The sequence below is a fragment of the Heteronotia binoei genome, chromosome 6 (assembly GCF_032191835.1).
Source record: "Heteronotia binoei isolate CCM8104 ecotype False Entrance Well chromosome 6, APGP_CSIRO_Hbin_v1, whole genome shotgun sequence".
Classification (NCBI taxonomy): domain Eukaryota; kingdom Metazoa; phylum Chordata; class Lepidosauria; order Squamata; family Gekkonidae; genus Heteronotia; species Heteronotia binoei.
Window position 1 is genome coordinate 122,238,982 of NC_083228.1, and position 576,716 is coordinate 122,815,697.

Below are 576,716 nucleotides of genomic sequence, written 5' to 3' on the forward strand. Positions count from 1 at the left end.
ATGGCGGCGTCAGCGGTAGTGGCCGGTGGTTGCCCTAGATCTCCGTTGTAGCCGATGAGGCTAGTATCCCATCCTCATCGCCACTGTAACGTACTCGACGCGGAGACGAGAGTAGGGCAACATTCTTTAATGGGAGCACGTTGCAAGAGAGAGAACACGCGGGCCGGGCCCCGCTTATATACATTTACCCGGTTCAGCCTCCTGTACAGGTCAGGCCAATCCTGACCTGTTAAACTTCCCGCCGCGGATGTGGTAGGCGGGGATTCCGCGCCCCGCGCTAGAGATGCCTGGGATAACCCAGCCGCCTCTGCGCGTGGGCGCGTATTTCAGCCAATACATTACAAATCTAAAAGTGAATTTCAAAAACAGGACACAGCAAGAGACCTCTGAGATACCACTATAACCACTGGCCAACTCCCACCTTTTTCTGGGTTTGGCCTGGTCCATGGGCATTGTTGGGGGGGGGGTGCTCCCTAAATATATGGGGAGGGAGCTTCACCATAAATTCATAGGTAGTGATAATGGAGGCCCCTCCCTGTGATGTCACTGGCTTCTCCCTATGATGTCACTGGATCAAATGTCTCTGGCTTGGACCCCAGCCCCACCCCCACCCCCGGGAAATTGAAAAGTCTACGCCCCTGACCTAAGCCCCTGCTGCCAAACAGAGCAGACAGAGCAATAATTTGACAGTGTTAAGCAGCTTCACATGTACCTGGGTGTCTGGGGGTGGTTACTGTTCATTGAACTCAATGGACTCTATCTAGATCCAGTATGGATTTCCCACTTCATCATGCCATAGTAGGTTTGCCCAGTTGATGACAGCAACATACACTGCTAGGACCCAAGGAGCTTCTGATCCCAGTGATTTTTATTTTATTTATTTGGTCAATTTATATTCTGCCTTTCCTATGTGGGCTCAGGGCAGATCACAGTCATGGTAAAACAGTTAAAATACAACAAAATAATATACGAATAAAAACATAACTTAAAAAAATACACATATGTGGGCAGGCACATATTTCAGGTGAAAACATAGTTTTTCGGCTCATTGTAGTTTTCCAGTCCATTGTGGGGAGAGGGCAATAGATGGTATAGACAGTAGAGAGGACGTCCGCTTGCCTCAACCGAAGGCCTGATGAAACAGTGCCATCTTGCAGGCCCTACGAAACGGAAGCAAATCCGGTAGGGCTCAGATCTGCACATGATGTGGTCTTATCTGTTGTGTCTGCAGAGACTTCAAGAGATGCTATGGGTGAGCAGGGTTTAGTCCATACTGTGCAAGTCACAGTAGTTCCTGAATTCTGTAATTCCCATGAGACGTGCAAAACATGGGTGGTTGCATTAATGTAAATAGCATGTTGGCCACGAGACTATACCTACCACCACCCTATCCTATTCCTAGAAAGCACTGCATACTGGAGCACACCCAAAGGCAGAAACCTCAGTATGGGCCTAGGATGACCTAGAAAACTGAACCAATTTAATGAGTACCCCATTTCAACTGGAATCTGCTGGACCTCTATGGAATTCTGACAGGTGATTTAACCTGTCCATGCTTCTAAGCAGGAAATCAGCAAGTTGTGAAGAAGCCCTTGAGAATTAAAGAGTAAACTGTCTGCTTGAGCTGTATAGCCATCTGATCCTTCAGTTAGCCCCACAATGTGATTAACAGGATTTTCATCTCTCCAACCCAACAGGATAAGCAATTCTGGGGCACCAGACCTGTCATGTGACATAAAGCACAGAGTCACTAAGAAAGAATCAATAGGGGAAAATATTGCACAGATAACAGCCAAAGCAATTCTGATCTCCGGCGATGTCTGTTTATGGGATCTCAGGAACAATTAATGTTTTCAATGAGTGCACTAAAGTGCCTTAAAGGCTAACAACAGCTTAGCAGGTTAAATGTTGAAATAGGTTTATTGGATCAGCGGGAGGCGCTATTTGTAATTATGTTTTTGTAGCATGCCTAAGAGATGGTGTGGGAGAAGAGCCCGTGATGTCAGAGTGGGAAGGGCTTCGAAGCAAGGATGAAGTATAATCAAGATAAGTTTGTATTTAAACCAAACTCAGCAACAGTTAAGAGGTTTGGGGGTTTTTTTGACAGGGCTAATGGAAATGTGTCTTAAAAGCTGCCAGTCGTCTGACAGCTCCAGTCTGAAGCAAAGATCCATAAGGAAGGTGCAGCCCCTTCGCTATTTGAGCAGCCTCACCTGGTTTCCAAACTAAAACCTTGGCAACTGGTGTAAGTAACAGATCATAACTTATATGGAACTGCCATAAAAATAGCACTTATTTTAATATAGTTTTCGGAGGGAGAGGTTGTTTTACATCTGGAGCCTTCAACAGGAGGACTGTTCAACGTCATCATCTAACGTTTATAAGAAACCTACATTAATTGTAAGATGGCTATTTTATTTGAGCAATTTTGTCTGTTTTTATAAGGCTGTGAGCAAATATATGGAGATGCAAGACATAAATGTTTTAAAAGAACAACGAAATGCAAGTATTACATAGCTGAATTTATGGGCTGGATCCCATATACCCATTCTGCTAACGGCAATACTTTCTGCACCAGCCAAAAGCCCGCTGTTTGCAGAATGGATCTGCAGGATCCAATTGTAGGGTGGTTTTTGTCTGTTTATTTGGTTGTTTTTGTTTTTGCTGTGTTGCAATTATTTCTACACTATGATGCTTTCCATGTGATATGTGATAAACAGGAAGTTTTGCCATCAGCCAGTTAAGCTTAGAATCCTTCAATTTAAACATATTTCATTATACTATTTGTGACAGAATCAGCTCAAACCAAAGACTTCTTGTTCGTACAATTTGTGAATCCAGCTGAAAGTCTGCGGGTTGATGGGAGGGAGTTCTGCCACGGCCCATGAAATCAGACAAAATGATCTATTACCAAAGTTTTTAAATTATTGAATCCAATGGATTACTTTAAGCATTTTGATCAGAAAGGGCAGGATCTAGGCAGAATTAAATGAGATACAGGCAACATGATGCAAAAGATAACTAAGACTGAAGAAGAACCAGAACCTACACAAAGGATTTCAGCACCAAAATCAAAGGTGCAAGTAAAGAATGTGGGAGACCTGGCTTGGTAGCAGTGATGGGGAAAGGATCTAGGGATTTTATAGTGCAATTACTAAACAGAGTTACACCCTTCTAAAAACCACTGAAGTCACTGGGTTGATGAAGGCTTATAATGGTGTTTTGTAAGACAAAGGTTAACTGTTACTAGCATTGCTGCTGAATAGAGATCCTGAAAGCACTTGTAATCTATCATTATGTAAATATGCTGCTAAATACATTCATCAAGACATCTAAAAATGTAATAAAACAAGATGCTATTTACAGAGATGGTGCTGATGAAACCTGAAAATAAGCCCGATTGCAAATTAATCCTCCTTCTCTCCCCCCCCCCCCCTTCCATCAACTCACTGAGACCTCTAAAAAACTGAGGCTGAAGAACTTGTGTGGACAAAAAGCTTCGGGGGTGGGGGTGGGGACTGTGGCTCAGTGGTAGAGCATCTGCTTGGGAAGCAGAAGGTCCCAGGTTCAATCCCTGGCATCTCCAAAAAAAGGGTCCAGGCAAATAGGTGTGAGAAACCTCAGCTTGAGACCCTGGAGAGCCGCTGCCAGTCTGAGAAGACAATGCTGACATTGATGGACCAAAGGTCTGATTCAGTATAAGGCAGCTTCATATGTTCAAGATGGTGTGATTTTCACCCCTTCCATATTGCAGCTGTTGATCAAACTGTGATCAATTTCTTCCAGTTGCTCCTCCTCACTGCAGCTCCCTGGGCCACAGGGATGTTTACTCACACAGCCCCCATGATCTTCAGGAACAGTTTTTCAAAGGTCTTGGGGACTGCTGCTGGAAAGGAGAGGCAGGAACTACGTATATCAGCAAGCATGTTCTGCTAGTGCTTCATTGACTCAAACCCAAAATATTTTAGATAAAATATATAGCATTTTTAAACCCTTATATTAATGATCTGTACTATGCTACTATATTCACTCATATACCTTGGATTAATAAAGCTAAGCATAGAGTCGGAAGGGACCTCCAGGGTCATCTAGTCCAAACCCCAGCACAATGCAGGAAATTCACAAATACCTCTCCCACATGCATACATCCCCAGTGACCCCTGCTCCATGTCCAGAAGATGGCAAGAACCTCCAGGATCCCTTGCCAATCTGGCCTGGAGAAAAAATTTCTGACTGACCCCAAAGTGTCAATCAGCATTTCCCTGGGTGCATAAGAAGGGGCCACAATAACTAAGCATTGATGCAACCCTTCCAGCCCTCCTTCTCGTGATCTGCCTAATACACAGAATCAGCATTGCTATCAGATGGCCATCCTAGCCTCTGTTTAAAAACCTCCAAGGAAGGAGAGCCCACCACCTCCCAAGGAAGCCTGTTCCACTTGATCATCAAGCATACTCATCATCACAAAACTGTTACTTGGCAGCTGTTTCTTCAGATCGGAGAATCAAATCATTGTATTTATTGTTCACATTCAGCTGTCACTGTTTCAGTTTCAGTTAATTTTCAGTTCTGTACTAGGAATGGTAACAGGGAAGGTAGAATGGTATAGTCTAATTTCTTTTGGAAGCAAAACAGGGTCAGTGCTTGGATGGGAGACCAGCAAGGAAGACTGCAGAGGAAAGCAATGGCAAACCACCACTGCTTTGATCTTGCCTTTGAAGCCCTTTGCTGGGGTTGAAAGTACCACAAGGCAGCTGCAATGTGATAACACTTCCATTCATCCATACTAGAAATGGTAATTGTTGCGAGACTGGTATCTTGTTCAGCACCCCGATTCTTTGTATTCATGTAAAGGTAAAGGTAGTCCCCTGTGCAAGCACCAGTCGATTTTGACTCTGGGGTGATGTTGCTTTCACAACGTTTTCATGGCAGACTTCCCCAGTCATCTATACTTTCCCCCCAGCAAGCTGGGTACTCATTTTACCAACTTCGGAAGGATGGAAGGCTGAGTTCAACCTGGAGCCGGCTACCTGAACCAGCTTCCGCTGGGATCGAACTCAAGTCGTGAGCAGAGAGCTCCGACTGCAGTACTGCAGCTTTACCACTCTGCACCACGGGGCTCTTTATTTTTATGCAGTTAAATTTAAAATTGTTCTGAGTATGATGCAAATGTAAAATTATTAATACCATTTTAATATTATCCATCTCTTAATAGTGTGCAAACCTTCTAAAGTGAAACTTGTAAAGGAAAAAATGGAACATAAAGGAGTGCTGGAACATTCAAGGGCTGTGGTTCAGGGAAGAACCTCAGGCTTAAAGTACAGAAAGTCTGCATGTCGCAGAGATCCCCATTCAGTCTCCAGTAAAAGGATCAGTCAGTGATGTGAGATAATATGAGCTTCTATTGAATCAGCCAGAGAACCATTTCCAGTCTTAGTAGAGCAATATTGACCTGATGAACCAAGTGGTCTTGATTCAGGGCTTTGTTTGTAGCAGAGCTTACAGGGGTCTTAGTACAGGGCCTACTGTAAGCTTCAGGAGGATTGCCTACACCAAGTTGTGTGTAGCCTAATATGCAAATGAGTTCCTGCTACCAAAAAAAGCCCAGAATCAGACACTTGGTTCATCAAGGTCAATATTGTCTACTAAGACTGGAAATGGTTCTCTGGAGTTTCAAATAGAAGTCTATTATCTCACTCACTGCCGCATCCTTTTAACTGGAGATGTTGGGGATTGGACATGAGACTTTCTGTATTTAAGCCTGAGGTTCTTCCACTGAACCACAGCCCCTTGGCAACTCCTGGTCTACACTACACGTTGAGAGGAAGAGATTTCTCCTCACTCTGCTATCTATTAGGCAGAGATGCCAGAGATTGTGACTTTACAAGCACAAGCATTACTGTGACCTCCCTCTTCTCTAAAGATTCCAAAAGGTGAACTTCAAATGTAGGCATCAACTATGCTTAAAGTCATAAAATTGAAAGCAAATGAAGGCATCCTTTTACACATGAACACACACACACACACACACACTCCCTCAAAGATTGCTCCCCTTCTCCTAGTGTTCATGCACAAGTTTTCACACACAAACATTCTAGCTCTTATAACATGCTTAAATCCATGCAGGTGCTCTTAGGCCATAAGGCTGTTGCTTGTCCACCTTTTGCCTAATAAAATGAGACAGAATTAGCCCTGGGTGATTGGTTCTGCCTGCTGCCAAGAAGGGTTTGTTGAGGGTAAAACTCTAAGAGGGAAGATTAATGTGTCTTCATCCCCATAATGTGCTGTACAGCCAGGATTTGCAGCATCGGATCAGGAAAGAGTCGTCCGTGAATGCGGCCCCGGCAGCTGGTGTGTACGCTCTTATGCATCCTCGGCTTCCAGGTTCTTAGCTACTCTGTGGTCCTTTGGGGAGGGCTGGTAGCTCACATGCTTTGCATAAAAAGGTCCCACCCCTAATACCCATAATCTCTAGTTAAAGGGATCTTGGGTAGCAGAATGAGTAAAGAGCTCTGTCTGAGACCTTAGGGAGCTGCTACTGGTTGGAGATTCTAGAACTGCAGGGAAGGAAGTGTTTCCACTTGGTAGCCTTGTCCCCCTACAGTATGTGTAACTCCAAGTTACAATTGACTTATGGTGACCTTGGCAAGGGGCTTTCAAGGCAAGTAAGAAGCAAAGGTGATTTGCTATTGCCTTCCTCTGCAGAGTTTTCCTTGGTGGTTTTCCTTCCAAATACCAACCCTGTTTAGCTTTTGAGATCTCATACTGTCTTCCCTTCCCTTGTCCTCCTAGATCTCTTATTTTAGAATGTAAACCTTTCTTATTCCAAGGGCAGTGAGGTTGGTAGTTGGGTCCTCAAATATTCTATAGAGGGACCAATGCTGGCATCAGCAGTGGGCAGGATGCAGCAGATGCCAAAGCCCACTCTTGGTGTGCAACAATTCTGGGCAGGTTTTTTTCTCACATTGTAAACTTCACACCACAGTAAAGTAGAAAATGGCAACTTTATTCCTTTATGGTGATGGGTGCCAAACTCTCGTTAAGGTTCCAAGGGACAATCTGCCCGCTCTAATGACATACATTTCCCCCTCTCTTTTTTAACAGGAAGTAAGTGGAAATCAAGGAGAAACATTTGGGATTTCTGCATGTCACAGATACAACAGGAAAAGATCTTGCAAGCATCGTGTTGGACAGGGTGAGAAAAACGTATGGATTGTTGGTGTCTAATATTTGTGGCCAATACTGTGATACTGGTGCCAAAAGAGTGCAAGCCAGAGTCCAGGGGAAATCCACAGGCATTCCTTGTACTTTGTACTCCCCACAGCTGGAATCTTGTGTTGTTACATGCTGCAGACAGTTCTGGCCAAGCAAAAGAACCTTTTTGTAATATTACATCACATTAATTGTTTTCAGGTGGGGAGCAGAAAGCAGCCACAAATCCATATGAATCAGTTTGTGAACAAACCTCCTGGTTTGCATAGGTTCATGGTTGTCGCAAGCCACAAACCAAATGGAACCAAAAAATGTGGTTCACACCCATCACTACCTACAGCATTTCCCAAAACCTGCCCTGAAAACTCCCAGACATCTGGCAGTACTAAGTGCTAGACTAGATGCTCCCAACAGTTTTGCTGTAATTGCCACAACTAGTTAACTCATTAGAACTGCTGGCTCATCTTTATCATTATAGGTACATCTTTATCATTATAGGGACACACAGGGGAAAAAAATACGGCTGGCCATCACTGTACCATATTATGGCCCTCAGGGTAATGAGCCGTTTAGTAAAGATAAAGAATCAATTTTGAAAATAATACATATGTGTGAAATCAGAATTGTGATATTTGCTGGAGGAATAAATTAGTTGCATCAAAGATGTAACTCTTGGTTTAAAAATGAAGTGATGTATTTTTTATTGTTAAAAATAAGTTTTATGATCTTGTATTAGCTAAATTATGGCTCCTTTGATCCTTTAATTGACTGCTGAATGATAAAATTAATTTCCTTTCTTTCTGCCTGATGATTCCAAATGAACATCTTCAGTATGTTGGGACTGATCAGTTGCTTAAGCATTTTGGATGAATGTAGATTGGTCTCCCCATTTTCAGTGATGACAGTGGAACAACTTTTCCACAAACCTTTTTTTCCCCACTGCTTTTTTCCCCACACATGATCCAATTTTATTAAATAGCGCACCAAATAAAATTATGGAAGGCATATTTTCTTCTCTCTGGTTTTAAAGTAACTAAGAAATCACAAATAGGTATGATTTATCTTTACTAGTGTAAGCAAATTGAAAGGGAAAAGGGACTGGTTGAAGAAGAAAAGGCAGAGCCAAATAGGAGAGGCCCAAATGGAAGGGGGGGGGGTGTTAGAAAAGAAAGGGGCCATTCCAAAGAGGAAAGTTATACATCACCCAGGGCCCACACAAACTTGGAATCAGCCCTGAGTGGTGTTGGATTCTCTGGTTTAGTATAGCCAGGAATCTCTATAAATGTATCTGAGTGCTCTAGGCTAACCACACAGTGAAGCTTTGGATGTGCTAGCAGACTTACAAAGTTACACAGAGCTAGTAGCCAGATTTAAAACCAATAAAAGTTCTTTATTGTATGGAACTCCATTCTAGACAGTATAGGTGAGAATCAAAGAGAATCTATGCTAACCACCTGGTATAGGTATGGCTGCAGGGAAGAGTGGCCTTGCATCATTCAAAGATAAAAGCAATGAGCACCTTCTTTGTGTGAATAAGAGGAAGTGTATGATAAAAGTGAATGATAAAGAGGAAGAGAAGAGAGGAAATTGCTCCCTAAGAACATATCAGTCTACACATCAAAGGGAACAGAGACAGAAGAGTAAACAGGAAGGATGCCCCACAGTTTGCCTGCCTATCTGTCTGACTCTTGTAACCCTCTCCTCTGGCGGCTGAGGCAAAAGACAGCACCAAGACCTTGTCTTCCAAAACACAGTTTATACATGTTTTGCCTGGGTTTTCTGTCTTTCTGAGTCAAATGTGAATTGCAGATTCTTCTCAGTTCCTGTAGATAAGTTGTAATTTTGGGAGATATCAATTCCTGTGCTTTCAGTTCCCGATTTGAATGGGGCCATGGCATGCATGGAGAAAAGGGCTTGGGCTTTTCCCACCAAGGCCACTTTCTTGACCTGCATGATGTGAGTTTTTCCAGACAGTCAACACCCCTGGGACACTTCCAGGTAGGGAAAATGGGACAGGAGAAAATGCTGAAGCCCTTTGTCCCCATACACCAGTACACCTGTTCCAAATCAGCATCACACATGGAGGAAATGAGAGGAATCATCTACAGACATCTGACTGAAAGAAGGGGGGGGGGGGAGATCTTGATGCAGCCTTTGTAAACTGCAATGTAAGAATCAGTCTTTATTGGCTTGAATCCTACATCTTGTTTCTCCTTGTGCTCTCTTTGTGCTTTCTGGAACTGGTCCTATGCTCCTCTTGGTTAAATTCCCAAGCCCCTACCCTAGACTTCCCCAATAACTTCCTGGAAACAAAAGTGGTTTTTTTTTTTTGGGGGGGGGGGCCTGATACAAATAGTTGGGGTCCAAGGAGGACCTACCTCCCCTATAATTTATGTAATGCCAAGTGGGAGCATTTGGGGCAGGGGGCATGTGGCCACAACGCCAGCTGTGGTGCTATGTCACTTCTTGTAAAAATCCAGACATGATAGGTTTGAGTTCTAGGAATTGTAAGAAATTAGGTGATTCTTAGAGCTACCTTAATTCACTTCTGGTTTTTAATGCTTTTTTCTGGGTTTTCACCAGAAGTGACATAGTTCTTTGAAAATTACAACTGATCTACAAAATTACAACTGACATAGAGAGCCAGTTTGGTGTAGTGGTTAATTGTGCAGACTCTTATCTGGGAGAACCAGGTTTGATTCTCCACTCCTCCATTTGCAGCTGCTGGAGTGGCCTTGGGTTAGCCATAGCTCTGGCAGAGGTTGTCCTTGAAAGGGCAGCTGCTGTGAGAGCCCTCTTCAGCCCCACCCACCTCACAGGGTGTCTGTTGTGGGGAGAGAAGATATAGGAGATTGTAAGTCGCTCTGAGTCTTTTATTCAGAGAGAAGGGCAAGGTATAAATCTGCAGTCTTCTTTTTCTTCTTCTACATGCTATGTTGGCAGGTTTTGTTTTGTTTTAATTTCATGGCAGCCCTAATTACACTTGTTCAGAAAACACTTTCAAAGTTCGTTAGTGCCATTTACCACTGAAAGTTAAGTATGCCTTGCCCTGAGCTGCCTAGGTGGGAAACAGGGTTACCAATTCTGGGTTGGGAAACTCCTGGAGACTGTAGAGGGTAGGGGAAGGACCTCAGCAGGACATAATGCCATACAGCTCACCTTCCAATGCCTCCATTTTCTCCAGGGAAACTGATCTTTGTAGATAAGTTGTAATTTCCAAAGATCTCCAGGCCCCACTTGGAAAATGGCAACCCTAGCTGGGAGACCCTTTGAGAACCAAAGTGAGCCATATTCCATAATCTGACAACACCCAGCAGGAAGACCTTTTGATGTACCTTTGATATATTGGTACATAGATGCGTGCATTCTCAGCTCTCCTTATGCACAAAGGAGTGAGGATGTTGTCCTTTTAATAAGTAGGGCCTAAGCCATTTTAAGTCTGTCTCATTTCCTCCTTTGGTTTTAATTGCTTTTTACAATGTATGACACGTTGCTTTTTATTTTTCTCTCAGTTCATTTCACTGATTGCTGTGGAATAACAAAGAGCCTGCTGCATCCTTCAGTATCATGACTCCTCGAGATCACATGAGAAAGATATCAATCCTTGGGGAACAAGGAAATTTGGAAGACAAACATTTATACCGGTTAGCGAGTGGCATGGCAGCAGGTGGTAAGCCAGAGTCAAGATGCACAGTTTTAGGGAAATGGGGCTTGGCTGGAATTGGGGTTCATGGTCCTAACATTTCTATCCATTCCATAATAAATGAATTGTGGGTTGGCTCCTACAAACCATGGGAGAAAAGATATTTGCCTGGATTCCCCTGCAGATGTTGTCTAAGACCCTGCCCCCCAGTCCAGTCTCATAAGACTCTCATATTCTTGAAACAGGCTGCTGGATTAGATGGACCACTGCTCTGATCCAGATGGGATCTTGTGTCCTATTATTCTTCAGCAACTTTTGCTTGCAGTTCATAGTATCAAACATTTTATTTCTTAATTATAGAGATGTGTGTGTGTAGGATCACATTTATGTTATTTATCTATGCAAAGCACACGCGCATAAATATAATGCAAAGCAGCTCTGTGGAACTGAAAAGTTTGCAAATGCCTTCAGTGACTGTAGTGATTCCAATAAAATATATGATTACTTTATATACCCGTTGAATGCTTAGTCATTCAATTTTTCTTTATGTAAGGCAGATGTAGGCGAGTCAATCACATGCTGATAATTTTAAGGGGGGTGGAGGTGTTATTTTGGGATATTTCTGTGTTCAAATTTTATTTACCGTATTTATTTATTTTTATTTCTTCTATTGAAAATCTACTTAAAAGGATTGTGTGTTTTATGCTAGAATTGCGACAGCGGCAGGAGATGATCATGAGAAACCAGATGATGGCTGTAAACCCACATCTAATGGGAGCAGGCCCCCAGAGAATCCAGGCTCTTCCCTCACAGTTTGAACCTCGGTTTGTGGAAAGGTATTCCTCTTTGAAGTTATCTGTATTACTGACCATGTTGGACTTCTGGCCACTTGACAATGATTATTTTATTTTATTGTATTGCATTTATATCCCGCCCTCCTCTAACGGGCTCAGGGCGGCTGTTCTTCTGGAGAGGCTAGTGGTTGAAGTAAGAGTAGGAAGCTCTGTGTTTCCACTCTTACTTGGATGATCTGCTTCAGAAAGTTGTGCTGGGTGACCGCTGCTCAATCTGGTGGCATTTATGCTATGGAGTCCTGAAGAGGTCAATCCCATTCCCCATGCTGTTGAACGTGTGCATAAAACCACTGGGAGAGATTGTCCAGGGATATGGAGTGAGATGCCACCAATATGCAACTATTTCTCCCCAACATCAGAGTTAGGTAGAGTTACAAAGATCTTGAAGAAATGCCTGGAGAAGGTAATGGGGTGGATGAGGGCCAAGAAATAAATGCACAATACACACAAGACTGTTGGTTGATGATAAAGCAGCTTGAGGACTGAAGCCATCCTTTCAGGGGTGGTCCATACCCTTAAGGACCAGGTTTTTTAGCTTGGGTTTCTGGCCAACGACTGAAGACTCGGGTCTCCTCTGTGGCACATATTACCTTTTATCAGTTTTTGCTGATTATCCAGCTACTGCACTTCACCAAATAGCATGAACTGTCTTTTTATGGATACTATTTTAGATGCTGAATACTGTTTTTATGCTATTTTTATGCTCCTGGTGGGCTTTTGACATTTTTGGGCTAATTTCATGGCTGGTTTTAATGTAGACCATTTTTATGGTGCTGCTTTTATGGGTTTAGTGTTGAACTGTTTTACCTTGTGAGCCAGCTTGAGCTGCCCTCCAGAGAGGCAACACATTCATTTTCTGAATAAATACACTGAATAGCTCTTTGAGTACTAAAAGTATGCATTGCAAAATGCAACAACTTCATGCTCATGTTAACTACATGCTTTAACTAAACTTTTTGGCCTCCCAATCTAGAGATCTGTTGCCTTCCACTGAAATGTTAGCACCAGCAGACCCAAGACAAATTCATGTTGCTTCCCATCTTGGTTCTTCAGTTCCACAACATGCCAATATGCCAAATTTATTATCCAGTCGTGTTTACCAAGGGGCAGGTAAGAGTCAAGTTCATGAATTCTGGACACTGGCAATGTAAAAACTGGATGGTGCCTTGCAGTGTTTGAGCTAATGACAGCAATAAATATATTTTCCATTGTAATGTATTGTTCATAGGGGAACTGGCCTCAGATGCTCCGTAGTGCAAGAAATACATGTGCTGGGATGGAAGAGCATGCTTTGTAACATCATTTGCGGGCCATAAAAAATTATCAACTTAAAAAAACAGTGCTCTGCCAAGAGAGAACAATTCAGGCCAGGAAAATTAATACAAATAATTGTTTTTCTATTTGAAGTCATGTGGGAAGAGCCTAATTTGGCGCGCGCGCGCACACACACACACACATGGCTCACTGCCCTAGGCAAATGCATAGGTCCAGGGGTTTTTCTGTAGAAAAAGCCCAGCAGGAACTCAGTAGCATATTAGATCACATCCTCTAATAGTAGCATATTAGAACAAAGCAGGAATCAAGTGGCACCTTTAAGACCAACCAATTTTTATTCAGAACGTAAGCTTTCGTGCGCTCTCTTAAGCATACTTCATCAGATGAGGGGATCAGGTACCTGATCCCCTCGTCTGATGAAGTGTGCTTAAGAGAGTGCACAAAAGCTCACGTTCTGAATAAAAATTGGTTGGTCTTAAAGGTGCACTTGATTCCTGCTTTGTTCTACTGCTTCAGACCAAAACGGCTGCCCACTTGGATCTATTAGCATATTAGGTCACACACTCATTAGCATATTAGGCCACACCATCTGGGATAATCAAGTGCAAACTGAACTGTGGCAGTAACTTTTCCAGGCCCTGCAGCAATTCTGGCTGGCCAGCCAGGCCCCAGGGAGGCTGCCGCACAGTACATCGGGGCCCTGTAATCCCTGCCTGGCCCTGGGAGGCTGCTGCACAGCGCGGCTGGGCCCCACAATCCTCGCTGTCTAGCCAGGCCCTAGAGAGGGTGCCACATGGCTCAGTTTGGCCCAGCAGTCCGTGAGGGCCGCACCAAGTGACCTCGAGGGACACATACAGCCCTCGGGACAGAGGTTCCCCACTCCTGCCATAGGGTATAATGGAGAATTGATCCATGGCTATCTGGGGCTTTAAGGGGGCTATTTTTTGAGGCAGAGGCAACACATTTCCAGCATAGCATCTGGTGCCTCTTCTCAAAACACCCCCAAGTTTCAAAAAGATTGGACTATAAGGTCCAATTCTATGAGCCCCAGAAGAAGGTGCCCCATCCTTCCTTATTTTCCAAAAAAGGCAAAGCATTTAAAAGGCATGCGACCCCTTTAAATATGATTGCCGGAACTTCCTTTGGAGTTCAATCGTGCTTGTCACACCCTTGCTCCTGGCTCCATCTCCAAGGTCCCAGATACTTCTTGAGTCTGATCTGGCAACCCAAAATTACACACACACACTGCATGAAAATCAGGGCCATCCGTAATGGTGTCTCTCTGTTTCCTATACTGCCATCTATGGGTGGCAATGATACCATACACTTTGATCTTTCCAATGGACTGGGAAAAGGAAGAGATCAATTTACCAGTAATCCAAACCAGCATCACATGTATCATTTCATCCATATGCTAGAAATTCTTTGCAGGCACAGAAAGCTTCTGCATTCGTCTTTCCTATTGCTATTTGCTTATCACTGGTGCAATATAAACAGTTCAGCAGTGCTTCTGGGTGGCCTAAAATCGTTGATGATAACACTAAGAGGCCATAAGAAATCGAATAACCATAGCAACTCATGCCAGCTCTGGGTTGAGAAACACCTACAGTTTTTGGAGGTGGAGCCTGAGGAGGGTGGGGTTTGGGGAGGGGGGACCTCAGAAAGGTATAATGCCATAGAACCCTTTCTCCAAAACAGCCATTTTCTCAAGGGGAACTAATCTTGGTCATCTGGAGATCAACTGTAATAGTGGAAGATCTCCAGGTGCCACCTGGAAGTTGGAAAGCTTAGCAACCCATCATCCCTGCAGTTACATACTATCTAGTGCTTGTAATTTGCTTCTCCTGTTTTTGTGCCTTAATCTGTTGCTGTGCATTTTTGTGCATTAATCTACATGTCCACTGTGACTTCTTTACCCGTCTGCTTTTTAAAAAGGCTACAGTTTCCTGCAGCCGGAGCCCATAGAAGCTGTGACCAGAAGGCAGGAACTGGTTCAAAAACAAAATATGGCCAGGTAAAATAAATGCAACCTGTATCCTAGAATTCAAAGCTAATATAACTTAACTAGGCAAAGAGCATGTCCTGGTTTAGCCTTTGCTGTCTATATGTATTTTCTTTACTGTTCTTCAATTTGAGACAGATGAATCTGTCTTATACTGAGTCAGGCCACTGATCTATCAAAGTCAGTATTAGAGCAACCCTCTATGGTCTCAGACAGAGGTCTTTTATATCACCGGCTGCCTGAACCTTTTAACTGGAGATGCCAGGGTCAGTATTGAACCTGGGACTTTCAGCATGCGAAACTGTTGCTTTAGCACTAAACCACAAAAAATTAGACTGTTTGATAATTAACTGTTTCTCTGCAATGAAAGGGGTTACAGACTTACCTTTTTTAAAAAGGTGGTAATTCAGAGACCCTGTCACACACATTGTTGGTGGCGAAAACTGCTGTCAAATCACAGTGACTTATGGCAACCCCACAGCGTTTTCAAGGCAAGAGACATTCAGAGGTGGTTTTCCATTGCCTTCCTCCATATCATGACCCTGGTATTCCTTGGAGGGCTCCCATCCAAATACTGGCCAGGGCTGACTTTGCTTAGCTTCCGAGTTCTGATGAAATCAGGCTAGCCTGGGCTATCCAGGTCAGGGTTACACATATTGTTACATACAACCATGTGCAGTTGTCTATTAAAAGATTGCCCTTCAATGGCAGAGAGAGGAAATGGCCAACATGATAACATTGTCAGGGAAAATCAGAACTTTCCTACCCCTGTGCCAGCCATCCAGGTTTCACTGCAATCTTTCCCCAAAACCTGTTAGCAAAGCAGGCATGAGAAAAGCTGAGGAAACTTTGGGAGGTGCACAAATGCACCATGATAGCATGGAGGAAAAAACTGCTTTCCATCAGCATTGATCCTGGGCAGTTGGCTAGGGTTGCCAACTCTAGGTTGGGAAACTCCTAGAGATTTGGGGGCAGAGCCTGGGGAGGGGAGGGAGCTCAACAGGGATATGAATGCCATAGAGTCCACCCTCCAAAAATGCCATATCCCGCAGGGGAAGTAAATCTCTGTTCTGGAGGAAAGCTGGAATTCTAGGATTTCAGGCATCACAAGGAGATCAGCAATCCACCAGAAAACCCATGTGGAAATATCCATCTCGGCTTATGCCTTTTCTCTTCCTTCTGCCCTTTCCCTCACTTAGGATGGAAATGGAAATGAATGCCATTTTACAGCAAAAAGAAATAGAAAAGGCTCATCGCAAGGGGCTACTTGGTTTGGAAGGCCCTTTCCTGTACCACAGCATCCCAGCTAGCCCAGTGGCTTTCCGTGGAAGGCACAGAATCCCTGAAGGCCACGTTCCAAATGACTTGTACGTCCATCGAGCAACCCTTGATGAACTTCACGGCAACACCATGCTGATGGCCACCAGCCCTTACCCACCTGTGGGCACTCTGCAAAGGGAGCGAGGCCGCCGGCCAGGCAGAAGAACAGGGAATCATAAAGCTGCTGATGGTACTGCCAGTGGAACCAAGAGCCAAGCCGAAGAGAAGGGCCTGGATCTGGCTTCTGCCACTGCTGACGAGGAGAAAGAGGACAAAAAAGAAGCTGAGGCAGAAACGCTGAACAAACACGAATGTAGCAAAGCCCACATGGAGCCATCGGCTGCTGCGACTGCCAAGGACAGCAAGGAATATGAACATGGCCTGAGAAAAACAACAGTTGGCCATGAAATGCCCAGCGAAGCCAATGGATGCAGCAATGGAAATGAGAAAGATCCAGGCAATCCTTGCACAGCCTTTGAAGAAAAGTATGCTTATCCATCGGCATTCACATTCTCTGCTCTGCCGTATGGCTTCTCGGTACCCAACACTCCACTGCTGCCTTCTAGTAAGTTAAGACTTTGCAGGCCAGTTGCATCATCATGGTAATGGGAGAAACCCAAGCTTCAATTTCAGTAAGGAAGGATACCTTGAAGGTTTGCTGTGTTATGATTGATTATACGAAGGGCTGCAGTACTGATGGCTCTTTTTAAATTCCAGGAAGAAACTTTTGACATGTTGAGATTTGTTCTTAAATTTAATTTTTTAAGGAATCCATATTGTGTGCCAAATGACATATTCTACTGAAGATATGTGTAATGTAACTTCAGGGGCTGGCTTTCTTTTTCAGGATTGGAACATTTGCAATAGAAAAGTAGGGGGCTGAATTGGGGAGGGGCAGAAAGGCAGGTGGGGAAAGATGTAAATCATCTCCTTCCTAGCATGGCTTGCTGAGAACAAGCAGGTGGTGGCATTGCGTTACTTGCAGTTACTATATACTATCTAGTTCGGCTCTCAGTGCATCACAGAGATTCTACATATGTACATTAAAGTTTATCAAACAGCTAACCACTGAATGCAAGACTGTCTTTTTAAAATTCCTGTAGGTGCTTCCAGCCTGATTCTGAATGGAGAAGATGTACCACCCATTGAAGATATTCGTAAATGGGCCACTGAAGATGTTTACAATTTTATCATCAGCCTCCCAGGGTGTTCAGACTATGCACAGGTAACCCTAGTTGCTAAATATTTATTTAAACTTTTGTAAGGGGATGTTTCTATGACTTGAAATGTTGAAACTATGAGAGTGTGTTTCAGCAAACATCAAATGCATTTAACAGTGCCATCCTAAGCAGAATGAAACCCCTCTAAGCACACTGGCTTCAATGGGCTCGAAAGGGTATAACTGTGCTTAGGATTGCTCAGTGATTTCAATGAAAGACTACTAAGTATTTGTTTAATTCTCCTACTGAAATTGATGGAACGTAAATGGATTTAACCCTGGCTGGCTGGTGCCCTGAAAGTGGTGCATATTTAGTATGAAACGAAATTAATGTAACCTGAAAACCATTTCCAAATATGTGCCATGGGATGAATGCACTCATTAGGGTCAAGAACAGCTATAATATTATTATATGTATAAATTCAGATGGTAGCCGTGTTGCTCTGAAGCAACAGAACAAAGTTTGAGTCCAGTGGCACCTTTAAGACCAACAAGTTCAATCTGGAGTATAAACTTCCATGTACATGCATACTTTTTGAGATGCATGCACACAAAAGCTTATACCCAGAATTAAATTTTGCTGGTCTTACAAACTTTGTTCTTTTATAGTTGCATTGTACACATTTCCTGACATCACCAAAGTCCTAGTTATCACATGCAGGGAAATAAGGACTCCTTTCCGTCTGAATTCTGAAAGGATGATACTCTCATCCAGTGTTCCCTCTAAGTTGAGTTGGTGTGAGCTAACTCATAGTTTTTTAGCCTCTGGCTCACACATTTTTGTCTTAGCTCAGAAAAAATGACCCCAGAGCCAACTGATTTATGCAGGAGCTCACAACTTTAATGCCAGCTGCTGGAGTGGCCTTGGGTCAGCCACAGCTCTCGTAGGAGTTGTCCTTGAAAAGGCAACTGCTGTGAGAGCTCCTTCAGCCCCACCCACCTCACAGGGTGTCTGTTGTGGGGGAAGGTGATAAAGGAGATTGTAAGCCGCTCTGAGACTCTGATTCAAGAGAAGGGCAGGGTATAAATCTGCAGTCTTCTTCACAAAGTGGAATTTTTGCTCACAAGACTCTACAGTTTAGAGGGAACATTGCTCTTATCACCAATATTATAAGGTTTGCTGTAACTGGAGTCCATTTAATCCTTTCACAATTCTTGGATGCAGGGGCGTAGACTTCAATTTCCCAAGGGTGGGGGCTGGGGCTCAGCCAGAGACATTTGACCCAGTGACATCATAGGGAGAAGCCAGTGACATCACAGGGAGGGGCCTCCATTATCTCTACCTATGAATTTATGGTGAAGCTCCATCCCCATTAATTTAGGGAGCACCCCCCCCCCAACAATGCCCATGGACCGGGCCAAACCCAGAAAAAGGTGAAAGTTGGCCAGTGGTTATAGTGGTATCTCAGAGGGCTCTTGCTGTGTCCTGTTTTTGAAATTCACTTTTAGAATAGTCACTTTAAGATCTGCAAATATGCATATCATGTGCATAGGACAAACTAATGGTCACAAATTTGACAGTAAAAGGCAATACAGAAAAGCTTTAAGGGAACATTTCCCTTCTCCCCTGCTGTTTTCTGATGACCCTGAAGCACAATCTTCTTTACCTTCCCCTCCTCCCAAACAGACACCCTATGAGATAGGCTGGGCTAAGAGAGCTCTTACAGCAGCTGCCCTTTCAAGGACAACTCCTACAAAAGTGATGATTGACCCAAGGCCATTCCAGCAGCTGCAAGTGGAGGAGTGGGGAATCAAACCCCGTTCTCCCAGATAAGAGTCCGCACACTTAACTACTGCACCAAACTGGCTGTCACCAACTATATGTTGGGTTCAGTATATGCTACAGTTTAGAGCTGCTGCTGATACTGGGGCTTGACACCTAAATCATTCAGTTTTTACATATACTCAGAAAACAAACTTTCATTTTATTTCATATATTCTACATGTCCTGCCCTACCCACAAAATGGGCTCAGGATGGCTCACATCATAAACCCAAAAGCAGCAAAACAATAAATAAGGTCAATGATTAATAGCCAAAAAAGGCTCATGTCAGATAAAATAAGTGTGTGTGCAATCTAAATGAAACAGTGTACATGCACACAAATGCTGATGCCCAGAATAAAACTTGGTTGGTTCTTAAAGGTGCCACTGGCCTCAAATTTTGTTCTTAAAGGCCTCTGATCTTCATGGCCACACTCAATCTCACCTTCCCTCCAAATGTAAATTGGAACCAAGCAAGTTTTTTGAATTCACCACCAAAGAGAGAATGCAGTCTGACTGTTGGTGCATTAAAAGTGGAGGGAGAAGGAGTGTCACCATTGTCTTGACAATTGCTGCGCTATCCAAGGCTGACTGGTTCATGGTCTTTTCCACCTCATGAGACTTTCAAGGCAAGAGACAAGCAGAAGTGGTTTGCCACTGTCTTCCAATGCACAGCAGCCTCAGTTTTCCTCCAAGCACTAACCATGGCCATTCCTGTGTAGTTTCCAAACTCTGATGAGATCTGGCTAGTTTGGGATATGAGGGCTGTGACTTTTTGTTTTGAAGGACCTCTGGCGTGGGGGAAGCTCAATTAGCATTTCTAAGGAGCTGAGCTTGGGTTGTAAAGTCATTCATAACATCATTCACTGACTTTGAAGCTCAGAGGGAAAATCACACACAGCCTTTATCACCCCATTCACGCCTTTGAAGCCCCAAGTCCTGTGTTGATTGCCTGGCGGGGGCTTAGCCCCGGTGCGAAAATCCCAGGGCGGAGGGGGCTGAAGCTCCCCAGCCCCCGTGTACTTTACGCCTATGCTTGGATGTGAAGCACTCATAACTGAAATGAGAAACTTCTTGCGCTCAAGTAAGAGAGGATCTATGGGGAGCAAACAAGCTCTGGTTTGCCTTTCAGTCCGCTTTTGTGCATCACAACAAATTTGACTGGACTGCAGACTTCCCAGAAAGTCTTCAATCATGTTTTGCTAGTGAGTGGAGGAGGGTGGGAGCTTGCTTGACAACAAGCCAGGTTCACGCCCATCACAAATGAATGATTGTTTGTCTCACTTTCAAATCGATATTTTTTAATGGACTGACTCATCTTTGAGCCTTAGTGCTGGCCTCTTCTCATTTACTTTCTTCAGGGGATTTGGGCAAATGTATGGAAATTCACATCTTAGACTTCAGTACCCTTGCAGAGAATAATATAGCGGGTTCAATGCATGGAGGAGACGCAGTTGCAGTGATCATAGCTCTTTATTGAGTTACAGCATGGTAACTAGTAGCTAAAGAAGACTGGCTAACTGGGCCAATGAGGCCAACTATATACAGTCCTGGGTTCTTGCGCAAGAATGCCATTGGATCGTTTGAACCAGCAGGGGCTTCTGATTGGACCAGGGCAGTAGGAATTTGCATCTTACTGCCCATTGCTCTAGAGTCCCCAAGCTCAGTCCTCAAGGCTCCAATGAGCCAGGCAGGAACACTGCTAAAGGAACGTCAGCATGAGTCCACATACACAACACAGAGGTAAAACTTCCTGACAAATTGAGTATTTGTCTGGGAATGGGGAAAAGGGATGAGGGAGAAAGAGAGAGAGAAGGCTGGAAAGTGGTGGGTTGGGGACTTCCTTTTCTGGGGGAATGGAGATATTAGCTAGGCTCAACTCCTTTACTGAAAGGAGGCACCTAGGCCTCCTAGTCTTGGGTGGCATCGAAGAATTGAGAAATTGCCTGTTGGAGAAGAGACAGAGAATTGGAGAGGGGTCACATGCTAAGGGATAGGGAAGAAATCCGGAATGGGTTTACTGGGATGGAAAATTGAACATTACATTGGCAAAGGAGCACTTAATTTATAAAAAAAGAGATGCAAGTGCTCAGCCCTGTGCGATAGTCATGTATGACAGAACCTTTCAGGAACAGCAAGAGAGCGATGAGCAAGGAGGCTGTGTTTGCCTCCATTTGGGTGGGCCTACAGGCCCATGCTCTATGTAAATAGAGCTGCCTCATAGTGAATCAGACTGACTAGCAAGGTCAGTATTGGCTGCTCAGACTGGCAGCAGCTCTCCATATCTCAGGCAGAGGTCTGTCACATCACCTACTATCATATTCTTTAAATTGGAGATACCGGGGACTGAACATGGGATCTTCCGTATTGCAAGTAAATGCTCTACTTCTGAGCCCCAGTCCCTCCCCGAATTCATGGAACAAACATGATTTGGGATCAAAGATTTGGAATTCAGCCTTGGTTCAGCTACCACATCTGTATATTTTAACTGTATTTTGAAAGACAAAGGCAGAAATAAAATTATTCTCCTCATTTATTCAGTCCAATCTGCTTTTGCCCCCTTTGGACTTGATGCTACATATGGAAAAGCTGAATATCCACTATGGCTTCTTTGTTGTTTAAGGTATTCAAAGATCATGCCATTGATGGAGAAACCCTACCGCTGCTCACAGAAGAACATCTTTTGGACACAATGGGATTAAAACTTGGACCTGCACTGAAGATTCGCTCTCAGGTAATGTAGTGACTTTACAGGTAAAGTGGACAGATATGTTCAAGCACACAATAAAAAAGGAGTACATAGCTGAATTTGTATTGACTTTCTCATTATGATTCTTACTACTAACGTAACTTCAGGCTGTTCAGTCTACCTGTCTCCTAAAAAGAGATCGGTAGATCACTGTCTTTAGTGTGCTTTTAATGCACAGATGTGCTTCTACACATAGGAATGCAGTTCCAGCTGGCTTGGTGTCAGGGGTGTGGCCTAATATGCAAATAAATTCCTGATGGGCTCTTTCTACAAAAAATGCCCCGCTTGCACCCACTAGGCAGTCACACAGAAAAGATAAAGAAAAGGAATACAGGCAATAAGCAGTTAATCAGCATAGAGGAGGGATAGAAACATTGACTTTCCCCACCCTCTGCATGGGAGAAAGGCAAATGCTTTGCTTATACACCCTGGCAGGCAGGGCTATAAAGATTGGGGGTGGGGTCAGGGTAGAGGGTCAGGTCTTTTTGCTGCCAACAATAGGATGCTTGCCTGCCCTACAGATCTCTCCAGGCTGATCCGGCCAGGTAGATCCATGGCATGCCACATTAACCTTGAGGCTATTGTAAATCACTCTACATGGATCTGCCTTCAAAGACAATTTGGAAATTCTACCTGGTGCAGAACTCTACAGTTCTACTATTATCAGGAACTAGACAAAGTACGCATATTACACCTGTTCTGCAGTTACCCTTTGTCTCATTTTTACTTTAGAGTAGGTTCCACTGTCCCCTCATTTTAGCTGTCACTCCTCATTTCAGCCTCTCCTTCTCATAGTCAATCCCATGACTCTTTGCTCCCAAAACAGCAGTGCCCATCAGGAAGGAAGGCATTGGCTATTCTATAAAATTCTGCTTCTCCCCACTAGGAGCTATATACACTTCAGCAGCAGCAGAAGAAGAAGTTATTGGATTTATATCCCACCCTGTACTCTGAATCTCAGAGTCTCAGAGTGGTCACAATCTCCTTTACCTTCCCCCCCTCACAACAGACACTCTGAGGTAGGTGGGGCTGAGAGAGCTCTTACAGCAGCTGCCCTTTCTTGTATTTAAACCAATGTTATTATTCTGTAATATATTGTAATAATACTCATCATCTGCTATTAAAAGTTCATACAAAAACATTACATTTTTCTCCTCCCTCCCTCCCCCCCTTTTCATGACCTCCAACAGTGTATTTTAAGTAAATTGCTAAAACTAAAAGGTAATTTTTTCAATTAAAGAATCTTCATTTAAAAAATCTTACAACAAGAAGATAAAAAGGAAACAAAACATATATTATAATTATAATCCATCTTCGTTATAATCCTTTAGTCCTTATCAAAATAATATATATATATATTCCCATATTCCCGCTTTTTGACTATAGTCCATATATTCTTCCTCCAAAGTTCAACTTTTGTCAAAAATCACCACGTATCCTTTAACTTTCCATTGTTTTTCAACATAAATTTGAAAATTTCCCCCATTCATTTTTAAACTTCTCTAGATCATTTTCTTTTAAGATTCTTGTAAGCTTGTCCATTTCACTCCAATGCATAACTTTTAAAGTCTTGTCCCACTTTTCTGGTATTTTATCCTGCTTCCACATCTGCGCATATAATGTCCTTGCAGCTGAAAGCATGTACCAAATTATCGTTCTATCTTGTTTTGAAATTTTTTCCATTTGTAATCCCAACAAAAAGATGTCTGGTGCCAGCAGCTGCTCTTTCAAGGATAACTCCTATGAGAGCTATGGCCAATCCAAGGCCATTCCAGCAGGTGCAAGTAGAGGACTAGGGAATCAAACCCAGTTCTCCCAGATAAGAGTCCACACACTTAACCACTATGCCAAACTGCTCTCAACTAGATCAGATTTGGAGGGGAAAGGATTAGTGCAAGGCATCCCTAATTTCTTTGCTACCTATGCTCCAAATTGCTCCTATGGAAGCACTTGGATCAACCAGAGCCAGAAAGCTCTGAAGACATATCCCCATTAGTTAAACTAGGCATCTGGTTCAATTGACATTTAAATAGTAATTACTGTGTTTGCTTGCCTCTCTCCAAAGGTGTCCCGGCGCCTGGGCAGCATGTTCTATATGATGAATCTTCCTTTGTCCATGTCCACATCATCTGCTACAGGCAAGCCCGCTGATCCTCCGCAAGAGATGACATCTCCCCTTCATTGCAACAATAGCGGTGATATTCTGGGCAGCCCTTGTTCTCAGGATCCAGAGATTTCAAAGACAGCAGAGCACATTGTTGCAGAGAGCAGAGAAAATCCACCTGACTTAGGCGGAGCTCAGACCGATTTCCAGATGATCAGCTATCCGAAAAACTGAAATTATTCAGACAGCAGAACTTCACCCCAGTGGATACCAAACACGCTTTTAAAACTTGGAAACATAGCATGACCACTGTTGAATACAGTATATAAAATATTTTTAAAAGAATTTAAATGTCTACATGTGTGCAATTAATTATAAATGCTATTCCTTCAGTAAACATAAAGACATTAAAACATACATTTAAGGGATAAGTGGTCAAGGCTGCAAGGGACTGGGCAGCAATGACTACCCTACCTTCAATGAGAAAAAACACAAAAGGTCATGTAAATCATTCCTCCAGCCACATGATTTTATTGGAGATCTGAAACCATAAGAGTCAGTTTGGTGTAGTGGTTAAGTGTGCGGACTCTTATCTGGGAGAACTGGGTTTGATTCCCCACTCTTCCACATGCAGCTGCTGGAATGGCCTTGGGTCCACCATAGCTCTTGCCAGAGTTGTCTCTGAAAGGGCAGCTTCTGTGAGAGAGCACTCAGCCCCACCAACCTCACAGGGTGTCTGTTGTGGGTAGGGTGGCCATAATGTCTGAAGGCCAGCCAGGGACACCTTTTGGGGGGGGGAAGGTAGGGGTGCGTGCGCGCAAAGCGCGCCCGCTGTCGGAAACAGGAAGTGACATCACTTCCTGTGACATCATTTCCCTCTCACCACCTGCCGGAAACAGGAAGTGACATCACTTCCTGTGACATCATTTCCCCAAAATGACATCATTTCCCCAAAATGCCACTGCCGGAAACAGGAAGTGACTTCACAGCACTTCCTGTGATGTCCCCAAAAATCCCCCAAATATCACCGCCGGAAACACCAAGATTATTTATAGAGAGGGAAAGGGGGAAATAAAGTTAAATAAAACTCTTTTTTTACTTTTTTCAAAGTGAGAAGACTAGAGAGAACGGGTTCCACGCTGAGAAGCCAGTCAGATTCCAGTGAGACTGTGCTGCATAATGCAGCCTATTTATTTTGTCCTGTTTGCTCTGTTGGCTCTATCTGCGCCACCTTCATCACTTTCGGGGTGTGGATCCCCCAGTGGGGTGGTCTCCCGACTCCCTCCGCCGGCTGTTTCTGATAGCCCTGCGCCCCCTCTTTCATTTGATATGTGTCCCGTGCGGGTGCCACCCTCCCGCCGGGAGATGCCGCAAAATGAGCCCCCTTGAGGCTTATGGCGGCAGGGCTCGGGGGAAGCGAGCTAGACTGCTGTTCTTTTGAGGGGTTATAGAGTGTTTCGAGCCCGTCTCTGTGGCATCGGTCCCATCGTTGTGGGACCCAGGGGGCCGGCGCAGCGGCACGCCGAAGCAGCCTGTCACTAATAACACAGGTCGAGATGCAGGACAGGAACCCGGAAGTGACCGACAGGCTGCTTCAGCGTGCCGCTGCGCCGGCCCCCTGGGCCCCACAACGATGCCTCCAGGGACGGGCTCGAAATGAGGGCCTCCAGGGACCCGCGGCGGCCTCTCCGCGGCCTCCGCGGGCCTCTGAAGGAAGGAGGGAAGGAAGGAAGGAGGGAAGGGAGGGAGGGAAGGAGGGAGGGAGGGAAGGAAGGAAGGAAGGAAGGAAGGAAGGAAGGAAGGAGGGAGGGAGGGAAGGAAGGGAGGAGGGAGGGAGGGAAGGAAGGGAGGAGGGAGGGAAGGAGGGAAGGAAGAAAGGAAGGAAGGGAGGAGGGAGGGAGGGAAGGAAGGAAGGAAGAAAGGAAGGAAGGAGGGAGGGAGGGAGGAAGGAGGGAGGGAAGGAAGGCCGGCCGCCCCCTCCCGCCAGCCGCCCCCCCCCCCGCTTTCGGGCCCCCCTGCTTACCTTGTTCCAGGGCGGGTGGCGGCCTCTCCTCCGGTCGGCTGGTGCTGCTGGCGGGGCTGGCGGCGGCTGCAGAGGCCGGGGAGGCGGCGGAGAGGCCGGCGCTGGTCTCTGGAGGGCCTCCAGGGACCAGCGCCGGCCTCTCCGCGGCCTCCGCTGGCCTCTGGAGGCCCTCCAGGGACCAGCACCGGCCTCTCCGTGGCCTCCGCGGGCCTCTGGAGGCCCTCCAGGGACCCGTGGCGGCCTTTCCACGGCCTCCCCGGCCTCCGCCACCGCCGCCGGGCCCCGCGCGCGGGCGGGGAAGGCGGTGAGTGAGGGAGCCAGCGTCCCTGCGCGTGCGCACACCGCCGTGCGCACGCGCAGGGACGCTGGCTCCCTCACTCCCCGCCTTCCCCGCCCGCGGCCCACCGGCTCCCCGCTGGCTATACCGGGACTTCTAATGGTCCCGGTATAGCCAGCCCGGGAGCCGGGAATTGGGGGCCAGAACCGGGAAAGTCCCGGGAGACCAGGACGGTCTGGCCACCCTAGTTGTGGGGAAGAAGATAAAGGATTGTAAACTGCTTTGAAACTCTGATTCAGAGAAGGGTTGGGTATAAATCTATGGTCTTCTTCTTCTTCATAACTGCAGTTAAATGATATTCAAAGCAGACATGTTTAGAGAAACATTGTATTGCATCCAAAGGTGCTCCGCTACTAGCAGAATAGCTTCTACGCTAGCAGAATGTCCCTCTTATTGGTAGAGGAAGGGGGTGGTTTTTGTTAATTTCTGCTCTTCTTCCTGCATTTCAGAGGTGATCTGCCATTGCCTGCCTCTGCATCATGCTTCTGATATTCCTTTGAGGTCGCCCATTCAAATACTAGCCAAGGCAAACCTGCTTAACTTCCTAGATCTGACAAGGTAGGACTAGTCTAAGCTATCCAGGTCAGGGCACATCTTGAACTACTGCTCCTGGTCAGAAAACAGAGCAAGAAATGCAAAATGTCATTTAGTATAATTCATGTATGTGTTTGTTTGTTTGCTGACAAGTTGCAGCTGACTTCTGGTGACCCTGTAGCATCTTCAAGTCAAGAGACAAACAGAGGTTGTTTGCCATTGCTTGCTGTCTCTGCAGCCACCCTGGACTTACTTAGTGATCTTCCATTCAAGTACTGACCAGAGCCAATCCTGCTTAGCTTCTAAGATGATAAGGTCGGGTTAGGCCTGGGCTATCCAAGTCAGGGCAATTCATCTGTAAAAATCACTGTAACACAAAGCTCATTACAACAACAAAACCCCTCTGAAGTTTTTTTTGTACGAACAGGTTGACTTCTCTCCCTTTCCACCCACCAGTTAATATCAGGAGCAAACCACCAGCTTATGTGTTTCCTCTGCACCAATCAAACAGTCCTAGAGCTCTTCAGAATCCTACTCAGGTCGATTCAATGGGACTTACTGCCAGGAAAGCATTCATAGCACTCTATTGGAAACCATGACTTTGATCCAGTGGCTCCCTTAGATCCTCCAATGGAGAAAGCTTTAATAGAGGGGAATCCTTGGATGCTACCTCACATGTATACATGATGCTGCCATAAACCGGATCAGGCCCTTAGTCTGTCAAGGTAACTGCCACTCCAGCAGCAGCTCTCCATGATCTAAGGTGTGGAAGTCTTCTCCAACAACTACAACCTGGAGCTACTTTATATTAAATCAAACCATTGGTCCATCAAGGTCAGTATTGTCTTCTCTTACTGGCAGCAGCAGAAGGATGTTCTGCAGGTCTTTCATGCCACCTGTTACCCGATCCTTTTAACTGGAGATGCCAGGGGTTGAACCCTGGACCTTCTGCATGCAAAAACAAAGCTCTGCCTCTGAGCCATGGTCCCTCTCTACTACCTGTTCCTTTCGGCTGCAGGTACAAGTCCAAAGCAGATACTCTACTGCCCACTCCCCATTTTTATGCAGATTTTGAATTCACTTTCAAGGTTGTTGCATGCATAGAGTTGGTCTGATAATTCAAAGCCTACAATGGTCCACTGTGAAGAAATATTTTCTTTTTTGGGGGGGGGGGATAATAATAAAAGGATGAGCCTCTCCATCTGTGGCTGCCATCAGAAAATAAAGTTACGAGTCTCAAACTTGGCCGCCTGCTTCAGTATGATGGTGGAAGTTGGAGTTCTAAAAATTAAGCAAATCCAAATTTCCCAGCATAGATTAGCTCCAGAACATCCTTCTGCTGTTTGCAACGGAATTAAAGGTTTACTCAGGAGAGGCCAAGAAGGTGTAGACAGCACAGACGGGGAAGGTGGAAAATATCCTGTCTGCCACAAAATGGGGCGTGTGTGTTAACAACTTCCCTAACCTATCAGAGCCCATGTGGTTTAATGGTTAAAAGTATCTAACTAAGATCTAAGAGACCCAGGTTCAAATCCCCACTCTGCCCTGGAAGCTTGCTGGGTGATCTTGGCCAGTCACACAGTCTCAATCTAATAATGTATCTCAGAGGGCTTGTTGTTGTAAGGATAAAATGAAGGTCAGAAGAACAATGTAAACCACTTAGGGTTTCCACTGGGAAGAGAGACAGCACTGAAAGAGAAGATGGAACATATCACCTTCTTTACAAAATACAGGGGAGTTAAGAATCTTCCTCAGCTATTAGAGCCAGTGTAGTATAGTGGTCAGAGTGTCTAACTAGAATCTAGGAGATTGTTTGAATCTCACCTCTGCCATAGAAGCTTGCTGCTGGGTAATCTTGGGCTGCCTGCATGGCAGAAAGCAATAACAGCAAGACCACACTCCAGTTAAGGTTGCCAACTCTGGGTTGAGAAATTCCTGGAGATTTGGGGGTAAGCTTGGAGATGACAGGGACTTCACTGAGGTATAATGTCATAGAGTCCACTCTGCAAAACAGCTATTTTCTCCAGGGGAATTGATCTATGTAGTCTGGAGATCAGTTGTAATTCCAGGAAAACTCCAGGTGCCACCCAGAGGTTGGCAACTCAAGCTCCGATGGTTCCAGTGGTGTTACTTCCTGGAAAATGAAGACTGGGAAGCAATTTGGAGCTAATGCATTCTGAACTCAGTGGATTTGGGTGCCTATAAAGATGTTGTGTAAGAACTAGAACACGTCTGGCTTAATATAGCCTTATTATATATAGCACGCACACATACGTATACAAACAGACACACGCTTGTCCCTCTGACCAGTCCTTTCCTATAAAGCCTCTTATCAGCCACAGGTACAAAAGAGATATATTTACTTTGCCTCAGTGAAGCAGGAAGCAAAAAAGCTGAATCTCACTGGCTCCCTGCTGATGTGCAATAGATGGCTAAAAGGTAAAGTCCCCTGTGCAAGCACCAAGTCGTTACCGACCCATGGGGTGACATCACATCCAGATGTTTTCTTGGGAGTCTTTTTACGGGGTGGTTTGCCATTGCCTACCCCCAACAAGCTCGGTACTTATTTTACAGACCTCGAAAGGATGAAAGGCTGAGTCAACTTTGAGCCAGCTACCTGAACCCAGCTTCTGCCGGAATCGAACTCAGGTTGTGAGCAGAGCTTGGACTGCAGTACTGCAGCTTACCACTCTGCGCCACGGAGCTCTTAATAGATGGCTACATATTTATTATTTATTTCATTTATTCACTGCCTTTCTCCCTAATGGGAGCCCAAAGCAGCTTACTTTATTCTCATCTCCTCCATTTTATCCTCACAACCCTGTGAGATAGCTTAGGCAGAGAAAATGTGACTGGCTCTCCATGGCAGAGTGAGGTTTGGAGCCTGGGTTTTCCAGATCCTCATCTAATTCTCTAACCACTATACCACACTGACTCTACTTGTGGCTGGTTGTGGAACTCCTTTCCTAAGGAGCTTATTTTGCTTCTACTTTGGTAGCTTCTAGATGTCAACTCAAAACACAACTTTTCATTAAGAGAGCTTTAGGTCCTAACTAACTATAAATGTTAAGCTTCTGATATTTACTGGTTTGGTTGACATTGTTGAAAAATTTTGTTTGTTTTCATGTTGTGATCTTGTTTGTTGTATATTGTGATTTACTGTGAGCTGCCTTGCAGCTCCATACAGAGGCAGAATACAAATTCTTTCAAACCCCCCCCCCCCCCAAGAACACTTTTAAATCTTGGGCTGCCTGTATGGCAGAAAGGAATAGCAGCAGGACCACATTCCAGTTAAGGTTGCCATCTCTGGGTTGGGAAATTCCTGGAGATTTGGGGGTGCAGCTTGGAGATGGCAGGGACTGTTGGCTATTAGTCAAATATTTGAGTAAGATCTTGTAACCACTTCCCCAACCGTATGTTCAATTAAGACCTACAACTGTAATCTCTTTTGAATGCTTCTTGTCCAGTAGCAGTGCATAATTTCCAAAAAATGGATTCTGCAACTATGAATTACAGTGTAAGCACAATGGGATATTATACGATGCTACAGAACAGAATGGAAACTTTTCTTGATTTGTATGTGCATGTTTAATAGCAACAATAATACAAAAAGAGGGTCTGCTTTATAATCCTGAGGCAATGTTTCTGTGATGCCTTTGCATCCCTCTTGCAAGAAGTTTTATTGTTTCTACAAATATCTGTTCTCCTGACTTTTAACCAACTTTCTGCATAATGGTATCTTGTGCTTAGATAGTGTTTTGGTTTGCATTGTTCTCCAGTTCTCTGATCCTAGTTCTACTGCACTGCGTAGTGCTTACTGGAAATATTTGTTGTCTGATTTTACAATTAAAGAAAAAAACCCTGCTTGAGTTCTAATGAGAAAGGCTGGCTATAAATAAAGCAAATAAAATTAAAAAAAAATATTCTGCAACAATGATTCAGCGATGCAAGTATTTATGAAAACCCTTCAGAAAATATTTGGGAAAGTTTTCTTACCCATTCTCTTTAGAGAGCCTGGCCAGTTTGTCAGAAAACTGACAGCATTTGTGGAAAGTAAATATTGCTTCCTCCAGCAAAAGATGGAATTGAGTGCTACCACGGATCATTTTTTATTCCCTCTATCACCATGACTGCAGTTATGTCTGATAACATACACACAGAAGAAAATAACACTTCTATATACCTTGATACTGGGATATCCCAAAACAGTCCTTGGATGTCTTTCTAATGAAGAGTTATAGCTGACTGGCCATCAAATAGTGGCTTTTTGGAGACCTGGCAATACATCCCTTTTCTCCAAAAAATAATAAAAAAGATGAATGGAATTATATACTGTCAGCAATGCAATGTTATTAAATAGCATTTTTTAAAAGTTGCTTTCTGTTGACCCCATTTTTGTTATATCTCCACCATATATTTTGTTATATATCCACCAAATGACACATCCTTTGTGTCATTACAACCCCTCCCCCCATTTCTTTTCTTTATTCATAGACCATCTTTTTCACTGATACTCAAGGTGGATTACAAAATATATATAAAATGCAATTAGACAGCATAAGCCACCCAATAAACAATGAAACAGGACTTTTTTGCTATCAAATCACTGTCAATTTGCGGCGTCTGCTTAGGAGGTATTGAAGTCAAGTTGCACCTTTAAGACTAACAAAGTTTTATTCAGAACGTAAGTTTTCGTGTGCTCTCTAAGCACACTTCACCAGACGATCCCCTTGTCTGATGAAGTGTGCTTAGAGAGCACACAAAAGCTTACGTTCTGAATAAAACTTCATTGGTCTTAAAGGTGAAACTTGACTCCTGCTTCAGACCAACCCAGCTGCCCTCTTGGAGGTACTGAAGGTAAGAGATGTTCAGAGGTGGTTTGCCACCATCTGACTCTGTGTATCTGGGCTTCCTTGGAGGTCTCCCATCCAATTATTGGTCAGGGCTGACCCTACTTAGCATCCAGGATTTGATGAGATCAGGCCACCCTGGGCCATCCAGGTCAATGTGCACCGTGAGTACGATAGAAACGATACAAATAAAATTATCTAAAAGCAGTACAAACAAACTGTCAAACCATAATATACTGTAAACAAACATTTAAAAAAACCCTGATTACAAAACACTAAAAGTAATGGACAAGTTTGTTGATCTATGTGGAAAATATATATTAAAAGTCACAAAAAAGTTTTGCTAAGGAGCAGGGGTCGTTTTGTAGAAAAACAGGTGGTGGAGCTCATTAGCATATGCCACTCCCCATCAGCCAAAAGCAACCCGACACAAGAAAGGAGAGATCCAGCCAGCCCAAGCAGGCCTCGCTCACCTGGCACTCTCCGTGGCCACACCCCACAGTCAAAAGGCCACCACCCAATATCACATAAGAAGGAAGAAAAGGGTGGTACCGGATTCTCCAGGGTTAATGAGGGCTGCTGGGGGTATGGCAAAGCTCCTGGTGGCTAGCTGACTGCCTACTCTCCTGAGCCAGCTGCACCTACTATTCAATGGATAAGGTAGGTGGGGAGGAGGAGGGGAAACCCTCAGAAAGGTTCAGGAACTGTGCTCCTGTGAGCTCCTGCTGAATTCAATGCCTGCTAAGGGGCATCCACTGATATTGATGGAAGGCAGATTCAAGGTACAAAACTAGGTGAGCCGGCAATGAAAGCAATTGGGATTATTATGATATTGCTTGCAGCATCTTCTTTGCAAAGCAAAGAGCATGGGATTTACTCAATTTAGGGAAAAGATGAAGTGAAAGGGAGAACATGGCAGATGCAATCATGCATGGGGTAGAGAAAATGGATAAAAAAAATTTTTCTCTAGGAACTCAAAGATGGGCATGCAAGAAAATTGACTGGCAGTGGAGTCAGAACAAGCTATGAAAGCATCATAAAACGTAGTTAGCTAATCTGAACCTACATTTGAATCCACATTGTGCTACAGAACGACACTGGGTGCTCCTGAGCCAGTCAATTTCTCTTGCCTAACTTACTTCACAGGGTGTTGTAAAGATAAAGTCGAGAACAAAATGCCCTGTTTCATTTCCCTGTATTTCTGTGGAACTCACTAGGTGACTTGGAATAGACTCATTGCTCAGTCTGATCGATCACCAGGGAGTTTATGCTGGGTCTCCAGGAACCTCTGGCCACAAACGGGGGATTGTCATATTCAAGTTGAGAATCTGGAAATTTGGGGATGGAGCCTGGGGAGCACAGGGACCTCTGCAGGGTACAATGCCACAGAGTCTGCCCTCCATAGCATCCAGAACTCTGTAGTCTGGAGATGAGCTGCAATTCTGAGGGATCTCCAGGTACTACCTGGGGGCTGACATACCGAACGTTATGTCTTTTACTCTTTGATTACGGTACATTTTTTTTTGTAAAATCTGTTGTTCTTCTTAAGCTTCAGTGAGACTGGTGAGCTACAACTAAAGTAAATCAATCACCAAATAAGCTGCAAGAGAAAAAATAGAAGTTGAGAGAGCAATATTTTAAGTTGGTTCATGTCCTCACTGGGGAAAATAAGTTGTAGCCAACTGTGCTGGCCTGCGCAAAATCTTGAACAACAAAAAAAATCCATGTAATTAATACAGTTTGGTATAGTGGGTGTGCCAGTTTGGTGTAGGGGTTAAGTGTGTGGACTCTTATCTGGGAAAACTGGGTTAGATTCCCCACTCCTCCACTTGCAGCTCTGGAATGGCCTTAAGTCACCCATAGCTATCGCAGAGTGTCCTTGAAAGGGCAGCTTCTGAGAGAGCTCTCAGCCCCACCTACCTCACAGGATGTCTGTTGTGGGGAAGGAAGGTAAAGGAGATTGTGAGCTACATGACAATCCTAAAGGCTAGTTTTGCCATTATTTGGTGAGAGATGCTGCCAAGCTTGTGGGTTTATTTGGTGCTGTTATTAAAGCACTCACATAGTAATAGTCAATATTAACAATGGAGAATAGTCTCAGAAAAATGAGGGCCCAGAAAGTCTGTAGGTCACTCAAAACCCAAGGAAGAAACAGTTCCCTTTGAAGGCTGAGAGAAAAAGGAAACAGGTAGTAATCTTTAACTGCATTTGAGATAAATTTAAGATGATGCACATGTTACAAATTGAATAGTTCTACCTTGTGTAAACAGTCTGTTCCCATCCTGTTGAACAAGCCCTCTTTTCAAAAGCTGAAATTAGGTAGCTGTAAAGCAGAAACCTGCCATTAGCTGTATTGGTACAGACAAACCAATCAATACAGCCTAACACATTCTGATTTTCATGCTATTTTCCCTATGTTTTATATTCTGCAATGTCCTTAAAATGCATTTAGTGATGCGTTATGCTCATTTCCCCTTTCGCCCCTTTTTATTCCGTACCCCTATAAATGGTAAAAATAAAAATTAAAAATACAGCCTAACATAGTTCACAGAGTTGTTCTGAGTACAAAATAAATGAAGTAACACAAAACAATAAAGGGCGGAGGGAAGACAATGCATTTATTTATATTCCGCTTTTCTCCTCAGTTCGACTCAAAGCGGCCTCTAGCGCCTTACTTATATTACGCTTTCCTCCTCATTTCGACTCAAAGCGGCCTCTAGCGCCTTATTTATATTCCGCTTTTCTCCTCATTTCGACAAAAACCGGCCTCTAGCGCCTTGCTCTCTCCTCCCCCATTTTCCTACAACAGCCTTGTGAAGTAAGCCAGGCGAAGAGTTAGTGACAGGCCGAAGGTCACCCAGCCAGCTTGCACGGCAAAAGTGGGAACTCTCGCACCCTAGTCAGCCCAGCATCCAAGACCGCCACTCTGGTCAAGCTGGGATTCAGAGGGAAAAGCGCTAAATACATAGGGTCACCTGACTGGCCACTGTTGAGGGGAGTCGAAAAGATAGCTCGTCCCCAACCCAACTACGGCGGTGCCCATTTCACAGAAGAAGGGAATGAAAGTCTCAATTTCCCCACCAGCTTTTGTGAGGAAATTCAACAGACACAAAACAAAACGCCGCAGTTCCCTCTTCTTCTTCTTCTTCTTCGCCGCCCCCTCCCCTCAGTTACATAATGGCTCGCGCGGCCTCTCGCGAGGTTGCCGCCCCTCCCCCTCTCCAGCCGCTCTCTCTCTCTCCCTCTCTCTCCCCTCCCCCGGCTCATCCCCACGTCACCGGGAGACCAGACGGGGACAACATGGCGGAGCGGAGGAGACACAGGAAGCGGATTCAGGTAACGCTCGCGCTTCTCTTTCTCTCCCCCCCCCCTCCCGGCCCTCCTCCGCCCTCTCCACCCTCTCCACCCACCCCCGTCCTTTCCTCACACTCGCTTTCTCAACCGCCTGGCGGGAGGGAGCCGCATCTCCCCAGTCTCTTCCCTTCCTCCTCCTCCTCCCTCACCATCCAGGCTCCCTCCCGTGCCCCTTTTCGGCCCCTTGACTTCCCCCTTTCTCGCCCACAGGGGCCCCCTGCGACGTCACTGTGCCCCCCAGTTTCCTCCCCTCGCTTTGCTGGGCACCTCAACCCTCCCTCCATACTGAGCAGCCTACGGCAGAAAACAGGCAGAGGTTTAATGCAGGCAGCCAGCATAACTGAGGAGGTTTGCGTGGCGCCTTAGAAACGGATGCACCCCTTTCGACGTCTATTGGCTTTAGTGGGTTTGGATAGGGTGTAAACTAGGTTTAGGATGATGTGGTTGAAAGTATAGCTCTACAGCACCAAAACGCAACGCGACCCCCCTCCCCCCATCCGCCATTGCTAGCCAGAATTTCTGGCTGGTCTTCTGAGCAGCACATACCGTTCTTCGCTCTCATCTTAATCATCTCTATGCTTGCCCATGGGGTGCTTTTTTGTTCCTATCCCAATAGAAAGCCTTTCCCCCTTCCAAAGGCTTCCCCCCCACACCCTTTATGTCGTCACTTTACATGGAAGTCTACCTTTACAGTCTCCCATTACAACGCTCTAGTTTTGCTTCAGGTATTTATGAGACGCTTTGCAATTCCCGAAGGTCTATTGACTCCCGCCCCCCCCCCCCAGCAAAATTCCTGTGGTGTGCAACAAGTGAAGGAAGTGTGGAAGTCCTACTCAGCAAGGTCTACGATGGGATGCATATGTTCCCTGTAGATGACATACTTCCATTATTTTTCTCCCGTACCTCCTACATATCAGTAACAGAGGTATCCAGTGATAACTTAAAAGCCAACAAAATTCATTTCAGCCTGAACTTTTGTGAATCAGTGCTAGCTTCATCAAATTCATTGTACATTTTTTATATGTTTAATTAAGTGAGCTCTGATTCACAAAAGTTTATGGTGGAATAAACGTCAATAAACTTAAAAGGTGCTACAATGATTCCTGTTTATTTCTGCGGCATCAAACTAACATGGCTACCAGATTAACATCTGGTACTGTCTCTCTTCCCCTGGCTTCCCAGCATCCATCCTCCATCATTATCTGTTCCCACCTTGCCTTGCTAGGTCTGTCTTCTTCCAAATATGCCCCATTGTTCCACTTTACCAGAGCAGCATGTTCCTTTCGCAGGATTTTACTGCTTAATGTATCCTCTGTAGTAAATGCCCTCATTATCTTACAGCTCTTCATCCCTAGTGTGGAGGAATGTCTGTTTTACATTCACCTCAAACACAGGTTTGGCAAGGATACGTAATTATTCTGACAGCCCATCTATAGAAAGAATTTCCTATTTGTTGAGCACCTGCCATTTAATTGTGTTTATATTCTGTGGACCTTTCTTGTTTTGCATGAGTTGGTGCCTGGTTGAATCAGAACAACACCTCTTGCATGCTTCTCGCTATTCTGTTGTCTGCATTCACACCTCTGTATTTTACATACATCTCCAAGCACACCTAGAGTCTTTCTTAGATGTTCCAGATGTAGTGACATGAGTGAGTCACTTTTCCTGCAGTCCACTGCAGTAATTATAATTATTTTTTCCTTCTGGAGAGGAGAATGTTTTTCTCAGTTCAAGCCCCAAGTGCACTGGGCCAAGCTATTCATGCTGTCCATTTTGTATCACTCATACCTGTCTTTTACTTCTGCTGTGGTGGACAAATTTCACATCCACCTAAGGCTGCTGAATACTGATTATGTGTTTCAGAGAGGGGCTCATAACAGTTGAAGTGATAAAATAAGTTTCTAAAGAGTCTATGTTTTCTTTCACATATGTTCAAAGTAGGGGCATTGTGTATTAATTAAATAGCAGTGCTTTAGTGTATGTGATACCTTATTTTGCAGACTTCAGCCTCCATTACCAGCTCACCTATACATAAAGGTAATAGTTTTTTAACAGTCCAATATGAAACACGAAACTAGTATATGCCAGGGCTTTTTTGTAGAAAAGGCCTAGCAGGAACTCATTTGCATATTAGACCACACCCCCTGACATCACCATTGTCTCGCGTGGCTTTTTGTGGAAAAATCCCAGCAGGAACTCATTTGCATATTAAGCCACACCCCGATGCCAAGCCACTGTGTTCTTGCTCAAAAAAAGCCCTGTATTATACTAGAATGCTGATGTGTGTATGTGCTTAGTCATCTCAAGTCAATTTCAACTTATGGCAACCCTATGAATGAATGACCTCCAAAATGTCCTGTTGTTAATAGTCGTGCTCAGGTCCCACAAACAGAGGACTTTGGAAGAGGACAGAATCAACCTCTTCTTGAGTCTTCTTTCCAGCTGTTGCCGTCAATGTTTCCTAGTTTATTGTCTTTTCTAGTGAGCTTTGACTTATCATAATGTGACCAAAGTACAATAGCCTTAGTTGAGTCATTTCAGCTTCCAGGGAGAGTTCAGGTTTGATTTGATCTAGAACCCCTTTTAGAATGCTAATATAGACGGTTATTATTTCATGTTTGTATGTAATGTAACATGAATACTGTATTAGTAACTAGACTTTGCATGGTTAAAAAGGTAAAAGTAGTCCCCTGTATAAGCACCAAGTTGTTACCGACCCATGGGATGATGTCACATCATGACATTTTCTTGGCATACTTTTACGGGGTGGTTTGCCATTGCCTTCCCCAGTCATCTACACTTTACCCCTAGCAAGCTGGGTACTCATTGCGTGGTTACTGAGGCTCAAATTTGATCCGTGATTTGGAGGAATGCGCTGTGGAAATGCATCCCCCCCCCCATGGCTTTCTTTGCAATGGCCTGTTCAGTACTAACTGTAATGTGCTTGGTTGACAATGTAGTCCTACCAGGCCCGTAGCCAGAAAATTTTAGGTAGGGGGCCCAGGGAATAAAATTTTAGGTGGAGGGGCCCTGGGGCCCAAAATGATGACACATACTTTAAAAAAAAATTAAAAGGCAAGTGACCGCGGCAGCGAGGGCAGCAAGAGCGGCAGCAGGCGCGGCAGTGGGGAGAGTGGGGCAGCGAGAGTGGGGTTGGGGAGAGTGGGGAAGGCGAGAGTGGGGAAGGTGAGAGCGGGGATGGCAAGAGCAGCGGCAGGGAGAGTGGGGACGGCGAGAGCAGGGCAGTAAACGGAGGGGCCATACAGATGGAAGGGGGGGGTTGGGTGGAGTGGCCTGGCTCCCCTGGCCCCTCCATAGCTACAGGCCTGAATCCTACCCTCCTAACTGCATTGAGACTGGTAGGCATAGAAGAATGTAATGTTGTTTACCATTGCACAGTAAATGTAGTACAGATCAACAAACTGCGGTTACTGCTAGACAGGAAAGCAAGGGTGAAGCTATAAATCAGATTGGGAGGTGTATGTGGAAGTTCGTGATTAGTTTGTAGTCTTCCAAACCATAGTTGGGAAGGTTGTCTGAACTGAGCTTGAAACAGGGATCCTAGTATGCTGAATTTTCAAGGGTATGTGTGGAAAGACAGGAGCTTACATTCCAGCCCAATAGTAGATTCTTCTCACACTGTGGCCAAGTGCTTGTGTTTTGCTAGAGGAGAGATGGCACAAGTGTCATCCTCTTCATGATCTGTGCTGGAGTTTCATCTAATATCAGTGCGAAACAGACCTGAGAATGCTGGGTGCTGCTTGAACATTATCAGTGTTTGTGTGTGTGTGTACATGCAACGTGTTTGTGCTCTCTTGATATACAACCTTTTCTGGTCATAAATTACAGGAAACTGTATGATCTTGAGTATGCAGAACAGTGTAAGCGTCCTGGTGTAAAAAGGTTTCTTGATTCATGCTAGGGCAACTACAGGTTCAACAGGTTTTATGCATGAAGCCTCCATTGGCTCTGCAGTGAAGTCCACAACTTTTGCTTTCTTAGGAGCTCCCCCGCCACTTGTGCATTATCAGAGCTCTTTCTTCCTGGCATTTTTCTGAATCCAAGTGAGCAAATCTTGAATTTGCACTGTTAAAACAAAACCCACTGAGTTTTCTCCCTTCACTCTCTTTAGAATGTGAGGCACCTCTCTGTCCTGTCTCTCCACCCTGATAAACCTGTGCTCTCAAAAAAAAGTTCAACCTTTAATATAGCTAGAAGACTGCCAGTGCAACCCTAGAAACCCTTTTCTGGGGTTAAACTTCACTTAATAAACCTGAGTAGGATTTTGAGCAAGGCCTACATAAGTGTTGCCCTCTGAATTAGTACTACTATTCCCTAATGAGGGTTCCTTTTCCAGCTGTTTCTGGATCTGTTCTTCTGTGTCTCACAATGCTGGCAACCTCCTTGGCTATTAGTAGCTTGCTCACATGTAAGATGTGTTTACTGGTAATTGCATATGTTTTGCCAGTATTTTGCACAATCATAACTTGCTATATATATATGTAGTATAGAAGTTGGGAGGTTCATATGGAAGAGAAGTGGACTAAATAGGCCTGTCTCAATTTTTAATAGTATTTCTTTCAGGAGTTACATTATCTCCTTGTGCTTTGTCTTTTCGATATATTTCAATGTTGTCTCAGTTTCATACTCTTGACTTGTCATGCTGTTCTGTTGAAGGTTTTTTGAGGAAAAGTTAATCCAGAACCTTTGCTCTTTGGTATAAGAATGATACTGCTGTTGCTGTGTAGTGAGGCACAGAGATGCTGATATCTCTTGAAACACAGAGTGGAACATAAATCTGAATATCTGTAGATACCTAGAAACATTTCTGGCTAACTTTAGATAGACTTATCCTCCATGAATCTATCAATGACTACTAGCCATGGTGATTGAGAAGAACCTCCACATTCAGAGGCACTAAGCCAGAGCCAGGAATCAACATCAGAAGAAGGCCTTGGCCTCTATGGCTTGTTGTTGGGTTGCAGATGAACTGGTTGGCCCCTGTGGGAGACAGGCTGCTCGACCATCCAGCAGGGCTCTTCTTATGTTATTTTAACTTTGGTTAATGAGCATTCACTTCCATAATGCTTGTTTGCAGCCTGTGCTGAATGGAGTGCCACTATGCGGGCCAGTTTCAGAGGGCAGTCTGCAGTAGAAAATCTGGATTCAAGTCCAGTAGCACCTTAGAAACCAATAAAATATTTAAGGCAGGGGTGTCAAACATGCGGCCTGGGGGGCCGAATCAGGCCCCCCAAGCAATTGGCTGACGTCTGCTTCCTTCTCTCTCTCTCTTGCTTCTTTCTGCATCGCAGCTTGCTTTCCCAGGCTTGTTCAGTTGCACAGCAGAGTTACTGAGTCAAGCCTCTCTTCCTTCCATGGGCTGAGGATCCTCCCCCTCCTGGTCCCCTAGAGAAGAAAGGAAAGAGCCAGAGCTTCTTTTGCCCAGTTCCCTGGATTGCACAGGACAGATACAAAGAAAGCATCATTAAGACCAACAAGTGCTAATGTTTTAAGCATGTTTTGTTTTAATTTTTTAAAAAATCTTTAATTGTGTTTGTCTGTGTCTGCTACCTGGCATTAAATTTTGTGACACAAATGGCCTGGCCCAACAAATTCTCATGTCAGATGTGGCCCTCAGGACAAATGAGTTTGCCACCTCTGATTTAAGGTATAAGCTTGCTAGAGTCAACCCACCATCATACTCGATGAAGAGTGTTTTGAAATCTTGTTGGTCTCTAAGGTGCTACTGGACTCAAATCTAGCTCTGTCTAGGACTCTCTAAATAGAAAAAATGGTCCACTGAAAATACTGAGTTTCTTAATGTATTTGGACTTCAGACATGTAAGGGCTCACTTTCCTATTCCAAAGAGCAGGATGTACGGTTGACATGATTTTACTCAGATCTCAAGTCAGTCCACTTGTTTTGCAGCTAGCACTTGAATGTAATTTTTTCCCAGTGAGGAAGTGGATGCACAAAGCCAAATGAGCCGAAACCTCTGAATGAGAAGAGACTGTACTTGCTGGCCTGTTGTACAGATCAACGAAGCTGAACCTTTGCTTCCAAGATCTCTTTGAAGTGGCTACAATAATAGCTCTAGCGTACAGTAGCCAAGCATGGGAATGGAAGAATCTCTTTGTGTAGGCAGAGAAGCCAGAGCTTCTGCTAGCAACTGAGTTTCCCCACTGCTATCACTACTAAGCCCTCAAGTTCTGGTAGCTATGACATACTTGATGTCCTATACCACCCTGAAGAGCTATGGGGTGGTCTGAAAACGTCTAACCTTGGTGGAACTCTTCTAATGAGCAAGAGTATAGTGGCAGCATTAAACAGAGGATAACGGATGGGGTAGGAATTGCAGATTTCTTTCTTTGCTACTGCACTCATTTGGGAGACTTCATCAGGAGGTCTCAGTACCATTCACCATGTCCCTAAACCAACCATCCACACTTAAAATCTTCCTGAGCGTTGACTGCAGAGCCAGTGTGGTCGTCAGAGTATCTATCCAGCTAGGACTGGGGGTTCCGATCCCTGCTCAGTCATGAATCTCAGTGGGTCGCTTTGGACCAGCCATTCTCTCAGTCTAACCTACTTCACAGAGCAAGAGTCCAGTAGCACCTTAAAGACTAACAAAATTTGCGGCAGATTATGAGCTTTCATGACTCACTGCTCACTTCTTCACAAAAGCTCCTCTCCGCAGCAAATTCTGTTAGTCTTTAAGGTGCTTCTGGGCTCTTGTTGTTTTCTACTGCTGCAAGCAGACTAACATGATCTACCTCACAGAACTGCTGTGAGGGCAACATTGAAGAGGAAAGAGCCATGTATGCAACTTAACCTTCTTAGAGAAGGGGTGAGATAAAAGTGGGTAGGTGTTCCTGTGCTGGAAGAGAGTAGCCAGCTTGCTGAAAAACCTCTCCTCAACTTAAGTGAGGGCCTACCTGCCTTTGGCCTTCCTGGAAATTCCCAAGCTTAAATAGATTTGGCAACATTTGCAGCAAACTCTGCACATCTAGGCAAACCAGTTAGATCCAGTTGCAAAGGAATTTCTCAGCACTTTATGGGAAAGAGGAAACTGAAAGGGTTAAGTTGTCTTCCTTCCACAGCCCAGTCCCCCTATCTGTGACCAATCATGGCTGACTGACCTTGCACAGTCATGGTAGTGTTGGGCTGTGCTATAGAACAATTGTAGAGGGACATTGTGCTCTGGTGGTTCTTCAGAGACAATTAGTTGGAACCTGGAGGACTCTAATGAATGCCTTGTGTGTATACCTAAAAGCTATGGCTTAGTAGCAGGGCATCTGCTTGTCGTGTAGAAGCTCCTGGTTCAGTTTGGTGTCCCAAAAGGACATAACTGGCAGCAGCCTTGTAGGAAGTAGGGCAAAAGGAAGCGTGGCAAAGGAGGATATAATTTGTATGGCAAGGTTTCCACAGTTATACCACTTCCTGTTCTTTGTCTGTTTTGTGGGCATTGGGTAATGAGTAATGGCATCTTATCTTTTATGAGTTAAAATTGAAGACTTTTCTGACTGTTTCAAAGCAGTCACGGTTCACCTAATTTCTTTCAACTTTCATCCTTGCTTTAAACTACAGGATTCACAAGCTTGTAATAATTTCTATTTTATATGAAGAAGGGGGGAAAGACCACAAACCAGTTGTTGGACTCTTTGAAAATTAACAGATAAACCTGGGATTTCCACCCCCCCTCCAAATATCCTGAATTGGCTGTACTTTGAAAACACTTTCTATGACAGAGAGCTTGTGCATTATAGCCAAAGCAACATTTACCTCCCCCCCATGTATTCATTGTCTAATAAAAGCTTGTTCTTAAAAGCTGTAATGTATACAGTTAAGTCTTCTTAAAAATGCTATTAATTTAAATGGAAGCTCCCTTGTGTGCTCAATGGATTCTTTCAGTTTTTTGTTCTATGCATAAACAAACCCACTGTGTGCTAAACCATGGACTTGCATGGTGAAGTTGTTTAAAGAAGTACTGAGGAAGTATGAACTAAATTTAAAAACCATACTAGAATTCCTGAATTATCTTTAACATGTATGGATTTTGAATTTTAATCCTAGACTTTAGGATAATTCTACTACATTTTTAATGCAGGGCTAATGTAGATAAATGAATTCCCTTATGTAGGGCAGACATTGTTCTGTGGTGATCCTTTATATCATGTGTTACTTGCTTGTGTAGTTGGAACTGTGGTTCAGTGGTCGAACATCTGCTTCATGCACAGAAGCTCCCAGATTCAATCCACAGCATCTCCAGTGAAAGGGAACAGGCAGCATGTGTTGAGAAAGCCCTCTACCTGAGATCCTGGAGAGCCAGTGCCAATCAGAACTCACCTTGATAGATAATTGTCTGACTCAGTAGCATATTGGCCCTCTTTCCACAGGATTACGGGTTTGTGAGCACAATGCCTGTACACAAAGGTTCAGTTTGGGTGTTCATGGCTCTCTGTAGTCAGCAGTGTTTGAAAACCAGCATTTCCAATCACAGGAGGGAGTGTAGGCACAGACACTTCCTCTGCATTTGCAGCATACGGACAACCCATCGATCATGCTTGCTGTCTCTCCCCACATGTTCAGCCAATGTCCATAGGGATTATGTGTAAATGGCTACTATAAGGCAGCTTCATGTGTACCTGGGTGAGATAAAAAGGAGACTGAACAATATTATCTCAAAATTATATGATTATATCCTCCCCCCAAAAAAACAACAACAACAACAACAACAATGGAAAATAAGAGGCTGAGGGCAGGAAGTTCAGATTTATGGACTGTTTTGTTTTTTGTATATACTTTGTATCTTTAAGCAGAAGTTTTTTGTAGGCATGAATTGTAGGTCCAGTACTGAGACATAACTTTTTGCCATGTCAGTTAATTTCCAATTGCATGTACATTATAGGATTTACAGTTCCATCTTGGGTAGAGTTGCACCCGTCTGCACCCATTGACTTCAGTGGGCTTAGAAGGGTGTAATTCTGCTTAGGGTGGCACTGTTAAAAGCAGACACAAATAGGATAATTAGGAGTTCTTGACTGTTGTATTTCATTTCTGCTTGAGGGATTCCATAAGTGAAAGGACAGGGATAGATAATGGGAGTTCATAATTCACTGCACTTGCTGATCTGAGAGTGCTGTAGTGTCTTCCTGAATTAATAGTTCTGGGATTGCAGTCTGAGTTGGTAACTGTGGATACCTGATCATGAACCAAAAGCAAAACCTTTCAAAACATTCCAGCTTTGACACTGACCCTCTGTGTCTACCATGTATTTTTATAAAATCCTTTCTGTCGTATGCATTGCAGGTTGGTGGGGGGTTTTTGGTGTGGGGGGGAATTAATAACTCTTCCCAGGGAAGTAGGTAACTGTAAGGCTGATCTATCATGTTCATAGAAATAAGATTAATCACATGTATATAAAGAAGTGCAAATAGGCTGGAAGACTACTACTGTTTATGTATTTCTGGTATAGTTACCCAGTGTGCAACAGGTTGTCCCTCCTTGACTTGCAAACAACACATTTCAAGGAGCTGAAAGCAAGATCTGTGAGTTTCTTGAAAGCTTCCAGGATTGCATATTGCATAAATAACTTAGACAATTGTATTGCACTGTTCCTAACAGCCCGTTAGCAAAAAACCGATGTTGTCATTATCAGGTGAATCAGCAAGAGTTTTAATGTAAGGAGACACCACTTTCCCATTTGCGTAACTTCCTCCCCAGCACTGGCTTGCACTGGCTTCCAGTCCTTTCTGGCAGCTGCTTCATGTGCCTTCTTTACCATTAAGAACAAATCTGCTAGACACGCTCACTTTCTTGGACCCCTGTGCATTTCTGCTCAAAGATATCATGTGGGAATATGAAGAGGAGACTCCGGAAGAAACGCACCTGTTCCATCCGCAGCTTCCTCCTGACCTTTGTGGAAATGAGGTGCTGATTTGTAGTTTTAAAGACTGTAGAGTTAGCTTCTTGGTGGGTGGTGCATCATTCCATCTAGAGGAAGAAGCTGGAGCGGTATTGAAATGGAGGATTGGATCCAACCTGTTTTTTGTTCTGTTGGTGGAAAAGGGAAGAGCAGCTCAAAAAGGCTCTAGTTGACGATCATGGGACCTGCATGGTCAAAAAGCCGTGTGGAACGGGGGCACTTAATTAACAATGGGATTGTACGTGATTGGACAAATAACTGGCTGGAGCCAACCCATAGTGCTTTGTGGGTAATTGGACTCCAAGTCACATTTGAAGCTACTCCTTGCTGCCAGCCTTGCCCTGGATTGGCAGAACTAGCATCATAACCAAAACCTGTGATTGTAACTCTACATCCCTGCAATAGGAACTACCTGGGAAGTTCCATTGAGATGAATAGCGTTTATTCTGTGTGTGTGTTTAGGGCTGGGGTGGTCACTTTTCTGGACCCATCTGCTGCAGCAGTATTGCAACTATGATGTTCTTGTGTAATAGTTTCTGGGTAGATGGTTCAAGGCAGAAGGTTTTCCGTGAGACAGAGTAGGAGTCAAGTTGCACCATTAAGACCAACAACGTTTTATTCAGAATGTGAGTTTTCGTATGAATGCATGCTTCTTCAGATAAAGCTTTGTCTGAAGAAGTATGCACGCATACAAAAGCTTACATTCTGAATAAACTTTGTTGGTCTTAAAGGTGATATGTGACTCCTACTTTGTTCTACTGCTTCAGACCAACACGGCTGCCCACCTAGATCTTCCTTGAGACAGACTGCTGTTGTTAATCCACACCCCACCTCCAAGCTAGGAGCAAAGGGCAGGGAAATGTGGGTTTGGGAATGGAAGGGGAATGAACATGATCCTAGTCTCCAGTTTCTAAACCCTGGTTAATGTTTACTTTAATCCTAAAGCATTTTTGTTTCTGGGTCTCACTGGAATTGTGTATGAGATGCTTTACCTTCCTCTGGAACTTAAATATTGATACTGGAATCACAGAAATCCGTTGTGAATGAAGGCAGTTTATAATCCCACCCTTACATTTTCTGTGTACTCTCCCTTTGCAAACTCTCCTTTTCTGTTTACTACTCTATACTATAGTAGAGAACTAGCTGAATCACAGCCCTTCGTAGTAGCAATGCCTTGAACTGCAGCTTTGGATGAGTTCAGCAAAGGCAATAATAATCTCAGAGCTTTGTATCTTTCCTGTTGCATTTGCTGGACAGTTTTTGCCCAGCCTTGACCTTACTATACTCTGCTACTAGTTTAGCTGTGTCATCAGTAAACTTGCTTCACAGGCTCAACATGATTTTCCTTCATGGAGTAGGTGGTAGGCTTTCTTAAACAGAGTTTTAGCTTGTTTTTAATAGCTTGTTCAACTAATACAGTATTTCAACATGTCACTACAATGATAATAACGTTCAAGCATTATGCCATTAAAGGTTACTGGAGCTGAATAATGTTCAAGTAATTCAACATGTTAGTGTGATGTAGTGGTTAAGAGTGGCGGACTCTCATCTGGAAAACTGGGTTTGATTTCCACTTCCCCACATGAAGCCCGTTGAGTGATCCTGAGCCAGTCACAGTCCTTTCAGAATTCTCTCAGCCCCACCTGCCTCACAAGGTGCCTGTTGTGGGGATAGGGAGTGAATTGCAAGTTACTCCAAGACTCTTCTTTGCATGGGATTTTAATAGCAAAATTCATCTAGCTTGTTTTTACGGTTCTGCCTTGTTTGGCTGCCAACCCTTATTTGTATATGAAATGTTTGAAACATTAAGGTTGTGGGAGGGGGGGCAGCACAAAAAGGTATGGCAGTGCTATGAAAACACGTTGGTACTTTAGTTTCAGCATTTTAGCTGGAAATACATTTTGTTTTAAGTGTGCTTTACTCAGGATAGCTGATTTGTTAGATGGCATGCAATGTGGTGTGAAAAATTTAATCTGAACCCGCCAGTCATCATTTCAATACAATAAAATACCTATGATCAGCAATAAAACAGTCAATATTCAATTGATGTCCCTGCATTCCATAGTACCAAATGATCTCCGTACAGGTAAAATCCCATGGAAGCAGAACTACATTGCTACTCTCAGGCTCAGCCTATTAGAAAGAAATACAGCCATTGCAAAGCAGTATACCTCGTCCTCAGGACCTCAGCCATCTTGAGTGGTGCAGAACTTGATGCTCATAAAATGTTGCTGCAAGGTCAAGAACAAGTGGAGTCTCGCTTTATTTGTCCACCACTTTTTAAAAAAATACCATTTCCATAGCGTTTCAAGTGCTCAGAGTGCCTCACATACCTTTTCTTTCTTGTAATAATTATAGCAGCTCTGCTTGGTTCAGTGGTAGAACACATCTACTTCATGGGCAGAAGCTCCCAGGTTCAGTCCACAGCAACTCCAGTGAATGAGTATTCTAACCCCCAGATTGCAGGGGGAGAGCTGAATTTGAAAGATAATAGCTTGCTGTCGAGGAAGGGGTGGGGTTTGAGCTAGGTAATGAAATTTCCTGGGTTTTAGCCCCATCTTTTAACCAACACCTCAGCTTTAAACAAAGATGGCTAACCAGGTTAACCAAGACATCTCTTTCTCAAACCTGGCTCCAAACCATACCTAAAATGGACCAGAAAATTAGTATCAGCCCCTAAAGCTGTGGAGCTCTTCCACCACTTTGACTATGTCATCTTAGCTTTATTTAAAATAAACAAACTTAGAAGCCAGACTGGTCTACTGAGAGTTTTCAAGAGAAGAGTGGCTTACAGTTTCCTTTAGATGGCAGGATAAGCCTTTCCTTCATTGATATGTATTAAAGACAAAATAAGTTTGAGCCAAGCTTTTTGTACAAGCCAGGGCAGCCAAACATTGAATGAGAAAATTTATGGGCTTTGAATTCCCTAATATAATTTCATATCCATATCATTTCAGTCAGCTGTAAATCCGAAATGAAAATGACCTAGCTTTGAGTTTTAAATATGTATTTATTCCATATTTCTTTTGTAGGAGGTTGGTGAGCCATTCAAAGAAGAGAAGGCAGTTGCTAAACATCTCCGTTTCAATTGTCCCACCAAATCCACCAACATGATGGGTCACAGAGTTGACTATTTCATTGGTAAGGTTGCATTTATCCAAACAGTACGGTTACTGAATTCCCAAGATTGTAACATTATTGAGAAAATGGCATGCTGGGGGTCCCATACTCAACCTTGGATTTCAGGGTGCAAATGGAAGAGTCTATCATTTTCCTGCTTAATAGGTAGAATACTGATGTTATTGTGTGCAACAGATATGTGCAGTCTTTATAATTTTTTTTCCCAGGTGCCGTGATAAACTGGGACATTTAGAACACGTATAATCAGTGCCAAAAGCACTACCTCTCCCTCAGTTAGTGATAGTTGATGCCCCTTTAGGACAGCGGAAACAGTAACAAATAGAAGGATGATCCCAACCCTCTTTTTTTTCTTGTCAAATAATTGTCATTGCAATCTTTTCCGCATAAGCAGTAACATATGGGATTTCTATACTATGGATACCAGTTTATTTAACTGTCCTGTCTGCTTAATTTTGGAGCTGAAATTCACGAGCTAAACTTTGAAATTCTGAAAGCATCAGTGTTTTCAGAGTGAACTGATAAAACCACAGGGATTTGTGACATAGCCATGTGACATGAGGTTTCTGCTTGTTTGCTATTTCAAAAGTTCTTTTGGCTGTGATGGTGAACCAACACAGACGTAGCTTGTTCAGAATTGCATCTTGCAGTTAGGTGGAGTTTATAGAGAGAGATACCTACTCATACAACATCACTGCCATTTAACAACTCTTTCATGATGCTTTACTATGGGTAGGGCTACAGCAGAGGCTGCTAGTGAATTACTTTGGAAGAGTGCCACAGCTCAAGATTGCACATGAACCTTGTGTTAAAACACTTGCTTTGAATGCATAAGACCCCTGGTTCAAGGCCCATCATCTCCAGTTAGTCTCTGATGCCATCGGGGTAGTCATCTTCAAAGAGAAAATTCCATTACTGGTTCCCTGAGGTTAAAAAAAAAAAAGTTGTAAATTTCCATTTAGGTAGATCAAAGTCCGAGGCATCACCTTTCTTCTGTGTTTCCTTCCCTTCTTTCAGCTTCAAAAGCTGTGGACTGCCTTTTGGATTCGAAGTGGGCAAAAGCCAAGAAAGGAGAAGAGGCCCTGTTTACAACTCGAGAGTCTGTTGTTGACTATTGTAACAGGTAGAGACTTAGTATTTTAAAGTTATGGTGGTAAACAGAAATGTTGTCTCAAAGTTATAGTGAAAAACAGGTTGTGTTAAATATATCTTAATTATTGCTCGCTCAGTCTAAAGATCTGAGAGCCAGTTTAATGTAGTGGTTAAGAATAGCAGACTCTTACCTGGGGGACCGGGTTTGATTCCCTACTCCACACGGGTCAGTCACAATTCTCTCAGTGCTGTTCTCTCAGAGCTCTCTCAGCCCCACCTACCTCACAGCTGAGGAGAGGAAGGGAAGGGAGATTGTAAGCCACTCTGAGACTCCTGAGTAAGAGTTGGGGTATAAATCCAACTCTTCCAATCTGCTCCTCTGTTGTGCCCTGCCTCCTTGGTTGGCCCCTCCCCAGGGTGACCATCGCACTTTCCCATAGTGTCCCACCCCAAGGTGCAGCCAGAGGTCTCAGACTGGGTGGTAGGCTGGGTTAAGTTCACCCTGCTGCCTTCATAGCTGGTTGCAATTCGATTGGCTTCCATCGTCTCTCTTTGTCAGTATTCCACCAGTCTCCAGCTCTGCCATCTCCTCATCGGCTTCCTCTGTGGCTGCTCCCCTTTTTATGTACTTCCTGGCCTCCCAGTCCCCCCATAGGCTTAGCCCTATTCCCTTTAAAGGCTGGACGCTCAGGCAGGTCCCAAGATGCAGCTGCACCCATTACCCTGCTTCCTCCCACATTCCTTGAACTCTTTGCAGCAGGCCCACAGGGCCTGCTGCAGCCCTGGGGGTGCCAATGCACTTTACGCCTTGGCCCTGGCTGGCTCCCAGGGACTGCCTGGGCTCTCCTGAGGCCACGCCACTCCTTCCCTCTCTGGCAACAATGCAGCAACAGGGCCTCACTTGGCAGCTCTGGGGATGGCTCTCAGGCCTTTCAGGGCAGCTCCTTGGCAGGGCTGCAGCTCCTCTTCAGTTGGTGGGTTGGACTGACTGGTGAGTTCCTCAGCCGCCCATCTCACCTGGGTGTCGAGGATATCGGACTCCATTGGGGGTAGGGGCACTGCGCAAGTCCTGGCTGGGAGCGGTCAAGATACCCTCATAATTGTTGTTTTGCCCTCTGATTAGAAGGAAGGTTTGATTCCCCACTCCTTCATATGGCAGCCAGTTGGGTGACCTTGAGTCAGTCACAGTTCTCTCAGAGCTGTTCTCTCTGCCCCACCTACCTCACAAGGGTCTGTTGTGGGGAGTGGAAGGGAAGGAGATTGTAAGCCACTCTGAGTGAAAGACAGGGTATAAATCCAAGTATTTTTCTGTCTTGCTGGTGCTTTTTGATTTTGCTATCCTAACAGTCTGAACGGTCCCTGAGGGTATGCTGACAGAATTGCATAATTCAAACAGGGTACTTCAATGCCAGACCCACTGTTACTGGCTGTTGACTGATATGTGTTTTATTTAAGGAAATTTACCAAATTTTCTCTAAAGATATAGGCAATGTAGAATAAAGATTAAGGGAAATCGTAGTTCTAAAGCTTTTGTCCATATAAATCAATTCTAGCAGCAAATGGAGTATAAATTTAATGTTCCTTCCAGGCTTCTAAAGAAACAGTTTTTTCATCGGGCACTAAAAGTGATGAAAATGAAGCCGGACAAGGACATAAAGAAAGAAAAGGAAAAAGAGAAAGGAAAGACTGAAAGCGGAAAAGAAGATGAAAAAAAGAGCAAAAAGGATAGTGGAAAAGAAGAAAAAGCTAAGAAGGAAAAAGAGAAGGAAAAGAAAAAGGATGGAGAGAAAGAAGAAAGCAAGAAGGTGAGTGTAAACTGCCATCCTGGCTAAAATCAAATGGAATAATATTTCTTTCATAAGACACGAATTGCTCTGAAGGTGTGTAGGATACACTCTGGTATGAATTTTTCCTTGCTGCATCTTTTCTTGCGTTACTTTATGGTCCTTAAAAATATGGACCCAAATGGGAAAAATGGTAAATTTTCAGCAGAGGTCATTAAGAGTCTGGTTTCAGGGCCCCAAGAAAAGAAGAGCAATAAAAATAAAGAATGCAAACCACATGCTAAAACATCTTGCAAAGTAAAGTGTACTGGAATTCTTCCTTGCTCCTTCAAGGAAGTAAACTATTGTAATGGCTGGATTGCCAAGATTTACGTGTAATGGCAAAGGGAAAAGGTTTCGTGAACCCAGACTCTTCTGTTCCTCTCTCTTAATCCAGTTTTTAATGTCTGTACAGCTGTCTTGGCTGCAGCGCTTAATATAATCATCCCAGGTTATATTAACAAGTTTTACAAGTTAAAAAAACTGCCAAACAACGTAGCAAAGGTATTAAATACAATTTATTTAGTAAGCAAAATTCCAGGTTAAGCGTGTTTTTCTGGATGGTGAAAATGTTTATTTATTTCAATTAATGTTGAAAATTAATTATTGAGCAGCGTGCATCTATTATCTGTGGTAATCTGATGCAAAAATAAATGGGATAGATTAATATCTGAAAGTTTGATCTAGGGGAGGAGTATCAGATATAGGTGTTCATTTTCCCCTCTGCTCTGGCATTTAAAGCCCTAATTAGACATTACTTGTAATATGTGATAGCCATGGGGATTTGAAGCCATCCTGCAGCTGTGAGTTTGCCACAGGAATTCAGTTCTGAAGCCCTGTAAAGTCCCAATTTGGATTGGGACAATGCTGTGGAGGAAAAAGGGACTTTAGTCCCCTTGGCATTTTCTCAACTCCAAATGGCCTGGGGGGGGAGTGTTATTTGTCCCAGCCTTCAATGAGGCCATTTTGGGTCTGGAAAACAGTGTGGAGGGCCCTCCTCCAGCTGTGGTCCCAATCCAAATTAAGCCCCTGTAGATTTTCAGCATTGACTTTCCAATAAGAACTCACAGCTGCTGTCTGACTGCTAATCCCTGTGTTCATCATGTATTAACATGATGTAACATCTAGTTTGGGACAAAGACGTTAGCGATAACTATTACATACAGTATTCAGATTACAGGCATAAGTTCTAATTGATGTTTAATACGGTGTGCTATACACATGGAGTTGTGTTCCAGGGTTTATTTAAGAGACTAACAGTCCTGTGCAGAGTTACTCCATTCCAAACCCACGGATTTCAGTGGGCTTAAGCAGCAGTAACTTTCCATAGATCCGATTACACTGTTGCTCTTCTGGTACTGACAAGGTCAAACCTAAGGAAATGTGAAATGCATAGAATAATCAAAGGCTGAGGGATTTTTATCTAGAAATATAGAATGTCCTAGAAAGATCTGTTGTTTATCTGGTTATTAAAGTATCTGATGCATTAACCTACTTGTTTGAAATGAGTTTTGCGCTTCTTTTCAGGAAGTAGGGTCGCCATAAGTCGAGAATGGCTTGGCTGCACTTAACACAGAGACAGATAAATGAGGGTGTGAAGCCAGTTTGGTGTATTGATAAGCATGTCAGAATAGGACTAGGTTCAGGTTTCTACTTAGCCCTGAAGTTGGGCAATATAGACTGGTCAGTCTTTTTTAGCAATCTGAGATAAAGGGATAGGGCAGGCATACACATTCTTCTTTATGGTCTGTGAATGGTTGTACTAATGGGAAACACAAACCCACACCAACTCTGACCAGGGTAGCTTCCAGAACTAAGTTAAAAAGAATGGCTCCTTGTGCTGGAGGAAGGCTTCAGATGTGGTTGATCCAGGTGGCAGGATAAGAAGAAAACTGCAGATTTATACCATGCCCTTCTCTCTGAATCAGAGTCTCAGAGTGGCTTACAGTCTCCTTTATCTTCTTCCCCCACCACAGACACCCTGTGAGGTGGGTGGGACTGAGAGAGCTCTCACAGTAGCTGTCCTTTCAAGGACAACTCCTATGAGAGCTAAGGCTGACCCAAGGCCATTCCAGCAGCTATAAGTGGAAGAGCAGGGAATCAAACCCAGTTCTTCCAGATAAAGAGTCCGCACACTTAACCACTACACCAAACTGGCTATCTGTTAACAGACTTCTGTTCCAATTTCATTCACATCAAGTGATTTTGCTTCTAAAGTAAAAGATGTTGAAAAATAATGTTGGCGCTCTTTAAAGATACTGTAGGTTAATAACTTCCATGGGACTCACCAATTATTCTTTTATGTGAGGTAGAGCGGGGAAATGTGACAAGTAAATTCATTATTAATGTTAATATTCACATCCAGAATCTAAATAGCAGCCAGCTAGAGATGCATTTCTGTGCTCAAGTTCATGCTTGTTCAGTTAAAATCTGGCAAGAGGCTGGGAATATATTTGAGTCAGAGGGTAAAAGACAAATGAATGCATAGAGGACTGGTTGTCGTTTGTCTGGTATTAAAGTATAATGATGATGTGCTGGTTTAATTATTGGGAGCGTGGGTTGCCTTCTCTGCAGTTATCAGTGTTATGCTTATTCACATGTAGCATTGGGAGAAAGCAAACAAAACAAAAACTATTAAGTGCAGTCCTTCCAACGCTATTCACTTTAAGTTTCTATTGATTTCAGTGGGAAAGTTAAGTGCCTCTTAAACGGATTTTAAAAGTGCTTAACTTTAGCAAAAGCATGCTTTTTTATTTTTAAAGCCAACTTTGGGTCATATCTGTCCTTGTGACCTGTGAGCTGAGATAAGAGAATTTCTATGGCTATCGCTGTGTGGAGGGAGAGAGAAGATGAGCAGAGAGCTTCAGAGGAAAGTGGGAGATGAACTAGATCAGACAGATTCCTGTAGGATAGGCTTTAAAGAGCAGTTAGACAGATTCATGGAGGAGAGGTCAATCAACAGCTATTAACCACGGGGACTGAAGGGAGGTTCCATATCCAGAGGCAGCAAACCTCTGCATGCCAGTGCTGGGAGTCATCATCACGGGAGGGCCTTGGCTTCTGCGCCCTGATGTTGGACCTCCAGAAGAACTAGTTGGTCATTGTGTGAGACAAGATGATGGACTAGGTGGACCACTAGTCTGATCCAGGGAGACTTTTCTTATGCTCTTAAGAGGAAGGACTGAGGGCAGGACAGTAAGTTGGTTTTACAGGTTTTTTTTAAAAAAGATGCACATTTTAGTTAATCCATGTTAGCACATGTGACACAACATACATTTGTGAATTGGTCTGATCTGTATGACACTGAAGAAGAAATAGATTGTCTTAAATTCTGTAAAGAGGGGAAGATGATCAACAGGCAGAAAAAATCAGTCACAGTTTCTTTCTCCACTGAGTGGTCAGTAAAGTCTGCCAGATTAAATAATAAACCTCAGTTAATAGGCTTAGAGCAGACATATCATGCAGCTATTGTTTATTAAACTAACTATGGTTAGTCTCATCTTCTGAGCACATGCTGCTCTGCTCCCTTTGATTATCCAAGATACAGAATTGTATTTTGAAGTTGGTTTGAGCTGGATCATGGCTTCACAAACCAGCCATGCGTGAAATAAACGAGGCTTGGTGTTACATTTTTAGATCTGTGTGCAGGTTTCCAGTTGATACCTGAAAGATCTCTAGATTTAAGGACATAGGTAGTCCTAGAGTACATCAACCTCTGCAATCAAAACTGTAACCTGTTTTTCCTTGTCAGTGTTGCTTTTCCAAATTAATAAGCAGCACGAGAAAGGAAAAGTTTGTCTTCCTTGCATCCCAAAGATAATTTGCTTGCTTCTGTGTTCCAGCTAATTGGGAAGTGCTTATCAGCTGTTTAATTGACAAGTTATTTGCAATATATGTCTGTAGGATGAGAGCCCTGGCACCCCTAAGAAGAAGGAAACAAAGAGAAAATTTAAGCTTGAACCTCATGAAGATCAAGTTTTCCTGGATGGAAATGAGGTACCATATTTGACTGATCTCCATTATGGAAATATTGATGTTTTGTGGCTTGATGTAATGCTTTCCGTAAGGCGATAAAATGTAGTGAAATCTATTAGTCCAACTCTGTTTTTCTTTGACTTTCTAATACCATCACTAGGGATATGTTGCTGCATAGTTGAAGAATGATTACTAATGCCATTGCTTTCTAAATATTATATAGTCTATTTTTTATTAACAACCATTTCATAGGTAAGTATGGAACTCTCAAGTATAGAATTCTTAAAGCATATACATGCGTTGCCACAGTACAATGGATCTTCTACAGGCAATGAAGCTCCCAGTGATCCAATACAATAAAGTGGTTGTGCAAAAAGTTCTTTATAATCTTTCAATGTCCATAAAGTGCCAAGAGTTTGAATCAGTAGTTGGTCATCTCAGCCCACCTCTCGTTCAACTACTGAGTCCAGCTCTTGGCACTTTATGGACATTGAAAAATTCTAGAGAACTTTTTTCCACAAGAACTTTATTGTCTTAGATCACTGGGAGCTTCATTGCCTGTAAAACAGGGGTGGCCAGCGGTAGCTCTCCAGATGTTTTTTGTTTACAACTCCCATCAGACCCAGCCATTGGCCATGTTGGCTGGGGCTGATGGGAGTTGTAGGCAAAAAAACATCTGGAGAGCTACCGTTGGCCACCCCTACTGTAAAAGATCTATTGTACTGTGGCAACGCATGTATTTGCTTTAAGAATTCTACACTTGAGAGGTCCATACTTGCCTATGAAATTGTCACCGATAAAAAATGTAGACTATATGTATTTAGGAAGTATTGGCATTAGTAATCATTCACGGTTTGTTGGCTGTTTTCCGTGTATCTCTCTTTGGCTTCATCTTTATATTTGCATAGCCAAAGAAGGCCTATCTAAATTAAATTTTAAAAATTATAAAGGAAATCTTACTGCAAAATCATAATGTGTAGAAATGGGTAATTATTATTTCCTCGCACAATGGCTGTGGTAGGTGGGACAGGTTGTAGTATCACAACATATATATAGTTGTTAGAATGGCTCTGCCCTCATATCCTGAAAATTTCCACCAAAGGTCTGGATATAGAAATCTGTGGATCCACAGTCACAGATCTTTCTTGTGTTTCCCTCCCCACAGCAGTCCTTTCCAATCCTGGGAAGAGATGTAAAGTTTCTGGTTTTGAAGTCACAAGAAAAAGATGAATTATTTCCCCTGGTTTTTTTGTCTGGGGAAAAAAATGAAAATTTTGGGGGAAATTGAAACATGTGCAATGCTAATTGTCCTATCAAAGCAAACTAATTTTTCTGCTTTAACAACATAAAATGCATCATTTATAACTTTCAGTAATAATATCTGCTCAGTTAGATGTCGTTCCAGCTAAATGCTGTTGTCTTCTTTTTGTGGCTGCTGGTTAGGGAGCTTAGTTCTCAATTAAACTTCCAGAGTTTTCCTTGGAGACTTTGATGCAGTTTCTGCCCCACTCACTTCTGATCTTTTTCGGTCCAGCAAGGTAGGACAATAAGTTACTTGTTACCCTGTCTGTGGGTAAATGTTCATGTGGGTGGCCATGTTGGTCTGCAGTTGGTCCATTGGCACCTTTTAAGACCAAAGTTACACATCTTCAAGGTGCACATCTTCAGAAGTGTGTGGGTATATGTGTCAGAGTGGTTTAAGGAAGAGATAAAAAGATCATCCACAGGGGAAGAGTCAGGTCAAAAGGACAACAGCTGAGAAGCATTCAAAGCACTAACTACATGGTCCCCTCATGAAGACTGGGTAACCTTTTAAAAGCAGAAACGCATCATGGATTTAAGAGCTGTATATATCTAGAGCGTGCCCACCTTGTCTTTGAAAGCATTTAACTCATTCTAAAACAAGGAAATGTTTCACAGGAGTCTTTTTTTCAGTACTCCCCAAATTGTCCAGGGGAAAAACTGGGAGGGGGAGTCTCCAGAAAAAGAATGGGGTGCTTGCGCATTTTCCCCCAGCTTTTCCCCGCCTTCACATCTCTAAATCTGGGGAAATTTTGGGGTCACAGCCAATGTTCCCTCTAAGCTGCAGAGTCTTGTGAGCAAAAATTCTACTTTGTGAGCTACTGGCATTAAAGTTGTGAGCGACTGCATAAATTGTTGTGCTCTGGGGCCGTTTTTCCTGAGCTAAGACAAAAAGGTGTGAGCTGGAGGCTAAAAATCTGCTAGCTCATGCTAACTCAGCTTAGAGGGAACACTGGTCACAGCAACTGTGGACTAATAGCCACATGAGACGCTGCAGTGCTGAGGCTGAAATCACCCTCTCCTGTCAGACAAGTTGTGCTAGAGATAGAAGGGACGATTTCAAGTCAAGGAGAAGATGTTTATCCTTCCCCCAGTTTGATTAAAGCCAAGCAGACCTGGATTGCTCTGCTGGTGATGTCTTCTATCAAAGACAGAAATTGAAGCAAAGCTGCAGAAATGAAGGCTAAGTGCATTCTTGCAGTTCTCAGAAGTGGGACAGTGATGGAAAGAAAAGTGCATGGCAACACTGGTTTCCACCACTGTCCGTAAAGGCAAAAGATGTGAAGTAGACAGACAGCTGGGGAAAGCTGGGTTAGAATTCCTGTCTCCTGGCCCAATCAATCTGGACACAAAGGTGTCATTTGGAAGAGGTTTGTGTTGGTTTCCTTTTATATATAGCAGCCCATGATGTGAGAATCTGGGAACGAGGTCTATTATGACGTTCCTGTGTCCCCTTCACAAAATTGGTGAGTCTCTAAAATTGTAGCCAGTGCACAAGTCAAATGTGTTCTTCTGCTGTCATGCAGTTTTTCAGAAGGCTATGGAACTGAGCTAGAAAAGATGGAAATATTTTTTAGTGTACACCCCATGATCTTCTATTAAAAAGGTCTAATATGTACTGTAAAATAAATGAATGCCGTGTACCTTTCTAAGATGAATAGGCACGGAATTATTGCATGGCAAAGAGCCATTTCAAGGACATTTCCCATTGAGCAGTAATTTTAAAATCCTTGTATCCCTTTTGAATGACTTGTTAACCAGAACAGTAGAGTCGTGTGTGTGTGTGTGTGTGTGTCTAGCTCAGCTCTTGCTATTCATGAACTGTAAGCTGTTGGCCATTCTCACTGGTCATGTGACTATATTGTCTCCTCTGTTCTAACACATGTGAGATTTACTAGACAGCTAGAAGGTTTATTATGCTGTGATCCTCTGGTGTTTGTTGAATTGCCACACACTGAATAAGGGGCTCAATCCAGCTAGAATGGTACTCATTGAGCAAACAGTTAAAGTTCTGCTAAAGGATCTGTGTTTGTTATTCAGAGTACCGTAGTATTATGTAGCTGAGCATTCCCTTGGGACGGGCAGATCTCCTTTTTTAATGGATTGCAGTAAAATGATGTACTGTGTTGCTTGTAGCTGTAGAACCTTTGGGTGACTTTTATCCTTGTACAGAATAGATACTCTTTATCTGGAATTTGTTTTCAGCAAAGATGTTTTCCTTTGTCTAAGTGCATTTCGGTTTCCTTCCTACTCAGCTATTTTTGCTGATGTCCCCTGTTTTTCTCCCCATCAGCCTTCGTCTTCGCATCCCTTGCATCAGTTATTTTTGAGGAACACTGTGACTACTGTGTTCTAATTGTTAAGCTGGATGTCAGAGTCCGGTCTCTAGCCCCTTCATGGCTGTAGATGTTGTTTTCTAACTTTATACAGGAATGGTTGCGTATTAGAGGTGCATGCTTTGAGATTGTATAGTCCCAGATGCAGTCCTCAGCTTCGCTTTGGGTAGCAGATCTGGAAAAAGCCTTGGAGGACTTCTGCCACTTGGAAGTATGACTGTTTAAGAAGGCAGAAAGCTACCTGTGTTCAAAAACTAGTTCTAAAATTAGCAGGGAGGACAGATGCACACCATCCCTTCATTTGTGCTATTCTGTTCCCTCATCTGAATCCTTGTTCATTCTAAGGTGGAATTTCTAATACTTTTTTAGCAGCCCTGCTTTATTTTTAGCTTTTCATTCAGCTTTTTGTTGTTCTTGCAGCCCTCCCCTGCTGCCTGTCCCCCAAGCCAGCAGCAGCTCATGGAGTGGGTGGCGAGGAACAGCCCGGCACTCACCACTGTGCTGCTGAAGGGAGAGAGGGGAGGGGGTTGTGGCTCAGTGGCACAGCATCTGCTTTGCATGCAGAAGTCCCAGGTTCAATCCCCAGCATCTCCAGTTAAAAACGACCAGGCAGTGGCTGATGCAAAAGACCTCTACCTTAGATTCTGGAGAGCCGCTGCTAGTCTGAGAGCCAGTTTGGTGTAGTGGTTAAGTGCACGGACTCTTACCTACGAGAACCGGGTTTGATTCCCTACTCCTCCACATACACCTGCTGATGTGACCTTGGGTCAGACTCAGTCACAAGTTCTCTCAAGGCTGTTCTGCTCGAGAGCAGTTCTGAGAGAGCTCTCTCAGCCCCACGTACCTCACAGGGTGTCTGTTGTGGGGAGGGGAAAGGAAAGGAGATTTGTAAGCTGCTCTGAGACTCCTTTGGTTAATGAAGGGTGGGGTATAAATCCAATCTCTTCTTGTAGAGTATACAATACTGACCGTGATGGCCCAGTATAAAGCAGCTTCATGAGAGACAGTGGAGCTGCTGTGGCCACAGCTGCAGCACTGTGGAGGCATGCAGCAACTGGGCAGCTTATGGAACCCAAGCACCAACATGTGACATCACCTGCGCTCATGCCAGGTTCCCCAGCCACTCAGTAGCCATGCACTTGCAGCTTTTTTGCAACTGTGGTCAGTGTTCCCTCAGCTTTGTGGATGAGCAGCCACTCCTTAACACAGGAAGCCCACTCAGCAGTAATCTGGTCTTGCACTGCCCATTGCCCATTTTAAGATTGCAGTTGTTATATTCTGCTCAGGGTGTGAACTGTTCTGCTCAGAACGCTGGCTGTTGTACTGTGGCCACCTCCTGTTTCCCACCAGAAAGGGCACCACTTTTCCTTCATCATTCAGCCATTCATTGTTATGGGTACTGGGGCATTTCCTGTGACCCAGCCAGCAAGCCACAGCTGCCTGTAGTACCAAGTATTTGGAGATATAGTGCGTCTGAACATAGACATTCTTTTTTAATCACTATGGGTAGTATCCAGTTATAGACATATGCTCCATGAGTTTGTCTGGTTTTTTTAAAGCCATCTAAGCTGATAGTAATTGCCACAATTTATGGCAGTGAATGCCATAACGTAATTCGTGTTGTGTGTTGCCAGTCAGTTTCATGAGGTCTTCTGAGAGAGTGAGACAAGCTACTTTTCTCTGCCATGCAAGGTTTTAAAACCTTCTATATGCATCCCTGTGTAAGGTCAGACTTTCCATTATGAGCAAGATCTGTAAGATCTTCTGACATCTGAATTAAGCAGGGAGAAGAGGTTCAAATCAGGGCTGCAGTACTGGGAAGGTGGGGGGAAGCCCACCTTCCTTCACACATACATTGTTTCTCTCGTAGCAGCACCAGGGAAATGGGAATTATTAGCTGCAGCAGGAAAAAGAAATTGGTGGTGGAAAGTGCCATCAGGTAGTAGCCGACGAATGGCAACCCCATAGGTTTTGAAGGCAAAAGACATTCAGAGGTGGTTTGCCATTCCCTGTCTCTGTGTTGTGACCCTGGACTTCCTTGGAGGTCTCCCATCCAAATATTAGCCAGGGCTAACCCTGCTCAGCTTCTGAGATCTGACGAGATTCGGGCCATTTAAGTCAGGGCAAAATGGTGGAAAGTGCATCTGACTCTTGGCGACCCCTCGACCCCTGTAGGGTTTTCAAGGCAAGAGACCTTCAGAGGTGGTTTGTCGTGGCTCGCCTCTGTGTAGCGACCCTGGACTTCCTTGGTGGTCTCCCATCCGGACACTGATCCTGTTTAGCTGCTGGGATCTGACAAGATAAGGCTACCCTGGGCCATCCATGTTGGGGTGGGGAAAAAATTACTATATGGAAATCCCCAAATGCTGTAATACTTCCTTGTAGGTAAGACTTCCTTGTAGGGAAGGTGCTGCAGTTGTTTTGCTGGTTGCAATGTACCCCATTGTTAATTTTTCCCTTCCACAACACCCATCGTTGACATTTTCATTGAGCTAGCCTTCTCTTCTGGAGAATCACAGCCAGCTCAGAACATTAAATAGGTGGGATTCATTTTTAAACCTCTGTACGCGTCGCTTTGTATGTGCTTAATGAACCTCATTTGCCATTTTGTTGCCCACTCGTCCAGCTTAGTCAGCCTGCTTAGGGGTTTTGCTCTGTCTTGTTTGTCAATGTTAGATGGCACCCAAGTAGCTTCTGTGTGTGCTTGCATCGATGAAGAAACAAATAGGGGAAACAAATAATCTCTTAGCAGCTTTTCTCAGAAGTCTTTAGCTTTCAGAGCCCGGTCTAATTTCCACCCAATCATTCCCTTTTCCAGGTATATGTATGGATCTATGACCCCGTTCATTTCAAAACATTTGCCATGGGACTTATACTTGGTAAGTAACAGTGAGTAATGAGTGACGCGGGCAGTCATACCAAACAAGCCACCTGCCTCTTAGCACATCTGTGGCTTTCCCAGGGGCAAAGTCTTCTTAGTGTTTACCAGTTGGCTCTGATAGTGATGTACCACCTGCTTCAGGATCCCAGGTCTAGTGGGATGGGGAGGGGGCAGCCGTTCTGCAAATAAGGCAGAAACATCAGTTTGATGCCGGCAACTGAACAAGTATTTTGTAGATCCCCCACCCTCACTGTAGTGATGTCCAGGCTAGATGCTTGCAACACTCTGAAGGCCGCATTTGAAAAGGGTCCAGAAGCTATTATTATTACATGATGAAGTGGTGTGAACATTGGGGAGGGGATGGAGGTTGCTAGTGGAAACATATGGCGCTGGTCTTTTAATCCGACTGCTGTTGCTTTGGGATGCTTCAGACTATGGCAAGCTTTTATGGTTCTGTTTTATCACGTTATGTTGGGGGGGGGGGTGTTGTGTTAGTTGCCTTGGTTGCTGTGTAGCAGAAAGGCAGGTTACAAACGTTCTGCGTTTATTCCATAGCAGCACATTTCATTATTACAGTGGATAACTTGTCTTCTTAAAATCTCTATCATTTGAAAATGACTCGCTCTTTCCTGAAGGATCATTCTTGCAAGTCTGCACTTTGGTAGACACAATAGAAACAGTCACCAGAGTAGAAGCGCTTTCTTTGACAAATATATTTTCTTTGACACACACACAGTGGTAGGTAGGTAGATAGTTATTCTTCCTGATTCTGTTGAGTATTACTTTATTATGTGCTAAAGAGCAGTGAATAGAATATTTCAAAATAGGTGTGTAGTACTGAAGAGACCGTGTTGCCTAATTCAGGGAATGTTTAATATAAGAAACAGCATAATCTGCAGAAATTCAAAGTCATATTTCTACAGTCTTAGAGTCCTAGTCTCATGATTCTTGGCCACTACGAGACACAGGCAACCACATTTTAGTTACCTGTCTGGGAGCACAAGAAGGTCTTGGAACAGCTTTTCTGGCTGTAAGCCGGTTGGGACCATGCAGAAGGCATTGATGGAAAGTGTCAGGCATTTATGATTGACGTCACACTATAGATGCAAAATGTGGGGAATGGTTTCTGGTGCTTCCAGAAAATCCTGGAATTATGACTTACGTATTCTGTTTGCGCGTCGCCAGAGACCAGTAATTTCCAACCATATAAACTTTCCCTATTTGGTAGTTCAGTTCCAATTAGGTCAGAGTGTAGCTGCTGGCATTTCAGGGACTTGTGAAGGAGTTCCTCCCTGTTGTCTGCTAGAAGGCCGTGTCTAGTCTGATAGGGTAGGGAACAGAAATTCTTCCATGAAAAGCACCAACTTTTAATGCAGGGTTGTGCAGGAGATTATACTCACAGTCTGAAAACAATACCCTTAATCTTTATAATGCAAGCATGAGGACTCAAAACGTGGCCTTCCCCCCCCCCCCAAACTGAAAACCAGTAGTTTCCAGATTCAGCTAGTGGCCGTTGCAGAAGATCCATGTTTATGATTGTATTTATTCAGCTGACTAATGTAGGAGCAGGTTTTTAAGCCGCTCAGACTATTTTCTGCCCCTGTTTCTCACGCTTTGTCTGTCTCTTCTCTAACAGTGATTGCTGTTATAGCGGCAACTCTCTTCCCACTTTGGCCTGCAGAGATGCGAGTAGGTGTTTATTATCTCAGTGTCGGGGCAGGCTGTTTTGTGGCTAGCATTCTCCTACTGGCTGTTGGTAAGTATATCGTGACTTCTTTCTTGCCCTCCTCTCTCTCTGTCTCTCCCCCCACCCCCTTTCCACATCTGCACAGTTCTCCTTGAAAGTTCCCCACTGGCTTACATGATATGAATATTTCCCAGTTGACCACTGCATGTCACCATTGGGCCATTTGAAATGTAGCTGCCTCCCGTCCGGCATTTGTCACAACAGATTTGCAGCTGTGAGCAGCTCTGCTGCATGCCATTTCTGCCTCTTGGGGCAGCATAAGTATACCAGTCCCTGGGGCAAAGTCTTGCTAGCCTTTTTTTCTGACTGCTCTTGCAGGAACAACTTGTTTTTAGGGCTGTATTGCATGACCCTTCCCCCACAGGTTTGCGAATGCAGTGGGAAGTGCTTTGTGCGATCAGTTTACATTTTCCTGAACAAAGCAGGAGTCAAGTCGCACCTTTAAGCCCAACCAAAGCTTTCGTGTGCTCTTAGGCACACTTCATCAGACAAGGAATCCAGCAGTCTGTGCTGGACTCCTCGTCTGATGAAGTGTGCTTAAGAGCACACCAAAGCTTACGTTCTAAATAAAAATCGGTTGGTCTTAAAGGCGCAACTTGACTCCTATTTTCTTCAACTGCTTCAGACCAACACGGCTGCCTGCTTGGATCTATTTACATTTTCCTGTCACTGACAATTGGGTATCCCTAAAGGAAGGGCATTGCTGTAGGGCTGGGGGTATTGCCTCTGCATGCGTTCCATTCGTTAGAATAGCCCTTAAACAATTAAGGAAGTAAGAAGAGCCCTGCTGGATCAGATCAGTGCTCTGCGTAGTCGAGCATCCTGCCTCAGATAGTGGCCAACCAGTTCTTCAGAGGGCCAACAACAGGGCGTAGAAGCCAAGACCTTTCCCTGATGTTGAATTGACCCACTACATTAAGGCTATGTCATCTGTCTTATACCAGCTGGGGGATGTATGGGAGTAGTGGATGCGATTTGATATCGCCGTCTGCAGAATTTGACGTGTTTTTAAGGTTGTCATATTGTTTGATTTTATGAATTAATTTTAATTCTGTACATTTTATTAATTGTTCTTCTCCACCGTGAGCCCATTGAGGGAAGGGCGGGTTATAAATAAAAAATGATGAATAAATAAATAATAAATGTAGCCTCCTGGCTCTGGGTTTCAGAGATTTGGTGCCTCTGAATGTGGAGATTCCCCTTAGTCACCATGGCTAGTAGCCATTGACAGACTTATCCTCCATGAATCTATCTTTTGAAGTTGCTTATTCCTGTGGCCATCACTACATCTTCTGGAAGCAAATTCCACAGTCACTCTCTGTGGAAGGTAGTATTTCCCTTTGTCAATCCTGAACCTACCGCCCATCAGCTTCATTAGATCACAAAGGTCTGTTTTCCCATGGTGGAATCAGCAAAATAGAAAGCTCGGTTAGGGCTCAGCAAATCAGGGAGCCAGCTTGCCTCGGTGACTTAAAATTTCCTCATGGTGCATGGAACTCCAGGGTCCCCTTCTAGTTTCCAGAAGTGCTTCCCTCGGCACAGACTGCCCACACAGATATAAATCTGGGTGCACAGGAAGTAACAGGAAGTCAGCAATCTCTCACTGAACAAAACAGCCCTGGAGGCTCTGCTCTCTAACCCTGGGTAGGGAATGAGCCAGCAGTGAACGGGCCTCCATCTCCATAGGGAATGACAATCAATGGGACATAATAGAAGTTTTTAAAATTATGACTCTTGACTCAAACTGAGTGCAGGCATTCCAAGCAAATTTTCAGTTCCCACCTGCACTGTAACTTCCCAAGCTCCAGGAATGAACAGTGGCTTTGAAAGCAGGTGCTGAGCCCAAAGCCTGCCTGTTGCTCTGCCACCAGAAACATTTCCTTCCCGTTGATTGTCATTCCCTGTGGAGGTGGAGGTCTGTCGATTGCTGGTAGAAACAAACAAATTTGCAGCACCATGTAGCAGATGGCATTTGCCTGTGTGCGTCCTCTTTCTTACCTTTGAAGTTTAGCATCTTATGGCTGCTGGACAGATGTGCTGTGGGTGAGCAGCTGACAAATGAGCATCTTCCTCTGTCCAGAGAAATGTATCGCTCAGCATCCTGATGCTACTGCTGCTCACTGTGCCTTGGCAGTTAAGAACATAAGAAGAGCCCTGCTGGATCAGACCAGTGGTCCATCTAGTCCAGCATCCTGTTTCACAGTGGCCAACCTGGATGGCCAGCAACAGAGCATAGAGGCCGTGACCTTCCCCTGATGTTGCCTCCTGGCTCTGGGATTCAGAGGAACAGTGCTTCTGAATGTGGAGGTTTTCCTCAGCCACCATGGCTAGTAGCCATTGATAGACTTATCCTCCATGAATCTGCCTAATCCCCTTTTAAAACTGTCCATATCTGTGGCCATCCATCCTCTGGTTGAGAATTCCACATTTTAATTACTCTCTGCGTGAAGCATTATTTCCTTTTGTTTGTCCTGAAACCGCTGCCCATCAGTTTCATTGGATGCACGTGAGTTCTAATATTTTGTGATGGAGAAAAATTTCTCTGGTTAACTCTCTGCACTCTCTGCATAATTTTATAAACTTCTGTTATGCCCCCCCCTTAGCTGTCTCTTTCCTTTCCATCTTAGAAGAAGAAGCCTCTTCCTTCTCGTCTCTACTGGGAAGCAAGTCTCGCTGAATTTGATGGGACTTACTTCTGAATAAACATGCATAGGATCAAGCGGCACACACTTTTTGCAAGACTTTGAAAGGGACTCTTCATGGCTTTGATCATGTGCTCCCTTAGCCATAAAGTTAGCCACTGGGATCCTTTTAACCGTACACTCAAACTCAACAGGGCTTACTTCTGAGTAACAGAACTGAGCTCATGCACCTATAAAAATATACTAGTTAGTTCAGTAACCCTATCTCCAAACCAAACTGTTATCTTGTTGTCTTAAGGATGCTGCCGAGGGGTTTCAGTTCTATGGCAGAAATTTAAAATCCTGGGTTTTTTTTTTTTATTATCTCATTTCTGTGTGGCTCCTCTCCTTCAACTCTTTTCCAGAGATCTGGAAAAATCCCTACTCATATCTTTGAAATAGGGACAGTCTCTTATCACTGTGTAATGGTGCCCGGGTCACTCTTTGGATGTATACCCTGATTTTACTTCAGAGCTTAATTTTAGAGAGTAGCAGCCAGCCAAGCACCATCTCAGCAAATGCTGAGACAGTTTGAAAACATGAAGAGCATAGTAACAGTTGGGTGATTGAATATGTATAGCTGATAGAAAAGAACAGTATCTCTGAAAGAATTGGAGAACCGAGACCTTTCTGGTACCTCATGCACACCTCAGATTTGCGCTGGATGAGATGACCTGATCTATTTCACCCAGAATTGTCATTTTGTTTTACAGTTTTGGATATTTGTCCTTGGGTCTTAAAAATGCACCTCTGTGGTTTGTAAACATCATATTAAAAATGTGGGCATCTTTTTCTTTCTTTTTGCAGCCCGTTGCATCCTGTTCCTTATCATCTGGCTGATAACGGGTGGAAGGCACCACTTCTGGTTCTTGCCAAACCTGACAGCAGACGTTGGCTTCATCGACTCCTTCAGGCCCCTGTACACGCATGAATACAAAGGACCAAAGGCCGACTCAAAGAAAGAAGAGAAGTCCGACTCCAAAAAGCAGCCAAAGTCTGACAGCGACGAGAAATCGGATACTGAGAAAAAGGAAGACGAGGACGGTAAAGCAGATCCACTGGCCAGCTTTGGGTCGGAGGGCCCTGGGGGAGAGCGGCATTCAGACACAGACAGTGACAGACGGGAGGATGACCGATCCCAGCACAGTAGCGGTAATGGAAATGATTTTGAAATGATCACAAAAGAGGAACTAGACCAGCAGACGGACGAAGGGGATTGTGAAGAAGACGACGATGAAGAGGAGGAGGAGGAAGAGGAGGGAGAACCTGGGCCTTTACACGAACAATCATAATTTAACTGTAGCATGGACTAAATATTGTGCAAGCAGTCGGGTTTTCTTTGTTGGCTGGTACACCATCTGATAGCATTCTTTTCTCTCTTATTTGCTGACGTACGCAGCTTAGCCAAACAGCTTTAGACTCTAAGGTTTTTTTGTTTTGTTTTACGGATAAAAGAGAACCCCTGAACCTGGCATAGTTTGTTTTAAGTAACATCCATTTATAAAAGCTATCAGTTACCAATTTGTCAATAAGTAGATGTTCTAATCTCTCTCTCTAGGTGAGGCATGAAACACATGAAGGAACATAATAATAGTTGGGAAGATGGCGTTAATGCTTTCTGGAACTAAAGGCTTTTATCCTGAGCAGTAATTTAAGAAGGTAGTTGTTGAACGACCAAATTTCATATTATTTCCAGCAGGTCAATTGATCGGTATATTCAGCAAAGCAGTTGTCATCTCATTCTAGTGATATTAATCGTCATAAAACTGGTAAGACTTTTCTTAGAACTTTTTTTTTTTTTTGGTCTTTTTTGAAGACAGAAGTTAAGAACAACTTGACTGTAGGGTTTAAAGCTTTTCCTTTTCCTTTTAAAACCGTGTGCGACCAGCTTAGGAAATCCAGACTGTTCTGTCCATCTGGTTCAGAGCAAAGAACCCCCCATCTGCAGCAGGGGGAAAGAAAAAGAGCAGCATCATTTTGGAGGTTTACGACTGTTGTCTTGACCTGCCCCCATCATAATCCGAGAAGTGTATTCTGTATATAACATTACAAATAAAGCGAACCCCTTATTTTACCCGTTACTTATTATTTGGAGGTTTTATCCACTTTCTGATTTGTAAAACGAAAAGCCATTTCAGGACATGCGTGTGTGAGCGTCTTAGGGGATATGCAAGTCATAAGGACCTGACCGGTGTGTTCGGCAGCTGCGTCTGCCACGGCTTTAGCTCTGTGCCAACAACATTCCACGTATTCAGATCCAAGTAAACTGATTCTGATTGTACAAAAGCAAGACTGCATAGCTCAGCGTATGCCTTAATGTTAATCTTTGGTGTTTCCCCACCCCCTATTCCCTTTCTGTCTTCAGAAAGTAGAGTACTGTATTTGACAAAGTAGACACTGCCACAAGAGAGTATTCACCTCTATGGAAGGATAGGCTTAACAAAACAAAACAAAGTTGTTGTTTTTAAAAAGAAGCAGCAGTAATTCTCATCTAAAATATGGGCAAGACCAAACAACTTCTCAAAAACTGGAAGGAGATTTGATTGTTTGCTTTTCTCTCTTGTGTGTCCCTTCTTTGACCGACTCGGGAGACCATTGTGTGTTTAGTTCTATAAACATTTTAAAAGTTTAAGACTTTATATCATTCCTCTGAATCATTAAACATTTCAGCCTGAAACTGAAATGATGAATACCAGTTCAGTTCTTTCTTAGCAAAGCGACTGTGAGGAAATAATGTTGGTTATCTGCTTGCGTTTTCAATAGTTGACTTTAACCGATCTCTCCTTTCTCCCCTCCCCCACCCCCATCCCCCCCAGAACTACTTTTTCCTATCACCAGTGTTTTGACTGAAGATGTTAATTTTTTCCCAATTGTGCAACTATTTACATTTTATGTGTGCATTGATAAAAACCATTCACAAATGCGGTCTGATCTGCTTATTCCTCTTGCTCAGCAGTCGGGAAAAGAAACTATATGTCGGCTTCAGTGGTCCCTCTAAGCTGTGGAGTCTTGTGAGCAAAAATTTTACTTTGTGAGCTACTGGCATTAAAGTCGTGAGTTATTGGCATCAAAATTGTGAGCTACTGCATAAATTAGTTTGCTCTAGGGCCATTTTTCATGAGCTGAGACAAGAATGTGTGAGCCAGAGGCTAGAAAAATGTGAGCTAGCTCACACTAACTCAGCTTAGAGGGAGCATTGGTCAGCTTTCGTTTTTCTGGAAGTCTTCGGTGGCAGTTTTCAAGCCTCAGCCTCAGGGGTCCCCAGTGTGGTGGTAGCCATGGGCAGCACTGCGTCTGCCAACACCTTTCCTGGTGCGTACCAAGCATCTTTAGAAAGTGTTTTAGGGCCAGGTGGGGCTGCTACCCAGCAGGGCTTCTGTACAGCATCAGATTGGGAAATCTGACTGGCTGGGTAGATATAAATAACGTTTTAGCGGCAGCTGGCTCCACGGTTTTATTCTCTCTCCCACTCTTTCTTACCCGTGTGTGTTTTTAGAATTTACTCCTCTTGTCCTCTGTGCTTCTCCACGGGTGTGGCTCTGCCTCCTGTGGCAGCTGATTTGTGGTTGCATCCCCCACCCTGTGTCAGAAATCCAAAAGTACTCACAGAATCAAAAGTTGGGGACTCTGCGGTACCTAGTCTGAGTTCTCTTGCCTTATTTTGACACATGCACTTTATGTTTCAGTGCATTGGCTTAATTTTTTGCCATCCTTACAGCAAATCCCATAAGGTTTTCAAGGCAAGACGTGGTTTGCCATTGCTTGCCTCTGCGTCATTACATGGACTTCCTTGGTGGCCTCCTATCTAAATATTAACCAGGATCAACCCTGTTTACCTACTGAGATCTGGCAAGGTCCGGCTAGCCTGAGCTATCCAAGTTCAGGGCTTATATCCCTACCCTTTATTCAGCTAGGCAGCTGTTGCCAACAGATCATGGTGTGTTCTTACAGAAGGTGTTCCCCTTTTTTCATGGTATAGGAAGCAGAAGAGCAGGTTTGTTTAAAAAAAAAATTGTGTCTAAGATGTGATCCAACCACCAGCATATTGCTTGTCTCATATAGGAAACAAGAAGGGTGAGCAGTTTAGGAGAGCTGTAAAACTTGTTCTATGTTATGTGCTTCAGTCAGCCTCTTGAAAGCTTTACTATAAGTCAGCTTGCAAAGGGATGCATGACCTTTGCCCTGCCTCGGGCATAAATCTCTCTCCACTCCTAAAATTCAAACAGTTCCTTAAAGATTAGTCCAGACCAGGGGTGGCCAAACTGTGGCTCGGGAGCCGCATGTGGCTCTTTGACGCATCTTGTATGGCTCTCGAAGCCCCTACTGCCCCATTGGCCAGCTTGAAGAAGGCATTTCTCTCTTTTAAATCACTTTTCCAAGGCAAGCCAGCTGACAGCTTGGAGAATGCATTTAAAGTTAAAGTTGCTTTCTTTCCACCTATCGCTCCTCCCTCCCCATTTATTTTCCTTCCTTCTTTGTGGCTCTCAAACATCTGACATTTCCTCTATGTGGCTCTTATGTTAAGCAAGTTTGACCACCCCGGTCCAGACCATAGCAATCTGTTCTTTCCCTGGTATCCTAGCTGTAACACAGATAGGGGCAAAGAAGAAGAAGAAGAAGAAGATATTGGATTTATATCCCGCCCTCCACTCCGAAGAGTCTCAGAGCGGCTTACAATCTCCTTTACCTTCCTCCCCCACAACAGACACCCTGTGAGGTGGGTGGGGCTGGAGAGGGCTCTCACAGCAGCTGCCCTTTCAAGGACAACCTCTGCCAGAGCTATGGCTGACCCAAGGCCATTCCAGCAGGTGCAAGTGGAGGAGTGGGGAATCAAACCCGGTTCTCCCAGATAAGAGTCCGCACACTTAACCACTACACCAAACTGGCTCTCCACCAAAGCTATGCTAAAAGAATTCCTTATGTCACACCAGCTGTGGAAGGGGTAAGGACATCAGGATGGGACATGACCACACTTTCTGCAGCCCCTCTCAAGGCAAAAACTACTGCAACAACAATAATTAAGAGGGGCTGTGGCTCAGTGGAAGAGCCTCTGCTTTGCATACAGAAGGTCCCAGGTTCAGTCGCCGGCATCTTCAGGCAGTAGGTGATGTGAAAGATCTCTGCCTGAGACCCTGGAGAGCTGCTGTCAGTCCGATTTGACAGTATTGGCCTTGATGGATTGAGCGTCTTGATTCAGTATAAGACAGCTTCACTGTTCATTGTTGACTCAAGTGCTACTCTCAGGACTACTTCCACCTTGCCTGTGTGTGCTTACAACTAGTAAATGTCATGATGGAAGGATATGACAATAATCTCTGCGGTACTCTGCATGAACTTTGTGTTGACATTCCATCAAAACTGAGCAGTGGCAACAGTGAGGGATCAACCTCAGGTCTGGCCTTGGTCCAACATATTTTGTAATAGCCCGCCAGTTCAGTTCCTTCTAGCATGCCTGAAAGCACAACTTGGTGGTGCACAAGATGTAGCTGCCATCTGTGCAAACATTTGTTGGACCCAAGCCCTTGGGAAACCTTCAATCTGAGCTTTACCTTACCAGCCAAGGTGGAACAAAGGTTTTGGGTGTTGTAACATAAGTCTGCGGAGGAAGGGGCACCCAACTTCACTGAGCAGAGTGGGTAGGATACAAACTAGTATCTCCATAACAAGACGATGGTGTGTAGGCATGACAACTTTGGGCATATCTGAATATTAAGGGGGGGATTTTTGTGTATGTACATTGGAGCAGCTAGTTTAAGGAATGTATTAGTAGGGGGACACAGTTATATGTTTGGGCTGACAGGCAGTGTTCCCTCTAACCTCAGTCACCGTGAGCCAGCTCACAGACTTTTAGCCTCCAGCTCCACATTTTTTTTGTCTTAGCTCAGGAAGGATGACCCCCCAGAGCACAATAATTTATGCAGTAGCTCACAACTTTAATACCAGTAGCTCACAAAGTAGAAATTTTGCTCACAAAACTCTGCAGCTTAGAGGGAACATTGCAGACAGGCTATTTTTAGGCTATGATTTGGGACCTCTGAAACGACGTGATCATCTAGATGTTTAATCAAGATGGGTAGACGTGTTTGTCTGCAGCAGTAGAAAAGAGCAAGAGTCCAGTAGCACCTTAAGAACATAATTGAAGCCATGTTGGATGAGGCCAATGGCCCATCCAGTCCAATACACTGTCACACAGTGGCCCAAAAAAAACAAACCCAAGTGCCATCAGGAGGTTCGCAAGTGGGTCTAGAAGCCCTTCCACTTTGCACCCCCCCCAGCACCAAGAATACAGAGCATCTCTGCCACAGACAGTTCCAGTAATATACTGTGCCTAATAGCCACTGATGGACCTCAGCTCCATATTTTTATCCAATCCCCTCTTGAAGCTGGCTATGTTTGTAGCCGCCGCCACCTCCTGTGGCAGTGAATTCCACATGTTAATCACCCTTTTATCTTTTAACCCGACTGCTCAGCAATTTCATTGCATGCCCACGAGTTCTTGTATTATGAGAAAGGGAGAAAAGTACTTCTTTCTCTACTTTCTCCATCCCATGCATAATCTTGTAAACTTCTATCATGTCACCCGCAGTCCATGTTTCTCCAAGCTAAAGAGCCCCAAGCGTTTTAACCTTTCTTCATAGGGAAAGTGTTCCAAACCTTTAATCATTCTAGTTTAGGGTTGCCAAGTCCAATTCAAGAAATATCTGGGGACTTTGGGGGTGGAGCTAGGAGACTTTGGGGGTGGAGCTAGGAGACTTTGGGGGTGGAGCCAAGATCAAGCCTGTGACAAGCATAATTGAACTCCAAAGGGAGTTCTGGCAATCACATTTAAAGGGACAGCACACCTTTTCAATTCCATCCTTCCATAGGAAATAATGAAGGATAGGGGCACCTTCTTTTGGGGCTCATAGAATTGGACCCCCTGGTCCAATCTTTTTGAAACTTGGGGGGTGTTTTGTAGAGAGGCACTAGATGCTATACTGAAAATTTGGTGCCACTACCCCAAAAAACAGCCCCTCCCAGAGCCCCAGATACACGCAGATCAATTCTCCATGGTTTTCTATTGGAATAAATCTCCATAGGGAATAAAAGAGTTCCCAGCAGACATTTCCCTCCCCTCCCCCTGCTTTCTGACGACCCTGAAGCGGGGGGAGGGCCTCCAAACCGGAGGATCCCCTACCTCCACCTGGGGATTGGCAACCCTATTCTAGTTGCCCTTTTCTGCACTTTTTCCAATGCTATAATATGCTTTTTGAGGTGCAGTGACCAAAATTGTACACAAATTCCAAATGAGACCACACCATCGATTTATACAGGGGCATTATGATACTGGCTGATTTGTTTTCAATTCCCTTCCTAATAATTCCCAGCATGGCATTGGTCTTTTTTATTGCAACCGCACACTGTCTTGACATTTTCAGTCCGTTATCTACCATGACCCCAAGATCTCTCTCTTGGTCAGTCTCTGCCAGTTCACAACCCATCAACTTGTATTTGTAGCTGGGATTTCTGGCCCCAATGTGCATTACTTTGCACATGGCCACATTGAACCTCATCTGCCACACTGACACCCACTCACCCAGCCTCAACAGATCCCTTTGGAGTGCCTCACAATCCTCTCTAATTCTCACCACCCTGAACAATTTAGTGTCATCTGCAAACTTGGCCACTTCACTGCTTACTCCCAACTCCAAATCATTAATGAACAAGTTAAAGAGCATGGGACCCAGTACTGAGCCCTGTGGCACCCCACTGCTTACCGTCCTCCACTGTGAAGACTGCCCACTTATACTCACTCTCTGCTTCCTATTAATTAGCCAGGTTGTGATCCACAAGAGGACCTGTCCTTTTACTCCATGACTCTTGAGCTTTTTAAGGAGCCTTTGATGAAGAACTTTATCAAAAGCTTTCTGGAAGTCAAAGTAAACAACATCTATCGGGTCTCCTTGTTTGTTCACCGTTTGGTCTCCATGTTTGGTCTCCACCGTTTGGTCTCCATGTTTGTTCACCGGCTCAAAGAACTGTAACAGGTTAGTGAGGCAAGATCTTCCCTTACAGAACCCATGCTGAGCTTTCTTCAATAACTTGTGTTCATCACTGTGCCTACTCATTCTGTCCTTGATAATGGTTTCTACCAACTTTCCCGGTATTGAAGTCAGACTGACTGGCCTGTAGTTTCCCGGATCTCCTCTGGAACCCTTTTTAAAGATGGGGGTGACATTTGCTACCTTCCAGTCCTCAAGAACGGAGGCAGATTTCAATGAAAGATTACATATTTTTGTCAGGAGATCCAGAAGTTCATCTTTGAGTTCTTTCAGAACTCTTGGATGTATGCCATCCAGACCTGGTGACTTATTAGTTTTTAATTTGTCAATCAGTTGTAGGACCTCCTCTCTTGTAACCTCAATCTGACTCAGGTCTTTCAACACCCCTTCCAAAATTAGTGGTTCTGGAGTGGGCAAACACTTCTCATCTTCCATAGTGAAGACGGAGGCAAAAAATGTGTTCAGCTTCTCAGGTATTTCCCTATCCTTCAGTAATCCTTTTATCCCTTGGTCATCCAAGGGCCCCACTGCCTCACTGGCTGGTTTCCTACTTCTAATATATTTGAAGAAATTTTTATTGTTGGTCTTTATGTTTTTTGCAATATGCTCCACATAGTCCCTTTTTGCCTGCCTGATCACAGTCTTGCATTTGATTTGCCACAGCCTGTGTTCCCTTTTATTAATTTCACTTGGACTAGCTTTCCACTGCTTAAAGGAATTCTTCTTACCTTTTACAGCTTCCATTACTTTGTTTGTTAACCATTCAGGTCTTTTCTTATACCTATTTGTGCCTTTCCTAACTTGTGGTATATATTTTATCTGAGCTTCTAGGATTGTAGCTTTAAATAGCCTCCAAGCTTCCCCAAGGGTTTTGACTGTATTTACCTTTCCTTTCAGTTTCCTCTTCACATGCCTCCTCATCTCAGAGAATTTACCCCTTTTAAAGATAAACGCAGTTGTGCTGGTCTTTTGGGGCAACTCCCTATTTATACAAATGGTGAAATCAATAACGTTATGGTCACTGCTCCAAAGCGGTGTAATCGGTTTTACATCTCTCACCAAGTCTTGGGCATTACTTAGGACCAAATCCAGGATCGCCCCACCCCCGGTAGGTTCTGTGACCATCTGCTCCATAGCACTGTCATTGAGAGCGTCTAGACAATTTCTTTCTCTTGACCAGAACACATATTGACCCAATCAATCTGCGGGTAGTTAAAATCACCTGTTACGACAGTTTTTATGTTTAGCCACTATCTTTAATCCTTCCATCATATTATAATCATCCTCTATCTTTTGATTTGGAGGGGGATAACAAATTTCCTTTCGACCCAAAGCATTTCTAGAAGGGAATCTAATTCTCTGACCTCAGTCTTACTGGACTGTATACCCTCTCTGACATAGAGCCACCCCACCTCCAACTCTTCCCTCCCTATCCTTCCAATATAACTTATACCCAGGAATCACCATATCCCACTGATTCTCCTCATTCCACCAAGTTTCTGAAATTCCAACAATGTCTATGTTTTCCCCCATCACTAAACATTCCAACTCACCAATTTTACTTTGAACACTTCTAGCATTTGTATACAAACATCTATAATTTCCCAGGCAAGTTAGGCCTACAGCCTTCCTCCTGCTGCCTCGAGACTTTGACAGACAGTCCATACTGTTTGTCACCATCTCAGTGGACAACTCTGATCCGTTACCTGGTAGAAAAGTAACAGCTAACCCTTCATCTCTTTGAGATGAGTCCTCCCGAACCAGAGACATTTCATCTCCTGTCGGCTTTCCCCCAAGATTTAGTTTAAAAACTGCTCTGTCACCTTTTTGATTTTAAGCGCCAGCAGCCTGGTTCCATCTGGGGACAAGTGGAGACCGTCTCTTTTGTACAGCTCCCGCTTGTTCCAGAAAGCATCCCAGTGCCTAACAAACTTAAACCCTTCCTCCCTACACCATCGTCTCATCCACACATTGAGACTTCTAATTTGTGCCTGTCTCTCCAGCCCTGCACGTGGAACAGGTAAGCTACCTTGGAGGTCCTGGCCTTAAGTCTCCTGCCTAGCAACCTAAATTTTTCCTCCAGGACCTCACGACTGCATTTTTCCACATCATTAAAAGACTAACAAAAGACTAATGAAATGTGTGGCAGGGTTAGAAGTATCTGAAGCCATGAGCAGTGACGCTCAAAAGTTCATCCCCTTCCATAGATGTTAAATGGGTGTCTACATTCTGAATGCCGTCTGAGGAACAGCAGTTTTGAAAGTCTTGTTTTAGAGTCCAGCATACAATCACAATGTCAACATTTGCTGAGCCCTCCGAGGCTGATGAGGCTCAGCCAACAGTACATTGCACGGGGGAAAGATGTTTGTTCAAGGTTACCCAAACTTAGCAAGTCTCGGACAAAATGTGTGTGTCTTTTCAAAGAATCAGTGAGTTGGAAGGAACCTCCAGGGTCATCTAGTCCAACCCCCTGCACAATGCAGGAAACTCACAAATACCTCCCCACAAATTCACAGAATCTTCATTGCTGTCAGATGGCCATCCAGCTTCTGTTTAAAAACCTTCAAGGAAGGAGAGCCCACCACCTCCCAAGGAAGCCTGTTCCACTGACGAACCGCTCTAACGGTCAGGAAGTTCTTCCTAATGTTGAGCCAGAAAGCCTTTTGATTTAATTTCAACCCACTGGTTCTGGTCCTACCTTCTGGGGCCACAGAAAACAATTCAACACCATCCTTTATATGACAGTCCTTCATATCACCTCTCAGCCGTCTCCTCTCCAGGCTAAATATGCCCAGCTCCTTCAACCTTTCCTCATAGGACTTGGTTTCCAGACCCCTCACCATTTTCTAAGATAGTGCTTGCCCTCCCATGATTTAATCTGCTGAATTAATTGGGGGTGCCTTTTAAAGCTAGTTTTAATCAATTAACTTGCTGTGGTTATAACCTTAAGCACGTTTGATTTGGGAGGAAGTCACATGATGGTACCATATTCTGCTCTGATATGATTGAGCTGCACATCACAAATTTCAGCTCAGCCAGTGGTTGAGTGCTTCACTGAAATACTGACTTCATGAAAACATCTAACTTGCTGCTTTGATATTCTGTATGAAGCATGGAGATAACTGTGCTTATGCTCCAGAAGCCAGATACCTGTTTTCTCTAGGTAATGTACAGTTTGAGATCAGCCACTGCTGCAATCTGCAAAGAGCTAAAATCTCCACTGCAGGAAAGAACAATTCTGCTCTCCCTTGGAATTACTCTGGTTGGTTGGCTGCTCACTCCCAAGATGCCAGAATATCTTTGTTCAAAAATATTGCTGCTTTCACACCAGAATATTTTGCCAGAGAAACCACAAAGCAATGTTTATAGGAAGAATATTTTCCCTGTCTGTATATACAAATAAAAGTGAATGGGGGGGGGGGGGGAGCTTAGATATTTCTTGTAAAGTAGGTTGCACTTTCAAAAACATTTTGGATCATTGCACCTTTTTCATCCAGAACAGTCTGTCTTGAAGGTCTAGAATGACTCATGACACCCTCAAAGCACACATTTTTCTAACGTCTACCATGTAGAATTCAGTTCCTTACATACAAGGAAAGTCTTTTTGTTGACCTGCATTGAAAATGCTGTAGCAAGAAATATTAAGAACATATGGACCCACCATTGTCCATATAAGAGAAGCCATCTTGGATCAGGCCAATGACTTATCCAGTCCAACACTCTGTCACACAATGGCCAAAATAAAACCACGTGGCATCAGGAGGTCCACTAGTGGGGCCAGGACACTAGAAGCCCTCCCACTGATATCTTATTGTTTGCAGTGGAGGTTGGGAGGGTGAGGGGTTGCATTTTATTGGCGGGGGTCCAGGAAGTGTATTTTCTTATAGTCTGTAGAAAAGAGTGGAGTAAGCAGGGAATAGAGAGCCCCGTGGTGCAGAGTGGTAAACTGCAGTACTGCAGCCCAAGCTCTCACGACCTGAGTCTGATCCCGGCAGAAGCTGGGTTCTGGTAGCCGGCTCAAGGTTGACTCAGCCTTCCAGTCTTCCAAGATTGTAAAATGAGTACCCAGCTTTCTGGGGTAAAGTGTAGATGACTGGGGAAGGCAAACTCGGGAGGTTGTGGGCTCTCCTTCCTTGGAGGTTTCTAAAAAGAGGCTAGATGCCCATCTGACAGCAATGCGGATCCTGTGAATGTAGGGGGAGGTATTTATGAATTTCCTGCATTGTGCAGGGGGTTGCACTAGATGACCCTGAAGGTCCCCTCCAACTCTATGATTCTAAGTGACCATGTTTAATCAAGATAGGTAGACGTGTTAGTGTATAGCAATAGAAAAGAGCAAGCGTCCAGTAGCACCTTAAAGACATATCTGGGGGTAGGGGGAATTTAAAGGGTTAAGATTTTGTGAATATTTGACCGCACTTGTTGTATATCGTTTTTTTAAAGTTTAATAAAAAAAAAAAGAGAATGAACCAAAAGAAGTTCATCCCCAGCCACAGATGTTGAATATGTGTCTACATTTTGAATGCCATCTGAAGAACAGCAGCCTCCCCCCCCCCTGCACTGATACCATCACTGAGTCACATGGGGGCACCCAATTCGGTGCCCCCAGAAGGCTGGCACCCTAGGCAATTGCCTAGTTTGCCTAGTGGCAGGGCTGGCCCTGGGGGCCCTTCTGTCCTTGGTCATTCTAACCCAACACACCACCCTATAATGTTCTAATTTACTTGTCCCTTGCTGCTACCGGTGCTACTCCCTCTGCTGTCCCCTACTGGACAGCCTGCCCCACAAACAGAGTCCACCCAACTCTTTTAGTGGGCCATGGGGTTTTCATTCCCCACCAGGAGAAGGGGTAAGGATGAAACTGCAGTGTTAGAGAGGCCAACCAGCAGATGTCACATTTGTACCAGTGTTTGGTTTTCTAATATGCTACAGCTGAGTATACTTGAAGATGGGTCCTCCTGAGGGCACTTCTGAAATGCTGAAGATGAGGAGGAAGCGCTATCATAAAATGGCTGTCACAGGAGGCAATCACAAAATGGTTGCCATGGAGTTCTGTGGCAAAGTTGCCAGCCTCCAAGTGCATAGTCAAAACAATGGACTGCAGTGATTTAACTTCTGTTTTTTTAACTTTAACAAACAGGACTATATATTTATCCATTCATCTTTAGACCTAATGAAGATTTGAAACAGTGCATTTTGGATCGAAGAACAGGAAGAACAGGGTGAGATGTGAATATGAACAATTCAAACATTATCTAAATATCAATTTTAAAAGTTTAATTTTCCATACCAGGCAAGAGGTTCCTTTACAATGTAAACATTCAAACAATGAGGGATTCAGGACTGCTTAGGTCTGGAGGTTCACTTTAGATTGCTGGCTGATGTGTTATTCTCCATTTGTACAGCTTGTTTCTAGGGCTGAGTTTTATGAATTATTATTGTTTATGCTGTCTTTAAAAATAATTTTATTGTGTTGTTTTACCTGAGAGCTCCCTCACGGAGATCTGTGGAGAGAGGCCTGATTCTACATGGCTTCTCTTATGTTCTTATCAAGCATACATAGACAGTTTCAAGAAGGGACTGGATAAACCTATGGTGGAAGAGGTCCATCAGTGGCTATTAGCCACAAGGTACAGATGGAACATTATGGTCTGAGACAGTGATGGTGTATATTCTTATTTATTTATTTTACCTTAAATTTGTATGCCACCCGCTCTATACGGACTCTGGGCGGCTCACAGTCACAATACCACAAAAACAATACCTTATGGTTATAAAATCAAAACATATATAACAATTTATAATTTAAAAACTTAAAAATGGTGCTATAAAATTATTGGTGCTTGGGGAGCAACAGGGGGAGGAGGGCTTCTGGAATTCTGGCCCCACTGATGGGTTTTGGCCACTGTGTAGCACAGAGTGTTGGGACTGGAGGGGATAAGATGGCTTCTCTTATGTTCTTATATACATGCTTGAAATCAATAAGGTGAATTTTGCTGTTCAGCTGCCAAGGAGTGGACCTATGCATGAACACATGAAATGGCCTCATCCTGAATCAGAACACATCAAGGTCAATAGCGTCTTCTCAGACTAGCAATGGCTCTCCAGGGTCTCAAGCCGAGATAGTTCATATCACTGGAGATACTGAGGACCGAACCTATGACCTTCTGGTAGATGCTGTACCAGTGAACCACAAAAGAGCTGCCCTGCTACATCAAACAAACGATCCATCCAGTTCAGGGGTGTCAAACATGCAGCCTAGGGGCTGAATCAGGCCCCCAGATGGCTGCTATCAGGCCCCCAAGCAACTGGCTCTTGTCTGCTTTCTTCTCCCTCTCTCTTGCTTCCTTCTGCATCTCAGCTTGCTTTACAAGGCTTGCTCAATCGCACAGGAGCTACAGAGCAAAACTGGTTGAGGCTCCTCCCCCTCCTGGTCCCCTGAGGAAGGAAGGAAAGAGCCAGAACTTCCTTTGCCCTGTTCCCTGGATCCCATGGGAGAAATACAAAGAAAGCACCTTTAAGACCAACAAATGCTAATATTTTAAGCACGTTTTAAGTTTAAAAAAAAAAATCTTTAGTTATATTTGTGTCCTTTAAAAAGTTTATATTTCTGCTACTGAATTGTAAATAGGTACACACATGGCCTGGCCTGACAAGGTCTCATTTATATCAGATCCAGCCCTCATAACAAATGAGTTTGACACCCCTGATCTAGTTCATCAAGCCAGATGCAAATATAGGGCATTTGCAGATGATATAAAGTTTATAAATGAAAATCCCATACAAGTAACACCTTTGTTGTTAGTTAAAATACAAGAATATGGAGAACTGGCGGGACTTTATATTAATAAAGAAAAATCAAAACTTCTATGTAAAAATATGCAAGTAAGCAAACAAAAGGAACTGCAGAAGATAACGGGATGTGAAGTTACCTCTAAGGTAAAATATTTGGGTGTGGAGATAACAATGAAGAATATTGATTTGTTTAAAAACAATTATGGGAAGCTATGGCGTAAAATGGATGAAGATATGATAAAATGGAATAAACTTAATTTGTCATTGCTTGGCAGAATAGCTGCAATTAAGATGAATATTTTGCCAAGAATAATGTATTTGTTTCAAACAATTCCGATTGTGAAAGACAGTAAACAATTTAATAAATGGCAAAGGAAAATTTCAGAGTTTGTGTGGGCTGGGAAGAAACCAAGGATCAAAATGAAAATCTTAACAGATGCAAAAGAGAGGGGAGGATTCCAATTACCAGATTTAAAACTATATCATGAAGCAGTTTGTTTAGTGTGGATAAAAGAATGGGTGACACTGTTAAATAAAAAAACTTTTAGCGTTGGAAGGTCATGGGAATAAATTTGGCTGGCATGCTTATATGTACTATGGGGGGAAAAAGATGGATGGTTTTTTCTCTCACCATTATATAAGAAATAATTTGCTAAATACTTGGATGAAATATAAGAAATATTGGGATGACAGAAAACCATTATGGATAGTGCCAGAAGAAGTAATAAAAATAACAGCTGAGATGGGTGAAGAAAAGTGGTTGTCATACAATCAACTATTAAAAATACAAAGTGGCAAAATAGAATTGAAAACTGCTGAAGAGTTGAATAATAAATATGATTGGTTCCAAATGCAACAAATAAAGAGCTTGGTGGAAAATGATATTAAAACTGAAGGAATAAGAAGAGAGCAAACAGAAATGAAAAAAGTTCTGCTTGGAAACAACGAAAAATTAATTTCAAAATTATATAAATTACTTTTAAAATGGTCTACAGAAGATGAAGTAGTGAAATCTCAAATGATTAAGCGGGCAATTAATGTAAATAAAGAAATACAGATGGAAACTTGGGAATATTTGTGGAAGAATTCTATAAAGCTTTCGACGTGTCATAGTATTAAAGAGAACTGTTTTAAAATGATGTACAGATGGTATATGACTCCTAAAAAGTTGGCAAAGATGAACAATAAGATGCCAGATAGATGTTGGGAGTGTAAAAAACATGAAGGTTCTTTCTACCATATGTGGTGGACTTGTAAAAGAGCAAAAAAGTATTGGCAGATGATTCAACAAGAAATTTCTAGGATATTGGGATACGAATTTAAGAAAGTTGCAGAGACTTTTCTGTTGGGATTACAAATGGAAAAATTTCCAAAAGAAGATAGAACTATAATCTGCTTTCAGCTGCTAGGACACTGTATGCGCAGTTGTGGAAGCAAGAAAAAATGCCAGAAAAATGGGATTGGATTGTAACAGTTATGACATGGAGTGAAATGGACAAATTAACAAGAATTTTAAGAGAGTATGACTTAGAAGTTTTTAAGATGGAGTGGAAAAAGTTTAGAAGATATGTAGAAAAAGAGTGGAAAATTTTTGGACAATTTTTGATAATGATTAAGTCTTAGAAGGAAGAAGAATATTAACCTTTGTTTTTATTAGTTAAGGGTACCTTTAAATGTTAGTATTTTAAGTAAATAACACCAGCGGGGGTCAAGTAACCGGTGAGGGGTGGTTAGAAAGTAATATATGGGATAGATAAAAAGAAGTTATTAATGATGCAAGAAATAGATATTGTTACCATACGTTACTAAATAAAATTGTTTTAAACAAGACTACGTGACTAAGGGCAATAAGAACCAGGAAACAAATGATTTTTAAAAAAACTCTCTGTGATATCAGTTAACAAAAGCTGTGAAGGGTGGACTAGTGAAACCCTGCCTGCGTGTGGCAGGAGGCTGCTTTGGATATGAAAGGCTGTGTGTTGCCTTCTTTTTTGCATACTCAGAAGCTACGGGGAGGGTTGCCCTGGTGATGCAAAGGGATGAACTCTTGCACAGAGCAGCGATTGAGCTGAGTACTACTGAAACAGACAGCCAGGCAATGGCTAGAACAACAGGTCTGTGGTGTTTACCATTTCGTAGAAAATGGGGTCGTTCTGTAGAAAAATAGGTCCCGGAGCTCATTAGCACAACTCATTTGCATATGCCACACACCCCTGACATCACCGGAAGGTGTACTAAATTATATCAGCTCAGCATCTACCTTAAAATGCTTCTTGAATTATAATTGTCATAGTAAAGCCTTACTCCCACCATACTTTTTAAATTACTTTCTCCTATGTGGCCACAGTGGCATGATGAAGATCTTAATCTGTCTGCTTTATATGTTTGGTTTATTTTCCTATTTTTTAATGGGGAAAAATATTAGAAAGTTTGTCAGATCTTAGAGTTCAACGAAATTCTCACAGGGGGTTGAACAATGGAGCCCAGAAGCAAGTATTTTTGGGGGGTGGAGGGTAAGAAAGAAAGAGCACAATAAAATTTAGAGGTTCCGGAGCTCCACTCCTGTGAGCTCCTGCCCAAAATGAGGCCTGGTTTGCATGGTTTGATTTGTAACATAGGAGCAAGTGAAGGGAAACAAAAATGGGAGGAAAAGGTGCCCTGATTCCATCCACTGATTTTTGCACAGATTCATAACAGGGAAACAAACGACAGACCATGCCCTTTGAAGTAGTGCTTTGCGTATGGGAGATGTTGCTGAATAAGCCAATGAGTGCAGTTATTGCAGAAATCTATAAATGGATTGCCGATGGCTGCTGCAGGCAATCAGAGACGTAACAGGCAGTGCTGACTCTGGTCACTTAACCTGGTTGTTTCTTCTGTAAGTCCTGGGCAACATCCTTGCCCCCATGGGTTGCCAGTAAAGTTGCTCTCTTGCATCTTTTCTGCCTGCATTTTACACCATTTTGGTGTAGTGGTTAAAGCGCTGGACTAGCATCTGGGAGACCAAGGTTTGAATCGCAACAGAATCCCTGTTCTGCCCTGGCAGCTTGCTGGGTGACCTTGGACCAGTTACATATTCTCAGCCTAACCTACCTCGCAGGGTTGTTGTGAGGATAAAAAGGAGGAGAGGAGAATTATGTAAGCTGCTTTATATCCCCATCAGGCACAAAGGCGGGATATAAACAAAGTTAAAAAAAATACCTGAGCACAGAGCAGGAATATGGAGTAATAAAATGATGAACTGGACTTCCCATGTTATGTTTGGAGCAACCTGAGAGACAGTAGTAAGAAATGTGCTGCTTTCACCCGCATCACCGGGCAAGAAAAATTAAACTAAATCCAGATGTTTTTCTGCTTGCACAAGATAGAGAGTTGCCATCCTCCAGGTGGGGCCTGAAGTCCTCCCAGAATTACAACTGATCTCCAGGTGCCAGTGGTCAGTTCTCCTGGAGAAAATAGCTGCTTTGGGGGGTGGACAATATGGCCTCATACCCCCACTGAACTCCCTCCTCTCCAAATTGCACCCACACCAGGAACCACCACCAAATCTCCAGACATTTCCCAAGATGTAGGTCTGAGTGGTCGAGAATCCCCACCCCCCACCCGATTCCACTTGTAATCAAGAATGATGATGCACATAACAGATCTGATTTACAAATTAAACTAATTTATTAAGTCCCATGCCTTGTTCTGGTTGGCCCAGGATAGCCTGATCTTGTTAGCTCTCAGAAGCTAAGCAAGGTCCGCCCTGGTTAGTATTTGGATAGGAAAGTCCCAAGGAAATCCAAGGTCAGAGGCAAGCAATGGTGCACCACCTCTGAATGTCTCTAGCCTTGAAAGCATTGCTGGGTTGCCATGCTGGCACCTTCTACCACAACATTAAGCCCCATCACACTAGCAAAAGTAAATCATAAATAAAGCCTTCAAAACACGTATGCCCTCTCGCCGATGGCAATTAAAGATACCAAACGAAGCTACAAGGCCGCCAGCCAGTCGTTTTGAAGTAGGCAGCATGTCTGGTCTTCCAAGGGAAGGCAAGGAAGCTGGTGCTCACAGTTGTGCCTAGCTATGCTCCTCCTGTGATTGGAGAATGTCAAAACAAGGTGGGCTTCTTCAGACAAAGGATGCCGGCCTTCAGCTAGAGCCTGGAATTCTCCTAGAATTATAAGTGATCTCCAGACTTCCGAGATCAGTTCCCCCGGAAGGAAGTGGAAACTTTGGAAGGCGGGCTGTATAGCATCTCATCCGTCTGACCTCCTCCCCTTCTCCAAACACTGCTCTTCCCAGGCTCCTCCACCAAATCTTGAGGAACTTCCTGTCCTCTGGTTGGCAACTCTACTTAGGATGGTATCTTTTGCTCTGTGCTACTCCCTTCTTGAATTGCTCTCTATTCCCAGGTGGTCTGTATTAAAAAGGAGGAAGTATTTCGGTGAGCAAGCAGAAAATTCACTTACACTTTCCCCTTGTATAACAAAGTTTGAGTCCAGCCGCACCTTTAAGATCAACAAAGTTTTATTCTGGGTATAAGCTTTTGCGTGCATGCATACTTCTTCCTCAGATGTCTGTAGAAGTATGTGTGCATACAAAAGCTCACACCCAGAAGAAAACTATGTTGATCTTGAAAGTACCACTGACTCAAACGTCATTCTGCTGCTTCAGACCAACACGGCTTCCCACCTGAATCCAGCTTCCCCTTGTAGCCATTCATGTTCTGACCGCAAGCTTACTTTCACATGTACGCATGAGGCAACCGCTTAAGCAAGATTTAGCATTGCCTAACAATGCATGATTCATCTCTCTCTGGACTATCTCTTGCATACTGCCACAAGCAGAAATGTCTATTCTAAATATTACTAGCTCTAAACTATCCCTTCCATTTTCAGATATTAATCATGTTTGAAAATTATGCATAAGGTGGAGAGTATCCCAAAATACTAGAATTCAAGGTAGGCTTGCCAGCCTCCAGGTCCCAGCAGGGGATCCCCTGGTTCAGCAGTCTCCTTCCCAGCCCAGCAGCCAACGTGCCTTTAAATCTGTGAAGGCTTAAAAAGAAACCTGCAAACTGCCTGTTTTGGACTGTGTGTGTGCCTTTAAATCTGAGCAAGACGAAAGCTGAATGGGTGGGGCAAGAAGGAAGAGTCACATGGGTCTTTCTAGTGAGTATGTGAAGCATGTGAGAAGTCCCTGTGTTTGTTTCAAGGAAAACTCCACCCCCTAGGTTGCTCTGCTTTCATGTTTCTGTTAGTTTGAAGAAGTTAGTTGAAATACAGCAGATGGTTACATTCAGCAGCTCCAGTGAGTAAATTGTCTCAGTGAGATCACAAAGTGCGTACTTTCAAATTGTGTTTATTTTGGCTGCTTTGTAAGAGTGTGTGTGTGCTCATGTTCACTTTCATAGTGGAAGTGCAGCCAGCTGCTGTTAGTTTGAAGAAGTTAGTTGAAATACAGCAGATGGTTACATTCAGTAGCTCTAGTGAGTAAATTGTCCCAGTGAGATCACAAAGTGTGTGCTTGCAAATTGCGTTTATTTTGGCTGCTTTGTAAGAGCGCATGTGTGCTTATGTTCACTTTTGGTTAGTGGAAGTGCAGCCAGCTGCTGGGGGGCAAGGAAAAGAAGACCATAATCAGGGGAACTGCACTGCTATACTTTATTGGGGGGATGGGAAAGTCTCGTGGCTCCACCCCCAAAGTCCCCAGATATTTTCTGAGTTGGACCTGGCAACCCTAATTTGAGGGCACCTAATAAAACTGATAGACAGTAGGTTCAGAATGGACAAAAAAATACTACTTTACACAGAGAGTAATTAAAATATGGAATTCACTGTCAGAGGATGTAATGACAACCACAGGAATAATAAGCTATAAAAGGGGATTAGATAGATTCATGGAGGATAAATGTATCCAAGGCTACTAGCCATGGTGACTGAGGGAACCCTCCACATTCAGAGGCACTAAGCCTCTGAGTCCCAGGACTAGGAGAAACATCAAGGGAAGGCCTCAGCCTCTACGCTCTGTTCAGCCACCTAAAGGAACTGGTTGGCTGCTGTATGAGACAGGATGCTGGACTAGGTGGACCACTGGTCTGATCTGGAAGGGCTCTTCCTATGTTCTTATGACAGTCAAGCAGAGGGAACCCACCTCCCAAAAGGTATTTCTGAACTCTTTCCCTGTTTAATCACAAATTGCTTCCAGATACTTGCTGGAGGTCATTTTGTACCTGGCTCTGTTCATTTCCACCACAATTTAGCAGGTTCTCAGCCTGGAAGTCTTCCTTTTTTGTCACCCATAGCCTCTGTGCTATTAATTGCTTAGAAGAAGAAGATATTGGATTTATATCTCGCCCTCCACTCCGAAGAGTCTCAGAGCGGCTCACAATCTCCTTTACCTTTCTCCCCCACAACAAACACCCTGTGAGGTGGGTGGGGCTGGAGAGGGCTCTCTCAGCAGCTGCCCTTTCAAGGACAACTTCTGCCAGAGCTATGGCTGACCCAAGGCCATGCTAGCAGGTGCAAGTGGAGGAGTGGGGAATCAAACCCGGTTCTCCTAGATAAGAGTCCACACACTTAACCACTACACCAAACTGGCTCTCCAAACTTAGGCAAGCTTTAACCCCATCCTCCTCAGACTCTACCAGAAAGTCTTCAGGAATTTCCCAACCTGGAGCTGGTAACCCTAGGCCCAGGCCTGGCCACAATGGGTCCTTCCTCAAAGGTCAAAATAGGCCTGGAAAAGGCTCTCCCCATTTCCCATGCCTTTTACTACAAACCCCAGCCTGGAATACTGTGGTTGCCCAGCAACAGGCACTGAGGGAATCTGTTGCTTAAAGCTACAGGCACTTCTTTTATCATTTACAAACTATCCAATGTTTTTTGGTTACTGGTTTTTTTAAAAATTAAGATTCACATTTTTCTGCAAACCGAGGCCCTTTTCAGGTTTCTAGAAAGAACGGTCTTGTTCACAGCTTCAGTCACCAGAATTAAGTATCCAAAGACAACCTTACTTTGCTATTAGAATGTAAGATGTCCCAGTATCTGAGGAAGGCAAGATCTGGGAGGAAAAGAAATTTGGAACAGAGAAACACCTGTTGTTTTTCTTTCTGCAGCTCCCAAATAGATCAACAGACAAATGGCTCATTGGCTGAATTTGACTTAGACTTGGACTTTGACTCCAGGTTGACTTTGACGCAGTTTATGGCATGGGAGAGAGGGTGTTGGCCCAGCTTTTGCCGTTTTATGTATGGTTCAGTATCGTTGCTATCCCATAGTCCCCCCCCCCCTCCGAAGACTATGTAGGTGGAGTCACATACTTTCAAATTCTCCAGAACTCTTTGTCAGATGATGCAAAAAGAGTAGGGGAAATAAATGAGACAGAGCAATGTGACATCTTTCAGGTTCTCCAGAATTCTTCCTTGGGTCCTAAATTAAACTCAGTGAGGAGTACTGGAGACCTCAAAAGCTGGCACACGTAGGGTTGGCAAATAACTGAAGATTTGGGGGGGATCTCCCCCAGAGAAAATGGCTGCCTGGGGAGGGTGGAGTTTAGGGAGGGGAGGGACCCCAGCAGAGTATAATGTAGGCTTCCTAAACCCCCCATCCTGCCGGGGGACCCCAGAATTAGCAGCCTCCTCCCCTGCTCTCCAAAAATCTGGAAGTGGGGGGGGGGGGAAACGGCACCATGTCTCTTTCCCTGCCTGCCTCCCTCACAGGCTTCAGGCTTCTCCCTTCCTCCAGGTCACAAAGACCCGCCCACCGCCGGCCTGCTATTTGCTCCAGTCTGGCCTCCCTTCATGAGGTGCATGCTGGGACTCGTAGTCCTTGCATCCTCTCCAGCTGCCGGTGGCGTCTCCTCGGGGAGTCTGGCCGGGGGAGGGGGAGGGAGCTCTGCCCCCAGAGGACCATGTGCGTTTCTACCTCCGGAGGCTTCAGTCGCTGATTGAAAGGCTTCCTCTTGGGATGGTGTGTCTGTGTTATTTTGAAGAAGTTGGCAGCAACTCATGAGTAGAGAGGCCAATCCCCCTTCAGTGTTGCCAGAAATGGGGGGGCGGTCTGCTGAGCACTTCATTATTCTCTATGTGGAGATTGATTCTCATAGGGTATAATGGGGAATTGATCTGGAGATTTCGGGGGCTCTGGGGTGCTGTTTTTTGAGGTAGAGGCACCAAAATTTCAGTATAGTATCTGGTGACTCTCCCCAAAATATCCCCCAAGTTTCAAAATGAATTGGACCATGGGGTCCAATTCTATGAGCCCCAAAAGAAGGTGCCCCTATCCTTCATTATTTCCTATGGAACGAAGACATTTAAAAAGGTGTGTGGTCCCTTTAAATGTGATGGCCATAACTCCCTTGGAGTTCAGTTATGCTTGTCACACCCTTGTTCCTGGCTCCGCCCTGATGTCTCCTGGCTCCACCCCCAAAGTCCCCAGATATTTCTTGAATTGGACTTGGCAACCCTAGTATAATGCCATAGAGTCATCCACCCTCCAAAGCAACCATTTTCTTTGGGGGAATTAAGCTTGGTCATCTGGAGATCAATTCTAATAGGGGGAGATCTCCAGGTGCTACCTGGAGGTTGGCAACCCTATAACAGTGTTGTGGTATTAGTTGAAATACAGCAGATGGTTACATTCAGCAGCTCCAGTGAATAAACTGTGTGCTTGCAAATTGTGTTTATTTTGGCTGCTTTGTAAGAGTGTCTCAACTGATTACCCTATTTACAACAGCGAAAAGGGCATACAGCAAAGTTTAACACGTTCACACAAATTGATTGCCTTGTGCAGGGCTTTTTTGAGCAGGAATGCACAGGAACACAGTTCTAGCTGGCTTGGTGTCAGGGGTGTGGCCTGATATGCAAATAAGTTCCTGCAGGGCTTTTTCTATTTAAAAAGCCCTGGCTTTGTGCAAAAGGGTTACAACTCAAAACCTATGTTAGAACTAATGTAACATTAGAATGTTATGTTAGAATGCATTTGAAGATACCTATTTTTGGTTTTATGTTGTTCACTTCAAATGCCAAGTGAATAAATGCTAACCCTAGATTTCTCATCCTACTGGGGGGGGGGGGCTAGTTCCTAGCACTCCAAACCCTTGGGCCCACCCTGCAGCCTGTAGGGATGGCAGTCTCCAGGTGCGGTTTGGAGCTCTCCCACAATTGCAACTGATCTCCAGACTATAGAAATCAGTCCCCCTGGAGGAAATGGCTGCTTTGGAGGTGGTCTCTACAGTATTATACCCCACTGAGGTTCCTTCCATCCCCAGACCCCACTCCCATCAGGTTAAACTCCCAAATTTCCAGGAATTTCCCAACCCAGAGTTGGTAGCTATGCCTGCAAGTGACAACACTAGAAGCTGACATAGACTCATTTAACAGCCAAATTGAAGTGTTGAGAGTGTGTGCCCTTTGTTGCAGATGGCCGCACTGTCATAGAGGAAGCATCTCATTGGCAAGATGTAAGGTCTTTATTATGCAAAGGTGTTTTCCCTAACCTTCACCATGCATGTCTGTTCGGTTTTCTTTGTTATTCTGCACTAATTTTCCTCCCTTCAGAGCTCAGTTTGCTTTCTGGTTGCTCTTCCCCCAGATTTTCTGATGGATCACAACTGGACTAAAATCTAGCTTTTCTACTGCAGACCAGCATGGCTACCCTGAAACTGTCTTATTGGGAAAGGAAAGCAACCTGTCCCATCATGGGAACCACATGATATTCAAAGATAAAGAACTTTATCAGCAACAGGCAGTAACGTTGTTTCCTGAGAAGTGATTCTCAGCTCCCCAGACAGCAATCGGGAACTTCCATCAAAATGGTTCTCCAGCATCGCTGGCAAGAGATCTTGATGAGGAGGTGGCACTGGTCTCCATCTGCAATGTTGTTTCAATACCCGATTCAACATGTTGCTGCCTTGTTTGGGTTCTGGAGCTGTCATTCCTCCCTGCCACTGCCTCATTCTCTCTTTCTTAGTCTTCTTGCTCCAAATAGCTTATTCCTAGCTCCACCTTCTGCTGTGTACACTATTGCCCTAAGATCCTTTGGACCTTGCTCTTTGCTGCATATCCATTTTGCATATACAATTACTAGGCAGTTACAGCCAACCATTTACTTCTTAGATGTGTCCTTGGGTGTCCCCTCCCCACAGCCCGCTATCAGTTGCTTGCTAAGACGATGTGTTTGCAGTTCTCTTCGGGGCTTCTGGATCATCTGACTGGGGACTCTTGTCTGATCTGATTTACCCTCCTGTAAGTAAACCTGATCACATCCAGCCCAGCTGTGACAGTGAGTAGCCAAATTTGATAATGTTCTGAACTACTGCTGTTATATGGTCATTGAACAGGGTGGCCATACTGCAGCTTGGGAGCCACATGTGGCTCTTCCACACATATTGTGTGACTCTTGAAGCCTCCACCACCCAATCAGCTGGCTTGGAGGAGGCATTTCTCTCTTTAAATCACTTTTCCAAGTCAGCCAGCAGCTTGCGGAATGCATTTAAAGTTAAAATTGCTTTCTTTCCACCTCCCATCCACCTTCCCATCTTCCTTCCTTCCTTCCTTCCTTCCTTCCTTCCTTCCTTCCTTCCTTCCTTCCTTCCTTCCTTCCTTCCTTCCTTCCTTGTTCATGTCTTGAGGCTCTCAAACATCTGACATTTATTCTATGTGGCTCTTACATTAAGCAAGTTTGGCCACCCCTGTCATAGAAAATGCCACATGTATGACTGCTATGTACACCCTCTAAATTGGGTGGTTATGTGCTGGAGTTTACAGGCCTGCCAGAACCAAATAGCTGTTAAAGTTGCCCCTGTCCAGTTTATGTAAGGTTCAGTCCAATAAAATCTCAATTACCTTTTTCATTTTAATGTCTCAAATCCTTGCGTTTGCAGAAGTGAGCTTTATGGTGTGCTGTGTCTTGAAAATGCAAATGCTCAGGAACACACGTCTAATCTCAGTTGCTCAGCTAATCTAATTTTGTTTGAAAGAACTGCCTCGTAGTTTCAAAATTCTGAAGTCAGAAATGCCATCAATTTTGTAAAGGTGAGGCCTAAACATCTGAATGTGGAGGAAAGGGTTGAATCTTGTCTGATAAAGCCGATCAAGAGTAATTCAGTACAGTGTACTGAGCTTGGGAAATAACAAGTGTGCCTCAGTAGCCTCTTGTCAACTCGAACTTCATTTTCCGAGTGGCAAACCAATACAATTCCCCCCAAACTGTGGAATTTTGGGTGCTACTTGGCTATTAATTTTGTAGTGAAGTCTGAGGGGGACAGAGTTTGGGGAGACTGGGGAGAGGCCTTAGCCAGATATAATGCTATACTGCTACAGAGACTCCCTCCAGAGCAGCCATTTCCGCTGGGGGACAAATCTGGAATTCAGTTGTAATTCTGGGAGATCTCCTGGTCCTACCTAGAGGCTGGCAAAGCTGAGCCTGGCAGCAACCTCTGAATGACTTGATATCACCCAACTTGCATGGCTCAACTAGGCCTGGCCATTTACTGTTCATCGGCAGCTATCCTATAAAAGCCAGTGTGGTATAGCAGTTAGTTCTTCAGAGTAAGGTCTGGAAGACCCAGACTTGAATTCCCATTTTGCTGTAGAAGCTAACTGGATGATTTTGGTTCAGTCATATGCTTTCAGTCTAACCTAATTTGGAGGGGTTTTGTGAGGAGAAAAAAGGAGTGAAGAATAATGTAAGCTGCTTTTGTCCCCATTGTGGAGAAGGGTGGGTTATAAATGAAGAAAACAGATAATAAATATAGCAGAAGATGGAAGGCAGATAAAAAGTAGGTTGGTGAGTGGCTGAGAAAGTGAGAATGAGACAGAAAAAAAGGAGAGGATATGGGGATTGACAGGAGGAGGGAAAGAGGAAATTGTGTGGGGAGAGGGATAAGGTGCCTTCCCACAAGTCCTTGAAGGTTCTCTACCATGCACGTGGGCTTGGCACAGTGGCAAGCTCTACACAACTAGGCCATAGATAGAGGCTGCCGGGTGGGGCAAAGGGAACCCTGAAGAGAAAAGGGCAGATAAATGTCGGTTGGCTGTTGGGTGGAAAGAGGAGAAGGAATCAGGAAAAGGGGCAAGGCTATGTGGTCTTTCAGGAAAGGGAAAGATGAAATAGCGGCAAGGGATGTTTAGAGGTGGTTTGCCATTGCCTGCCTCTGTGACATGAACCCTGTTATTCCTTGGTGGCCTTCCTTCCAAATACTGACCAGGACTGGCCCTGTTTTCTTCTGAGAGCTGGCGAGATTGGGCAACCTGGGCTACCCATGTCAGGGCCTAGAGTATGTCTCCTTGCTGAAATGTTATTTTTCTACCAGACCCGTAAGTTTCAACTAGGGGGGCCCATCAAATCCATTCCCAGACATCCTTGAGTATAAGGACACAGAGGGGAGGAACTCTCTATTTCTGTCGTTAAATTCTGCTATTAAGTTCTTCTCACTCTCTGATGTTTTAGTAGGAAAAATCAAAGAGCACAACCCAGAAACCCCACAGGCTTCTGAATCGCACATGAATCTGCGTATGCTGTGCAAAATAAGTGGCCTGTTAAGGACAATATTGTTTGATGGGTAGCAGTTCTCCGGGGCAAGGGAGAATTTAGTAATTCTAGGGCCCTGGGGAAAATCCTGCCTCCACTGCCACTATAATTACCTCCTGCTAGGGCCAAGCAAGGGTAAGTGTGAGCAGCAGCCACTGCACCAGCTGTCTGGGCCCCGGAAGGGGTGGCTGCAAGTGACAGCACCTGCTGTATTTCATCCCCCCCACCCATTGGGTGGAGAGGCCACGGGCAGTGGGCAACTACTCTGGTTGCCCATTGGCTAAGATTGCTCCTGTCCCAGGGTATCACGTTCCCTGATCCTTTTCACTGGAGATGCTGGGAATTGAACCTGGGACCTTCTGCATGCAGAGCAGATGCTTTTTCCTTGAGCCACAGCTATTTCTACCTGCCATGGCCAGCGTTATCAATTGCCCTTGGCAAATGTCCTGCAGCCATTGTTTGTTTTTTTCTGACGATAAAGTGAAAGCAATTTGCAACAGAGAGAGGACAAAAGACAAAGCGTTTCTTAGAAACTGGCTGGTGCCCATCTCTCAGATCTGTAGTGCAATTATTGAAGTCAACGGGCAAAGAAGGGTTGTTAACTGTTTGGGACAGTGCTGATGGCGTATTAACCTTGAGAATGATTGTTGCTTAGTACATGTGGCATTTATAGTGAATGGAAAAGGAAGAAATGAGGACAGCTGAAAAATAAACAGATATTTCTATTTCATAGCTACACAAATCCAAACCAGGCATTTTTTTCCAGGAGCCCTCTGCAAAGAACATATTAGTCTCTTGTCACCTTGGATCTGGAGTAGACACCTGTTAGGTGTCATGAAATATGCGTACTGTGACCCAGGTTTTAGGGACTGTTGGATCTAGCACAGATGTGGTACTTCCCTAATTGAGAGAGCAACCCAAACAGCCTAGTTTGTCCCAGTCCCATCACAGCTTGGAAATTAAGCAGGGTTGGCCATGTTTCAGATACCTTGTGAGGTAGGTGGGGCTGAGAGAGCTCTCAGAGAACTGCTTTTGAGCAGAACAGCTTTGAGAGAAGTGTGGCTTACCAACAGCTGCATGTAGAGAAGTCGGGAATCAAACCTGGTTCTCCCAGGTTAGAGTCCATGATCTTAACCAATACACCAAACCCTACAAATAGGGTTGCCAATTCGTAGCTTTGGAAGACGGACTAAATGGCATTATATCCCCTGAAGTCTCTTCCCTCTCCAAACTGTGCCCTCCTTAGCCTCTGCTCCACAAATCAATTAGTATTTCCCAACCCAAATCTGGCAACCCTAACTACAATCACCCCCCCTCCCAAGTTTTGTCAAATTTGGCTGGAAAACTCATGGAGGAGGAGGAGATGTCTGACTTCCGCTGATACCAGTGAGAAATAATAATTAAATAGAATTATTAAAACTAAACCATACAAAACAATACAGTAATGGAACAGTCCTTTTATGGAATTAATGACATAAACAAAATGAAACAAACTCCCATGCACTAGTTTTGTTCCAGTACCTTCAAATGCATACTTTTATTAGTCTGAAAAAGCTATAGTAACTATTATAAGAAATAACTTACAATAATTGAGATATTAATGTGTCACAAAAGTTTGTCATCAGCCATTTATTGATGTTTATTGCGTGACTCCTTAGTGGGAAATTGTAGCACTTGTTCAGAAATGAGGAAATAGGAATACAAATTCTGAGAAGTAATGGTTGGTGGTTTTCAAAAAAGAAATGGTTGGTTTGTGTTGGGGGGGCTTTTATTAGAAAATATTCCTAAAGTTCATAGTTACATACTACTAGATTTCTTTACTTCTGCAGTAATGTTAGTTGGACAGAGCTGGGTGAGGGAAGAGCGAAAAAAATCATCATCATCATCATCATCATCATCATCATGTTCTTACTAAGTGCTTACTAAATCTTCAAATATATCATATCATCTTCAAGGTGTCTATACAGTTATAAACTAATCAATCCATTAGCAAAATGTTGCACAATTATATAAATCAATAGCCTAGCAAATAATAGTAATGATGATAATAATAATAATAAATTGTAAAAAGATGTCCAGTAAATAGAATAAACCACAAAATAAATAATAAACAGCGGGGAGCCCCTAGCCTAATTCAATCAATTTTTATAACCTTATTTACAAATGAACTACCCTATATTGACCCTTGGTCCATCAATGTCAGTATTAGTCTACTCAGACGGGCAGTTCCTTTTCAGGCTCCCAGGATTAGGTCTTTCATATCACCCACAGCCTGTTCTTTTTAACTGGAGATGCCAGGAATTAAACCTGGGACCTTCTGCATGCCGGGCAAGATGCTCTTCCACTGAGCCACAGTCCCTTCCCTGCTTTTATTCCAGATCTTACAACCATGGCACCCAGAGCAGTGGCTTCTGGCCTCCAGATGTGGGCCCACAGTATCTCCTGGCCTCTGCTCTCTACTTGCACTCTACTTTATCTGTGATTTATCTTGGGTTGCTAATCCCCAGTTGGGGGCAGGGGATTCCCCAGTTTGGAGGCCTTCCCCCCACTTCAAGGTCATCAGAAAAAGGGGGGGGAGAATATTTGCTGGACACTCCATTATTCCCTACAGAGACCGATTCCGTAGGGTATAATGGAGAATTGATTTGTGGGTATCTGGGACCGGAGGGGGGCTGTTTTTTAAGTTAAAGGCATCAAATTTTCAGCATAGCATCCGGTGCCTCTCCTCAAAACACCCTCCAAGTTTCAAAAAAGTTGGACCAGGGGGTCCAGTTCTATGAGCCCCAAAAGAAAGTGCCCCTATCCTTCATTATTTCCAGTGGAGGGAAGGCATTTAAAAGGTGTGCGGTCGCTTTAATTGTGATGGCCAGAACTCCCTTTGGAGTTCAATTATGCTTGTTGCAACCTCACTCCTGGCTCCACCCCCAAAGTCTCCTGGCTCCTCCCCCTCCCCGCAAAGTCTGCAGATATTTCTTGAATTGGACCTGGCAACCCTATGCTGAACCTCGGCGTGGAACAGCGGCCACTGACCTCCTCTGTCGTGGTGTCTTCACTGCTACACCCAGGCCCACAGTGGCTGCCATCTTGCACCACTGCTGGGCCTGGAGCAGTTGCCGGCATTCACTGCAGGCCTTAAGCGGCTGCTGCCGTCCATTGTGGCTTAGCTGGAGGTTCCCTCATTCTCAAGAACGCTATTTTATTGGGGGGGATTTAAACCCCCCTGTGCATTTTTTTTTTATTTTCAGATTTTTCTGCAAACCTGGGGATTACCCCAGCAATAGAGGTTTTAGTTAAGTAATATGTTTATTCTCAAATTTTGCAGTACCTGTATTTAGATTGTACACTCAGACTTATAAAGCTATAAATATGCTGAGGCCCTCAGCTTCAGTACGCAATGGAGTTATGATTCTCATACGAAGCTTTCTTCCTTAAGAGGCCTTTGGGTAACTGATAACTGACAGCACAATCTCTACTTTGTCAGTAGGCTGATGAGGAAACAGGAGGGTGTGTGGAGGTTGTAGTTTTACAGTCCAAACTGTCCTTCTAGAGGCTTGGTTACTCCTGCAGTGAAGAGTTGTGGGACAGATGTTTCTAAGTATGTTCGACAGCAGGCACTTAAACTAGCCCAGTGTTATTTCAGTGTGGATGTCATCATGTAAACAACAGGGAACAACATCTCACAGATTAAAAAATAAGGAAGTGCATTTCTTCAGTTCTCATACCTCACCCTTCTCCAGAAATTCTTGAAACGTCTTCATGGCTTGCCACTCCAGCTGCACAAATATCCTGACTGCACTGACTCTGAAACCGTGAAGGCGATTGTTCTTTGGGTTGAAGACACAGGAGGAAAGCAGTATTGCCCTAGAATGTGTTATTAGCTGATCAACATCAATCCCCAACAACTACAGTGTGTGAAATACCAGCCTGTGTGCACGGCTCAGTATTCAGGATTAATTTATTTGCCAGTGCCAGGCTAGGTGGTGGTAGATAGTGCCATCAAATTGCAACTAATTTATGGCAAGCTCATAGGGTGTTCAAGGTAAGAGGCATTCAGAGATGGTTTGCCATTTCCTGGCTCTTCACAGCAACCTTGGACTTCCTTGGTGGTCTCCCATCCAAGCACTAACCAGGGTCACCTGTGCTTAGCTTCTGAGATCTGAAAAGATCAGGCTAGCCTGGGCCATCCAGGGCCATCCATCTGTCTAAAATGTAATTTCTGGAGACCTTGGGGAAGGGGTTTGAACTAGGGTTGTCAATCCCCAGGTGGGGCCTGTAGATATCCTAGAACTAAACTGAACAGGCTTCCTCGGGAGATGGGCTCTCCTTCCTTGGAGGTTTTTAAACTGAGGCTAGATGGCCATCTGACAGCAATGAAGATCCTGTGAATTTAGGGGGAGGTGTTTGTGAGTTTCCTGCATTGTACAGGTGGTTGGACTGGATGACCCTAGAGGTCCCTTCCAACTCTACGATTCTGTGATATCCAGATTGGAGAGATCTGTTCCCCTGGAACCAATGGCTGCTTTTGAGAGTAGATGCTAGGGCCTTATCTCTCGCTGAGGTCCCTCCCTTTCACATGCCCTTCCTTCCCAACTGAGGCCCTTCTCTTCCTGAACCCCACCCTCTCCAGGCTCCACCCTCAACCGTGGAATCGGAGCCAGGTGAGAAAGGAAGACTGAAGAAAGCAAAAGGACAGGAAATCTCATATGGGCTCCAGTTAGAAAGGACATTTTTCTTTCTTCGGTAACAATGCCTTGTTTGTTTTTCTCAGGACGGAGGTAAGCCTGTTGATGGTGGCAGATTAAGCTGCTGCTAACAGGCACTGTTGCTGGGGCCAGTTGAAAAACTGACAACCCACCAGTTTCTGAAAGGTACTTGTTTTGTGAGCTTCATTCAGTAGGCAGTGAAGAGGGAGAAGTGCCGTTTCTATGGCATTTTCTAAGGGCTCCTCTACCCTCCCTGCCAGCAGGGCCGGTGCGTGAGAGTAGGTGGGGTAGGTGGCTGCCTAGGGCAGGTCACCAGGAGCCCCCTTACTCCCCTTGCTCCTTCCCAGGCTAGAAGGTGACGCTCGGCTGCTGTGCTCTTTGAAGGCTTCCTTGGAAGCCTCTGAATAGCGTGGTGTTTTAGCGCCGCCCGGCCACTTTCAGGTTGAGATCTCCAGGCCCCACCTGGAGGTTGGCAACCTTAGAAGGATCACATGATATGCTAAGTGGCATCATGGGGTCATGTGGGTTAGGGTGTCATTTCCTTCCACATGGGATAGAAGTTCTGGGTCAAAAGGAGGCGGGACTTAGGCTAGGGTTGCCAAGTCCAATTCTAGAAATATCTGGGGGCTTTGGGGGTGGAGCCAGGAGACATTAGGGGTGGAGCCAAGATCAAGGCTGTGACAAGCATAATTGAACTCCAAAGGAATTCTGGCCATCACATTTAAAGGGACGGCACACCTTTTCAATTCCTTCCTTCCTTAGGAAATAATGAAGGATAAGGGCACCTTCTTTTGGGGCTCATAGAATTGGACCCCCTGGTCCAATCGTTTTGAAACTTGGAGGGTAATTTGGGGAGAGGCACTAGATGCTATACTGAAAATTTGGTGCCTCTCCCCCCAAAAGCAGCCCCCCCCCAGAGCCCCAGATACCCGCAGATCAATTCTCCATGATTTTCTATGGGAATAAATTTCCATAGGGAATAATAGAGTTCCCAGCAGACATTTCCCTCCCCTCCCCCCGCTTTCTGATGACCCTGAAGCGGGGGGAGGGCCTCCAAACCGGGGGATCCCCTGCCCCCACCTGGGGATTGGCAACCCTAAGTTAGGCCCCTAAAAGGGGACAGAGCACGTTTCTTTTTTGTGCTGCAGGAGGAGGTGTGCTCCTATTTCTTCTAAGTGGTTGAGTTAATAATGCCCACTGTTTGTCCCACTGAGCTGAGTGGCCCTGCTGTGCTGGCCTGTATCACGGCAGGGGCGTAGGGTTGCCAGCCTCCAGGTGGGGCCTGGAGATCTCCCACTTTTACAACTGGTTTCCAGCTTGTAGAGATCAGCTCCCTTGACGAAAATAGCTGCTTTGAAGTGTGGACTGTATGGCATTGTACCATGCTGAGGCCCTTCCCCTCCCCAAATCCTGCCTTCCAGGTATTTTCCAACCCAGCAAAGTCTCCCACAAAGTCTCCAGGTATTTTCCACCATAGACCTGGGAACCCTACAAGAACTTCTCAGCTCCACTTGTTCCTGGGCCATTTCCACTTTTTAGTTTGTTTTTGGTGCCAAGGGAACTGATGTTTAAATGTGGATTAAAATGCCTGTTGATGTAGATCTGAGAGACACACCCATGCGGCTGACTCACCGTGTTTCCTAGCTATGTATGTACACTGTGAAACACTTTTATTATTTTTTAAAAATGCATTTCCAGCAAAAGAGTTTTATTCACTACAAGAACAAAAGCGCTGAAGATGTGAGACAGGGCCATACAGAGCTATCAATGACTCTGATGAAGAAATTGGCAATAGCATCTGACTGCCAAGAAAACAGCAAGTACAGAATTCAGCAAGATGTGTTTGTTGTTCTTAACAAAAGAAATGGAACTCGATTTCACTTGGTTCAACAAGGAAAAATGCCCCTTTCTGATGGAGTAATGATGGAAGGTAATCCTAAGTAGCACAATGAGGCTCTTCAATTTTAAATGTGTGCAAGTGTCAAATGCCCCCCCCCCCCAAGCACCTTCAGGTGCACAGGGCTGCAAACATACAGGCTTGCAATGTTGACCAGGCCCTGCTGACAAACTGCAGCTTAAGGCAATAGAACAGACAAGAGAGCAAGAATCCAGTAGACAAACAAGATTTGCAGCAGGATATATGAGTTTGTGAGTCAACCTGCTCATTTCTTCATATATAGCCGCTTAATGGGCAGAGGCTGATAGGCAACATTTCTCTCTTTGTTGCAAGCTTCACCTTCTGATGTATGCAGATCCAGCGGCTGTTAAAGGCACAGGAGGAGCAATCCCAAAGTTTTCTGGGTCAGCTGGCAACTTGACTCACACTTAGGGTTGCCAGCCTCCAGGTGGGGGGGGGCCTAGAGATCTCCTGGAATTACCACTGATCTCCAGACACCCAAGATCAGTTTGTTGAAGGGGGGGGGGGGGATGGCTGCTTTGGAAGGTGGCCTTTATGGCATTAGACCCCATTGAAATCCTTCCCCTCCCCAAACTCCATCGTCCTCAGGTTCCACCTCCAAAATCACCAGATATTTCCCAACCTAGAGCTGGCAGTCTCAAGCATGGAATGCAGTGAACACAGCTTTACTTACTCTCAGAGTGAGAGTGCATGCATGCATCCTTACGTGTCATTTATGCTACTTTGCAAAGCTCCCTTTCTGGTGCCCTTCCACCAGAAGAATGTGATCAGGGATTATTTTTTTTGGGGGGGGGGACATATCAGAGAGCTCAGGTGACAGGTTAGGAGGAAGAGTTGAGAACCCTGAAGGACTCGTGATAAGGCCTCATTTTGGGCAGGAACTCACAGGAGCGGAGCTCTAGAACCTCTAGATTTTATTGTGCTCTTTCTTTCTTAGCTGCCCCTCAAATACTTGCTTCTGGGCGCCATTGTTCAAACCCCCTGTGAGAATTTTGCTGAGCTCTAAGATTTGACCAACTTTCTAATATTTCCCCCCACAAAAAATGGGAAAATAACAAAAAAATATAAAGCAGACATATGAAAATCTTCCTCATGTCACTGTGGCCACACAGGAGAAAGTAATTTTAAAAGTATGAGAGGAGTAAGGTTTTATTATGACAATTATAATCCGATAAGCATTTCAAGGGAGAGGCTGAGATGATATAATTTAGTACACCTGGTGATGTCAGGGGTGTGTGGCATATGCAAATGAGTTGTACTAATGAGCTCCAGCACCTTTTTTCCTACAAAATGACGCTTGTGATGATTGCCTGCAATGGTGGCAGTGGATTGGTTCAGAGTACCAGGGCCAATAAATCCTGTGCCATAATTGGTGGTGGAAAGCTCTATCTATTGATGGGTGGCCAGTCCGACTCCGACTGTACCCTGGAAAATCTAGACCTGGCTCTGCAAGCCGTGGCATCTTGTCTCAGGCTGAGTCGGCTGAAGCTGAATCCGATGAAGATGGAGGTTCTCTACCTGAGCTGGGGTGGTCCGGGGGGGGGGAGATCCTTCTGCTGGCTCTTGAAGGGGTGCCACTAATACTGGCCCCTAAGGTCAACAGCTTGGGCGTGCTCCTTGAGTCCTCTCTTAAAATGGAGGCCCAGGTAGCAGCCACTATCAGATCCGCCTTTTTTCATCTTTGGCGGGTGCGGCAGTTGGCCCCTTTCCTGGAGCACGACGACTTAGCAATGGTGATCCACGCTACGGTCATCTCAAGAATAGATCACTGTAATGCTCTCTACATGGGGCTACCCTTGATGCTGACTTGGAAACTACAGCTAGTGCAGAACGCTCTGCGGCGCAGCTGTTAATGGGGCTCCCTCGATGGGAGCACATTCCGCCAGTGCTGAAAGAGCTGCACTGGCTACTATTGTGTTATGAGTCCGTTGCAAGGTGTTGGTATTGACCTTTAAAGCCCTTTATGGTCAGGGACCTGTCTATCTGTGGGACCGCCTTTCTCCACATATTCCCCAGAGAGCACTGCATTCAGGGACAAACAAGCTATTGTCCAACCCTGGACCAAAGGAGGCTAGGTTGCGTTCGATGCGAGCTAGGGCCTTCTCGGTGGCAGCACCAGAACTGTGGAATGCTCTCCCAGAGGCCATAAGGGCCCTGCGGGATCTCTCCACTTTCCACAGGGCGTCCACTTTCCGCAGGGCCACCTGACATTATACAGAGTACTAGGTGATCACCGTCTGAAAAGAAGAACTCACCTACATTGTATATTGTAGCGATACAGTACCATGAAATGGTTTTTTAAAAAATTAAAAAAATGTAATTTATATTTTATTGGTTTTTAACTTGTCAAAATGAATGTTGTTAGCCGCCCTGAGTCTGCTTGCGGAGAGGGTGGGATAGAAATTTAATGTAATAAATAATAATAATAATAAAAGCACTGTCCAGTTGCAGCTAACTTATGGTGAACCCATAGAGTTTTCAAGGCAATAGCAACATTGAGAACAATTTGTCATTGCCTGCCTGTGCTAGCAACCACTGACTTCCTTGGTGGCCTCACATCCAAATACTAACCGGGGCTGACCCTGCTTCACTTCCGAAATCTGAAGAGATCAGACTAGCCCAAGCCGTTCAGGCCAGAATGTGTCATTATTACCACAGTATAAATCTTTGACTGGAAGCATTAAGGCCAAACTCTGTGACTGAGCTCCTAACTTTCCTTTTTCTTTCTAGATGAATGTGGGCTGATAAATTTGAGGATGATTTTAACTTTTTCTTCCCTGCATTGTTTCCCCAATCTAAATTTGTGCCCCTTTATTGCTCTGTGCATCAAAACAGAAACATTATCCACAACAAAACCCCTGTAGAGTGTCATACAGTCAATCAGAGACTCGGTTTTACTTTCATCAGCCTCCGCTGAGCATGCATCATATATTGCTAATATGTTCCAAAGGTGCATGCGGCACAAAACTGAGCACCCAGATAATATTTCTTCACCAGCCCTGCCAGGGTTTTCCCAGTCCTTCCTTTCTGCTTTTGCCTCGCTTCTCATTGGAGTGCCTGCTGTCATTATGGTGCTATAAAGAATAATCAGAAGCCATGCTGCTCAGCTGTTTTTGCAGCTTGAGGGAACAGAAAGCAAGGGTTGTCAAGGAACTTAAAGTCCCTTTAAACCCCTCCTTTCTGCTGTATCTATGAAAAGCAACAAACTTCCTTAAAAGTTCATGGAAGTTCATGATGGTAGACCTGTCATGAACTTCTGTTTGCAAAACTAAGCAACATTTGTGATGGATTTTGCTTAATAGTTAAGTTTATGCCCATCCCGAACTATAACATTAAACCCCGATGAGGTCCCTCCTAACCCTTTAAATGCCTGCTTTCTGCTGTATCTATGAACAGCAACAAATTTATTTAAAAGTTCATGGAAGTTCATGATGGTAGACTTGTCATGAGCATAGCCAGCTTCAAGAGGGGATTGGATAAGCATATGGAGCAGAGGTCCATCAGTGGCTATTAGCCACAGCATATTGTTGGAACTCTCTGTCTGGGGTAGTGATGCTCTGTATTCTCAGTGCTTGGGTGGGGGGGGGCACAGTGGGAGGGCTTCTAGCCCCACTGGTGGACCTCCTGATGGCACTTGGGTTTTTTGGCCACTGTGTGACACAGAATGTTGGACTGGATGGGCTACTGGCCTGATCCAGCATGGCTTCTCTTATGTTCTTATGCTCTTATAGGACAGGCAGATGCTGATTCTGTACCACGGTCTTTGTGATGCGTCTTGAGCTGCACATTAGAAGAGTGGGGAAGTTTCACTGACAGTGTAATCCTGTCTTTGAGTTTTAGCATACAGCTCAGATGGGTAGAGTGTTATTGTGGGGAGTGAAAAGAGTAGATTTTGTTTCCCCTACAGTATTATTTTACATCTGAAATTACTGTGACTTGTCATCCCAAAGCCCTCAAATACGGACTTAGGGTTGCCATTCTCCAGGTGGTGAAAAAGAAAAGCCAATAGATTCTGTGCAAAAAATTAGTCTCCAACACCTTGTTAAAAAAAATTAAGCCAATTTTATCAATATCAAAAAATAATTCTTACAATCCACAGACCAATGCTGTTATTGAACGGATATATAACCTCTTAAGGGTTCCAAAGAATCCAAACAACATAAACAAAAAATTTCATATTCCTCTTGCCTGTGCAATCAGATGTCACCAGCAGGGCTTTTTTTGTAGAAAATGCTCAGCAACAATTTATTTGTATATTAGGCCACACTCCCTGACACCGAGCCAGACAGAAAGGCATTCCTGTCTGTTCCTGCTAAAAAAAAAAGAAGAAGCCCTAGTAACCAGTAGCCCTTAGATAATTAACAACAGGGCTTTTTGTGAAGGAGGAACTCCTTTGCGTATTAGGCCACACCCCTCTGATGTAGCCAATGCTCAAGAACTTATAGTAGATCCTGTAAGAAGAGCCTGTAAGCTCTTGGGAGGACTGGCTACATCAGAGGTGTATGGCTTAATATGCAAAGGAGTTTCTGCTGCAAAAAAACCCCTGATTAACAGGATATATGCAAACCATCCAATGGAAATCAATGTATACTTCAACTCCAGCTTATAACTCCAGCTAATGAGCAGAACTGGTCTATACAATCTTGTTTCACTGCTCTGCTTTGTCCAAGTTTTTCAGAATGAAATATTCTATTCTATTCTATTTGGAAACTCTTACAATTCTTTCCTCTTCCTACTGGTTATAAACTACATCTCTAGCTGAGAGAGAGGGTAAGACTGAGTGTGGCAGCTTTTTTCTCAGTTTGAAAGACTACATAAGAAGATGAATCTTGTGGACTTGTACACTAGACCTTGAGAAGGGATCCTGGAAGAGGCAATGTCTGGTGTACAAAGAAGAAGAGAAGAAGACCCTGCAGGGGGCAGCAAGAAGACAATTAGATAGGATAGTGAGGTCACCACCTTCTCTCCTTTTCAGGATCATTCCTCGTCTGTCTCAAGATTGCTACTCTTAGGGCAATTCCCCCCTTCTTCTTGGAACTGCTACACTCAGTCCTACCCCTCTTCAGCTAGAGATGTAGTCAGGAACCTACCTCTGTCCCTCCTCTTTCCTATCAAGTATGTTAATTGCTAAATAAACCTTTATCTACTCTTTAATCAGGTTGTGCACCCTTTCTATATTAATTACTCTGCCAGCAGAACTAATTTGATGGAGCTTTAACATGATGCCCAGGTGCAAAACAGGAAAATAAATGTTAGACAAAGGAATTAATTGTTGTAGGAGTAATTATTGAAGATGTTAATCCTTTAATGAAGGTATCAGAGAAAACCTCTTCCAGGATGCTGGCCCGAATTTATGCAAAAGCAGGGTGCCTAAGAACTGGAGTCTAGGGTTGCAAGCATAAGCATGCTTACTTGGGAGTAAGTCTCATTGAGCAGAATATTTACTTTTGAGTAAGTATGCATAGGCTTGGGTTACATTCTGAAATCCTGTACATGCTTACCAAAGAGTGAATCCCATTGAATAAAGTAGGACCTACTTCTGGACAAACCCACATAGGATCAGGTTGACTCTCTTGTTCTCCGCTTCCAGTATGGCAGTAGCACTGAGGAATATTTCCATTGTGTTTTCCCATCTCAATATCAAATGTTTTCCTGTTCTCCAGCCTTCAAGATTAATCTTACATATTGCAGGGTCTTTTTCAAGCTTTGTTTCTTGTACAACTTGCTATCTATCCATCCATCTACCCATCCACCCATCTATCCTCTATCGTCTGTTGTATGGCAGAGTTACACACAGGAAGCATATAATAATGTAAAATGCATAACTAAGTTGACAGAATGGGTTTGCAGACCGATTGGGCAATCCCCCTAAATACTAATTAAGTTTTCAGTCTACTGAATCACAGAGCTCCATCACATCTCCCTGGAAAGCATGATATTCACATTCCTGAGACAGATGGGAAATAGTTTGGTGGGCTGCACCACAATTGCGTTCTGGTCCTGGTATTTTGCCCCATTTAAACAACGTTTGCACCACTGCCAAAGCCTGTTATTATTAGCTGTCTTCCATACTGTACATGACAAGTCAAATCCTGTAGGCCTCTTGTTGGTGTTTATCAGGTTATGGGTATCGGGTGGAACTGACTGCATCCATGTGTGCAACTCGTCATTCCCTAGATTTAAATGTTGTGATTGCAAGATTTATGCAGATCTTATTGCTGGGTGTCAGCATCTTAGTCTGGATAGGCCTGCATCAGCCACGCCTTTGTGGATGGGCAACTCTCAGTTATCTTTCTATATTCACAGAGAAGAGAATTTTGTCTTCAGAGATGTCAAGAAGCGATGTAGCACAACACGATAGGATTGCCAGGTTTGTGTCAGAAAATACCTGGAGACTTTGGAGGTGGATCTGGGAGTGGGCAGGGTTTCAGGAGGGGAGGGGCCTCATCGCAGTACAGCGCCATAGAATCTACTCTTCAAAGCAGCCATTTTTTCCAGGGGAGCTGATCTCTGCCAGCTGGAGATTAGTTGTAAAAGTGGGAGATCTCCAGGTCACACCTGGAGGCTGGCAGCCCTATACCCATAGGCAGCCAATAAGTCAGAGTGGGTTTACTACATCCACTAATGATTCTCATTGTTGTGTTAAGCTGGACATCAAGTTTGTGTACATGGAGGCTGTGGAGCCACACTGAAGCACTATAATCCACAGTACTCTACACAAACCCCAAAGCTGAGCATCTAAGTGTTGTAGCAGATGCATCCCAAGTTATACCACATACTTTTTGGAGAATGTTGTTCTGCATGCATATTTTCATTGCTGCATTGGTAAGATGGTGTTTATAGCTCAAGGTCCTCCCCAGAGTAATGTCAAGGTACTTAGGTGTATGGTTGTGCATAAGTCGGGTGCCATTAAGGTAAACATTCAGTTCATGGTTGGCAAGATTGTTTTGTGATGGAAACAGGAACATTCTGTTTTTCCTGGTATAATATAGTGGGTTCTATGCATCCTCTCATGGATTGTTGCCTTGTCATGGCAAGAGGGCTTGCGTGGTTCAATGAGGCTGTGGGCTATGCCATGCAGGGCCACCCAAGATGGACAGGCCACAGCTGAGAACCCAGACTAAATGTGATCCACTGGAGAAGGGAATGGCAAACCATTCCAGTATCCTTGCCAAGAAAACCCCATGAACAGAAACAAAAGGCTTAAAGATATGGCGCTGGAAGATGAGCTCCTCAGGTCAGAAGGTGCCCAATATGCTACTGGGGAAGAGCATTCAAGTAACCACAGAAAGAGTGAAGCGGCTGAACCAAAGCCGAAAGGACGCTCAGCTGTGGATGTGTCTGATGGTAAAAGAACAGTCTGATGCTGCAAAGAACAATACTGCATCGGAACGTGGAATGTAAGATCTATGAATCAAGTTAAGCTAGATGTGGTCAAACAAGAGATAGCAAGACTGAACATTGACATCTTGGGAATCAGTGAACTAAAATGGACGGGTATGGGTGTATTTAACTCAGAGGATCACTACATCTATTATTGTGGCCAAGAGTCTCATAGAAGAAATGGTGTGGCCTTTATAGTTAACAAGAGAGTTAGGAAGGCAGTAATGGGATACAATCTCAAAAATGATAGAATGATCTCGGTCCGTATCCAAGCCAAACCATTCAGTATCACAGTAATCCAAGTCCATGCCCAAACCACTGATGCAGAAGAGGCTGAAGTGGGCCAGTTCTATGAAGATCTACAACACCTTCTAGAATTAACACCCAAAAAAGATGTCCTCCTCCTCATAGGGGACTGGAATGCCAAAGTAGGAAGTCAAAAGGTGACTGAAACAACTGACAAGTTTGGCCTTGGAGAACAAAATGAAGCTGGGCAAAGGCTATAGATTTTGTCAAGAGAACAAGCTGGTCATAGCTTCCAACAACCTAAAAGGCGACTCTACACGTGGACATCACCTGATGGGCAACACAGAAATCAGATTGATTATATACTCTGCAGTTAAAGTTGGAGGAGCTCCTTACAGTCAGCAAAAACAAGACTTGGAGCTGACTCCGGCTCAGATCATGAGCTACTCATCGCAACATTCAGGCTTAAACTGAAGAAAACTGGGGAAGCTATTAGGCCATTCAGGTTTGACCTTGATCACATCCCTTATGAATATACAGTGCAGGTGAAGAATAGGTTTAAGGAACTAGAGTTGATAGACAGAGTGCCTGAAGATCTATGGACGGAGGTTCGTGACATTGTACAGAAGGCAGCAATCAGCACCATCCCAAAGAAAAAGAAATGCAAGAAAGCAAAGTGGTTGTCTGATGAGGCTTTACAAATAGCTGAGGAAAGAAGGAAAGTGAAAGGCAAAGGTGAAACTGAATGCAGATTTCCAGATAATAGCAAGGAGAGATAAGGAGGTCTTCCTGAAGGAACAATGCAAAGCAATAGAGGAAAATAATAGAATGGGAAGGACAAGAGATCTCTTCAAGAAAATTGGAGAAATCAAGGGAACGTTTCATGCAAAGATGGCCATGATAAAGGACAAAAATGGTAGGGACCTAACAGAAGCAGAAGAGATCAGGAAGAGGTGGCAAGAACACACAGAAGAATTATACAAGAAGGATCTCAATGTCCCGGACAACCATGACAGTGAAATCGATGACCTTGAGCCAGACATCCTGGAGTGTGAAGTCAAATGGGCTTTAGAAAGCATTACTAACAACAAAGCGAGTGGAGATGATGGTATCCCAGCTGAGCTATTCAAAGACCTAAAAGATGATGCTGTTAAAGTGATGCACACATTATGTCAACAAATTTGGAAAACAACAATGGCCACAGGATTGGAAAAGATCAGTTTATATTCCAATCCCAAAGAAGGGTAATGCCAAGGAATGTTCAAACTATCGCACCATTGCATTCATTTCACATGCCAGCAAGGAGGTCATGTTAAAGATCCTACAAGCTAGGCTTCAGCAGTATGTAGATCGGGAACTACCAAAAGTTCAAGCTGGGTTTCAGAGAGGTAGAGGAACTAGAGATCAAATTGCCAACATTCAATGGATTATGGAGAAAGCACGGGAGTATCAGAAAAACATCTATTTCTGCTTAATTGACTGTGCTGAAGCCTTTCATTGTATGGATCACAACAAACTGTGGCAAGTCCTTAAAGAGATGAGAGTACCAGACCACCTCACATGTCTCCTGAGAAACCTGTATAAGGGTCAAGAAGCAACTGTCAGAACGAAAAATGGAATAACTGATTGGTTTAGAATAGGAAAAGGAGTTCGACAAGAATGTATATTGTCACCCTGCTTATTTAATTTATATGCAGAGTACATCATGCGGAATGCTGGCCTCGATTAAACAAAAGCCGGAATTAAGATTGCTGGGGAAAACATCAACAACCTCAGATATGCAGATGACACTACTCTAATGGCAGGAAGTGAGGAGGACTTAAAGAACCTCTTGTTGAGGGTGAAAGAGGAGAGCACAAAAGTAGGCTTGAAACTCAACATCAAAAAAACTAAGATCATGGGATCTGGCCCCATCAAACCTTGGCAATCAGAAGCGGAAGACATGGAAGTCGTGACAGACTTCACATTTCTGGGATCCAAGATCACTGCAGGTAGTGACTGTAGCCATGAAATTAAAAGACGTTTGCTCCTTGGGAGGACAGCTATGGCGAACCTGGGCAGTATAATAAAAAGTAGAGACATCACCCTGCCAACAAAAGTCTGTATAGTCAAAGCGATGGTATTCCCAGTAGTAATGTATGGCTGTGAGAGCTGGGCCATAAGGAAGGCTGAGTGCAGAAGAATAGATGCTTTTGAGATGTGGTGCTGGAGAAGAATCTTGAGAGTCCCTTGGACTGCAAGAAGATCAAATCAGTCAGTCCTAAGGGAAATCAACCCAGACTGTTCACTGGAAGGTCAGATGCTGAAGCTGAAGCTCAAATACTTTGGCCACCAGATGAGAAGGGAGCACTCTCTGGAGAAGATCCTGATGCTAGGAAAGACAGAAGGCAAAAGAAGAAGGGGACAGCAAAAGATGAGATGGCTGGACAGTGTTACTGATGTAACAAACACAAATTTGAGCAGACTTTGAAGGATGGTGAAAGACAGGAGGGCCTGGCATGACTTTGTCCATGGGGTTGCAAAGAGTCGGACTCGACTGTGTGACTGAAGAGCAACAAAATGCATTGATGAGATGAGGTAGCGGTGATAAACAGCTCTTTATTAAGTATAGCAGCATGGTAGGCGGCTGCCGAACAAGACAGCAGAACTGGCCAAGGGGGCCACAACCCATGTTCCTTCTAAGCTGCTCAGTCTTGTGAGCAAAAATTCTACTTTGTGAGCTACTGGTATTAAAGTTGTGAGCTACTGCATAAATTATTGTGTTTTGGGATCATCCTTTCTGAACTAAGACAAAAATGTGTGAGCTGGAGGCTAAAAATCTGTGAGCTAGCTCACGCTAATTCAGCTTAGAGGGAACACTGGCCACAACCATATACAACTCTGGGTTCCTGTGCAAGCCTGTTATTGGATCATTTGAACCAGCCGGGGCCTGTGATTGGTGTAGGGCAGCAGGTATTTAGATCCTGCTGCGCATTGTTCCCAGTCCCTCAAGCTCCGTTCGTATGGCTCCAAGGAGCCAGGCAGCAATACCCTATTCAGTCCTTATACCATTTAGGTTCCATACACAACACCTGGACTTTCCCCTTATCACGCTGCAACAAAAAGGACTACCATCTTTTTTTTTTTTTAAGGATACTAGCAATGGGTAACTCATGGCATTAGCTCATTTTCGTATTGCAAATAGGCTTCCCAACACCCCCGCCCTGGTGGGGGACCCCCGAATTTGCTGCTTCTTCCCCCGCTCTCCAAAAATCCGGAAGCGGGGGGGTGTGGGGTGGGAAGAACATGCGTGTAGGCATCATGTAGTTGTAGAGCTCCTGATCCGTTTGTAAAATGTGTGCCTTTAAGGTTGCGCAGGAAACAGGAAACAGGAAGGGCTTCATTGGAAAGGGTCAGTAATAGTTTCCATGGAGAACGGCCCCTCCCTTTCTTTTGCTTTCATTTTCACAGCAAGTAGAGTTCTGCAGGAAGAAGATCTAGTAAGTATTTGTGTGTGTGAGAGAGGGAGGGGACAAGGGATTCCCTGGTTTGGAGGCCCTCCCCCCGCTTTAGAAAGCATGGAGGGGGATGGAAATGTCTACTGGGCACTCTATTATTCCCTATGGAGAACGATTCCCATAGGGAATAATGGTGAATTGATCCGCGAGTATTGGGGGCTCTGGGGGGGCTATTTTTTGAGGTAGAGGCACCAAATTTTTAGTATAGCATCTAGTGCCTCTCCCCAAAATACCCCCCAAGTTTCAAAATGATTGGACCAGAGGGTCCAATTCTATGAATCCCAAAAGATGGTGCCCCTATCCTTAATTATTTCCTATGGAAGAAAGGCATTTAAAAAGGTGTGCTGTCCCTTTAAATGTGATGGCCAGAACTCCCTTGGAGTTCAATTATGCTTGTCACACCCTTGTTCCTGGCTCCACCCTTAATGTCTCCTGGCTCCACCCCCAAAGTCTCCTGGCTCCGCCCCCAAAGTCCCTAGATTTTTCTTTAATTGGACTTGGCAACCCTAATTGCAAACCTATAGCTTTTTAGCAGTTCCTGAAAAGGCTCTGCAGTATATTTGGGGAAATGACTGCTGTGGGGTTGAGGTGAAAAAAATGACACTAAAGCGAGAAGAACCTGCAAAAATGCACTTCCCCATTCACATTGTACTCAAAGGCTCTCTGGCTGTGATCTTTCCAAAAGGATTGTACCAAATTAAGTTTGGGGAAAACAGCAGAAAAGAGAGGAGAAGCCCAGAAACCAGATAAATAGAGGGTAATTCAATTTTTGTTCTCTGAAACAGAAAGAAAGGATTCCCTGGCAGGGGAAAAAGCAAACAATGCACATGGAAATATCCCTGGGTCTGGGTATAAATAAGGTAGAGTCATAGTAATAGTTTTGAGTTGCAAGGGATTTTATAGGCCATCTAGTCCAACCCTGTACTTTGTGCAGGAAATCCAAAGCTACTGCATTCCTGACAAATCTCCAAAGACAAGGAGCTTACTACCACTCCCTAAGAAGACAATTCCAGTCAGACTTCTGCATGATTACTTTTCAGATTGGATCTTGTTATGCACTGACTTCTTTTGCTGTTGTTGTTGATGTAATATCCCCTTCACGCCCATCAGTTGTGTGAATAAATTGAGCTGATGGATTTATACTCCAGTGAAGTGAGCTCTGACTCATGAAAAATTGTTAGAATATATTTTGTTAGTTTTTAAGGTGCCACTGAATCACTGAAAAGTAACATATTTTCCACATGGAGACAGGATTGTGGGTTTCCCTGTTGCTGCATCAGTTATGTGCCACTGCGGTTGTGCCAATGTTTTTTTTTTTAATCAGCAATGCATTTTCACACACACTAAGTAATGTATTTTCATTCAACTTTCAATGCACTTTGCAACTGTTTTGTGTGTGTGTGTGTGTGTGTGTGTGTGTGGTAGCACTGCTGATGTAACCCTAGGGTTGCCAAGTCTAATTCAAGAAATATCTGGGGACTTTGGGGGTGGAGCCAGGAGACATTGGGGCGGAGACAGGAGCAAGGGTGTGACAAATATAATTGAACTCCAAGGGAGTTCTGGCCATCACATTTAAAGAGACAGCACACCTTTTAAAATGCCTTCCTTCCGTAGGAAATAATGAAGGATAGGGGCACCTTCTTTTGGGGCTCATAGAATTGGACCCCCTGATCATATCGTTTTGAAACTTGGGGGGTATTTTGGGGAGAGGCACTAGATGCTGTACTGAAAAATTGGTGCCTCTACAGCAATAAATAGCCCCCACAGAGCCCCCGATACCTGCAGATCAATTCCCTATTATTTCCTATGAAAATTGCTCTCCGTAGAGAATAATTGCCCAGTAGACATTTCCCTCCCACCACTCCACTGCTTTCTAAAGCGATGGGGAGGGCCTCCAAACTGGGGATTGGCAACCCTCTCACTCTCTCTCACACACACACACTTACTGGGTCTGTGTCATGAGCCCTGACGAGGAGGAGCTGGAAAGGTTAACAGACCTGAAAGAGTTGCCATCCAGTTCCTCAGCTGAACAAACAGCAGCTGGCCCATCAATCACTCTCCAGGCACCAGTGTCAGCTGTTGATGATCAATCTCCTCCAAGCTCTCCTCCTCCCAACTCAAGAGTTTGAAGCAGGCTCCGGAAAGAACTTTCAGAGCGAAGACATAAGGCACACTGATGCTTCAGATCTCTCAGCCCTGAGTTCTAGCAGAGTCACTGCCACCCTTGGAGCAAGCTGATTGAGACTCCCATATAGCTCCCACCCAGGACCTGGTAACCTTGTAGAAGCAACAAGTCTACTTTCTGGCTTGCATCCACGCTCCTTCCTGATCCTGAACTGCTTGATTTCCTTGGCACCCTGACCTTTTGTCTTTTGGACATTGACTTCTGATTCCAGTTTGTGATTCTGCATTGGTGACTTGGCTCCTGCTTGGCTTCCTGGACTTTGATCTTGGACTGGCTTTGGACTCCTGCTTGCCTGCACCCTGAGAACATGACTGTCTGGTTCCTCCACAACGACATCTGAAAAGAACAGGGGCTACACTGCGCTCTCTCTCTCTCACTCTCACACACACACTCTTAGATGCTCTGAAACGAAAGCAAACAGTGGGACTGTGTTGCTGACCCTTCCCAAGAAGTACTTCCTGCTCAACTTTAAAGGCACACAGACACACACGCATTTTGAAACGGACCTGTTTGCAGGTTTCTAAACCTGCTGGAGATCTAGGGCTGCATGGTGGCTGTGAGGGCGGGGCTTCCCTCGCCTGCCAGCTGGCTGGGGGCAGGGGGAAGCCTGTAAAATCGGGGGATCCCCCGCTGGGACCTGGGGATTGGGAAGCCTATGTAACCCACTTCAGCTTGGAGCATGACCCACCTACAACCTTTATGTTAGAGTAAGGACCTGTCCTACCTGTCCTGATTTGACTACATGACAATCAGTTGGATAGACCCAGGGCTTTATTTGTAGAAAAAGCCCAGCAGAAACTCATTTGCATATCAGGCCACACCTCTTGATGTCACCACTGTTTCACAGCAGTTTTTTTGTAGAAAAGGCCTAGCAGGGACTCATTTGCATATTAGGCCACTCCCCCTGACAGCAAACCAGTTGGAATTTAGATCCTGTGCGTTCTTGCTCAAAAAAAGCCCTGGATAGACCTGTGATTTATAACCTCTAATCCACAGACAAGGCAATTTAATTTATTTAGAGATAGATAGACAGGCAAGCAGGCAAGCAGACATGATATACGATAAAAGATCTCAGGCATACCTGCAGTGAGATCCTTGTGCCTTATGGCCACCAGCCACCTATTTTATGTTAGGTTTAATTGCCACTTTCTGTGTGCTTATTTTTAAAGGGCAAATGGGAGGAATTTTGATTTTATCCTCAGTGTGGGAGTAAGCAGTATAAAACAATGCTTCATGTGCTGTCAAAAGCCATTGCAACTGGGCTCCTTACACCTCTTATACATAATAGTTTAGACAAGCCAGCCTCACTGTATTCTTTCTATAAGTGGAAGAGTGCTGGTCTCAGTTAATTATTGATTTTTTTGAAAGAAGGAACATTTTCTGGTCACTGAATGTTTTTGAGAAGCTAGTGATGTACTCTGACTCATCCAAAGGACTACTAGGAAAAACTCTATGATGTGAATCTACAATTAGATTATAAGGAGCCATCATGCAGGCAAAGATGGCAATGTGATTTAATGCGAGAAATCAATAAAGACAGATGGGAGGCATCTATAAAGATATCTTAGCGCCGCTGACTAACCTTGATATAAGGGCAAATGGAATTACTGTTTAGGTGAACTTCAAGGTTGTTTTAAATGATTGAAATGTACAGGTCGATGACTGTAATAAACCTGAACTTGAACTACCGTTTAGGTGTCATTATGCCTGTTAGAGAAAATGTTTGATGATGTCTCTGAACAATATTGGTGATGCCTTCAGGAGAAAGGCTTGTTCTACCACATGTGGTAGACTTGTCCTGTTATAAAACAATTCTGGCAGAGGATATGTAATATGAAATCATAACCCATAGAGAGAGTGGAATGCTCACCAATGTTAATTTTTATTTGGCCAAAGGAAGCACTCAACACATAAGAAATATGGGCAAGTTTTAAGAAATTTGGTGATGGGTGCAAGGTTGCTGATTGCAGGCTATTGGAAGCAATAAACTACACTATCTATTGAAATCTGTCTGAGGAAACATAGATTAACCATGTTGGTAAAGAAAATTGCAGTGTCCTGTGTAAGCAGTTAAGGGAAGGAAACTTAAGAGTCCAGTCATTATGTGTACAAAGATGGTCTCTGCTCATGAAGTATTAGAACAGAATTATACCTGGAGAACAGACCAAGCTTGTGATCCGTAGTAGTATATGTTTGGAACAGGGATGCCAGCCTCCAGGTTGAATCTGGAGATCCCCTGGAATTACAGCTTATCTCCTGACTAGAGATTAATTCTCCTGAAGGAAATGGATGCTTTGGAGGGTGGACTCTAGGGCATTCTACCCAACTGAGGGTCTTCTCCAGGCTCCATCCCCAAATCTCCAAGAATTTCCCAACCTGGATCTGGCAACCCTGCCCCACCTCCATCCCTACTCTATCTACTCATGGACGGCCAGCCTGGCTGTGTCCCAGAAAATCTGGACCTGGCATTACAAGCTGAGGCTAGATGGCTCAGGCTGAGTAGATTGAAACTAAATCCAGCGAAGACAGAGGTCCTTTGCTTGGGTCGGTGTGGTCCGGGAGGGGAAATTCCCTTATCAGCCTTTGACGGTGTGCCCCTGACAGCGGCACACAGGGTCAGGAGCTTGGGGGTACTATTGGAGCCTGCCCTAACTATGGAGGCCCAAATAGCAGCCACCGCCAAGTCCGCATTTCTTCATCTCAGGCGGGCAAGGCAGTTGGCCCCTTTCCTGGAGCATGATGATCTGGCAACAGTGATCCATGCAACGGTCACCTCAAGGTTGGATTACTGTAATGCCCTCTACATGGGGCTGCCCCTGTGCCGAACCCGGAAGTTGCAGCTAGTGCATCACGCTGCTGCCCGGCTGTTATTAGGGCTCCCTAGATGGGAGCACATTCAGCCGGGGCTTCAGGGACTGCGCTGGCTGCCAATAATATACCGAGTTCGGTACAAGGTGCTGGTTATTACTTTTAAAGCCCTATATGGCCTAGGACCCGCCTACCTTAGGGACCGTCTCTCCCCATATGTTCCCCAGAGAGTACTGAGATCGGGTTCTCAAAATCTCCTTACAATCCCCGGGCCAAAGGAGGCCCATTTGAAGTCAACTAGGGACAGGGCTTTTTCGATCACAGCCCCTTGCTGGTGGAACCAGCTGCCAGAAGAGGTGAGGGCCCTGCGGAACCTTGGGCAGTTCCGTAGGGCCTGTAAGACAGTCCTCTTCCGGTTGGTATACAACTGACCGGCATCTGAATATTTTAAGGAAGACTGTGGGATGGCACACTGATGAATTGCATTTATTTTATTGTGTCAATTATTAATGTATTTTAATTCTTAATTTTATTGTTAGAATTTTTATGTTGTGAGCCGCCCTGAGCCCGCTTCGGTGGGATAGGGCGGGATATAAATCTAAATAAATAAATAAATACCTTGCCAGTGACCAGGAGGAACCTGATATCCCTACTAGAAGTTCTTCTTAGTCTCTGAAGTGCTACTGGACTTGAATCTAGCATTTCCCACCAAAATTCACCACACCTTTTGTGTAAAGGTAGTCCCCTGTGCAAGCACTGGTCGTTTCCAACTCCGGGGTGACATTGCAGCATGACGTTTTCACGGCAGACTTTATGGGGTGGTTTGCCATTGCCTTCCCCAGTCATCTACACTTTCCTCCCAGCAAGCTGGGTCCTCATTTTACCAGTCTTAGAAGGATGGAAGGCTGAGTTGAGTTTGAGCCAGCTACCTGAACCCAGCTTCTGCCGGGATTAAACTGAGGTTGTGAGCAGAGAGCTTGGCCTGCAGTACTGCAGCTTTACCACTGCACCACAGGGCTCATTCAACCTTCTGTGCAGGGGAATGCTATTTGAGGGTTATTTTGCTTATGTTAAGTTTTGTCTTTTTCTCTTTGTGAATTATTTAGTAAAATTTATTTTTGAAAAGTCATTGTAACTGCGGAAAGGGGCCATCCCCTAACTTTGTAGTTTGTTTGTCACTTGGGAACATTCACAGTGTTCCTATCAAGAATCTCTGATGTAGTAGGCCAACTATCATGTAATTCCAGTATGAACATTGCACCACATTGTGTGGCACGCCAACCAGGCAAAGCAAGTGTTTACACCCTGCAGGTGGCATATTGAGATCCTTAAAGAAGAAGTTTGTCAGTCTGGGCTTGACTGGAACCTGGCCTCAGCCTTAAACTTTGTGCTCAGTGGTAAGGCTTCCTTCTACAATGAGAAATTAAGGGATGTGTTGGTGGGCCTTGAAGGGCTTCTAATAAGAGCAGTGCCCTATTATGTCTATCCTGTGAAGTAGTCAGAATTAAAGCAGCAACTGATAAAATGCTGCATTCCTAAAAGCATTCTCCTGTGAGTGAGTCCAATTAAGTAAAACAGGACTTGTGTTTCAGTAGGGATTGCTTCTGTAGCTTCTCCTCCTTTAAAGCCTGAAATTTAAAAAATACTACATTGGGGTGCGGTGGGGGGGACTGTCCAGGCACTAATACTTTTGTTTGTAGATGTAGGTTGGATTTCTTCTGAAATCTAATAAAGTGGATTGTACAACAAGGGAACAGCAACAGCCTTTCATAATTATGTAGGAAATGCTATTTGGGGCAATAAAAATGGTTTAATGAGGCATGTGGGTGTGTCACGTCAGAGAGATTGGCCCTAAAGGTCTCCCACCTCACAGCTGCGTGAGGAAAATTTCCTGAGTGAATAATAAAGTTGTAGCGGGCTTTTATTTATTCTGGTATTTGACCTCAGCAAGATTTTCAGCGCTTAAAACGGAATCTTATTAAACAGCGGGGACACCCACGTTGTGAGCCAGGGTTTGGTCGCAGCTTTCCACGGGGCAAGAAGAATTAGGGAGGATGGCGTTAAGAAGCGTGGTATCCTCTGGGGAGGGCCTTGCATCCCGCAGGGACACCTCAGCCCGCTCTCTGAGGTGGGAAGCGGAGTGAGGCGCGGCTTCGTGGCAGGCCAGCTCAGGCCCCGGCATTTCTGAAGGCTTTTTGCAAAGACACAGAAGCTCTGAGGCCGGTGGCAAGAGCAGCGACGACGAGGAGAGCCCTTTCGCCTTCGCGTCTCCCTCGCAGCCGCCACACCAGTTCTCCCGGGTGAGTGCCCGAAACAAGCCCCACCCTAGCCTAGGCCGCCTCGGGGAGAGGCCGCGCGTCAAGCGGCGGGCGCCTGCCTCTCAGGCACGCAGCCAGTCTTCGTGCGCTTCGGGCGGCCGAAGGAGGAACCGCCTGCCTCCCCTGCCGGGAGCTCTTGCCCGCCTCGGCGTTTGCGTGAGCCGCAGCTCCAGCCAGGTGGGTTGGGGACGCCGACTGGTAGCTTCGCGGTCGTTGTGCGGAGTGGGCTTCACGGGAGCCCCGAGTTCATTTTGCATGCAGGAGGAGGAGGATGCCTCTGAGCCAGTGCAGAGTGCGTTTGCCGGCCTGCGGAGGAGCCACAGTCGCCTCTCAGGGATAATTCGAACTGATGTAAGGCTGTGGTCTCCAACCCTTTTGGCACCAGGGACCAGTTTTGTGGAAGACAATTTTTCCATGGACCCGGGGTGGTGGTGGTTTCGGGATGACACAGTTGTGCAGTTTATTTTTATTAGTTTGGTGTAATGGTTAAGTGTACAGAGAACTGGGTTTCCTCCCACTTGCAACTGCTAGATTAGTCTTGGGTCAGCCTTAGCTCTCGCATAGTTGTCCTTGAAAGGGCAGCTTCTGGGAGAGCTCTCTCAGCCCCACCTACCTCACAGGGTGTCTGTTGCGGGGGAGGAAGGGAAAGGAGATTGTGAGCTGCTTTGAGACTCTGAGATTCAGAGTGCAGGGCAGGATATAAATCCAATGTCGTCTTATTATTACTACATTGTAATATATAATGAAATAATTATACAACTCACGGCCCAGTTGCTAACAGGCCATGGACTGGGGGTTGGGGACCCCTGATGTGAGGGACGTAGAGACCTGGTCTTTTCTCCTTTACCCTTCTTTTCTCTCAGGGGGTTCAGGGTGGCATGCAGTTCTTCCCCAAGCTAAGAAAAAAATGTGTGACCTGGAGTCTAAAAACCTATGAGCTAGCTCACACTAACTCAGCTTAGAGGGAACATTGGTGGCATGCATAGCTTCCCCCTTTATTCTGATCTCAGAGTCATAATTGTTGGGTGTCAAATCACAATCGATTTAGGTGACCCCTCCTGGGGTGCATACATAGCAACCTTATCGGTCTTCCATCTAAGCAGCTGTGCAGGCAGAAGTGCAGTACAGGTTAATTTTTGTTTCTGGGGTGGAGGAGCAGTTTTTCTGCCCTGCAACTCTGGAAAACCTGGATGCTTTTGGAGTAAAAAAGTGTTCACCTCTGCGTTGGAGATTATCTGTAGTGGGAATAACAACATGAAATCAGAGGGTAGAAATTAGTTTAGGTAAGTTTAAAGGCGTGATGATGACAGAGAGCCATCTCACACACAATGATCAATTGTATAAAACTTTGATTTTGTGGTAATAGGGTTTTTCCTCCCCACAAATGAAAATCAGCCATAGTTGACTGAGGAGAAGATGAGGGGAAGCTGGTTTATCTGCTAACCCTTGGGCTGTTTTTTCTCCTAAAAATAAAGCCCCAGCCTGCTTTCTCTTGGTGGAAAGAGAAAAACATCTGCAGAGGATGCAATTTTGAGCAAAAGAATGGCCCAGTTGAAATAACTTCTTCCCACACCTGCCTTTTACTCAGAATTGATGCCTCTTGCTGTTTTCTTGGTGCCTTTTGCCCAGAATTGCAGCCTCTTACTATTTTCTTGGTGCATGTGTGTTTGTGTATTCCAAGATGCAGCGAGTTGCCTTAAAGTCCCGTGCTGTGAGCCGCCCTGAGCAACTTGTTGGGAAGGGTGGGATAGAAATTATAAAAATAAATAAAAATAAATAAATAAATTAAGTTTCGTCTGACCGTTGCTGCAGTGGAAAAACAACAAAACCCTGTGTCTTGTCTGTAACACTTCCAACAGGTGAGGGCTGTAATATTTATTAATATTTATTGATAACCATGGTTTTATCTGTTTTTATCTGTTTTAAATGCTGATCCCTTTATATGTTTAAATACTGTAATTTTGTTGGATCTATCACTGGAAGCCGCCCTGAGCCACTTGTGGGAAGGGCGGGATATAAATCCCAAATAAAATAAATAAATAAATAAATAAATAATACTTCTGTTGGGCAAGGGCTGACATGATTGAATGCTTCTTCATATGACTAATTCAGTTCACATAGAAAGCTAGCTGTGCCACCGGGTCACAAATGACTCATGGTGATCCCTTTCTTGAGGCATCACAGGCATAAGATGAGCAGATTTGCCATTGCCATCCTCTCCATAGCAACCCCAGTCTTCCTTGGTGGTCTTTCACACAAGTACTGACTGTGGCTGACTCTGCTTAGCTCTCAAGCCCTGAAGCTTTGGCCAAACTGGGATAATTGAGCTTCTTTACAGGTTTTTTTTTGGGGTGGGGGGGTGGGGTGGGCGGGTGGACAAAGGGAAGTATTCAGTCATATGAACTCCCACCTGCAATCTTGTGTTACCAAAACCAATGTTGTTACCTATGTGGTAGAATGTGCCTGCTCTGGCCTGCAGGCCCTCTTCTGCCTTGCCCTCTTTGGGGTTCCCAGCTCCCCTGCAGGGGCTTTTCATGCTCTCTAGGGTAGCCTGCAGCCACTACCTGATCAATATAGGGTTTTCTCAGGATCCTCTGCTCCCCTTCTAAGCGCAGAGGCCTTTCCTCAGTGTCTCACACTAGCCCAATGCTTGGCTAGTGCATTATGCACCCCTGGGGGAATAGCTAGTTTCCAACTGCTTGCCTTACCCCTTCCTTGGGTCCCTTTTAACACACTATGTCTGAAACCATGGGAATTTATGTGGTACAGAGCCACTTCCAGAATCAAAAATTTAACATGTTTGTTTAAAAGAAAATGTTTACAAGCATGTTTAGCACCAAGCCAGATTGAAGGAAGGAAGAATACAAGAAGTTGGTAAAATTCAAATCCTCCGTCCCTCTCTCTAAAACATGCCCTAAGTAGATGCTAAAATTAGGACATGTTCTTTATCTTAGGTGTCCTAGTTCTCTAAAGATCCTCTATTACCTTGGGGAGGGTAGTTCAGCTCAACTTCCAGGCCTGTAGCCACTGGGGGGGGGCGGGGGGATTGGGGGCAGTGCCCCCCAAATATGCTCCCCACATGCAACAGAGAAAATTCAGTTTAACAAAGAATTCATTTTTTAAAAAAGATGCATGTGGGGTTTCCAGAAAGACCCTGGGCATAGTCAGGGAAGTTTCAATCTCATTTTCTTTTTTTCCAGGCCAAAAAGTAACTGTGAAGCTAGAGGCGATGCTCTGGTTTTTGGGCAAAACTCTATGGTAAAATTGGCATCAAACCATAGACTTTTGCCCAAAAACTAGAGTGTTGCTGCACAACATCCCCTACACAATGATGCCACTTCTGCACTGGCCAACTGGCAGCATTGGGCAGAAGTCCCCAAAATGGGGATTCCTCACACAGACCTGGGGAATGTCAACCCTAGCTTTTGTCAGTATGATGTAGGCCCTGTTATCACCTTCCCTGCATCTCTCTGGTCCAAGATTGTCTTGTTTGTTCTGTATTTCATCAGATCTGGGCAACTCTTAGTTGCTGTGAACATAACCATTACCTTCTATCCTATAATGAGTACTCCACTTTCACATATTCTCTAATGATTGCTAACTGTTAAAGGTTCCCCATTTCCCTGAAGCATGAGATGTTCGGGGTGGCCAAACTTTCTTAATGTAATAGAACAAAGCAGGAATCAAGTATCACCTTTAAGACCAGCAAAGTTTTATTCAGAACGTAAGATTTCATGTGCTAAAAGCACACTTCTTCAGACGAGGGGACAGAACCGGATCTACATGTTTTTTGAGAGAAAATAGCATGTCATAATGTTCTCTTTACCTGTAACTATACATGTAGAACACAGGTGGAGTCAGAGTCAGTCCTATAGGGCAGCAGATCTGCTACTGCATGTTAGAACCCAAGAGAGAAGAAGTGAACTTAAGCTGCCATGCTTTTTGTCCACACAAGGCATTTCTTCTCTTTCTGGCTTCCACTGTTTTCACCACCCACATCAGCACCCTTCCCTCCTCTGTGGGGTGGGAGCATTTGGGTGTCAACCTTGCCTGATGGATTGCTCTTTCAAAGATTTTCCACCTGTTGGGGAAACAAAAACCAATAAAACAACTGATTATTCTGTATTGTTAACCCAACAAGAGAGTGACCAGCCAGCTGCTGTAATTTTATTTTCTTTCATCAGTTCCTCTTTCACTTCCTATACAGGCATTACAGTTCTCCTTTACGCAGTGTATGTATGGGTACATCCTTGTCATGCTAGTTAGAGACACATCACTTGTGACAAAACTGTTTTTCTATACTATTTCTAAGAAATATGGGTTGAGAGTGCATTTATTTAGCAATCACAGGTGTCTATTTGGACACCAGGATCATGTTATATTAGAAGCAGGAAACCAGCCAGGGAGGCAGTGGGGCCCTTGGATGACCAAGGGGTCAAAGGATTACTGAAGGAGGATAGGGAAATGGCTGAGAAGCTGAATGCATTTTTTGTCTCCGTCTTCACTGTGGAAGATGAGAAGTGTTTGCCTGCTCCAGAACCACTTATATTGGAAAGGGTGTTGAAAGATTGAGGTGACAAGAGAGGAGGTCCTACAGCTGATAGACAAATTAAAAACTAATAAGTCACCAGGTCTGGATGGCATACATCCAAGAGTTCTGAAAGAACTCAAAGGTGAACTTGTGGATGTTCTGACAAAAATATGTAATCTTTCATTGAAATCTGCCTCTGTTCCTAAGGACTGGAAGGTAGCAAATGTCACCCCCATCTTTAAAAAGGGTTCCAGAGGAGATCCGGGAAACTACAGGCCAGTCAGTCTGACTTCAATATCGGGAAAGTTGGTAGAAACCATTATCAAGGACAGAATGAGTAGGCACATTGATGAACACGAGTTATTGAGGAAGATTCAGCATGGGTTCTGTAAGGGAAGATCTTGCCTCACTAACCTGTTACATTTCTTTGAGGGGGTGAACAAACATGTGGACAAAGGAGACCCGATAGATATTGTTTACTTTGACTTCCAGAAAGCTTTTGATAAAGTTCCTCATCAAAGGCTCCTTAGTAAGCTCAAGAGTCATGGAGTAAAAGGACAGGTCCTCTTGTGGATCAAAAACTAGCTAATTAATAGGAAGCAGAGAGTGAGTATAAATGGGCAGTCTTCACAGTGCAGGACGGAAAGTAGTGGGGTGCCGCAGGGCTCAGTACTGGGTCCCATGCTCTTTAACTTGTTCATAAATGATTTGGAGTTGAGAGTAAGCAGTGAAGTGGCCAAGTTTGCAGATGACACTAAATTGTTCAGGGTGGTGAGAACCAGAGAGGATTGTGGGGCACTCCAAAGGGATCTGTTGAGGCTGGGTGAGTGGGTGTCAGTGTGGCAGATGAGGTTCAATGTGGCCAAGTGCAAAGTAATGCACATTTGGGCCAAGAATCCCGGCTACAAATTCAAGTTGATGGGTTGTGAACTGGCAGAGACTGACCAAGAGAGAGATCTTGGGGTCGTGGTAGATAACTCACTCAAAATGTCAAGACAGTGTGCGATTGCAAAAAAAAGGCCAACGCCATGCTGGGAATTATTAGGAAGGGAATTGAAAACAAATCAGCTAGTATCATAATGCCCCTGTATAAATCGATGGTGTGGTCTCATTTGGAATACTGTGCAATTCTGGTCACCGCACCTCAAAAAGGATATTATAGCATTGGAAAAAGTGCAGAAAAGGGCAACTAGAATGATTAAAGGTTTGGAACACTTTCCCTATGAAGAAAGGTTAAAATGCTTGGGGCTCTTTAGCTTGGAGAAACGTCGACTGCGGGGTGACATGATAGAGGTTTACAAGATAATGCATGGGATGGAGAAGGTAGAGAAAGAAGTACTTTTCTCCCTTTCTCACAATATAAGAACTCAGCATTCAATGAAATTGCTGAGCAGTTGGGTTAGAACGGATAAAAGGAGGTACATCTTCACCCAAAGGGTGATTAACATGTGGAATTCACTGCCACAGGAGGTGGTGGCGGCTACAAGCATAGCCAGCTTCAAGAGGGGTTTAGATAAAAATATGTAGCAGAGGTCCATCAGTGGCTATTAGCCACAGTGTGTGTGTGTGTGTGTGTGTGTATATATATATAATTTTGGTCACTGTGTGACACAGAGTGCTGGACTGGATGGGTCATTGGCCTGATCCAACATGGCTTCGCTTATGTTCTTATGAGGTATTTGAGGATTTCCTGCATTGCGCAGTGGGTGGTTGGACTAAATGACCTTGGAGGTCCCTTCCAAGTCTTTGATTCTATGCTGTCCTCTCTTTTCTGTTTGGTGAAGCCCTACATCTAGTAACTAATGTATGTGTTAAGGATGGAGCCTGAGAAAGGCTGAGGCTCCTCCCTTGGGGAGGAGGGGGGAGGGATAGCTTGCTTTGCCAAGCTCTCTCAGTTGCACAGCAGAGCTACTGAGCCAAGCCTGTTGGCCAGGGCTCCTCCTCCTCCTGGTCTCCTGGGGGAGGAAGGGAAGAGCCAGAGCTTTCTTTGCCCAATTCCCTGGATCCCATGGGAGAGATACAAAGCAGGCACCTTTAAGACCAACCTGTGCTAATGTTTTAAGTATGTTTTATTTTAAGATTTTGTTTTTTAAAAAAATCTTTGTGTTTGTCTGTGTCCTTTATAAAGTTTATATATCTGCTACCTGGCACTACATTTTATGACACACATGGCCCAACCTGACAAGGTCTCATTTATGTCGGATCAGGCCCTCGTAACAAATGAATTTTACACCCCTGGTTTAAACGCTTTCCCCCACTTAATCAGATACTCAGTAGAAGGATGGGTGATGCAGATGTTGCAATGAGAGTCTGGTTCAGATCACAATCCAGTCGGAAGAAGAGTATGCAATTCACTCATAGTATCTGAGGCATTCTGAGGCATTCCTGACTGTTGTCAACTAGGCAAAATGTAAAAACAGATTCTGTCTGCTTCTCTCATTTTATCTATTTGCCTGTGTCACAACATTTGGGTGTCTCTCTATTTGCCTGTGTCACAACATTTTGGGTGTCTCACACCCATTCTTAGTGGATCAAGTGAACTCTATTGATTGGATCTTGTTTTGAACAGCCTCTCTTAGTAACATGTCCTCTTGCATATATAAAGCAGCCTGATGGATTTATGTTCCAGTGCATTGAAATGCCCCTTCCACCTGCTGTGCCCTTAACATCATCCTTATGATTCTTCACCCATCCTGTTGTTCGTTGTTTGTTTTTTACTTTGAGGAGCATGGGTAACGCTGCACAGGAATTATGCAATACCTTATTAAACCCTTTTTAAAAAAAACCCCACATAATTACAGAAGCATCTTGAGAGGATTCTCTCCACTCATTCTAAAAGGCAGGCTGATGGTTGGGTGGTTCTCTTGGATTCAAAGGAGTTAGTTGTGTTAGTCTGTTGCTGCAAAAATAGCAGAGTCCAATAGCACCTTTAAGACTAATAAGCTTTTGAGAAACACAGCTCTCTTCATCAGATGCATGGGGAGAGGCTGTGACTCACTGGCAGAGCATCTGCCTGGCATGCAGAAGGTCCTAGGTTCTATTCCTGGCATATCCACTCAAAAGATCTGGCTGTAGGTGATGTGAAAGACCTCCACCCGAGACTCTGGAGTGCCATTGCTGCTCTGAGAGGATAATACTGACTTTGATGGACCAAGGGTCTGATTCAGTTAGGGCACTTCATGACAGAGAGACCTGTGTTTCTCAAAAGCTTATGCTACAATAAAATTCATTAGTCTTAAAGGTGCCATTGGAGTCTTTGCTATTTCTTCTGTCATGCTATTTCCTGCAAGGGTCATCAGCTGTGTTAAGAGTGACTAGTACTTTTCCTTTCAGACCCAAGAAACTGCTTGCGTCAATAGCATCCTGTGCTGCCTGGAGCAACATTGCTCTACCTCCCCCTTTCAAGTATAAAATAGTGCCATTTGTGTGTGTGTGTGGAAGGATGAGCTCCTAATGGTCTACAGAAATAAATAACAATAATATGCACACTCTAAAAGTTAGAAGTGTTATGCAGTGTAGTAATATTTCTTCTGAAGTACTTGAGACAAATGGGAGTAACCATACTTGTTAGGGAAGTATTTAAATAGAATAAGGGAATACTGGTTGCTGATTTTTGTTGTTGTAAGCTTAATTTAAAAGAGAAGGGTTTTCCATTCTAATATAAGACAGAAAAAACATCAGTGTTACAAAGAGGAGTGGCTAATCAGTGCTTATATTTTCTATTACAATTGAAGCCTCTGATTCCATGCTAAGACTCTCAGGTGTTACATTTCTGTCTGAGTGAATAAACACACTGAAATGTATAGTCTTTCTTTTGTCTCATTACAAACTTTCAGCGGGATTACATATTATAAGACTCAGGAATGTATGACTTGCATGATTCTTTTTTTAAAAATGTGTATATTGTTACATACAAGCCCCATATTTATATTATTTTTTCCCCTGTGATTTTTAAGTGTACCTAAGTGTAATTGTGGAGGCATATTTATTTTTTAAACCAGAATACACATTTGTTTACTAATCAGTAGTTCAAGCGCAGTGTGGCACAATAGTGTGATGGGTGAGATGAGATATCATGGCTTACTGCAAATGGAAGAATGCTTGGAAGAACTGAGAATGGGAGAATGCTTGGAAAGGATGCAGGTGGAGGATATGGCTTATTAAAGCAGATAACCAATGTGGAATTTTGTTACCTCCAATGGCTAATGTGAGGTTAGTTGTTTCCCCCACACACAGAGGAACTGGTTAGCCACTGTGTAAGACAGGATGCTGGACTAGATGGACTACTGTAATTTGCTCTACGTGGGCTTACCCTTGAGACTGACTCAGAAACTTCAGGTAGTCCAGAATGCAGCAGCATGGATCCTTGCTTTCGTATGCTCTAAACCAGGGGTCCTCAAACTACGGCCCGCGGGCCAGATGCGGCCCACTGAGGACGTTTATGCGGCCCACCGGGTTATGGCAAAATCAGACCGGAAGTGACGTTCGACCTAAACTTGCGTTAGCAACGCACACTTCCGGCACTGGGCTGAGGCGGCAGAGACAGAGTGTGAGGTGATACCGAGGTGAGGTGAGTTCCCAGGCCGGGGTGTGTGGTGTGGGGAAGGTAAAGAGATGCAGAAGACGGAGAACTGACGGCCCACGGCCTTGTACAGTAATGGCAGTCCGGCCCTCCAACAGTCTGAGGGACAGTGAACTGGCCCCCTATTTAAAAAGTTTGAGGACCCCTGCTCTAAACAGACTTCATCAGACAAAAATGGAATGGCAAGCAGTCCAGATCTTGGAGAATGGTTCAGCCTGAAGTTGGACAAGAAGAGTTGCTCTACATGGAGAATACTTGAAGTGAGCACCCCTGAAAGCATACGAAAGCTTACATTCTGAATAAAACTTAGTTGGTCTTAAAGGTGCAACTTGTCTGCTGCTTTGTTCAGTTGCTTCAGACCAACACGGCTGCTCACTTGGATAAATCAGATTTAAGGTTTGGGTGCTTACCTTCAAGGCCCTTGATGGTCTGGGCCCACATATGAGAGATGATATGATCACCATCTTCAAGTCTTTGAAGGGCTGTCATATAGAGAATGGGGTGGAATTGTTTTCTGTGGCCCCAGAAAGTAAGACCAGAGCCAATGGGTTGAAATTAAAAGAGTTTCCGGCTCAACATTAGGAAGAACTTCCTGACCGTTTGAGCGGTTCCTCAGTGGAACAGGCTTCCTCGGGAGATGGTGGGCTCTCCTTCCTTGGAGGTTTTTAAGCAGAAGCTAGATGGCCACCTGACAGCAATGAAAATCCTGTGAATTTAGGGGGAGGTGTTTGTGAGTTTCCTGCATTGTGCAGGGGGTTGGACTAGACGACCCTGGAGGTCGCTTCCAACTCTATGATTCTATCTTTGGGACAGTCTCTTGCATAATCCTCTCAGAGCATTGCGCTTGATAAGAACTTGCTTGTGGTCCCCAGCCTAAGAGATATCCTGTTGTCCTTGGCCAGGGCTTTTAGTGCCCTGCCCCAACCTGGTGGAACTTTCTGCTGAATAAGATTTGTGCCCTGTGGGACTTGATGCAGTTGTGCAGGGCCTGTAAAGCAGAGATGTTTCACCAGGCATGTGGTTGAGGACAGCAACAGTGTCCATCTGGCTGGCACTCTCACTCCCCTCCCCCCTGCAAGGCACAAATGAAAATGAAAATTTGGACAGCTGGAAATTCCAACCGCCATCTGTTTAATTTTGAATTGATAGTGAAAATGTATCGTAATTTTTAATGTTCTTAATTGCAGAATATATTTATTTCAGTATGCTGTTATACACTGCCTTGAGCCCTGTCTCAGGGAATTGGGGGGGGGTGTTATAAAAATTGAATTTACTAATAATAAATAATATTGGTCTGATCCAGCAGGGCTCTTCTAGATGCCAAGCTGTGATCAGGAAGCTGAAAGAACACTCAAGGAGAGTAAAGTTAGATGTTCAGGGCACCAAGCAGTTAGAAACAGCCTAAGCTGTGCTACCAACTCCTTCACAGCACAGCGATACCAAGGAATTTTCGTTCTTCTACAGTGCAGTCATTGTTACTGCAAGCTGTCATGAATGTCACCTCAGTCACAGACTCATTGTGAGCCTTAAGCAAGAATTATTAAGCAAGCCATTATTCTTTCAGCATCCACCCTCTTAACAATCTAATATGTAGTAGAAGACAATATCGATCCACCTTATTTGGTGGTTGTAAGAATTATTATCAATACTCTAAGTTGTGGAGTCTTGTGAACAAAAATTCTACTTTGTGAGCTACTGGTATTAATGTTGTGAGCTACTGCATAAATTAGTTTCCTCTGGGGGCCATTTTTCCTAAGACAAAAATGTGTGATCCAAAGGCTAAAAAACCGTGAGCTAGCTCACACTAACCGCTTAGAGGGAACACTGATTATTATAATAAGAGGTCGTTTTCGCACTTACCTTATTCCGGAGCGACGTCCCTCTCCACCGCGCAGCGTCTGCGCGGATTTCGCACTACTTGCTCCGCAGAACCCGGAAGTCCCGAGGCTTTTGCGTCGCAAATGTAAACTGGTTTTTGGCGGTTTACATTTGCGACGCAAAAGCCGCGGGGCTTCTGTGTTCTGCAGAGCAAGTAGTGCGAAATCCGCGCAGACGCTGCGCGGTGAAGAGGGACGTCGCTCCGGAATAAGGTAAGTGCGAAAACGACCAAAGTGTTTTGAGCAGTAGAGACACTGATAGAAACGAAACATAAACTGTTTTGAGCACTAAGAGATGTGGGGTATAAGATCTTCCAATAAAGAGTGGACTGAGTAAAGGTGGTGTGGGGGCAAAGTGAACTTTGTTCCTCCCAGTACATTGGCTAGTAGCTCTGGTTTGTTGGGGTGGGGAGTTATCTGAGTATGTCTCATCTTTCCTCTATCAGGAAGGTCCCTGCCTTCACTCCTCTTTGTTTTACAAACACTTCTGATTTTGGGACTTTTTCTCCAACTCAAGGAAGTTAGAAAGTATTTATTTCCACAGCTGGATGCTGGATGTCAGATATGCTCTCTAGAGAGAGCCCTTCTCAAGCTTCTGATTTTTCCATTTTAGATAACTTTTGCTGCTGTAGTATTTCTCTAATCTATTATGGAGCTGGTGCAGATGACTCCTGCGCTTTGACCTTCTGGGTGGAATTTGACCACAGCCTAAAAGGTTTAGTGCTGTTTTTGAAGGATGGGGTGAGGCATAAGAGCATTCAACGGGAATGCTGATGGAGTTACTGAAAACAACTGTTTGAGCCAGAGGTGATGTGAACTCGGGTTTTGAATAACAGCACAGAAGTTGTTCCTGGCTGACTTGAAAGCAAGGGTGTGCCAGCGACAGCGTTGAACATTGGCTATCTCACAGCAGGGCCAACCCTAGACTGTCTGGCACCCTAGGCAAGGCTGACGCCCCCCTCTGCACTGATAACGTCACCAAGTCATGTGGGGTGCCCAGTTTGGCGCCCGCAGAAGCCAGCGCCCTAGGCAATTGCCTAGTTTGCCTAGTGGCAGGGCCGGCCATTTATCACGGTGTGGATTGGTTGAACTCTGGTCAAACACTGATCCAAGGAAACCAGAAGATAGACCGCCTGCTAGAGGAAGGTGGGATATAAATATAATAAATAAAGAAATGGCTTGATTATCAGTCTTGAGGGGACGCATTGGATCCAAAGAATTGCCTTGCTGGATTAAACAAAGACCAGCCTAATTTAGCATTCTGTTTATAACAGCAGCCAGATGCTTCTGGGAAGCTTGCAGCCAGGGTGGAAACAGCTACTGCTTGTTTCCAATATGTGGTAGAAGTTTCATGGGGCTATCATTGGCAATTGCTGTTGACAGGTAATTTTGAGGAGGATAAGTCATATTTTATAGGTAACTGTTTAGAGGTGGGATTCAAACCTGTATCTATCAGCTCCAGAGGCAGTGCTGTAATACCAAATTGGGAAGAAGAGCAAACACCCTGGAAGATATAGAATTCAATGAGATCAGAACACATTGGAAAAGTGGGTAGATGTGAATAAGATGCAACTCATCAAGGATAAGTGAAGAGTTCTGTATCTGGGTAACAAAACTGGCAAGCATCCATACTGGGTAGCAGTGCATATGAACAAGATTTTGGGGTATGGGTGGACTGTAAACTAGATATCAGCATTGTGATGCAGCATCAAAAAAGGCTAATGCAGTCCTGGGGTGTATTAACACAGGCATAACATCCAGAATACAAGATGTCATAGTTTTGCTGCATTTACACTGGATTGGTAGGGCTGCACCTAGAGTTCTGTGTGCGGTTCTGGAGGCCTCACTTCAAAAAGGATGTGGACGGAATGGGGCAGGTGAAGAAAAAAGTGACTAAAATGAACAGAGGCCTGGAAACCAAGCTCTACAAGGAAAGACTGAGGGAGTTGGCAATGTTCAGTCTGGAGAAGAGGAGGCTGAGGGGGGACATGATCGCTCTAAGCTTTTGAAAGGCTAACACTTAGAGGAGGGCAAAGCAGGAGTCAAGTTGCACCTTTAAGACCAACCAATTTTTATTTAGAACTTAAGCTTTCGTGTGCTCTTAAGCACACTTCATCAGACGAGGAATCCAGCACAGTGAGCAAAGCCATACATAGCTGGTAGGCAGTGGCCCAGAATGCAACATGGTACAGATTTAAGAACCAATGACAGTGAAGTAAAATTACCTGGTAGGCAGTGGTTTAGAATGTAAAATGGTACAATGACAGAATAGTAAAATTAACAAATTGAGCAAACCTTTGATCGGAGTAGCATGAGCATGTGAAAGCAACAAAACAGTAGTATGTCAAAATGTGAGATTGTCTGTCAATGACAACAGGAGATGGGTTCAATATATGTAATGGGATAAGCAACCAAAGTCCCTGTTTGAGTGTGTCAATACAGCTAAAAGAGAAATACATTGGATACTGATGTTCTTGTCCACCTAATTTACTTTTTAACATGTAAACATCATTCTAGTTTGCCATAGGAAAAAGGAATACAATAAAATATAGTGAAAATGGGTAAAGCATATGTAATGAGATTTGCAGCCAATATCCCTATTTTGAGTATGTCAATACAAATAATTATTCTGATACACAGTTCTAAAAGAAACACATTGGAATACTGTGGATGTATAGCTATACTCACTGAGAGTGGGTTTAGCATCTTAAAGGTGCAACTTGACTCCTGCTTTGTTCAACTGCTTCCGACCAACAAGGCTGCCTGCTTGGATCTATCTTAGAGAAGAGCAGGAAGCTGTTTCTGTTGTCAGCAGACAATAGGACTTAATGGGTTTAGATTAGGGACAGAAAGATGCAGGCTAAATAGGATTGATTTATTTATTTACAATATGTATTTTATTTTACATTTTTTCAGCAGTGAAATCAACTGCCTAGGGAGGTGGTAAGCTTCCCCTCACTGGCAGTATTCAAGCAGTAGCTGGGCAAACACTTATCAGGGACACTTTAGGCTGATCCTGCATTGGGCAGTGGTTAGATTAGATGATAGATGATAGATAGATGAATTTATTGTCATTGTTCTCAACAAAAAGAGAGCAATGAAATGAGGTGCTCTTCCACAAACATACCAACACATCAAACACACATATTCATAAACCATTTAAATACATCTAAAACCATTAAACCATTTAAACCATTAAAAACATCTAAATACATCTAAAACGGATAAACATTCATAAAACCATTAAAACCATTTAAACCATTAAATAAACATTCATAAAACCATTAAACATTCATAAAACCATTAAAACCATTTAAACCATTAAATACATCTAAAACAGATAATCCTTCATAACCCTGCATTTAACCTAACCACAGCACTTGGATAGAAACTGTCCTTAAATCTGTTTGTCCTAGCCTTCAACACTCTATATCGTCTACCTGACGGTAAGATCTCAAAAAGCAAATGGCCCAGATGTGTATGGTCCCTTAGGATCATTTGTATCTTCCTGCATAGCCCTTTCAGCTCTATGGTTCTGTCCTGCATAGCCCTTTCAGCTCTATGGTTCTGTCCATGATTCTGCTCCTGGGCGTGGCACCTGGCCAGCTATACCATCCTCCTGCATTACACTTCAGCTGCTATTTGGATACCTTCTGCTCAATGCTTAATATCATTTTGTGGTAGCTTTTCAATTCAGTGGTTTTGATCAGATCAATTTCAGAGAGATAAAAAGTGTTTTGCAAATGGGCATGCAAAGATGTAATAAATTCATTGCCAAGGGAGCCTTTACAGGCAACAGGCCACCATATTCACCTTTATCCACTGTGAACCCTAGTTTTTGACATATTAATTTGGTGTAATACAGCCAGTTTTAATCTCTGTTTCTCTGCTGGTGTTGCTTCTCTTGGATTATGTTTGGATTTTTTCTTAAAATGTGGTTGTACTTATCTTGCATCATATATCCAGGGTTTTTTTTGAGCAGGAATGCAGTTCTGGCTGGCTTGGTGTCAGGGGTGTGGCTTAATATGTAAATGAGTTCCCACTGGGCTTTCCCCCCTACAGTCAGGGAGTGTGGCCTAATATGCAAATGAGTTCCCACTGGGTTTTTCCTACCAAAACAAGCTGTGAATATATCTAAATTCTGAATCAGGCTGTCAAGTGTGTAGTAATAGATCTGTAAAATGGAACTAGGACAGATAGGAGGGGGGGATTTCTTTCCAAATCTGAAGGAAGTCTCAAGTTTAAAGAAAAAACTAAACATTTAAAAAGAGGGGGACAAGGGTTAAATTTAACCAAAGAATAGGACCAATTCCTGCAGCTTTAAGAAAAGAATGGCCACTGAGTTTTCAGTTAAAAACGTAAGAGAAACTGTGTTGCTCAGGCCAACGGCCCATCCTGTCCAACACTGTGTCAAAAACGAGGTGCCATCAGGAGGTCCACTAGTGGGGCCAGGACACCAGAAACCTCCCATTGAATATTGAGTTTTGAGGAAGAAAGGGTAGTTCTGAACTGCCTTATTGGGCTTTTCTAAGAATTTAGAAAAAACTAACCAGTATTTTTCTTTTTTTTCTTTTAGGCATGAGCTGGAGGTGGAAGTTAAATTCAACAGAGCACATGCCTGTAGGAATGGCTGTCATGTTCTGGGAGAATTGTTCCATTTTGCACTTCCGATATGGCCACATCTTCCAGCCTTCTGAACCTAGCACAGCTCTACTGCTCATCATGCTGGGAAAAGTCTTACTCAATCTGTTTCTACTTAGAATCAGAAGACAGACTCTGCGTGGAAGTTTTATGCTCCAGTTCTGCACTTCACTAGCCCTGCTTGACTTGGTGCTTCTGGTGACCATGTTTTTCATCTTCTACTTCCATGACTTTATGCTTTTGGGCATCCGGTTTACCACGTATCACATCTGCGTTTTGGCACAGATTATGGCCATTACCTACGGGATCTTACATTATCCCATCACTTTGATGGCTGGCCTGGATTATTATTTGACAATAACCAAAGCTACTTCTAATGTATGTCAGAGATCACTGTACACAGTTGCTGTGGTCTTAACGTGGGTTTCAGTACTCTGTTATGTTCTGACACTACCAAGCAATGCCGTAGGACTTGATAAAAACCATTATAATTCTGGATACGTATGCCCTTTCTACATCAGCAGTCAGAGCTATTGGCTCTCACTAGGTATGCTATCGATCATATGCCTGGTTTTTGCGCTGTGTTGGTCAGAAGTGAGGGAAATGGTGCAGCCAATTAAGCTGATTTTGTATAAAAGCGAGACTGTGTTGTTCTTCCCTCATGTGCCTGAGTGCAGCCCTAGAGATTGTGCAAAACATTTCTTGACACGGCTGCTGGTCTGCTTTGTTGGCAACTGGGCACCTTTTGTTTTCCTCCAAATGCTCATTGTGTTACTTGATGTTCAGATTCCTGCCTACATAGAGATGAACGTTCCCTGGCTTTACTTCATCAACAGCTTTCTTATTGCAGTTGCATACTGGATCAGGCGTCGGCAAATTGAGCTGACAGAGGAGGTCTGGGGTGTTGATCCGTTTGTCAGCTGGAAATTCTGCTTTGTCCCTTTCCACTCTCAGAATGCAGATGAAGCTGAAAAACCCACCAGTGAAATAGTGATCTGTTAGCGGGCTGCTGTGGGAGAAGTATGTTGATTCAGCACAATACTCGGGAAAGCTGTGTTGTTTTGTAACAATTGTTGGTGAACTCAAAATGGGAGAATAATACACAAATGTAGCTGTGAAAGAGGGGAAAGAGATACCCATGATGCAGTAGGGGCATAATGTGCTGTTTTCCAAGTTGAATTTCCAGTACGGGTACTAATTTCAGAATTAAAAAAAGACACCTGGTAGTGTTGTTAGCAATAACAAGAGTTTTTGGATAACAAGGAATCTGTTGTCGTCTAGGCCCTCCCAGCCAAACTAAGTTACGTTTTCCCATTCTTAGCATCCCACCCCAGAAGTATAAAATACACCTCTTGCAATGCCCCTCATCTGTTGGTGTTACTCGGGCGCACTGATCACCTGTCCAGTATACTGGATCACACCTGTCAGGGCAAGGACAAACTTCAGGAGTGCCTCTGCCCATGTATCCCCTCCCAAGGACTGATCAGCAAGTCACCAGCCATGGGGAAGTGAGGCTAGGAAATGCAAGGAGAACTTTCTCAGGGATGCTACCTTCTAGAAGCCTTTCTGTCTAGGAAAGCCTGCCAGGCTAAGTCAGAAAACATGGCTGAATCTGCTCTTTTATTGTTAATATTATAAATGTGTTTTTGTATTCAGATCTTGGGTTTTTTTTTTACAATTTGATTAGTTTTATTTCCAGAAAAATCTGCACTGGATTGTTAAGGAAGGTGGAAGATCAGTACGAAATAACAAGCAGCTGTTGCTGTCTCTTGTTCCAGATGTGACAAAGAGATTAAATAATCAAACTAGACAAATGGAAGTAGCTTTTATTTCTGAAGCACTGAACTCACAATTGTAAATGCAGAGTTGTAATATAAACCAAGTGGGTGATACTGTAGGTCAAATATTTAATCCCACTAGGAAGCAAATGTTATTGAGCAAGAAGGCTTGATAAGAGGTGGGGAAAAGAAAGTGTGTCAATAACAAAAGGTGCAATTACAAGCAAACTGAAGCAGCAAATAGTATAAGGTGCTTTGATTCATCATTTGTATAATCAGGTTATCCATGGACAGACGGGTTAATAATAAGTAAATTTTACATCACTTCTGCTACAGACCATAACAAATATGAGAATCTAAAATTCGTTCACATGCTATGTTAATATGAAAGTGCATTTTCTTTTTTAAAAAGGATATGTATAGATACAAAAGTTATCTAAATCACTGTGTGGGTTCTTCTTTCCCCTCCAAATGTAAAAATGGTTTAGCTTCCGGGGAAAGGAGTATGATTTTTTTTCTTTCCAGTTTCGCTGGATACAATATAAGTGCCAAATTGATGCTACGTATGTTAAAACTACTTGTTCAGGAAAATCCAAGTACCATTCCATGATACAAACACAGAAACATACAATAGATATCTTTACAGATTAATTTTACATTATATGTAAATATACTCAAAGTCCAGTTGCCTTGCAACCTCCTCGCACAGACTCACTCATTCCTAACATAACCCCTTGTCTCTTTTATTGGGTTTTACACATATATAGTAACTAAAAAGAAGCACTTTTAAAAAAAGACAAAAATAAAGGGACAGGGATGCAGTCCACAGGGGGAAAAGCTGAGCTCAGAAGCAAGTAAAATCATAGTAAATACTGTCAGTTCTAACAGTTTAAAATAGTGCAATAGAAGAGGCAATCAAGTTAAGCTTGCATTCTTAGTCACCACGGATGAATCCGTTTTGCTAGGACTACCTATTATGGAAACACTGTGCTACTGTCAATAGTGAAAAGGCTAAGGAAAGATATAAAATGCTTGCTTTACAAAACCAGAGAATATGCCTTTTTTTAGAAATGTAAAGTTTGAGACCACAGGGACAATCTTTCCCTTGATCATTTGGAGAAGGCAATTTCTTGTTAAGCTATTCAAACTCGGCATCCATCAAAAGGACTAGTTAGTAAAATACTGACTGAACTTAGTAGATTTATGGAAAGCCATCTGAGAAAGGTTCAGTAGCATCAAAAAGACGAAGTTCTTGAAAACTTTCAAAAGCATGTCAAGGGAGAGAATTATTTCTGAATATATCACTGATAATGTTTTCATTTGGTTTTGATTCCAGCTGCTCCTAAGTGATTAGATTTAATCTCTAGCTCTCCAAGTGGTAACCTCATATGTCAACTTTTTAAAAATCCTTGGAATGACAGAAGTTGTTTTGGGGGGTGTTGGGGTATGCCTGCTTATGGTACACTTCACAACCAACTAACAGAGCTGCCTTCCAAGAGACTGCATCTTTGCAAGTGGTCTGTGAATAACCATTTTAATGGTTACAAAAAAGATGAATTCCAGATCTAAACTACAGTGAAGAATTCACTAGTCCTACGAGGCTCTAATCAGCTGCTGAGGCAGACAGCCGTTGGAACACAGGTAGGATACTTTTCTGTTGTTATATATCCAACCATGTGGAGTTTCATCTATTGTTCTCCATTTTCACTAGAATAATGTGGGTGTAACTGAAAGCTTTTTTTTAAGGCCAGTAATACAGTGTTTTCCTTAACAACCATTAAGAACGTTACAAAGAGTAAACTTTAGAGAAAGAATTAACACTGAAAAGTCTCAGAGGAAATTTCATGCAAGTGTTCTGGGAAGTGATGTTGGGTTTGCATTTCGGGAAATCAAATCCTTATGAGGTCTGCTAAACAATTAGAGTGCTACTGATGAAATATGATATGAACTTTTGTGTATACCTACTGAGTTTTTACTATTGCATGGAGGCTACTCTGTAAAAGGTTATTTCTATAATTCTTTTAAAGTAAAGGAATAATGTAAAGCAACTCCCACCACAACCACATGCAGAAATTTAACAGTACTCTGGTAATTATGTATATCCCATACTCAGGACAAGGTGTAGTACAGATCTTTGGGGGTTTTAACACAGGAAAACTGGTATGCTCAGAGGTTGACTCACCACCCCCGCCCCCAATATGCAAGTAAACTTTGGCCATGATTTGTCCAAGAATATGATTAAATGGTTATGTAGATCTGCCACGCATCCACAACCCCCCAAATTGGCAATAGGCTGTAAATGCCAGCTCAGAATCCTTGAGGGTCTTAATTTTCTGGCATGATGGACACCCCACAGAGTAACCTGAATATGGGAGCTAAAACTGTGATGAAGTTAAGAATTAGTTCATGCAGATGGAATTGCCAAATCTGTAGATGTGCATAGGTGATGAAAAGCAATCAGGTTAATTTAGAGTGGAAGGGCAAAGCAGGCAGAGTGAGGGAAAGCATATGAGGTTGGAATTTGCCCTCATTGGGAATAATCCTTTAGTTTTTTTTCTTTTAAATCACTGGGATACAATCCAAAGAAATTAAACTGAGCCTAAGAGCTACTACTGAGACTCATGTGCAAAAACAGGCAATTCAGTACCATCACTAGAATGGTATTTAAACTCTGACTCACATCTACATTAAAACGAGCTGGAGTATTGGGCCAGACAGTGTCTTCGCTCATAACTACTTTGTCATACATACATGTCCTCTTTACTTATATTTACATCTCACACTTTCGAAGGTAGATAACAATGGGTAGCTGTGTTTGTCTGTAGCAGTAGAAAAGAGTCCAGTAGCAACTTAAAGACTAACAAAATTGGCGGCAAGGAATGAGCTTTCATGAGTCACTGCTCACTTCTTTCCGCTGTATCTGAAGAAGGAAGCAGTGACTCACAAAAGCTCATACCCTGCCGCCAATTTTGTTTTCATCCATGAGCCAAAGTCCCATATTTAAATACAGATGGGCACAAGGTGATGGTGCCGTGCTCCCCCTGACTTTCTTTCTTAACTAACCTCCAGCTTGGCATATAGAAGATGCCCATCCTGTAGGACACTAAATTCTTCCAAATAAAGGCATTTAAAAAAAAAAAACAGGCAGGCAGATTGGGTGCATACTACACCTATAGCCACATGGGAAGGAGGGGATGCTGATGCTTACAGTCCACATGGCAGACTGGAGGGGGAGGGAAGCCAAGTAGAGTTCATATCAAAAGATAAATTGCCCAGGATAGCTATGCTAGGTCTTGCATAACACCCAGTCCCTCAGTTTCCTCAAGTCTACTTCCAGTCAACCGGCAGTCTAGGAAGCTGGTGTCTAGATGCAACCCACCAAAGACTAATTAATCCAGACTCTAATCTACAACATCTAACAAATGTAGTCACGTGTCCACATAATTAATATCTATAATGAAGACAGTGATCAAGGAATGTTTTAGTTCTTTGCTCACTGATGTCATTATTGCTTAAGCCAGAGCTGGGGGGTTTTATTTGGGAAAGAAGTTCGCCTGAATTTTTTTTTATTTCTAGAGCTATTACTATGTCTGTGGTGAATGCCAGTGGGTTACAGAGTCTGATGTCATGTTGCCACCATGCAATCTCACGCCACAACATCATCAATACAGTGTAACTCTGAGCATATTAAAGTTAAAGGCCGGTATCTGAAAGCCAATTCTTTCTTTAGATTTTGTACCCTGGTATTCAAGTATACTGGAATACAAGATACAAAGCTGAGAACAGGTCCCAGAACAAGGCACCACAAGAGAAGCTAACAAGCAAAATAATGTGCTTATCTTGGTTAGCTGTGCTCACTCAAGTACTAGAGTCCACCGTTAACACATCTTGTGCATTAATTTCCTGTGCATCTCCCAATCCCTTCTAGCAGCTCCCAGAATATCCGTTGTGAAGGTGCTGTACTTATCTGTAGGGCAGGAAAGAAGACCAAAATGGTCAAGTGCAACTGCTTGCTCTAAGACAGAATGCTCCATGCGATGAAATACATTTACATGATGTTCTAGCTCCCCACTTACAGTTTAACCACTGTACTGAATAAAAGGGTGATTTTATCTTTATCATGGGAGATAATACTTGGAGGCACACTGAATAGATGAAAGGCGAGCTAATACTGGTCCTCCAATGTCTTGGACATCTTACTGTTGTAGAAATCACTTCTGAGTGACTTAAGGTTTCATATACTGCATTTCCAGCAAACTGTGGCCATGCATAGGAGCCCACTACATATTAAAAGAGGCTGTGAAGTCAAGAGAAGATGAAGGAATCGCTTTCTGTGTCCCTTTCAGATGCAAGGAGGAAGGAACATCTTCCTTCCTTCATACAACTTAAGACCCAGCTGCCTTTGTGATCTGACCCCAATGTGTGGCAGCCTGGAGGCGGTAGTAGATGGTGTATGAGAGAAGAGCCTCTCAGCAGCCTGGTGGTACTACGCTGGTGTGGAAGTACACCAACTACCACTGAGCATCAGGAAAATGCTTGTTCAATTGATAGGCCCTACACAAGCGTATTACCAACACTTAACCTGCCATGGCAGACAGCTCTTTTCAGAGTAGACTCATTTGTGCTTTTCTTATTTCCTTTAGGGTTGTAAAGCCCTGATATACTCGATAAGAAAAATACTATAACCTTTATCAGGAAATCACTGTCAACTTTTACACTGTGCAGGCAGTGAACTGGGAGTATTTGGTGAAATTTATATAAATGCTTACCACCCTAATCTAACTATCAAATTGTGCCCTACTTATAATTACTGGAAAGCTGTTCCAGTTTCCAGAATAGGTATTTCCTTTGGAAAACAGATTTACCGTAATGCATAAGGTGGTAAAATCAAACTATTTTAAAATGGTTTACAGCCCAAATTCAGTGCATTTCATGGGATCTGCTCCCAAGAAAGTGTGCGGAGGATTTCAGACTTAAACATACATATTAAACATATGAAGCTGCCTTATACTGAATCAGACCCTCGGTCCATCAAAGTCAGTATTGTCTACTCAGACTGCCAGCAGCTCCCCAGGGTCTCAAGCTGAGGTTTTTCATGCCTATTTGTCTAGACCATTTTTAGTTGGAGATGCGGGGGATTGAACCTGGGACCTTCTGCTTGCCAAGCAGATGCTCTACCACTGAGCCACCGTCCCTCCTTGACTTAGTCTCTTTGAAGTGAACAGGACTATACTGGCCCAACCCTTTTTCCATTTACATGTGATACAAACTGACCCAAATGATTCAAGTTCCAAAGACTCACCTAAAACATACCAAATTCCAAATCCCTCAAAGTTGTGCTTTGGCTAAAGCTACCTTCAGGAATATCTTTATCAGCTGCTCAAAAACACATTCTAGGCCAAAAAGACCCCATTCACACGACTGGGTGGCAGCTTTGGCCACATTACATTCCACAGCGTATTTGCAGGTTCCTGCAATATGCAGACACTGAACACAGTAAAAGTGAGAAACTGGATTATAACAATACCTTATAATACTTTTTTTTAAAAAAAGCTTACACACATACTTCATCCCTAAATGTTTGGTGGCTTTCCTTAACTCTGTAAGGAACTGGATTACTTTGAGCTTCTGACAACCTGTCAACAATTAATCTATTAACAGTTAACTATTACAGGTAGAAACACCTTTCTGAAAGTGTTCCAAAATTCCAGACCAGCATGCAAGTCTAAGTGCTTTTACTAATTCTAAACTATCTTTAATTAAACAACGAAGGTCCTAATGCACAAAAAAGCCTTTGTTTTAAAAATGGTAAATCAAAACTTTTTTGGGGGGGGGATTTTTGTTCTCTGGTCTCCACTAAAACAAAAAGATAGAAGGGTAATTGTATTTTACATTATACAGTGACTAAACATTTACCAATCTTCTAATAAATCATGAACAAAAGCAAAACTTTGATCCATATTATTGATGATATGATTCACATTCAGTTACATGATGATCACAATCTAGGGGGTATTTCTTCTGTACAAGTTCCACTGCAATTAAATGCAATTTCATAGTCTTGTTCATGGCAGTGGGATTTTCAGATCCTGATGAACTGGGACTGATGTCATTTAACTGGGTTAACACATTGGAGTCCAGAATGTATGATGCAATATGTGGAACTGGTGTAATAGACAGTCTTAATACTTTGGTGGTGTTTGGTTGGGGAGTCCCTGCTATAAGGTAAGTAACTTGCTCGTCTTATAATGCCAGGCTAGGAGGAAGAAAGTCAGAGCTCAAATCACTGCAGTTTCAAAAAGTGCTCATTCAAAATATGGCAGGAAGCACAATGGCCCTAGCAGCATCCAGCAGAATATCTGCGGGGGGGGGGGGGGGGAGCAAGGAAGAGGGGAGACAAGAGAACTGCAGGAAGAGAAGAAATTTCTGCAGATTCAGTTTGCCTCTTAGGGCCATTTGAGAAATCAAAGCTGGACAACAGCACATGGAGAACAATAGGTTTCCTAAGCTGGTGAGTGGACAGGTGGACAGTTGGTCTGTGTCACATAGCAGCAAGAAAAAAACTAGAAGGATAACAACATAATGCCCTCTTCAGTGCATAGCAAGCAAACAGAGAACATAACAGGTGTGCTTTTTGTACTCTCTGGGAAGGGTATCATGCCACTCTAGTTCTCAGCAGCTTTATCAATATGTGCGTTGACTTATCATACAATCTTATTTATCAAGGAAGTCTTTTCCCACCCCACCCTACCCCAAAAGCGTTAATACATGGGAGTTCTGCTTTACACTGACATGAAAAAGTATGAAGTTCAGATGAACAAAGCTGTTGATAATGGAAGGCTTGCTGCATTTGCAAAAACATCTTGCATGTTTTGCAGAAAGCTTCCTCACTTGAAGGAAATACTATAATGGTTGGTGAACTGTAGGGTTATGAGAGAAGAGGCAGTCAGTTACAAGAGCCCTTCAAATTGTACACTCAAGATTAATTGAAACTCAAAGAGCACAATTAAATGCATAGCATTTTACCATAATCAATGCTTCCACAGACTCTGTGGACTCTTCTGTTAATCCGTATTCTTAAAAAGCTTTCTACAAAGGAAAAAAAAAGTGTATAGAAACACAATTTAAAACTGTAATCAAGGTTGTATATTTTAAAAAAAGCTTAAATCTTGTATGGTAAATAATTGCCTTTTTGGAATAAGCATCACCCACATGTTACAAACGCTTCACAGAGCTTTTCACTGACTCTACCTCACTCTGCATTTGACTACACCAGTCTGCCAGCACAGCTTATGCTTCCTGATAAGCTGGATAATTACTGGAAGGTTTGCTAAGATTATATTAAATATGCTCCTCCAATAGTCCTCATGTGGAAAAAGATGCTTAGCAACAGTAATAATCACATCAATGGTTAAGATGTTGACTTATTACTTTACAAGTTTGTCATCCGGTGGACACCGTTGTTTAAACCTCAGCTCTCCACTAGGATTCCTTCAAGGAGTTTATCCGTGCACAAATTTTTAGTGCAGGTCCTAGCTTAATATTCATTGCACTCATGAGATGATCCTCTTTTAATAACAGAAGAGCCTGCCCATCGATTTCCTGGGCTCGAAATTCATCAGCAATATCCTGACAACCTGCAAAGGAAGAGACGAATATTAAAAGCAGGCCGTGCCTGTCATGAAATTAAGACTCATTTCGCTGAAAGATCTTCCTATGAAGAAAAGAACATCAAGTTCCTCTGAATTTTAGCTACATTTTAAATAGCCAGTGTTGTGTAGCGGTTAGAGGAAACACACACAAAAGAGCTCGTTTCATACCAGGCAAAGAACGTATAAAGGCCCAAACATCTTCAACAGTCCACAGGGATGGGTCAGATTGCACTGCTGGTAACAGATCCATGTTGTCTGTCTTCTTCCTAATTCTCAGTTCTCTAAGTTCACGCTCTCTTTCCCTCTCGCTTTGCCTTCGCAGGCGAGTGGTCATGGCAACTGGCACACTGTCCTCCTGAGAAGCCAAGTCTTCTTCTGCAGATGGATAAGTAATTGGAAGCTGGAAAATGCAGTACAGATAAACCAGAGTATAACCATTTTTCTTTATAACTCTTAGAAAAAGATAAGATTCAGGTGGGTAGCTGTGTTGGTCTGAAGCAGCAGCACAAAGTTTGAACCAAGTGGCACTTTTAAGACCAAGCTCATACTTTGAATAAAACTTTGTTGGTCTTAAAGGTGCCACTGGACTCAAACTTGGTTCTTAGAAAGAGTTCACTGTGGCATTTATGTAACATTCCACGGACCTGTCTATGGAAGTGTTCTCTTGAACCTCCGTCAGAGCCACTGGGCCGACGCCCACGTCGTCCCAGGCTTTGGCTATCTGGGCTCCGGCTCCAACGACTGCTCTTGTCTGATGTGTATAATGCAAATTTCTTACTGCAGCTGACATTGTACCTAGAGTTAAAAAAAAAGGCTGTATAACAACAGTAGATTATAGAAGATCTCCAGCACAATGGGAATGCAAGAATACATAATTTCCAAACTATTTTGGATTAAATGAATACATCTACACATAATTTGAAAGACTGCCATCCAGTTCAAAATATGCTACTTTAGCCTGCAGGCCTTGAGCAGTGCCACACTAGTTATCACAAAAGATATTTAGATATCATCAGCATAGTCACAAAGTCTCAGGAGGTAGAAAAACTGGAGAGCTGTCACTGATAGACTGCAATGAAAAACAACCAGAAGTTTATGGTGACAAAGGGGACAAAAAGGTTTTTCAAACTAGCACTATAGTCAAAAGCCTTGATCCATTTTTGAGTATAGTGCTGGTTCGAAAAACTTTCTTGGAGACTTTTTGTCTCCTTTGATTGTGGTAAGTTTCCTGCAGTTCTGGAACGCAGTTGAGACAGCCTGTTAATTGACACTTTCACGTCTTCTATTATCGTGATTATGGAGCACCCCATGCTAGAAGAATAATCGAAGCAGGACTGGTCAAGTTGACTTCCTGTACATCGGGACTCCTCCTTTCAAGTGTTTTGCGTCCAGCATTTTGTGTATTGCTGCTCTACTGTATATGATTATAATACACCTTAGTTATTTGGTCACTATAACCTTCTGGCTGTTTTTCATTGTAGTCACAATGTCAGAGTAAATAGACTTTAACTCAGGGGTGTCAAACTCATTTGTTATGAGAGCCAGATCTGACATTAATGAGATCTTGTTGGGCCGGGCCATGTGTGTGCCTATTTAAGATTAAGTAGCAGAGATATAAACTTTATGAAGGACACAGACAAACACAATTTTTTTTTAAAAAAACCACCTTAAAATAAACCTGCGCATCTGAGAGACCCTGGCAAAGCAAACTCTGCCTCCCCCCCTTCCTCCCCAAGAGAGGAGCCTCAGCCAATAGAGAAAATAGAGGCTTTGCTCTGTAGCTGCTGTGCTATTGAGCAAACCTGGCAAGGCAAGCTGTGATAACGAAGGAAGCAGATGACAGTGAGTTGCTCAGGGGCCCTTTGGAGGCCTAATCCGGCCCTTGGGCCACATGTTTGACACCACAACTTTAACGGATCAATCAGTGGATTTATCAAGTACATTCATATTGTGATTCTTCAAAGAAGGTACTTTTTAGTGGCTCTTGAATGAAGATGACAGTATTGTTTGAATATAGCTTAAAATTCTAAAAATGCTACCAATGACTAGACGCAGGACCCAAAGACCTGTGGAATTGGTTCCCATGAACCCTAGTTTTTGCGAGATCCTAATGAGGACTGGGGTTTGCTTTTTTGTTTGGGGTTTATATTTCCAGATTTGCTTCAAGCAAGGATGCTACAGGGGGCCTGATGGAACAGTGTGGGAGAATGGGGTCACTGGGGAAACCACCCCAACCCTAGAGGGAAACTCACCAGTGAGATGGGAGGCTGAATTTGCAAAACAGCCTAAGGGTTAATCCAGCCTCTGGAATAGAGACAAAGCGAACAAGCATCCAGGTAATCAAGCAGACCAAGGCCGGCAAGGAGTCTTAGGTGGGAAGAGGAACCTCACTGCCCTCTGCAAGGATGAGGGGAGGCTATCTTGCAATCTCCACCTATGGGGCAGTGCTAGCAGACAGAAGAGGCATATCATGGGGCAAGAGGAGAGGCTAGCAAAAGGAAGCCAAGCAGGCTATTAACTATATCCTGAGTTGGTCTATGAACTCCGTGTTGTTTCTGCAGCCTCCGTGTTGTTACTACAGCTAACAAGAAGGGTGAGAGCACAGGCAAATGTCCACAAACACACACACAGTCTCTGATGACCATCGCTGCTCAAAAACACAAACAGTCCACTCTGTAAGGTAGTATCCTTGGATAACCACTGACTTGTACCCTATTTTAATTTTCTGCTGATAGAAGAATGCTTCTCTCTCCAAAAAAAGAACTATTTCACCAATTTCCCCCTTTGTGACACCCCCACGTCACCATCTGTGTAAAGGCCTTGTGACCCCCAAGAGCCATATGTTGATGGGCTTGGCAGGCTGCAGCAGAAGGAGACAGGGAAGTCCTGTTCCATGAATGTAATGATGTTCAGTTTACCAAAAGGCACTCTCACCATATCTAGATTTTTTTAAACTCTTCCTTGATACAGGTTTATGTTTGTAAGACTAAATTCTATCGCTTCCCAAGCAATGCAAGGTTGAATGAAAGGACCCATACTCTGGCAGACTTTGTGACTGTGCTGATGATATCAAAATGTCTTTGTGATATCTAGTGTAACACTGCCCAAGGCCTGCAGGCTAAATGAGCAGTATATCATTGAAGATGCTGACAGTTCATTGGATATAATTCAGGATATCCAGCACTTCAATTGCTCAATCATGCAGGTTAAAGATTAGAAGAAGCCTTTGGCTATAATAACCAGCAAAATAGTATTCAGCTATTAGGAACCAGGTTTTGGAGATTCCATCAAAGAAATACATGCAGTCAATTATTTGGTTGATTGTATGTTAACCACGACACTAAAACACTATTTGAACTATCTGCCTCAGGCAGTAAATTGTCTCATGTTGTCTCTAGTACAACCCCATTCAAAGAAGAAGCACTTAGCAATAGATTAAAGAATTACTGAATACCTTTTGGCGCAGGACATAGTGCAGAAGCGTTTCGACCGCAGAAACTTATTTGCATACCCCATTTTCCCACAAAACTCGCACTTAAGGAGATCACTTTCCATTTCATCTAGTCCCTCTAAAGAAAAGAGAAATTAAGTCAGTCTCGTTTATGATAATATTAAGTTCAAGAGCCCTCTTCCCCAAAGAAGAAAAATTTTGAGTGACATTGTTCTGAACTCCACATTCAGGGTTGCGGACGCCCAGAATTTTAAATAAACCAAAATGCTATACTAAATTATTCACATTCTATAACCCAAAAGCTGGATTTATATCGTATAGTACAAGCAAATACTTGCCTAAGTAGACATAGTTTACCAAACATACAGATCTGCTGCCATGTGTCAGACCACTGATCCATTTAGTCTAGAACTGACTACTCCAAATGGCAAGAATGGAGCCTTTTCCTACACAAGACCATTTAACTGGACATGGACAGCTGCATATTGCTGTTTATCTTCAACATACAAAGCATGTACTCTACCCAAAAATACGGAGAGGAAAATTTTCCAGTGGTTTATTTTTCCATTAAAGTCTTACATTTCTCATAACTTTTTCATAAAATTAATAACGAATTGATGCTATTGCCAACACAATGAGCCGATTGAGCCAATTTTTCTATTGGCGAGAAAAGGAAAAAGGGGTCTCCCTTTGGCCAGTGACAAGCCATGCTGGTGATGAGATCTCCATGGATGAAAGCCATGCCAAATGGGGAGTGGAATTGGGCAAGACTGAGCAAGAAAGCTGGCTGGATCCAACCCAATATTAGACAAGCTTGGCAGTTTCAAAATTATAACTAATGTTTTTCAGGGGATCATTTATAGGAATTGTGTGAGAAAGTAAATGTATGGTTTATTGATTTGTAAATAAGAATGTAGAGGAAATAAAACCACAAATACATACACTCATCCAAATTTCAAAAATCAAGTTATGAATTCGCCTTATTGGCTCTGCATGTCAAATCAAAACCAAAAGTAATATTTATGTATCTCCTCTCACATGACAAAAGGGATACAATAATCACCAATCTGATACGGAATTAACAAATCATGCAAGTAATGCTAGGGAGTGTAACAGAGAAGCCGAGTTGTTCCATTGACCTCTGTGGAAGACGGCTAATTTCTGTTGAAACAGATGAATGGGCAACCACATCCATGGTCCATCATGCACGTTCTTTGGGTGTACTAAAATTAGATCGACAACAGTTTTCAGTGCTGTTTTTTTCTTGAAAGTATACAGTGGAAGGGAAGGACAAAAAGGAATTATTCCAATAAAAAATTCCATATAAAGCATTGCATTTGTTAGATTATAACATTTAAATCACACTTGATTCATTTTTCCCCTAATCAAATTTTTCAGTTCAAGAATTTCTTGCTTAGGGGATTTAAAAATTCACACAGGGTGCTTTCAACATTTTGGTTACTAGATATAAGTTAAACTCTGCAAAATTAAAAAAAAAACTCTGAAGCTTTTAAAACTCTTTGAAACATGTTTTTTAAACCACTGGTGTAGAGGAAGTACAGTGTTTATCTTCCAGTGCATGTTATATGAAAATTTGTTCATTTCCCCTTTCTAAAATGCAAAAATTAATGCCACATGGTGGGACAAGCAGCTTGCTTATTAATGCTTTAATTCCAAGTATGCATTTTCCTACCAGTTAACAAACACATGGTTTTGCTTCTTCTTTTTTTCTCATGTGGCCTTCTATGAAGACAAAACTGCCAACTGCTGATATTTAAATTAAATTCATTTCAGAGGAAGTGCTGGCTGATGCTTCTGAATAGAACATTTGCAGCACTTGTAGCCAGCTGTCAGTCAACTTTAAGCCAAACAGTAAATAAGAATACAAATGCTTAGACCCCACAGAAAAACAGACAAGCTATTGTTGGAGGCCCACTAAAGAACAAAAGCTATTAAAAGAGAAACAGCCACAAGTAATCCTGCGAGGGGGAGGGGGAATGTTCGCATGCATTAGGGCTACCACAGGAAGAGTCATTATTGGCAATCACTGCAATATATATTGACACAGATGTAAGTGTAAGACTGACATACGCAACAGAGCAATTATCTTGCACAAAACATAAAGAAATGCTAAAAACAAATGGCACTGTATTTTCTCCTGACATTTCAAGTTTTAGGAGCCGCATCACCCTCATTACATCAGACAGACTAAACACAGATTCAATAAACACAGCAATAAAGCACCAGTGGTGACCAGCAGCTGATCCTGGAAGAATAAGGAATTATCACATTTTCCATCTGCACTGAATACTCATGCTTTCTGAACAACTTCAGGGGTCTGTAAGCCTGCGATCCCTTTAAACTTTGAACAAAAAAAGAGTCAATTTCATCTCTCTGAGGACTTTTACAAAACAAAGGTCCAGAAGAGAGGCTACACCAGTGCGCACAATAAGAAAAACTGGTGCAGTGGGGAAAATATTTTATTAGACTTGACAACCCCTATGTGATTTGCTTATGCTTTGTTAGGGTTCCCCCAGCATCTTTTTGCAGCTCCAGCATCTGCACATAACAGATTCTCTCTATGATGACATTTGAGAAACTCCAACTGGAGCTTAACTTCTTAGGAAATAGCCTCTCTTAGTACAAAAATGGGGGGCAGATGCAGATTTTGGAACACTGAACATACATACTGAATATGATCCTTGGTCCATCAAAGTCAGTATTGTCTACTGAAATCAGACCATCAATGGCTCTCCAGGATCTCAGGTACACGACTTTCACACCTACTGAGCCCATTCACGGGAAGGGCAGGATAAAAGTCTAAATAAATACATACATACATACTTGGTACTTTTTATCTGAACATGTAGGGGATTAAGCCTATGGCCTTCTGCATGCCAAGCAGAGGCTCTTCTTCTGAGCCCCTCCCTCATACTCAGAACACCCAAGGGATGGAAAACTAAGATAATTGCAAAGGTATATGTTAAAATCACACAAACCTTCAGTAATCATGTCCTCCACCTCAGTATCTGAGGAATTATCAGCATGCTTTGCATTGTTCTGCAGTTCTGGCTCAACACAAGTAACATTCATCACCTGGCCCTCCACCAGGAGTCTTTTTTTTGCAGGCTGTTCGATCAGAAGAGACGAGCAACTTACCTGTTACAACAGAAAGAGAAAATCATGACACAAGAAAATGATGGGCACTGCTTAAGAATAGTCTAGAAGTTTAGCTAGTGTAGGCCTGAAGATGCGTTCATTATTATTCACTGTTAAAAAGTTTATACCAGGATAGGTGCATACCCCAATCACGAAGAAAGGCATTGATTGCAGGCTGTTTTGGATCCTGCAACCCAAATTAGACCCAATGGGGGGAAAAAGATGAGATGAGCATGGTGGAATGAGAAGAGGAAGGGGCAAAGAAATCTGGTTTTCATTTGAAAAGCATCTTTCCTCATTTTGGATTTCCATTTGTGGCTTTTAAATGTTATGGGAAGATTTCCACACAAAGTGTGGCCACTATTGGTCCAGCAGGAGGCAGACCTTGGGCTGGCCTAGCTTGTTTAGTCTGGACTTCTTTGGCCTTTAAATCTTATGAGCTTCTTTTCCCCAATGATTTAATTATTGTAACTAGACTCATACTAGTTTCTTTAATCACCCGTTTATATGCCTCCATCAAATTTTACAGGTATGTAAAAAAAACCCCCAACAACCAGGCACACAAGGTGTCAAATCTGCACTGAATAAGATGAAGGCCTGACTCTCTTTCAAGCTCAGAAGATGGCCTGCACATGAGTTGCATCTGACAGCTAACTTTAACAGCACTGTGCTCCTAGCAACAGGCTTGCTCAGTTAGTCCCAGCATATTCAGGAAGAGGGCCAAGCTTCCTTTGGGAAAGCCCATCTATCAGTGTGGCAACAAGTGAAGCATAACCATGTGACTGGAAACCAAGGAATAGCAGAACAGATTCCATGTGTCCAATGAGACTCTGAGACTGTGTTTCTTAAACAGCTCACCCTCTATCCAAGACCAGGCCTCTTGAAACTGAAGGTGTCTCCAAAAGCAGCTTGTGACACAGCATGAGAAACTGCTGTTCAAAGAACAAAGTCAAAGATCTCACTAGGTGTGCGCAAGTCCTTGAGTGTGCTCAAAGAGTGTTTTTTGGATCCTGGCCATCATCCTATTCCCATGTTACCATATCCCTTCCCTCCTCTCTGGGGTAGAATGAATACATGTTCTTCTCTCATCAAAGTCGATGGCATGCAAGTAAAGGAAATCATTTTTAATATTTGGAGGCAACTAATCTAGACATGCTTAGAAAGCTGCTGCACAAATATTTATGGGGCATGAAAATAACATCAATATATTGCTTTTAAAATGTCTAATTTCATTTTTCCCAATTATGGATCTTTTTGCCCCAACAACGTGCATATGTTTTCATCATTAATTCATTTTCAGAACAACAACAAAAAGATGAGTCTTTAAAATACAAAAGTAATTTTACATTTGGCTTAATCAAGAGTAGGGATGGGCACAAATTGAGAAAAATGAAGATTATTTGAGACTCATGAACCTTCAAAAACCTTCCAGTTTACTAAACTGGTTCATTTCACGAGGTTTGTGATGTGGTAGAATGGCCTCCCTGTGGGCTAGCAATGCCAAACTCTCAACGAGTTTGTTTCTACCAAAGGGAAATTGCCCCCTCCCTTTCCTTCTGATCTTGTGATCCTCAACTTCTGGGCCTCCTGGGGTCTGCATTTTTGGCCTTGCCTCATCTGGTGCCCTCTGTCTGCTCCATAAGCTGGTTTTCCAGAACTCTTGCCGCTTCTATCAAAAGGAGATCACCCCCCTTTTCCTTCCAGTCTCATGATCCTAGACTTCCAGGCCTCCTGGGGTCCCCCCTTTTTGACCTGGCCTCATCTGCTGGCCTCCCTCTGACTGCCCCATGGGCTGGTTTCCTGAAGTTCCCACAGCCTCTGTACAAAGGAGATCACCTTTCCCTTTCTCTCCCAAGCCTCGGATCTCCACCTCCTCTCTCTCCTGCACTGCTGGTGGCACACACCCCTCCTCTCCCTCAATGCCTTCCACCACCAATCTGGGCTTTTACACCCCTGGGTTTCACAAGGGCCACTTGTGTTTGGTGTTTGGAGATCAGCACCAGTGTGTCTGCTGCACAAACTGCCAACACAAACCACACCTCTGTAAAAACCATGGAGGTTTGTGGGAGGTTCACTGCAGCTGCGATCATGTGACCCTTGGCTCACACACCGGGTGATTTTCATGATGAATTCAGGTTCATGCCCATCCCTAATCAAGAGATAGTATGAATTTTTTTAAAAAATTAAAAGAGAGATTTATTTTTTTAGAAAGCTAAATTGGTTCGAGACCAGCTCAGGGAGAATCTAATGCCCTTTTCAACCAAGCAGAATCAAACTTGTCTGGTCTACATGGCTGTTTTGTGATTGCCAAAGAGATAAACCAATTGGTCCTACCTTGTGGCTGTTTGCTGTCAAAACATCAAAAAGATGTAGATTAAAACAGCCCATAACCTCCAAAACATTCACTAATCTAATCCATTCACTGTATAGTTCAGAGATGCCTCTGCATTTGCCATCACAATCCCTCCATTCGACTCTGAGTGCCCGATCAGTGGTACCTTCCTGCGCACCAATGAACACTCATGTCAAGGAGCTGTTCTCTGTGGCTAACCCATAACTGGGTAATTTCCTTCCTTGGAAATCTGCCCAAGCTATCTCTGAATATCGTTCAGGAGTGTAGCCAGTGTGTTTGTCTGGACTAACTTCTGGCAAGTGGCCTAACCTATAAGCATATGAAGCTGCCTTATACTGAGTAGATCTATTGAGTCCAGTACCGTATATCCTAATGGGCAGTGGCTCTCTAGAATCCAATAAAGCTACTAACTGATCAGACACTGAACCTTGTACACAGAAAGATTCCTTATACTGAATAAGACCTGGTCAATCAAGGTCCATAATATCCAGTCACACTGGCAGTAGCTCTCCAGGGTCTCAGGCAGAGGTCTTTCACATCAGCTACTAACTGGAGATGCTGGGGACTGGTATATTTTCCATATACCAAGCAGATGCTCTTATCACTAAGCTGCAGTCCCTCCCTTTCTGCATGCGTGGGTCCTCCACTGCATTAAAATTGGGCTCCCAAGTTTTCTGGGTGGGGAGAGAGAACCCTTCTAAACAAGTAAGCAACAGTACTGCCAGCTTCAGTGAGTCAATTTCCCTTCAATTGTCTGATGGACAGCAATTACTAATAACAAGCTCAGTTTGTTGTCAAGTTATTCAGAGTAAAAAGCTTCAGTTAAGCAATAGCCCCGAACAACCACAACATATTGCCTTTTGGATTAAAAAAAAAGAAAAAAGGTCACAGAAAAGTTGCTGAATGTTTCGCTTCACACTTACAGGAAATGGTTCTAACCCCTCTTGGATCACAAAGCCCTCAATAACATGGGTCAGGATTTGTGGCTTAACGATAGCTTGTGGAGGTTTGTTTTCTATGCTAGGGTTCCTATTAGCCATTGATGCGCTGTGACTCCTTGTGGCGACTGCTGGAAGCAAAAGAGGTGGTGGTGGAATAGAGGCATGTGAAGGGTCTGATGGTGATTTAATTACAGAAGCGCTGACTGATGAGGCCACTGAAGAATGTCCCTCTTGTTCTGGAAGAAAAGTAATGTTTTTAAATATATATAGAACTCAAGTGCCATCGTCTTCATAGTTACAGAAAGCATTACCTGCATTTGTGGGCCTTGCCACTATTGAGAACTCTTCCTAATACTGGTTTCATCAATTGAGGGGCAGTCAAGGTAACTGAGGCCATCCTGATGCTTAGCTAAGAGCCCTGCAGCATCACATATGCAGACTGGAAAAACTGCACTGCACAGCCTTAACCTGCATAATGCAAAGCCTTAAAAATAACGTAACACAGTTGCAATCTGCACAATGTAATTTAGGAGCTTAATTAATGCACCTGTTACACTGGCATCTAATATACTTGTGGGTGAAGGTATAGTATGCAAGGCCCAGCATATATGGTCATCTGTTTTCTTGCCTAAAGCAGTTCTTCTAGAGTAAGCACAGTCATAATTCAGGGATGGTTCACGCTCATTTCTTTGCTCCTTGTTTTAATAACCAGCCAGATGTTCTAATGTATACAGCCCAACTGAGAACCCAGTGACAAGTTCCTTTTCTTCCTACCTTTCTCTGTATCCCACTACTGGGTCAGTTCGATGGTCCATCTAGGCCAGCAGGAATAAGAAGAATGCTCCATTGCTACCTGTTCCCTGCCAACTTATGCCTGCCTGCAATTCAGGGAGAACCTAAAAGCAACCACATGTGCTCCACATTTGCCAACAGCATTTGATATTCTTGTCCTTTTGTTAATTTGTATGGTTGTTCTGGCATTACGATCACTTGATTTCATTTCTAAAACCAACGTCTGAGTCCAGTAGCGCTTTTAAGACCAACACAATTTAATTCTGGGCATAAGTTTTTATGAGCGTGCATGCTTCTTCAGAAAGCTTATACCAAGATTTAAACTTAAAGGTGCCACTGGACTCAAACTTTGTTCTGTTGCTTCAGACAAACATGGCTGCTCACCTGAATTTCTAAAACCACTTTGCGTTTTTAGGAAATTGCATTAAGAAAGGGAAGTGAGTTGTTGCCATCAAGCCCTCAGTATTGTTGGCCTCCCCCTGCTTCAATCTGGATGACAGGCCAGCTTCTGCCTGTCAGTTACCTGAGGCCAAGAAACAACCTCAAAGGTCTGAGGACTAGAAGGGCTAGTAGGCCTGTGCCTAACTGCATCACGCATATTGGAGAAGAACAGGTCTGGGTAATCATGCTACAGATCAAGGCCTCTCAAACAATTAAACAAGGTACATTTAACCACAAAGGATTCTGCCGGCATAAGCGTTCCTGCCAATAAAGCACTATGCCCGCATTAGCATTTCTTGCTAAAAGATTCTCAGTTGGGAGTGATCTGATTTGAAATGCTCTGACTTTCCTGCTGAAAGCCCAGCTTATGGAGATAATCAAGGCTGCCTACAAACATGCCTTCTCTCCACCTAGATACCTGCCCTCTAATCTTTATTTGGAAATAATCCTGGCATCTTGACTGGACCTCCCTCCTCTTCCTCTGCAATCTTGTGGCATACCAGCTAGCTCTCCCTACCCACCTCCTTCTTGCCAAACTAGGGGGAAAATAATATTCAGTGTTTAACTCAGACCCCTTACTTTATAATAAATCTTCCTTCAAAATGAAGTTCTTAGGCACTCCCTCCGGCTTTGTGCGTGCCTTTGGTTACAGAAGCTTCCTGATTGACCCCCATCACCAACTTCTGCTTCTCTACTGACACTGAAATTGTACGGACTCTTCTCCTGCAATAATTTTTGGGATTGTGGGCTGCTTGGATGTTTGTGACCCTGACTTGGGAGCTGGACCTCTGTTTGAAACCTCCAGCAATAAGCCTCTGTGCCGCTCTCTTGCTTGACCTGTTTGGCTGCCTGCTTTGCACCTTGGCTTGACATGGGCACTCCAGTGTCAGGTACCATAGTTGAATGCTTGGCATTATTGTGATTACTTGAATTTGCCAGTTCTCTAGTTGACAAGTCCCCAACATATTTGAGCCTCGGGCACCTATGGAATTTTGAAAAGGGGTGGGGGTGCCACCCAAAATGGCTGCCACAGGACTCAGAGCCAAACACAATACCTCCTTCATTATTTTGCAGAAAGGGAATTAAAAGAAACAAAAGAAATCTCAAGGGGAGGAAAGGAAAAAGAGATGGGGCAATTAAAAGTATAAGGGAACTAAAAGCATGAATGCCTACGAACCTCCAGTCCTCCAGTGGCAGCTGCTACTATTAAATTCATGCAAAACCCTTTCATTTGAATGATGGTATCCAATAGCCAGCCCTGCCTTAAAAGACCCTGCCCCCTTTCTGGAAGACTCGACTGGCGCCAGGGTGCCAATGGGCACCACTTTGAGGAGCCTTGCTTTACCTCATTGCTACTCTTGTTAATACACATTTCACCACTTTGTCAGTAGATCACATTATAAGCCATTTGTGTGTGTCACTGCTCAGACTAGAGTGCTCTTTAAAATGGGAGTAGAACCCATTAGTAGAACCCAGTAGTTGCTCTTTGGAGTGAACAGCTGTGTTACAGAGGTTTTCTTCTTTATGGTTGAGCTATCTTGGTGTGCATTTGAGCTGAACTGGAAAGGAGGCAACATTTACACAGACACACTATATGATTCACACACAGTAACATGCATTGACAGTGGGTACCAGAATGTATTTCACATGTTGATAAGTTTGTCACGAAACCATTTCACTATTTAATTTGGAGCTCATTCAATTACATCTTAAAATGTATTAAATGTAATATTAGTAATCAACCAAATGGATCTATAGCCCAAGTTGGGGATTGAAATGCAATGTAGGGTGTGAGGGTTAAAATATGAAGCAATGAGAATTGAATTGCACCTACAACTGTGATGTACTGTCAACACAGCTGACTAGAGAAGCTTGCAGTCAATTAGAATTTAGAAGTTCTAGAGCAGAAATGTCAAACTCATTTGTTATGAGGGCCAGATCTGATATGTGTCACTTTGTCAGGCTGGGCTATATGTTCCATAAAATGTAACATAAGATATCAGAGATATAAACCTTATAAAGAAGATTTCAGATGCCAAATGGCAACAGCAGGCTTGATTGGATTAGGTGTGATATGCAGAAGGGTAGTAGGCATGGAGATATAAGCACAGGTAATGAGACAGGAAATCTAGTCTCAATTTGGTCCTGGTCCATTCAGTCCAGGAAAATGCAAAGAATAAATGGACATAAGTCTAAAGAAGTGAACAGTGATTCATGAAGGCTCATACCCTACCACAAATTTTGTTAGTCTATAAAGAAGAAGAAGATATTGGATTTATATCCCGCCCTCCACTCCGAAGAGTCTCAGAGCGGCTCACAATCTCCTTTACCTTCCTCCCCCACAACAGACACCCTGTGAGGTGGGTGGGGCTGGAGAGGGCTCTCACAGCAGCTGCCCTTTCAAGGACAACCTCTGCCAGAGCTATGGCTGACCCAAGGCCATGCTAGCAGGTGCAAGTGGAGGAGTGGGGAATCAAACCCGGTTCTCCCAGATAAGAGTCCGCACACTTAACCACTACACCAAACCCGGCTCTAAGGTGCTACTTACTGGACTCATACTCTTTCTACTGCCATTATAAACTACAACATTCAAAAACCAGTGGGGGAACATTTTAGCCTTCCAGGACATTCAATTGCTGACCTAAAAGTAGCAGTTCTCTTACAAAGGAATTTCAACAAAAGATTAGAAAGAATGATGAATTTTGGCTGATAATGAAGCTCAAGACAATATATCCTCCTGGAATCAACTGAGACCTAGGTTTCTTCTCTTGTTACCAATGCCTGCTATTGTCATTTGGCAATGGAATCACTCCACTCTCTAAGATACAAGGACAGACTGACTCACCTTCTAGCTGTATTAGAAGAAGTAAGCAGTGGCTCATGAAAGCTCATGCCCTACCACAAATTTTGCTAGATGTTAAAGTGCTACTAGACTCTTGCCAGTTTGGTGTAGTGGTTAAGTGCATGGACTCTTATCTGGGAGAACCGGGTTTGATTCCCCACTCCTCCACTTGCAGCTGCTGGAATGACCTTGGGTCAGTCATAACTCTGTCAGAGCTCTCTCAGCCCCACCTACCTCACAGGGTGTGTTGTGTGGGGAAAGGAGATTGTAAGCCACTCTGAGACTCTTCCAGGTAGTGAAAGACAGGGTATAAATCCAATCTCTTTTTCTTCTTCTTGCTTCCTTCCACTAATACAGATTGCAAGCTGTACTGTTAGGTTTCTTCCCCCTTCCCTCCCGTTCTGTTAGAACTGAAAAGGGGGATCTCTCTCTCTCTCCCTCTTGTGCTCTCTCTGGCTCTTTCACTCCCCTCCATCCCATTGAAGAAGTGTGCTTGCACAGGAAAGCTTATACCTGGACTAAAACTTTGTTTGTCTTAAAGGTGCCACAGGATTGTCTCTCTCTTCTCCCTCTTTGGCTCTTTGTCTCCCCCTCCCTTCCTCCCCGGAGGAGGGGGAGGAGCACAGCCAATCAATGGAAGGGAGTCTTGGCTTTCTTTCTCCCCTCTGCAAAGCAGGAAGCAGGAGAGGAGAGAGCTGAGCAAAAGGAAGCAGACGAGAGCCAGTTGTTTGTGGGATGAATAGGAGACCTGCAAAAGGCTGGTTCTGTCCCATGAGCCGTATGTTTGACACCTCTGCTCTAGAAGTCTCTTGAGCTCAGAACAACTGAAAATTGCAAGTAACTTGCCTTGGCTCAAGTAGCAAGACAAACAACTAAATCCTACTTGCTAATCCAGTATCTGCAGTTTCATATATTTGTCAATTACATTTTTGTCCCACCCTTCTTCTAAAGATTTCAGTGTGGTGTCCATAGTCCTCCTGTCATCCATTTCATCTTCACAACAACCCTACGATGTTGGTCAGACTGAGAGACAGAGACTGAACTGTAGACACTGTCATCTTAAAGTGATCTAACACAGCACTCAAAAAGGCACAAGGGACAGGGCAAGAGTGCCTCAGGCCTCTGTGCAGAAAGCCCAATCAGGACTAAGCCCTTGCAGCATCGTCAAATCACTTTAAAAATGTGGTGGCATCCAGTCTAACCTGTGGATGCCGTCATGTCTAGTTTGACCCTCATTCACATAAAAACAAACGATGGATTGCCTGTTACCTCTGAATCAAGCCCTGAACACCAAAAGCTGCTGTAAGGAACCAAGAATCTCTATATGCTTTCTTACCTGAAAAAGGCTCCTCATATGCAAGTTCTTCTCTGTTTTGTAAGGTGATGGCTGGTGGTGACAGGGTTGGTGGTGTCGGGGTCCTTGCCATGCGGAGACATTCCGATTCCTCTGGCATCTCTTCCTCACACATATCCTCCACTTGATAAATCTGCATGAAATAAATCAGGCCGGTTAGAAGCACGACTTCCAGATATTATTTGAGATTTTTATACAAATCCTGGTTTGTGGGTTTTGTTTTCTTCTCTCCGTAGCCGGAAAGGATGTCCACAGAGAACAAGCCAGGATTAAACCAGGAGTAAGTTAGGATGTTTGCATTCAGGTATCATGCAAACCCATAGTTTAAACTAACTGTTTAAGAGTTTACTTCTGAAATGCTCAACAACTAAGCCATGTTATATCGCAATATTGTTTGATGAACTGATCCAATCTGTTAACTGTGGTCGATAAATCCAACCAATCAACTTTGGTTTCTAGCTTCAGATTCTAGATTAATGGACTCTAACTAAGCATAGTTTAATTAAATGAAAGTTTTGTGCAGTGCCTGAACTGAGTCAACATGTTGCAGTCTGCAACACTAGAATATAATTCACAGGGCAGGGAGAGAGGAAAAATAATGCAACCACTCACAAATGCAGACTTCTCCAAACAAATAACAGATTGGATTTGTTCATCAAACAGTACTGCAATATAACATATGGCTTAGTGGTTGAGCATTTCAGAAGTAAACTCAGAAACAATTTTACTGACTAAGCTGTGTAGAACACAACTTCATCCAAACAGCTTGAGAGGGATTAAACACCAATCACAGAAGCAAAACCTACAAAACTCACATGTGTCTTTTGCCAATTAAATTAATCCTTTTCTGGGACCGTAACAGCTGATCACCCTGAACTGTGTACACGATTTGCTATGTCCCATGTATAATGTGTTAGTTACAGAGACAATCTGGAAACACCATAATATATTTAAAATTGGGCTACTACCCCTAAAAGACTTCAGAAGGGGTCTTTACTGGAGGAAAGAGGAAGAAATTTTTTTTTAGTATAAATAAATGGGCCATAATTAATTTACCTGTTCATCAAGCTGGGTACAAAGCATTTTTAACCCAGATTACTCATTCATAATGGGAAAACTTGGAGAAAACCATAATGCTACTTATTAATTTAATATTAAAAGAAGCTCTAGAATAGAATGCATTTAAATGTATTTGATGTACCTATATGAAACCTAATACATCCAAATTGTGAAACTGGTACGTTTCAAAGGAAAAACAGGTCTGCTTACAAATCTTATCAGAGCCTATGTGTATAAATACAACCCAAAGCACCCTGAACCAGCTACTAGAATGGCCATGAGTCAGCCATAGCTCTCACAGAGCTGTCCTTGAAAAGGGTAGCTTCTGGGAGAGATCTCTACTTCACAGGGTGTTTGTTGTGGGGGAGAAAGGTAAAGGAGATTGTAAGCCAATATGAGACTCTGAGATTCAGAGTGAAGGGTGGGCTATAAATCCAGTATCATCATCTTCTTGTACTGACAAACCTTATGAGAATGTGTGTGTGTGTGAATAAATAAAAAAAAAAGTATGACATCTGACAACAAAGAATTCAATCTTCCTTCTAGCTTTGAACCCAGAAAGAAAGCTGTCAAAGGCTTACCACTGGGGTCTCAACAGGTACTGCTGGTTGTACTTGAAGGTTTACTGCAACTGTCTGGGGAGGAGGAAGACTCTGAAATGGCAGCTGGACCAAAGCTTCAGCAGCAGGTAGCTCCTCCTCAGAAACCAATGTATTCTGTACCAAAACCTGACCCTGGGACAAAATTTCGGGTTGTAAAGACTGAACAGGTGGGAGAGGGAGTGGTTGACTATGGGCTGGAGATGCTGACAGCCGTGGAGAAGTTGCAACTGGGATTGGTGTGGGCTGCAAAACTGGATACTGTTGATGAGGTGTTGGAGATGTTATCTGGTGGCCTGTAGACATCACTGCAGGCTGATCGGCTGGTCCAATGTGTGCTACTGGGGAAGAAGAGAGCCGGGATGGAAGATTTATTGGCTGGGATACTGGTTCTGTTGAACCGTCACTGGCCTGTGCTAGGTTCTGCTCGGAGTGAAGCGCTGATGATGCTAGAGGATGTGATTGTGACTGAATAAGAGCTTGGGGGTGGATAATTATTGTGGGTGACTGGCTGGGTGAAGGAGGTGATGGAGGAGATACCACCACTGATTGCTGTGAGGACTGAGACGGAGGGGGAGATAGTGTAGGAGGAGAGGGATGGATCGACGTACAATGCTGTGATGGGGTACTGCTGGGCGGTGGAGGAAGAGCATGGCCTTGGAGTGGTATACAGTGCTGCGGTGGAGATGGTTCCTGACTAGGAGGAAGTTGGAGTGTGATTGGCTGAACCTGCTGCTGTTGGAAGATCAGCTGGTGGTGGGAAATTTTTGAAGGCTGGGAATGAACAGGGGACTGCTGATGCTTTAACAGAGAATGAGGTGAAACTGGAGAATATGAAGCTGCATGGGGAGAAGAAAAAAAGATAAATTAGTGTTCATATCCTTAAGGGTATTACAATCCTACAGACAATATGCATGTTTTCAGATGAACAGAAAGAACTATGGCTACCCAGTATTTGACAAAACCAGACGTCATCTTTACAAACAGTGATCTCTGGTATATATGATATGATGACTAGTTTTTAATCAAAAAACACCTACAGTTAAGGAAATGAAACCATGTTTACTTTGACAGGGCTGTACATGCTAAAAATAAATACCAAGGCTTTCTATTACGGTAACACACATGCTGCACTCTAAAAAGAAAAACAGTGTAGCTTGTCTAAATTAAGAGAAGATTTGCATGTTCATTAAAAAAAGCACACAAGCTATGCCACTTCTACCAGTGAAAGATATGCAGCTATGCAAGGCACCAAAGCTCCAGACTTGAGCATTGAAAGCTATGCCCTGTCTCTCATTAGGCTTTCAAAATTACCAAAGACATTCCAACCCATCTTCAGAGTCATAAGAATGTGAAACTCAAGTTTAAAAATGGGGAAAAAATGAAATCTGAGATGGACAACAAACCAAATTCTACATCCATGCCCAAATTCCATGCTTGTATAGAATCACAGGAAGACACCAACCCTGGATATCTCTCTTATCTAAGTTATCTTCGTATTAATTTAAAATGTCTTGTTGAACTAATGCACAATACATTTGTAAGCTACTTCGTATGCCCCTCAGAAGGCAGAAAGCAGAACAGGAGTTTGGGGGGAAAAATTAAAAAACATTTATTTCCCAATTTAGGGAATGCTCATTTTGACAAAGTTTGAGAACCCTTGTTTTTGCATTTAAATATTTTACCCCCTGAAGTCAAGAATGGTAAATATTGAAGTAATATCTGAAAGTCTCTATGGTGGGGTCTTTCATACGGGAGATTATAATCAACAAGCACATATATTCCCGCTGCCACTTCAAACTGCTTCTTCTCCAACCCAAGGCTCAAAATTCTTGCTTGCAACCCACAATTCTGTTCTATTAGTGCCTTTGCATGCTCTCTCCTGGAGTGCTAGATAAGACAACATCAGGGGAAGGCCTTGGCTTCTATGCCTTGTTACTGGCTGTCCAAAGGAACTAGTTGGCAATTGTGTGAGACAAGATGCTGAATTACATGGACCACTGGTCTGATCCAGCAGGGCTCTTCTCATGTTCTTATGAAATATTTCATGTCCTGAGTTTTGAAGTTGAGAGGCAAATCAACATATCTAATTATCAACATGGCCAAATATGTGGATATTTAAATTTGGAGATTGCGGCCATGAACAAATTGTTCTACAAATCTTTTAAAAAATCTGAAATCTTAAAAAGAAAACCATGAGGTGGTGGTGGTGGTTTAAACCTCCCCAAAATAAAAGAAGCAGCACCTATAGCTTTAAGAAATGTATGCCCTCAGTAGATGTTGGTAGGCTGCCACAACAATATTTATAGCCTTCAAGCCTTTTTAGGGCTATTTTGGCCTTTTGAGGAGGACTCACTGGGGCCAGACCAAACAGCAACCACTGGACAACTTGCTGCCATTTGATTTATATCATTCATGCAGAACTGCATGCTTGCTACTGTCAAACAGCATACTCCATATGAAAGGCAGTGTGGTATAGTGGTTACTTTCAGAATAGGATCTTGGAACCTGAGGTTCAAATCACCACTCTGCTATGGAAGCTCACTGGGTGACCTTGAGTAAGTTACACATTCCCAGCATAGCCTAACTCACAGTGTTGTTGTAAGGATAAAATGGGGGAGAGGAGAATGATGCAAGCTGCCTTGGGTTCCCATTCTGGAGAAAGGTGGGGTATAAATAAAGTAAATAAAGCATAATTGAAACGGGGGGGGGGGGGTAGATTAAAGGCAGGTTGGTAGGAAGGACAGAAGTAGGCATGGGAAGGTGAGGATATGTGGGTTGCAAAGGGCAACAGTGTGAGGAGTGGAATGAAGGGGAAAGCATGGTGATCCCCACAACTCCTTGGGGGTTCCCCACTATGCAGCCTGGTCCAGTGGCCAGCACTATGCATATGGACCATAGTTGGGTAAATGCTACTGGAGGAGAAAACGCTGAAGACAGGGGGCCAGATACAGGCAGGTGGACAGGAAGGAGAGAAGGAAGCAGAAGTGGAGAGGCTATGCGGCCTTCAGGAAAAGGAAAGAGGAAATAGCAGGGGAGGGAAAATGAGATGCCCCCTGCAAGTCTTTGTAGGACCTCTACTTGTGTATCCCGTTTTCATACACCTAGTTCAGATGTGCTGAACTAACGAGAAGTGTGCCAAATTGCAGCAGCTGTGCAAATACAGTTTTGATATTTCCATCCTTGACAGCCAAGCACCTTTTTATATTGTACATAAACAAGAATATATGAACTGAACTGGCAGAGACTGACCAAGAGAGAGATCTTGGGGTCGTGGTAGATAACTCGCTGAAAATGTCAAGACAGTGTGCGATTGCAATAAAAAAGGCCAACGCCATGCTGGGAATTATTAGGAAGAGAATTGAAAACAAATCAGCCAGTATCATAATGCCCCTGTATAAATCGATGGTGCGGTCTCATTTGGAATACTGTGTGCAATTCTGGTCACCGCACCTCAAAAAGAATATTATAGCATTGGAAAAAGTGCAGAAAAGGGCAACTAGAATGATTAAAGGTTTGGAGCACTTTCCCTATGAAGAAAGGTTAAAACACGTGGGGCTTTTAAGTTTGGAGAAACGTCGACTGCGGGGTGACATGATAGAGGTTTACAAGATAATGCATGAGATGGAGAAAGTGGAGAAAGAAGTATTTTTCTCCCTTTCTCACAATACAAGAACTCGTGGGCATTCAATGAAATTGCTGAGGAGTCAGGTTAAAATGGATAAAAGGAAGTACTTCTTCACCCAAAGGGTGATTAACATGTGGAATTCACTGCCACAGGAGGTGGTGGCGGCTACAAGCATAGACAGCTTCAAGAGGGGGTTAGATAAAAATATGGAGCAGAAGTCCATCAGTGGCTATTAGCCACAGTGTGTATATATATGTATGTGTGTGTGTGTGTACATATATAATTTTTTGGGCCACTATGTGACACAGAGTGTTGGACTGGATGGGCCATTGGCCTGATCCAACATGGCTTCTCTTATGTTCTTATGCAAGACAATGACTCAAACAAGTCAAACACATTTTCAGTTAGCATCCTTTTAAAATCTGACCTCACTGTCCTACCTGGTGCTATGAGCTGATGAATACTTGATGTTCGTGTAACAGCTGGACTTCGAGGCTCTACAGTTGGGCTGTCTCCTTTTCTTTTACTTTCTAGAGGGTCTGACTGGCTGGCTTTGGTACTGGTTATAGGTTTATTAGGACACATAGCTAATGCCTGGGTTTGACTGCTGCCTTTCGGGGAGCCATTCTGTGAACTAGACAACACGCCCAACTTCTGGCTGCGGAGTGTCAAATTCTGGACCTAAAGATGACAATAGAAAAACATGTTTAAAGATAAAATAAAATCTAATATTCACAAAGACACTCTTCATATGATAAGCAGTGAAGTATTGCAGTAAAATAGCAAGATCCATGTTACAGTTGACACCCAACCATAAAGCCTTCTCCGTAAGGTTGAGCTAACTGTGTTCCTTTAGCCTCAGCTGCCTATAAGGTTGTTGTAGCAAAACATGGAAAGGGAACTGTCAATCACATGCGCTGCACTGAGGTTTCAGATCAAGGGGAAGATTATAAAATGTAATAAAGGAATACCACAGTCTTATACCAAAATCAGTGCACACATCGTAAGGTAGTTGTTACACCCAAGACATCATTTCTGCTAAGAGAGCTTTGCTGTATCTGACACTAGCAGTTAACAACAGGTCTAGAGAAGCAGCATAGAAATTTTCTAAATAAATCAACATGGTGCCAAGTACTGTACCATACTGATTTATGTATAAACTAGAAAAATGCACAGAGATGTGAACACTGTCCTAGCTCAGAGACCTTGAAATACATGGATAAGACATGGGAAACAAGTTTTCTCAAGGTCCACTCAAGTCCATCTGTGTCATGCTCACTGATACAGGTTTGTTCCCACTTTATCTATGGGGACACCCTTTGAACTACCTGTGACTGGAGATTTCTCACCTTCAAGGTTGCCTTCCGGGTTGCAATATACTCAGCAAAGGGATCCAGTGAATTCTCCTCTCTGCATCAATACTCCCTCTAAGCTGTGGAGTCTTGTGAGCAAAAATTCTACTCTGTGAGCTAAAAAAAGGTAAAGGTAGTCCCCTGTGCAAGCACCAGTCGTTTTTGACTCTGGGGTGACGTTGCTTTCACAACGTTTTCACGGCAGACTTTTTACGGGGTGGCTTGCCATTGCCTTCAACCTGAGCCGGCTACCTGAACCAGCTTCCGCTGGGATCGAACTCAGGTTGTGAGCAGAGGGTTCTGACTGCAATACTGCAACTTTACCACTCTGCACCACGGGGCTACTTTGTGAGCTACTGGTGTTAAAATTGTGAGCTACTGCCTAAGTTAGTTTGCTCTGAGGCCATTTTTCTTAAGCTAAATCAAAAATGTGTGAGCCAGAGGCTAAAAACACTGTGAGCTACCTCACACTTACTCAGCTTAGAGGGAACACTGCTCTGCATGCATTCCCTCCTTATTTGCAACTCCACAGGGGGTAAGCAGTACTGTTTTTCATATAATCAGCCAAGGGATCCTTCTCCCTCAACTCTGCAGAGAATCCATGGGGTCAAGCCTTTAACTTTCACAAGGCACTATGCCTTAGATATCAAAGCCAAAACAGATGTGTTCAACACCGTCTACTCATAACTGCACTGTACTAATCTCCAGGTACTAATCTCTGAGCTTGCGGAGAGGGCGGGATAGAAATTTAAGGTAAAAAAAAATTAAAAACCAGGTAGGTCAGCATACTAATCTTGCACTGTGTGATGTACATAGGCTATGAAGAAGAAAAAGAGGCTGTTTAAAACTTCTTTTATAGTCACATGCACCCTCCTTCCCTACAATAGGTGCTTTTACGTCGCTATGGTGCTTTCTTTTTGGGAATTGAGCAGGAAGACATAACTCCTCCCCCATGAGCATGCACAGCTGAGACTGTGCCACCAAGAAGAATTTTTGTGTGTGCCTAAAAACTAGCTGCAGAGGTTCGCAAATCAAAGCTCTGCACGGGTGCAAAGGCCGTGTGATACACAGTCAGAGATTACAAAGGAGCCAAAGAATTTGGGGGCCCTCTGCTGGCAAAAGAACACAAATTAAAAAAACTAAGGAAGAAGCACAGAGTATGGAACATTTGTTTGGATCCAGCCAAGATGAAGCACAATAATTATCTTTTTGAAATGTCAGAGTCATGGAAATAAAAAAGCAAGGATGCTAAAAGATTTCATAGCAGATGCAAAACTGAATACAGTGTAATCCAAAGTTGATTCACCCTTCTAGTCTACTTAAATAAAGCAGCAACTCTGTTTAGAATTGCACATTGTCTTGGAGCATGGCACAGATGAGTTTCTTGGACACTTTGGCTCAAGGAAGTTCTGTATATGCTCTTCAGCCTTTCTTTCTCTGTGTGTTATTCCCAACCAAAGAGAAAGGTGGTGCTCTTAACAGGGTATCGCATCTACCTGACCAACATGATTCAGTGTAGCTTACTGTGAAAACTAAGTCACAGAGCACTAAAAACTGATGGACAGATTGAAGCAGCCCACTCATACATATACCGCTCGCGTGCTGGGGAGCACCATGCATCAACAAAAGCAACTAAAAACACTGCATGCATGAAGCTATGCTGAGGAGAGAAGGCCAATGAAATCTTACTCTCTGAACCTCCAAGGTAATATCTAAGTCATAAGGGTCTATTTGTTTATTTCATTGATATCCTACCTTTCTCCCCAGTGTAGACCCAAAGTGGCTTCTCAGCAGTCTCTCCTCCTCCATTTTATTTATATTAGGCTCAGAGTGTATGGCTGGGCCAAGATCACTCAGCAAGCTTCCAAGAAAGAGTGAGAATTTGCACTGATCCTAGCCTGACACTGTAACCACTACACTATTCTAGCTCTGTTAATGTAGTTGTCACCAGCATGCTGATGACACTCAGCTATATATTTAAATAAACCACCACTCTGTCCCAGCCCAGTGTCTCAGTGCCGCGGTCAAGTAGCAGGGGAGAGAACAAACAGAAACCGCATCCAAATAAAACAAAGGTGATGCTGGTTGAAAGACCCATTGATCAAAATGGACTGTTCTTTCTACCACTTCAGGGTGCAGCTTTTGCTGAAAAATGCTGTTAAGAGTTTCCCCTCCCAAGCTACATTTAAGTAAGGAAGAAGGTTCCCTCTTTGCTGTTGCCTGAAGGCCTCCTGATCCATGCATCAGTGACCTCAGGGCTACATTACTGTAACATACTCTGCATGGGGCTGCCGTTGAAAATTACAGCTGGTGTGAAAGCAATAGCCCATGTATTATTGAGGCTAGCCAGTGGGACGGTATCACTTCTGTTCTGAGCTCTCTTAACTGGCTGCAACTAATTTCCAGGCCCAATTCAAAGTGCTACGCTTACCTTTTAAGCATTTAATGACCTGAGGCCCGTGTGGCTGAAGGATTGTCTCTCCTGGCACATTCTCATATGGCAGCTTTAGTCTTCTCAACAAGATCTATTGTCAGCACCTCTTTTGTCTAAGGCCCATTCTGCAGTTGTTCAGGCTTGGGCTTTTTCAATGGCTGCCTCATGTCTGTAGAACAGCTGCCTGGAAGAGGTCACGGGGACTCCTACTCTTCTGGCTTTCAAATGAGACTATAAAATTTAATCTGGAGAGCTTGTGGAGGCAGCTTGAACCTGAGAAAAATGGAGGAATACCCTCCTTTGCGGACATGCGGTGTTGCTAGGTGGTTTCTCAATTTTAAATCTCAGTATCTGACAGATTCTTTTTATATTGGCGTTACTTGCCTTTGGTCCTGATATGCTCAGGCGAAAAGTGGGTACATAAATAAGATTATCTATCATCTCCAGAACCACCAAACAGAATAGCGCACTAAAAGAAGCCTTAAGGGCATATAACCTAGTTCACAGGAGATCCTAAGATCTCACTTGCCTTCCCCACAGCTCACTCTATACTTGAGACAACTCAATAGGAGGCTATCAAGCCAAGATGGCTGGGGATACACAGACAGCAGCTGCTCCACAACTATGGAATTTCACTGCACTCGGAAACAAGCAAAATCTAAAGACAAAACAGTTCTGCCTAGGCTTCTTGTCCATGTATGTGTGTATATGTCAAAACATTATGAAGTTAGGGGGTAGGGCTTTGTTTGTACTGAGATACATTGGGATGGATGCATCCAGCTTCTCACTCAATCCCACCCAATTCCTTTATTTATAACAGCACCTGCTCAACATGGCTTTGATCCATGCAGTTCCCACAATCCCCCAGCACTGCCTTGTTGTTGTTAAAAGAAATCCCTCCTTCCCTTTTCTCCTGCTGAAATGTTGATTGGGTCCAACTCATTGTGTTTTTAGTGGTTTTAATTTAGCTTCACATAATCCATATTTATTTAAATCCAGGGAGCACAGCAGGCTACAACATGGAGGAGGCAGGGAGGTTTCATCCAGTAAATGCCAGCAGGTTTGTGGTGCACAGGGTCACTTCCAGTAGATATCTTTTTAAATAGGTAACAATAAAAACAAAGAAAATGAAACTAAAGGTAAACTGGATAAAAAGACAAAATGGAATAGGATACACAATGATAGTAACAGAAAAAAGGCACCAAGTAAAAGTGGCAAATTCAATTTTTTGTTGGGGAGGGTCATATTAAGGTTTCTTTGTGAGGTCACCAGAAGGCCTGAGAACCTACACAAAAGTATTTTAAAATATCCCCCTGCTAAATATTTGAAATCTGTGGAATACTAAGTTTTATGCAATTGCAATAAAACATTCATTTGTAAGAAAATGAAGCTTAGCACGGATAAATGCTTCCTTGATGTTCTGAAATTGATGGATATTTAGGAACCAAAATTATGGACTCATATGTCTTTCAGCTTTCAATCTTTTGGGTATACTTTTAATATGGGATTAAGCAATGGGAAATACAAAGTAAAGTTTAGTCAACCATGGTTAAGCATCACTGGCTGGTGGATGATACTGATGCTTTATGATGTCACTGATGTCATGGAAACCATGTGTGCACACAAATGAAAATGCCATCTGCTAGTACAAGAGCATGGAAAGCTGAGAGAGGAGGCAACATCTTGAGTGGGGCAGGGTCAGTAAAAACTGAAACAAGAGCGCTCCACGACCCGGGGTTCAATTCTGGTTTCGGACACCTAGTATGGCTCAGGAGATCGACTGGCTAAGTAGTCAAGCCGGTCTCAGCAAAGTTGATATCTACAGCGCAGAAAATCAGAAGGATCAAGATCGTAAAGTCATCTGCTTTGTTGATGTCTCCAGCCTTAACGTGAAAGACCAGAAAAGCAAGAGAGCTAACATTGCTGCCCCTTCCCCTGACCTTGACCTGAGTAATCTTGAAGAGAAAGAAGTAATTGTAATAAAGGATAAAGAGCGAAACAACCACTCCAACACTGAAGGAGCAGTTTGCCTTTTCAAGCAAGGCTCCTCTGAAGAAGTTAACGTTGTCAGCTGGCTCAGCAACGACCTTCAGAAATACGCAGTTGGATTCCAGCATGCACTAACCCCCTCAGGGCACCGTAAACCTTCTTACGATTCCTCTGCAGTTGACAGGATGTCCCAAGGCAGCAACACATCATTCAGGGGCTCTGGTAGCCAAAGAGGAGATGACCTCTCCTATTATGTTAACAAGCTGTGTTCCTTAGTGGTTCAAATGGCACATAAAGAAATGAAGGATAAACTTGAGAGTGGTAGATGCATTCGCCAGTCAATTAATTCTCGTGGATCTCCAAGCAAGATTTCATCCAGTGAAGATTATGGTAAGTTATCCCCAAAGACATCTCATCATGACCCCGGGAAGGCTTCACTCTTTTATGGAGAGATGTCTAATCAATCTAACGCGAATGCCTACAGACAGGGACAAGATGGACAGATGTGTCAAAGGAAACAGTCTGGACAATCAGATGATGGTTCTGTAAGCAAAGGGCTGATGGTATATGCAAACCAGGTTGCTTCAGATATGATGTTCTCATTCATGAAGACCATGAAAGTTCAGAAAGGTAAGCACCCTCCACCAGCTTGTGTAGTCTTAAAGAAGGTACTCCTCAAACACACCAGAGATGTCATATCTGACTTAATTGACTCCACCATGAAAAATCTTCACAACGTCACCGGAGTACTCATGACAGACTCAGACTTCGTTAATACAGTGAAGAAGAACCTTTTCAATGCGGGAACCCAGAAGTCAACTGAGATTTTGGAAGCAATGGTGAAACGCTTATTTAAAGCACTGGCAGGGGATGATAAGCACAAATCTCAAAGCCTTGCATTTGCAGCACTGAAGGCAGGTGCTCATTCAGACTCCAGATCTCAGGGACTCCAATTTGCATCGCTTAAAGGTGAACTGCACGGCCCAGGGAGGGACAGGGGTGGACAAATGAGATCTCATCAAAGTGGAAGCAAAGGCTCAGACAAGCACTGCTCAATGGATGTGTACGCGAAGGACCTTATTGTAACAGCATTAATGTTAATTCAGCAACACCTCCTAGAAAAAAACAAGGACCAAGGTCACCACCGTGAGACCAACACCACATCATTTGGCTATGTTCATGACAGGTCTGGTGGTGGTTCCAAACACAGTCAAAAACATGGCAGCGGGAAGCATGATGCTCATCTTGAATCACAAAAAGGTGATATATCAAGTATTCTCTTGTCAATCATCCAGAAAGTACTGAGAGAAGCTGGTTTCAGTTCAGACGAAGGATCCCCTGACAGGGGCTATAAACAGCCTTCTTTTACTGACAGCAGACAACATAAGGCCATATCAAAATCAAGCCCCGAGATGTATGACAACATGGAACAAATAAACAAACAGTTTATTGATCAGCTGGTGGAATCCGTGATGAAGCTGTGCATGTTGATGGCTAATGGCAGCGACTTTGATGGAAGACATGGCGGAAGACACCTAGGTTCAACAGGCTCTGAAGTGATTGTGAACAACCAGAATTCCAACAACAGTTCTCAGAACAGAGAGCTGCAAGCTGTGCTCCAGTGGTTGGTTGCTTCACAGTTCAACGTGCCCAATCTGACATTCATGAACGAGCAAGATGGTGACTTGGCCAGGCTTCCTCAGCTGGCTGACAAAGCAGCCAAAAAAGGCTACAGCGTAGGAGATATTGTTCAGGAGGTGATGCGGTACTACGAGAAACAACAGATGGATGCCATGTCAGGGCAAATGCCTCGGTGTGGACTGGTCGATTGGCTCCTTGCTAACCTGTAAGAACCAACTCTTCCCTCTCCTGTTACTTGGTGCCCAGCTCAAGCGCCTAAACCATTTCTTCCTGGCGCAGTAGACAACCACCACCACCCCCATTGCAAGCAACAACTCATTGACTTGAACTGATTAAACTGGGTGGCTGGGCAAGCTCATCAATAAAAAAAGAATAAAAAAAAAAGCGGAGACAGACTGTTTTATTGATCGCTTTAACAAAGCTTTATAAACAATCGGGTTCCATCTAGCTATATTATTATTTATACAAGCCTAAGCAATCCAAAAATACTATATTAAGAAAATACAAACTGTAAGGTGTGGACAGTCTCCCAGGATTTCTAGCATCGCCATAGGCTGATAAGGAAACCAGGGAGGGAGAGATAGGATCAGAGAAAGACTAGGAAGCGAAAGCTATGGGTGATTCCACCAAGCACGTTATCACAGCAGTCCTTATTTTCAGCCACAGCTGTTAGGAAAGTAGTAGTTGGTCCAACTTTCCAGATGGCTGCAAATGAGATTGTGTTAAATTTTGATTCCCATTGGAGTCTTAGAACTGTCGCATTCCATCCGCATCTATTTAAAGGTAGAACGAAGCATCCTGTGGTCCTTATGAAAATCTCTTAGATCCAGAAAATAAATGGGGGTAGCGCATTAGACTTCTCTGTTCTTAAAAGATCCTCTTTGCTACTGTTCATGTCTTTCTCAGAGCAGGAGGAGAATTCAGTGAATAAGCTATTATGCAGCCTTGCTCACTGTGACCTTTAATGGAGACTCCACTTCTCTGGTTTCCTTACACTGATGCTCAGAAAAGAAAATTATAAACTCTTCACTGCTGAGGTGGGATCATACCACATCTCCCTTGTTCAATTGGTGAATTGTGCTCATTTTTTCTGGGCCTTACAGAGTAACATATCTAAAATCATGAAGGATTTTTTTTTTCAAGAAACATACTGCTTGATGCCAAAAGGCAGAAGAGTGGGGAAAATGAATGGGAGGCCCACAGTTTGAGCTAATGAGATACAGTTTGCTTCTATGGAACATCTGGATAGGCCTATATTCTAGTTCCATTCAATGCACCCTCGTTTCTCTTGGTCTCCCTGGCATAGTAAATATGCCTTTATAATGACTGAGGTCTAATGCTAAACTGCAGACAATACAGTTTTTTGAACAGAGATTATAGGAGCATCAGCCTGGTGTGCACTGTCTTAGACCTGCATCTTGTTCATTCTTGCATAATGAAAAAAACCAAAAATTAATTATCTGTGCTGGCTGGAAGCGTCAATATTTATCTTCTGTGAACTAAACCCAATGTGTTAGTATACCACAGCACACTGTGGAAAATAAAGGCTCACTGGCGGCTTGTTTACAGCAAGGAAGCTTGAGGACAGGAAGACGATGGAGACTGCTATAAAACATGGGTATTTTCAAGATATAGTGTGCTAATGAGTTTGCATTTAAAACTTTACATATTTTTCAGGTATAAAACATTTGCCATCTATCTATCATTCATCCTTTAGAATGAACAGTAAATACAAATTGCAAACGCCTCCTATTTTCTATCCTCCTACCATCCATGGTGCCATCTACAGAGCGTACGGCCTAATATTTTGTTTTTTAAAAATTCAGTTTTCATGGTAATTTATTTTCTGGTTCTGAAATCTCTGCACAAGACTCACCCAGTATCAGTGGTTGACAGGCTTGGGGAGTCTGATAGTAAAGATCCACTTAAGGGCCCACAGTCAACTAGCATCACCATTTTGGCTCTCTTTGTCCAGTGCTCCTGACCATGTTAACCCCTAAGCCAAGGAAGAACACACCCTAGGAATTCTTTACTCACTTGTGCAACCTCCTCTTTTCTTTAGTGCATCTCACACTAATATACACCAAGTAAATTATGACAGCAATCATATGAGGGCTTCAAAAGACTGCAGTCAGCCTTGGTACAAGAGCATACATAAGCAAGGCAAAAATCTTTTAATGCAAAATTTTGCCTCCTTCCACAGGGCAACAACTAAGTAGTTTTAAGTACCACTGTGAATGCAAAGACATTCATGCCTGCCATAAGGTGTCCACACAGGAATCTTTCGTGTGTGTTGCACACTGGAAGTGCCATTCTCCCGCAAACAACCTGGGGGCTTTTTTAAAACTAGTAATTGCAGAATTGCTATGGCAATCATAACACTATAGCAATAAAACAATAACCTGATTTTTTTAAAAAAATGGAGGAAAGCCCTGTGATGGCTCGGCGGGGGGAAGGGAGGGGGGAGGAAGAAGCAAGGGGATGACAGTCATCAGGGGTCTAAACCAAAGACAACGGTACCAATGTGAGCGGCGCGCAGCCTGCAAAAATGTGCACCTTCCTGGGTCAACACAGCATGCACGCACAAGCTGACTGTGATCTTTCCAAAAAGAATGCTATCACACCAGGTTTGGGAAAGATTTGAGCAAAACAGGGAAGTTTGGCTAGTGGACCATTAGGAGATGACCTTGTGTGAAGGCTAAAAAAAACTCATTTAAGTCCACACTAGAAAAACCGCAGTGTGGAGGCAACTTTAATGTGAAGGTCAGTATAATGCTCTAACAAATCTGATGGAAGCAAACAGGATTGGGGTGGGGGAGAAGACAAGAATATTCAGCAAGTGCAAGAGAACTAGTACTCAGTTGACTATCTGGTACTCTAACGCAAGGCAGACAATGAGCACAAAAGTATTTTGGACAGAGGTGCTGTTATTTTAGGAGACTGTGTCAGCAAATTTAAACACTGCTTACTGCAAGTATTCCTCTTTCCTTTCTTAGCTAGCCTGCTGCTTAAGCTAAAATTAAAGGGTGGGAGCACATTCAGCCGGGGCTCCGGGGATTGCACTGGCTGCCAATAATATACCAGGTTCGGTACAAGGTGCTGGTTATCACCTTTAAAGCCCTATATGGCCTAGGACCGACCTACCTACCTTAGGGACCGTCTCTCCCCACATGTTCCCCAGAGAGTGCTTAGATTTGGTTCCCAAAATCTGCTAGTCATCCCCGGGCCAAAGGAGGCCCGTCTGAAGTCAACCAGGGATAGGGCCTTTTCAATTACAGCCCCCTGCTGGTGGAACCAGCTACAGAAGGAGGTGAGGGCCTTGCGGAACCTTGGGCAGTTCCGCAAGGCCTGTAAGACGGTCCTCTTCCAATTGGCATATAACTGACTGGTACCTAAAAACTGCGAAGGAAGGCTGTAGAATGCACCGTACTGTTAGATTGTTTTCTTGTTTTGACTGTTGTAAATTATTCAATGTATTTAATATTTATTAACCTTATTGTTTTGAATTTTATGTTGTAAGCCACCCTGAGCCCACCTTGGTGGGGACGGCGGGATATAAGTCGAACAAATAAATAAATAAATTTTTAAAAAGTAACAATAATGTAAAACTAACAATATAAACATATTGAAAATACAAACAGAACACAGACATTAAAAATGTCCTTACACTCAACGAAAGCTTGCTAAAATTCATGCTGATTTTGAAAAACGCACCATCTTGGATTCTGGCAGACTATCAAAGAGAAGAACATCTGGAGCAAGAATGTCCTTTCACATCCTGACTTATTGTTTCTTAACATATGCACTAATAAATGAGCAGGAGGGAAGGCAGCGTGGTATAGCACAATCTCATCAGATCTTGGAAGAAGGAGAAGATGATATTGGATTTTATCACGCCCTATACTCTGAATCTCAGTCTCAGAGCGGTCACAATCTCCTTTTACCTTCCCTCCCACAACAGACACTGTGTGAGCAGTGTTACCTGCACATTTTTGTCTTAGCTCAGGAAGGATGACCCCAGAGCACAATAATTTATAGAGTAGCTCACAACTTTAATGTCAGTAGCTCACAACTTTAGTGCCAGTAGCTCACAAAGTAGAATTTTAGCTCACAAACCTCTATGGCTGACCCAAGGCCATTCCAGCAGCTGCAAGTGGAGCAATGAGGAATCAAACCCGGTTCTCCCAGATAAGAGTCTGCACACTTAACCACTACATCAAACTGGCTCTCAGAAGCTAAGCAGAGACCACCACTGATAGAGGTTTACAAGCTTATGCTTGGGATAGAGAAGGTAGAGAAAGAAGTACTTTTCTCCCTTTCTCACAATACTAGAACTCATGGACGTTCAATGAAATTGCTGAGCAGTCGGGTTAGAACTGATAAAAGGAAGTACTTCTTCACCCAAAGGGAACACGTGGAATTCACTGCCACAGGAGGTGGCAGCAGCTACAAGCATAGACAGCTTCAAGAGGGGACTGGATAAGCATATGAAGCAGAGGTCCATCAGTGGCTATTAGCCACAGCATATTGTTGGAACTCGCTGTCTGGGGCAGTAATGCTCTGTATTCTTGGTGCTTGAGGGGGGCATAGTGGGAGGGCTTCTAGACCCCCTGGTGGACCTCCTGATGGCACTTGTTTTTTTTTTTGCCACTGTGTGACATAGAGTGTTGGACTGGATGGGACATTGGCCTGATCCAACATGGCTTCTCTTATGTTCACCAAGGGAAAGTCAGAAGAGGAAAGCAATGACTAGCTACCTTTGTTTTTCACTTGTCCTGAAAGCCCCGTGCTGGGGTTGCTATAAACTGGCTGCAATTTGACAACACATTACATGCACAATAAATAAGCCTCATCAGTCAGTCTCTGAACCCATGGCACAACACAGAAAAGGTAGTTTCTAAGGTTGAAGTTTTCAAATGATAGGGTAAGCCTCGGGGCGGGGGGGGGGAGACAAGAAGAAGCTTGAGGAAGCACATGACTTTCTCCTACATCAATTGAGATATAGATATAATGGCACAGTTGTCAAAGAAACAAGGTAGCCCTGGCACGAGCACATGCCCAATCCATCTACCTGCAAATTGCAATGGACTATACGAATTCAACTCTGTGTAATAAACTCCAGGTGCTCAGTCCTAGAGCAGACCATTGGAGACCCAGAAGGTAAAGCAAGTCTGATCTAGTACATTCATTGTATGGCACCACTTCTCAGACTGTCTCCAACATGCCATGAAATGCCTTTCTCTCCCCCTGCCTGTTTTATTTCTGTATTGAACACAACACTTCCTATTTTATGACCACTGGAATAGTCTTAGCATTGCTATTAAACAACATACCTGTGAGACTTTGCATGTGTCTGGCGTTTCATTCCAACTGGGCTGCTCCCTATGTAAAGGGGCTATGCAAGTATAGTTAGCACGCCAGGTGGCATACGGATGTACTAACCAAGCTGCTTTGCATGCATAGCAGCACTATTTAAACAAGAAGCTGAATATGATCAAAAGTGCCACTAGATCCAGGTGGGCAGCCGTGATAGTCTGAAGCAGCAAGAGTCAAGTTGCACCTTTAAGACCAATGAAGCTTAATTCAGAATGTAAGCTTTCGTGTGCTCTAAGCACACTTCATCAGACAATAGTATGGAATGGCAAGCAGTCCTAAATATAAAGTCCTAAATAAAGTGACACTGTTTTTATTTTCATCAACATCATGTTTAAATTAGGCTAAAAGAATAGGAATGGCTTGAAGGTTATTTATAAAATTATGTACAGTTTTGAGAGCACACAGAGATTCTTCCTTCTCTTCAATAATACTAGTATTTCATGTCATCTAATGGAACTGATCTGCTGTATCCTCAGAACAGATAAAAGGAACTGCTATTTCACACAGTGCATGCTTGATGACATGATCAATAGCACTTTTATTAAATTTTATTTAATTGATTGATTGATTTTAAACTTGTCAGAAATTTGAATGCTGGATGTAACTTCGTTTTTATATAATGCTGTTAGCCGCCCTGAGCCTGCTTCGGCGGGGAGGGCGGGATACAAATAAAATTATCTATCTATCTATCTATCTATCTATCTATCTATCTATCTATCTATCTATCTATCTATCTATCTATCTATCTATCTTGATTTATGGAATTCTTTAGCATAGCATGTAGTTAGAAAAACTTAGAAAAATGGACTTAGAAAAACGGATTTCAACAAGACCATTACATTTTTGTAATAATAGCCTGGTGAACAAGGCTATTAGCCACAGTAAACAAATATAACTTCAGGTTAAAGCTTGGGTAATCCTAAATGCTAGATACTGAAGATTTAAAGACAATGAGGGAGAATCATTACTTTCTTTCCCCGTTTCAAGGAGACATCAAGCTCATTAAGGTTGGAAACAGGATGATGGAATACATGGATTCTTGGCTGGATGGACCAAACTTCTTATAGGAGGAAGTCCCAGTAAATATTGTAGGATGTGTTCTGATGTAAACAAACAGGGGCTGTGGCTCAGTGGTAAAACCTCTGTTTTGCATTCAGAAGGTCCCTGGTTCAATCCCCAGCATCTCCAGTTAAAAGGACCAGGTAAGCGGTGATATGAAAGATCTCTGCCTGAGACCATGGAGAGCTGCTGCCAGTCTGAGAAGACAATACTGACCTTGATGGACCGATGCTCTGATTCAGTATAAGGCAGATTCACATGTTCAAATAAGGTCTTAAAAAGCTGAGAAATTATGTAAGTTACTTGGGATCCCCGCACTTGGGAGAAAGATAGAGTACAAGTGAAATTAATAATAATAATAATAAAAAAACAAATGTTACCTATACATGTGGACTTCTCTGTCAAGTGAGTAATCCTGTTCTACTGGTGTGCATAACTTGTGTACACAAAACATTTGTCTGCACCAGGGATGGGCATTAACCGGTTGATGAACTAAATTTTGTCACAAACGTTGGCCTGTTCAAGCTTTTCTAGCTCTTTGGTTTAAATGGCTCCAAGTGTCTTCAACAACACTGCTGCCAACAGTGAGTAAGCAACAGCAGTTCCCTTTGGGGGTTGGACTAGATGACCCTAGAGGTCCCTTCCAACTCTATGATTCTATGATTCTTGCCAGAACACCTGTAGAAGAATATGAAGCACGTGCTTCAGAAAGGACTCTTCAGGCTGCTCCCGACTGTATGTGCTGCCGGTACAGAGACAGAAGGAGAAGAGAGGCTTAATTTCCTGGGAAGTCACTAATATTCTAAGGATTGGGTGCAAATAATCTACAGACTAATTTTTCTCGGGCCACTGAGGCTAAAATGTTAGTGGAATATTGCCATGTTAACAGGTCAGTGGGGCAGGAGTGAATGAACATCATTTATTCATGTTGACAGCTGGTACAGCACAACATCTAAGACAGAGCAAAAGTCCCTAGTTTAAAACTCACTAGGGAAGGCTCACACTATCAACCTCAGTCCCACCCACCCCCCCATATGAGACAGGGGAATAACAACACTGATTTACCTTATAGGGTGGTGGTTCAGATTTCAGCAGTGGAGCACTCTAAAGTGATGTCTGAATTGTTTTAACTAAAACTAGAAGAACCAACAACTTATGAAGAGAGACAGTACTCACCATTTATGCAAGACTGCAACAGGGTCTGTCTTCACTTTTTAAACTCCCAGTAAGGGGAGCTCTTTTTCAGCCACTGACTTCCAAGAACTTGAAACACCTCAATTTGCCTACTTAAGCAGGGAGCAATTTTCTCCCTAGAAAATGTTTGAGTCTTGCTTCTTCTGTTTTTTGTTATTAGCCAATTAGTGATAGATAGTCCTTTGTCCTGAAGCAGCATTCCTCAAGAGGCTTTAGCATAGACTCGGCCCCAATCATCCCATTGGTCTACCACCAGTTAAGGTCCTAGATCTTTGCTTAGGTAACTGTCAGTTTCTGGTCTAGGCTATCTGGCTCTCTTCTCTACTGCTATCCATAGCAATGTATCGGAATGCTTCATATTTTCAAAGGATTACAGGATATTTAAAGCATGTCATGTAGTTCTCGATAATCATGACAACACCCATTTAATGCTACTTACCTATAGCCCAGTGGCTGGCACTTTGATGTGGTATAAGTGTGTCTACGATTCACATACTGGCCAAGTTAACATTTCAGAAGAAAGTTGACAGGTAAAGGGAGGGGGGAACAAATAATTTGAAAGTACATATTCTCTCGATATCAACAGACTGTCATAGGACAACACCTAAACTCTCTTCCTAGCAAATACTGAAATTTTTCTAAAGTTTTAGGTGAAATAAATAGTAAAATGATTTATTTAGTCTACTATACTCTGTACTGTAAGTCTTAATACAGGTGAGCTCTACAGACTTCAGCACTGTCTGCTACCTCTTCTTCATGAACCAAGGGACATTACCATGCTTTTTGGAAAAAGCAGCACAAAATTTCCCAGTGGCAGCAAGCTGTTCATATTGAATGATGAGATTGCATAAAACTCTACTGTGGGTGAATAGGAAGTTGTTAAATAATACAGCAGAAACTGTATCCATGGCAACTCTTCTCCTTGCAGCCCTAATTTGCAGCTCCAAAGATCCTTGTTGCGGAGCAAGATGCTTTTTAAAGTTTATTATTGGCTGTTTGTATGCAGCCTTTCCATACTTGACTGGTATACATGAATTAACATTAACTGAGCAGCAGTCTCAACTGTTTTACATCACTGAAATGGTCTATTCTGGCTTAATTAAAAGTTCAGCAAAATTAAGAGTCACACTATACAAAAATGATGGAATATTTACAAACAGATCTCTTTTTCTTTTTAAAAAAACTGCACATAGCAGGTTCAAGGGAACAGGATACATTCAGATCAGGGCCATGGAAAGAAGTCTTACTCATTGTTCTTCATGCTGTTTTTATACTACCAGTTTCCTCAGTGGGCGTATTTTCCCACACCCAGAAAAAAAAAATGTAGTAGCCTTCCCTCTTCATTCCTATGAGCAGGCTTCAATGTTCTAAAGATAGATGGGACATCTGTATGCTTCAGAAATTCTACAGGCACAGAGAAAAACAGAAGCACATCACCCTTAGAGTGTCCTCCAGCCCCAGAACAATCCTCTTCAAGCTTTTAGGAGGAGTCCCTTCTCTCACTCACAGCACCAACATCCCCAAAAGAAGCTGGGATACAATTAATCCCAGTCCTCCTACACAATGGGGTTTGGTAGCCAATGCGACATTTTCATGCAGAGTATGGCAAGGGAAGAAAGTATGAAAAGACCAGAGCACATGCAAAGACAACATTCTTGGTTTTAACACCACAATCTGAGCAAAAGAATGGTCTGCTGCACTATTTGAAGACAATGATTCTAACTCCTGTAAATAGAAAACTAGGAAGGATTCACAGCTGGCCTTTGTGAATTCTTATTATTCTTCCACATGAAATCCCCCTTTAGTAGGGAGAATTCAAAGCAGCAACCCCCCCCCCCATACCCTGAACACGCATGCCACCAGCATAAAGTAACACAGTCCAGGAAATGCTTTACCACTTAATCTTAAATTGGTTTTATGACTCTGCAGCCAATTATGGAAAGAAGATTAATCTCAGGCCAATTTGCATGCCTTTGAACTGTCAGATGCTGGCTACTGAATTGCTGAATGCTGAATCTGCTGCTACGTGATTAATACATTTTTTTCTTCATACCCATATTTTTGTTCACTCTGAATCGCTCAACATCGTTTTGGAGGATACGCTTTAAGAACATAAGAGAAGCCATGTTGTGTTTAAAACAATTTATTATAATGTAATATATTGTAATAGCATATTATCATTTGTTATTAAAAGTTAATACACATTCATTACATTTTTTCCACTCCTCCCCCCTTTTAGTGACCCCTGGCAGTGCCAACCCCATAAGAGAAGCCATGTTGGATCAGGCCAATGGCCTACATAGGGAAACAACTAAAAGCCTGCTCTACCAAATTTTTAGGAAAGAGTAAGAGTCCAGTTACAGGTATCTGAAGCAGTGACTCACTAAAGCTCATACCCTGCTGCAAATGTTGTTAGTCTTTAAGGTGCTACTTACTCTTTTCTGATGCTACAGACTGTCCTGATCTACTAACATTTTATCATTCTTAACTGCCCAGATCCACCCACATCTCATCAGATCTTGAAAGCTAAGCTGAGGCAGCCCTGATTAGTACATGGAGGGGAGACCACCAAGGAAGTTCAGGGTTGCTTTGCAGATGCAGCCAATAGCAAACCACCTGTTTGCCTCCTGCTTTGCAAATCCTATGGGGTTACCATAAGTCAGCTGCAACTTGACAGCACTTTACATACAGACAACCGTATTATATCCAGATTTCAGAAAACATACCCTAAAGCAGGGGCGTCAAACATGTGGCCCGGGGGCTTAATCAGGCCCCTGGAGGGCTCTCAGGCCCCCTGAGCATCTGGCTGTCAACTGCTTCCTTTTCCCCCTCCCTAGATTCCTTCTGCATAACAGCTTGTTTTGCAAGTCTTGCTCAATCGCACAGGAGCTACAGAGCCAAACCTCTATTTTCTCCATTAGCTGAGGCTCCTCCCTTAGGGGGATGGAGAACTTGCTTTGCCAGGCTCTCTCAATTGCACAGCAGTGCTACTGAGCCAAGCCTCTCTTCCTTTTATTGGCTGAGGCTCCTCCCCTTCCTCATCCCCTAGAGAAGAAAGGAAAGAGCCAGAGCTTCCTTTGCCCAGTTCCCTGGATCCCATGGGAGAAATACAAAGAAAGCCCCTTAAAGACCAACGAGTACTAATGTTTTCAGCATGTTTTAAGGGTTTTTTTTTTTAAAAAAACTCTTTAATTGTGTTTGTCTGTGTCCTTTATAAGGTTTATATCTCTGCTACCTAATCTTAAATATTTACACATGTAGCCTGGCCCAACATGGCTTGACAAGGTCTCATTTATGTCAGATTCGGCCCTCATAAGAAATGAGTTTGACACCTTGCCCTAAAGGCTACAAATATGAACTGGCAATGAAGTTTTATATATGCACACTCATACGTTTTCTATTAGCATGGTCAATACCGGGTGGAAGGTGATCTAATGTTTTAATTCTAGCACTTGGCTTGTTTATTTTATGGATTTAGTTTCTTCAGTTTCATTTTGTTAGCTGCAACATTTGTGACTGTTGGGATGATTATACTTTAACTGAAAGGCTGTTTTACGGGTCCTTGTGAAAAAAGCAGGGTACAAATACTGACAACCAAAAAGAGAGAGAAGTCTGTTAAGTCTTTGGGGCTTGAATGAGATGTTTGGTTTGAGACCCAGATTGCCAAAAGAGAGAGAGAAACACAAACAAATAAGGTGATCTGGTGTCTCAAGATTGCTGGTCTGAGAGATATCCCAGAAGATTGGAAGCAGGCGAATGTTGCCCCCATCTTCAAGAAGGGGAAAAAAGAGAATGCGGGTAACTACCGACCCGTCAGCTTGACGTCTATACCTGGAAAAGTTTTAGAACAAATCATCAAACAGTTGGTCCTGGAACATTTAGAAAGAATGGATGTGATTACTAAGAGCCAGCATGGGTTTCTCAAGAACAAGTCAAGTCAGACTAACCTGATCTCTTTTTTTTGCTGGATCGGAGGAATGCGGTAGACATCGTTTATCTTGATTTCAGTAAGGCTTTTGATAAGGTTCCACATACTATCCTTGTTGACAAGTTGGTAAAATGTGGTTTGGATCCTGTTACCGTTAGGTGGATCTGTAACTGGTTGACAGATCGCACTCAAAGAGTGCTTGTGAATGGTTCCTCATCCTTTTGGAGAGAAATGACAAGTGGAGTGCCTCAGGGATCTGTCCAGGGACCTGTTTTGTTCAACATCTTTATCAATGATTTGGATGAAGGAACAGAGGGAATGCTTATTAAATTTCCAGATGATACTAAATTGGGAGGGGTTGCAAACACAGATGACAGAAACAGGATACAGGATGACCTTGACAGGCTGGAAAACTGGGCTAAAACCAATAAAATGAATTTTAACAGGAATAAATGTAAAGTTCAGCATTTAGGTAGGAAAAATCCAATGCATGGTTATAGAATGGGGGAAACTTGTCTTAGCAGTAGTATATGCGAAAAGGATCTAGGGGTTTTAGTGGATCATATGCTGAACACGAGTCAACAGTGTGATGCGGTGGCTAAAAACACAAATGCAATTTTGGGCTGTATCAACAGAAGTATAGTGTCCAGATCATGTGATGTGATGGTAATCACTTTGCTCTGGTAAGACCTCATCTGGAGTATTGTGTTCAGTTTTGGGCACCACAGTTTAAGAAGGATATAGACAAGCTGGAACGGGTCCAAAGGAGGGCGATGAAGATGGTGAGGGGTCTGGAGACCAAGTTCTATGAGGAAAGGTTGAAGGAACTGGGGATGTTTAGCCAGGAGAGGAGGTGGCTGAGAGGTGATATGATCACCATCTTCAAGTACTTGAAGGGCTGTCATATAGAGGATGGGGTGGAATTGTTTTCTGTGGCCCCGGAAGGTAGGACCAGAAACAATGGGTTGAAATTAAATCAAAAGTGTTTCCGGCTCAACATTAGGAAGAACTTCCTGACCATTAGAGCTATTCCTCAGTGGAACAGGCTTCCTCGGGAGGTGGTGGGCTCTCCTTCCTTGGAGATTTTTAAACAGAGGCTAGATGGCCATCTGACAGCAATGAAGATCCTGTGAATTTAGGGGGAGGTGTTTGTGAGTTTCCTGCATGGTGCAGGGGGGTTGGACTAGATGACCCTATAGGTCCCTTCCAACTCTATGATTCTAATGTGGTGACTGTCAGCTACAAAGCCTCTTTCCTCATTATTTCTTCAGCAGAAACAAGACAAACTGCAATTTCTCTTGCTCTTTAGTAAGAGAGCCCCACTTCTCAATCACTGTCCATTAAGACATATAGCTCTCAATTTAAATTATTATATGCCTGGTACACAGAGTATTATTTGTTGCATGAGAACAACTTAGAGAACACTAAGTTGGCTAATATTTTCTACAGGAAGCAATGTCAGCTGGAGAATATGCATAAGTTTTTATGAGCATCTCAGAACTCCTCTTTAGGCAAAACGAGGAGTGAAAGACGATGTCAGACATAAGCTAACATCACCTCACCTCGAACAGGTCCTCTGGAGAGAACAGGCATTTTCTAAATAAAAATAAATGTATCTCCATACTGTTCCCTTAAGCAGATTATGATAAATCTATCAATGACCACTAGTCAAAGCAGCTAAAAACTGTCCACAACAGCTGCTTTCTAAGATGAGAAGTGGCAAACTTCTCATTTGTCCCTTTATGTACCAGGAAGGTCCTTTCTGCTGTGTGCATGCACCCCATGCAGTACAGCAGTTTGTGAGTAGACTTGTTGGTGAAGAGGTGTAACCTTTCATGTCAGCAGATCTATTCATATAAATATAGCTCCATCCTGCCACTTAAAATATCCCCCCCCCCCACACACACACGTCGGAGTTACGTGAGAGTCAGTGCCCACCAACTGTGTTTCAAAGCCTTCGTCATTATGGTGAGAAAGACATTATGATTAAATGTAGAAATCAACCACTCCCAGTTCTCAAACATTAGTTGCAGTGAATGCATCATTAATTTCCCAATACACACACACACAAAATTTCTGATAGGTCGAATAGGAGGGATGCTGGGGGTGGGAGAGAGACTATTTATCAGTCCCTTGTTAAATAACTGAAACTGTACCAGTGATAGCAGGCAATGCTGCTTCTTTGTGATGTCACTGCTGCCATAGAAACCATGTGTGCACACAAGTGAAAATGACATCTGGCAGCAGAAGAGCATGGAAAGTTGAGAGAGGAGGCAACATCTTCAGTTTGGCAGGGTCATCAAAGCAGCTTAGGTGAGAAAGAACATCCCCTACGGTCCTAGGTACAGTTCTACTTCCAAGCCTCAAGTGATGTCTCAGGAAGTTGACTGGTTACACAGCCAAGCTGGCGTGTGTAAGGTAGAGCTCTACAATCCTGAAGCAGGGAAAGACCAGGACCGGAAAGTGATTTGTTTTGTTGATGTCGCCAGCCTGAACATAAAAACAGATGATAAAGATGCTGCTGGCCAGTCCAAAGACAATGAACCTGCCACAGGACTTGATCTGGGGAAAATGCAGGACAAAGAGGTAATTGTAATAAAAGATAGTGAGACACCCGAGCAGTCTAAGACTGAAGGAGCAGTATGCCTTTTCAAACAAGGTTCAACAGAAGAACTTAATGTTGTGACCTGGCTCTTTGATGACCTGCAGAAATATGCATGTGGATTTCAACATGCACTGACCCCTTCAAGTGCCCCTCATCAACCTAAGCCATCAGCAGCTGACAAGATGTCCCAGAATAACAACAACACGGCTTTCAAATCTTCCAGTGGTCAGAAAGCACCTGCAGATGAAGTAGCAGGCACCGTCCAAAAACTCTGTTCTTTGGTTATGCAAATGGCTAGTAAAGAGATCTCTGAAAATCTGGAAGATGCAGCCAGCAAGTGTATACGCCAGGCAATTTATGCGACAAAAGATGGGAAACCTCTCAATCCTGGTTCTGTAAGTCAGGTTGCATCCAAGATGGTGAATGACGCTATGGAAAGTGCTCAGGACCCCAGCGCTAAATCATCTCAAGACAATATTTCAGGCAAGAAGGAAGAAGGTAAAGGAGGTCCCAAGAAAACCTCTCTCTTTTATGGTGAAGTATCTTCCAACCAAAGTGAGTCTATTCAGGAAGAAGACAAGCCACCATGTACCCAATTGATTTACCCAAAGAGACAGTCAGCTCGCAATGATGGTAGTTCTTTTAACAAAGGGCTAATGGTTTATGCAAACAAAGATGCTAAGGATATGACATTTTCATTTGTGAAGGCCACAAAGGTTCACAAGAGGCAACCACTGCCAGCCTGTGTGGTTTTGAAAAGAGTATTCCTAAAGCACACAAGGGATGTCATATCAGACTTAATTGACTCTACTATGAAAAATCTACATAATGTTACTGGGGTCCTCATGACAGACTCTGACTTTGTTACTACAGTTAAGAAGAATCTCTTCAATGCAGGAACCCAGAAGTCTACTGAGATTTTAGAAGCAATGGTACTACGAATGTATAATGCTCTGATGTCAGAAACTAAGGACAAAGGGCATAGTCTTGTATACTCTTTACTGAAAACAGGATGTTCAATGGACCCAAATACACAAAGTATGCATTTCGCATCTCTGAAAGGTGGACTACATACGAGGGAAAAGGGAAAGGAGACAGCACACTCATCAGCCCAGAAAGTAGGTGAGACAATAATTAAAGATGGAATTAGCATGCTACGCTCAAAAACATCAGGAGGCAAAGCTTCAGACAGGGGAAGTCATGACAGGAGGCCAGAGAAAAGCAATTCCACAACTGAATTTCTAGCAAAAGACCTCATCTTGACAGCTTTAATGTTGATACAGCAGCATCTGTTAACTCAATACAAGGAACCAACTTCTGAGTCAAATACCTCTTCGTTTGGGTATTTTGAAAAAGGAGGCAAACATGGTTCTAGATCGCATGGTTCCAAGGGTGATCCACACCAACAAGAATTTCAGAAAGGAGAAATACAAAGTGCTCTCCTTTCTATCATCTCAAAGGTCCTACAGGAGGCTGGCTTCAATGTAGATGAGTGTGAGATAACCAAGAAATCCAATACATGTGATGACAGGACTAGCAAAAAGTCTTCATCCAAACACTACAATGCAGAGGTGGACTCTGAAAACATGGATCAAATAAACAAAAAATTCATTGATCAGCTGATGGAATCTGTGATGAAGCTGTGTATGTACATGACTAAAAGCCCCGATTTTGTTGTGGAAGATTACTCTGACGAACAAGGAACATACTTTACTGCAAGAAACAAAGGTGCATCGACTCCAGATTCAATGACATCACAGAAACCTCCACGAACAACATCTATTGGAAAGCCACTGGTGCCTGCTGGCTCTGAGGTGATCGTGAACAACCAGAGTTCCAATACCAGTTTGCAGAACAAAGAGCTCCAGGCTATCCTCCAGTGGATGGCTGCCTCCCACTTCCAAGTGCCCAACCTCACATTCATGAATGAGAATGACGAGGAACTGAAGAAGCTTCCTCAGCTTGCGGAAAAAGCAGCTAAGAAGGGCGCAAGCGTGGGAGATATTCTGCAGGAGGTAATGAGGTATTTCGAAAAACAACAGATTGATGCCGCTGTGGGAAACATGCCTCGTGGCGGACTTCTCGACTGGTTGCTTGTTAACCTGTAGACAAGAGCCAACACCTCCCTCTCATTACTTCCACCCAGCGAAGTGCCAACTTAGTTATCGGATGAACAACCATACAGCACATTTTGCATAGACAACAGTTCATCAAATTCCACAGGCTGTAACACACTAGCTGGGCAAAGTCACCAATAAAAAAATACAAATGTCAACTGTTACTGATTTGTTTATTAATTTGTATGTAGATATGATCAAAGGGGGGGGATATCCATGTAACAGTCATAACCTCCTTTTAGGACTCAATGGTTTTAAATCTAGACCATTCTTGTAACTAATAAGTATCAGACAACATGCCCATTCCATTCTGCTTCAAAACTTCTATCTTCCTTTCCCGTACTGGAACAAAACATTCAAAGCTGGGTGACAAACTCTTACTTACTGAACTTCGTGAACATCTATTTGTACCTTTATGTGGAGCAAATCACTGTAATTCTTATCACCTTGATTGTTAAGGAGAATAATGAAACAATTCTCAGATTCACCAATATACACCATTTCCCCAAGAGTAACTATTAAAACAGTCTTGAATTTTATCTGTCATTTCACAGTTTTACTGCCTAATGAAGCAAAGATAGGAGGAGGATAGAGTATCTTGGTTCACGCAATGACCTGTAATGTTATCCATATCCTGAAGCTCCACTGCTTCACCAACCTTCACTCCAAATGTTAAAATATTCTTTAAAAAACAACAAACAAATGTAGACGTCTACAAAATTGGCTCGTTCCTCAAACACCATCAAAATTCTTCTCCTACTGCCTCAGATTTACTTAAATTCTGCAAAACCTACATTAATCTGTTTTAGAATAATGAAAAGAAGAAAATGTAGGCCTTTTGAGTTATTTGACGTAGAATTTCACTGATGCCAATTTTTGTTTTACCTGGTTTGATAAATATAGAAATGTAAAAGGCAAGACGAACTAGGGTAAATGAATGATATAAGCAGATTTAAAGCCATTTCATCTATCACAGTTTGGGATAAGTTTCATTAAGACTATCCAGAAACGTGGATGTGGAATGGTATAGTATAACTTGATCTGTCAGATCTTGGAAGTGAAGAAGGGTCAGTACTTGGATGAGAGATCACCAAGGAAGACTTTGCAGAGGAAAGCAAAGGCAAACCACCAGTGCTTAATCACTTCCCTTGAAAACTCAACGGGGTTGCCATAAGTCATCTTCAACTTGATGGCATTTTATACACACGCACATCTAGCACAGTATTTTTTTTAACCTGCCCTTCCTCCAAGAAGTCCAGGGAGGTGTACTTTGCTCTGCACTCCTATTTTATTCCCACAACAACCTTTCATGAATACCAGGCTGAGAGAGAGTCACAAGCTCAGAATCATCCAAGTCATCTTCAGAGGCCTTGCTTTGCATGTCCCCAACATCTGAGGTTAGGTGGGTGGCAACCCAAGGAAGGGCCTTCTTGGTTGTGGACCTAAACTTTGGAACTCCCTCCACTGGGATGTCCATCTGTCTCCCTCTGCCACTGCCTTCCGCCAGAAAGTGAAGACTTTTGTTTCATTTGGCATACCTCCAGTAAACCCTTACTGGCCATTCTCCCTGACTGTGTTTGTGTTTTTATTGCATTATAAAAGTTTTAAATAAATAATTTCACAGCACAGTGGAGACCTAAATCAGGGTCTCACGTAACGTAACCACTACATCATACTGACTGTAGAAGCTGCAGGACTCTTTTCTATAGCGATGTGTTGAAAGATTGTTATTTTATTACTACAATTATAGATACACTACGCTTCACTCCTGCTCCAACCATGCTTTGAAGTATTGTGCCAATCATGTCAGCCTTCTCCGATCACACAGTCCTACCTCTTTAATAAGTAAGAGCCCCAATTATAGCCTCATGTGATCAAACTGAAATAAATTATGAGATAAGAAGTGTGTGAATGGCTTTACTGACTGCCTTCCACTCTTTTTATATTACAATATTTCTCCTGGTTTATAGCATTTCAATGGGTTTTTTAAAGGAGGAGGGAAAAGGGAAAAAAGGGGGGGAAATTTTCTCATTTCACAATTCCATTCTGTCTCACACAATATTTTCACATAAAATTCCATAAGTCATCATTAGATCATTTTTAAAAGTCTGCAGTCACATACTTTCTTATGATTGTCTGGAGAAGAAGGGAAAGCAGGCTATCTTTTTTAGTTTCTATTTTTTAATTGTGAGAGGAGATGGTCATGTAGACACTGGTATATTAATGATTAACAATGATGAAAGGAACAAGAACAATATTTCTCCTAAAGGAAAAGAACACATTACTGCACTATCACTTATGAGTTCATATTAAGAAATTTCAGGAAGACACAGCCTTGAAATGCAGATTTTTTTAGTCATCAGCACTAAAGCACCAATTTTCATGTGAATAATTTTTTATCAAATATGGAATATATGTGAATGTATCCATTACTTGCTATGGATGTGGGACACAACTTTAGTTAGGACGGCCACAAGCATGCTTAAGGAACATCCTTAAGGGTTAATACACAGCTAGGTCAGACTGAGAAGAAAAGACAGAAGAGTTAACATTCCAGTCTTACCTATAACAGAAAAATAACATGCACTATGCCGTACTGCAATTCTACTGTGTTTCTAAGCAACAATAGAAGTGAGGGGTTCTTAGAGCCAAAAGTGGATTTATCTGGTCAAGGTGCATGCAAAGTAGAATTTCCTTCCTGTTAAATGAACTGCTGCCAACCTGGCAAAATGTATCATTAGTGTGTAGCTGACCCTCACAATGAAATTATGCTGGATGTTGCAGCCAATTAGTATGTGTATATGCTAACATGTGCCAATGTGTCATCAAGGGTTTATAAGACTGTGACCATTTTGAAAGAAGGTAGAGCAGCTTGGCATTGCAAGCTTTGGCTTAGCTCTGCTCTCAGTTCATTGCAATAAACTTTTTTTTCTTCCTCCTTCACCTAGACTGTGGATGTATATCTTTTACTGGCCAAAGACATTTAGATTTGCAGATTTATACAACATGGAGACAATCAAAAGTGTTTCCTTTATATTTCTTCTGCCTCTTTCTTTCTTTCTTGCTTGTTTTTTAATTTTTTCTTTTTTGTTGTGTGTTTCTTTTTAATAAAAATATTTTTTAAAAAAAAGAATATATGTGAACATATGTAAACACATATACTCTGATTTAAAATGTAATTACTTAGAAATAAGTGTCATTCACTGTAATGAAGCTTCCGTTCCAGAATATATAAAGGATAAAAATAATTAGTTAAAAGCAACAGATCTGGTGTGCAGAATTGCCATATTCAAAACTTACAAAACTTTACTATTTTTCTTCATGGAAAATACCACATTTCTTCCAAAGTATTTTTGAAAGAATAAGTATGTGGTTTGGAAAAACTTTCAGAGCTGCTAAAAGAAACAAAGCAGAAAAAGACCAGTATTACACAAAATCAGAACTTCTGGTATTGGAATGGTCATATGATGAAGAGTGGTGTCCCTGTATTATGAAATCCTTTACAATGGAAAACAGAGCTCCATTTCAGCTATGTTGACTGCATTAGGACTATACCACCTTGGTGCCACTCAGCCAATAAGAATTCCAAAGAATAAACTACTGGATCAGCATGCTTCCTGACTGGCTATTGTTTTGAGGTGGCCAGTAAGCTATGTGACTGGACACAGCAGCAGCTCTATTAGCTCCCACCCTTTAAAAGAGATGGAAACCAATTCCATCCCTTTACAAAGAAAAAGAGGATCCCTACCCCTAAACCTCTGGGAAACTGAAAGGGTTTCATCTTTGTATTAGTCCGATAAGCAGGACTTACTCTCCATCTTTACAAAGGTGGCCCCTTTGGAAAATGGTTGTTGACCCCGCCCTCCCAGGATCCCCAGGGCCCCAGTTTGAGAAAAGTTGTTAGAGGATTTATCAAAATGCATAAACTTGTACAGATTTTTGAAAACAGGTGCTTCAAAGGCACAGTATTACTGGCAAGCCAAGGAACACACTTCTCATTAACTGGAATCTGAGATGCAGGCATGCACCTCTCTACCATGCGGCCTATAAGAAGGCTTCTAACAGTATACAACATAATGCTTTCAGTATTTCTAGAATAGTTTAAGTAGCCACTTCAGTATTCTTGCAAGATTCTAAAACTACTATACCAGTTTAGAATTTAAAACAAGGCCATCTTCTGTAGGGAATCAGTTTTCCTGGTGTATGCAGCAGGATCATATTTTGAGAGACAATAAAACATAATACACACAAGGAGAAGAACTGCGTGTTGATTCCTTGCAACAGTTCAGTGAAATGGATACACACACACACACAAAATCCAAGCAAGCTCACCTGAGTAGCTGCAGACTGACAGGGGAACGAAGAGGACGATGAGACAACAGGAATGTCAGACTGGACAGCCGCCACAGTGGTAGCAGGTGTAAAAATCAGCTGTGAAAGCAGTAGAAAGAAAATTAAAGAAGCTACCCCAGGTAATGAATGCACATATACCAATGGACAGATGGACAGGTTAAAAATTATACAAGCAATTTCCCTGTTACAATGAACCAAGCTTAAGACAAAAGTCGTTCCATAGATGTACAACAATGCCAATCTAAATGTTTTTTCCAACTCTTTTTTTTAAGTTGTAAGCCTTTGCTACAATACCTCAGAACAAACAATGCAACTTTCCAGTGTCTCTCAAATAGGCTCAGCCATTTAATTTTTCGCAAACAACCTCTTCCATTGTACTCTTCCATATAGCAAGTCAAGTATGAGATCAGGTGGTCCTTCAGGAATGCTGGTCCCAAGTCACATATGGCTTTGAAGGTCAATGCCAGCACCTTGAATTGGGCCTGGGGACAAACTGGGAGCCAGGGTAGGCAGGCCAAGATTGAATGAAGTAACTAGTGGCAGCATTCTGGACCAAATGAGATTTATGAGCACTTTTCAAGGGTAGCTCCACATACAGCATGCACCATAACAGCCAGTTACTTTCTGTCCAGCAAAGGCTACAACTGGCTAACTAGTAAAAGCTGGTAAAAGGCACTTCTAGCCTCAGCTGGGAATGAACATTCTACTTTTAGAAGCCAAGTTTGCTCAGGCCACTGTCTTTAATATCTACTCCATAGTGCCTTCTTTTACTGATCCTGGAACCTGTTTGCAGAACAGAACGGCCAACTCTTGACTCAGTTTTATCTGGGGAGGGGGGCAGGAATCAGACCTGGGTTGTCTGGTTCAGCATTGCTGTGATCTCGGAAGTGTTATGCTTCTCCCTGCTGTGTAGATGTATCGGTACTATTCAAGGCTAGGAGCTGTCATCTGTACCTGTGTGCTTCCTGACAACTACCTTGTTTCATTGACTGGAAAAACCTGAACCAGCAGCCAAGCCCTTTCCCACAAAACAAGAATCACAGTACTGAACAACTGCCATGTCAAAATTCTCTCCTGGGCCTCTTAATCATAACCTCAGAAACCATTTGCAGGACTGAAGTGAGAGAACACACAGTCACTTTCCTTACGGTCAATTTCCTCACCTCACTTCACTGCATTTAACTGGTACCAATGTCAATATGCTTAAGGTAACCAAGGTTCCATCTTCTTAACCAAGAATGGAAACCAGATTTAACTCTTCAAATCCTGATTAGGGGCACTTCTGCACATGTCAAATAATTAGGGTTGCCATCTCTGGATTGGGAAATATCTGGAGATTTAGGGGGTGGAGCCTGAGAAGGGCAGGGTCTAGGCAGGGGAGGGACTTCAATGGAGTCTCATGACATAGAGTTCATCCTCTGAAGCAGCCATTTTCTCCAGGCAAACAGAACTATCTCAATCACCTGAGGATCAGTTCAAAGTGGATTGAAAGTGCATTATTCAGCATTTATGAAAGTGCAAGAGGTAATCTGGTTAGACTTGATCATGGTTGTTTCCATTGTTAACGTGAAGCTTAACCATGGCTGAGGGGGAATCTGTGCCAATGTGAGAATACCAGGGGGGGGGAGGGGTAGCCCTTCAATGGCTTTCTTTCCTCCTTTCTCCATGGGCGGGGACAGAGGGTGACAAATGGAGGGAAGTGTCCACCAGGTGCCCCCTAGTATGTGAGGTTCCTCAGGAGACACTCCTCTTCCCAATGCTGCTTAACATCTACATGTGAACATAAGAACATAAGAGAAGCCATGTTGGATCAGGCCAACGGCCCATCAAGTCCAACACTCTGTGTCACACAGTGGCAAAAAATGTTATATACACACATACACTGTGGCTAATAGCCACTGATGGACCTGTGCTCCATATTTTTATCTAAACCCTTCTTGAAGGTGGCTATACTTGTGGCCGCCACCACCTCCTGTGGCAGTGAATTCCACATGTTAATCACCCTTTGGGTGAAGAAGTACTTCCTTTTATCCGTTTTAACCTGTCTGCTCAGCAATTTCATCGAATGCCCACGAGTTCTTGTATTGTGAGAAAGGGAGAAAAGTACTTCTTTCTCTACTTTCTCCATCCCATTCATTATCTTGTAAACCTCTATCATGTCACCCCGCAGTCCACGTTTCTCCAAGCTAAAGAGTCCCAAGCGTTTCAACCTTTCTTCATAGGGAAAGTGCTCAAGCCCTTTAATCATTCTAGTTGCCCTTCTCTGGACTTTCTCCAATGCTATAATATCCTTTTTGAGGTGCGGCGACCAGAACTGCACACAGTACTCCAAATGAGACCGCACCATCGATTTATACAGGGGCATTATGATACTGGCTGATTTGTTTTCAATTCCCTTCCTAATAATTCCCAGCATGGCGTTGGCCTTTTTTATTGCAAACGCACACTGTCTTGACATTTTCAGTGAGTTATCTACCACGACCCCAAGATCTCTCTCTTGGTCAGTCTCTGCCAGTTCACACCCCAACAACTTGTATTTGTAGCTGGGATTCTTGGCCCCAATGTGCATTACTTTGCACTTGGCCACATTGAACCGCATCTGCCATGTTGACGCCCACTCACCCAGCCTCAACAGATCCCTTTGGAGTTCCTCACAATCCTCTCTGGTTCTCACCACCCTGAACAATTTAGTGTCATCCGCAAACTTGGCCACTTCACTGCTCACTCCCAACTCTAAATCATTTATGAACAAGTTAAAGAGCATGGGACCCAGTACCGAGCCCTGCGGCACCCCGCTGCTTACCGTCCTCCACTGCGAAGACTGCCCATTTATACTCACTGTCTGCTTCCTATTACTCAGCCAGTTCTTGATCCACAAGAGGACCTGTCCTTTTATTCCATGACTCTCAAGCTTTCTAAGGAGCCTTTGATGAGGAACTTTATCAAAAGCTTTCTGGAAGTCAAGGTAAACAACATCTATTGGGTCTCCTTTGTCCACATGTTTGTTCACCCCCTCAAAGAAATGTAACAGGTTAGTGAGGCAAGATCTTCCCTTGCAGAACCCATGCTGAGTCTTCCTCAATAACCCGTGTTCATCAATGTGCCTACTCATTCTGTCCTTGATAATGGTTTCTACCAACTTTCCGGTATTGAAGTCAGACTGACTGGCCTGTAATTTCCCGAGTCTCCTCTGGAACCTTTTTTAAAGATGGGGGTGACATTTGCTACCTTCCAGTCCTCAGGAACGGAGGCAGATTTCAATGTAAGATTACAGGTTTTTGTTAGAAGATCCACAAGTTCAACTTTGAGTTCTTTCAGAACTCTCGGATGTATGCCATCCGGACCCGGTGACTTATTAGTTTTTAATTTGTCTATCAGTTGTAGGACCTCCTCTTTTGTCACCTCAATCTGACTCAGGTCTTTCAATACCCCTTCCAAAATTAGTGGTTCTGGGGCGAGCAAAAAGTTCTCATCTTCCACAGTGAAGACGGAGGCAAAAAATTCATTTAGCTTCTCAGCCATTTCCCTATCCTCCTTCAGTAATCCTTTTACCCCATGGTCATCCAAGGGCCCCACTGCCTCCCTGGCTGGTTTCCTACTTCTAATATATTTGAAGAAAGTTTTATTGTTGGTCTTTATGTTTTTTGCAATATGCTCCTCATAGTCCCTTTTTGCCTGCCTGATCACAGTCTTGCATTTGATTTGCCACAGCCTGTGTTCCCTTTTACTAATCTCACTTGGACTGGTTTTCCACCGCTTAAAGGAGTCCTTCTTACCTTTTACAGCTTCCATTACTTTGTTTGTTAACCACGCAGGCCTTTTCTTATGCCTGTTTGTGCCTTTCCTAACTTGTGGTATGTATTTTATCTGAGCTTCTAGGATTATAGTTTTAAATAGCATCCAAGCTTCCCCAAGGGTTTTGACCGTATGTACCTTTCCTTTCAGTTTCCTCCTCACATGCCTCCTCATCTCAGTGTATTTACCCCTTTTAAAGTTAAACGTGGTTGTGGCGGTCTTTTTGGACAACTCCCTATTTATACAAATGGTGAAATCAATAACATTATGGTCACTGCTCCCAAGTGGCGCAATCACTTTTACATCTCTCACCAAGTCTTGGGCATTACTTAGGACCAAATCCAGGATCGCCCCTGGTAGGTTCTGAGACCATCTGCTCCATAGCACAGTCATTGAGAGCATCAAGAAACTCAATCTCTTTCTCTCGACCAGAACACATATTAACCCAGTCAATCTGTGGGTAGTTAAAATCACCTATTACGACACAGTTTTTACGTTTAGCTGCTATCTTTAAGCCTTCCATCATATTATAATCGTCCTCTCTCTTTTGATTTGGTGGGCGATAACAAACTCCCATAGTTAAATTTCCTTTTGGGGCCTCTATTTCAACCCAAAGCATTTCTAAAAGTGAATCTAATTCTCTGATCTCAGTCTTACTGGATCGTATATCCTCTCTGACATACAGAGCCACCCCACCTCCAACCCTTCCCTCCCTATCCTTCCGATATAGCTTATATCCAGGAATCACCGTGTCCCCTTATGCAGTTAGCATGGAGTTTCAGGCTTGGGAGTCACCAATATGCAGGTGACACCCAGCTATATCTGTTGTTGGGTGGCCAGTCAGCTGCAGTCCCACAAAATCTGGCTGAAGGATTAGAGGCCATGGTGGGCTGGCTAATAAAGAACTCTAAGTAGTTCAACTGTCCTTAGCTAGGGCCAGGGCTTGCTCATTCTGGGCCCCTACCTGGTGGAACTCTCTACCAGATGATGTCCCTGTGGGATCTGCACCAATTCCACGGGGCCTGTAAGGCAGAAATGGTTCACCAGGCTTTCGACAGAGGCTTTTGATAGAGGACAGTGATAGCTGGTTGCCTGTCTTCTTATCTACACTCCTCCAGAAGTGTTCCTCCCTCCCACACACTCCATATGCCCCAACAGTCTGAAGAAAATGAATTTAATTAGCAAAACACCATTGGAGGTTGGATTTTTTACTGTTATTGTTTTACTGTATTAACTGAAATATTATTTTATTTTATGTATATTTATCTGATGTACATCACCCCGAACCCAGCCTTGGCCAGGATTGGGTGATTAATTAAATCATCATTATCATCATCATCATGGCTTTTTTGTAGTAGGAACTCCTTTGCATATTAGGCCACACCCTCCTGATGTAGCCAATCCTCCTGGAGCTTACAGTAGGCCCTGTACTAAGAGCCCTGTAAGCTCTTGGAGGATTGGCTACACACTGTGTGGCTTAATGCGCAAAGGAGCTCCTATTACAAAAAAGCCACAACAACAACAATAATAATAAAGAGGGGGGCCAAAACTGATAAACAATTAGTGCTCTACACTAAGTGGTGATCATGAGGTAAATGATAATCCATTTCCATCTTGAATTGGATTCTTACAGCACTGTAGATGGGATCATTTTAAGAGCAACAGATTCAGCCAGAAAAATAGAGTGATCAACAATATAAAACGCAAAACATAGATAAAGTGGAGGGGCCTCTGTAAAATTGTATAGTTTAGAAATCAAGAAAAAATTAATAAGAAAAAGTAAAGATTCTATCAGGTAGAAAGAACTGGGGAAATAGGAAAACAACAAATGGATTTATTTACACTCCACAGCATAGTAGTAACATGGCCTTTTCTTCTTTTGTGATACTGCACAGAAATGCCAGCCTTCCAGGGCAGGCATAGAGTCCAGTGAGACCACAGAACTCAGCTAAGGGATGGCACATCAGGAATGAGAAGGCTTTGCTAGGGGAGGAATATGAAGACAGTGCATTGCCCTCAGAAGAGACAGACAGGGCTATAAGATGCACATTCTGGCAGTTAGGAATGCATTCCAACAGACTTTGTTTGCAACGGAGTGGTCTAAGGCTTAAACAGAGCCATAGATCCTACATGATCTCTACTCCATTTGAGGCACAACAGTAGGCAGAGTGAAGCAACTAATAGCCCGATCAAGGGGTTAAGAGAAAGTAGATCCAGCTGTACATAGCATGTGTAAGAAACCACAAATTCAGGGATGCATCCCTTCCAAAACATTTCCTGCTATTTCCGTTGCTGAATTTCACCAGTTCCTTCTCTTGCTGCAAACATCAGACTTCACACTCACGCTATTGCTGGGACTCCCTGAATGTTCAGGGGACATTTTGAGCTGTGGTGGGAGAGGGAGGCAAAGAAGCTGTGCTGTGCTGCTGGTGTCAATGGAAGCTACCAGAGGACACAAGCCAGGGTTCCCCCAATCATTTCAAGTGAGCATGTGGCAGTTCTCATATCCACAAAACAATCAGGCAGGCCCAACAGTACAAGCATCCTCACAATGTCATATTGATGCATTTATCACAACACTTTCAAAGGCTTCCATGGGGTGATGTGTGCTTTTCAGAAAAATATGAATTGGGAAATTTTGTGATGCTCCAAGTACAGCACAATCTGATTTAGCATGCTTATTTTGAGTTATATTTAGTAAATATTTTTTTTAAAAAAAATTACCTTGTGTTAATTTTATATCCTTATTGCAACAAAAAATGTAATCAAAATTTCTGATTACAAAAATCAAAAACAAATAAAGTGTGGCTAAATGTTATATTCTAACAAATTAAAAACTGTATGCAGAAGTTATGTTTATTGGAACAATTCTTAGAACATTTAAACATATATATGTCTTATATTGTTTAAATTTTAAAAAGACAGACACTGGTGACTGCTGAGACATGACATTCAGCACAAGCAGAGGACTGTACATGATATGCCTTGGTTGTTCACTCTTTTATTTCAATGGAATTTAGCTCTCTTTTATAGAGGTCCCTGACACTTCTTGTGGCTTCACTTGCATGACTTGTTAGTTCTGTATCAGACTGGTGAATACAATGTCCCTTCCAGAATACAAGAAAAGACATCAAATAAGAATTTCAGCTTTGTTTTTATTTGGCCTACACAGTCAATCAAGCAAATTTACCACTTAATTTTTAAAATTTGATTATACACCTTTGTGGTTTACTCTGCCCCCCAATTTACTAATCAATAAAACATACATGCACTCACACATTCAAAGCCTGGGCAGAATCTCCTGAAAAACATTAATTACTCTTTGAAACTGCCACACTTGCCTAATATTGTATTAACAATGGCATTCATTCATTATTAGTTCCATGAAACAATTGAGTTTTCAGAAACGGAATTTTTTCCATGAACAAATAAAGCACTACAAGAAATTCTGCCCCTCATCTCTGTCCTCCCTGTGCAAGCACCAGTTGTTTCCGACTCTGGGGTGATGCTGCTTTCACAACGTTTTCATGGCAGCCCTTTTTACAGGGGGGTGGTTTGCCATTGCTTTCCCCGGTCATTACACTTTCCCTGTAGAGGTCAGTTAAAAAGTCACACTCATCTACAGCCAACTGGATTTCAAGACTGTTCACAGAGATGAAACTGGTTCTTTAGTATGCTTCTTGACACAAAAAACAAAAGCATACGTCTGTGTTTATGAGACATGCTAAGGAACAGCTTATTCCATTCAGTGCAAAAAGAATGGTTATATAGAGCCAACAGACTAGTCACAACCATTCCTGCAACGCTAAGACATTATAGTTCAAATGTTAGTTTGCACAAATGCAAGAAGGCTATTTTCCTTGGACTACTATCCTAGGGCTGCTAAGGATATGCTGGGGGTGGGGGTTCCCCTGGTTTAGGGGCCTCCAACCTGCCAGCATGGAGCTAGCCAGTGGGGGGAATCCTTGCCCCCAAAGAGCTCTGCAGCGTGCAACGTGCCTGACACAATGACGTCACCCAGATGATGTCATCACACTGGGCACATTGTAAAGGGGGACAGTCTTAGCATTTATGTAAAAATTTTATGGTGCCATAGAATTTTTTTACCTGAATCCTAGAGCATCCCCCACGTGACGTGCCGGGCACAAAGACATCACTTCTGGGTGATGTTATTGTGCTGCACATGCAAAGCATGCGCATGAAGACTTCCCTGCCTCAAGAAAGGTAGGACTTGGCAATAACAACATCCCATTCCACACTTCTTATCTTCTTCCTCCTCTCAGAAGCTAATTTTTTAATACATTAGGCTGCAGATATCCCAGTAAACCTCCGTTCATGACAGGAACAAGTACAGCTTGTTTTTGTCCTCAGGTGCTGCTCCCCAAACCTCCCCCTTCCCCACTGTACATTAGAGATGACTGAGAGAGTCCTGGTTTATCATCCTTTCAAATGAGACTTCTGAATGGAGATGCCTCAGCAAATGAGTTTTTGCCTTCTCCAAACAGGGATGTTAAACATTCTGATTTGTGGGGAGGAAATACACTAGAATGCCCAGGAATGCATCTGAAGTTTTATTTCAGGGCTTCACAAACCAGGAAGCTATCAGTCATGCTCTGCAACCAAGGGGAAAAGGCAGGAAGCACATGAACACATGTTCACGTCCATCATTCACAAAAGGAGATTTATCGTGACATCTGAATTTATTTGCAATGTCTCATGCAATGGATGGATGACATAAAGGGAAACTGGTAAGAGACTGCCTATACTGAATTCCGGATTCTGTAAAAGGTTTTGTCTTGGATCTAATGAACTGTTTCCAAACAGGGAAAACTTTCTACACATAGAGCACAGTTCTCTCAACTCCTTCCTATGGCTGCAGACCAAAATACTCCTTGAAATGCTATTTCTAGGGAACAAGCATTTCAGAGGGCATCTGTGGGTACAATGAAAGGGAGATGTAAGAAAGCCATGCTCCGTGATTATTTCCAGCTCCTGAAATTATCACTAGACACAGGCCTTTGTCCACACTTTGTTATACTTTCGGAATGGGATAAACGTATGGAACAGAGGTCCATTTGTGGCTATTAGACACAAGGTATACAGGGAACACTATGTCTGGGGCAGTGATGCTCTGTATTCTTATGCTTGGGGGGGAAACCGTGGGAGGGCTTCTTGAGTTCTGGACCCTTTGGTGGATTTCATGATGTCTCCTGGGTTTTAGCTGTTATGTGACTCAGAACACTGGACTGGATGGACCATTGGCTTGACCCAACATGGCTTCTCTTATGTTCTTAATGTCAACTTCTTCCTTTCAGCAGTAGGTATATATTTAAAATAATTCTATCCTTGACCCAATACATCTTCAAAACAGCTTATAATAGCATAAAATCATATAATTTAAATTCTAAATTCAGAATATGATGGAATATTTGCAGAAACATAAATTTATTTATTTACTTTAGATTTATATGCCACCCGCTCCGCAAGCAGACTCTGGGCGGCTTGGATCTAACCAACTTTTCAGGTTCTGAGAAAGGAAACACCACCAAATAAAGTCCATGCTGGGAATCAAGGACCTGCATGGACAAAAGCAATGTGTGATGGGGATTATGGCACAGGGGTGGGACATACTTGACTAATAAATATATAGTAATACATTCTGAAATACAATTTTAAAAGTAGTTTTTGAATGCATGTGCAAATCTGGCAAAGAAAAGGAAACTTTCAGTAGCCAGACAAAAAAAAAAGGTTCATATTTACTGCAAATATGAACCCTCCCCAAGCAGAACCATGGCAAAATAAAGTGACTCTGATGCTCCAGCTGCTAAGCCTTTATATTTATTAAAGCATGAACCTCAGACTAATGACATGAAATTGTTTCTGAGCAGGTGTTAATTTTATACTGTACTCAGATGTTCTTCCACAAGTGACATTAAGGAGGAAAGTGCACAAACATGGTTTGTTGGCAGACACAGACATAAGCCTCATTTCTCCACTATCCTTTCTAACACAGCTGCATAGGTTAGTTAGTCCACCCCCATCTAAAGAACTTGTTTGCAAGGCATATACATTATTTACTTGCCTGATTTAAACCTTATTATTCTCCATGATGGGGACACAAAGCAGATGACATACGTAGGTTAGGCTGAGAACGTGTGACTAGTTCAAGGTTGGCCAGTGAGTTTCCATGGCAGAGTGATCCTGGATTTCCCAAATTCTAGTCCAGCACTCTAACCACTACACCACACTGGCTCCCATGAGCTATGTAACATACATGAGCCTGGCAATGGCAGATTCATGCACACATAAGAACATAAGAGAAGCCATGTTGGATCAGGCCAACGGCCCATCCAGTCCAACACTCTGTATCACACAGTGGCTAATATACACACACACACTGTGGCTAATAGCCACTGATGGACCTCTGCTTCATATTTTTATCCAATCCCTTCTTGAAGCTGTCTATGCTTGTAGCTGCCACCACCTCCTGTGGCAGTGAATTCCACATGTTAATCACCCTTTGGGTGAAGAAGTACTTCCTTTTATCTGTTTTAACCTGACTGCTCAGCAATTTCATTGAATGCCCATGAGTTCTTGTATTGTGAGAAAGGGAGAAAAGTACGGTACTTCTTTCTCTACTTTCTCCATCCCATGCATAACCTTGTAAACCTCTATCATGTCACCCTGCAGTCGACGTTTCTCCAAGCTAAAGAGCCCCACTTTCTTCATAGGGAAAGTGTTCCAACCCTGTAATCATTCTAGTTGCCCTTTTCTGGACTTTTTCCAATCCTATAATATCCTTTTTGAGGTGCGGTGACCAGAATTGCACACAGTATTCCAAATGATAACGCACCATCGATTTATACAGGGGCATTATGATACTGGCTGATTTGTTTTCAATTCCCTTCCTAATAATTCCCAGCATAGCGTTGGCCTTTTTTATCGCAACCACACACACCCCAGCTTAATGTTGGCCTATTGTGAAATTGTGAAATCTGCACGATTCCTTTCTGCTTTTAAAGCAAGCTCTTTCTTCCTCATATCCTAGTGTCTTCTAAACCAGCTGCAGAGTTACAAAACTGAACTGCTCAGCAGAAACACAGACAGGTAATGGAACTCTATCCATAAGAAAGAACATAAGGAACAAATAAAACTTAGATTAGCAAGGGTTAAATTAGTCAAACAAAAACGTGCAAGACTCACCATCTGAGCACGCAGGTACATCTGAGCCTGGCTTGCAGTCAGAGTAGGGGAGCTGCTCCCCAGTAACATGGTCTGTTGGGTCAGACTGCTGCTGCTACTGTTCGAGGTCTGTGACCGGCTTATTAGCTGCGCAGGTGTAGGAGAAGCAGAAAGATTAATCTAGGGAAGCAAAAATATTGCTTTTATTAACTGCCTTGACCCCACAATTTCAACGACCATCATAAGCTGCCAAGCTGTGCATACTTACTTGGGAGTAAGCACCACGTAAAAGAGTTGGGTTCACTTCAGAGTAAACCCACATAGTTATCTTCAGTATCTAAGATATCTGTTTAATATACAAACCTGAGTTTTCCTTTTTTTAAAGCAACACTGTTTTGGCGCATAGCTTAAATGCTTACCTGTTGACTACCCAAGGTCGCAAGATACAGTCTTGGATATTTTTAAACCATTGACAACAAATAAGATACATTTTCAAGTTTAAACATTAAATTAAATAATCCTAAATTCTGGTACAACACAGCTTGCATTGATCTTCTGAGATGTAGCCTAAAACTTTGATAATAAATTGGTATTCATATTAATTCTAGAATTTAAATACAGAAAATGTTGTACAATCTTCCTAGTTTTCTTTTGGGATAAGACATTTCAGTTAGCCTCTTGTTCCTAAGGATCACCTGCCCCACAACAGCATTTTGATTTAAACCCCACCTTTCCCCATGGCTCAAGGCAGCTTACAGTATTTAATTAAAAACATTCAAGTAGCAATAAAAAACCAACTCACTACCAACCGATTTTTTTTTGGGGGGGGGAGGGGGCGCTTGGTGGGCTGAAGTGTGGGAGTGTAGTTTTTTTAGTAGACTTCTCCTAGTAGTAATTTGAATCCAACCCCATATCTTCAGAATCTAGCCTAATTTTTTAACCACCACATTAAACACAATACAAACACACAATGTTTGGTTTTTTTCATATTACCATGGTAAATGTAAAAGGGAGGAATCCTACATTAAAAATTAAAATTGTTTAAATGCCTCCATGAAATTTCTCCCCATGGTGTTATGGCAAAATTCACAACCAAAAACCTTGCAAAAGATCAGAAGTTCAAAGTTTTGAAGACAAATTTAAGTATGGTTTGCACATAACAATGGAGTGGCATTATGGAAAATCTTCCTGGAAATTTTTGTGCTCATGCCCTTGGTTACTTTCCACTCTTCTCCACACACTGTTCTTGGAAATTACACATGCAGCAAGCTGCAATTAGGTAACACCCAAGTCACAAACTATGTTTTATTCTCTTCCCTCCAAACCAAGAGTGGTTCCTGGTTTGAAAATATGAGAACAAACCATAGCGGGGTGTGTGTTTGTGTATACACACACAATAACCAACTGTAGATTGCCAAAAAAACCCAGTGAGTATTAATCTCCTAACCATGATGGGGGGAGGGTTGTCATATTAGTCTGAGGATCTCCAAGGATCATTTCTTGGTTTTCTGTCACCTAAGAACCATGTCCTAGTTATAGGAGATCATCCAGAGAACTCTTAAGGGTAGATATTTTTAAAAATTAATGCTCAGATTTCGAAGAAAGGCAAATTGAGTTAAAATCAAAGTTTCCACAACATAGTTATTCAGACTTCATTTACTTTCAGTAACTAAAAGAGTCTGGCTTAAAAGAAGGCAACTTGTTCAAAATACTTACCGAGGTTTCTGACATGCTTGACTGCTGAGTGACACTGCCATTGGGGGATGCACACTGCCTCCCACCTGACAGGTTTGCCTAAATAGCAAGCACATCTGTCAAATGTGTCATTTACACTGCAATAAAAAGTGTTTAAATATTGTTGAATATGATAAATTGAACATCTAGCTCAATGGCATTCACTAGGCAGCCCAAGACCCAAAATGGCTATGTATGCGGTTATCATTAGACCCTCTACCTATGCAGTTAACCTAACTTATACTTTTTTATACAGTCAAGACTGTATCATGAGTTATCCTAATTAACAGCCCTTTTCTTTGTGAGCAATGAATCCCATGATTCTCCCAACCACACACCTTTATAATCAACTGTGTTTCATTGACAAGCAACTGCTATGAACTCCTCCTTCGACATGCAACTTCACTACACTGAAGATAGCTTAGGCCAGCCCAGAGCCACTGATGCAACTGCAGTCTCTCTATTCAGTTCCAAACTCCAACTGTCCCTTAGAATGTATGTCAAACATCAGACACCCATTTATTTCATATTGGGGGAGAGCATTTTCCCCAAGGGGCTGCAGAAGACCTACAGTTCAAACTACTCCATCATTTATTTCTTTAACTTATATTCTGCCCTCCCCACTATTAGCATTAATTAATGGATAAGTATTATATTTGCTGATAGGGAATGCCGTTCTTTCTCTTTACAAGCAATAAACCACAAATGTTTGTTACCTACTTAACACCCAATAGTGGCTGGTTGCCCAAGGGTGTAATAGATATAGAACTAGGGATGCTGGCTTCCAGGTGGGTTTTGGGGATCCCCTGGAATTACAGCTCATCTCCAGACTACAGAGATCAATTCCTGGAGAAAACTGATACGTTGGAGGGTGGGCTCTATGGCATTGTACCCCGCTAAGGTCCCTATCCTTCTTCAGCTCCTTCCCCAAATTTCCAGAAGTTTCCCAACCTGGATCTGGCACATTCCCGCACCCCTGCTAGGGGTGGGGGGTTGTGGCAACCCTATAGAGAACACTGCTGCTCTTGGACAACTGAGCTCATTCTCACACAAAGCTGTGCCATAACCAGTGCTCAGGCCCCAGAATAAAAAAAAATTACAGGCAACCATTAAGTTAGGACACAAGCACATTCCTGTTACTATGTTTGGTAGCTCTTAATGGTTTAATTCCCAAAGAGTTCTTTTGTAATTGATTTCCATCTCACCTGTGGAACACTGGCCAGGCTCAAATGCTGCTGTTGCAAAGCTGCAGTCTGTAACATCAGGTGCTGCTGCTGAGCTGCATACATCTGTTGAAGGTACTGCGCTGCAGAGCTTGGAGGACGATGCAAAGCCTGCTGAATAACCTGTGGACCGTTCAGTAACATCATTACTATGGCAAAAAATAGAGATTTGTATCAAAATTGCCACCATCAAAGAACTATACCTTTTTCTAAGAACTACACCAGAACCTTGGAACAATTACGACTGGCAGCCAACCTGATGTGGGCAAAATGCTGAATGCAATATAGAAACTACTGTCCTCCTTGCACCTGTGACTGAACGCCACCCTCCATATCCCAGATCAGACTTTATTAGAGTACTGGCAGAACAATATTTTATAGAGGCCTGCATGCCCTTGATAATCATGGTGATCACTCTATATGTGGAATGTAACCTTCTGAAAATGCCACCGGAAGATACATTTCCTATTTTCTACAATTGGGGCAAAAAACAAGGTATACATATCTAAATAAATAATCTTCCTCTCACCCCATTGTACTCTCATCCCCCTCCAAAGTTATTGCCCAAACACAACTCAATGTCTATTGTAGCTCTGCCACCTCCTTTATTGAAACTACTCCTGGTTTCCTCTCATCCAGAAAGTCTGTACTGCCCACTACAACAGCTCTCCTCCTCTGCTCTAAAGGTTACCTCTCATCCAAGCCTTATTTCTTTTCTTCCTTAGCGTCTACTTCTCCTCCCTGATTCTGTTCCCTTCTTCTGATCTCCTACAGGTTAATTTACTGGAATGTAGCATAGCCAGAGTGGGGAGGCTGCCTTCTACGGAGGGGGCCCCAAGCAAACAAGCACACTGAAAAATTCTGCTAGAAATTTTATTTCTATTTATTTGCTTAAGCACCCTAAAGGATGTAGCATTTATTTATTTTTTAATATATATGCTGCCTCTCTAGAGGACTGCTTAAGGCAGCATTTCACTTGCCATTACACACAGCAGCTAATGAACTGGAGCAGACCATGAAAATGTTGAAGTGAGGAATGCAAGTACATCATATGTGTTTCTTAATGCTAAACATTATTTGGAAGATTGCAGGGGGGAGAAAGTGGGTCAGTAACAGCCATACATCCCCTGTAGCAGGCAGAGAGGTTCATGGGATCTGGAAAACTCTGTCCAGTTCTCAGTACACTTCTTCAGATCTGTACAGTGAGTATGATTTTCCAGCTTCAATGGTTTTATAGCAATAAAATGAGACATCATATTCCACAATATAAATAGTTCACAGCCTTGTTCTCTCCTGACAATGCTATAAGATTATCAAGGATATAACCTGCCCAAAGCATTGTTGCAAAAAAGTCACCAAATTTTTATTAAGTCCCTCTTCAAAGTTTTATGTTCCACATGAAAACAAACGGGAACAAACTAGAGAAACAGCAAAAAGATGTATGAAAGATAAGAGAAGGACGAGGGACAAAAATCAAATGATTAAGGATCATATGAGTTCCTTTCCTTACTTTCTCTAGTCAGATCTGAAGACAATGCAGGGATCACACATTATGCAGGCATAGAAGTGCTACATGTACAGCTAGTAAGGCCAGCAAAGTCCGTTGGCCTTCCTCCATGAAATAATTCCCTTCTATAAACACAGTAGTTATTTGCCTATAAACACCCTCCATATATCAATACCCTTGCACTCCTTTGTCTATCAGCTGTCAAATACCTGCACAGCATGCCGATCTGCGCCACTATAGACAGATATCTGAGGTGGCTGTGTACGAGAAGGAGATGACGTAGTAGTAATGGTGGTTGTGCATGTGGAAGATACTGTTGTGCTTGGTTCATTCTCCATAGCTATGGATTGATCCTTCTACCTGGCGAGAATTGAAAACAAGAATTGCATATCACTGTGATCTGAATCTGAAAACAAATGCACAGTTCAGTGGACATGTGAGCCTGCCAATCACATAAAGCTGCCAATCAGACCACAGGCCCATCAAGGTCAGTATTGTCTCCTCAGACTGACAGCAAATCTCCAGGGTCTCAGGCAGGTCTTTCACATCACCTACTGCTTCACTGGAGATGTCAAGGACTGAACTTGGGACCTGAGGAATGCCAAGCAGATGCTCCATCACTAAGCTACAGGCCCTCCCCAATGTGACGCTCAATGTGACATAGTGTTCCGGATTTTGCCCTAGGAGATGTCCCAGTTAAAGCAGACTATACATCTCAATCTTTCACATGCTGTTCTGTATTTGTAAAACAGGAAAGAGAATGGAAAGGAGATGACATACATCTCCAGGTCTGGGGAGGATACGTCTAAGTAAATTATTTCAGAGTAGCAAGAAGACAACTGGTCACAGCAAGGAAAGAGTGACATTGCTTTATTATAAAGGTGGGCACACAAAATGAAATTAACACAGTAAAATGACCTATTTCAGTTCCCAGATCTAAGACTACATCAACCCCAATAACCATTATTTAAGCAATGCAATGAAGTCGGTATCTAAGGAAGCTTTTTAAATCTCCAAGGCATCAGTATCAAGGTGCATGTGTTTACCATTCAGAGAAAAAAAAAGGGGGGGGGAGATCAAAATACTAAATGGCCATCACCTGGTAGGAACCTGGTATATCAAGTATTTGGCAAGTATTTCCCAGTCTGGCAAAGCAGTCTTTATTACTTTAAAGAGATGCAAAGTGACAAATCTACATGAGGCTTACTGCTCTCTTCTAGGAGGACCAGCCATTCAAATAATTAATGTTGCTTTAATTCTCTTGCAAATGAACATAGGCAGTTCACTTTCAGTCATGTTACGGTCCCTCAAATGGTACATTAACATCTGGGCCTCATACCATCTCTGTACAGATGATCAGGAGCTGTTCTCTCCCCTCCCCCATTCTGAAAGGACTGCAAAGCTTCTTTTTTTTCAGATATGCTGCGATTTGGGCTGTAATTTATCTATTCCTTATGTTGATTTTGTTTTAAAACGTCTACATTTATTGAAGATGTTTTAAAATGTATGCTTTCCCCAAATGTGCATTATCTTTTTTTTTTTTTTTTAAAGATCACATGGTGAGAAAAACAAGGTTAGAAGTGGTTTCAATAAACAAAACACAAGAGGAGAACTTACAGAGCTGCCGTTTCATTTATTTATACATCCACTTTTCTGCAAGACAACCAAGGCGCAATAAAACAGAGACAGTGCATGCACACCTGTTGATACAGTGGGAGAAAGCCTCACCTATTGGATTTCTACCTGTAACACTCGTATTTACCTAATCGTTTGGAGGGAAAAGAAGCCTCGCCCAACAAGTGCAACCCACAGGGAGTAGCCAGACGTCCCTGAAGGGACAAATGCCCGTGACAGCGACACTCACGCTTAAACTGAGCTGGACACGGCGGGGCTCCAAAGGCGGGAGTGGGGGAAGCTGTCCTCCTTGGCACTACAGCAAGGCAGCCGTTTAAATAAATGCACGGCTGCAGAAATTCAACAGGTGCAGCTTCCGCACAGCCACCCTCCCGCGCAGCTCTGTTGTTCTCCGCGCTAACGAAAAAAGCCTTTCCCGCTCAACTTCTGCCTGGGCCCAGCGCCTCATCCATCACCTGGCGAAGCCCAACGAGGGGCTTTTCTCCCCGCCCCAGGCCTGCTGCCCTCATACGCCTGAAGGAAACCGCCTCCGCGCGCGCACAGCCCGCCAGCCGCCCCGCGCCTCAGCGCCACTCACTCACCCCACCTCCACCACAGAGGCAGACGCACCCGCTTGGCGTACGAAGCCCTCACTCCGCTTCCGCCATGTTCTCACCTCCCTCACAGGGAGGCAGCGCGCATGCGCCTCTCGGACGGGAGGACGGGACTGACCACCCTGGGGCGGTCATGTGACTCGATCCCGGTTTTGGGGGGCGGGGCTGCGCTAGCCTCTTGCACGGAAGGTGGTGTGTTCTATAACAGAGGTTGGAAGAACCCGAGATTCGTTCACCGCTGGTGTGCATAGTTTACGCATCTACCGATGTTTGTTCCAATAAAGGTTCTTTTTCTTTTAAATATAAGTTTTTTATTTTAGTTCCAACGAAGTAGCACAGAAGATAAAGCTAATGTTTGATATTTCAGCATTAAAGCTCATACAATAGAAAACAAAGATTAATATTCATTCCAAAAAAGGGGAAAACATTATATTCAAAAATAAATTAAGCTTCTATAGTAATGTGATTTTGGAACTATGTTGTGTTCTGCCATGTAACTTACTAGAGAGGATACCAGACTGCCACTACTCCGCATTCGTATTGTTCAATAGGTGAATTTGAAAGATTGTATGATAATTTGTATAACAGAATGTTCCCAAATCTTTTCATGCCATTGCTCTACAGTTGGTGGAATAAAGGTTCTTGATAAGAATATAAAATTGATTTATTTTTGCTATCATCGCCCTTATCCATGCCTTTGACTGACAACACTTATCAGGAAAGCTTAGTCGCCCATGACTCCCTTAAGCCATGGCACATGGTAAACACACTGTGGAGAATGGGCAGCAGAGTGTGCAGGAAGTGTCCTTGGCACCAGGCAATATAATGGAGTCGGAGTTTCTAGAGCAGCTAGATGTAGAGCAGATCTAGATCTAGAGTGGTTGCTTGGCATTCAGAAATGTTCAGCTCCAGTCATCACCAGTAAAAAGACCGTGATAGCAGGTGATGTGAAAAACCTCTGTCTAGGCCTTGAAGAGCCACTGCCGGCCTGGATAGAATAGACCTCAATGGACCAGTAGCCTTGTTCAGTATAGGGTAGCTCTAAGTGTTCCCTAATGGGCTTAGATTAGTAACTTGACAGGTTGGCGCTATGGAGCAAACACTTTGCAGATTGTTATCGATTATACAAACCCTAATGATTATTTGAATGACTTGAATTTTTGGAACTGCACTTTTTTGTCCTGGAACTGTGACAGCTTTACTCATCTGAGCGAGCAGGGATTTCTGCAGATGGGATGTGCAGATTGGCGAAGTGAGCAACTGCGCTTTCTCCGTTGTGGCTCCTGCCTTGTGGAATGGTTTGCCGCAGGAGGCTTCCCCTCTAACTATGTCAAACTGAATTATTCAAGAAGGCCTTTTTGCCCAGGTAATAGGGTTCCATTGTGCAAAATGAACAAAGCTGGAGTCCAGTGGCACCTTTAAGACCCACAAAGTTTTATTCTGGGTACCAGGTATCTGAAGAAGTGTGTGTGCACAGAAAAGCCTATACCCAGAATAAAAATTGGTGGGTCTCAGAATAAAAATTGTTGGGTCTCAAACTTTGTTCTGCTGCTTTAGACCCACACTGCTATCTACCTGAATCTACTTTATAAAATAGTCCACAAACTGGCTTACTCATTGTAGCTGTATCTGAAGAAGTGAGCAGTGACGAGTCACGAAAGCTCGTACCCAGCCACAGACTTTGTTAGTCTTTAAGGTGCTGCTGGTCTCTTCCTCTTTAAAACTTACTTGGGTAAATGAATTCTGGTTGGTTATAGATTTCTACCGTCCTAGTACACTTTGCATTGAATGTCCCATTTTGTTGACTGTGCTTACTCCTTTTGTGTGTAATGCACCTTGAGTCCCCTTGAAAAAGGCGGACTATAAATCACATGCATGAATGAATGAATGAATATTTGATCTAGCTGTTCCTCAAACAAGAGCTGTTTCTATCCCACAGTAATTCCAGAGGTTGCCATGTCAGTCTGTATTGCAGCAAAACAAAAGACCAGCAGCACCGTAAAGGCTATCCACATTTATTTTGGAATGAGCTGCCATGAAGTGAGCTCCGACTGATGAAAGCTCATGATGAAATAAACGTTGTTACTCTTCAAGGTGTCACTAGACTTCGCTTTTATTCAATGCCACCAGACAGTATGCAAGGGTTAATACTACCCACTGATTCCAATCGCATTGTTAGGTTTTACGACCTATACGTATCACAGCCGCAGTCGTAATAAATATCTGCTAATTAAACTCTAAAAGCACCACGATCTAGACACCATTCGCTGCAAACCCGGGCATCGCGGAAGGCTGACGAGCTTATACAACCCGCTTGCTCTGTTGGGGAACTACATTACCCAAAAGTCTCTGCGGCACTGCTTTCTGGGAGTTGTAGTAATCGCGTGCTACGGCTGAAGCGGCCTGTACTCTGCATATAAGAGGATGCTCAGCGCACGCTTCTGCTTTCCTTTTTAAACTTTGGGCAGAAGGCTCTGGTGTTTGTCGACTTGTACTCAAGCCGACTTATTTTAAAACAAGTTGACCCCTTTATTCCTTTCCTCTGTCCCTTTAAGTGTGCAGTGGTACAATCCATTCACCAGCTATTAATGTAGCCGAGAAAAAGGTGACGTCTGAAAGAATGGTAAATCGGCTGGCAGGCTTTTTACTTATCGGAAGGTGTATTTTTGGTCAGGTTTAACAGGTACAGGATATGCTCGTAGGTCTGAATGCCCTCCTACTGTTTCATTCGGAATTCCCTCCCCACAAGAACACCTTATTGTTTTGACTTCACCCGGGGTTCTTGGAAGTGGTTTGTCCCACATTCCCTCGCCTCCTTCCTTCCCAGGAGTTTGATACGCTGGGCGAAGGAAGGGGGGGGGGAGGGGAGGAGCGAGTCTTTTCTTTCTCACGCGCACCGCACAGACACACACAGGCTCGCGGGAGGGGCTAGGTCGCGTGCGGCTTCGGAGCGCGGAGCCGAGCGGGCGCTGCTTCGCCCTCAGCCGTTTAACGGCTCGCTTGGGGCGCGAGGCGACGAGCGTGCGCAGGACAAGCTCGCTTCCCCCCCCCCCTCCTTAAACATTCCGCCCCCCCTCCCGCCCCGGTGTGTTTCTTTCTTCCTCTTCCGCGGCTCGGCGGGGGCGGGGTGGGGCTGACCGCGCCAGCGGGCGGGGCCGCCGGAGCAAGCGAGGCGAAGCGGCGGGGAAGGGGGGGCGATGCCGACTCAGCGTGAAAGCGGCAGCAACAGCGGCGGGAGCAGCATGTCTCACCCGGGCCTGGGCAGCGTCGGTGGCGGCCCCGGGGGGGACAGCGCCCACCAGGTCCGAGTCAAGGCGTACTACAAGGGGTGAGTGAGCGGCCGGCTGGGGACGGGGCGTGGGAGGGAAGGCAGCGGGATGGAGGGGCTGACGGTAGGGTTGCCAATCCCCAGGTGGGGGCAGGGGATCCCCCGGGTTGGAAACCCCCCCCCCCCACTTCAGGGTCATCAGAAAGCGGGGGTGGGGGAGGGAAATGTCTCCTGGGCACCCCATTATTCCCTATGGAGTTCGAGTCCCAATGGAGAATTATTCCCTAGGGAGGTCGATTCCCAATGGAGAATTGACCCGCAGATATCTGGGGCTCTGGAGGGGGACTGTTTTTGTAAGGTATAGGCACAAAATTTTTAGCATATAGCATCCAGTGCCTCTCCCCAAAATACCCTCCAAGTTTCAAAAGGATTGGACCAGGGGGTCCAATTCTATGAGCCCCAAAAGAAGGCACCCCATCCTTCATTATTTCTAATGGTGGGAAGGCATTTAAAAGGTGTGCAGTCCCTCTAAATCTGACGGCCAGAACTCCCTATGGAGTTCATTTATGCTTGTCACACCCTTGCACTTGGCTCCACTCCCCTCCCCCCCCCCCCCCGAAAGTCCCCAGATATTTCTTGAAGTGGACTTGGCAACCCTAGCTGATGGGCTGGTATAGATCTCGTTTGGCAGGGGTGGCAGGCAGGGGGTAGGGGGTGTTAGGAATGCCCATCTGCCTCCAGGTGGGACCTGGGGCTCCCCCCGAATTACAGCTCATCTCCAGACTTCACTGATCCCTTGGGGGGAAATGGATGCTTCGGAGGGTGGAGTTGATGGCAATTGTACCCCACTGGGGACCTTCCCCTTCCCAGGCTTCATCCCCAAATCTCCAGAAGTTTTCCAACCTGGATCTGTCAAACCCTGCCCCCCCCTCCATTTCCTGCTAGTCGTCCGGAGGAATCTGGCAACCTTAGTGGGTGTGCCTGCGAGGCGGTGATTTGGGTGTTCTACCCCAGCCTCCCCAACCCTGTCCATCAGTAATACCAAAAATTCAAGAATGAAATTGATCATCTCTAGTAGACTCCCAGCGAGGAGGGGGGTGCAGTGTCACACCAGGCATTGTCCACTTTTGGGATTATAGGATACGGGGTGGTCATTGGTTTAGAAAGCTCTTCATCTCCCCCCCAAAAAAAACCCCCTGAAACCATTGGCGGATTCAAACAGCACCGGTGAGCCATGGGGGAGGTGTGGAACTTCTGTAGCTAGGAGCAGTGTACCTGCAAAGACCACTTGTAGGGAGTAGGAGGCTGGGCAAGGCCTATCAGAGGCATGTGGGTAAACAGGATGCTGTGCTAGGTGGATCCTTGGTCTGATCCGGCAGGGCTTCTTTTTCAGCCTTGTTGTGATGTGAAAAGTAAATGTGGAGGTTGCAAAGCTGATCTTGGGTTAGTGACGTCAGTGATGTCTTTTGGGGGTGAGGAGCATGGGGCCAGACCACTGCTCGATTGCAGTGAATGGCCTGTGGTGGGATGTGTGTGTACCCAGGATCATTTGCAGAGTGGCTTATTGGAGAGAGATGCATCAGCCCTAGCTAGGGATGAGAGGTGTCTTGAGGGACATCTCATGTGATGTTGGGCAGTAGGGGCTAAACTACTAGCAGGTTAAATGGCATAGGAACAGTTGTCATGGCTTGTGAGTGGGGGAACTCGCCACATTGCCTATAAGGTGCATAAGGTGAGTGAAACAATCATGAGGTGATCCAATATGAGGAAGAAGAATGTTTCTGGGATGAGAATTGTTGAGAGAATGCTGGAGGGGGGGGTGAGAATGTGAGTAGGAGGATTACTCATAGGGTGACTGTAGCACACTGAGATCAGAATTTCAAAAATGAAGCACAGTGTAGCTGTGGGAGTGTTTGTTCTGTGGGGCTTTGAAAAAGAACAGGAGGAACTGAAACGGAGATTGCCTTTTGAAATAAGAGGCATCGAGTAAAAAAGTATGGAGTTGAAAGTATGTAGAGGAAGAATAACTGCATGGTGTGCATGCTGGTATGGTGTAGGTTTTTTTACATATGCATCACGCCAGTTAGATGTGGCTGTGTTGCTTTATTTAGAGACCTGAGAGGATAATGCAAACACTACTCCCAATATTATTGTCTCCTTTCAGCCTGGTCTGTTATCTGCAACAAAGGTTGTGGTGCGCAATGTATGACCGTAATAACTCCAGCTGTTCTGAAATTCTGGTCAAATAAGGTCGTGAGTCTTGCTCAAAATTAAGGAACTATATTACTGGGAAAGAAAAATGAGAGAAAAATTGGCTTGTGCGAAATTATTTTTTAAGATGCTCTTTGGCTTTAGGTGGTAGTTTTTGCAGTAACAGAGGACTTGAGTTACTAAAATAAAGACTGTGTATAGGAAAGCCCAGGGATCTGTATTGCTAGAAAGAGATGTAGTTCTAATTGTGATTATAGCCACAAATAATTTGAAGAATGTGACTGCAAGATGATAAATTTGTTTTGATAATCTTACTAGCATTGCTTGTGTGTATGTGTGGCTACTCATACTCAACGAAGGGACTTGCTGCTTATTTTTAATATGGCTAGCTTGTCTTCCATTTTTATAGCAAGGTGTTCTTATAGGCCTCTTGGCTAGGTGATAAGGATGCTAGTACTGATTGCAGCTCTCATTTTGAGCCATTCTTTCTTCTTTTCCCTGTAAAACAAAATGGTATTTGCCCTGGGTTTGAGGGAGGTGTTGTTGGTTACAGCAGTGTTTCCAAGCCTCCGGGTAGGGACTCAACGGTGGGTTGTGGACCAGCCGCCTTTGTACCTTTGTATTTTGAAAAACAACATCTGACCCTGGAAACAGAATCTTCCATTAGTTGATATTTTTCTTGTTCACTATATATACATGTTGAGCAGGTAAAACGTGTCCTAATGGTTACTACTAGAGGGAGTTTCTTAGAATCATAAGGGGGATTAGTGGGAGTAATGGAAAAGGAGAGGTCAAAGGCTGGAATGTAATCTCCATATACAAACTTGCATATATAGGAATGCCGCTTTGAGTTCGTAATGGTGGCAGCTGTATCCTTTGTGTGATGTTTATTGGTTTCTCAAAAATATCTTGTTAGCCACTGTAGAAAATGGAATGCTGAATTAGATGGGTGCTAAGGTCATAATTTGCCTAGGGCACCAAAAAACCTTGGACCAGCCTTGAATGGGTCACCATACTAAGTAGATTTGGACTTGTGGGTCACCTTACCTAAAAGTTTGGGAACCAGCAATTTACAGGAAGGTCTCCATGCTTTCTTAATCTGAGAAGGTCATTGGATGTTTGATCAAATACTTGGAAGTATCAATTATCGTGACTCAAAGTGGTAGAATGAGTCATTGGCTAGAATTTATAGGATGAAAACTAAAAGGCAGGCTGGAGTTCTAGAAGAGGTTACTACTGTTCTGTGAAACTGCGAAAATATGCAGTTTATTTATGCTTTGCATTACCCTTTTTTATGTTATCAAACTGTTCTGCATATTAAACTGCAAGATTGCTTCATGCTGTACTCTTCTACATGTGAGCAGGACAGACTTGTCTCTGATCATGCATAGCTTCTTATGCAGAAGTGTATTTTGTAAATGCTCAATTCATGGATACAGCCACCAGCAATTTCTGTAATCATGGCAGGGTTGCAATTGCTACAATTATAGGAATGCCGCCTGGTAATATCGGTGTGGTTGCTTTGCACAGGATCTTTCTCCGCTTAAGAATTTGCCCCAGGATGGTCAGAACAGCCTGTTTGTAGGAGAAATGTAGTATGGCAATCCACCCATTGTATACTGGTTCTGATTAAGTGGTCCAGCAATCATATTTTCTTTCCTTGTGTCAGCCAAACAGATACTTCAAGGAAGTTCACACACAGGCCATGTTGGCCATGTTCATCTCCTTTTGCAGATTTCTAGTGCCTCAGATTAGAGGGATCTGCCTTTCAACACAGCTTTTACATTGGCTATTGCACCTTGTCAGTGTATCCACTGTGTGTGCTCCTGGCGTTTTAAAAACTCCTGGCCAGTGACCATCATAATATGTGTACCAGTGAGAGTTCACAATGAGTGTGAATTAGCACTCCCCTTACTTATGTCTGTGAGTTTTAGTATTGACTTTTGAATATATAGATTTAATGTCTTTTGAATATATATTTTAGGAATGAATGTTTGACCCTTTTCCTCTCCTCTCACAATCTGTGATTTTAAATACTTAAGGTACCTTACTTCAATACGCGCAGGGTTTTAAAAAAAATTAAAAATGCCATTACAACTAGTAGTTCAAGAAGTTTTGCAGTTAACACTAAAGAAAGAAAGTATTTTGGGTTAGACTGTGCCTGCTGCAACATGTTCATGTACTGTTTCAGAGATGGTATTTCCTTCTGTGTGAAGGGATAGGAAGACTGTTTTTTTTCTAAGGTGGTTCTTGTTAAAAACTCAGTGTTCTGCCCATTGCAGCTTTGAAGGAAATATGTGTGTCTTCTTGAATACGCATATCTGCTTTCAGTAGTTCTTTTCAGAAAGGACTCTCAAGTGTTCTTTGAACAAATAATAGCCACTGCATCTTTTGTGTTTGGTGTGCTTCTGGCAGTGTCAGGTTTCATCACACAGCAGGTAGGGTGATGCAGGCACAAGGGAGGTGAAGCAGAGATTCATGCATCCTGATGTGGACTTGACATCTGTTTAGTCTTGCTCACTAATAAGCTGTTACCTGAGGTTTTCTTATCTTTTATCTTAATAGTATACTCAGATACTACACTGGTAACTGAGATCCAGTTGTTTAAGTCTGTGGTGTTCAAATGCATAATAGAGGTATTTCTGCAAAGTGTCCAGACTGTATAATAGTAATTGCAAGATGTAGAATCATTGATATGAAGAGAACAATGTGCACCACTTTGTATCCCCATTTGGGAGAAAGGTGAGGTATGAGCAAAGTTAAATAATAAAAATTAGTAGAAGCTATATGGAATGGTTGAGTGGTAAGACACTGCCTGTATCAGTACCGGAGAGCCAGTTTGGTGTAGTGGTTAAGTGTGCGGACTCTTATCTGGGAGAACCGGGTTTGATTCCCCACTCCTCCACTTGCACCTGCTGGAATGGCCTTGGGTCAGCCATAGCTCTGGCAGAGGTTGTCCTTGAAAGGGCAGCTGCTGTGAGAGCCCTCTCCAGCCCCACCCACCTCACAGGGTGTCTGTTGTGGGGGAGGAAGGTAAAGGAGATTGTGAGCCGCTCTGAGACTCTTCGGAGTGGAGGGCAGGATATAAATCCAATATCATCATCTTCTTCTTTGTTTTTTTAAAAAAGACCAGTCAATGTTAACATATATTTTCTGTTGTACCTGATATTTAAAAACTGTACTAAGGCATGAGGATTTCCTCTTTGAATAGTAAACTTCTTTGTTACTCCTCACACCATTAAGACAAGAATGCTATTGTAGCATGAGCTCTTCAGGAGCAACTGCTTGTTAATCAAGTTCTGAAAGCTTAGGGAGAGTATTGAGAGAGTATTGAAGCTAATTGCTGAAGGGGTAGCTTCCCTTGATCCATTCTACCTGGACCCAGGTTTCCAAAGGAAATGATGACAAAGATTGCATTGCCACTTCTGCGTCAGTTTCAGGGCTTGTGACTTTCCGTTTGAATTCTTCATTCAAAGCCACATGCTCTGTCTGGCCTGCTTGGTGGCTAATTCTGAGTCTGTTAAGAACATAAACAGAGCCCTACTGGATCAGATCAATGGTCTGTTTCCCACAGCTGTCATTAAACTGGGGTGGGGTGGGGAGAACAAACAAGGCATTGAGGCCGGGGCTCATTGGCTTTCCCTGATTCTGTTTCCTAGGACTGATATTAAGAAGTTTGCTGACTGTGTCTGTGGAGATTCCATTCAGTCACCATGGTTAGTAGTCACTGGTGGACCTCTCATCCATGGATCTGTCTGACCCCGCTTTTAAAGCCATTTATGCTCATTTCCACCACTGTGTCCAATGGCAATGAATTCTGCAGTTTAATTACTTGTTATTGTTGAGTTGTTGTTGTTGATTGGCCTAGAGCCGCAATAAACTGACTGACTGACTGACTACTTGTTGAGTGAAAATGTATTTCCTTTTGTCAGTCCTAAATCTATTTCCTAGTAACTTCGCCAGGTGCCTCTGAGATCTAGTAGTATGAGAAAGGAGGAAAAATTTCTTTCTACTTCCTCTGTCCCATGCATCATTTTTAAAACTTCTATCATATACTCCTTTATCTGCCTTTTTTCTAGACTGAGAAGTCCCAAGCTCTCTAGCCTTTCCTTAATAGGTAAGCTGCTCCAACCCTTTAATCATCCTGTTGCCCTCTTCTGTAATTTTTCCAGCTTTGCGGTATTCTTTTAGAGTTATGGTGACAATATTTGAAGATAAAATCCCAAATGAAGCTGCGCTGTAGCTATATGCAATGTTATAATATTGAACTTTGTTTGCCATATTGTTGCCTGCTCACTCAATTTAGAGAGATCTTCCAGCAACTCTTCACAGTCCACCTTGGTTTTTACAATACTAAGTAATTTGGTATGATCTGCAAACTTGGCTACTGTGCTGCTCATCTTCAATTCCAAATCATTTGTGAACAAACTGAATAGCACCAGTCCCCCAATATGGATCACTGTGGGATCTCACTGTCCACTTTTCTCCACTGTGACAACTGTCCATTTTTTCCTACTTTCTAATTCCTACCTTTTAACCAATTTTTAATCCATAAGGCTGCTGAACTTAGTCTGGAGTCTTTTTGTGAGGTACACTGTCAAAAGCCTTTTGGGAGTTCAAGTATTTAATGTCTATAGGAATCATCCGTGTCCACATGTTTGGTAATTGCTCAAAGAGTTCCAAAAGGTTGATTAGTTGTTCTTAAGAAATGGCTAGAAACGTAACTCAGTTTGTTTCTCTGTTTATGGGATCATCATAGAGCTTAAGTATTTGCCAGCCAAGGGGCCTTTGCCATACTGCAAAAGGCCTAAAAATCAGATAATTTGGGAATTGAAAATAAACTGACCTTGGTACTGTAAGAACATAAGAAGACCCCTGTTGGATCGGACCAGTGAGTCATCTAGTTCAGCATCCTATTTCACACAGTAGCCAACTAGTTCCTCTGGAGGGCCAACAACAGGGCATAGATGCCAAGGCCTTTCCCTGATGTGGCCTCCTCGCTCTGGGATTCAGAGATTTAGTGCCTCTGAATGTGGAAGTTCCCCTCAGTCATGGCCTGTAGCCACTGATAGACCTATCCTCCATGAATCTATCTAATCCCCTTTTTAAGTTGTTTATTCCTCTGGCCATTTCTATAGCCTCTGGCAGCGAATTCCACATTCTAATCACTCCCTGTGTAAAGTATTTCCTTTTGTCAGTCCTGAATCTACTGTTGTCAACTTCATTGTATGCCACTAAATTCTAGTATTCTGGGAGACATAGAAAAATTCTGGTCATCTCATTCCACCCCATGCATAATTTTGTAAAGCTCTATCATGTATCCCCTTACTTGTCTCCTTATTGGACATGTGCTTCAGCTCCCTAATCATCTTGGTTGCCCTCCTCCATTCTCTCAGCTCTGTGGTGTCTTTTTTTGAGATACAATGACCTGAACAGGAATAGTATTCAAAAATGAGACTGCACCATAGATCTATTCAAGGAAATTACAGTATCAGCTGTTTTATTTTCAGTTCCTTTCCTAATAATCCCTGATGTAGAATTTCCCCTTGTCACTGCTGCAGCACACTGCGCTGACACTTTCATTGAGCTATCCACTATGACATAATATTTTTCCCTGTCTCAGCAAATTCAGACCCCCATTACCCCTATACTTGAAATTGGGATTTTTTTTGTCCCAATGTGCATTTCACTTAACAATACTGAACTTCATTTGCCACATTGTTACACAATTTGTGGAAGGGTCCTCTTGGGGCTCTTCACAATCAGCTTTGGTTTTCACCATCTTGAACAATTTTACAAATAAGTTACATACCTGCCAAAATGAGATGATATTCTTGTAATTTTCTTGCATCAGATGCCTTTTTTATTAAAAAAATTGATCTCATTGGGAACTTACAGTATCTTTGTTCTATATGTTTGATTAAACTGGTTGCGTGCTAGCTTATAATTAGCATATTAGCAAATATGCATATTAGCAAATAAAAAGGTGAAATATGCTTAAATGTATATGGTTTGCAAACATTCTTATTTTCTCAGAACATAGATTAAGGTCAGAGATAAGTTTATTGCACAGTGTGCTATTTTAATGTGTTTCATATGGTGGAAAGCAGAATCTGTTGAACATAGTGACCTCTTAAGCACAAGTGTGCAGTGGAGATCCAGCATTGTGTAAAGACTAGGATCTGGGAGATCCAGGCTCATATCTTCACTCTGCCATGGAGGCTCACAGGGTTTGGTAACTTGCAGCCAGTCACACACTCTCAGCCTAACATACCTCATAGGGTTGCTATAAGGATAAAATGGAGGTGAAGAGAGCAGTATCTTTAAATCCCTGTTGGAGGGGAAAGTGGGGTAAAAATGAAGTAAATACAGTAAACGAATGCCTATGACTGCCATCAGAATTGGCCTTACTATCCTTTGCTAAAAGGATGAATGGAGTGAAGAGAGCAACAGGCTAAATTATTCTTTCCTCCAAGTCTTTAGTAAAGGTAACAGTTGTTGAAGTAGATCCAGGTGGGCAGCCGTGTTGGTCTGAAGCAGTAGAACAAAGTAGGAGTCAAATAGCACTTTTAAGGCCCACAAAGTTTTATTCAGAATGTAAGCTTTCGTATGCATGCCTACTTCTTCAGATGAGGGAATGGGGTATAGTGAGCGTAACTACACATAGCTGGTGGGATAGGAGTGTAAAGTTATACAAAGTTAGGATCAAATGGCAAAATAGTGTAATAAACAAATTGGAAGACCATTTGGTCTGGATAGCATTTGCTTGGGAACCCAATAAAAGGTACTAAAAGTTGCCTGTTAATTGCTCTCGCTACATGTCTAGGTAAAACAAAAGGACATGTATTTCCTAGTGATGTTCTTGTCCACCTAATTTGCTTTTTAACATGTAGCATATATTGTAAACATTTCAAAGCCCCTGACCTTCTAACAACCCACAGTGCTCGCAGTATTCCTTTTATCTTATGGTATATCTGTTCTTATCTATCAGATCATTTGACAGTCAACAATTTGTGCCCATAACCTTAGAACATCATCTATGGCAAAAAGCTTTTAAAAGTTTTAAAATCTAAGAATCTGGCAGCAACACATCATAGAACAATGAAACATTAAGGTGAGTGTACATTTCAAACCAAAAGAGGGGAAAGGGAAAGTAAAGTAGCTTTCTAAGCTCTATTTCAGTCTATGGAAATGGAAATATCTCAATTGCTTATTAGATATACTATACTATACTATACTATACTATACTATACTATACTATACTATACTATACTATACTATACTATACTATACTATACTATACTATACTATACTATATATCTATAGTATATAGATATAGTATAGTTATTAGATATAGTATAGTATTAGATATAGTATAGTATAGTATAGTATAGTATAGTATAGTATAGTATAGTATAGTATAGTATAGTATAGTATAGTATAGTATAGTATAGTATAGTATATAGTTAGATATAGTATAGTATAGTTTCCATGTTAATGTAAAAAAGAATTATTAGAAAAGAAGTTAAAATTGAATGGTGTCCATTGCTTATAACAAGTGAAGGCTCAGCTGTCAGGTAGTAGCACAACTGGTTATTTTTTTGGAAAAGTAAAACACTGTTGCTTGCACTATTTATATCCCACCTTTCTGCCCGCACTTAAGGCCACTTAAGTGGCTAACAAAATAAAAGCATGCACAATAAAAACAAGTCTTAAACTGTTAAAACCTAGCTAAAGTACACATATTAAAAACAACAATTAAAACATAGGGCAGGGAGGAGGGATCACTGTGGAAATGCCAGTTGAAACAAAGAAGTATTTACCAGGTGGCAGAAGATGGCAACAGGTGTGTCTCTTTGGTTTTGTGCTGTGACCGAAAAAGCCCACGGTGTGCTGTTACGTGCCTAATCTCTGAAGGTAGAAATGCCTAAAACATGGCCTGGTAGATTTTTAAGGAAGTAGGTTGTCCATCAGGTTTGCTGTTTCGAAGTTAGAAATGAAAGATTTAACGTCAACAGCAGCACCTTGAATTGTGCTCAGAAAGAAACTGGGAGCCAGTGTAGATGAGCTCAGACTGGAGTGATTCAGTCTTTAAGATCCCCTCCAATCAACATCCTGTCACCAGCATTCTGCCCCAATTGAAGTTTCTGAAGGTTTTTCAAGGGCAGCCCTGTGTAGAATACACTAGTAATCCAATCTAGATGTAACAAGGGCATGTACTGCAGTGGGCAGATCTTTCCTGCCCAGGAAAGTCATTAGCTGGCTAAGCAGGCAAAGCTAGTAGAAGGCACCCTTAACCACAGTTGCCACCTTTTCATCCAGCACTAGGCCTGGGTCCTGGAGTGCTCCCAAATGACATTCAGAACAGCAGATGCCTTAAGTTTCAGGTCTGACCTTCCACTCATCAGTAGCACTACCATCTTGTTTGGATTTGGGGGTCACTAATAAGGAAATAGTTATGTTATGTCTCTAGGGTTCTGTTAGCTTTTACCTGGAAGTATATGATCTGATTTCTACCTGCAGAGTTCATATGAGTCAGAGGGAGTTGCTCTGTCATCTTGACATAAACTGGTTAGTTAACTGGAATTAGTCACAATTAATATCTTGTTTGCCATTATGCTTTCTGTCATATAATGCGGTTTTGCTGTAGTTTCTCCCTTTAAATTTTCTATGCTACCATTCTGGCTGAAAGGTATTTCTTTTGTATTTAAAAGAACATTTGAATGGAAGGGTTTCACAGATCTTGTTCAGCACCTAGCACATTTTTGGTATGGACTTCTCCTGAAGAAAGGTAGCATTTAATGGCCCAACATTAAACCATTGATTTGAATTCTTGTACCTTCTGATTTTAGATTTAACTTGTCAGTTTGTTTTTAAATATTGTGAATTTTATGATGGAATCTACCCTGAGCCCGTTTGCAGGGGCGGGCAGGATACAAATCGAATGAAATAAAATAAATTTAGTGCATTGGCAGTTTGAGTTTTGTTGCCCTTTAATTTGTTACCTTCCCTTACACTTTGGTATGGAGTAAGTGAGCCATACAGTTTTTCAGATTGTAGTCCAAACTGAGACTAGAGAGCATATTTCTAAAATGAGGCTTCCTTGAGGCCTGCAAAGCCTTGTTTCAAGAGATTTGCATAGAAGGAGGAAGTTCTACAACTTTCCTAGAATACCCTCTTGAGCTGAAGATTGGCTGTTAGCAAGATGCTACCAACACCTAATTCTTGCATAGTGTGAACGTTGAACTCAAGCTGCTGACAAGAAACATACTGTCCCTATATAAGACAGGTGTTTCCAGATTGTTTTACTGGCTCTTCCCATAATGATGTATGTTTGGCTTGGGTTGCCAGATGTGGAAGGATAAAAAACTCATTCCTATAGTACTAGTGTTGCTGATGCTGCTGTTCTGGTTGATTACACCTTACAAATCCTTACTAATTACATGGTGGGATAGCGACATTCCTGAGCCATTTCATCAAGTGGTAGAGTGACTTTCACTGAATGCAAACCGGATAGAGGATGATTGGGAGTTCAGTGTTCCAGCACCATCCTGTGTTGCTGCTTCAGTGTGCACACCCTGTTTGGTGTTCAGTTTACCTTGGCTGTACTTCTCTAAGAGAAGGTCTTTGTGGTGGAGCAATTTGGCCTACGCGTGACTATTGTGCAACATCCCATTGCTTTTAAAATAGTAGTTCTATTCATTTAATAAGGAAATAAAAGCAACACTGCAAATGTGTCTTTACTTAAGAAGCAAAGGGCATATTTTACAAGGCACCTTGGCTACCTTTTAGAATCTGAAGATAAGCATCGGTGATTTTTAAATTTTAAAATGTCTTTGAAATTGAATTGTTTTATACAGTTCACATTTTATATTTTAGTTTTCTTTAAGTCTTGCTTTAAAAATATTGTCCTTGTATAATATGAATGTGTCAGAATCTACACTCCTAAAACTGGACGAATGATGCTTTGAGAAATACTTTGCATTAAAGCCTACTTTTCTCTGTGAAAGAATGAATTGAGGTTAAAAAATTACTTTTGAAGTTAACCAGCATAAATGACATGATAGATCATTAACTATTATTGTGCAAATTAAATACATGAATTCTTTCTGTATTTTCAGTGTCATGGGGATAAACTGTTCTACCAAAATAGTCATAAATGGTAATAATAATAATAATCTTCATTTATAGCCTGCCTTTCCCACTGAGGGTCAAGGGAGATTGCAAATTATGAAGAACAACTCTATCAGAAAGGAAAGATCTCCAGTAAACAATGCAATAGAACTAGGATTACAGAACTGGAAAGGAATGCAACAAAAACTGAGGCATGACACATGATAAAACAGAAAGGGGTGGGTGGGTAAAAAAGTAGAGAACATTGTAGTAACAAGGCAGGTTGTAAAGTCTTCCAGTAAATTACCTTGGGAGGAGGGTGAGTGAGAGATTCTTAGGTTCACAACTGTTTCCAAAGCGAGTGTGCATTTTTATAAAACAAAAAAAAGCCCATGAGTTTTGTGACCAGAAGTTTTGAATTATTCTAAAATGGCCCTGCTTTCTAAATTAAGAAATATACCCCATTTATTTTATATAAAATTTAAATTATTAAATTAGCATATATCTTAAATGGAAAAACCGGTTTTATAAACATTCTGAATTGTTGTGCAGACAAACACTCCATTAATTCTTCTGTAAACATGTCTTTACATCCCTTTGTGTTTTAGAGACTGTTTTCATTGGAAGTTTGTGAAAGGCATTGTTTTACCTTTTTATAGCACTTAGATATGTAAGCACTTGCAATATTTAAAGAACAGATAAATATAAAGTTAAGGCTGAACACATGTATATGAGCACACTTGAAGCTGCCTTATACTGAATCATACCATTGGTCCATTACGGTTAGTATTGTCTACTAAGACTGGCAGCAGTTCTCCAGGGTCTCAGATAGAGGTCTTTCACAGCACCTGCTGCCTAGTCCTTTTAACTGGATATGTCTACTTTTTCCTCACTACCTTGTTGATGAGGATACAAATGTCAAAACGTATTAAGTTTTTATCTCAGAATAATAATCACGAGATCAGATACCAAAATATAATGGTGACTTTCATGATGATTAGGAAAGGTTTGCTATTTTTGGACCTAGAAATGTTATAGAATGAAGCTTTGCTTTTAAAAGATGATGTAGTGTTTGCTGAAAATCTGGTTTTTGGTCAGAACCTTTTAGTGCCAAATGAGTTGTGCGCAATGTGCTTTAGATCAAGAATGTGCTTTGTAAGTACTTATCTCTCTATCAATCCTGCTGTACCTGATCATAAAATGCATTGTCACTTTTTTGGGGGGAAAGATGGAATTTGGAACTTTTCCTGCTGCTATAAGATCTTGGTTACAGTTTGAGCTTTAAAAAAACATTCAGGAGTTGGGTACCTTGATTTCCCTCTGCTGTGTGTACATGACACTTTGCCTTTTGTGATGCCGTTTGATCCAGCTGAGCACCCCCCGCCCAGATTCTTTCTACACTTTGCAATAAGGTATACTTGCTGGCACATAACACTATAGAATGATCTTCATTTTGCTAACTTAGGTTTATTACAGTATAATTTCCTTATAATTTCTTGAAGTTACAAGGTCACAAAGAGATGAGAAGTAGAAAAATAGCAAAATGTTAGTTCTGGAAAGGTTTAAAAGGTACTGGTTCCATTCGTGGTCTGTTTGGCAGATTTATTAGCGGAAGTAGAATAGGAAAGAGATTTCCATAAACTAAAACGTAACTACAAATATAATCCCATATTCAGTTCAAATGTAAGTTTTGAGTTGCACAGAACTCTCTGGCAGGCTTGCTCATAAACATTAGGATTTGAGGTGAATCCTACCTCTGTTCCGGGCTTGGAGGAATTGCACAACACAAGGATAGAATATTGCAAACCTGTCCTTGGAGGCATAATAGAAGCTTGTCTTTTCTTGTTTTAGAAATGTGTTGTTAATTAGAGGGACAGACAATAACTTGACTAAAGGGCTGGAGAGCTTAAATTAGCATTCTTGTTGCATATATAAGGAATGCCTGTTTTCTGGGATTTAGAATGAGCAGGCTAGTGTATTAGTGGCTGACATAAGTAGGACAGGTTTTTTATTTCCCACCATTTTCATGGTTTTGGCTGAAGCTTAATAACTGGGATATGCAACTTTAAGATGAGTGGCAGTACTTCATTTTCAGCTATCCAGTCCCTCTTTTGCAGTTATGTTTTTGACAAATAATGAGAATTCAGTAGTAACAAGAATTTCAAGTTTGCACAGTCTTGAAACTTGTGCTGTTTTAATTCTGTAACTTTAATTTTGAACTTATGAAGTACCTATGAAGGATTCATGCATTTGTATCTCACCTGCCTTCCAAGCAGCCCAGGGCAGCCTAAATTTTTTTCACCACCTCCATTTTGTTCTCACAGCAGCCCTGTGAACTAGACTGGACAAGTCATTGTCTCTCAGCCTTAATATTAATCCTGTCAGTTTCATGGACAGGAAGGAATTTGAACCAAAGTTTCCCTGGTTGTAGGACAACATTTTGTCCATTTTACCACAATGGAAATAGTTATTCTTGCCCAAGGTGGAAAGTGGACCCTTAATAAACAATGTGGAAGAGCATATAGAAACCCCACTCTGGTTTCTCATCCTATAAATCACTGCCAATATTCAATTTCTGATCCACCATATCTTTAAAAAAAATTAAAAATGCATTTTGTGGTGTTCCTTGGGCACATTTTTGATGTTGTATAAAGACATTTTTAAGAGCAGTATAGTACAAAACATGCATGTGATGAAATATTTTAATTTAGTTATTACTAATGTTAGGCTTTTCAAAATAAAATGTCTTTGCTTGATTTTATACATAGCACACATTTTTCTGAATTCTGTAATAAGTATTCAGCTGCTTGCAAATATTAATTGGCCAAAAAAACCCATACAATCAATCCAGGCAGTTCCCCCCTTCACCCAGGCCCTCCAATGAGGGAGAGGTTGTTTTCTCTCCAGGGAAAATGTTCTTTTTTATACATTTTTTTCCCAGAGCGCTCTGCAGTGGTGTTGCCCACAAATAAGTGACCTTCAGTAAATGAATATACTTGGAACTAGAATAATATGCTTAGACAATCTTGGTTCAGAGAGCAGTTCCAGTTTCTGAAATGAAAACAAGCTGCAAAATTTCCTTCAAGGAAACTGTGTTTTCCTTTCTAATGTATACTTTTATAAAGGCAAATTACTTGGTAGTCTTAATTACCAGTTAATGTACAAAACAAGACTAGGCTTTAATTGCTCTACTATATGCTGCTAGAGCTGCATATATTTCTGCATTCTCCATAGATAATTGAGGCCATCTGACACTTATTTAGTCTAACAGTATACACTACTATGGTGCAATAACTTCTCTGTGCACCTTTGCATTTTTCCCCTTTGCTATCCAATATTGGAACAAGCTGTGTTTCATACACTTGCATTCTGTTTCTGATCCTTCAAAAGCCTCTTTCTTAGCCCCCCCCCCAATATGTTTTGGTCCAGTTTAGTTCATGTCTTACTGCATCTAATGTTTGCTACTTAGATACTATGCTCTCACCAAATATTTTCAACAATTTTATGGACCTATACTGTGAATACAGAAATAGCTTATTACTTTGTCTCATACTTCTGATATAAAGGACCATAAAATATGAAAGATTGATATTTATTGTATTGTGTTCTTTTGTTTCTTGCTGTTGTACTGAAGAAGGGGTCATTCATTTGAATACTAGTTATGACCATGCATATGAACTGCATGAAGGCACTAATTTGTAGGATCCTTTGTTCAAAATGTGCTGGACACTGCACATTTAATTAAAGAGAACATCTTTTGTTAAACGGAAAATCCAGCATAATTTCAAGAGGCCTCTCACCAACAGAAGTTTGATTATGAAATATTTCTTCTGCTAGTCTAGCACTTGGGATTGATGCTGTAATCTTGTTTCTGATCTACAGGCCATCTTAATGCTTTTATCAGCATGATCATTTGAATGCACCAGTAATCAAATGTATATGCATTTGTATTGACAAATGAAAGCCAGTTGAGTTGATGCAATGCAAAGGGAACTACAAACCTAGAATTAATAGCATACTCATTGTCTTCTTCCAGGGATATAATGATAACGTATTTTGAACCTTCCATCTCCTTCGAGGGACTGTGTAATGAAGTTCGAGACATGTGCGCTTTTGATGATGAACAACTTTTTACTATGAAATGGATTGATGAAGAAGGTAAGTTGATACAAAGCAGAATTACTTCATGAAATACTATTAATTCCACACAGTACCTCTGCTTCTCCTATTAGTGCTGAAGTGGTTGGCATTCTGTTTCCTTTGTATCTTCTGGTTATCTGTGCAGTTATGGAATTAAGATTTATACCACAGAACAACAGTTCTCAAGCATGAACAACTTTGAACTCCCATGTTGATTTCTAAAAATGTCCTCCTTGACAGTACACAACACGCTATGTCATTCCCCCCCCCCTCCCAAGTCCATATACAAAGTCACATATACCTCCTGGGACCTTCTCTCACACTCTCAAAATAATACCATGAAACCATTATTGGCTACACTTGGAATGCAAGTTTGAGAAAAATATTGTATGTGTGGCCTATAGTGTCAGGTTTACAAGGGTAACTGGATCTATAGGGCAATAACTAAGGCACTGACATAGGTTCTCATCAATCTAAGACAATTGATTAGAAGGAACTTTACACTAGAAACAACCAACAAGGACGTTTTTGCTAGTAACTTCTAGATAGAGGACATTTGAAAAGAGTCCTAAGGGGGTATGGAAGAACTTTCAGAGCTGCATTAAAAATCGAAAAAGACTAGCATTGAACAATCTCAGTATATTATTTATGCATATTATTTATATCCTTTATACCCTACCTTTCTTCCCAATGAGGACCCAAGGTAGGCTTACATTGTTCTCCTTACAACAACCCTTTGAGGAAGGTTAGGAGGAGTGTGTATGACTGGCCCAAGGTCACCCAGTGAGCTTCCATGGCATGAGTAGGTATTCATACCCAGGTCTCCCAGGTGCTAGCCCAACACTCTTAACCACTACACCACACTGGCCCTGCTGCAATTCTCTGTGGCAGCATAATGGCCAGTCTTTCCCTCCCTTGAAGTTCTTTGCATTGGAAAATTAAAAGTTTGTACCTGAAATAACTATGATATCTGCATCTTGTGACCTTTGTTGCTATTCACCCAATTAGAGCTTGTTGGGCTTGGACAAAAAAACTGTGGATTGGTTCAGTTCATGGTTTGTGATGTGTCTGGTTTGCAAACTGTGAACCCTCATAGGGGCTAAATGAACTAGTACAGTTTGTGAGGTTTGTGACGTGGTAGAACTCCTCCCCACTCAGTGGTGTGCTGGAGATGCTGAACATACATGGGATCTCTCACTGTCCTCTACCTGCCTGCCAAATTTGATGAGGATTGGATTTACAGGGTCCAAATTACAGCCCCCCAAAAGTGCCCCCACCCTCCATTGTTTCCAGTGGAGGGAAAAAACAGCAAAAGAGCAAGGGCAATAGAAGCCCAGCAGAACAGAATCAAAGTCCCATAGAATCTCTGCAGTAGAAACTGCAGAGCGAGCTGTGATGTACTGTTAAGGAGAGGTGGCTGATGTCAACAGGGCTGATGTCAAGCACAGAATCACAATCCATGCAAGGGAGAGGTGGTTGCAAAGCCAACGAAACCAAAGCCATGTGCTAGTGCCCAGGAGAACCCAGTGCCAATGTGGCAATGCTGGCCTAATCACAATCCAAGCATGGGGGGCATTTTTGCAAGCCCGGAAGAATCAGTACAATGTAGAGTGCCCAGCAGTACCAGTGCAATCACTGAATACTTAGCAGAACCCAGTGCTACTGGCACTGGAAGCTTTAAAAGTCTGTTCTCAAATCAGAGTTACAAACCCAGGCAAGGGGGGTAGGATTTTGCAATCTTTGCAAGAAAGTAAGGCTGGCAAAGGGAGGGGGCGAACTTCTTAAAACTGACATGACTAGTTTGAAGTTTGGTAAATTTTTGTTTGAGGGGAGACTGTCTGGGAATTGATCCATTCATGAACTAGCAGAAGCCTCCATGAACAGCTTGAAAGTCTGTACTGGTTGATCTGCCACAAACTGCTCTATGTGTATCATGAACGGGCCAAAATTCATCAAAGACTTTAATTTGTGAGCCAATTCCTACTCATCTCTGCATGCAGAAGCTAGGTGATCGCAGGTAATAATGACTTTGTTAGCTCTTGCCCTTCAAAATGAGGGGAAATTGATTCCATCTCCATCCATTGAGATGGAGTGTCCTTGCCACCATTCTGAGAGAGCTGTGTTTACAAGTCAGCAAGATCAGTATGAGAGAGTCTTCAGCACATTCTATGAAAAGGACTTGTGGACAAAATCATACCCTAGCTGAACAAAGTTGTGCGTAGGGAATTGAATAAGATCAAATCAGTCAGTTCTAAGGGAAATCAACCCTGACTGTTCACTGGAAGGTCATATGCTGATGCTCAAATACTTTGGCCACCAAATGAGAAGGGAGCACTCACTGGAGAAGCCCCTGATGTTGGGAAAGACAGAAGGCAAAAGAAGGGGATGGCAAAAGATGAAAAGAGGACGGCAAAAGATGGACAGCATTACTGATGCAACTAACACAAATTTGAGCAGATTTCGGAGGATAATGGAAGACAGGAGGGCCTGGCATGACTTGGTCCATGGGGTTGCAACTATGCAACTGAACAACAACAGTAAACGCTTAAATTGCATTATGCTTCAGAGAGCCCAGAATTCCAGGGTTTTTTGTTTGTTTTTTGTGTGGTTTATACATGTAATTTCAAATGCTTTTGTAGTTTAACATTTCCAGATTTAGATGGCAAAAAACAGCCAGTTTGGTGTAGTGGTTAAGTGTACAGACTCTTATCTGTGAGAATCGGGTTTGATTCCCCATTCCTTCACTTGCAGCTGCTGGAATCACCTTGGGTCAGCCATAGCCTCTTGCAAGAGTTGTTCTTGAAAGGACAGCTTCTGGGAGAGCTCTCTCAGCCCCACCTACCTCACAGGGTGTTTGTTGTGCGGGAAGAAGATAAAGGAGATTGTAAGCCGCTCTGAGACTGATTCCGAGAGAAGGGCGGGGTACAAATCTACAGTCTTCTTCTTTGCCTAACCTTGGCAGCGCTCTTGGTTTTTTTTCTTTCCGGCATTTATGTTTGACTCTGTGCTATTGTTTCATTTTTGACAAATGTTTTTTGTTCTAGCAGTTGCCTGTAACTTTTAAAGCCAAATACTGTTACATGAGGTAGAAAAGTTGCCCTTTGTGCCAGCTAGTAAGTCAATCTCAAGCAGCTGCTGATGTGTCAAAAGTTTAGTTGTTAGTTCTTTTCAGAGAAGGAGAAGGGTTTATAAGAAGCTTATTTATTGATTAAAATGCTTATACCCTGCTTTTCTTGATAGCTTAATTTGACCGTGGCAACAGATGCAAATAAAGTTACTGAATTGGAAAATCATGAGATGGGTTCTTTGTCTGCCATTCCTAATGGTTCACTGTCATTCCTAATGGTTTACCCTGCCCCCGTCTCCCAGCCAGGGTGAGTCATGGCCAAGAGAAAGTGGGGGACCAAACTTGCTGGATTGGTTAAGTTTGGGCAGGCCTGTTTGGTTCATGGGCCACCCCGAAGTGCTGTTTTTAGATTTGTGTCCATTCCTATACATGACAGCACCACTTTTAGATATTTATTTTTATAGGATTACATATTTTGGGTCATAAGCAAAATATGTAGCCCTCTGATAGCAAACTGGGGGATTCCGATGTTGGGAAGGGAAAGCACTTGGTAAACTCTGTTCTTGAACCTCTTTGCTTACACACATATGCGAATCAGGTTTTAGATTGCAGCCATTGTTTTAATGTATTAGACTTTCTTTCTAGCTATGAGAGTTAAGGTCTTAATTATTTTTAACAAAGATTAATTATGTACTCAAGAAAAAAAGATAAAATGTCTTATGACACCTGTAGGATAAACAGATTTAATGAAGAAAATTTTAGCTTATGATATGCTTCAGTAAGTATATTGGTCTGTAAAGTGCCAGGGCTCCATTTTGTTTTTGCTGCAACAGACTGTAATTGAACTACCACCACCACCTTGCCAAAGACTAAAAAAGGTATGTGCTGGGCTATAATTGCTCAAGAGGATATGTTACCTGTTGCTGTTAGATGGTGGGAATTTGTAGATCCCTGTTGTCCTCAGTGGATCTTTTTATGTCATGTTGTAGCTGACTTACAGCGACCCTATAGGGCTTTGGGGTGAGATATTCAGAGGTGGTTTTGCCATTGCCTGCCCCTATGTAGCAATCCTAAACTTTCTTGGTGGTCTCCTATCCAAGTATTAACCAGGGCTGATCCTGCTTAGCTTATGAGATCTGATGAGATCAGGTGTAGAAGGGTATTTAAGATCCAATTGCTCTTCTTGCTGCTTTTGTACTAAATGGAAGGATCTTGTGGAAATAATGGTGACGTAGAGCAGATGGTTTTTTATTTTCACTTTGGCACACCTCAAAGCATTGTTATAGAAAGTAAACACCCATTCCAGCATTCTACTAAGCAGAAGGATTATAGTTACTAAATCTCCTCAGGCATGCTTAAGAGGACCTGCCTATTTTTCTTTTTTCTTTTTGAACTTGTACTATGGTTGTTTTGTGTTTCCCTGCAGAAAAACTAGTTTGTGTTCTTAATGTGTCTGAACCAAAACACACTACTTTTTATTGTGTGGAGTTTATTTCTGTTGGTTAGTTTATCTGTTAGCTGGCCTTGTCAGTATTTGGTGTAGATCTTTAATTTGCCGCTCAAATTTGGATACAGTGAAAAGGAAGGAGTTCTGTCTTAATTTAGGAACTCATATTTCTAATGACCAGAGATATTAAATTAATAATTCTGCATCAGATTATAAGAAACTATATATATTTACAGAAATGATGGGGGGCTCTTATCAGAAAGTAAATTTTGAGGATAACTTCATGTGGTTAAAAAAAATTCCCACTGAATGTACTCTCAATAGAGAGTTGCAGCTAATCCACTATCCATTGAATGTACTGATACCTAAATAATGTAATACTAATATGATGAGCATAGAATGATATTGGCATTCAGCCACTGTTTTTGGCAATTAGCCACTGTTCCAGAAGAATGGAGAGTAGCAAATATTACCAGTTTTTAAAAAGAGGATCAGAGGGGACCCAGGAAATTACAGACCAGTTACGGTAGCCTAATGTCTATCCTAGGCAAATTAGCAGAAACTGTAATCAAAGAGAATTGGTAGCACAAAAAGAAACAGGAACATGCGTGTGAAGTGGGGGGGGGGAAGAATGTGTTATCCAGTTAGCATTGCAACTTTGGCTTTCCCAAGATATCGTGACAGAAAGCATGCATTAGAATTCTGCCTCAGCTCAGTAGATCTAGGCATGTGAGTGCTCACTTGGGCATGTCTGTGCTGTTGGCTTGTGTGTATTTAGCACACTGAATAATGAAAGCTGACAGTAGGTAAATAAGAGCTTCTTCTGTATTTGTCTTTTGTACGTACCTTGTAATGGTGATATGATGTAAAGGGCGCAAAGATGGTTTATATATGAAAAGCGATCATAGGCTTTGCTTAGTGATTAATATGCCCGGTAGCTTGTCCTGTACTCATGTTTCATTTCCAGGGCCAGCTCCAAGTTCCAGTAGGCCCTGGCACAACAGAATATAAACTTTGGTGCCGCGCCTTCCCCACCTTGCCACTCTGCCTCACTACCTTGGCTCCACCCTTTCTCCTCTAATCACACCCTTGTGCCTACAAAAGATGGAACAGGCTGGCGGAAAGCAAGAATCTCCCTTCCCCCGTTTTCAGCTGAGCAGCAGCTGTAACAAAGATGGAGCAGGCAGGCTGGAGGAAGTGACTTGCTTTCTTCCTGCTCCATCATTGGGCGGCCAACTCTGCCTTCCTAAAGACTGAACAGAATTGAAGGAGAGTGATGCATGCTGGTGGGAAGCCACAGTCTCCCTGTCCTGGTCCTCAGTGGAGCAGCAGCCACAAGGAGAATAAAGCAGGCCAATGGGAAGTGATAATCTGCTTCTTCCCTGCTGCTGCATCCTCCTTGGGGCCGCTGTTCTGTTAAAGATGGAATAAAAAAAGCAGAGTTGTTGCTAACTTGCACCTGTCACAAATGGCAGTGCTCAGTGTTGGTGGTGGCAGTAATGGTCCCCCCAGGCAGCCCTTGGGAACTGACAGGTGTCCTGCCTCACTGACTGCTGACACTAGTCCTGTGACCATTGTTTTTAAGACTTGGTTAATTACACGGACAGTTTTTAGCAATTACATGTACCTCCTGCCTATTGGTGCAAGAATCTTGCTGGAGTGTCTAATTAGCATGCTTGGTGAGCAGAGTTGTAAAACTGTGGCTTACCATTTCAGCCCTTCCACACATAACAGGTAAGTAAGAGACCTGCAGTTCCTCTTTGCTAGCTAGTGGACTCTTGTTCTGTGTGTGTTTCATGTTAAGGTAGGAAACTTTTAAAAAATTATTTTTGGCGTTTTTAGAAAGGTAGGAAACTTTGGATGCCAAGCATATACCAAATGAAAATTTATTTTATAAGGTATCCTGATTTCTGATCACCAAGTGAGAGGGGGGCTTTGCTGGCAAGACCTGGATCACAAAAGAATGAGAATGAATTATACAGTAATTTGGGTGGGGTTATTTCCCAGTATCTCTGTATGATTACAGTGCAGTTGGGCTGCCTTAAAAAAGAGTTTTTGGGGGGCTTCCTGCTTTTCTGCTGGAGGAGCTAAAATTAGTTGTTTTGTGACCAAGTCTGTCGGAAGTCACTGTCATAGAATCTATCTAGAATTTCTGATGACAATGTATTTTCTACTGTAATTAAATTCTTTTTGTAAATTGGCACACTGTTTATCCACTGCATGTGGGAATGTTGCTGTGTTGATAGATTCTGTGTGTGAGGCTTAAGTCAAAATATTTTAAAATAAACAGTTCATAAGTTTCCTTGTTTAGTTTGGAAAGGATGTAAGTTGTCTGTACGTAGGGAGATTGCTTTCTGAGCTGGCAGAAATCAGATCTGTAATGAGTTATTGAAGAACTTCCAGTGTCATAGAAGGAAGCTGAAAGTAATTTCAAAATCAAAGCCCAGTAAGGACCATATACAAATGATTGAATAATGATTTTAAGATATGGTAATCAGTTATTGCAAGATGATCAGATAAAATCATGACTAAATATATTGACTCAGATCTGAGGGGATTTATTGGTAGAAGAAGACCATTGACTGAGTGGAATATAGTATTTAAATGAGGTTATTGAGCTTCCATTTAAGGGGTAAGTCACCTGAAGACTGGGCTTCTCTTATATATTATACCCCTCAGCAAGACCCCCAGTAAATTGAATTTTTTTTAAAAAAAATGCAACTCGGGAGGAATATATCAAAGTTGTCCTTTTACTTCTTTTGTAGTTTATGTTTGTTTTGTTTATGTACATATCCCCTTGAGGTAAATCAGTTTTGTATTCTGAAAAAAATTAGTTAAAATATATTTGGGATGATAACCCTTTCTCCAAAGTAGCATTGAAAACACTGGTGTGCCTTAATAGAGGTAGTTTGTGGTACCTAATATAAAACTATATTACAAAGAAGTTAAACTGGTAGATACAAAGGAGTGCTTTGCAGAGAATAACGATACATTTTATCATGGAATCCTCATTGGGAAAAGGCCTAAACTTGTAAGATCTGATTTGGTTCCAGCGAAGCAGGTTAGTGGGGAATAATAAATTAGAGACTATTAAACTTCCCCTTTTTCTATTTTTTTTTTCAAATAAGGAAATGAATTATTGCATTCCTGAAAAAGCATAATGGTCTGAAATAAACTGTTTTTTAATCTAGTAACAACTTGATTCCTAACAGTGATAGCTCAAGTTAGTTTTAACTTGGCCTGCAGCAGCTACTAAATTGGTTATTGCAGCATATCGGAAGAAAACAGCTGTGTCCCCCAAAAAAGATTGGTTTAATCTTGTTTAGAATGTAATTTCATTAGCTTAATAGACCATCAAAAGCTGTGGAGAAATAATTTCCAATGTACAAATAAGTTCTGTGAATGTTGAACCCTTTTTATTAATATGAATTGTTATAAATAGGTGTTTTATCTTCTCTTTTAGGTATTAAGGCATTATATAATTTAATATATGCAGTACAGTCTTACATGAACATATGAAACTGCCTTATACTGAATTAGACCCTTGGTCCATCAAAAGCCAGTATTGTCTACTCAGACTGGCAGTGGGCTCTCCAGGGTTTCAGACAGAAGTCTTTCACATCACCTACTGCCAGATCTTTTAACTGGAGATACCGGGAATTGTACCTGGGACCATCTGCATGCCAAGCAAATGCCCTACCATTGATCCACAGCCCCTCCCTTAAAAGCCTGGGATCCACTTTTGGGTCAAGACCCACATATGAACATATGAAGCTGCCTTATACTGACTCAGACCATCAGTCCATTGCAGTCAGTATTGTCTATGCAGACTGGCAACAACTCTCCAAGGACTTGAGCTGAAGTCTTTCACATCACCTACTGCCAGATCTTTTAACTGGAGATGTCGGAGATTGAACCTGGGACCTTCTGCATGCCACGTGAATGCTGTACCACTGAGACACAGCCCCTCCTGTAAATAGGAGGTTTTTTACTTGCTGTGAAGTTAAAGAGAAGCTTGACCAGGGGTGGCCAGACCTTAATGTAAGAGCCACATTGAATAAACATCAGATGTTTGAGGGAAGGAAGGAAGGAAGTAGCTGGGGGAGGGAGAGAGGTGAAAGAAAGCAGCTTTAACTTTAAATGCATACTGCAAGCAAAAGACACAAATGCCTTCTCCAAGCTGGCAAATGAGGTGGGGTGGGGGTGCTTTGAGACCTGCACAATTTGTGTGAAAAAGCCACACCTGGCTCCCAAACTGCAGTTTGGCCACACCTGAGCTTGACTAAAACTTGGTTGTATAATTTGAGTTAACTTTTAAAATTTTTGTTTAACTTTTTAAAAGTTTTTTAAAAATTCTTTTTTAGGGGACCCATGTACTGTCTCTTCTCAGCTTGAGCTAGAAGAAGCTTTTCGGTTGTATGAATTGAACAAAGATTCTGAACTTCAAATACATGGTACGGTGCCATTTACATTAATAACCAAGGTGCAGTTTACCTTTCCTTTAGTCTGTATGTACCTAACCTTTAAAATGAGACTATTTTAAATGTTCTTTACCCTATGTACAGATTGAGGGAGTAGTGTGATTTTGACTTTGTTCAATTTAGCTACAGTAGGGGTTCATTTTGTATCATATACTTAATTGCTTATTCTGTTACCATACAAACTTTCTTGAGAGTATGCAGAAGTAATTATACCAGATTTTACTTGAAAGCATATTTATTATAGTTCAGGAGAAGGTAATATGCATAGTTCCTCCTCCTGTTGACTACTAATACTTCACTCTGCAGTCCAATGGATTGGATTAAACTGCATTTGTGCATTCTTGAGCCTGGCAAGCAAGATCTTCCCATAAGAGGGGGTAAGCATTTGTATTTGCAGTGGCCTCAAAGGCCTTTTGAATGTTGTACAAGAGGGCAAGAGGATGGTATTCTCTTCAGCACAACCATGGAGTGGAATACTGGTGGCACAGCACCCAGAATGACGTCTGGGCTGGGGCTTTTTCTGGCTTTTGCACTTCTATGAGCAATGTAAGCTGTCTGCGAGCACTAACACACAGGTTGCTGCATTCTAAAAGCTGCTTCTTCAGTGTTGTGGTTTATAGGATAGTTCTTTTTGTTCTCATGTGCCAAGTGAAACAATTTTGTAGAGGTGGCATATTGGGGAAGTACCATTTATAATCCAAACAGCTAAAATCCAGACACTTGTAGAATTAAGCTTTTATTTTTTTTCTAAAATGGAGATTTAATTAAAAATGTGTTACATGTGATCATTGGCTCATTTTAATATGCTGTGAAGAAAGATGCTCAAGTTAATGAATGTTCTTGTAAGAAATTAATTTTAGGTATGTATTTGCAAATGTGAGCAAAGCCTTAGTGGACTTGAAAAGCCTTGTCTTGGTAACTTTCTGTTCTACTCCAATGGTCCTGTTTCCTAAAATGGAGTTCAGATTTTAATCCATCGTAGTGGGAAGGCTGGCAGGAGATTTTAAGGGGAAATCCAGATTAGGTCTCACGAACACAATTACATTCTTAATTCAAATTGTCCCATTAGGAATTGCAGCCCAAAGACAACTGCAAGTGTCTAGCAGGATATGGCTGAGATGCCCTTGCACTGCAAGATCTCTCCTTTGCTCTGTCTATCTGCTTTTGGTACTGTGTTCCCGACTCCAATTTTCATGACTTGTGTTTTATGCTGGGTTGGATATCTTGTCAAATCTGCTTGAAATAAGTTTATCTGGTATTGCTGTGTTTTCTACAGTGTTTCCCTGTGTGCCGGAAAGGCCTGGAATGCCATGTCCAGGAGAAGACAGTAAGTAAAGTACTTACAGTGCATACAAGGGTGCAGTATTAATTTGGATACTTTTATTCATGAGATCAGAAGTAAAATATATACTTAAAATGAAACACATTTTTTAACCCTTGTCTATTCTGTTGGTCAATTTAGAACAGCTGTGATAATCTTCCATCCCTGCCATCTCACAGTTTCTCATTGTGGACTTTGATAATGATTTGGTTTAGAAATTTTTACAGTAGTATCCTGTGCACATTTATTAGTTCAATGGGTGCAACTGGAATAAGTCTGTATATGATGGCACTGTTAGTATCTTGGAGTTATGCATTTCTGAAAGTTATGTTTTATTTTTCTGTGCTGTTCTATGCATTATTGAATAGAAAAGGAATTGGGAAAATAAACCCGATAAGTGAACAAAGTTAATTTGAATGTATAGACCCTTAACTGGAGTTAAACTAAACCAGTATGGGTCAGGGAGTATATTTCCTTCCAGTATTCAGTTTGCCTATCGAAGCCTTGCCATTAGAGGCTGTGACACTTGCTACCTTGTGGAAGTGTATTTCAGCTTTGATTTTTGTGTAAAGTACTGACCATAACAAAGCATTAACTACTGTTAAGTTCACTGATATTTTGGCTCTGACAGTCTCATATTTTCAGCCTGTCTCAGCAACAACTTGCAGTCTCCTTAAGCATATCTATTTAGGAATAAAAGTTACTAATTTTTGTGGAGTTAATTATTAGGTTTTAAAGACAAATATATAGAGACTTGTTTTAAACACATTACTATGCAAAACAAGATTCTGCACAACATATGGATTTTGATTTGATTTTCATATACCAGCTAAGGGAGCAAACTGTCAGCCTTGCAGTCCCAATTCAGCTATCTTTATCCGTGAGCATACTGGGGTGTCAGGCAAACCAGTTTTTGTTATACAGCCATGTTTGTTCATGGATGTAATATTACTGGCCTGTTTTACAGAGTGACCACAAAGGTTTATTAAACTTCTGGAAAATTCTTGTATAGATATGAAACATGTGAAGTCTTGTGGAGCAGTCCTGTGCTGGTGACTTGTCCACCATAGCATCTGGCATGCAAATTCCATAATCTAGCAATGCCTACCAAATCTAAATCTATTCAAATATTATTGGTTTGCATAATTCTTAAGATCTTGGAAAGGCAGGCTAAGTTTGATACTGAAAAATCATGAAATCCAGTCTATAGTTTTTGTATAAAAATTTGACTCTTGGTTTGGCTCTTCCTCTTTCCCCCAGAGTCTATTTATCGTCGAGGAGCAAGGCGGTGGCGAAAGCTCTATTGTGCAAATGGTCATACTTTCCAAGCCAAGCGATTTAACAGGGTACGTTTTTACATACCAACCTGGCTTTTTCGTGTGCAGCCACAGCAGCAAAAAGTCTTGTGGCACTTTAAGAACTCTCTAATGCGATATAAGTTTTTGAGTTGGAGCTTGCTTCCTCTTAAGAAGTGATCTCTAACTCATGAAAACTCATACTGCAACACATTTGCAAGTCCTTAATGCTCCAAAAGATTCTCTTTGCATTGGCTGTGGCAAATTGATCTGGCTATTCATCTGGAATTTTCCTTCTGTAGTTGCCCTTTTCAAATATCACCTTTTAAAAAATGGACTTTGTCCTTCTGTGATGTCAAATAATCCGGTTCCTTTATACAGGAACTGATAATAAATCAGGCTTTTAATGTATGAAGCTTACTTTGTCAGTTTCCAGCTCAAACAGTGTTTAATTTTTAATGTAATATCACCTTATCCCAAGTACCTTACTTCTGATAACCCTGAGCCTTTCATCTAAATGTACCTTAAAAAGAGAAGAAAAATATGCATAAAAATCTCTCTCCAGCTGAAGTGTTGGTTGTAAAGGACAACTTCCCCACTGGCTTGGTCGCATATACATGTGTCATAGATTCCACTTTTTAAGAAGCTAAAAAGTGCTGTACGTACAACTACAGGATTTTGAAAGGTTAATTCTTCACAGAGCCAGAGAGCCTTGAGTGACAGGCTTCTTCAGGCAATCTCATTGGTCAGCATTAGCTCAGCAAAACAAACAGTTTTATGGAAGCTGTATGCTGAATGGACTGAGTCAGATTCTAGCCTTAACTGAGAAGAAACATGCACTTGAGACCATCTGGAAATAGCCCTGACAGAAAAGGGTTTAGTGCTGTCAGAGTTAGATTTCAACCATGGCTGAATGCGGTCTGAATTCAGCATTAGCTGAGAGCAATTTGAACACAGAGATCTGGGGGAAAGTTTGACAAGGACGTTTGGGTAGTAGAAGACTCCCATTCAGGTCAGTGGAAAGGGGCTAGATCTTCTAGAGAGAGTAGAAGAATCCCTATCCAGTCAAACAGGAAGAGTTAACTTTAAGGAGGACAGAGATCCCTGGTCTGGTGTTATTAGAAGCTGCCTGTAGAGACCTAAATGTCTGTTAGCAACTCAAGTCTGCTAACAACTCAAGACATGTACTGGTGTTTCAAGAGAAGGGGGTTGGGAACTGAGAAGAGGGTACCAGCCTTCTGGGCACCAGAAGAGTTAGCAATTATACAAAGAAAGTGTGTTTGGGAAAACACTGGAACAAAAGCCTCTCAATATAAAGATCTAATTGAACCTCTCATTAGCCTGGTACATAAATGCAAAAGCCTCTGCATATACTGTTTTTACCTTAGTAATTTCAACCCTTAGTTTTACCTGACCTTTCCCCTTGATGTTGAATAAAATATTTTGTAATTTTTTGGATTTTAAGTTATAGGGCTATCCTACCCCTTCCCACAGGTTCCTGGGCTGAGCAAATAGCCATTATATATTGCTGACACAGACTGGGACAACCAAAGTTTCCTCAGGAGAGAAAAATACATGTTATTACCAAGGCTGCCAGTCATTGAACAAACAGAAAAGTGGAGGAAAAATCTAGCCTCTGTGGGAGGGGAGTGGACAGGGTCCATCATTGCATGTAATGTCTAATATGCTTGAACATGAGCCTCCTCAAATTTTGGTACCCTTGAAAAGAATTTATAAAGCAAAAGCCACATATCTTGCTTAAAAATGGGAGCTGGAGCTCATCTGTGATCATCAGGAAGCATTAAATGCGGCTTATGCTTCCTGTCTCAGCATCACTCTTTTTCTTCCCTGGCCCCTGCTCTGGCTGCTAGTTGCAGTGTTCCCTCTAAACTGAGTTAGTGTGAGCTAGCTCATGGATTTTTAGCCTCTGGCTCACAGATTTCTGTCTTAGCTGAGGAAAAATGGCCCGAAAGCAAACTAATTTATGCAGTAGCTCACAACTTTAATACCAGTAGATCACAAAGTAGAATTTTTGCCAACAAGACTCCTCAGCTTAGAGGGAGTACTGGCTAGGATAAGGGAAATGCAAAGCTTCCTGTGTTTTCCCTCTTACTGTGGAATATTAGGTGAGATAAAAGTGGCTGCTGCATTCAGGGTAAAGCGCTTGAAATGAAAGATCCTGCATTATGTATGCTTGCTGAGTTTCAATGTATGGAAGTTAGGACCAGGGCAATAATGGGATATAAAATCTTACCAAATATAGGTTTGTAAAGAACAGACCTTAAGGAATATAATTGCAGAATAGTACCTTGCCTTCACAAAGGCTGTATTGGCATTTGTTGGGAGCAACGTGAGGAAGATGGGTTCTTGGGGCTGTAACAGTTTGAGAACTAAAATCTAGTGTACTAATAATCTGTGATCACTGTTTTTCAGAGAGCTCACTGTGCCATCTGCACTGATCGGATATGGGGATTGGGACGTCAGGGATATAAATGTATCAACTGTAAACTCCTTGTTCACAAAAAGTGTCACAAACTCGTCAGCATAGAATGTGGCCGACATGCAATACCACCGGTAAGTGATACTGATAGCTGTAATTCCTCTGAAAGCAGTGTTTTATACATAATTAAGACTGAAGGTGGCTCACTTCAGGTATTGATGTCTAATGGATGGCCTTGCTGCCTTATTACAAATTTAACACTGCATGTTGTTCACTAATGGAAATGTGTCTATTTTTCTAGCTGTGGCATAAATATGATACGATGATGATCTGTGTGGTTTTGCTAAATATTTGCAGCAGCTGAGAGGAGGATCCAAATAAAGGATGTATAGTCTGTAGATGTCATAACAAATCAGGCTGTCTGATTTAAGAAATAGCTTCTCCATTATGTACATCTGGATGCTAAAGTGTGCTGTTGAGATTTTTTTCCTCTATACCCCTTTTTTCTGAAGGGAAATTGGTGACCACAAGAGCACTTTCTTAGGGGTTACTTTGTTTCTTGAACTTCCAACCTGCAGCAGTTGAGTTGGCCTGTAATCTCTTGCTTTTAGACCCAGAAAGACATTCTCTTTCCTGTGACACTTGGCAATAATGAACGGTATTTTATTTGTTTGATGGGTGAGCTTTTTGCTTGCCCTGTTGTCTCATTCAGCTGCTGTAGTTAATGTCTTGAGAGACTAACTATTTAAAATACTACTTGTGGGTTTTTTGCTGATGGATTATTCTGCATTTGTCTATTTTTGTCACCTTCAAACTTTTGATTTTTGCAAGTTGTCAGTGACACAGTCTTAGATCAGTCAGTGAACTTTTTTGCTTCCGCTCTTCACCAGTGCTCCCTTGCCCCTATTGGGTCAGTAGATCCCAGGAAACAGCATAACTGTCTTCAACAATAGAATGAAATCAACAGCAAAAAAATCCCTTCCAACAGTATTGATAAGGAAAATGCAAAGCTTTATGTGTTTTCCATCTTACTGTGGAATATTAGGTTAGATAAAAGTGGCTGCATTCAGGGTGACTTTTTAAAAAAACACTTGAAGAAACTTGAAATGAAATATCCTGCATTATATATGCTTGCAGAAGCAGAAAACATGGTTAGGATTTGAGCCATAATTGCTTGCAGAAAGCTGGAAATTGTGACCTTATATTTGACTCTTGCAGGATCCTTTAATGTCAATGGATCAATCAGCGGTGCATCATGATAACATAGAACCTGGTAAGCTCAGAATTTTGAAAGGGCCAGATGTTAACATCAGTCAAAACATCTTTTCCTTTACTCCTTGCATGAGCATTTTAAACCCTTTTCTTGTAATTCCCATTAAAATTCATGTTCTCATTTTGCTGGCTAAAATAGTAAATTATTTCTGGCCCTGACCTGGATAGCCCAGGCAAGCTTGATCTCATCAGATTTTGGAAGCCGAGCAGGGCCAACCCTGGCAAGTATTTGGAAGGGAGACCTCCAGAGAATACCAGGAGTTGAGAGGCAGCAGCAGGCTATCAAGCCACTTCCCTGACTGTCCTCCGTGCCCCAGTAAGAGTTGCCAGAGGTTGCCATGACTTCCAGGTGCAAGCGCACACACGCACAAAATGCAAAAAAATAAAATAGTGAATTTACATTTGTCTGGGGAACAGATTATTTTATTACACTGTAAATGTACAGAAGTGGATTCAGTGCTTCTCAAATAGTGTCTCAGAAGGAACTTTCATTGATGTTCCCTCTTTCCCCCTCCTGGTGCTGTTTGAATTTTGGGACCCTCCAGAGCAGTGTGACTTGAGGGGGCGGGAGAGAAATATGACAAGAAGTAGAGATTTGGCAAGAGTTACACTCTCCCACTTACTGAGTTACACTCTCCCACTTACTGAGCACCTGTTTTTCTGGGCATGCAAAGCACTGCAGGGAAGGGAGCCAATAAAGATCTCTTCCATGAACTTACTCTATTTCATAGAAGCATTGGATCCAATCCATAATGCTTGAAAAGCTGTGAAGGAGGGACACAGTCATACTTCCTCATTAATGTGGGAGCTTGAAGAGACGCTTAAAGAAGGTGACCATTCATACTTTTGAAGAAGACATCAATTATAAAATGCCCTAGCAGATGTGCTCGTTGTACTCTGTTAACCTGCAATTCTAGATATTCATAAAAACACTGAACAGTCATCAAGCACTTGCAAAAAGTTTCATCTTCTTACAGGTTTGTTTTCTTTTGTGTTCTTTAAACTCTTAGTGATACCATATAATCCTTCAAGTCATGAAAGTTTGGACCATGTCGGTGAAGAAAAGGAGGTAAACTAATTTTTTTCTATTTTTTTATTTTGGTAATTTATATTCCGCTCTTTCCCAGATGGGCTCAGGGCAGATTACATCCAGATGAAACCAGTCACATAAAATAAAACCAATTAAATACAATTAAAACAGCAATAAAACACAGTACTGTATAACAAAGGTGGGCGGATTCATAGTGCAGGTTAGAATATAGATTGGCTCGGATAAACAGTTCAGATGACAGATCACTGTGGGAGAGGATAGCCAATGGTATAGGCAATAAGAAAAGGGCACCCACCTACCTGCCTCAACCAAACGCCTGGCGAAACAGCTCTGTTTTACAGGCCCTATGGAAAAGTAACAAATCCGGTAGGGCCTGCATCTCCACAGGGAGCTGATTCTACCAGTATGGGGCCAGGGTCGAAAAGGCCCTGGTCAAGGCAAGACAGACGTCGTTTGGGCCACAGATGACCAGAAGATGTTGGTTGGCATCCAACTATACGTGGACCCAACTAAATTACGTAATATCTTTCTCTGCTTTTAAGAAATGTTCATGTAACTTTTCTATGATCTGCTCAGTATTTATTAACAACTTTTGGTAGTAGTTGTCTGAAAGGATTAATACTTAAAACTGTCTGAGAACAGCTGCTTACATGTATCCATCTACCGACAGGCAACAAGCATTAGAGAAAGTGGCAAAGTATCTTCCAGTCTGGGTCTGCAAGATTTTGATCTACTTCGAGTTATAGGGAGAGGAAGTTACGCAAAAGTTCTTCTTGTTCGGTTAAAGAAGACAGAACGCATTTATGCCATGAAAGTGGTGAAGAAAGAACTAGTCAATGATGATGAGGTGAACAGTATTTGTATTAACACAAAGTTTATGATTGCTTGGTTATCTGAGTGATGGTTCCACTGTCCACCTCTCTTTTCCCACTGGCACTCAGGTAGTCCTTCATTCCAGGACTCATGAAATATTCTCAAAGCTTATGCTGTTTTTCATGGGATGGAAAAGTCTTTTGTTGAACATACATGCATATCTTTCTGTGTGCTTGGGAAGTGCACACACCCATGTTATGTTTGCAAGTGGCCTGTTGTGCTGCTTTATGATCATAACTTGCCAGTGGGGGAGTTATCTGCTTCACTTTTAAGAGTACTGAAAGAATTCATTTGGAGCCAAATGCTCCAAATACCTATGCTTCATCTTACTGGTTTTAGAAATGGATGTGGCTTTTCCTTTTCAGGATAATTATACACTGAGTCTTGGGGATGTTAACCCTGTCTGTGTATTGGAAATTGTGTTGCTGCTTATCTCCTGTTGAGTTTAAACTGGGTCATCTTAATATATGGAGCCCTTCCTGCAACTGGTTTATTGGCAAGTACCAAAGGTATTTCAGAGATGTCTGACTGTGTATATTTTTTCTAATAGGATATTGATTGGGTTCAGACAGAAAAACATGTCTTTGAGCAGGCTTCAAATCATCCTTTCCTTGTTGGCCTTCATTCTTGTTTCCAGACAGAAAGCAGGTAATCATGCAGTGAGGTATTGCATTTTTTAATTGTAAGGTTCTTTCATACCTTATAATATTTTTTTATAATATATCATACTATATAATATAATATAAGGTCGCAAAGAGTCGGACTCAACTGTGCGACTGAACAACAAATATTTCCCTAACAGTAAGACTTAATTAGTGGGTTCTATAAAGAGAATCCAAGGAAGATCTGTAAACAATATGTTGTCACTGGTGAATCACCAGAAATACCAACGATGAGTAGTGAAAACGTTCTGGAAATATGTATTCTTGAGATTGTAAGAGTGGGGCTGGAGGAAATGGGTAGAAAACAATCTTAAAGTCAAATAAGATGCCTTCATTATAATTCTACATTTTTCTCTTCAGGCTGTTTTTTGTTATAGAGTATGTAAATGGAGGCGATCTCATGTTTCACATGCAGCGGCAGAGGAAATTGCCAGAAGAGCATGCAAGGTATGTCCATGTCTAAGTTGAGGTCTGGTTTTGCACAGTTATGAGAAAGCAAAGGGGGGTTTTTTATACACACAACTTCCCCTTTTAACTGCAAAATGTTGATTTGTCAGCCAGCTTCTTGAAATGATTGAATGTTGGTTTTTCTGATCATCTCCAATTAAACTAGTAATCAGTGTGATTTCAGCACTGGTAGAATTGCCACCATCAGTATGAGATGACTTTTGCAGATTTAACTTCATACATTTCACTAGTCTCACTAAATTATGTGGTTTCTTATGATCACCTTTTAAAACAGGTCCTCTAGTCTTAAATGGCAATACACCCTTAAAGAGCTGCTTTCTACATGACACTCCCTAAACTCCTCTGCTTTTACACCCACATCTGTGCCTCTGTGTCCTACCCAAGGGTTGACAGATTTCCTAAGTTGAAGTATGCCAGGGTCTTCGTATCAGCACTGTAGTTACATTATGCAGGCTGGCTCTTGCCTTTTCCCCTGTGGTATGCAAATTGCTGCTGTGGCTGCCACCTCTTCCGACTGCTTCCTTGGCTTGTTTTGTTTCAGCATGGCTGAGAGAGGAATTTGGGAAGAGGAACTTCCCTGATCATTATTTGCATACATACCTTTTTTGAGGCTCATTCTTTCAAGATCTTCCTAGGCATACTACTCAAGCTCAACAGTGGTATTTTGAACCACTATTCATTTGATTGTGTCATACCCAGTACCTCTAGGAGACTGATAATTTAGGCATTTAACTTTTTGCCTGTCATAACAAAAAGGATAATTAATGCTTGTTGCATTTAGGGTGAATCAGTGATAGACATTATTGGGATACAGCTAGAGGTGATGGCTAGGTTATTGCCAGTGATTATGATCAAATGCTGGTTATCATAATGCTTCCAGTGTTCAAGGTACTTCATAAACATTCCTTTTTCAGGAGTTCAGTAGGGTGGGGAAGGGATTGAGAGCAGTTTTCCAAAGGCTATCTAGTGAGTCTGTGGCATAAATGAAACTTGAACAAGGCGTTGCAGGATCACTTCTCATTCTGTTAGCCCCTTCTAAGGACCAGTTTCAGAGCGTGCTTCTCAAGATTTTGCTTTCTCAAAGACATATAACTTGAATTGCTTTTATTACCATGGAGTAAAGGAATAGTGCAAATAGAGAGAGAGCTTGCAGGAGAGACACTTTAACAAAAAACATGAGGAAAGTAGTGTACATATTGCCCAAGAAAAGTTGAAGACTGGATCTTAGTCTTCAGTGAAGACTTGGAATGACTGTTAAGTTTAGAAGGGGAGAACAATTTCATGAAGTTCTTTATTAATGCTTCCATTCTAGGTTTTATTCAGCAGAAATTAGTTTAGCATTAAACTATCTTCATGAACGAGGGATAATTTATCGGGACTTGAAACTGGACAATGTGTTGCTGGATTCTGAAGGGCACATCAAGCTGACTGATTATGGCATGTGTAAGGTGAGAGGCAAAATCCCCAAACATCTCAAAGTGTAGATATTCGTAACTTGTGTACCTTATAATAGCTTTTTGATCGTTGGCTCCATTATCATTAACAGTGACAATTAGATTGTATCATGCAGTTGCAGAGTTCTTTATTTTTGTGCTTTCAATCACAGCTCATTTTTTTTTCTGCTTGCCTTTTGCAACTGTGATTCCTCTAGGTTATTGTTGCCAAGTGAAGGGCAGTGTAATAATGTTTTCCCTCATTCTGCTATCCAAAACACCTTGAGCCCCCCCTCTCCCCAACCCTGTCCTTTGGCGTGATGTGTTCTCTGTCTTGTATGCACTGGATAGAATTGTGAGCTTATGTTCCATAAACATACTTTGAATGAATTTATTATTGCTGTAATATAAGGATTTTCCATTTTTATATATACTGAATGATAGTGATAACTGAGTTAAGTACTGACCATCAGCTTTTCACAACTTAACGCTCCAGATTCTGAGCTCAGGCTTTGAATGCCCCCCCCCCCCCCACACACACACTCTTGAATTTGTGCAGTTTTACCCACATGGGCCATAGCATCTTTGGATCAGTGATGGAAAGTAGAAGAAGAAGAATTGCAGATTTATACCCCTCCCTTCTCTCTGAATCAGAGACTCAGAGCGGCTCACAATCTCCTTTATCTTCTCCCCCCACAACAGACACCCTGTGAGGTGGGTGGGGCTGAGAGGGCTCTCACAGCAGCTGCCCTTTCAAAGACAACCTCTGTGATAGCTATGGCTGACCCAAGGCCATTCCAGCAGGTACAAGTGGAGGAGTGGGGAATCAAACCCGGTTCTCCCAGATAAGAGTCCAAGCACTTAACCACTATACCAAACTGGCTCTCCACAAGTAAGGAAGGAAGGGCTGTGGCCAGAAAGAAGAGCAACAAAAGACTGGTATTTAGACTTGAACATACAGAAACTTGTGTTTGTTTAATAATGTATATGTTTTCATACAGAGTCACTTAAAAGTGAAAGTGCAAGGAGTCATGGCATGTGGAATGAACTATACCCCGTCCATTCCTATGTAAAAAAATGACCACATTCACTGAGTCTGGAGAATAACATACATTCAAATGTCATAAAATGCTGCTTGGAACCATTGATCTAACTTACTACTCTGTGAATCAGAAGAAACTTTTGAGCTATAAGATTTTCTCTCTCTCTTCCCCTCCCCTTTCATTTTAAAGGAAGGATTAAGGCCTGGAGATACAACCAGCACTTTCTGTGGCACTCCCAACTATATTGCTCCTGAGATTTTGCGTGGAGAAGATTATGGTAAATGTTGCTGTTTCTGGAAATACCATAATTGCACAGAACATGAGCAGCTAATACTCAAAATAATTTAGATTTCAGTCTTGTGTTTTGCTGCCCTGCAGCATTTTATAGTCGCTGAACAGAGTTCCTTATGACAGTGACCAAAGAAAACCAGTTATATCAGAGTCCAGTAGCATCTTGGAGACCAGTAGAATTTTGGGGGTCTTAAGTTTTCAAGAGTCAGTTCTCCCTTCATCAGATACCAAAAAGAACCATGTACTCCTAAAGCAGATTCTTAGGTCCAGGTCTTGTTCTAAGCGTCTGCATAGATGTACCTCTCCTATGGCTCCATTATGCCCAAGAGGCAATACGAGAATTGAGCCACAGCAGTTTTCAGGATTCAGACTTGTGCAACACTGGAAGCAACTATGGCTATGCATTCAGACATTGATCAAAATCTGAATCCAAAATGCTCCCATTCATTTTTCCCCTTCATGTTACTAATATTAGTGAAAGTAACATTTGACTCTGTTCTACTACAAGACAATCTAGTTTGGAGCTTAAAATGGACAAAGGGAGAGGAGGGATTACTTAGCAGCAATGTTCCCTCTAAGCTGCAGAGTCTTGTGAGCAAAAATTCTACTTTGTGAGCTACTGGCATTAAAGTTGTGAGCTACTGCATAAATTATTGTGCTCTGGGGCCATTTTTTTCCTGAGCCAAGACAAAAATGTGTGAGCTGGAGGATAAAAATCTGTGAGCTAGCTCATCCTAATTCATCTTAGAGGGAAAACTGTCAGCATGTATATTTACCAATGACTTTACACATGTATTACCATTTAATACATGTTGCAGTAGAATAAGCAGTGGGGCTAGATTATATGAGGCAACCATTTCACTATTGTACAAGGCAGTTTCAGCAACACTGTCATGATGTCGGTGGCCCCATATTCACAAAGTGCAGATGAGATGATAGACCTTGTATGGAATGTACCACCTTGTGGAGTGGGGAATCCCATGATTGTGAGCACTTCTCCATTTACATAGAAAAGCTGCCTTGTCAAGATCAGGAGCAGAAGTTCTAGTCGAGTTTGCTGACATACAAGGGAGTTTTGTGTTTATAAGGACATTGAACATATGAAGCTGCCTTATACTGAATCAGACCCTTGGTCCATCAAAGTCAGTATTGTCTTCTCAGAGTGGCAGCGGCTCTCCAGGGTCTCAAGCTGAGGATTTTCACGCCTACTTGCCTGGACCCTTTTTGGAGATGCCAAGGATTGAACCTGGGACCTTCTGCTTACCAAGCAGATGCTCTACCACTGAGCCACCGTCCCTCCCCAACATTCAGTCAGGTGAACCTCCTGATGCAAGGGAGTTTTGTGTTTGTAAGGGCATTCAGTCAGGTGAACCTCCATCTGGGTTCTAAAACCAAATAACAGGCTTATCATCTCAAGTACTTGTTTGTGAGACCTAGATCTATGTTTCAGATGATTAGTGGATCACTATAGGGAATTAGACAGCTACCTCACTATATACCCTATGAAAGTAGCTTCAGCTCTATAGAGTGATCTGAATACATTGAAGAGCAGACGTCTCTCTTCCCAAATTGAATGAAGACATGTATCAAACATAACAGATCAAATGAAGCAGGGTTGGTGGACTCCCAATCTTTGTAAATTTGATTCAGTTTCAAGTTTTTGTAACATTAAAGCTGAGAATACATTCTGATATCAGTCCTAGGAAGAAGTATAATAGCCAATTTTACTTTCACAAGGTACAAACAGAATGAGGATATCTCACCAGAGAGGCATTAGTAATATTTAGGATATCTCTTATAGAATGATAATCCATCAGTATTAAATGCTGAAATTAAAACCTATTCCATTTTGTCTTAAATTGTAGGATTTAGTGTGGATTGGTGGGCTCTGGGTGTGCTGATGTTTGAAATGATGGCAGGCAGGTCACCATTTGATATCGTTGGGAGCTCTGATAACCCTGATCAGAACACAGAAGACTATCTTTTCCAAGGTTAGTGTGGAATGCTGTGTGGTAGAATTCTGACCTAGTTCTGTTAGCCCCTCCTCACTAAATGATCCTGTGAATCACCTCCAGGAAATGGAAAGATAGCAGTTAAACTTTATTTGTAGTGGAGGAGTACTTGCCTCTTGACAGAGAAAATGATTTACATTGTACCCCATGAATGTTTAGTATAGAAGATGCCTAAAATAACACATGCCAGAAGTAGCTGTGTGGAGTTAAACTTGTTTTTTGTGGGTTGGATCCAGTGACTCCTCTGAAAAGGGTTTGTTAATCAATCGTTGGAACCAGCTCATGTATGTTAATTTTAAGAAGCCTTTGATTTGGTTCATGGAAAAATTCCAGTTGAATTTCATTAGGTCTCTTAAAAAGACAAAATTATTGGAATTTAAACGCTTTAAATTTCCCACCTAGTTATTTTAAACCATTATGTCATTGTTATTACCCTAGTTATTCTGGAGAAGCAAATCCGTATTCCTCGATCCCTTTCTGTGAAAGCAGCAAGTGTTCTAAAAAGCTTCCTTAACAAGGTAAGAATTTGTGCCATGTTTTGGTCATGCATTTGTTGCCAAAGCTCTGTTTTACAGATATGAAACTGACATAACAAAATTAGGTGGAAACTAATAGATAAATAGCAAGATCCTATGTAGTGATTTGAGTGGGTTTTGATTGGAATCACTCTACATAGAATTGTGCTGTCAGACTTGTCTAGGAAAGAATACTGTGAGCTATTGTTATATTTATTTATTTAAAATATGTAGATGTTTGCCTTGCTTCTGAGCAAATTTGATGGTTTTCTTTCAGCCCAACGTGACACGTACAAACTTGTGCACTCTTCATCAAGATCTACTCCAGAATACTCATGCATAGGATTGTAGCCTTAACTTTCAGATATTTCATTAGCTTGTGAATTTCAGTGCATTTTGGCTAAATCTTTGTTCATTGTGCCTTATCCATTTTGCATTTGCTCTTTTATTCTAAAGTAAATATTAGCATAAGTATTATGAATATTAACTTGAACATGACCATTAAAACTGCAGTATAAATTCTGCATAAAAATTTCCTGTAATGGTTGTATGATGGGGCAGTATTTTTGTAGTACTTTCAGTTCAAAGAACTTCATATACATTATCGCAGTATTCCTTGGAACAGCCCTGTAACATAGGCTAATATTATCCCCAAACTGGAGGTGAAGGTCTGTGGTTGAGAAAATATAGCTTAGCCACATCTGCCTAGTGAGATTGTGGTGAAGGTGAGGTTTGAACTGGCAGCTTCTTTGATCATATTCTAGGCAATGAAATGTTGACATGTTAGCCAGTGTATCCTTCTAGATGCAGCCATCCATCACTCTCAGGAAATGGAAGGATAGCTATTAAGTGACAATTTCTAGAACAGAAAAACTGGCCTCCTTGTGAATAAAACAACTTATGTTGTGCTTCATGTTCACTGCATGTATAAGAGGATACAAATGTAACCTCTTATCTACTGTGCTGTACCAGTTCTACAAGTATAGAGCTAGGTGAGGGTCCTGACTTCACTGAGACCACACTTTATCATGATTATTGTCATTGGGGTATACCAATATCACCATAGAAAAATGGTTTCTCTATGGATGTTGTAACATCTCTTTTGATGTTAACAATCAAACAATTAAAACAAGATTTCCTTTCCAGAGACAAGTAATGAACTAATTTGGTGTTAACTGGTATATTCTTGATCTTTGAAATAGAGAATGGGAACATAAATTTAGAAATTTTCCTCTAGACATCTGGTGCAGGGGCTGAAGCATAACATTCTGAGATGGAGGTACAAATTGCATATGTATTAACTTCACTAAGCAGCTTCATGCTTAATATATTTCTGCCACAGGATCCCAAAGAACGCTTAGGATGCCATCCTCAGACAGGATTTGCGGACATTCAGGGACATCCCTTTTTTCGTAATGTAGATTGGGATCTGGTAAGTATAAGGTGTCAACACCACTTGCAGTTACTTATTTGAGAGAATGTGTAAAATCTTGATGAGCTAGCATCTGTAATTGGTGCTTTCAGTTTGCCAAGCATTTTCAACTGTATGTAGATATGACCCAGTAAAAACAGATCTATATCCTGAAGGCTGGGCTGGGAGAGATGTCTGTTATGGTATTTCAGAGGAGCAAAAACTCTGCAAAGCTATGGTCATCTGTGTTTCATGAGCACTGTAACCCATTATCAGACATGTTAGTTAACCTAAATTACTTGGTGAAATCATGTCTAATGTCTGTGTTATGTTTACTCTAAGATGGAGCAAAAACAGGTGGTTCCTCCATTTAAACCAAACATATCTGGGGAATTTGGTCTGGACAACTTTGATGCCCAGTTCACTAATGAGCCAGTTCAACTCACTCCTGATGATGAGTAAGTAAATGCATTTTTGATTTAATAAATTAGACAGAAAGCAATCTGATTTACTCTCCTGTAACAAATCTCATAGTGGTGAGTGCCTGTGGATGACAAATAGCTAAGTGGAACCTCCGTATTACAATGTAACCATATTGAAATGTAAAAAAGTATTATGCCTTTGTATGCCACTTGCTGATGGAAAGAAAAGAGACAGCAAGAAAGAGCTATTGCCATTATCCCATGCTTGGGTGTTCAAAAATAGGAAACTAGACTAAATGAACCCTTACAGGAAGGGCTCTTATTCTTATGCTCACCATGGTATAGGAGCACAGTTGAAGGATACACGGTATTCTGGCAAACCTAATTTCTGAGCTTGTTTTAAGACTTCTGGGCCCCAATCCTGAAATTTGAAACTACTGCAGTGACTCTTGATTGTGTGTACAGTACCATCACGTTGCAGCTGCCCTATGGTGATCCTGTAGAGTTTTCAAGACAGGAGACTAACAGAGGTGATTGGCTGTTGCTTGCCTCTGCATAGCAACCCTGTACTTTCTTGGTTGTCTTCCATCCAAGAACAAACCCAGCTTCCTCAGTATTGGAGAAGCCTGGCCCACCCAGGTCAGCGCAGACCAATAGAGGTTATTTGCCATTGCCTTTCTCTGCATAGCAACCCTGGACTTCCTTGGTGGTCTCCCATCCTAATACCAGGGCTGACCCTGCTTCACTTCCAAGATCAGACTGGCTTGGGCCCTCCAGGTCAAGACACAGTAACTCTTTCAGATAGCTTTATTGGATTAATTGTTTTTTGTCTTAAATGGGTTTTAATGCCAAGTTTTTAACAGCTGTTAATATTTAGTTACGCTTTGTTTTTATCATGTTTTATTTTGTAAACTTCCTCAAGCCAGTTCTCTGGAGAGGCAGCATAGAAGTTTCCTAAGTAAATAAACCTTTCCTTGAAAGAGAGAAGATTTCTTTAATGGTATGGTGTGAGGAGGACAGATTCTTATGGAAGAGCAGGTGCTCCTGAAGGAATAGTCCTAGGAATATTAAGTCAGATGTGAGCAAGTTATGGGTTTAGTTCCAGCTTTAAAATGTTTGTAATATATCTCTACTTAGCGCCTGTAGTCATATAACATATACAAAAGCATGTTTAAATTGTTAGTCTCTCTCTTCTGTATAGTAATGTAAATGTGTTCTGATTTGGAAGGTGGCAGCACTGAAGTTGAATGCAGAAATATGATCTTTGTTCTCTGTCAAGATCAAAACTATTTTGTGTGTCTGAAAGGAAGTAGATAGATCTGGTGTGGAAAGGGCTGTAGTGTAAAGCTAGAGAGAAAAAGAGAAGAGACTGGACTTGCGCCCTGCCCTTCGCTAGCCAAAGGAGTCTTAGAGCGGTTTACAGTCTCCTTCCCTTCCCCACAACAGACACCCTGTGAGGTAGGTGGGGCTGAGAGAGCTCTCCCAGAACTGGTCTTGAGCAGAACAGCCCTGAGAGAACTTGTGGCTGACCCAAGGTCACATCAGCAGGTGTATGTAGAAGAGTAGGGAATCAAACCCGGTTCTCCCAGATAAGAGTCCACACACTTAATCACTACACCAAACTGGCACTCGTACTGGGGGACGGTTTATGGTGTGCAGTTGTATCCTGCTTGTTCAAAGCCAGTGGTGAGTTATATACTTGGAGCCAACTACACTCAGGCCCGACGCTAGGGGTTCTGCCACTACCGGCACATCCCCACGCCCCTCCCCAAGCCCCTTTTTTTTGGGGGGGGGGTTGTGTGCGCAGCATGATGATGTCACTAGTGATATCATCGTGCAGGGTGACGGGCAGCACACAAGAGTGCCGCCACACTGCCACACAAGAGTGCTGCCATGCCGCCACCTTGCCCCTGCTGGGCCTGGCCACTTTCAAGCTGAAAGCGGCCACCACGCTCTTTGGAGGCTTCTTTGGAAGCCTCCAAATAGCGTGACGGCTGCTTTTGGCTTGAAAGCAACTGGGCAGCAATAAAACACTGCACTCTTTGGAGACTTTTAAGGAAGCCTCCAAAGAGTGCAGTGGCCAGGTGGTGCGGGGAAGGGGGCGCCCTAGGCAGCCACCTACCCCACCTACTCCCACGCACTGGCCCTGACTACACTACAGCTTCTGCTTCAGACATTCTATGAAACTGTAGCTTAATGATACGGTCAGGGGGGTTTTTTGAGCAGAAAGGCACAGGAACATAATTCCGACTGGCTTGGTGTAATGGGGTGCAACCTAATACACAAATGAGTTCCTGCTGGGCTTTTTCTACAAAAAAAGCCACAGTGGTGACATGAAGGGGTGTGGCCTTTTATGCAAATTAGTTCATGCTGGGCTTTTTCTACAAGAATAGCCCTGGATATTGTAAGCATCTAATACCATTCTGTGCTTCTTCGCAGAACTAAAATTTGCAGAGTGTTTTTGGTAAGGTATGGCAATACAATTGAAATACAAAGCAAACTTTACTTCAAGCATCCTGGAAATAAAATCTTGCCTTGGAGCTTGTTTTTCTCCTCTGATATAAATAGTGCGGTAACATTTTTGTGGTAGAAATCTTATATCTCATGTTTGCTTTTTTAGTGATATTGTGAAGAAGATTGACCAGTCTGAATTTGAAGGCTTTGAGTATATCAATCCTCTCCTGATGTCTGCTGAGGAATGCGTCTGATCTCCTCCCACTTCAAAACTGTGCCATTCGTTGCTTCCTTTTTCTGCATGGGTTAGCAGCTTGCTGTTGAGATGCAGCTGCTGAAAAACATTGACCTTTTTCATCAGCCATATATCACCCATAAGATGAATTCTTCTGTTACAAGAATCTGAAATGCTGTTCAAACTTGCTGCACAAAAGTTGAGCTGTCTAATGTGAATATGGACTGACATTCTGTTGGAAACGTATTGCTCTGTATTCCAAAGGGTCTTGCATTTAAGATTCAGAGTAATGTTATCATGGCAGGTTAGACCTCAAAACTAAATCTCAGATTAGAAGATGGGGAATTTATCTGATGTGACTCTTTCTCTATTTGTTTTCAACATGTGAGGCTACATGGGTACCATCTCAAGTTGACTTTGACACTGCTGGTTCTCAGTTTGAGTGTACGCAAGTTGGTGATAGTAATGTGCATTGCCAAAAGTATGCAGAAGATTGCAGTGGAATTGTCATGTAATGCTGCAGCCCACTTCCAATCCCTGAATTTCAGGTTTTGTCTTCCAGGTTAGAATTTCAGTTCAACTTCTGAAACCTTCTTATGTGTAAGGCTATACCTGGAGCTATTCCTGAAGCCTTGATGAAAATGGCACAGGATTAGTGTAAGATTCTACCAGCTTTTCCATTCCATCTCACCAGACCTCCTTTCTTACTACAGCCACCCCCCACCCCCCACTATGTGGCTTTTGTCTCTGTGAGTCCCACCATCCTTGGCTTAGCTTTTCTGTTGTTCTCCACTGTAAAAGCTGGCAGGTCCCAACCTGTTTGTTTTTAGTTTTGTGCATCCCATTTTCTTGGGAACAATCATGGGTCTGTCTCAAGAGGATTCTGTTCTTGAGGACCATGTAGTTAACTTCAACGTTTCTTCCTATCGTTAACTAAGTTTTGTCAGGTACACGTTCATCAGGTTCACATTGTCTGATTTGTGAATGAGTGCCTTCCTGGGCCTGTTCTTTTAACAAGGGCTAGTAAGAGGTGTGATGTCAGTTGAAATGAATAGAACTAAACATTTAAAGAACATCTTTAGCATAGATAGGCAGCTAATTCTCACAAATAAGGCCTTGAGCGATTTTCTTCAGAATCTTGTCATTCCAAGCATATCACAATAGATTCAGACAGCCAGTCTTAACTTGCCGCTTTAAAAAATTAAAAGCATTCTACCATACCAGTGTCAAAGGATCTCTCGTGATGTTAGCAGTGATTCTAGACTACACTAGAAATCTTATCTTTGTCCTAAACATTCTTAATGTTCACATTAATTAACAGAGCACAGGAATAAAGGAAAACCAAACCAACTAGATGGTTGAAGGTGCAAATTCTAAAGGTCTATATATTACTAATAAAAAAGCTAGTGGATTTTGTATGTTGGAATGCTCAAAGCTTTGGCTGCTTGGAGAAACTTTGTGTGTACTTTTTGCTTGGTTTTTAAAATGCTTGTAAAAAGGGATTTTAAAAGTATGCACATCATTGTTGAGCGTTCCGTGATGTAATATTAAAATGTATGGTACATATGGCAATTACCTATGAACCCGTTTTTATGAACATTGACATGCTAAACTGAAGGAGGGAAGGTAACTTGTCTTAGCACTTGCCCTTACTAGTTGAGCTTGCTCATGTTGGTTATTGTGTTTAAGGAACTCTTAATTGTATGTTGTTGTAGTTTGGGGGGGATCTCTGCATATTGGATAACTTGGCTTCTATCTTCTTAACGCTGAGTCCTTTTTCTGAAGTATCTGAAAGTGGGCCACTAGCAGTGGGTACATTTAAGTTGCATGGTACAAAATGGCATTATCAGAGGTACATTTTTTAAAAAAATCTCACATCCAAGATTTTTCTTCTTCTAAGCACAAATTCAGTGAATTTACAGATGTTACATATGATGTATTTCCTTCCTGTATCTGTGTGTGATAACTATTTCATGTTGTGGTATATCTTCTTTTGTCATCTTTTAACAAAAACAGCGATATGTCAAAAGCAAAATGTCAAAGATTTTTTATTTTCGTATTTGTTTCAAACAAGTGCCATGGTATTAAATTGTGTATTTTTAAAAAAATATATGTTAAATGTGTAGAAGCTTGTCTTAAAATGTTGACTTAAAATATTGAATTTGGACATGAACTATAAGGGAGCATGATGTTTGGGGAATAACCTTTAGCGTAAAAATTGGACTGATGGGTGCTTCTTCTTTACTGTTGCTGCTGTGTGCATTCATTTTGCAGTCTTGGACATTATGTTGTATAATCTGTATTTCTGCACACTTTTTTACTTTTCATTTTTAAGTTTCAAAATAAAACACAGCAGAGTTTTTTTTTAATTTAAAATCTGTCTTACATTTCTTTGTACTACTTTGTCAAATTTAGTTGTTTTATTTACTTTCAGTATCTTATATTTGTTTTTAGAGAACTTGTGGAGTCTTTTTTAACAAGTGGTAGAGCAATCTATCATTGAACTCCAGAATCCTGATTTTACAATAGAAATCCGTGTGCAGTGTTAACAGTGACAGGGCAGACCACAGTTGAAGATTTAGTGATGCTAAATGTTAGCTGGATACATATATCCCAATGCAAACATGGAGGCTTTGCTTGATGCAAAAAATGTGGAATAACAGCATGGTATCCAGATTCCCTTCCTTCCTTCATTATCATTTCTACAACAGTGCTGAATTAGAACACTTCGGCAGAGATTTAATGCTTCATTAAAATATTGTGTTCAGGACAGGAAATCAGAAGTTGATAATTTTCATAAAAGAAAAGCAGTTCAAAAAACTATGGAAAGCTTGCATAATAAAACTGGGACAGCTGTTAGAAGCTTGTCTACATCTGGATGGAAGCATATCTTGCTGCCCCGTGCAGGAGTGAACATCCATTTAGCTAAAGTTTTTTTTTTAAAAACCCACTGGGGTTTGGTTAAAAAAAATGTTGACCCTCCCCTCCCCCAAACAGTTTAAAAATTGTCCAAGCAAAGGAAAGCAATGAAACATCCCTTTTGTAAGAGCTTACTCCCTAATCTGCTTGCTTTTGTATCCATTCCATGGATCTAGTTTGCAGGACCCATGCTTCTATTGCTTGCAGCCTTCTACTGAGTGAGTCTAGGCAATGTATAGCTCTTGTAAATTCCCTGTGTAAAGGGGATTGTGCATCTTCCTGACAACAGTCACCCTGCTGTATATGCATCCAGGAGGCTGCACATCTGAGCAATGAGCTAGAGAACTTTACAGATTTTCCAATGTGATCTCTTGCATGAAATTGGAGTCCATTTTGCTGCTTGCATGGACAAGAGGTAAACTCTGAGATTCAGTTTTTCTGAGAGATTGTTTTTAGAAAGTGGATGGGACTAGGTAGGTTTTTGTTCAGTATGGCTTCTTATTGGCCACTATAGATACCATTTTCTATGTGTATTCAAAAAAGTACTGTCAGAATTCCAAAGGTGCTCACAGGCTTAAAGGGTTTGGAACCCTTTTCTATTGTAATTCCTGACGTACAGAATTGGGGAATGTGGAAAGCTCACACAATATCTTTTTAGGGTGTGAGTGACCTCATTGTCCTTGTGGTTGAAATAATTTTTTATTTACGAAGTGGCTGGGTTCTGATTGGCAGAATTAGGTGTTGTCAGTTGGAGGGATTTAATTTTATTTTTATTTATATCCTGCCCTCCTTGCACGTGGGTTCAGGGCGAGTTACACAAATCAACTCAGCAAATTTGGTGACTATAACATACAAATAAATTAATAGAAGCAAGTGTTCCCAGAGAGTTTATAAAACTGCAGGTGAGGTGACTATATGTTCTCAAAATGGGATTAGTTCAACAATATCCCATATTTTTGTAGGGGAAAGATGTATAGCAGGGGCAGCCAAACTAGCTTGGGAGCCACATGTGGCTCTTTCACACACATTGTGTGACTCTCAAAGCCCCCACCGGCCCATTGGCCATCTTGAAGAATGCATTTAAAGCTGCTTTCTTTCCATCTCTTTCCTCCTATCTATTTGCTTTCTTTCCACCTTTCTTTCAATCCTTCCTTCTGGCTCTCAGACATCTGACATTTATTCTGTGTGGCTCTTAGTTTAAGCAAGTTTGGCCATCCCTGATATATAGCTATTTCATAGTACTCCAAATAGTTTAAAAACAGTTAAAACAAATTTTTAAAATACAAACAGTAAATTATTACCAGCATGAGGAAACAGTTAAGAACATAAGAAAGAGAAGCCATGTTGGATCAGGCCAATGGCCCATCCAGTCCAACACTCTGTGTCACACGGTGGCCAAAATAACCAGGTGTCATCAGGAGGTCCACCAGTGGGGCCAGGAAACTAGAAGCCCTCCCACTGTGCCCTCCCCCCAAGCACCAAGAATACAGAGCATCACTGCCCTGGACAGAGTTCCCTCTATGCTTTGCGGCTAATAGCCACTGATGGACCTCTGCTCCATAAGCTTATTCAATTGCAGCCTTGGCAGGTGGACAGAATGAAAGCAGAACAAAAATTATTCACAATAGCTACTGAGTATAGCCAAAGAAGGTGCCAGGTGAACTAGGCAGGGAAGAGTTCCACAGGTATACCAGGAAGTGGAGCCAACCACAAAACATTAAGGGATGTAGTTATGCATAATTCTAATATGGAATCTTCAGTATTTCAGGCAGAAACTGTTTAGAAGAGACGAAGAAGATATTGTATTAATACCCCATGCTTCACTCAGATTATCAGAGCAGTTTACAATCTCCTTTCTCCTCTTCCCTCCACGCCCCACAACAGACACCCTGTGAGTTAAGTGGGGCTGAGAGCTCTTTCAAGAACTGGTCCTGAGAGAGCAGCTCTTTCAAGAACTCTGACTGACCCAAGGTCACTCAGCAGATGCATGTGAAAGAGTGGGGAATCAAACTCGGTCTGCATTCTTAACCACTACACCAAACTGGCTCTCGGTTTAACAGAATGCCTTTTAAAAGGAACATATTGTATTTAAAACTTTTTTGCATACATGTAGCCAATCTTCAGCCATGTAGTGAATGTGTTGTGGAGCTGATGCCAAAACAACTTTAAAAAAAAAAAATCACAGCCAATCAGATCTCCAGTGGCCGATCACAAGTCCTGCTGTACAAACATTCCATCTGGCCACACCCACTTTCTAAAAACACTGGGTGCTAGAAAGGGTGTCTGAGGGCGCCACTGTGCCCTTGGGCATCACACTTGGGGCTCCTGCTCCATTCAGAACAGGCATCTTGATTTGGAGAGTCACCAGCTCATTCTGCTTCTGTCTTGATTGTCCTGAGATTGTTTATTTGCTGTCATTTCCTTTTTTTCTACCAAGGGCCATTTGGATATTTATAACTTCATGGGCCATAAAAAATTATCAACTTAAAAATCAAGTCTTTCCATCACCCGCTCAGCTCCCCTGTGGAATGGACTTCATGGGGCATAACAAGGACCGTGTGGCATTAAGTCATCCAGAACTGTGGTCTAAGTAAGCCAACTGGATGAAGAATGAGATAAAAATGCACCAACTTCAGCTGGAAGGAACAAGGTCCAAGTATAGCCACTAGCTTTGCCAGTTTGGTTAGACCATTACTACCTCCAGGAACCTATTCAGCACATCTGCAGTTCATCTTACATGGACTAACCATCCATCTTGCATGGATGAAAAAAGCTCTGATGAAACCTCACTTTAAATCTTTAGATTACCTCCAGGTGGCATAGGTGAGAGCCTAGCAGGCAAAACAAGAATTCTGTGAGTCCTTAAGTTTCTGAGAGGTTATTCATGTTTTATTATATAGTTGATAAGATAGGATAAAACTGAAAATATATTATGAGAAAATAGAATGCAATGAGTAGGTTTGTCTAGTGGTTTCCTAAGCTACCATGTCATATATTATTTCTTCTACATACACGTTTTAATCAAGAATTCTGAATATCTGCAAAAATTGCCCTCTGTGTTGTTTTTTCATAATTTTATTTTTTATTCTTTCCCCCTGTTCCTTTTCTTTATTCTTTTGTTGTTGTTGTTCAGTTGCACAGTTGAGTCCGACTCTTTGAGACCCCATGGACCAAGTCATGTCAGGCCCTTCTGTCTTCCACCATCCTCCGAAGTCTGCTCAAATTTGTGCTAGTTAAATCAGCAATGCTGTCCAGCCATCTCATCTTTTGCCGTCCCCTTTTTTTGCCTTCTGGCTTTCCCAGCATTAGGATCTTCTCAAGTGAGTGCTCCCTTCTCATTTGGTGGCCAAAGTATTTGAGCTTCAGCTTCAGCATCTGACCTTCCAGGAAACAGTCAGGGTTGATTTCCCTTAAGACTAACTGATTTGATCTTCTTGCAGTCCAAGGGACTCTCAAGATTCTTCTCCAGCACCACAGCTTGAAAGCATCTATTCTTCTGTGCTTGGCATTCCTTATGGTCCAGCTCTCACAGCCATACATTACTACTGGGAATACCATCGCTTTGACTATACAGACTTTTGTTGGCAGGGTGATGTCTCTATTTTTTATTATACTGCCTAGGTTTCTTTATTCTATATCCCCTTAAAAAGTTAAAAATTAAAAAGTTCTGTGAGTCCACATAGGACAGTTGGCAGGGGACAGATTCAAAATTTCCAAGCACAAAGCAGAACCACCAAACCATACCCTAAAATAAAAAGATTTTTGTCTGTCCAAAAGTTGGAGGATTTCTTTACGAGTGGCCTCACAATGGCCTTTTTCAGTTGGTTGGAACCACCCACCCTCTCAAATAACTTACTGAACATCCTTAAGCAGGTCTACTTTGAATTCTCCTATGGTCCTTTCAATGAGGTTTACTCCCAGGAAAGTCTTTAGGATTGCACTGTTAGTGTCTTCTGGATCCAGCCATGCACTAAACTTCAGCTGAGTGTAAGCTGAAAGGGCCTGGCACAACTATATGCATCCTCAGGGCAATAACAGTTGTCCAAGCAGGCATATTAAATTAGTGGACACGTTAAAATTAATGTGATCCTGTCGACAGCAGCATCCTCAACGTCCTAGGATGAGTAAACCTCATTGAATAGACCATAGGAGAATTCAAAGCAGCATCCTCAACGTCCTAGCAAATGTTTCTTGGTAATCTGTTGATCTGCAAGCAGCAAGTTTTTCATGAATTGCTTAACTCCTAAATGAGAATTGCTGGGACTTAACTTTAGAACTCATATTCATGCCTGGTCTCTTAGAAGCAACTCCTTCTATTCATGAGCATGTAGAAACATTTGTTCCAGGTAAATTAACAGAAACTATTATTAAAGATAGAATTATTAAACATACTGAGGAAGAATGCCTGCTGAGAAAATCAGCATGGCTTCTGCAAAGGGAAGTCCAGATTCACTGGTGTTAAGTAGTGCTTTGAGCCTGTTAACAAGCATGTGAATAAGGATGATCCAGTAGATATTCTATAACTGGACATTCAAAAGGCTTTGTCAGGGTACCTCACCAAAGACTAATGAGTAAGCTGAGCAGGCATGGGAGGATAAAAGGAAGAGAAAATTGGTTAAATGTGTGGTTCTATTAGACTTCTGTTACTTTTAATGTTTTAAATGTTTTAACTGTGTTAAATGTCTAAACTTAATTTTATGTTGGATTTTATGTTGTGAGCTGCCCTGAGCCACTTGGTGGGAAGGGCGGGATATAAATAATAAAATAAATAAATAAATAAATGACGGGAAGGAAAGTAGGAATAAATGGACAGTTCTCACAATAGAGGGAAGTAAGCAGTGGGGTCCTTGTAGGATCAGTATTGGGGCCAGTGTCATTAATTTTTTTGTTTAAAAAATAAATAAATAAATGATTTCGAATTGGGGTAGTAACAATAATGTGGCTAGGTTTAGAAGTTATACCCAATTAGAATCTTAGAGTTGGAAGAGGTCTCCGGGGTCACCTAGTCCAGCCCCCTACACAATGCAAGAATTATTCAGGATAGTGTAAAATAAAGTGGATTGTGAAAAGCTACCATAGGAGCTATCGACACTGGGTGAGCAGGCAAAAACATGGCAAATGGAGTTCAGCGCTGGAAAGGTGTGAGATGATGTACATTGGAACAAAAATTCTAAATTTAAATATGAGCTTAAGGATACTGAACTGGCGAGACTAAGACTGAAAGAGATTCTGGGGTTATAGTGGATAGCTCAATTAAAAGGTAGATCAGTGCAAGAGCAGTAAAAAAAAAAGCAGCAAATTCCATGCTATTATTAGGAAAGGATCAAGACTAGAACAGTAAATATTGTAGTACCCTTGGATAGAGCTGTAATGAAGTATCGTTTGGAATACTGCATACAGTTCTGGTCACCATATCTCAAAAAGGACATTGCAGAACTTGGAAAATTACAGAAGAGAGCAACTAATATGATCAAGGGGTTGGAGCATATTACCTATGCAGAAAGGCTGAACAAAGTAGGCTAAGAGGGGACTTGAAAGAGGTTTATAACATTATGCATAAGGTGGAAAAAGAAGATAGAGCTTTTTTTTTCTCCCTCTCCCATACTACTAGAACTCAGGGAAACTCAATGAAGTTGATGGGCAATAATTCCAGGACAGATGAAAGCAAATATTTCTTTGGGAATTGAAAGTGCAGTCAAGTCACAGCTAACTTATGGTGACCCTGTGTGGTTTTCCAGGCAAGAGACATTCAGAGGTGGTTTGCCATTGCTGCATCCACGTCCTGACCCTGGAGGTTGGTTTCCTGGAGGTTTCCCATCCAAATATTAGCTAGGGATGACCCTGCTTAGCTTCTGAGATCAGGCTAGTCTGGGCTATCCAGATCAGGACAATGCTTCTTTACTCAACAAGAAGATATTGGATTTATATCCCGCCCTCCATTCCGAAGAGTCTCAGAGCGGCTCACAATCTCCTTTTCCTTCCTCCCCCACAACAGACACCCTGTGAGGTGGGTGGGGCTGGAGAGGGCTCTCACAGCAGCTGCCCTTTCAAGGACAACCTCTGCCAGAGCTGTGGCTGACCCAAGGCCATTCCAGCAGGTGCAAGTGGAGGAGTGGGGAATCAAACCCGCTTCTCCCAGATAAGAGTCTGCACACTTAATCACTACACCAAACCAGCTCTCAACAAGTCATTAAATAGTTCATACGCTGAACATGAGTCAACAGTGATGCAGTGGCTAAAAAGGCGAATGCAATTTTGGGCTTTATCAACAGAAGTATAGTGTCCAGATCATGTGATGTGATGGTATTGCTTTGCTCTGCTCTGGTAAGACCTCACCTGGAGTATTGTGTTCAGTTTTGGGCACCACATTTTAAGAAGGATATAGACAATCTGGAACGGGTCCAGAGGAGGGCGACGAAGATGGTGAGGGGTCTGGAGACCAAGTCCTATGCGGAAAGGTAGAAGGGACTGGGGATGTTTAGCTTGGAGAAGAGGTGGCTGAGAGGTGATATGATCACCATCTTCAGGTATTTGAAGGGCTGTCATCTAGAGGATGGTGTGGAATTGTTTTCTGTGGCCCCAGAAGGTAGGACCAGAATCAATGGGTTGAAGTGAAATCAAAAGAGTTTCTGGCTCAACATTAGGAAGAACTTCCTGACCGTTAGAGCGATTCTTCAGTGGAACAGGCTTCCTCGGGAGGTGGTGGGCTCTCCTTCCTTGGAGGTTTTTAAACAGAGGCTAGATGGCCATCAGACAGCGATGAAGATCCTGTGAATTTAGGGGGAGGTGTTTGTGAGTTTCCTGCATTGTGCAGGGGGTTGGACTAGATGACCCTGGAGGTCCCTTCCAACTCTATGATTCTACCCTGCCCTGCCAGCAGAATGACTTCGGAAAGGGTTAGGCATGGAGGAGAGGTCCATCAATGGCTGCCAGCCATGGTGACTAAAGGGTACCTCCACATTCAGAGGCAGTGAACCTTTTAATACCCATGTGGCAACATCAAGGGAAGGCCTTGGCCTCTGTGCCCTATTTGTTTGCCCTCCAGGGCAACTGGTTAGCTGGTGAGTGAAACAGGTTAGCACATTAGCACATTAGCACATTAGCTAGATGGGCCACTGGTCTGATCCATCAGTTCTTGTCTTAAGGACTTAGAGAGTGACTGAAAGAAGATATCACAGAACTTGTTGAATTAGAGACATTCTGCTTTATTAATACCAGGGCTTTTTTTGTAGCAGGAACTTCTTTGTATATTAGGCCACACACCCCTGATGTAGCCAATCCTCCAGGAACTTACAGGGCTCTTAGTACAGGGCCTACTGTAAGCTCCAGGAGGATTGGCTTCATTAGGGGTGTGTGGCTTAATATGCAAAGGAGTTCTTGCTACAACCCCCCCCCCCCGGTTAATACTGATGTATTAATAAATACTAGTGTGGTTAGGGTGATTAGTGTTGACCTAGGATCTGGACACGCAGGTTTGAATCCTAACACTGCCATAGAAGCTTGACATGTGATATTTTGGCCAGCCATACAAAAACAGCCAGTTGGATTGCCAGCCTCCAAGTGGTTGAAGCAATGAAAAATAACATGGAAAAATCAAGATACAACCCAAAGTAACAATCTGTGGGCAAATAACTAAAGCATAAGTGACATAACCAATATAACAATGTACTGAAAAGTAAATGAAGTATATTTATGAGACAATATTCAAAGACTGATGTGCTTGTGATACTTGTTGACTGCTTTTAAATGCTATGGAACAATCAGAAATCAGATGATATTCAAGCCCTTGATGAGGAAGGTCTTAAAACAGACCATAAGGTTGGCAAGATCCATTTAGGTGGTTTCAGAAATGCCCTACATTGATTCCTCAATTGCATTTTAATTATGAATGAACTGTATCAGTTTTCAGCACAAAGACTTTATTGTACTGAATCTTATAAAGAAAGACTCACTTTGAATATTCTCATAAGTATACTTTATTTACTTTTCAGTACATTGTTATTTTGGTTATGTCCAGGGGTGATTTTGTAGAAAAAGAGGGGCAGGAGCTCATTACCACAACTCATTTTCATATGCTGCATACCCTTGATATCACCAGATGTACTAAATTATATCAGCGCAGCATCTACCTTAAAATGCTTCTTGAATTATAATTATCATAATAAAATTTTACTTTCTCCTATGTGGCCACAGTGGCATGATGAAGATTTTCCATCGGCCTGTTTTATATGTTTTGATTATTTTCCCTTTTTTTTGGGGGGGGGGGGGATATTAGAAAGTTTGTCACATCTTAAGTTCAGCAGAATTCTCCTAGGGTGCTTGAACAATGGAGCCCAGAAGCAATTATCTGGGGAGAGGGTAAGGAACAAAAAGAGCACAATAAAATTTAGACATTCTGGAGTTCCTGTCTGCTCCTGTGAGCTCCTTCCCAAAATGAGGCCTGGTTATGTCAGTTATGCTTTAGTTATTTGTACACGGATTGTTACTTTGGGCTGTAACCTCTAGGTGGTGGCTGGAGATCACCTGCTGTTTCAGCTGATCTCCATGCAACAGAGATCAGTTCTCCTGGAGATAAATGGCTGCTTTGGAAGGTGGACTTTGTGGCATTATACTCAACTGAGCTCCATCCCCTCCTCATCCCCACTCCTCAGGCCCCACAACCCAAACCGCCAGGTATTTCCCAACCCAGAGCTGGCAACCCTAATGCACAGTCTAGCTTACCTTTTTGTTTTGAGGATAAAAGGATGAAGGAGAGGAGAACTTTGGGTCCCCCAAGGCAGGGTATAAATGAAGACAATAAATACACTTGGGAAAGAGAGCAGTTTAGCATTTCAGCTCTATCCACTCAGCTACCAGTCATCATGGTAGGGTTGCCAATTCCTAGGTGGGACAGGGGAATCAACAGCAAAAAGCTTCCATAAAAACCAGCCTCCAAACAAAAATGATTGCAGTGTTATGCATTGTTGAAAGATTGCTGGCATTCTTACCCAGTGGAAGGAACTATTTGTGAGAAGCTTGAGAAAGCTAAACAAGGGCACCAGTATGACTTTGTTGCTATATGGACTGCTGGCTGCACACATCAAGGAATACTGGACAGTCTGACATTAACTTTTACTTCACCTGGATTTCCTTGTTGTTGTTTGGCATTAATTTGCTGAAAGAAAATAGGACTGGTTTCTGGTGAATACGTTCCTTGCTTTGTAGTAAGGACTGATGGAGTTGTCTATTTAAGAATATACTATATTTATCGCTTATACTATTTGTTTTTGTTTGGAGGCTGGTTTTCACGGAAGCTTTTTGCTGTTGATTCCCCTGTTCCTCCTTTGCCATGATTCTCTGTTTTTGTTGCACAATCCCCAGTTGGGGGCAGGAGATCTCCCAGTTTGGAGGCCTTCCCCCCCCTTCAGGGTAATCAGAAAGCAGGGGCGGGGACAGGGAGGGAAATGTCTGCTGGGCACTCTATTATTCCCTATGGAGACCAATTCCCACAGGGTATAATGGAGAATTGAACCATGGGTATGCAGTCCATTTAAGCGTGATGGCCATAACTCCCTTTGGAGTTCAATTATGCTTGTCGCAACCTTGCTCCTGGCTCCACCCCCAATGTCTCCTGGCTCCACCCCCAAAGACCTCAGATATTTCTTGAATCGGACCTGGCAACCCTACATCATGGTCTTTAGGAGTTACTTTTTAAGCACAAAACATTCCTCATTTGGAATACTTATTAAGTGTCTTAAGACTTATGCTGTATAGGGAGGGGATTGATCTTGCTCAGTTGGAAACCAGTGTAATCCGAAACTGTATTGTATGTACTGTAAATCCAGAAAGGTACTAATTGTAAGAGAGGGTGATGACTAATATCTCAAATTGTTGCTGTAACCATGTGTCCCCTATAGACAAGTGTTGCTGTTTCTAAGTAACCATATTGCTAATTGCAGAGTAGCCTCCCCTTCTTAGAAGTAAACGTAAGTTTTTATTTTAAAATAAAACCTCTTACACTGGAAACCTAGAAGGAAATGCTGGCATCTAATAGATTCCGATAATATGATCTTATGACAGCCATACTCAATATTATTTTGACAATTGAAATGATTGGGCCAGTCATTTGCAACAAATGGGCAAACAATAATCCATACGATGATGAATTATTACAGGAACACATACTCAATGGAGTACTGTGTCACTTTAGCTTGAATGATTCTGATAAATGGTGCTATGGTTCACATGAACCAGAAATAGCCAAGGCCGTCTTTGCATTGTGCAGGACTAGTCAAGCTGTCTAAAGCTTGAGTTCAGTGGTGTCTTGAAGACCAACAAAGTGTTATTCAAGGTATAAGCTTTTGTGTGCACACACACTTCTTCAGGTTCAAGAGTGTGTGTGCGCATGAAAGCTTACACCTTGAATAAAACTTTCTTGGTCTTCAAGACGCCGCTGGAATCAAGCATTGTTCTGCTGCTGTAGACAAACATGGTTTCCTACCTGTATCTGTTTAATGTAGCACAACTTGTGTCAAATTGTGGACAAACAGGCCATAATAATTTTATCGATTCCTTTTAGTTTACCATGATCTTCCTTTAAAGTAGATATACTAGTGAAAAGTTCTTTCTTGAGGGATCACTTACCGTACGTAAGAAACTGCCCACATGCAGGGGAGGCCTGTCCACTAGGTGGTGCTAGCTGATTGCCTAGGCCTGGGGCAGCAGTGGTGGAGGGTGCTCCCAACCAGCCCTATTGCCCTCCATGCTCCCTGTGGCAGTTTATGGGGTGAGTGGGGGGAGACCTTCTCCACTGAAGAATGTGCAGTCCCTCCCTCCAGTCTCTCCTATAGATTCTTTAAACCTCAACTAAAAAAGTAAAGGTAGTCCCCTGTGCAAGCACCAGTCATTTCCGACCCATGGGATGACATTGCTTTCACAAGGTTTTCATGGCAGACTTTTTGCGGGGTGGTTTGCCATTGCCTTCTCCAGTCATTTACACTACCTCCAGCAAGCTGGGTACTCATTTTACCAACCTCGGAAGGATGGAAGGCTGAGTCATCCATGAGCCAGCTTCCTGAATCCAGCTTCCGCTGGGATTGAACTCAGGTCGTGAGAAAAGCTTGGACTGCAGTACTGCAGGTTACCACTCTGCGCCATGGAGCGCTTAAACCTCATCTACCCACAATCAAAATGCAAAGGCTGATACAAGCGTTGATTGAAGGAATGGTAGCAGGTAAGCTATGCACTCCCTAAAGCTCTCTGGGTCTTTTGTTTAGGAACTTGCTCTACCAAGGTTGTAATTTGTGAGGTAAATAGAAATCACTGTTTCCTATATATTTGACTAGACAGACAGGACATAATGGAAATGAATAAAAAAGGCTTATTAACAGAAAACAAAGTAACAGGATAAATGTCATGTGCAGACAGCTTCGATATACAAAGTAAAACTGGCCTAAAGGTTGTAACCTTTCCCCAGTAAGAATAATTACTTTGTAGCTGAGCCTCAATTAAAGTAAATAAACCCTGAAGGGAGATCGTTGTGTCTGGCGTTCATCTTGGAAAGTACGGCACAGTGCACCTGTGGGCGGTGCCTGGAAGGGACGAACGCAGCCCACCTATGACGATCAGTGGCGGGAAGTTTAACTGGCCAGGATTGGACCTTACCAGGAAGAGGGTTGTTCCAGGAAATGTATATAACACGGGACCCAGCCCCACCATGTTGTCTTTGTGATGTACTTGCTAATAAAGCATGTTGCCATCTGAACGTCTCAGACATCCCTACATTACACTGGTGACAAAGATGGGATTCTGGTGAACAGAGAGCAGCCTCCAGCTGCCCGCAAGCCCTGCGATCTGAGCTCTAGTGCTCCTGTGGCCGAGGTCATGGCTACTGCTCCCGGGCAAACCCTATCGGCATTCAACATCACCCGGCCTGACTTATGGGAATCATTGGTGGATCAGATCAACTACTACATGGAACTGCACAAAATGGAGGCAGCGGCAGAGAAGAAGGCGCTTCTCCTGAGTTCATGCAGGGTGGAGACCATCCAGCTGATGAAGCAACTCAACGCGCCGATCACCCTTGCAACGGCAACCTACGACCAGTTGGTCAAGGCGATGATGAACCACATGGTGCCACAGCCGTCCCGTCTCACGCGCAGGCACACGTTCTACACGAGACAGCAGAGACAAGCTGAGTCCGCCGCCGAGTATCTTGCAGAGCTCCGTGGATTAGCCCTGAGATGCGATTTCATGGGGAACCTGGAAGAGATCCTGCTGGACTGTTTCGCGGTTGGCGTCCAAGAGGAGAAAATGCACTGAAAGTTGCTAGCATACGAAGACAAAGACATCAACCTCGTGAAAGCGCTCTGCCTTCGAACATGCACACTAGCCCTTCCGCGAACCAGGCCGCCGCCGCCTCGATCTCAGACAGCTCTGACGAGTAAGGGGCACATCAGCTTCGCCACCAGCCACGCAGCGGGCTGAAAACACCAAACCGACCACGGGCAGTGGAAAAGCCAAGCACCAAGTGCTCCAGCTGTGGGGACCCACATGAGCGCAGAGACTGCCCCTACTGTAACACGGACTGCAGAAGCTGAGGAAAAGCAAGCCACATTGCCTGAGCTTGCAGGGCCAGACCCAACAGGAGGCCCTAGTCTGCACACCACGACTTGACAGACGCACACATGACAACCGCAAACAACATTCAGGTAATGAACTTGCCCCAGGACACCCTAGACAAGATCAAAGTGCGTGTCTTGATCTAGGAAGGTCCCTGATTGATGGAATTGGACACGGTATCCTCCATCTCCATTATTTCGGAGGAGACCCTCAGTAAACTCTGCCCCCACAAGTGGCCGGTCCTGCGGCCCACGGAGTTCATATTGCGGGACTTTCAAAAGAATCCAGCGCAGATCATGGGGTGGGCCCAGAAATTTTAAAGGGGCCCTGGACATTCTTGTGGTGAAGCGCTGGCTCACCACCCTATTGGGATTGGCTTGGTTTAAGTTCTGCCGTCGCCTTCGAGAGGTGCTCTGCCATTTCCAGAATGTGGGTCTCAAGGTAAAGCGGGAGAAGTGCTCATTTGGGGTGCCAAGGGTGGAGTTCCTGGGGTTTGTGGTGGACGCCGCGGGAATTCACCCAACGGCCGACAAGACCAGGGCGATAGTACAGGCCCCGGCCCCCACTTGCAGGGTGGAGCTACAAAGTTGTTTGGGGCTCCTGAACTTTTACCACACATTGTTGCCTCACAAAGCAGCCCTGGCTGAACCCCTACACAGACTCCTAGATAAGGGCGCCCCATGGGTCTGGGGGGAAAAGCAGGCCGCGGCCTTCCAGGTGGTCAAGGACATCTTGGTTTCAAATGAGGTATTCTACCATTTTGACAAGTCTCTCCCCGTGATTTTAGCATGCAATGCTTCCCCTTACGGAGTGGGCGTCGTCCTGGGCCACCAACTCCCGGACGGGAGAGAGGTCCCCGTGGCCTTTTACTCTTGCACTTTGACCCAGGCTAAGTGCCACTATGCCCAAATAGATAAGGAGGCATTGGCAATCGTGGCGGGTGTATACAAATTCAACAACTACCTGTATGGTAGGCACTTCACGATTGCCACAGACCACAAGCCATTGCTTGGCCTACTCGCCCCAGACTGCCAGACACCACAGATCCTGTCGCAGCGGGTCCTGCGGTGGAACGAGTTCCTCAACTCATTCACCTACAAGCTCATCTACCGCCCCGGCAAGGCAATGGGCCACGCAGATGCCCTCAGCCATCTTCCACTGCCACAGATGGACCCAGATCCGGCCCCGGCCCACCACGTGATGCTCCTGGAGTCTCTGCTGGAGCAGCCCCTCCACGCAGCGGAGGTAGCTAGGTCCACAGGCAGAGGCCACATCCTTGCATGCATTTCAGACTGGGTGGGGAGGGGTTGGCCCACGGGCAAATTGGATGCTGTATTCAGACCGTTTGTTTCCCACCGGGAAGAACTCTCCTTACACAAAGGGTGTATTCTTTGGGGCAGCAGAGTGGTGGTCCCTCCCCGACTCCGGAAGCAAGTGCTCAAAGCCTTACACAAGACGCACCCGGGGATAGCGTGTATGAAAGCTCTGGCGCGGAGCTATGTATGGTGACCGGGAATGGATGAAGAGATTGAGGGGTGAGTTAGGAGGTGCCCACCGTGCCAAGAGTCCCGGCCGAATCCGCCCGGCGCCCCCGTTCACCGCTGGGAATCCAATAGGGTGCCGTGGTCCTGGCTACACTTAGACTTTGGGGGCCATACCAGGGGCAAATATTCGTTATCTTGGTGGATGCTTACACCAAGTTGCTGGAGGTCATCCCAGTTGCTTCCACCTCCACTGCAGCCACGGAGGGTTTTTTGCACCCACGGAATCCCTGACACCGTAGTGACAGACAACGGCACCGCGTTTACCTCCCAGGAGTTCCCACAAATTCCTGAATAGGTACCTCATCTGCCACATACGGTCCCACTCCCTTTCACCCGGCCACTAACGGCCAAGCGGAGTGCATGGTTCACACAATCAAAGAGGCCCTGGGTCGCATAGTCCAAGGGGATTGGGACCACCAACTGTCCAACTTCCTGCTTGGGAACATGATCAACCCCAACCCGGCTATGGGCATAAGCCCTGCCGAGTTACTCATGGGCAGGCGGTTAACCACTCGGTTCGATAGGTTACACCCCGACCAGGCCCCGGACCTCCGCAGCTCCCTTGAGACCAGGGAGGCCACTTGGGGGGATCCAGGGGATCCGGTCTATGCCAAGAACTTTGCAAGTGGGCCAGAGTGGATACCAGCTCGGGTGCTGCAGCTCACTGGGTCCCACTCTTATGATGTCTTGTCGGAAGGTGGGGGAGCTCCTCCGCAGACACATAGACCAACTCCGCTGCCGCACCCTGCCGGAGGAACTGGCAGAGCCAGGGGGAGTGGGGGAATGGGGGGAGCACGGGGCCGCTGCAAGAAGCAACCCTGCTGAGCTCGGCGGGGAAGAGACCTCTGCAGGATTGAGACAACGCTCTGCCGACCATGGCCCAAAGCGAGGAACCAGCGGTTATAGAACCCCAGGCAGCAGCCCCAGCTCCCCAGATCGAACCTCGGTGTTTGCTCAGAGAGCGGCAGCCGCCCACTCATTTGAAAGACTATGTATCTTGAACTAGGGGGAGAGGAGTGTTGCGTCTGGCGTTCGTCCCGGAAAGTACAGCACCGTGCACCTGTGGGCGGTGCCTGAAAATGACGAACACAGCCCGCCTATGATGATCAGTGGCGGGAAGTTTAACTGGCCAGGACTGGACCTGACCAGGAAGAAGATTGTTCTGGGAAATGTATATAACAGGGGACCCGGCTCTGCCATGTTCTTTGTGCTGTAAAGAGCCAGTTTGGTGTAGTGGTTAAGTGCGTGGACTCTTATCTGGGAGAACCGGGTTTGATTCTCCACTCCTCCACTTGAACCTGCTGAGATGGCCTTGGGTCAGTCATAGCTTTCATAGAAGCTGTCCTTGAAAGGGCAGCTGCTATAAAAGCACTCTCAGCCCCACCTACCTCACAGGGTGTTTGTTGTGGGGGGCGGGGAAGGTAGAAGAGATTGTGACTGCTCTGAGATGCTGAGCAGAGTATAGGGCGGGATATAAATCCAAAATCATCTTCTTCTTCTTCTACTTGCTAATAAAGCATGTTGCCATCTGAACGTCTCCGACATCCATACATTACAGAGATTTAATTCCACTTTCTTCAGAGAGGTTAAAGGTTGCTTTTTCATTGCACAGAGCTCCTTTCCACAGAATCTGTACACATAATTTAGGAATGATGGGCCATTAATAGGATGTTTATTTGTTACACTAAAACAAACTTTTCCTCCTAAGCTGCCCTGAAATCCTAACTAAAAGCCAAATAAAAGCCTGACTCAGCTGACACTCTTAAACAGAATCACTAAATCCCCGTCCAAAGGGGAGAAAATTACTTTGCCCTACTTAAACTGAGGCTGGCTCACCCCCTCTCATTCAGTGGAATTCTATGAGTTCTGTTTGGCTGATGGTGACTTGGATTTGTATGATGCCAAAATCACAAGGATTGTTTCTGAGCCCAGGAAGGAAGGCGGATGCTTGCCACAGCCCCTCAGCCATTCACAGCCCCAGGGTCTACCCCAGGGATTACCCCCAGCCCTAATGGGTGGCTAGTGGGGAGACTACTCCCTCCTCTCTCCCTCTGTTGGGGAGTGGCAAGGCAAGAGCAATAAAGGGCCAGCAGCAGTGCCATGAAAATGCCACGTCCAGCCTCATCTGGCAGTCAGTGCCCAAAATGCGTGGGCACCATCTTCCTGCTTTAGTGCAACCTAGCAGAGGATGAAAAGGGTAGACTCTGCCATATTCTGCCTCACCCAGCTGCCTAGAATGAAGAGAGTAAATGGTGGTTTCTTGCCATGGTGTGGGGCCAAGGGTGGAGGGTGCAATTTTCCTGCCTCCCTGTGGTGTGAGGGGAGGGTCTTGGGCACCCAAGCCTAGGTCATCCAAAATCCTTGGGCTGGCCCTGTCCCTCTTCACATGTTCTGTGATTACTCTGGAAAAGGGGAAAGCAGCTATCATCCAAAGTTTACTGGGCAACAAAGGGGAATGAGTGAGAAACTGTGGATAATGGAAATTAAAAGAAATATTCTTTAACATTTTCAGACTTTTCCTATTCATAAACCAAACACCATTTTTGCAACCTTATGCCAAGGAATTAAGTGGATGCGTTCATTTTTCATTTCTGTCGCAATGATTTAATAGGCTTTTCAGATCATGAAACCCTAGTATATCTACGCATAGTCTTTGTATGCTGCAGAAAAAGAGGGACGTTCACAAATGAGAATTTGAATTAATTCATAAAACAGTGTGACAAAACTTCCTATACATCTTAGCAGTTTGAGGGAAAGGTTTCATGTGTATGCTAACCAGCTTGACAGGAAAGTTATTTTAAGTTTTTGTACAACACTAGTCAACACCTCTCTTTAACATGAAGTAATTTGGAATGACAATTTTCACTTGTGCATTAAAAATGCAGATCAGTTGTCTCACTCCTCCTTTCATGCGTGGGTGAGAGAGACATCACCTACCAGAAACTACATTGAAAGATGTGGAAGGTGAGCTATAAAGAGATTTTAAGAATGCCTTGCGGAGTTCTAACTGTGTGCCACTGACAAAGCAGCTCTTGAAAGGAACTTTCTGGGTTTCCTTCCCCCTCCTACATCTTATGAGAATCAGAAAGCTCTGATCTGAGGATTTTCTGAAGATCCATATAAGGACATTTCTTGTGGTGGTATTGGTTCACTTGGTCCTGGTGATTCCTAGTCTTCAATGTCTTTAGGATGGCAAAAGGAAGTACTTCTTTATCTACCGTGTAATTAAATTGTAGAAAAGAGTAAAAGTCAGTAGCACCTTAAAGACTAATGTAATCTGTGAGCAGTGACTCATGAAAGCTCATACCCGACCACAAATTTTGTTAGTCTTTAAGGTGCTACTTCACTCTGTTGTGGGGGAGGAAGACACTCTGGGTGTCTGTTGTGGGGGAGGAAGGTATAGGAGATTGTAAGCCGCTCTGAGTCTCTGATTCAGGGAGAAGGGCGGGATATAAATCTGCAATTCTTCTTCTTCTTACTCTTCTAGTGCTACGGACCAACATGGCTACACATCTTAAATGTGGAATTCACTGCCATTAAACATGACAGCCACTAGCATAGATGGCTTTAAAAGGGAATTCAGCAGATTCATACAGGAGAAATCCACCTATGGCTCCATGGTGACTAAAGGGAACCTCTATGTTTAAAGACAGTGAATCTCTTAATACCAGTCCTAGGACTGGTAGCAACATCAAGGGAAGGCCTTGACCTCTGTGGCCTGTTTGTTGGCTTTGCAGAGCAGCTTGATTGGCCACTGTATGATAAGAGGATGCTTGACCACCAGTCTGATCCAGCAGGGCTCTTATGTTCTTTTGCTTAGTTTTAAAGCATATCTAAATACCATAAATACGAGCATTACTCTTTAAGAGATAAATAATGTAAAATAATCTGGAAATAACCAGTTGATTTTTCAGCCATTCTTTTAAAGGCTGTTTCACACATTTGTATATAAGATGTACTTAAAACATTTCACAGGAACACCTTTTTAAAAAAGCTCTCTGGGCAACAGATAAAGAGTACGTGAACCATAGAGCTGGAATTGCTATAGCTGTTTGCAGGAGTCATATTGTAGAAAAATAGGTGGTGGAGCTCATTAGCATAACTCATTAGCATGTGCCATTCCCCACCAGCCAAAAGCAACCTGATGCAAGAAAGGAGAGCTCCAGGTGAGCGAGGCTGCCCAAACCAGCCCAAGCAGGCCTTGCTCACCTGGGGCTCTCCTTGGCTGCCCCCCCCCAATCAAAAGGCCAGCAAGCCCAAAATCAAATAAGAAGTGAATAAAGGGTGGTGTGGGCTTCTCTAGGGGCTAATGAGAGCTGCTGGGGGTGTGGCAAAGCTTCTGGTGGTTGGCTGGCTGCCCACTCTCCTAATCCGGGGATTATTATGCAGCTGCACCTACTGTTCAATGGACAAGGTAGGTGGGGAGCAGGAGGGAGGACTGTCAGAAAGGTTCAGGAGCTGCACTCCTTTGAGCTGCTGCTGAATTCAGGGCCTGGCTGTTTGCCATATGCATGCATAGTAGACAATTTGTGAGGTAGCTTTAAATAAGCAATATTGCAGCTGCCTCTGGTTAAGTTTAATCTTTCCACAGACTAGTATTTAGGTTAGTGTTTGGTGTTAGCTGTTAAGTTTCCTTCTGTTTCACTACAAATTGCTTTAACTTTAATTTTATGCTGCTTCTATGGCCTTATGATAAGGTTGCCAGCCTCCAGGTGAGGCCTGCAGATCTCCTGGGATTATAACAGTTATCTGGATGACAGTGATCTATTTTTCCAAAACAAATGGTTGCTTTGAATGGTGAACAGTATGGCATTATTCCCTGCTGAGGTCCCTTCCCTCCTCATACCTTGCCTACCCCAGACTCCATCGCCAAATCTCCAAGAATTTATCAACCCAGAACTGACACCCTGTGTTTTCACATTAGTGTATCTGCAGTCAGATTCAGTTCTGCCTTGTTCATGCACATATATGGGCCATGAGATGTGGAACGGTATGGTATAGCCTGATTTCAACAGATCTCAGAAGCTAAGCAGTGTCAGTATTTGGATGGGAGACCACCAAGCCAGAATCTGCAGAGGAAGGCAATGGCAAACCACTTCAAGCTAAGAACATAAGAGAGGCCATGTTGTATCAGGCCAATGGCCCATCCAGTCCAACACTCTATGTAACATAGTGGCCAAAAACCCCAAGTGCCATCAGGAGGTCCATCAGTGGGGCCAGGACACTAGAAGCCCTCTCACTGTGCCCCCCCCCCCCAATCACCAATACAGAGCATCACTGCCCCAGACAGAGAGTTCCAATGATAAGCTGTGGCTAATAGCCACTGATGGACCTCTGCTCACTTTTCTCAGAAGTCCTCTTGCTTGGATAGCCTTAGATTGGTTATGACTCGATGACAATGTACACACACATGGTCGTTCCATGTAATATGAGGACTGCAAATATTCTAAGGTTATGTATGCATCTGTGTTACTGAGGAATCTCATTCACCAAAAGCTCAGAAGCAAAGAAACTAGATATGTATCATTGCAGTGAGAGGCATCTGTTACAACCTTTGAATTACAATGTGTGTGTTTAAAGACCAATTTCAAGATGTATGTATTTTAAAAATAGTACTGGAAGGGGTATTCATTGCCAGGCCAGCTCCACTGGCCAACACTGAAATTATAACTGTAATGAAACACAGTTTGATGTGGGAGAGGCACAATGCATGTATTTGTCAAATATATATCTCATCAGTTTTCAAAGTCTACCCTTTTTTCTTGTATACCTTACGCCTATCTAAATTGAAGCAATTATCAAGTAAATTGCCTTTGCCTTTATTTCCCTGACTTCACTTTGTCTCCATTTTCCCCTACTCTTGTGTTCCAAGAGATGTGTGTATTTAGAAAACATTGGAAGTGGTATTGACTGCTAAGTGTGTCTCATCACCATGACTTGACCTTTATTGCTGTTCAAAGGTCCATGTATTTTGATACACTGTACTAATGATGAAATTGTGGCAAGTAGTGTTGCAGCGAAGGTAGGAATAGGTGTCCCCAAGCAACCTCTTAGCCGTGCATGCCCTCTGTCTGAATCAAGGCCCATGTGAAAGCTCAGGCATAGCAATTAATTGTGGACAGGCTCTATACAGAGGTATAGCCCAGGAAGGCTCATACCAGGCCCACAAGCAAGTCTGTTTTCTTCTCTCTCTCTCTTGCTTCCTTCAGTTATCAGAGATTGTTAAATAAAATATTGCAAGAGTGCTAATCTTTAAAGCATGTTTCAGATAATACTTAAAAAAAAAACCCCTGTAATTGTGTTTGTCTGTGTCCTTTATAACATTTATGTCTCCACTACCTGGCATTACATTTTAGGACACACATGGCCTGGCCTGACAAGGTCTCATTTATGTCACATCCGTCCCTCATAACAAATTAGTTCAACACCCCTGGTATAGCCATTATTCTTAAACCAAATATGAGACACTTCACAAATGAGGTGGCTAGGTTGGATAACCAAGGGGAATCTGTTCAGATTATCCTTGTATGACTTCTGTTTTTCTTAAGACAAGCTTTATATGCAGAGGGGGATTTTTTTAAAAAATGAAGTGTTTTATCTTTGGGACAGAGATTAGCTATAAGGTCATTTTGAAATAACTGATTAAAAAAAATCTCTGTGCTTTAGTCTGAATATACATTATATTGGTAATATGAATAAATCAATAAATCCACATATTAGGCAATTTGAGTAAAAGTAGGTGGAGGGAGTTTTACCATAAAATTAGCTGGTGTTGATCTTGGGTGACATTGTGGGAGAAATATTGATCTGAATCTTAATCCATCTGGAAATATTTATTTACTTCACACCCCCATCTGTCCCCCCAATGGTGATCCAAAGTGGCTTACATCATTCAGAACATCATTCCCCTCTATTTTGGCCTCACAACAAGCCTGTGAAGTTGAGAGTGTGTGACTGGCACATGGGTCACCCAGCAAACTTCCACTGTAGACTGGGGATCCTAGATCCTAGTCCCACCATACCACATTGGCTGTCACATATAGTGCCCCTAAATTAACACTTGCATGGGTTTGCCATTTGAATTTCTCCCGTTCCTAGAATGCATTCAGTTAATTAAAACAGTGATGGAGATTCAGGGCAACTGTCCGACTACAGTCATTTAAATGACATTATTAACATTGATCTGTATTTGCTTAATGTGAACTCCCTGGGCACATTTCGCACATCACCATGTGTACAATATGTTAAAAGTTTGGATGTGACAACATGCTTGCACACTGTCATAGATACAGGAACAACAGGTCACGTGTTTAGCCCCTGATCCATGTCCTGTGTCATGCAGCGAAACTTGGGTTACCTCCATGCAACACTCCCTCTTAGCTATGGAGTCTTGCGAACAAAAATTCTACTTCAGGAACTACTGGCATTAAAGCTGTCAGCTACTGCATAAATCAGTTTGCTCTGGGGCCATTTTTCCTGAGTTAAGCCAAAAATGTGTGAGCCAGAAGCTAAAAAACTGTGAGCTAGCTCACACTCAGCTTAGAGGGAACACTGCCTCCATGTGATGTGTGAACCCACGAATCGTGAGGGGGAAAGGGAAGCCCTACAAGAAGGTAGGAAGGAGTGAATTCCCTGCTAAAGGGCCTGGAATCGCATCGAAGAGTAAAGAAACCAGCTACGGGTGGCCTAAAGCAGCCAGAGCATATTCTGGAATTTGTGGGTGAGAGGAAAGCCGTATGTGGGTGGAGAGAAGAATAATTCAGAGTGGGCTGAGGGCAGATGGGAACACGACGGGCCTGCGGGGGAAAGAAAACCGTCTGAGGCGAAAGTGTGCTGAGGAGAAAGGGCGGCGAGAGCGCGCCAAGCGAGGGCCAGAGCTTAGCAGCGAGACGATTGCAGGGCTAAAGCAGACGACGACCGAGCCGGTTTGCGCCACAAGAAAGGAGAAAGGGGAGAGAGGGTGCCTCACGTCCTCTCACGCCTATATGAATAATGTCTATCTATCATGTTTATGCTTATATACCTTTGAATGTGTCTGTATACATTTATGTATGTACATAAATGTGTGTACATACTTGAATATGTGTATCTGTATATACATTTTCTGTGCGTATAAAAATATACCACACACACACAGAGACAACCAACTCCCAGCCAGCGCCAGCCAGCTGCCGGCCCAGACGGTGGGCGGGGACTGTCGCGGAGGGCTCGGCGCGGCCGGGCGCGCGCTTCTGGCGGGTTCGTGCCCGCGCGCCGCCGCCACCGTCTCAGTCACGGTAGTTTTTCCTACGCCGCCGCCGCCACCTCCTCCTCCTCCTCCTCCTTCTTCCTCTTCTGTCTCTGCAGTGAGGTCACGGGTGGGCGGTGCGTCAGCGGCGGCTTGTGCTCCAGTCGTGGGGACAGCCGGAGCTCTCGACTGGGATGTTCGGTAGGGGAAAGGACGTTTCCCGTAGACAACTCGGCGGGCGAAGAGAGGAAGGCGAGGGACGCGTGTGAGGTAGCACGTGGGGGGCAGGGAGGATTATACAATAATGCAACAATTAAAATAAGGATTTGGGGGGGGAGGAGGGGGAAGAAGGGGCATGGTCCCAGGGGGTGGGGGAGGGGAATGGAGTAGCCCTGGGTTCGCCTAGAGCAATGGCGGGGGGGGGGTGTCTTTATGGATTGTCTCCTGTGTGGTGGAAAAGCCCTTTTGTGTGTGTGTGTGTGTGTGTGTGTGGAGGGTGGGGGGGGGAGTAATTGCTACTTTATGTGTGTTTCAAGGAAGAAGCAAATGTTTGTGTGTTTTGGAAAAAAAAAAAACCCATAAAGGAAAGGATTTCCTTGAGAGTAGTCAAAAGAAGAATTAAATAAGATTTCTTCTCTTATTGATGTACTAAGTCTATACTACTTAGTTTTGACTATGTTGCTTATGATACTACTGTATGTATCTAGTGATTTATATAGTATTGTTGTCTTGCTTATTTTTTATTATTATGATGTTTAAATGGTCTTTTAATGTGTTGTCTTGTATTTTAAAAATAAAATTTTGAAACTGGGGGGAGGGAGAGAGAAAGAAAAGGAGAATTAAATGCTGGAGGTCTCGAGGAAGGTTGCTCTTGCTAACCTCCTCTGTTAGCGGGGGAGGAGGAGGAGGAGGGGAGGGAGGGTATAGAGAGCCGGGAGGTTTAATCTGAACAGGGCGTCTGGACTCTGGGCAGACTCTCCTCCCCGCACGGCCTAACCTTCCCCGGTCTTTTCTCTCCTCTCTCTCTCTCCTCTGCTAGACTTAACCTTCCTCACCCTGCGTGGGGGAGGAGGAGGAGAGTCTGTAGCAGCAGGTTCGTCTGATTCAGCCAGGGAAAGGAGTTTCAGTTCAGGGCAAGGAAGAGAAATTCTGTAAGGGTGAAGATGGTGCTGGAGGAATTGGCATAGCAGGGAGCTTTTTAAAAAAGGGAATTAAAGGAAGCCAAAGCGGGAAGCAACCCCCCCCCCCTCCAGTGTCCAGGAGAGGATTTAGAGGAGTCTTGCGGGCTGGGCTCTAGCAGTATCTTCCTGGAGTGATTCAGCACACAATGTCATCGGGATTTGCTGGTGAAGCCGGGGATTGGATCTGATAAGTGGGTCTGTGAGCAAAAGGCTGGCGAGTCCCTTTGTACAAAGTTTTGGTCTCGCTGCCAGAACGTGAGATAGTGGGGGGGGGGGGGGGGGAGGATTATATAATAATGCAACAATGGGGTAGGTGAGAGAAGGAGCAGTAGGTGTAGGAGAATTAGGGGAGACTAAGAGCTTGTGGGCCTTTGTTGAAGAACCCCTATAAAGCAGTGGTGCTCACATTTCATAACTTCAGGGTTGCTCACATTTTCTAACTTTCCAGTGTTCTCTGTTGATAGTACCCCCTGTGTGTTGCAGAGGATTCTGGGAAATCGTCTAAAGGTGTGCACACAGTTCATGCAGTGCTCTGGCCAGGCGTTTTGGACTTCACTGCGCTCTGTCAACTGCTAATGAAACTAATAGTATTTTTAAAAGTCTTCTGTGGCTGTTCTCTGCACTGTAAGATTTTATAATATTGAGCAGATTTTTGGGAAAGATCATCTTATCATTGAGGGATCTCTGAAAAACTTCTGGAGAGTTGTATTTCAGATAATACAGTTTGAAAACCACTGCTGTTAAGAATAAGGGCTGCAAGGGAGGTAACTGCATTGCTAGGGAGGCCTTAGTCTAGCAACTGTCATGTGATGTATTTTATAGTTCTTTGTGTTTTAGTAAGAGGTGGTTTGCTGTGGATGGGTGTCCTCTACCAAACAGCTGATTCTAAATTTCCAAAGCAAAGGCAGAATGTGAGAAGTACAGAATAGTTCAGTTTGTGCAAATATGCACTATAATTGTTGGAGCCGATCTGGAGAAAATTCAGTCCTGGGAGGGGGGGAGTGATTTATAAGATGTACTAGAATTTTGAAACTAGGTAATATAGGTGAGTGAGGCATTCCAGTACCAAGAATTGTGTGTTTTCCAGAGCTGTCTGTATGTGACCAGAAAACTGCAAGGGGTGAGTGTGGGTAGTTCATGTGTTGTAAGGGAAAGTGCAGTGTTGAAAATACATTGTTTTGTACAAAGGAGCAGCAGTGATCTCCACCCCCCCCCCCAACAGCTGGTGTGGGAAAGAGGCTTCTGTGACTGGTGGCTCACCTAACTTCAGTTCTGCATTGACTGGGGAGACAGCATCTTGCTCTGAATTACACCATATGTGGTTGGAGTGCAGATACCTTCATTTGATATGCAGGTTTTGAAAGGGTAAAGAGGCCTTGTAATTTCTCTAGAGATTTCCCTGGCCTTGGCCTCTGAAGAATGTACAATTGGGGCTTCTTTTTTTCTTTCATTGGTGTTGTGAATATATTCTCACAATTCCAAGCGAACACTCTCTATTTAAGCAGGGAAGGATTCATTTGTAGATGATGGAAATGTTATTGCTGTAATTATTTTCAAATTGGATGTCTGTGTATGGCTATAATAATAATTCTATGCTGTCAAGTCTCAACAGACTCCTGACGACCCCATAGGTTGTCAAGACCAAGGGCATTCAGAAGTGGTTTGCCATTACCTGCCTCTGTGTTATGACCCTGGTGTTTCTTGGTGGTCTCCCATCTAAATACCAACCAGGCTCGACTCTGCGTAGCTTCCAAGATCTGATGAGAATGGGCTATCCAGGTCATGGCATATGCAGCTGTACTGGGTGCCCAAACAAACCCATTAGGAAGTAAGAGTGGGTCATTAATATAGGGGAAGGAAGAACCATAGTGATGCAGAAAATCTGGTGTGGGGGGTGGGAGGGGCCTGCATTGTTTTAAAAAAGGTAAAAACAGAATAAAAATCCAGCCACAGTTGAAGTATTCTGAGCTTGTGCCATGGCATTAGAGAGCTATATGCAGGTGAAAGAACAGGGCTAGTGGGAAAGGAGATTACACTGAGGATAGTTAGAGCGAAGCAAGCATTCTGGTCAGCTTCCAGATACCTTGTACTGTGGAAGGGCTGAGAAATCCACTCAGCCACAAAGTGTATCAGACAGAGGATACTGAGATCATAGGGGGTTTGCCATTCAGCTGCCTATGGGGAAGAAGGAAAGGAGAGGTTGAGTGGAGTGCCTCCTGTGCTCTGCATTATGCTTAGCCACTGCATTCCATGTGAATCAGGGTAATTTTATAAATGTGTTTACATATTAAAACGGAGGGGAATAAACTGGGGGAATTGAAATGTGTGGACATAAATTCAAAAATAAATTCAAAATGCGGACATAAATGAAGTGTTGTAATGGGGAGCAGAAGTATGCAAACTGGGGAGAATGGTGATGAGGCGCTAAAGGCAAACATAGGGGTAAACCGGAGAGCCGGTTTGGTGTAGTGGTTAAGTGTGCGGACTCTTATCTGGGAGAACCGGGTTTGATTCCTCACTCCTCCACTTGCACTTGCTGGAATGGCCTTGGGTCAGCCATAGCTCTGGCACAGGTTGTCCTTGAAAGGGCAGCTGCTGTGAGAGCCCTCTCCAGCCCCACCCACCTCACAGGGGGTCTGTTGTGGGGGAGGAAGGTAAAGGAGATTGTGAGCCGCTCTGAGACTCTTCGGAGTGGAGGGCGGGATATAAATCCAATATCTTCTTCTTCTTCTTCTTCTAAAAATCAGAATATTGGGAAAGTGAGAGTTATATTGTCAGGTATAATCATATGGAAAACTGCAGGGACTAATTCACATGAAGAGAACAGTTACAAGCAATATTTAATCAATTATGGTTTGTTTTATGATAATAAAGGAGTTTATGGAATGTAAAGAATGTAGAGCAGAGAAATGTTTTAAAGCAGGCCCTGACAGATTTTCTTTGGCTGGAGGAGCAAGACCAAAAATTTAGGAGTTGAGCTCATTTTTCAGTCACCAAATCATTGCTACCCCAAAACCTAACCTCATCAGTTCCTTGTAACTTTATTAAAGCTATGATAATATAAGTATTGTAGAATGTAAATAAATATATGTCTAATCCCGGTTGTCATCATCCTAATAAAAAGCTACCCTCTAATTCTAACCTAACTTCTACCCAGTTTCTCATAATTCCAGTATTGCTTTAAAAAGCATCATTTAATTGACTCAGATCCAGTAAAGAAAGCAACTGGATAAGAAATTATTTCACCCCCCCACCATTGAAAGGTATAAAGTTATGTATAAATGAGCAATGATAAGAACTTCATGAGCATTTTTGTTTGTCGTACAACAAAGAAATCTGATGCAAATGATAAATACGCTCTGTGCTTATGCTGAGAATGCCAGGAGACACTACAGTAAAATTAGTGCTGAAGGTACTAGCTGCCACAGTGAAATTGCTAGGCACCCTGGCACCCTACCATTTGGGATTTGCCGAGCTCTCTTTTAAAGGTCTCCTCTTTAAGTATATTGTGTTTCTTCAGCAAACTCTCCCTGGATTCCCCAGTGCTTTTCTGTATTGCCACTGATCAGGTTCACACCTGCTTCACCATTGCCCCATTCAACAGTCTTGTTCATCAGAAATCCATCATTATAAATGGGTAGTAAATACACACCTCTAGCAGAAGCAATGATTGAGCTTCCATGGTAGAAAGGAGACTTGTGTGTTCTCTGTGGATCAGTTTTATTTATATGCTTTGTCCATGTTTGAGTGTGTAGATGATTGTAGAAATGTTACTGGCCTACTTGTCCTATTAGAACAGTATTGAAATAAGTCTATGAGGAGCAAGAGGACAAAATATGGAAGAAAATGGCTCAAGTGATGACTTTCACGAGGTAGCTTTTGATGGTGACAAAACACACCTTCTTTGTACCTCTCCCATCACCCCAGATCCTTCCTGGTTCACTGCTTGTCCCTTCAGACAGTTTAACAGAATTAACTCAGACTTTATTGGAAGGGGAGTCTATATCTTATTTCAAAGTTGGAGGGGAAAAGAGACTCTGCCTTCCTCAAGTCTTGAATTCTGTGCTCCGTAACATCAGTGAAAGTGATGACTTTCATGAGGTAGCTTTTGATGGTGAAGAATGGCCCCTGCTTTGCATGCAGAAGGTCCCAGGCTTAATCCCTGGCATCTCCAATTAAAAGGAGCAGGTAGTAGGAGATATGACAGACCTCATCCTGAGACTCTGAGAAGCTGCTGCCAGTCTAATGGGCCAAGGATCTGATGCAGTATAAGGCAGCTTCATATGTATGGCGATGTCTTGCAAATACGACATTATTTTATCAAGGTAGAATCTCTGCCTCAGTTTTGCAAGCTCATTGAACAGGGCACATTTGTCTGATAGAAGGTATCACATTTTAAACCATTATTTCATTCTCTGGATCTAGTTTGCCAATGTCTCTCTGTAGAATCTATAAAGTTAACTTGAACCATTTTAACTATTTTATTAGTCCAATAGATGTAAATATGTGCCTTTTTTCCTCTCCCTCCCATTTAGATTCTGTGAAAAATTGGACAGATGCATGAAGTACTAGTCCGAGAAGTTAATTTTGCTGATGGCTAGGATCTTGCTATCATTATTAAGTCTTGGAGTTGGAGCATTGATATTTACCATGGTCATCATCTTTACAGCTACTGTGAGCCACCTGGGAACAACTTTCAGTTCGGAGGTTGATGAATTAACATCAACATTACTGAATGTGGAAAGCATAATTACACAGTAAATACACAGCCTTGTGGTCTGGTACTCCTGGAATCTGCTATGAAAAGTACCTGTCCCTTGAACATATAAAAGTATAACTTTGGAACCAGCATGTCTTGGTCTGTGAGAACATCAGCGGTTCTGCATTTTTACGTTCAGATGGAAGCAAATTTAAAAAGCTTGTGTGTTCATAAAAATGGAGAAATCCTTCAAAGCTATTAGACTTTGTACTAAGTTACAGTTTTCTATTGGATTAAATCATTGGATTATTTTCAAAACCAGTGATTTAAGAGAGTGAACAAAACCTTTTTGTTCATGAATTGAGTTGAACATTTTATATCAGTAAACTGAAGAAATATTTTTAAATGACAGAAGTTTCTAAGTAATCCCTCTTCTTTAACTGCTAGGCTATTAAATGCAAAGTATTAAAAATACCAGTCTTGGTATCTTATTAAATATTTACTGTGGTGAAAGCAGTTAAATGTGCATTGTATAATTGCAGATAACTAGAAACTGACATTTGAAAGGGCTGCCTAAGATCAGACCTTCCTATTTAAGATCTGGCTATGGAAGCTCCACAGATAAATTTTCCTCTTGGCTGCCATGCAAAACAAAAGGGGACTGTGGTGCAAGAAGATGGTAGCCCTCCAGCAAAAAAAGCAATGACAGAAATGCATGTAAAAGATAAAGTTCAAACTGTGATAAATAAGCTGACAACAATAAAGAAAGAACACTTGGATGAGTGTGAAGAAAATGCTATGGAAGACAGAGAAGAAGATGCCAAGCCAAATGTTGCTGCAACATCTGAGCCTTTGAACTTAAATCCTGGTTTGAAACACACGCTGGCACAGTTCCACTTAAGCAGCCAGAGCTCACTGGGAGGTCCAGCAGCATTTTCGGCTCGCCACTCCCAAGAAAACACGCCTTCTGTCTTCGTACCTCTCCCATCACCCCAGATCCTTCCTGGTCCACTGCTTGTCCCTTCAGACAGTTCAACAGAATTAACTCAGACTTTATTGGAAGGGGAGTCTATATCTTGTTTCAAAGTTGGAGGGGAAAAGAGACTCTGCCTTCCTCAAGTCTTGAATTCTGTGCTCCGTGACTTTTCTCTGCAGCAAATTAACACCGTTTGTGATGAACTCTACATCTATTGTTCTCGGTGCACTTCTGACCAGCTCCACATTTTAAAAGTTTTGGGAATCCTTCCATTTAATGCTCCGTCTTGTGGGCTTATCACACTGACCGATGCTCAGAGACTATGCAATGCATTGCTGCGTCCTCACACTTTCCCTCAAAATGGTAGCTTGGTCCATGCAAAAAACTCTCTGGCCCAACTAAAAGAAACTGGCAGTGCATTTGAAGTAGAGCATGAGTGTTTGGGCAAGTGCCAGGGTTTATTTGCCCCACAGTTTTACCTTCAGCCGGATTCTCCTTGTATCCAGTGTTCAGAATGTTATGGGATGTTTTCCCCTCAAACATTTGTGATGCATTCTCATCGTTCTCCAGATAAGAGGACCTGTCACTGGGGCTTTGAATCGGCAAAGTGGCATTGCTATCTTCACGTTAACCAAAAATATTTAGGAACTCCAGAAGAGAGAGATTTAAAGCACCTACTGGAAGAAATGAAAGAGAAATTTAGTGTGAAAAATCAGCAGGCCCAGACGAAAGTAAGTTTATTTATTCTTGTTAAAATGTTTGGTTTCAGTTAGCGCTAAAAATGACATTTAAATATTCTAAGTATGTACTTCATAACTGTGAATGTGAATTTGTCCCTTGTGTATAAAAACCTGAGCTGTTAGCAGGAAGTGTCACCATGTCACAGCAAAGACAACTCTGGGGGGAAAATAACACTCTTGTGCTTAAAACACAGGGTCATAAGCTAGCGAGTTGGGAACTTCATTTCTTGTTTTCTAATTGACTTTTGAACATAACATTAGAAGAACAGAGTTGCTGTTTGGAGGGGGAAAGTATTCCTGTTTGATTTTCCTTTGTACGTAAGAAGAAGAAGAGGGGGAGGAAGAAGAAGAGATTGGATTTATAGCCCACCCTTCACTACCCAAAGGAGTCTCAGAGTAGCTTACAATCTCTTTCTCCTTCCCCTCCCCACAACAGACACCCTGTGAGGTAGGTGGGGCTGAGAGAGCTCTCCAAGAACTGTTCTTGGGCAGAACAGATCTGATAGAGTTATGACTGACTCAAGGTCTCACCAGCAGTTGTATGTGGAGGAGTGGGGTTATCCCAGTTAAGAGTACGCTCACTTGACCACTATACCAAACTGGTTTCGTGTTAAGAGTTAACATATGTCAGGATGGAGTCCCCAGTGTAGTGCCTGTTGGTGCTGTGGCATTTGCCAACACCTTTCCTGGCACCTGCGAAGTATTTTTAAGTGGGCAGGGCCAGATGGCACTTTCACCTAGCAGGGCTTCTGATGGGCTTCACAGGTCATTAAAAACATTGCTTTGGTAGCAGCTGCCACCACAGTACAAGGATCTCCACTGCAGGACTGAAGATAAGCTGTGTGCATATAGGGAAATACTTTAAAACAATACGTTCATTTAAGAAGGCATCCTATTAAACTGAGCTTCTGCCTGAAATGCTGAAGATTTCCTAATAGAGTTATGCTTAACCTCACTCCCTGACAGATTTTTGTTGGCTCTGCCTCCTGAGGTAGCCATTTTGTGGTTACTCCCACCACCCTGTGCCAGCATTCCAAAGGTACCTGCAGGGTCAAAAAGGTTGCGGATCCCTGATATATGTTATCAGCAAGAAATAACTAAGCACCAGGCAATGATGAAACAAAGATGCACCCTTCTCCGTGCTGTAGTAAACATAAGAAAGTAAATATGGGAAGCAGGAAGAGTAAAAGAGAAAGTTGAGCAGTGAGTTCTTTTTGTCTTGTACTGTGAAATTCTGCTTGAGGCATTTTAGGGGTAGAGTGTATTTCTCTGATTCTCCACACACGCGCACACACACACACACACTCCCTCTCGCACTCAAAAATTTTAAGGCTCTGACTTGTACAGCAAGATAGAGGTAGGGATGGAAAGTTCGTTTCTTTTTGGCCCTTATCAATACATACAGGGTTTAAAATTAGGAATGTATCATGAAGACTTGGGTGATTTTCTCCATGCTATTGTTAAGCCAATTGCCCTAAAAATAGGGTTTTGGGGAATTTAGAGTGGAGGGCAATCAGCCTTTCAGCGAGATCTAAAACCTATTTATACAGAAGACATCTGCTTTGGAAGTTACCCAAAACAAGGCAATATAATATAATAATCAAGGGGTTTTATTATAGAATAAAGGCAAACATACAAAGGTATAAAGTCACACAACACACATACAGTCCTAATAAAGATAGGGTTGAAATAGACAGGGGTAAACACAAGGGTTGACAAAAAGGGTAATTATTACCTATCGTAGTCTTCGAGGAAGGCTCCAACGGCGATGAAAAAGGAGATGGGGAATGGACCCTCAACTGATTAGGTATCGGGGGCCTATCTAACAGCGGAGTATGTGGTACTGTCAGAGGCACATGTGTGGGATATAGGGTCAGAGCTAATAAGGTCTTCCTTAAGCCCTTAGGGGCTAGAAGGACAAAAGGATTATGATGCTGGGTCAGATGGGACATGATGCGGTGTCACATGGTGTGTTACCTCAGGAAAAGGGGAGGCTCAAGAATGACAGGGCATGGCATGGGTGGAGGCATTGGGTGGAGCTGATTAAACAAGCTATCCAAGCTTATCTACAGGTGACAATAGAGGGCCAAATTGGTACCTAAGGTGATACTCGATTTATACAAAGAACTCTGGCTCTAGATGAAGCTGGTCTTCCTCTTCTGCTCTTCTGGCTAGCACTGTTCATTGTCTAAAGTTCTGTTTGACAAGGACTTGGGCAGTCTGGCAGGGTCCACGCCTAAGCTGAGCTTGATTGCCTTATGTAGATGTAACAGCTGTTGAGTACGTGAGCCTCTCGCTTCTCCATCATGGAGTCTGGCACTGCAGGAAGATGGTCGCTGATGATGTTAGCCTACCAACATGGCTTTCATGATCAAGGCTGGAAACCACTTGCCCAGACAGTTTCTGGTGGTTCAACTTCTTCCACTGCAACGGCTGAGATGGTGCACACATGGAGCGGCTGGAAACCCATCTGTACTTCTGGCTAGCACTCTTCCACAGCTATAGAGTGCTATTGTAACACTGAGGCTGTTAGTATTCACATAAGTCTCTTATAAAATGGTAGATAAAACTCACGTTTCACAGCAGATGTGTGTGAGTTGAATCTCCAGGCACCCTGGCAACGAAACGGGTGATTACGATGTCTGTATATAACTGAAATTAGGGGTCTCTTGCTCACAGTATGTGACTGTTCTTCACCACAAATAACTATGGTGATAATTGCTAGTTCAAGGCTGGGCCAAAAAGAACCTCAACAAAATGAAAAGGTTAAGTGGCCCCAGTGCAAGCATTGCAAGTGTTCTAGTAGGTGATAGCATTTATTTGTATTTAGCCATGGGCCATTACAAACCAAAGATAAAATCGATATAACATTGTTAGAAATGTTCTAGCAGAATAACAGTTTAGATACTCCTCTCTATGCTTTATGTACTATTTCAAGTGTATAATTCCTGTGTCAGCTTGAAGCTCTGTATGGCAACCAAGGGTAATCCGTAATGTAAATTTTGGCTTTCAGTTTTTCAATTTCAGGGTTTGTTGTTTTATTTTTTAGCTCTTCACAACTGAAGAGACGCTTAGGGAAACAGAGTTGCAGCGTCTACATTATGGTTTTCTCAGTGTATAGCTTTCAGTGAGTAGGCAGTCTAATTAAAGACACACCCTGCTTTGGTTACTGCCTGTGGTACAGGGAAGGAGTTTGTAGGACAAGGAGGTTTATTTTTTGTTGTCTCAGCTATGTACAGAACATGCTTCTTGATGGGTGGATATTGACGAACTAGGAGGAAACAGCATAAAAGAGTATTATAAGTTAAGTAGGGGCAAGAGACTGGGTAAGGAAGGGGCTGGAACTTTTGCAAATTTCTTAGATTTTGGTCTAGCATCTATAACTGGTGAAGCTAGGTATTTTGAGGATAGGGGTCATAGTTCATGCTTTTCAAGCAAGAGATCCTAACTTTAGTCCATGGCTTTTCCTGTCACATCAGGTAGCTGGACTGAGGAAGGCTGCCTGAAACATTGAAAACCTGTTGCCCATTAGAAGTGTCTTATCACCACATGGCTGATGTGAGGTCCATTCAATGAAAGTAGCAGACTTCACCCGTAAAATGTGGTGCAGCAAATCCAAGAAGGCAGTTTGAGTATAACTGGAGCCATTTCAGCAACATACTTCATGGATAACTGTACCAGTTGAAGTACTAACTTACAGGCTAGCTTCTCTACTTCTTATGCCCTGTTTTTTGCCCTTTGGGAGGAGGAAAGAGCAAGCCCTGTACTGTATGCAGGAAACTTGACATGGGGCCATTCCTGGAGGAGCTATCTGACTGGCAATAAGGTAGCTCTAAACCAAGACCATTGATTAGAAATTGGGATCTTGCTGGTTTAACTCTTGGTAAGCAGTCAAGGAAGATAAGGTGCTTGTTGTATATGGCTGCTCAAGCTATACATTGCAGATATACTGATTTAATGATGTATCCAATTGTCTTTGACATTCAGCTGAAATACTGTAATCACTTACAAGATAATGTAGCTCTCGTAAGAGTGTATATCAATAAATAACATTTTGGCTTACCTGAAAGAAAGTGATAGATTCATTATGTCCTACAGCTTGTAAATGACCTCATTATCATCTTGTTGCAGTCTTGCAGTAGGGCTAATGAAAGGCGATGTACTATCCAAATATGATGCTGCATTTACATATTGCTGTATAAATACCGATGACCTTTTCAGGAGACTTCACAATATGAGTTTTAATGAGTAATTTGTGGAAGAGGGGAGAATTCAGATAAGGACAGAGACTGTTATGAGACTGAGGTTTGTTGATTTGTTTTATATTCAGCATTTTATGAGCTTTGGCATGATTCCCATCGTGCTTAATGAGCTTGTGCAGTCTAGTGGGTGGTATGCACAGCTGGATGTTTGGCGAATAGTCTAGTGGGTGGTATATGCAGCTGGACATTCGGAGAATAGTCTTGTGGGTGGTACACACAGCTGGACTTGTAGAGAATATTTGAAACTGAGGTGAGGAAACATACTGGGCCTGAAAATACAGGAACTTGAATGAATTTAAATGCCTGGTTGTAAATATGCTGGATTTCACCCTAGATTTTTGAAAATACCCTATTTGCCGCCTATCTTCTCACTTCCTACTTAATATGGAGGAGGGAGTACACATGTCTGTGCCTGAACAGGTATTCATTTCCATGATAAAACAGCAAACAGACACGGTAGTAGGGAGCCTATTGCCTATCTTAAAAAATCTGCTTTCTGGGCATCTCACCAGCTTTGTATTTCTCCTTTAAAGAGAAATAGAAGAAGACTGTAGATTTATACCCTGCCCTTCTCTCTGAGTCGGAGATTTAGAGCGCTTTACAATCTCCTATATCTTCTCCCCCCCACAACAGACACCCTATGAGGTGGCTGTGGCTGAGAGGGCTCTCACAGCAGCTGCCCTTTCAAGGACAACTCCTGCGAGAGCTGTGGCTAACTCAAGGCCATTCCAGCAGTTGTAAGTGGAAGAGTAGGGAATCAAACCTGGTTCTCTCAGATAAGAGTCCGCACACTTAACCACTACACCAAACCACTACACCAAACACCAAGCTCAGGGAGCTGCTTCAGAGAGTTAATTACACTTTGACCTGGCTGTGGAGCAGTTCTCCCCCTGTAGTCATTTTTCTAGAAGAAAGACTACCATGAGTCTTGAATAAGTTGCCCCCTCTCCTTGTTAAATGCAACAAAACGGCATGCATCCAAGAGCGGTTGATTCTCTAAATATTTATAAAATTCTTTGACCTCAAAGTTGCCAATGCTCCTCTTTGCTCCCAGTGCAGAATTCCACCCCCTTCTCCGGTAATCAAAAAAGGATCTAGAAATAGAGTGCAAAATACTCTTTAAAGCTTTTATAAGGAAAATGTATGCATATGTGAACAGGAGCATCCCCATTATGCAGGCATTAACAGAAGTTGTTGAAGTGCTTTGCTGCTTCAGCAGTGCTTCTAACACTTCTGAGATGTGAAAAGCAAGTATCAAAAAGTAGTTAAGATGCACAGAGATTCTGGGATATGCACATTTTAAAGAGTGAGGAGCAATCAAGGGGTATGGGGGTGGAGGAATACCCTTTTGGTAGTCTGAACCATTCCTAATTCTGATTCTTGGGGGTGGGAACCTGAAGGCAATAAATATAATACAGTTTACAAAGCAGCATGAATGGGAGAAGCAATGCCATTTGGAGGTTATGGAGGTAAAGATTAGAGACTAAAGCATCATTCTAAAAATTAATGAAGTGTTTTTCTGTTCAGTGGATTTTTCCTTGTTTCATGTATTGCCTGTATATGTCATGACAGTTTTTAGTTAAATTTTCGAGAGGATCTGGGAAAATTTTTTTCCCCCTTGAGGTAGAATGTTTCAGAGGACTGTCTTTTCCCTGTAGCATATGTCGTCTTTCAGCTTATATGGTATAAGCTGAAAGCCAGTATGGTGTAGTGGTTAAGTGTGCGGACTCTTATCTGGGAGAACTGGGTTTGATTCCCCTCTCCTCCACTTGCACCTGCTAGCATGGCCTTGGGTCAGCCATAGCTCTGGCAGAGGTTGTCCTTGAAAGGGCAGCTGCTGTGAGAGCCCTCTCCAGCCCCACCCACCTCACAGGGTGTCTGTTGTGGGGGAGGAAGGTAAAGGAGATTGTGAGCCGCTCTGAGACTCTTCGGAGTGGAGGGCGGGATATAAATCCAATATCTTCTTCTTCTTCTAAAGATTTTTAAATATTTAAATCTTTTCTGTGTCTTGCACCCAACGCTGATTCAATGCTCCAATGTTTTCTTGAAGATACAGTATGATCCGAATGATATTAATGTGTATGCATAAAGAGGATTATATACAATGTTCAAATTATGGTATAAGATTCTGACTTGGATAGGGTCCTAATGAGTTAATTGCCTCATAGATGGAAAGGTTTACATTTTTAGTAACTTCATGACAGTTACCAGGTGCTGCTTTGAAATTGCTCTCACAAGCACACAAACTGGGGAGAAACAAAATGTTTTTTGACTACATATGATGGAAAACTCAGTCTCTTGTAGTTCCTCTGACGCATGCACAGATTTTTTTTTTTATGCTGGTACCATGTATTCAAAGACAGTATCTGTTTCCTTTGTATGTAACATAACATAGTACTTTGTAATTCAGCATATGTTTGGAAGCTCCAGTGATAATAAGTCAAAATGGACTTTGGCTGCAGTCACACACAAAAAATAATGCACTTTCAAGGCACTTTCCAACTGGGTTTCACTGTGTGAACTGGCAAAATCCAGTTGGAAAGTGGATTGAAAGTGCATTATTTAGTGTGTGTGATTGCAGCCTTTGAGAAGTTGAAAGAAGGTGTTATGGTCTTGGAAGGATTAATGTGCAAAACTCCTTGACTGCATATGTACAGTCAAGCACGGACACACAAATCTTAATATTCTGTTTGTATGGATCCCCCAACATGGTGTCCATGGGCAGCACAGCATCTGTCCTGGCGCCTGCCAGGTGTCTTTAGGAAGTGGGTAGGGCCAGGTTGGACTTTCGCCTAGCAAGGCTGCTGATTGACTAATGCAAAATTGAATGGCTGTGCAGCTTTTTAAAAAAAATGTTGCTTTCTTAGCAGCTGCCAGCATAGCACAAGGATCTATACTTGTGTTACTGAAGTTTAGCTGCAGCTGGCTCCACCTCCTGCAGCTGCCATTTTGTTGCTTTACCCACTGTGCTGTGTCAGATTTTCAGATGTGCCCACAGGCTCAGAATCAAAACATCCCCTTTTGCCACAAATGTAAATTGAAAAGTTCACTCTTGCAACTAAATTGGTTTCTAATTTCACATTATTAACAAAACTGGATAGTGGTTTGCAATAATAAAAATGTAACTGCAATCTGTGATGGAAAGCACATGGCGGCTTTTAAGGTCTTTTAACCAGATTATTTTTTTTTGAAATTTTATATAAGTAGTTTGGATAGAGCAGTGAGTCCAGGTCATGGGCAGGTCTGATGGGACTGCTGAATGAAAAGTTTGCAAGCGAAGTATCTAAATTCCTGCCAACCCCTTGTGGATTTTCCCTGCCAAATCTTTGAAGTTTGCCTTGTAGTAATAATAAGAAGTGCTTAAAATCAATGAGTTTTCTTACCTAATTTCCACCCCCACCTGCAGAATTTATTGCATGGACATTAACTGTAGTGGAAGAAAAGTACTGGGTGGGTATTCCTTCAGCAGGAGCTCTCAGTTGGTGTAGTGGTTAAGTACATGGAATCTTACCTGGGAGAATCAGTTTTGATTCCCCACTCCTTCACATGCAACTGCTGGAGTGACCTTGGGTCAGTCAGAACTCTCTCAGAGGTGTTCTGCTCAAGAGCAGTTTCTGTCAAAGCTCTCTCAGCCCCACCTATCTTGCAAGGTGTCTGTTGGGGGGAGCGGAAGGGAAAGGAGATTGTAAGCCACTCTGAGATTCCTTTAGGTCAGGGGTGGGGAACTTCTGTCCCAAGGGCCGTATATGGCCCTTGAGGTCACTTGGTGTGGCCCTCGGGGATTGCTGGGATGAACTGAGCCATGTGGCAGCCTCCCTGGGACCTGGCTGGCCAGCGAGGATGGTGGGGCCCAGCCACACTGTGCAGCAGCTTCCCCAGGGCCAGACAGGGATCACAGGGCCCAGATGTACTGTGCAGCAGCCTCCCTGGGGCCTGGCTGGCTGGCCAGAATTGCTGCAGGGCCTGGAAAAATTAGTGTCACAGCTCAGTTTGCACTTGATTATCCCAGATGGTGTGGCCTAATATGCTAATGAGTGTGTGACCTAATATGCTAATATTAGGGGATGTGGTCTAATATGCTACTGAGTTCCTGCTGGGCTTTTTCTACAAAAAAGCCCTGGAACTAGGGCGGCAGGCAGGGTGTGTGTGTATGCCAGATTAGGCTCTCCCCACATGACTTCAAATAGAAAAACAATTATTTGCATTAATTTTGCTGACCCGAATCATTCTCCCTCTGTGGTGCACTGTTTTTTAAGTTGATAATTTTTAATGGCCCGCGAATAAATATCTAATGTTGCTTTCTTAGCCCTTGGCAGAAAAAAGGTTCTCCACCCCTGCTTTAGGTAGTGAAGGGTAGGGTATAAATAAACATGCTGGATCCATCACAAGGACATTGTTAAGTCTGTGCAATGATCCCATTTCTAAGCTGCATGGATCATGTCATATGTTGGGTCTAAACCTGGGAAAGTTTATATATATAAATAAAACATCCCCCCTTTACTAAGACAGAGTAAGAGTGCAGCAGTTTGCGGTGTGCTCTCTCATCTTAGTATTGGGAGCATTTGAAATTTTGCTTGTAGAATGCTTAAATTCCATAAACAAGTCAGTTAATACAGTTTTATATGCTAAATTATAAATGATGCATTTCTAATTAGAGCAGCAAAATAGCTTTAGATTTCATAGGGCAGTAAGTGTACTGATATGTTGGTCATAGAAACTGTAATTTAACTAGGCTCCAATTTTAACTTTTTATTTTGTATATCTTGTAATCTGTATACATTTTTAAAAAAATTATAACTATATGTATATAGCTGGTCTAATGACTGTAATAATAAATATCCATCTAGGCGGGTAAAGCAATTGGTTTCCTTCCTCAAGCATAGCGATTGGACTACTGTAATGCCCTTGTCCCGAATCCAGAAACCACAGCTGGAGCAGAATGCGGCAGCCAGGCTGTTACTGGGGCTCTCCATGCGGGAGCACCTACAGCTTGGACTGCGGACGCTGCAGACTGCCAGTGGTATACTGGATTCACTACAAGGTGCTGGTTATTACTTTTAAAGCCCTATACGGCTGAGGACCTGCCTACCTTAGGGACCGTCTCTCCCCACATGATCCCCAGAGGGTGTTCAGGTGAAGAACTCAAAACTTATCGATCCCTGGGCCAAGGGAGGCAAGACTCAAAACAACTTGAGAAAGAGCCTTCTCATTTGCTGCCCCTTATTGGTGGAACCAACTCCCTGAGGAGGTCAGAGCTTTGCGAGACCTTGCCCAGTTCCACAAGGCCTGCAAGACAATGGCTTCAGCATTTCCAGAAATTTTACCTCTCTACACATGACCTCTCTATGTGTAGAGTACTAGCTAAACAGATCAGCATGGGCTGTAGTGGGTGAGGGAAGGGGACAAAATTGTTCCCTTTTTTGTCAGCAGTACACTGCTGTGTGAGGTAGAACAGAGCAATTTCACTTCTTTCTCTCTCCCAACCAAAGTGGCTGATCGTGCAACCCTAGGAATAAATGTTCCTGTGGTTGGAAATGACTACTTTGGAGAAGGGAGAACTGGGAGGGCCTGCAGCTGTCAGCGCTTTCCACTGACAAGACTTCAGGATCCCCAACCCTTTACATATTCGTAGCTTCCTTTCCGTAACTAGAATGAAGGCTTGGCATCATTATATTAAGTGTGTTATGAAACTGTTTACCACCTTGAACAGCAAAATAATGTGTTGGTGTTGGATATTTTAAAAAAATCCCACATATTTAACCACATATCTATAGCCTGCCCATGAATTGCAAGTAAGAAAGCATTTGACAAGCTTGCCCATGAATTGCGAGTAAGAAAGCATTTGACAGTGGACATAAATCTACATTGCAGTAGAAATGTGCCACATTAGCAAGCAGCATGCTGGAAGTGGTTTTGTGGTGTCCAACCCTGATGAGCTATTGACAAACTTTTCTGTAGCAGCAGGTTCTGTAACTTTTTAAATAAACAAGCTGGAGGATAGATGCACAGTCTTCAAGGAAGCTGGATATTGTTTCATCAGTGAGTGGGAAGGGCAAATTGGGGAAAGTACTGCTGTTCTGGTAGTGCTGAAGTTCTGTTACCTTGTAAGTTTGTTTTACTGTCCTCTGAAATTCTGTAGGGACAGACCTAATTGAGTTCCTTGAGAAAATATATTTTGCAGCTTATAAGAGTGGAGTCTGACCAAGTAGAGATGCTGACTTTTCTTTCTTTTCTCAGGCAGATTCTCAGTATAACATAGAATTCCAACAATGGTATCCAGTGATAAAGCAAGAAGCAGACACGATTAATCAGCCACACTCATTTCTGCATCCCAGGTAATAACTTTGTCTGAATATTTCAGCAACAGCACAGCTTGTACTTTCTTTTAATTCTTTTGCATAAAGGTATTTGAAGTTACTGGGGGTTTGTAATTGACCTCTTAAGAAATTGGGTGGGAAGTTTTCAGTAGATCTGCAGCTGAGCATTTGGGATGATGGCCTAATTTATATCCAGAAGAAACTAATCTTAAAATCCCTGGAGCTGCCACTTGCTGCAACACTGAATGGTCAAGAATCAGCCTCGTTCACAATCTTAGACTCCCCTGTAACCTTTCCAAATGATACCCTTGAAGATAATCAAGCAGTTCCAGAAGTTATTCCAGACCCTAATGTTTCTGAGGCAACTCAATGCCATCTCATTCACCAGTAACAGAAGGCCCGGATAGTTCTGCTGTTGACCATTCAGGACTTGATCCTTCCTGTCCTGTGGTCCACAGATTGTCACTCAGTCTGCTCCCCCCCTCAAAGGCTCCATCCAGTTGCTCAAGAAACGTCCATGCAGTCCCAGTCCCCTGCTTAAGTCATTTTGCATAAGGTGTTGGCAAGACCGAGGAAGAATGGCTACTTGACTGCTGCAACACCCATCTGACTGACTGTGCTTTGGCTCAGTTAAGGTCTGTCTGGAAGTTTTGTAAGGAGTCTTCTCAGGGAGTGGCTTCTGAATGACTTCTAGCATCCTCTTTTAGGGAAAGAACAGTGCTGGCATAACTGTTTTCACACTTCTGCTATTCTTTGTTACTCATTGATACTTCTTTATCTCTTAGCTCTTCTGCTGTACACTTAAGCTGCCCTACAAATATTTCACTGGGTCTCTTCCTTTGTTGTCCTATATACTGTTCCTTACAAACTGCTTCAGTTCTCTTCTTTCAGAACTGCTGCCCAGCCTGAGCTGTCTTCTTTCCCCTGCAGATTGGTTGACCAAGTGAACATAACACAGATTGTCTAGTTGTTTTACCCTCAGTCCTGCTTTCATAATATGCTAGTGTGAAGCTGGGTGTAAGACTGCAGCAGATGCTACACCAATAGGAAGCAAATCCTTGGGGGAATCGGAAGCTCTTGGGGGCCCACTCAAGGCTAAGTCCAGGGTCACCTCCCTTCTGACTGTTTCAAGGCACAGTTATTTATGGCATCTGGGCATAGTCTCTTGGTCATTGCCCAAAGGTTCATTTGCCTGACCAACAAGAGACTATGTTAAGTTGCCTATACAACACTTACTCCCTTGAATTGCCTCCCTGCTTTCTCTCTGCATTTCAGAATTGTAATCTGGGTTTGGTTGGAGGGGATGGTATAGCCCCAGTATTGTTACTTTTCATAGCAACTCTGAAGGAGTTTATTCATTCTGGTTTATTAAACTTTCCCCCTAATTTGGTGTATAGAGCAGCACCATCTTGATATGTTTTTCCATAGCCTTTCTGTAGGGACCTGCGGATAACTATATCCCCATATATATGTTCTTGTTTTGTTGTACCAGTTGATACAAGTGATACCACTTGTATCATAGAGACACTTGCAACCATCTGCTGTATTTCATCCAACTTCATCAGACTAACAGGAAAAGGAAAGCAGAGCAGCCTGTGTAATGGAGTTTTCCTCCAAACAGAGGGACTCTGCTTGCTTCTTTTTCTTTCTCATATTCTTTACACACTCACTGGGAAGACTCTGCCTACTTGCCCCACCCATTCAGCTTTCCTCTTGCTCAGATTTAAAGGCACACAGTCCAAAACACAGGCAATTTGCAGACTTCTTTTAAGGCACCTGGTGGCTTTTGGGGCAGGGCCTCCTCCCGCTGGCTAGCTGACTGGCAGTGGGGAGGAGCCTGCAAAACCGGAGGATCCCCCCCTGGGACCTGGGGACTGGCAAACGTATTTCTCCTCCTTGTTCACAGTTCCCCCTGCATTTCTTCGGGCTCCTTAAATAGGTGCAATTTTCTTTCATATGCTCGCTGCCAAGTTTTGACCTGTTTCTAACAATTTCAGCGTTCTGAACAAGAAACTCACAAATTACAAGTTCCTTAACACTGTAAATGTAAGGGAATTACTCTAAATTGTTACTTCTGTCACTAAAGTGTAAAAGCAGTTCTGTGACTTTTTAAATAAACCAGCAAGTGATTTTGTTCATTGTACATACTGTTTCATTGAGGGGGGAGGATGTTCATAGATGTAGATACATGCACACATCTACACACTGAGAAACAGTTGTAGGAGCAAAATGACATGGCAGTGTGCCCATTGTGCTGCATAGCATAATTGCACAATACAGTCCCAAATCAAACATAGCTTTTTTTTTTCTGACTATGTGAAGAGTTTGAGTTGCTTCAAAGCTCACTGAAAGCACGTGAAGCCACACTCTGCTGACGACATGTCTGCATAATGCTGATGTTGCAGTTGAATTATCACTTGTGCTGTTCCTCAGCTAATTTCACAAACTGAGCACATTGCTTCAGTATGGAAGTGGTCATGTTATATCCATCAGGCCTACGGATTCCCTCTCCCCACCTACCTCAAGTATATACAACAGCTTTCAACATGTATTTTTCCCCTAGTCCCTAAATGAGAACCATGTTCTTTGAGTTTAAAGTAACTGTTTAAGTAACAATAACACAGACTTTCCATCCCTTCTTTATGCTAAATTAATCTGAGTTGCCGTGTAATTTATTGGGATTAAAATAATTGATGCTGGGATTTTCAAATTGCGTGGGGATGCAGAGAGAATAGTGCCTTAAAGGAGAGCCAGTTTGGTGTAGTGGTTAAGTGTGCTGACTCTTACCTGGGAGAACCAGGTTTGATTCCCCACTCCTCCACTTGCACCTACTGGAATGGTCTTGGGTCAGCCATAGCTCTGGCAGAGGTTGTCCTTGAAAGGGCAGCTGCTGTGAGAGTCCTCTCAGCTCCACCCACCTCACAGGGTGTCTGTTGTGGGGGAGGAAGATAAAGAAGATTGTGAGTCGCTCTGAGATTCAGAGTGGAGGGAGGGATATAAATCTAATATCATTGTCTATTGAGCAAAGGCAGGATTCCATTTTAGATCTTCATGCACACGTCTCCACTTGAATGTCAAGCCTGCTTACATATATTCCTCCCCCCAGCCCACTGACTTCCTCTGAAAAATAAATATTTGCTCTCTGATGCATGTAATAGGCAAGAAATAGAGTGGTGGAGCCATTTCCACAAGGCAGGATACACAGTCCTCAAACAGAAGGAGTTTAGGTCTGTTGCATAATTGAAAACTTGAAATGGGAGGCGGCCATCCCTTGTTAATTGGGGAGGAACTGGTTTTGCTGCACATAACTATTCTTTTCTAGTATGCCTGCTCAAAATGCTGTTGATGTGGGAATTGTGGAGAAATCTAGGCTGTTTTGTAATGATTGCAGTACAGATTGTTTGTTTCTCAGTATTTGAGCAGCATCTTTTACTCCGTTGGAGTGCTGAAAAGCTACATGAAACATTGTTAAGTCTACATAATAAAACAGTACAGAGGCAACAAAAAAAGAGAAGTAACAAAAACAGCAGCAATTTTAAGAAAATATAGGTCTGAAGATGGACTTTGGAGCAACCCCTGGAGAAACTAAAATAGTTCTCTTTATTCATTCTTGCCTGTAAGACATTTGAATCTCATGATAGCATCTAGATTTCATTCCCCCTGGCTGATTTGGTTCTCATCATGTTACACTAAATAATAAATATGTACAACTATGTTAAAGGATTAAGTTTAAAGATTAGGGAATTAAATATTCCCTTTTAAAATCTGTTCTGGAGTAACGGAAGCCAAAGTAACTCATGTTCCCAGGCTTGTAAAGCTTTTTAAGATGTTCAAGTGAAGTTCGACGTCGGTTTATTTTATTTATTTATTTAATTATTTTCGTAGATTTATAGGCCACCTTTTCCCATAGTTAAATGTTTTTTTCTCTTAATTCTGCAATTGTCTTGTTTTCCAGCTTCTACTTTTACATGTGTGACAAAGTGGTTGCTCCCAATGTATCTCTTACCTCTTCTGTATCGCAATGTAAAGAAGCTGCAAAAACAGCAGAGAAGATTACGGAAGTAATAAAATCTCTGCCTGGGCAATCAGTAAAACCTCACAGTGCCGGCAAGCGCAAAAAAGCCATTTTCTATCAAGACAGCCCTCCTGAAGCGCAAAACAAATCTGATATGAAATTTGGCACAGAAGTATGCACTAGTTTAGGTAAGTGAGAAAATGAAAACTTGAAAATGTTAATTTTTGTATATTGTGACTCCCAGTTGGGGATTTCAGCTAAATTGTTGTTTTCCTACATTTTCAACCTCTAAAGAGCAGCCTATGTCTACTAAACCTGCAAGCAGAAGGAAAGCTGAACAGATCCCCTGCAGAACAACTATAGAAGATACAGAGGCAGAATCAAACAGCAAGGGACAATCGTCAGCTCAGGCTCTTACAAGTGATGTAGGTTGTGATGATGACAAAGGGAAAATTATGGAAGAAGTCATGAAAACATATATAAAGCAGCAAGAAAAACTACATACAATTTTGCAAAAGAAGCAGCATCTCCAAATGGTACGGTGTTAGTCTATTCTTAGCTATTTTCTGTTTTTAGAAAACTGCTTGTTATGTTAATCTTTCATAGCGGTTGCAGGCAAATGTGTATTGTTACTACAAACAGTGCAGAGACACAAAGGGACTTGGCTGGCCATTTCAAATGACAGTATGTTATAAAATGACATTGTTGGAATGATCAGACTTCAGATGCAGCTGAAATAATTTTCAAATGCTGAAAATCACCATCTGGAGGTGGTATCGCTTTTTTTAGTTCTCAGACGCAAAAGTGTCAAATATGACTAGAAATATATAGCTTTTTACATTGCTATTTGGGGGTGGGGGGAGCTGGTGCTTCTGCACTAAGGGAGTGTAGGTGGCACAGAGAGAACACATGGACATATGAAACTGCCTTATACTGAAACAAACCATCAGCCCATCAAGGTCAGTGTTGTCTACTCAGACTGGCAGTGACTTTCCATCTCTGGTGTCTTTTACGTCACCTGCCACCTGATTGTTTTAGCTGGAGATACTGAGGATTGAATCTGAGACCTTCTGCATTCCAAGTAGATGCTCTACCACTGAGCCACAGTCCCTCCCCACAGAAAGAGAAAGTTACTATTCAGAAGTGGGTTCTATAGGTAATTGTTCAGGGATTTTCACAAGAAGTGAAACAAGCATCTGTATTAGAAGCCTGGAAGAACAGGTATTATTTCAATCACCATCATCTAACTTAGGCTTCTTAGGGAAACCAGATGAAAAAACGTCATCATATTTGTTTCTTTTTTCCTCTCTTCCCTTCTTATAGGTGCATGATTACTATAGGCATGATGGGTGGGAAGGATTGCATAAGACTGCTAGCTATGAATTTTTGTGGATTTAGGAACATGGCTGAACTCACTGCATCCAATAGTATTTCAAGTGAGGTGCACAAGAAATCCCCCCCCAGTGCCTCTACTTTTGTATGGGGGCAATTCTTCAGTGTTTTTTAGTACTTATAGTGCTCAATGCAGTTGGGGAAGCATTGGGAAGAACTTGCAATTAACACAACTCGTGCACTGTAGTCTCGACAAGATTCATAGAGACAAGGACTTAGTAAAGAAGTAGATGGGATAGGTAAACAGGAAGTAGGTAGCAGACAGGCTCTTGTGATACAGGGGAGAACCTTTTCTCTCGCACAACCTCATGGGATTCCTGGAGGTGAGAAGGTCAAAACACACTTTCCTGGGAATAAGCCTTGATGAACAGATTTGAGTAGGATTCTGAATAATCTGGTTTAGGATTGCTCTCTTGGGTAAAAAAAATTACAGGTAGCTGATCACGAGTTAGGCACTCCTCAAATCAGCACTTAATTTCTCTTAATTCTGATCCAAACATTACTTTGACCCTTAGCACATTCATTTTGTTAAAAAAATTTTTTGAGGGAGAAATACTTGGAGATTAGTACTGGCTTTTCTGAAGTAATTTTTTCTGCAATAGTGTATTCCATCATCACCTTGTTGCATCTTGCACTAGCGTGTGTGTGGGATATTTCTAGGCGATGAAGTCATGCAAATGAAAGCAACTTTTAGGACACGGGTTTTTATTTATTTATTTAATACAGTGGTTCATTTAACAGAACAGTCAATGTTACGCTGTTAGGAGTCCAAACTTGGTAGAAAGTAATTTCAACAGTTATTGCACAACTGTGCAGCTCTGGCTGTAAATAAGGCATCTGGAACATTTACAAGAATTTGCATGAGAAGGCGCATAACCTAGTTACAAGAGAATGCACGAAAGTTGTGAGCAGAGGGTTGTGAGAGGCCAAAATAGCTGCCCTCTTAAGGGCTGCTTCTGGTAACTTTTGACAACATACCACAAATTGGCCTGGAAATGCCTTCAGATGTGCATCTTTGAAAAGCTGGAATGATGAGAAGCACATCAAACAGAGCTCCCTCATGCTGTTCTGCTGACCTTGCAGCTGGCTGCATTATATCCTACTAGGTTTCTAATCACTTTCTGGTTGTTATCATACACACACTTTCTAATTGTGCTGAGGAAATACACAGGAAATGTTATTCCACAGTTCAGTGACCCCACAAGGGAGTTGGTAGCAGTGGTGGTAGCTTTTGTTAGGAAGCAGTTCTGTGAATATGTCCATAATTTATGGTCTGTTTACAGCTTCCTTAGTAGTTTTGTGTATCCTACAGGTGCTGAAAATCTTGGTTTACTCTCAAGTTGAAATAAATTAGAGCATTTGTTTGCGTTTTAATTATGGCTCAACTTTCTCATTGGGACTCACGGTGGATTGCAGAGAGTGAGTCAATACAATCACTAGGGTTGGACTAGGGGCATACTTTTGGTTTACCCAAACAGAAAACAACAACACCCAAACCATACCAGTATTTTTCAGGGTTTTTAAAGCCAAAAAGACATTAGGGTCTCTTTTCAGCTATTGATATAGCTGAGCCTGAATATAAGTCAATATTATTTAGTTTTCGTTTGGGCACCTCTTGAAGAAGGCATTTAAAGAGACTGAGGTCTCTTTAAATGCCTTCTGAGTTCACTCACCGAGTCACACAGTGCAGTGGTGCAGCTTGGAGAAGGCATTTGAAGAAGGTCTCTTTAAATGCTTTCTCCAAGCCGCATGGTGGCACAACTTGGAGAGTGAACTCAGAAGACATTTAAAGGGATAATCTCTTTCTCCCCTCTGGAGAGGATGGGGGCACCTTCTTTGGGGGCCCACATAATTGGACCCCCTGGTCCAATCTTTTTAAAAATAGGGGTGGTTTTTTTTTGAGGAGTGGCACCAGTAGCTATGCTGCAAATTGGGTGCCTCTACCTCAAAAAATAGGCCTCTCCAGAGCCCCCAATGCCCCTGGATTGGTTCTTCATTATACCCTATGAGGACCAATAATGGAGCTGAGAAAAAGATTTGGGTTTCCCAAATATTTTCTGAATACCAGGTATTGGGATATGGGAATATCAGGAAATACTGATATTTTCCAGTTTCAGTATACCTGAAAAATACCAGTTGGTTTTGGGTTTTTTTGCACACTCCTAGATGGGGCATTCAGTAAATAATGCGATAGGATTAGGGTTGTAGAACCAAGGAGAAATCTAAAAGAACAGAGCCGAAGCAAAACATAACATGATACATTTTAAACAATGCAAAATTACACAGGAGGATCCTATTTACAGCAAACTGTATACAGTACTATAGACCATAGTCCCTAATAATTTATCCAAGAATCTTTGTGGATCATTTTCTGCAGTACTTGCATAGAAAAACTCTTTTGAATAATCAAGTTTTGCATGGTTAACAGAAGGCCAGGAGAGCGGGAGCCTTCCTGACCACCTCAGGTAGGGTGCTACAATGGAGAAGCCACATTTAAGGGCGGTTTTTGATTTTGCCCACTTGCAGGTTGGCACCTGCAGAAGGCCATGCTCAGATGAGCAAAGCTGTCATGGTGGCCCATGGGGGGATAGATGGGTCTTGTGGATATGAGAGTCCAAGTCTGTGGTAGCCAAAAGTTTAAATTGAACACGGTAACTGATGGGCAGCCTGTGGAGTGACTGCAGAATGGGAGTGGTACATGTGCTCCATCTAGCTCCTTATAATAGCTGACCCGCAGCAAGTAGCAACAAAGTGCTTAACAATTCAGGAACAAAGCAAGTTTTAAAAACAGCTCTTTTCGGTATTCCAGAGCTCCAAATAAACACAACACAACAAGGCTTTTGAATGGCATCTGTTGTTCATGTGCATGTTGTGCAAGTTACCTTAATTAATGCACCAAGAATGTAAAATTAGCTGTGAGTCATCATTTTCATGCTGTGTTTCTGAAATGGTCTACTGAGCTGAACAAATTGTAGTTGCGTGTGTGAGAAAGATTTTGGCATATATATCTCAAACAATCCAGCTTTTGTTGTGGAAGCCAGGCATATTTTACATTTTTTCTTAGATAAAAGCTTTTAATACATGTCAACATTTCAGTACTGTCTTGTTTCAGATAAGTGTAACAGAATTTGTGGGTTTTCTCTGCATAACCAACAATGCTAAACACCATTGAAATTTATAATGTAGAAATAAGCCTTTCTGGTATTGGAAATATTGTGTCTTACTCTGTCATTGTCTTCACAGGAAGTGGAGATGTTAAGTAGTTCCAAAGCCATGAAGGAGTTAACGGAAGAACAACAGAATTTACAAAAAGAACTTGAATCTTTGCAAACTGAGCATGCTCAAAGAATGCAAGAATTTTATGTTGAGCAGAGGGACTTGGAGAAAAAGTTAGAGCAAGTAATAAAGCAAAAGTGTACCTGCGACTCTAACTTGGAAAAGGACAAGGAAGCAGAGTATGCAGCTCAGGTGAGCAGAAAATAATAGTTTTTAATCTAGTAGTGCTGTATTTTCCCTCATTACTTATTTATACTATGATTGTTAAAACACAACAAAGAGCACTGCATGCTACAAATGTGCAGCTGCCTCTAGCATGTGTCTGGAGAGGCAGCACATATTTTGTCCAAATAGATGCTATTAAAAATTGAAACAGAGCAAGAAATTAGCCTTGTAAAATTGTAAATGCTAATGGTTTGTATGAGTCACAGTATTGCAAAATTCTGCAAAAGGTGGCTAACTAGCCCTTTTTGCTGTTCTTAATTTATACATCCTCCTTAGAAGGGCTGCTAAATTCAAATCAGAAATGTGTGTATAATTGAGAAATGTGTATATTCCCACTCCTATCTAATGCCATTTCCAACAAAGAACAAATACCAAAAACAATAAAGATCATAAAAACAAATTCAGATATAATCAAATGTTGTCAAAACCATAAATATAATCCAAACAGCAACTTGCAGTTTAAAACAGCTAATAAAAGAGCAGCACCTGGTCAGCATAACATGAGATAGTACAAACTCAAATAAATATTAGCAGTTAAATAGGATGATAAAAACAGCTCAATTAGCAGTTAAAAACATAGGTCAAAGCCTGGGGTTGCATTTGTGGCCACAGGGCTGAGAGTTAGCCAAGGACTGGCTCCTGCAGCAAGCTTAAGCTAGCCAATCAGTTCCTCTGGGGGTGACCTGGGAGGGATAGAGCTCTTGGTGGACCTGGAGTTCAGTGGCTTCCATCTGGTCTGCCCCTTCCATATTTAGTCAAGCTGCTGTAGGAGCCTCACCCTCAGCTGGTTCTAGGTGTTTCTCCTTCCTTTGCCTCTAGGACCACAATCCAATCAATTAAATTCAGCCAAGAGCCTTAAGAACATAAGAACATAAGAGAAGCCATGTTAGATCAGGCCAATGGCCCATCCAGTCCAACATTCTGTGTCACACAGCGGCCAAATATATATATATATATATATATATATATATATATATATATATATATATATATATATATATATATATATATATATATATATATATATATATATATATACATACACACACACACACACACACACACACACACACACACACACACACTGTGGCTAATAGCCACTGATGGACCTCTGCTCCATATTTTTATCTAACCCCTTCTTGAAGGTGGCTATGCTTGTGGACGCCACCACCTCCTGTGGCAGTGAATTCCACATGTTAATCACCCTTTGGGTGAAAAAGTACTTCCTTTTATCCGTTTTAACCTGTCTGCTCAGCAATTTCATCGAATGCCCACGAGTTCTTGTATTGTGAGAAAGGGAGAAAAGTACTTCTTTCTCTACTTTCTCCATCCCATGCATTATCTTGTAAACTTCTATCATGTCACCCCTCAGTCGACGTTTCTCCAAGCTAAAGAGCCCTAAGCGTTTCAACCTTTCTTCATAGGGAAGCTGTTCCAGCCCTTTAATCATTTTAGTTGCCCTTTTCTGAACTTTCTCCAATGCTATAATATCCTTTTTGAGGTGCGGCGACCAGAACTGCACACAGTACTCCAAATGAGACCGCACCATCGATTTATACAGAGGCATTATGATACTGGCTGATTTGTTTTCAATTCCCTTCCTAATAATTCCCAGCATGGCGTTGGCCTTTTTTATTGCAAACGCACACTGTCTTGACATTTTCAGTGAATTATCTACCATGACCCCAAGATCTCTCTCTTGGTCTGTCTCTGCCAGTTCACACCCCATCAACTTGTATTTGTAGCTGGGATTCTTGGCCCCAATGTGCATTACTTTGCACTTGGCCACATTGAACCGCATCTGCCACGTTGACGCTCACTCACCCAGCCTCAACAGATCCCTTTGGAGTTCCTCACAATCCTCTCTGGTTCTCACCACCCTGAACAATTTAGTGTCATCCGCAAATTTGGCCACTTCACTGCTCACTCCCAACTCTAAATCATTTATGAACAAGTTAAAGAGGATGGGACCCAGTACCGAGCCCTGCGGCACCCCACTGCTTACCGTCCTCCACTGCGAAGACTGCCCATTTATACTCACTCTCTGCTTCCTATTACTCAGCCAGTTTTTGATCCACAAGAGGACCTGTCCTTTTACTCCATGACTCTCAAGCTTTCTAAGGAGCCTTTGATGAGGAACTTTATCAAAAGTTCTTCTGTAAGAATGGGGGGCTTCTGGTTTGCGGGGGGGGGGGGGGGGGGCTTCCGGTTTGCGGCGGGGCGAGGCGGCAGCGTCTTCGAACTCCTTAACGAAGGCCGGCTGAACAGAGGCTTCTAGGGGGACCCTTGGGTCCGTACAAACCTCAGTTGGGAGGTTAAGGTATACAGAAGGGGCGAGCGGCTGGGAGCTTTCTGACTCCGGACTGCTTCGCCTCTTACCTTAGTCCCAGAGCCGAGTGGCATCCTCGGATGAGACAGCCCCAGCCTCTGGAACATGGAGGGGGAAGGTGGACGGCGGTGTTGGAACTTATTTGCACAGACTGGCTCGTTTAGGAGGAGGATGGTTGTTAAGGTACCTTGATTCCAAGCCATTCAGGATTTATAGGCTGGAACCAGTACTTTGAACTAAGTTCACAAATGAACAGGCATCCACTGTAGATCTTTGTGCAATTCCATCAGTGTTTGGCAGCAATCTTGATGCCACATTCTAAACTTTATGAGTTGTCTTTGAGGGATGTCCCACATAGAATGCATTATAGTATTCTATGTGGAGATGACAGTGGCATGGGTCTCCATGGTCAAATCTTGTTTCTTGAGGGAGGACTGGCATCTGGCAGACCAGCAGAACCTGTTCAGTGATACTATATGCAGCAGATGACATCTGAAATAAAGGATGTAAAAGTATCTACATACTGTAAACCTCTTCTGCATGGGGAGTGTCCAGAAGAGGTTGTCTTGCTGTAAGTCATCACCTTGAGCAACTAGAAGCATCCCAGTCTCACCTGGATTGAGCTTTCATCCAGGCCACTGCTGTCTCCAGGAGTCCACTACCTCACCTGATTCAGATGGAGATGGGCAAGTTTATTGTCTGCATCTTCATGCCTTTGAACTCTGTGCTAATAGATGGCCTCTCTCAGCAGTTTAATGTAGACAATCGAAAAACATGGGAGAAAGAAGTAAGACCTTGTTCCAGGTTTCATAAATTCTAAAGCAGGGTTTCCCAAACTTTTCTTTTTCATGGCCTGGTTATTTTTGCACTTCTCCTTCGTGGTGCACTAAAATTTGGGGGTGGAGCCAGGAGACTTTGGAGGTGGAGCTGGGAGACAGGAATCATGCCATTTCCTGTGGTGTCACTTCCAGGTCAAGGGCCAAGTGATGTCACTTCTGGGGCACACTGAACCAGAACTCCACCTCTTCCTGTGATGTCACTTTCAGGGCACTCCTCCAAACCTGCCTCTTCTTCTGAAGTAACTTTGTTTTCAGAAAAATCTCTCTGAAACTCATGCTGAGCCAAAATGGGGGTTGAAAGTGGATGGTCTGCAACTTTTTCATACATTCCCAGGGTCCTCTCTTTCCACCCCCACACCTGCTTGCATCTATCTGTTTGTGTGTTTTTCTCCAGCTTGCAAGCACTCCTAATACCCATGTTCAATTGCCTGCACCACCTACACACCCCTTCCTCAACAGCACTGGCCAGCGTATGCAGTTGGGAGTGCTGTTACCATTGCCATCAGGAATGCCAGCACTGTGCACCACCCACGCTGGGCCCTGGCAGCTGCTTTACCTCAAAATATGCTGACACATTTAGTAGGCCATTCCTTCAGGAAGGAAGCCAAACGGAGCTCAGGCTTTGCAGCCTGTGTCAGTCTTCAAGGCTAGCTTTTCTCTGCACAACAGAGAGACAGGGGAAGGAAGGAAGCAGAGCAGAGGTCATGCTTTGCTGGGGGTGGGGCTAGCTTTGTGACCCGGTAGTGAGGCTTCCGTGGCCCAGTACCGGGTCGCGACCCTGCAAATGGGAAACACTGTTCTAAAGGATTGAATATTGATCCAGCACAATCTTCTGGAAACAAATGGTCAGCTAGAATGAGTGCAGTAACCTGAACACTTAATCCTGGAGGACTGATGGTATCAAAAGTTACTGAGAAGGAGAGCCAACAGGAACACACTTTTCCTATCCCCTCCTGGCAAATATCAGCCATAAAGCCAACCAGAAGAAGTTTCAAGTCCACTTTTGGGACAGAAGTTGATTGAAATGAGTCTAAAGCAGGGGTGGCCAAACTGCGGCTTGGGAGCCACATGTGGCTCTTTCACACATATTGTGTGGCTCTCAAAGCTCCCACCACCCTGTTGGCTGGCTTGGAGAAGGCATTTGTCTGTTTAAATCACATCTCCAAGCCAAGCCAACTTGTAGTTTGAACAGTGCATTTAAAGTTAGAGTTGCTTTCTTTCCACCTCTCGCTCCCCCATCTTCCTTCCCTCCTTCCTTCCTTGTGGCTCTTCCTCTGATGTTCATGTCTTGCGGCTCTCAAGCATCTGATGTTCACGTCTTGCAGCTCTCAAACATCTGGCGTTTATGCTATGTGGCTCTTACATTAAGCAAGTTTGGCCACCCCTGATCTAAAGAATCATTTTCACCCAAACCCTTCTTGTCCCGTTATCACTCACTTGAGTGTGTATTGTTATCTACACATTCAGGACCCAGAGAAAACTATTTTTTCCCAGTAAACGCCATAACACTGTTTTTCGAAATCCAAGTAGAACTATTAGGGTTTTTTTTGAAGGCACATCAATCACTTCCTGTATCCAGTTCGTGAAACTCACTGTTACAAGGCGAGGTTGGGAAGTGTCAAGAACTGAAGTGGCTGCCTGATACCCAACAGCTTCTTTACATCATAGGCTACAAAAATGGAAGTTAGCAAACTTTATCTGACCAGTCTGTGCCCTAGAAGCCTCCTGGAACTGAGCTTTGATAATACCTATAGAGTATTAATTGACATGAATTCAATTAATTTTTTCTTCTGGCTGCCTTTCCTTGCAGACTTAGCTTGGCGAGGTATTGCACTTTCAAAGCCTAAATTCTCAGTGGCCTATTTGAAAAGCTCCTTTAAACTTGGAAAAGTTCAACTTTACAACAGTCTGTAGACACAGTGGTGTATAAAAGTTATGACGCCATTGTTCTATTTAATTGATTTATACCATGCCTTTCTCCCCAGTGGGGACCCAAAGTGGCTTGCATCATTCTTCTCTCCACCATTTTATTCTCACAACAACCCTGTGAGGTAGGTCAGGCTGAGAGTGCGTGACTGGCCCAAGGTCGCCTTCTGAGCTTCTGTGTCACAAGTGGGAATTCAAACCTGGGTCTCCCGGATATACTAGTCTGACACTCTTAAACCACCACACCACACAGAAGGCACAATAACATGCCATATCTTGTTTGGTTGGCTTTGTCCTGGATACATTCCCATTAGGGTGCAAGTCATCTCCCAGCACATTTCATCACTCTTAGAATGGTAGGGAGCCAAATGTGTTCTACAGGCAGGGCAGGGAACAATCATATCAGCCGACTGAGTCATCTCTGCATTCCAGTAATTGGCTCAAGTTTTGACAAGAGCATCAGTCTGTCTGCTGAAAACACTCCAAGGCCTGGCAAGAATTGATCAGCCTCTGAGGGTGGACCAGTCTAGTCACCCACCCTCTGTGATTATAGTCTGGTTTTGTTAAACATTTGATAATCACCTCCAGGATGACAAATAGAAGCATTGTATCAAGATGAACAGGCATGCTGTGATGTAGCTAAGAGTTCTAAACACCCCCCCCCCAACTTGCTAAGTATTTTGGTAAAATAAAGTCAAACTAAACTCTTCTTTAGCATTAGCCAGCATTCATTAATGTGTGCCTCAGTTCTGCAAAGGTTTTTTCAAGATTTTTAATTTTTTTCTGTTACTCAGTAGGTATGTATACCATATAGAATTTAACAGCTCTCTGTACTGATTATATGGTCCGAGTCTGTGAAATTTAGATACTTAACATTGGCCTTTTCTGGAAACTTAATTAAATCTGAGGCCCCCCTTCCTCCATCAGCCAACCTAATGACTTTGATTTATTAAACTCTTCTCTAGCACTTCATTGTGCCAAAGCCCTTTGCGCTCTTCAGTTTAGTCATTCTCAGTTATGCATCTTAAAACTGAGGCCCAGATTCTGCTGCCCATTGCATTATTAGATTTTGAACCTGATGCTTTCAAATCTAACCAAGTGCTTTATGCACTGATCACCTAAAGGAAGTTTCTTGTCTATAATCCTTTTTTTTAAAACAACTGCACAACTATCAGAGCCTTCATTTTCCAGCCATGGAAACTCAAACAGCCTGAGATCGACAGTGTGTGGGTTTTTGGACTCTCCTACATTTTGGGCATATGAAGTTGCCTTATACTGATTCAATCCATTGGTCTGTCAAGGCCATCTTTGGACCTTCTGCTTGCAACCAGATGCTGTACTGCTCAGCTACATATGCACAGCCACAAAGTATATTTGCATTGCATTTATAGGAGCAGGGGAATAAATAGGAAGTAATTTTCTTTAAGTTTTTCACCATCTGTGTTGGTCCATCTCCTCAGTATCCTTACTATTGTTCGCTTTCTGTAATTCTGCTTCTGTGCAAGCTTATTTCATATCAGCTCCATTCTTCCTTTTTTATTTAGCTAAATTATAATCTTATGAGCCCTACTTTTAAAAACGTCTCACTTAATCATCTTTGACTGCTTTTAAGTTTAACTTCTTTCCATCGTCATTACTGCTTAATCACACCTCAGCTTATCCCTTTCCCCCCTTATTCTCATAGTAATTTGCATTCTGATCCCCAGCGCCTTTTCTTATAAGAAAGGGCCAGTTCACACAGGTATGTTGGTTGTTCATGTACAGGGAGCCTTAGGCGTCCACCCCCTGCCCTGTTTGCATGTGTAGCCTTTTAGTGGGACCTGGAGCTGCCATGATCAAATGCTTCTTTGTAAATTGTCTCCTGCTTATGTTCGCTCTTCTTGCAACAACATGGATCCCACAGATTACATTCACTCACATGGCCATTTGTCTCTAGCTACTGCTCTTATTAAAACTTGGATTAGAATGCCTCTAGGTAAGAATACTTTATGGCTTTTCGGTGGTAAAGACAACCTGTTATGTGAAAGCATGCCACTAGATGGCTTCTGTAGCTTGCTCTAACTCAAGAGGAGCAACAATCTGCAGGCATGTTTGCTAGACATATAGCACTGAGTCACAAGCCAGGTTCTGACTTTAGTACAGCCTAATACTTTGTAGAGTAGATCATTTTAGGAAGCTAAGCAGGGTCAGCCACAGTCAATGCTTGGATGGGAGACCTCCAAAGAAGACTGAGGTTGTTATGCAGAGGCAGGCAATGGCAAACTGCCTCTGCTCATTGCTTGCTTTGAACTTCTCATGGATGGGTTTGCCATAAATTGGTTGTGACTTGACATTTCCTCCTAGGTGATAGAATGTATCTTGAAAGAGGTGTACTGGCATACACTTTGAGCTGGGGTTGTTACCTACTGTTAACATTCCTGCTTAGAAACAGTTTTCTGTTACCAGGTGCCCATTGCTACCAATTCAGCAGCATTACACAAATTCACTGTTTTTTCTCTGTTTCTCCCCCCCCCCCCACCTCGGTTTATAGCATAAACTCCTTTTCCCTGTTCATATGCTTGATAAAATAGGTAATTAGAGACTTGGTTTCAGTGGAGCCCTGCTGTAATAAATTCTCTTCGTTCAAAAGAACAGATTTCTTAGCTGTAACCTGTCAAATAGTCCCTGCAGTTGCGCCCCTTCTTGAGTCTCATCATGCAGTATCAAGTGACCAAATGTCATATTTGGCCTGAGCTCTGTACTGGTGAGGATTCTGAGCTGAAGCCATGACCTGAAAGGGAGAGCAGGCATCTCGCCCTGTTTAGCAGCAGTGTCTAGATAGTTCTCCCATGGAATTAATCGCTCATATACGTGACTGCATGTGGCCATCTCTTTGAGGTTAAGTTAGAGGAAATAAATGCTTTGTTTCTTAAGGTAATGAAAATAAGAGAAAACTTCAAAGGTGCATTGGAACAATTAAGTTTATTAAGGCCCAGCATGATGGGAATTTAAACTGACTTGTGTGTGCATAATACACACACACACACACATCTTTAGTATTTCCTGTTAAAGGACCTGGGAAGTGGTAGAAGTGAAAGCCCTGCTGGAGACCCTGAAGAGCAGCTGCCTGTCAGAGTAGACAGTTCTACTCAGATAGACCAATAGTCTGACGATATAAGACAGATTTTTGTGTTTTGAGTAAAAAAAAAAAATGATGTTTGGTAGTTAGAACCAGACAGAAATATTAAACAGTACTACTTATCATGTATCATTCATACTCTACAATAAAAATATTAACTGGAGCATTAAATTTAGAGAGTTATAACTGCCTCCATTATCCTTAGCTTGCTACTTCCTCAGTTGTTTGTCCCCCTCTGAAGTTGGTTTTCCTTTAGCTTTGATTGTTTTTCTGTGATTTTTTTTTTTTTTGCTAAAACCCCAATGGCTGGGTTGTGGCCCTAGAGGTTGTCGATGCCTACATGAAGGCTGCTTCTGTATAGTAGTTCTTAGGATCATCCTGTTAGCTACATTGGTTTGGGTCCTACCTCTGGTTACTGGCATAATCAATTTATGCTAGAGGGAAAGTACAACTTTTTTCTGTTCCCACTCTCCTGTCTTATTCTGAGGGAGTCTACCAATATCCAGGTCATGATTATGGGAAGGATAACAGATTGCCGGGCAGGGGGAGATCAAAATTTGTTTCCATTCACGCTAACTAGGATTCAAGCCAATGAATGTCAAATATGGTGTTGTTTTTTTAAAAAAAACAGTACTTGTTTCTAGAGTTATGCATCTGGATACATTTGGAAGCTCTTTCAGCCTTTTCTTTCTTTCTTTCTTTTTTAATCTACAGTTAGCAGAGCTGAGACAGAGGCTGGATCATGCCGAGGCAGACAGGCAGGAGCTGCAAGATGAACTGAGACAGGAGCGTGAAGCAAGACAAAAATTAGAGATGATGATCAAAGAACTGAAGCTTCAGATTCAAAAGTCTTCAAAAAGCAGCAAAGGGAAATAGATGGCTCAGCAGACGGAGGGTGGGTGTGTCTGCATTATCCCAACAGGGTTAATATATCGAGGAGAAGTCAAGTCACGGATCAGCAAAAGGTATTGGGGATGGTCCACAGGGAATGTCTCTTGTCAAGCAGAACCATTTAAGTTGTGCCATCTCCGGCAACTTAGATGAAGTTCCGCACAAGAGAAGTTTCCGGTAGATTGTGCCCAATGTATACATTATAAACCTGCATCATAAACTTCTGTACAGTTTGCAGATGGATAAAAATCTGTGTCTGTGCTGCAGCTGCTGCTCTTTTTTGACAGTTACAAACAGCGTGGAAACCTTGTGCTTTACGGTGCTCAGTGTTTATACAGCAAGCTGTTAAACCTTTACTGAAAGCAGCTTTCTTTCACTCAAAAGTATGCAGCATCCATGTTACTTGCTTTCTGTTGCATGAGATCCATTTATATGAACTTTTTTTTTATAGTTCCAGGAATCTAAAAAACAGGAAACCAATTGAAGAGAAATTGTTCCCTTGCGTTGTTCTACTTTGATACTTTATGCTGCAATGGGAAGAGTATTGATGACTGAAAAATTTATTCAGCAGTCCCAACACTTTTCCAAATGCTGATTCTTTTCCTTCAAAACTGTTAACTTCCGCTGTCTGTGCTAACAATGAACTGTTCAATGCCAAATGTCAATTTATTTTTGGTACCCTTTTGAGAGCTGTTATGGAAAAAAGTGATGCTGAAATGGAGCTGTAGACATTGTAAAGGTATCAAAACCATCTGTTGACTCTTAATATTGAAGAGAGTCCAATAGGGGGAATTTTGATACTGACTGTCCTTTGACCATTTCTAAATACTAATGGAGCTTGAAAATGTCAGCCTGGTTTGTAAAGTGGCGATTTAACCATGAAGTGAGTGGGTTACTGCACTAGCAATAAGGTATTTGTGTGTGGTTTTTTCCCTGAGTGCCTGGAAGTAGGCGGTCTTGACATTTTTATATTAGTAAAGCACTGTAGGGAGAGCAAGTGGTGATTCTGATGTTGTGAAAGTGGTTTGAAAAAAAAAATAGCCATGTAGACACTGCTGTCATTTAAAAAGTAATTAAAACTGTGGAGCAGGTAAACTGTTGCTTTTTTTTGCAAAGGAATATTAGTCTTCATTGGTGCACCTGACATCAGGATTACAGTAAGCCCAATGTACTCCGGGGAACTTTCAATTTAGAGTTTTAGTGATTAGAAATCAAACTGACACATAACAGTGGATAAAGGAACTTAATGGTGTGTGGGTTTTGTGCAAAATTTTGTTGGGGGAGAAAGCTGAGAAGATCTTTTGATCAGCACCATCCTTCCATTAGGCAGAAGAAAAGATAGTATCATTTTATAGGGAAAACACAATAGATTTTGTTCATAAATTAATTTAGTCCCACAAAATTAAATATATACTACTTTAATGAGTTGCAGGGGAGGATAGCAGAGAATTCATTTGAAATTATGATGTTCCGAAAACCAGTTTCAGAGCATTGAGCATAAATAGAACATAAGCAATATATTTTGTGAGCATTTTAAACTTCTTTGCCTTGATCTAGCTTTAGGCATTTTGTGGGACTGGTAGCATAGGACATTGTGTATGAGGATGTATGTTGCAGTCTCCATGAGTTTCCATGAACAGTTGACAATGCAGATTTATATATATATATAACCAACACATGCTGTATGTGCACCTCGAAGCCCACATGTGTATGCAAATATCCCTCGATTGATAGAATACTTTACATTTAATTCTTTGTATACGCATCACATCACAACCAAATTTGTGGTTTTAAATCACATCATTTAATATTTCCATTGACATGTACTGTTAACTATAAAAAACAGAGAGTAAAGCAATTCAAAGAGAATGTTTTATCTATCCTCCTAAAAGAGCCAGAAGTGCAGATCTGCCAGGTCTCCTCTATGCGGGAATTCCACAGAGCCACCATTTAAAGTCATTCTTTAGTTTGATCTGCCTCACTGCAGGGACCTGTAATCCTCATAGCTTGATTTGCTGTTCAGGGGGTTGGGTTAATGTAGACAGCAGCTCATATGGGAGAGATTGTCCCTGAATTGTCAGAGGCTCAGGGTTTTGGACGGTTAAAAAGACAAATTAAATTTAGCTTGAAATCCTCTAGAAGCCATAGTAACTTTCAGATAATTTAAAATGATGCCTCTGTCCCTAGATAGCAACTGAGTCATCTCATTCTGGTTTAGTTGAAGTTTAGAGATTGTCTTCAAGGGCAGGTCCACATAGAGCATAAAAGCAGTCCAGCTGATGTTACCAGAACCGTGAGAACACTGGGAAGATCTTTATTATCCAGAAAGGGATGTGGGGCTGGAGCACCCACTGAAGCTGGTGAAAATTTTCAGGCAAAAAAAGGAGGAAAGGAAAACAAAAAGCGACAACATATCTCCTAAAACCCCCTCTAATTTCTGATCAGAGATTCTGCCTGAAAATCTAGGAGCACAGATGCATCTGGGAACCACACTTAAGCTACAAACCATACCTTTGAAAAAGTGAGTGAGGCAGACAGACAGCAACCTCTAAAGCAGATCCAATTCCTGAGTTTCTTGGCTTCCCACCATGAGCAGCTCCTTGCGTGAATTGTTTGTTTACCCTCATCCAGTTTGCAGACATAACTTGCTGTAGCACTTGTATTTGACAGAAAAGAAGTAAAGATTAATGTTATGTGCGCATTAATGCTTCCCCCCCCCCCCCCAAAAAAAAAAAATCTGGGTAAAGAGCATAAAGAGGAGAAGGTGAGTTTGTGGACCAAGTTCAAGAACTAATGAAATAATAGTGTAAATTCTTCCTCATGTGCTCAGTTTTCAACCCAACCCACAAAGCTTGTAAAAAGTCCTGGTCCGGTAAAAGCTGGAGTCTTGTGAGCAGATGACAGCCAGCTATAGAAATGGTTTAATTTATTTTGCCTGAAAGCAGATCTTAAACTCCTGCTAAGTATCCTGTGCGGTTACTTCTCCCTAGTCAGTATTTTCCACAAATTTGGACAAACCATTAGCGATTCATTTCTTATTCTGCCTGAAGAATTTGTAATTCTGATGTCTTCTGCACATCTGCCTCCTGTTTCAATAATGCTGAAGGAACTGTTAAAATACGATGTGAACTGGATTGTTTGGCATCCTTTAGTAATATTCCACTGGAGCAAATGGATATGAAAATATTTTCTGTTGCCGTTTTTGAATATTTAAACATCTTCCATGTGCGTCATGTAGGATTTTACTTATAGGGAAGGGATATTTGTTCACTCCATATGAATAGTCACCTATTAAGATTTATTCTTTTACTAAAGCATTTAGTTCCTGGTAACACATCACATACAGTTTTTGGTATGACAGGTAGATTTATATATCATACGGGCCTGTTTTATACCATCAGTTATCCTAGTTAATAGCCTCTGAATAATTTTAACTTTTTATTTTCAAGAGCTTATTAGCTCTCACTTTCTTAAATCATGGGTGCATGATCAGGTAAACTCAAACGGGTGACCCTTTTTGATGGGGTACACTTTACAATGACCTGCCAATAATCCAAAATGCCTGCTGGAAGTAAGCTGGTTTATGTGGTCTCGGGTAAGGTTAGAGTAACAGCCTGGAGAAAATGACTGAAGCTTACTTTTCTGTGTCATTTTGCACTTCTAAAAACTGAAAAATATATATATATATTTTTAGAAATGGCCAACACAGGGTGAAGTGTGTTTTTAAGTTCCCCGGCTGTGTATTGTATTATTGTCAGTGTTTGATGCTGGATGTCAGAGATTGAAGACACCATTGATTGTGTTGCGGTTTCAAATTTGAATGTCCTATCCCAATAGGATGATTATCTTTTTATCCACAACAGAAGGGCCAGTTTAGACATTACGATTGGTTATCACACAGGTTGCCCCCGTTGCTTCAGAAGATATTCTCAGATTCCAGTTCTATAAACTATGCAGCTGCACAACCCCAGCTGGGTACTGTGTGGTTAATACTTAAGGCACCATCTGGTTTTAGCTTTGATTATTATTATTTTCACCTTTGATTATTATTGTATGAAATTGTTTTTTTTAAAATATTCTGACTTTAATTTGTTGTACTTTGCTCTGAGCCCTGCTATGCAAGGGAGAGCAGATTAGAAATCTAATAAATAAATGAGAATCTCCATGAACAAGAACTGTAATGTCTAAACTGGCCTTGAAGTAAGATTGGAGCACTGAGAAGAGGTAGTAGACCACTTGGGTCGTGAACTTGTATTATGGGATAACTCTGAATACAAGGGGAGGCCAGGCGTAGCCTAGAATTACTTAATTTCAGGGCTTTTTTTGTAGCAGGAACTCCTTTGCATATTAGGCCACACACCCCTGATGTAGCCAATCCTCCAAGAGCATACAGGGCCTACTGTAAGCTCCACTGATGGCTATATCAGGGGGTGGGGTCTAATATGCAAATGAGTTCCTGCTACCCCAAAAGCCCTGCTTAAATGCATCACAAGGGAAGTAATATTTTAGCTTTTTTGAATAGGAAAAAAAATTCCTAAGTATAGCTGCAATAGAATGTTTTCTTCCTGATGAAAATATTCAGTATGGTTTTATAATGTATTTTAAGGTTCTATCACTTTGTACCCCATCTTGGTGTATTTCTATTCAAACCCAGCAGGAAAGTTAAAATCCACAGGACAGCATGTTTCTACCATTGCTACATGTGGCACTTTGAGTAATTTTAAAAGAAACGTGTTTGGGAAAGTAGTGAATTGTTGTGAAAGTGAGAGAGAGAATGCAACCTTCAGATTATTAAAAACCACAGCAAATTTTGCTTTGAAAAGGCCTGCCTGTTTAATCAAAATGCCGTATAAGACTGAACAATTCATTTCAGCCTCCTTTACAGAAGATTTGCATATAGATGTTAAGTAATTCATGCATAGAACCGTGACATAGGTGTCCATAGTCACTGAGAGATAGTTTTCTAGTAAATTGTAAATATTCTATATGTTTTAAAGCAGATAGTTTCCTTGACATGCAGTACTGTATGGGTGAATTGCTCCACTGCCTAATAGCTTGAATTGCATACAAGACTTTGCCTGCTTTGCAGAGGCCTATGACAAAAAGTAATCCTGTCCATGTTAGTCTTTGCATGCTCATTTTGTATGTTAATTATTAATCAAAGCTTCCCCCCCCCCCCAACCTATGCATTGGCCTTTTAGATAAGAAACCTGCTTCCCTGTTTGTCCTCATTCAGGTTTCTGGGGAGAAAAGAACTAAAATATTTTTAAAAGCTGAAATTTAAGCAATGCCTAGAAGCAAGGCTGCTGAGCACTTTTTCTTTCTTTTTTTAAAGAAACACTTCCTGGCATTCCTAGCTTTTAAATGTAAGAGAGATTTGTGTAGAGTGCAACAAGTGTGTGCTTCCTGTTGCGGTGGCCCTCAGGACGCCCCAGACTTGGAAAAAGAGCCAGCCGTTGAACATTAGATTAGATTAAAAGCTTTAGCAAGCTGTGTTCAGGCAAAAGTTGTGCTTTTCTTTTTCTTTTGGTAGGACTTCTGTCATTTAGCTTGAGTATTTGAGGTAAATCTTGGTAGTTTAAGGGGGTATATTTTACATTCTTGGGTTAATTTTATTATATATTTAATATATTGATAGTTGTAAAATCGTTTGTACATAGTTCCAGGTATTGTCATGCAACCCTTGCAGGGTAAGGCTGTGCTATAAGGGAGCACAGAGACCTAAAAAGAGGTTTGCGTGCACTCAGTGCTGCTTATTCCCATGTTCTTGGAGCCACAAACAACTATATACTTCCATGCTCTCCTGAGCTTCTCTTTGAAAGAGCTGTGCAGAATTTCTTTAGTTATATAACAGCAGTGTGGATGGCTTGATGCTCTAGCTTTGAAAGCCTTTGCCTAGGATTTCCTAGGACAGTTTAAAAACACTTCCCAAGTCAGTTCCCTAAAGTTCTTTTGATTATATGAAAGGCATAAACATTGATTTTTAAATACATACATACACATATTATATGGACACACTCAAACAGAAAAATATTAATGTGCTTTTTTAAAAAAAAAACTTTGATAGTATGATATTGCAACAAGATACTTAAATATATTTGTAACATGCTTGGAGTAGTTCAGTTTTTGCTCCAGCTATACAATATTTCTATCCAAGACGCAGCAGATTGGATCTCTTAATGATTCGTTCTACAGCTTGTTCATTCATTACATCTGTGTCTATGTGAGGCAGCCCACCTTATTGCTTATTAGAAAGATTTGGGGGCTTTATTTGGATTTCTTTCTTTCTTTTTTTGCAGGCACCCTACTCTTTAAAAAGCAAAAAGGCCACACATTTACAGGTTGCACAATTTTCCTTTTATAGTACATCCACAATTTAGGATAGTTTTGACTTTTACAGTGCTTTGGAACATGTTTTTGTTGTTTAAAAATGAATATCTACTAAAGTGGAGCAGTCCATTCCATTCTTCCTAATACCTCACTTGGAGAAAAAGGAAGCACAGTTGTAAAGGATCCAAATCATTTTAGTTGGAAGCATACACAAATTACAAACTTTAAGTGTTCTGAGGCAGCTGTGTTGCCTTCCAGAATGAGCAGGGATGGGACTGACAACCTTTATTTTTGCGTGTTCATGGTGCTGTTGAAAGTGTGTGTTGATTAATACATCTTAATATATTTGCCACAATCTAGAGAGGGGGCTTTTCATGTTCAGTGAGGCCTTAGGCGTGTTCATTGGAGAGCAACCTCCCTGCCGTATCAACAGCAAATTGCTTTTTCAGATTTTGAAATTAGTTTGTAATGTGCATATGGGTTGCTTTTTAAATTATTATTTAAATTGCAAGTATTGCTGATGTGAAAAGCCCTTGGGAATACCTAAAATACCTTTCCAGATTGTAGCCAGAAACTTCAAAGAGAAAAATTTATGAAGACTAATTTGTTGAATGTTTATAGAGCCTATTTTTCCATCAAGGCAACGAGTGTAATGACCATGAGAAATGCACGTTGTTACTGGTGCATCCCAACAGTTTTCAGTGTTTTTGCCAATGATGTACAGTTCTATGGTTGGAGTTGCTGTGGTTGCATTACATGACACACACAAAACTGTCCTCTACCTCATGTTATACAAAACAGATATTTTCTATGGTTTTAGTAAAATACAAGATGCATTTATCTGGTCACTTAGTTTACAAATTTTTGAATTCTATTTATTGAAACATGACATACTGTGCTCTTAGCTTATACCTCAATTGTATTTTGTGCAGTTTTCCATTTTTCATGCATTGTAAATATCCTGTATAGATTGTGGATCCACATACAAATAAACAATTCTAATGTCAGATCCTCTCACTCTCTTCAGCTTGGGGTGTATAGGTGGTGAATTGAATGTTGGTTCAAGGGATTTGTTAAAGCTAATTTTTGTGTAGTGGCTGTGTACCATTCACTCTAGGTTCCACAGTGGCCTGAATCAGCAGACCAGTAAGGCTGAAGGCAGATTAGAATTGGCCTGAGGAAGGCACTGCTTACCAATTTTATGCACATCTTTTGTCCCACTTCCACTTTTGGTCCAGCAAGTTCTACAGATTTTTTTTAAGCAACACATTTTGCGGTGAACCCTGTTTATCAGAGATGTGTACACACCATGTATCATAATTCATCCTTCAATCCTCCATCAGTTACCTGGATCCTGCACTTTTTTCCACCCTCGTGCAAGCATAATTATCCCTTCCCAGAGCTGTAAAATCAGGTTCCTTTTCAGTAGTATCCTTTCAAGGGTCAAAGTAATACACAAACATACTTTTGAGGCTATATAGATGCTTCAAAATCCAGATCTTTCCCCTAGCTTCCAATACAAAGATATATTCAGGTGGGTAGCCATGTTGGTCGGAAGCAATAGAGTCCAGTGGCACCTGTAAGACCGGGGGTGGCCAAACTGTCTTGGGAGCCCCATATAGCTCTTTCCCACATATTGTATGGCTCTTGAAGTCCCCACTGCCCTGTTGGCTACCTTGAAAAAGGAATTTGTCTCTTTGAATCACTTCTCTAAGTCAAGCCAGGCGGTGGCTTGGAGATGCATTTAAAGTTAAAGTTGCTTTCTTTTCACCTCTCATCTTCCTCCCCCCCCTCCCTCTGATGTTTATTCTGTGTGGCTCTTACATTAAGCAAGTATGGCCACCCATGTGTAGGACCAATGAAGTTAAATTCTCAGTATAAGCTTTCATGTGCATTGCACTTCAACCGATACTTTATCACATTTGATGAAGTGTCCATGCACATGGAAGCTTATATCCAGTATTAAACTTCGTTGGTCTTAAAAGTGCCACTGGACTCGAACATTGTTCTATTATGAAGCTCTGAAACTCTGGCCACTGTGTAAAAAGCTCTGCCTGAGCCATGTTGCACTTTTTTACAATGGCACCTGTAATCTTTTCTCAGGACCTCCAAAATTCCTCTCCCTTAGTTTCTGTCCTGTTTGAATATGTGGAAAGTAACCCACTAAGCAGGCTTGAGCTGATCTGAACAACCAAATGTCCAAGTGGAAAATTCAGATTTGGTGACTGATAAGCCGGATGTGAGCTGAACTATTATTGTATGCTTACAAGATTTATAGCCCTGAACTGGATTGCCCACAGTAGTCTGATATCAATCATGTCTTGGAAGCTAAGCACGGTTGGTCCTTGTTAGTATTTCAGAGTGACACCTCCAAGGAATACCAGGGTCTCTATGCAGAAGCAGACAGTGGCAAACCGCCTCAGAAGTCTCTTGCCTTGAAAACTCCAGCCAGTTTGGTGTAGTGATTAAGTGTGTGGACTCTAATCTGGAAAAACTGAGTTTGATTCCCCACTCCTCCACCTGCTGGTATGACCTTGGGTCAGTCACAGTTCTTGAAAGAGCTCTCTCAGCCCCACCTACCTCACAGGGTGACTGTTGTGGGGAGGGGAAGGGAAAGGAGATTGTAAGCCACTCTGAGACTCCTTCGGGTGGTAAAGGATGGGGTATAAATCCAATCTCCTCCTCCTCCACAGGGTCAGCTGTGACTTGCATATTGTACACAGGCAATATTTATACTTAATGTAACTTGCCGGATTTCTTTTATATACAGTTGAAATATTTATTAATATTTATTGATAACCATGGTTTTATCTGTTTTAAATGCTGATCCCTTTATATGTTTAAATACTGTAATTTTGTTGGATCTATCACTGGAAGCCGCCCTGAGCCACTTGTGGGAAGGGCGGGATATAAATCCCAAATAAATAAATAAATAAATACTCTGCCGTTTCTGCTATCATGGCCACCAAGGTTGCTAGCAGATTAAAACATGCATAATAAAAAGTTCTTAAAAACCAAATGAAATAATTAAAACCAAGCTTAAAACAAATGAAAACATTAAATAGCAGAAGGAGCAGGAAGGAGGGATCACAAGGTATGACAGAAGAAACAAAAGTCTTTTTCCTGTTGTCTGAAGACACCGACAGAAGGGGTCAGGTAAGTCTCTGGGGACAGAGTTCAGAATTTGGGTGCCATGACTGAGGGATCTCTCCCAGGTTGCCACCTGCCTAATCTCAGAAGGTACTTAGCAAAAAACAAAACTACAATGTACAGGTTGGGCAATCACAAAATAAACAACACTGTATCTTACTTAAATTAGCATGTTATAATTATTCACACACTCATGCACTCAACAATACAAATTTACATTTCCAGAGCCATAATTCATGTCTAAAATGCAAAAAAAGTCCATGTAGAAGTCCCTAGTCAGTTTCCAAAACTCTGGTCCAGTAGTGTTCCTCTGAGCTCTTGACTTCAGATAGGTGATTAAATGATGACGTCTCCTGGGTTGAAACTGGACAAGTTTCAAGGGGCTCTCCCTTCTTCAAATCACCATCATTAAATTTGGAACCACTGCTCAAAATACGATTTCACAGAGACATGAGTCCAACCAGTGATGCAGGCAGTCTAGGTTCTCAATGAGCGTGTGAATAACAATTATAACTAATTTAAGTAAGATATAGTATTGTTTATTTTGTAGCTGCTTAATCTCAGAAGGTGGAAGAACCCAAAGCAGGTCCTCAGATGACCATAGTGTAGGGCTGCCAACACAAGGTTTGTTGGTGATGTAATGGCATTGCTAGCAATGCACCGTTGCATGGTGAGTAACAGTGTGCTGAGAGGCTGCTCTTCTCTCCCTTATTTTTTTCCCCTGCTGCCCAGCTGAGCAATGGTGGAAAGGGCCATTGGGGGTGGGAGATCCCCTGTCCCCAGTGGGGACCTGGAAACATTACCAGCAGTTGGATAGGTATGTAAGGAAGTAGGATGTCTTTCAGGCAGGGCTATTTTTGCAGGAAAAGCCCAGCAGGAACTCATTTGCATATTAGGCCACACCCCTGACATCACCATTGTTTCACATAGGGGTTTTTTTTTTGTAGAAAAAGCCCAGTGGGAATTCATTTGCATAGTAGGCCGCACCTCCTGAAGTCAAGCCAGCTGAAACTGTTCCCGTGCATTCCTGCTCAAAAAAAGCCCTGCCTTCAGGTATGCTGGTCCTGAGCCATATAGGGCTTCACAGATCAACACCAGGACCTTGAACCAGAGACAACCCAAAAGCTAGCATAGATGGGCTACGACTCACAATACCTGCTGTAGTCAGCATAATGACTGCTGTGTTCTACTGGTTAAAGTTTCCAAAAACTCTTCAAGAGCAGCCCTACATAGAGCACATTACAGTAATTTATTCTAGATGTAACCAAGGCTTGAACCATGGTGGCCACTGGCCAGATTCATTTGGTGCTCAAGCACCCCTATTTTAAATATTGGTTTGTCCCAGTTTTAAAAAGTGTGCTTTCACTGGCACCAAGCCTTCGCTCATCACTAACAAACTTGTGTACTACAAAGACAAATTCTGAGTGGTTGTACCATGGAAATGAGGTGCTGTGGACACTACAACACTAGGGCGGCAGTATTCTGCCTGTGGACACTTGAAATTTTGGGTGCTTCCCAAAATGGTTGCAATGGGAGTATATGTTTTGCAAAATCAATCCAAGCTGCAATAAGCAAGAATGCTTCCCTCTCCTGCATCGCCAGTCCCTTTCCCTCATTTGGAACCAAACATACACCATTCTAGAAGGTGAGTCCCACTGCAATCCAGTAAGCTTTGTATACATTTGGCAACCAGGTATTTTAGTACAAATGACCTCCTTGAAAGCCCAAGGGGGGGGGGGGGACACAGATCAGGAATATGCAATATGATAAGCCAACAAGCTCCATACTTAGGTTTTCTCAGAGTGGGAGGAGACTGCCAAGGTTGGGGCGTGGCCTAAGGCCTCCTCAGGAGATGAATGACCACCTCAGGCCAGGTAATAAGTTGAACAAATTGGGATGGTGAGGTCACAAAGGTGAAGGAGCAACCCCTAGGTTTGTTGCTGTTTTCAGAAAGACCAGATGCTAGAAACTCCTTTCGGTTCTGTGAGCCAAGAAGGAAGTGGTGGTGGGGGGGTGCATATGGTGGAGAATGAGGGGACGGAATTAGAACTCCAGAAGGCTTCTGTAAGGCCTTGTTGCTTAGCCTATGCCTCACCTCTTTCTTGCAAGTAACTCTTTTAAGCCCGACCTGGCCTGTCCCAGAGGCATGAGTCAAAGGACCACAACTAAAGTGCTCTAGGCCTTCCACTTGGCCTGACATAGAATAGCCAGTTCTGGTTTAGGATATTCCTGGACATCTGAAGTTGTGCCTCAGGAGGATGGAAGTGCAGGCAGGCGAGGGGCTTAGCAGGGGTGTGATTCCATTTAGGTTGCCTCTGCCAGGAGCCTCCAACCCTTGCCACAGAGTAAAAATGCAGGAAAAATGGCCATCACTTTGATGGTGTGTGATGTCATTTCCAGGGGGAACCTGGAAGTAACATCGCACCTCTTTAGGATTCAGTGGAAATGCAGCTGAATCTTAGAGTAGTGTGGCATTACTTCTGGCTTTGCCCAGGAAATGATGTCATACTGTTGAAGCATCCTCACACACCCTCCTCATGTTCCCACTCCTCTAGTATCCCAACAGATGGCAACCCTCGATGCCACAGAGTCCAATCTCCAAATCTGCTATTTCCTTCTGGGGAACTGATCCTAGTAGTCTGGAGATCAATTGTAATTCTTGGGAAACTCCAGGTTCTCCCTGGATGTTGGCAACAACAGCATGAGGGTTGTATCCAGTTTCTGGGAGGAACATCCTCTGGCAGACAGAAAAAGAATACCCCCCCCCCCTTTCTGGCTTATTTGTTGAATATTTATACCTGACTTTTCTCTCAAATGGGGATCCCAGGAGGCTTACATTTATCGTCCTCATCTCCATTTAATCTTCACAACATCCCTGTGAGGTAGGTGTGGCTAGAGAGACTTATTGGCCCAAGGTCCTCCAGGAAGTTTCGATGGCAGAGTGGGGATACGAATGTGGGTCTCTCAGATCCTAACCTGACACTCTGGCTACTGCACCACACTGGCTCTTTATTTTTTAACAATATAATTTTGCTTTGTATGCTGTTTTGGGTCAGTTTGGTGCAATGGTTAAGTGCATGGACTCTTATCAGGGAGAATTGGGTTTGATTCCCCACTCCTCCACTTGTAGCTGCTGAAATGGCATTGGATCAACCATGGCTCTCATAGAGCTGTTTTTGAAAGGGCATCTTCTGGGAAAGCTTTCTCAGCCCCACTAGGGTTGCCAAGTCCAATCCCAGAAATATCTGGGGACTTTGGGGGTGGAGCCAGGAGACACTGGGGTGGAGCTAGGGGGAGGGGGGAAATGGCGCCAGGGAGCGTGGCGAGCCGCCCCGCAGCTGCCGCCTCTTCTCCGCTCGCCGTGGCTGCTCCTCCGAGACGGGCTCAGGCTGAGCCCATCTCAGAGGAGCAGCCACGGCGAGCAGAGAAGAGGCGGCAGCGGCACGGTGGCCTCGCCCGCTCCGCCTCTGGGGTGGAAGCGGAGGGGGGGGGTGGAGGTGGGCCGGGGGTGTGGCGAGCAGCGAGTCCGGGTCCTAGAAGGGCCTGGATTCGCGGCTCGCCATGCTCCTGGCCTTCCTCGCCCTCCCCATCCCTGCTGCCGCCTCTTGGCTGCTCCTCCGAGATGGGCTCAGCCTGGGCCCATCTCGGAGGAGCAGCTGCGGTGGGCGGAGAGGGGGCGGCAGCGGCGCAGCGGGGCGGCCTCGCTCGCTCCAGGATCGGGCGGCTTGCCATGCTCCCCGGCGCCGTTTCCCCCTCCCCCCACTTCCGTTTTTTTGGGGAGCGGGGGAAGAGGGTGGAAATCCTGGGGTCCCCCGCCAGGGTGGGAGGGTTGGGAAGCCTAAGCCCCACTCAGCTCACAGGGTGTCTGTTGTGGGGGAGGAAGGTAAAGGAGATTGTAAGCTGTATTGAGACTCTGAGATTCAGAGTGAAGAGCAAAATATAAATTCAATATCATCTTCGTCTTCTTTACCACTGGAGAGGAAAGCAGCATATAAAGGCTTAAATAATTTTTAAAATGATGCCACACTGCTGAGGGAGAGGGACCAAGTGAGGGTATGTAACAGTTCCCAGGCAGGTGAGGTAGCAGGCAGAAGTACATTGAATGACATAGTGGCAAGCAGGCAGGGCAATAAAAAGTGAGAAGGAATGGAGTTAGGCTTGCCAGCCTCCAGGTGGGGCCAAGAGATCTCCCGCTTTTACCACTGATCTCCAGCTGGCGGAGATCAGCTCCCCTGGAGAAAATGGCTGCTTGGAAGAATGGACTCTACGGCATTGTACCCTGCTGAGGCCCCTCTACTCGCCAAACTCTGCCCTCTCCCAGATCCACCCCCAAAGTCTCCGGGTCTTTTCCAACACAGACCTGGCAACCTTAAATGGAGAAACCAGGTAATATCTGGCAGTGCAGCCAGGTACCGAGTGAAGATCACAGTGGACATTACTTTCTACTTCTCCTTTCCTTGACACTTGGTGTCCTGCTTCACACTTGTCAGGGCCAGTCAACGGGGATGTAGGGAAACAAAGAGCCAGTGGGGTATCATGGTTAAGAGTGTTGGACTACAATCTGGGAGACCCAGGATGGAATTCTAGTCTGCCATCCATGGAAACTTGCTGGGTGACTTTGAGCCAGTGAGACATTCTCAGCCTAACTACCTCACAGGGCTTCCTTTTGTAGAAAAAGTCCAGCAGGAACTCATTGTATATTAGGCCACACCCTCTGATGCTGCCATTGTTTTGCATAGGGCTTTTTTTGCAGGAAAAACCCAACAGGAACTCCTTTGCATATTAGGTCACACCCCCTGACACCAAGCCAGCTGGAACTGCGTTCCTGCTCAAAAAAGCTCTGGTTGTAAGAGTAAAATGGAAGATAATAGAACTGTGGGAGCTGCTTGGGGTCCTTCCATTGGGGAGAAAGGTGGTGTATAGATAAAGTAAATGAATATTAAAGTGGAGCACATCAGAAGACTGTACTGGGTCATCATGCTGAGGAGGACTGCTGCCCTCAAAATGCTGATACATTGCTGCCCTACCCACTACTCAATGACTACAGCATTACATGTGTGTGTGAATGAGCCATCACAGATCATGAATCCCAGAGGCAATGTTCATAGCACTTACTTTGTTTCTAGTTTGCCTTTCCCCTCAGTGGGGGACCCAAACACAGTGCTTTTTAGTGAAATCGGTTCACATCAGGTTCCTGGGAGAAAATGACTGCTTTGGAGGGTGGACACTTATGTTGTTATACCCCACTGAGGTATTTCCTTGAAGACTACCTAGACTAGGCTCTACCCCCAACCCTAAGTTATGTGAACTCTCTCTGTATAATATGGAAAGATCCAGGTGGGCAGCTGTGTTGGTCTGAAACAGTAGAACAAAGCAGAGTCAAATAGTACCTTTAAGACCAACAAAGTTTTATTCAAAATGTAACACATGTGTTACATGTTTAAATTAAGCCTCTGAGAACCGTATGCCCTCCTTTTAATCCAGAGCACACTCTTATGTATTGCAGGATACCTAATGGACATCAATCTGCTATTCTGACGTTTATTGCTATTTTTGTTGTTTTAGTCCAGTGGACACAGGCTGGCAGTCGCTAGGCCCCGGTTTGTGATTCTTTTAATCTGCTAAGGGACATTTCCATGATTTTGCATGCTGATTCACTGCCCACTTCCTCTATATTTAGGACTGCTTGCCATTCCATCCTACTGTCTGATGAAGTTTGCTTAAAGCACACAAAAGCTTACATTCTGAATAAAACTTTGTTGGTCTTAAAGGCGCTACTTGACTCTGCTTTGTCATGATATGGACAGATCCAAGCGGGCAGCTGTGTTGGTCTGAAGCAGTTGAACAAAGCAGGAGTCAAGTTGCACCTTTAAGACCAACCAATTTTTATTTAGAACGTAAGCTTTCGTGTGCTCTTAAGCACATTTAATCAGACGAGGAATCCAGAACAGTGAGCAAAGCCATACATAGCTGAGCAGAGCCATATATAGCTGGTAGGCAGTGGCCCAGAATGCAACATGGTACAGATTTAAGAACCAATGACAGTGAAGTAAAATTATCTGGTAGGCAGTGGTTTAGAATGTAAAATGGTACAATGAAAGAATAGTAAAATTAACAAATTGAGCAAACCTTTGATCTGAGTAGCATGAGCATGTGAAAACAACAAAACAGTAGTATGTCAAAATGTGAGATTGTCAATGACAATGGGAGATGGGTTCAATATATGTAATGGGATAAGCGACCAAAGTCCCTGTTTGAGTGTGTCAATACAGCTAAAAGAGAAATACATTGGATAGTGATGTTCTTGTCCACCTAATTTACTTTTTAACAAGTAAATTAATTTAACATAATTCTAGTTTGCAATAGGAAAAAGGAATACAATAAAATATAGTGAAAATGGGTAAAGTATATGTAATGAGATATACAGCCAATATCCTATTTTGAGTATGTCAATACAAATAATTATACTGATACACAATTCTAAAAGAGAAACACATTGGAATACTGTGGATGTATAGCTATACACACTGAGAGTGGGTTTGGCATCTGTAATGAGATAAAAAACCAATATTCCTGTTCAGTCCTGGGGAGGTGTTTGTTCCAAGTTTCATAATAATTTGTAATTCAGCAATTTCTCTCTCCATTCTGTTCTTGAAGTTCTTTTGCAGTAAAACAGCTACCTTGAGGTCACCCATTGAATGCTTTGGAAGGTTAAAGTATTCTCCCACAGATTTCTCACTTCTGTGATTCCTAATGTTAGATTTGTGTCCATTTATCCTTTGGCGTAGGGTTTGTCCTGTTTGCCCAATGTAGAGAACTGAAGGGCATTGTTGGCATTTAATGGCATATATAATGTTGGAAGATGAACAAGTGAATGAGCCTGAGATGGTATAGTTAATGTTGTTAGGCCCAGTGATTGTGTTGTCTGGGTGTATGTGGCAGCAAAGTTGGCACTTGGGTTTATTGCAAGCTCTGGTACTGGTGTTCATGCTCAGATGAGATGCTGTATTGTTGTGGGTGAGGAGTTGTTTGAGGTTGGGGGGCTGTCTGTGTGCAAGAAAAGGTTTACCTCCCAGTGCTTTTGAAAGAGAGCTGTCACTGTCCAAAAGAGGTTGTAAGTTGCTGATGATACGTTGAACTGTTTTAAGTTGAGAGTTGTGTGTGACCACTAGTGGTATTCCGTTATTTTCTCTTTTGGGTCTGTCTTGTAACAGGTTTTCTCTGGGTATCATTCTGGCTTTGTTGATCTGTCTCCTGACTTCATCAGGTGGATACTTTAGTTCCAAAAAGGTTTGTTGTAGATATGGACAGCATTGAAATAGCTCTCAGGAGTCATGCAGCTTTAGGCCTTTAGTGGAACCACTGGAGTGCAGTGCTAAGAGAATTCCACTAGTGGGCACTGCAGACATGCTTTATAATGCTGAAAGAAACCCAGACTTTTACATCTTTTAAAAAAACACCCTATTATGTTTCTGATCTAGATAGACTGTTCTTGTTTCTTTGTAATTCAGGCAACTGGGCACAAAGAGAGGCTTCCTTTCTGCATTTGACATCAAGACCCAATGTCTTGTTTCTGCTGCTCTAAAAAACAAATTAAGGATGAACCAAACACAGTAAAATAACACTAATTTTAAAGAAGTTATCCTGGGAATTTTGAATTACAGTCCCAAAGCTAAATGTGTGTTACTTCTGTGTTTGGGCTATGGGTGGCAGCATTAGGAGAGTTCAGTAGTATGAGGTTATAGCCTTTATTAAATGCACACACAGACATGCACGCTCTTTTGAGTGACATAGCAGGGGTCTTCAATGTGCGTGTGTTTGTGTATGTGTTTTGTTATCAAGTCAAAGCCATAAATGGACAACCCATAGGGTTTTCAAGGCAAGAGGTGGCTTGCCATTGCTTGCCTCTGTGTAGCAATCTTGGTATTCCTTGGTGGTCTCCCATCCAAATACTGACCAGGACTGACCCTGCTTAGCTTCTGAGAACTGAAGAGACTGGCTTAGCTTGGGCCAGCTGAGTAGGGGTTCTGGCAGGATTTACGCTTAAACTGTGGTGGAAAGTGCCATCAATTTGCAGCTGCCCACCTCTCCATAGCAACCCTGGACTTCCTTGGTGGTCTCTGATCCAAAGACTAACCAGGGCCAAGATCTGACGAGATTGGGCTAACCTGGGTCATCCATTTGAACTAGCCTTCTTTGATTACACTTTGATTCTCCCATTTCTACAAGGATCTCAGGGTGATGCACTCCTCCACTTCATCCTCTGTGAAGGAATAAACTAGACCGAGAGAGTGTGTCGCTAATTCGGGGTCGGCTTCATGGCAGAATGGGGATACAAACCCAGATCTTCTTCTCAGTCCAGCCTTCTAGCTGCTATACTATGCCTGTGCTCGGTTCTCTAATCTGTAAGGTGGAAGTAACAGTGTGATCTATCTGGAAATGTGTGGTGTCAGGAATGTAAAATTCTCTGTCCAACAAAGGGCAAATGCCCAAATACTCACTTTTCTGGTATAGCAGATTAACCACAGAAACATGAGTGTAGATACAGTAAGAAAGAGAGAGGTAGCATCTTTTGCAGAACAGAAATATGTAAGATTTGCTCTTTGGGGGTGGGTCACCCTGTGTGATCTTACTGGTTGTTTTTTTTTTAGCTTTCAAGGACCAGCATAGTCCCATGTGACTTGTACATCATACTCAACCCCTCTGTGAGTGAGAGCTATTGATAAGAGAGCTCTCACTGCAGAGAATTCTATCCAAAGGTGCCCCTTTGCTCTCCTACTGTCTCACAGAGGAATGGCCCAGTGGATTAAGCTCCTACTATTGCCTTTCTCTTCCTCTTAACAAATAATGCCCTTGGTCTTTCCTGTGAGATGCACTCCTTCACCTTCTATTTTAGCATATGCTAATGAGGCTGTGTCCCAGCTTCAGTTGTCTTGGCAGGAACCTATCAGGAGCAGGGACTTTTCTGTGGTGGCTCCAGGGTTATGCCTGCCATGGTGCTTGATAAAGTCTTTGTGTTTTTGTCCTTGCACTCTATTTTAGAGACCTGTAAAGATGTTTTAATTTTTTGTTCCTGCAGCCTTTTGGATATTTTTCAATTAGTGCTTTATATTTGTTTGTCTTAGATTTATTTGCTACTTGTATTTAATTCCCTCCCCCCAATGAATTGTATTGCGAATGCTCTTTTTTTGTAAGAAAAGGTCTGTAGAAATCATAGAATCATAGAGCTGGAAGGGACCTCCAGGGTCATCTAGTCCAACCCGCTGCACAATGCAGGAATTTCCAAATTCACAGGATCCTCATTGCTGTCAAATGGCCATCTAGCCTCTGTTTAAAAACCTCCAAGGAAGGAGAGCCTTTTTATACTGTTGGTAAAATAAATAAATTCAGATTTTAAAACCTAATGAAAAACATTCTTTGCATGTTATCAAAGATTTCAGGTTTTCACGGCTGGCATCATCATCATTCTTTGCATGCTTATTCTTTGAGAGATATTTCCCTTCAAGAGATGCACGTATGTGTCAAAACTGGTCTTTTGATTCGCCAGTTCTGGGGAGATGCCAGATACAATTAGAGCTAGTTGCCACTAACTGTTGACATTGGATTAGGTGATCTACATATTGATAAGTAAGGTTGCCAGCTCTGGGTTGGGAAATACCATTACCTGGAGATTCGGGGGTCAGAGCCTGGGGAAGGCAGAGTTTGAGGAAGGGAGGGACCTCAGCAGGGCATAATGCTATACAGTCCAGCCCCCGAAGCAGTATTTTCTCTGGGGAACTGATCTGTGTTGTCTGGAGGCCAGCTGTAATACTAGGAGATCTCCAGCCACCACCTGGAGGTCAGCAGCCCCATAGGGCATTTCATTTTTGCCTCATCCCTAGCATTTCTTTTTGGTATCAGGGCTGATTAATGAAATGTGAAATAAGAAAGTAGTGCCTTAAGGGAAGACAAACAAAAAAGTGAGAGGAGAAGCCCCACCCTCAAAACCAGCTCCTGAAGGAATCGCCAAGCAGCCGAGAGGAGAAAACTGCTGAGGTGGCCCCTTCCTCACCTTCCCTGTGGCTTCCTCAAGACCCTTGTGTGCCCTGAGGGAAAGTCAAAATATGTAGGCCAGGGAGTTCCTATCATCCACGCCTGAGAAGACAATCAGTGGCCTGAAACAATTCCCCCCAACCGCTTGTTTTTTTATTTTCAAATTTTAAATTGGAGAACCAGCTTTCTTGATGGAAAGGCAGTGTATAAATGTATTCAGTGACAGAAAGAAACTTGGAATAACTAAAGTTTGTCCTTCTACACTGCTGAGATTCTTTTCAGAGGTCTGGAGTAGAACAGCTGGATTTTAGTCCAGTAGTACCTTAGAAACCAACAAGATTATTTTGGGGGTATAAGCTTTTAGAGAGTCTAAACTCTGTCAGAAGGGAACTTTGTCCCTTGAAAGCTTATACTCCAAAAATTTTGTTGGCCTCTAAAGTGCAACTGAACTTGAATCTAGGTGCTAAGATTAAGCTTCTCTGGGAGATCTGGTAGCTTTTAGTCCGGCTCTGCCTCCTTTTTTTTTTTTGGGCAGTTAAATACTGCCTTTAGTTATACAACGTGGCTAACAACTACTGCAGCTGAAGTTGTAAAGTTAACCTGTTGAGTTTACAGTTTAGAAGACAACTTTGCCATGGAACTGGAAAGTAACGAGCTGGCAGCTGTCGATCTTTGTTTCGTCCCCTCTGCCTTTTCACTCCCACAGGCTAACTTCTCTCATTGTTTCGCTGAAGGATTGTGTTTTGTTTTGTTTAAAGCAAAACTTGGCACTCTCTATTATACCTCCCATTGATCTGTGTGGGACTGAGCTCCTCCCAGAGGCTGAACAAACTGATGAGAGGCATGTCTGTACCACCCGGGATACCAGCACATCAGACTCCAGTCCCCTCTGCTGACAGCTCAAAGGCAGCTCTCGCTGTTTCGTCAACTTCCAGGTAGCTTTTAAAAAGTTTTTTTTCTTTAGCCATCCTCAGTCTCGTCCTCCTCCTCTTCAGTTTTTTCCCCCTTTGGGCTACCTGGCCTTCCAGTCAAGGGAGAAAGATGGTTGCTACCTGCTTGCACCTTACTGGATTTGTGGCGAGTTTCGTGGGCTGGATTGGCTTGATTGTGGCCACCTCCACCAACGACTGGGTCGTGACATGTGGCTACACCATCACCACCTGCAGGAAGATGGATGAGCTGGGCTCCAAGGGGCTGTGGGCAGACTGTGTCATGGCTACCGGACTCTATCACTGCAAGCCGCTGGTGGACATCCTCATATTACCAGGTATGGAATATTCAGCAACAGTCAGGTGCCACTCTTCATGGCAGGGTAGCTTTAAGACAATGGCACCATTTCTACTGTTTTTTAGGTCATATATGGGTCATCATGGTACATGGGAATGCTTTGCGGAGCAATAGAAGCAAAAAACCGATAAGCCCTTGCCCTGTAGATCTTATGACAGGGAGAACAACAGAGGGGGTGGAAGAAAGAGAAAGACAGAGATTAATGTGAGCAAATGCATTTATGTGTATTTGTACTTGAGGGTTTCCCTTGGAGGAAGAGTAAAGGTTAAGGCTTCAATATTTGATGTTATGTTTGAAGGAAGAGAGAGGTAGCTCTGTGTAGGCTTTTTGGGAGGTGTTTTGGGGATAATTTGACTTTTGTAAGTACAGAATTTGTACCTAGAAAGGTTTGCTGTTGCTGCTGCCAACAAGTCACAGCTGACCTGTGGTGACCCTGTAGGGTCTTCAAGGCAAGAGAAATTCAGAGGTGGTTTACTATTGCCTGCCTCAGCATCATGAGCCAGGTATTCCTTGGAGGTCTCCCCCAAATACTAGCCAGGGCCAACCTAATGTGTCTTCTGAAGTCTGATAAGATCAGGCTAGCCTGGGCTATATAGGTCAAGGGTGCCTAAAAAGTGCTGGGTCTCAAAATAATCCTCTGCCTTGAAAGCTTTGTGTCTTAATCACATGCATATGGGAGCAGGTCATGATGGGGAGGGAAATACACTGTCCCTGTGTTCAGGTGTGGATACTATTATTATTTCACTCAGGTAGAAATCGGTGACACTCAGGACTGGGATCACATTGTTTATCTGTCTCCAGCATTCCCATTAGATCGTTGCTACTAAAACAAAGTTCTGCACAAAACTGATGAGATTTGCACAGGGCACTTCGAAAGCTCAAAGTATTTTACATACATTTTCTAAATAGTCCTTATGAACACGCCCAAGAAGGTAGGCCAGCATTGCTGTCTCCCAAATGCAGATGAAAAAAATGAGGCCAAATGGTTTGTTTTAATTCATGGGTCTCTGAACAGTTTTTTAAAATTGGTAAACTGTAAATGCAAACTCCCCTATTCAGATCAGGAGCATACCATTGGATGAATGGGATTAATCCTTACCCCTGTGGTTTTTTCCTTATCTCAAACAGCCTCAACTGGAGTTACTGGTTGACCCTTGTTGGGGTGGTGAGGTAGAATACAGATTATTTCCAGGGGCAAGTTCTCTTTAATACTATTTCTTATTATAGGTACCAGTCTGAGTGTAGGTCAATATCTAGGAACCTGCTGAGCATCTCTTTTCTATTTGATGTATTACAAACCAGGATGTAAGCTAGGGACTTTTCTGTGGTGGCCCCATGTATGTAGATTGCTCTTCTCTGGGAAATCACTAGTTCCATCATTTTATCCATCTACCAAAGACCAGGTTGTTTTGGAAGGCCTTTGAACTTTAATACACCGGATACACTGATTCAGTTTTTATACTGCAATACTCACTCTAAGCAGTGGAGTCTTGTGAGCAAAAATTCTACTTCATGAGCTACTGGCATTAAAGTTGTGAGTGAGTGATCTGGCTGCTGCATAAATTAGTTTGCTCTGTGGCCATCCTTCCTGAGCGAAGACAAAAATGTGTGAGCCGGAGGCTAAAAAACTGAGCTAGCTCACACTAACTCGGCTTAGAGGGAACACTGCTTCTCTGTATGGTAACATCTGTTGTGATATAAAATCAATAGGACTACTGTGTTTATAATGGTTTTTTTTTTTAAATTAAACTCTTTTTTGATTAGTTTGCAAAGCATCCTAAGAATACTTTACTGGGACTAAACCCCAAGGAATATCTCCGAGTAGGAATCTAAGTAGAACTGTTTATGACTGCTCTCAGAGTTCTGTTGGTTCAGTAATGTGTTTGGAGCTGGCGGGGTCAGTGTCCCAGGCTAGCAGTCTTGGGTTAAGATCCCGATTCTGCTGAGAAGGCTTGGCGTAGCCACACACTCTCAACCTCACTGATCTATTACGTGGCTGAAATGAGGATGGAAAACCCATGTGTGAAGTCCTTGGAGGAAAGATGTGTTAGATACATCGATTGCTACTCCAGGCATTTAAAAAAAAAATCATAAAAGTAGGATAGATTTGTTTAAAAATAAACAAATAAACCTGTAAAGCAAATAAGTCTTGACTTGGATGGCCCAGGCTAGCCTGATCTCATCAAATCCCGGAAGGTAAACAGCATCGTCTCTGGTTCGTTCTTGGGTGGGAGACCTCCAAGGAAGTCCAGAGTTGTATTGCAGAGGCAGGCAGGGACAAATCACCTCTGCTCATCTCTTGCCTTGAAAACCCTATAAGGGGATCCCCGTATGTCGACGGTGACTTGACGACACTTTCCCCTGCCATCAAAGCAAATAATGGACTACAAATGAAGAGCAGCAGCCTCAACAGCATTTGAGGTCAAGATAATGGTGCAGGAGGAAAGGTCCCAGCATCTTCTCTATCTTGGGCCTCAGAAAGTTTGTGGCTGTGTGCCAGGACTCCCTGCTCACACTGCTTAAGCTTAAACCCATGAAGCTGCCTTAGTCAGGTCACTGGCCTCTCAGACTACTTCTCTAGCGTCTCTAGTGAAAATCTTTTGCATTATCTGCTGCCTAACAATTTTAGTTGGGCTTGCTGCTACCAGGGCTTGAACCTGGCACTTCCTTCATGCGAAGCAGGTGTTCTACCACTGAATCATGGTGTCTTGTTTAGGAAGCATCAGTAATGGAAATATTGGTGCTTGACCAGCTTCAAAAGGGTACAAAAGAGCAATATTTTTGCAAAAAAGATTGCAACGTACTTTTGACCCTTTTTGTTTTGATAAGCAGAAGAGTGAACCATGCACATTTACTCAGTTGGTTTTCAGATGCTTTGGGAGGTAAGAGTCCACAAAATTGGGAGTAGAAAGGACCAGCTGCCAGGACCAGATTAAGACAGGCTGAGGCACTACACTATGTCCAGTTTAAGAGGCCCCATAGCATTACTGAAAATCTGGTGATTTAGTAAGCATTTTTGTATTTAAAGACCTCTCATAATCCCATGGTGCAGTGTTAAAGCTGCAGTACTGCAGTTCTAAGCTCTGCTCACGACCTGAGTTTGATCCCTGGCGGAAGCTGGGTTTTCAGGTAGCTGGCTCGAGGTTGACTCAGCCTTCCATCCTTCTGAGGTCGGTAAAATGAGTACCCAGCTTGCTGGGTGGAAAGTGTAGATGACTGGGGAAGGCAATGGCAAACCACCCCATAAAATGTCTGCTGTGAAAACATTGTGAAAGCAATGTCACCCCAGAGTTGGAAACAACTGGTGCTTGCACAGGGGACCTTTCCTTTCCTTTCTCATAATCTGAAGCTGGTTTGGCTTGTGTATAAATTCAGCTCTCTCAGCTATCGTCCTTACCATTCCTTTTCCTAAGAATGCTGCTTCCCTAAAATATGGAGATGCATCTTTTAAAATTGATCCTCAAAGATGTAAATCAGGGCTTTTTTGTAGAAAAAGCCCAGCAGGAACTCATTTGCATATTAGGTCACACCCCCTGACAGCCAGAACTGCATTCCTGTGGGTTCCTGCTCAAAAAAAGCCCTGGATGTAATACTGAGTACATATTTTAACTGAACCTGCGTGTGTTTTCTTTGGACATAACTTGTCAGGCTGTCAGTGTTATTTCTTTGTGTTTCTTATTTCTTTTATCAGAATTTGCCAAAGCAGCTTTCCAAACATGTGTTTGCCAATTTGCTGGTCTGTCTACATGAGAGATGTGTCAACTTCCAACTGGTGACTGGAGGCCTCTAGGAATCACAACTGATCTCCAAAAAAGAGAGATCAGTTCCCCCAAAGAAAACAGCTGCTTTGTAAGGTGGAACCTATGGCATTCTACCCCTCTGAGGTTCCTCCCGAAACCTCACCCTCCACAGCCACTGCCTGCAAAAACTCCCAATCCAGAGCTGGCAATCCTAGTCTACACAATTTCCCAATCCAGAGCTGGCAATCCTAGTCTACACAAGCATCCAAATGAGGTGGTAAAGTTAGACTCTAGGTGTTTGGGTCACCATTCTGAATGTTCCCTCCTAGGGTTCCCAGCAATTGGCTGGCAACTAGCGGGGCTGGGGCAAGTAGGCTTGCCAGCCTCCAGGTGGGGTAGGGTTGCCAAGTCCTCTTCGTACCCTAGTGGAGGACAGTCGTGTGCGTGCTGATCTCGTCACCTGGAAGTGACGTCATCAAAATGACGGTACCCGTGCAGGGCTGCTCTAGGCATTTCTGGGAAAACTCTATGGTTTTCCCAAACGCTGTAGCCATTTGGGAGGTTAAAACTCTATGGCACCTATTGCACCATAGAGTTTTACCTCCCAAATGGCTAGAGCATCCAGGAAAACCACAGAGTTTTCCTGGAAATGCCTAGAGCAGCCCCACATGGGTGACGTCATCGTGCCAGCGAATTGGGGGTTTGGCAGCCCTAAGGTGGGGCCTGGAGATCTCCCACTTTTACAACTGATCTCCAGCTGACAGAGATCAGCTCCCCTGGAGAAAATGGCTGCTTTGAAGGGCAGACTTTATGGCATCATACCATGCCTAAAACCCCACTCTCTCCAACTCTCTCCACCCCCAAAGTCTTCAGGCATTTTCTAACACAGACCTGGCAACTCTAGGGGCAAGGGGAGGGAGAGAGGGGAGAGAGGGGGACAAAACCATAGAATTTTGCCTGAATCCCAGAGTGTTATATCAATTAAATGGTGTCACTCCTGAGTATTCACTGGAAATGACATCACAGTGTAGGTACAACACCAGCTTTCTGGTGTCCCTCCCCCCCACCCCCCCGCTGAGTAGCAGTGGGTAACAGAGTCCAGGAAGCTCTCCCTATATCCCTTAGAGTAAGAGAGAAAGAACCGCTATGCAAATAAACATTCATATATTGAAGAGAGAGGTTCTGGCTCAACTATTCCCTCCTTGTCCTGTTTTAAGGGTTGTCAACTCTGGGCAGGGAAATTTCTGGTGATTGGGGCAGAACCTTGGGAGGGTACCTGGAGACTTTGGGGATGGATCCAGAAGAGGGTGGGGTTTGGGGAGGGCTCAGCATGGTACAATCCCATAGAGTTCACCCTTCAAAGTAGCCATTTTCTCTGAGCTGATCTCTGTCTGCTGGAGATCAGTTGTAAAAGTGGGAGATCTCCAGGCCCCACCTGGAGGCTGGCAACCCTAGTTGAGTTTGAGGAGAGGAGGGAGCTTAGGATAGATGTGATGCCATAGAGTTAGCTTTCCAAAGCAGCCATTTTCTCCAGGGGAACAGATCATTGTAGTCTGGGGGTGTGGTCACACCACGGGCTTGGGCGCACCTCTAATTTCTCCAGAACTATTTGTTCTGGAAAAATGCAATCAAACTGATCAGTGACTGCTACTGTACAGTCACTGCAGAGAGGGTGGGCAAGCAGCTTTGGTTTTGTTTTTTAAAGAGTCTGCTTTGCGCATGCACATAACCACTTACTCGCCATTGGGCAAATGTGAACATCGCTAACAGTGGGAGGAGAATGGCAGCCAGGGAGCAGAAGTCAGACCTCCTAAAGGGCTTAAGTGCACAACAGAGAGATCAGATGTTGGATGTGTGCCGTGAGACTGGCTTGAGCAAAAAACACTGTACTCTAACTGGTGTTGGGAAAGACAGGGATGAGGCTGGGTGGCCAATGAGTGGGCAATGGAGGACAGATGTGGATGTATGGATGAGCACTGTAAGTCCATTGGGGAAAAGCAACGACAACGGAGCAAAGTGCTTGTCTGACCGCACCCTAGAGTTCAGTTGTAATTCTGTGTTTCATCCTTGCAGTTTGAAGTGGTGCAATCCTTTCTTCTATCTCAGGTCTTAACTGCCTTGTCCTTGTGTAGGGGCTGGAGATGACATTGGCAAGGGTCAGTCGGTGGTCAAGGTGAAGGGTACTTAATCTGTACCTCCTGCTGCTGCTTCCTTCCATAACCCTTCCTCCAAACCATTTGAGTTCCTCCTGACTAACTAGTATAATTCCAGTGAGGGACAAACAGCTGGGAAGGAGGGCTTGTGTGTATGGGGAAGAGGGATACTGCGTGAGAAGGGGGTTAAGACTCTCCTTTCACTCAGGGCTTTTTTTGTAGCAGGAACTCCTTTGCATATTAGGCCACATACCCTTAATGTAGCCAATCCTCGAAGAGTTTACAGGGCTCTTAGTACAGGGCCTACTGTAAGCTCCAGGAGGATTGGCTACATCAGGTGTGTCTGGCCTAATATCCTACCACAAAAAAAGCTCTGCTTTCACTGATCCCCTCCTGTGAACGCCCCCAAACCTGCCCACATAACTATTTGGGAAACCCATGTCTACTTTATAACCTGTAATTTTGGCAGTTGGTATTTCAGTATCCTGAGGTGAATTGCATGTTTAACTGAGTTTCCCATAATACCTTCCTTCCTTTCCCCAACTATAATTTGAAGCGGTCTGTACGTGCCGTTCTTTCACTCCTTATTTGTTTTATGACTTGCAGAATGCTCCGAAGAGAATTCTTTTGCCAGCGAATCCTGCTTCTGTTGCTGTTTCTTTTATGTAATATCTAGGAGTGACCCAGCTGTGGCAGAGCAAGAGTGGTTTGTATGTAGCCAGCTAGAGAATTCATGAAGGAGGAAAGATTCGAACTGGGGGATTTCCCAGCTTCACAGTCTTAGCAATGACACTCTTGAAGTTCTCTTATGTGACAGTTCTTGCCCTGGCCTGGATGGCCCAGACTACCTCACTCTCATCAGATCTCAGAAACTAATAAGCAGGGTTGGTCCTGGTTAATACTTGGATGGAAGGCCATCAAGTAATCCCAAATTGGTTTGTAGAAGCAGACAATGACAAACCCGGGCTTTTTTTGGAGCAGGAACACACACAGGAACGCAGTTCTGGCACCAGGGGATGTGGCCTAATATGCAAATAAGTTCCTGCTGGGCTTTTCCTACAAAAAATCCCTGTGTGTAACAATGATGATGTCAGGGGGCATGGCCTAATATGCTAGGCTTTTTCTACCAAAAAAGCCCCATGTAAACCACCTCAGAACATCTCTTGCCTTGAAAATCCTAGAGTCACCGTAAGTCAGCTACGACTTGAAGGCACTTACCACTCCTGTGTACCCTGCTTGGGAGCCCGAATTACATTAGATGTTGACATGAATTATTTACTATGCAGCACTTTAGAATTACGTTGCAAGGGCCCTGGGGCAGGGTCTGATGAAATGCAGTTGGAGTGGGTCTCCCTGCTCCCTGCCTGGATGGGAGATCTCAAAGGAACCCTTTGGTATACTGTCTTGATGGGAGAATGGTAGGATGTAGATGTACCAAAAGAATTAGAGCAGCAACTAACAAATAAATAAAGTGTTCTCAAACTGTGCAATGGCTCCAACATGCATCCCCTGTGGGCAAGGAAACATGGCTTCATTGTTGGCCATCAATAGCTGAGAGTGTTAACGCTGCATGTAATAGCAAGCACACGGGGTTTGTTTCTTATTTACTTCATTTAAATCTTTGCTTTCTCTACACTGGAGAGCCGTAGCAGCTTGTATCATTCTCTTCTTTTCCATTTTTATCCTCTGAACAACCCTCTAAAGTGGATTAGGCTGAGATTGTGCGACTGGCCCAAGGTCACCCAGCGGACTTCCATGACAGAGTAGGGATTCAGACCTGCATCTTCAGCACTCTGGCAATCGTACCATACTCACACTAAACGTGACATCAGGACACGTGGAACACTGCCTTTACATGAATCCAGTGTCCTGTCTAAATATCAATCAAGGAAGTGCCGTTAAGAGCTAGTCTGGTGTAGTGGTTAAGAGCAGCGAACTCTAATCTGGAGAATTGGGTTTGATTCCTCACTCCTCCACATGCAGCCTGCTGGATGACCTTGATATTCTCTCAAGAGCAGTTCTTGAAAGAACCCTCTCAGCCCCACCTACCTCACAAGGTGACTGTTGTGGGGAGAGGAAGGGAGTGAGGTTGTAACCCTTTTTGAGACTCCTTAGAGTAGAGAAAAGTGGGGTATAAGCCAGGTGCAGAGACTGGAAGCACACATGCACTGATCCGAACATGAACATTTTTCTCTGTGGCTCCATGGAATGTTATGTAAACAGAGAATTCAGGCTGACAAAGAGTCAGAAGCCCGTCTGGAAGAATGGTCCCGTCCCATTTATCTCTCTTTTGTGGTAAATTTACCATGGATTTCCTTGTGCATCTTCTCTCATCTTCTAGACTTTTAATAATTTCACTGAGGTGATTTATAAGGAAGAGAAAGCTACGTGGATCTAACTGAAGATGCATTTAAAGACACAGTCACAGAAATCCAGGGAGGCAGCTATTATATTGTGCACACACTGTATATTTGATATATATATTGTTAGTGTGCACACACACTGTATATTTGATATTAAACGTTGTATGTATACTGTATCCATATATTAATATATTTAATCTTTGGTGCAAGTTTGTTTGACACTTACCACCCGAAGGCTGGCAATTGTGCTATAAGTACAAGGTGGCTGAGCAGGACATTTGCCCATTTCTCCCCTGTTCAGATGGAGTACTTCTTCAGTAACCAAAGTAATGCCAAATTTAAGAATCCCTGAACTAAAGCTTGGTACATCAGGGTTTAACGAATCCCAGACACCAGGTCACTATGACACCAAGAAATTTCATTGCGGCACCTAGTTGTGTGTGTGTGGTCACAATAATTAGAAAATATGGTCTAACATAACCCTGAAGGCTGAAATAAATGAAATTTTGAAGGGCTCACTTATACAGCCAGGGCATTTTTTTTTTAGCAGGAACGCACAGGAACACAGTCCCTGCTGGCTTGGTATCAGGGGTGTGTGGCCTAATATGCAAATGAGTTCCTGATGGGCTTTATCTACAAAAATGCCCTGTGTGAAACAACAGTGATATCAGGGGAGTGGCGTAATATGCAAATGAGTTCCTGCTGGACTTTTCATACAAAAACCCTGTATACAGCCAAATAAAATTTGTTGAGGCCTGTGGTACACCATCTTTTAGGAGGCAACCTGAGATCTGAGTACCTGCTTCCTCTCCTCACAGGATATGTCCAGGCCTGTCGAGCACTGATGATTGCAGCCTCAGTTTTGGGACTCCCTGCTGTGTTTCTTCTGGTGACTGTCCTGCCTTGTATCCGAATGGGCAATGAACCTGGAGTGGCCAAATATCGACGATCCCAGCTGGGCGGAATCCTTCTGATCCTTTTGGGTAAGATACACATCTTCGCTCGCTCATCTTCTACCAATTGTCAAAGCTTGGGTTTTACTTGAAGGTACATTCTTCCAAATAATGTTAAAACTGGAAAGGGTTCCTTGAACAATTTGCCGCGGCAGAAATCTGCTCTGTAGCATTCTACTATTACTCAGGATGGTAATAGCAGGAAAGGAAGACAATCTAAAGGCCACTTCTCACATAATCATATTCTAACATGGCGGAAAACCCAGTGTAAGAGACAAAAATGTATACATTGTGTGCAGACTTCTACATATACCCGAGACTGATATCTGTGTAGGAGAATGCATACCTGGTGAAAGAGAAAGATATGAATTTGAATGAGTACTTATTATCTGTCTATAATCTAACCTTTTATTTGGAGATTTCCAGTACTCTCTGTATATGGCTACAGAAAGCTGTACAATGACCCTGTAGGGTAGGCTAATGCTGCAAGAATAATGGTTTGTCTAAGAACATGTTTTGAGTTCAGGACAGACTGGAGATCTGAACTGGGGAATTTTTGGTTCCAACTTCTGTCTCTTACTGTTTTTATATTATAGAAACTTGCTGGATGACCTTGGGTCAGTCACATACACTCTTGTATGCTCTCTCTCTCTGCCTAACCAATTTTGCAGAGTGGTTGTTGGAAGGATAAAACCATCTTGTGTGCCACTTTGGGGCCCCATTCAGGGCGAAAAGTGGGGTATAAATAAATTATCTTGTAAGCTGCATTAAACTAATATTGATTTAAAAGGTGACACATTTGACAATAAATATGTGCAGCACATGTACTTTTCCCAACATGGAAAGGGAAAAGCCCATGCTAGAAAATTGCCGTGGATAAAGCAGTCCTAAGTTTGCATAAATATGGATAATTGATTTAGCTGACATTTTGCTTTGCCTGAAAGAGAACTCTGAAGATGCTGCCCATTTCAAAACCCTGCACAGACCTAAAGGGCAGGTTGCATTGATTTCATTCAGAATCTTTGCCTTTCTGGAAATTGACTGAGAGGCAGTATGACAGAGCTGCTTAATTAGGCGAGGAAAATAAAAGCAGTCTGGGAAGAAATAATAAAAAAAATAGTGATTCCAAGCTCAAAGGAACCTTTCCTTGCTGTGTATGTATGATTAAATCACTGACATTTTTGCTTTGGCTGAACATTTTTGCTTTGTGGCCCTTTCTTACACACCCAGGAAATTGCTGGTTGCCACTTTGGGGTCAGGCAGCAATTTTTCTCCAGGCCAGTTTGGCCAGGGATCCTGGAGGATTTTTGTTGCCGTCTTCTGGGCATGGACCATAGGTCACTGGGGGCATGGGGGGGGCGGGAAAGGTATTTATGAATTTCCTGCATTGTGCAGGGGGTTGGACTAGATGACCCTGGAGGTCCCTTCCAACTCTATGATTCTAAGATCTGCAAACATTTCTTACATTAAGAATTACTTGTATCCCGTCTCTAGACCATTGTTTTCCAGGCAACTAGCTCCAAGCAAAATATACTAGACATTCCAATGAAAAAATCAAAGTGGTGTTAGATCAAGATAGGTAGCCATTATATTCTGTCTATAGCGGTAGGAAAGAATCCTGTAGTGCCTTAAAGACCAACAAAATTTGTGCTTTTGTGAGTGAGCAGTGACTCACAAAAGCTCATACTCTGACACAAATTTTGTTAGTCTTTAAGGTATGACTGGACTCTAATAATGATCAATAACCAAACAGGAGCCCCTCAGCGCTCCTTTCTTACCACTGCTCAGCTGGGCAGCAGGAGGAAATTCCCAGGAAAATTGTGGGCACACATTGGGTATTCCTGGTGTGATGACATTGCTTCCCGTATGACCCAGAAGTGTCGTCATCACGCTGCGAATATGATGATGTCACTTCCGGATCATGCCAGAAGTGACATCGTGCTGAGGGTGTTGATGGCTCCCCCAATGGAAATCCTCTGCTGCTCCCTATCTCCTGCCTGTTGTCAGGCAACGCCTGGCAGCCCTGTTTACTGCTCAGAGCCTTGGTGGCCCCTTCCAGTTAGCAGAGCACAAAGTCGCCCACACTGGGCCAAAAGCCTGAAGACAGAGATGTGTCCCCATGTGCCCTCCATGGCTCCACTCTGTGAGGCAGGCTTCACTTTTATTGGTCTGCGCTGCTCTCACACTTAGTGTCTTTTTCTTTCATCCCGGCAAGATGGAAGACACAGCCAGTAGCGCCCCGATCACAATGAGCTTTACAGTCTCAGCCAGCACCTGCATATTCTTGAGGCCTCCTCATCTCGTAACAACAGGCCTTGGTGTCTTGTTTTTACCAGTTTGTTTAGCTGAGGGGGAGGCAGAGAATGGCAGAGTGGAGACTGGCCTCTTTGTGTCGCCCTGCCCTGCGGGCAGCCTTCTCCCTCAGCAGCCAGCACTGACATCATGCCTCATTATAGTGGATGCCATGCACGCTTGCCCACTTGCCAGAGGCTACCGGAGACGTGTCCAGCCACAGCAGAAACTTCACGCTGTCTGCAATTCAGAAAAGTCAGGCCATAAAACCCCAGCTGTTTCATGCTGATCTGATAAAAATGGAGCTGGAAGAAGACAATGGAGGAGGAGGGCTTTTTTTGGAGCAGGAACTCCTTTGCATATTAGACCGCACTCCCCCTGATGTAGCCAGTTCTCTTGGAGCTTACAGTAGGTCCTGTACTAAGACCCCTGTAAGCTCTCAGAGGATTGGCTTCATCAGGGCTGTGTGGCCTGATATGCAAAGGAGTTCCTGCTGCAAAAAAAAAAGTCTGGAAGAGAAGGAAGAAGAGATTGGATTTATACCTCACCCTTCACCACCCAAAGAAGTCTCAGAGCGGTTTGCATTTTCCTTTCCCTTCCTCTCCCTGAAACAAAAACCCTGGTAGGTGGGGGCTGAGAGAGCTCTTTCAAGAACTGTGGCTGACCCAAGGTCACATTGGCATCTACATGTGGAGGAGTGGGGAATCAAACCTGTTTCTCCCAGATTACAATCTGCGCGCTTAACCACAACACCAAACTGGCTCTCTAAAAAACATTGTATATTGCAGTCATGGGCTGCTTTCTGCATAGTGAGGATCCTCTGTTTCCCTGTCAATTCTGCTCAGAATTGAGAGGCATTTGCATAGGCAACCAAGCCTGCACTTTTTAAAGAAAAAATTCCCCAAGACCCTCCAGTGATATGATGGGGAAAAGATAGCTCTGAGGGGATGATAGCCTTTATGCCTAATCTCCAGGAGTTTCTTAACCTAGAGTTGGCAACCCTACAGACAAGTTCTTCCCTCTCCTCCCAGCTTGTACAAATTTTACCTTCCCTTGCATTCCAGAGCTCATCAATGTTATATCAGCATAGGCTTCTTTGCTAACAACATTACACTCCAAACCCTAGTTTCTATGCATTGTTTATCCTCGACCAGAGTCAGGGCATTCTTGGCCCTGGCTCTAATCTTGTGGAATGCTCTGCTGAATGACATTGGTGCCCTGTGGAACTTAACACAGTTCCACAGGGCCTGTGAGGCAGAGCTGTTCTGCCAGGAGTTTGGTTGAGGACAGCGACAGTTTTCCATCTGTCTGGCATGCCTGTTTTCTTGCCTTCCCTCACCCCTGCAGGACAGTGGCACAATTTGCAGTTTCTCAGTGCCATCTAGTTTAGAGGTGTCAAACTTGTTATGAGGGCCGGATCTGACATAAATGCCAGACCATGTGTGTCATAAAATGTAACGCCAAATAGTGGATATGTAAACTTTTTAAAGGACACAAACACAATTATTTTTTTAAAAAAACTTAAAACATTTAAAAGATTAGTAGGCTGTTCAGGTGTTGTTCCGGTGTGCATCTGTAAGTTGCAAACCTACTTTTGATTTATTGACATTCATTACAGAAATCTTATGATCAATGCTTTAAGCCTAAGACCCAAGGGAAAACATGAAATGTCTGGGCATTGTGAGCTTTTGTATATAAGTTGCTTCATGTGGTGGCCAGCCAATGGAGAAATAGAGGCTTTGCTCTTTAGCTCCTCTGAGTTTGAGCAAGCCTGCAAAGAAAGCTGTGATGAAGAAAGGAGCAAGCGAGAGAGAAAGAAGCAGATGACAGTGAGTTGCTTGCAGGCCTGATAAGAGCCCTCCGGGGGCCTGATTCGGCCCTCAGGCCACATGTTTGACACCCTAACCTAGTTAGATCAATTGCTGCATTTTTTTTTTGTTCTGTGAATTTTAAATTATGATTGTGTTCTGAGCCCTACAGGAGAGGGCAGTCTAGAAATTTGATTTAATAATTAATAAATAAATGGTTTGAAGCATGCTTGACAACTTTGGTTTGGGTGTAATGATGGTTTGGAAGAACATGCTGAAACCATGACTGGTGTTGAAAATTTACAGGAAGGACAAATTTTTGTATAAGAGGGAGGAGGGGGAAAGAGTGCTAAGCAAAATTCTGATTTGATGTAAGAAACTAATTTAAAAGGCTAAAACAACTGATAAAATCCAAGCAACAAAATTCTCAGCAGTAAAGTAACTGGTAAAATCAGCAGTAAAAAAAAAATCAAAGGAAGGGTAGGGCCTACCCTAGAGGAAGGGCTTCATACCAAAAGTGGGTAAAAATGAGCAGGGTTGTTTGAGAGAGCAAGAGGCTGTTGGGTGTCTGAGGACCATGGAGCTGTAAAGGTGTAAAGGTGCTGTAATGATAGATTTTAGAATGTAGAGACATTGCCTTATATTTAACAGTGTTACGGAACTGGTAGTTTGAGGACTTGCCCTAAAATCACATGACCTGAGTCTGAGCTTGAGATGGTTACAAGAGGTTATAGGAACTGTGTTTCCCCCTTCAGCTTCAGCCTCAGCCTCAGTCCTTGAATCTGGGGCAGAGGCTCTGCTGTATGTCCCATTCTATGCAAAGGTGAACCTTTCCCCAAGTGGAAATCCATGTTAAAAAATACTCTCCTTGGCAAAGCATATCAGATTCTATCACTACTGACTTTTCCACTATAGATGAAAATTTTTCCTGTGGGTTGACTTGTTCTTATAAATGGCTGTGATTAAAAATAAAAAAAACCCAAATACACACTATGGGATTTTTTCTTGGTTGTTTTATTATGCTTTTTGGACAAGAGCTGTGAGTTTATTGTATATTTTTACTTCTGTTGTAAGCAGCTTCAAACTGCTGTCTGAATGGCGGGAAACCCAGCGTATAAATCTTTAAATACATAAATAAATCCCCTGGCCATGGTAAATAGCTTAGGGACAGTGTTCCATCTGCTGCAGGACACAGTAAACCCAATGTGGAATTTACAATACCGCTTGAAAACTTGCCAGGAAAATAGTGAGTTCAGATTTTCCGGATGATGTGATGAAAGCTCAAAATAGGTTTCTGACAACAATAATACAGGTACCCCACCCTTCCAACCCCTCAATCACCCCTCCTTGATCTTTATCCCTTTCTGCTCATCAACATTCCCATCAAATCCAAAAACAAAGTGGAGTTTTTCATGCATTGATTAAGGCTGAAACTTGTCACTGACTCAAGGTCACATCAGCAAATGCATGTGGTGGAGTGCGGAATCAAACCTGGTTCTCCCAGATAAGAGTCTGCACACTTTACCACTACCCCAAACTGGACTCTTTCAAACCACTTTCAACTAGGGCTGCCAAGCCCCCTGTCTGGGCGGGGGTTCCCCTGCCTGGGAGTTTCCCAACCCAGAAGTGACATCATCAAAATGGCATGTGCGGAGCCCACTCTAGGCATTTCCGGGAAAACTCTATGGTTTTCCCAGCTGCTCTAGCCATTTGGGAGGAAAAACTCCATGGTACAATACCTCTGGGAAGCAGGGGACTTGGTAACCCTACTTTCCCTACTTTCAACAATCCTTTTGACAACTGTTGCAGACCTTCAAACGAATGCTGCTAACCTCCAGATGAGGCCTGGAGTTCTCCTGGAATTACAACTGATCTCCAGACTGCACAGATCAGTACCCCTGCCGAAAATGGCATCTTCATACGGCAAACTCTAGGTACACCAGAGCTTCTAGGTGAACCCCCTCCCCAAATTCCTCCCTACAGGTACTAGTCCCTGATCTCCAGGAATCTCCCAGGCTAGAGTTGGCAACCCTACTAAGCAGAGGGATATTAGATCCCTAAGATGCCCCAACCAGTTTATGGCTGCTTCTCTGTGTGTGTCCCAAAACTCAAAACTGCTCTTTTTCCTACACACCTAACTAACCCTTCCCTTTAATCGGGGGCTTTACATTCCCCAAACTCTGAGGGTGCTTCAACAGAGCTACTGGACAGCCATCTCCCAAGAGCCGAGAACCCTTTGAAGAAACAGTAATTGATTGATCTGAACCATTCACCTTACAAAGGAATAGCCTGCCGGCTGCAGCCCACAGCTGTATTTAACTTGAAATTGGTATTACAGGGGCTCATATTTTCAAACGACCTAAATATCCCATTCCTGTAAGCAATACTTTGAAGGAAACCATTGATGCATTCGCCCTCAAACATTCAGAATTGCTTAATCTCTCTCCTCTCCGCCCCTTCCCTGTTTTTTAATTCAAGGACACTTACAGAGGCTATTATCAGAATGGATAGAAACAGCAATGCTCCTCCATTCTCTTCAACTGAGCGTGCATGCAGTGAGAAATCTCCCACTGAGCGTGCAAAACATTCTTAGTAAAAAGGGAACGGGGAAGTTATGACCAGTGAAGAACTCTGGGTAAACAATGGAGCTCCCACCAACTGAGTTTCTATAGAAAAAGAAAACATCTCATTTGTAATACATTTTAAAACAGCTCCACAGCTTTGGTGTGTGTTTTATTTAACTTGTCTTTGGTTTGTGTTTTATTTAACTTGGTAAAATCTTGAGAAGTTCATTTATAACAATGTAAGCTTCTAGCCCTAAAACCTAAAAGCCCTCAGTGACCAACAGGAGTGGTCTGTGTGTGTGAGAGTGAGAGTGAGAGGTGGGGAGAGAGTATCTTTTAAGGCAGGGGTCCCCAATCCCCGGGCCATGGACCAGTCCTGGTCCGTGGCGTGTTAGCAACCGGGCTGTGGAGTGAGGCAGAGACCTTCACCTACTCCTCATTTAAAGACCCCCATGGGGGGCAGGAATGGGGTGTGGGCGTGGGGGCAGCCTGGGGCGGCAAAAACCCTAGCACCCCCACTGATCTGTAGAAAAATTGTCTTCCACAAAACCGGTCCCTGGTGCCAAAAAGGTTGAGGGCCACTGTTTTCAGGCACTAAAATCTACTACATAAAAATGACCTTCATGGAATGTGATCCAGAAATCATTTTAAGATAATGTAGCTGTATTCCAGGGGTACCTGGTTCCTTCAGTTCCTTTAGTTTTCAATCAGTATAACCCCGAAGTATAAACATCTCAATTTACTAATGGAGAACTGTCATTTTCCCTTTAGAGATCAGCACAGTATAATTTTAGTATAAAATCTAGCTTCCCTTTAGCACCAGCATCTATGAATACCTCATCTCTTCCTGATGTAATCTGAATGCATAAGTGCACTTATGAGAAAGTGTTGAATTCTCCTCCTGGTGTATGTGGGTAGCTGAAAATGTGAGAAAGTGAATTATTCAAGGCCAATCAGCAGTCTCCATAGCTGAAACGTGGATTCTGTTCCTCCAGCTATGCAGGCTCCTTGACGCAAGGTTAACTAAAACAAGTCATGATCTTACCATCTTTTCAGGGTGGCCAGGGACAATGGATAGATTTGAGTTCAGTACCATCTTGGAGACCAACAAGGTTTTGGGGATAGAAGTTTTTGAGAGTCAGAGCTAAGATTTTTTTTTTTGTCAGATGAAGGGAACGTTGACTCTCAAAAGCTTATTGGTATAATTCGGTGTAGAGCCAGTTTGGTGTAGTGGTTAAGTGTGCGGACTCTTATCTGGGAGAACTGGGTTTGATTCCCCACTCCTTCGCATGCACCTGCTGATGTGACATTGGGTCAGCCACAAGTTCTTGCAGAGCTACTCTCACAAGAGCAGTTTCTGTCAGAGCTCCCTCAGCCCATCTACCTCACAGAGTGTCTGTTGTGAGGAAGGGAAGGGAAAGGAGATTGTAAGCTGCTCTGAGACTCCTTCGGGCTGTGAAGGGTGGGGTATAAATCCAATCTCCTCCTCGTCTCCTCCTTCCTCCTCCTCTTCCTTTTCCTCCCCCCACCCAAAAAATAAGCTTTTGGGAATCAAATGTAAGCTTTTGTGAGTCAAATATAAGCTTTTGCAAGTCCAAAGCTTCCTTCATGAGGGAGCTTGGACTCTCAAAATCTCAACTCCTGAAAATCTTGTTGGTCACTAAGGTGCTCTTGGATTCGAATCTAGCTGTTCTACTGCAGACCAGCCTGCTTACCCTCTGAAAACTCTCTTCAAGGGAGAATGAAGACACAGCTTTAGGTTTTTCTACTTCACATGAGATGTTTTTTGCCACAAGGATATATGCTTTTATCAAGGGGTCAAGTAGCAATCTATAAGGCAGAATTTTTTTTAGCAAATTCTAGAAGGAAGGGTGCTGGTGGTGGTGGTGGGGAACAAAGATAATTGTGGGAGGCCTTTTTTGTACAACAAAAGAGCTTTTACAGGAACAACCAGATGGCTTCCTCGGCTGACACATCTCTGTTTCATAACATTATACATTCACGGGCCTTTTGCTTCTAAGAAAGAGATCAAGATGTCGGACTGAGGCCAGATCTTCCCTGCAGGTTTTATGGAACTGAACTCATAATTGGGCCAATGTCAACTGCTTTGGAAATTCTGTTGACTTTTCACTGGAAGAGCTAAGCACATGCTTAAACCATCTCTCCTTTAATGTGGACTGAAGATGCTTAATTTTGACTGTGTTGCGCTTGGTGTGTTCGACCGACAGGTCTAAACTCTCTGCACGTGTCACCTTCTGTGTGTTCCTCCCTAATACAAATATAATTTCCATGATAGTAGGTGCTGCAGTGGAAAGTTTCATTCTCCCTCTGGCTGGAGGCTTGGTCATGTGTTTGTTGCTTTAAACCAAACAGTTTCTCTCTGTTTTCTTTCCCCCCATGTTTTCCTTCCTCTTGTAACCTCAGTGCTTTGACACTACCCTGAGGCATCTTACAATAGCAACAACAACTGAATCCAGAACAGCTCCCCCACTGCAGAAAACAAAATACTGGCTAATCTGATGCTTCTCAGATGTGGAAACCATTTTTTTTAAAGTATCATTTTAGCCAAACTCTTTCTGAACTTTGTATTTTAAGAGTCTCATGGCCTTCCATGTGAACATATATGAAGCTGCATTATTCTGGCCCATCAAGGTCTGTAGCTCTCCAGGTTCTCAGGCAGAGGTCTTTCATATCACCTACTGGCTGGTCTTTTTAACTGGAGATGCCGGGGGTTGAACTTGGGACCTACAAGAAGAAGAAGAAGACTGCAAATTTATACTCAGCCATTCTTTCTGAATCAGAGACTCAGAGCAGCTTACCATCTCCTACTCCCCCCACAACAGACACTCTGTGAGGTGGGTGGGGCTGAGAGGGCTCTCGCAGCAGTTGCCCTTTCAAGGACAATTCCTACAAAAGTTATGGCTAACCCAAGGCCATTCCAGCAAGTGCAAGTGGAGGAGTGGGGAATCAAACCCGGTTCTCCCAGATAAGAGTCCACACACTTAACCACTACACCAAACTAGATCTCTGCCATTGAGCCACACAGCCCCTCCCTTGGCTTTCAACAGGAACAGCCTTCTGCTCTTTGTTGGCTCTGGGTGACTGTACCGAGAGAGATGCTTCCTATTTTCTCATCACATTTAAATACTGAACATAGTTCTTGCTGCTCCCATCTCTCAAAAGGGGTATCTCATACAGCTGAAAAAGGTACTGGGAAAAGATACTCCAAAAGTGATCAAAGGATTAAATTATCTTTTTATTGTACACTGAAGTGTTCAGCTCTATTAATTCTGAAAGAAAAGATGACTCAAAGGGTTTATTTACATAGGGCAGCGTTTCCCATTTGCAGGGTCATGACCCAGTACCGGGCCATGGAAGCCTCAATACCAGGGGCAGCCTGACACCTGCCGCCCCCTCTCCTCTCTATTTATCTTCGGTGCTGCATGCCGTGCTCCAGCCCCTGCTCCCCACGCCGCTGCCTGTAGCACTCAGCGAGTGATACTGAGACTGTGCTATGGCCACAAGCCCTCCCCCGTCCCTCTCTAATGTTTGGAAACATCAGAGAGGGTGGGGAAAGCTCCTGGCCGTCATGCAGTGGCTGTATTGCTCCTTGGTCGTCCTCCACCCGGACCACGGGGAAAGAACCGGGCCACGGGGCGGGGGGGGGGAGTTTGACATAGGGGATGGGCTGTGGCTTGAGGGTAGAGCATCTGCTTTGCATTCAGAAGGTCCCAGGGTCAGTCCCCGGCATCCCCAGTTTTAAAAAAGGAAGAGGCAGTAGGTGATGTGAAAGACCTCTGTTTGAGAGCTGTTGCCAGTCTGGGTAGACAATACTGACTTTGATGGACCAGTATAAGGCAGCTTCATGTGTTCACATACTAAAAACTTCTTGCATTGCCCATATGTCCATTGCCCATATGCCCACCCTCATCTTGTTGACCAGCTGTACCGCGAGAGTTCTTTGCACAGAACATAATTCCCAGGTGTAGGGGGGGGGGGGACTTGATTCAAATCAGCCCTGCATTCCTGCTCAGAATTGGGCCCATGCAGGTGTAGGAATTAAGTTCTAAGCATTAAACTCCTACTTTGCATCTGACAGATCGGACCAGGGAGAGCAGGTAGGTGGCATGAGGTTGTGCAATTAACCCCTTGAGCATCTAAATAGATTTTAAAAATTATGAACAGCATGGGAGAATAGAAACAGGGTGGTTCTTCTCCCCTTCTCGCAGTAACCTGGGAAGTAAGTTGATGACAAGTAAGCTGATGACTAGAAAGGGAAATACTTCTTCAGACAGCTAGAAAGTAACATATGCCATTCACCGCAGTATCCTGTAATGCCATTGTTAAGTCATGCGCTGTTCCCCAGAAATTCTTGTAATATAACCATCCCTACCAGATTTATGAAGAGACCTGCGGCGCAGAATGGTAAAGCTGCAGTACTGCAGTCAAACTCTCTACTCATGATCTGAGTTCAATCCTGGCGGAAGCTGGTTTCAGGTAGCTGGCTCCAGGTTGACTCAGCCTTCCATCCTTCCGAGGTCGGTAAAATGAGCACCCAGCTTGCTGGGGGAAAAGTGTAGATGACTGGGGAAGGCAATGGCAAACTACCCTGTCTGTCGTGAAAACACCCCAAAGTCTGTCGTGAAAACACCCCAAACAGTGCTTGCACAGGGGAATACCTTTACCTTTTTACCAGATTTACAGTCTCTGATCTAAGAGCAGACCAGACATATACTAGCTAAACTTCAACAAGGCTGAAGGTTGTCTTCCACCCACACCATGAGACTTTATGCTTCAAAAAGTCTTTTCCTGAAACATTGGTATTGTTACTGAAAATCAGTTGACTTGTTAAGTTGGTTTAAATGCCTCCTGTGTGTCTGATAAACTGTGTAGGTTCCGCAGATTCCTCAGTGACCGTTAGCTATGATGATTAAATGGAATATCCAAATTCAGAGGTTATGATTCTTGCAGGGCTTTTTTTGTAGCAGAAACTGCTTTGCATATCAGGCCACACCTCCCTGGTGTAGCCAATCCTCCAAGAGCTTACAGGGCTCTTATTACAGGGTCTACTGTAAGCTCTTGGAGGATTGGCTATATCAGGGAGGTGTGACCTAATATGCAAAGGAGTTCCTGCTACAAAAAAGCCCTGTGACTCTGTATATCAACTTTGAGGTGTGTGTGTGTGTTGGGGGGGAGGGAAGTGGGGGAGGCGTTAGCCTTCTGGAGACATTGGGTTGGCAACTGTACAAAAAAAAAGGGTGCTAGACTAGATGAATCGGTAGCCTGCTTGTATGTTCTTACGTTTCTAAGCAGAGTGTTGATCTTCTACTCATTGTTTCCCCAGCACTGTGTGGCATCGTGGCTACGATTTGGTTCCCCGTGAGCGCTCATCGTGAAACAATGATTATGAGCTTTGGGTACTCTCTCTACACTGGCTGGATTGGTTCTGCTCTTTGCCTCTTTGGCGGGTGCATCATCGTCTGCTGCTCGGGCGACGCGCAAACGTTTGGCGAAAACCGCTTCTACTACGCCTCAGGATCCAGCTCTCCCACCCATGCTAAAAGTGCCCACGTATAAAACGCTCTGGAGACTTTGTACCTTCATCGAGTGCTTTGAAACGGGTCGATGGGTTTTCTTTGTGTGTTGAATTTGCTTACATCTTCTTGCACAAGGTGGCCATATCCCTGGACAAAGAGTTGCTGAACTAGCCCAAGTAATCCGATATCATAAAAGTATGAAACCCGCACGATTCTCTGAATAGACCAGATCATTCTCCGAATATGTCCAATTGTCCATGCTCATGTGCTCATGATTACCATTGAAAAGCATTAATTGCTCTGGTCTTTATCTTTTCGTCTTTTCTCTCTTTTTCTGAAAATGAGCTAACAAGTACAGGTTGTTTTGAATTGTCTGCCTGATCTGTAATTTTCCCAACGTTAAGTTACCATCTCTTCTTTCCCCCTACCCTGTTTCAAGGCCTTTGCAGGGATAGACTTATGATGAATCAAAGAGGAAGAAGCTGTATTGTTCCATCTGCACAAATGTTTCCCTTTCTACGAGATTAGGGGGGCTCTCTCTGCTTTCTCTGTACTCTTTTTAAAGGAATTTGATCACTTTCGTAACAGTGTTTTTGTTTAAATGCATCAGTATGAAGGAGGCACAGCCAAATGTTTCTAATTACAAGGTAAATAACAGAACATTTGTACATAGTCTTAAATATAAGTAATGGGGCTGATCCCCAGACCACCCCTCCTCCCTTTTTTGTACAGGTTTGTCGCTAAAATGTACTTCCTCCCCCCTTTTTACTTTCCCCCCAATTAGTATTCTGACATGCACTATTGAAGTGGATCTTATCTAAAATGTATTTTATAATCTCTCAGATGCCAATTCAGTAAAATCCAATGAATACTGATGATGCCTTTGTTCTGAAGTACTGTACAATATCCAGAAATAAATGTTGACATTACTAGACTATTTCCTTCTCATTATGCCGCCAGATGCCTTCTCTCTTCCAGGTTAGCTTTTTTTTTTTTTTTGCTGTTGTTCTACTGATTCTGAATGAGGGAGGGGAACTTTTTTCTTTTTGTTCTTAGGAAATTGGGAATCAGTTTTGCCCTGCAGAAAGAGCCAGTTTGTTGTAGTGGCTAAGTGTGCTGACTCGAATCTGGGAGGACTGGGTTTGATTCCCCACTCCTTCACATGCACCTGCTGATGTGACCTTAAGTCAGTGACAAGTTCTCGTAGAACTGTTCTCAAGAATAGTTTCTGTTGGAGCTCTCTCAGCTCCACCTACCTCACAGGGTGTCTGTTGTGGGGAGAGGAAGGGAAAGGAGATTTTAAACTGCTCTGAGACTCTGAGTGAAGGGCGAGCTATAAATCCAATAATCCCCTCCTCCTCTTACAGAAGTGGAAACTGTGCTGTGTCATTTTGTCTTGTTTTAAATTCTAGTGAATTTCTGGCTATACAGGGTTTTGGTTGATCGCAGACAACGTTAAATATTGCCTAATGGACACTGAATATTTTGGTCCTGAGTTGATTTTGGAGTCAAGAAGACTGCAAACAAAGTTTTGTCCTGGCTGTGTTAATTTCATATTGTTTCCCCCCCCCCCTTTCATTTTTTCTCTCTGACACAATGTTCGCAATGTGGACTGCCATTCCACAGCTCCTTGGCAGAACATTTGTGCGCATTACATCATAGGCCCCTGGTACAGTTCCTTGTTGTATCCCCCCCCCCCCAAAAAAGAGAAACAATAAGCACTGGCATTGTGAGACGTGGGCGCCACCGAGGAATGTGTAACACACAGATGTGTGGCTTTGTGATAGTGGAGTATGTTGTTTTTGTGCATGCTGCTTTCTGCTGAATGGCTCCCATTCAGAGGGCTGGAAAGGGGGGGCTGTGAATGTCTTGAGAGCATCTGAGAGCAATCGCGGTTGGGATGTGAAATCTGTGAAGAGGTCAGAAAAAAGATGGGCTCTTCATCACTGATTGTAACATTGCTCTACTTAGACAGATTTCAAAGGGCAAGTGGAGTCAGAAGTTGCAAAATGGGGGTTGGTTAACCAATCTGGCCACCAGGGCTTTTTTTGTAGCTGGAACTCCTTTGCATATTAGGCCACACACCCCAGATATAGCCAATCCTCCAAGAGCTTACAGGGCTCTTCTTTCAGAGCCTACTGTCAGTCAGTATACTGTAAGTTCTTGGAGGATTGGCTATATCAGGGTGTGTGGCCTAATATGCAAATGAGTTCCTGCTACAAAAAAAGCTCTGCTAGCTACATTTCTTCACCATCTGAACATGTCAAGCTCTCAAAGTGGCTGTCATTTGATTACATTTTGGATTCCTGTCTGCTGCTCAGTTTGTATATAACGTTGCAGCAAATGTTCAGGTTGTGGATGATATTCGTAATGAGCATGTATTTTGTATTTCCAGTTCTATTATATATTGAACCCTCCCTTCTTTCAAGGAACTCCAAGTGGTGTACATTGAAGTGTCTTCTCCATTTTTGCCACAACACCCTCATGTCAGGTAGGTTGGGATAAGAGAAACAGGGCCTAAATACATTTACATGTTTTCCTCTGGGACATCCCTAGGGTGGATGGAGAGACATGCTCTGAAGTTCTGCCTTCCCAGATATGTGTGGGGCCAATTCAGAGTGAGACTGTGGTGCACAGAGATCAGGATAAGAACATAAGTGAAGCCATGTTGGATCAGGCCAGTGGCTCATCCAGTCCAACATTCTGTCACACAGTGGCCAACCCCCCCAGGTGCCATCAGGAGGTCCACCAGGACACTAGAAGTATTCTTACTGTTGCCCCACGCCAAGCACCAAGAATACAGAGCATCACTTGCCCCAGACAGAGAGTTCCATCCAATCCCCTCTTGAAGCTGCTATGCTGCCACCACTTCCTGTGATAGAGATCTTAGACCTCCCCCTATGCTGTGGTGTGGCTTGTTCTCTCAGCAAGCATAGTAGTTTGACAGGGATACTGGCTTGCCCCTTGTTGTACTTTAGCACCAATTAGGTTTCCAGGCTCCAACTTGCCACTGGGAAACTCCAGATTTGGAAACTCCTGGAGATTTGGGGAGAGAAGGGACCTCAGTGGGGTACAGTGACACAGAGTCCAGCTTTCAAAGCATCCATTTTTCTCCAGGGGAACTGATCTCTGTAGTCTGGAGATTAACTGTTATTCTGGGGGATCCCCAGGTCCCACCTGGAGGCTGGCATCCCTAGCACCAGCTCAGAAGGGATTCAGTGACATTTAGGGTGAACAAAATTCCTTCCACCTAGTCAGGGGTGGAATTCTAGCAGGAGCTTTGCATATTAGGCCACAAACACCCCTGATGTAGCCAATCCTCCAAGAGCTTACAAAAAAGAGCCTTGTGAGCTCTTGGAGGATTGGCTACATTGGGGATGTGGCCTAATATGCAAAGGAGCTCCTGACAGAATTCCACCCCTGCACCTAGTCCCTTGAAGTTTCTGGCACTAAGTCACTCCTGAATTGGAGCAACAATTTGTTGAGCTGGTGATTCCCTGTCAGGTAGTCTGTTCCTGCTTAATCTCTTACTGCTGACAGTGGTGGGCACCATAACAAAATGTCTGCCATGGCACCGGAGACAATTCACCAAATGTGTGGAGGTTCCAAGCCAGGCCAATGTAGGAAGCAGCCTCCTGGGCTCTTCTGAAGCACTTCTCACTCCAGTGAAACAGAAAAAAGTCAGGACTGGATCATAAGAGAAGCCATGTTGGACCAGGCCAATGGCCCATCCAAATAGATCGATAGATAGATGTAGTTGGGTAGGTAGACATTTATCTATTAATGGGATTTCTATCCTGCTCTTCCCTCCTAAGCAGGCTCAGGATAATTCAATAGCACAGGAACGGAGTTCCGGCTGGCTTGGCATCAGGGTGTGTGGCCTAATATGCAAATGAGTTCCCACTGTGCTTTTCAATTATTTTCCTTTACTCTGACAGACAGACAGACAGACAGACAGGATTACTACATTGCTCAGGCTTTATAGTTTTACAATAGCCCTACAATTAGGCTTGCCACTCACCCCCCCTTGGCTTTTTCTCCACACTGGTACTCAGTTGGGCTCGCTTTCCTACTGAAGACAGTTGAAGGTGGGTAGCAGCACTGGTCTTTGGCAGAAGAGCTAAATTCAAGCCCAGTACCACCTTAGAGGGCAGCCCCGTGGCGCAGAGTGGTAAAGCTGCAGTACTGCAATCCGAGCTCTCTGATCATGACCAGAGTTAAATCCTGGTGAAAGCTGGGTTCAGGTAGCTGGCTCAAGGTTCAATCTTCCATTCTTCCGAGGTTGGTAAAATGAGTACCCAGCTTGCTGGGGGTGGGGAAAGTGTAGATGACTGGGGAAGGCAATGGCAAACCACCCCGTAAAAAGTCTGCCATGAAAGCATTGTGATGCGATGTCACCCCAGAGTTGGAAACGACTAGTGTTTGCACAGGGGACTACCTTTTTTTACCTTTTTACCACCTTAGAGACTTACAGGATTTCCAGAGTATAAGCTCCTGAGAGTCCTTCATCCCTTCAAGTTGGTATCTGATGAAGGCAGCTTTGACTCTCAGAAGCTTATACCCTGGAAATGTTGGTGGTCTCTGAGGTGCTACTGGGCTCCATCTAGCTCTTCTACTGGTGGCAGATTCTGATAAGCTGTAGGAAAGAGAAAGGCTCAATATCCCTGACCTGTATACCTGCTTTTGTTCTTTAAAGAGGACCAGGGGTTGTTTTGTAGAAAAATAGGTGGTGGAGCTCATCCAAGACTGTTATGCAGCTGCACCTACTATTCAATGGACAAGGTGGGAAGGAGGAGGTGGAACTCCCAGAAAGGTTCAGTAGCTGTGCTCCTGTGAGCTCCCGCTGCATCTGAGGCCTGAAGAGGACCCTCTTTTCCTTCATTTTATGTGTGCTCAGGACAGACCTTCTGTTAAGGAACTGCTGCCCTGTTGAATTTGGGCCAGTTTCATCCTACTCAGCAATGAGGAGAATTTTAGAGGTTCCCCAGATTTCTGGTGTGGAAGGGTGGCAAAATTCTCCTCTCCACTTGGTAGGAGAAGGCGGACCAAGAGGTTACATGCACGCTGGGGTTAAGTGCCCGCTAAGTAAATGGTTGTCTTTGTATCCAGCAATGTTGACTTCTTCAGAGCTCCTCCCCTGCATGAAGAGAATGTTGACACTTCTGGGGTTTGAATGGACCTTCTGTAGGTTCTTGGGAGTCGTATCCCGTTGCTTCTTTGGGGCCCCTCTATTTGTCCTGGTCTGTGGGCTTGGCCACCTCTGATGTATGCATGTGGGGGGGAGGGTGGCGTGGGATAATAGCATTCTCTATTGTAGCCCAAGGTTGGCAGCACAAGGATGGCACTGTCTTCCAAAACGCTATAAATAGCGGTTGTCCACAGATCACATGGCTATCTCCAAAGGCTATGGAAAGGCTCAGCAACCCAGAAGAAGCACTGAGAAGCATTGTCTTGGGCAAGGAGCTCCCTGGCTCTCGGAGTGGGCAGTGAAGGAGGGGGAGAATTACAAAGGCCCATCGCTCCCCTCAGTTCCCGCACCCCAGCAGCTGATGGTGCTAGGCAGGACCAACTCTTACGTACTGTCTGTAGCTTCAGCTTTCCTTCCAGTGCCGATCTTCAGGGAGATGGATGACTTTCCATTTCATTGGCCTCTGAGACGATGAGACAAAGCCCTGTTAATGCTGGTTCTGAAACTGGCTTCTATTGGGGGAAAGGGTAGGGGAACTTGAGACTGCCCCCTGCTGCCAGCTTTCTCCTCATGTTGGCACTCTGGTTGGATTCCCCTGTGTGTGATTTAGCTTCAAAAAACAGTTGTCTGCTTGTGTGTGTTAGGATGGGGGTGGGGAAGGAAAGGGCTACAGCAGCAGTCGGAAACAAACACACGAGATACATAGGTTGTGCCTCAAAACAACACAGCAACCCAGTGGTGCTTCAAGACTAACAAAATTTATTCCAGTAAAATCTTTCGTGAGTGAGAGCTCAGTGCCTCAGATGCATAGGAGTGAACATTGTTTGGCTACTCATCTGGAATTTTTGTATTTTGCCTGTCTTTTCTCCTTACTGGAGCCAAACAGCCTGCATAGTCCAATCTCAGGCTAGTCCAATCTCTGAAGCTAAGCAGGGTCAGTCCTGATTAGTACTGGAATGGGAGATCACCAAGGAAGACAGGGAATGCTAAACAGAAAAAAAGACAATGGTGAACCACCTCAGAACATCTCTTGCCTTGAAAACCCTGCAAGGTTACCATAAGTCAGCTGTGACTTGAAAGCCCATAAAAAAAGGGCAAAGAAAGAAGACTGGAGGGGAGGTTTTGAAAGTACAAACCAGGATATGAGTTGAGATTGTAGTTCTCCATTCCTAGTGCTGTGGCCTTTGTTGATATTTGCCCTACTCATGGTTGCTTTTTGAGAGAAAAACATATGATGGAAGGATTTGATCATGGGTCGCACACTGACACATGTCCTTTAACCTATTCATACATAGCAAAACAGCTTCACAGAAGGGTTTGGTGTAACTTTTAAATTTGCATTTTCTGACTCCAGTTATAGCTAATGAAACTGGTGATTTCTACAGCACCTTGTTTCCAGATATATTTCTTAATTCTTATTTGTTTCACAATTTTTCATAATCCTTAGCTCATCACTATTCTCCTGCAGAAGAACATCAAAGGGAGACTCCAGTGTGAAACTGATGAATTAGAATTCATCAAGAAATTGGATACCATTTCCTGAGAGTTTAACGAGGACCTAGGCATTAACAATCACAACAGAACTAGAGATATGTTATCACCACTTAACAGCTTTTGTGAATTCACAGCTTTTGTGAATTGTTTTTGTACTTTTTAAATTACATTTAAAGTTTACATAATTCCCTCTCACTCCATACTGCCTGCATTCTGGGACCTATTGACTCTGCTGTTTTCAATTTCTTTTCTTTATAAACTCTGCCTATTGCGAACCCCTTCATTCATCTGATGGTGGGTACTGTCCATTAAAAGATTATGCTAGAACAAAGACAAGTAAGTCTGGAAGGTGCTATGAGACTCAAGTTTAGAATTCCCAAGATCCTCTCATCAAAAACATATAGGTTAGGCAGTCCCTGAGTGTGTGAGTGAAAGGAAAAGAAAAGACAATGAGAGAAATGTCCAAAGAGCAGAGGATGACAGATGTGCCCTCAACCCAATCCACTGTTGTTTCTTTTTCCAGTTTTTATTGTGTAAACTAATAACCAATTTTTTCCACAACAATGCAAGTAAATACCAAAATCAGCCATTTCAATCATTTCTCTACAAATGAATCCCCCCTCAAACTCTTAAGGCAAAATTTGTTTATATTTAATTCACTTTGAAAAATATCAGACCTTCAGATACTGGTAAGTTTAACAAATATTTTTATATATTAATATATAGACTAAGGGATTTTTTTCCTCTCGCTTGTTCTCTTTTTGGTTTAATGTTTCGTTTAAAAGCCCCAGCTGAGATGTTTTCTCTCTGGCTTTCTTTATAATCTCCCTTTCTTCTTCTTTTAAATATAAAGGCACACAATGAAGCTTTACTATTAAAATATACACATTTGGTAATTTTAGATTTCTTTTCAGAGTGTTTTGACAAGTCAGAATATTTATAATAGCTTTTATAGCATAGTCAACAACACAAATCATTCTCAAAATAAAAGGTCACTCCATTAAGATAGCTGCATAAACAGTTTTGTCTTTTTGTCATGACACGCCACAAAATCCCATTGCATAGTGCACCAATGGGGGTTCAGAAATCACAAATAAATAAAGTAGAGAACAAATTCTTTCCCCTTAAAAAAACCCCCAAAGACATCAATTTCATATTGGAACTGCAGAGAACGGTTTTACAGGAAATGCCATCCGCAAAGTAACAACACAACAAGTGGGAATTGTGCCAGCAATAGACCAAATTGGGGTGGGGTGGGGGGGAAACGAGAGCTGGGGAAATCATTTGCAAACTGAATGTTTAACACAAAACACCATTTTCGGACATTGGCAGTCTTTTGCAGCAACAAAGCTTGAGTGCAGAGGCTTGGAATAAAGTAACTGGAGAAACCCACCCCACGGATCCCGTGCCCAGAGGTGCAGGGCCTCTAGTGAATACAAATTGCTCTCAAGGACCTTCCATTAATTTTAATGGAGGGGACAGCTTGGAATATGGGAAACGATGTATGCATCATGCTACCTTTAAAGAGAAATGTGAAAACTTGTAGCCAGTAGGGGTTGGAGCCAGCCTGCCTTCTAAAATCACAATCTTACCCGTTTGTCCTCCTTACTACAGCCCCCATCCCACATGGCTATCTCTACAGACCCTATGATCCCCAGCACTGAACATATGAACATATGAAGCTGCCTTATATTGAATCAGACCCATCAAAGTCAGTATTGTCTACTCAGACTGGCAGTGGCTCTCCAGGGTCTCAAGCTGAGGTTTTTCATGCCTATTTGCCTGGATCCTTTTTTAGAGATGCTGGGGATTGAACCTGGGACCTTCTGCTTACCAAGCAGATGCTCTACCACTGAGCCACCATCCTTCCCCTACCTTGGGTGGGGAGGGGGTGATCCACTGGGAAAGCTCATTTGTTTTTCACCAGCTGAAAAGCTGTTTGGATCCAACTCATTATCTCTATGTAGTATAGCTATACCTCCTTAGAGAGAAGTGGTTCATTTGCACACGTGTGTAACTTCTATAATAATTTCCCATCACTTGATTAAGCCATCTGCTGAATGTGTGAATGTGTAGTTTTGCTGGCAAGCAGTGTGACTAAGAAAACAGGGGTGATATGGCCAATCTGTGACGGTCCCCTCACATGGTATAAGCCACCGCCTGATGCTTCAGTCTGGTGATGACTATGCCTGTTGAGAACCAGCGTTCAGTTACCAAAATTAGTTGAGGTATTTTTCAGCAGGGGATAATCACTTTTCTGAAAGAGAGAACAGCGATGCCTCAAGATGTAATAGACTAGTTTTGATCAGAATTTTTGGTCCTATATCAGGGGTGGCCAAACTGAAGCTCGGAAGCTGCATGTGGCTCTTTCACACATATTGCATGGCTCTCAAAATCCCCACATCAGATGTTTGAGAGTCAGAAAACATGAACATTAGATGTTTGAGAGCTGCAAGCCAGTAAGGAAGGTAAGCAAGCAGGCAAATAGATGGGTGGGAGGAGGGGTGGAAAGAAAACGACTTCAGCTTTAAACATATTTTTCATGCTGGCTTGACTTGGTGAATAAATTGTTCAGCCTTCTCCAAGTTGGCCAACAGGGCGGTGGGGGCTTCGAGAGCCACCCGAGCCTCAGTTTGGCCACCCCTGATCTAGACATTGTCTGGGCCTCCTGTGTTTACAAGTACCGAGCCTTTCCCAGTGCCCAAGAAAAAAGTAGAAATGAAAATTTCACTGAAGTCCAGCATTACTGAATATAAGATCCATCTGTGTTTGGCGGATCCTTGCCAGCAGGGGGTGCTGTCAGACTGATAGGGGAGGGGATATCCTTCATTCTTGTCTTTCCCCTGACCCTGCTCCTTCAGCCTGAAGAGAAAGAGACAGCCTGTCTTCTTCAGTTGATTGCCATTAAGGGCCTGCTTTTTCCTGCCACATGCCCCTTCAATGTCTCCACCCCTCTAGAGTTTCACTCCCCCCCCACAACATAGCTGTGACTTCCCCTTCCCCTGTCTGAGGTTGCCCCCCCACTGATTATCTTATAACGGGGTACGGTTGCCAGCCTCCAGGTGGGGCCTGGAGATCTCCGGCTTTTACAGAGATCAACTCCCCTGGAGAAAATGGCTGCTTGGAAGGGTGGACTCTATGGCATTGTACCATACTGAGGTCTCTCCCCTCCCCCACCCTCTCCCAGCTCCACCCCCAAAGTCTCTAGGCATTTTCCAACACAGCCCTGGCAATTCTATTAAAGACCCACTGCCTGGTGGGCTAGCATTCACTTCCCTAAAGACACAGTCTGTGTTGCTGAGATCAGATCTAGCTTTGCGGCCGACTTCCTCTTATCACCAGAAGGTTATAGTGCAATCCTAACCACAATCACACCCCTCTCAGTCCATTGGAGCGAGCAGGCTTGGGGAGAGTATAACTGTTTAGGATAGCCTTGTCGGTCGGTTCAATAGACTCACTACATTCAGGTAGAATATCATATTCAGTGAACATATGAACGGTAGAGGATGGGATCACTTACTGGCCCCACCCTCAGCATCCATGCATTCCTCTGCACATGTACACAGCAGCAGATCCACATACCATTATACTCTGTGCTACAGTAATCATTCACAACCTGGATTTTCATACAAATGTATGAGGTGAATGGTTACTACAATTGCCAGTTGGAGACTCACCTGGTTTTTTCTTTCTTTCTTTCTGGAAATGTGACATTGCTGGCAATGTGACATCACTGCCAGTGCAACTCAAAAGTGTTGTCATCATGTGAAGGCAATGCTCTAGTATTCACCCCAAACTGTATGGTGTAACCATAGAGTTTTGGGGAAATGCTGGAGTGTCATCTGGTATGATGACATCACTTTGGGTTATGCCAGAAGTGACACAATGGCATCACCACTCGACTTAGAGGGAATACTGAGTCCACAACACGAATGTCCACCATTTCCTCCATTATTTCACCCCCTGCCATGAGCAGAGTGGTGAGGGGAAGAACTGGCAGGAGGTGGGAGTTTTCCCACCAAAACAGGAGACCTAGCTTGCTAATGGTTATGTTGACACAATATCCAATGACATGTGGATCTCCCTGTTCACATACTTCCAAATCTACAATAAGATATGGGTGATTTTTTTTTTTTAAATTAGGACCAGCCAAACTATTATAAAATTGGGATCTCAGGTTTCAGCAGGCCAGATCCAAATAATTGCTTACAAAAAATAATTAACAGGAGTAGCAAAACTAGAAAAAGACCTTTCAGAGTGGGTTGGCCTCTTCATCTGAGATGGAAATTTTATATGGAATTCATATATGAATTCTGTAGTTCCTAGCTTCAGAGAAATTTACTTCAGAGAAATTCTATTATAGTCCTGGGAACAGCTCTGGAATAAGTAGAACAAAGTTTGCAACTAAAGGAAAGTTTTGCTTCTCATACAATGAGATACTGTTGCTACCAGTAGTACTGGTGGTACTAGAATTAGTAATGGCAGCAGAAATATTGTTCAGCCATAAGCATTCTAACAATAAAACAGGCAGTCAGATTAAAAAAAAAAATAGCCCAGGCTAGCCTAATCTTGTTAAATCTCAGAAGCTAAGCAGAGTCAGCCCTGCTAGTATTTGGATGGGGGACCTCCAAGAAATATCAGGGGTGTGACGTGGAGGCAGGCAATGGCAAACCACCTCTGAACATACCTTGTCTTGAAAACCCCATAACTCAGCTGTGACTTGAAGGCACTTTCCACCACCACTAGGGCCGTGCATTCGGGTATATCTGAGCCGAAAAAATAGCTGAAACTATATTTTCCAGTATTTTTTAGCTATTATTTCAGCCAAATATACATTTTAGTATCTTTTCTGCTATCCAATATAGCTGTTGCCAAAAAAATCCCCAAAAGTTTGGGATTATCCAGGAATGCCGGATAGCCACAGTTAAAAAGCCTGTTTAAAGGAATCACCCCACAGATGGTGTGCCCTCATCCTCCATTGTTTCCAATTGAGGGAGAGGGAGGTGTTTAAAGGGATCACAGTACAGGAACTCCTTTGCATATTAGGCCACACCCTCGATGTAGCCAATCCCCCTGGAGCTTACAGTAGGTCCTGTACTAACAGCCCTGTAAGCTCTAGGAGGATTGGCTACATCAGGGGTGTGTGGCCTAATATGCAAAGGAGTTCCTGCTAAAAAAAAAAGCCCTGATTTCCATGGTTATACTGTTAGCAGAAGATGCAGTACTGGGAGGGAGCCATGATTAATCAAGTACCTATCGTATGTTTAGTGCTGCAGAGAACCCGGAACTGGCAACAAAGTCCTTTCCCACACAAATTCCCATCTCAGATGAAGAGGCCAAGTTGAAAAGAAATGGCAGAGCTCGACAAAGAAGTTTTAGCAAAGAGGAGTGGAGCTCGGGTTGCCAACTTCCAGGTGGAACCTGAAGATCTTGAATTACAATTGATCTCCAGACAAACAAGTTAATTTCCCCAGGAGAAAATGGCTGGACTGTATGGCATTATACCCTGCTAAGGTCTCTCCCCTCTTCAGATCTCACCGTCCCCAGGCTTCCCCCCCCCCCCAAATCTCAAGGTATTTCCCAGCCCAGAGCTGGCAACCCTTAATGGAGCTCAAACAGGTAGCATGGCGAGACAGTTGAGGTCACAGAAGAGATGTTGCAGAAATGGCAGAAATCCCAACGCTCTTCCTCATTCCTCAGAAAACCTTCCTTACAAGCCATTCCGTCTACTTTTTGCTTTGTCTGAGCATCAGCCAAAGGTAACCACCTCCTCTCTTCTTGACCACCACAGAGTGCTCCACAGGGTTCCAAGGATCATGTTTGTATAGACCCCTGTGTCCTCTTGGCCGTGACTCATGATAGAAATAAAGATATTATTGTTTGCAGAGAGGGATGGTGTTGTATATACTAGGAGTGGAATCCAAGGAAAGCTCTATTTCTGGGACTTGCAAGAGATCAGCATTTCTTTTAGAAGAAAGAGACTGAAATGCCCAGTCTTAAGTTTCCTCCTTAGTTATGTGATTTAAAAGGAGCAAAGGCTTTGGGCAAGTGGTAGGCAAACCAGTGGGTTGTGGATTGTTCCACATCCATACAGGTGCCTCCCATACGCAGGAGCTAGATTTTGGTTGGCTTGAGGAAAGAGCAAATTTGCTTCTTATAGCTTAGAAGCAACTGAAGGATGCTCTGTTTTCAGTGTTTTTTGGCTACAGAGCCTTCCGTAAGCAGCAGACATGAATCTACAGAACCAGTGGAGGGGGTAAAAAAATATGTTCCTGTTTCCTCTAAAACCTGCCTGTATAGCATGATCTGATATGTTTACTGAGGGGAGGGGCTGTGGGTCAGTGGCAAAGCATCTGCTTAGCATGCAGGTCACATGTTCAATCCCTGGCATCTCCATAAAAAACAAAAACAAAAAAAATCAGGTAGGACTGAAATCAGAAGACTGAAGCACTGAAGCATTAACTGCCTCAGTGTGAACCTATGCTTGGTGCAGCAGTTTGAGCAGTCCCTTAGGGTTAGCTATTTGTGAGTTAAAGTTGCAGAATAGTTGGGAATTTGAAAAACTAAACATTTAGAATATATAATTAAGATATTTACGGAGTGAGGCTAGGCTGTACCCATGTGGGGCCTGATTTGCTTGAACCAAGGCGATACATGACCTGAATTTTAAAAAAGTCCAGTAGGCACCTTAAAGATTAATGACAATTAATGAGCATCCAGGGTTCAGAGCTTTCCACTGCATCTGAAGAAGTGAGCTGTGACTCATAAAACCGCATGCTGAAATAAATAACATTAATCTTTAAGGTATCCACTGGACTTGTTTTTTGTGTTTGTTTTTGCTTCAACGGACTGACATAGCTGCTGCTCTGCAGTATTACATAACCAGGATGTTTGATTCTTAGGGTGCATTCACACTTCGCTAAATAACGTGTTTTGCAACTGGATTTTTGCTATTCTTACACAGTAAAAAATCCAGTGGCAGAATGCATTATTTAGTGTAGTGTGTGAATGCACCCTTAGTCTGAACTTGTTCTGTTTTGGTCCATCTTAAATAACAAGAGTAGGGTAGCTCATAAGTGTAGCTTTCAAGTTTAACCTTCTGGCTGTTCTACGTATTCAGAGTCAGAGCTGAGATATATGATCAGCAGAACCACTCTCTGCAGCTTTTGATGTGCTCTTCGAAGACTCCACCACATAGAAATTTTACTATGCTTAGCGAACATGTGAAGAAGAAAAGTTCCAGGCTAGTTCAATAAGCTGGTTTTTCTATCTGCAGGCTGCAGAACATTCAGATATGAGACTCTTCCATAATCAGGAGTGGTACAGTGTCGCAAGAACTCTGCCCTGTGATTTGACCGATCATGTAGCTTGGCTCTGAGTGCCATGACACTAACATCACAACTGAAGCCATCTTAGTGGTGTACAGATCATGGGTGCAATCACACAAGAGATTTGGCCCGACCTAGCCATCCCTCCCATCCGTATCTAATGCACTTGATCACATGAACGCATCTGTCTCCCAAGTCCCTCATACCTACCTTGTCTCAGGATGGGCTGGGACCTGATTAATAGCTACCGGGAACTTCCAGGTAGAAAACCTCTAAATCATATGTAGGCCAGTTTCCTGGCTGTCTGAATGGCCAGGACTTGTGCCGTACCCTGGCATGTGCATGAGCAGTCTGAAGGCTCCTCTTGTGCGGATGCAGCAGGTGGCTCTCCCAGCAGCAGGGTGGGGGCTGTGTGAATGCCAGGGCATGGATAAAAGAGAACCGGCTTTTTTGGAGCCGGGATAATGCTGCATCTAATCTCCAGTGTGATGGCACCCAATCTCTGGTATGTTCAGGGGTGGAATTCTAGCAGGAGCTCCTTTGCATATTAGGCCACACACCCCTGATGTAGCCAATCCTCCAAGAACTTACAAGGCTCTTTTTTGTAAACTCTTGGAGGATTGGCTACATCAGGGGTATGTGGCCTAATATGCAAAGGAGCTCCTGCTAGAATTCCACCTCTGGGCATGTTATTCTGATTGAGATAGCCCAGGACAGTACAGGACATTCTCACAGATTCTAGACATCTGATGTGTCTATTCGTATTTACTGAATAAAATGGCTGAACGTACTGACAGGGTATCCACAGCTTGGGAAGAGGCCACTATGGATTGCTGGATGTGATATTTGTAGACATGGCACATAATGTCCTACCATAATTCATCAGGAAACAAGTCCAGATAATCAGGTCAGAATGAATTCAGATCAAGACAAAGTGAGAAATGAAAGGGAAAAAACCCCAAAGGATCATTCCACAAGTATCAAAAGACAAAAAAGTATTTTGTTTTAGTGAAAAGACATATTCCCATTGGAGCAATACTGGCCTGAATTACTGTCATTGTTGGATCACTCTTCTGTTTGTGAATCAATCTCAGTGAAAACGTTACAGCCCTCTCCCTGCATAGATCTACCTACTGACTTGGCAGTCGCATTCTAAAAAACAAAAGGTCAAAAACTGATATACTCTACTTAATAACCCAACAGATGCTTTATACCTTTACAGCCACAACTGAGTATTTTCCACAGGGAAAGCATTTTGCCCTGCCAGTGGAACCTGACATGGCTGATCAGATGCCCAATATGTTGGGCATGTTCTCCACTAAAACAATAAAAAGACCACAACTGAAAAGCTGGTAAACTCTACAAGGACCACATGTGATGATTATCCTATAACTGGACTCTGCCCAGCTGAACCAGCCCATCTGTGGGCTGAGATGCTGGCAACACGCAGGGAATTCGGGACCATGAATTGTGGTGAAAATGTGGGACTTCTCTCTCTTTTTAAATGTGATGTTCTGTTAATTCAGGATCAGTACTGGACAGAACCATCCTGAAGAGCAGAAAAGTGAGCAAGTGAGGGAGTGCGCGAATGATATCATTTCTGAAAACAGAAACTTTATTGAAAGGACGGGATTGGATACGAGGATGAAAAGAAGCCTTTGTGTTGTAGCCCAAGGGTTTAGCTTAGTGACAAAAAGCGGAACGCCTCGTGTTCTCATTGCACCTACTCTGGCGAGTAGTCCAACTCATCGTTGGAAATCAGGGCGTCTGAGTTCGGTTTGTGTTTCCCTTTACTTTTGGATTTGCTACTTGTCCGACTGCTTCCTTGGGTTTCTGACATCTGCTGGTAAGTGAAACCTTTGTCGTCCGCAGGGTCCCAGTCCTGGTATTTTTCCGTTTCGGCATAGGAAAAGCCGTCTTCAACGGAGAAGGGATCAACGTCGGTGTCGTAGCGCTGGTAGGTGCTCTGGTGGAGAGCCTCTTCCCGAGCGGTGATCTCCAGCGTGCTGTTCCATATGCCGTAGCCAAAATAAATCAGCAGCCCTGCAGGAGGGAGGAGAGGTTGGCAGGTTTGACATCTCTCCCCCATAGTATGAATAAGTACCATAATCCTACATGAAACATTTCACACCTGCATGAGCCTGTAAACACTGGGGATGGACACAAACATTTTATTTGGGTTTAGTTTTGGTTTGTCCCCCCCCCCACCTCATTTTGTGCAGATTCCCTAGCATCATAATGGCATGGGTTTGGATTAGTTATTAGGTACTCATAAGTGCCAGTCTGGTGTAGTGGTTAAGTGCGTGGACTCTTATCTGGGAGAACTGGGTCTGATTCCCCACTCCTCCACTTGCAGCTGCTGGAATGACCTTGGGTCAGCCATAGCTCTCGCAGGAGTTGTCCTTGAAAGGGCAGCTGCTGTATGAGCCCTCTCAGCCCCACCTACCTCACAGGGTGTCTGTTGCGGGGGAGGAAGGTAACAGGAAATTGTAAGCCACTCTGAGATTGAGAGTGAAGGGCGGGATATAAATCCAATATCATCATCATCTTCATTTCCCTGGTTTCTATGGAAAACAGATTTCTGTCTGCAATTACCACTCTGGCACCCAGTTGGGCATGAAATTCCCAGAGGTGTTACCCACCATACAAAGAATGCTTCCTCCCCAAAATTTAAATTTTAAATGCAAAGGTGAAGAATACACACAGAAACACAAACAAATCCTGCAGCAGATGAATTCATTTCAGCACTTTCTCCCCCACCACTCCAGCCTGTGCCTTATTTCCTGAGGAATGAGCTGTGACCAAGTACCAGAAGATCGGACCTGAACCAATGGGTTGATATTAAATCAGAAGAGTTTTCGAATAAATATTAGGAAGAACTTCCTGATGGAATGGTTCCTCAGTGGAACAGGCTTCCTTGGGAGGTGGTGGGCTTTCCTTCTTTGGAAGTTTTTAAAGAGAGGCTAGATGGCCATGTGACAGCAATGCTGATCCTGTGAACTTAGGCAGATCATGAGAAGGAGGGCAGGAAGGGTGACATCTGTGCTTAGTTTTTGTGGTCCTTTCTTACACGCCCAGGGAAATGCTGTTCACCACTTTGGAATCAGGCAGCAATTTGGGCCAGTTTGGCCAGGGATTCTGGAGGGTTTTTTTTTGTTATCTTCTGGGTGTGAAGGAGGTGTCACTGGGTATGTGTGTGTGTGTAGGCAGAGGTACTTGTGAATTTTCTGCACTGTGCAGGGGGTTGGACTAGATGACCCTGGAGGTCCCTTCAAACTCTATGATTCTAAGTAGCAGAGCATGTTTTTTAATGCAGAAGCTCTTGTGTTCAGTCTCTGGTATCTTCAGTTAAAAGGATTGGGTATCAGGTGGTATAGCAGCCTGAAGATTCCAGCCTATTGGAAGCTAAGTCCTGGTTAGTACCTGGATAGAAGACCACCACAGAAGACCAGAGTTGTTACACAGAGGCATATAATGGCAAACCACTTCTGACAGTCTCTTGCCCTGAAAATCCCATGAAGGGTTGGTGTAAGTCAGTTATGACTTGATAACACTAATTATAATAAATACAACGTAAATAAATAAATAAAATTATTAACAGCCTACAGTATGACCTGAATGAGACATCACATCCTCCCTAAACTCCAGCTTTCCCATACACCTCTTTCAGAACTTGCCAACACAATGTTGGGAACACCAGCAAGTGAGTGGGTCAGTGGCAAAAGTCTAGTGGAATTGGAAGTTACTGCCCTCCCCAGTTGTATTAGCTGATCTGACCACCTTAAGTTGCCTTTTTATACTGGCCTCACACCATTGGCTCTGAAAATGGAGTTATGCCTTTTAAATGGAAGTCAGCAACCTCAAGCTGACCCAACTTTAACAATCATTACAAATACAGGCCAAAGTCATCGCTCAGGTTTACAACGGACAGCACAATGGAAGATATAAAGCTGAACTGATTCTACACAAGCCATCTGATTAAATTTTCGCTATTGTTTTGATGCAGAAGAGGAAAGATATTTAATTTAGATAGAGCTGAAGTTTCTGAGATGGAGGATTATAACCTAAAACTCTGAGGGCGTTTTCGCACTCACCTTCAGCCGGTGCGACCCCCCTCTTCACCGTGCAGGATCTGCGCGGATTTCGCACTAAATGCCGCGGAGCAGCCGGAAGAGCCGGAAACTCCCGTCGCAAAAGCCGTGCAAACGGAAACTGCTTTTTGGCGGTTTACGTTTGAGCGGCTTTTGCGCTGGGAGTTTCCGGCTCTTCCGGCTGCTCCGCGGCATTTAGTGCGAAATCCGCGCAGATCCTGCGCGGTGAAGAGGGGGGTCGCGCCGGCTGAAGGTGAGTGCGAAAACGCCCTGAGCGTCTCTTCCATGGAATTACCAGGCTGTTTTCAATCCCTCCCACTTTCAAGACTTACCCACAAAACACCAGACGGCAAACCGGATCCACGTGATCCTTGAAAGTTTGAGCATGAGATAGATGTTTACAAGCATTGCAAAGGCAGGAACAAAAGGCAGACATGGGGCCATGTAGGGGAGCTTTTTTGGGTTTTCCGGCTGTTGAAGAATAACGAAGACCAAGACGATGATCAGCAGGACCATCAGCACCACCAAAAGAATGGCCCACCAACTTTGGTCGTAGAGATAGTCCACCCCAAAAATGATGAAAGAGCAGAAGATGAACATTAGGATAAAGAGCAACAGCACACACGTGGTGACGGTCTGACCGCTAGCTGCAGTGGGCCGATCCATTTTCCCAGGTAATCCAAGGTGGATCCTCAAAGTGTAGTATCGCGGCCCGATCAGCTTCTTCAGCTTGATGAGGTAGATGTTTTCTGACTCATCTGCCTCGATTCCTGAAGTCATGTCGACTGTGCCATAGTTGGGATGGTTGACACTGTAGGTGGATTTATCCGATTTCCCAATGAGCATCTCGTTGTCTCCCAAAGATGGGAGGTTCTTTGCCCCACACGTGTTGGTTGGTGGGCCTGCAAACTCTTCCCCTTCACTCACTGGAGAGCAAGCTTCCTTTTCACAGTCTGCTAAAATCCCTTCTTTCTTTTTTGTGTGCTCTTCAGAAAGGAATTTGACAAAGCCGTCAATGTCGCTCTCTGGCTGATACCGGAGAAGCAGGACACATACAGAGACCAAAGTGTAGGCAAGCAGTGTGCCAATAGACATCATCTCTATCAAGTCTCTTAGGCTGACGAGGAGGGAGAGGAGTGCTGAAAGGCATCCTGAGACAATGCAAGCCACCACGGGAGTCTCAGTGTAGGAACTTACGTGGGATAAGAATCTACAGTATTAAAGAATCAAAATTTTAAAAGAACATATGAAACATCAACTCTCCATTGTGAATTCAGGGCAGAGACAGCCCAGTACAGTAAACAGTAAAGGCAGTTGCCAGAAGTACCAGAGCAAGACATTCTGGGATACTCCAGAAAATCTTGAAGGCAGGGAGCAGTATTGCACCTGCTCAGATCAGAACTTTAAGAATAGGGCTGCTGCTTGCCTAGTGTTAGTGGGGGATCTCCTGGTGATGCTCCCTCTCCACCATCATCACCATTGGGGAGTGGGGAGAATGGAGAGATTGGCATGATGCCAGGAGTCACTTTCTGTTTCAAAACTGGTAGTGACATCATGATGCTCTAGGAATTTTCAAATCTCTATGGTAAAAAGCACAGAGGTTTGAAAATTCCTAGAGCATCATGTCACTTCCAGTTTTGGCAGCAGAAGTGACATCAAGATGCTCCAGGAAGTACATCAGAAGTGCTTGTCCCTGTGATTTACTTCAGGCTACTCTTCCTCTTAGGGCAACCTATGATCCCACTTAGCAGGGAAATTATCCTACAGGCGTAGCAACAGCAAGGACTTCATAAACCCTTTGCCAAGCCAGCTCTTTCTGCACAGCTGCATCAATAGAAGGGGTTCTGTTCACCCGGTTTTCAAGTGCTTTAACATTTATATGTTTACAGCAATACATAAACGGCAAATGAATCCTTATTGTTTAATAAGTTAAATGTTTAATATTTTACATCTGTGTTCTCAAGCACCTCCAAATCCAGTGAGATGGAAGAAAGCCAAAACTGGCTCTTTGCTTCGGGGAAGAAGAAAGTGGGGGGCATTTTGAAGATTACTGTCTGAGTACATGGAGCTTACCTGAAGAGAAGCCCATCGCCTGCCATAGCATAGATTACACGAGGCATTGGGAAGAGGGAGCCCAGCAAGCTCACCGTCAACCCAGCAACAGATCCGATGGCAACGATGAACTTTGCAGCGTAGAATCCATGGGCCGCAAACATCTCCATCAGGGGAGATTCAGTATCAATGTCATTGTATGGCACCATCAGAGTTAGGATAATACTCACCTGTTGTAGAGGAAAGAAGCAACCTATGGTAAGTCCTGGTTGTACATGGTAGTGGCATGTATATAATGCCCTTTAAAATGCCTAAAGGATTTCAGATATCCAAGTGTGGAAGGGCCTTTGCTGGAGTACAAATTATCACTTCAGGCCCTCTAGCTATTAGCTCAGCTGCCGAGTGGTATGGAATGTTTATGAACATTCTACTTGTTCAGAAGTTCAAACAACTGTCAACATGCAAGACCACAGCACTGCCCTTCCAATCTGATTTTAAAGCAGATTTTAGCTGTCTGTATATTTTGGAAGTCAAAGTCAGTTCTGGATAACCAGCCAAGGTAATTAACATGGACATAGGGAATGATGCACAGAAGACAAAATGGAAGCTAAGGCTTGTAGGAAAACAGTGATTTTGTCAATTTGCCTCCCAGATTAGATACATTTGACAATGGGGGAAAAAAAACCCACCACCACCATCCTGAAATAAATCTAGGCGACCTCTGTATTAGAGCTACAATTTCTCTCCTAAAAATGTGTCCTCTCTTGCCATGGACTCTGTTGTTGAAGTGTTATGGAATGTTCATAAATTGTTCAGAAGTTTAAACAACTGTCAATGTACAAGGCCTAAAGATAGGGCTGTTGTTGGTAAGGACTGCAGAGAATTGAGGAGGCAGAACCAACACAATAGTAGTTGACTTGTTAGACTAAGTATATGAATGGTGTGTGGGGGAGTGGTATGTGAATAGGGAGGGTAAATAGTACATGTGTTGCGTTTTAGCAATATGTGTGTATATATGTGTGAGTGTTTGAATGAAGAATGGACACAGAATATGTGCTACAAAACTCTACATCTCCACTTGAGTATTTTTATGTCTATGAACATTGCAGATGCAACTTAATCTCTCTTGGCCCCACTGTCCAACAACAGCTAGCTGCTTTGTCTAAAAAAGTATGGAACAGAAGAGCAGAAAACTGCATCTCTTAACATCAGTCACAAAAGTTTGTCTGGAATCATCTTCTTCCTTCCCACTCTATTGCCCCTCCTCATATTCAGGTTACAAATTGAATGTCTGAGATAACCTTAAATTTGAGGGTATCATCTACCATAAGGGTTCTCAGCCTTTTTGCGCCTGCAGGCCCCTTTGGAATTTTGGTGGATGCAGTCACAAAATGGCCCCCACAGCTTACTTTCAGTCACACAGTGAAGACCCTTGTGCTGTGGTGGGAGCTTCTGCCAAAGCAGTGTTTATAAAATCTGCACAGCTAATCAAATCCCCAATGGCCAATCAGAAGCTTTGCTGCGCAGGAGCCCCACCTGGTCCTACCCACTTTCTAAAGCACTTAGCTGGTACCAGGAAAGGTGTCTGTGTGAGCCATAGTGTCCTCAGGCACCAAGCTGAGGACTCTGTTCTAACACATGGTAAAAGCAACTCGATGGTCACATAGACATGAGGTTCTTCCCTGAATGCACCCCTTTTCACTAAAACCCAAGTGTGCAGAAGCTCAATTTGTGCTGGGACCATGGTATGAAGGAAAGGGAAGTTTAACCTTTTCCTCTGTACCATTTTCCTGGTCTAAAATGCCCCTCAGAACTAGGGTTGGCAGGTCACTTGGATCTGTCAATGGGGGAACAGGGTGTATGAACTTACCAGAACAGGGAGAAATGCTGAAAATAAATGCTATCTGCCTACATGACCCGGAAGTGACAAAGGAACACTGGGGACGTCAGGGCGGGGGGTGGGCGATGCTCTGGTTTTTGGGCAAAAGATGTTAGCTTCAGCCTTCTACCAAAGAGTTTTGTCCACAAACCAGAGCATCATCCCCCTGATGCCATCAACAGCCCTTTGTCACTTCTGGATCACGGAGGCACATTGCTTTTATTTTCAGCTTCTTGCCTGTTTCAGGGGGTAATTGGGGGCAGAGTGGAGGGCCTGAAACCTGGGGACTCCCTGCCACACTGGGGGAGGGGTCTGACATCCCTATTGAGAACCTAATATTTTGCACCCATTTGGCACAAACAGCAGCTCCCTGGGGCTGTTTCAGACTGGGAAAACGGCACAGAGGAGGTTTAACCCCCACTCCACTCCACCCCATATACCATGGTCCCGATCCAAACCAAAACTCTAGATTTTTAGAGAAGAAGAAAATTAGGAAGATCCATTCCGAACATTGCCGGTGTCATCCTTGGATAAACGTTTGTGTTAGAAATGACCACAGACACCCCAACCAGGATCGACTTATCCATCAGGCACGGTACGCACAGTGCCTAGGGCTTGCAATACTTCTAAGGGCCAACAAAAATGTTTTAATTTTTTCTCACAGCAGGAAAAAACAATGAAATTTTTGACCCCATGAATATCTCATTCATACCATTCTGCACCTCTGTATAAAACAATCAGGGCACAGTGTCCAGTAGAAAGCAGAATTTGTAGGCTGATACTTACAGAGACGTAGGCTGTCAGGCAGGTGACCAGTGAGGCCGTGATGGCATAAGGGATAGAAGTGTTGGGGCTCTTGGCTTCTTCTCCAGTGGTGGCGATGATGTCAAACCCAATGAAGGCATAGAAACAGGTGGCTGCACCTTGTAGCACCTGCATTGGGAACAGACTCAGATTAGATCGTCTATGCAACATAGGCTGAGAAATGGTAGTGAGGTGTGGTGGGTAGAGGGTCAGACTAGGATTAGAGAGATTCAGACTCAAATCCCCACTCATCCATGAAGTGCACTGGAGAACTTTGAGCCTGTCGCTCTCTCTCTTTTCTTTTTTAAATTTATTGACTCTTTAAAAAGTACATAAAAATAAAACAAAGCATCTGGTCAAATGGGGAAAAAAAGCAAATAGCATTGGCACAAGTAAAATAGCATAAAAATAGAAAAGAGAGGTTAAATAGAAAAATGAACTGAAAGAGATGGATAAGAAACACATAATTAGAATATATAAAACTCCAGCCTGTCACTCTTTCTTAGCCTAACCTACCTACCTCACAAAGTTGTTGTGGTGCAAAAATGGGTGTAGGAAGGTGGGCAGAGAACTATGAATTCTGCTCTGAACTTGGTGGGGTAAAAATGGATGGCCAAACAAAGCTAGGATAGGAGTGGTCATGTTTTTCTGATGTTCATGTGGATATCTTTTGTGTTTTGTTACACCCATTCATAGAGGTGAAGGGAGAGGCCCAAAAATTTAAATGAAATATTTTGAGGATTTTCCACTGTGATCCAGAAATAGGTTTCTACTTGCAGGTCTTCCTTATTGCTGGCACAAAAGAATGTGTCTGACGTTAGTTGTACATACATACAGTACCTAAGCAAGGTGAGTACTGCACATTAACAGATGATCAGCACAGACAGTACCCATCACCCTGTTAGAAAAGGCAAAGTAGACACAGACATGCCCCCCAAGACTCCTTGACTAATGAGTGATCAGAGCTGGACATCTCTGAGTTGACTGGATGGGAGGAGGCTTCCAGTGGTGATACATTTGCAGTTCCTTGGATCAGAGTAGGGTTGCCAACTCTAGGTTGGGAAATACCTGGAGATTTTGAGGATGAAGCTTGGGGAGGCAGGGTTTGGGGAGGGACCTCAACAGAATACAATGCCATACAATCCTCAATCCAAAGCAGCCATTTCTCCAGGGGAACTGATCTCTATTGTCTAGAGATAGGGTTGCCAAGTCCAATTCAAGAAATATTGGGGGACTTTGGGGATGGAGCCAGGAGCAAGGTTGTGACATAACTGAATTCCAAATGGAGTTCTGGCCATCACATTTAAAGGGACCACACACCTCTTGAATGCCTTCCCTCCATTGGAAATAATGAAGGATGGCGACACCTTCTTTTGGGGCTCATAGAATTGGCCCCCCTGGTCCAATCTTTTTGAAACTTGGATGGTGTTTTGAGGAGAGGCACTGGATGCCATATTGCAAATGTGGTGCCTCTACCTCAAAAAAACACCCCCCGAGCCCCAGATACCTGTGGATCAATTCTCCATTATACCCTGTGGGAATTGGGTCTCCACAGGGAATAATGGAGTGCCCAGCAGACATTTTCCTCCCTCTTGCTTTCTGATGACCCTGAAGTGGGAGGAGGGCTTCTAAACTGGGGATCCCCTTTCCCCAACTGGGGATTGGCAACCCTATCTGGAGATTAGCTATAATAGCAGGAGATCTCTAGGCCTCCACTGGAGGATGGAACACTAGATGGAACATGTTTTCGTGGCCTAGAAACTAGACACTTGCTTTAAAATGAAGTCTGCAGATTACGTCTTGTATTACAGACACTATATTTACCATTTCAAGCAGAAGAACCATGCTTGAAAATATGATATGTGCTCTCTGGAAATCTGCTTCCATTAATTTGATTTTTAGTGTGTATGTTGGCGGGGGAGTGGGGGGGACAGAAAGCATCAAGAATCTCTTTTGTTTTTTTCCTGGACCAGATCTCCATGAGGGAAGCAGCATTAATCCAGCTCATTAACTTGGGCCTAGCCCAGTGTGGATATTTGCAGTCTCTGCTCATCCCTGGATAAAAACGGATCTCAGCCAGGCAGGATATCCAAATCTGATCACATTTCCATTAAGCTTTTCTGCTAACATGTAAAAAAAAATAAGCACCTATCTGGCGGCATTAAGAATCAGACAAAGCAAACACCACAGAGCCTTTTTACAAAAAAACAGCCAAAGCAAATAAGAGAGGTTTCAATTTGACCTACTTTTAAAAAAAGAAGCTATCTTTCTCTTAGCTTTCTTGCAATAAACATCTAGAGCATATCGGAAAATTGAATTGCACTACAAGTTACTGGCATGAGCTATTTACCACCACCCTCCACTATTAATGCCCCTGGGGAACTTGGGGAGTTTATGGTGGTGAAAATCAATGGGATTTTAAAAGAAAGCATCACTTTGGTTGGATCATGACCTACTTTGATGTGTGTGTGTTGTGTGCATGTGTGTGTGTTTATCTCCTGCCTCCAAACACTGGAAAAGCTCAAGGTAATTTCTCTCTGGGTGGGGGGAAATATTGATGTCTGTGTAAAAATATCCATAGGGTGAACAAACAAAATTACAGGTGCCCTCTGACAAGACCAGGAGATCTGGGCAGGTCTCAAAAGCGAAGCATGGTCAATACTTGGAAGGGAGACCACCAAGGAAGACTCTGCAGAGGAAGGCAATGGCAAACTACCCCTGCTGTTGGGGATGCTTCAAGTCAGTTGCAACTTGAAGGCACGTGTGTACCTGCAAGACCAAATTGGGACCAACAAAACACAGCCCCCCCTCCACTTTTTGGAGGTTTGAAAACAGGTAGGGGTTCGCAGCACAAAATGGCTTCCAGGGGCTGCAGCCAATCACCAAATGCTGGGAGGCTCCAACCCCAAAACCCTCCCATGTTGAATGTAGCTGTTTCTGGATGGGTGCTCCTTGCAGACATAGAGGGAATGCCTCCTGGGGCCTCCTGAAGCATCAAGGAGGCAGAGGCTTGGCCGTTTGCTTTGAGGAAGGGAAAACTCTGTGGAATAAGGTACAGTTGCCAATCTTCAGGTGGCGTCTGGAGATCTCCTGGGATTACAACTGTTCCCCTGGAGAAAATGGCCACTTAGGAAGGTGGAATCTATGGCATTATATGTCCCGCTGAAGTTCCTCCCCTCTCCAAACCACACCTCCCCTGATTCCATCTCCCAAATCTCTAGGAATTTCCCAACCCATAGCTGGCAACCCTGAGCATAAGGAAGTGGAAGCTGGGAACCATACTGGGTGGGTGCCAGGGCATTCATGGGCACTGTGCTTAGGATCTCTGTGCTAGAGCCATGAACAAGATCTGCAAACTGGGTTTTATTGCTAGACAGCAGCCCTCTAGAAGGGGGGATAACCGTGGCTGTCAAAAAGGAGGGATATAAGGAGACAAAATCTCAAGGACCCTGGTCACCCAGGGTGCCAAAAAAATGAGCCAGGTGCTACTGGTGTGTAGCTACGCATCCAGCAGTCCCAAAATGTATGGTGTACATCAAGAGAACCAATTATTTATCCTATTCAATAATGACTGCAGGTAACATGATTGGTTTTCATATGTTATTTGTGTTGGGTCTTAGTAGGTGGGAAGGAGGACCCAGAAGGCATCTTGGCATGGGGTCCCCCAGTGGCAGCCTTGGCCACACCATGGGGAGGGGGGAGAGAGTTAACTCTTTCCAATGTGATGCTCCTCTGAAGTCCACTGGCACCCCTCTCCTTTGCACTTCTGTTCTCTCCAATTCAGAGGTTGACTGCATCTGGATACGGAAGTTCCTTTTAGTCCCTTAGTCTAGTTTGATGGCCCTCTCCTCCACAAATCCGTCTAATCCCTCCTCAAAGCCATCTGTGCTTCTGGCCATCTGCACATCCAGTGGCAGTGGATTCCACAAGATAATGATTCTTCAAGTAAAGAAGGATCTCCTTTTGTCTGTCCTGCATCTATTGTCATTCAACTGCACCTCCAAGTTCTAGTATTTAGAGACACAGAGAGAAAGTTTTGTCTATCCACTTCTTCCACCTCATGTATAATTTCACTGATCATGTGAGGACGTTTCAAAAAAGGGCCCAAAGTGTTCATATTGACATCCGCACACCCCACACTGGTCCCAGCAATAGTTTGCCCCTAACCTCTAAGAAAAGCAGCCTCTTCCCTTTTCTAGTACATTTTTGGCGGTGGCATTGAAGGATGCCAGCCTCCAGGTGGGTCCTGGATCCTCTAGAACTAAAGCTAATCTCCAGACCATAGAGATCAATTATCCTGGAGAAAATGGATACTTTGGAGCAAGGATGGCCAAACTGCAGCTTGACTGCTACATATGGCTGTTTCAGACATATTGTGTGGCTTTGATGTCCTCACTGCCCCATTGACCAGCTTGGAGAAAGCATTTGTCTCATTAAATCACTTCTCCAAACCAAGCCAGTTGGAAGCTTGGAGAATGCATTTAAAGTTAAACTTTCTTTCTTTCTACCTCTCCCTCCCTCCTCCCATCTATTTTCCTTCCTTCCTTCCTTCCTTCCTTCCTTCCTTCCTTCCTTCCTTCCTTCCTTCCTTCCTTCCTTCCTTCCTTCCTTCCTTCCTTCCTTCCTTCCTTCCTCCCTCCCTCCCTCCCTCCCTCCCTCGTCTGACATTTGTCTGACATTGTCTGGCCACCCCTGCTTTGTAGGGTGGACTCTATGGCACTGTACTCCACTGAGGTCCCTGTCCTCCCCAGACTCCATTCTCAAATCTCCAGGAGCTTCCCTACCTGAATCGGACCACCCTAACCACCTCTCATCTCTCACTGGTTGCCAAAGTGAACCTGGCAATCCTACCACCCCCTCAGATGGCCGAGGCCCTCCAAGGGAAAACTGCCTTGCTGCCCTGGCCGGCTGCTTGGTGCCATTTTTCTTTTCTTTTCAAATTGGTCTCTTCCTGTAATCAGTTAAGCTGTCACCAAGCCAATGCGACTTGGCTATACACCAGTGTTACTGACGCAAATGAAGCTCATGCAAAGTAAAGGCAATTCCTTCTATCCGCACGATGCTCTCAGTGCCATTGGTTAGGAGACAGAATCACTATTGGCAGGAAAAGATTAATTTGAAAAGGAAAAAAGAAAATGACAGCAAAAAAGCTGCCACAAAAGCCAGTGATTGGGTGTGAAAGAGGGAGGGAGGTTCATTGCCATTTCACTCCCTGGAAGCCCAGCTCAGTGCTAGAAATCTTTGCTATCAGGCATTCTGTTAGCCCTAATAATTTTGCAAGGTCACTTTGATTTCTATATGATTGTGCACTGTCCCCTTAGAGATCTCTCTAGTTAGGAATCTTAAACAACAAAGCCAGGAGTGCTAAGTTAGCTGAATTAGAAAAAATTGTGAATGCTGCTAGGGCTGCTTTGCTTGTTTAGTGCCACAACCACTGTAAAAAGTTCCCTACTGGGTAGGAAACTGTTTTCTAGCACAGGGGTCCCCAACCTTTTTGAACCTTTTTGGAATTCTGACACGGAATGGATGGGCGCGGCAACAAAATGGCTGCCATAACATGGCTGCTGCAGGAGGTGGAGCCAGCCACAAAATGATTGCCACAGCTTAATTTCAGCTACACAGTGCAGATCTTTGCGCTGTGCTGGCAGCTGCCGCCAAAACAATGATTTAAGAGTCAGCTGTGGTATAGTGGTTAAGACTGGTGGACTCTAATCTGGAGAACAGAGGTTTGCTTCCCTACTCCTCCTCCACATGAAGTTTGCTGGGTAACCTTGGGCGAGTCCCGGTTCTCTCAGAGCTCTCTTAGCCCCACCTACCTCACAGGGTGTCTGTTTTGGGGAGAGGAAGGGAAGGTGATTGTAAGCTCCTCTGAAATTCCTTCAGGTAGGGAAGGGTGGGGTATAAACTCCTTCTCCTCCTCTTCACCAAAAATCTGCACAGCCAATAGTCCATCAGCAGCCTTGCTAGGCAAAAGCTCTATCTAGCCCACCCACTTCCAAAAGAACACTTGGCAGGCTCCGTGGTGCCCACCGGCACCATGTTAGGGACCCCAGTATTGTATATAGGGATGGAGGTAGCTGCCAGAGCGAGTATGGTTTCCTTGAAATCAGAAGCTTGGTAAGTGTCCAATCACGTGAGGGCCACAGAAAATGCGTGGCTTGGCATTCATTTTCTCCATCCATGTTTGGGTTACTCAGCATTCATTTTTTTTCTCTACCATGTTTGAGTTGCTAGACGTTCATTCCCCCTCCCCTCTGTCCTATTTGTTAGAGGCAGTGTTAACAGGCAAAGAGTGTCAAATTCAAATCCTGTGCTACGTAGTGTGCTCTTTTGTGGTTTTCATAGCAGCGGTATGTTTTAGAGGATGTCTTTTAAAGCCCACGGGACTCCATCTGGAGACATCTGGAAACAACCATCAGTCTCATCAATTCTTATTTATTTTAGAAAAATTATTTTCTTATTAAAATAATACTCAAGGTAGCTTGCAACAATACAAACTTTTAAAAACACAGAGTTTAAATGATAAATAAAACACCCAGTTGGTGACAGCTGAAAATAATTATAAATTCATAAAGAGAACAGCAGCTGGTGCAAAGAACAGAAGATAAATTCAGAGCAGAAAGTGCTGTCAAGTCACAGCTGACTTATGGTGACCCTGCAAAGTTTTCAAGGCAAGAGATGTGCTTTGCCCTTGCCTGCCTCTGCATAGCAGCCATGGACTTCCTTGGTGGTCTCCCATCCAAGTACCAACCATAGGCAGTCTGCTTCACAACCAAGATAGGGTTGCCACTCTAGGTTGGGAAATTCCTGGAGATTTGGGGGGTGGAGCCTAGGGAGGGTGAAGTTTGGGGAGGGGACGAACTCCAGCAGGGCATAATCAGGGCTGGTGCATGGGAGGAGAACAGATAGGCAGCCGCCTAGGGTGCTGTAAGGGTGGGGTCAGATGCCCCATCCTCGCTCGTGCTGTCCCGCTCGTCTTGAAGGTGTTCGGAGCAGGTCTGAACACCTCCAAGGTGAACAAGTGCACTATGCACCCTGCCCACTCCCCTCTGAGCAGGGACTGTGGTACGGGGTGGCAGTGTTCACCTTGCCTGGGGCACTGGAAACCCCAGCGCTGGGCATAATACCATAAAGACTAACTTCCAGAGTAGCCATTTTCTCCAGAGGAACTGATCTCTGTCATCTGGAGACCAACTGTAATTCCTGGAGATCTCCAGGCACCACCTGGAGGCTGGCAACCTCAAGCCAAGATCTGACTAGCTCAGACTAGCCTGGGCCATTCAGGTTAGGGCCTCTTCTTATTGGTGATAGAAAGTGGTGGTAGAAAGCACAGCCAACTTATGGCAACCCCAGCGGGTATTCAAGGCAAGAGATGGTCAGAGGTGGTTTGCCATTGGCTGCCTCTGCGTAGCAACTCTGGGCTTCCTTGGTGGTCTCCCATCTAAGTACTAACCAGGCCTGAGCCTGTTAAACTTCTGAAATCTGATGAGATTGGGCCAGCCTGGCCCATCCAGGTCAGGGCAAAGGTAAATTAGCAGTTCATAAAAACTGAATCAACAAGGAACCAGCGGGGGGAAAAATAATAGCAGAGAACAGTCAGATCTTAGCCATATTTACTCAGAACAATGCATTTATTGTGTACATGAGATTGCAGTCGAAGTCCAGCACTGCTGAACTGAGTGGGGGTGACTTTCAGTGTTCCCTCTAAGCTGAGTTAGTGTGAGCTAGCTCACAGTATTTTAGCCTTCAGCTCACACATTTTTGTCCTGGTTCAGGAAAAATGGCTCCCAGAGCAAGCTAATTTATGCAGCAGCTCACAATTTTAATGCCAGTAGCTCATGAAGTAGAATTTTTGCTCACAAGACTCCACAGCTTAGAGGGAGGATTGGTTACTTCTAGGTATATCTCCATGGAACTGTGCATAAGTTGTTTATATATTTCCCCTGGGTTGCACCTTTAACAACATGCTTTTTCACCTGCCTGTTTTCTTGCTAGCACTTGCCTAGTGGCTGTGCCACTCTGCCTTATGGGTTCAGTCTTAATTAGCGGGTTGTTGTCAACTCTTTGGAGATTGTGCTAATTACATTAAGGCCTTGTTAACTTCATTGTGTTGGACAATTCCAGCAGTGACCCACCATGAATTTCATTAGCTGGAGAGTGGCTGTTTGGTTGCTTAAATGAATGGGGTGGTATATATTTGGACACTCCCTGGGTGGTATTTATTTGGAAAAGAACATCTAATTAAAGAACAGATAGCTGGAGATGGCCAAGACTCCAATTTCAGAATGCCTAGGGCAGACATCCCAGAATTCTCCCTAGAGTTCATAGTTTGGCAGCGATGAGCAACCACTTTAAGAAAACGAAAGAAAGCAAACCTTTGGGTGTTCATGTTGTGCAGGGAGGAAAATGATAGTATTATTGTTATGACAGAGAGGGGAGGGGTGGACTGCATGATATAGCCTGATCTCAACCCATCTTGGAAGCTAAGCAGGGTCAATACTTGGATGGGAGACCACCAAGGAAGACTCTGCAGAGGAAGGCAATGGCAAACCATCTCTGCTTCTCACTTGCCTTGAAAGCCCCTTGCTGGGGTTGCCATAAGTTGCCTGTATGACAGAAGTTTTGCAGTTAGAAGAAAGGATCTGAAGAGAAGGACACCATCAATGGCTTTCTTCTTTCAACAGGAACATTAGAAGCCCATCTTTTGTGAAGCTTTTAAAATGGTAATGGCACAATGCCCTGACTTGGATAGCCAAAGCTACCTTATCTCATTAGATCTCAGAAGTTGAGCAGGGTCGACCCTGGTCACTATTTGGATGGGAGACCACTAAGGACTACCAGGGCAGCTCTGCAGAGGCAGGCTATGACAACCCACTGTCTCTTGCCTTGAAAACCCTAGCAGGGGTGTCAAAACATGCAACCCGAGAGCCAAATCAGGCCCCCAGAGAGCTCCTATCAGGCCTGCGAGCAACTCGCTGTTGTCTGCTTCCTTCTCCTTCTCTTGCTTCCTTCTGCATCACAACCTGTCTTGCCAGGCTTGCTCAATGGCACAGGAGCTACAGAGCAAAGCTCCTCCCTTGGGGAGGAAGGAGAGCAAGTTTTGCCAAGCTCTCTCAGTTGCACAGCAGAACTACTGAGCCAAGCCTCTCTTCCTTCTGTTGGCTGAGGCTCAACAAGCCAGTGAGGTGGATTAGGGTGAGTGTGCGTGTTTGTCTGAGTTCTTTATAAAGTTTATATCTCCCCTCCCTGAAATTACATTTTATGACACACATGGCCCGGCCCGACAAGGTGAAGATCCAACCCTCATAACAAATGAGCTCAACACCCCTGCCCTACAGGGTCACCCAAAAGTTGGTCACAACTTGATGGCAAAAAAAATAATAAAGAAAAAAAATGGTCATCTATAATCATCTATAAGGCACTCACCCCTGACCATCCGAACGGCAGGAACTGACCCTGAGCCCAGTTTTCTCCATTGACATAGAACAGTCCGGCGATCATGATGAAGACCCACACAGCCAGGTTAATGACATTGAGGACATTGTTGAATCCCACAGAGTTTTTCACACCCAATGCAACAATAATGGTCACAATGATAGCAATGGCCAAAGCCAGCAGATCTGGGTAGGATTCTTCTCCTTTACCTGTGAAGAGCAGGGGAAAGTACCATGTGAGACTTCTTATTCCAAAAGAAGAAAAGAGTGGTGAAGAGAGGAATAATTGTGAGAAACTTCCAGCTTCAAAAATCTCAGGCCCACAGTGCTGCACTGAGGAAAACAGGATAGACGTGCCTTCAGTGACGGTACATTGCTTAGCAGTGGAGCTCATAATTTGTACACAGAAGATCCCAGGTCTACTCCCAGGCATTACCATTTACAGGGCTTTTTTTTTTGTAGCAGGAACTCCTTTGCATATTAGGCCACACAACCCTGATGTAGCCAATCCTCTCGGAGCTTACAATAGGCCCAGTAATAAGAGCCCTGAAAGCTCCAGGAATATTGGCTACATCAGGGTTGTGTGGCCTAATATGCAAAGAAGTTCCTGCTACAAAAGCCCTATTTAAAAGGATCTCAGGCAGCAGAGCTAAGAACAAAGATTCTTGTCAAAGCAGGTAGGACTATACAGGGCTCACAACAGGATTGCCAGGCTGTATGCCTGGAACTCCTGGGGGACTTTGGGGGGCTGGGCATGGGGAAAAGAACACTGGGGGCACATCAGTGTCACTTCCAGCTGGAACCTGGAAGTGACATCACCAGTGATCAAGTATCAGGAAGGCTCCTAGAGCGTTGGCAATGTTGCTTCTGTTCTCCAGCCAGAAGTGACATGAATGTGTCTCAGAAGTCTTCTTTCTCCTCCCCACCCCTCAATTCCCCCTTGCAACTCAACTGAGAACCAAGAGAGACAAGGGAGTATCAACATCAGTTTGTCTCCCAGCAACAGGGAGCCTTTGGGCTAGATGTTTTGAGTCAGTTTTAGGATGTTTATATGTTTAAACATCTGTTGGAATATAACTGCTTTCAGGACTGGTCCAAATGTGAAATGGTTATAGTAACCAATGGTAGTGGAGGACGGGGCATAGCTTAGTGGTACAGCATCTGTTTTGCATGCAAAAGGTCCCAGGTTCAATCCCCGGCATCTCCAGCTAAAAGGATCAGGTAGCAGGAAGGCTAAAGTCCTCTACTTCACACCCTGGAGAACTGCTGCCAACCAGAGTAGACAATGCTGATCTTGACACTGATTGCCAGACTCAGCTTTAAAAAGGTAAAGGTAGCTCCCTGTGCAAGCATCAGTCATTTTTGACTAAAGGGTTATGTTGCTTTCACAACGTTTTCACGGCAGACTTTTTATGGGGTGGTTTGCCATTGCCTTCCCCAGTCATCTACACTTCCCCCCGCCCCAGCAAGCTGGGTACTCATTTTACCAACCTAGGAAGGATGGAAGGCTGAGTCAACCTGGAGTCAGCTACCTGAACCAGCTTCCGCTGGGATTGAACTCAGGTCGTGAGCAGAGGGCTCCGACTGCAGTACTGCAGCTTTACCACTCTGCGCCACGGGCTCTTAAAGGCAGCTTTAGGTGATCACAAAATTTCACCGTGGAAATTGGCTTTAAACTGGAAATCAGTGGAGTCTGTAATCCCATCTGCAAAGAATACAATACAAACTACTTTAGAAAATGACAGCAAATCATCCCCATTCAGAAATTTGCACAGGGCATGAAACTTCAATGCACACACAGACTTTCTCTGCCCGAATTAGTTTCCTTATCCGTTTCAATGCAGGAGCCAATCTACAGGAGCTCTCTTTTATTTTTGTGCAGTGACTTTCTCTACTGAACTGCATAAGGCATTCCCAATGAGCTGGAGATCTATCTGGGTACACAATGATCTCTAATCAAGGACGATTATGTGTAGGATGAGTCTGTTAGTAGCAGAGAACAATGCATTCAATTGATGTACAGGAAGCATCCCAAAGCAAGGCAGGAATTGTTCCCGAAATTAATCTGTGCTTGCTGATAAAAGCTGGCCTTGGATCACTAAAAAAGAACATAAGAACATAAGAGAAGCCACACTGGATCAGGCCAATGGCCCATCCAGACCAACACTCTGTGTCACACAGTGGCCAAAAAAACCCAGGCACCATCAGAAGGTCCATCAGTGGGGCCAGGACACTAGAACCCCTACTGTGCCCCCCCAAGCACCAAGAATACAGAGCATCACTGCCCCAGACACAGAGTTCCAACAATACCCTGTGGCTAATAGCCACTGATGGACCTCTGCTCTGTATGTTTATCCAGTCTCCTCTTGAAGCTGTCTATGCTTGCAAATCTGTACTGGAATTCACTGTCTGACATATAGGCTAGCAGAGGATAAAAGACACTGCCCAGAAGTTTTAAGGACAAAGTGCTGAAATGATGCCCACAGAATTTGAAATTAGAGCCCTCTTGATGCTCGCTGATTTCCAAGTTCATCTACCTTTCAGAATCCAATAGACATAAGTCACTAACCCAATCTGTGTCAAGGCTAAATCTCACCTAGCCCATTTAAAGTCCCAATGCTGTCAATCATCCAGCGGCTGATGCTGTGGTTGGCCAGGGAATCGAACATGCTGCTTAAAGCGCTGGCTCCGGCTGCCGTACCAATCAGGTATTCCAGGATGAGGTTCCATCCGATGAAAAATGCCACGAACTCTCCCACGGTGACATAGCTGTAGGTGTAGGCAGAGCCAGTGGTTTTGGGAACACGCACTCCAAACTCGGCATAGCAAACCCCTGAACGGAGACACAAAGAAATGCATGCAAACCATAAGGGAGTGTGGATGAAAGCAAGAGAACCAATTATATGCCGGAGCTGTGACCAAAATGCTGTTGCAGGCTAAAAGCCAAGGAAACACTCAAATCCTCAGCTTTGGATTTTCGATGCAAAAATTAAATTAAATTTTGCAGTAAATATGTAGAGAACATGACCGGCTGGATTTTAGATTTGGACATAGGCTTCAGTGGTATTAGTGAATGTTAGCTGATGGTCTGGTTCACATATTTGTCAGAGAGGCAATCGATCACAGTCTACCCAGGGAACAGAACACTGGCCTCGGATCTTTTGAGCCATAATCCCCTCCAGGACTGCTATGGGAAGTTCTACCCACTGCAACAAAAACACTTTAAATTCCGTGTAATAATTTGGGTCATGTCACCAGGAAAGGCCATGGCAGTAGGGAATTTAGGGCATGTTACTCTCCCATCCTACTTCCCTGATCAACCCACTAGGGTTGCCAACTCTGGGCTGGGAAATACCTGGAGATTTTGGGGGTGGAGCCTGAGGAGGGTGGGGTTTGGTGAGGGGAGGAACCTCAGTAGGGTATAATGCAGAGGTGGCCAAACTTGCCTAACATAAGAGCCACCCTTAATAAACATCAGATGTTTGAGAGCTACAGCATCAGATGTTTGAGGGCAAGCAGGCAGGAAGGAGGGAGGGAGGGAGGGAAGGAAGGAAGGAAGGAAGGAAGGGAGGGAGGGAGGGAGGGAGGGAGGAAGGGAGGAGGGAAGGAAGGAGGAGGAAGGAGGGAGGGAAGGAAGGAAGGGAGGGAGGGAGGGAGTGAGTGGGGGAGGGAGGGAGGGAGGGAGGAAGGAAGGAAGGAAGGAAGGGAGGGAGGGAGGGAGGGAGGGAGGGAGGGAGGAAGGAGGGAAGGAAGGAAGGGAGGGAGTGAGTGAGGGAGTGAGTGAGGGAGGGAGGAAGGAAGGAAGGAAGGAAGGAAGGAAGGAAGGGAGGGAGGGAGGGAGGGAGGGAGGAGGGAAGGAAGGAAGGAGGGAGGGAGGGAGGGAGGAAGGAGGGAAGGAAGGGAGGGAGGGAGGGAGGGAGGGAGGAAGGAAGGGAGGAAGGGAGGGAAGAAGGAAGGAAGGGAGGGAGGGAGGAAGGAAGGAAGGAAGGAAGGAAGGAAGGAAGGAAGGAAGGAAGGAAGGAAGAAAGAAAGGAAGGAAGGAAGGAGAGGGAGGGAGGGTGGGAGGGAGGGAGGAGGAGGAGGAGGGAGAGAGGTGGAAAGAAAGCAACTTTCACTTTAAATGCATTCTTCAAGCTGGCAGCTGGCTTGGCTTAGAGCAGGAGGAGAAGATGGTGATGATATTGGATTCATATCACACCCTAATATCAGAGTCTCAGAGTGGTCACAATCTCCTTTACCTCCCCTCCGCAACAGAAATCCTGTGAGGTTGGTGGGGCTGAGAGAGCTCTCCCAGAAGCCACCCTTTCAAGGTTAACTCCTGTGAAAGCTATGGCTGACCCAGGGCCATTCAAGCAGGTGCAAGTGGAGGAGTGGGGAATCAAACCCAGTTCTCCCAGATAAGAGTCCACACACTTAACCACTACATCAAAGTGATGTAAAGAGACAAATGTCTTCTCTAAGCTAGCCAATAGGGCAGTGGGGACTTTCAGAGCAGCACAATATGTGTGAAAGAGCCACTTGTAGCTCCTGGGCCACAGTTTGGCCATCTCTGGTATAATGTCACACAACCCACCTTCCAAAGCAGCTTTTTTCTCCTGGGGATCTGACCTCTGCTGCCTGAAGACCATCTGTAATTCTGAGAGATCTTTAACCACCACATAGAGTTTAGCAATCCTATCCCCTGGGCTGCTTTTAGTTCCAGTGGGGGGAAAAGACATGTATTGTACCTGTATTTTCCCCTGCTCCATCTTTCCACCTATGTATGTATGTATGTATGTATGTATGTATGTATGTATGCATGCATGCATGCATGCATGCCTTGAATTCAGCAGGAGCTCACAGAAGCATAGCTCCTGAACCCTTCTGAGGGTTCCCCCCCACCTACCTTGTCCATTGAATAGTTGGTGTAGCTGCATAACAATCCCTGGATTAGGAGAGCAGCCAGCCAGCCAGCCAGCCACCAGGAGCTTTGCCACACCCTCAGCAGCCCTCATTAACCTCTGGAGAAGCCCACACCACCCTTTTCCCACTTCTTATGTGATTTTGGGTGGCGAATGGCTTGCTGGCCTTTTGACTGGGGGGCAGCAGCCAAGGAGAGCCTCAGGTGAGCGAGGCCTGCTTGGGCTGGCTGGATCTCTAACCAGCCCAAGCAGGCCTTGCTTGCCCAGAGCTCTCCTTTCTTGCATTGGGTTGCTTTTGGTGGGGGGGGGGGGCGGCATATGGTAATGAGTTATGCAAATGAGCTCCACCACCTATTTTTCTACAAATCGACCCCTGTATGCATGCATGTATGTATGTGCTATCAAGCTGCAGCTGACTTCTGGCGACCCCAGCAAAGGGCTTCCAAGGCAAGTGAGAAGCAGAGTTGGTTTGTCATCATTGCCTCCCTCTGCAGAGTCTTTCTTGGTTTTCTTTCCAAGCACTGAACTGGCTCAGCTTTCAAGATCTGATGAGACTGGGCTCTGCCATGCCATTCTACAACCCTTTTATCTTTTTCTCTCTTTTTCCCAGTGGCAAAAAGCAGCCCATGTGGGTATTTTTGATGTGGGAGACAGCTCAGTGGAAGAGTTAACTCCACCCCCCCTTCTCCCAGCCCCATAACCTCATTAGGGCCCCCCTCCAGACTTTAAGGATCTGATCATATCCTCAGCAGCACATGTTCTGACCATCAGAGGAAGGAAGAGTGAGAGCCAAAGGGGGAGGAACCCCAATAATCTTGATTATCTCCACATCGCATTTCTGTCAAAATCTGTGGTTCACATCTCTCATGGCAGGCAGCTGGAGAAGTAGCCTCTGATATTTTTGTGAACAAGCTCAATGATTATAGAGTGTGCCTCATGGTATTTGCGCACAATGGAAGCATAAATTCAATAAAGCAACCATCTGGCCCATATCCGGCTTATCTGTAATAGTATGCCCCTCGTCATTTCTTTCTCATATTTCACTGATTGACGAGGCAGTGAGAGGCATTACAGTTGTTCGATGGAAATGTTAAAAGCTATCTGGTGACTAGCTTTAGTTCTTAGATACCCCTGCCCAGGGCTTTTTTTGTAGCAGGAACTCCTTTGCATATTAGGCCACACCTCCCTGATGTAGCCAATCCTCCAAGAGCTTACAGGGCTCTTAGTACAGGGCCCACTGTAAGCTCCAGGAGGATTGAACATAAGAGAAGCCATGTTGGATCAGGCCAATGGCGCATCCAGTCCAACACTCTGTGTCGCACAGTGGCCAAAAAATTATATATATATATATATATATATATATATATATATATATATATATATATATATATATATATATATATATATATATATATATATATATATATATATATATATATATATATATATATATATATGTGTGTGTGTGTGTGTGTGTGTGTGTGTGTGTGTGTGTGTGTATGTATGTATGTATATATATATATATACACACACACACACACACATATATATATATACACACTGTGGCTAATAGCCACTGATGGACCTCTGCTCCATATTTTTATCTAACCCCTCTTGAAACTGTCTATGCTTGTAGCCGCCACCACCTCCTGTGGTAGTGAATTCCACATGTTAATCACCCTTTGGGTGAAGAAGTACTTCCTTTTATCTGTTTTAACCTGTCTGCTCAGCAATTTCATCGAATGCCCACAAGTTCTTGTATTGTGAGATAGGGAGAAAAGAACTTCTTTCTCTACTTTCTCCATCCCATGTATAATCTTGTAAACCTCTATCATGTCACCCCGCAGTCGACATTTCTCCAAGCTAAAGAGCCCCAAGCGTTTTAATCTTTCTTCATAGGGAAAGTGTTCCAACCCTTTAATCATTCTAGTTGCCCTTTTCTGGACTTTTTCCAATGCTATAATATCCTTTTTGAGGTGCGGTGACCAGAATTGCACACAGTATTCCAAATGAGACCGCACCATCGATTTATGATACTGGCTGATTTGTTCTCAATTCCCTTCCTAATAATTCCCAGCATGGCGTTGGCCTTTTTTATTGCAATCACACACTGTCTTGACATTTTCAATGAGTTATCTACCACGACCCCAAGATCTCTCTCTTGGTCAGTCTCTGCCAGTTCACACCCCATCAACTTGTATTTGTAGCTGGGATTCTTGGCCTTAATGTGCATTACTTTGCACTTGGCCACATTAAACCTCATCTGCCACGTTAACGCCCACTCACCCAGCCTCAACAGATCCCTTTAGAGTGCCTCACAATCCTCTCTGGTTCTCACCACCCTGAACAATTTAGTGTCATCTGCAAACTTGGCCACTTTGCTGCTCACTCTCAACTCCAAATCATTTATGAACAAGTTAAAGAGCATGGGACCCAGTACTGAGCCCTGCGGCACCCCACTGCTTACCATCCTCCACTGCGAAGACTGCCCATTTATACTCAGTCTCTGCTTCCTATTATTTAGCCAGTTTTTGATCCACAATAGGACCTGTCCTTTTACTCCATGACTCTCGAGCTTTCTAAGGAGCCGTTGATGAGGAACTTTATCAAAAGCTTTCTGGAAGTCAAGGTAAACAACATCTATTGGGTCTCCTTTGTCCACATGTTTGTTCACCCCCTCAAAGAAATGTAACAGGTTAGTGAGGCAAGATCTTCCCTTACAGAACTCATGCTGAGTCTTCCTCAATAACCCATTGGTTACATCAGGGGGTGTGGCCTAGTATGCAAAGGAGCTACAAAAAAGCCCTGCCCCTGTCTTTCTCTCCAGTGGGGATCCAAACCAGCTTCCAATGTTCTCTTCTCCTCTGTTTTAGACTCTACAACCCAGTGAGGTAAGTTAGGCTGAGAAAGTGTGACTAGCCCCAGGCACTCAGTAAACTTCCAAAGCATGTGCAGAACCCAGGTCTCCCAGGTAGATTAGGCTGAGGGTGTGTGACTGGTCTTGGGACACCCAGCAAGCTTCCCTTACAGAGTAGGGATTTTGAACCTGGTAACAACTATTAACCACTGTACCAACTGGAGAGTGAGCATGGTGTAGTGGTTAAGAGCAGTGGACTCTAATTTGGGAGAACCGGGTTTGAGTTCCCACTCCTCTGCATGAAAAGCTGGGTGACCTTGGGTCAAGTTCTCTCAGAGCTCTTCTCTCAAGAGCAGTTTCTATCAGAGCTCTCTCAGTCCCACCTACCTCACAGGGTGTCTATTGTGGGGAGAGGAAGGGAAGGAGATTGTAAGCAGCTCTGAGACTCCAAGTGAAAAACAGGGTATAAATCTACTCCCTTCTTCTTCTACACCAAATTTAGGTATCAGTCTGCTTTGCAAGTTAAAATATGAACGTCTGATAAAACTAGAGTCCCTCTTTGTCAGGAGATTCATCCTGTGAGATTCATCCCAGCTAAACGGAAATAAAAGATGCACAGCTGAAAATGCATTTGGACTTTCATTGCCACCAAGACAGGGATGTTTTGTACTGTCTATCCAACATTTAGAGCTGCCAACCTCCAGGTGGGGTCTGGAGATCTCCTAGAATTAGAAAAGATCTTCAGGTGACAAAGATCAGTTTCCCTGGAAAAAAACAACCTCCCCCCCCCCCCTCCGCTTCCTCAGGCTCTACCCCCAAAATCTTCAGGTGCTGGCAACGCAACTGACATTGACTAGGGAAGACCTCATGAATGAGGGGAACAATCTCTCTAAATTTCACCCAAATGGGCTTGAAAGCGAATGCATTACAGCATATCCCCTCTGCGTGCTTCCTCCTGAAAAGTGTTTTTCCCCCTTGTTAAAACAGATGAGGAAAGAAAATGAAAAACACACGAATGTCATAATGTGCAGGGCAAAAAGAAAAGAATAAAAACCATAAAAACAAAATTAGAATGAAAATTGTCCGCTCCTGGTCTTCTTTGTTCTGGGGAGCAGCTAGTTCTAGAACATTCTAGAATAGTTCAGAACTGTTTCAGCCCCACCAGTGGGTTAGCAGGCGAAGTTTTTCATTGCACTTCAGCTGTTAACTGTACTTATAGCAATATCTGAGGCAACAAATATATGTATCTGCAGATGGTGAAACTCCATCTCATAAGATCACCTGAGTCTAGATTTTATTCTACCTGAGATTGCTATAATCTTTGGGTTTTTTTTTTTAAACAATGCCTTCACTATAACAAAGAAAAACAACAGCCATGTTAGTTGCCACTGATAAAAACCCATCCTTTACTAACAGCCTTGCTCTGTGTTTGTATTGGCAGAACTTGTTACTGATTCAAGGCTGTTCCTCTTTCTCTGTTCTGAAAGACAGACTGTTATTAACATCACTTATCCACGGCAGAAATGCCAGCCTGGGCTGTCAATACCCTGTAATTGAAGAGTGAATCCTAGCCTCCGCCTCTACAAGAGTTTACAAACAGGTACCATATGCAGCCAATTCTATGCTGTGCAGAGGCGCCGATTGAGGCCTTTTGACTGGTTTTCTATTTATGATTTATCTGAATTTTTCCAGCCTAGTTAATTCTCAAAGTGTGGGCCAAGACAGACTAGCAGGCAGCGATGTAGCTTCTAACATATCATTAAAAAATAGATTGACGGTGAGATCCTGAGCAGATTTATATCCTTCTAAGGTGACTGACATCCATAAGCTTGGAAGGGTGTAGGTTTCATCAGGACTGCTGCACTGTAAATAATGAAAAGCACTAATGAGGACCAAATGAACAGCTCACAAAGGGGGCTGCCTGCTGCATCTCTGCATGAGTCACTGTTCTGAGTTAGCCTCCTTACAATTAGCCTCCACTGGGTAGTGGTGTATAATTCTATGGCCTCCTGCGACGGTTGACCTGGCCTCCTTTCAACCCAATTTCGCTGTGGGGCAGGGGCAGATAATTTTGTCTTATGGTCCCATAGAATACAATGGACTCCATACCCAATTTGGTGCCACCCCTCCATCGGCACCCGGGACAAGCACTCCCCTCTGCTCCCCCCAGATCTGGCCCTGGAGTTTTGCCCCAAAAGTAGAGCATAGCCATGCTTCGCTGATGCAATGACACGGACACAGCAGCCATCCAGACTTTACTGCAGTCCTTCCCAAAACATCAGAGCAAAGAAGATTTGAGAAAGATCAGAGAGAATCCAGGGAACTCCCCACAGTCTAACCTACCTCACAGGGTTGTTATGTGGTGGGGAGAAAAATGTTGTGTAAGCTGCTTTGAGTCCTCACTGGGGAGAAAAGCTGGGTAGGAATCCCTGAAAGAATCAGTAAGGATTCTCCTCTGGCCAAAGCCAACACTTTAACCATTACACCATGCTGTTCCTCTCTTAGGCTACGTTTGCTTTTTCCCTGCGCTTCCTCACTCATGGCAAAGGAGCTGCTGGAGAATCAGAAAGCTCTGCCTGGATTGTAGCACTTCAGAATGCAGGGTAGTGTGTTTCTGTGAATGCATTCTCATATTTATTTCATTGCTTTACTTATTTAAAACATTTTTAAAAATCTTTTTTTTCCAGAAGGGGACTCAACACTAAACAAAACGTTCTGCACGCAGCAAAATAGCATTATCAGGGAGATATTTTCAACACTACTTTAGCCTTTGCAGGCATTTCTATATGAAATTTCACTTGAAGCTTTTTTTCCATGTTACCCCTGTTTTTGCAATGAAAACCCCACTGGATGCACCTATTTGCATGTGCAGAAGCAGGTTTTTGAAAATTAAATGCTCTCTTGATCAGGGTCTTGAATATTTCATGCCCATTTAAACTTGCCTGGATAATAAAAGCTTTTTCATGAGATATTTGAGACTTTTATTTCTATAACACCACCTGGGGACAAGGGAGGCAAAAAAGGAACCACCCTCCAATCCTCCGGCAGCAACATAAAGTCATTGCAAGCTGATTAAAAATGTATGCAAGCTGCAAACGCAAGACACTGGCTGATAAGTGGAGGCCTGAAAGATTTATGAAACAGATGCTTCGATGAAGACAGGTATTCCATTCCGGGTTTAGGCTTGAAAAATCATCTTGAAGTCGGCTGCTAGTGTTAGGCAATCGGCTGGTGTGGTTTAACGAAAGGCTGGTGTTGATACACAGAATTATAATGACTAAGAGATGTCTGATTAATTTGACAAGGCAGCCAGCGATCTTGTTCCGATTTTCATAAGAGGGGCTTCCATGATTCTCTGTGCTTTGGTTATAGGCTACTACCAGGATTCAAAGTGGTCTATGCATGTCCTCCATTTTTGCACATGCATGGTGGGAGATGCTACAGTCCCTTAAGACTTCTTGCACTAATACGCTGGAGCAGGAGTGGCCAAAACGCAGCTCGGGAGCCACATGTGGCTCTTTCACACATATTGTGTGGCTCTCAAAGCCCCCATGACCCTGTCAGCCAGCTTGGAGAACGCATTTAAAGTTGCTTTCTTTCCACCTCTCTCCCTCTCTTCCCTCCCCCATCTATTTCTCTATTTCCTTCCTTCCTTCCTTCCTTCCTTCCTTCCTTCCTTCCTTCCTTCCTTCCTTCCTTCCTTCCTTCCTTCCTTCCTTCCTTCCTTCCTTCCTTCCTTCCTTCCTTCCTTCCTTCCTTCCTTCCTTCCTACCTTCCTTCCTCCCTCCCTCCCTCCCTCCCTCCCTCCTCTGAAATGTCTCCTGCATTAAAAACAAGTCTAGCTCACCACCTAGTTGTATGTAATGCTAAAAGAGTTGGAACTTCTGGCTGCCAGTCAAATTTAGGATTTCCTGGCTATAGCACACACACTGCCATACAATTATTGTTGTTGTGTGAATCTGCCACCTGTTCTACTAAATTTGAGTCTTTGCTTTCTTTGAGCTAATTTGAGCTTTCTTTGTAAATTGCTCATTTATATACTGATATGTAATCTATTTATTTATTTTATACCCTGCCTTCTGCCCCCATAGGGACCCAAAGCAGCTTACATCATTCTCCTCTCCTCCATTTCATCCTCACAACAACCCTGTGAGGTAGGTTAGGCTGAGAGGATGACTGACCCAAAGCCACCCAGTGAGCTTCCAAGGCACAAGTGGGGATTCAAACCCAGCTCTCCCAGAGCCTATTTCAACACTCTAACCACTACACATTGGCTTCATGGATTTGTACAGATAGGTAGGAGAAGAAATGCACTGAACAAACTCCAAAGGAATAATACCAAAGTCAATCTAATACTCCACGGCTAGGGAGCCACATGTGGCTCTTGGTCATACCACTCTTGGTCAAAGCTGGGTCAGCCTTGGCCAGTATTTGGATGGGAGACCTCCAAGGAATACCAAGGTTTTGACGTAGAAGCAGGCAATGGCAAACCACCTCTGAACATCTCTTGCCTTGAACCCCCATCAGGGCTCAGATGTGATTTACCGGCACAAGTCAGATGTGATTTATTGGCAACCCCCACCTCCCATCAACCCTGCAAATGTGGGTCTCACACGTTTCCAAGTGAGTACCATCGTTCTAATGCATCATGAAAGTTATTCAAAGTGTTGTTTTTTTCTTTTGCAAGGCAAAAGCACATTTCAGCACCCTTGCATGGAACTCAATCCTTTCCCCATGTCAAACAACACAGATTCAACACATTCTGGGTTCCTTGAGGCTAGCTGCTGTTGCCAGTAATCCATTTATTTTGTGTGTGTGACAGGAATACAGTGTCTTGTTTATCAGCCCATTAAACAGTCACACAAAGAGCAAAGGCTTGTTCCTGATTTTCTAAATGACCAGAGTTTCTGACAAGAGGACCTAGCGTGCTCCTGCAATTTTTCTTTGCATTAGGGATTAGATTTGTCCAACTTGGTGCAATTATGATGTTTTCATTTGAAAATGTCAACTGGACCAATAAACCCACAGGCTGGAAATGGAGCTTTGGCAGTTTTTTCCCCTCACCATATCTCTGCTCTTATATAGTCAAGATGTACGAATATGATAATTTCTTTAATAAATTTATTTGGGAGCAAACAAACATTGCTGAATACTTCAGGCATTTATAGGAACTTTTGACTCCTTAGGACAAATGATATTTCCAGGGGACATTTTGTAGAAAAATAGGTGATGGATTTCATTAGCATAACATTAGCATATGCTGCCCCCCCCACCAGCCAAAAACAACCCGACACAAGAAAGGAGAGCCCCAGGTGAGTGAAGCCTGCTTGGGCTGACTAGCAATCCTGCCAGCCCAAGCAGGCCTCGCTCACCTGGGGCTTTCCTGGGCCTCCTCCTCCCCACAGTCAAAAGGCCAGCAAGCTACCTGCCACCCAGAAGCACATAAGAAGTGAAGAAAGGGTGGTGTGGGCTTCTCCAGGGGTTAATGAGGGCTGCCTGGGGTGTGACAAAGCCCCTGCTGGCTGGCTGGCTGCCCACTCTTCTAATCCAGGGATTATTATGCAGCTGCACCTTCTATTCAATGTACAAGTAGGTAGGGAGGAGGAGAGGGAGCCATCAGAAAGGTTCAGGAGCTGTGCTCCTGTGAGCTCCTGCTGAATCTGAGGCATCTCAGACATCCTCCAGAAGCACCCAGTTTTAGGACTTAATCCTTATTCTATTATTTTTAAACACTGAAAGAACCCTGCGCTGACCTGAATAGCCCAGGGCGGCCCAAACCTTGTTAGATCTTGGAAGTTAAGCAGGGTCCACCATGTTTAGGACTTAGATGGGAGCCCGGTCCCTCCATAGAAGCAGGAAATGGCAAATTACCTCTGTTCATCTGACCTGACCTGGATGGCCCAGGCTAGCCTCTTGTGAGCAGCTTAGAGGCAGCATAGCTCACAGGTAAAAATGACACCCCGCTTGTATCCCCAGGACAGGGTAGGAGCATGGATGAAGGGACCCATGGAGGAATGGAGCAGAAATGAAGCAGGAATGAAGTGCAGCCGTTCTAATCTCTCTTCTTGCCTCTGGACTGCTCTAGGAACCCCCTCAATCTCTATGGTAAAACACTGGAATTCCTAGAGCATACAGCAAATGTGATAACATCACTTCTAGTCGTGGCCCAATCACAACATCAATGCATTGCACAATGTCTTCCCCACCAATTACCCTGTCCCCTGCAGCCCCATCTAGTGACAGTGGAGGAGGACAGCAGCAATGGCAGGAAATCTCCCACCAGCAGTGGGCAAGCAGCAACCATACACCTTGCTGTTGGTTAGCTTTCAAAACCCTACATACGACTGCCTAGCGAGGATCCAACCATTGCCAGAGCTGAAAAAGTGGTCTCCATCCCACAAAAGCTTAGGTTGCAATCGCATTCTGCTAGTTTCTAAGGTGCCTCCCCCCCTGTTTATTTCTGCAGCAACAGACTCCCCCGGCTACCCCTATGGAATTATGATCACGGAGAAAGGTTCCTAGCCTTGCCCTCTGCATGCTGCGCTGCTTCTCCGTTTACAGGGAATTATTAATGTGGAGGAGCTTTGGAAAATGTAATCTTCTACTTGCAGCCGCAAGAGGTACATCATATAACAAGTACTTATTTACAGCCATTCACAGAAGCAACTCATTAGACCGGCCGGAAGGGTTTGGGATAATTATAAAGTCATCAAGGAAATTTATGGATTACAGAAGAGATGTCAGAAGAAGAAGTTTGGCATTAAAATGGCAGGATTCCCAGATACCTGTGTCATTTGCATAAAGATTATATATATATAGGATGGTATATCATTTGTGTATGCTTTCATATTTGTCTTGTAACTGACACTTCTTGGTAATTATTAAGAATTTATGGCAGATTTTTAAATAACATGTTATTTATTCTCATGTAAATTAGTCCCCATTATTATTATTATTATGGAAAAGGTGTCTGGAACTTTAGTTGGGTGGTATAAGATATTTTACTTCAAAACTGCACACAAAAAGATATATAGATGCATATACACAGCTGCAACTAAAGTGTGTGTGTGTATCCTCCAGCTGCATAATTTTAGTGTTACACTCCCTCAGCTGCTGTTCCTTTCATTTTGGGATTGTCCAAACAGGAGCCAGCCAGCCAGCCAGCCAGCCAGCCAGATGTCTTTGGGAAGGAAATAAAGGGGCACTCATGAAGGAACGTACCTATCACATTTTTATCTTTTCCTCCCTCAAAGGAATTGTGAGTAGTCGACATGGTTAACCTCTTCATTTTACCGTCACAACTCTAGTTATGTGTGTCTAGCCCAAATGTGAGCTTCATGGCAAAGTAAAGATTTGAACTCAGTACAGGTTGAGCATTCTAATCCCTACTCTACAGGCCTTCTCTGTATTTTGCAACCTGAGAAACTGATTCAGTTCACAGTTCAGTTCACAATGGTTTAATTAAACTAATAATGGTTAGTGCGGTTTCTGAATGTAGGTCATTTCGCCAACTATGGAGGGTTAAGGGTGCTGTTCTTTGATACAGTAGTGGCTATAACAATCGAGTTGGAAGCACTGTCTGCTGGGAGATGTATTATAAGACAGGAAACAGGAAGTGGAAGGAAGGAGACTTCGCTCGGGCCTATGCTGCTTTATTGAGCAATGTAAAAGTTGTTATTAGGGTGGGAGACTGAGGGGTGTTGTCAGTGATGGTGTGACATCACTTCCAAGAAAAAGCTTGTTTAAGACCTAAAAAACCCACATTGTTGTAACGTAAGCTGCACTCAGTTGCTTGGGGCACCACTGTGGTGACAATGATGTCTCTTGCCTCTGTGTCCACCTACATCCTTTCTTCAAAGCCAGAATGAGTCTGCAGAATGCAGATGTCCTGGCCTAATCCAGGCTTGTTCTCTGGTGACACCGTTCCAGACAATGGGGAGAAGGAAAGGAAACCAACATCAAGATAAACCAGGCTTTGAATGGCTGTGAGCTGAATCCTGGTTTCACAAACTAACCACAGTTAACACAGACAATGGTTTTAAATCATGTTTGAACTGAGCCGTTACCTTCTCCGTAGGTTTGCCAATTCCCAAGTTGAGAAATTCCTAGAGATTTGGGAGTGAAGCTTGCGAAGGAAGGGATTCAGGTAGAAGAAAGCTCTCAGTGGGATACAATGCTATAGAGCAGGGGTGGCCAAACTTGCTTAACATAAGAGCCTCAATAGAATAAATGTCAGACGTCTGAGAGCCGCAAGACACGAATGTCAGATGTTTGAGAGCTGTGAGACACGGGGGGGGGGAGAGGAAGGGAGGCAAATAGATGGGGGTGGGAGGAGGGAGAGAGAGGTGGAAAGAAAGCAACTTTAACTCTAAATGCATTTTTCAAGCTGTCAGCAGGCTTGGAGAAGTGATTTAAAGAGACAAATGCCTTATCCAAGCCAGCCGATAGGGCAGTTGGGGCTTCAAGAGCCACTCAATATGTGTGAAAGAGCCACAGTTTGGCCACCCCTGTTATAGAGTTCGTCCTCCAAAGCCACCATTTGCGCTAGAGGAATGGATCCTTGTAGTCTGGAGGTCAGCTGTAATGCTCCATTCCCCACCTGGTGGTTGGCAACCACAAGTCTGCTTGGCTTCTTACTTATCAAGCTGCTTATTTTTAAACTGTTATTGGGCAATAACACAAAGTAAAGCCTGCGCGAAATATCCAGTTACCCGTATTGTGTAACTCCCTGGCTCTGCCCTGCTTTCGCTTTCCAAGAACCAGTTGCTGTTACAAATAACAAAACTTGCAATGATCAAAAAGAGGGAAATGGCCGGGGAGACTATGAAAATAGAGCTCAATCCTTAGGAAAATGTTTTTCTTCAGGGGATATGAAAGCAACTCAAGATGAAAGCAGGAAAAGGAACAACCAGCACAGCAAACTTGTTATGATCTTCCCTTCTGAAAACATAACTCCTTGCATTGGAGGCAGGAGATTTGCTGTTCTGTACAAGTCTCCCTGATTAAACTGCGGTCAAGTCGTTGGTACCTGAAGTCATATCGGAATGGAAAAGTACCCAAGTAGCAGGATCAGATGCTTGGATTCCATTCTTTTCTTTAGCGGTGACTGTGTCAATGCTGAAGCTACTTGAGTCTACTAATACTATACACTGCAAATCAGTCATTTGCTACAGAGCCATCTCAGTCATGTCATTTTGCTACAGAGCCAAGAGTAGCTCTAGAGGGTGGTTCGAAGACACAAAAATGGAGCCAGGAGAAGGCTGAAGTAACTTCTTCTCTCATGCCATAGCCATGAGCAGGAATGGAACCAGGGCTTTTTTTGTAGCAGGAACTCCTCTGCATATTAGGCTACACCCCCCTGATGTAGCCAGTCCTCCAAGAGCTTACAGTAGGCCCTGTAAGAAGAGTCCTGTATGCTCTTGGAGGATTGGCTACTATGCAAATAAGTTCCTGCAACCAAAAAAGTCCCGAATGGACTAACCTGTTCCTGGGTCTAGGAAGCACAAAACTCCCATTACATGTCTGATACAAAGTCTTTGTGGCGGACACAAAGACTTTGCAAGGCCCATCGTCCAGAAACCCCTGGAGATAATTCCTACTAAGGAACTAAAACGTACTGTCAAATCACAGCCAACCTCATGGGGTGCAACTTCTTGGGATTTTCAAGAGAAGAGCTGAGCAGAGGTGGTTTGCCATTGCCTGCCTCTGCATAGCAACCCTGGTATTCCTTGGTGGTCCCCATCCAAATACTGACCATGACCAATCCTGCTTAGCTTCCAAGTTCTGACAAGATCAGGCTAGTCTGGGTGATGAGGACTGCCGCTTCCTAGCATGTCTTAATTAACCTGCTAAGGTTACCTGCGCTCCTTCCTTTGTTCCCATCTGTAATGTAATCAAACTCTGTTTGATCGGCTAAAAATGTCACTTGGCTCGCGAGGTTACTAGCTCCACCTGAAATGACAAGTTTTTCTCCTGTAAAGGGAGGTGGTTTCCCCCCTTGTCCGCAGCAGTCTGGGTGGTGCTTCGAATGCCGCATGCCTGCTTCGACAGAGAGATTTGTTTCCCCCTCTAGCCAAGACGAACAAAGGCTTGCCTGGAAATAGATAAGGGGGCTTCTGGTAACTAGCCTGTGCCATGCCCTTGTGCAAGACATAGAGTTGCCAGCTCCCAGGTGGGACTTGAAGAAGAAGAGGAAGAAGATATTGGATTTATACCCCACCCTTCACTTTGAATCTCAGAGCAGCTCACAATTTCCTTTACCTTCCTCCCCCACAACAGACACCCTGTGAGGTGGGTGGGGCTGAGAGAGCTCTCCCAGATGCTACCCTTTCAAGGACAGCTCTGCTAGAGCTATGGCTGACCCAAAGCCAAATAGGGAGTTGCCCCAAAAGACCGCCACAACCACGTCTAACTTTAAAAGGGGTAAATTCTCTGAGATGAGGAGGCATGTGAGGAGGAAACTGAAAGGAAAGGTAAATATGGTCAAAACCCTTGGGGAAGCTTGGAGACTATTTAAAACTATAATCCTAGAAGCTCAGATAAAATACATACCACAAGTTAGGAAAGGCACAAACAGGCATAAGAAAAGGCCTGCATGGTCAAACAAAGTAATGGAAGCTGTAAAAGGTAAGAAGGACTTTAAGCGGTGGAAAACCAGTCCAAGTGAGATTAGTAAAAGGGAACACAGGCTGTAGCAAATCAAATGCAAGACTGGGATCAGGCAGGCAAAAAGGGACTATGAGGAGCATATTGCAAAAAACATAAAGACCAACAATAAAAATTTCTTCAAATATATTAGAAGTAGGAAACCAGCCAGGGAGGCAGTGGGGCCCTGATGGACCTCTGCTCCATATTTTTATCTAAACCCCTCTTGAAGGTGGCCATGCTTGTGGCCTCCACCACCTCCTGTGGCAGTGAATTCCACATGTTAATCACCCTTTGGGTGAAGAAGTACTTCCTTTTATCTGTTTTAACCTGTCTGCTCAGCAATTTCATCGAATGCCCATGAGTTCTTGTATTGTGAAAAGGGAGAAAAGTACCTCTTTCTCTACTTTCTCCATCCCATGCATTATCTTGTAAACCTCTATCATGTCACCCCGCAGTCGACATTTCTCCAAGCTAAAGAGTCCCAAGCGTTTCAACCTTTCTTCATAGAGAAAGTGTTCCAGCCCTTTAATCATTCTAGTTGCCCTTTTTTGGACTTTCTCCAATGCTATAATATCCTTTTTGAGGTGCGGCGACCAGAACTGCACACAGTACTCCAAATGAGACCGCACCATCGATTTATACAGGGGCATTATGATACTGACTGTTTTTTTTTCAATTCTTTTCCTAATAATTCCCAGCATGGTGTTGGCCTTTTTTATTGCAAACGCACACTGTCTTGACATTTTCAGTGAGTTATCTACCACGACCCCAAGATCTCTCTCTTGGTCAGTGGCTATTAGCCACAGTGTGTGTCAGCCCTCAAGATGGGAAGACACTTAGTCATCACTCTCATGTACAACAGTCCAAGAAAAATTGATCAACGCTCAACATTAGCATTTTCTCTAGACTGGGGAGCAGGGGAACCCTGCTTTTCATAGGAGACACTTGGATTTCCTACAAACACAAGATGAGGGCTCACTATGCTATCATAGACATGTCCAGTATTAATATGGCCCTGATCATGGAAATACCATGCACACAGGGCCGGCCCGATGTCCTGGGGCACCCTAGGCAGACTTGCTAACTGGAGCCCCCCCAAGCACCCCCACGGCTCCCCCCTGTGGCTCCACACCTCCCCCCTCCCTGCCACGCCTCCTCCTCCCTCTCTTCCCCACATGTCAATTGCAACGCTGGAACCGGCTCTAACACCGCGTTCCTGCGATCTAAAGCCTCCCCCCCCACCGGTGATGACTTGCTCGGCGGGTAAAACTGTGCCGTGGGGCCTTCCTTGCACTCCAGATGGTGTCCTGAAAGGGCGGCCTCGCTGTCGCTGACTCCTCCCATCCAGGAAGTGGGGAGGGGAGGAGACAGCGAGGCCACCCTTTCAGGACGCCGTCCGAGCAGAGTGCAAGCGAGGTCCCATGGCACGGTTTTACCCGCCGAGCAAGTCATCGCCGGGGGGGGGGGCTTTAAATCGCCGGAACGCTGCATTAGAGCCAGTTCTGGCATTGCAATTGACACGTGGGGAAGGGAGGGAGGAGGTGTGGTGGGGAGGGGGGGAGGTGAAAGGAAGGGAGGGGTGGTGGGGGCGGGCGAGGAGGCAGGCAAACTAGGTGCTTGCCTGGGGTGCCAGGAGGGAGTGGGGAGCTGAATTTTCTGCCCCCAACCTCCCGGTGCCCTAGGCAACTGCCTAGTTTGCCTAGTGGGAGAGCCAGCCCTGCATGCACACAACATTCTATAAGGGGAAAAGCCATAACTTCATGAACAGAACTTGGCTTCTCAGTTGTAGAAAATAGTGATTGGTAGTGTTTACTATGAATCCCTTCATAGTAACTGGAGAGTCCTTCTCCCTTCATTCAAACTGGAGAGCCAGTTTGGTGTAGTGGTTAAGTGTGTGGACTCTTATCTGGGAGAACCGGGTTTCAGTTCCCACTCCTCCACCTGTACCTGTTGGAATTGCCTTGGGTTAGCCATAGCTGTGGCAGAGGTTGTCCTTGAAATGGCAGCAGCTGTGAGAGCCCTCCCTGCCCCACCACCTCATAGGGTGTCTGTTGTGAGGGGAAAAGATATAGGAGATTGTAAGTCACTCTGAGTCTCTGATTCAGAGAAAAGGGCAGGGTATAAATCTGCAGTTCATCTCCTTCTTTGGAAAATTCATTTCTTCCAGTTACATAGTTACATTTTCAAAAGATGGTAGTTTCCTTTACTGACAAGTTCCAAAACAAAAAAAGAAACTCTGCACACACAAAAAAATAAGTTGTGAAAACCTTTTGATGTTAGCTTTTACAAAGATTTCTCCTTTGATTGGATCGAGTTTCAAACCAGCTTTTCTTTGTAACATCCTCCTTCCTTTTCTGTAAAAAACATAGACCTAATGGATGTACAGAAGGCAGCATGGTGTAGCCAGGTTTCATTCAATCTCGGAAGCTAAGCAGGGCTAATACTCGGAAGGGAGACCACCACGGAAGATTTTGCAGAGGAAAACAAGGGTAAACCAGCTCTGCTTCTTACTTGCCTTACAGTCCCTTGCTGAGACTGTCATTTTTGTAATATGACAGCACTTACGTACATCATGGATGTACACTTCATGTACTTGATGAAGTCAGCTCTGACTCATGAAAGCTTGTGTTGGATCAGATTAGTCCCTGGGTCTACTGGGCTGCTACAGAATAATGCAGCTGTCCAATCACCAGACATTACTCTTAAATGTCACCTTTTGAGAAGCTTTCAAAAAGTCCCTGAAGAATGGTCAGAACCCATCTGTTAACTTGTAAGTTTGGGGTCTAGTTTCCAGAGCTTTCCATTATGTCTGTCCTGGCTGTTCAGCATGACTCCAAGCGTGATTAAAGGTCATGCCACATGTGGCTTTTTTTGACATTGCATCTCACAAAAGGAGATTAAATGCATACACGACTCTCACCAGAACTTGCCTCCTCTAAATTACATTTGTAGCCCTGTCAAAAGATATGGAAACTTATCTTGTGGTGTTTGACCTTTGATGGCCGTTTCTGACATATGAGTCATCATGGGAGAATGCAACCACACAGACTGGTGAACAGGCACCTACAGACGCTTTCTGACCACCTCTCTAGTACTACTGTGTGAAACAGGATACTGGAATAGATGGACCACTGATTGATTCAGCAGCAGCTCATTTTAACGCTCAGAGGGGGTTTTTTGGTTTGTGCCCGATGTGATTCTGGTTCCTCAACTGACAGATCTACAAGTTCTACCTAGAGGAAGTGGGAGCTGTCCCTGTTTTCTGCCAAGCTGCGGGGCTGAATTCACCCACATCGATTTCTCACTAGGCTTGTTCAGGTCTCGAAGCCCATTTTCCCCTGGTGCTTCTGTCCGATTTTGCACAAGTTGCCACAAGGCTGCGACTTGCCCTGCCTCTTTCCCATGGCAGCACAGGCATTCACACTAAATCAACCTCAATTCTTAGAAATTCAATTTTTTTTATGGCAAAATACTCAGAAAATTCAGTGTATTACAAAGCGCAAAAGAGAACTACTTCCGAATCACCTATTCATATATTGATATCCGGCAGTCTATTCCTTGAAGCTGGAGTCGGGAAATAGTGTGCAGTGCCGTGAAAGCAGAGTCCAATGCTCCAAGTCTTCTCTGTTAGCCAATATCAAGATGGAATGCAGCAAGGCAATAGAACACAACAGGGATGCACTAAATGCCCTGTTTCACGCGAGGCTTCAATAAGCTTTGAAAATGACTAAAACAATTCACATTGGAGACCAACGCTCCAACATTCAGCAGAAAGACGACAGTCTGATTTTTGGTCTTTTCACCTGTATGATGTAAGCCCTGAACTAAGGAGGCAATAACACTAGGAGAGAGGCAAGATAATTACGGGTGATTGGAATTATCAGCTTCAGTGCATTCTAAAGCATCCTTCTGAAGCACCTGAAACCTATTAGTAATAGTCATACCAAAATAAAGGGGGGGGGGAATCCAATCTGCTTTGATTCATGATAGGAAAGTTCAAAAGTCCCAACAGACTTCTTTTCCTGCTCCTACTCCTATTGTGGTGGTGGTGGAATGTGCCATCGGTTATAAGCCGAGTTATGGCAACCCCTGTAGGGTTTTCAAGGCAAGAGACATTCAGAGGTGGTTTGTGATTGCCTGCCTCTGCATCCCAACCCTGGGATTTCTTAGTAGTCTCCCACCCAAATATTAGCCAGGGCTGACTCTGCTTGGCTTCCAAGGGCTGATGAGATCAGACTAGCCTGGGCTATCCAGGTCAGGCCACTCATAGTATGTTGTAGTTCAGTTGCACAGTCTAGTCCAAATCTTTGTGGCCCCATGGATCAAGTCACGCCAGGCCCTCCTGTATTCCACCATCCTCTGAAGTCCACTCAGATTCATGTTAGTTACATCAGTAACTCTGGCCAGCCATCTCATCTTTTGCCATCCCCTTCTTCTTTTGCCTTCTGTCTTTCCCAGCATCAGGATCTTCCCCAGTGAGTGCTCCCTTCTCATTTGGTGGCCAAAGTATTTGAGCTTCAGCATCTGACCTTCCAGAGAACAGTCAGGGATACTTAAAAAAAATATTAAGCATATCTACTCATATTGTACCTATTCTCTAAAAACAAGCCAACAACTCACCTAACCAACTGATACAATAGTAATAGCTAATCTAAAAGAAAAAGAAGACTAAATGAATACAAGAACAATAATTCAGTCTCTCTAATTGTGCTCTGTCTCTCAGTCTCTCTTCTCACACTCAGCTGACTCAGCTGAGGTCATGGTCTTCACCACTCTTGAAAGAAACAAAAAACCTCTCCTATCTATCATATCTGTCAAGGTCAGTCACTCGCTAAAGAAAATATAACTTGAAAGACCCACAGCTGAATTAAAACAGCAATTAAAACCAAATAAAATTAAATAAGTAAATTAGCAAGAACCCTTCACAGAGCTCAGCTACATCACCAGAGCAGCCAACCAGACTGAAAGCAAATATCATGGAGCTGAATTATACAAAATTGAAGTCTTTGGAAAATTTCAGCTTGCTATTAATGGTTTTGGGTATGGTTGCCATCCTCCAGGTAGCATCTGAAGAGCTCCTGCTTTTACAATTAATCTCCAGATGAGATGACCAAGATCAGTTTCACTGGAGAAAATGGATGCTTTGGAGGATGAATCCTATGACATTCGATCCTGCTGAGGTCCCTCCCCTCCCCAGGCTCCTAAAATTTTTCCGCTGATCTTCTCATGCTCATTTCCCCCCTGCCCGCTTGCCACTGGAGTGCTTTCTGTCCAGCTTCAAGCAGGATATAGATATCTAAAGAAATAAATACAAATAGCCGCTGCACCGTTAAAGAAAAAAAAAACCCCTAAAGTAAATAAAGGCTTGACTAAAGTTGTTGAGGAGGGGACATGGATCCAATGTGTACAATTTATCTTTCCTGGTCTAAAACTGCAAGTGAAATCTTAGATTTGTGCGGATTCAAAAACAAATGTATATTGTTATGTGGGTAGTCAGTCAGTTTATTAATACAGTCATTGACCAGAACATGTAAGTCATTTAGAACAACCTTAAAAGTACCTTATAAAAAGTCCCACAAAGGGCGTTCGCACACTCACCTTCAGCCGGCGCGACCCCCCTCTTCACCACGCAGGATCTGCGCGGATTTCGCACTAAACGCCGCGGAGCAGCCGGAAGAGCCGGAAACTCCCGGCGCAAAAGCCGCTCAAATGGAAACCGCCAAAAAGCAGTTTCCGTTTGAGCGGCTTTTGCGCCGGGAGTTTCCGGCTCTTCCAGCTGCTCCGCGGCGTTTAGTGCGAAATCCGCGCACATCCTGCGCGGTGAAGAGGGGGGTCGCGCCGGCTGAAGGTGAGTGCGAAAACGCCCAAAGAGTCTACATATTAAGATTTGGTGGCTTGGGGGTTATAACAATAAAAAGATGATTATTATTTAACCCTTTAAACCTTTTAAAATCACTTTAAAATTTGCTAAAAGATTTACAGTTTGACCTATTTGTCTCGCTTTTTGCATTCTTTATAAACCTGGGAACAGAACCTAGCCACCTGTCTTGTTGTCTGGTGGTTCCTATCTGACAGAAGATAATCTAATTTGCATTTATTTGATTTGCCGGGGAACCCTTCCAATAGCGGGATAATAATTTCCCTTTGACTCACCGTATGAAAAGAGCAATTAAAGAATATATACTCCAGAGAATCTATTTCAGATTGGGAACAAGAACAGAGCCTAAGTGCATAAGGGTATAGAGTTATGTGGGTAGAAAGTGATGAGGCTGTACCTGCTGGCACACCCCACCACTTCAGGGCATCCATCAGACTGTCTGCGGTGAGCTCCTGTGTGTGAAGAACTACATACGTATAAGGTTCTTCCATGAGTTTCGGAAAGGAGGATTTTGACAGCTTTTCTCTGTATAATGTTCACTGCACTTGATTACACGAAAGTACTATGTACTTGCATATACACATATGAGCATGGATGTGTATATGTGCATATAAATATATACGCATGCAGACTAAGGTTACTGGCTTCCTGGTGGTGGCTGGAGATCTCCTGAGATTACAACTCATCTCCAGGCAACAGAGATCAATTTCCCTGGAGAAAATGGCTGCTTTGGATGGTGGACTCTATATGACATTATACCCCATGGAAGTCCCTCCCCCCCATAGGGTTGCCAATCCTCAGGTGGGGGCAGGGGATCCCCTGTTTTGGAGGCCCTCCCCCCACTTCAGGGTCATCAGAAAGCTGGGAGGGGAGGGAAATGTCTGCTGGGCACTCCATTATACTCTATGGAGATCAATTCCCATAGGATATAATGGGTAATTGATCTGTGGGTATTTGGGGCTCGGGAGGGGGCTGCTTTTTGAGATAGAGGCACCAAATTTTTAGCATAGCATCTGGTGCCTCTTTTCAAAACACTCCTTGAGTTTCAAAAAGATTGGACCAGGCTGTCCAATTCTATGAGCTCCCTAAAAAGGTGCCCCTATCCCTCATTATTACCAAATGGAGGGAAGGTATTTAAAAGGCGTGCGATCCCTTTAAATGTGACAGCCAGAACTCCCTTTGGAGTTCAGTCATGCTTGTCCTTGCTCCTGGCTCCACCCCCAAAGTCCCCAGATATTTCTTGAGTCAGACCTGGCAACCCTACCTTCCCATCCCCAAACCCCAGTCTCCTCAGGTTCCACCCTCAAAATCTCCAGGCATTTCCCAAGCTGGAGCTGGCAACCTTGGGACAGAGCTCACTACAAATGATCAGGTGAATGTACAAATGTGGGGATGGGTAAGCAGGACTGTACCCACTGTGCACAAATGGAATTATGTGCTTTTGAACATCTGCACAGATTTCCCCCCCTCCCTCTTTCTCTGTCTCTCATTCAGTTACCTGAAACCTGGTAAACCTTTATTGGAATTCCAGTCTCATCACAGAAAATAGAATTCAGTGTGGTGCACAATGGCAATAGGAGGGAATAAAGCCAACTCATTTATTTTATATTGGATACCTTTCCACTGTTTTGAGAAAGGCTTAAAACAACAACAACAGCCCAGCAGGAACATTTCATCACATTGACAACTAATATGCCACATTGAGGTTCTTCTAAGTTGTCTTAACAAACACCCACTTCCAAATCCAACACATCAGTAAAAGACTCGGCAACAAAAGCCTCCTTTCAGCGGCTAACACTAGAACACTGTGTCTGCTTGCTATCACTGGACTGTAAAGGACAAATGCCAGAAATAAAAGGGATGTGTAGGAAACTGAAATTTGAAGCTGAAACTCAAATACTTTGGCCACCAAATGAGAAAGGAGCACTCACTGGAGAAGACCCTGATGCTGGGAAAGACAGAAGGCAAAAGAAGAAGGGGAGGGCAAAAGATGAGATGGCAGGACAGCATTACTGATGTAACTAACACGAAATTGAGCAGACTTCAGAGGATGGTAGAAGACAGGAGAGCCTGGCATGACTTTGTCCATGGGGTTGCAAAGAGTCAGACTCGACTGTGTGACTGAACAACAACAACAAAGCACGCATCAAGTCATACCCTCGGCCAGAAGTCAGCGGCTTTCATTCAGTGCTTGTTTGCTTCTTATTTCTTGCAACCAACGAAGTATAAGATCTGAATAATATGATGGGTTCAATGCATGGAAGAGGCGAGGTGATAGTAGGCACCAGTTCTTTATTAGGTACAGCATTAGGTAAGCTGCACTTCAAGACTGAGGAACTGGGCCAATGGGGCCAACTATATACAACTCAGGGTTCCTATGCAAGCACGTTACTGGATCATTCAAACCAGCAGGAAACTCGGGATTGGTGCAGGGCAGCAGGGATTTGGATCCTGCTGCCCATTGTTCCCAAGTCCCCCAAGCTCCGTTCTTATGGCTCCAATGAGCCAGGCAGGAACACCCTATTCAGTCTTCACTTGAGTCCGCATACACAACAATCTGATTTACAAATTAGGTTGTAGTGCTCCATTCAATAAGAAGACATCCTGACCTGGATGGCCTAGGCTAGCCCAATCTCATTGGCTCTTGGAAGCTAAGCAGGGTCGGCCCTGGTTAGTACTCAGATGGGAAGCTACCAAGAGCTTCAAGGGCTGCTACACAGAGGCAAGCAATGGAGAACCGCCTTGGTTCATCTCTTCTCTTGAAAATTCTACAGAAACCAGCTGTGACTTGATGGCATTTCCTTTAGCCCCTTGCCAGTGCTGGTTGCCTGGCATCTTCAGCCAAGTGGAACACTGGAGGCATCTTTCTCAGCCTCTCCCTCAAAAGCTGACCTTGCTTTACCAGCAGCCCATGAATTCAACAACTGTTCTCCACTGTTGCTTTACCAGCAGCACTGTTGAATTCAACAACAGTTCTCCAACAGGCCATTCAGTCACTGGCATCTGGCTTCTAGAATAGTATTGTCCCTCCCTGGACATGGACATTTACACATGAACATGTGTGAGGAAAGGGGGGGGGGTTAGTGCCTCAGTGGGGTACAATGCCCTGGAGCCCTATCTCCAAAGTAGTCATTTTATTCAGGAGATCAGGGGTAATTCCAGGTCTCCAGGCTCAATCTGGAGGTTGGCAACACTAGGACTAATGAGATGAGGCATAAGAGCAGGCGTTCATGAAACATAATGTAAACCACCACCTCAGATGATACATGGAATCAGTTATAATTTTTTTTTACAAGTAATAAATGGTAAATACAGTAATACATTTTGGAGAAGACTCACCAGACAAAATGGAGGCTACAGCTGCAATGATGAAAGAAACTATGACACCAGGGCCCGCCATCTCCTTGGCAACCAAGCCAGAGACCACATACATCCCAGTGCCGACACAGCTTCCAACACCCAGTGAAACCAGATCCACAGTCGTGAGTACCTGGGCCAGTTTGGTCCCATGAGATGTGGTTGTGCCTGTCCCTTCCAACATGGATTCCACAGGCTTTGTGCGGAGGATTCTAGAATGCACGGCATACCACGTGGCACCCCACTGGATCCGTCGAGGATCCAAGTATGACAGAACGCCACTCATTGTAACGTCAGGGAATTGAAACAGATGCCAGCAGAAGAGTTCAACTAGGTCCAGTTACGGAGCTTGACAGCATTCACTTCAGCCGCTGAGGAAGCCGCATGACAGATCAAAGCCTCATCCTTGTGAATGTGAAGTGAAGCTTCTGCAGCCCTTTGAGAAGTGGGGATTGAAGCCTTCTTGTGTGCTTCTTGTATGGGGGGGAAATGACAGTGAGACTGGAAAGAGAGAGAAAGCACAAAGATTAATATCTTACTTGGTTTCAGTGCTTGCATTTACATTAATTTCCATCTAGATTTGTGAGCTGCCTGACTAGTCCAATCTTATCAGAGCCTGGAAGCGAAGCAGGGCTGGCCACAGTCAGTACTTGAATGGGAGACCACCAAGGAAGACCACAGAGGAAAGCAATGGCAAACCACCTCGCCTCGTCTCTTGTCTTCAAAATAAGGTTCCCACGTCTTATCTGGCTCTGAGCAGGGGATTCTTCTCAGGTGCACTGCATGATGATATCACCCTAAAGTGATGGTACTGCACTTGGCACATCGCGTGTGTGATGCTTTAGCGATCGGGTACCCAGTTGTTAGAATGTCATGCACGGGATGTACCCTGCGCAATACCCTCACTTCCGGGTGACATCATTGTGCTGGGCAGGGCTTTTTTGTAGTAGGATCTCCTTTGCGCATTAGGCCACACACCTTTGTTGTAGCCAGGCCTTGAATTCAGCAGGAGCTCACAGGAGTGCAGCTCCTGAACCTTTCTGAGAGTTCCCCCTCTTCCTCCCCATCTACTTTGTCCATTGAATAGTGGGTGCAGCTGCATAACAATCCCTGAATTAGGAGAGCAGGCAGCCTGCCAGCCACCAGGAGCTTTGCCATGCCCCCAGCAGCTCTCATTAACCCCCGGAGAAGCCCGCACCACCCTTTCTCCACTTCTTAGGTGATTTTGGGTGGTAGGTGGCTTGCTGGCCTTTTGACTGGGTGAGGGGGGGGACAGCCAAGGAGAGCCCCAGTTGAGCAAGGTCTGCTTGGGCTGGCTGGATATCTAGCCAGTCGAAGCAGGCCTCGCTCGCCTGGGGCTCTCCTTTCTTGCATCAAGTTGCTTTTGGCTGGGGGGGGGCAGCATATGCTAATTAGTTATGCTAATGAGCTCCATCATCTATTTTTCTACAAAACAACCCTTGGTTGTAGTCAATCCTCCTGGAGCTTACAGTAGACCCTGTAAGCTCTTGGAAGGTTGGCTACATCAGGGGTGAATGGCCTAATATGCAAAGGAGTTCCAGCTACAAAAAAAGCCCTGGTGCCAGGCATGTCACAGCGTGCAGGAGCTCTTTGGAGGCAGGGTTCCTCCTGCTGGCCTATTATAGGGTGTTGGGTTAGAGCCCCCAAAATGGGGGGAAACCTCACCCCTGGCAGCAACTTGGGAACCCTACTTCAAAACCCGATGAGGGGTTGTGCCATACTTTGGCTGTGACTTGACAGTGCTTAATTATTATATTTGTGTGTTTTTAGAGAAAGATCTTCAAAACAAATGCTTAAGGTCTGAACCAATGAGGACAGAGGCAAAGTTCATTTCAACTAACCACAGAAACATGAAAGATCTTAGATTCAGTTCAGTTCTAGAGGCATGCTGAATATCCTTGAGGCACTATTTTCAAAACTCATAAAGCAGACTAACTCTCTTCTGTCTTCTTCCCCCAAAACAGGAACTCTGATGGTGACCAGCCCATATTTTAAAAGAATGGGGCCACTGGTCAGTTAGGTAATAGAGCCTGATTTAGAAATACATTTATATGTATTCTTTTTTCCTCTGCTTGATTGCTGGGCTCTCGTCCAGAGCTTGCCTGCCTGCTTGCTTCTTTTGTTATTGCATCTTTGCAAAGCCTGCTTTCACTGTGTTTTTGGACCTTAATAGGCTGCAAGAAAAATAACAAGATTCGGGCATTTTTTTCCCCCAAAGGAAGTTTGCCCTGTAAAGAGAAACCCTGAACTTTAAGGAGCAAAGCATAAAACAATATCTTTCCAACCACCTGAAGAAAAACAGTCCTCTCCATTTCCATAAAGTTTTTCCCCTTCTCCATTATCACCCAGTGTTTTTAATATATACAATGATTAAATCAATCTAGCAGAAAACGGTGCTAACATGATTGTTTGATTGACTGAAATCGAGACTTTCCGCAGATATTTGCCCTCAAGCAATCGTAACCTGAAAAGAACTCAGCGTTTGCTCTGTTTTCATGAAAGGATTTTTAGAAATGCCATTGGTTATATATTAGAGCGGTCTACCAGATTTCTTCTCACAGAGGAAGAGGAGAAGGTGGAGGAGGAGGAGGAGGAGGAGAGATTGGATTTATATCCAGCTTTTCACTCAGAGGCTGGGTACAGATGGGCAGCTCCATGTGCATGGGAGGCGTCTCAAATTGTGCTGACCCAAAATGGAGTGGGCAAATCCAGTTCACACACTACCGCATGAGACGTCTGTATATCACGGGAGAGGGGGGCCTGCTTTGGAGCGTTCACATGGTTGCTGTGGCCTGGGCTCCTTTCTAGCAGGAGCTCCTCTGCATATTAGGCCACGCCCCCTGATTTAGCCAATCCTTCAGGAGCTTAGAGGGCTATTCGTACAGGGCCTACTGTAAGCTCCAGAAGGATTGGCTACATCAGGGGTGTGTGGCCTAATATGCAGAGGAGCTCCTGCAAGAAAAAGAACCATGGTTGTGCCCATCCCTTTAGCGCAGTTTGGGTTTCTTTTTTCCCCTTCCATTTTTAGTGGTCATGAGTTCATGCATTCAGTGGCAGTGAATTTTTTAAAACAAATTCTGATGAGTGCCTAGAGCGAATTGGCGGATTCACACCTCCAGTCCTCCTTGCTTGTGCACTCCCACGGTCAGACATCAGGAAATGCAGGAGGGGTGTGGCAGAAGATTTTGCCACCACGTCTCTACTGGGAGCTATTTAATCCATCTCAGAGATGTCGGAGGACAGGGTGAGTGTGAGAGTGGAACCAGCGGCAGCTGTGCCTGTCTGACCTTGACTTTTTAATCCCCCTATTTCGGTTCAAATTGGCCGTCTGAATCCAGCCAGAGTCTCAGAGTGGTTTACAATCTCTTTCCCTTCCGCTCCCCACAAGACACACCCTGTGATGAGGTAGATGGGGCTGAGAGAGCTCTGACTGAGAACTGCTCTTGTGAAAACAGCTCTGCGAGAACTATGACTGATTCAGCTGGCTGCATGTGAAGGAGTTAGGGTTGCCAAGTCCAATTCAAGAAATATCTGGGGACTTTGGGGGTGGAACCAGGAGACATTAGGGGTGGAGCCAAGATCAAGGCTGTGACAAACATAATTGAACTCCAAAGGGAGTTCTGGCCATCACATTTAAAGGGACGGCACACTTTTTCAGTTCCTTTCTTCCATAGGAAATAATGAAGGATAGGGACACCTTTTGGGGCTCATAGAATTGGGCCCCCTGGTCCAATCTTTTTTAAACTTGGGGGGTATTTTGGGGAGAGGCACTAGATGCTATACTGAAAATTTGGTGCCTCTACCCCCCAAAACAGCCCCACCTAGAGCCCCAGATACCCACGGATCAATTCTCCATGATTTTCTATGGGAATAAATCTCCATAGGGAATAATAGAGTTCCCAGCAGACATTTCCCTCCCCTCCCCCCGCTTTCTGATGACCCTGAAGCGGGGAGAGGTTCTCCAAACCGGGGGATCCCCTGCCCCCACCTGGGGATTGGCAACGCTAGAAGGAGTGAGGAATCAAACTTGGTTCTCCCCAATTAGTGTCATCACTCTTAACCACTACACCAGACTGGCTCTCAGTTTGTAAAAAGGCCTTGCCTGCTTCCTGCAGATCTCCCTCTTATTAGGCCAGTTCCCGCCGCCCCCATCAGTTGACAACCCTGCCAACCAATCAACAATATAAAAGTTTAGGACACATCTCCCCTGACCTGGATGGCCCAGGCTAGCCCAATTGCATCAGATCTTGGAAGCTAAGCAGGGTTTGCTCTAGTCAGTATTTGGATGCTGCCCAAGAATCCAGGGTTGCTATGCAGACCCAGGCAATGGGAAACCACCTCTGAATGTCTCTTGCCTTGAAAATCCTATGGGACTGACAGTCACCATAAATTGGCTGCGACTTGATGGGGGGGGCATGCACATCTAGAAAGGTGAGTAGAAATAAAATCCAAGTGACCCTGATCCTCTCTCACCCCTCCAGTTTGGGAGAGCCAGTTTGGTGTAGTGGTGAAGTGCGTGGACTTTTATCTGGGAGAACCGGGTTTGATTCCCCACTCCTCCACCTTGCATCTGCTGGAATGGCCTTGGGTTAGCCATAGCTATCGCAGAGGTTGTCCTTAAAAGGGCAGCTGCTGTGAGAGCCCTATCAGCCCCACCCACCTCACAGGGTGTCTGTTGTGGGGAGAGAAGACATAGGAGATTGTAAGCCGCTCTGAGTCTCTGATTCAGAGAGAAGGGTGGGGTATAAATCTGCAATTCTCCTCCTCCTCCTCCTGGGCAGTGCCAGATTAAACCCTGTGCAGGCCCCTAGGCAATCAAAATCTTGGAGGCCCCCTTGCAAATTATCTTGGAGTCAGAGTGCCCGCTCCCCTACTCGCGGCCCCCACTGCAGCCTGCAGGCACCTTCTCAAAAGCCCCTTTGACTAAGCTGCAGGGGAGAGGCAGAGAGAGGCAAACTTGGCAATGATGCCAGAAGGAGCCACATCAGGCAAGTTGAGCAAAGAGCTGCTCAGTTGCTGGCTGTGTGTGCAGGCTGGGAGGGCTGCAAGCAGTGGGGGGGACTGGAGGGGGAGCCGGTCTGGGGCTCCTAAAGATGTGGGGGCCCATAGGACAGTGTCTACTTGGCCTAATTGTAATCTGGCCTTGCTCCTGGGAACTCCCAAGTAACCTCAGATTAGACAAACCACAGCTTCTCATCTCGAACTGTGGTTGACATCCTGGAGCTAGTAAGACTGGCCTTCATTACAGGGTTATTGTGAGGACAACCACATAATGGGCCTTTAATCACATCATTAAGAAAAATTAAGTATCCTTTCCATAGGAGGGGCAACAGTGATACCCGTCTTCTTCTATATCCTACTGAGCCCTCCAAAATGTTGTTGTTCTTGGGGGCAGTGAGTTCTGAGAAACAGCCTAGTGAAGATCTACAGAGCAAGGGTGCAATTGGTGAAACCAGTGGAAGCTCGCATAGGGCTATTGGCATCCTTTTTAAGGCAAAAAAGAAAGCTCTGGACACATCAGCGGTGGTTCAGTGGTTGCTCACCATGTGGGAATCCTGGATTCCACATGTGGAAATTGGTATTTGTTAAGGATGTGGTGGGGCCGGGGGTGGAATTCTAGAAGCTCCTATGCATATTAGGCCACACACCCCTGATGTAGCCAATCTTCCAAGAGCTTACAAAAAAGATCCTTGTAAGCCCTGGGAGGATTGGCTACATTGGGGGTGTGTGGCCTGATATGCAAAGGAGCTCCTGCTAGAATTCCACCCCAGATTTGCTTTTGATGTAGAAAATCCCAGAAAAGAAGTCCAGAAGGTAACCCTGGGAAGGACCTTGGAGAACCACTGCCACTGGAGTAGCATGCTAGACAGACCAGAGAGCTGACTCTTATTTCCTGGGCCAGCCCTAGACTGTCTGGCACCTTATGCAAGGCTAACTTCGGGTACCCCCGCCCTGCACTGATAATACCACTGAGTCACATGGGGTCGTGTTTGCCCAATTTGGTGCCCCCAGAAGGCCAGTGCCTTAGACAATTGCCTAGTTTGCCTAGTGGCAGGAGTCTTTTTTGTTAAGATGGTTGGCTTCAAAGAATGCCCAAAGATGCCATTTTCACAACTTTGGAAATGACATTTAAACATCTGGATGGGTTTCGACTGAGTGCTTTATAATTAAAGGCTTCTATCTTTTCCACCTTTGAAGCATCTCATTGTGAAGCCAAGAGAAAACTTCCAAGGCGCATAACGTTCCCCCAGGCGGCAAATGATCCATTTTTCATCCCCATTGCTAATTAGCAGAAAATTTAGCATATGCCACAAATACTTGGGTGAGGGACTTCATTTAAAAAAAAAATTAAGGAGAAGAATTTTGGTTTTCTGTTTTGCAGATTGCTTCCAAACACAGTACCCAATCAACAGGGTGCTTTTTCTGGCCCTAATAATTTCAGAAGAGTAACTAGATCTGCCTGTTGGGGCTACAGCAACATCCCACTGGGAAAGACATATTTGTTTTTAAAGTACTAAAGCATTTTGTGGTGGTTCTTTGGTCCATCAAGGTCAGTATTGTCTATTCTAAGTGGCAGCAGCTCTCCAGGGTCTCCGACAGAGATCTTTTATATCACCTACTACTGGATCCAACCTGACATTTGAAGATTCAGTCCGGGGCCTTTTTCATGGAAAGCAGATGCTCTACCGCTGAGTCTTGCCCTTGCCTTTTAGGAATGCATGAACTTGTCTTATATGAAATCATAGAACAGAATCACAGATTTGGAAGGGGCCATACAGGCCATCTAGTCCAACCCCCTGCTCAATGCAGGATCCATCTAGAGCATCCCTGACAAGTGTTTGTCCAGCTGCTGCTTAAAGCCTGCCAGTGAGGGGAGCTCACCCCCTCCACCGGTAGCTGATTCCACTGTTGAACAACTCTTCACGTAAAAAAGTTTTTGCTAGTATCCAGCTTAGGGTTGCCAGCCTCCAGGTGGGGTCTGGAGATCTCTCGCTTTTACAACTGATCTCCAGGTGGCAGAGATCAGCTCTCCCAGATCCACCCCCAAAGTGTCCAGGTATTTTCCAACCCGGACCTGGCAACCCTAATCTAGCTGGTACCTTTTGCCCTTAATTTAAACCCATTAATTGCAAGTCCAATCCCCTGCAGCCAACAGGAAGAGCTCTTGGCCAGTGACAGCCCTTCATATACTTAAAGGCAGCAATCATGTTCCCCCCTCAACTCCTCTTCTCCAGGTCTCCAGGCCCCTGATCATTCTTGTATGATTATGTCAGTAATGTTTATTCTGATGGGTGGCCACTCTTCAGAATCTCAGGTAGAGGTCTTCCACACTCCCTACAACCTGACCCTTTTAATTGGGACTGAACTGGGGACCTTCTGTGTACAAAGGGCTGCCAAGCCCCTGGTCCGGGTGGGGGTTCCCCCGCTCGGGAGGTTCTCAATCCGCTGGCCCACATTGGGCCGGCAGGGGGAACCTTCCCCTACGTCGCTGGCGCAACGACGTCACCCAGAAGTAAACGCAGGGGACCTGCCAACCCTAGTGCAAAGCAGATATTCTACTACTGCTCCATCCCAGTCTGAACCTCTCCTGCTGATCAGAGGGAGAAGATGAGGTGATAAGGGTGGGGGTGGCAGCGGCTGCTCTTTCTCCCTGGTGAAGCAGCTGGATCAAGGGGCTTCTGAGATCAACAGCAGACCCCTTGCTGAAGTTTAAGTCTTGGCAGGTGCCCTACAGTGCCAACCCCTGACACCAGCCCTGGCAGAACCAACCAGATAAGAGCCTCGAATGATGATCTTAATTGACAAATACATTCATATTGTAAACTAACTAAACTTTGCAGCCAAAGTTGAGACACTTATAGAGCAGAGACTCTTGGGAAAAGTGTCACCCACCCCCTCAGGGCCTATGAGGAACTCAGCACACCCTTATTCATTCTTCGCATCCCTTTTTATCAATCCTCAATCCCAACAAAGCTCCATTGCCAGCCCACTCCTTTGCCCTCCAAAACACAAGAGAGCTGTTACCGGAGAGATTCTCATTGGCTCTTCCATCCTTGCTGCCGTTGATTGAAAGTTTGCCGCCTACAGCTGCACCGTCGCCTTGCTTATTATTAGCAAGTGTTGTTTGTATTGCAACACCATTCTTCATTAGGGAAAATTAACTAAAACAGCAATCATATCGCAGATATATAGAGTGAGTTGTTTACAGGCACAAAATCGTCTTTCGTTAGGGAAGCAGTTTCTGCATTATTCATATTCTAGGAGGCTTCGGTTTCTTGTCACGGCTGCACTGCAAACCACTTCCTGCTGACATTATATAAGCAGGTGGGTCTGATTTAGAGTTGCAAACTCCAGGTTGGAAAACACCTGAATATTTGGGGGTGAAGCCTGGGGAAGGAGGGGGGTATAACACCATAGGGCCCACTCTCCATAGCAGCCATTTTCTCCAGGGGAAGTGATCTCTGTTGTCTGGAGGTCAGTGGTAATTCTGGGAGATCGCCAGGCCAGGGGTGGAATTCAAGCAGGAGCTCCTTTGCATATTAAGTCACACACCCCTGATGTAGCCAATCCTTTAGGAGCTTGCAAAAAAGAGCCTTGTAAGCTCTTGGAGGATTGGCTACTTCAGGGATGTGTGGCCTAATATGCAAAGGAGCTCCTGCTAGAATTCCACCCCTGCTCCAGGCCATATCTGGAATATGACAACTAGGGCTGCCAACCTCCAGGGGTGGCCTGGAGAGCTCTCATTTTTACAACTCATCTCCAGCTATAGAGATCAGTTTCCCTAGCCTGTCCAAGCAATCAGGGTGTTTTTTTTTTACCCAGGAAATCATGGAAAAATGGGTTTACCCATTTAAAGCTTTCTACAGGCATCAAACTCCTGTTGAGCCTTCTCCTCAATGAACTGCAGTGCCCTGAAGTCCCTCTCTTCCCTCCCCCGCTGCCTTTCTTTTTTTAACATTGAGTTTCATCAAAAGTGGAAATAGGGTCCATCTGGCCCTCTATAGACTTGGCTTGAAAATGAAAGTACTCTGCAAAATGGTTATTGGGGTTTCTGTTTACCCCAACAAATGATTTTAGCACTGTTCCCGTGTTTAAATAGGTGGACCATTTTATCAAAAGGTGGAGCAAGCAGTGAAAACAATCCCCCTCCCCCCATAATTTATATCTATAGACATTTTTTGGCTTTGAGGTTTTACACCAGTTTTGGAATTGGGGGTTGCAATGACCCCAAGGGAAAGCAGTCTTTGCAACCTGAAGTGTTGATAATATAGTAGGAGCAGGTAAAAGCTCTGTGTTTGTGCTCTGTCAAAGCTTCACTCATCCCCGTAGCTACATAAAAAAGCTCAAATTGAACTGTACTGCAGTTTTGGAAATAGGGTCAGTCTGTCCACCAGCAGGATGCCAGAACATGTTTGAAGGCATCCTCTGAACCGCACATTTTCCAGACTTGAAGGAGCCATGAAGTCTGGAATTCTAGATGACCCCTGGCCACCCGTTTTTTCTGAGCTAATTGCTTCCCTTTGTCCTTCAGATTTTGCAAACCTCAGAGTGATCTTCTCAATTTAACACATGGGAGGGAAGTAATTCTAGATGAGTCCATTCATCTGTCCACTGAACTGATAGGTTCCCTTTGTCCTTCAAATTTTCTAAACCTCTGATTTGCTCATCTCAACTTTACAGGAGGAAGTTAGTCTAGATGACCCATAGCCACCTGTGGACTGAACTGTTCACCTTCAATTTTTCCAAACCTCTGAGTCACCTTATCAATGTTACATATTTGGGAGGGGGGTGTATGTGGGAAGGTTACAATGATTGTTTTCTTAAAAACAAAGTTGTACATATTCCCAGCTTTAAAAATGGTGGGATCAATTAGACCCCGTTTACGTTTGTGGCGTTTTCATGTTTTCAATGAGGGGTGTTTTTGACCTCAGTTCCAGATTTTACTCTCCTGCATTTGTCTTGCCTTTCTGAAGAAAGTTATTCTTGAGGACTGATTTTTTCTTAATAGCTGATGCCACTACTAAAAGAGCTATCAGGTCTCCATTACTTTTTGCTGTGATATAGGGTGATTTTGACCCTTGGGAGATGGCTGCTTGGGAGGGTGGGGTCTATGGAATTGTACCTTAATGAGGTCTCTTTCTCCATAAACCCCACCTCCTCCAGTCTCCACCTCCCAAATTTCCAGGTATTTCCCAACTCAGTGCTGGCAACTCTAATGGCAACTGATACTTGGGAGTTCCCTATGACTATATGAAAGTTCCATCATGGAGGGATGAGCAAAACCATTGTGTGTCTTATTGATTTTTCCCTGCCAGCCTCCCTGCCTCCTCTAGTGAGTGAAAGGTGGTAGAAGCCAAGGTAGGGTTGGCAGGTCTGTGTTGGAAAATACCTGGAGACTTTGGGGGTGGATCTGGGAGAGGGTGGGGCTTGGAGAGGGGAGGGGAGGGGTCTCAGCATGGTACAATGCCATACAGTCCACTCTTCAAAGCAGCTTATTTTCTCCAGGGGAGCTGATCTCTGCCAGCTGGAGATCAGTTGTAAAAACTGGAGATCTCCAGGCCCCACCTAGAGTCTGGCAACCCTAACAAGGAAGTATTTTTGGTATTCTGTTTTATAAGTTAAAGGGCTTTTATCTGACCAGTCTTTCTGTTGCTGCTGAAGGGAGCTTTACACGCTTGCACACAATTCCCAGGATGCAAAAGGAAGTTGAAGAAAGAGTGGGAAAGATCATAAGTATTTGCATACATTAGCATGAAAGAGCTCTAGCTTCAGGGAACTTTGTAATGATACAGGGTTGCCAACAAGGGTTGCCAACCTCCAGGTGGAGCTTGGAGCTCTCCTAGAATTATATCTCATTTCCAGACTACAGAGATCGGTTTCCCTGAAGAAAATAGCAGCTTTGGAGGATGGACACAATATGGCATTATACCCTGCTGAAGTCCCTCCCTTCCTCAAAACTTGCTGTTAGACTTCATCCCCAATTCTTCAAAGATCATTTAGAAGCTGGAGATCACTTAGAATTACAGCTAATCTCCAGATGGCAGAGATCACTTCTCCTGGAGAAAACGGCTATTTGGCAGGGTAGACTCTATGTCATTGCACCCAGCTGAGGTCACTTCCCTCCTGCTTTGGTCTCTATGGTGCAGAAGACTGTCCTTTTCCTAGGTAAAGGCTGCAGGGAGGGGGAAGGAGATGGAAAGCTGAAGTCAGATCAGTTCCCCTACAGTAAACAGCCACCTTGAGGTGCATAGCATAACACAACCAAGCCAAACCAAGCAAAACACCACAAATCATGCCATAAGTTCACGCTGATGCAAAACACCACAAGGTGGCAAAAATGCACTACAAGGAATGCTGAGCTTCAGCAGCTGTGACTGTCATCATGCCCTACACGCCCCCTGTAATTATTCTTTCTTATCTCCATTCTAAGCCTCTTTCAGGGCTTCCAGCCACCACAGACACGTGTGTGTGTGTGTGTGTGGGGGGAGGTCAGCATCTGTTTCAGTTATGGGGTGGGTGAGAAGACAGCAAAGTTGGGGTGTGTGAATGAATGCCAAGGGTCGGGGATGGGTGGGAAGAAAGCAAGGGTGTAGGTGACTGAATGTCATAGCTGGGGGGGGGGAGTGATGTGCCAAGGGTGCAGGAGAATTTGAGAGGAAAAGGTGCTTGGGGGGTGAGTGATATTAGGCTGGGGGGTAGGGGTGGGAAGTTGGGGGGTAGGAAGAAACTAAGGGTGGGTGGAGTGAATGCCTTGACTGGGGTGGGTGAACAACAGCAAGGGTGGGGGGCACTCACCCAGAGCCCCTTTCTAGAGCCCGTTGTATTTTTTTCTCCACAACGAGCCTTATTCCTACTCTGTGATAAATGGAATGGTAGCACTTACTGAGGTAATGGTTGGAATGGAAAAGAGAGAGAGAGAGACAACCACATCAGAGACGCATGGATATTTTGGTCACATGGGATGCTGACAGATGACCCTTGTCTGGATGGAGCAGATGGTCTTGTGCTAAGACACTGCAAAGGGCTGTTGCTCTTAAAGTCCCCATCCATCAAATGTCACATCCTTGCAAGAGGGAATTGCACAGCAGACAACACGGTCCTTCTCCTTATGTTAATTCACCTCACCCCACCCCTGCCTGCTCTCTGCCAGTAGGTTCCTGAAGGCCTTCTCTATTTCAAGGTAAACATTTGCTTCAGTTTTGCTTCTTTAAGGCCTTCTGGCCCACTCAAATGACCCACAAAACAGAGTCCAGAGCAAGCACTGCTCCTTTGCGGCTGCCACATCATTTTGGGATAATTATTGTGGGATAGTTTTGGTTTCGTGGTTATGACAGATTTTTTTAAAAGTATGTTAAAGCTGCCTTGGGTTTCAGCAAGATGTGGAATATAATTGCTAGTATATAATGAACACATAAACACACACACATACAAAGTTCCACTGGTCAGGTCCGGAAAGCTCCCGCTTTCCTGACCTTTTGTGCATGATGCAAAACTGAATTATTCAAGAGGGCTTTCTGTGCAGAACATACGATGGTTCTCAGGCTTACTTGGAGAAATGATTAGGGACTGGGGTCTATACTGCTGTGTATAGCTTATTGCAAGCAGGATCTTTATTATCATGTAATTTTTGTACTGCTTAATGTGCATTCTTATGCTATGCTTCAGTTCTTTCTGATTCATTTCAGACTTCTGAAATGCCTTTGGTGTATTGTACTTTCTTTGTGTAGTCTGCCTTCTGTTCTTGTGAGGAAGGCAGAATATAAATGACAGAAATAAACAGCATCACTGCACTTGGAATGGCATTATTGACTTCATTCATACACTATTTTTGCTCCCAGTGGGGCCCAAAACAGCTAATGTCAGAGGGAGTGACTGGCACAGGAGTACCCAGCAAGATCCCATGCTAGAATAGGGATCCAAGGAGGGGCCGTGGCTCAGTAACAGAGCATCTGCTTGGCATGCAGAAGGTCCCAGGTTCAATCCCTAGCATCATCAGTGAAAAGGAGCAGGGTGATGTGAAAGACCTCTGCTTGAGATTCTGGAGAGCCACTGCCAGTCTGAGTAGACAATACTGACCTTGATGGACCAAGGGTCTGATTCAGTAGAAGGCAGCTTTCTGTGCTCATGTGAACCTTGCTGTCTGCAGTCTACACCTGAGAACAAGGTCTGCTCATTAAAGGCAGCTACTAACAGCCTTTATGGTATTGCTTTGCTCTGGTAAGACCTCACCTGAAGTATTGTGTTCAGTTTTGGGCATCACATTTTAAGAAGGATATAGACAAGCTGGAACGGGTCCAGAGGAGGGTGACAGATGGTGAGGGGTCTGGAGACCAAGTCCTATGAAGAACGGTTGAAGGAGCTGGGGATGTTTAGCCTGAAGAGCAGGCGGCTGAGAGGTGATATGATCACCATCTTCAAGTACTTGAAGGGCTGTCATATAGAGGATGGTGTGGAATTGTTTTTGTGGCCCCGGAAGGTAGGACCAGAACCAATGGGTTGAAATTAAATCAAGAGAGTTTCCGGCTCAACATTAGAAAAAACTTCCTGACTGTTAAGAGTGGTTCCTCAGTGGAACAGGCTTCCTCAGGAGGTGGTGAGCTCTCCTTCCTTGGAGGTTTTAAAGCAGAGGCTAGATGGCCATCTGACAGCAATAAAGATCCTGTGAATTTAGGGGGAGGTGTTTGTGAGTTTCCTGCATTGTGCAGGGGGTTGGACTAGATGACCAAGGAGGTCTCTTCCAACTATGATTCTATGACTATTTCAGTTCAGCAGATGCTCCAAAGCAGACTCTGGGAAAGAAATGCTTTAATGTCTCAGAATTCGTATCTTGACCAGCCTGAGTCCTGAGGTTCCAAAGGCTTGTCTGGCCTCTTTTAAAGAAAATATGAAGGCAAACAATGTAGACAGTCTTTCTTAAGGTATGAGTCCAGTCTCTTTGTTTTTTGCACTAATAACTAAATTAACTATTTCTCCATGGAAACACTGAGGTAAAGGCAATTTTTAAGAAATTTCTCTCACCACCCACAGGAGCAGTGGCGGGTGAAAACAGCCGGGTGTGGGAAATCTCCAGCCCTTAGCAGCTACATGTTATCCTTACCTGGTCTACACACGAAGCAAAATGAGGTGGCAAAATGCTGAGGTGATAGAATGGATTGTACTGCTTCAGGCTGCGGATAAGGAATTACATTACAGTTCCCTTTAAGTTCAGAATTGGCACAGCATGCAGAGGTCTAGCCTAGAATCTCTCTCTCTGGTTTACTTTTTATGAACATTTCAGAGAGTTTTTCCACAGCATTCAATGAAAATCTCTTTCTCTCCACCTGCAGTCCAAAGGAGCACGGTCCATTCCACCCCTGAGGGTTCTACCATTTTGTTTTGCTACCTGCCTGGGCAGGTAGTCTCCCAACAAAGTTACAAAAACCAGCAGCACAAACCTAACCAGAATTATACCCTACTAAATTCATTCAAGTCAGTGGGCATAGAATAAGGTAATTCTGTTCAGGATTTCTCTGTTTACAGGGGTCATTTTGCAGAAAAAGAGGTGCCGGATCTCATTAGCATGACTCATTTGCATATGCCGCACACCCCTGACATCATTGGAAGGTGTACTAAATTATATCAACTCAGCATCTACCTTAAAATGCTTCTTGAATTGTAATCGGCATAATAAAACCTTACAAATACCTCCCCCACAGACATACATCCACAATGACCCCTGCTCCATGCCCAGAAGATGGCGAAAACCTCCAGGATCTCTTGACAATCTGGCCTGGAGAAAAATTGCTTCCTGACCCCAAAGTGGCGATCAGCATTTCCCTGGGCCACAAGAACTAAGCACTGATGCAACCCTTCTTGCCTTCCCTCTCATGATCTGCCCAAGTTCACAGCAATGCTGATTCTGTTCCTGGAGGTTCCCTGAAATTACACCTCGTCTCCAGACTACAGAGATCAGCCCCCCTGGAGACAATGGATGCTTTGGAGGGTGAGCTCTACGGCATCACATTCCACTGAGGTCTCTGTCCTCCCCAGGCTTCATCCCCAAATCTCCAGGAGTTTCCCAACGTGGATCTGGCAATCTTACCCTTCCATCATCTATTGGTGGCTGGGGGAGGGAACTGGCAACCCTCATCCTGAAGCCAGCAAGTAAGGGCCAGAAATGAGCAGCGCCAGAGGCATCTCTTGACTCTAACTACAATTTTTCTTCAGGCTAGTTTGGCCAGGGATTCTGGAGAGGTTTTTTGTTTTTGCCATCTTCAGGGTATGGAGCAGAGGTCACTGGGTGTGTGTGAGAGGCTCTCGTTCTGAACTTCCTGCATTTTGTAGGAGGTTGGACTAGATGATCCTGGAGGTCCTTTCCCACTCTGTGGTTCTTTGATTTTACTACGCTGTGCCAGTCCTCATGCTGCCAAACCTTCCTCACAGGATCACTGAGGCTCAAATAGCTGAAAGAACACATTCCCCTTGAGCCCCTGGAAGTATAAGTGAAGTAAAAAAAACCCAGACTGGTGAGGCTTGACAAGCGAAATATAGACGTTTCTGAAGGTTGTGAGAAAGCTGCTGGTTTCCCATTGACTTCTGAAGCCTTGTCAAAGAAATCTGGTAAGCTCTCCTGGGGAGAAGCTGTGGCTCAGGGGAAGAGCCTCTGTTCTGCATGCAGGTCTCAGATTCAGTCCCCAGCAGCTCCAGCAAAAAAGGATCTGTCTGTAGGTGATGTGAAAGACCTCAGCCTGAAGCCCTGGAGAGCTGCAGCCAGCCTGAGCAGACAATACTGATCTTGATGGACCAATGGTCAGTATATGGCAACTCCATGTGTCCCATGCTAATATGTATATGCAATGATGTTCCTGCCTGGCTCATTGGAGCCTGTAGGACTGAGCCTGGGGACTTGGGAACAATGGACAGTAGGATCCAAATCATTGCTGCCCCGCTCCAATCACGGGCCCTTTGCTGGTTTGAATGATCCAATGGCGTGCTTGTGTGGGAACCCTGTAGTGTATATAGTTGGCCCCGTTGGCCCAGTTCTCCAGTCTTAGAGTGAAGCCCTATACTATGCTGTGCTAGAATAAAGATCTATAATCACTACCACCTTGCCTCTTTCTTGCGTTGAACCCACTATATTATATATGCCAGGGTACAATTGGCTATGAGCCTGTGGGCTCCACCCCTGGGCTTTAGCCTCTGCCCACAGCAGTGCCCTTACTGAGATTCATGTTTAATATTGAATACAGATATTTTTTTCTTTTCAGTAACAGGCTTGCCAGCGTCCAGGTGGGGCCTGGAGATCTCCTGCTTTTACAACTGATCTCCAGCTGGCAGAGATCAGCTTCCCTGGAGCAAATGGCTGCTTTGAAGGGTGGACTCTATGACATTGTCCCATGCTGACGCTCCTCCCTCCCCCACACCCCTCCCTCTCCCACATCCACCCCCAAAGTCTGCAGGTGTTTTCCAACTCAGGACTCGAATCCTATTTGCACCCCACCAGCAGCGCTCTCTTTGGTAGCCTGCCATTGGTTGTACATAGAAGAGGTTTGTTTTCCTCTTGTCTGAGCAAAAGCTGGCCTCTTCAACAGCCTCTGATGCTTCTTAAACTTTCATTGAACATAATGAAGAACTGAGTGCCCCCTGAACTGGGAATGCATTAGCCTCTCCAAGGCATTTTTGCTCTTTCAACCTCAAGAGGCATTTTACCCTCTGCCAGCTTGATTGATGTTATTAAGGCATTCCATCAGTTGTTGAGGTACACAACTTGGACTGATTATTATCTCATTGTTCCCCATTCTAAGTTTTTGTTGTTGTTGTTTGCCTTGAAGCAAGAGGCCATAAAAATAGAAGCAAACCCCATAAACCAAAGTGATGTAATTTGTAATGCACCAGCCTTAACTGTCTCCACCACCCTTAACTGTTCCTGCTCAAAACCCTGACAGGAGGTGGGTGATGTTATGTTATAACTGATTTGATTGCATTATTATTAACGGCAGTGTGTGTAGTATAGCCAAGAGATCATAAGATTGTCTGGCAGTCAGAAGTTGTACCTCTTTTAGCATTATGCACCACTAAGTGGTAAGCTAGATTTGTTTTAAACAAAATATCCATTGCCAGCCTCTGCATGATAACCCTCATATTCCTTGGAAGTTGCCCTTCCAAAATACTAGCCAAGACCGACCCTACTTCTGATGAGATTGAGCTAGCCTGGGCTATCTAGATCAATGGTTTAATGGATTTATATCCTGCCCTTCCTGCTGAAGCAGGAAGAGATTTTTTGCATGCAGTCATGCCCTCCACCTCATGTGCTGGGATATGGATTCATACCTTACTTTGAACCAGTTGACTCAAATCCTCCTAGTAAAGCCGCTGCTGAAGAGAGGCCAGCAAAATGGCTCCCTCTCCCCATCAGCATAATAACCAGCACCCTCACCTGCCTCCGTGTTTTCATACACACATTAAACACACCATTCAATGCCTAATTTCTACAATAAGGTAGTAATTGCAGGTTTTCAAGTTTAGCAGAGAAATCTATATCCCCTGCCAATATTTTGCCTGGATTGACGTTATTGTGGTTTTTCCAGCTTCCTACAGCCCTTGCAAAGATTTTCACACAACTGTGCTGCCCATCAACACCCCCATACGCCCATACTTTAATGCCACAGTCTCATTTATGCAACAATCCTCCACATTCCTGCAAAGGGTGGGGGAAAACCCAGCGCAGCCCTCTGATTTTACAGATGTAAACCAAGTTTAAAAAAAAAAAACCCACCTTGTGAATGGCAGCCCACTAAATCTCCTTTCTTTGGCCAGTCTGCAACTTGGTCTTAATTTATAGTATTGTGGCGTGCCGTAAATTATTGATACAATAACACAAAAGGAGTAAAAAAACGGGGAGTCCTGTAAGCCGCTTGCAGTCCTTCCGGCAGGGTTTCCCCCTTGCTGTTTTTATTTTCTATAAATGCATGAGTTTCAGCATGACAGTTTTATTGAACGAGAAAAAAAGGAGCAATATCATGTGGCGATACTCCAGTGACATTATGGGACATAAAAGTGGGGGTGGGCCAGGGCTAGTGGGGATCCGCATATACCTCAGTTTGAGATTAGGAACCAATAAATATGCAGTCCACGGGCCAAAATAATCCCTTGCAAGCCACAGGGGAAATAACAGGCAAGCGCATTCTCACAGAACCCCGCTCTGCAGAACCCAGCCGGCTAGCAGTTAAATTTCACGGCTGGGTTGTGCCTTGCTCTTTAGGAATTAGTAATCGTTTATGAAGCTGCAATGTTTGGAACAGTCACTCCGCAAGTAATTACTCAGAGCAGAACCAAATGACTTGTGCGAACTATCCATCACCGCCGGGCTGTGCCACTTCAAGCCCCTGACAGGAGCACACGCTCTCTGCCTATGCAAACAAAATCTAAGGTTATGCTTAGCCTTTTCCCTAGGATGCTAATTTAATAGTTTTGTGTGCACCAGGGCTTTTTTTTTTTTTTTTGTAGCAGGAGCTCCTTTTCATATTAGGCCACATACCCCTGATGTAGCCAATCCTCCAAGAGCTTGCAGGGCTCTTAGCACAGAGCCTACTGTAAGCTCCAGGAGGATTGGTTACAGCAAGGGTGTGTAGCCTAATAGGCAAAGGAGTTCCTGCTACAAAAAAAAAAGCCCTGGGTAACTACGCATCTGATCCCTACAGTCTGAACTGACAACAGATTCAAAGCAATAGATGGATGCAAAGAGACTGGGCAGTAGATTCTGTTGGGCAACACATTCAGGATTCAGGCCAAAGGAAATGCTTCTCTCATTAAAGTGTAGGATTCACTGCCAGAAGATGCAGCAATGGCCATGAACAGGGATGGCTTTAAAAAGGCATTTAGGCAGATTCATGGAGGAGAGGTCCATCAATGGCTAGTAGCTATGATGATGAAAGGGAACCTCCATCTTCAGAGGCAGCAAAATCTCTGAAACCCAGCGCTACGAGGAAACACCAGTGGAAGGCCTTGGCCTCTATGCCCTATTCGTTGGCCCACTGGGACAACTGGTTGACTGCTTTGTGAAACAGGATGCTGGGCTAGCCGGATCACTGGTCTGACACAGCAGGGCACTTCTTGCATTCTTAACAGACTGTGTCCAGATAAGACAATACAGTATTGTCCTTAATGCAGGGCTGCCTTTGAAAATGTCCAGAAACATCAGTTAATATAAAAAGCAACATCATTAAAAACTCATACAGCTACTGTTCTACCAATTTCACTAGCTTCCAATCTGTGTCTCAGTTCAAAATGCTAGTGTTCAATCTTTAAATGGCTTAGGATCAGCCACCAATGACAGGTATCTGTCCCATATTTGAAACCTGCCACTCTGCTCTGTGTGCCTGCCTTATCAGATGGAAGACTGACAGGGCCTTCTTAGCCATTGCCCCCCAGATATGGAATACCAGGGCTTTTTTTGAGCAGGAACACACAGGAATGCAGTTCTGACTGGCTTGGCATCAGAGAGGGTGGCCTAATATGTAAACAAGTTCCTGCTGGGCTTTTTCTACAAAACAGCCCCGTGTGAAACAATGGTAGCATTACGGGGTGTGGCTTAATATGCAAATGAGATCCTGCTGGGCTTTTTCTATTAAAAAGCCCTGTGGAATACATTGCCAGCTGTGGCTCCTTTGGCTCCACCTCTTTCCTGCCTTCCCAGTGAAGAGCTTCTCCACACATTTTGTGACTTCTGCCCTGCAGTAGTGACCTATAAATTAGTATGAAAACTCATAAAGCAGTTTGATTTCAGCAACCATCTTTATAAGAAAATCTTTCCCCATAACAGCAAGAGTTAAATTTCACTCTGTGGACCAAATCTAACCTCTGTCTGGCCTCTTCTATGCTTTGCCCCAATGCCAGTTTCTTTGGATCTACTCAAATCATGGGATACTCCAGAAACCTCCAGGACGACGCAGAAGCCTCTGGGGTTACTTCTCCTTTTGCACAAAGATAGACACCTGCCAGGTATGCTCAGTTTGACATCATGGCAAGAAGGGCCTGTTCTGGTTGTTGAAAGGCTTGGCCAGAGAAAGGCCCAATAAAACTACCCTGTAGAAAGCACTGCGGTCATTTGTTGGATTGTCCAGTTCTATTGGTCCATGACTTTGGTGCAGATTTGCCTGCAGTTTACAGTCTGGATTGTTTAGTCTGGTTCTCAGGAAGAAGGGTAGATGCTCCATGTTCCTGGTCAAGTATTGGATTGGGGCCCTGACCTGGATAGTCCAAGCTAGCCTGATCTCATTAGATCTCAGAAGCTAAGCACAGTTGGCCCTGGTCAGTATATGGATGGGACACACCCAATCAGTGGTGGAATTCTGGCAGGAGTTACTTTGCATATTAGGTCACACACCCCTGATATAACCAATCCTCCAAGAGCTTACAAAAAAGAGCCTTGTAAGCTCTTGGAGGATTGGCTGCATCAGGGGGTGTGGCCTAATATGCAAAGGAGCTCCTGCTACTTTCCACCCCTGCACCCAATGATTACTAGGTCATGATGCAGAGGCAGGCAGTGGCAAACCAGCTCTGAACGACTCTTGCCTTGAAAACCCTACGGGATCACTATAAGTCAGCTGTGACTTGATGGCCAAAAAAAATAAATTGATTGGGCAGTCGTCTAAGCTCTCCTGACAATATGATTCTATGTGCCAGACAAATTCAGGCAGCTTCCAGAGATGGACTGTTTTTGGAATGTTTTCAGCCGTGACAGTTTTCACACTAGGTTCTCGCCCACACCCAACTAGCTCTGTGAGGTGTGAAGTTAACATGCATTTAAGACCCAGGGCTTACACACTGTGTCAGTGGAAAGTAATTGTGGAAGCCGGGCTTAGGCGGAAAGTCCTCTGAGAACAGAGATCTATCCCTCTCTATTCTTTAATGCAAGGCTGTAAATATTTATGTGGCCTCCCAGGGAGCTCGGAATAGAAGGCTGTGCATTGAAATAAATTAAATTACACTTCAAAGGAAATGGCTGTTGCACAATAACTAACCCTCAGATCAGCCACCATATAATTCCAGTAAAAACCTTACTCCATACACCATAAAGGACATCTCAGAACTCTTAGACAACCCAGAAGATACCATTATTTTGACAGGTGTTTTCAACCCAGATCCCTGGCCAGAGAGACAAGCTACACATTGTGGCTTCCCTAAGTACACTTTTGGGTCACACCACCATGTTCTGGTAGCTTGGTATTTCTCAGGTGCAGGGGCCCTGACTGTAAATGAAGAGTGCAGGGAGAAGGGGCATTTTTCTGACATAAAACCACCCCAGTGGGTTCCCATTTGTTCCCCTGAGGAAACTGACATGGAGCTCTACTGTTACAATGGCAGCCCCTTATGGGGCAAACAGCACTTTTTGGGCTGTTTTGGATTTTTATTCATTTATTTTAAACATCTTAAAGCTGCCTTTCCACTCAACTTAGGGGGTCCCCAGGTGGCAAAACAATAAAAAAAATTAAAATGAACTTAAAAAAACACACACACAACAATTAAAAACCCATTAAAATATTTAGATACATAAATAGGAAGGACAGTCAATGAAAATCTGTGAAGGAACTCCAGACAAAACAGGAAAGTCTTCATCCCCCAACTGAAGAAGATGACAGAAGGGAACAAATGAATCTCCCTCAGCAGGGCTTTTTTTGTAGCAGGAACTCCTTTGCATATTAGACCACACACCCCTGATGTAGCCAGTCCTCCTGGAGCTTACAGTAGGCCTTGTACTAAGAGCCCTGTAAGCTCATGCAGGATTGGCTACATCAGGGGTGTATGGCCTAATATGCAAAGGAGTTTCTGCTACAAAAAAAGCCCAGAAGGGAAACCATAGGTCTGGTACCTCAACTATGAAGCCTCCTTCTCAAGTTGCACCCCCTAGCTTCAGATGCTGGAGGTACCTGAAGCAAGGAGCTCTGAAGATGACTGTAGTTGTTGGGTAGGTTCATATGGGAACAGGTGATCCTCACGGTATGCTGGCCCCAAGCATTTAAGGTTTGAAAGGTAATACCAACACATTGAATTGGGCCTGACAGCAAACTGGAAGACAATGTAGCTGGAATACGACTGGAGTGATATGGTTCCTACAACCTGCATCAGGCAGAATTCTGGCCACAACATTCTGCATCATTTGTGGCTTCCAGACACCCTTCAAGGGCAGCCCCACATAGAGTGCATTGCAGTAGTCTAATCTGGATTGGGGAAATGGTTCAGGAGGGGGAGAAGGCCTAAAGCCTGCTCTGCATATGTTGTGGTCCTGATCCAAATACATCTAAAGCATGGAGCTTCTAAAACATGTATATGACCCAATCTGGGGACGCACTCCAGAAAAATATAGCACAGAATTAGGCCTCAAGACTTCCAGTTTCTTATTTCCTTTTTGCCTGGATAATTCTTCTGCTTCTATGTTTACTGTTACTACAGCATTTTGTTCTAATTTGGATCACACTTCAGGCTTCAACTGCAATTTCTGGTACTTTTGTCTTTGGAAATAACTGGGGGAAATGTGATTTCTGTTCTTTTTGATTTTGGAAATAATCAGGAGAAATGACTGATCTGGTTGGATTTTATTTTGGTAGAATTCACAGAGAAATGACTTACAACTTTGTCCTCTTAGGACATTGTCACATATAGTTTACTAAACAATCCACAAGGTAAGAGCCACTTAATATTTTTCTTTCTGTTACCAGAAAAGATGACCCCATAATTCTATTGAGATTTCCCGCTGAGGGAAAATTTACCCTAGCTGCACTTTTTGGGCAGAGCAGACTGTCCAGAGATATGTCTAGAGAAATGGCTCTACAACATTGTCCTTTTAGAACATTAATAGGCACATTAAAACATCTTAGCGCATTAATAAGCAATGCTCCCAAAGTACAGCCAGTTACAACCTCAAGTTCTTCCTTGTGCAACCTGAAAATAACCATAAGCAGAAGATATTTCATTTATATCTCATTCATTTTATGTTTTTTCACTGAGTTTTCCAAAAAGTTTATTGATCTTTGGCCAGTGGCTTTGACCAGTGGGTTTTTTTTTAATATAAAATTTCTTGACTTTCTTCTCAAGGTGGCTTATGAGGTAGCTTCTTGGAAGGTTTCTCATGTATGCTGTAGCCAAAATTAGAGGGCTGATTCCCATATTACAAAGTCCTTGCACTGCCACAAGAACATCTGTCTAGAAATGTGATGGGAATTGCAAAGATGGCTAAATTTACTTCTTTGATTAGGGAAAAGACATTAATTACATTTACAGCTAGCTGAAAACCCCCTATTGTCTTTTTACATGAAACAGAAAAAAGTGAACTGATTATTTATGGTTTTGACGAATAAGAGGACATGAAATGGGTTATAAACAAAAGAAAGAGTCTTTATGTACCTGTAAAGAGAGTGAACAGAGAACTGAGTTGTACCAGTTGTAGATGAAAATTTAGATTTATTCCTTTCCCCCCCTCTTTTTAGAGCTTATCTTATTTCAAATTTTGTGTACTCTTTTTGTGTACTTTTTTTAAAAACAAAACTGAATAAAGTTAATTTTTAAAAAGAAATATGAGGGGGGTTCCAGAACCAAATCCCCAGCTGCACAGAGACATCTAGCTGTTCTCAACCAAGGCCAGGGCTTTTTTCCACCCTGGCCCCTACCTAGTGGAACTCTGTGCCAGATAACATCTGTGCCCTGCAGGAACTGCTATTCCAGCAGGCATTTGGTTGAAGATAGAAATGGCTATAATACAGTCTGGAAATCTCCCGTTCCCACCGCTTCCAACCTTCCTCTCCTATGAGGCTATGGTATTTCCTGCAAACTTTTTGCCATCAGATGAGTTAGACTGTGTTAAATGTCTTAGATTTACTTTATAATTCTGGAATTTTAATTGTAATTTATAAATTGTACTGGATTTTATTGTACTGTATGCTTCCCTGTGCCCTGTTTTTCAGGGAGGACAGCCTAAAATAAGAACATAAGAGAAGCCATGTTGGATCAGGCCAATGCCCCATCCAGTCCAACACTCTGCGTCACACAGTGGCCAATATATGTGGCCATCCTTTAAATATATATATATATATATATATATATATATATATATATATATATATATATATATATATATATATATATATATATATATATATATATATATATATATATATATATATATATATATATATATATATATATACACACACACACATACACTGTGGCTAATAGCCACTGATGGACCTCTGCTCTGCTAAAAAGTCTGAAAGAAAGAATGAATGAATGAATGAATGAGCAAAATGGCTTAGGCCTTCCCTTCTCAGCTTTCCCAACATGAAATTGCCCAAAGGAGCTAGTATTTGTCCATTTATGGATAGGTGATACTCATATTTCCCCAGTGGGGCAAACAGTAGCTGCCCATGACCATTTCAATTCAGAAAAATGACACAGAATGGAGGCTTAAGCCCACCCCTTCCTACACACCACAATCCCAGTCTAAATAGAATCCCAGAACACTTCTGGAGTGAAAGTTCTCATGGACTTTGGAAAGTACAATCGGTCCCCGTAGATTCCAAGTGACCGCAAAATTGCTATATCATCTGCCTTCCAACCATGCCTTGAGATAATCTCTGGTTGATCTCTGATGGTACCATTCTGTCATCTCTTTGGTCTTTAGGTCCCCCTCCCTTATTATTTTAGGAACATTAGCTGTGTCCTTCCCAGACCAACCCAGGAACCCATATGTGGCCACATGACATGGAAAATCTGACATGACCACAGTGTTACGCTACCTACTCACAATTTAGGCAAGAGATGTTCCGATGAGGTTTGCCATTGCTGCTTCTGGACTTCCTTGACAGTCTCCCATCCAAATAATAACCAGAGCTGATCCCTGCTTAGTTCCTGACAATATCAAACTAGCCTGGGATATTCAGATCAGGGAGATATTACTTAGCCAATATTTTTAAAAGGATGGACATGTGAACTTGCCTTATAATAAATCAGGCCATTGACCTATCACTGTACACTTTGGCTGGCGGTGGCTCTCCAGGTTCTCAGGACTTTCTGCATCACCCACTACCTAATCCTTTTAACTGGAGGTGCCAGGGATCTTCTGCATGCTAAGTAGATCATGTGAACATATGAACATATGAAGCTGCCTTATACTGAATCAGACCTTTGGTCCATCAAAGTCAGTATTGTCTTCTCAGACTGGCAGCAGCTCTCCAGGGTCTCAAGCTGAGGTTTTTCACACCTATTTGCCTGGACCCTTTTTTTGGAGATGCCAGGGATTGAACCTGGGACCTTCTGCTTTCCAAGCAGATGCTCTACCACTGAGCCACCGTCCCTCCCCTTAGATCCTCTAAGCCAGATCCCCCTCCCCTTTTATTTGAAGATGCACAAAGCTGGTAAGAATTTTTTTTAATTTAATAAACTGAAGTGAATCTATTAGTTACATTTTGCCAGCTCAGCTTCATTTTGCAGATGACTTGGCTGCCCTGTCAGCTGAATGCAAAGTATATATAGAGAGAGATACACACCCTAAAAAACTTTTCTGAATGTTTTAAGTTGAGGGTTATAGCGCTAAACCGATATAGCACTTCAGTGTTATAGCTGCAATGGAGACAAGGCATCTCAATGATGCTGCTATAGCACTGAAGCACTATGTTGGTTTAGGGCTCTAGCGCTCAACTTAGAATGATTTTAAAAGTCTGAAGAAGATTGTGCAGCCAAAAAAGGGTGGCTGGGTGGGGAAGCAGCACTGTTTGAAATAATCATAGCGTTTCAAAGACTGCTCATTAATGGAAGGAAACTTGCTGTATAAACCCCTGCCCCTGTATTGCTTTACTTGAAATCAGGCCAATAGTGAGTAATGTCTAGTTAAGAATGGTAATCTGAAAAGGTCCTATATGTATGAGTAAAATGCCACCGACAGCAGCTTGAGAGACTATTGGGAAGTGACTGCATATAGCAGTGCTGCAATTTTAATTGCTGAGCTTTTCCTTGATTAATAATACCTGTGAAGTAAATGTTGCAGAGTAGGTACTTTAATTTTAAGTGGCAAAGACAGTGAAGAATCTGGAAAGCAACTGTGGCTCTGTGTACATGTGTACCAGAGACTAAGAATATGTGCTTTGCTGCTTCCAGGCAAAATAGCAATTACATGTATTAAGAGGAATGTGTGTAGCATACTCTGCCAATACACATGGTTGCCGAACTTCCAGTTTATGCAGCCATAACAGCTGAAAAGGGATAATCCAAGGGTGTCAAACATGTGGCCCAAGGGCTGGATCAGGCCCTTGGAGGGCTCCTATCAGCAACTCACTGTCATCTGGTTCCTCCTCTCTTTCTTGCTTCCTTCTGCATCTCAGCTTGCTTTGCCAGGCTTGCTCAATTGCTCAGGAGCTACAGACCAAAACCTTTGTTATATCTACTACCTGACATTACATTTTATGACACAAATGGTCTGGCCTGACAAGATCTCATTTATACCAGATCTGGCCCTCAACAACAAATGAGTTTGACACCCCTGGGGTAAACACTATTGGATACACTAAAGGTAAAGGTAGTCCCTTGTGCAAGCACCAGTCGTTTCTGACTCTGGGGTGATGTTGCATCACAATGTTTTCACGGCAGACTTTTTATGGGGTGGGCTGCCATTGCTTTCCCCAGTCAACTACACTTTCCCCCCAGCAAGCTGGGTACTCATTTTACCGACCTCAGATGGATGGGAGGCTGAGTCTAGTCAGGATTTATATGCAGTGCTGCTGTCCAGTACAGTTGAGAAAATGGAAATTTCAGCACCACGGACAGCACCTTTCCTCTCAATATAATTCTACACTGCCATCTCAAGAAGCTTGAACTAGCAATCTATCTGCCCACACTTATTTTATACCTGTGGCACAGAGTGTAAAAGCTGCAGTACTGCAGTCCTAAGCTCTGCTCATGACCCGAGTTCGATCCCCAGTGGAAGCTGGGTTTTCAGGTAGCCGGCTCGAGGTTGACTCAGCCTTCCATCCTTCCGAGGTTGGTAAAATGAGTACCCAGCTTGCTGGGGGGAAAGTGTAGATGACTGGGGAAGGCAATGGCAAACCACCCCGTAAAAAGTCTGCCATGAAAACGTTGTGAAAGCAACGTCACCCCAGAGTCGGAAACGACTGGTACTTTCACAGGGGACCTTTCCTTTCCTTCTCTCTCTATTATTTTACAAAAGCAAAAGAAGACAGTCTCTGTCTCAAGGAACACACATACTTGTAATCACCTGCCTGTGAACTTTGATTAGGGGATAAGAAATATAGAGAGCAGCTATAATTAAATAAGGTTTATCCTAAGTCTCCCCTAAGTACAACAAAGCAAAACTATTGTCAATGAGGGAATGGAAAGCAGGTCAGAAAGAGGTGAGCAAAGAACTGTGGGCCACTGGGGTGATGCACATGGAACTGCCTTATGCTGAATCTGACCAGTGGTCCATCAGAGGCAAATCTGGCCACTCAGACTGGCAGCAGACAGACAGCACTTCATGCAGAGGTCCTTTACATCAGCTGCTACTATCTCTTTTAACTGAAGATGCTGAGGACTGAACCTGGGACCTTCTTCATGACAAGCAGATGCTCTATTGCTAAGCCATAGCCCCTCCCTGAAGCCTGGAAGAGGATATTTCTGAGTTATATTGGCTGAGGGACAGATCAGACATCTTTCCCCTGGTATAGAAAAGCTGGTAGGCAGGAGATTCAAGGACAAGTTTATATTTCACCTAGAAACAGTTTATGTTTCTTTCACCAGCATCTTTCATCATGCATTAAAGGTATAATCAAGCTAATTCAATGGTGTGTGTGTGTGTGTGTGTTTTAAATGGATTGAAAAAGCACGACTTTTTGTCTGTGGGCAATTTAGGGACTCTCATCTGTATCCTTTAATGTGACTATAGAACTAGGAGTTAGTAGTAATTCTGGATTCATAAGAACAGAGTTCAATGTGCACTATTTTGCACATGCCATTTGAGAATTAAAGGCAGAGAGCATTCATTTCCTGTTTTACTTCTACAGAATGAGGAAAACACATTATATAGAAGAATGCTTCTTAGGAGGTTGCATTCTACTGTACATGGAACACGAGGCAGAACATTCAGATCCATGACATTTCATATGCAATTGCCTACATCTTTTTCCAGTTTGCTCATTTTTGCATGTGAATAACTTCATTTTAAGTCCTGAGACAGAATCTTGCACGATCCAGTTTGGCCCCAGTTCCAGAGGTGCTGGCAGCCTTGGTTCCAGTCTACACTCCTCTGCCACTGGAAACATTCAAATTTTGATACCTTTAATATTGTTGATAGCAGCCTGAGTAGCTCTGAAAAGCCTTATTCTGCCAAAGCTTGGAAGCTAAGCAGGGTGGACTATGGTTAATATTTAGATGGGAGACCACCAAGGAATGCAGGGGTTGTTATGCAGAGGAAGGCAATGGCAAACCACCTCTTCTCATTTTTTGCTTTGCAAACCCCATAGTCCTGGGGTCTCATTGAATCAGTAGCAAGTTGACAGAATGACTACTATTATATTACTATTGTTGAACAGAGCAGATAAGTACAACATATTGGAGACGTCGAAATCCTAATGGCTCCAAGCTGAACAGACCTTGGATGGCCCCCCCCCCCCCCACTAAATGCTGAACAGCTCTTTTGTGCCTCCATTTAATTTCATATCTGCTGCAGAACATTTACAAGGCAGATAAACAACGGAGATTAGGATGGCTTCAGCACTGGCGAGCAGAAAAAAGGCACCAGCCTGGGAAAATTAAAAAGAGCCTTAATGCTCAAGGCAGGAAGCAAAACAAAAAGCCTTAAGTGATCAGGGGGAAGGAAAACCCACAAAGGCTCAAGAGAGCATCACGTTGCACAAGCAAGGGGAGAACACCTTCAGGAGCCCTAACAAGCGGCATCTTTGGGAAACCGAAGCAGGGAACCAAGATAAATGGAAAACAGTCTTCATTCCAGAGGGGCAGCTCTGTTAGTCTGTTGCAGCGAAAATAAACTGAGATTTAGTGGCTCCTGTAAGTCTGACAAGTTTTTAGACCAGCATAAGCTTTCCACTTCTTTTAGTCCACAAAATCTTATGAGGCTTGCTATGAGACTACCTGCTGGGGAATACTATGGATGGTTGTACCCATATGTATTATATGAACATATATGAACGTATGAAGTTGCCTTATACTGAATCAGACCCTCAGTCCATCAAAGTCAGTATTGTCTACTCAGACTAGCAGCAACCCTCCAGGGTCTCAAGCTGAGGATTTTCATGCCTAGTTGCCTGGACCCTTTTTAGTTGGAGATGTCGGGGATTGAACCTGGGACCTTCTGCTTACCAGGCAGATGCTCTACGACTGAGCCACCATTCTTCCCCTTCAAAGTCCACTGTGGTCAATGGTTCTTGAAGGGCTCAGCTTTGCTTGGAATGGCACTGTGGATGCATTTTTTTTGTGTGGCCGAGCCCACTTCCTTTAGCACTGGAGAGAAAGTGCAGTGCCTATGACTGATTCAGGGCCTTTTATGTGACTGAGGAATTAGCCACCTCCTGGCTCATTCACTTTGTTGCCAGCTGTACCAGCTTCCTGCTGTGCTTGTTTAACTTCTGCTTTGCAAAGAGCTCTTCAGGAGAACAGAGCCAATTTAGGGCAAGGAGCAAGAAGGCAGCTATAGTCAAGAAACAGAGTGGGGCCTATCTGTAAGGAGAGGGGCCACGGCTCAGTGGTAGAGCCTCTGTTTTTTATGCAGAAGGTCACAGGTTCAATCCCCGGCATCGCCTGTTAAAAGGACCAGGTAATAGATGACGTGAAAGACCTCTGCCTATGACCCTGGAAAGCTGCTGCCAGTCTGAATAGACAACACTACTAACCCGGACAGATCAAGGGTCAGAATCAGTAGAAGGCATCTTCATGAGCATTTCAATGGGTTTAATCCACAGATTATATCCTATGCTACAGAATGAACATGATTTGAGAAAGCAAGCTTTAAACTACATTTCTCAATAAGACTTATCCAGAGTCAACAATAAGGGCTTCCCCATCAGCATCACTCAACAGCTTTAATGGATTTCCCCCCTCCTTTGCGGCGGGGGGGGGGAGAGAAAATCAGTGGCCCCTTTTAGCAAAGAGGTCTACTGCTTTCACAACAACAGTGGTGGTAGATCTAGTCCTTTTCACAAGCAAGCCCACCTTGTCCCCAAGAAGATAAACTTATGCATCCCTCAGTCCCTTCTTTCCTCTCCTGTTCTCCCAAACAGGCCACCCATCCCTGTTTGCTGCATCACTGTTTTGCTCTGCTCCAGAAACTCAGGCGTTTCCCTTTTCCATGTTGTTTCATAATCTGATACAAAGGAGTAGCTTTTTTCCCCACTGGGGTGGGGAGGAGGCTAGAGCCACACAGAAGATGCTTCACGTCAGCCTGTTCAGTCTGTGTTGATCTGTGCGCTCTGCCATCTCTCACTCCTGGTTTCTATTAATCCTTAGCTTGTTGGTCTGAAATCCCCCGTGCCCTCTGCCCCACTCTTGACAGTGCAAGCGGCTGGGGAGCACATTAGAAACAAACCAGCCTCTGGCTTTGCAGGGACTGGCCAGATTAAGAGGCATTAGGGCAGCAGTGTTCTCTTCCTTTTGGACATTCACGATGTAAGAAAATGGGCTGACACTTTGAAACCAATGAGCATCTTCCCTGTTCTATTCTGGGGAGGCGGGGGGGGGGAATGGCCCATATGGAAAACAAAAGAGGCCAATCTCTTCAGTGTTGTATGGTTTCAGATGGATAGCAATTTAGAATCATAGAGTTGGAAGGGACCTCCAGGGTCATCTAGTCCAACCCCCTGCACAATGCAGGAATGCGCTCTTACCAGAGGCAGGACAACAACTTCATAACCTTCCTGCCTCACCGTCTCTGCTGACTGCATCTTATGAGCTCCCGTAAAGAGATAATATAGGGTATGGGTTAGAGTGTTCAACTAGGATCTTGCAGACCTGGGTTCGAATCCCTAGTCTGCCGCAGAAGCTTTTTGGGTGACCTTGGGCCAGTTGCACACTCTTAGCACAACCGACCTCACGGGGTTGTTGTAAGAATAAAATGAAGGAGAGGGGAACGGACATAAACTGGTTTGGTTTCCCACTGGGGAGAAAGGTGTGGCATACCTCAAATAGGGTGTTTGTAAAAATGTTAAAAGCTGTTTCTCCTGCCATTTCAAAGAATCCTCAGTGCAACACAGCAAGACGGGGTGATGGCCCCAAATCAAAATGTCACATCCCCTGGGAATGTATCGGGGCCTCTGGTGAGGCACCCAACTTCAAGCATCAACCCTCACATCTCATGGGGGATTGTGGGGGAGCCTACCTTACAAGGTGGTTGTGGGGATCTCTAATATTTGCAATAGGACTTGAATATTCAGAAAAGAATGTATAAATGCTATATAATGGTGACAAGGGTAATATCCACGGTGAGAGAGAAATGCCATCATTTTTCTGTTCTGAAGAGAAGCTCATAGGCACACTTTTTTGGGTGGGGGCAATGGAGAGTAGTCAGTCAGGGCAGTGGGAGAGAGAAAGAAGGAAGGAGGGCTGATGGTCTTTCCCTGAGTTGCGTCCCTATGCACGCACTGTGCCTTTGCTTTGGTGAGACTCCCCCAACCCAAAGAGAACTCCTCCTTCAACAAGACCCTCCCTACACTCCCAATCCTCTGTCCCAAGGACGGGGCGCCAAGAAAGGCGGGAAGCTGGAGCTGAATTCGGTGCCCGATTCACTATTTGGGGTTCCCGATTCCTTACTCAGTGTCTCCCTCAGGGACGCAGGCTTGGCACGCCTCCAGAAGGGCCCGGGCCACTGGGTAACTCTGGGCTCAGCTCCGACTGGCCCTGTCCCGGAACGAGCTGCACTCCGGGCGTCCCGTCGCCTGGGCAAGGCTGCGCCGCTCCCCCTCCTTCCTTCCCTCCCTCCCAATCCCAATCCGGCAGAGAAGGGAGCTGGGGGTGGGGTGGGGGTGGGAAGCGTCTAGGGGAAAGTCACTTACCCCGAGGAAGCCGGCGGTGCGCTCCGGGGCAGCTGGGCAAGCGCAGGCGGTGCTGGCAGTGGGGTCCTGGCGCAGGAGGCAGGTGCAGGGGGAGGAGGAGGAGAGAGGAGGAGGCTGCCTGCACCTGCCGCTCCAGCCTCCGGGGAGACAGAGCGGGTGGGGGGGGGGGGCGCTGCGAGGCCGGCTCCCCGCTGCCGGTGGGAGGGGAGGGGGCGGAGAAGAGCCTGGGGGCGGGGCTTGGGCTGCAGGGAGGCGCCGCTCGCCTGGCCGCTGGCTGCAGGGAGGCGAGGGCGGCTGCGGCGGCGCCTCAATTCTTCCGCGCTCTTCTGCCGTCCCGCTCTGCTCCCCGCCCCCCCCCCCCCGCTCGACGGCACGTGACCGGCTCAGCGGCAGCAGGCGAGGCGGCGACCACATGTGCGCTCCGCTCCAGGCTGCCTTAAGGTGGCCCGCCGAGATCCGGGGGAGGGCCCGGCCAGTTTGGTGTAGGGGTGAAGAGAGAGGACTCTTGTCTGGGAGAACCGGGTTTTGATTCCCCGCTCGCACATGCTGGAATGGCCTTGGGTCAGCCATAGCTCTCGCAGGAGCTGTCCTGGAAAGGGAAGCTTCTGTCAGAGCTCTCTCAGTCCCACCCACCTCACAGGGTGTCTGTTGTGGGGGGAGAAGATATAGGAGATTGTAAGCCTCTCTGAGAAAGGAGGCGTATAAATCTGCAGTCTTCTTCTCTTCCCCCTGCCCGCCCAAGGGACGCCGGACGGTTTCTTCCCCCCCTACCCCGCAGGAGGACTCTGTGTGTGTGTTGGGGGTGGGGAGTGATTGGCTCCATCCCTTTCTTTCCTGCTTGTCTTCTGGGACCACCCGAAGCACCCACCATGAGTTGGGGTGGCTCGTTCGGCGAAGGGGGTGGGATCTGTTTCTTGCCCTTCCCATCCCCCAGTTTCCTCCCCAGCAAGAATGCTGGGCTCCCTGATTTGCCACCTTCCACTAACCTTCCCCATATGTTCATTGTCCCATTCCCTGTAGATGCATGCCTAACCCTATACAGCATTATGCTCCTCTATCTTGCTGGTCTTCATAGCGCTCTCCAAGGTATGCTCTTGCATTCCTGCTTTACAGATGGAGAGCAAGGCTGGCAGCTAGTAACTTGCCAAAGGCCACCCACTTTGCAGCTGAGCTAGGATTTCAAGCCAGGTTGCCTAAATCCAACACAAGCACATGTAAGGAGATGGGCAACTCTAGTACAGACTGCTTATTCTAAGAGCCAATGCAATTAGTATTCACTTTCCTTGAGAGGGTCTTGCCCACTGGTCACTGCTATAGCCCTAAATGTTTGGTCAAAAGTAGTTAGTTTACTTTCTTGGTCTGCAGGTGATGTGAGGAAGGCATAGAAGCTCAAGAGACCTGATTTCTATATGGTTAGTTATGCTCAGACCACCATCCAAGGGCTTTTCTGCCCCATGGTTTTTGCTCCAACTTTGCTTCTTGGGCTTTCCTTTTCAGGAGTGCTTTGACTCTCTTGGAAAAAAAGATGCACAAGTACCATGTTGAATGCGTGTTCATCCACTGTAACATGATCAGAGCTTCAACAGCATGATATCCTACCTCAGGGGTGGCGAGTCACTGCACTCCTGATTTGTCATTGAGTTTTACCCTGTGTTTTTTTTCCAGACCACTTTTGTAATCATGTGAAAAGACACAGGGAAAGGGAGAGAGAGAGCAGCGAGTGGCCAACGATACTGTGTGTAAGGGAAGGGGTAAACCAATGCAATTAAGAAGCTAGTTTGGAGCAAAAACCCAACACAGAACAGTCTGGAGTAACATCTGCCTTCCCTGGGAACTGTCCCTGGGCCTGTAGAACCTGACTGCCCCAGTTACCTGGAACTTCTCTCTGCTTCTCACTGTTGGATGACTCACCTCAAAGTCAATCTCTTCCTGATTTTTGTTATTAGAACCATATGGACTAACAGCTTGGCCAGAACAGGCTTAAGGTATGCCTTCATGGCAGCTTTCCACATTCTGTAGAACTGAAGGAAACAGCATCTGAAAGCAAAAGACTGAAAGCAAGAGGTCAGCCCAACACAGTGTGGCTTCCAGGAACTCTTCACTTTATTTATTTGTTTACTGTCTCTCTCCTTAAAAAAAAAAAATCCATCTTTACCAACAGAAAAATTGGCTCCAAAAGCAATTTACAGCCATTCAGTATTAATACAAATACTAATTAAAATATTTTTAAAAATGGTAATTATCGGTTTGCTGCCAGACACTTCACCTAGCTCTGTACTATATGCACCAGTACCTATACGAACCCTTTTAAAAATGCAGTCATTGCAGAGAAGACGTGCCAGGAAGAAGGATAGCTGTGAGTGCCTCACTTTGTTTCGATCTGATGGGCCAGGATGTTTGCTGGACAAAGGATGTACTCCGATTTGTTCAGATTGTAGCTAGCAGGATAATTTGGTGATGAGCAGTTGCTCCTGGGCATCCTTAGTCTGTATTTTTGGACTGGAGCCAGGTGGAAGCCTGGATTGGATCAGTTATTTTTAGAAAGATGGCCAGAATGTTAATATTTTGTGCACAAACCTTTGTCTTTTGGAGGTCATAGGCGCTGGCTTATGCCAGCTGGATTCAACCAGCCTTTCTATGGGTAAAAAAGGAAAAGGGGTTCTTCTTGACCCTTCCCAACAAGACTGTGCTAGCGATCACAGGACCTGCATAGACAAAACCCATGTAGGATGGGGGCTATGGTAAGGAGAAGAATTCAGTGGGGGGGAAATCTGGCTAGATCCAACCCACCATCTGGGACAATAGAGAGAATTGAGCTCTAGATGGTTTATGGTAGAAAAACATTAAAACAGTAAACTAGCAGAAAGGAATCAGCGGTAGAATAAAATAATGGATGATCATCTAACACCAGTGAATATAAAAATATGACCACGCATAATTATTTGTGGCATTACAAATGATGTGAAAAAATTAAATATTTGTTTACTTCATTCAGTATGGTGTAGTGGTTAAATGCACGGACTCTTATCTGGAAGAAGAGGGTTTGATTCCCCACTCCTCCACTTGCAGCTGCTGGAATGGCCTTGGGTTAGCCATAGCTGTCACAGGAGTTGTCCTTGAAAGGGCAGCTGCTGTGAGAGCCCTCTCAGCTCTAACTCTCACAGGGTGTCTGTTGTGGGGGGGAAAGATATAGGAGATTGTAAGCCACTCTGAGTCTCTGATTCAGAGAGAAGGGCAGGGTATAAATCTGCAATCTTCTTCATGCCCGGCCTTTCTTCTCATTGGGGACCCCAAACAGTTTATATTGCTCTCCTCTCCTCCCTGTGAGGTAGGTTAGATTGAGAAGGTGCGAATGGCCCAAGATCACCCAGCAAGCTTTTGTAGCAGAGTGGGGATTGGAACCTGTGTCTGCAAGGTCCTAGAATGACACTTCAATCACTACACCAACTAGCTTTTAAAAAAATCACCAAATATATAGGCAAATAAAGTTTTAACCTGTTGCCAAAAGGTTTGAAACTGGATAGATGGTTGCGGGGGGGGGGGGGTGGCATTCTGCAGGTAAGCTGCCACAACAGAAGAGACTCTGTCCTCAGCATTTATCTGACCTCTGGATGAATAGGGCCATGAAACAGGGTTTCTAATGAAGATCTGGATTGCTGGGCAGGTTCATATGAGATCAGGCAGAGAATTCGCTCATTCTGTGGGTGGATTCTTTCTGAAATCATTTTTCACCCCTTGGAATACGTGAGCAGTTTTGCAACAATCTCTCTGGGTGGGAACATTTCTCTGAGCAGAAAGATTCATGGGGAGAACTGACATGGAATGCTGGAGGGGCACGTACTGCATTTGCCAGCAGAGAAAGAAAGCCATGAGGCATTCATGCGCAAGATGTATGAGTCTCATATGGAAATGCACCGTGTGATTTTGGTACATGTTAAATATTAGTTGAGGGAGCCCAAGTACTGGAACAGAGGAGGACCTTCTGCAGGAAAATAAACAAATCCACAGTGCCTAGAACTGTTGGTGATGAATGAATACAAAGGGAGCTTTGGCTCTGAAATCTTGTTGCCCTCTAAGGTGCTATTAGACTCAAATGTACTTTTCTTCTGCAGACTAACATACTTGGCCTCCAAAACTAGTAAGGTGTGTGTATGCTTCATACTTGGGTTTCCACTGGGGCAGTAACATTCATATTAGCTAAATTAGAGGTGTCAAACATGCAGCCCAGAGGGCTCCTATCAGGCCTGCTAGCAACTCATTGTTGCCTGCTTCTTTCTCCCTCTCTTGCTTCCTTCTGCATCACGGCTTGCTTTGCCAGGCTTATTTAATCAAGCTACAGAGCAAAGTCTCTACTTTCTCCATTGACTGACCAGCACACGAAGCAACTTTTGTACAAAAGTTCACAATCACCAACCATTTCATATTTTCCTCTGGGTCTCAGGCTCAAAGCAATTGGCCCTGAGTTTTCTGTAATGAATGTCAGTAAATCAAAAGTGGGTTTGCAACTTACAGATACAGACCTGAACAACTGCTGGACAGCATACTCATGACTGCTAGAGCACATTGTCTCCAGATTTTGATGCAATAATTCAGAGCAAGAAGTGTCAGTTATCAGAGATAAGGAGTGCTGATGTTTTAAGTTTTTAAAAAATCTTTGTGTTCATGTGTGTCCTTTATAAATTTTACATCTCTGCGACCTGGCATTACATTTTATGACACACATGGCCTGGCCTGAGAAGGTCTCATTTATGTGAGACTTGGCCCTCATAACAAATGAGTTCGACATCCCAGTTCCATCAAAATGAGACAGGAACTATGCCTAACATACTGGGACAGTTCTCTTGCCTGGAGTTGATTGCTTTCCCTTGCTGTCAGCTCCTCAGATGTGAAAGGGAATAAGAGTGAATCAACCACAGAACTCAAAATTCCCAGATGGAAGAGCTCACTACAGCTCTGCTATTTAAGGTTGTACTAGATAGGTGGTTATCATGTGACACAGACTAGTTAGTGATTCAGATGTACAAGGGGCCTTCTGTCCCTCTCCAGATACATCAGAATGGTTTTCTAATCTGAAAACTCATTCCAGAGATGGCTTCAAAATGCTGCAAAAGCGGCTAGTATTGGTTTGGGTCAGATCAGCAAAGGATGATAAGCAACCAACATGGAGATAACCCCATTACTCCTGCCACTTTATCTAGGCATGTCAAAGGGCTTTTTTTGTAGCAGGAACTCCTTTGCATATTAGGCCACACACCTAATGTAGCCAATCCTCTTGGAGCTTACAGTAGGCCCTGGACTAAGGCAGACAAAGCAGGATAGGCATTATCATAGGTCAACATTTGGGTTCACTGGCTTGGGAAGGGCTTTTGTTTTGCTTAAGTCATGGCTCGAATTTTCTTGCTGTCTCTGCAAGGCACAGGAGCAATTATTCTTCTGGTGCTTTCTGACATACAGGCAATACTGAAGACTGGAGGAGATGAATTGAAGTGAATGTCACGCTTGATCCCATATTATTCTTACCCCTCTAACGATCAGTAGTGCTACCCACACTGGGGGAGAAACAAATTCTCTATGGTAGAGCATCTGCTTTGCATGAAGAGGCTCCCAAGTTCAATCCTTAGCTTCTCCAGTTAAATGCCTCTGGACTTGGGTGATGTGAAGGACGTTCAGCTGAAACCCTGGAGAACAACTGCCAGTCAGAATAGACAGTACTGACCTTGATGGCTCAGTGGTCTCTGAAGAAGGCAACTTCATGTGTTCTTGTCAAGAAGAGGAGCTGTGGCTCAGTGGTAGAGCAACTGCCTGGCATGCAATGTGTTCCATGTTCAAGCCCTGGCATCTCTAGTTATAAAGGGTGTTAATAGATAAGGAAGATTACCTGGGACCTAAAAAGCTATGGCCAGGCATAGTAGCCAACACTGAGAAGAAATAACTTGCCTTGTTTGCTCTTGATCTATGGAAATCAGCAGGTCAACCATTCCGCTGTGATGGTGGAAAGAAGACTGCAGATTTATACCCCGCCCTTCTCTCTGAATCAGAGCTTCAGAGCAGCTTACAATCTCCCTCCACAACAGACATCCTGTGAGGTGGGTGGGGCTGAGTGGGTTCTCACAGCAGCTACCCTTTCAAGGACAACTCCTGCAAGAGCTATGGCTGACCCAGGGCCATTCCAGCAGCTGCAAGTGGAGGAGTGGGGAATCAAACCCGGTTCTCCCAGATAAGAGTCTGCACACTTAACCACTACACCAAACTGGCTGAAAGTGTTGTCAAGTCACAGCTGACTTATGGCGACCCCATAGGGTTTTCAAGGCAAGAGAATTCAGAGGTGGTTTGCCATTGCCTGTCTCCACGTGACATCTCTGGTATTAGGTAGAACTTAGGGGGAAGGTATCTGTGAGTTTCCTGCATTGTGCAGGGGGGTTGGATTAGATGACCCTGGAGGTACCTTCCAACTCTATGATTCTGTTCCTTGGAGGTCTCCCATCCAAATACTAGCCAGGGCTGTCCCTGCTTAGCTTCCAAGATGGAATGGAACTGGGCTAACCTGGGCTATCCCCTGTACATAGGAAAAAATTCTCACCTAATGAGTTGCTCTGAAAGATGCAGTGGCAGCAGGGTTTTGGAAGCCTTTGTTGAAGCAACTGTCAGGAAGTTGTTGGCACGGTATTAGACATTCAAACAAAGAACATTTTTTCCTCTGAGAGAGCCATCTCTCTTGTATTCAGACAGATTTGCTGCAGATGTGAAGACAGATGCGATGAAGGAGAGACAGCAATGAAGATGAAATAGTCTGGCGTTGTGACTGCAGGTGGAGACGGAAAGGAGCAAACAGTATTTTTCCTCCTTGGCTAAAAACATACTCTTGGTTTGGTTTCACATTTTGCTGCTCTACAGATTGATCTTAATTTATTGGCCCAACACACAATATAGTGGCAGCTCATTGTCATGGAAATATCAGATCAAGCGAGCAAGCTACAGAGAGACTCAATTTTAAAAAAACTCCATCTCTCAAAGGAACACTTTTAAATCAACTATAGTTCCTGCAGGCCAATTTCTGAACCTGGTTTGGAGGAGATCTGGTATGTAAATAGCCTTCCAGAATTAGAAAAAGTAAGCATCAGAACCATTTCTACAGGCTGCCGACCTCAAAGGAGATACAGGCAGCTGTGTCTGAGTGTAATTATTTATCTTCTTTTCTTCAGAGGGGGTGCAACTTTCCTCTTTGCAGCCAAAACAGTTGCTCATTATTTCTCTCTTTTTCTTTTTCATGGGTCTGATTCAATGCTCCACCGGCAGAAAGAGCTCCAGAGAGGCAGTGCTATTGCTAAAGCAGCTTTAGTCCCCCAAAAGCCACAGTACACCCCTGCAGTTCCACAAGGCTGCTCTTTGCCAATCATCTCAAAAACTTAAAACTGTTTCTCTTTGAAATTCTTGTAATTCATGTGTGTGTGTGTGTGTGTGTGTACAAAATGATATCAAGTTGCTTCCAACTCAGGGCAACCCTACAAATTCATGCCCTCCAGAACATCCTATCATAAACAGCCTTGCTCAGGCCTTGCAAACTGAGGCCCATGACTTCCTTGACCCATCTCATGTGGGGTCTTTGCCTGCTGCCTTCAACTTTGTCCAGCATTCTTGTCTTTTCTAGTGAGCCTTGTCTTCTCAGAGACCGATTCCCCACTTCTCAGAGACCGATTCCCCATTGTTCTGGCATTGGAGCTATTTTTTCCCCGACACTTCCTTTCGATTTCGCACAAGCTGCCCCGGGGCTGCGACTTGCCCCGCCTCTTTCCCCGTTGCAAGCGAAAACTGGTTTTCAGAAGATCTTACTTGTCACAGGAAAGAGGCGAGGCAAGTCACAGCTGCCAGAACAAGCCTAGTGGGGAATCGGTCAGAATGTGACCAAAGTGCTATAGCCTCAGATTAGTCATTGTAGCTTCTAAGGGGAGTTAAGGCTTGATTTGATCTAGAACCCACTGATTGGCAGTCCACAGTATCCATAAAACTCGCCTCCGACCAGTGTTCCCTCTAAGCTGAGTTTTTTAGCCTCCGGCTCACACATTTTTGTCTTAGCTCAGGAAGGATGGCCCCAGAGCAAACTGATTTATGCAGTAGCCAAATCGCTTGGTCACAACTTTAATGCCAATAGCTCATGAAGTAGATTTTTTGCTCACAAGACTCCATAGCTTAGAGGGAGCGTTGCCTCCAACACCACATCACACAGGAGTCCTACACTATTGGGCATTCTGAACATATGAAGCATATGAAGCTGCATTATACTGAATCAGACCCTCGGTCCATCAAAGTCAGTATTGTCTACTCAGACTGGCAGCGGCTCTCCAGGGTCTCAAGCTGAGGTTTTTCTCACCTACTTGCCTGGACCATTTTTAGTTGGAGATGCCGAGGATTGAACCTGGGACCTTCTGCTTACCAAGCAGATGCTCTACCACTGAGCCACCATCCCTCCCTTCATTGGCTGGCCCTGTGCTGTAGTACCATTAATGCTGTATCTGATTCTTAGAATGTAGGAGTGATTTATAGTCCATATAACATGTGTCAACTGATTCCTAGGCTGTACAACATGTGCCAACTGAGCCACCATCAAAAACTGTCTATGATTGTATTGCCTTTTATTTTATTCACATGTTCTAATTGTTATTCATATTGTTTTTATAATGTTGTTATCCGCCCTGAGCCCCCCTTGGGATAGGGCGGACTATAAATGACCTAAAATAAAATAAAAAGAAAATGAATCAGCTTTCTTCTTGTTCATTTTCTTCATTGTCCAGCTTTCAAACCCATACAAGGAAGGGGGTAACATGAAATCCTTAACTGTCCTGATTTCTGCTGTAATATGCACAGTCATGGCAAAACCAAAAAGGCACTGAATGGGAGGGTAGTCTGTCCCTTGACCTTCACATCACCTGGGAGGCTTCAGCAGAAGAGCTTTCTTGCTGATGCTGAAAAAGTGCACATGTTTCCAAACATCTGAACCTGCTGACAAATAAAACTAGGGAAACTGGGTGGCCGTGTTGCTCTGAAGCAAGAGAAACTAGGGAAATGTGCTAGAAACAGGCAGTGAAGAAGGCACAATTTTCTAAAAGCATAACACAGAGAATGATTTATGTGCACCAAGTAGATCTTGTTGCTTTTTTAAATAGAAGCCCAAGGAGTAAATAATTTCTTAATGCATTCAGCTTGCAAATAAGAAACAAAAAACCCCCCACCAATTATTAGTCAAGCCAGATTAATCCTTAGTGAATTGTTGCTGTCCCCATCAAATATACACAGTGCAGCTTCCATGCATGAAAAAGCTCAGCCCAGCCAATTAGCGAGAGATCTATATTTGCCTCTTTGCCTTCAAAAGTTCCTTTCCATACCGGAAGGAGAGATTTAATTATCCTTATCTCTGCCAGCATAGCTACCAGTGTCTAACTTTCTACAGAGGACTGCTATACTCTTAAGTCTCAAACAAAGCATACTGGATACTTTCATACTTACATGTGACTGGCTGGAACAGGCTGTGACCAGTGCCTCTTTTTTGAGGGGGACTTGAGCTGGCAACACAAGGGTAGAGTGTTGGATGAGATGACTAGATGATATAGTGTCCCTGGGGCCACCACAGCTGCCATTTCACCTCTGAAATTCCCTCAGGTTACAAGTGCCATTGGGGGGGTGGTGCTGATTCTGCTCAGGACAAGGGAGTGGAGCAACTGCTATCTCCCCTTTTTCCATTTTAAACAGCTGAATTCCCCATGGGAAGGATCATCTAGTTGTGCCCTAGAATCTGGGAGGACCAGGTTTGAATTCCCACAATGCCATGGAAGCTCACTGGGTGACTCTTTCTCAGGCTAGCCTACCTCACAGGATGGTTGTTTAGCGGATAAAAAGGGACAAGGGGTGACTGATGTTGTAAGTGCTTTGGATTCCCACTGAGGAGAAAAGTGGGGTATAAATATCAAACTCCCCTTGTGGTGGCCTGCTGAAGCCATCATTTCCTCTTAGGCTGAGGAATGAACAGCGGATGCCCTTGAGTTCTACTATTTTGAGAGAGGGAGAAAAAGTTCCTACAACAACAACAACAACAAATTTTATTTGTATCCCGCCCTCCCCGCCGGAGCAGGCTCAGGGCGGCTAACAACATGGTTCGGAGTTAACTTATACAAGTGAATAAAACTACATTAAACATTATCAGCATTTACTTAAAATCTGATTAAACATTAAAATTAAGTTAATTTTTAAAAGTGCTAGTGCTATGTTTACTTTTTCTGATGGCGGTTTCCTTCGCAATTTCCATTTCGATCAGGGAAAGCCAGTCTGAAGAGGAAGGTCTTGCAGGCCCTGCGGAACTGTTCTAGGTCCCGCAGGGCCCGCATTTCCTCTGGAAGTTGGTTCCAAAGGCTCGGGGCTACAGAGGAGAAGGCCCGGTTACGGGTGCTTTGCAGCTTCACCTCTCTCGGTCCGGGGACAGTCAGCAGGTTTTTCCCGGCTGACCTCAGTGCTCTCTGGGGTTCATATGGGGAGAGACGGTCCCTAAGGTAGACAGGTCCTCGACCATATAGGGCTTTAAAGGTAATGACCAGCACTTTGTAACGAACCCGGTATGTAACTGGCAGCCAGTGCAGTTCGTGCAGCCCAGGCTGTATGTGCTCCCATTCCTCTTTCATAACCAGTGTCATTGTCCTTGTTAGGCCTCTCCTGTAGAAAGTCCCTACCTAGCCTTGATGTAGAAGGAAAGTACATTGTAAAGTCTCAGGCAGCAGCAAAATATTGCTTTTTGGTCATAAATAAGTGGCAGTTTTTAACAAAGTAGAGATGGTAATAGTGGTATTCTTAAGGTTTAGCACTGGTAGAATTTGAATATGAGAATGTTTTTATGTAGTCAAAAACTGGTCTATGACTACAAGATTTTGTATATTGTTGTTGCTGGTCAAACAGCCCCGGTGCTCAGAGTGGTATGCTGCAGTATTGTAGTCCAAGCTCTGCTCATGACCTGAGTTTGATCCTGACGGAAGCTGGGTTCATATAGCTAACTCAAGAATGACTCAGCTTTCCATCCTTCCGAGGTCCATAAAATGAGTACTCAGCTTGCTGGGGGTAAAGTGTTGATGACTGGGGAAGGCAATGGCAAACCACCCCATTAAAAAATTCTTCTGTGAAAATATCATGATGTGATGTCACCCCAGAGTTGGAAACGACTGGGGCTTGCACAGGGGACTCCCATTACCTTTATTGCTGGTCATAATAAATTGATTGGAAACTGAAATTGATGCTCATGGATTGCCATGGTCAGCATGTACAACATGAAAGCAAGGTCTCAAATACTCAGAGATCGACACTGGAAAGCTCTGTTCGGTAGGAAAGGGGGACAGAGAATGGGCTCTCAGCCTTCCCCTGTCTCTTTTCTTAGGTGAGCTAGCTTTCTATGTTGTGGATGTCACTTGTAGGAGTCAATTAAGATGCAGGGAAATGGGTGTTGCGTCGATACAGAACTGCAACAGAATTTTCATTACAGTTTTGTTTCATTACAGTTGTCCCGGAGCAGACAGCAGTTAATTAGTCAACATGTTGGATTAGGCTAAATGATTCCTGGTACACTGATCATTTGAATGAGTCCAATTTAGCGCATAGCTGGGGCATGTGGGGGTAGCTGATGCTAGATAGGATTTTCGGAGACAAAAGCACAGAGTATATATATATATATACATGAAATACAACACAAATTGCCTTATTGTTACCCTGTCCTGAAACCATTTAAGGAAGGTCAGCTCTCATTTTGTTTTTTGTCCAGCAAAACTGGGTTGGCATATGTAGTTACTCCTGCCTCCATTTTCTGTCCTTACAATCAGGGCTTTTGTTGTAGCAGGAACTCCATTGCATAAGAGGGCACAGCCCTCTTATGTAACCGATCCTCCAAGAGCTTACAGGGCCTACTGTAAGGTCTTGGAGGATTGGCTATATCGGGGTGTGTGGCCTAATATGCAAAGGAGTTCCTGCTATTATACATAAATAAATAAACAAACCCAGCTTACAATACCCTTGTAAAGTTGACAGGAAGAGAGACTGGCTGACCCACTTTGCTCTATGACCAAGTGTGGTATCTATGGATGCCAGCCTCTAGGTTAGGCTTGCCAATCCCCAGGTTCCAGTGGGGGTTCTCCCGCTTTCCCAGGCTCTTTCCTGCTCCCAGTCAGCTAGCCAGTGGGGGGGGGGAAGTCCCGCCCCCCCACATCCACCATGTGCCTTTCCACCTCCAGAGGCTTCAGACTCCACTTGGAAAGGCTTCCTCTTGGGATGGTGTGTCTGTGTCTTTAAGGCTGAATGGGGGCAGAACAACATGGCTGCTCCCAGTGGCTGTGAAAGCAGCCCAGACCCTCTGTTGGTTGCACAATCTTTTCAGAGGTCGTTTGCATAGGAAAGGTAAACTTGAATTTTTGGAAGTTGGAAGTTCAGCAACTTGTGAGTGGAGATGCCAATCCCCCGCTTCAGGGTCAGTAGAAAGCAGGGGGGGGGGATGTCTGCTGGGCACTTCATTATTCCCTGTGGAGATCGATTCCCATAGGGTATAATGGATAATTGATCTGGGGGTATCTAGGGCTCTGGAGGGGCTGTTTTTTGAGGTAGAAGCACCAACGTTTATCATAGCATCTAATGACTCTCCCCAAAGTGGTCTCCAAGTTTAAAAAAGATTGGACCAGGGGGTCCAATTCTATGAACCTCAAAAGAAGGCGCCCCTATCCTTCATTATTTCTAATGTAGGGAAGGCATTTAAAAGGTGCGCAGTTCCTTTAAATGTGATGGCCAGAACTCCCTTTGGAGTTCAATTGTGCTTGTCACAACTTTGCTTATGGCTCAACCCCCAATGTCTCCTGACTCCACCCCCAAAGTCCCCAGATATTTCTTGAATTGGACTTGGCAGCCCTACTCCAGGTAGGGCTTGGGGATATCCTGGAATTATAAGTCATCTTCAGACTACAGAGACCAGTTCCCCTGGAGAAAGTGAATGCTTTGGAGGTACAATCTGTGGCATCCTACCCCACTGAAGCTCTCTGAAAATGATCAGAGTCAGCAGGTGGGGTCATTTGGGAGGTGTTAGGCCTTGAGATATGTTGGTCCCAGGCCTTAGAGGGCTTTAAAGGTCAATACCAGCACCTTGAATAACTCTCAGTTCTGGACTGTTTGTTCATAACCTGAACCATGTTAAGAACATAAGAGAAGCCATGTTGGATCAGGCCAGTGGCCCATCCAATCCAACACCCTGTCACACAGTGACCAAACCCAGGTGCTATCAGGTGGTCCACCAGCAGGCCCAGATATACTCCTTTCAGAAACCACAATTAATGCCCATTTGCAAAGGAAACAGAGAGCCAGTGTGGTGCATTGGTTAAGAGTGGCAGATTTTCATCTGGAAAACCAGGTTCGATTCCCCACTCCTCCACAAGAAGCCAGCTGGGTGACCTTGGGCCAGTCACAGTTCTCTCAGTCCCTAAGAAACAAGTCTAACTCATCACAAGCATAACACTAAGAGCTAGAGCTTGTAGCTGCCAGATAATCTTCTGATTTCCTGGCTATTCTACACACAATGCCATACGATAATTTAATTTAATTTTCCAAAGGAAGCCCAGAGAACTATTCTTAAGCAGCCTACACATGAATATTCCACACCTCCGTATCTGAATAATAACCTACATTGCTCCTATGTGTGCATTTGACTGAAACTAATAGGCCTTTTATTTGAATAGCAATTATAGATCTTGATATGAAAGCAAAGAATCTCCCTTAACTAAACTGTAATGATTCAGAAAGTAAGCAACAATGGAACAGGTGATTTCAATCCTGTTACTCAGAATCAAAGCTTGTACAGAGAAGATTAAAATGAGGAAGAGGTGCTGTCAATGATTAATGATGCTTGGGCTGCTCATTCCAGTGGTAGCAGATGTCCAGGAAGGAGGAGGAGGAGGAGGAAAGTTGGGGAATAATAAACTTCACTCATTGACACATAATGATAGCCAAGCTTGTGATGAAAGGGATAATGTTTGGGGGTCTCTGTCATGGAAATGCAAACTGGCCGTTGATGTCAATCAGTGCACAGGAGTGGGCCCAATAAGATGTGGTGCAGGCCTAATACATAAAGTAGTAACTGGGACATTGCATTGAGGGTGTGACACGCTGAGATCTATTTCACTCAGTGTACAGCAGCAAACCTGGATGTGCCAAGCTTTATGGTTAAATAGCAGCCACAGCGCCCATCCCCCCCCCAAAAAATAACTAGAAGTGGGATGCAGCACAGAAAAATAATGGCAGTCCTCAAATAGAGAAGCTTCAAGGGGAGATTACAATGTGAGATTGCTGAATCTGAGTTCATTCACAAATTCAAGACCCCATGGGGCTGAATAGCACCATAGGATTTTTAATTTAGATGCTAATTTTCTATTCCTAGACATTTCCCCTCTACTTTTATCAAGCTGATTACAATGCGCATTGCACCTCTGCATCCTAAGTTCCTTTTTTGCAATATCTGTCCCACCTTCTGACTGGAATATAAGGTTTTAAGGATTTCTATTCTGACTTGTATCTGATGAAGGGAGCTTTGACTCTCAAAAGCTCATAGTCCAAAAATCTTGTTGATCTTTAAGGTGCTCCTGGACTTGAATCCAGCCACATTGCAAAAGGCTCTTAGAGCTGCTATTTGTCTCTCTGGGCGAATTGCCTACATGTTTCCCCCAGTGAGGCAAACAGATGCAGCCAGGAGCATTGGAGGTCTGAAATATGGCATGGATGAAGAACGGCTGAGTTATCCCTTTTGTTTTGGCCCCAGTGCAAATTACAACAACAAATGCACTCTAGTGTTCTTCCAGGGTCTTCCAGCATCCTTTGGGGGTCCCTCTGGAACACGACCTTAAATGTGCACTTAATGACAAGAGTATATTATGGTGTATGTCTTTTCAGACATCAATTTGTGACATTAGGCTTGATTTAAACATGACACTGTCCAAGAAAAAGCACACACCCCACAGGCACCCTGAACTTGCACAGTCTCATTCAGGGCTTTTTTTGGTAGAAAAAGCCCAGCAGGAACTCATTTGCATATTAGGCCACATCCCCTGATGCCAATTCAGCCAGAACTGTGTTCCTGTGCGTTCCTGCTCAAAAAAAGCCCTTGTCTCATTCAAACATGCTAGCTGCATAAAACACATGGTGCATTGCTGCTTTTTATGGGGAACAATGCTATTTAAATGCGACGCTGGGTGAGTACAAAGTCCTGCTAGGTTGAATTTTTTATTGTGATATTTGGTTAATACAGCAGAGTTTCCCCAGTCACAGAAGCGTGATACTGAGTGCAGTAAATAAATCTACCAAGAAGTTTATTGTAAAATTAAAACTTACATTTATTCAAGTAGTACAAACGAGTCCAGATATTCTTTAGTAAGTGAAGAAGAGAGTAGTGACTGACTAAAGCTTATACCCTCCCACAATTTTTGTTAGTCTTTTTTTAAGGTGCTAGCTACTGAACTCTTTCCTACTGCTACAGGCAGACTAAAACGGCTGCCTATCCTCAAGCAGATTTTATTCATATTCAGGTTGCTGTTGAAAGGGGGGAGGGAGACAGAGAGAGGAGTACTGATCTAAAGAGTACTTTCCCTGTCATAAGTGACCAGCTGAATCTGGCATCATTTGTAGACAACTGTGGAAACATGTGACTCCATGTAGAGCCATGCGGAGAATGGGGGAGAACAAAGCACACAGAGAGAGAAAGAGAAGGGGTCAGAGTGAGGGCAGCTCCAAGGTTAATACAAAGAGAGAGATCCCATTTAAGGAGTTAACACTTATACACACTTGGAGTGATGAAGCGCCCCCTAATGTCCAGGTATGCCGATTCACTCACTCAACCACTTTTCAGTTTGCTGGCACCACATTTAAGGACCAATCCACACCTTGGATCACATGTCCACTGGGAATTTTGAGTTTCCCAGGTACACAGAGCCTAGATTCTGATCGGTGCACATGGAGAAGAAATTTCAGGCTTCCCTCCCCCTCTACCATTTACCCAACCTGACATGGCCCCATTGAACAACTTAGTATAATGATGACTATATGGAGCTGTTTTAAGTCAGGGAACTGGTGTGTGTGCATGCACACACACAGATGCGCACAGGGGGAGCTGGAGTTTCTTCTCCACCTGCATCCCAATCCTGATCAGAATTGGGCCCCTGAATTCTTGGTAACTACTGAATTTCTAGTGTGACTGTAATCTAAAGTCCTCTTCCACTGAAAATGCTGTTTGTTCAAGGGCCTATTAAAACCACTGATGTTGTGCAAACTGAAGTTTCAGCAGAAGAGGAACCTTACTCTGTAGCAATGTCTTGTCTAGAATTCACAGAACTCATTCATGGGATCATCTAACCATATACCATGTGGATCAGCTCTAAACCCAGCCTTTCCTAGGAGTGTGTGCATGTTTGTGTGTGTCAAGTGCCATTAAGCTGCTTCTGACTTTTGACAGCCCTATGACTTATTGTCCTCCAAAACATACATTCTCAGGTCTTGCAAGCTGAGGGCCATGGCTTCCTTGATTGACACTGTGGAACACCTTCCCAGAGGCCATACGGGCCCTGCGAGATCTTTCCCAATTCCGCAGGGCATATAAAACAGAATTATTCTGATTAGCCTATGACATCTAAGTGGGAGAATGCTGTCATCCTAACTGAGCGAATACTAACTATGAGCAATTAGATAATGTCTCAAGGACAGATCAATTAAAACATCAATTGAAATTAAATCGGCCTACTGAAGAAGTTGTGAGCCACCATAGAAGCTGTGTTTGGGGAGGGACGGTGGCTCAGTGGTAGAGCATCTGCTTGGTAAGCAGAAGGTCCCAGGTTCAATCCCTGGCATCCCCAAAAGAGGGTCCAAGCAAATAGGTGTGAAAAACCAAAGCTTGAGACCCTGGAGAGCCACTGCCAGTCCGAGTAGACAATACTGACTTTGATGGACCGGAGGTCTGATTCAGTATAAGGCAGCTTCATATGTTCATACGATCAGCACCATAATGATGTCTTTATGGTTTTCGTTTGTATTGTTATAAATTTTAATGTGATTTTTTTGTTAGCAAATGTAACTTTTTAGTTGTTTAATGTAACTTTTTAGTTATTGTTAGCTGCCCTGAGTCCACTTATGGACAGGGCAGGATACAAATTTAAAGTAAATAAATAAATATCCATCCCATGTCTTCCTCTTTTTCCTGCTGCCTTCCATGTTCCTTGTTTTGACAAGTGACTCCTGTCTTCTTGTAATGTGACCCAAGTACAGCACCCAGTCATTTTAGCTTCTAGGGAGAGTTCAGGCTCACTTTGAGATAGAACCCAATTCTGCAAGCAAGAAATCAGGAGATTGAGACTGGGAAAAGCTTCCATGAAGGACTTAGAAAAGATTGTGTAAGGATGTATTGCTGACTACCAAGGCTTTTTTTGTATCAGGAACGCCTTTGCATATTAGGCCACACACCCCTGATGCAGCCAATCCTCCTGGAGCTTACAGTAGGCTCTGTACTAAGAGCCCTGTAACCTCTTGAAGGATTGGCTAAATCAGGGGTGTGTGGCCTAATATGCAAAGGAGTTCCTGCTACAAAATAGCCCTGCATGATGGTGACCAAGATCTAGTTAATTCATACCATAGGATTTCCCATTACTGTATATGGGTGTGAAAGATGGACACTGAAGAACGCTGACAGGAAGAAAGTTGATTCATTTGAAATGTGGCATTAGAAGAGAGTTTTATGATTCTCATGGACAACCAAAAAGACAACCCCCCTGACGATTGGACTTATATGATATATGTACCCCATGCAAACCATCTGTGTGGCATGTACAGATTGACATATTTGTTCCTTTCCCCTTGAGACAAGAGAAGAGACAGAGTGGAAGTATTTCAATATATAAATAAGTCAGTCAGTCTTTGTTGCAACTGGTTGGGCATATTCTCATGCTGCTTTTCCATAGGATCCCAGGCTATAGAAGCTAACAGCTAAGCAGACAATGTAGCTTCACCAGTAGCTCTAGGAAGCACCCATATGAAATATTTTTTTAAATGAATCCTGAGATTGAAAAGTGCTGTGATACCTTGGAGACAAATTGGTTTACTGTAGGATTGGCAGCTGCAGGGTAGACAATGCCCCATTCTCCAGCTGAAAATCCTGGAACTTCATTCTTCATGACTGCTTCTGGTCCTCAAGACTGATGCCAAACCACAGTAAAGCCTACTCTTCCCTTCTCACATTGAGGGTGTCTATCAGAACAGACACACCCTCATAGGTGGAGATCCTTCAGAACAGATCAAGTCCTCCATCTAAATTCTGGATTAGGACGTATCTTTTTTTTACTTGTCCTGGATGGGCCAGGCGGGCTCAATTTCATTAGACAGACCTCCAGATCTAAGCAGGGGTTGGCCCTGGTTAGTATTTGGATGGGAGACCTCCAAGGGAGACCAAGGTTGCTACACAGAAATGGGCAATGGCAAACCACCTCTGAACATCTCCTGCCTTGAACTCGATGGCACTTACATACATACCTCTTTTATTTTTGACTTTGACTGCATCCTTGCTTCATACATTCAAAAGTATGCCTTGATGTGGTAACACTCTCTCTCTCTGTCTGTCTGTCTGTCTGTCTGTCTCTCTCTCTCTCACACACACAGAGTTTTAAAAAACCATGCTTGGCATTTCTCCAACAGAGACTGTAATTTTCTGCCCAGATACAAATACAGTTATGCAATTTTAATCCCACTAATTGCTGTAATCAGTGCTCCTCCCCAATTCCAGTGCAAACCTATTTCATTTCCCCTCCCCATGCTCACCCCTTCAGGGAGCTGATAAAATTCTATTATTTGCCTGCACAGGAGGGCTCCTTGACTCCAGAGGATTCCCGCCTATCTCTGCTGTTAGTCTCGAATTGCTAAGTACAGTTTTATAAGTAATGTCATAGCCCCTTCTTGAGCTTCCATTCACAGGTGCTGCTGTACTCCAAGAGCACTCCAGCAGAACACAGGGCAGCGTGACTCAGAGCGCGAGGCAGAGAAAACACAGACCTAAGTCCACGGGCAGCCACTGCTTATGAATCAGACATAATGAATCAGAGGGAACCGAAGTCAGGTCCTTTGCTGGCAGCAGTTCATTGCCGCTGAAATCAAGCAATCTGGACCGAACCATCAACTGTTTTATCAGCCAGCTCCAGTTGCCGTTGAAGGATCTGGCCTCCAGTGGTATATGTAGGGGTGGAATTCTAGCAGGAGCTCCTTTGCATATTAGGCCACACCCGCTGATGTAGCCAGTCCTCCAAGAGCTTACAAGGCTCTTTTTTGGTCAACTCTTGGAGGATTGTCTACATCAGGGGGTGTGACATATGCAAAGAAGCTCCTGCTAGAATTCCACCCCTGGGTATATGGATGGGCTTTCTTTTGTAAACACGGATGTTTGGCTGGGTACCTACAACATAAAAAAGGACTCTGGCAATGGAGAGAAGTTGGAGTCTCGCGTTTTGGACAAATTGAGAATGAGAAAGATCTTCTGTGGGGTGAAACTCCCACCCCCAGTGGGTAGCAGGAAGCGCTTAGGGTACTGGGGAGCTTTCAGATAATGCCATGGCCAACCCAGGCTTGAACTGTCCATTTCAGGGGTCCCTAATCTTTTTAAGCCTGTGGGCATCTTTGCAATTCTGACATATCATGGTAGGCACAGCCACAAAATAGCTGCTGCAGGTGGTGGAGCCAAGTACGAAATGGCTGCCACAGCTTACCATCAGTTACCCAGTGAAGATCCTTTTGCTGCTGCCAAACCAATGCTTTTATAGATCTAGATAGCCAATCAAATCTCCAGTGACCAATCAGAAGCCTTGCTGGGCAGAAGCCCCATTTGGCTTTGCCTACTTTCTAAAAACACATGGTGGGGACCAGGACATTTTTTGGAGAAAAAGCCCAGCAGGAACTAATTTGCATATTAGGCCACACTCCTTGATATCACCATTGTTTTACACAGGGTTTTTGGTATGGGAAAAAACAGTAGGAACTCATTTTCATATTAGGCCACACCCCTGACACCACGTGAATACTGCTGGGTGTTCTTGGGCCAGTCGTGGTTCTCTCAGAACTCTCTCAGCCCCACCTACCTCACAAGGTGCCTCTTGTGGGGAGAGGAAGGGAAGGGAAAAGATGACTGTAAGCAACTCTGAGACTCCTTAGAGTAGAGAAAAGTGGGGTATAAAACCTACCTTCCTCCTTCTCCTTCTACTAATACTATTTGTGTGGAAATAAGGCATAGAAATATTTTAACTAGCTTAATAAAATAAATATTGTGACATGCTGTGTGGCTTTATGTCATACAATGAGTGGGTTTTTTTCATTACATTTTGTTTTAGTGGTTTTCATTGGAAGTTGCCTTGGAAACCTGAGGTTGACATTTTTTTACAATAAATGAATAATCCCGAAGCAACATGAGGCTCACCAGATGATACTGAGTTTTGGAGAGAAGACTGGAGAAGGTCTTTGGATGGAAGACACTGGGCAGTTCACTGGCTTCCTCAACTGAGTAAACATCAAGGAACAGTTGTGAGGGAGGGTTTTTTGAGGGGCTCTAGAGCCCCCTTCACTAACTCACTGTCTGGCAAAGAAAAAAATCTTCAGGTGTAAGACGTTCAGAGGTAGGTTCATATATGCATGTTCATAATCTGCTGCATTGAATGATGAATTGGCCGTGTGAATGGACCATCACTGATACAACACCATAGACAGAACTTTCATGTCAGCCCTTTTCAGACATTACAACCTTTATTTTTATTTATTTATTTATTTTTATTTATTTGTGATTTATATCCCGCCCTTCCCACCAGGTGGCTCAGGGCGGCTACAACCTTGTGTAGTGGGAGCTCACCAATGGGAATGCATGCTCCCCATTAGTGTGAATAGAGCAAAATGTGGATTATTCATGTACAAGCAGCTTCAGTTCACACACAAAAAAGCTCTGAGTTTCTGTCCATGTTGGCCAAAGTTATGCAGGCATGAAATGTCTCCCTACATGAATCGCAGGGTCCCTTCAGTGAACTCCCAGCATGTATGATTGTAATCAGGGCTTTCTTTCTAGAAGGAACTTTTTTGCATATTAGGTCACATCCCCCAATGTAGCCAATCCTCCTGGAGCTTACAGTAGGCCCTGTACTAAGAGCCCTACAAGTTCTTGGAGGATTGGAGTGTGTGGCCTAATATGCAAATGAGACAGGGGTGTGTGGCCTAATATGCAAATGAGTTCCTGCTACCCAAAAGGCTCTGGTTGTAATGTCTGCAAAGGGCTATTATCTCACTTCAGTCGCAACACTCCCATTTAGACATCAGTTCCCATATTCAGATGACAGTCACCAAGTGTAGACAGAGCAAACTTGTGAAACAGGTCCTGGTGATCCAAATGTCCACTTTCTTTTGTGCGGTGTGTCTCAATGTTGTTTGAGCTCTCTGCATTTGTGTAGAGGGGTGTTTAGTCTGAGAGAAGGTTACGAAACCATAAGAAGCTTGCAGACAAGCATTATAACAATTATCATCATTATTTGGCCAAGTAAGACACACTTAATGACGAAAAAGACATTTCCAGTCTATCATGACTCACTGCGGGGGACGAAAAAGGCATCTGTTGGCTGGACTTTTGAGTGGTAGCTTCAGGTCAGCACTTCTGGAGCGCCGTTCTCGTTCTTATTTAATCAATTTGTTGCTGATGATGCTTTTTTTTTGTTTGGCAGAGAGCATTCCAAACCCAGTGCTGGCTTCCCAAGCACACTTGAGCTTTGAAGGCAATGTCCTTGCAGGTCCATCCATAGCACATCCAATAACAGTGAACAAATGAAAACAGGATTGCTTGGGGATAATTTTTTGTTCTGATACCAAACGGCACTGGCTGAGCAGGTAACTGCTGCAGGCTTTACTCTGCCTACTTACTCTGTGTCTGGCTACTTAGCTAGATCTGCTATTTCTAAGGCAGGGTGTGTAACTAAATCCATTAAAGGTAAGAGTAATCCCCTGTGCAAGCACCGAGTCATTACCAACCCATGGGGTGACATCACATCATGATGTTTTCACGGCAGACTTTTTACGGGGTGGTTTGCCATTGCCTTCCCCAGTCATCTACACTTTACCCCCAGCAAACTGGGTACTCATTTCACTGACCTCAGAAGGATGGAAGGCTGAGTCAACCTTGAGCCGGCTATTGGAACTTGAGAAAGTTTAAATTCTTTAATACAGAGTTCTGCAATCTTGTCAGGCTCCCAGCATGCCTGGGCACTTTTCAAATTGTGAGAGCAGGTGATGGGCATCTCCACAACATGGCTATCAGGGGCAGAGGGATGAGCTGAGTAACCACTGAATAACTGCTGTCAGGGGTCATTTTGTAAACATTTGTGGGCTTCTCCATGGGTTAATGAGGGCTGCTGGGGGTGTGGCAAAGCTCCTGGTGGCTGGCTGGCTGCCCAATCTCCTAATCCAGGGATTGTTATGCAGCTGCACCTACTATTCAATGTAGGTGGGGAGGAAGAAGGGGAACCCTCAGAAAAACTCAGGAGCTGTGCTCCTGTGAGCTCCTGCTGAATTCAAGGCCTGGCTGCCATGGGGACTGGGGCCCATCAGAAAAACGTTAGGGAATTCAGAGCCAGAGGCAGCTGTTTTCTGAATGGGTTCTCCCTGCAGATACAAAGGCGATGTTTTCTGGTGCTTTTTTGAAGCATATCCTACTCCAATGAGGCAGAGGAAAGGCAGGATGGGAATGTTGCTTTGGGGAGGAAGGAAATGTGTGCCAGGAAAGACATCGGCAGGCAACATGGCACCCAAGGGCACCTTGTTAGGGATCACTGGCTGAATAGACTGTTTTGAAGGAACTGCTCATACTGATTATACAATATGTGCATTTCAAACAAATACAGCAACATTTACCATCTGGGAAGCAATACACCTCTTGTACTCAGGGGTACATGTTTCTGTGCACGTGCTCACATCTAGACACATAAAATGCACACAGAGACACACACAGAGATTTCATTTCTAGAGACCTGATGAATGAGGCAGAAACCAGAAAGTGAAAACCAGTAAAGCTCTCCAGAAGGCAATGATTTCCCAAGGCTCACAAGCAGAAAATAAGAACCATTCCCATTAAATAGCAACAGTTGAAATATATGTGACAGGAGAGCTGGAAAAAAAATGCAACTGGCATTGAATATCAAGGCAATATTCACTACCTACTCCTTCCTTGCGTGGGGTGAGTTGAGTGACAACTTTTTGGTGGTGGCACTGTGAAGCTTTCTCCTCAAGCAAGTCCATCTCACACGTTCTCTTAGCTTTTTGGCAATGGGAGGCTGAAGTTCCAGTCTTTACTCTGCCGTGGAAGCTCTCTGGGTGACCTTTTGGTGTATAGTAAAGTGTGCGGACTCTTATCTGGGAGAACTGGGTTTGATTCCCCATTCCAGCACTTGCAGCTGCTGGGATGGCCTTGGGTCAGCCATTGCTGTTGGAGGAGTTGTCCTTGAAAGGGCAGCTGCTGTGAGAACCCTCTCAGCCTCCCCCACCTCACAGGGTGTCTGTTGTGGGGGGAGAAGATATAGGAGATTGTAAGCCGCTCTGAGTCTCTGATTCAGAAAGAAGGGCGGGGTATAAATTTGCAGTCTTCTTCTTCCTTGGGCCACCCTCAGCCTAACTATTACCCCACATGATACATGTTGAGAGGATAAAATGGTGGAGGGAAGAAAGATGTTGAAGCCACTTTGGGTCCCAATTGGAGAGAAAACTTAGCACAAATATCAAAAGAAATAAGCTGATTGCCTGTTGTTCATTGGGGCTAATGTTGTACAGCTCTCTCTCTTGAATAAAACTATCTACTGCACTGTTTTACCACTGGTTGCTTTTAGTGCTTATTCTTTCAATATTGTGTCCATTTTAATTATGTGTAATTTACATTTTAAACTCAAAAGGTCACAAAGCAGAATGATATAATAATAATAAACAACTATATTCAAATAATTATGCTAAAATAACAATTACAAGTAAAATTGACATATAGACTGCTCAAAGCGAATGAATAGAATAAAGCATTTAAAAATCTCCTGGACCACAATACCACTATTATGGCAAAACAGTCCAGAGTTTCAGAGGATACAATTAACCCTCCTATATCAAAAGCATGACATTACAATGCTGTATAAGATTCTCTGATGGAAGTCTGGTCCATTGATCCATTCCAAACTTTGGCAAGAATATGGGAATGCTACTGAAGTTACCTCTGACTGCAACACTTCACAGTGGTGCCAACTCCAGCCAGGGCAATTCTTGAAGATTTGGAGTGGTGCCTGTAGTGGGGGGGAATTTGGGGAAGGAGTTTACCTGGAGAGTGGCAAGCCTACCTCCACAGAGAGGAAAACAAGACTCTACCACAGCTGACACAAGAAAGCAGAGCAGTTGGAAATGCTGAAGCCTAGAGTTGCCAACTTCTAGGTGGTGGCTGGAAATATCCTGGTATTACAATGGATCTCCAAGCAACAGAAATCAGTTTCCTGGAAGAAAATGGCTCCTTTGGAAGGAGCCAATTCCCAAGCCAATTCAGGCCATGATGCACTTGGGAATGTTACCTCCCCAACGTGGTATCTGACTGTAAAAGGAACACAGTTGACTCAAGGGACCATCAACCTGATTCTTGTCAGAGGTAAAGTCTAGTTTGGATGCGAGTCAGCAGAAAGTAGCTTGTTGAGCATATGTGAATGTTGACCTTCCTTTCCCCATATCTATAGGTGATGATGAACGGCTGAAACAGTTTTCACTCTGGATGATTTTCAGATAATACTCCCAGCTTCAGGTAACTCATTTCCCTTTTTGAGTTATGTCCTGTGGCCATTGCACAAAGATTCAGGAGGTCCATTGGACAGGCCCAAATTTACATCTCTCCACAACATTTTCTGATATTGGGCATGTGGGCTAAAAGTCAAACATCTTTGTATTGAAGATAAAACATTGGCCCCCATCTCCTCTCTCTGTTGTGTCAGTAAAATTGTACTTCGCGGCACCGCAGCCTGTTTGAACAGATGGTATTTTTTCCCCAATTGGTCTGACTTCAGATTAGATTCTCTCTCTCTCTCTCTCTTCTGTTTTGTACAGATGGCCTCCTTCTTGTTTTTCCTGGAGTTTGCATCTTGCCTCCCAGATAGCTTTCCCTCTCGCTTGGCTTTTGCACAAAAAGAACCGCAATCCAAAAAACAGTTGGGAATCTGAAACCTGCTGAGAAACATACGGTGCTGTGACCCCCCCGAAACATCAAAGGGGAAAGGTATATGAGAAAGAGAAGAATCTCTTTTCACTCTGCTTAGAAGACAGAAAATGTGCGGGATTGAGCCAAAAAAAGCTAATTGAAGCTTTCTGGAGCAAATAAAAGGATACAGCAGAAATGTAGTAAGCACCAGGTTCCATATTAGGGCTGGAATGCAAACAAACCAACACCTGTGCTGTCTAAGAAGAAGAAGAAGAAGATATTGGATTTATACCTTGCCCTTCAGTCTGAATCTCAGAGCGGCCTACAATCTCCTTCCTCCCCCACAACAGACACCCTGTGAAGTAGGTGGGGCTGAGAGAGCTCTTGCAGCAGCTGCCTTTTCAAGGACAGTTCTGCAAGAGCTATGGCTGACCCAAGGCCGTTCCAGCAGCTGCAAGTGGAGTGGGGAATCAAATCTGGTTCTCTCAGATAAGAGTCCGCGCACTTAACCTCTTCACTAAACTGGCTCTCAGGGTGCTGCCAGCCTCAAAGTGGGACCTGGGAATCCCCCCAAATTACAATTTATCTCCAGGCTATAGATATCAATTCCACTGGAGAAAACGGATGTTTGGAGGGTGGATGCTGGGGCCAAAATCAGGATCTGAGATTCCTTGTCAGTGGGGTGGATGCTTCCTCTGATGTTTGATTTATAATGTAACCCGCCCTGAGCCTGTTCTACGGGAAGGGTGGGCTAAAAATCAAATAAAATCATTAATGATTTGGAGTTGAGAGTAAGCAGTGAAGTGGCTAAGTTTGCAGATGACACTAAATTGTTTAGGGTGGTAAGAACCAGAAAGGATTGTGAGGCACTCCAAAGGGTTGAGGCTGTTGAGGCTGGGTGAGTGGGCGTCAACGTGGTAGATGAGGTTTAATTGGGGCCAAAAATCCCAGCAACAAATACAAGTTGATGGGATGTGAACTGGCAGAGACTGACTAAGAGAGAGATCTTGGGGTCGTTGTAGATAACTCACTGAAAAAGTCAAGACAGTGTGTGATTGCAATAAAAAAAGGCCAACGCCATGCTGGGAATTATTAGGAAGAGAACTGAAAACAAATCAGCCACTACCATAATGCCCCTGTATAAATCGATGGTGTGGTCTCATTTAGAATTCTGTGTACAATTCTGGTCACCACATCTCAAAAAGGATATTATAACATTGGAAAAAGTGCAGAAAAGGGCAACTAGAATGATTAAAGGTTTGGAACACTTTCCCTATGAAGAAAGGTTAAAACGCTTGGGGCTCTTTAGCTTAAAAAAACATCGACTGCAGGGTGACATGATAGAGGTTTACAAGACTATGCATGGGATGGAGAAAGTAGAGAAAGAAGTACTCTTCTCCCTTTCTAACAATACAAGAACTTGTGGGCATTCAATGAAATTGCTGAGCAGTCGGGTTAGAACGGATAAAAGAAAGTACTTCTTCACCCAAAGGGTGATTAACATGTGGAATTTACTGCCACAGGAGGTGGCGGCAGTTACAAGCACAGCCAGCTTCAAGAGGGGTTTGGATAAAAATATGGAGCAGAGGTCCATCAGTGGCTATTAGCCACAGCATATTATTTGAACTGTCTGGGGCAGTGATGCTCTGTATTCTTGGTGCTTGAGAAGGCAAAGTGGAAGGGCTTCTAGCCCCACTTGTGAACCTCTTTTTTTTTTTTTTTGCCATTGTGTGATACAGAGTGTTGGACTGGATGGGCCATTGGCCTGATCCAACATGGCTTCTTTTATGTTCTTATGTTAAATAAATAAGGGTTTATAACCCAACCATTCCATCCTCCATTGTTCTGAGGCTATTTTACCTACTTGTTTATCTTTTTGGTTTGTTCCCTGCTTTCCAGCACTTAGGTGTGTGCATCAGACATACTTATGATGTGTCTATGCTTACATCATAAAATCTGAGCAAGAATCCATAAAGCAACATCATCTCCCTTCATCATTTCTTGCTGTTGTACCTGAAATGTCAAGTGGCTTTTTATCTCAGAGAAGTCATGTCCTCCAGCTAAAGGAGGTGGAAGATCTCTTGCAAGCCTGCTGCGAGACTTACTCCAGTGACTGAAGCTGTTGTTTCCCTTGTTGTGTGGTCATGGGAATTATGTAAAAGATGACTAAGCCCTGCATTCAATTTCCTTAATATCTCTTTGCTGGCTCTTGTTGACACTGCAGTGGAAATTTACATTGCAGCTCTGACATTAAAGGAACAGCTTTGAAAGGATGCTAGTGCGAGGGACGCTCTGTTCCAGATTGTCAACAGTCATTTTATATTTAGGACTGGGAATAATAATGGACGCTTTGCGTTTATAGAGACCACAGCTGCATCAAGATGTCCTTGGCATGTGCGCTCTTGTTATGTTATAGGGCTTTTTTTGTAGCAAGAACTCCTTTGCATATTAGGCCACAGCCCCCAGATGCAGCCAATCCTCCAACAGCTTATAAGGCTCTTAGTACAGGGCCTACTGTAAGCTCTAGAAGGACTGGCTACATCAGGGGTGTGTGGCCCGATATGCACTATATGGTTACAGTGATCAGCGGCAACTCAGTTTTCCCATGCAGACAACACAGTCCAGTTGCCAATGATCACTACAGCACAAAAAGAGCACAGCGTTCAATGGGGGTTTGGCTGCCGTCCGTTTCAGAGCATTTTACAGTTGGTAGCTCCAGAACCCTGCAACAAGCACTGTTAAGATTGGCCATGAAAAAGAATTAATTCAACTTAGATTAGCATACCGAAGCTTCCTTCGAAAAGCACTGGTTCAGACCTGGCCAAACTGGCTCAGGAGCCACATGTGGCTCTTTCATGCATATTGGGTGGCTTTCGAAGCCCCCACCCCCAAATTGGATGGCTGGGAGAAGGCATTTATCTCTTAAAATCACTTTTCCAAGCCAAGCCACCAGCGGCTTTCTTTCCACCTTTCCCTCCCTTCTCCCTATCTATCTTCCTTCCTTCCTTCCTTCCTTCCTTCCTTCCTTCCTTCCTTCCTTCCTTCCTTCCTTCCTCCCTCCCTTCCTTCCTTCCTTCCTTCCTTCCTTCCTTGTGGCTCTTAAACATCTGATGTTCATGTCTTGCAGTTCTTGAACATCTGATGTTTATTCTATGTGGCTCTTACATTAAGCAAGTTTGGCCACCCCTGCACTCATTCTTCCAAGGAACATCTGCAAAACTGATTCTTCCAAGGCCAGGTTTACTGAGCTATAACAATCAAAATGCTTTTGGCAACTGCACCTGCCAAATATATACTCCACATTAGAAAAAGCAAAGAAATCCACACATTAAATCCACACACGTCTACCTTTTCCACGCTGCCTTGATTTGCACTTAAATTGAGCTATTGGCTCAATTGTCTTAAATTTTAAATTTTAAAATGTCTTGACTGTTTAACTGTTTTATTTATCTATGGATGTATTATCGGTTTTAATTGTGTGATATGTTGGAATCCGCCCTGAGACCTTATGGGAAAGGGCGGAATAGAAATCCACCGAAATAAATAAATAATAAATGACCAATATAATTTGGATCAAAGGAAAGAGAAAAATGCCATCCGTGCATGACATGAATGTTCCTGAACATATGGAACTGCCTTATACTGAATGTGACTACCAAGGTTGCTATTGTCTACTCTAGCAATGGCTCTCCAGAGCTGCAGGTAGAGGTTTTTCATGTCGCCTGATCCTTTGAACCAGGGATGCTGGGGATTGAACCCAGGGGCCTCCTGTATGCAAAGCAAGCATTCTGCTTCTGAGCTGCAGTCTGACAGCTTCCCCCACCCCTCCCATGGTGTCTGGATTTCAGGGCCATCAGGAACATTTTCTGTGCTACTGTGAGGATAGGCTTCCCAATCCCCAGGTCCCAGCGGGGGATCTCCTGGTTTTACAAGTTTCCCCCGTCCCCCAGCCAGCTAGCCGGCGGGGGAAGCCCCACCCCCCACAGCTCTAGATCTCTGGCAGTTTTAGGGAATAATGGGGAATTGATCCACGGATATCAGGGGCTCTAGGAGGGCTGTGTTTTGAGGTAGAGGCACCAAATTTTCAGTATAGCATCTAGTGCCTCTTCTCAAAATACCCCCCCCCCCAGTTTCAAAACGATTGGACCAGGGGGTCCAATTCTATGAGCCCCCAAAGAAGGTGCCCCTATCCTTCATTATTTCCTATGGAAAGAAGGCATCTAAAAAGGTGTGCTGTCCCTTTCAATGTGATGGCCAGAACTCCCTTGGAGTTCGATTATGCTTGTCACACCCTTGCTCCTGGCTCTGCCCCCAATGTCTCCTGGCTCCATCCCCAAAGTCCCCAGATATTTCTTGAATTGGACTTGGCAACCCTATGTGAGGACTAGTAGTGTTCATCTTTCCCCCAACCTTAAAAGGTTACTTGCAACCAGATACCAGAATATACTGGTCCATAGTCATACAAAACCAACTAGAGATCAAGGTGAAACCCAATGACAGCAGTGAGTACTCTTGAAAGAGAAGGCTGCATCTGTAATAGTAAAGTGATGCCCTCAACCACAGTCTAGAGCAGGGGTGGCCAAACTGTTGCTCGGAAGCCACATGCGGCTCTTTCACACATGTGTGGATCTTGGAGCTCCCACCACCCCGTTGGCTGGCTTGCCTCTTTAAATCACTTCTCCAAGTCAAGTCAGCTGGAGAATGCATTTAAAGTTAAAGTTGCTTTCTTTCCAACTCTCCTTCCTTCCCTCCTCCGTCCCTCCCTCCCTTCCATCCATCTTGTGGCTCTCAATATCTGACATTCATGTCTCATTGGCTCTTGAACATCTGACATTCATGTCTTGCGGCTCTCAAACATCTCACATTTATTCAATGTGGCTCTTACATGAAGCAAGTTTGGCCACCCCTGGTCGAGAGGGTTTGGCACTCTAGCTGGTGACCTCCTTTTTATTAAAGGACAAGGAAACCAATCTTGCCTCTAAGCTGTGCAGCCTTGTGAGCAAAAATTCTACTTCATGAACTACTGGCATTAAAGTTGTGAGCTACTGCATAAATTATTTCCTTTGGGGCATTTCCCCTGAGCTAAGACAGAAATGTGTGAGCCAGAGGCCAAAAAACTGTGAGCTAGCTCACACTAACTCAGCTTAGAGGGAACACTGGAGGAAACCTGATGATTGATTGTGTGTTGGTAAAGTGTGGTCAAGTCACAGCTGACTTATAGCAAACCTAGCAAGGCAAGTAATTAAGTAGAGGTGATCTTTTTCAATTGTCTGCTTCTGCAGTCTTCTTTGGTCCCTCCCCCTCCAAACACCAGTCATGCTTGGCTTCTGAGAACTGATACCCAGAATGAACTACATCATGTTACCTTTCCTCCCAACAGCCACCATTGCCCCAGCTAATATTACAGCTTTACAAACAAATTTGCTGGATAAATCATTAGAGACTGTGGTCTATACTACTGCACAAAGCTTATGCTTATTGCAAATAGGATCCTATGTCCCATTTTGCCACATGTACTGGCCTGCTGTGTGCAATTTGCCTTGAGTGCTTGTGAGAAAGGTGGACTATAAATGACATAATTAAATAAAGTATTTATTCTTAAATACCACATTATTTAATGCCTAGACACACAAATAGGCGCACCATACCACTCTACTGGTTTTCAGGCCAAGCCCCATTTTGTACTTTCATCATCAGGATGTTAATAACTGATAACCAGGGCTTTTTTTTGTAGCAGGAACTCCTTTGCATATTAGGCCACACACTCTGATGTAGTCAATCCTCCAAGAGCTTACAGTAGGCCCTGTAATAAGAGCCCCTGTAAGCTCTTGGAGGATTGGCTCCTTCAGGGGGGTATGGCCTAATATGCAAAGGAGTTCGTGCTACCAAAAAAGCCCTGCTGATAACATGATTGAAGTTTTATCTCCATTAGCCACGGAGGATGGTCTGTTAGCCATGCCCCATCAAGTTCAGCTGCCTTGCCCCCCTCCTACCTGCCTCTGTACTGTCTTCACCAAATGGTCCAAGGTTTGGAAGGAAAGGGAGGATGGGGACAAAAGCAGATTAGGCTCTGCTTTGCTGTTGATTCTGGCTCCATCTCCTAGTGACCTCCCTGCCCCACCAGTCCTGTTGAGTAAACTTAGTGGGTATCTGTGTACATGTAGTTGTTTGCTCTCAACATGTTTAAAGGGTTATCTGGCCCCTGTGGGGGATTGGGGTTACCAACTCTGGGTTGGGGAACTCCTGGAAATTTGGGGCTGGAGTCTGGAGGGGATAGGGACCTCAGTGGGGTGCAATGCTATAGAGTCCACCCTCTCCCACCCAAGCATCCATTTCCCCCGGGGGAACTGATCTCTGTAGTCTGGAGATGAGCTGCAATTCTGGGGATCCTCAGGTCCTACTTGGAAGTTGGCATTCCAAGTTGAACTTGAGGGTCTCTTCTAATTCTGTTTCCATGTTATATTTCTTGTTTTAATGCACATCATCTGCTTACAGCTTTTAAGAACATAAGAGAAGCCATATTGGATCAGGCCAGTGGCCCATCCAGTCCAATACTGTGCGTCACACAATGGCCAAAAAAACCCAGGTGCCATCACCGCAGGGCCGCAGGGCCTGTAAGACAACCCTCTTCTGGTTAGCTTACGCCTGACTGGATAAATGTAGCTTATTAGATTCCTGTGAATTATACTGTATAGTTTTAATGTTAAGAATTTAAGGTTTTTAGGTTTTTAAATGCTTCGACTTTTTAAATGTAAAAACAGCTTCGACTTTTTAAATGTAATAACTCTATACTTTGTTTTATTGTTTTATCGTTTGCTGTGAGCCGCCCTGAGCCATTTTATGGGAAGGGCGGGGTATAAGTTATAGAATAAATAAAATAAATAAATAAATCAGAAGCCCTCCCACTGTGCCCCCCTCAAGCACCAAGAATACGGAGCATCACTGCCCCAGACAAAGAGTTCCAACAATAAGCTGTGGCTAATAGACACTGATGGTCCTTTGCTCCATATGTTTTTACCAAACAATGTATTAAAAAAATCAGACATTATTTGGTAAAAGCTGTAAGTAAAGATGGACTGACTGACCAGGCTGCATATTCCCCATTGAACCGGTTTCCTGGAAACAGCCTGTCAAGTGGTTTTCTGAAAGGCAGACAAGCTGCTTAAGAACTGTGCATGTCGCCATTCTCATATCTCGCTGCTCTGCTAATTTGTACAGAACTCACAAAACACTCCGTGAAGCATATCTCCAGCAGCATGCATGTTTATGCGCCAGCCTTTTTAATTGCTGAGTATGATTGAGGTGTCAATTATCTGATGATCCTGAGCCAGACATTGTAGTAACTGTCATTCTGATTTCATGTCAGTGCTTCTGTGCATGGAACATTTCGTTATGTGTGCCACAGAAACACTAGCAATACCCTCGTGTCTTCCATGTTTATGTATATGTCACAATAAAAGTGTTAAATACTACTGGCAAATAAAATTCAGATTTTCTGTTCTTTAATAGTATGTACTAGTGGCAAATTAGCCAAACATTTGGCCTACCGACTTTTGAGGTACTTTTTAAATGCTTCTTGGGGGTTGAGTTCCAGAGAGGGACTCTGCTGAGTAAGAGCTGAGCTACAAGTAGGTTGCATGCAACTTTGAGGAACCAATGTTTCCATGTGCTGCAGGGCCCAATTTTGCTTGGGAGCACAGTTCAGGAAAGGAGGGGGTTCAGCCTTCCCTCTCACACCATTTTCTTAAGGCAAAACAACCAGGGAGCACATTTGCCCCACTGACTGCAGAATCTGGAGCCCCACTAGGGTCCCAGCTTCTCTCATCATGGCAGGAAACTCCCTACCAGTAACTCTCTTTCAGAGCAGCAGAAGGAGAAAATAAACAAAAAAAACCCCACTGTTAGGCCAACAACATGACATCACTTCCAGGGAAAACCTGGAAGTGATGTCAGTCTTCTCTAGGAATGGTTTCCCAATACAGTCTGTGAAGATTCCTAGCGAGGTGTGATGTCATTTCCAGGATTCCCCTAGAAAAGATGCCACACTGTTGCTGACAGTGTCCCGTATGCCTCTTCCCTGCCACAGTGGTCTGGCAACCCTAAGCCCCACTACCAGGCATCCCTCACCTCAGTGCACAGTCAAGGCAAAAGATACCATCCTCCCTACCCCCTTGTGTTCAGACTGTGTGTTTATTCCACAGGATTGCCTACATCTTTGGAGGCCTCACTGGTTCTACCCTCAAATTGCCTTCCAAAAGAACAGATCCTAAAAGGAAGGCTTTGTGGCCTGTGTTGATAACGTTATGAGGGTTATCATTTATGACTAGAGAAGAGCCGTGCATTCAATAATCCTCCTTAGCGTTTATGTAAAATTTTCTTTTCTTTAAAAGAAAGCTCTGCCAGCTTTCAATGAAATTAAATCTCTCCACTGATTGCTGCCCACACCAACAATGATGTTTTTGTCATTGGTTTCTCTTGATGTCTCTGCTGCTGCAGGTTTGTTTGTTTGTTTAATGGGTGGAGATCAGTTTTAGGGTCATTTTAAATGGGTTTTATGTCATCAATATTTTATCACACGAACCACCTTAAGAACATAAGAACATAAGAACATAAGAGAAGCCATGTTGGATCAGGCCAACGGCCCATCAAGTCCAACACTCTGTGTCACACAGTGGCAAAAAATGTTATATACACACATACACTGTGGCTAATAGCCACTGATGGACCTGTGCTCCATATTTTTATCTAAACCCCTCTTGAAGGTGGCTATACTTGTGGCCGCCACCACCTCCTGTGGCAGTGAATTCCACATGTTAATCACCCTTTGGGTGAAGAAGTACTTCCTTTTATCCGTCTTAACCTGTCTGCTCAGCAATTTCATCGAATGCCCACGAGTTCTTGTATTGTGAGAAAGGGAGAAAAGTACTTCTTTCTCTACTTTCTCCATTCCATGCATTATCTTGTAAACCTCTATCATGTCACCCCGCAGTCGACGTTTCTCCAAGCTAAAGAGTCCCAAGCGTTTCAACCTTTCTTCATAGGGAAAGTGCTCCAGCCCTTTAATCATTCTAGTTGCCCTTCTCTGCACCTTCTCTAAAGCTATAATATCCTTTTTGAGGTGCGGCGACCAGAACTGCACACAGTACTCCAAATGAGACCGCACCATTGATTTATACAGGGGCATTATGATACTGGCTGATTTGTTTTCAATTCCCTTCCTAATAATTCCCAGCATGGCATTGGCCTTGAACGTGAATGCCAAGAGACAGTTTCACAAACATTTTGGATACACACAAATAACATTTCTGAAGGCTCAAAACATTTCATAATGTTGTCTTGCTGTAACCCTTGCAACCCCAAGGTGGTGGCTGGAGATATCCTGGGATTACAACCAATCTCCAGGTGACAGAGATCACTTCACCTGAACTGAACAGAGATCAGTTCAAAATGACCATTTTGGAAGGTGGACTCTATGGTGTTATACCCCACTGAAGCCCTTCCTCTCCCCAAACTCCACTCTCCTCAGACTCCCCCCCCCCCCCGAATCTACAAGTATCTCCCAATTCAGAGCCAGCAGTCCTACGTGTAAGCAATACTTCCTCTAAACTGCAGAGTCTTGTGAGCAAAAATTCTACTTTGTGAGCTACTGGCATTAAAGTTGTGAGCTACTGCATCAATTAGTTTGCACTGGGGCCATTTTTCCTGAGCTAAGACAAAAATGCATGAGCTGGAGGCTAGAAAACAGTGAGTTAGCTTGCACTAACTCAGCTTAGAAGGAACACTGCATGGAAGCCAGATATATTATTGGGTAGGACCTTCTGGATTTGTTCTGCGGCTAGGCACAGCATTTTATTCCAGTGCTAGGAGACTTGCCCCAATACAAGGGCCAGAGGAATTTATTTATTATTTATTTATTACGTTCAAGCGGACTCAGGGCGGCTCACAACATCATATCAATACAATTAAACCAATAAAACATATAAAACCATAATTTACATATTTCAATTTTTAAAACGTATTTCAATTTTTAAAACCATTCTGTGGTGCTGCATCAGTACAGTATAGGCGGCACTGAATTTTCGAACCGTGATCACCGGCATTCTATGTGATGTCCCGGTGGCAGCCCTCCTTCCGTCAAGCATTGAAGGCCTGCTTGAACAATTCGGTCTTACAGGCCCTGCGGAATGCAGACAGATCCCGCTGGGCCCTTATGGTTTCCGGAAGGGTATTCCAAAGTTCTGGTGCTGCCACCGAAAAAGCCCTAGATCTTGTCACACATAACCTGGCTTCTTTTGGTCCGGGGGCGGACAGTAAGTTTTTTGCCCCTGAACGCAGTGCTCTCTGGGGAATATATGGAGAAAGGCGGTCCCGTAGATAGGCAGGTCCCTGACCATAAAGGGCTTTAAAGGTCAATACCAACACCTTGAAGTGAACTCAGAACACAACAGGTAGCCAGTGCAGCTCTTTCAGCACTGGCTGAATGTGCTCCCATCGTGGCAGCCTCATTAACAGCCGTGCCGCAGCATTCTGCACTAGCTGTAGTCTCCGGGTTAGCGTCAAGGGTAGCCCCACGTAGAGAGCATTACAGTCATCTATTCTTGAGGTGACCGTAGCATGGATTACCATCGCTAAATCGTTGTGCTCCAGGAAAGGAGCCAGCTGCCGCACCTGCCGAAGATGAAAAAAGGCAGATCTAACAGTGGCTGCTACCTGGGCCTCCATTGTAAGGGAGGGCTCAAGGAGCACGCCTAAGCTCTTGACCTTAGGGACCGGTATTAGGCACCCCTTCAAGAGTCGGCAGATGGATCTCTCCCCTTGGGCCACCCCGACTCAGATAGAGAACCTCCGTCTTTGTCGGATTCAGTTTCAGCCGACTCAGTCTGAGCCAAGATGCCGCGGCTTGTAGAGCCAGGTCTAGATTTTCCAGGGTACAGTTGGACTGGCCGCCCATCAGTAGATAGAGCTGGGTGTCATCTGCATATTGATGACAACCCAGTCCGTACCTCCTGACAATCTGGGCAAGGGGGCGCATATAGATATTAAATAGCATCGGGGATAGGACCGCTCCCTGAGGCACCCCACAGCTAAGAGAGTGCCTCTGGGATGCTTCCTCCCCTATCACCACCCTTTGTCCCCGATCTTGGAGAAAAGAGGTCAGCCACTGTAAGGCAGATCCCTGAATCCCCACATCGGAAAGGCGGCTAGTCAGTAGCTGGTGGTCAACCGTATCAAAAGCGGCTGACAGATCTAATAACAACAGCACCGCTGAGCCGCCCCGGTCCAGATGTCACATGAGGTCATCTATGAGAGCGACCAGAACTGTCTCCATCCCGTGACCTAGCCGAAAGCCGGACTGGAATGGATCCAGTGCGGAAGTGTCCTCCAGGAATCCCTGCAGCTGAATTGCCACCGCTCGCTCTATAACCTTACCCAAAAAGGGAAGGTTCGACACCGGCCGATAGTTCACCAATACGGCCAGGTCCGCTGATGGTTTTTTTTAAGAGAGGGCGGACCACTGCCTCTTTAAGAGGAGTGGGAAAGATCCCTTCTACCAGGGACCTGTTGACAATACCTTGTAGTGGTTCACGCAGCCACATCTGGCTCGCTTTTATAAGCCAAGACGGGCACGGGTCCAACCTACAAGTCATAGGGCGTACAGCTACAAGGATCCTGTCGACTTCCTCCAGACTGAGTGGACTGAAAGAATCCAGAATTGGACCAGAAGACGCGCTTGGTGCCCCCAAGTTCTTCTACTGTATCAATTATAGCGGGTAAGTCATGTCGGAGCGACGAGACCTTATCTGCGAAAAAACTCGCAAAAGCCTCACAGCCTATTTCCAATTCTCTAATATTTTGTTTGCCCTGTGGCAAATTTGTTAATGACCGAATTATACTAAACAGTTGTGCTGGGCGCGAGGTCGCAGATACAATTCTGGACGCAAAGTGGGCCTTCTTTGCGGCCTGAACTGCCATCTCATAGGTCCGCATAAATGACCTATATGATGTTCTTGTAGCTTTGTCACGAGTGTGGCGCCATTGTCTCTCTCGTCGTCTTAATCATCGTTTCATTGATCACAACTCCGGGGTATACCACGGAGCGGATCGTGATCGAGGATGAAGAGGATGTCGGGGAGCGATTTCGTCGATGGCCGTGGAGAGCTGGTCATTCCAGATCTCCACTTGCTCATCCAGCGAGTCGCCAGAGGGCCAGGGATCCCGTATGGCCATTTGAAGCCGCAGCGGGTCCATCTGGCTACGTGGGTGAGCTAAAACCTGCTCACCGCCTAAACGGGATGTGGTGCTGCAATGTGGTGCTGCAAGTGGAACAGCTTCATGGAATGCAAACCCATTATTGCCATGCAGAGACTGTGGACTGCCTGATGACTAGTGAGTATGCAGGGGCCTTGAACTGAGAATTTCCTGATTTATAGTTCATCTTTGCACTGTCAGTTACCAGCAAAAGCTAGAGTTGTTTCTGCGGTTACCAGTGAACTACCAAAAGCTCCATTTTCCCTATCTATGCATGTGTATATAATCTCTATCAGTTTGCAATGAAACCTCTTGTATCTCTTATCTATCATTCAGCATGTGGAGTAATTCCACTCAGTCTGAGATACACATTTGCTTAAAAGCATTAATTTGTGCCATACAATTTACTACAGAGAACAGGTATTTTTCACAGTGGGGTAGGTAATTGTGTCCAGTGGATTAACATGAAGGATAAAGGGAAATTAAAGCCCTCTCTCTCTTCCCAGTTAAAGTGCTCTGCGCCTTTCCTAACATATGAACTTACTTTCATTGCATTTTAAGAAGCTTACATTTTAAAAGAAGTGGTTATTTTTGTGTGTGCTGCATGGCGTTCCCTGACTCAGTATAAAGCAGGTTCATATATGATCTCCTTCCCAGCCTATTTTATCCTAATAATGATGATAAATAGTGAGTCCAGACAGCTCTTTTCTCAACACAATTCATTTATTAGCAAGAACAGTCACAAGTAAAACAGACAATGACAACAAACTATACACATTTGGAACAGGGAAAACCATTCCCCTGAGGCAGGCACTGTCCAATCCTGTGCTGCTTTCCAGGATCCTTCATTTGCCTAGCATCCTGATTGGCCAGTTCCAATAGAATGTCCAATTGGGATGCAGGCTTCAGGATCCTGGGCTGCAATGAGTGCCTGCCTCAAGCTCCAGCAACAGAACCAAACCATTAACTCCATACTTAGCAAATAACTCCTCAAAGAAGGTTAGGTTGAGAAGGAAAGAGAGTTTGTGACCTAGGGTTACCTAGAGAGCTTTGCTGCTGAGTAAGGACTTGAATCTTGGCTTGATACAATGCTCTAATCACTATATAATGTGGCTCTTACCCATTATACCTCATTGAATGCTTCCATGCTGAGACTCTACATGCGGTTATAGTAGCATATGGTTGCAAGGACTAGTGTGAAAGCAAATTAAACTAGCTTGAGATATTTTACCTCCTGAAGTGGGTTGGGTGCCTATTCCCTCTGTTCCCTTGCCCTCCTCCTCCCCGCCCCCCCGCCCACGAATGTAGCCAGCAGTTAGAATTGGGTTTATTTATTATTCGCCATCTGATTGTTAAAACATTCTCTTAATATTTTAAATTGGTTTTATCTTGTTGTAACAACAACAACAATACCTCTTCTCCAATAAGAGTATGGTTGTCAGCTCTGCATTGGGAAATACCTGGAGATTTTGGGGGTGGACCCTGAACAGGGTGGCGTTTGGGGAGGGGAGGGGCTTCAGCAGGGTATAATGCCATAAAGTCCACCCTTCAAAGCCACCGTTTTCTCCAGGGGATCTTGGTTGTCTGGAGATCAGCTGTAATAGCAGGAGATCTATAGGTAGCAGGAGATCTCCAGGTGCCACCTGGGGGTTGGCAGCCCTAAGTAAGAGCAAGATGAACCACAGCAATATTAGCCATTTTGCAGGAGTTCAGCACATACCCAAGTGGTAGTGCAGGTCTGGTGGGTTCCAGTGTGCATGGCTTGCCACCACTGATGCCTGAGAACCAGCAAAGCCCACAGAAGCACCCTCCGTCCATTATGGCACCCCAAGGGGCTGGTGGAGCAGCTGTGGCTCAGTGGCAGAGCATCTGGTTGGCATGCAGAAGGTCCCAGGTTCAATCCTCAGCATCTCTAATTAAAAGGACCAGGCAGTGGGTGATGTGAAAGACCTCAGCCTGAGATCCCGCCAGTCTGAGTAGACAATACTGACCTTGATGGACTGATGGTCTGATTCAGTATAAAACTTCATGTGTTTATGTGGAGTGGAGAACTGGCCCTGTATTAGATACAGCAGCCTTGCTAAAGCAAGGCAAGGCTAAGCTCATAGAGTAGACTGCCTGGGAATCCTATGCACATCACCTTCAAGTTCAGGGAAAGATGAGATAAAATGATAATAAAACTAAATGAGAGCCATACGTTTGACATAGATTGTGGCCATTTGCTTGTTGAACATGCATTACAACTTTCCTTGTTTTTCTTGGTAGTTATGCCTGGTAAAGCATAGACCCTATTTCTGTATTTTGGGGATGACTTTACATTTTAGGAATTGTTGTGTATGCATTAGTGTGGTTGTCCTTAAAGCTTTTTAGCTCCCTCCTCCAAGTCTTTAGGAATGAAATCTCTGATCTCTGATGCATTTTGCTTGGAGCATATTTAAATGTGAGTTCACAGACATCTCTTGCCAACATTGAGAGCGCAACCTGTCATTTCATAGGCTGCAGTTGGTGAGGTATGTTATGAAGTTGAATTATTACATTATCATAGAGCGTTTTCGCACTGACCTTACTCGGGAGCGACGTCCCTCTTCACCGCGCGGCGTCTGCGCGGATTTCGCACTAATTGCTCCGCAGAATCTGGAAGAGCCGTAAAGTCCCGCAGCTTTTGCGTCGCAAATGTAAACTGGCCAAAAACCAGTTTACATTTGCGACGCAAAAGCCGCGGGACTTTGCGGCTCTTCCGGGTTCTGCGGAGCAATTAGTGCGAAATCCACGCAGACGCTGTGCAGTGAAGAGGGACATCGCTCCCGAGTAAGGTCAGTGCGAAAATGCCCACAGTGTAAGACACTTGTTGCTTTTTTGTATAGCACCCCTTTTTTATTCCTCATTTGGTTGCAGGAACACACAACACCTGTGCATGAACACATGATGCCTGTCCATCCCCAGAACCCATAGCTACCCATTCATATTATAAAGGTTTTTCATTCAACCTGTGCTATAAGAGCTGCACTGGCTTCCGGTGGAGTACCAGATCTGGTTCAAGATTCCGGTGTTGACCTTTAAGGCCCTTAAAGGTCTGGGACCCACATACCTTCAGGACCACCTCTCTTGATATAACCCCAGAAGATCATTACACTTGGTAGACTAAAATCTACTGGTTGTCCCAGGCCTGAGGGTTATCCAACTGTCCTCAACCATAGCCAAGGCCTTTTCTGCCCTGGCTCCAACCTGGCGGAACTGTCTGTCAAATAACATCCAGACCCTGCAAATGCTTGCTATCCCTCAGGTCTCAGCAGGGGATCCCCTAGTTTTGCAGCCCCCCCCCCCCCACTACCAGCCAGCTGGCCAGCAGGGGAAAGCCCTGCCCCAAACACTACCAGGTGCCTTAAACAAAGCCTGCAAATTACCTGTGTTTTGGACAGTGTGTGTGCCTTTAAATCCTATGGTTAGGGAGACCAAGAGGAAAGTTGAATGGGTGAGGTGACTAGGCAGAGCCATGTGCGTCTTCCATGAATGTGTGAAAGGAAGAGAAGCAAGCAGAGTCCCCCTGAAAGTGAACACACACACATACACTCTCACAAAGCAGCCCAGTTTGCAAGCACATACTTTTATGATCTCACTGGGATAATTTACTCACTGGAGCTGCTGAATGTAACTATCTGCTGTATTTCAACAAACTTCTTCAGACTAACAGGAAAATGAGAGCAAGCAGCCTAGGGGGCAGAGTTTTCCTCTAAACAAGCAGAGGGACTGTGCTTGCTTCTATTCCTTTTACACCCTTACCTCGAGGGCCCAGGTAGCTCTGCCTACTCACCCCGCCCATTCAACTTTCCTCTTGGTCTTCCATTCAAGTATCTCAAATCCCCCTGCCCTGCTTTGTCATACTAAATATCTCTAGCAACAGGCACTGAGGGGAAAGCAAAGGCAGCTTCCCCAGTGGTCCAATCTTAAACACAGGACTCCATTCTCTCTCTCTTGCCAAGGGATGCTATTTTTTTGTCTATGTCTCTCTGGGCTGTTTGGTTCCCCAGAGGAGGAGGGGGAGGAGCCCTCAGCCAATGGAGGAAAGGCTTTCTTAATCTCCTCTGTGAAGCAGCATCTCAATCCTCAGCCAACGGAATGCAATAGACCTTGAGTGATGGTTGACGGGCCAATGGTTGATGGAGTGCACACCACAGCCAATGGGAGATCTGGATTTGGCTTCACCACAGGACTTTTCTATATATAGGATTTTTATATTCACATATTGTAATGTTCTGGTATTGTGTGTTTATGTGTTTATATGTTTCAGATGGTGTGCCTCCATGCTTTGCGATCTGAGGCTAGGTCAGACCACTGGTGATGGTTGATGCGACAGGTGCCAAGGGATTTCTTCAAGGAGTCCTTGTACCTCTTCTTTGGTGCCCCTCTATTTCGATGGCCGGTGGAAAGTTCGCCATACAGGGCAATCTTGGGAAGGCGGTGGTTTTCCATCCTAGAAATATGCCCTGCCCAGCGCAGCTGCGTCTTCAACAGCAGTGCCTCGATGCTTGTAACCTCTGCCCTCTTGAGGACATTGAGATTGAGATTGAGAAGGAGATTGAGGAAGAATCGCACTGCTACAGCACCAACCCCAAATCAGACTTTTCCCTGCAGCCACTGTGGCCGGACCTGCCTGTCCCGCATTGGTCTTGTCAGCCACCAGCGAGCCTGCAGCAGACGTGGACTACTGCACCCTTCTTAAATCTTCGTTCGCGAAGTCAAGCCGAGAGATGTTTCAGAATTGTTTTATATATTTTTATATCCAAACATTTTAATGTTTTTATGTTTGCTGCCTTGGGGAAGGGTTGCATAAAAATGTTTTAAGTAAATAAACCTTAAGAAGCAATAAGGTCCAAAGAGCTCTGGTGGAAGCTGAATTTCCATCCAAGAGTTTTAGTTCTTTTACAAAACGCCTCCCCTACAATACAATTTCCTGATCTCAGTCTACGATTCTGACACACAGCACACCGCACTGGCGAAGATTAATCAGGCAGGATCTCAAAGCAAATTTTTAATTGCATTTAATATGAGAACAGATGAGGCAGGAAGGACTATGCTGAACCAGGGATCCTTCATTGTCACATCTCATTCCTACACAAGCTATTTTTTTAAAAAAAATCAAATTGAAACTGAGGCTGTATTTAGCACACTGTATAAGGCTCTTGTGGAAGTCTGGTTCTCCAAATATCACTGCTGTGGTGACTGAATGTCTGGGGAGGGTGGGGTTTGGGGAAGAGAGAGATTTCAGGGCGGTATAATGCTATAGAGACCACCAAGCAGCCATTTTCTTCAGGGGAATTGATCCCTGTTGCCTGGAGAACAATTGTAAATCAGTGTTCCCTCTAAACTGAGTTAGCGTGAGCTAGCTCACAGATTTTTAGCCTTCAGCTCACATTGTTGTCTTAGCTCAGAAAGGATGACCCCAGAGCACAATAATTTATGCAGTAGCTCACAACTTTAATGCCAATAGCTCACAAAGTAGAATTTTTGCTCACAAGACTGCAGCTTAGAGGAAACATTGGATGAAATCCCACAAGATCTCCAGCCACCACCTGGAGACTGAAGTTTGTAACTGTTGGAAAGTATACAGTGTCTTGAGTGTTCTATTATGGAATAATTTTTGTTCATTGAAAAATTTCAACCTGAATATAACTTGGAAAAAGCTCTGGTAAAATGAGGTGTGGAACACCAGTTTGCCAGTTAGTTGAGGCTAAAACCAAGTTAAACTGAAACAAAGTTTGGTGGACTTTTTTCAACTTTGGGTTCCTCCACATTAAATTTGCTGGAACAGAAGATATCCATCCTAAAGAAAGTTGTTTTGATGCAACTGTGAAAGACTTACCCATGTGGAGACGTTTGGATTCTCTGTTCTGTTCTATGCAATTGTGGTTTGTTTCCGTTTGCCCAATTTTTGCCTATGTAATGCCTACTGTGGATATATGTTCTGATTAATTTGTATAATAATTAGAGTGTGTAATTTTGTTGACTTTGTGGTTGAGGCTTTGTTGACATGGTAGCTGTTTGCTTTCCCTTTCTACCACCTGGAGACTGGCAGCCCAAGCTCTAAAACAGGCTCTAAAACAGGCTCTCTCCTAGCTTTTTATCTTCTTTCGTCCACAAAATCTCTCTGATACAGCCACAGGGTTATAAGCGGGGCCTTTTTTGAGCAGGAGCACAGTTCTGGCTGTCTTGGCATAGGGGTGTGGCCTAATATGCACATGACTTCCTACTGGGTTTTTCTACAAAAAAAGCCCTATGGCCTAATATGTAAATGAGTTCCTGCTGGGCTTTTTTTTTTAACAAAAAAAAGCCTCGGCTATAGGCCTAAAAAGAAACACTGGAAGCAGACAGTGAAGGTGATCGTGTGACTGAAGCAGTCCGAAAAAGTCCTTTAAAAAGAAAAGGCGTGACTCTTGTTTTCTCTGTTTGAAAGCAGCCATTTAAGATTTCTGTTGACAGGACACTGTTAGAAAAGTACAAAAGGGTAACGAATGACCTGGTGTACCCTGCATGTAGACTGAGAATGACCCTCCTGCCCAGGTAATGTTTCTGAAGTGACTCTCAGTGCCAAATTAGTCACCCAGTCTGGTTGACAGCATGCTCTGAATATAAAATAATTTGACGTCTCTCTCTCTCTCCTTCAGCAACAATGTGAGAGAGCCAATATGTTTAGAGTTGCTAGCTCAGGGATGGGAAATTCCTGGTGATTTGGGGGTGAAACCTTGAGAAGGTGAGGCATGGGGAAGGAAGTGACCTCAGCAGGTTATAACGCCATAGAATCCACCTTCCAACATGCCATTTTCTTCAGGCAAACTGATCTCTGTCATCAGGAAGTCAGTTGTAATCCCAGGAGATCTCCAGCCACCATCTGGCGGTTGGCAGCTGTGAGTGGTGTTGCAGTTGGCATATTGACTGGCAAGACTGGGGAGAGGGTGATGGGAGCAGCATCCTGAAAGAGAAAAGAAAAAGAAAAATGAAGCTTCATCTACTTATTTCTTATAGAATTCCTGGCAGTTCTTAGATCTACCCAGAAGTGACAAGGGTAGTTCTAGGAATTATCAGAAACTCTATGGGGCTTTAAAAACACAGGGCGTTTTCGCACTGACCTTCTAGTGGTGCGACCACCCTCTTCACACCGGAGGATCTGCCCGGATTTCGCACAAGAAGCGCCGGCGCACCCAAAAGAGCCGGCGACTTCCGTCGCGAAACCCGCTCAAACGGAAACCGCCAAGAAGCAGGAAAACGTTTGAGCGGGTTTCGCGACGGAAGTCGCCGGCTCTTTTGGGTGCGCCGGCGCTTCTTGTGCGAAATCCGGGCAGATCCTCCGGTGTGAAGAGGGTGGTCGCGCCACTAGAAGGTCAGTGCGAAAACGCCCACACAGACACAACTGTCGTCAGTTCCAGCTCTTGGAAAAGTCGAACAATATCTCAATGGGAAATTAAATAATTTCTGAGCATGTGTCAGCAGCAGCTATTGGCCTCCTCATCTGACTTGTCTCAAGAACTCCCTCCACAGATGCTCCAAATACACCTCATTCTGAATCTGAATTATGCATACTCCTCGTTCTCAATCTAAATTATGCATAGAGTAACAATTTCATGCAATGAGTGCCTGGATCACAGCAAAAATTACCATTAACTAGCAAAATCCATATTACAAATCAGTAATTTTGCAAACTTTTAGCATCACTATTTATATCACACTTTTGAATACTTATTTCTCCAAATGCAAAATCCTCATTCTCTCTGGTTGATTTGTTTTCTGTGCTGCAGGCTTGAAACCGAACCGCCTATTGTCAGCAATGGTTTTATGTCACTGGCAAACAATTATTCATCACGCCTAAGACAAATGCTGATAGCTTTTATTTCCTTTTGTTTCAGTCCCAGGGTTCCTTGTTTCCTAGCAGGAATCAAGCACTGCGTATCCCTGCACAGAGAAATGTAAATAACGCTGAAGTTTCATATATATTTAATTGCCTCAAGGCTGCCATTTTAATCTGGTGAATCCCACTAGGTAATATAAAAGAGTGTCACCATGGAAACCAGATCCAACAGAGAAGGGTATCAGTACACGGTACATGAAGAAATCTTTTAGGAAAGTGAGGTTTTATCTAAACACTAAACATGACTTATCAGTGACATTTGAGCCCTGAATAGGTACCTTTTGAAGATTCCAGTTTCTTTGAAGTAATGTTTTGTACATTGCAAAGATCAGGGGCAGCAGGGAGCTACAAAAGGCATCTGAGAGTCCTAATGAAACAAATGGATCATGTCAGCTTACAAGAACAAAGCAAGTAAGCAAACGTGGCATTTTTCAGGACAACGTCCAGCTGAAATACAGAATGTCATTTCCTTGTCCTGTGAGTTGGGGGCAACAGAGGGCTTTCAAGTTTGCAAATGGAAGGGTGAAGTGATAGGGGTGGCGGGATATGTGAGCTGAAATTACCCACACTCTGTGCATGTGCAGGTCTCTGTCAGTGTCAAAGGGAAGTGTAACCGTTTATCTTACAAGTATGCTTTGCAAATGTATTTATGTGACCCTAAATAAATTCCGAATATAATGAAATTCAACATTCCCCAACAAAATACATTAGTGGCAGTCAGTGGTGCTATGAAAGATTTCTGTGAATAGTGTGTCTCATTAATGTGGATGAAATTCTTAGGAGTGTTTCATTCTGACCATAAATATATGTCTAAATAGTGCACTGGAGCCTCTTTGATCTTCAAACTTATGATCCAGGGATGCCAGCCTCCAGGTGGGACTACAAAAATAAGCTCCACTGGAGAAAATGGATGCTTTGGAGGGTGGACTCTATGACATTGCACTCCACTGAGGCCCCTGTCCTCCACTCCCAAACTTCCAGGCATTTCTCTACTTGGATCTTGCAACCCTAACCCACAGGGCTTTTTTTGTAGCAGGAACTCCTTTGCATATTAGGCCACACACCCCTGATGCAGCCAATGCTCTAAGAGCTTACAGGGCTCTTAGTACAAGGCCTACTGTAAGCGAAGAGCAAGTTTGGTGTAGTGGTTAAGTGTGTGGACTCTTTTCTGGGAGAACTGGGTTTGATTCCCCACTCCTCCACTTGCACCTGCTGAAATGGCCTTGGGTTAGCCATAGCTCTCGCAGGAGTTGTCCTTGAAATGCAGATGGACCCAAGATCAGTTCCCCTGGAGAAAATGGCTGCTTTAGAGGGTGGAGTCTATGGCATTATATCCTGCTGAGGTCCCTCCCATCCCCAAACCCTGCTCCCACTAGACTCCACCTCCCCAATCTCCAGGTATCTCCCAAACTGGAGCTGGCAACACTACTGTCAGGTGCCTTCTAGCAGTAGCATGGCTATTCCTAGCAGGAAGGGCGCCAAGCAACTGCTACCCACTGATGCACACATCTACCTACCTTCCCAATGGCAAAAGACAGGGCAGTGCTATCTGGCCCTGGCTCCAGCAGAAAGAGTTTGCTACAGCTGGCTTGGCACTACATGCACATGGCTTCTCCCAAACGCAGTGTTATCTTGCTCAGGGCCAGCGTTGGCATACCCTGAGGTGGGCCAACTACCAGGGACAACAGCTTCTGGAAGGGCCTACTACCCCTAACTCCCACTGCTTACTTCCCTTGCTACCTTCCTGTTGCATCTTTCCCTCACTGTTGAGGAGTGGGGGTACAGTTAGCTGTGAACGGGGATGATAGGAGGAGTTACTGAACCACGAACCAAACCACAAACCAATACGCCAGTTTATATTGATTCATGAGCCATTTTAAACTGAAGCCCCAGCTTTCTGCTCCCTGTAGATTTTCACAGGGAGCAGAAATCAGGAGTTTCCAAACAGCTAGCGGTGAGGGGGGAACCACCACTTAGCTGTTTTTGGTGAAGAGCCATGAACTGCCACAAGCTGCATCAAAATTTGTGGAAATTTCTGGTAGTTGTTCACAGGGGTGGAATTCTAGCAGGAGCTCCTTTGCATATTAGATCACACCTCCCTGATGTAGCCAATCCTCCAAGAGCTTACAAAAAAGAACTTTGTAAGCACTTGGAGGATTGGCTACATCAGGGGGGTGCGACCTAATATGCAAAGGAGCTCCTGCAAGAATTCCACCCCTGGTTGTTCAGTTCATGAACAACGCTTCACAAACTGTGAACTGGCCAAAATTTGTGCCAAAATTAAATTCATCAGCCTGTTTGTACCCATCCCTAGTCATGAGCAGGCAAAGGAAGGCTGCGCAGGCAGATGCAGAACACGAGTGGGGGAAGGAAGGGGGTGTGATCTGGGCTCCTGGTGGTGGGCAGAGGAGGGTAGGACCCCCCTCCCGAGCACTCTCCACCCAGAGCCCCTCAGAACCAGCCCTGATCTTGCTGACTCACAGCACACACAAAAATTACTGCAACGCTACCATAAAGCATTCTGTTGAAAAATGTAGTAAGATACACACCAGATTCTGTTTTGGAACTATATCAACAAGCTTTTCCAAACAATCAGGTTGTTGCATAATAAATCTGCATTTGTTCTTCATTTGTGGGGCACAGGCTGCTCATCTTCTCTCAAAGCTGCTCTTCTGTTGTGGGGAAATAGCATTTTCTGAGTACTCAATACATAATGTTTTGCACTTGGGACACTTCCCGCAGATATGACACTTCCCCCACAGCCTATGGAGCCATCCTCCAAGTTCTTCCATGGAAGGAGAAGCTGCATAAGTTGGTGGAAGACTCTTTATGCTATAGGAAGGCTTCAGATTTTTCTTGGAGGAGTGTAGGGTTGCCAGATGCAGCTGGCAACCAGCTGGGAGATGCTGGAAGGGAGGGACAATCATGTCAGTGTCATGCCAATGTGTGACATCACCTCCGGTGCAAAACCAGAAGTAACATCATTGTGCCAGGTTTAGAGTCTGGGGTGACTCCTAGAGTGCTGCCCTGATCTGATGACATAACTTCTGGTTTGGTGCCAGAAGTGATGTCATGCATTGTGTGTCATTGGCACACCACCCACCATTTCCCTCCACTGGCCTGTAGAGTGGCCATGGGGAAGGGGGGAGAGAAGCCAGGAAGTCTCCCACTATAGGGGAGACCTGGTCATCTATGACAGGGCTAGGATATGCACTTGTGGGTTTTGGGGGGTATGTGTGTGAATTCTTAATTCCCTTCTCAAAGGGGTTGTTTCCTGTGAGAGAAGAATATTGAACTGATGGCAGTCTTTGCAGTGTTCATTTATTTGCAGATGTACAATTAAACAGTCCAACACCCTGTGAGGGAGCACTAATCTTCAAAGCCACACCAGCTGTCAAAGAAACATGCCCTTCAGGCAAGGCTACCAAGATCTGCCTCACCCAACCATCTCAACAAAAATGACCTCTGGGCCCCCTTCGCATTATCCAGACCCACCCCAAACACTGCATGAAAACAAGTCATATGACTTGACCCCAGAGTGCCTATGACCTCTGAAATTTTGTCCCTCTAGTCCCTCCCCCTACAGTGACCTTGCATTGAAGTACTCCCAGTATGTTCAAAAAACACAGACTTCTTTTGTCTCCTTGACCACTCATATTCCAATCCCAAAACAGTATCTTTCCTGGGCCTGCCCAGACAAGCATTTCCTGATTTCAGGTTACCTTTGAATGTTAAATTCAGCAAATTGCTGGTGTTCCCATAGGGTTTTCAAGGCAAGAAACATTCAGGGATGGTTTGCCATTGCCTGCCGTTGCGTAGCAACCCTGGACTTCCTTGGAGGTCTCCCATCCAAGTGCTAACCAAGGCCAATCCTACTTAGCTTCCATGATCTAATGAGATTGGGCTAGCATGAGCAAGTGGGGTAGGACCAAAACCAATGAGCTGAAATAAAATCAAAAGAGTTTCTGGCTCAACATTAGGAAGAATGTCCTGACCATTAGAGCGGTTCCTCAGCGGAACAGGCTTCTTCAGGAGATGGTGGGCTCTCTTTCCTTGGAGGTTTTTAAACAGAGGCTAGATGGCCATCTGACAGCAATGAGGATCCTGAGAATTTAGGGGGAGGTATTTGTGAGTTTCCTGCATTGTGCAGGGGTTGGACTAGATGACTCTAGAGGTCCCTTCCAACTCTATGATTCTGTGAGACGTAATTAATAGCCACCAATCTTCAAAAGCCATCAAAGAGGCATCGGAATATCTGTGGCAAATGAGGAACCATATTTCACTATGAACTAAACAAGAGTTCAGAGAAAAGGTAAGCTTCTCGCTATACATTATATAGAAATTACCAGCTGCCTTTTCTTTTCTCCAAAAAGTAAATGAGTGTCTGAGTAGAAACGATATAAAAAATAGTATTTAAGTGTTGTGTTCTGACTGGATTAAAAGAAAAGCGGTCCCTGGTGTAACTGTTCCCACATTAAAGTGTGAATCATCATTATGAGAAACATTATCCCAATTATGCGTCCATCGTGAGGTACGCTATGAATTTTAAGGAGGAGTGATTTTCTTTTGGGCTAGCTCCAGTACTCCTTGTGTTCCCTAGGGACACACTGTGTTCTCTTTAGAAACTGTGGAAAATGTTATCGCTGGCAGCAGAGAGCGGCTGCGTCGTACTTAAGCAAGGACATTTCACAAGTTTCCCAATAAATAGTAAAGTTCAACAAGAACACAGCAATGTTTTGCCAATCCGGCCAACTGTGGTTTATTCTTTGGCACCAATAATAGCAATCAATTTCTATCAAATAGCAGTTGCTATACCCCTCTGGTGGGATGGCATGGTAAGGAAAATGGTGTCTGTAAGGGGATGATAGAAGCAATATGGCACCCATGAGGGCAGAATATTTAAAAATGCACAGCTTATCTATCCAAACAGCACAAAACACACTTGGTTTGTATTCTGTTCTTAGAGGTCAGAGTAAAACAGGATAGGAAAGAGTATGTGAAGATGGGGAAAATCTGGGAAAAAACATGATTAAAGTGGAGTGGGGAATCAAACCCGGTTCTCCCAGATAAGAGTCTGCATACTTAACCACTACACCACTACACCAAACTGGCTCTTTGAAGGGTGGACTCTATGGCAGGGGTGTCAAACTCATTTGTTATGAGGGCTGGATCTGATATAAATGAGACTTTGTTGGGCAGGGCCATGTCGGTCCGGGCCATGTGTGTACCTATTTAAGATTGGGTAGCAGAGATATATATTTTATAAAGAACACAGACAAACACATATACTTTTTAAAAACTTAAGACATGCTTAAAATGTTAGCACTTATGGGTCTTAAAGGTGCTTTCTTTGTATTTCTCCCATGGGATCCAGAGAACTGGGCAAAAGAAGCTCTGGCTCTTTCCTTCCTTCCGCAAGAGACTGGGGTGGGGTGGGGGGAGTCTCAGCCAATAGAAGAGAAGCTTGGCTCAGTAGTTCTGCTGTGCAATTGAGAGAGCCTGGCAAAGCAAGCTCTCCCTCCCCCCTTCCTCCCCAAGGGAGGAGCCTCAGCCAACACAGAAAATAGAGGTTTTTGTTCTGTAGCTCCTGTGCAATTGAGCAAGCTTTGCAAAGCAGGCTGTTATGAAGAAAAAAGCAAGATATAGGGAGAAGGAAACAGATGACAGCCAGTTGCTTGGGGGCCTGATAGGAGCCCTCTGGGGGCCTGATTTGGCCCCCAAACTGCATGTTTGACACCCCTGCTCAATGGCATTGTACCCTACTGAGGCCTGGCCTCTCCCCTCCACAAACCCACCATCTCCCAGATGCACCCCCAAAGTCTCCAAGTATTTTCGAACACAGACCTGGCAACCCTGTTTGAGCACTTCTCATGAACATGTCCATTTTGTCTCGGCCCAGTTTCAGCTAAGAGAGCCTGTGTGACTCTAGCTTCCATCTACCCTCCTTGAGGCCATCAGAGGAGAGGAGTCAACAGCTGGCTACCGCTCCTCTGAAGCTCTGAACTTGCCTCCATTCATGAACAGGGAGCTCTTCTTTCCTCTTCTCTGTTCATTCTTGTGTGTTGTGCTTTCATTGTGTTTACAATTGCGTGTGTCAACCGCTTTGAGAGGGATTGAGTTACAAAGGGAGCATATAAAACAGCAAATAAAGACAGCCATCATGAGCTGCATTCATATACCACAGTTATAAGTACAGAAGCCCCATGAATTTCAGACACAGACATGGATGGAACACTGCAGCTGTGATTCTTTAAAAAAAAATGTGGGTTGTTCTGTCTCTCTCTGGGTCCTGATGAAACATCTTTGCACTCTTTAGTTCATTAAACAAATTTCCACTGGGCAATTTTCACCTTAAAGTCCTCTCTTCCGTCTCTGCCATTTTGACCCCTGGCATTTCATCAAAGAGAATGTTCTATTGATGTGGCTTAATTAAAAGTGTCCCCTAGTGTGGCTTCATTTCAGCTCCGCCATGTACTTTCCCAGGGAAGGCGCTTTCTATCCAATCAGCTGTTTGCGGGGGGCGGGGGGGAGAGCTGTAGTTAAACCCAGTGAAATGAAGAAAACAGAAAAAGATCAGCAAATACCTCTCCAATAACCCCGAAGATCAGAGAGGCCTGCCACTCATTTTAGTCCTCAGCTACCCCTATAGATTGGCTGTTTACTGAACAAAAAGCTGGTTTTCAGGAAGAATGAGACAGCTGAGAACACAGGGAGTTCTGTGTTAACTCCCCCTGTGCCTCACTTTTACTGTTTTTGGAATTGTGAATATAATACGAAGGTGTGATTCTTTTGTCATGTCTTTAAAGTAGGAGAGGGAGAAAAGGGAGCTACTACAATTGGTTTTTTGTAACACAGTGCATTTTCTTTTGAATCACCACTTAAGTGAGTAGAATGGAAAAGAGGGTCCCCAGGTCCCACCCGGAGGCTGACATCCCTTGATATTAATGTCAAAGAACATGTTTTCATTTTTTCCTTTAGTCTTTTTTACCATTTTGCTTCACTCTGCATAACAAAGCATAATGTTTGACAATTGTAGAAAGCTGCACTTTCTAGGACTCTATGCTAGACGAAAGAAATATTGTTCTTCCTTTGAGTTCCTGTTTCATGGATCTTACATCCTGTGTTCTTCCATCTGAAATCTAAAATTGGGAAGTCAAAAAAATTGGGAATCTGCTTTTCTGGGTCTTAACCTCCCCACTGCCTCCGCATAAATGCAGAAGTCAGTTTTTGCTTTAAAAAAACCACACGCAAACAAGCCAACCCAGAGTGGTGTTGTGGTTAGTGCTTTGGACCTGTGATCTCTTGCTGAATTGAGCCAGCATGGCATAGTCATTGTTAGAATGTTGGACTAGGATCTTAGATTCAAAATCCTCACTCTGTCACGGAAGCTGGCTGGGTGACCTTGGGCCAGTCATGTTCTTTGCTGCCTAGCCTACCTTACTGGGTTGTTATGAGGATAAAATGGGGGAGTAAAGAGGATCATGTATGCAGGAAGACCTCTATAAAAATGTACCAAAACATGCTACTTTGTTCATTGGTACTTCTGGACATATGTACACAAGGCACTGCAACCAAATTTGATTTGTCCTATACTGATTTCAGTATTTCACTGGGAGAATTCCAAGGTTTCAAGGCTTGCATATGGACTTGCACTTTTCTCCTTCTTGACAAGCAAGCTATTGTAGAGAGAAAGACTTCAGAGATCATTGAAGTATACTGCTGGCTCTGGAGGTATTTTAATGGTCCAGCAGCTGATTTGTCCTATCTGAATCCTTTCTGGAAGGTTTACATTCCATTTCCTCGTGAAGGATGGATGGCGTTTCATTAAGCTTGTAGGTGAGCCTGAACGCAGTCATATTTCTAGTTTCTTGCAGCCGCAGATGAAGACCCATTTATCCATGACACCCTTGGAGACGTCTGATGAATGGCTGCCATCTTTATTCATTTCCAATCTGAATTATGTAGTGGAGATGCTTACCAAATTGCTTTGGTGTCAACAAGTGAGCACCATTTATTTGCAAAAGACACAGCAAAACAGATATTCTGTTTTGTCAGCGCTGTCAAGACTTGGCAGGGATTTAGGGTGGAAGAACACTTGGCAGGTGCCTAGGGTTGCCAACTTTGAGCTATGAAATTCCTGGAGACTTGGGGGTGGAGACAGGGGAGGACAGGGTTTGAGGAAGTGAGGGGTGTCAGTTTAGTACAATGCCATTGAGCCTACCTTCCAAAGCAGCCGTTTTCTCCAGGGGCAATGATCTGTATATAGAGATCCCTTGTAAATTCCAGGATATCTGCAGGCCCCATCTGGAGGCTAAGCAACAGGAAAAAGTCATACGGACAGAAGACCAAAAATAAGCAACAGCTCCATGTGTAATAAGCCTCTAATCAATTTCTTCTCTTCCAAAGTTCAATAAGAAAAATTTACACAAAAATGGATTATAAATTCTAATTCCTTTACTGGTAGTAAATTTCTCAAAAAAGTCGGAATTTGCACAATGTATGCAGAGGCTACTTCAACAATATAAAGTACCAACATCAGCTTACAGGCATAACCGGTCTATACTCCTGTTTCGCAACACTGCTTTATCCAAGCTACAGTTTTGTGCCACTAATTTACTTACTCTTCACACTTACACAGCATTCTTATGTTGGAATGAGTTAGATAAAAATGGTGTGTCAGTGTGAAGAGAAAAGCAAATTAGTGGCACAAAACTGTGGCTTGGATAAAGCAGTGGTGCGAAACAGGAGTATAGACCGGTTATGCCTGTAAACTGATGTTGGTACTTTATATTATTGAAGTATCCTCTGCATACATTGTGCAAATTCCAACTTTTTTGAGAAATTTACTACCAGTAAAGGAATTGGAATTTATAATCAATTTTTGTGTAAATTTTTCTTATTGAACTTTGAAAGAGAAGAAATTGATTGGAGGCTTATTACTCATGGAGCCGTTGCTTATTTTCGGCCCATCTGGAGGCTGGCAACCCCAACCTCTGTGATCTTATGTCTCTCTCACAGGCACACACACACAAACAATGTAGCTGCTAAAAGGGGCACGAAAGAGGCAATTTAACCTTTTCCCTTTGCCCCATTTTCTCAGTTGCTTTTGAGCTTGCTGTGGAGATGTTAGTTTATTGAAACACTGATTTCCCCATTGAGTAAATAAACATCTCCTTTTGACCATATGCAATCTACTGCCCCAAAGAATCATTTCCTTTTGACTCTGTCTCACTGAATGGGACAGGCTGGCCCTGAGCGAAGAGAAAGTTTACAGGGCTGTGGAATGGATCTTGGCTGCTGGAAAGCTTGCTGTGACTCAATCCTAAATGAAGCTGTTAAATTGAGTGCTTCTAGCCAAATCTTAATTTAGAGTCTGGATGCTCATCTTTGCAGAGTATCATTTGTATTGCATGAAATTGGGGAATCATTGCCTAGCATTGTATTGAACCTGGTCTTTCTGTTGAAGCATACAATACTTGTAAATTCAGACTGTTGTGTCCTAGGCTTAAATGGGAGAACTGTTACTTTTGGAGGGAACTGTTACTTTTGGAGGGAAACTGAACAAGCCAAAGCTTGTACTCCACACCAGGGTTCCAGAGAAGGCCTAAGCGTGCCCAATCAGGGGAAGGATTGAAACATAAGTAGCCAATCAACATCTAGGCTCACTCTGTACCCTGATAGGCCCTTAGGGCCCTGTAAATAGCCAATCCATGTAGATAGTTAAGGACCAATCAGAAGGGGGCAAGAATTGTATAAAAGAGCGGGAAGTTTGAATAGAGCTCAGTCTGTCTGTGTGTGTGTTCCTGAAGTAAAGCTTGCTGAAATCACTCTCCGACTCTGGTCTCTTACTGCGCCAACCCCAGTACTTTATACAGACCTTAAGATGTTCAGTGGTTCTTTATTTCAGTGTAATTCTTATATTCTTTACTGACATACTGATTGTCCATTTTGTTTGTCTGTACCACCTGGAGGCTGACAACCCTAGCAAGACCTACCTGGGCTCTCTACCAACCTACTTCCCCTAGCAGCATTTCTCGATTCCCGACCACTATTTACCTCTCACTTAAAGAAAAAGTTCTGTGCTCAGAGCTATCTCACAATGTTATTTTTCTGTGCCTCCCACAATAGGAGTGAGTCTTAAAGTGAACCATGCATATATACAAAGATGACAGCAGTAGACAGGGAAGTGGAAAAATAAGCATTCTGGATTAAAAGCACCTGTCAAGTCAAAGGAGTGCTGATACAGGCAGCTGACAGCACAAGGCCCACGACTCCCTAGCACGCGGATCACAGCTCCTTCCAGATTAAAAGGGCAAAATGTGTTTCACCAAAAGATGCTGTGTCATTGTGGCATAGGGACTGAAGCTAAATCACAAACAAAACAGGAGAAGCATAGTTCAAAATCTCAAAATTTAGGAGAAGCATAGGCTAGGGTAAAATTCTCAGCAGCAATAGTGAAGGGGTCAGTAATTTTGTTACTCCAATCTTGACCCTGCTGGGAAAGGGAGCTTCATACATCAAGTATGAGACTTTGAAACCTCTCTGTCTGATTATTGTTCTCTTTTGTACTCCCCCAAGTATGAGTGGGAGATACATTTATTTTTTTATTGATTTAGATATTTATGCCCAACTTCCCCCCTAAATGTTGACTAAAAATGGTTTACAGCACTGTACTCCTTTCTTTAGTTTTATCTTTACAGGAACCAATCTGAGGTAAGTTAGGCTGAGAGAGAAAGAGACAGGCCTGAAGTAACTCACTGAACTTCTATGACAAAGTGGGGATTTGAACCTGGCTGGGGTTGCCAGTCAGCTGGCTGCAAATTGATGGCCTTATATAAAAGGCCATCCAGTTCCAAGCCAGGCCAAGCACAAACTGATCCAGTCCCCAATGAGTTGTTCTTCCCTGATCAAACTGGCTTCTTTGGAATAAACTTGCTCTGTTGAGCTTTGAACCTAACATTTGAGTAGAACTTAGAAGTGTCCTACATTTGCAGAAGTGAAAATAAATTAGGCCCTGTGTAAGATGTATTCTAGCCAGGCGTTTCCACAGCAGGAACAGAATACCAACAGAAGTTCCTGTGACATCATGGGATGATTACCACAATCAGGATAGCATGTGCAAGGAACACAAGCCTTACCACTTGACAGAAATTCATGGATGAGCATATGTGGCGAGAAAAATCCTGTGTCCAGGGTGACCAAGTAACCCCTTGGCAGAATGTTGGGCAGCAGACCAAGACATCCAAGGGCAGAAACCACAGACTGGGCACCAGGAGCTCTACCATAGTGAAGGACAAGACCAGAGTCAAAGAGGAGTCCATCATGGAGTGACCTCCCCTTGCTATCCTACTGTCCCTTTCAGCAGATGCAGAAAGAGGCAGAAGGTCTAAGACCCTTACTCTGTCTTGAAGCATGTGCAGTAGTACTAGTAACAGGTCCTTCCAAAAAGTAACCAACAATGGTGGTGCGAGCATAGAAGTTTGCAACTCAACAAGTAGGGCTCCACAACCTAAAGACCATGGTCCTAGAGGAAAAAAACATGGGTCCAGTTGCACTTTAAAGACTAACAACATTTGTGGCAAGGTATGAGCTTTTATGAATCACTGCTCACTTCTTATCCTAGAGGAAGGGGGAGGGCACTAAGGAACAACTGTGTCTAGGTTCTCTAATAACCCACTGTTCCAAGCCACAACAAGGGTTTCTACAGAGTCACCACTGACAAACCCCAGATTCCCCAGAGCAGGGGAATTTGTTTTTGTTTTTTCATCTTAATGCATTCAGACATTTGAGTGACACCGAGCCACAAAGCTTGGAGGTCAGTTTGCTGCAACAACTCAAGACCCTTCAAGTTGAGTGATTTACTGAGGCATGGCCTATCACTCAACAGGAGACCTACAGTGAAATGCGACGGCAAAAGACAGATGAGTTGCTGTTAAGCAAAGTGTTGAAGGATCCCTGCTTAAAATCTGTTAGGTTAAGACATCTAGAATCTTCCACTTCTTATTTGTGGCCTTAGGTGGGTAAGAACCCTTTTTCTTTAATTCTTTTTCTTTTCTCATGTAGAATCAAGTTCTTTGCAGAAAGGTTGAAGGAGCTGGGTATGTTTAGCCTGGAGAAGAGGTGGCTGAGAGGTGATATGATTGAGCACCATCTTCAAGTACTTGAAGGGCTGTCATATAGAGGATGGTGTGGAATTGTTTTCTGTTGCCCCAGAAGGTAGGGTCAGAACCAACAGATTGAAATTAAATCAGAAGGGTTTCCAGCTCAACATTAGGAAGAACTTCCTGACAGAGCAGTTCCTCAGTGGAACAGGCTTCCACGGGAGGTGGTGGTCTCTCCTTGGAGCTTTCTAAACAGAGGCTAGATGGCCATCTGACAGCTATGCTGATCCTGTGAATTTAGGGGGAGGCATTTGTGAATTTCTTGCATTGTGCAGGGGATTGGACTAGATGACCCTTGGGGTCCCTTTCAACTCTATGAGTCTATTATTCAGTGCACATGAAGCATTTGGCTTTGATTCCCCATCAGTTTTATGACCAGTTCATACTACCAGAGGAATACAGTAGATCAGGGGTCCCCAACATGATGCCCATGGGCACCTGCCAACATCTTTCCTGGCACCTTGATAGGCTGTGCAGATTTTTTAAGATGTTGTTTTGGCAGCAATTGCCACCACAGCACAAGGATCATTGCTATATGCCTGAAGGTAAGCTGCAGCAGCCATTTTGTGGCTGGTTCCACCTCCTGCGGCAGCCATTTTGTGGCTGCACCCACCATACCATGTCAGAATTCTAAAGGTGCTCAGAGTTTTAAAACGATTGGGGACCGCTGCAGTAGATGTAACCTATTTAGATCAGAAGGGTGGTTTTAAAAGTACCCCATGTTCACTCCTGGGGGCAAGCTTTGGAAAAAAAATCGCTTCCCTCCCATCTGCATTTTAGCTTGGATCCTTCAGCTCTTTGCTTAACACCAACTCATCTCTTTTTGCCATCGCATTTCACTGTAGGTCTCGTGCTGAGTGATAGGCCGTGCCTCAATAAATCACTCAACTTGAAGGGTCTTGAGTTGTTGCGGCAAACCGACCTCCAAGCTTTGTGGCTTGGTGTCACTCAAATGTCTGAATGCATTAAGATGAAACAAAAACAAAAGATTGTTAACAGTCCTGATGCGGTCACAACTGCATTGAGACTGACAGGTTGAAAAGTCCAGCAATTTTCACAGCTTTGGTGATTTTTGCATTGCATACAAATCATTAAAGATTATATGTGGGTTTTGTTCAGGGGTCATTTTGTAGAAAAAGAGGTGCTGGAGCTCATTAGCACAACTCATTTGCATAGCTCATTTGCATATGCCATACAACCCCCTGACATCACCAGAAGGTGTACTAAATCGAATCACCTCAGCATCTACTTTAAAATGCTTCTTTAATTATAATTGTCATAATAAAACCTTACTCCCATCATACTTTTTGAATTACTTTCTCCTATATGGCCCCAAAAGGCCCGTGGTACAGAGTGGTAAAGCTGTAGTACTGCAGTCAGAGCCCTCTGCTCACAACCTGAGTTCGATCCTAGCGGAAGCTGGTTCAGGTAGCCGGCTCCAGGATGACTCAGCCTTCCATCCTTCCGAGGTCGGTAAAATGAGAACCCAGCTTGCTGGGGGGGGGAAATGTAGATGACTGGGAAAGGCAATGACAAACCACCCCATTAAAAAAAAAGTCTGCCATGAAAACGTTGTGAAAGCAACGTCACCCCAGAGTCGAAAATGATTGGTGCTTGCACAGGGGACCTTTCCTTTACCTTTATGTGGCCCCAGTGGCATGATGAAGATTTCCACCTGTCTGCTTGATATGTTTTGGTTATTTTCCCATTTTTGTGCGGAAAAATATTAGAAAGTTTGTCAAATCTTAGAGTTCAGCAAAATTCTCACAGAGGGAGTTGAACAATGAAGTCCAGAAGCAAGTTTTTTTGGGGGGGGGCGGTAAGAAAGAAAGAGCACAATAAAATTTAGAGATTCCGGAGCTCCGCTCCTGCCCAAAATAAGGCCTGGTTTTGTTTTGTTTTGTAATGTTCTGCTCCTGTAAGGCAGATCCATAAACCAGAGCAGATGCCATCACTGAGAGCACAGGTTTAAAAGTCTATGGGGTGCCTTGAGGACATTCTGTTACAGGGGTCCCTTTTCTGGCACCTACCAAACGCTTTTAGAAAGACGGTGTGGCCAGGTGGTGTTTTTGCCTGGTTGGCTGCGTAGATTAAAAGACATCCTATTGGACAGAGCTTCTGCTGTGAAATGCTGAAAAGTTACTTATTAGAGTGATATATAACCTAACTTTTTGTGGTTGGCTCCACCTCCTGCAGCAGGCATTTTGTGATTGGCTTCATCTACTGATGCAGCCATTTTGTGGTTGATGCCCCCACCATCCTGTACCAGAATTCCAAAGGTGCCCACAGGCTCAAAAAAGTTGGGAATACCTGTTCTATGAGATGTGTATCCTGCTGAAAATGCAGTTCTTGTGTACCTGTGGGGCTAATTTGAACTGGGATTATAATGGGCAGGGAAAAGAGGCTTAAACTCCATTGGTTTGCTGTTTGCCCCACTGGTGAAAAGTACATGTACTGATGACTACATGGCAGGCCTTCTTTTCTGCCGGAGCCCACAGGAGCAGAGCTCTGCCTGGGCTGGCCAGGACTCCAGCTGGTCCAACCTACCACCATGCAGCAGCCACATGCTCCCAGCCCAGGAGGTGTGGCCTAATATGCAAATGAGCTTCTGCTGGGCTTTTTCTACAAAAAAGCACTGCTACACGTTAAGTTTCCCTAAAAGGAGAAAGAGCATAGTTACTATAACATGCAGGCCTTTTTTGGTAAAAAAAAAAGCCCAGTAGAGCTAATTTGCATATTAGGCCACACCCCTGGGCATCACCATTGTTTCACACAAGGCTTTTTGTAGGAGAAACCCAGCAGGAACTGATTTGCATATTAGGCCACACCCCTTGATGCCAGGCCAGCTGGAACTGCGTTCCTGCTTAAAAAAAAAAAAAAAGTCCTGATAACATGTAACTTGACCCCAACTCTTCCTCCTCTTCTGGATGACATGCCTTCAAATATTTTAGATGAGAGATCCTAAAATCAAATGTTTTAGGTGAGAGAAAATCAAATATTTTAGGTGAGAGGAGCCATTTTCAGCCAGGGATTTGCCTTACAAGAGTTGCAGGTGGTACTTCCTTTGTCACCTGCTTCAGACCCAGGGCAGCAATGGAGCCAGAGGCTTCGAACCAGTTTCTTCCTCCCACGCTGCTTCCCCTCTCAACAGTTTGGGACCCCCTTGAGTTCTTTAAGCAGTGAGCTGGCCCTGCTGATCCTGAACATGCTTGAGCAGAAGTAGCCCCTACTGTTTTCATAGGGGCTTACTCCTGTAGTGTGCACAGAAGATTGCTGCCTATAAGCAATCACCCTTTTACAGATCTCCCCAGGCTCTTCCCACATATCATCAACCCACATACAGATTTGCCTTCTGTGAAATTCTGGATCAAAATTGTAATGGCAAATTAATATAAACAACAGAGATGTCCTGATTCTCAGCCTCTGTTATACTTTACTCTGACTGAGAGCACCACACCCGTCATCCAGAATAACAAGCCTGTGATAGTAACACAGATGAACTAAACAGGAGCTTCTCAATAGTTCTGCCTAGGGAACAGTGCTGTGATGTTGGATTCTGACTCAGAAAATAGCCTTTTGCCTGAAGAATAGTGCCAGGAAATGCAACCCTAGTGGAGAAATAGTCATCAATAAAAGTGAAAAGAGGATGAGTCAGGGCTTGAAGGAAAAAGCTAATTCTGAGCCATGGTGGAGCAAACAGGCTAAGAACTTTACTGAAAGTGTGCAGAGACTGCACACCATTTCTTTAACCTGATTGAAGGTTAAAGGGGAGAGGTGTGATTCTATACGTTTATCTGTGTTCTAATACATCTGTCAAATCTTTCCTTAAGGGACAAGTACTCTGAATCACTGCTACCTATGGAAAAGATAAGACTAAGCTACTAAACACAAGGGCTCCTCCAAACTCAGTTCCCTCAGGACTTTAGTGTCTTCACGCTGCCTTAGTGCATCAACAACTGCCAATGCTACTGAGCAGGACTGCTAAGAGTGATTCTCTCTGACGATCTCAAGAATTCTCTCTGAGACCTTTTCACATCATATTTGGATCTCTCACATTCAGAAGAACGCACATATGAGGCCTGATAGACAGACAGGCTTGCTTGCTGCTATTTATCTCTTGGCAGCACCTTGCTCAGCATCTGACTGAAAATCTTTGTAGCCAACTCAAAGACAACTATGCTGTGTAATTTGACCCCAAGTCTTTCTCCTCTTCTGTGTGATACACCTTCAAATATTTTAGGTGAGAGATCAAACATTTTAGGTGAGAGGAAAAAAATCAAATATTTTAGGTGAGAGATTTCCTTTCACTGTTACTTAGAATTTTCTCTCAGGGGATCTTCAGTGAGAAAGTCAGTAATGGTAGATGAGTTTCCCTAACAGAAGCTTCCCCGCCATTACTGGTCTTCCCCTGTTAGGCATTGCTATGGAATGTTCTAGAGAAGACTCAGTCCAAGTGGGACAACAATAAGACTTAATAGGCCAAGTCATTGTCCTCTTGAACTAAGGCTGCGATCACACACACTAAATAATGTTCTTTCAATCCACTTTCAATGCACTTTCCAACCAGATTTGACTGTGGGAACTGGTAAAATCCAGTTGGAAAGTGCATTGAAAGTGGATTGAAAATGCATTATTTAGTGCGTGTGTGATCACAATCTGTGTAAATTATACCTCAGAATTTTCTTGCAAAACAGAGGTTTCACAGCAGATACTCATAGAAAAGTATCTCCTGAAATTGGAGTTTATAAATTCAATCAAACTTTTACTGGGGGGAACGGCAGGGGGAAGAGTTCAGTTAAAAGAACAATGTTCTCAAAATGCTAAACATGCTTGTATAATAATCCAGAAATTCCCTTTGAAATTAGTAAGCTTATGTGATGTTTATTGAACATTATATCATGAAGCCCCAGGAACATTCCAAAGAGCTTCCCAATGGCTTTGAAACAATCACTGGGAGAACTTTCTGGAAGTATTTAATAGACTGACTCACAGAGACGGTGGCCTCTGACCGAAGCCTTTAAATCACCACCACTGGCAGTTTCCCAGCAACAGATGTGACAGGAGCTGCATGTGGGAAGATCTGAAAGGGTGAAAAAAAAAATATCAAGTCCAGCCTGATCATTAGTGCCAACTGTGTGAAGTGCGGAGTTATCATGAATAAGAACCTTCCTGAGAAAAACTGATTTGGTAGACTGCTTAGAGAATTCATCCCAACAGAAAAAGTCCATCAGGATTTAATGTTCTTCAGAAGAGGCTGGCTGCTGGCCTTTGCAGCATTAATGATTTAAATAATGATTTACTGGCCAATATTCAGATCCCACAAGAAAACAAGTTGTCAATCAGCTGGATATACTTCAGAGAGAAAATGCAGTTTGTACTGAAACTTCCAATGTATATTTTAGGGTTATTTTTTTTGTTTCTTCTTTGAAGGTAACATAGAGAAGCAAACAGATCCAAATAGGGTGCGGTCACACATCACATTAAAAGGGGGTGTGTTGTGCTCAAATTTGAACCGCTGAATATTGATTCGATGCAGGGCCGTTCAGACGAGCATCCAAGAATGCGACTCATTCTGTTGTTGAGTGATCAGACATCCAATACTATCACGCTCTTTTCTTGGAGCATGCGTGATCAGATGGTGATTTCTGGGAGGGGGGGGGGTCCATTGAACATGCACCCAACTGTTTGGAGGTGGGAAATCAAACATTGCTTCAGAGGTGGGGGGGGGCGGGGTTGGAAGGCGGGAAAGTTTCTGGAATTAACGTTGCCGATTCAAACCAGGGAACAGCCAGGAATTATTTTCCTAGAAATTGGCAGTGACAATGATATCTGGAAATCCTCTATATTGAAAAAAAAGATTTTTTTTCCTGTTCTGAATAATGGGATAATGTCCCCCCCCCCGCCCGACCCTGTGTTGATTGGAGAAGCAGAAGTGTCACCTCAGATTCCCGGATGATCTCGCAATGCGCATGTCTACTGGGGCGGGGGCGGTAAACATTCCAAGAGGCAGTATCGCGCGTGAGCTGTCCAAACAGGAAAAAGCCGATCTTGTGCCGCTTTTTTGAAAAGGGCCAGACTTTCTGCACTGTCAAATTAATGCATTGATCCGCAGCAAGCCGGGATGTCCCTGGATGATGCTCGATTGCCAGATGTGGATGTCTGAACGAACACATTTAATCCATCAGCGAGACGGAGCTGTGTCGCTACTAGTGGTACGTCTGACTGCACCCATAGACAGCCATGTCGGTCTGAAGTAGTAGAACGAAATAGGAGTCAATTGCACCTTTAAGACCTACTTAATTTTATTCAGAATGTAAGCTTTCGTGTGCATGCACACTTCTTCAGATGAGGAATGAGGTACAGTAAGCAGAACCACATATAGTTGGTGGGGTTTGGAATGCCAAGTGGTACAAAGTTAAAAACCAATAGCAGAATAGCAAAATTAATAAATTCAGAAAACTTTTGATCTGGGTTGAATTAGCATAGGAAACCATAAAACAGTAACATGTCAGAATGCAAATTTATAGCTGATAGCTATGGCAGGATCAAGAGCTAAGTCTTATTCATTTTGGTGAAAGATTGCACCCAGAAACTCTCAACGCAGACGAGAAGATCAGACTAGTCATGTGAAAGAGACATATGAAAATGTTAGACTCTACATAGCCTGAAATTAAAGCCAACTATGGAATGTGATTCATGGGCAGAAGAGTGTCACTCTAGCCCTGTTTCTCTATGATGTAAGGCCTTCTCATTAGAAAGTGGAATCCAGTTGAGTGTGGTACCAGAACAGTGTGGCAGAACAGGGAGGGAGCCAGGTAGGAAGCAACCTGGAAGAAGATAGAAATGAAACCGGCAGTATCTGCAAGACAGGCAGCATTTCTTTCTTGATCGCTGAAGACAATATTCAGAGCCAAGTGATAGGCTGGCATGTTATCCTAAGTCTGCCTACTCCGAACTGATTCAGCCTGGCCCTGGGTGGTTTGCACAGAGTAATGCTACTGTGATAGGGCTGTATGTCCACTGACCAGAGAGAGCCTTGTGGAATGATAAAGCCACTGGATCGGGCACCCAGAAAGAATAGCATTCCTTGCAATTCAGATTATATAAAATCCACAATTGTGATCCTCTATAGATATACACCACTGTCTTTAGACTGTCTCTGATAAAGGGAGATTTGACTCCAAGCTGGAAATCTTGCTGGTCTTTAGGGTACTACTGCACATGAATCTACTGCAGACCAACACAAACAAACATCCATCCATCCATCCATCCATCCATCCATCCATCCATCCATCCATCTATTTTATTTGATTTTTACCCCGCCCTTCTTGTAGAATAGGCTCAGGGCGGGTTACATCATAAAAGACAATCAACAGAAAAACAATTAAAATATATAAAATTTAAAATTACAGAGTAACAATAGATACTAAAATGGCAACTTTGGTCTCACAAACATGGCCTATTGTCCATGTCCTACAGCACTGGAATGGAATGAAAGGGGGGGAGGCCAATAACAAGTGACTTGTCAGAAACTGCCTCTAGACACAGGAAGTAATCTCCTCCAGGTAATCTCTCAACACAAATACACTCCTGTTTAAAAAATCCCCAACAAAGCTGTGAAAGTTGAAAGATACCGAAACAAAACTTTAGCTGAAAACTTGAAACATCTTTTTGGGTTCAGAGGATGCCCTGCCCTGTGACTCTGAATCAAGCCTTCCAAGTATGATGAACACCAGAAATAATCCCTCTTCTTTCCAAAGTAGACAAGGATGTGTTTTGTGCAAATTTTATGAACTTCATAAGCTGTAGATCCCAACAATAAATCCCACTGACTCAGCAGAGAGATATTCCTATAAATAAATACATATGAAATGCTATTATATTAACTTGGTTAGAATAACATCAAACAAATTGTTTTCGTTCACAAAAGGCTCAAACTGAGCAATTAATTGGAAAAACACAATTACAAGTATGAGAATGTATATTTAACCCCTGATATAAGAACCTAAGAGGTGCTCAGCTGAAACAGGATAGTGGTCCCTCTAGTCCAGCATCCTGCTTCACACAGTGGCCGATCAGTTGCCAGCCATGCAGGGCCAATAAACAACGCATAGAGGTCAACGCCTTCCCAGTGCTGCCTCCTATCACTGGTAGTCAGTTTACTGCTTCTGGATGTGGAGGTTCTCTTTAGTAATTTTGGCTATTAGCCACTGATGAATCTCTCCTTCATGAGTCTGTCTAGTCAGAAGAAGAGGAGCAGGAGGAGGAGATTGGATGTATACTCTGCCCTTCACTTGGAGTCTCAGAACGGCTTACTTTCCTCTCTCCACAATAGGTTGGGCTGAGAGAGCTATGAGAGAACTGCTTTTGAGAGAATAGCTCTGAGAGGAGACTGTGACTGACCCAAGATCACCCAGCTAGCTGTATGTGGAGGAGAGGGGAATCAAATCTGGTTCTCCAGATTAGAGTCCTTCACTCTTAACCACTACACCAAACTGACTCTCTGAATGACCTTAGGACAGTCATACAGCCTGAGCCTAACCTACCTCATAGGGTTATAGTTAAGGATAAAATGAGAAAAGAAGACTAAGCTATGCTGCCCTGAGCACCTTAGAGGAAGAGTGGGATCAAACTGTTTTTATTATATATATAAAATTATTAATTAATTTTAATTAAATTAATAATTTAATTAAAATTAATTAATACAATGGAGGCTCAGGTGGCAGCCACTGTTAGATCAGCCTTTTTCCATCTTCGGCAAGCACGGCAGCTGGCCCCTTACCTGGAGCGCAGCGACCTAGCGACGGTAATCCATGCTACGGTCACCTCAAGAATAGATCACTGTAATGCTCTCTACATGGGGCTACCCCTGACGCTAACCCGGAGACTACAACTAGTGCAGAACGCTGCGGCACGGCTGTTAATGGGGCTACCACGACGGGAGCACATTCAGCCAGTGCTGAGAGAGCTGCACTGGTTGCCTGTTGTGTTCCGAGTTCGCTTCAAGGTGTTGGTACTAACCTTTAAAGCCCTTTATGGTCAGGGACCTGCCTATCTACGGGACCGCCTTTCCCCATATATCCCCCAGAGAGCACTGCGATCAGGGACAAAAAATCTGCTGTCTGCCCCTGGCCCAAAAGAAGCCAGGCTATGCGCAACAAGATCTAGGGCTTTTTCAGTGGCAGCACCAGAACTTTGGAACACCCTCCCAGAAGCTATAAGGGCCCTGCGGGATTTGTCAGCGTTCCGCAGGGCCTGTAAGACCGAACTGTTTAGACAGGCTTTTCTGGTTGATTGAAAATGAGCTGCCACCGGACATCCTACAGAAGCTGGCGATCATAGTCAGAACCCAATACCACCAGACTGGATTGAGACAGCACAAATAGTTTTAAACTGATAAGTGTATTATGGTTTTATATGTTTTATGGAATTGATTGTTTTTATGATATTGTAAGCCGCCCTGAGTCCGCTTGCGGAGAGGGTGGGATATAAATGTAAAGTAATAAATAAATAAATAAATAAATATATTAATAATTAATTATATATTTCCAGATAGGTGGCTGCCATCTTGGTGTGTTGCAGCAAAATTAAACAAAAGTCTTATAGAACTTTCAAAACAGTGTCCCCCATGAGAGTCTGGAACCTCTGACTCTTTCCCTATTCATTATGAACGACCACCATATCTAATCCAGTCTGTTACACAGGAATTTACACAAATTATTTATCACACCTCACTCCTCTCCAACTCCACCCTTCCTCCACCCCTTTTAATTCTGGGTTATAAGTCTGTACAATGATTATTCATTGCATATATACATGAGGAAGGGAAAACCTGCAACGCTTAATCTTTGGTTTCCCTTTTTAGAATTTGCAGCCAAAGGAACTGATCCACAGTTCCAGCTGTCTACTCTTTCTTGGCATTGTCCTGAAAATCTTGCTAGTCATTTGCTTAGATGTTAGGACTTTACAGCACAATCCAGAGGGGAGGGAGCGGAAAGTCTTTTGGGAGCAGACGAGCCGCTACATGGGCGCAGGAAGGGTTCTCACCAATGTACAACCGGCGCTGCCACAGTGGAGGGGAGTTATGTGGGCGGGGGGCTGCCCGAGCGCTATTCCGCCAGAGGGCAGTGGCACCTGAGGGCTGCACCCGAGCGTGGGCGGAAGTGAGGCCAAGTACGGCATTCAGATGAAGGAGGGGGTGGAGTTGGGGGCGCGGCCAGGCTTAGGCGGCTTCCTGAGCAGCTTGGCCCATGACACGCCCCCACCCCAAGAAGCACAACGTTACACATACAAAAATAGCAGTGTGTCCCATAGGCACTCGTGGAAACCAAAAACAAAGGTCGCCTCTGCGGAAGCTCGCAACCCCCTTAGGGAGCGGCATGATTGCCTCACCAATCCCCTCATGCCTCTGCCTGGCGAGCCCCCTTCCCAGTACCCAATCACAGCCCCCTTCCTCCTAGAAATACTTCCACTCTGCCTCGCACAACTCAGTTGTTAGGGACAGGTTCATGTGGCGGGAAGCTCTGCCGGCGAGCTCCTGGCCATACAGACAGAGTGAGGGACAGACAGGCACGTTGGTGGTTGCTTTGACAGTAACTTTGACTTGCGAGGGAGAGAGAGAGGTCTCTCCTCTGGGGGTAACTGCTCTTGTTTCCAGGTATCCACAGGTTCCGGGCACCTGGAGGCTCTGCATGCGAGGACTGTCACCCATGGCTGGGTAAGTTCCACTGTCATCCCCCCCATCTTCCCCCTCCCCTCGCTCTCGATTGCTCAGTGTGTGAGCATATCTGGCACTTGAACCCGGCAGTGGACTCCATCAGGGGGCATTTGCTGAGCCCACTCCCCTGTGCTGCTGCCTGCTCCCTTTCCTTGGTCTGCCCTCTGCCGCATTCCCAACCCCTGGCAGGGCACGGGGTGGGGTGTGTCAGCTGCCCCGATGTGGGGAGGTGGGTCAGAGACTGTCCCTTTAAGAGAGCGCCTGGATGAAATTCAGCCTGCTCTTCCAGCTGCCGTCCCTGCAGGTGCTCTTGATCTCTGTCTCCGTTTTGCAGGTGGGACTTCAATACTGAGGCTTCTGCATGTGTTGTTCCACCACCCCCTACTCCCTCAGCTGCTTCTGCCTGCCTCTCGGAATGAAGCCCCGCCCACGGCGAGACTGCCCAGCGCACTCCAAAGAGACTGTTGCACTCTGTTCTGGAAAAATGAAGTCTGAGCTGTGCTCTCTGTTGTCTCTCCTGCTTGGCATCTGCTGCACGTTCCTGAGGCAACCCCCCCCCCCTCTGTCAGTGGCCTCTCCAAGGGAATGCCTGGGAGGGTTGACGGACTTGGTTCTTGGGGGGGGGAATGGGCCATGATCTGCTACGCTGCCCCCCATGTGGCTGGACAGGGGAGGGGGGTGCCGCCCCTCAGTCTGCCCAAGCTGACGGCCTACCCGACTGCACAGGGCTATTGTGCGCTGGGCACTTAGGGGGGGGGCGCTGAAGTGGATGCATGCCCAACAGCTCGCACTCTGAGTTCTGCGGCCCCCAGGGGAGATGTTCCTTGCACATAGGAGGGGGCGGCACCAGGGCAACACCGGGGGGGCTCCAGGGGGTGTCTTTTGGACCTGGTCTGGCCACTCCCAGACACACATTCCAGCCGCTGTTTAGGACAGCGAACTCCTGCACTTGGCACTTCCTGCCTGTCTGCCATTGGCAGAGTCTCTGACAGCAGGAGGGAGTGGGGGGTTCACAGCCTCTCAGGCGCAGGCTTTCCGCCCCCTCGCCCGGTCATGTACAATGGGTTGGCCAATCCCGTGGTCCCATGCGATCCTGTGCCTTCCCCACCCCCACCTTGGCAGCGGGCCAATGGCGTGTGCCTGGGTGGAATCAACATGGCGACAGGTTCTCTCTTGCTCGTCAGGCCGCTCTTCCCCCTCCAAGCATGGTGTAATGTCTCCCCTTTGGAAGCCGACAAGTGGCGCCGGAGATCCGTCCACGCCCGAGCGGTTGGCTGCCACGTATGTCTGGATTGGGCTGCCCATATGTTCTCAGTATATGGATTGGTTTAATTATTTCTTTTTCAAACATCTCTCACCTTTTTACAGATATGTACAGATGTTCATTGTTTAGCATTACCATAGAATTAAATTAATGTTATACTGGTTGTTAGTATTATTCTTTTAAAAATAGGGTTTTTTAAAAAAGAAGGGAGATCTGATTCACATAATCTTTAATGGGAACACATTTTGTTAGCCTTAAAAGCACCAACAAGACATTTGTTTTAGAAAGATCTTAGTTGACTGTTGAGCAAAGATTTCTATAGCAAAGAATAGTTCAACTGAAAAAGAATCAATTGCTCTCTTTCTCTGTGTGTGCCTGCTCTCCTTCGCCAGAAGTCCTGAGATAAAAGCAGAAATACTCCGCATCTGGATATCCAACATTCAGCAGGGAGTTGAACTAGAGAGCCTGTGGTGCTACTTCCAACTCTATGACTCTGACTTTGTGACTTCTTCAAAACAGCTCTCTGCATATTGGTAACCCAGAATTTGTTGCAACAGATGGCTCCCTCTTCCGATGGATCACTACAGCAGCCTTGGAGCTCGTGCTCAAGCAATTCTCCAACTACCCAAAGTCTGCCATTGCGCCCCCCCCTCCCCCAAGCTCTCTGCTCTGAATGGCATCTCAGTAAACAATGTCCTTGGTTCTTCCTGCTTATCTAACAAGGGGCAGCACAGCCTGTATCAAAATAACCTTAAACCCATGTCACTCCATCCAGCTTACACAGCATGACTCCTGGGAAAAGCACTTGGGCCCCCACACTGGGCTGTCCAGTTATGAGAAACTTGAGATCTAATTGCTATCAACAGGGTACCTCCTACATAGGAGAGTCATTTTTTTAAAAAAAAATTCACTATCTGCAGGTTCTCTGATGAGAAGGCAGGCAGATAGAACTGTTATCTTTGGGACTGGAATTCCCTCCTCTTAACTTGCATGATGAGTTTTGTGGGGGGTTTATGTTAGGAAAAAAGGTTTTGGAAATGGGCTCTGAGTAATTTAAAGAAAACTTATCTTGGATTGCACAGTGTTCCATTCAGTGCCTGAATACACAGTTCCCACAGATGTCTGAGTGGCTGTAATTTTTTTAAAAATTAAAATAGGGGAGAGGAAAAAAGACAGTTGGTTTTTTTTGGTCTGTTGAAGCAGCCTCAATAGATGGCTTTTTCAATCAGGGAAATGGCAAAAGGGAAAGTGCCGCTTCCTTAGAACCACTGGCCCAGCTCAGATCATTGATCCCCCCATGGCTGCATCCCATACCCAAAATACATGCCTAAAGTTCTATTCATGGAACTCCCAGGATGTATGTAGCTTGGCCCCCTGCTTAATTTACTACATGGGTCTTCTGTAAACTGGAATGAGGCCACACACTTTACCCAGAACTGTCGCAAGCAGGTCTCTGAAGAAGCGGTACATAAATGTTCTAAATAAATAGAAGAAGGTAGGACACAAACTCAAGTAGAACCCCAAATCACCACTAGTGGAATGAAGCTGGCAGAGTGGGACTTCATCTCCCTTCATCTGCTGCAGAGCACTCTCCTAAAAAGATAAAATGTGCTGCCCAGTTGCAACCAACTCATGGTCGCCCCATGAAGTTCCACCTCGTGGGATTTTCAAGGCAGATGAGCAGAAGTGGTGTGCCATTGCCTTCCTCAGCATGTTTTTTTCTTGGTGGTCTCCCATTCAAGTACTAACCCTGCTTAGCTTCCAAGCTCTGACAAGATCAGGCCAGTTTGGACTATTAGGGCTGCTGGAGAGCATTGATACCCTACAAAAACATTCTCCTCCAGGAGGTCAATGGACCACCAGGAACCAGGAACAGCATGGAGAACAAACTGGTGAGTTTGCAAAGGAAGAGGAAATTGGCAAAACAAAAAGCCAACCCTCCCTCCTCCACCAATAGAAATGCATTCCACCATCAGAACGGCGCCTTTGGATCCCAACCCCATTAATTTTACTGGGGGTGGGGCAAGGAAGGATTTCTTGCCTTCCTAGCAATTTACTTCACTTGACAGGGAGAGCCATTAGATACTTTGAGAAATTAGCTGCCAGAAAATGGTGCTGGATATTCCTTCCTACCAGGCAAAGTTCCAGTCTCCACTATCCATCCATCAACATGCAAGGCATTTGTTTCAACTTATGCTCATGGGAGCTGTAGGTCTAACAAGGTTGAAGTGTAGAATGAACGCCTGGAATACGGGATACACATTCAGTCTTCAAGGATGAAGATGGGAAAGATTGGTCTCCCCTGACGTATTTACAACTTGCCTGCCTTAAGCAATGCTCCAGATAACAGCCTTTATCATGCCTCCAAAGTGATGGTGTTAAAATCTGCTGTGGCTTTATCACTGATCAGTCTCTGGCATGCAGTAAGAATTCTAGATAGAAGGGAACATGGCAAGTTGCTGACTGGAGGGCAGAAGTGAAAACATATAATCAGATAAACCTCAGAGGAATCATGGCTTGTATCCCTTTGCTGTGCAAATCTTAGAAGCTACATTAAACACCATTGAAATTAATGGGCTTAGCAAAGTCTAGCTCTTCTTAGGACTACACTGTTAAAAAAAAAAAAGGTAAAGATAGTCAGTCCCCTGTGAAAGCAATGGCAAGCACCAGTCGTTTCCAACTCTGGGGTGACATCACATCATGACGTTATCATGGCAGACTTTTTATGGGGTGGTTTGCCATTGCCTTCCCCAGTCATCTACACTTTACCCCCAGCAATCTGGATACTCATTTTATTGACTTCAAAAGGATGGAAGGCTGAGTCAACCTTGAGCTGGCTACCTGAACCCAGCTTCTTCCGGGATCGAACTCAGGTCGTGAGCAGAGAGCTCAGACTGCAGTACTGCAGTTTTACCATTCTGCGCCACGAGGCTCTCTGTTAGGCACCTGCATTTTCCAATGATTTCCCCTCTGAAGTTTTGCTTCTGGGCTCAGCAAGCCTGCAGGAACAACATGGTGGGGGACTCAGTAGTGGGAGGGGGAAATCAATGGAGAGCACTGCCCTCTCTTACAAATATGTAAGTGCTTTTAAGACTTTGAAATGTGGTTGGATATAGGTCATTACAACCTCCTCACAAGGTTTACCAATAGCAACCCAGCAAAGAGTGATATGGATTGCAAATGGGTCTTGTGTACTGGATCGTGACTATGACTTTCAAACAGGGGTGGAATTCTAGCAGGAGCTGCTTTGCATATTAGGCCACGCACCCCTGATGTAGCCAATCCTCCAAGAGCTTACAAGGCCCTTTTTTTGTAAGCTCTTGGAGAATTGGCTACATCAGGGGGGTATGGTCTAATACGCAAAGGAGCTCTTGCTAGAATTCCACTCCTGCTTTCAGTAAACGTAACAGTTTCAGCTAGGTAGCCATGTTGGTCTGAAGCAACAGAACTAAGTTTGAGTCCAGTGGCACCTTTAAGACCAACTTTTTATTCAAGGTATAAGCTATCATGCGCATGCACACTTCTTCAGTTTATACCTTTAATAAAACTTTGTTGGTGCCACTTAGGGTTGCCAGGTCCTTCCTGGCCACTGGAGGGGCAGGGAGGTAGATTGGGGTGCCAGATCCAGGTTGGGAAACTCCTGGAGATCTGGGGATGTAGCCTGGAGAGAACAGAGACCTCAGTGGCTGCTTTGGAATGTGGAGTCTACGGCATTATACACCACTGAAATCCCTCCCCTCTCCAAACCTCAGCCTCCTCAAACTCCACCCCCAAAATCTCAAGGTATTTTCCAACCTGGAGCTGGCAGCCTTAGGTAGCAGATAATGCAAACATACCTCCACCTGACACCCTGAAGAGCTGCTGCCAATCAGAGTAGAAAATATTGATTTTGACAGACCAATGGTCTGTCTCTGTAGAAGGCAGCTTCATGCATTCAGAAATGCAAACTGACAGGCAGAGAGTGCGTCTCTACAGAATGCATAAAATCCTCCTTTCTTCCCGGAATCCCTAAGCGAGACCTCTCTATCCTTTGGCAGAAATTACCTTTCCAAAATTAGCTTTGCCATGATGAGAGATGGAGGATTGTTCATTATAAAATGAAAAGTGGTATCCCCTCATTAGCCTCCAAATTGCCTTTGATGGCTGAGTGGCCATATTGAAGTCTAGTCTGGAAGAAGGAAATTAAAGCAATCCTTTCCATTCCAATGGGAACAATTTTCTCCCCAAAACAACAGGCGATATTAATGTTTACCTACAAAAGAGGCTGCACTGTAAACAGGAACATGGTGGGAGAGAAAGAAAGAAAGATGGCAAAGAACAAAACCAATGTAACAAAGACCAGCTGGATCTGATTGAACAGCATCTTGGTTTCCATTCTTTCAAAGGACCTCTGATTTCTCATGAGATGTGATAACCTTGTTTAGGGTTTGCAATTCCCTCTTCAGAAGTACCTGGAGATTTTTTGGGGGTGGAGCCTGGGAAGGGCAGGATTTGATGATTGGAGCGATGTCAGTAGGATATGATGTCATACAGTCCACCCTTCAAAGCTGCCATTTTCTCCAGGGGAATTGATGTTAGTCATCTGGAGATCAGTTGTAATCTCAGGAAATCTCCCACCCCCACCTGGAAGTTGGCAACCCTAAATTACATGTACATACCATTTAGGATCTACGTTGAGACAAAGATCTGAAAGGCTAAATCAGAGCAACTGCAAAGGAGTAGCCGTGTTAGACTGTTTTAGAAAAACAGAAGTCCAGTGACACCTTAAAAACTAACAACAATTATTTCACCATGACCTTTCATGAATCATACCAGAAGAGGTGAGCTATGACTCATGGAATAAATGTCATTAGTTGTTAAGGCACCACTGGACTTCTGTTATCAATCCAAGTGGCCATCTTCTTTTCTTGGCAAGGAATGTTGTCATAGTAGGAAGAAATTTAACATGTGAAGCATATGTTATAACCGCAGGGGAAAGCGGCATCAGTTGAGCTTCTCTGTGTTGTGTGGAAAGGAAAGGAAAGGAAAGGAAAGGAAAGGAAAGGAAAGGAAAGGAAAGGAAAGGAAAGGAAAGGAAAGGAAAGGAAAGGAAAGGAAAGGAAAGGAAAGGAAAGGAAAGGAAAGGAAAGGAAAGGAAAGGAAGAATTCCAGGGCCAAACCAGATGATATTTCGGGAACCAGTGAGGTCCGCTGGTGGGTTATCAGAGTCTCACACAGCCTCCAGTGCTGGCAGTGAACACAGTGCCGGATTAAATGCTGTAGAGGCCCCTAGGTATTCAAAATCTTGGGGGGAGGGACTTGCAAATTATCTCAGAGTTGGAGCACCACCCGCAGCCCCCACTGCAGCAGGTACCTTCTCAAATCCCTTTGACAAAGCTGCGGGGGAGAGGCAGAGGGAGGTAAACTTGGCAATGATGCCAGCAGCAGCCACACCAGGCAAGTTGGGCAAAGAGCGGCTCAGTTGCTGGCTGCATGTGCAGGCTGGGAGGGCCGCAAGCAGAGAGAAAACGGGGTGGGTGTGGGTGGGGAGAAGCTGGTCTGGGGCCCCTAAAGTTGTGGGGGCCCATAGGCCAGTGCCTAGTTGGCCTAATTGTTAATCCTGCCCTGAGTGAACATTACTCACTTTCAAAATCTGGTGTGAATCCCTCAGCATTATGGTTATTTTGGAAGCTCCCACTTCCTGATTTAAAACTTTTGACTTTATCTGTATAGTTTCATAGATTAAAGCAAAGCTTTTGACTGTGTGGATCATGAAAGCTACGGAACAAAGTTTTGAGTCCGGCGGTACATTTAAGACCAACACAGCCACCCACCTGAATCTATGAAAAGCTAAAAGGAATGGGTGTGCCATATTATTATTCCACAGTTTAAGAATTATTCCAATCTCCAGGCACCATCCCCATTATTGAATAGTGACTCAAACATCCCTTCGTATTGTGGTATAGCCTCTACCTGGAATAATAATATGCAGAATCCCTGTTATGCTGCTGGCCATTCTCACCTGTTAAAGGTTTACTGATTAAGATAAATTGAAACGAGATTAATATCTGGAGGTCTTGCAGGAACACCTACTTATGAGTGTACTTCATGGGAATGTGCGAATGAGTAGATCATTATGAATATTCTATGGAACCTTGTATGCACTTTATGAATATTGTTGATCCCTTTGTGAACTTTATGGTATTGTGAACTACTTTATGTGGATTCTTCATTTTCCTGTACTCATTATCCTAATGAATTTTGTACCTTAATGATATAATGTCGTATATATGGATTGTAATGATTTTTGGCATAACATTGTTTGGATAATATGATTGCGTGAATGTTTTCAGAACTGAAATGAGGATAGAACAAATTATAAAATGGCTGTTGAGTAGTGGATTTTCATTTGCGCTATTGCAGCAAAAAATATTATCCTTTTGATCTTGTTGTGGAAAGAGCAGAATGAAATGTATTAAAGAAGTATGAATTGCTCTTAGTCGTTATAGTTGCACCTGAGCCTCCACATACAGAAGCAGTGAATTCCAGATGTGGAGGACTCATGGGAAAAGGCCACATCCTCCATGCAAACTCCAAAAGGCTAAGGCAGAATGCCGGTCTCCCGGAGGACCTCAAGACAATCAATTCAAGACCATTCTTATGTGACTAGTTTCCTTTCCACCATGGCTATTTCAACTGACTGATTCTGTGATGCTCCATTTCTGGTACCAACACTGACATTTGTGTCTGCTTTCAAACAGCTTGGCTTTAACTTATAGCTGCAACCTTCAGATTACTGAGTCGCTATAAGATCTGATGGTCCTCAAGGGAAGGGAAGGGAAGTTGGAAGAAATGGGTTACGGCGTTGCCTAGCAACAAATAACCACATGCTTTCACCAACATATTTTATTCCATGATCCTTTCCTTTTGTAGCTGTCGAAGCATCCAAGTCTTTTCCCATTTCTAGCAAGACATGAATGCAGATAGAATACCAATTGAAACAATCTGCTTTAGGAGATCACTGCAAATCAGTTGAGAGGGTGGCCATGAAATTTCCTTCTGCCTCCAGTTTTGGATTTCTTTCAGTCACACAAAAGCTTATGCTCAAGATTCTTGGATGTATTTTAACAGCCTCCTAACAGATTCTGCCTTATCTACAAAAATGTTTAAAAAGTGAGTTTTTCTTTGTAAAATAGCGTAAAACTGAAGGATCCAGTTGAGTTAGATTTTTAACATAATGCTATCTTGGATTTTTACTTAGTAGCCCAATATCTGTTCCCCAAACAATGGATGTAGCTTTTCTACAGGGGGATGAACAAAAAGAGAATGAAGAAAATAATTTTATGGAGCTGGTTGAGCAGCATGCCTGCATGAACATGAATGATGAGTACAGTTGACAAGGGTCTTGTTCTACTGCACAGAGATTCATCTTGACCTAAGCTCCTTAGCGAAAGGGCAGATAAAATGAGGATTGATGAGTGGGTGGGTGGATGGGTGGGTGGGCATATTCTCTTTACATCCATTATGCAAAAGATGGTTGACTCCTGTTCTCAGGAAATACGGTTGATTAGAATTTCAGTTTGTGGGTATGAAACAAACCACAATTCATTGAAGCGTGCAGATTCTGACATCACTTTCTAACCCAGGAAAAGGTCAGTTTTGGCTGCAGACGAGGAGGAAAAGAGGAGGGTAGGGGAAGAAACTAATGAGCATGAGAGCAAACCAGGACTGAATATGTTATGAACAAACCAGAGTATGTTCGCTTTATATCGTTGCTCCAGAAGGCTGGACCAGAACCAACGAGTACTCCATGTAAACTCCAAAAGGCTAAGGCAAAATGCCTTACCAATGAGTTGGAATTAAGTCAAAAGAGTTTTTGACTAAACATTAGGAAGACAGAGCAGTTCCTCAGTGGAACAGGCTTCTTTAGAAGGTGGTGGGCTCTCCTTCTTTGGAGGTTTTTAAACAGAGGTTAGATGGCCATCTGACAGCAATGCTGATTCTGTGAACTTAGGCAGATCATGAGAAGGAGGGCAGGAAGGGTTGCATCAGTGCTTAGTTCTTATGGCCCTTTCTTCTAAGCCCAGGGAAATACTGATTGACACTTTGGGGGCAGTCAGCAATTTTCTCTGAGCCAGTTTGGCCAGGGATCCTTTTTTCCCCATGGCTCTTCTGCCCAATTTTGTACACACTGCTGCGTGGCTGCTACGTGCCCCACCTCTTTCCCAAGTTCCCTCTGCTGCTGTGGGATCCTGGTTTTCAGAGAATCCTGAAGATGCGGAGGGAAACTTTTCCTAGCATTATTGTTTCCCCTCTTGCTTTATATAACCCTTCTCCAACACCACATTTCAAAGGAATTAACTTCTTTTTTCATTGTCCACCTTTCAAACCCATATATAATAATGGAGAATACCACAGTACTGGGAATATCTGCATACAAAGGAGACATAGTGTGGGAACATACACAAAAATGAACTTTTCTGCCTGATGAAAGAGAAAAAAAGTCTGTTGCCTTTTCTGTTGGTTTATAAGTACCCATCGAGAGGTAATGTTTCCTGGTCAGGAATGGGCAAGCAGAGGCCTAAAATAAAATGCCTGGAAACCCTATTGGGAAGCTGAAACTAGGGTTGCCAAGTCCGATTCAAGAAATATCTGGGGACTTTGGGGGTGGAGCCAGGAGACATTGGGATGGAGCCAGGAGCAAGGTAGGGACAAACATAATTGAACTCCAAAGGGAGTTCTGGGGGACCACACACCTTTTAAATCCTTTTCTTCCATTGGAAATAATGGATAGGGGCACCTTCTTTTGGAGCTCATAGAATAGGACCCCCTGGTACAATCCTTTTGAAACTTGGAGGGCATTTTGAGGAGAGGCATTGGATGCTATGCTGCAAATCTGGTGCCTATATCTCAAAAATCAGCCCCCCCCCCTGAGCCTCAAATAACTACAGAACAATTCTCCATTATATCCTATGGGAATGGTTCTTCATAGGGAATAATGGAGTGTCTAGCAGACATTTCTCTCCCCCTTTCCTGCTTTTTGATGACCCTGAAGTGGAGGGAGGGCCTCCAAACTGGGGGATCCCCTGCCCCCACCTGGGGATTGGCAACCCTACCTAAAACTATTCTAAAGAGCCCCTCTGTAGATGAGATATTATATCAGCAATGGCCAGCTCTATACTGGAGGTTTAAATACTGCCATTCTCTGTCATTTCCTATCTTGTCTTTATAAGATTTGAAGCAGTATGTTTAGTTTGTCAACTCTGCAAGGGATGTTAGCATTCTTGACAAGTTAAATTCTGTGTGGCAACATTCTGAGAAACGTGGAGATGATCCTAAAGGGCAACCAAGGAAGTGGCTACTTCAGTGGCTTCTTAGGTGCCGCAATGGTAGGGGTTGACTGTTCTGACCTGGATGGCCCAGGAAAGCCTGATTTCATGAGATCTCAGAAGCTAAGCAGGGTCAGTCCTGGTTATTACTTAGATGGGAGACCACCAAGGAAATCGAGGGTTACCACACAAGAGGCAGGCAATGGAAACCACCTGCCTCTTGTCTCCTGGTCAACCCCTCTCTGGATCTACAGATCATTTATGGAAGACAGAAGATACACAACCCTGCCTGTGGTGAAGAAAGGAAGGCCAAAACCACTAGCTATTCCAATAGTGGTTCAATGTCCAAATGGGAACCCAGATTAGATTCAGATTTGTGCCTGGTTTAAATATTTCTCTGCGGATACAATAGGAAAGCACATAACACAGCTTGATTAACAGAAAACAGCATGGAAATTTTTAAAAGGTTCATAGCTGTGAGCACGTGCACGTAGATACACCTTTGCCTTTGCATTGTCGAGACAAACAGGAAGGGAAGGAAGGAAGGCAAATATATACACTCATTTCTGGAAAATATGTTCAGTTGCAAAGCTGTATCGTTCACATCTGGGAAACAGCTGGACAATTAACTTTCCCCCATCATTTTATCCTTTCTCTGCTTCTTCTTTAATTACCGCTAAATTAAATTGCAGAATTTTTTTTTTGGCAAAGTAGGGACAGTAGCGGCTGAAACTCGCCCAGCTGTGTATACCAAACTGTAATGGGTTCCTTCTAGGAATACTCTAATTACGGGCTTGAGTGTGCAAACCTTCCTTAAGGCAGGGAGGGAAACTGGTCTTTTTCAGTCTGTAAAAACCACATGTTGGGGGGGGAGGGAAGGGGAGAGGAAAAAATGGAAAATAAATGCATAGAGGGGAAATCTGCCTTGACACTGAGTGTTGAGTTATCCCCGCTGCAGATATGTCAGAGTAGGATAAAGGCAGAAATGACAGCTGCTCAAGATGGGTCAGGGTAAAATGAAGACAAAGTTGGAATATCTGTGATCCAATCTCCAGCCCTTTTTAAAAATGGGCCCCAATTCAGACTGGCGCTGCACCACTAAAGGAGGGATGTTTTTCTCTTCTCCCCTGTCATTTTCCCAACCTCAAAAGGCCTTCTGGAGCTGGTACTGGCTCCAGTGGGAGACAGACAAATCCAAGGAACGTTCAGGCAACCTGCATTTTCCCCCAGCAGGCACCTATCTTGAGGCCTTGGTGACACAAAGATGTATCTTATTTTAGGCATTTCCTTGGTTCAAAGAAGCATTAATCAACTGTTGTATTCCTTTTAAAACATTTCACCTAGAGTTGCCAGGCCTGGGTTGGAAAATACCTGGAGACTTCGGAGGTGGATCCAGGAGAGGGCGGGGTTTGGGGAGAGAAGGGGCCTCAGCAGGGTACAATGCCATAGACTCCACCCTCCAAAGCAGCCCTTTTCTCCAGGGGAACTGATCTCTATTGTCTCTATTGTCTGGAGGTCAGTTGTAATTCTGGGAGATCTCCAGCACCCCCCTGGAGGTCAACAACCCTACTTAAAGATCAACAAGATTTCCAGAGTATAAACTTTCAAGAGTCAAAGCTACCCAACAAGGGGAGCTTTGACCCTCAAAAACATATACCCTGAAATCTTGCTGGTCTTTCAGGGGCTATTGGACTCAAATCATTTATCAGGGGATAGCCCTAAAAAATACACACATCTTTTCTGAATCATGCTAAAGCAAGACATGCCATGAATGCTAACTGGCTGTAGTTGAATTTCCCCGTCCCTCCCTCCCCACTCCAAAGAACAGGAGGTGTTATAATCCCCCCCCCCCACCTTCACACAAAAACGCCAGGCAGAGATGTGCAGAGCCAGATCTCTCGCTCTGCGATAGATCAAGTGATGTGCAATGCCAAGTAGATGCAGGCATGAAGACACTCTAAATATCACCAGTGCTCTTGTGGTATGGGGATGCTAATGATGGCATCTGGGACCCTCTGCGTGCAAAGCCTGCTCTCTGCTACTGAATCACAAGCCCCCATTTGGAGTGTCAGGCTGATTTATAATGCCCTTGTTTTTATACAGTGAAAAATCCCAGATCCACATCTTTCTAGATTTCATTTTAGTCTCCCCTCGATAACAAACACACCAGGGGTGCAGCCCTGTGCACACTTACCTGGGAGGAAGTACTTTGGTTCTCTGGAATTTACTTGAAAGTAGACCTGTTTAGAATTGCATTGTAGATACCTGAGATGATGAGCCACTGTCTCTCATTCCCAGGCCTTGAATTCAGCAGGAGCACAGCTCCTGAACCTTTCTGAGGGTTCCTCCTCCTCCTCCCCATTGTCCATTGAATAGTAGGTGCAGCTGCATAACAATCCCTGGATTAGGAGAGCTGGCAGCCAACCAGATACCAGGAGTTTTGCCATACCCCCAGCAGCCCTCATTAACCCCTGGAGAAGCCCACGCCCCCCCCTTTTCCACTTCTTCTGTGATTTTGGGTGGTGGGTGGCTTTCTGGCCTTTTGACCGTGGGGGGAGGGGAGGGAGGGTAGCCCAGGAGAGTCCCAGGTGAGCGAGGTCTGCTTGGGCTGGTTTAGGCTTCCCAACCATCCCACCCTGGCAGGGGACCCCAGGATTTCCACCCTCTTCCCCCGCTCCCCAAAAAAATGGAAGCGGGGGGAGGGGGGAAACGGCGCCGGGGAGCGCAGCGAGCCGCCCCATCCCAGAGCGGGCGACGCCACTGTGCCGCTGCCGCCCCCTCCCTGGCCACTGCAGCTGCTCCTCCGAGATGGGCCCAGGCTGAGCCCATCTCGGAGGAGCAGCTGCGGTGGGCGGGGAGGGGGCGGCAGCGGCGCGGCATCGTCGCCCGCTCTGGGATGGGAGAGTCCCGGATGGGTCAGGTCAGGGCGCTATGAGAAGACCACAAGGGGATGGCAAAATGGTGATGTCCGGGGCACGCATGCGATGCAAAAAAGTTTTCTTGTACACTCACGGCTTGCGCCTGCGCCGAGGCGGTAATAACAGCCGCATCCTGCAGCTTCCTGGCTTCTTTCTCAATCTCCCACCCCTTTCCGGCGAGCGGAGAAGAGGCGGCAGCGGCGTCGCCCGCTCCGAGACAGGGCGGCTTGCCACGCTCCCCGGCGCCGTTTCCCCCTCCTCCCCCCTAGCTACACCCCAGTGTCTTCTGGCTCCACCCCCAAAGTCTCCTGGCTCCACCCCCAAAGTCCCCAGATATTTCTGGAGTTGGACTTGGCAACCCTAGGCTGGTTAGAGATCCAGCCAGCCCAAACAGGCCTTGCTCACCTGGGGCTCTCCTTTCTTGCGTCAGGTTGCTTTTGGCTGATGAGGGGGGCAGCATATGCTAAAGAGTTATGCTAATGAGCTCCACCACCTATTTTTCTACAAAACAATCCCTGCTTATTCCGTTGGCAAAAGTGAAACAATATTACTGACCAACCTTACAGGGCAGTTTTAAGGATAACTGCACTTGAAGCCCTTGAGATGTACCACAGAAATGCGAAGTATCAATATATGCAATGCCAGTGAAGAAAAGAAGCACCATCAGTGCTCATTCCTTTATGAAATCTGGATGTATATACTGGAGAGGGCCCTGACAATGGACAGTCCAATCTGATCAGATTTTGGAAGCTGAGCAGGGTTGGCCCTGGTCAGTGCTAAGATAGGAGACTACGAAAGAATACCAGGGTCGCTGCACAAAGGCAGGCAATAGCAATCAAACTTTGCTCTTCTCTTTCTTTGAAAACCCAACAAGGTCACCAAAAGTCCGCCGCAACTCGACAGCATACCCACATTGGAGAGGGGACCAGTTCTGAGATATGCAGATTAGAAAGAAAACAGTTATTGACTGGGATATTGTAAATGTTTGCTCTGTATGTGTTTCTGGTAATTAGGAGAGTGTTGAATGTATGGATAAAAGAAAAGGGAAATCACATATATTTGCTGAACTTTTTCCTGGGCGGAAGTCAGTTTGGAAACAGGATGGGAGTGTTCCCTTATTGCCACCCATCCCAAGCCCATAATCACCACCCCCTTCTAATATTTTAAACAAAAACCTGGAAACATGAATGTATCTAAATTATTGTTAAAATTTTCCTGTACATAGTTATCAACTGCTCCCCCCCTGAGTTCCCTCCACTAAACATTATGCTTTTGCCCAATATTTCTGATATTCCTCACACCACTGAATTATTAATGGGATTTTGCCTACGGAATTAGGTCCTCCAGCTTGTTGAGCCTGTGCATTAAAATATCTTACTCTGCAATACACTTTGGTATGTGTAGACTGATCCTTAAAGTCTGCAGATACTTTTGATACAATGAGCATGCAAGTCAGAATGTTTGATTAAATAGCTGGGAGCAATGGGCCGCCAAAGGACTGAATTTCTGTATTAGGGGCAACGCTGTATGCAGTGCAAGAAGTCTGCAGTTGGAATTCCGGATGTGTACTATACAGTGCGTAACACCAAAAAAAAGGGTGGGGGGAACCAACCCTGTAAGGTTGAGACAAAAGCAATAATCAAATAGGTTAAACAAGCTAATATAAAACATACAATATATTTTAATGCATTGTTGATTGATATTATTTATTTATTACCTTAAATATATATCCCGCCCTGTCCTCAAGCGGACTCAGGGCAGCTAACCCTCAATTATATAAAACAATTTAAAACCAATAAAATAGAAGAAGAAGAAGAAGAAGAAGAAGAAGAAGAAGAAGAAGAAGAAGAAGAAGAAGAAGATGATGATGATGATGATGATATTGGATTTATATCTCGCCCTCCACTCCGAAGAGTCTCAGAGCGGCTCACAATCTCCTTTACCTTCCTCCCCCACAACAAACACCCTGTGAGGTGGGTGGGGCTGGAGAGGGCTCTCACAGCAGCTGCCCTTTCAAGGACAACCTCTGCCAGAGCTATGGCTGACCCAAGGCCATTCTAGCAGGTGCAAGTGGAGGAGTGGGGAATCAAACCCGGTTCTCCCAGATAAGAGTCTGCACACTTAACCACTACACCAAATACATTTAAAACATTTTGTGGTGCTATGCACTTTGATATGGCAGGATCTTTCTTTTGCTGTTAATGATCCCATGATATTTATTTCTATTTTAGATCTGTGAATCGCCCAGTCCCCGAATACACGGGGTGCTGGGTGATACACAACAAAAGTCTAAAATATCAGTGTATAACATTATTAAAATCAGTAAAATGGTCCCTTCCTATATTATAATAATCTCAAGACGGTGTCTCTAATTTATACTCAAAACCCACTCTGGACCGTGTCACCATCTTGAGGGCAAGATGAAGAGGAGGCTGAAGTAAGAGAAACAGAAAAGAGAGAGGAGGGTGCCAGCCATGATGGAAACTGTTGCTGTCCTCAGCCAAAAGCCTGGCATGGAAAATATTATGCATAGGAAATATTAAAATCATCAGTCATTATTTGTTATTAGTAGCTAATTGGAAGGACTGTAATTTCTTGAGGTCTGTGGGAAAGTGACTAAAATCAACACCCGGACACCAATGATATCGTATGAAACAGTCTGAAACAATCTGAATGCCATTTGCTAGAGTTACAGTTGCTTGAAGTAAGGGCTGCTTGAAGCTTCACTTGTGAATCCCCATTTATTTCGATACCTGCTCTCAGCATCCAGCTTTCAGTGGGAGCCAGGCCTTGAATTCAGCAGGAGCTCACAGGAGCACAGCTCCTGAACCTTTCTGAGGGTTCCCCCTCTTTCTCCCCACCTACTTTGTCCATTGAATAGTAGGTGCAGCTGCATAACAATCCCTGGATTAGGAGAGCGGGCAGCCAGACAGTCACCAGGAGTTTTGCCACTCCCCTAGCAGCCCTCATTAACTCCTGGAGAAGCCCATGCCAACCATTCTCCACTTCTTATGTGGGTGGCGGGTGGCTTGCTGGCCTTATGACTGTTGGGGAGGGGGCAGATAAGGAGTGCCCCAGGTGAGCAAGGCCTGCTTGGGCTGGCTGGATCTCTAGCCAGCCCAAGCAGGCCTCGCCTGCCCGGAGCTCTCCTTCTTGTGTCAGGTTGCTTTTGGCTGTGGGGGAGGTGGCATATGCTTATGAGTTATGCTAACGAACTCCACCACCTATTTTTCTACAAAACAACCCCTGATGGGAGCGAATGATAATGGAACAGGATGAGGGCGAGACACAGGTCTGCCACGGGGTGGGAGAAAAATCCATGAAAATTCCACTTGTCGATTTAGAAATGACTGGTGGCATTCAACTGAGGTTGCCAGCTGTGGAGATTTGGGGGGTGGAACTTGGGTTTGGAGAAGTTCGAGGAGAGACCTCATCAGGGTTTAATGCCATAGAGTCCACCCTCCAAAGCAGCCATTTTCTCCTAGGGAACTATAGTCTTGAGATGAATTGTAACGCAAGAATATTTCCAGGCCTCAACTAGAGGCTGGTAACTCCAGATTCAACCCTAATTGGTTTTTTGTGGCACAAGTTTTCACGGGCTAGAATTCTTCCTTTTTCTTATTTCTTTTGTTTTGTGAAATTAACAGAGTACCAGTGTTCCCTCTAAGCTGAGTTGGTGTGAGCTAGCTCAGTTTTTTAGCTTCCAGCTCACACATTTTTGTCTTAGCTCAGGAAAAATGGCCCCAGCGCAAACTAACTTATGCAGTAGCTCACTACTTCAATGCCAGTAGCTCACATAGTAGAATTTTTGCTCTGAAGACTCCACTGCTTAGAGGGAGCGTTACATAGTACCCCTTTCAGCGAGTTGCAAACAGACCCACCTTCAAATGACCACCACACATAATTTTCTCGCCCAAACCTCAAAACATAATTACTGGCTGTTTTGAAACTGCTGAAGAAAAGGACTAAGGAGGATTCTCTTTGGGGACAGGTTGTTCTTTTCAGAGCAAAACTCCCATTCGTATCTTTGATGTGGTCTGGTTTTGTTTAAAGTGTTTAGGTTTTCTTTCTTTTTCTTTTGCATTTTAAAGACCTTTTATCTCTGAGTCTTCTCTGTGAGATTTCCTAGGCTTAAATTAGCATGATGACCTGAAACACTAAAGAATGCCATTTTTTTTTTTGAAGGAGGAGAGGGATTACATGCAATAGTTTATGGATAAAAGGTACAAAAGGGATATCTGGCAGCTGGAAGCTTCTGAAAGTTATACCGATTTAACATTCCTGATTCAAATCTTACTTTATCCATGGATTTTCTAGAAGACTTAAGCATTCAATGTGTCTCAGCCTCACCTCTATAACATAAGAATAATACTGGCCTACCTCACAGGGTTGTAGAGTTTCCAGCCTCCTGGAGATCTCCTGCTTTTCCAACTGATCTCCAGCTGGCAGAGATCAGCTCCCCTGGAGAAAATGGCTGCTTTGAAGGGTGGACTCTATGGCATTGAACTATGCTGAGGCCCCTCCCCTTCCCAAACCTCGCCCTCTCCTGGATCTGTTCCCATAGTCTCCAGTTATTTTCCTACCCAGACCTGGCATCCCGACAGGGTTGTCAGAAGGGTTAGTGAGATTATGGATGCAAAGTCATCATACAGAAGAACAAGATATCTTACCCAGTGCTCTCTCTAAAATGAGTTAGTGTGAGCTAGCTCACAGTTTAAGCCTCCAGCTCACATATTTTTGCCTTAGCTCAGGAAAAATAGCCCCAGAGCAAACTGATTTATGCAGCAGCTCACAACTTTAAAGCCAGTAGTTCACAAAGTAGAATTTTTGCTCAGCTTAGAGGGAGTATTGATCTTAACAGTCCTAGATTGCTCTGTTTATCTCTGGAGAGCTGCACAAAGACAGGAAGGGTTTCTGTCTTCCCTCCTCCAGTGGAAATGGTAGGGTTGCCAGGTCTGTGTTAGAAAGTACCTGGAGACTTTGGGGGTGGATCTGGGAGAGCGAGGAGTTGGGGAAGGGAGGGGTGTCAGCATCGTACAACATCGTACAGCAGCCTTCAAAGCGGTCGTTTTCTCCAGGGAAGCTGATCTCTGCTAGCTGAAGATCAGCTGTAAAAGTGGGAGATCTCCAGGCCTCACCTGGAGGCTGGCAATTCTAAATGGGTGACTAGAAAAAGCAATTCTAAATGGGTGACTAGGAAAGCCAGTTTGGTGTAGTGGTTAAGTGTGCGGACTCTTATCTGGGAGAACCGGGTTTGATTCCGCACTCCTCCACTTGCACCTGCTGGCATGGCCTTGTGTCAGCCATAGCTCTGGCAGAGGTTGTCCTTGAAAGGGCAGCTGCTGGGAGAGCCCTCTCCAGCCCCACCCACCTCACAGGGTGTCTGTTGTGGGGGAGGAAGGTAAAGGAGATTGTGAGCCGCTCTGAGACTCTTTGGAGTGGAGGGTGGGATATAAATCCAATATCTTCTTCTTTTTCTAGACAAGCTAGTGACATGGCTTCCTCTAAAAACTGCAAGTCTGAAAACCACTTGGTTATATTACAAGTCACTTTTATCTTCCTTTTGAGCAAAAACACTCAGAAAGCATAAAAGATGCCACAGAAATGAAACAAGACTACAAACACCTACTGTTCTGGCAACTGCATCAAAATGGTAGGTTTTTCACCCATAATGTTTGCAGGCTTCTGTCAGCTGTTCAAAGATTTTATTGGGTTCAAGCCCTCAAATGGAAGAGGGGAGCAGAGGAACTGTTTTGAACAGAGTATCTCATTTCAAACCAATGGCAGCAAGAAGAAAGAGGTGCATACATCTTTTCCAGAGGGCTTTACCCTTCCAAAAACATCATTATAAACAACCAACTAAAATAAAACCTCTGGAGTGGCTGATGGCTTCCACCCTAAAATAAAAATCTGCAGAATAGAGATTAGAATATCTATATTTCATGGTACAATGAAGAGAATTCTGTAAGAGTTTTGGATTTCTCTCATTATTATTATCATTATTATGTGTAAATGAACTTTTATCTTCCTCTAAGGAGCTCAGAACATCAACACAACTCTTTCCCTCATTTTATAAGATCCATTTCAATCAGATTTTCAAGGCTACCAATTGTATTTCCTGGCCTAGTAGGCTTGAACTGGGGGTTCCAAGTTTGTAGCCGATCACTCCAAACTTTCACACTACACTGGCTCTTGGGGTACGTTTGCCAACCCCCAGGAGGAGACCTAGATGTTTCCTGGAATTGCAAATGATCTCCAGACAACAAAAATCAGTTCTATTGGAGAAAATGGCTGCTTCAAATGGTGGACTCTATGACATTTAACCCCATACTGAGGTCTCCCTTCCCCAACAACACCCTCCTCTCCAAGCTCCACCCCCAAATCTCCAGGAATTTCCCAAACCAGAGCTGGGAACGCTGTTTGCTTTCCTCTCACTCTTCTGTAATCACAAGAGATGAGTGGTTTTTAAGCACGTACGCATGCACAGAGACAGAGCAAAATCGCTTTACTCAAGGAAAACAGCAGAAACTCTTGCAGGAGGTGTGGTTGAAGCAGATCTCTTTTTATCTTCCCCTTGCCTACAGCCTGCTGTTTGTCCCAGAAGTCCTCTTTGAGGGTTGGAGGAAACTTTGTATGAAACTAGGGTTGCCAGGTCTAATTCAAGAAATATCTGGGGACTTTGGGAGTGGAGCCAAGAGACATTGGGGATGGAGCCAGGAGCAAGGTTGTGACAAGCATATTTGAACTCCAAAGGGAGTTCTGGCCATCACATTTAAAGGGATTGCACACCTTTTACATGCCTTCCTTCCATTGGAAATAATGAAGGATGGGGCACCTTCTTTGGAGACTCATAGAACTGGACCCCCGGTCCAGTACTTTTGAAACATGGAGGGTGTTTTGGGGAGACGCACTGGATACCTCTACCCCAAAACACCGCCCCCCCACAGAGCCCCAGATACCCGAGAATCAATTCTTCATTAACCCCTATGGGAATTGGTCTCCATAGGGAACAATGGAGTGCCCAGCAGACATTTCCCTCCCTCCCCCCACTTTCTGATGACCTTGAAGTGAGGGGAAGGCCTCCAAACCAGGGGATCCCCTTCCTCCACCTGAGGATTGGCAACCCTAAGTCCTTTAGAGGCTGAATTGGAAAGACATCCTCTAGATGTGGATGCAGGTATGGCCACCCATCTGGCCTGGACACAAATGGAGTGGAGATCCTGCTGTCAACAGATTCCTCCTGCTCTCATAACCAAAAGAGTTTGCGCTGCAATACCGAAACAGCAATGGACAGGCCACTCACAGTCTCCTCTTCAGAGTTCATAAACTTCTGCAATGAAACGGTTTTCCAACCCTTAACTCATTTCAGAACTCCACTGACTTCTTGCACCACAGTTTGCTTTTCTGGCAAGTCCACTTGCTGGCAACATAATTGTATATATTATGTTGTCAATAGGACTTGTGCAAATAAAATAAACATGGTTATCCGTGGCCATTGCTTGGCGTTGGAAAGGATGAACTGTAACTAATGTAAACTGTACTAATTTTGCTAATCGTGCTTGATAAGCCAGGTTAATATTCCAAAACCAACTCCTAGGTATGTTGGTGGCTTTGAAAGGTTATTGACAGACCAGGGGCGCATTACTGCTTCATGGTTCGCACAGCCCAGAGAAGAAAGCATTGCTTTGCCTTCTGTACCAAAACAAAGACTCGGTTTTTCATCTGGTTTCAATCGTGTTGTTTGTGCACCTTGAATTTATTTTTGGATCCATGACTTCTTCTGATTCTCCTTGCTTTTCTGTGTTCCCGTCATTTATGAGAAATCGCTGATCCAGATGTTATCTTTGGCACCTGGCAACCCCTGTAAGAATGCAGTGAATGCAAATATGATTTTGGAGATCACCACTGACTATGTTCTGTAGGTAGCCAGCCAGTCCCTCTCCAGAAGGGAGCACAAAGGATGTTGAACAAATCTTATTATTCTTTCTATATTAAAAAAGCAGATAACGAAACTGCCCTGGTGAAGATCAAAGGTTTACCATCCAATGGAGGTCTGAATTACTTTCTTTCTTTTTTTCCCATCGCAAACGTTGGCCAGTTTAAACAACTGAAAGTGATGAATTGCTGGTAATAGAATTCATGACCTCTAGCCCATGAGATTGTATCCCAGCAGCCTGAAGATCATGTTTTGAGTCAGGGGAAAACTGGCCATATCATATAGCATGGGTGGCCAAACTGTAGCTGGGGAGCCATCTGTGGCTCTTTCACACATATCGTGTGGCTCTCGAAGCCCCCACTGCCCTGTCAGGTGGCTTGGAGAAGGCATTTCTCTCTTTAAATCACTTCTCCGAGCCAAGCCAGCCAGCAGCTTGGAAAATGCATTTAAAGTTAAAGTCGCTTTCTTTCCACCTCTCCCTCCCTTTCCACCTACCCTCCCCATTTGTTTTCCTTCCTTCCGCCTTGCAGCTCTTGAACATTTGATGATCATGTCTTGCGGCTCTCAAACGTCTGATTTTTATTTTATGTGGCTCTTATGTTAAGCCAATTTGGCCACTCCTGCCATACAAATATCAGTATGAGCAAACTGAAGGTAAACTAATGAGAATCAAATGACCTGTTAGCAATCATCAATTCAGATCATCTTGTATTAAGAATCCCTGTTGCAATCATGTATAGCACACCTCATCTTCCTCAGTGGTAGCAATGGAAAGTGCCATCGAGTCAAAACTAACTTATGGTGACCTCATAGGGTTTTCAAGGCAAGAGATGTTCAGAGGTGGTTTACTGTTGCCTGCCTCCATGTCATGACCCTGGTATTCCAAGGAGGTCTCCCATCCAAATACTAGCTAAGGCTGACCCTGCTTAGTTTCCAAGACCCAATGAGAGCCAGTCCACGGCCTTCTTCTTCAATACTCTTCTGCTAACTGTAGCCAACATTCAACATGTTAGAGGAAGCAGAAGACAATCTCTGTTTGATGTAATGCAAAACACATTCTAGGCTGCATTCAGAAGGCAAAGATCCTCTGTTGTGAATTCATTGCTGCTGCAAACGTAGAGGCATCCACATGGAGATTTCTTAAACTCTTTCCACCAGAGATATTGTGTGTGTTATATGCCATCAAGTGGCTTCTGAACTGTGGCGACCCTATGAATTAATGACCTTCTAAATGTCCTACCTTTAACAGCCTTGCCCAGGTCTTGCAAACTGAGGTTTGTGGCTTCGTTGATTGAGTCAATCCATCTCACATTGGGTCTTCCTCTTTTCCTACTGCCTTCAACTTTTCTTAGCATGTCTTTTCCACTGACACTTCCCTTCTCATAATATGGCCAAAGTACAATGGCCTTAGTCATTTTAGCTTCTAGGGAGAGTTCAGGCACAGTTTCATCTAGAACTCACTTATTTGTCTTTTTTGGAAGTCCGTGGTATCCATAAAACTCTGCTCCAACACCACATTTCAAATGAAACAATTTTCTTCCTATCAACTTTCTTCATTGCCCAACTTTCACACAGATACATAGTAATGGGGAATATTATAATATGAGTTATCTTGATCCTGGTTGCCAGAATTATGTCCCTTACACTTAACAATCTTTTCTAGCTCCTTCATGATTGCCCTTCCCAGTCTCAGTCTCCCTCTGATATCTTGGTTGCACCCTCCCCTTTGGTTGATGATTGAGCCAAGCAATAAAAAATCTTTACTTCAAGCCACAGAAATCACAGAAACAGAATCCATCCAAATCTTAATGATACACTAACAAATATGGAAAACAAAACAATGGCCCAAAGACTGGAAATGCTGACTCTACATTCCAGTTCAAAAAAAGAGATGTCAAAGACTGCAGGAACTATCGGACTTTCGCATTAATTTCTTATGCAAATAAAGTGATGCTCAAAATCTTACAATACAGAGAATCATCACATATGGAATGAGAAATGCCAGATGTTCAAGTTGGATTCAGAAAAGGAAAAGGCACTAGAGATTATATTGCAAATTTATGGTTGGTTACTGGAGCATATGGGATGATTTCAGAAGAAAATGAGCTTGTATTTCATAGATTACAGCAAAGCTTTTGACTGTATGGAAGAAGAAGACTAGAACCTAGGGCTGGTTCACATATTCACTTACTTACTTTCCTCATTTATAGCCTGCCTTTCTTGTTGAGATTTAAAGCAGGTTACCACTAAAAACAACACTGTCAGATCAGCATATTTAGGGAACGTACTATAAACACAGCAGATAATAATGCAAGGGCTACAAGGCTGGAGAGCCATGCCATGATAACATTATATTGTACACAATCAACTCTGTGATCTATTTGTATTACAAAATCAGAGAACAATGCAATAAACTCATCATCGTGCCTCCTCCTGAGCCACTGCAACCAAACAGAGAATCGCGGAAAATAGAGACGGAGATGAAAGCTTGACAAGCCTCCGCGATAAACGGCCCCAAACCAAACAGAAATTCAGCAATCTTTAGAAAATAAGCATAAATTCTCTTTGTAAGTAATTATAGAAATAATACATTAAACTATAGAACGTCAATTCCACCCAAAGCAAGTGGGAGCACTGGCTTCCACTTCCTTTTACTGCCGCAAACCATCACTAAGGTTGCCAGGTCTGTGCAGGAAAATACCTTGAGATTATGGGGCTGGATCTGGGAGACGGTGGGCTTTAGGGGAGGGGAGGGGGCACTTCCTGCTGGGGAGCTGATCTCTACCATCAGGAGATCAGATGGAAAATCAGATCTCCAGGCCCCACCTGGAGCCTGGCAACCCTAGCTGAGCTGGCTGCGCTGGAGAACTGGCTCTGTTAGGGCCATGAAACTCCTAGCCAAACTCCGAGAAGTGGGAAGCTTCAATCATATGAGCACATACGAAGCTGCCTTATACTCAGGCCTTTTTTTTTTGTAGCAGGAACTCCTTTGCAATCCTCCTGGAGCTTACAGTAGCCCCTATACTAAGAGCCCTGTAAGCTCTTGAAGGATTGGCTACATCAAGGATGTGTGGCCTAAATATGCAAAGGAGTTCCTGCTACAAAAAAAAGCCCTGCAATACTGAATCAGACCCTTGGTTCATCAAGGTCAGTAGTGTCTCCTCAGACAGGCAGGGACTCTCCAGGGTCACAGACAGAGGTCTTTCCCATTATCTACTGTTTGGTCCTGTTAACTGGAGATGCCAGTAGTTGAACCTGGGACCTTCTGCATACAGAGCAAATGCTCTACCACTGAGCCACAGCCCTTCCTTGGCACAAACCATTACCCTGCCACGTCATCTAAGGATTCAACAATGGGCTTGCTTCTTCTGTATGGCATAAGATGCCTACAGAGTACAAGTAAGAATTTGCATTGTGTTCCTTTGCAGAATGAAAGTGTGTGCCCCCATGAGTGACAGCGATGACTCTGATAGCTTTCAGAAATGAAACGGAAAAGGGTTCCTTATTACAAAGAGACTTAGAAATGATGGGGGGAAGGGGGGTTTACAAAGCAGCAATCAGGAATTAGTTGTAGGCAATAAACCAGGTTATCTTTTCCATGGGAGGCAGGAGGCACAGAGAACTTCAGTGGAGAACACAAAAGGATCCCTCTGCATCTTAAGGGTATTGCTCCACCTACTGGGAAATCACTGGAATTCACTGCCACAGGAGGTGGCAGCAGCTGCAAGCATAGACAGCTTCAAGAGGGGATTGGATAAACATATGGAGCAGAGGTCCATCAGTGGCTATTAGCTACAGTGTATTGTTGGAACACTCTGTCTGGGACAATTATGGTCTGTATTCTTGGTGTTTGGTGGGCCACAGTGGGAGGGCTCCTAGTTTCCTGGCCCTCTTGATGGCACCTGGCTTTTTTTGGCCACTGTGTGACACAGAGTGTTGGTCTGGATGGGCCATTGACCTGATCCAACATGGCTTCTCTTAAGTTCTTATGTTCTCTTATGTTCCTTCCGTTTTTCTGAATTCCATCGAGGGAGCCCTGTCAATGTGTTGCAGAAAAAAGGGGGGGGAATGAAGGAGATCTCTTTGTGGCAAAAGGAGAGTTACCAACCTACAGGTGAGAGCGGGAGACCTCTTGGCAAAAGGTTGCCAACCTCCAGGTGGTGGCTGGAGATCTTCCTCTACAACAACTGATCTCCAGGCGACACGGATCAGTTCACCTGGAGAAAATGACCACTTTGGAAAGTGGGCTCCATATCTTCTCAGCCTATACAAATGTGAACTCTCTCTGTGTGAGAGCTAGTTTGGTGTATTGGTTAAGTGTGCGGACTCTGGGAGAACTGGGTTTGATTCCCCGTTCCTCCACTTGCACCTGCTGATGTGACCTTGGGTCAGTCACAAGTTCTCTCAAGAGCAATTTCTGTCAGAGCTTTCAGCCTCACCTACCTCACGAGGTGTCAGTTGTGAGGAGGGGAAGGGAAAGGAGATTGTAAGTTGCTCTGAGACTCCTTCGGGTAGTGAAGAGCAGGGTATAAATCCAATTTCTTCTTCTTTTTGTGTATGTATTACAGGGACTTGTTTTGAAACAAGCACCCCTGAAATTAATAAGACTTTGCTTGGAAGTGATCCAACTAAATATACAGGGGGGGGGCAGGATCTCAGTCTAACTAGCAGGGCTTTTTTGTAGAGAAAGCCCAGCAGGGACTCATTTGCATATTAGGCCACACCCCCTGACGTCACCATTGTTTCACGCAGGGCTTTTTTGTAGACAAACCGCTGCAGGAAATCATTTGCCCATTAGGCCACACCCTCTGACACCAAGCCAGCTAGAACTGCGTTCCTGTGCATTCCTGCTTTTAAAAAGCCCTGCTAACTAGTACACCTTTACCCCACCTTTCCAAAGAGCTGAGAGCAGGGCACATGGTTCTCCTTTCATTTTATCCTCACAACAGCCCTGTGAGATAGATTAGGCTGAGGGTGGGGAGGACTGGCCCAAGGTCTAACAAGTTTCATAAAGCAAAGTAGGGCTTCAAACCCAAGTCCCCCCAATTTTCACTCAACACCCTAAGTACAACACCATACTGGTTTTCATCTGATTCTGTGCCCCTCCTCCCATCCCTTTCCGTGTCTGATATCACTTGTGAATCTAAGTGTGTACCAGTGTAAGTTGCAGCTGGCTATGCAGAGTTCATTATGTGTACTGGACCTCCCCCTGAATAAGCCTAGACTCCTGGAATTATACTAAATCCATATAAGGGCAAAGGTGGAGAAGCAAACAGAGCATTAGTGCCAACTGATGAAACATGCTGGGGTTTTTTATGGAGGGGGTTGTTCAGGGTATTATGAAGAAAAATAAACATTAGGTCTTCCTTTTAATCTTCTCGGCCTCCTCCCAACTTTTTATTTTATTCACAGCACTGAGTTTGGGAAACACGCCAACACAACGCAACTATTCTGGTCAAGACTCACATCCCCGTGTGGAGGGGAACAACGGGCTCTTTGTTTTCAAGAGTATCGCTTGCGAATCGGGCAACATTTGTTTAGCCCCCACGTAACACACTTTATCGCAACTCCAAAGCTCCGGAAACAAGAGGCCTACAGTTGTCACTGGTATATCACTGCTACTGATAGGGCTTCGCAGCAAGCTGCCAACGAACCCCTGCGTTGACCTGATTGTTCCCAAATGGCTATTTTAATGGCAGCTTTAATTGTTTTCCCGAATCTTGCAGTCTGTGTTCTGGCTGATAACAGAACGGAACTTTTCAGAAATGCCTGCATCTCTTCCAAAGGCTTGACATCTGGGTCAGGGCTAAACCTAGTAACAGCGTCGACAAGTGGATTTTGGTGAAAGAGAATCTAACCACAAACGCTAAAAATCACCAAGTGGATTTTGTTTTTGTTTTTTTCCATAAACAAACAAGTTCAAGGCTACCTCAGCTGCCAGTCCTTTTCTTTCTTGCTTTTTTCTTCTCGATTTGGATCCAATCTGCTTCTCAGACAGTGAAAAAGGAAAAGGGTATTCAGGGGAGAAAATCAAGGATCTTCACAGACAAAGGCCATATAGGGATGAGGGGGGGCTGTAATAAGGAGAGCAACTGAGAGGGACTGTGTGAAAAAGTTGACTGGCTCTACCATCTTGTCAAGACAGAAGCAATCTCAGCTCTGCCTCCCATCTTGAGATTTTTCTTGGCCCTCTGTGCCCTCGGTGAAAGTCATGGAAGTGCATTCCGGAGTTAGAGTGAAAGCCACTGCCTGGGTCAGAATCCCAAAGGTGCCCATGGGTTTGAAAAGGTTGAGGATCCCTGGTCTACGCTGACGGGAAGCAGCTCTCCAGAGTACAGGTCTTTCACATCATCCACTCCCTGATCCTTTTGACTGCAGATGCCAGAAACTGAACATGCCTCCACTGGCAGCCATTTTGTAGTTCTGTCCAACACCCTGTATTATTGCCATCTAAACATAATGGACAGATTCTATCAAATCTGCCAATTATGGCAATAGCCTGGAGAGGAGGCGGCTGAGAGGTGATATGATCACCATCCTCAAGTATTTGAAGGGCTGTCATATAGAGCCCGTGGCGCAGAGTGGTAAAGGTGCAGTACTGCAGTCGGAGCCCTCTGCTCATGACCTGAGTTCGATTCCAGCGGAAACTGGTTCAGGTAGCCAGCTCCAGGTTGACTCAGCCTTCCATCCTTCCGAGGTCGGTAAAATGAGTACCCAGCTTGCTGGAAGGAAAGTGTAATGACCTGGGAAGGCAATGGCAAACCACCCTGCAAAAAGGTCTGCCATGAAAACGTGAAAGCAGCGTCATCCCAGAGTCGAAAATGACTGGTGCTTGCACAGGGGACCTTTCCTTTTCCTTTTTCCATATAGAGGGTGGTGTGGAATTGTTTTCTGTGGCCCCAGAAGGTAGGACCAGAACAATGGGTTGAAATTAAATCAAAAGAATTTCGGCTCAACATAAGGAAGAACTTCCTGACCGTTAGAGCGATTCCTCAGTGGAACAGGCTTCCTCTGGAGGTGGTGGGCTCTCCTTCCTTGGAGGTTTTTAAACAGAGGCTAGATGGCCATTTGACAACAATGAAGATCCTGTGAATTTAGGGGGAGGCATTTGTGAGTTTTCTGCATTGTGCAGGGGGTTGGACTAAATGACCCTGGAGTTCCCTTCCAACTCTACGATTCTATGAAAATCAACCACCGGTGGAACAGCTCCTTCCCACAGCAATGGAAGTCTCCTGCTTTTACAATCTCCAGGTAACAGAGATCAGTTCATCTGGAGAAAATGGCCACTTTCAAAGGTGGAATCTAAGGCATTATACCCATGCGAAGTCCCACCCCTTCCCAAACCCCATCCTCCTAAGGCTCTACCCCACAATCTCCAAGGATTTCCAAGCCCAGAACTGGCAACCCCGTCAGCAATCCCTTTTGACTCCCAGAACAGTGATGCTTGAATCACAGGGAGGAGTGGGAATTGGGGAAATCACCCTCTCTCTTCCACAAGTGCTCCTCTTCCTCGTACCTAAGAAAAGCACTACCATGCCCAGAACAGGAATCCAAGAAGTTCCCTTACCAACCATTTTTAGGCAGCTGAAGATAATTTGAAAGAGGGCTCCCCCTCTGAAGAGCTTAGGACTGTGCTGGGTTCTCCATCCATTTTTTCCTCTCACAATAGTCCTACATGGTAGGGCAGGATGAGACTGACTGGCCTAAAGTCGCCCAGGGAGCTTCCTGGTTAACAACCAGTCTAAGACAGGACAGCATCCCCAAATCCGCCACAGGGTTGTCTTTATCATTTAAGGGATGAAATCCCCTGTTTACAAAAGCCACAGGGGGAGGGACAATTGTCATCAGGACTGCAGTGGGAGGGAGGTACCTACCTCCCACCTGCTGTTTTCAAGAGCCCACTAAAAATAAAGAACAGAAGAGCCCTGCTGGATCAGACGAAAGGCCCATCAAATCCAGCTTTCTATTCACACAGTGGCTGTCCAACTGTTTCTAGGAAGCCCACAAGCTAGATGACAACAGCATCCTTTCCCCCATCCCGTGCTCCCCAGCAACCCATGCTGCAGGTCTGGGCTCTTGAAAATGGCGCAGGAGGTAACAGGCACCCTTCATCCCCCTGCACCACACTCTTGATTAGGATCAGGCCCTCACAGCTCTTGTGGGAACTTCATCTTCAAAATGGCAGAGGTGTCCCTGTGGGAAATTTGGGGATGCTCTCATGGCTGGTTTGGCTGTAAGAGGGACTGGAATCCAGGTCTGCTACACCCTACAGGGGATCTTTCTAACCACCACACTGCATTGGCTCAGGGACCACATGCTCATCCCCATTTCCACCTTGGATAAACAGCTTTCACTGAAGCAGGATACGACAGAAGGGAGAATAACAGGTGTGCAGGAAACACAACTTCTGCCAGCCCGCTTATAACTGTCTAAATTACTACAGCTTGGCACCAGCCAACGGCAACAAGAATCAAAAGCATGCATACATGTGTGTTTTTCCAAACTCTGCCAGTAGCTCTGCATGTGACTTCCATAAGGAAAGGAAAGGTACCCTGTGCAAGCACCAGTCATTTCCAACTCTGGGGTGGCACTGCTTTCACGTTTTTACGGCAGACTTTTTACGGGGTGGTTTGCCATTACATTCCCCAGTCATTACACTTTCCCCCCAGCAAGCTGGGTATAACACTCTATCAAAATCCAAGGGAGAAAAGTGTTAACCAGGATAGCTAGTGACAGCCCAGAATGAACTAATGTCCAGTTTAACCAAACAGTGGGATTGCATCTCTCTGGACTATCCATGACAGATAAAGCCATGCAACTTTTCACTTGAGTGCTGGCCTCAAAAGCATGTAGCATTCTTCCCTTTTTTTGCAATTTAGATTTGTATTGTGGTTCTGTATTTTGGGTTCTAAAGAGCCCTCCTTAGGTAAAAGCAGTAATTGACCAGGGCTTAGTTCTGGCAACTGTTCAGCCCAAATACCCCAATTTATCAGGGTCAGTCCTTACTTTCTGGTCTCTCTCTTTTGTAGAACATAGTCCCTCTTTTATGCATCATGGAGGTGATGCTCCCCAGAGGTAAAGATCTAGATTTTGGGGACTAGGCTGGTATTTGGGGAGGATCATTCAGGATTTAGGCAGTCCGTATGTGCAATGACAGCATGCACAGGAGCTCACCCTGTATTACAAACAAAAATCCTACCTTTCTCCCAGAAGTCCTTTCAAAAGTGCCATACAGAAAACAAACCAACAGTTATTAGGCTGAGATCTATGTATCATACTGCATACATAATATCATTTTAAAGCTAGCTTGTCTGGAATGGCAGCCTGTATAGTCCAGTTTAGCCCAACCTCACTAGAGCTCATAAACAAAGCAGGCTCTGTTGTGGTTAGTACTTGGATGGGAGACCACCAAGGAATACCAGGGTTGCTATGCTGAGGCAGGCAATGGCAAACCACCTCTGCTCCTCTCTTGCCTTGAACACTCCATGGCTGAGGTTGGGATGAGTTAGCGGAGACTCAAGGGCATGTTCTTTACTTGTCTGGAGTGCTGTTTCTATTCCTTTGTTTTCATTTATGGCTCAGTGGGGCATTTGATAACAATGCTGTGCGCTTGGTAAAGTGGGTGAAAGGTAAGAACCACTGTGCTAAGTAGACTCATGGCAGAAGGGCAAGCGCTTCAGAAGTGATTTGCTGGTGATGTCCCTCTACAAAGATAGTGTGTGATGCGACCTACTGCTACCTAACCCCCACGCAGAAGTCATATTTAGCAGGCTCTGAACCCAAATGTTTTTTATAAGGGAAAAAAACACACCTGCATCTGAATACAGAGAACTGCATGTATGAGATGTTTACAAATAGCAGCGGATGCCCTCCCAAAGTTTGCCTTCTGTACTGTTTGCTAACTACTATGGTGCAATACTGCCAACTAGTGAACCAGAAGTTGCTTACATCCTACTGAACTAAGCCTTGAAAACAAAATATAAATGCCAGACTACTTATTTCAGCTCTATCAAATGGCTGGATTTTATGCCCTTCAAAAAAGTGGAAGTCCCTAATGTAAGACCCAGTTATTTTATTTTCCAAGATAAAAACAAACATGTCAAACTATTCAGCATATGTATGAAAAAGCAATGATATTGTACTGCTTAATGCAATAGACTTCAACCTTTTCAAACTACTTTTAATCTGAAGAATTGGATTTATATCCTGCCCTCCACTCCAAATCTCAGAGCGGCTTACAATCTCCTATATCTTCTCCCCCCACAACAGACCACCCAGTGAGGGGGTGGGGCTGAGAGAGCTCTGCGAAATCTATGGCTGACCCAAGGCCATTCCTGAAGCTGCAAGTGGAGGAGTGGGGAACCAAACCTGGTTCTCCCAGATAAAGAGTCTGTGCACTTAACCACTACATCAAACTGGCACTTAACCATGACACCACACTGTAAGTGTGCATGTGACTGAAAGCTTCTACCCAGAATTAAACTTTGTTGGTCTTAAAGGTGCTACTGGAACTGTTGTTCTACCTTTAAACCAAAACCCATACCCATTTCCCCAAAGCTGCTCAGGTACTGGTTTTGTGCTACCTGCTAGTGAGCAATGATTTGTGGGCTCATTACTGAAAATGCTGCAAACTCTACTTCAGAGATAAGTTTTCAGAGTGAATTAAAACAAAAACCCTTGCTTGCGTTGAGGCTTATGAGCTGGCTACCTAGATTCAAGAGCAGCCCAATAAACTATACATATCAGCTACCCAATGTTTGAGACAGATTGACACAATAAAGGAAGCCACAGCCCTCAGTGTGCAAGACCTGAGCAAACGTGCTCAGGATGTTTTGGAGGCCATTAATCAACAGGGGTGTTGTAAGTCAGAAGAGCTTTGACAGCACTTCACATGCACGCAAATACCAGCTGTTCAAGTTGCACAAGGCTCAGACAATGAGCATGATGCACTGGTACAGTGTCAGACTAGGATCTAAGAGTCCCAGGTTCAAATCCCTGTTCACTGGGTAACCTTGAGTCACACATTCTCAACCTAATCTACTTCACGGTGTTGTTGCAAGGATAAAATGGAGAATGACGTAAGATGCTCCGGATCCTCACTTTAGAAAGGCAGGGTATAAATGAATTAGATAAATAAAACCAAAGTGTCATTTCACAGAAAGAGGTGCTGGAGCTCATTAGCATAACTCATTTGCATATGCCACATACCTCTGACATCACCAGAAGATGTACTAAATCATATCAGCTCAGCAACTACCTTAAAATGCTTCTTGAATTATCATTGTCATAATAAAACCTTACTCCCATCATACTTTTTAAATTACTTTTTCCTATGTGGCCCCAGTGGCATGATGAAAATTCCCATCTGTCTGCTTTGTATGTTTTGGTTATTTGCCCCTTTTTGTGGGGGGAAATATTAGAAAGTTTGTCAAATCTTAAAAGTTCAGCAAAATTCTCACAGGGGGTTTGAACAATGGAGCCCAGAAGCAAGGGGTTTTTTTTTTGGGGGGGGGTATGGGTGGGTAAGAAAGAAAAAGCACAATAAAATGTAGAAGTTCTGAAGCTCCGCTCCTGCCCAAAATGAGGCCTGAATGAAACATCCCATCACATACATGAGTACAACCTCTATGACTTTGCCTGCTTGGTCTCAGTAGACCTGTTTAGGATTGCTCTCTAAGCCTGTGAATCAAATGCGCACTCCACTACGCCTGTAATGAAATTCTGAGAAAGCTGTTTCAAGACTGACTACTTCAGACAGCGGTATTCACATGTTCATTGGAGGCATGATTGAGGTGGTCCTGGGAGATGGAGTACATCTTAAAGACTGGACATTCCTTCGGCATGCAGCAATGCAACGTTTTGTCCAGAAAGGACATGGACACCGAGGTTGTGGGACTTTGTGTATTATTGGAGAAATACCTGAATGTTTGTGTAATATTTTGGTTAATGGGTTTCTCCTTGTTTGATTGGATTCTGCTACGGGGTCACCTCTGTAGGAGGCAACCCCTCCGGCTCAGAATTTAAGGAGGGGGAAGTGTGGAGAAACGCCATTTTAGTCAGTGGTGGTGTTTCATTTGGCAGGGGTCAGTAAATCCCTCAGCAGGCGTTGTAGCCTTCCCCTCACTCCCCCCCTCCCTTCCAGAGCCAAACCAACAATGCTAGGGGGAAAATCTCCTAGAGAGGCAGGAAGTGCTGGTGTTCCTTGCATGTGTTAGGCAGGAAGAGAAGCGAGATTTGAACTGGGGCTCGAGCGAGCATGTGGTGAGCAATGGAGGCTCCTGCCTGGGGGGCCCCCAGGCAGGCAGACTAAGTAAGTAATTCACAAGACAGGGCAAGTTTAGATCAGGGCCAGCCGGATGCGTTTATAATCAACTTTTCTTTGTTATGCTGTTTGCTGTGGTGTGCTGTGCTGTGCTAATTTTGTAAATGCAACTGTTTTTGGTTTGTTTTTCTTTCCCTATCCTTTCTCTTTTTAAATAAACATATTTTTACTGTTTAAATGCTGGCAGTCAAACTCTGTACCACATAGATCCCCAGACCGCTTTAGACCACGCTGTGTTAAGAAGGGGGCCCCAGGTGAAGGGGGGAAGGCATGCAGTTGGATAAGGTGCCAATCCTCCAGGGGTGCCCCAAAGAAGCGCTGAGGTCTCTGTGAAACCCAAGTGCAGGGTGGCAGAGGACCTTGAGGTCTGGCCTCACAGCTGAAGAGGGGGATTGGGAGTCCTGTTCCTCTCAATCTGAACCCCGGGACTGAGCAGGTGGTGGCAGCACGCCCAAGGGGCAGGAGGAGAAATAGCTCCCTCCAGGAGTTGGCGACTCGATAGGGAGCTGACGGGACCGGGTCTGAAGGCAGAATCGGGCCGGTTCCGCCACACTTGGTGGCAGCGTCTTACTGGAATGTGCAGAAGCAGCAGCAGGGCGTATCCTGCCACTGTGCTCAGTTAATAGTGGCACATTTCTCCAGTGCAAGGAGCCCTTCTCTAATATGGGGGGCTCTGCTGCCAAGCAATGTGGTAAGATACAGTGCAATGTGTATTATGGGCCTTATTATGTGAAAAAGGCAACTAACTGAGAAACACAACTCCAGTCAGTTTTCACAGACCTGGGTTGCAAGAGATAAATTACAGTTCATCTAGACAGGCAAAATTCTGAAGTGCAAGGAATCTCAGAAGCCTTCTAGGAGTTCAGGTTTAATTCAGCGTATCCAGTTTGGTAATAAGATAAACTTGTTCTCATAAACAGATGGGCTTATTTGTACGCTGTGTTGATCAAGGAATGCAAGGCCCCCCATATAAAAGGCTCCTGCTCATTCCTCAGCTTCAGACTCTTCATCGTCATGACTGATCTGGAAGTAGCGCAGCTCATAGGTCTCCTTGTCAGAGGCAACAACGCGCAGCCAATCACGCAGGTTATGCTTCTTGAGGTACTTCTTGGTGAGATACTTCAGGTACCTTTGAAACACAACAGCAGAGGTTTAACTGAAGGATGTAATCCGAATACTAAGCTTTTTCCAAAGGCAACCTAGTAGATCATTTTTAAAAGACGGTAAAAGCCTATAGCAAGTACCTAGGCCAAAGTTCCACAACATGCCATTACTGCCCCTGGCATTCACTGAGCTTCTCAGAAAGTGGGTGGTGCCATTGTAAGATAGGATTTGTTACTGCCTCCCCACATTAAGAGTTTTCCACTGGAGGATAAGGACTGGTAAGCATCTGGGCTTTCCTTAGGAAGTGTGTAGCTCCATTCCCCCTTCAGGATTTCCTTCTTCCCAGGATTTGTGAGGAAGGAGGTATTATGCTTGGCTCTGCCTCTGGAGGGAGCTATTTTGGGTTTGGCTCCGCCTCCTGTAACAGCCAGTCTGTGGTGGCACTCACCCCTGCTCCCGCTTAAAATTCCAAAGGTGCCTGCAGCCTCAAAAAGGCTAGAAACCCCTGACCTAGACTAATAAAAGGATAAGAATAAGCTAGACAGAGCGACGCTTAATTATAGCAAGGGCCAGTAGGGTGGCTAAGAAACTGAATCATGTGTCAAGAAGCCCCCAATTCCAATGTTATTTTTCCTCAAGATGTTTGTGTCTGGCCTTGGGTAAGCTACTGTTCCCTCAGCCCTTCTACCTACATTGAAGGGTCAAACAAAACCCACTTTACAGGGGATTACTGAGAATAACATGAAGCACTCTGTTTCCAAACATCGTCTTGGATCCACCACAGTGCCTTCACAGAGAAAAGTTATTCCACCCAAGCAGCATGACTTTCTCAGTTCCCACTGCAGCGCAGAATGCTACCTGAAGTGAGAAAGGTGCAGACAGAAATCCTTTTGTTCTAGTGAATCCAAGCTACTATGAAAAATATTATTCTCCTATAACCCAAGGTACTTCAAAGAAAGACACATTCTCAAAATACTAAATAAATACATGTTAAAGCACTCATAGGATTACAAAATATTATAGCAAACTCCTCCCCCAAAAAAGCATGTCTAAGAACATTTATTCGTTAATAAATCTAATAGAGACTGAACACACTTTGAATGAGTTGCTAGTTATACAACTGAATTGCTTGAGTTTTGTTGCTCATCTTCCTCTTTCTGACAGCAAAGGCTGATCTAATGCCAATGCAGAACCAGTAGCAAACTGAGAATCTGTTAACTGAAAGGCAAATATTTTGCCACATAGGAACTTTTAGCCACATTTATACATGTTTCAAAATGACTATCTATGCCAGGACTTCAGGATCAGGCTAGAAACAGAAAGGGGAAAAGCTGCCATCTAGAATAAAAAGGCTCACCTTTTTGAGAATTGCCTCTCGGATGTCACAGTGATCTTGTTCTTAAAGCGTTCAATGTGAACTACATTTCCCAGGTTTCCTGTTTTTCCATTCACTTTAACTTTTTCCTTCAGGAACTGTTCCTAATCCAACACAGAACAAAAATACAACACTAGGGAATGGTGCCCTAGGTGTGGAACTAGGGAAGGGACCCTAGCCCAACAGTCATTGTTATTACAGTCACACAATGTCATTACATCACACAAGAAGCAAAGGCCTGAAATGTAACGATCCTTAATACTCCCCAAGCTAGGCTATGTATGAATTATAGGAGATAAATATGCCTCATTATCTATATAAGGCCTTCCAGGATTCAAAACATTTGTTAAGGGATATACAGAGGCACTTAGTTTAGCAATAGAGCAACCAAGTCCAAGCCCCAGCATCTCTAGTCAAAGAACCAAATAGAAGGTAATATAAAAACAGGTCTTAGGAATAGAAGGTTCTGAAGATGGTTTTATAACATTACTAACAACAAATGGATATCACTGCCAACACACTAGTAGACCATCTTGGCAGTTTCAAATTTCTATTTAATGTTCCTGAATGAGTGGGGAACCAACATCTAGAAAACACCATGCGTGTTCTTTGGGTACATTAAAACTATTGTGTTACAAGTTTTCTGTGCTTTATGGTTCTTTTTTCTTGCACATAAACAATACAGGGGGAAGTACATACTGTATTGAACTTTAAATTTGTACAAGGATTATCCCAACACATATTTTCCACATTCTGTTTATTTGAATATAACATTTAAATGACACTTAATTCACCTTTTCCTTAATCAAATATTTCCACTACAGTATGTACTGCTACTGGGACATTAATTAACAAAGAGCAAAATTTTGTTTACTACACAGAAGTCACAATTAGCATGAACATTCTACTTAGTGTAGTGGAAACAGTTTTGGTTCATATTCTTCTGGAAAACCCCATGTACATCATTCTGCAAAAAAACACTGCCACCTCAAGACCAATACTGCCAGTCCAATTACACAATACCAAGCCTGATAGACCTACAGTCTTGATTCAATGTAATGCTGGCTTGTATACAATCTTTTTATGTAGAAGGGATTAACTGCACCAACCTCATATGCAGTCATTCAGAAATGAAGAAATCTGTACAAAGTGAGAGAGCTGCCTGACAAGGGCAATTAGTTATTAGGGATTGCAGAATGTCAGGGCTACTGTCCTGACAACAAAAACTGCAGGTAATTGGTGATGTTAAGCTTGGAGGAAGCAAGGAACAGGGTGGATATACAATAACAAGATTTCTGCTCTTACCTGTAGGCAGGCTTGCCCAACAGGTAAATATTTCATTATAAATTCAAGCACAAAACTTCATATACCCCTTAAAAAGGGATCAGATTGCATCAACCTTATTGAATACATACTGCCATTTCCTCACCATTCATCCCAGGCCAGAAACACATGAAGTTCTAAGTGAACTACTTACAAAACTTCCTGAATCAAATATTCCATCTTCCACAGGATGGGTGAGATCAAGGTTATACTTGCAAGCTGATTTTTTCAGCTTTTTAACTTTTTTCTAAAAAAAAAACAAAATGCAGACACACCATTAATGATAACACTTATTTTATAACATTATTTATTTATGCATTTATTTACATTAATTACTGTCCACCTTTCTCACTTGGACTCACGGCAGATTACACGGAGCAATTACAGTATGCTTGAGCAGATATTCTTAAACGATGGTATATTTCATTCTGAAGCTCTTATGTAACCTAGGACAATAACATCCCTCACCTTTCCTACTGAACAACCAAACATCAGTTTTTTGCTTCCTCCACACAGTGCTCAAAGGAAAGACCTAATAACCAGCAATGCAAACTGCTGAATATCACCACAATCAATAGAGAATGCAAAACCACCATAGCACAGGTCAGAGAAAAGATTATCAATCCTATCTTTGTTCTGACACCACATTATGCACAATCAATCCCTTCCACCAAATAGCAAACTGAGACCATGACATTATAGTAAAGGGAATATTAGAGAATAATTACTCTAAATCAAGCAATCTTGTGTGCTTATTCTTGTGTCTAGATATGATTATTTGCCCTTTCCAGAAAGTCAAACTACAGAAGTGCTGTGTGTTACCCATCCATTGGGGCAATTTAAGCTTTTCCTCCAGTCTTCCAATCATATATACGAATTGGAAGTGCCAATTCATATAAATGAATTGGAAGTGCCATGTATGCATGCATGGAAGATAACTCCACGAGAGTAGATGGCAATGGCAAACCACCCCTTAAAAAGTCTGCGATGAAAATGTCACGATGCAATGTCACCCCAGAGTCAGAAACAACTGGTGCTTGCACAGGGGACTACCTTTACCTTTTTAAGCAACATGGATCTATGCATGCAAGGCGTTTATGCATGCAGCTAAGTAAAGTGACAGGATTCTGAGCTAATAGAGTGGTCTTCAGAAAAGCAGGTGGGAGGGAGCCACCATTTCTGAATGTTGTGTATCACAACTGCATGTTCCAACCACAACAGGAGATGGACCAGGCTCTGGAGAACTCGGTTCAAGCTGCCCGCCCCCCCCCTCCCAGGTGGGGACTAGGGTTCTCCCAGAATTACAACTGATCTCCAAAATATAAAGACCAGTTCTCCTTGCAGAATCAAAGTACAAATGAAATTTAAGTCTTAGTGTGGCCACAAGAAATGGATTTGCCAGGACTTCAATTTCTCCTATGGCATACCAGAGACTAAAAGAAACTGACAGCTGCATGTAAAGGCACTAGAGGCCTGTTGGGGATTGATCAAGGATAAGACTGTTGTTGACTAGCATCTTCCTATGGCTCTTTGAATTGGATTTTTCTCCTTGGTGGTGGAAAATGTCATCAAGTTACAGCTGACATGGTAACCCTGTAGACAAGGAGTTCACCACTGCCTGCCTCTGAGCTGCAACCCTGGACTTCTTTGGTGGTTGCCCATCAAAATGCTAACCAGAGCCAACCTTGCTTAGTTTACAAAATCTAATAAGAATGGGTTAGCCTGGGCTATACAGGTCAGGGTTTTTTCTCTGTAACACTGAAAAAACGACAATTTTGAGAAATTTTTGAACGGAATAACATGGTGTAGGATTAAAGCTCTGAATTTTAGAGGGAAAATGTGACTTTTGATAGCAAAGAGTTGACCTTTGACATAATGTGTCATGAGACCACATCCCACTGAGCTCTCTCTGCTCCCCAGCCATTGCCCCCAAATCTCCATGAATTTCCAGAGTGACAGCTGGCAACCCTCATTCAAACTCACACTCCTCCATGAAGCATACTGGGTTACCAAAGACCAGCTGCATCCTCTCAATCTAACCTTTCTCACTGGTGTTGTTGGGAGTATAACAGGTAGGCAAGGAGACTACAGTATGCCACACTGAGATCCTTGGAGTAAGGACAGGATCAAAATGTACTAATACATTGCTAGGCCCTGCATGGATTATTTAAAAAACAAACAGACAAAAAACTACAGAACTAGGGCATCTCTATATACAGATGAGGACTTCCAACACATGTAGGGAAAGATGACTTGAAATTAAATCAGAAGAGTTTCCCAGCTCAACATTAGGAAGAACTTCCCGACAGTTAGAGTGGTTCCTCAGTGGAACACGCTTCCTTGGGAGGTGGTGGGCTCTCTTTGCTTGGAGATTTTTAAACAGAGGCTAGATGGCAGCAATGCTGATCCTGTGAAATTAGGGGTAGGTATTTGTGAAGTTCCTGCATTGTGCAGGGAGTTGGACTAGATGACCTTGGGGGCCCCTCCCAACTCATGACTCTATGACTTTGTAAATTACCACTGTACTGTGTGTGCAGCACAGTTCTTTACACACTTGATCTTAGCCAAAAGGTCGAAAAGTGTCAATTTCAGGACCATTCCTGTCTTTCTAATTTTGAAATCACTAGGTAGTTTCCATTGGGAATGAACCCACAGATTACAAGTCCTTATGCAAGGTTCTTTTCAACTGCATCTAAAGTTCGCAAAAATATATTATGTTCTGAAGCCAAATTTTAATTGCTGTTTTATATACCCTATTTCCTACTGTTATCTTATGCGATATTTGGATATTTTGTAAGTACTTTAGCTTTTGTAAATTTTTTTCTGATTTGTGCTGGTCGTTGACTGTATTAAAGTCGAATGATCTCTACATCACAACAACGCTGCAAGGCAGGACCAGGCAGAAGCAGCGAGCTGAGCCCAGAAGGCTGTCTGACTGGGAGACCAGGGTCCATCCGACTTCTCAGTCCGCCCTAGACCGTGTGGGCGGTGAACCCTTTCCCCCTTCCGGACAACCCTATTCATACGCACAGAAGAAGCGAGCGAGTAGAGAAAGGGAGGGACCAGCACAGTCTCTCCAGCCCCGCTGTACGCGTCGCCCCCGACGACCACTTTAGAATGAGACTTACCAGCACCATTTTAACAAGGCGGCAGCCTTCTCAAAAGGCTGACTCGGCCTCGAGAGCGAATATTTATACCCAGCTGTTTCGTGACGCAATGACGCCCGGCACGTCGAAGAGGTTGAGGGTGGGAAGGGGAGCGCGTAGAGATAGAACAATGCGTCTTTCTTAAGTATGTTCCGGATTCTTGCCACCAGAGTGACAATGTATTTCTGTAGATAGATCCAAGTGGGCAGCCCTTTTGGTGTGAAGCAGAAGAACACATTAAGAGTCAAACGGCACCTTTAAGACCAACAAAGTGTTATTCAGAATGTAAGCTTTCGTATGTAGGCATACTTCTTCAGAGGAGGGGATAGGGTACAGTGGGCTGAAACACATGTAGTTGGTGAGTTAATCTTGTTAACACTCTTAACCTACCAACTGCATGCAGGCCAACTGTACCCTCTGCCCTCCTCTGAAGAAGTATGCCTACATACGAAAGCTTACATTCTGAATAAAACTTTGTTGATCTTAAAGGTGACACTTGACTCCTACTTTGTTCTAATGTATTTATGTAGAACAAAATTCGAGCCAATTAAGTTTTTTTTCAGGGTATAAGCTTTCGTTTTCATGTTTACTTCTTCAGATTACATTGAAATGGAAGTCACCAAGCCAGACCACCAGGGAGAGGGTGAGCGGCAAATAAGCATACAACATAATGAAGATGTTTTACAGATGCGAGGACCAAGCAGGAACAACAACGAGCTTAGTTTATGTGGTCGCTTAGTTTATATGGTCCCCCTCTTAATTGTGGGATGCTAATTAACAAGTAATTACTCCCAAGAATGCAGCCCAAGACAGTCTCGTTCCGTTTATCTTGTAGACTTTTGCAATCTGCGATGGTCACACAGCCTTTTAACGGGTGGTTCACTTCCCTCTCCGCTGTTGTATAAATTTTCTACTAGGAATCTGTTTAGTGATTTAAGAAATGTTCAAGCTGCCACAAGATTCCACCACTCACACCAGCAACCAGCTAACACGACTTACGCAACAATTTCATCCTACGAGTTTTCATTTTTACCACTCAAGGAGGTGGCAACTGAAATAACCCGGAATTTTAGTCTTCGAACAAACGACTTGTTCCTCTACAAGGGCAAAGAGTGGACTGTGGGTATGAGCCGGAAATAGAGGGATACGTCACGTCCGTATCCGTAGACTCGACAAAGATGTGATAAGTGAGTGGTGGGGCACGCTGTAATGAAGAGAGCAATCTCAAAGGTTTTTCTCTGTGTGCAAGAGAAAAGTGATGGGAATAGATCGGATTGCATATAAAACTCCAAAAATTTAGGAAGGAAGGCTATAAGGCTCACTTTCGTTGCGATGCTTTGAGATTATCATTCCAGTAAGACCCTGCTGGAGTCCTGAACCTTAAAATCCTTGTGGTAAGGCAGGCATTCAACCAGTAAAGCAAAGGTATCTTTAGCCCTTCTTTCGACATATCATTTAGACTTTAAAGGCACAGGCATTGCAAGGTTCGCTTGTGTTGCGCTAATTTTAAACTTTCACAAGTGGTAAGTAGTTCCAAACACAAAGCTTTCCAAAAGCTGAAAAGCACTTTTCGTGATTTAATAGGCTGCAGAACAATTTACTGCAAATGGTAATAGCCCTATTAGAACTGTTGTACAGATGGCTTGTTTGCCTTTTATCTAGTCTTTAAAAGGCATAGGGACTTGAAACACTGTTTAGTCTCCCCCACCCCCACAACACCTTAATAGGGTGTAGTGATATCTTCTCCAGGATGTTCCTGGAGACTTGGGCACAGAGTTCATTGGAGACCTTATGCCATACAGTCCAATCTCTTCTCCAAGGCTGTTATTTTCTCCAGGGGAACTAATCTCTGGAGATCAGTTGTAATTTCAGAACCCCACTGGGAGGTTGGCAACCCTAAATTTATGGTACCTGTACTGAGAAAAGCTGTATGGGATAGGGGACTGTCACAAGGGAGTTGGATAAGATTGAGCAAAGAAGGTGGCAGGATCTAACTGTGCTTTTAGCTTTACCAGTTTCTTCTTTTTAGACTTTTCCCCTTGAAACCAACCAGAATTTTGAGAACATCAGAACATTAGAATTTTTTTTTTAATGTGAAGCAGCTTATACAGAAAAGAAAACCCTATATATAATACAATTATTTGGGAGGGAAAGAAGAATCTGGTAATACAGGAAATACCCAAAACTAATTAGTTGATTGTATTTTCTGGATACAAGGTAACCATACTGAGCCTAATCCATTAATATATTTACCTTTCCATAAATAAGTTTAATTAGAAAACGTTTCCTTAATTTTTTCAGTTTGTTCCTAGATATCTAGAGACGCTTCCTTTTCCAGCATAGTGAATTCTAGCTACAGTAATCATGTGTAGCATAATGACCAGATATCTTTTAGGGAGATTAAGGACGTTAAATAACATTTCAGGAGCAAATGTACACACGCCTAAGCTTATCAGTCTCTCTCAGCCGCAGCATACCTGGCAGAGAAACCTACCTATACTTGAGCAATGCATTGGAAACATTAAATTTGTCTGAAACATAGATATTGGATTTATATCCCGCCCTCCATTCCGAAGAGTCTCAGAGTGGCTCACAATCTCCTTCCTCCCCCATGACAGCCACCCTGTGAGGTGGGTGGGGCTGGAGAAGGCTCTCACAGCAGCTGCCCTTTCAAGGACAACCTCTGCCAGAGCTATGGCTGACCCAAGGCCATGCTAGCAGGTGCAAGTGGAGGAGTGGGGAATCAAACCCGGTTCTCCCAGATAAGAGTCCGCACACTTAACCACTACACCAAACTGGCTCTCTTTATAAAAATAAAACAAAATGCAGGCAGCAGTCTGTGCCATTTCTATACAAAGTGCAAATGTGTAAGATTCCTCAAATACACTAACGGGACTCACCTGTTGTATGTACACAATACACTTGAAAAGGCTTGCACAAGGTAATAGCACAGAGTAAAATGGTAATCCAGAAACTAGTGGAAGAACATTTCAGTTCACCAGGACTCTCCATAGCACACCCTAAGTCAACATGCTCTCAAAAGATTTGCAATCCAATGTGTACTCAGAAAAAAATCCAGCTGCATTCAATGAGAATTTCCTATTAAACAGGGGTAGGAAATGAGTCTTAAGTGTAGGCGTGACAGCTGGACTTTAACACTAGAATTCTGAACTCAATCAACTTACTATGCTAATTTATCAAATGTGGTATTTGTTCAGGAATCGGTCACACCCACTGATTGATCTTGTATTTTTATTATTTATTAAACTTGTGGCACACTTATCAGTTTGGTAGTACCCATTTGGTGTAGTGGTTAAGTGTGCAGACTCTTATCTGGGAGAACCTGGTTTGATTCCCCACTTGGCAGCTGCTCGAATGGCCTTGGGTCAGCCACAGCTCACGCAGTTGTCCTTGAAAGGGCAGCTTCTGGGAGAGCTCTCTCAGCCCTACTTCACACAGGGTGTTAGTTGTGAAGGAGGAAGGCAAAGGAGGTTGTGAGTCGCTCTGAGATTCAGAGTGAAGGGTGGGGATACAAATCTAATGTCGTCATCTTCTTCTTTGGTTGCTTCTTTTGGCCTGATGGGAAAAAAACCCTTACCTTTCCATTATCTCTACTTAGGGTGTAGACATTCCTTAGGTGACCTTGTTATGACTCACACAAAGTTGTCTCCCAGCCACAGTAGTTTATGCCATTGCATGAGGTTGAAACAAGGATACTAAAACCTTCCACCATCACAATAAATTGTCTGCTAGGAGCAATAAATGAAGAGCAGCAGCCAGATTCTGCTGTTTCCAAAAAGCAGCTAGCAGGGCAATAGAAGATACTTGCAAGATAAAGGACCATTCCATGATCTCATCATGCAGATATATAGCTCTGGGCTACTTCATCCAGCTTTATAACCCACCCACCCCACCCTCCAAAATAGCAAAGCTTTTGGATCAGTTAAGTCTGCTGGGCGTAGATCCAAGTGGGCAACTGTGTTGGTCTGAAGCCGGTGAACAAAGCTCATCTGAAGAAGTGTTTTTAGCACACAAAAGCTTACGTTCTGAATAAAACTTGGTCTTAAAGGTGCCACTTGACTCCTGCTTTGTTCGTCTGCTGGGTGTGTTAGTGGAAAATCTGGGGTGGGACCATATCGGTACACTGAGATAGACCCACTACTATCCTATAGACTCTTACTAGAATAGCTATGTGTAAAACAGCTAACATGAAGTAGCTATAAAAGATATGATGGCAAAAACCAAACCAAACAGCTTTCAGATTTGTTTAAACTTTATTCTTCTTGCTGTGACCCAAGTCATAATTCAAACATTTCAATAAAACACTTGTTAAAAGCCAAGAACTCTTAACACATGAATACTTCACTATTACAGAAATGCACAAAAGTACAAACCTTTCAAGTTTTGCTTTTAAAGTCACTTTTCTATAATGAACAATGCATCCATTCACTAGCCAGAATGTATATTGAATACTTGTCTGAACTAACGTGTCACAAATACAAAAACCCTATGTCTGCACGCTTTTAACATTTCCAGTTTTTAATGTAACAGTCACTGATCACAAGCATTCAGAGTTCCAGAAGGCCTAGACACCACAATGCAGATAAAAGCCACAGAGACTGGTGTCTGAGCTGTATTGTGAAAAACGTTGATTATAATATAATGTATGAGTTTTGTATTTTATACAGAATGAAATATTTAAGCACGGCTTGTTCTAATAATGTTCCCAGACACAGTGGACATTCCAACACTTAAAGCTTACTGCAGTCAAACATGTCATCTAGTCACTAGAGTAGCCCGGTTTGACTCCTTTAGACTAAGGTTTGATATACTAGAACTCTACTTGCATCATAGGCATGCTATAAATGTAGGGAATACAAAACCCTGTAAGACTCTCAAGCAGCTTTGTTAAAATAATCAACTTAAGCTCTTTCAATTCTTCACACGAGCAGCCCTGAGAAGAGTGTATTCAAGTCATGGCTCAACTAGCAGTGGTTTTGTTGAACACAACAACACAAAAAGACAAAGAGGTAAATTTGACTTTCTTTAAAAAAATAATTCCCTAACACTTGAGGCAAGAACACCTACAGCACACTGAGGAAAAACCATAAAACATAAAATGGACCCAAAAACAAGAAACCTTGTGCCATCACAAAATAATAGCAGGAATGAGTTGTTCAGCCTTCATTTTTGGCCAACAGCTTGTTAGAAGAGCTTGAGCCTGCTCCTGGAACAAACTGCATTTATTTTTAAGCTACAAAATAAGAACCATTCAGAATTTAGAGAAGCATGATTACCCTGAAATAGCTTAAAGTACCTGAAAGATACAGCATTTCAAGCTTTTATTAACAAAGTTAGTTTACTGTAAACCTGGTGGGTCTGTAGACAGATTGCCCTCTACAAGTGCAATGGCTTTGCTATAGTCTTGTAAATACTGGTTTAACTGAAGCAATGACTATACAGCTGTACGTGGAACAGTGCTCTACATATAATCTACCCAGCAGATGTTGCATTTCTTTCCATCTAGCCTATTTTACCTATGATGCCAGATTGCTAAAACAGAAGTTGAAATTATATAATGCACCACCTTTTTTAAAAACAAAGGGGCACTTTAAGAAATACATTTAAGCCAGAAACCTCCATACTATTAAGGTGATGCATGTTGTATGATGCTCTTCTGTTATTATGACATCAATTTACTTCTCTAAGCTGTTCATGCTTGGTAGATAGCTGTAGTAGAAATGTACATTAGATCATGATCAATGGAGTTCACATTTCAAATTAGGACTTTCCATTTCTACGCTGAATGTGGACATCAACCGTTTCTGAATGATCCCATGATTAGAATCTAGCAATATTTCAAAAGCCTTCAGCTTTCTTGTAGCCCTAGATCATGGAACATGTAGTAAAATTTACTACAATGTCAAGACTGTGCTTTGTTCCAGTGTTTATTGCCAAATCAAGTTCTATTGTGTGCCCTGTCTCTGCATAGATACTCGCTTTATATAGCCTACAGAGAGACCCCAATGCAGTTTATTATCTCTAAGTCCAACTTCACTGATTAAGGGCAACCATTTTCTAAGCTCAAAATCCTGCCAAAAAGAAAGCTGCCAATAATAAACTAGGCCTGTTATAACAACCCAAAGTCATTAGTTCAAGTTAGTCAGTTGCTACCAACATTTTAAGGCAAATTTAAGTAATTAGGCTCTTCCCCCAAAACACCAAGAAGGATGATCTTGCAAACAGATCATACAGAGTCTGTTATGTCTTGTTATTAGTGATTTAGTTATCTTAGGCATCTGTTTGCTCAGTGTAATTAAGTCTTTGCACAAGTAGATCTATATCCTAAGCCCAAAAGCTCCTACATTTATGAAGCACTCATATATAATTCTTTACTGGATTTGACAGCTCATGGCCTATATGCAGCTGAGTGAAACAGGGGTTCAGATTTAGCCTCCATACAAGTCACTATGTGCACTTTTGCTCCAAGTTCTACTCAAACCAAAATAAATGTCTACTTGTGCTACAAAACTAAACCAAGTTAAAATCCATTTATGCTTTATACTGGAACACTTGAGGCACTCTCTTCTATTAACTAGCAGAAGAGTGACTGCATGTTGAAATCAAAGGCCTCTAGTGAATCTTTCTCCCACCCTCCCACCCCACACTTTTGTGCACTATTAACCAGAATATGAAAGCACCCAATCTTCTGGATGTTTGCATCACAGGCAAATGGTGACTTGTGTTAAGAGTGAACCGACAGGATTACAGAGAATACAGTACATGGCTTTCAGCACTGGCATTTTGATCACGAGTTCCTTTGTCTCTACCTCAACTAATTACTCACATTTCAGTGCAAGCCACAACTCATCATATTTAAGATAAAAACGGTTATTTCCAGTTCAGTAAAAATGCTGCACTTGAACACTTCCTTAAATCCAAACTTAGTACTACCTTGGTATTGGCACTGCTACACAAAGTCTCATTTGAGCAAAGCAAACTAGTTTAATACCTCATGATCTAAAATGACAGCTTTGACTGCCTTGCCATTCCTGTAAGCACTTGGAACTTCAGCAATTTTAATATTGCCAAATGGCTTGCAACATTGGTCAGCACTATTTTCAAACAAAGACACGAGGTTGCTAGTGAAGGTTATAGCTTTGGTGATTATCAGAACTAAAATATAAGATTTGCAGTTGCTGGGACCTGAGCAACTGCTCCCATCCTGGCGGTCCTATTTGCAAGGTTTTATGGCTACAGCACATTCTTCACTCATTGCACACATGACCGACACCTGCAAAGGGGGAAAAAAGATTATATTTACCACAGATAATATAGCTTAGACAAATGATCTCAGTGCTACTGATCCTGGATCAGGATTTCTCATACTTAGCCATTTTTCAGCAGTTTTTAATAAACTAATTTAAAATATATTACACAGGGAACACATCAGTTACCTAGACCAGTACACAAGAGGGCACAGTAAAGTTAATACCCACCAAATGCTAAAAAGCAGATTAAAATTCTTAACTAGATAGGCTGGTTTTTGTCAAAACATAAATATTACAGTACTGAAGGTTAAATTAATCACTCCAAATGTTTATTCTGTCTGCAGGAACAAGTACTGAGAAGCCTATAGATACTTGTCCCCCCCCACCCAAACCTGCCCAAAACACACACTTCTAACATAGGATGGGGAATAGAATCAGAAAGGTTATTTCAGAAAATCAAAGACAGCACCAGATATACCTAAAGTTTTACCCCAGAGGTTCAGGACATTAAAAGGCCATCTGGCCATTTTCTTCCATAACCTCGACTTGAGTTCACTAAGTTCTTACCTGAAAATCTTCACCTGCATTGTATTTCCCTTCTATTTCTTTGCCTAGTTCACCTTCTGGCACTTTCAGATCCTCACGAACTTCACCACTTTCTGTCAGCAAAGAGAGGTAACCATCCTGAATACAGATTAGCTGCAAGAAAATTTTAGAATACGCCTTTTATTTCGTTTAGACTCACTTTGCTGATAAGACCATACAAGGACCATAAGGATGATAAGCTATGTGGAAGAGCAGTTGTTGCATTAAGCTGAGCACAGACCATTCATGCTTTGCTTTCTGGACTTATTTTAGGATATACAACCTCAGCGTAATGCAGTGAAGCTACAAATGCTGCTTTTGGCAGCACCTTCCAGCCAAGAGATTTCCTAGACAGACTGAGAAATCCTTAACAGAATGATCTACCATAGCCAAGTAGTTTTATATCTACCTATAAATACCGCTGAACAAAATTTGAGTCTAGTGGCACCTGTAATAATCAACAAAATTTTATTCTGGGGATAAGCTTCCATATGCATGCACACATCTTCAGATACCACATGTGCACACAAAAGCTTATAATATACCAGAATTAAACTTTGTTGGTCTTAAAGGTGCCACTGGACTCAAACTTCATTCTGCTGCTTCAGACCCACACTGCTACTCACCTGATTCTATAAATACTGCTGATACTATTTGCAGGACTTCAGCCATGTGTTTGTGATGTTGTTCAAAACAATGTTTCTGAATATTTAAGTAATCCTCACAAACCTCAGCACCTTCTGTCAATAAACACAGAAGACTGCTGCCATGTTCCCATGGGCAAAGTCATTTCATAATATTGAGCTTACAGTAAGATGTGCCTAAATCCACTTGAACTGAAATCTGCTTTCAGATGAACCTGATTTTGCAAAGTATAGAACCTATCAATTTTTTTTAAATACAGCTGATGCTTGTTAGTGTTGTAGTACATAAGACTGAAGCTGTTAGAACCAACATGTTAAAACCACTTAAATCTTCCACTCGGCTTTACTATTTTTCTATTAAAATAGAAGACTGCAGATTTATACTCCATCCTTCTCTCTGAATCAGAGACTCAGTACAATCTCCTATATCTTCTCCCCCCATAACAGACACCCGGTGAGGTGGGTGGGGCTGAGAGGACTCTCACAGCAGCTGCCCTTTGAAGGACAACTCCTGCGATAGCTATGGCTAACTCAAGGCCATTCCAGTAGCTGTAAGTGGAGGAGTGGGGAATCAAACCCAGTTCTCCCAGATAAGAGTTCGCACACTTAACCATTAAACCAGACTGGCTCTAGCTAAGTCTTTCCCAAGTGCATGGGAAATCTGATGCAGATAGCTGCTCTGATGGTAAATCAAAGAAGAGAATTTTACAAGAACGGTACTTTATTGTATGGCATTGGATTATTCCTAAAGAACAAAAAGCCCAAGTGGCCTAGATTCAAATGTGTACTTACTTGATAGTCATTTCTCTTGATATTTGGAACATCCATGTTATGAGTAGAAGGGCATATATCTTCATATTTTTTGCCAGTGAAAACATCAATACCAACTAGATGAACCTAAAAAGAGTATTATTCACAAATTCAGACTTAATTCTAGAAAGCACAAAACTTATCTTCACAGATATAGCTACAAATATAGGGAAGCAGTTCTGGGCTTGACGAAAAACATCATGCATGATGCTTCTGCAGGCAAGAACCAGGGCTGATCTGGTCCCACAGCTATATATGACAAATAAGAAGTTCAGGTTCTCAGAATAGAACACTCTTGGAGAAAACAAAGCACAAGGGACTAACAGACTAATATACCCACTAGCAGATCAGAAACAGTACAATTAATATCTATGTGCTGGGGCTCAGCCGGGGCAAAAAATGTCTGAGAAAGGCAAGAATGTCCAACTAAATATAGAACTGAAGATACAGTTCAAAGATGGGGTGTAATGGTTCGGATCCAAGAGATAATTGTGTGTAAATCACTATTTTTGTATGTTTGGTTATAGTTAATAATAATAATAAGGTGTCAACTCAGCACATGTTTTTAGAAGATACACAAGTACAAATAACTAGTATAGTGTCTGAAGATATAAGAAAATTAGTTTGCTGAGAAGATGAATCCTATTAGGTGCAACAGAAAGTATTGTGGGAACATGATTTTGAACACCTATGGGGGTATGTACTGATTATCAGCTCCTTCTTAGAAGAGTTTCCTTGGTCACCCAGGAAGCTTCCATGGAAGTGTAGGATTAAGAGATGTTCAGTTATTTTTCAATAAAAAGATAAAATGAAAGCAGGATTCTCTAGTAATCATTTAACTTATCTAATATACCCAGAACCCTGACCTAGATGGCCCAAGCTAGGCTGATCTCATCAGATCATAGAAGCTAAACAAGGTCAGTCTTGGTAAGTGTCTGAATGGGAGACCACCAAGAAGATCCAAGGATGCTATGTGGAGGCAGGCAATGGCAAACCACTTCTTTTCCTCTCTTGCCTTGAAAAGTCTATGGTTTGCCATAACATCAGCTGCAACTTGACAGCCCTTTCCACCACCACCACTATACCCAAAATGAAGCCAAAACACTGACATGTACTTCTTTAGCTAGATGCCTAAAGCTTCTGTATGTATAAACATATATCTGAATTAGGCTTGACCAGAGTCATACAGAACATTATGCCTTCTTTATTAATCTTGTTTACTTTCCCCTGGAAGCCAGGGAGGGGGTAGTTACCAGAGGCTACCTTGCTTCCATCCAGTGTTCTGAATTATCATGCATATACATTATAAAACCATCTTTTGCTATTCAGAGAACTGTTATGAAATAAAGCATCACAAGCACATCACTTTCCAACTGCAACCCATCCCACTAGTAGGTGAAATATATTGGCAATCAATTAATCTCTGATTTGCTTAAGAATCATGGAGTTATACTGGATCCAGCATTGGTGCTGGAGAAGCAAGTTAATGCAGCTATTAAAAAATGGTCTTCCAACTGAGTCTAGCCCACAGGATGGGCCCAGACCTATACACAGCTTATCTAGCCCACTGGATCCATGCCAGGGTACCATCAAGACTAGACTGCTGTGATGAACTCCACATAGGTCTTCCCTTGAAGTCAATTCAGGGACTCCAGCTGCTGAAGGCCACAGCTAAGTTATAATAGGGAACTAGTCAGAGCATGCATATCAGTTGCTCCACTGGCTGCCTGTTAATTACTGGGCTCAAAGCATCAGCTATCACATACAAAGCTCTTCATATCCTTGACCCCCAATATCTGCAGGATTGCAGATCCCCTATGCTCTGCCACAACAGCTTCACAAACTTGAACAGGGCCTTCTGCAGGGCAAAATCAAGAACTGCCTACACACACACATTCTGTGTTGTAGCCATCATCTTTGTTTTTTTTGGTGGGGATGTTTTGGTATTTTTGTATTTTGTGTGTATTTTTTGTGTGTGCACACATGCATGCCTGAAAGTCATGGTAACTTTGGGTGATCCCTACTGGAGGACATTCAGAGAGGTGACTAAATAAAACTTACTCCTGTCCTTCTGACTTGTTATTCCAAGGAGGTCTCCCATCCAAACACTTACCAGGGTCAACCCTGCTAAGCTTCTGAGATTTGATGAGATCAGGCTTGCCTGGCCTATCCAGGTCAGGGCTGGCCCTCATCTTTTGGAACAGCCAGCATGATGAGGTAAGGAAGGCTTCCACTCTCCTGGCTTTCCACAAACAATGTAAAACTGAATTATTCTGTTTGTCTACTGCTGCAAGTATGCTACTATGCAATTTCTTAATTGCTTAATGTGTCAAGTTTAAATGCTTACATTTTCTTTCAGAAGAAAGACGAGGAAAATCAATAAGTGCTAGAATTAGCGCTGTGCATCCGGGGGGGAGGGGGGGGAATGGTATTTTCAGGTTTGAGCATACCTAACCAGAAAAGTGTTGGTGTTTCCCAAGATTCCCGAATAACAGCATTGGTATGATATTGGGATTCAGGAAATATTTGAGATTGCTGAATTTTTTTAGCTCCATTATATCCTATGGGGACCATTCTAGTCAATGGTCCCCATGGGGCTATAATGGAGAACTGAGCTGTGGGTATGGGGGGGCTGTTTTTTGAGGCAGAGACACCAAATTTGCAGCCTACATGCTAGTGCCTCTCCTCAGGAAAAAAACTGTCTCAAAAAGACTGGACCGAAGGGTCCAATTTTATGAGCACCAGAAGAAGGTGCCCACATCCTCCATTGTTTCCAATGGAGGATAAAAGGCATCTGTATGCTAAGTGAAATGCAGGCATTCAGAATTCTGAAACAGAGCATTTTAGATATCGAGAAACAGTCCCTTTGTTCCTCTGAACATAAAATGTGTTCCCCTTTTGCATTTGGTATCTTTCTAAATTATGGGCTGCCTGCTGCCTACCTTTCCCAGCTTACGTCACCCCAGTAACGCCGTTCTATTGTTAGGAAGACTTAATGTCTTACCCTCAACGGTACTGTCTGGAAGGTTTGCCAACATCCCTTATCAGGAAAGATTCTGCCCATGTAATGGAAGGCACCTCGAAACGGTCACCCATGTCTTACTTCACTGTGATTTCTATGGGGAAGTGCGAGACCGCATAATCAAACCTATCCTGTCTAACCTTTATGGACTACCTGAGGCAAAGTTGGTTTTCTTTCTGTTATCTGACCGATGTTCCCATACTACTAGCCTAGTTGCAAAGTACCTTTTGGCTACCATAACAATCAGGGAGCAAAAGACTAGCTCCCTTTGATGCTTGACTAGTTTTTATAATTGAAACTGTGCAACTTTGCCATGCTGTACTTTTTACTTCTATGCCAATAAAGGTATTTGGATTTGGCATTTAAAAGGAATGTGACTTCTTTAAATGCCTTCTCCAAGTTTCAAGTGAACTCTGAAGCATGCGTGCACACAAAAGCTTATACTTTGAATAAAACTTTGTTGGGTCTTAGAGGTGCCACTAGACTTAAACTCTGTCTTGCTGCAAGCAAAACTGACGATGATTTGGTACAGTACATAGGCAAGGATAAGGCACACAAAGAGGGACAGACATCAAATTATAAATTTTCTGGTCAATTTTGCGGCCAGTATTGGGATGCTTCTCCACCATACTCTTTCTTCATGCAAAGAACCCAGCCAGCAGCAGTATATAAGAAGGCAACCAATTAGGATTGCCATACAAGGAGAGTACAACATCATAATTTAAGTCTACTTTTGTATCTTACATAGTTACTAAATGTTCAGCATAGTGAGCTAAAAGTTGTAAAAGAAGGGCAATGGTAGTGAACGGGAATTTTTATAAACTGAACAAAACTACACCAAATATTACCTTGGCATGACCATGCTTGCCAGTTTTTGAAGTTGACATTTCCACAATCTTGCAGGGACGTCCCTTGAGCACCACAAATCCATTCTTGCGAAGTGCAGAACACTGCATAGGATAAGTGGCAGAAGCACCGGCATCTCCAGTGGTGAAGTCAACTTCATCAGCCATTGTGTGCTGCGTATTCTAGGAGATGCTATAAAATGTGACAATCAGCTCATCTGTTTTGAGGTTTGCCCATCCATTACACAGAATACAATATTCTAGTCAACTATGAAATAAAATCCTGTATTTCAGAGTGCATCCTGTATGCAAACTAACCATTTCTCCTCCCAGTCAGCTGTCTCCAGCTGTCAGCAACATTACAGGTGGCATTTTGCTCAATCCTGCATAAAACAGCCCCATGTCATTTCTGCTTTCACTCCAACATGTTTGTTACACTTCTTATGATATAGCTAACCCAACTTGCATTATAACACCCATTTATCTTAAGATACTACAGTGAACCAAGGAAGAAAGGGAACCAGACCAATGGATAAGGTCAAAAATCAGGTTAGCCTGTAAAAGGCTTTACACCTTGCTTTAAACCACTGCTTCTCAAATTTGTAATAAAAGAGGAAGAAAGGCTGAGGATAGCAAATGGTTTACAAATAAGGTTTCTCAAGTCAAAACCAACATGCTGAAAATTAACTGATATATACCCAGGCCCAGTGCAAATATTACAAATGCATCTAACTGCTGGCAAACCCCATTCCTCCAGCTCTACACTGCATTCGTAATTTACTTCCCATACATCACTACATGAAGTACTTGCAGTGCTACTGTAGTACTCTGGAGCCGCTTGCTTATAGACCTACCATGGTCAATCAAGTACACCACAATATGGAACAGAACTTATAGGATATGATAGCTGCCACATGAAGCTTCCCACCATACAGAAGGTTGGCAAAAACTACAGCTAGTTCATTATGTTTGAATTGGCTGGTTATCCTCAAGATCAAGTTACATGCAAAGAAGGATGTTAACAACCAGAGGTAAAAACTGGCA

General features: G+C 43.7%; 12 protein-coding genes and 2 non-coding genes across 26 annotated transcripts; 9 read left to right on the forward strand and 5 right to left on the reverse strand.

Moving 5' to 3' along the window:
- Positions 1-2,060: 2,060 nt before the first annotated feature.
- Positions 2,061-24,392, forward strand: SAMD7 (sterile alpha motif domain containing 7). Of its 3 annotated transcripts, none has more exons than XM_060242484.1 (10): positions 2,061-2,245; positions 7,105-7,206; positions 10,725-10,882; positions 11,565-11,691; positions 12,683-12,819; positions 14,920-14,998; positions 16,186-16,871; positions 17,410-17,531; positions 21,911-22,021; positions 24,102-24,392. In XM_060242484.1, exons 3-10 carry the CDS (start codon positions 10,780-10,782, stop codon positions 24,372-24,374), a joined length of 1,638 nt encoding a protein of 545 aa, XP_060098467.1. In that variant the 5' UTR covers positions 2,061-2,245; positions 7,105-7,206; positions 10,725-10,779; the 3' UTR covers positions 24,375-24,392. The 3 variants fall into 3 exon arrangements, with proteins under 3 accessions (XP_060098467.1, XP_060098468.1, XP_060098466.1); XM_060242483.1 differs by having other exon boundaries at positions 2,062-2,245; positions 7,105-7,195; XM_060242485.1 differs by lacking the exon at positions 7,105-7,206.
- Positions 3,514-3,586, forward strand: TRNAP-GGG (transfer RNA proline (anticodon GGG)). Its single transcript has one exon. It is a non-coding gene; the product is annotated as a tRNA-Pro (tRNA).
- Positions 24,393-34,859: 10,467 nt separating the features above from the next.
- On the forward strand, positions 34,860-69,060 carry SEC62 (SEC62 homolog, preprotein translocation factor). Its single transcript, XM_060242502.1, has 8 exons — positions 34,860-35,220; positions 48,197-48,305; positions 49,320-49,425; positions 50,983-51,199; positions 55,121-55,213; positions 61,649-61,709; positions 63,348-63,467; positions 66,947-69,060. Exons 1-8 carry the CDS (start codon positions 35,062-35,064, stop codon positions 67,429-67,431), a joined length of 1,350 nt encoding a protein of 449 aa, XP_060098485.1. The 5' UTR covers positions 34,860-35,061; the 3' UTR covers positions 67,432-69,060.
- Positions 69,061-118,072: 49,012 nt separating this feature from the next.
- Positions 118,073-420,801, forward strand: GPR160 (G protein-coupled receptor 160). 3 transcript variants are annotated; one of them, XM_060242515.1, is made up of 3 exons: positions 118,574-118,729; positions 134,119-135,264; positions 420,791-420,801. In XM_060242515.1, the coding sequence occupies exon 2, from the start codon at positions 134,121-134,123 to the stop codon at positions 135,183-135,185; it is 1,065 nt and encodes a 354-aa protein (XP_060098498.1). In that variant the 5' UTR covers positions 118,574-118,729; positions 134,119-134,120; the 3' UTR covers positions 135,186-135,264; positions 420,791-420,801. The 3 variants fall into 3 exon arrangements, with proteins under 3 accessions (XP_060098496.1, XP_060098498.1, XP_060098497.1); XM_060242513.1 differs by lacking the exons at positions 118,574-118,729; positions 420,791-420,801 and adding an exon at positions 118,073-118,534 and having other exon boundaries at positions 134,119-135,997; XM_060242514.1 differs by lacking the exon at positions 420,791-420,801 and having other exon boundaries at positions 118,716-118,903; positions 134,119-135,997.
- Positions 142,919-210,054, reverse strand: PHC3 (polyhomeotic homolog 3). 8 transcript variants are annotated; one of them, XM_060242489.1, is made up of 15 exons: positions 209,962-210,054; positions 207,931-208,077; positions 206,197-206,337; positions 204,974-205,051; positions 203,279-203,437; positions 192,260-192,358; positions 164,673-164,913; positions 160,587-161,443; positions 158,929-159,079; positions 153,500-153,753; positions 150,064-150,223; positions 147,068-147,182; positions 144,258-144,408; positions 143,782-144,013; positions 142,919-143,598 (listed from the first exon to the last, which is right to left on the reverse strand). In XM_060242489.1, the coding sequence occupies exons 2-15, from the start codon at positions 208,057-208,059 to the stop codon at positions 143,444-143,446; spliced, it is 2,922 nt and encodes a 973-aa protein (XP_060098472.1). In that variant the 5' UTR covers positions 208,060-208,077; positions 209,962-210,054; the 3' UTR covers positions 142,919-143,443. The 8 variants fall into 8 exon arrangements, 7 of the variants coding, with proteins under 7 accessions (XP_060098472.1, XP_060098473.1, XP_060098474.1 ...); XM_060242490.1 differs by having other exon boundaries at positions 209,934-210,009; XM_060242491.1 differs by having other exon boundaries at positions 203,279-203,404; positions 209,930-209,990.
- On the forward strand, positions 169,648-172,030 carry LOC132574206 (A-kinase anchor protein 4-like). Its single transcript, XM_060242486.1, has one exon. The coding sequence runs from the start codon at positions 169,782-169,784 to the stop codon at positions 171,855-171,857; it is 2,076 nt and encodes a 691-aa protein (XP_060098469.1). The 5' UTR covers positions 169,648-169,781; the 3' UTR covers positions 171,858-172,030.
- Positions 185,330-188,091, forward strand: LOC132574207 (A-kinase anchor protein 4-like). The gene has a single exon (XM_060242487.1). The coding sequence runs from the start codon at positions 185,576-185,578 to the stop codon at positions 187,916-187,918; it is 2,343 nt and encodes a 780-aa protein (XP_060098470.1). The 5' UTR covers positions 185,330-185,575; the 3' UTR covers positions 187,919-188,091.
- PRKCI (protein kinase C iota) lies at positions 212,597-260,250 on the forward strand. 2 transcript variants are annotated; one of them, XM_060242497.1, is made up of 18 exons: positions 212,597-212,632; positions 229,578-229,699; positions 238,560-238,649; positions 239,953-240,003; positions 241,258-241,343; positions 243,726-243,866; positions 244,951-245,005; positions 246,015-246,073; positions 246,726-246,902; positions 247,479-247,576; positions 247,951-248,037; positions 249,371-249,506; positions 250,724-250,811; positions 252,691-252,816; positions 253,276-253,355; positions 254,695-254,784; positions 255,106-255,221; positions 257,806-260,250. In XM_060242497.1, exons 2-18 carry the CDS (start codon positions 229,585-229,587, stop codon positions 257,891-257,893), a joined length of 1,683 nt encoding a protein of 560 aa, XP_060098480.1. In that variant the 5' UTR covers positions 212,597-212,632; positions 229,578-229,584; the 3' UTR covers positions 257,894-260,250. The 2 variants fall into 2 exon arrangements, with proteins under 2 accessions (XP_060098480.1, XP_060098478.1); XM_060242495.1 differs by lacking the exon at positions 212,597-212,632 and adding an exon at positions 213,114-213,277.
- Positions 283,207-320,445, forward strand: SKIL (SKI like proto-oncogene). The gene is made up of 7 exons (XM_060242498.1): positions 283,207-283,434; positions 288,881-290,751; positions 301,260-301,357; positions 305,295-305,542; positions 305,649-305,890; positions 309,990-310,214; positions 319,174-320,445. Exons 2-7 carry the CDS (start codon positions 289,651-289,653, stop codon positions 319,333-319,335), a joined length of 2,076 nt encoding a protein of 691 aa, XP_060098481.1. The 5' UTR covers positions 283,207-283,434; positions 288,881-289,650; the 3' UTR covers positions 319,336-320,445.
- Positions 339,726-362,491, forward strand: CLDN11 (claudin 11). The gene is made up of 3 exons (XM_060242516.1): positions 339,726-340,129; positions 349,224-349,388; positions 361,367-362,491. Exons 1-3 carry the CDS (start codon positions 339,904-339,906, stop codon positions 361,597-361,599), a joined length of 624 nt encoding a protein of 207 aa, XP_060098499.1. The 5' UTR covers positions 339,726-339,903; the 3' UTR covers positions 361,600-362,491.
- SLC7A14 (solute carrier family 7 member 14) lies at positions 377,051-421,844 on the reverse strand. Its single transcript, XM_060242510.1, has 7 exons — positions 421,452-421,844; positions 396,426-396,662; positions 393,822-394,039; positions 384,378-384,524; positions 381,734-381,942; positions 379,993-380,870; positions 377,051-377,612 (listed from the first exon to the last, which is right to left on the reverse strand). The coding sequence occupies exons 1-7, from the start codon at positions 421,753-421,755 to the stop codon at positions 377,293-377,295; spliced, it is 2,313 nt and encodes a 770-aa protein (XP_060098493.1). The 5' UTR covers positions 421,756-421,844; the 3' UTR covers positions 377,051-377,292.
- A 24,902-nt stretch (positions 421,845-446,746) lies between these two features.
- TRNAS-GGA (transfer RNA serine (anticodon GGA)) lies at positions 446,747-446,813 on the reverse strand. The gene has a single exon. It is a non-coding gene; the product is annotated as a tRNA-Ser (tRNA).
- Positions 446,814-556,402: 109,589 nt separating this feature from the next.
- RPL22L1 (ribosomal protein L22 like 1) lies at positions 556,403-562,486 on the reverse strand. The gene is made up of 4 exons (XM_060242712.1): positions 562,478-562,486; positions 559,504-559,596; positions 558,009-558,130; positions 556,403-556,676 (listed from the first exon to the last, which is right to left on the reverse strand). Exons 1-4 carry the CDS (start codon positions 562,484-562,486, stop codon positions 556,532-556,534), a joined length of 369 nt encoding a protein of 122 aa, XP_060098695.1. The 3' UTR covers positions 556,403-556,531.
- Positions 562,487-569,403: 6,917 nt separating this feature from the next.
- EIF5A2 (eukaryotic translation initiation factor 5A2) lies at positions 569,404-575,871 on the reverse strand. Its single transcript, XM_060242499.1, has 4 exons — positions 575,676-575,871; positions 571,788-571,892; positions 570,334-570,465; positions 569,404-569,789 (listed from the first exon to the last, which is right to left on the reverse strand). The coding sequence occupies exons 1-4, from the start codon at positions 575,838-575,840 to the stop codon at positions 569,730-569,732; spliced, it is 462 nt and encodes a 153-aa protein (XP_060098482.1). The 5' UTR covers positions 575,841-575,871; the 3' UTR covers positions 569,404-569,729.
- Positions 575,872-576,716: the final 845 nt, after the last annotated feature.

What these genes read in the sequence shown, in the direction of transcription:
- SAMD7 (XM_060242484.1), top strand. Translation starts at nt 10,780, where the DNA reads ATGACTCCTCGAGATCACATGAGAAAGATATCAATCCTTGGGGAACAA. An exon ending in GAACCTCGGTTTGTGGAAAG is followed by an intron (nt 11,692 to 12,682) that starts GTATTCCTCTTT and finishes CTCCCAATCTAG; the next exon opens with AGATCTGTTGCCTTCCACTG. An exon ending in CACTCCACTGCTGCCTTCTA is followed by an intron (nt 16,872 to 17,409) that starts GTAAGTTAAGAC and finishes AAATTCCTGTAG; the next exon opens with GTGCTTCCAGCCTGATTCTG.
- SEC62 (XM_060242502.1), top strand. Translation starts at nt 35,062, where the DNA reads ATGGCTCGCGCGGCCTCTCGCGAGGTTGCCGCCCCTCCCCCTCTCCAG. An exon ending in GTTGTTGACTATTGTAACAG is followed by an intron (nt 49,426 to 50,982) that starts GTAGAGACTTAG and finishes TGTTCCTTCCAG; the next exon opens with GCTTCTAAAGAAACAGTTTT. An exon ending in TTTTCCTGGATGGAAATGAG is followed by an intron (nt 55,214 to 61,648) that starts GTACCATATTTG and finishes TCCCTTTTCCAG; the next exon opens with GTATATGTATGGATCTATGA.
- GPR160 (XM_060242513.1), top strand. Translation starts at nt 134,121, where the DNA reads ATGAGCTGGAGGTGGAAGTTAAATTCAACAGAGCACATGCCTGTAGGA.
- LOC132574206 (XM_060242486.1), top strand. Translation starts at nt 169,782, where the DNA reads ATGGCTCAGGAGATCGACTGGCTAAGTAGTCAAGCCGGTCTCAGCAAA.
- LOC132574207 (XM_060242487.1), top strand. Translation starts at nt 185,576, where the DNA reads ATGTCTCAGGAAGTTGACTGGTTACACAGCCAAGCTGGCGTGTGTAAG.
- PHC3 (XM_060242489.1), bottom strand. Translation starts at nt 208,059, where the DNA reads ATGGAGAATGAACCAAGCACAACAGTATCTTCCACATGCACAACCACC. An exon ending in GCCTGGCCAGTGTTCCACAG is followed by an intron (nt 205,052 to 206,196) that starts GTGAGATGGAAA and finishes CTTGCTATTTAG; the next exon opens with GCAAACCTGTCAGGTGGGAG. An exon ending in AGGGGTTAGAACCATTTCCT is followed by an intron (nt 150,224 to 153,499) that starts GTAAGTGTGAAG and finishes CTGTTGTAACAG; the next exon opens with GTAAGTTGCTCGTCTCTTCT.
- PRKCI (XM_060242495.1), top strand. Translation starts at nt 213,147, where the DNA reads ATGCCGACTCAGCGTGAAAGCGGCAGCAACAGCGGCGGGAGCAGCATG. An exon ending in GCCATGTCCAGGAGAAGACA is followed by an intron (nt 240,004 to 241,257) that starts GTAAGTAAAGTA and finishes TCTTTCCCCCAG; the next exon opens with AGTCTATTTATCGTCGAGGA. An exon ending in AAGCCAAGCGATTTAACAGG is followed by an intron (nt 241,344 to 243,725) that starts GTACGTTTTTAC and finishes ACTGTTTTTCAG; the next exon opens with AGAGCTCACTGTGCCATCTG.
- SKIL (XM_060242498.1), top strand. Translation starts at nt 289,651, where the DNA reads ATGGAAGCTCCACAGATAAATTTTCCTCTTGGCTGCCATGCAAAACAA. An exon ending in CACTCATTTCTGCATCCCAG is followed by an intron (nt 301,358 to 305,294) that starts GTAATAACTTTG and finishes CTTGTTTTCCAG; the next exon opens with CTTCTACTTTTACATGTGTG. An exon ending in AAGCAGAGTATGCAGCTCAG is followed by an intron (nt 310,215 to 319,173) that starts GTGAGCAGAAAA and finishes TTTAATCTACAG; the next exon opens with TTAGCAGAGCTGAGACAGAG.
- CLDN11 (XM_060242516.1), top strand. Translation starts at nt 339,904, where the DNA reads ATGGTTGCTACCTGCTTGCACCTTACTGGATTTGTGGCGAGTTTCGTG. An exon ending in GGACATCCTCATATTACCAG is followed by an intron (nt 340,130 to 349,223) that starts GTATGGAATATT and finishes CTCTCCTCACAG; the next exon opens with GATATGTCCAGGCCTGTCGA. An exon ending in AATCCTTCTGATCCTTTTGG is followed by an intron (nt 349,389 to 361,366) that starts GTAAGATACACA and finishes TTGTTTCCCCAG; the next exon opens with CACTGTGTGGCATCGTGGCT.
- SLC7A14 (XM_060242510.1), bottom strand. Translation starts at nt 421,755, where the DNA reads ATGAGTGGCGTTCTGTCATACTTGGATCCTCGACGGATCCAGTGGGGT. An exon ending in TGGGACTTTAAATGGGCTAG is followed by an intron (nt 394,040 to 396,425) that starts GTGAGATTTAGC and finishes TGCTCTTCACAG; the next exon opens with GTAAAGGAGAAGAATCCTAC. An exon ending in TGCCGTCTGGTGTTTTGTGG is followed by an intron (nt 377,613 to 379,992) that starts GTAAGTCTTGAA and finishes TCCCTCCTGCAG; the next exon opens with GGCTGCTGATTTATTTTGGC.
- RPL22L1 (XM_060242712.1), bottom strand. An exon ending in TATTTGATTCAGGAAGTTTT is followed by an intron (nt 558,131 to 559,503) that starts GTAAGTAGTTCA and finishes GTGTTGGATTAG; the next exon opens with GAACAGTTCCTGAAGGAAAA. An exon ending in GAGAGGCAATTCTCAAAAAG is followed by an intron (nt 556,677 to 558,008) that starts GTGAGCCTTTTT and finishes TGTGTTTCAAAG; the next exon opens with GTACCTGAAGTATCTCACCA.
- EIF5A2 (XM_060242499.1), bottom strand. Translation starts at nt 575,840, where the DNA reads ATGGCTGATGAAGTTGACTTCACCACTGGAGATGCCGGTGCTTCTGCC. An exon ending in GCAAGCATGGTCATGCCAAG is followed by an intron (nt 571,893 to 575,675) that starts GTAATATTTGGT and finishes TACTCTTTTTAG; the next exon opens with GTTCATCTAGTTGGTATTGA. An exon ending in ATGCAGGTGAAGATTTTCAG is followed by an intron (nt 569,790 to 570,333) that starts GTAAGAACTTAG and finishes CCCCCTTTGCAG; the next exon opens with GTGTCGGTCATGTGTGCAAT.